This window comes from Mobula hypostoma, chromosome 8 (assembly GCF_963921235.1).
Source record: "Mobula hypostoma chromosome 8, sMobHyp1.1, whole genome shotgun sequence".
Classification (NCBI taxonomy): domain Eukaryota; kingdom Metazoa; phylum Chordata; class Chondrichthyes; order Myliobatiformes; family Myliobatidae; genus Mobula; species Mobula hypostoma.
In genome coordinates, this window is record NC_086104.1 from 92,397,591 (window position 1) to 92,854,416 (window position 456,826).

Below are 456,826 nucleotides of genomic sequence, written 5' to 3' on the forward strand. Positions count from 1 at the left end.
AAGGGGAGGGAGGGAACGTCGACTCAGACCATGAGAGGCCTGTGTTGGGCATTTTCATGCCTTATAAGGCGCAGATTGGAAGTCACTCCTTGCACAGACACTAGAGCAATGTGTGGTTAAGTCCCTTGCTCAAGGACACAAACACACTGCCACAGCTGAGGCTCGAACTAGCGACCTTCAGATCACTAGACGAACACCTTAACCATTTGGCCACATGATATTGAAAAGAGATTAGGTAACTTTCAGGGGAGAACACTGACAGTAGGACTACAGGGTTTTTGTCATGGTCTGGTCTGTTGACTCCTCATTTCAGTTAATTTCCTTTTCCCCCATGTTCCACTGGGCTTCTTGATTAGGGCATCTGATCCTCATTCGAAGCGGCAGCATAAAAACTCTGGCTTACATCTGCTGCTGCTGCTGGTTCATAACCTCAGCAGTGAGGCTATGCTCGTTCCACACTGCCGAGAATGTGTCGAGTCAACAGCCTGCCATTCGCAGTTCCTGGGTCGACTCGAGAGCCTGCCATCCAGCTGAGTTTTGCCGGCCATTTGCCGCTTCACGTACTACCTGGAGTCGAGATACGAATGGACTGTCGTTGGTTTTTGTCATCTCATGTCCGGCTGAGTATTGTAGGCCATTTGTCGCTACTCCAAGCCGCGATACGAATTGTCTGTCGTTTTTTTTGTCGTCTTGTGTCCGGCGGAGTATTGCAGGCCGTTTGCTGCTGCTCCGAGCCGCAATATGAATTGTCTGTCGTTATTTGTTTTTGTCGCCTTGTGTCTGGCTGGGTATTGGAGGCCGTTTGCCGCTGCTCCAAGCTGTGATATGGATTGTCTGTTGTCGTTTGGTTTGTCGCTCAGTGATCAATTCCAAGTCCAGGCTCGGAGTCCAAGTAAAGTCCAAGTCCAGGCTCGGTGTCCCAGTCAAGTCCAAGTCCAGGCTCCGAGTCCAAGTCAACGTTGAGGTCCGCGTAAGAATCTTAACCTGCTCTCCGTGCCTGTGTCCTGCACTTGGGTCTGCTCCAGCAGTTGATTGCAACAGTTTTAGAGTGGACAGTTTCAGTTAAGACAACTTGTTCCTAAATACATTACTCCAAACATGGGCAGAACTAAATTCCAGATTCTAAAAGCCAGATTAACTTGCTTTGACGTTATAGGATTACTTGATGGATCCTGCAATTAAGAAAGTCTGAATAAAATTGAAATTTATAGGAATCAACAGTAAAACTTCTCTTTGGCTGAAGTAATATTTTGCAGAAAGGAAGGTGTTTGTGTTTTTTGAAGGTCAGTCATTTTAATTCCAGGATATCACTGGAGGGGTAGTATTAGGATAGTCTTCTTTACAAAGCTATTTTCAGTTCCTTCACCTTCTGTTCATCATGTATATCCCTGCAAGCATAAGAACATAAGAAATAGGAGCAGGAGTAGGCCATCCGGCCTGTCGAATCTGCTCTCCATTCAATAAGATCATGGCTGATCTGGCCATGGACTCATCTTCACCTAACTACCTTTTCCCCATAACCCTCAAATCCCCTACTATGCAAAAGAAATGCTACACCTGCAAGTCTTTCTGGGTCATCTACTGTATCCAGTGTTCCCAATGCAGTCTTCTCTACATCAGTGAAATCTGACGTAGATTGAGAGACTGCTTTGTCAAGCATGTCTGTAATAAGCAGGATTTCCTGGTGGTCAACCATTTTAATTCCAATCCCCCATTCCCATTCTGACATGTTGGTCCGTGACCTCCTCCTACTGCCCTGAGGCTGCTGTCTGGTTGGAAGAGCAACATTTCATATTCCATCTGGGTAGCCGCCATCATTTCTTGAACTTCTAGTGGTTCCCCCCTCCCCTTCCCTCTTCTTCCATTCCCCACTCTGACTCCTCTCTTACCTCTTCTCCTCACTTGCCTGTCACTTCCCCCTGCTGCCCTTCCTCCTTCCCTCTCTCCCATGGTCCACTGACCTCTCCTATCACTCCTATCAGATTCCTTCTTCTTCAGCCCTTTACCTTTTCCACTTATCACCTCCCAGTTTTCACTTCATCCCCCCCCCCACCACCTGCCTTCACCCTCACCTATCGTCATCTGTCACCCAGCTTGTACTCCTTCCCCTCCCACTACCTTATTATTCTGGCTTCTTCCCCCTTCAGTTCCAGTCCTGATAAAGGGTCTTGCCCCGAACAGTTGTCGCTATTCCTTTCCACGGATGCTGCCTTGTCTGTGTTTCTCTGGATTTCCAACAGCTGCAGAATTTCTTGGGTTTGTAATGTTAATTGTATTTGCAACTCAGCTTCTGTCTTCATAAAACCTTTCCACTATTTCTGTGATACAAAGCTGGAGTTCGATAGAATATTTTAATTTGCCTGATTGTGTTCAGCTCCAATATCACTCAAGGATATTTATCTCATTCGTATTTCTGATCAGAATGGAACTCCTGGCTACGAGACTACCTTAGCCACAGATGGCAGCAGTTCAGGAGGCTATTGAACTAGCACCTTCTCATGGAAAATTAGGCCTAGGTAAAAAAATTGGGAAAAAAACAGACAGTACTGATACAAGTACTCTTTAGGTCAGGCAGCATAGATTCAGCCCTTCTGGTCAATGATCCTTTATCAGAACAGGAAAATATGAACTGGTCTTGTGTTTCCCAGATCCCATGAATAAATAAATATACAATTACAGCATTTATATGTGAGGTGGGCACCACTCTAATTTTTTTTTACAGCTGCTCGAACCAACTATTGCTCTGAGCAGGAAATTTTTACAGTCTGTCAAGTGCACAGCACTTTAAATGTTTTTGTTTTGTAATATGCACATCAAACAAACAGACTACAACTCAAAACACAACTAGACGATACCAAGCAGTCAAAACAACTGACAGGCACAATGGCAAAAGTAAAGTGTTTTGATGAGATGGCATTAGCGTTCAATGGGCCTGCAGTTTATTAAAAAAGAGCTACCAACTTCCATTCTGTGTTTAGTGTTGCAACTTGAAACTCTGAAAGCGTAATTATGTTGAAGCTCTAAAATGTTTCAAAGGTTGTGATACATGTATTATTTAGAAACTTTATGGATTACACTGTATTAACATAATTATAGGGTATCCCAATTACATTAACAGATTTCAAAAATATATTTGCAAAATTTCAAAATTATATTATAACCATATATAACCATGTAACAATTACAGCATGGAAACAGGCCATCTCGGCCCTTCTATTTATTAACATTATGTAAAAGAAAATTCCAGCTGTATGGCAACAAAGGCAATGTGCACGGGTGCATCCGTGCAGCTTAGAAGGAACATTGGAGGTGGGAAAGTGAAATCGGTCTCACTATTGTTGAGAAATGTTAATTTTATTTCATGAGAGGGTGAAATATGCAACTTTATTTATATGGGGTGCAGTTTGTTCCATTACACAGAGGTACAAGTTATATCATTATCCATATGCAGTACAATGTTTCTTATTTGTGGAGAGCACTTTCTTCTTTGAAAGTGGTTATGACAAATATTAAGACAGGGTTGGGTGCTGTCAGTATGAACAATGGACCATGTTTTTCGGTGATGTCACCAATGACTAACACGTGGATAAGAAACAGTAGGGGGCACAGATAAATCCTTGGGAGGTCCAGAAATAGTGAAGCAGGAAGAGAAACCAAATAATTATCTTTATTACAAACATGAGAAAATCTGCAGATGCTGGAAATCGAAAGCAACACACACAAAGTACTGGAAGAACTAATACTGGAAGGCCAGGCAGCATCTATGGAAAAGAGTAAACAGTCAATGTTTCAGACTGCGTCAGGACTGAAAAGGAAGGGGAGAAGTTAGAATAGAAGGTGGGAGGAGATAGGTGTAACCAGGAGAAGGGGAGGGTGTGAAGTAAAGAGCTGGGAAGTTGATTAGTGAACAAGATAAAGGGCTGGAGAAAGGGGAATCTGACAGGACAGAAGACCATGAAAGAAAGGGAAGGGGGAGAAGCATCAGAGGGAGGTGATGGGCAGGTAAGGAGATAAGGTGAGAGGAAAACAGGAATGGGGAATAGTGAAGGAGGGAAAGTTGGCAGATGACAATTAAAACCAAATTTTGAGCAAGCGGAAGACCAGAATGGGGTGATCAGGAAGAGGAGGAGGGATGAAGACTGCAGACATCTTATATTCCGTCTGGGTCACCTCCAACCTGATGGTATGAACTCCGATTTCTCACCAGTACCTGGCCACCCCCTCTCCTTCACCTTTCCCCATCATTCCTGTTTCCCTCTCTCAGCTTATCTCCCTACATCTTCTCTCTCTGCTATTCCTCCCCCTTTCCTTTCTTCCATAGTCTTCTGTCCTTTCCTATCATTTCCCACCTTTTCCAGCCCTTTATTTCTTTCACCCATCAACTTCCAAGCTCTCTACTTCAACCCCCTCCCCTCCTGGTTTCACCTATCATCTGCCACCTTGTGTTTCTTCCTTCCCTTCTCCCACCTTCTTACCCTGACTTCTCCCCTTCCTTTCCAGTCCTGTTGAAGGGTCTCATCCTGAAACATGGACTGTTTACTCTTTTCTGTAGATGCTGCCTGACCTGCTGAATTCCTCCAGCATTTTGTGTATGTTGCTAATTACCTTTATTGACTTAATTTGTCGTATGTACAGTACATCAAAAAGTACATTGAAATGTGTCATTTTGCATCAACGACCGACACAGTTAAGGATTGTGCTGGGGACACCCCACAAGTGTCGCCAACATAGTATGCCACGACTCACTAACCCTAACTCTAAACAAGTGTCTTTGGAATGTGGGAGGAAACCAGAGAACCTAGGGGAAACTCACACGGTCACGGGGAATCGTACAAAGTCCTTATAAACAACAGTAGGAATCGAACCCCGATCAGTGATAGCTGCTGCTGTAAAGCAATTATGCTAACGACTATGCTTCCCTGTTGTGAATGCAACAATATTCTGAAAATGAGACCCAATCTGCTAGCCATTTATACAGGTTGCAACTTCTTGCTCTTTCTAAAGGCAAAGCAGTTTATTAATAAGAGAGAGGTGCATTCTGTTACCATATTGGAAGTGCAGCCTGTGTCATTATTAAGGAAAACAGCCTGGGTGTGTAATATGCATTACCATTGATAGGATGCAATAATGTGCCACTACAGTGTTAATATACAATCATCAGCATAGACAAGGCCTTTGGGCTTACCAACTCTTTGCCAATCATCGAACTTACAGCAATCCCAATTTTTGTTCTTCCCACATTCCTATCAACTCTCCTCAGATTCTACCATTCATTCACACTCAAAAACATTTTATAGTAGCTGATTAACCTACCAACCTGCATGTCATTGGGACAGTGGAATGACGTGGAGCACACAGGAATCACAAGCAAGCCATAAAGAGAACATGCAGACTTCACACAGACAGCACCAATGGTCAGGATGAACACCTGGTTACTAGAGCTGTAAAACTGTATGAAGCAGTACCTTCCTGAAAACACATCAGATAAAGTTGATATTCTGTGTGAGGCTTCAGTCTGGCTGACTATATGCATGGTGTCTCCTCAACTCTAACCTGATTCCCTAACCCTTGGACTCACTTTCAAGGATTCAGCAACACATGTTCTCATTATTATTTATTTTATTTTTTATTTGCGGTTTGTCTTTCTTGCACATTGGTTGTTTTTCAGTCTTTGTTTGTAGCAAAGAAATTGGAACAAATTAGGCCATTCAGCCCTTTGAGTCTGCTCCACCATTCCATCATGGCTGATTTATTATTCCTCTCAACCCCATTCTCCTGCCTTCTCTCCATAACTTTGGTGCTCTAACTAATCAAGAACCTATCAACCTCCATTTTAAATATACCCAATGACTTGGCCTCTACAGCTGTTTGTGGCAATGAATTTCACAGATTCACCACCCTCTGGCTAAAGAAGTTCCTCCTCATCTCTGTTCTAAAGGGATGCGCTTGTATTCTGAGGCTGTACCATCTGGTCCTAGACTCCCCCACCACAGGAAACATTCTCTCCACGCCCATTCTGTTGAGGCCTTTGATAGGTTCCAATGAGTGCCCCCATTCTTCTGAACTCCAGCAAGTACAGGCCCAGAACCATCAAATACTCCTCATACATTAACCCATCATTCTCATAAACCTCCTCTGGACCCTCTCCAATGCCAGCACATAAGGGACTCAAAACTGCTCACAATACATCAACTGTGCTATAACCATGTCTTATAAAGCCTTAGCATTACAGTTTTGATTTTATCGCCCTTGCGAAATGAATGCTAACATTTCATTGCCTTCCTTGCTACCAATTCATCCTGCAAGTTAACCTGCAGGGAATCGTGCAAGAGGACATCCAAGTCCCTTTGCACCACTGATCCTATTGTATTTCTTTGTTTTTTTGTGAATGCCTGCAAGAAAATGATTCTCAAGGTCATATATGGTGACCTATACATACTTTGATAATAAATTTACTTTGAACTTTGAAGTATATTCTATGTCAACACTTAGCATTCCAGAACAATTTACCTCAAGCTGCAGATTTTTCCTTTTTATGGGATCAGCAATCCACCTCAGTATGTATCTGAGAGAGCTTTCAGTCACATAATCACACGGGCAGTGAAAGTTTTCATTTACATTTCAGCAACCTACATTGCAACTGACTGAGACAAATCTCTGTATTTTCAGGTGGAACAGATCCAGTGGGTGATTGAGGAATCTCATTATTTATGTAGTATTGCACTGTTTAAACGAGAATTCATTACCACTTGCATTACTTGTTTGTGGGAGTATCAATCATCGTATTTTATATGGTGGTTCAAATAGTCTCCGAGCTTATCTAGCACTCTTTATAGGATATGATGTCTCTGTTTTTGAGGTTGCGACTCCTTTCTATTTGGCGCAGTGTGAAAGTGTAGTTTATCTCACAATTTGAGATATCTACTGTTTATGACTCAATTTAAATGGAATGTCATTTTTCTCTCTTATTGGGGTGATACTCTTCCCCCCCCCTCGTTTTTAAGGGGATAATTTATCTCGCTCTGTTTAAATGCGGTATATTTTGCCGTGGTCGGATGCAATTCATGAGATGCAGACTTTCCCAGGTGTTTGTCTTTACATACGGGGTTCAGTCTTCAACTGGATTGGATCAGACAGCGGTGGCATGTCTTGAATTTCCCCGGCTATGCTTAGGTGCAGTAACAGCAGCGTTGCGGTGTTGTTTGGATGTTGGGCCTGTCTGTCTCCACCCTCCATCTTCTTGTGTCCAATGAGCTACGCACGTAGTTCGTCTCGCAGCAGGAAGGACGGGAGATAGCCAACCAGCCTTTCGGCTCTCAGTGCGACTTGAGCCGGAGTTCCGTGCACTTTAATTGCCTGCAAACCCACTACCCCCGAAGTAGCTCCCCATCTACCCGATCAAAGGTGCACCATGGCGACCCCATTGACGGACTTCGAGAAAAGGAAGCAGATCAGCGTGCGGGGAATCGCTGAGCTCGGGGACGTGGTGGAGTTGAAGAAAGGCTTCAACAGGCATCTACATTTCACTCTGGTCAAGGACAGGAACGTCGCCACCCCCCGGGATTATTATTTTGCCCTGGCTCATACCATCCGCGACCACCTGGTCGGTCGCTGGATCCGTACCCAGCAGTATTACTACGAGAAGGATCCTAAGGTGGGTGAGGCCAATGCTCCACAGTCCATCCCTTTTCCTCCCGAGCCATCGTCAACTCTTCCGCGTCTCAGCCCTTGTCTAAAATTGCTCATATCCGATGGCCGTCAGCGCCCTTCATTACAATTAAAAAGGCGAGGAGAAAGAGAGAGGGTTGTGAAATACTACCAGCGAAAGAAATTTGTATTCAAATGCTTTAAAACGGTAAAATGCTGATCTAACACAACCTTTCATTTTCTGCATCCGTTTTCAAAATATTAAGCGCCCTATTTATTTTATTTAGAATAGCAGAGGTTATATTCCAAATAAAACCTGTCTTGTTTTAGAGGGTAAGAGTGGAGTTTTAAATAATTCGCGTTAAGCTTTCAATTTGTCATAGCACGTATTCCTTTTGTAACTTCGCCTGGTACCGTATTGGTATTCCAATTTTTTTTAAAGATATACTTGCTCTCCGAACTCATTGAAGCCCGCGGAGTAACTGTGAGGCACTCATCTAATTTGTTTATAATTTTAATGGAGCATTCCTTGGGAAATGCGCATTTGGAGAAGTTATATTCCACTACACGTACTTTTGGCTGACTGTACACTTCATATTTGTTATGTTTTGGGCAGTGCTGGTGCTGTATGTTGCGGAATGGGGATTAGGATTTGTTTGGCTCCCACTGCATTTGTTTAACCCAACAGCTCCACTCCATGTTAAAACGCTGAGTTATAAAATTCCTTCATAAATCGGAGAAAGTGAAGAATAATAACCAGTGGGAAAGATAGGTTTTACCTTCTGTCAGTCAGCCCAACTGTCCACAATGGCCCCTTTGCTCTTCATATGCTTAGTGAGGCAAAATCCTATTTACCTGCCCATTTTCCATACCCTTTCTTCATACACTCGTCCAAGGATCAACTTTATTCACCATATACATTTACATGTATTAGGAATTTGTAGTGGTGTGTTGGTCAGAGCACAGCATGCAACAACAAAAAACATTAAACTATAAAGGATTGTGTATAAATATATAGCTACTAAACGTGTGTTGCTCTGGACTTCCAGTATCTGCAGAATCACTTGTTTATGATTCTGCAGCTTTCTGATTATGTGTTAGCTGAAGCTTGATTGATGTTACAGTCATTTGCCAATCCCTTCAGAATGAAAGAGCAAAATATATTTTTAGCTGGGCTTGATTTCAGATAAACACCAACAACTACAGAGCAGGCGGAAAGATTGGGTCTACCAGGACAGTACTGATTGTGGATTTTGGGAAAGAGATGGAACATAGATTGTAGAAGAGTAAAGCAGTTCAGTTCATTGTCTGTGCCAACCATCGTGACAAATCAAACTAAACCTCTTGCCTGCAGGTAATCCATCCCCTGCATGTTCATGTTTTTATCTAAATGACTCTTAAATACCACTGTGACATCACTTCCATCAACACCCCTGGCAGCATGTTCCAGGCACCTGTGTAAGATGAAACTTGGTATGCAGATGCACAATCTGTGGGGTAGTAGTGATGAGGATGTAATGTGTGATTGCAGCAGAACTTGGACAAATGGGCAAAAAAGTTGCAGATAAAATACAGTACTGAGAAATGTATGGTAATACATTTTGGTAAAAGGAACAATAGTGCAGACTGTTACCTAACTGGGAAGAAGTTTCAAACATCAGAGATGCAGAGGGACTTGGGAGTCCTCTTGCAAGACTTCCGGAAATTTAATATACAAGTTGAGTCTGTGGTAAAGAAGGCAAATGAAATGTTGGCATTTATTTCAAGTGGAATAGAATATAAAAGCAAGGAGATAATGCTGAGCCTTTATAAGACACTAGTCAGGCCACATTTGGAGTATTGTCAACAATTTTTGGCCCCATGGGTGAGTTGTCATTAGAGAGAGTCCAGAGGAGGTTCAGGAGGATGACTGGGAATGAAGGGGTTAACATATGAAGAGCATTTGGCAGCTGTGGGACTGTACTCACTGGAATTTCATTGAAACCTACTGAACGTTGAAAGGTCTAGTTAGAGAAGATGTGGAGAGGATGTTTCCTATGGTGGGGGTATCCAGAACTGGAGGGTACAGCCTCAAAATTTTGGGGTGACCCTTTATTATAATAGAGGTAAGGAGGAAGTTTTTTAGCCAAAGAGTAGTGAAACTATGGAATGCCCTGCCACAGTCTGTGGTGGAGGCCAAGTCCGTGGGTATATTTAAGGTGGAAGTTGATCGCTTCCTGATCGGTCAGAATATCAAAGGATATGGCAAGAAAGCAGTTGTATGGGGTTGGGTGGGATCTGGGATCAGCCATGATGGAATGGTGGAGCAGACTCGATGGGCTGAATGGTCTAATTATGCTCTTTTGTCTTATGGTCTTGTAATTCTATAAAACTTTCAGGTTTTCCTTCAGCCTCTGCTAGTTCAGAGAAAACATCTCAAATTTCTCCAACCTCTCCTGTTAGATAATATTCTAATCTAGCAAAACCTGATGAACCTCTCCAAAGCATCCACATCCTCCTTGTAAGCAGAGCTGCAGGCAGTTTTCCAAATGTGGTCTAACTGAAGATTTATGTAGCTGCAACATGACTTCCTGTCTCTGATACTCAGTGCTGAAACTGATGCAGGCAAGTGTTCCATTTGACTTCTTTATCACTCTTTCTGCTTTTGTCACTACTTTAAGGAAGCTGTGGACTTTCACTCCAAGATTTTTCTTGTACATCAATGCTCTTAATAGTCCTGTCACTAATGTTAACTTACCATTGTATTTGACTGCTCCATTAAGCTCCATTTGCCATTTCTCTGACTATATCTGAGACTGCTCTGTATCTTGCTATGTTTGACAACCTTCTTCAATCCACCAATAACTCCACCAATTTTTGTGTTGTCTGCAAACTAGCTACATTTTCATCTAAGTCTTTTATGTATATCACAAACAGCAGAGGTTCCATTGCTGATCCTTGTGCAACACTGCTGGTCACAGACCTCGAGCCAGAATAATGCCTTCCCCACTATCCTGTCTTCTGTGTCCAAGTCAATTCTGAATCCAAAGCACCGTGGAACCCATGTGTCTTGACCTTCTGGATCAGGCTATTGTGAGGAACCTTGAGGCTCAGATGGCTTACTAAAGTTCATATAGACAACATCCACTACCCTACCCTCTCAGTCATCTTCATCACAATTTCAAAAAAAAATTAATCAAGTTTGTAAGACATATGCACAGAAGTTTGTGCTGAGTACTCAAGATTCAGGGTAGCTTATTGTCATTCTTCAGTATAGGTGTAAAGGAGAACAAAGTGGTTGTTACTCCAGATCCGATACAGCATAAAAAACATTATAAATGCAAAGAACACAATAAAAAACAAAGAAAACACAAATATATAAGCTATCCTATAAAACACGAAACCCATTGCACACAAGATTTGTTTCAGCGTTATCACAGAGACGAGAAATAATTTTGAGTGTGATGCATCTGGTTATTTAAATAACCTACTAGATTCATCTTGTTATCTGTAAATTGCTTAGCGAAGCTGCGCTGTAGATTGTGCGTCCACTGTTACATAAACTCCACCTTTGCACTAATTGATCAGTATCACCTTGTACATGTTTTGAAATGATAAACACTGAGTGCTGGAAGTTGATTCCAGTTTTGCAAGCTGCAGAACATGGAGACACAGTCCTGCTTTATTAATCCTAAAATATTTCTTTCTTTCACTATGTTCTGAAATTATCAGAACAGGTGGAAATCTTATGGGGGGGGAAGGTACTTCTTCAAAAATATAATTCAGCTGTAGTTTTTAAAACCCTATCCTGATGTTGGAGGACTATGTGAGTGTGTTTGGGGAGGGGGTAAGTGGCTTGTTGCTATATTTATATTTATTTTATTATTGTTGTTATTCCTCCAAGAGGTCCACAGCCTTGTCATACAGTTTAGAGGCTTGAGCGGTTTGATGACCCAGAGATCTATGCCTGCTGGAGTCAGGGCCTTGTGCTTTGGCTTTGGTTGGGTCACCCATGCCGTACAGGTCAAAGGGTAGAGGACAGACTTAGAGTGGTCTACCAGTCTTCCATGTTTGGGGGTTCAGCTCAGGCCTAACAACCCTGAATGGTCAAAAAAATTATGGAAACAGCAATGAAGAATCTTTCTATATCTGTGTGCCATGGTACAGCAATGGAGGACCTTCATTACTGCCCCAAACGCCAGCAGCAAGTGTTGTTGTTGTTGCTTGTATTATTTTGTGAACATGGTATGCATGCTTTGTTGGTGCTGGAATGTGTGGCAACACGTCCTTAGTTTGTGTTGGTTGTTGGTGCAAAAGACGCATTTCACTTTATGTTTTGATGTACGTGTGATAAATGAATCTGAATCTGAAGACTGAATATTCCTGCTAGCTCCTCTTGGTGCTCGGAGTGTCATCAGGAATTATGTCCGGACTGTGGAGCGGAGCTATGTACTCATAGACTCTGATCCAGTAATGAGGGTGCTTCCGGTGCTTCATGGCTGGCGCAGAGCTCCACTGAATAGCATATTTTGTTTTAATCCATGAAAATGTTACCAAATTGAGATTTCTGAGAAAAATACAAGTGTATTGAGGAAAAAACCTACTCAAGGAAGAACAAAGTTATGGGATTGGCTTGTTAACTAATTTGTAAAATTGAAAAGCGACCTCTGTTTCTTTTGTAAGTTTAGTTTGGCATGCAGACCTCATCACTGTTTATATTTAATGCTATAGGATGCAATTGTACACTCAGTGGCCACTTTAAAGGGTACCTCCTGTATCTAATAAAATAACCACTGAGTGAATGCTGGTGATTTTCTGCCGCTGTAGCATATTCGCTTCAAGGTTCAGCATGCTGCCCATGCAGAGATGCTCTTCTGTGCACAGTGTGGCAATGCGTGGTTATTTGAGTTGTTGTCGCCTTCCTCTCATCTTGAACCAGTCTGACCATTCCATTCCGACCTCTCTCATTAACACAATATTTTTGCTCACAGAACTGCCATTCACTGAATGTTTTTTGTTTATTGCACCATCCTCTGTAAACACCAGAAACTTGTGCATGAAAATCTCAGATCAGCATTTCTGAGGTATCATCCTGTTTTACACCAACAATTATTCCATGGTCAAAGTCACTTGGCTAACATTTCTTCCCCATTCTGATGATTGAACGGAACTTTTGACCACATCTGCATCTTTTATGCATTGAGTTGCTGCCACATGATTGGCTGATTAGATATTTGTATAAATGTGCAGGTGTACCTAATAAAGTGGCCATTGAGTGGGGCTGGAAAATGCTTGTTTTTCTCTTGGACATGGTATGATGTGGCTTGTGGACTGGTTTAAGATGTTTCATTTACTCTAGATTTAAGAGGGCAGCAGTTCAGGAATAAATACCATTAGTGTCAATCAGCCCATGGAAAGGGACACACAAAGCTCTGAAATTTAGGTCACGGCTTGTGCTGAAACTTGAAACCAATGGGAGAATGCCGATAATACCTAGATGATCAGGTGGTTTCTGTGGAAAGAGGGAATCTGATTTAATGTCACGAGTGGAAAAATGTTGCAGTAGAACTGGCCAGACCTAATGCAGGTAGAAGAAAAACAAGTGATTCAAAATTGTGGAATTTGATACTGAGTCCTGAAAGCTACAATGTGCTGAGATGGTTCTGTTTCTCTAGCATACATTGCGGTAATTTGCAATAGCCTCCTTCCTTTGTTAGATGCCACAGGCAGATAGATCAGAATGGGATGGAGAATTCAAATGACACACACCTCGAGATTAATTATTGGAGAAATTGGGTTTATATTTGCAGAAGAGAAGATTGCAAGGAGATCTGTTTGAAATATTTAATATCATGTTGTGTAGATGAAATGAATAAAGAGCTATCGGCAGAGGAGTTGAGAACTAGGGGGCATAAAATGAAAGGAGATTGGCAAACAAACTACAAGCGAATGAGGTCATTTTCTTTACAAGGGTTAAGGTTTGAAATGCACTGCCAGGGTCTGTGTGGAGGGAGATTCATTCAGGGTGTTCAAAAGGGAACTGCATAAATATCCGAAAAGACAATGCGAAGAACAGTGAAGAGGAGAGAGCAGAGTGGTATTAGTTGGATTGCTTTTGAATTGAGCTGGTAGGACTTGATAGGTCTGTGTCCTAGAACCATTTTGCTTCTATGAACAAAAAAGAATCGGGGTAAATGGTTGATGTTCATGATGGTGAGCCACAAATAGTGATGTACCACAGTGGTCAGTTCTGGATCCTCAGATATTTGCAATCTCAGTGAAAGGGCCTGGGTGTTTTTGTTTGATTAAATTTGCTGATAATGCAAATGAGGAAGCAAATTGTAATGAGAGAACACAGGATCTGTAAAAGGGATGTTGGTAGATTAAGTGAACAGATAAATTTCACAACTGGGATAAATATAGAATGCAGATATGAGGTACTTTGGTAGGAATGGGCAAGAAGCAAGAAAGACCAACTAATACTGTGGTACAGTTAGTTTGCAGTTATGTACCACAGAAAATCAGAAAGAGATGAAATGTTGCCTGTCATTCCCCATTCCCTTTGCAGCAAAAGTTTTTGGATTCTTGCTACAACCATAAATAGCATGTGTGAAACCATGTGTGCAATACTGTTTGGGTCCAGAGGAGATTCATGAGAATTATCCTGGGAACAAAAGGGTTAACGTATGAGGAGTGTTTGATGGCTCTGGGCCTCACTCACTAGAGTTTAGAAAAATGGAGGGGGGTGGATCTACTTGAAACTTATTGAATATTCAAAGACCTAGATAGAGTGGATGTGAAGAGGATATTTCCCATAGTGGAGGAGTCTAGGACTAGAGGGCAGAGCTTTAGAATAGAAGAATGTCCCTTTAGACTAGAGATGCAGAGGAATTTCTTTAGCCAGAAGGTGGTGAATCTGTGGAATTCATTGTCACAGACAGCTGTGGAGGCTGTCATTGGGTCTATTTAAAGTGGAGGTTGATAGGTTCTTGATTAGTCAGGGTGCCAAAGGATATGGGGAGAAGACAGGAACATGGGGTTGAGTGGGATAATAAATCAGCCATGATGTAATGGTGGAGCAGACTCAATGGACTAAATGGCCTAATTCTGCTGCTATGTCTTATAGTCTTATGGAATTTTGCCTTTTAATTTAAGGAAAGATATATTGGCCTCAGATGCAGTCCAGAGAGAATTCACTGAGTTAATTCTGGGATTAAGGAGTTGTTTTATAAAGAAACAAGGGGGAGCTTCTTCACTCAGAAGATGGTGTGAGTGTGGAACGAGCTGCCAGTGCAAGTGGTGGATGTGGATTTGATTGTAACATTTAAGAGAAGTTATGGAGCTCTATAGGATGGGAGGTGTATGGCGGGCTATGGTCCAGGTGCAGGTTGATCGAACTAGGCAGAATTGCAGTTTGGAACGAACTAGATGGGCCAAAAGGCCTGTTTTCTGTGCTGTAGTGCTGTGACTCTACTGAAATCTCCTCAGGTCTCTCTCTGGCAAGGAAAGATTGAATAACATGGGCCTGGACATAATTGGCATTTAAAACCTGCAGTTAGATTATTTAAGCAAATTCTGAGGGAACTTGACCAAACAGATGATAGTGTTTTTCATTATAGTGGAATCTGGTACAAGAAGGGATATTATTGCAGAATAAGAATTAGTTCCCAATTTTTTAAGGAAGCACAGGCAAGGATGCATTTCGAGAGGATAATGCATCTTTGGAGCTCTCATTGCCAGAGAGCGATGGTGATTGTTGTGTATTTAATATTTCAGTAAAATTTGAGTAATATTGTAAATATGTTGATTAAACATTCCTTATTTGTTTAAATAATTCATTATGGGTTATATGTGAAAATACATGCATTACATACACTATCACACTGCCATGTGATATGTTGCATGCCTTGCTTAAAGTAAAACATGCAGTTAGACTCAATTCGGACTTCGGTGTCTGCCATTGAATTAGTTCAATGTTTTGAAGTTACAAAACATAATGATTGTCTCATCGAATGTTCAGGCTGATGTTTAGTGAGGAAGTTGGTTATAGCATCATGTAGGAAGATAGAGCTGAGTCAAGGGCAGATCAACCACACCTCACACTACTATTTTTTGTTCTTGCATTTTTTTTTGACTCACAATTTGGGCTCCAAGGAGATCACTTGAATTCATTAAAGCTTTGGTCAGAATATGCATAAAAGATTTGAATTGCAGTGGTGTGCTATGAATGGCTGCCCTTGACATCAGAGCAACATTGTAACATTAAATAGCACTTGTAAAACTGGTTCACTGATAATAGAAGGGCAAAACTTTTTACTGGTTGAAGTTATACCAAGCACCAAGGAAAATATGGAAGGGCCACTACAAGCATCTAGTATGGAAGGCCCACTGCACAGGATTGAAAAAGCTGCAGAAAGTTGCGATCTCAGCCATCTCCACCGTAAGCATTAGTCTTCCCAGCATTGAGGATATTTTCAAAAGGCAATACCTCAAAAAGGTGGCATCCATCATTAAGGACCCCCATTATCCAGGACATGCCCTCTTCTCATTGCAACCAAGAAGGAGGGGTTACAGGAGCCCGAGGGGACACACTCAACATTTTAGGAACAGCTTCTTCCCCTCCACCATCAGATTTGTGAACAGACTATGAACCCACCGATGAACACTACCTCGCTATCTTTGCTCTCTGTTTTCACCACTAATTTAATAATTTACAGTATGTAGTTCTTACTGTAATTTAGTATTTTTATGTATTACACTGTACTGCTGCCACAAAACAACAGATTTCACAATATATATCAGTGATATTAAACCTGATCTTGGTTCTAAAATGGGTGTGGGTTGGAAGTCAATAATCAGGCCAAGGATATTGCTACAGGAGTTCTTAGGATAGTTCTCAAATAGATCTCAACTCCATCAATGACTTTCCCCCTCATGTGGTGGTTGCAAAATATTCAGTTCTGTTTGCAACTTCTCAAAACACGAAGCAGTTCACATTGGCATGCAGCGAGTCTCGGACAAAATTACAACATGTTTCTAGTCAGAGTGTAATCCATTCCCTCCTTTTTAGATCCCAAGTGGATGACATCATGCTTGCAATGAAATTATTTATTTCTCACAGCCATTCACCTAATGCAGGAGAATACGGTGTGCTTAAGTCTCACAAACAAAAAAAAATTGTAATTAACTTCTTCCCTCGCATGACAATGATTTATTTGCTTTTATTGCATTGCTTCTTGTGGAGCTGCTTCATTGTACATCTGCTCTCACTGGACACTCTTATTAGGGTCCTCCTTACCTAATAAAGACCACTGAGTGTACAGTATGTTTGTGGTCTTCTACTGTAGCCCATCTACTTCAAGGTTTGACATGTTGTCCATTCAGAAATGCTCTTCCGCACATCACTGTTGTAAAGTGTTGAACCAATCCAACCATTCTCCTCTGAGACATTTCCACCCACAGAACTGCCCCTTATTGGATGCGTTTTGTTTTTCTAAAATTTTTTTAGCGATACAGAGTGGAGCGCCCTTCCAGCTCTTTGAACCACGCAACCCTAGCAACCCCTAGTAAAGTTGATTAATATTAAACAAATCATGAGACAATTTACAATGGCCAATTAACCTACGAAACAAGTCTTTGGACTGTGGGAGGAAACCAGAGGACCCAGTGAAAACCCACGCCTTCCACGGGGAGGACATGCAGAGACTCTGTACAGAAGGGTGCTGGAATTGAATTTCAAGCTCCGGAATGCCCTGAGCTGCAATAGCGTCGTGCTAACCACTACGCTACCATGGTGCCTAAATGATCCATTTTTTCGTGCCATTCTCTGTAACCTCTAGAGACTGTTTTGTGTGAAAATCACAAGAAATCAACAGTTTCTAAGAAACTCAAACCACCCTGTCTGGTACCAGTGATCATTCCATGGTCAAAGTGACCTGGATCAAACACTTCTGCATTCTGATGTTTGGTCTGAACAACAACTGAACCTCTTGACCATGTCCTTTATGCATTGAGTTGCTGCCATATGATTACCTGTTTAGATATTTTCATTTCCTAATAGGAGTACCTAATATAGTGGTCATTGAGTATGTTTATTCACTCTGTTTCTCAAGTTACAACAATAAGTGCATCATAAAAGTAGTTTGTAAAGAGCTGTGGGGTGCCCTGAGGTTACAAAAGGTCTTCTTTAAGTGGAGCTTTGATATTTTTTGTTCCCTTTCTCTTGTTTAGATGTTTATTTTTTAGTTCTGAACAAGCATATTGATCACAAGTGCCAGCCGCATTGACAGCTGGACCGCTGTGAGTCTATGATTGATGGATCACTAGCTAAGCACAGGACTTTGTGCAGCTTAGCTGGGGGAAGCAAATGTATGGATGCTCTGCTTTTGGGCACTTTGAGCGTTCATGTGGTTTGTTTACAATGGCTCATCACTGGTTAGTTTAGCGCAGTCAGCAAAGCAAAGCCTCATTAATGCCCGATCATTCTCTCTTCTTCCCTCTCCCACTGGGCTGAAAATACAAAAGTTTCAGATTGTGTACACCCAGGCTCAAGGACGGCCTCTGTGTTGTTATGGAACTCCTGAGCAGATCTCTTGTATGCCAAAAGATTAACTCTTTATCTCCCAGCCTACCTCAATATGTAGCTTGCAAATTATTTGTCTATTTGAAATGCTCTCTCACTGTAACTCTAATACCATATTCTGTATTCTGTTTTCTTTCTTCTACTTCAATGTTGGTATGTATCTGACTGGTTGACATATTGAGCAAAGGCTTTCACTTAACATGGGATAATATTAAAACCAGACTAATTTCTCAATATTCATTCATCGGCAGCACTGAGTAATGTAGAGATGCAATTCCAAACAAGATGGGCTTGTTCCGATTATTTTCCCAAATGGTGATACAATTTAGAGTTTGAAAAAAAAATTAGTTCTAACAGACTGCTGACTTTGGACAGAGATCGCAGCTAGCCTGTGGCCACCTTTTGCCACTATATGCTTAATGCAGGGGTTCCCAGTCTTTTTTTTATGCCATGGACCCCTACCATTAACCGAGGGGTCTGTGGACCCCTGGTTTAAAAGTCATCCAAAGCTCTGCTGCTGTACAACTACTTAGTGCACCATTTAGCTACAAGCCTTTGAGCTGCTGACATGCATTCAGTCCTCGTTTGATGTTGATTTTTATACATAAATTTGCTCAAAGTTCTCCTCCAGTTTCCTGCAAGGCTATGACCATCATGATTTGGCTTTTCCACTTCTTTCTGCCTTGTTACTACCCCTGTCCTATATTTGAGAAAATGCCTTCAACTGTCTGGCCACCAATTTCTTTATCAAAGCCTCTCCATCTCTTTGAACGTGCCTGTACGAGTTGAAAAGCCACAAATAGATCACTCGGAAACGAGACTCAAAGTAATTTTATTGACGAAGTACACGTGTTACCATATACTACCTTGAGATTCATTTTCTTGCAGACATTTATAGTAGAACAGAGAAATACAATAGAATCAATGAAATTCCACACAAAGACTGACAAACAACCAATGTGCAAAAGAAGACAAACTATGCAAATAAAAAGTAAATAAGTAATCCAGAGAACTTGAGTCCATAGGTTGTGGTATCCATTCTGTGTTGAGGTGAGTGTAGTTATCCACATTGGTTCAGGAGCGTGATGATTGAAGGGCAATAACTGTTTCTGAACCTGGTGCTGGGGGACCCAAGGCTCCTGTACCTCCTTCCTGAAGGCTGTCTTCTCACTGCGATCTGACCTGGATGGTGGGGGTCCCTGATGATGGATGCTGCTTTCTTGTGGCAGTGCATCAAGGGTGGGGAGGGCTTTGCCTGTGATGGACCGGGCTGTATCCACCACTCTTTTTAGGATTCCGATTTACTTACCAGATATACATCGAAACACGCAATGAAATAAATCATTTATATTAACAGCCAATAAACCCAAGGATGCACTGGGGGAGCCCATAAATGTCACCACACACTTCAGAATCTGGTTTAATATCACTGGTTGTGAAATTTGTTGTCTTTGCAGCAGCAGTACAATGCAATTACATAGTAATAGAGGGGGAAAAGCTGAATTACAGTAAGAATATATATTATATAGTATTAAATAATTAGTGCAAAAATTTTTTTTTAAAAAACTAGCAAGTTAGAGCTCATGGGTTCCATGTCCATTCAGAAATTGGATGGGAGAGGGGAAGAAGCTGTTCATGAATCGTCGACCTTGTTATCAATGTAATATCTTTAAGGTAATAAAATGGCTCTTACACCTCACCTTTGTATTTTTCTGGAGGAAAGTAAGTCATTGGAGCACATTGAGCGATACTGGGTGAGAAGACAGCAGCTTGGTAGGATTTTGGAATATTTCTGAGGAGGTTTAGAGAGGTGAAGAGGTTTGGGAAGCATTTCCAGTGCAGAAGGTTTTGGCTACTGAACACCATTGTTAATCCTGGGGTTAAAATTTGGGATCAACAGTAGCTTAGAATTGGAGGAGTGGAGAGATTATAGAGCTACAGGAGGTTTACTAGGAAAGACTGAAACATGGAAGGATTTGGAATAACATATGAGAATTTTTAAATCAATTTATTTGTCAGGTAGGATCGAACAGGAGTGGCAGGTGAGTGCAACTTGTATCACTTCTGGTGTTCATTACCAGAGATTTAGAAAACTCAGGTTTTAAAGAGGGTGGCAACTGAAGCAACCAGGAATCCCATTTTTAAAATCTCTGATACTTTCCTACAACATTGGATGGCACCTTGGCGTAGCGGTTAGCGTCTCACTATTTCAGTGCCAGTGACTCAGGTTCAATTTCCACTGCTCTGTGCAAGGAGTTTGTACGCTCTTCCCATGACCACATGGGTTTCCTCCCACACTCAAAAAATGGTTCCATTTAACACCAGAGAAGTTGTACAATATACAACCTGAAATCCTCACTCTGCAGACATCCTCAAAACAGAAGGAAAAACCCCAAAGAATGAATGACAAAAAAAAAGTAAGAACCCCAAAGTCCCCTACCCCACTCCAATGCGCATCAACCCTCCCTTTGCCACCACTTGTTCTAGCATAAAGCATCTGTATTTCCAACACCCACTATCCAAGCAAAAGAAAAGCCCCAAAGAGAGATCATGGTCTACCAACTGTTCCTTCCAACATTTCAACTTCCCTGTCTCTCTCAGGAGAGACAAGTATCGCTCCTACCACTGCGAGAGGAGGGTCAAAACAAATGCAATCATAGGTTAATCGATCACGTGGGTGTTATGGGGTAGTGCAGGCTCATTGGGTTGGAAGGGCCTGTTGCTGTGCTGTATCTCTAAATATAATTAACAAAATACATGAAACCATTTGACCTATCAAGTCTATGCTTGCTCTCAGAGCAATCCCATCAATACAATTATGCTTCACTTATTTTCCCATAAACAATTCAGTCACCCAATCCTAACTCCACACTTGATTCTCCTCCCATCACCCACCTGCAAGGAGTAATTAACAATAAGAAAAGCCACTGAATAGTTGTATAAGATCCAGGTGATCTGCATAATAGAGGAGATGATTTGACATGGATGCTGCTGACTAGTCGTAAATGATGAGGAGGTATAGGTGAGCAGAGTTATATTCATAAAGATTTATGATTTCTGATGGTCATTTTGCCATTGAAGAAAAACTCTTCCAATGGTGGGACTAAATCATGTGACCAATGTTCCCTCTAAGGTGTGCACATCTTTTGCAACTAGCACACAAAAGATTGTCACCCTCTACCTCATTAGTATGTTAAGTATGTTTCATGATTGTACACAATCCCATTTCCTTTTCCAGTTTCTGATGCCGACGGTGTTGACAATGTGGAGTTTGTGATGATTTGTCTACAGATTTTAGAACTGGCTTATTTATACTGTTTGCATTGAAGAAATTATTCAGTGCACACATGTTGTCACTGGGCAAACAATTGCACAGCATAAGATTTTTGCGCACAGTGTTCATTACAAATTAGAGGGAACATCGCATGTGACCTAATTCAAGAAAATGCTTTTTTGATGTTAAAGTAAGGCTAAAAGCCTACGAGGAGGCTTATGAGAAGTTTATGTTGTTTCTTAGAGCACTTCCATTGAGATGATTGACAGTTTTTATAAAATATGTAATGAATTTGACTAAATTAGGAGGATGGCTGAAGAGGCAGTAATGTTTGACTTGTGTTCAAGGAACATAATTCTTGCTCAAGCCCAAACTTGCTGAACCAGTTGAGTGAAGGACTCTATGGGCTAGTTAGCCAATTCACCTTGCAGCTTTCCTCTACATTAGATTATGAGGACACGCAGTCCTCTTTTATTCTCATGTAGTAATGCATGCATTAAGAAATGATACAATATTCCTCCGGTGTGATATCACAAAAACACAGGACAGACCAAGACTAAAAAAAACTAACAAAACCAAATAATTATAACATATAGTTACAACAGTGCAACAATACCATAACTTGATGAAGAACAGTCCATGGCACAGTAAAAAAAAGTTCAAAGTCTCTCAAATGTCCCACATCTCATGCAGACAGGAGAAGGAAGAAAACTCTCCCTGCCATGCCCGACCACAATCCGACTCTGAGTCGTCCGAAAACTTCGAGCCTCCGATCAGCCCTCCGACACAGAGTACCGAGCACCATCTCTATCCGAACGATTCGACCTCAGACTCGGTCACCAGCAGCAGGCAAAGCCGGGGGTTTTGGGGCCTTCCCTCCGGAAGATTCTCGATCACCCAGTAACAGTGGCAGCAAACCGGCGTTTCAGAAATTTCTCCAGATGTTCCTCTGTGCTTTCACGTCTGTCTCCATCAAATCAGAATTGTCCACGGCCCCTATTTAACAGAAACAATATAATTTTCACTGGAGAGCTGTGCGCGCGTGTCGCGCTGCCATCTTCTCCTCCTCCTTGTGAAACATTGGGGATATTTTTCTCAACATTGATGGAGGTCATTGGACTCGTTGAGTTTATGCAACTTCTCTTAACAGTCCCATCAGACACATTTAATCCTGCTAAAAACTGTTGTTTCAATTCCACCCTGATCCTCCTGCCACTCATCTACACTAAGGATAATTTACAGTATTCAACTAATCCAGCACATCTTTGTGTTGTGAGTGGAAACCAAAACAGTTTTGAGAACTGCAAGCAGTCAAAAGGACAAAGGGGTTCAGGATCAAACCTGGGCCACTGTGAGCAATTATGCAGATTTTCCCATAATTTTTTTTTGGTAATTTCTTTTGAGTTGTACTTTCATGCAAATTGTACCAAAAAAATCCATAAACTGATGTTCTGCATGGGCTGATCAGTGGTGTAGTGACATTGGCATCAGCACCAGACCTTGAGGCAAATGGTCCCAGGTTCGAATCCAGCTGGCTTCTTGCATGCTTTCCACCTGCGCTGAGTTGAGTGTCGAGCTAGCAACTCGGCCTCTTTAAAACAAAAACAGACACATGCAAATAAAATGGCAAAAAAAAAAATGCCACCCGATGTACCACAAGGTGTGAAAAGGAACAACAGCAATGTTGTTCATGCATTGTACCTGAATGAGTGAGGGAAATAAATTTAGGAGCAATGTATTAAAGAAAATGAGATGGACACTTTAAATATTTTTTAAAAATTACGGTATCATATAAAGCTCATAGAGTAAAGAGCATTGTAATAGTGACAGTAGCAGAACAAGTTCCAGATGCTGGGGGTCCTTGATAGTATATAGGCCAATCCGCTGTACAGTGGATGTAACGGATTGCAGAAGCTTTGATGAACTCCAACCATACCATTGACTTTGGAGGACGATAGAGATGGGAGATCAACGATGGCCTATGCTCCACTGGGAGTGAAGGGCCCAAGAAGGAGGTGATTTCTTAATGATGGATGCTGCTTTCTTGTGGCAGTACTCCTTGTAGATATGCTCACTGGTGGAAAGAAAGAAAGAATAATAATAATAATAAATAAATAAGCAATAGATATTGAGAGCATGAGATAAAGAGTCCTTGAAAGTGAGTCCATTGGTTGTGGGAATATTTTGGTGATGGGGATAAAGTTTAAGGGAATGGGGGATTCTCAAGATTCCTGTAAACAATGGATTAAGTACTGACCATGTCTGTGACTGCAGTGTGTTTGAATAATGTCTCACAGCTGCCACCTTTGGAGCAAGATAAGGGTTAGAGGTCACCCAGATCCACATAAGATATCTCTGGGCTTTTCATACCTTTTGATTTTGACAAAAAGCAGTACCTGATGGAAATTAGACAGAACATTCCTTTCTTAATTAAAGCATAAATTTGACAGATGTTCTTATCTTTGTAATTAAGTTATGGCTCCAGCAAACCAGGTAGGACATTCTTTTTAATTAAGGTGGCTGGAGTGTCTAACAAATTGATTGTACTTTTGTATCAATAGTCCATTGACTTGGCCGGAATGGTTATCAAACTGATTGTTCCTTGTATCAATAGTCCATTGACTTGGCCGGAATGGTTATCAAATTGATTGTCCTTTGTATCAATAGTCCATTGACTTGACCAGAATGGTTATCAAATTGATTATTCTTTTGTATTAGTGGCCTTGTAACTTCTGACAATTTTGACACCGGGCAGTGAACTTGTAGAACCGCCGGGGAGATGAGAAAGGGTCTCTCCCTGATGTTGGGTCCAAGTTCACTCACCGGCTGAGCTCAAAAAATAAACGGGTGAAAAGATAAGTAACGATCTTTTTGTGCTGTCGTTATTTGATCTAGCAAAGTTACGTTTACAATGGGGCGAGTGAAGTTATCCCCTTTGTTTAAACAGCCTGATGGCCAAGTAAAGAGCCAAGTAATGAGTCTGTGGTGGCCAGTGCTATCATGTGTGCTGTTATGTGCTGGGGCAGCAGGCTGAGAGTAGCAGACACCAACAGAATCAACAAACTCATTCTTAAGGCCAGTGATGTTGTGGGGATGGAACTGGGCTCTCTCACGGTGGTGTCTGAAAAGAGGATGCTGTCTAAGTTGCATGCCATCTTGGTCAATGTCTCCCATCCACTACATAATGTACTGGTTGGGCACAGGAGTACATTCATCCAGAGACTCATTCCACCGAGATGCAGCACAGAGCGTCATAGGAAGTCATTCCTGCCTGTGGAGGGTCAGACACCCTGAGCCAATAGGCTGGTCCTGGACATTTCATAATTTCCTGGCATAATTTACATATTACTATTTAACTATTTATGGTTCTATTACTATTTATTATTTATGGTGCAACTGTAACGAAAACCAATTTCGCCCGGGATCAATAAAGTATGACCATGACTATGACTGATGGTCAGGTAAGTGTTCCTGAACTTGGTGGTGTCAGTTCTGAGGCTCCTGTTCCTTCTTTCTGATGACAGCAACGAGAAAAGAGCTTGTCGTGGGTGGTGGGGGTCACTGATGATGGATGCTGCACTTTCCTGCAACACTGCTTTGTTTAGATGTGCTCAGTGATGGGGAGGTTTTCACAAGTGATGGACTGAGCCGTATCCATTTTTTTTTGTAGGATTTCCCTTCAAGGGCATTGGTGTTTCCATACCAGGCTGTGATACAGCTAATTAATATACCCTCACATCTATAGAAGTTTGTCAAAAACTTAGAAGTTTGCTCTGTTAAAATAAACATCCTTGTGCATTACAGCGTATATACTACTTGTCTCTGGAGTTCTACATGGGAAGGACCTTGCAGAATACTATGGTGAACCTGGGAATGGAGAATGCCACAGATGAGGCCATATATCAGGTATGCTGCATGAATATTTGGCTAGTTTACGGAATTCTAACATCGCAGTCATCAGAAATTGAATGCATAGATCAGAATTGCAGAAGGTTATCAATGTGCAGAGCAGCGGCTTATGGCTCAGTTGAAGAACATTTGAACTACTGTCTGAGCTTATGGAAAATAACGGTCCAGCGTTCTGAGTAATTTAGATTAGAAGTGAGGCTTTTCTAGCTCTGTTTTTACTGTGCGTGTGTATTCCTGCTTATGATCAGATAATGTGATGGAACAACTTATATTTGAAATCATGTTAGAGAGAGCTCTGGCACCAGGAGTTTATTTTTTAACTGTCTTTTATAGAAATGCTGAGAAGGTCCACTTCAATGTGCAATGAATGTGGCAAGTAAATGTCATCTGTAATCACACAGGCAACACTGGTCTTGTCTTGCATTCATTAGAGCCTCCAGTGTTACTGCCTTTTGTGTCCTTCAACATTTATTTGCACAATACAGTTTCCTGGCAGCAATGAATGCACCACTTTATCCAAGGAGTGATTTTATTGCTGCACCATATGGTCTTTGAAAATTGTATTGATGTATTCAGCATCCAGCCATTAAGATTGAGGACATCAATTATGTAATCCAAGAGCAGTCATTCTAGCTACTGGATAAAAGCACCACATTGAATTTCACATTTTAGCATGTCTGTAATATGTGTATGTAAGCAGGAACATCTCAGTACCCTGTACCAGCAAGGAAGCCACCAACATTGTTTGTGGTATAACTGTGGTATAAGGTTACTTCCATCCCTGTCCACAGCACTGGGTTGAAAAAGGCATCCAATTACTACCCCATGCCCCTGTTTCTTTCATTAGTATTGGAAACCATGTCTCCTTATTGAGCACATAACCACTTCCCTGATGGTGAACACCTTCAGTTTGCACATCACAGATGGAATGCAGAATAAGGATAACTACTTTCCCTTGGTTCTGTTCTGAAATTGTCTTAAATCTGATGTCCTGTGGTTATTTCTATGATTGAAAACATGACAAATCTTCAGAGAATATAACTTGGCACTCTTCTGTTAAATGTCATTGAAGAGATGATCAGTACATTGGGCTGCAGACAGTAGTACTGGGTGGAGCTGTTGGTATCTCATCAAGTTCAAGGTTACTCTTCTATTGTACAAGTCGTGACATTGGTCTCCTCCAAGTCAAGAAGAGTAAGAACTGGTTTGATTATGTTTCAACAGATTTATCAACCAGTTAGCCAAAGGATGAAGTCAAAGTTTGTTTTCAGCAGCTTTATGGAACAAAACATGTTCTGCCCCAATAGACTGCATCCTTGTTTTTCCCGTTCAGTTTTAGACCAGCATTTAGTAGCAATTTGTCACTGGGTGAGCATGGTTGTCTTGTTGCCAGCAAGAACCTCTCCTTAAATGAAGGTGAAAGGCAAAAAGAATAATATTGTATTGTGAGCTAAAGTAGAAAAATATGTTATGATGGATTAGTATAAATTGGGTCAGTGAAGCTGGGCCATTTTTAATATTCAAAATGAAAAGATAAAAGGGAACTATTTTGTCAAATGGATTTAATATCATATTTTTGGTGTAACTTTACTCCTTCCCTCTATTATCTACTATTATCTAGCTGGGTCTAGATATTGAAGAGCTGGAGGAAATTGAAGAGGATGCTGGACTGGGCAATGGAGGTCTAGGTCGACTGGCAGGTAATTATTATAAATGGCAACTCACTTGAGATCGATTTTCACTTGTCTTTTATGCACATCTGGTGCAGTATATGTTTGAATTGTTTAAGTCAATTACATACTTGTAGCTGAGCTTGTGTTTCAGTATGTGCCCCCACCTGCACACTTGTCCCCTCCCTCCGAGGGCAAGCCTTGAATTGTATTTTATGTAAATAACTTTGTCCTTCAATGCTTTATCCTTATGAAGTACCATGAAGAATAGGCACTGTTGTAATATCAGAAGGCATGAAGAGGCTGCTCAGGCATTAGAAGTCCTGCTATTGCTGTTGCTGCCAAATCTTCAAAGTCTGCAGCATGATAGGCAGCTTGAAGTCAGCCTCTTCTGGGGCTGGGGTCCATGAATTCCTCAGTTAATGGTAGGAGTCTGTGGCATAAAAAGTTTGGGAACCTGTGTCCTAGACCAACATCAAGACTCTGATCATACCACAAGACACAGGAACAGAATTAGGCCATTCGGCCTGTCAAGTCTACTCCACCATTCCTCATGGCTGATTCATTATCCTGCTCAACCCCATTCTCCCGTCTTCTCCTGTATTCTTCAACACTTTACTAATCGGGAACCCATCAACCTCTGCTTTAAATATAGCCAATGACTTGGCCTCCACAGCCATCTGTGGCAATGAATTCCACAGATTTACCACCCTCTGGTTTAAAAAAAAATCCTCATGACTAACTCTAACCCAAGCATCACGAGCAGAACACACAAAATGCTGGAGGAACTCAGCAGGCCAGGCAGCATCTAGAAAAGAGTACAGCTGACGTCCCTCCAGCATTTTCTGTGCTGCTCAGATTTCCAGCATCTGCAGATTTTCTCTTGTTTGTCACTAGCAGAAGCAGTTTACCTCAGAATTTGAAGCAGTATATATTTTTTTAAAGACACAAAGTCCTTCAAGGCTGTACCAAAACCTGTTTTGGGATGGCAGGAGAGAACATTGTCACCTACTCATCGTAGTCACTGGACCAAGACCAGGAAGGCAATGAGCATTGTGTATCTGTGCAAAAGAATGATGAGACAAAGTGTGTAACAAATAAGCCCCCATGCTCACCCCATCAAGTTCCAACTGAGCCCCCTGAGGCAGAGTCTGCAGATCCCACAGAGAGCTTTTCAACCACCTCAGGATCTACGGGGCTGGAGTAGAAACTAGTCACCCTTGACCACAAGGGACACCTTGAGAAACAGGAGGAGGAAGTCAGCCTAGTGTGATGATAATTAGTTAATCAGATTTCTTTAATGATAATAGTTGAGGAAAAATCATTAACAGTATGCTGCAGATGACTAATTACCCTGACTCAACGTGGTGCAAAGGGAGTTTTTTAGTGTTCATTTAAATGCATTTAAATGTTCATCCAAATGATGGCATCTTTAACACTACAGCGCTTACACTGGTGCTGGGATGGGAAAGGAGTTCCAGTTTAGATTTTTTTTTTGTTCAAGTATATTGGGATTTGAGTCTAAAAATGTCTGCTCCCAGTGCTGGGTTGCAAATCTCTGAGCCACAGCCGGTGCCTCAAAGCTAAGGTTGCTAACCTAGATGTGATCAACAGCTGAGGCACAAACTGTGTTCAGAATTGGGTTAATTTTGCAAAGTGAGGTCATGTTTCATGGTCCAGCTGAAATTTATTCCTGTACTCCTGATCACAAGCAAGCACAAAAAGCAGTGCTCTAGAATGTGATTTTTGTTTTGCTTGTACTTTGAATGGTGACATACAGAGCAGTTTTGTAAATAAACCTGGGTTTTTACTCAGTATTGGTGAGTAAATCCTTTTTAAAATATTGCTGAACTGTTTACTGGTTTCAACTGTGTACATACTCTGGCTTCATTTTGCTTTAAGAAGTCCTCCTCTAATTTTCAGAACCTTTTCGAAGACTTGTATTATTTATGCAGCCTTGTCTTGGACCAGCAAAAACAGAGTTATAGGAACTGAGTTCATGCTGGGTGTATGTACGTTTCACTTTACAGCGGCGTCATCAATTAGCACTGAGGGGGATGGGAAATAATGAAAATCTGTTGGCCGCCCACCTTGGAAAGTAGAGCATAGAACATACAGTACTGTGCAAAAGTATTGGGCACACATATATAGCTAGGGTGCCTGAGACATTGCCTAGTAATGTAGTAATTTTATGTATTGCACTGCACTGCTGCAAAAAAAAATTTCATGATATATGTGAGTGATGATAAACCTGATTCTGATCAGGGTCTCTATTGTGGACTGAAAGGGAGAAGGATGTAAGGAGAGGGGAATCATGGTTGGAAGAAGGGAGGGAGCAGGAAGCGCCAGAGGGACACTCTGTAGTAATCAATAAATCAATTGTTTGGAATCAAATGACCTTGACTGATGTCTCAGGGCTGTGTGTGTCTGCACCTGTGCCACCCCCCCCACCCCTGACACTCCTTTTCTGCCCTCTGTCCCACACCCCACCTGCGGCTCTCCCAGACATCCCACTCTGCAAAAACTCATGTCAGGGAGGTAGCACCTCCGCCCCCCGCAACCCCATACCCCCCCCCCAGCCCCGGTCGACCTCCAAGGGTGCGTGTAATACTTTGTTTAGTGATTTTTGTCTAATTTGTAAACAAAGTTGGGTATGTGCAGAAAATGTGACATTAAAATATGTATTATATTATCATGTTTATTCTATTACAACTTTGATCAAGTCTACAGGGAGTTTGGCTTCATCACGTAGGACGCCAATACAGTAACTCCTTAGCAGCTAGCCAGCTAGTTTAAGTAACGTTAGCTTTGCTAATGAACGAATGACACCTGTTAAACTCACCTCAACATGTCTTTTACATTTTAACCCACCATGGGCAATAAAAAAGTCACTGTTGCAAAGAGTGCAGCGAGCAACACTCATTATGTTTGAGGTCGAGTCTAAAGCCCACTCACAGAGAAAACTGATAGGTCTACTTAGCACGAAGAGAGACCAATCAGGATGCTCCATCTCCCTCTCGCTCTCAAAACAATCGATTTCCGGGATATTGTATATAATTTTCGGGCGTCGGAGCCACTATCAATATGCAGGAGACTCCCGGAACTTCCGGGAGAGGTGGGATGTCTGCTGTCCACCCTCACCAATCCTGTCATCCTTTGTTCCTGCCAGATTTACGAACTTGCTCTCTGCTCCACATTGACGAATACAGTGCTGTGCAAAAGTCTTAAGCACCCCAGTTATATATATCTGCACCTAAGAAGTTTGCACAGTACAGTAGGAACCTACTCCAAGATCAATCTAACCCTTCCCTCTCACATAGCTCTCCAATTTTCTTTCTCAGGAGAAGTGAATAAACCTGTAACACAATATTGGCTCTTCTGCTAACTATTTATTTCTTGATTTCTTACTTCTAGCTTGTTTCCTTGATTCATTGGCCACACTAGGTTTGGCTGCTTATGGCTACGGGATTCGCTATGAATTTGGTATCTTCAATCAGAGGATTCATAATGGTTGGCAGGTGAGTTTGCTGGAATTGTTTCAGAAAACAAACAGACATTATTGTTGTTGGCCAGTTTCACAAATCGAGGTGTTCATCCAACTGTGAGATTTGTTGGCTGACAGAGGCTCATGGAGTTGAAAGCATAAGGTAATGTGAATACAGATGAGTGTGCCCATTTTAGATAAAAACAAGATAGAATTGATTATTAGACAATTAAAAAGGTGGAACATTTGGAAGTGTTTGGGGTCAAAGGATAGGATCATGGTCTAAGAAACACCATTTATGACTACAAAATGTAACGGGGGTAATTTTGGCTACAGCTACCTAATCCTGATTGAAGCTCATCTAGTTGTTAGTATCCTTGTTGCCGATGAAAAGGGTAGTGCTTCAGGATCCATTCCAGAAATGGGAACACAAAAGTGTAGGCTGATAATGTGGAAGCTGCAGCAAGGCAAAGGTTAAGGTAATGTCCAGGCAAGGGTAGTTTACAGATAGTCCTGTCAGTCCAGGCAAGAAAAGTTTTTTGAAGAGATTGGCCTCCCTTTCACAGCAGGGGATTGGAGCTATCTGGCATTCTGAGACAAGATAAGGATGTGAACGAAGGATTCTAAAGTGACACTTACTATTGGTTAGTCACTTTACTAATTCTAAAGTATCATTGGCCTTTAATATAGAGAATCTATTGGTTATTAATACTTGTATTATCGTATTGGTGATTGATTATGCAAATAATAAACTTGAACATACTCAAATTTACCAATTGGTCAATAGCTGTATAAAAATGGCATTTTGCTGCTCATATTTCAGAACAGTGTGGTGACAGGGGCCATGCTGTTCTCCTTGTGCACCAGTAAATAACATGTGATTGATGAATGAATGTGAGTTTTCAGAGTCCAGTTCATCGACGACAATATTCCAGTGTGGTATAGAGGGTCACAGATAGTCAGGCATAGTTTAAGTGGCCTATCATCTCTGCTATTTAATACAGTGTAATGCACCTCAAGTCCACTTTCCTAGTTAATCTGTCCTTGGAATTCTAGGCGATATTTGAGTCTTGATTAGAACCCATTCTGACGACTGGGGGCAGGACATGAGTAGGAATATTTTACCCTGAAAGGAATGTAATATTGAAAAGGTTTATGTGGTTATTACTATGGTACCATTGTGAAGCAAGTTATCATCTGAAAGAGCAGTTTGAACCAATTTATCAATGACTTTTAATTCCCCCACAATTTTTAAAGGATTGTGGGTAAACGGGGAGGAATGAGACTCAACACACATAAAAGTTGCTAGTGAACGCAGCAGGCCAGGCAGCATCTCTAAGAAGAGGTACAGTCGACCTCTTCCTAGAAGAGGAATGAGACTGATGGGATTGCTTTGCCAGCAGAGACCAGATGGGTTGAATAATCTGCAGTTGTGAATGGGTTTGGAAAGCTTCTTGCCAGCCGGTACAAACATTAAAGGCCAATTGAAATTGGTTTACTATTGTTACATGGACTGAGATACAATGAACAGCTTATCTTGCATACTGTTCACGCAGATCAAATCAGTACACAGTGCATTGAGGTGATACAAGGTAACACAATTACAGAGTGCAGAGTAAAGTGTTTCAGCTACAGAGAGAGTGCATTGCTAGTAGACATTTAATAGTCTTACAGCAGTGGGGTAGAAACTGTTCTTGCTCCATGCTGCATTTCTATGTGGAATTGAGTATGTAACTGGAATCTTCTTTATCCTGGGTTAGATCAATCAGCATGTTCTTGGGTGGGGGTGGGGGCTTTATTTCTGAGGTAATCTCTTGTGCACCTTTGATTCCTCTCGCCACATTGTCTTTGCCTGGATAAGCTTTAAATTAAATTTTGTGGAATAGAGCTTGGCAGGTGAACTCACCAACAAATATTAAATTTATTAATGCTCTGGATCTGTCAGCTGGAATGTTCTTTGTGCCTCCAGAGCTGGGCTAAAACTTGCAATGTAATTGGCACAAATGCTTTTGTTATTAGTCATGTTCTCCTGTCTTTTGACATTCAAACATGCTCAAGTCTGTTGAATTTACTTTCCTCTGCTGCCCTTGTTATTTCTTTTGAGCATTGAATATATTCTGCAATTATCCAGAGACTGTCCTTATTTTACTAATGACCCATTTCTATTCACGTTTTGTTCTTTCACATTTGTGTATACAATAAATGCTTTGTTTTGTGATCATCAGAAAGGGCTGCATTCAAATCTAAGGCTTTAAATTATTCTTAAAGCTTGATAGGTTGAGTGCAGAAGACAAAATTAAACAATTAAGCAGCATTTAATTTTTGATCCTTTTTCCCCTCACAAAGTTTCTGACTTTTTTTTTCTTTTGTCTCTCTTTTTCTTGCCCCAAATTCATTCCCAGAATGTTGTTTTTCATTATTCTTCCTCATTGAGATGCCTGTTAGCCAATTGCTAGTTTTGACAACAAATGTTGGCAAGCTGTTTAGCAGCTTTGACTGACATTGTCCTCTCTTGGCACTCTTCTGCATACCCATTTATAACAAAGCTTGTTGCATGGAGGCTGGGAGGAGGACCCTGATAACCCTCTCTGTAGCCAGGAGTCTTAAAGGGCTAGTTACAAAGAGCAAGAAGTTCCAACCTTAAAACACAGGGCAAGTCGGTCAGTTTGTTGGCTTTTCGCAAAGTGCTTTCTAATTTGTTTCATTTGGTTGCAACTAGTTCAGCTCACTTGTCTGTGTCACTAATTTGTCTTGCTCTCCATCTGCATTTTTTTACCCAATTATCTCAAACGAAAACTGCTTTGTTCTCCATTGGCTTTTTTCTACCTCATTATCTCAAATTAAAAACTGCAGAAAGAGGCCCTTCACATGGGTGTGCACATACACGTGCACATACACATGCACACTGCCCTCGCTGGCCAACATTGGACACAATTAATAATAAACAGGATTTGAGCATTTGGGTCCTTGAAGTTGTTCTGCCAGTGAGTAACATGGTGGCTGAAATGATCGCAGCCTTGGCTTCACCACCTTGTCAGTTTCACGTCACATGCCAGTGATAATAAACCTGATTCTGAGTTCCCCAAACTCACCAACTTCCCTCAAGTAAATAATTCTTCTGTGAAATCTTCCTTTTATTTACTTTTTTCCAGAAATATTCATGCCTTGGCTAATTGAAACAGCATGTGCTCTAGTCTATATCCTTTCATTCCCTGCCTGTCTAATGTTGCTGTTTTATCTACTTCTACCACTTCACCTGGCAGGGTGTTCTAGGCACCACCACTCTTTCTCTCAGATCAACTTGCCTCATGAACTAATCGCCTTTAACCTTTCCCTCATTTTAAAACATGAGCATTTTGTAGCTGATGTTCTTGAATCACTGTTCGGCCCGGTCAAGGGTGAACATTCACATTGATCTACTGCAACTCCAGCTAGTGTGGCAAACTGGGACCTGTGTGAGTCTGCAGTATTGATCAATATAGCACAGACAACAACTGTCTCAGCTGAGCACAACAACTTTACTCTGCCCTCACGGCTGCATCTCCAGTTAATTGTTTTTCCTGACACACCCTATGGAACCGGTTGGAATGTCTTCCCAGGGATGAGTATGCTAATGGAGTCAGCGTTAATAGGGGTGATGGTGGAGGTGTAGATGGAGGTTTGCTGTTTAATGAGCCGGGGTGATGCCATAGAACCATAGAACCATAGAAACTACAGCACAGAAAAAGGCCCTTTGGCCCTTCTTGGCTGTGCTGAACCATTTTCTGCCTAGTCCCACTGACCTGCACACGGACCATATCCCTCCATACACCTCCCATCCATGTATCTGTCCAATTTATTCTTAAATGTTAAAAAAGAACCCGCATTTACCACCTCGTCTGGCAGCTCATTCCATACTCCCACCACTCTCTGTGTGAAGAAGCCCCCACTAATGTTCCCTTTAAACTTTTCCCCCCTCACCCTTAACCCATGTCCTCTGGTTTTTTTCTCCCCTTGCCTCAGTGGAAAAAGCCTGCTTGCATTCACTCTATCTGTACCCATCATAATTTTATATACCTCTATCAAATCTCCCCTCATTCTTCTACGCTCCAGGGAATAAAGTCCTAACCTATTCAACCTTTCTCTGTAACTGAGTTTCTCAAGTCCCGGCAACATCCTTGTAAACCTTCTCTGCACTCTTTCAACCTTATTTATATCCTTCCTGTAATTTGGTGACCAAAACTGAACACAATACTCCAGATTCGGCCTCACCAATGCCTTATACAACCTCATCATAACATTCCAGCTCTTATACTCAATACTTCGATTAATAAAGGCCAATGTACCAAAAGCTCTCTTTACGACCCTATCTACCTGTGACGACACTTTTAGGGAATTTTGTATCTGTATTCCCAGATCCCTCTGTTCCACTGCACTCCTCAGTGCCTTACCATTAACCCTGTATGTTCTACGTTGGTTTGTCCTTCCAACGTGCAATACCTCACACTTGTCAGTATTAAACTCCAACTGCCATTTTTCAGCCCATTTTCCAAATGGTCCAAGTCCCTCTGCAGGCTCTGAAAACCTTCCTCACTGTCTACTACACCTCCAATCTTTGTGTCATCAGCAAACTTGCTGATCCAATTTACCACATTATCATCCAGATCATTGATATAGATGACAAATAACAATGGACCCAGCACTGATCCCTGTGGCACACCACTAGTCACAGGCCTCCACTCAGAGAAGCAATTCTCTACCACCACTCTCTGGCTTCTTCCATCGAGCCAATGTCTAATCCAATTTACCACCTGTCCATGTATACCTAGCGACTGAATTTTCCTAACTAACCTCCCATGCGGGACCTTGTCAAAGGCCTTACTGAAGTCCATGTAGACAATATCCACTGCCTTCCCTTCATCCACTTTCCTGGTAACCTCCTCGAAAAACTCCAACAGATTGGTCAAACATGACCTACCACGCACAAAGCCATGTTGACTCTCCCTAATAAGCCCCTGTCTATCCAAATGCTTGTAGATTCTGTCTCTTAGTACTCCCTCCAATAACTTACCTACTACTGATGTTAAACTCACCGGCCTATAATTTCCTGGATTACTTTTCGATCCTTTTTTAAACAACGGAACAACATGAGCCACTCTCCAATCCTCCGGCACTTCACCCGTAGACAGCGACATTTTAAATATTTCTGCCAGGGCCCCTGCAATTTCAACACTAGTCTCCTTCAAGGTCCATGTTCTCCCTCAGTGCTGTGTTCTCCTCTTCCTCTGGCTGTGCAGCTCTACCCATTCTCCGTGATAATAAGCTCCATGTCAGTAGTGATGTAGGTTCAGAGTGATTGATCGGGATGTTGAGCAGCAGCTGCCAGCCCTCTGCTATGGCCCACACTTTGTAGTTTCTTTCTCCATGTACCTGCGAGAATCCGGGCAGCAGGGAACGAGCGCTGCAAAGACCGGTGAGCCCTAATTGGGAGTACTGGGTGCAGTTCTGGTCACCCAACTGACAGCAATAGGATTCCCAGAGAGCAGAGAAAATTGACAAGGATGTTGCCAGGACTTGAGGACCTGAGTTATAGAGAAAGACTGAATAGGCTCGGACTTTATTCCCTGGAGTGTAGGAGAAAGAGAGGAGATTTGATAGAGCTATACAACATTATGTGGGTTATAGATGAGGGTAAATTCAAACAGGCTTTATCCACTAAGGTTGGGTGAGACCAGAACTAGAGGTCATAGGTTAAGGGTGAAATGTAAAATAGTTAATAGGAACTTCTTCACTCAGAGGGTGGTGAGTGTGTGGAACAAGCTTCAGATGGAAGTCATGGATGTGAGCTTGATTTCAACATTTAAAAGTAATTTGGATAGTTACGTGGATGGGAAGGGTATGGAGGTCCAGGTGCAGGTCAATGGAACTAGGCCAGTATGGCACACAGTAGATGGGCTGAAGGTCCTGTTTCTGTGCTGTAGTGTTCCATGACTCTAAGAATGCACATTGTGCATAGTGATACTAAATATACTATACCTGTTTAATTGATGCCCTTAAAATTCATTTTAACAAATGTGTATATCACCAGCAGGGCCAACATTTATTGCCCTTGAAAAGACGGTGGGAAGACATTTCCTCGAATCTCTGGTAATGGTATTGAAGGCAGTATTGTCAAGAAGCGAATTTCATATTTATAACTAGAGGCAATGAAGAAATGGGAATATATCTCCAAGTCAAGCTGGTGTGTGACAAGGGGAACCAGAAGGAGTATGTGTGTGTGTTTCATTTTTGAGCAGATTATGAGGAGTTTCATGAGATAAGTTCTACAAGGTGCGCTGCATTAAGTTCCTCTAGACCCTGATAAGCCACTATTGCTTAAAGTTGTAGACTTGCAGAACCACAGTAGTAATCAATTCACTTTTGCCACCAGTATCTTGTCCCCATTCTCGGCATGAATGCTCCTGCCAGCCAAATTTTTTTTTCAAATGTCCTTTTGTTAAGCAAAGCTCCTTATTATATAATTTTAGAAGGTATTTACTGCCAATGAGCAGTAAGATTCTTCCATTTACACTTCAATTGGTTGCGGTTACTTCCTTGAGGTTGCTTTATGCTAGTGTGGCTTCTGCTCTTCTTCTCAGATGTTTATCTTAGCAACACTCTCAAATTACCAGCATCTGCAGAATGTCGTGTGTTTACTGTCTTAGCGTTGCTCTATTTTCTTCTCTATCCTGCCCTCTGCTTCCCACGCTGTTTTTAATATTCTTCATCTTCTCCACAGCACTGAACAGCCATTTTCTTTTCCAATGCTTCCTACTCAGTTTCACCTCAGCAGCTATTGATTTTTTTTTGGAATAGGATTACCGACTCCAGATGAAATGTATCCCTGGATAAAGATAAATTGTATTATTGCATGCCCACCCAGATCCCTCACGCAGTCCAACACTCCCTCGCTCTCCTTTTTCCTATGTATTGTATTCCAAAGGGAATGGGCTTAAAAGTAGGGAATCTTACTACAACAAAACAAGCGATACTACTACATTAAGAGTACTATGCACACTTTAGAACAGTATGCTTACAAAAAGCAGTGAAGGGGAAATCATTAATGTGTTCAAGGCCAACAGTTTTATACTTTAAGGGAATTGATGGTTTTGGGAATTGGACAGGAGAGTGGAATTGAGGCTAGGATCATATCAGGCATGATCTGACTCCCAGACCAGGCTTGAGGGATCGTGTGGCCCCTGCTCTTTTCAAATTATTATTGAAACGTACTGGAAAGTGCTTGAAGAAAATGAGGATGTGGGATCATCCCCTATGAATTTTGCCCTTGACTGCTTAGAAAACTGTTTAAGGAGGTGGTTGTTTAACTCTTGGAAAATTTGTAACCCTATTTGGGAATATTTCTCTTCCTGATCTTTTCTAGTTATCCTTCTCTGGGTTCCATAGTAATCCGATTTTTTTTATTTATAGAAACTCTTATCTGTTTTTACATTTCTAGCTAGTGGTGTCTTGTATTCAAGTCTTTTCCTTTGTTATGTTTTATATTCTCTGTAAACATCTGTTTTGTCTTTCACAAGGCATTAAAACACAGGAGCAGAATTACACCATTCAGCCCATTGAGACTGCTCTGACATTTCATCATGGCTGATCCATCTTTCCTCTCAGCCCCAATCTCCTGCCTTCTCCCTGTATCCCTTCATGCCCTGACCAATCAAGCATCTATCAACCTCTTCAACATCTACCTTAAATATACATAAAGACTTGGCCTCCACAGCTGCCTGTGGCAACGAATCCCACAGATTCACCACTCTCTGGCTAAAGAAATTCCTCCTCATCTCCATTCCAAAAAGAACGCCCCTCAATTCTGAGGCTGTGTCCTCTGATCTTAGATTCTTGCACCATAGGAAAGATCCTCTCCACGTCCACTGTACCAAGGCCTTTCACCGTTTGATAGGTTTCAATCAGGTCAGCCCTCATTCTTCTGAATTCCGGCGTATACAGGCCCAGAGCTATCAAATGCTCTTCATATGACAAGCCATTCAAACCTGGAATCATATTTGTACGTTCATGTGCACTTACTTTTAAGTTTGATATTCTTTAACTTTTTAGGTAACCTCTGATGGTCAGTCCTCCCATTTGAATTCTTTTCTTTCCCATTATATATTTTCTGCGTATGCCAAAAGAACTCTTTGAATGCCTGCTACGGCACCTGATTGACCAATCCATTTACCTAACTCTTGTGCCACGATGAGGCCATCCTCAGTGGAGGAGCAACAGCTGATATTCCATCTGTTTAGCCTCCAACCTGATGGCATGAATATTGATTTCTAGAATTTTTCCATCCCTCTCCTCTCTCCTTCTATTCCCCACTCAAGCCTGTTAACTCTTCTCACCTGCCTATCACGTCCCCCCGGGAAGGTTGTTGAATGTGATGCTTTACGAGAGATTAAATAGGGTTAGGGTAAATACAATAAACAGTCAGGAACTAAGGAATATTAATGAAGAAGGGGGTCTTAGGGTTCAAGTCTATAGTTCCTTGAAAGCAGCCTCGCAGATAATAGAGTGACGAATACGGCCTATACAGTAACTCACTTGCCTTCATTGGTTGTGGTGTGAAATTTCAGAGTTGGGATATTGTGTTACAACTTTATAGAGTGCTGGCTAGCCTACACATGGAATACGATATGCAATTCTGGTCACTGCACAATCGGAAGGATGTGCTTGGAGAGGGTGTGGAAAGCCTCACCAGGATTTTGCCTGGATTGAAGGATTTTAGTTATGGGGAGAGATTGATGGGCTGAGTTTATTTCCTCAAGAGCAAAGGGGACTGAGGGCTGTCCTGATGAAGTGCATGAAATTAAGAGAGGCACAGGTTAGGATATTAGTGTCTTTTTTTCCTTCATGGCAGTGTGTCAAAAGCAACAGGGCATAGTTGAGGTGAAAAGAATGAGTTCTACAGAGAATGTGAGGTGAAAGTATTTTTCTTCATCTTTCCTGTATCCTTTGGTCAGCACGGATTTAATGAATCAAAGGCATTACGCAGAATTCAAGAGTGGATTCTGGATTGAGGTTGCACCTGAACACCACATTTTTTGTTTTCCTTGCATTCCTATCGTGTTTTCCATGAGCACTGGATATCTTTACTGTCCATTACAATGAATAGTGTATTTTTAGATTTTATTCCTGTGGCACTGTAGCAACACAATTTGCACACCGCAAGATTCTACAAGTCGGGTAATACCAGGACATCGATTGAGGTCCAGTTCCATTAATCCAGTGCCATTTATTGTATACATCCTACCCCTATCTAACTTCTCAAAATGCATCACCTCAGGCAACCTTCCACAACATCTTGGTGTATACTATTTGTGGTCAGAGGGGTTAAGTATTACTCAGGACTCAGTGATAAGACCATAAGAAATAGCAAAGCTAGGACATTCGGCCCATTGAGTCTGCTTCGCCATTCCATCATGCTGATTTATTATCCCCCTCGACCCTGTTCTCCTGCCTTCTCCCTGCAATCTTTGACACTGTTAAATAATCAAGAACCCATCAACCTCAGCTTTCAATATACCCAGTACTGTGGCTTCCACAGTCACCTGTGGCAATGAATTGCACAGATTCATCACCCTCTGGCTAAAGAAATTCCCCTTCATTTCAGTTCTAAAGGAACGTCCTCCTATTCCGAAGGCTGTGCCTTCTGGTTCTAGATTCTCCAGCTATAAAACATCCTCTCCACATCCACTCTGTTTAGGCCTTTCAATATTCAATAGCTTTCAATGAGATCCCCCCTCATTCTTCTGAACTCCAGTGAGCACAGGCCCAGAGCCATCAAACACTCCTCATATTTTAACCCTTTCATTCCTGGGATCATTCTCGTGAACCTCCTCTGGACCCTCACCAATGCTTGCATATCCTTTCTTATACAAGGGGTCCAAAACTCCAAGTGTGGTTTTACCAGTGCCTTACTACTCAACAGTAGTGCAGTGATCACTCAGGGCTATTAAAATGGCTGATGATGTTCAAAGCAGCAATTGCACAGGTCTGAATCTAGGCAGTCTCCTTCCTGCCCCTGTATGTAGTCAATGAATCCTAAAATATAGAGTAGCATCAAGATGCTAATGGGTATACAATTCCTTCTAGTTCATGGGGACACTTGAACCTTCTGTCTTCCATTTTAACCTTGATGGGCAATTGGCCATAATGGTCAGATTTTTCTCATTGGTGCAGTTACTTTGTTTGTATTCATATTTTAAAAAAAACTTTTAATTTTTGTTCATTTACAGGTAGAAGAAGCTGATGATTGGCTGCGCTATGGCAACCCTTGGGAAAAGGCTCGTCCGGAATACATGCTCCCTGTTCACTTCTATGGACGGGTGGAACATGGCCCTGATGGTGCTAGGTGGCTTGATACTCAGGTATGTGCTGCACAACGCACCCGGTGTAGAACCAGCTGGGAGTCGTAGATAGCTGTAAAGCTGGCTGTGCTGTCTTAGAAAATAGAAGAGAAATTATCTGCTTCACTTCTTAACCCTTCGCAGTTTTAACTGATGGGAGGATTCTAGGTGTGAAGTTATGGCTGGTTTTAAAAAAAGAACTGCTCGTGCAATTACACAAGGTAGGGAAGCCATTCAGCTTACCGTGCCAACGTTACCTGTCTTGAAGAGCTGTTCATTCTTTCCACTCACACTCCTGTTCCCTGTAGCTCTCCAATGTTTGACATTTCAGATAACGCCGACTGCCTCTTGAATGATCCTTTAAAATCTGAGTCCACTGCCCTTTCAAAATGGCTGCTTCTACAATTGCTGTGCTCAGTTTAGGATTGTTTTTGGTAGGAGGAGGAAGGTAGATCATTAGAGTAGACAGGATAATCTTGGGGATATCTGTTGATCTATGCTTCAGGAGGTACAAATGAACCAGGAGAACGCAGGCAAATCAATGCTGTACAGAGGCTGCTCCTGAGAGATTTGAGCGGAACGTTGGTTGCTATCTCAAGAGAACTGAATGTCAACAGTGCAGCTGTAGAGAGACCCAGCTGGATCACAGAATTCATTTCTGAAAGTTGCACCTCTGCAAGGGATATATTGCCTTCGGAGAGGCGACTTGCCAGAACTGAGGCCGTTCCGGTAAATTTCAAGAGCTAGTTACAGACATATCAAGTACTCTGCCAGGTTCAAAGGCCAAAAGGTGATCAATGTGTTTTAAAAGGATTTCGTAGGGTAGCTGCAGGAAAGGTTATTTCCTGTGGTGGGTGAAAAGGGAGCAAATCCAGGCATTAAAAGGTGGAATTGGGAAACATTCTTTATGCAATAAGTAGTAGAGTTATGGGACTCTGTTCCCGCCCCCCCCCCCCCCACACACACACACACACACACACACATTCATATGGGACTCTGTCCACCCCCACAGACACATTCATATGGGACTCTGTTTCCTCCCCCCCAACACACATTCGTATGGGACTCTGTTCCCCCCCCCACACACACACACACATTCGTATGGGACTCTGTTCCCCCCCCCACACACACACACACACAGATTCGTATGGGACTCTGTCCCCACCCCCACACACAGATTCGTATGGGACTCTGTCCCCTCCCTATACACACACACACACTCGTATGGGACTCTGTTTCCCCCCCCCCAACACACACACACACTCACTTGTATGGAACTCTGTTTCCCCCCCACCCCACACACACACACACACACACACACACACACACACATTTGTAGGGGACTCTGTTCCCCCCCCCACAAACACACACACGCATTCGTATGGGACTCTGTTTCCCCCCCCCCCACACACACACACGCATTCGATGGGACTCTGTCCCCTCCCCCCCACACACATTCGTATGGGACTCTGTTCCCCCCCCCCCACACACACACACACACACGCATTCGTATGGGATTCTGTCCCCTCCCCCCCACACACACACGCATTCGTATGGGACTCTGTCCCCTTCCCCCCCCCACACACACATTCATATGGGACTCTGTCCTCTCCCACCCCCCACACGCACACACACATTCGTATGGGACTCTGTACCCCCCCTCCCCCCCACACCTGACACCTTTTTGGGACTCTTCCCCACCCCCCCACATTTATATGGGACTCTGTTTCCCCCTGCCTCACGCATTCATTTGGGACTCTGTCCCTCCTGGACTCTGTCCTTCATAAGATTAGATTCTTGCACTCAGTTGGTGCTGTTTTTGTTGGGTAAAGGAATAAAGAAATCTGTTGCAAAGGCATATGAATAGTTAAAGTGAAATTTCAGCCAGGATCTAATGAACTGCTGGTTCAGATTTGGGGGTGGGCGGGAGGAGAGGTGCTATTACTGTCATTAAGTTACCAAATAAAATAATATGGGTCGACCTTCACTAATCCGACTACCTGTAATCTGGTTCCTTTGATAATCCGGCACTGATTATGTTTAATGTGATCCTTCTGTAATCCGGCATTTTCACTAATCCGGCACTCCTCAGGTCCCAGTGGTGCTGGATTAGTGAAGGTCAACCTGTAATAGATTATCTTGAATGACTCAAAGACTGGGAATCGAAAAGATGTGTGTAATTTTAAGTCATTGGCATGGCAAGTGTATTTTTGACGTGCTTAACTTGGCAAATAACTGCATTGTATTCACGGGTGCAGGTTATCTTGGCTATGCCCTACGACACTCCAGTGCCGGGATTCAAGAACAATACTGTCAACACCATGAGGCTGTGGTCTGCTAAGGCTCCCAATGATTTCAACCTGAAAGACTGTAAGTTGCTAGGAAGCTTCTCTGCAGTTGTGAAAATCTCATTTGTAGCATCACTCTTTGGGTATTGTATCTGTATTATTTGTAGTCTACAGAGTGACAGTATCGTTTATTCACTGGACCTTGTTTGAAAGGGTGTCTTTGTGCCTAGCAAGGCAAAGCGTGAGCAGGCAGCAAAAAGATTTAGAAAGAGAAAGTCAAATCTCTTTGAAGTTATTGTAAGAAAATTTGAAGTTTGGGTTGGTGATGTAGAAGATAAGTCATTTTGCAGGGAATTGACCTACAAAAGCTAAAATATCGAGCTGTGATAAGGGAAGCAGTGAATTATTAGCAGAGGCAACAGACAATGGTTATTGGAGATGAACAGCAAAAATCAGAAGCTAATTTCTCACTTGAGTACACAAATCTAAACTTAGTCTTCATCAGCAGTATTGAGGGCAGCAATAGCTAATATGAAGCAGGATAATTTCACGACGATTGGTGGAAAATATGGGGTGATGTCAGAGGTAGAGTTTTTTAAGACGGAGTGGTGAGTGTGTGGAAATCCCTGTCAAGGGTGGTGGTAGGCACAAAACATCAGGGTCGTTTAAAACTGTTTTGGGCCCCTTATCTAAGAAAGCATGTGCTGGCATTGGAGAAGGTCCAGAGGAGGTTCACAAGAATGATCCTAGGAATGAAAGGGATAACATATGAGGATCGTTTGATGGCTCTGGGCCTGTAGTTGCTGGAGTTTAGAATAATGAAGAAGATCTCATTGAGACTATCAAATATTGAAAGGCCTGGATAGAGTGGATGTGCAGAGGATGTTTCCAGTAGTGGGTAGCATCAGAATAGAAGGACGGTAAGACGAGGAATTCTGCAGATGCTGGAAATTCAAGCAACACACATCAAAGTTGCTGGTGAATGCAGCAGGCCAGGCAGCATCTCTAGGAAGAGGTACAGTCGATGTTTCGGGCCGAGACCCTTTGTCAGGACTAACTGAAAGAAGAGCTAGTAAGAGATTTGAAAGTGGGAGGGGGAGATCCAAAATGATAGGAGAAGACAGGAGGGGGAGGGCTGGAGCCAAGCGCTGGACAGGTGATTGGCAAAAGGGATATGAGAGGATCATGGGACAGGAGGCCCAGGGAGAAAGAAAAGGGGGGGGGAACCCAGAGGATGGGCAAGGGGTATAGTGAGAGGGACAGAGGGAGAAAAAGGAGAGAGAGAAAAAGAATGTCTGTATATAAATAAATAATGGATGGGGTACGAGGGGGAGGTGGGGCATTAGTGGAAGTTTGAGAAGTCAATGTTCATGCCATCAGGTTGGAGGCTACCCAGACAGAATATAAGGTGTTGTTCCTCCAACCTGAGTGTGGCTTCATCTTTATAGTAGAGGAGGCCGTGGATAGACATATCAGAATGGGAATGGGATGTGGAATTAAAATGTGTGGCCACTGGGAGATCCTGCTTTCTCTGGTGGACAGAGCGTAGGTGTTCAGCAAAACGATCTCCCAGTCTGTGTCGGGTCTCGCCAATATATAGAAGGCCACATTGGGAGCACCGGACGCAGTATATCACCCCAGCCGACTCACAGGTGAAGTGTCGCCTCACCTGGAAGGACTGTCTGGGGCCCTGAATGGTGGTAAGGGAGGAAGTGTAAGGGCATGTGTAGCATTTGTTCTGCTTACAAGGATAAGTGCCAGGAGGGAGATCGCTGGGGAGGGATGGGGGGGACAAATGGACAAGGGAGTCGTGTAAGAAACGATCCCTGCAGAAAGCGGTGGGGGAGGGGAGGGAAAGATGTGCTTAGTGGTGGGATCCCGTTGGAGGTGGTGGCGGAAGTTTTGGAGAATAATATGTTGGACCCGGAGGCTGGTGGGGTGGTAGGTGAGGGCCAGGGGAACCCTATTCCTAGTGGGGTGGCGGGAGGATGGAGTGAGAGCAGATGTGCGTGAAATGGGGGCGATGCGTTTGAGAACAGAGTTGATGGTGGAGGAAGAGAAGCCTCTTTCTCTAAAAAAGAAGACATCTCCCTCGTCCTGGAATGAAAAGCCTCATCTTGAGAGCAGATGCAGTGGAGACGGAGGAATTGTGAGAAGGGGATGGCATTTTTGCAAGAGACAGGGTGAGAAGAGGAATAGTCCAGATAGCTGTGAGAGTCAGTAGGCTTATAGTAGACATCAGTAGATAAGCTGTCTCCAGAGATAGAGACAGAAAGATCTAGAAAGGGGAGGGAGGTGTCGGAAATGGACCAGGTAAACTTGAGGGCAGGGTGAAAGTTGGAGGCAAAGTTAATGAAGTCAACGAGCTCAGCATGCATGCAGGAAGCAGCGCCAATGCAGTCATCAATGTAGCGAAGGAGAAGTGGGGGACAGATACCAGAATAGAATAGAAGGATGTTCCTTTAGAACGGAGATGAAGAGGAATGTCTTTAGCCAGTAGGTGTAAATGTCTTTAGCTGGTAGGTGTAAATGTCTTTAGCTGGTAGCATTCTAGATAGTGGCAATGAATTTCACAAGTCTTTACCTTTGAAATTCATTGCCACAGATGGCTATAGAAGCCAAGTCATTGGTTGTCTTTAAAGCAGAGGTTGATAGGTTCTTGATTAGTAAGGGCATCAAAGGTTATGAGGAGAAGATAGGAGAATGGGGTTGAGAGTGATAATAAATCAGCTATGATGAAATGGTGGAGTAGACTTGATGGGGCAGATGGCCTAATTTTGATCCTTTGTCTCGGATAGACACAAGGATAATAGAAAAATGGAGGGCTATGTGGGAGGGAAGGGTAGGTTAGAAAGTCAGTACAACGTCTTGGGCCAATGTATTGCTTGTATTCTACTTCACAGCTAAAGGTTCTGTAATTTACCTGAGCTCTATCTGGCTGCTTCTAGCTGTAGCAGATCCTATGAAGCATCTGTTGTAAAGCAGGGGAATTCAGTGCTGTGTCCTGGCCAGTATTAGCGTCTCATCTCATTGAAAGAGGTTATCCGGCCTCATTGAGGACCTGATGTATGAAATTGGCTGATGTGTTGCTTATTTTATTGCTATAACTCCACTTGACTGAAAAATGTCTTGATAAAAGGAGGTATATGAAAATCTTTGAAATGAGAATGCTTTTAGAATGTGAGGGTTGGGTGTGGGAGAGCAGTGGAGCGGTTAAAGGCATGGATTAGTGGAAGCTGTGGAGGTTGGTGAGGTATTGTAAGTCAGTGTGGCATTAAAGATGTGGGTGCTGATTTCAGCACTCTGAGGGATAAAAGAGAACATTGGTGATCAAGTGAACGTGATTGAGTCCTGTGCTTAGAATTAAATATAATGAGAATTTGCATCATTGTATTCTGTTGGGGTATTAGGGAAATGGTGTTTGCTAGAAAGTAACAGAGAGGATGGGGGAATGCAATATATAGTGTTCCAATTACAGAGAAAGTGCCTGTAGACAACGTGTAAAGACCATGAGGTAGATGAAGATATCAAGAGTTCAACTTTGTTGCATAAGAAGTCCATTTAACAATCTCATAACGGTGGGATAGAAGCTGTCCTTGAGCTTGAAGGTACATGTTTTCAGGAGTTGTATCTTCTGTCTGACAAAAAGGGGGGAAATGGAGGTGAAACTGGTTTTTTGCTTTAGACTGGACGACTTTCACAGCTCTCTGCAATGTCTCATGTTTGACCAATAGGCGCACTGACCTGAAAGTGACCACTCAAGAAACTTGCAGCCTGTTACGCCACTGGTATTTAGGGCAGAAATGAAAACTCGCCATCTCTGGTGGTCGTCTTCATGTCAGTAGCTTCCTCTCAGTTTTCACTACTGTCAGTCGTGCAAGTCCTGGGTGGAGACCAGGACTCTCACTCTGACTCCAGCCAACATAGCTGTCCAGATCATTGAGGCATGCAAGCCTCCAAACCACAGCAAAGTTGTGTTTGTCTTGGAGGCTACACCAGTAAATATGGTGGTAGTTGGGCAGTACGGTAGCATGGTGGTTAGCACAATGCTTTACAGTACCAGTGGTCTGGGTTCAATTCCTGCACTGTCTGTACGGAATTTGTACGTTCTCCCCGTGATTGCGTGGGTTTCCTCGGGGTGATACGGTTTCCTCCCACATTCCAAAGACGTATTGGTTAAATGGTACAACAGTGTTTGAACAAACTAGCACTGTCTCACATCTTTTATACCACCGCTGTGCTTTACAATCAGACCAGCCTTGTATACGTGTTTTTATTTTTATGTTGAAGGGTTTTGAATTGTAAGTTCCATTATTGATCAGATGGCAAACCTCCATTAGTGGGAGTGCAGCGAGAAGGGTTGAGTGCTGCTTGGAATGGTAATCGGGCCGGTTCTAAAATACTGCCAGCTAGTACAGGGACAATAATAGCAAGTGATTTCTTGCCTTTATTGTTAATTTGTATTCTTGCCAACAAAGCAACTTGAAATGAAAGGCTCTGTTCCTTTACACTTCTGCTTTTGTTTGGTTTATTTGGCACTCTCCACAGATGAAAATGGGAAAGAGTCTACTTTTTTTTAGTCTGCCTTTGAGCACTAGAGAATGAGACTGCTATATTGACAATAGGTGCCTTTGTTTCCTCTGTTTGTAATTCTTAAAATATATGGTATAATAAATGACTACAACACTCACCTGGAATGTTTCTCAGTCTCAAAATCTATCTTGTTAGCATCTTCAGTAAATGGAACTGCAAAAATATCTTTTTAAAAAGATCGGAAAATGCCGGAATCTCTCCAGGGTTTTTGACCTGAAATGGTTACTCTCTTTCCCATAGATGCTGCCTGACCTGAGTTTTTACAGCACTTTGTTTTTTTTTTAATTTCAGATTCCCTCCATCTACAATATTTTATTTTTTAATTAGTGAAATGATGTTGTTAACCAAGACACAACCCCAAATATCCAAGCAACCTGAGACTCGTGTTTCTAAACAGACGTTCTAGCAGTGCTCAGAGGCTAGCCAGCAGATAAAGTTTTGAAAGTTTAGATCTCAGTCATTAATCAAAAAGAACACTTGGAAACAATAAAGAGATCTATGATGTGATATCCACTTTTGTAACTATTTCACCCCCAATGCCCTGTGGTTACCCTCAGATTGCTGTCAAAGGGCAATAAGCGTAGAAACTGCAATAAAGACTTAAAAATAGAGTTAGCAAGGCCACACATTTGGCAATTATTGTGAGCTGGAATATCATGGCAAAGCATGGAGTTACATGCAAGAGTTAAATTTTTTAGGTGTTTAAAAAGATGCCCAGATCCTTATTCTTTACGGATGAATATTTGTGACTATGTCCATAATTTATATAATTGTAGGGCCTGTACCCTTTTGAAACATATAAAATTGTGGGACAGTGGTTATTAAACACTTTATAAAAGTTTTAAAAAAACATATATAGCATGACAATAAAAGGGGGGGGGGTGGGGGTTAGCTACACAGGAAAATGCCTGTATCCCTATTTTAAAGCTGAAACATGAACATAATTTGTTTTTGTAGCTTCTCGTTTTCTCTGTAGTAGAGTTCGTGCCGCAGAACAAATACTCATATAGTCATGAATGCAGAGATGAAGTGCCTCCACCTGCTGATGAGGCATTTTATCAGTTGAAAGTCATTGAAAGGCTGGCTTGTGGACTGAAATAGCAGAAAAGTCAATCAGTCTGTTCAAAGTAAATTTATTATCAAAGTACATGTATGTCACCATATACAACTCTAAGATTCATTTCTTTACGGGCATTCACAGTAAATGCAAGAAACAAAATAGAATCAATGAAAGACTGTACCAGGCAAGATGGATAAGCAATTCACAAGAGACAAACTGTGCAAATATATAAAAAAATAAATAAACAATAAATATTGAGACTGTGTGATGAATAGTCCTTACAAGTGAGTCCATTGATTGTGGGAACAGTTTAGAGATGAGTCTAGTGAAGTTATCCACTCTGGTTCAAGAGCCTGATGGTTGAGGGGTATAACTGTTCCTGAACCTGGTGGTGTGGGTCCTGAGGCTCCTGTACTACCTTCATGATGGCAGCAATGAGAAGAGAGCATAGCCTGGATGGTAGGTGTCTTTGATGATGGATGCTGCTTCCCTGTGATAGTGTTCCATGTATGTGGTCATTGTTGGGGAAGGCTGTGATAGATTAGGCTATATCCTCTACTTTATGTAGGCTTTTCCATTCGCGTTTCCATACCAGGCCGTGATGTAACCAAACATTTATAGAAGTTTGTTAAAGTTTTAGATGTCATGCAGAATCTTCATAAGCTTCCAAGATAGTAGAGGTGCTGCCGTGCTTTCTTCGTAATGGCACCTACGAAAGATCCTCTGAAATGATAACACCCAGGATTTAAAGCTGCTGAGTTTCTCTACCACTGATCCTCTGAAGAGGACTAGCTCATGGATAACTGGTTTCCTCCTCCTGATGTCAATAATCAGCTCCTTGGCGCTGTTGACATTGAATAAGAGGTTGTTGTTGTGGCATCACTCAGCCAGATTTTCAGTCTTCCTTCTACACGTTGATTCGGCCAGTGACAGTGGTTTCATCAGTAAACTTAAATATGGCATGAGAGCTATGTTGTAAATATACAGCAAGTGGGACTAAACACACAGCCCTGTGGTGCACCTGTGCTGATGGAGATTGTGGAGAAGATGTTTTTGCCAATCTGAACTGACAGATCTGCAAGTGAGGAAATCAAGGATCCAATTGCACAAGGAGGTATTGAAGCCAAGGCCTTGAAGCTTATTGATTAGTCTTGAGGGGATGATAGTATTGAATGCTGAGCTGTAGTCAATGAAGAGCATCCTGATGTATGTATCTTCGCTGTCCAGATGTTCCAGGGTTGAGTGAAGAGCCAATGAAATCATATCTTGTGTGGACTTGTTGTGCTGGTAGGCAAATTGGAGCAGAGCCAAATTGTTTATTGGGCAGGAGTTGGTATGTTTCATCACAATGAATGTAAGTGTGACTGGACAATAATTATTGAGGCGAATTACCATGTTCTTTTTAGGCATCGGTATAATTGAAGCCTGCTTGGTGGGTACCTCAGACTGCTGAAACGAGAGCTTAAACATATTGGTAAACACTCTAGCCAGTCGATCAGCACAGGTCCTTAGTACTTGGTCAGATGCTTTCTGTGGATTCACCCTCCTGAAGGATGTGCTCTCGTTGGTCTCAGAGATGGAAATCACAGGGTGATCAGGGGCTATACAGTTTGAAGATGCTTCCATGTTTTGATGGTCAAAGTGAGCATAAAAGGCAATGAGCCATGTTGCCACCTATTTCACTTGGTTTCACTTTGTTTCACTTTGTAAGAGGTGATAGCATTGAAGCCCTCCCACAACTGTTGAGCATCCTTCATTGATTTAAGTTTGGTCCAGAATTGCCACTTCACACATGAGATGCTTTTTCAGAGATGGTAATGGACCTCTTGTATTTTACTTGGTCATCAGACCTGAAGGCCACTGATCTGGCCCTCAGCAGATTACAGATATCATGGTTCATGCAGGGCTTCCAGTTAGTGAAGACTCTGAATGATTTTGTGGGGACACATTCATCTACAACTGTTTTTATAAATACTGTGACAACCATGATGCATTCATTTAGATCCTCTGAGTCCCTGAACATGGTCCAGTCTATGACTTGAAACAATCCTTTGCCTCCTGTGACCACTTTTTCATTGTCCTTATCGCTGGAGCCTTGCTCTTTAGCCTCTGCCTGTATGCAGATGGGAAAAGGACAACCAAGTGATCAGATTTCCTGAAATGCTGTCTAGGCATGGAATGGTAGGCATTCCTAATCACAGTATAACAGCGATTGAGTATGTTGGGACTCCTAGTGCTGCAGGTTTTATGTTGATGATAATTGGGCAGAGATTACTTCAAAGAAGCCAATGACATAGAACAGTATACCACAAGAACTGGCACTTTTGCCATGATGTCCTTATTGACGATGATATCAATTAAATGAATCCTACCTGCTTGCACATGATCTTTATCCTTTTATTCCTTGCCAGTCTAAGTGCCTCTTTAACATTGGTTTCATATCTGTTTCCACCTCCTCCCTTGGCAAAGCTCCAGGCACCTACCACTCTACAAAATAACTTTAACTCAGAAAGATAGATGACAGAATTGATGGCTTTGCTGCAAAGTTTGCTGATGATACGAAGATAGGTGGAGGGGCTGGTAGTTTTGAGGAAGTAGGGGGGCTACAGAGGACTTTGATTAGGAAAATGGGCACAGAAGTAGCAGATGGAATACAGGTGTCAGGAAGTGTATGGTCATGGAATTTGGTAGTAGAAATAAAAGGGTAGACTATTTTCTCATTTCGAGAGTACTGAAATATAAAAGCAAGCATGTAATGCTGGGGGTTTATAAAGCACTGGTGAAACCTCATTTGGAGTATTGTGAGCAGTTTGTGGCCCCTTATTTAAGAAAGATGTGCTGACATTGGAGAGGATTCAGAGGAGGTTCACGAGAGTGATTCCAGGAAAGAAACGATTATCATTTGAGGAACCTTTGATGGCTCTGGGCCTGTATTCACTGAAATTTTGAAAAATGAAGGGGGATCTCATTGAAACATATTGAATGTTGAAAGGCCTGGATAAAGTGGATGTGGAGAGGGTATTTCCTATAGTGGATGAATTTACGACCGGAGGACACAGCATCAGAACAAAGGGATGTTCATTTAGAATGGAGGTGGAGAGGAATTTCTTTAGCCAGAGGTCGGTGAATCTATGGAATTGGTACAGGCAGCTGTGGGAGGCAAGTCATTGGGTGTATTTAAGGCAGAGGTTGATAGGTTCTTGATTATGCAGGGTGTGGGGAGAAGGCAGGATTGAGAGGGGAATTGATCAGCCATGAAGAAATGGTGAGCAGACTCAATGGGCTGAATGGTCTAATTGTGTTCCTACATTTTATGGTCTTATCTCCATAGCTGCCTGAGAATTAACTGCATACATTGAGGGCTTGTTGTAGGTGAAACTAATCGAAGTGCTTAAAAGAGAGTGTCTGTACAAACTAGTGATACTATCTGAGACGTGGTAGGTATGAAAATGGGTTCAGTTGCCTAAAGGCCCTGGATTGTGCAAGTCAGAGTGTGAGAAGGGAAAGCATCATGAAAAGCAATTTGAAATAGTTGAAGCACTTTTTGTTCAAATGAAGAAGACTGTTTGCCTCACCCAATTCAAACAGGTTTAGATAATCCGTTTGAGGATGGTTGGGGAAGCATTGCCAAACTTTTTTCAACTTTGAAGCATTTGGTATGTGTAAAGAGAACATGATTCATATAGGTTGCTCCATCTATGTCTGTATGTAAAAGGGAAATTGAGCTGAAATAGGGAGGGAATATAGTAAATATAGGCTTGGGTATTTTGGGGCTTTATGTGGAGTCTTATATGAAAGTGATTGCCTTTGGATTTTAAAAAAAGTTGTGCCTACATTGAATTGTGTTTGCATAAACAATAACCTTTCAGTACAAGTATCAAACAGTGACTGAAGTTCAGATATATTTTAAAAATAAAATTGGAAGGACTTTTGGCTAGGCACCAACCTTTAATTGAAACTTTCTGGAAACTTCCAAGTCAGGCAGCATCTGTGGAAAGAGAAGCAGAGTTAAGGTTTCAAGGTTGAAACCCTACTAAGCCTTTAATGGTTTAGGTTCATTCCCGATCTTGATGAGTAGGGGGCAGAGCCTTGGGCTCTGACTATTAACAACAAGTGCCCTGTGATAGTGAGGAACCTCTCTTCCTTGTGCTAACTCTACATCTATGGGTGTTATGAAGACAAGCCAGTGTATGAACTGCTAAAGTGGGCAAGAAATGGTTGGAGGACTATCCGTGTGTGTGGTAGGGCTGTTGTTGTTTTGTTGCTGGTTATGTTCTGTTTTGTTTTGTTTTGCCAACCGTGGTGGGCATGCTATGTTGACCCCGGAATGTGTGGCACCACTTGCGGGTTGCCCGAGGCACATCCTTAGAATTTGCTGATTGTTAAACACAAATGGCATATTTCAATAGGTTCACTAGGTACATTTAATGTCAGAGAAATGTATACAATATATATCCTGAAATTCTTTTTCTTTGCAAACATCCACGAAAACGGAGCAGTGCCCCAAAGAATGAATGACAGTTAAATGTTAGAACCCCAAAGCCCCCCCATCTCCCCCCTCCCACACATAAGCAGTAATAAAGCAACAACCCCCTTCCCCACCAGCAAAAAAACATCGGCACACCCTAATGAGCACTCAAGCATGCAGCAAAGCATCAATAAAAATACAGACTTGCAGTACGCCAAAGGCTACTTGTTCACCTGGTAATTCGACATACCACAGGCTTTCTCCCTCTTTCCCAATAAAGGAAAAAGAGATGTTCCCATTTCACAGCGAGAGGGGAGACATAGCAAAGCAACTCGCTGATTTATGGTGTTAAAAGATTGTTGCGTTGCTTTTTCCAAGCTCTGTGCCTAAAGAACTCGGGTCTCTGGGCATGCAGCCAGCTCACTGCTTTCGATCTTCCGTTTCCCACAACGCATCAGCTGGCGGCACCGGCCTTGAATCCGGCCACCTTCAAAGCATGAAAATCTGGTACCCTGGAGGTGCGCTAGTCTTCCAGGCCACGTCACTGTATGTTTTGGTGTACAAGTGATAAGTAAATGAATATGAATCTTCCAATGTGCTGCTGGGAGAACAGATACCAACTGATTCCAGTGTGAAAATGGGGGGGACCTTCATTGGTTCTGCAGGATGTTCAACCTCCCCACCTAATCAAATCACTGTTTATCCCCTGTATCTACTCTTTATAATATTTTTAAATGCCCAAATATTCTTCCTATATTGAATTAATGTTTTTCTAGTTGGCCACAACCGCATCAGGTGATTAGTCGGAAGGGTTGATAATCTTGTTGTCACATAACATATAGTTGTTATTTACTGCTATTCCTTGTGTGCTGCCATTCTGTGACCCACTAAATAGCTCACGTCAGATGGGGATTCCACCAGCAATGATGAGCCAAGTTAATCAGAAAGGGATTACTTTACACTAAGGTGCTTCAGAACCAGCAGTGGACTTCTGGAGTGATGTCACTGTGGTAACATGGGAAGCAAGCAGGATAATTTGCACACAGTGATCTTCCACTAGTTGTAGTGATGATGGCTGCAAGATAGATTTTGGTCTGGACATCAGGAATATTTCTCTCACTCTTACTCCATTATAGGGTCTTTGGTGCCTGTTTAAGAGGAGAGAGACTTTTACTTTTCATCTGAAAGTCACACCTATGTCCTGCATATAATGCTAAATAAGCTATATAGTGATTCCCTTGTGTTTTTCATCATTGGGACACCGATTAAGACAGTCCTCTATGTTTTAAATCCAGTAAGCCTGGCACCCCTAGCCTCAGGCACTGACTGAAGTCCTTTGCTGAGAACTACAGGTTGTGTCCATAAAATTGTGTGCAGAGTTAAAATAGTGAAGTTTGCAGCCTCAAGCAGGTTGTACTTTAAACAAACTGATCGTTGGTGATTGTTGACTTGGTGCCAGAATGCTGCTTAAACAGTCAGTAAGAACAAATTCCTTTCCTGTTACACCACTGTGGTTTGCTGAGGGCAGATTCCATTCAGGCCCATGTGCTCACTGATATTCTCTTCGTTGTCACATAAGTGAACCTGCCTTGCGGGGAGAGAATCTATCAAATGTAGTTTTGAATCTTTGGAGGAACTCTTGCATGGTTACTACAGATTACTGTAGGAGAGAAGTGCTCACACAAGCATCATCAATACACAGATCCATACTTCTCAGGAGCCCTAAAATCCACACCTGTTCAATGGCTCCCAACGGTGAGTGGAATAGCTCCCCCCGGAGGTCCGTAGAAAAGCAGCTTCAGCAAAATTCTACAAGCATATCCAAAATTTTCCCAACAACATTCCAGTTTGTAAGCTCATCAGAATTCTTCTCCAACTTCCCAACTCAAATCCCGAAAAACTTTCTACAACTTGAAAAACCTGAACTCCTAAGATGAACACACTGAGTGGCGCCAATACTGGCACACCAATGTGCCCCCCCCCCCCGGGTGGAGATCTGATCAATGGCCCCCACCTCGCTCCTCCTGGGCTTTACTTACAGCTACCAGTAAAAACTGGACAGCCGCAAATAGACCAATAAGTCAACATGCCAAGACAGCACAAACACTACACCGATGGAGCGCCCGACAAACCTCAGCATTCCTCTGTGGTGCCCCAACCCTGGACGTCCTCCACATGGTCCAAACATGCCCTCTCACCAATATTCGATACGGCTTTGCCGCAGTCCATCAATGCGGCCACGAGCTGGAGGAGTGGTTTGACAAAAAACAGTTAGAAATGTGAAGAGAAAAACACCTGCCATATGAAACAACAGATATAGTTCTGATTGAATGCACTCCTGGAGATGATGTCACCTTGTCCCAAGCCACTCCGGTACCATTTTCCCACCTGTGGTCATTCAACACGTCCATTCTAGCTGCACCTCCCCTGCGAGTAAGGAAGTGGAATTGTCACCAATGAGTGGAAAGCTTCTCAACCCTCAGTTAAACTTTCACTTTACTCATCACTAATACTTTTATGGCTGTTAAGTGAATAATCCAATTGTCTCTTGTGAAATTGCTGTCAGATCAATGTCTAGTTGGAAATATGCTGGAGTCTATCTCAAATTGTACATTTATTGTTGCAGAGTTCCTGCTACCACACCGATTCTACCCAGAGTGTGTCCTGGCAGAGACCATATGTTGTTTTAACTGTGGGGTCAGAATTGTTTCGGATTTTGGATATTTCTGGACTTTGGAATATTTGCATGAGATACTTTGGGAATGGAACCCAACTTTAAACACAAAATCCATTTACATTACATATATAGCTTATACATATGCCCTGAGGGTAATTATATAGAATATTTGTAATAATTTTGTGCATGAAATAATAATGATGTACATTGACCCATCAGAAAGATAAGCGATCACTACATCAGTTGTCCAGGTGGACAGTCAGCAGCTGTTTGGCACTGCGATCATTCCCTACTCTGAACTTAAGTGCTACTGATAAGCTGCCTTTGCCTTGCACTTGTTCATCACATGTATGTACTAATGCAGCTGCTCAGTATGCTAGATTTTCCATCAGCCATGATCTTGACAAACTCATCAATGAATTTCTCTGCTGCTTCGTGATCAGCAGATGCTTCATCACCACAAATCTTTAAAAATTTAATGCCATACCTATTCTTAAATTTCTGCAACCAGCCCGCTGAATATTCACATTTACCTACAACTTTGTCATTGTTTGCTTGCTCCACGATCAGCTTACCGTTAAGCAGCGCATGTTCACTCTGACGCTGACAAATCCACTCTTTCAATATACAATCGAGATCTATTTTTCGCTTTATGCAGGTTTTCAATTTTTCATTAAATTCTGTTCATGACATATGTGAGGTCACTTCTCAGAATTGTCTATGGTGAGTAGAAACATGTGCATTGCCTGGGAATATTCCAAGCGCCTTGTGGAATTTTCTATTTGTGACGTCATGTAAGCACCCAAAAGAATTCTGGATTCTGAGCGTTTTTGGATTTTTGAATTTCATATAAGGGGCGCACAACCGTTATTGTTTGGTGACTGTATGTGCCATCATAACGAGGTGTGCTGTGTGTGGCTGTATGTCCTGTGTTTTGAACCATGGCCCTGGAAGAGCACTGTTTCGTTTAGCTGTATACATGTGTATGGTTGAATGGCAATTAAACTTGAACTTGTAAGCCAATTGAATATGTCTGGCAACAAAAGCAGATTTTTGCAGTCTTTATTAGTCCTATTGCCCTCTCAAAATGAAATGTTGTTGCTTCCATTATAAAAACATTGACCATTCTTCTCCTTATATGGTGCTGTATGTGTGTGTGATTGGCACAGACTGTGCAGTGCTGACAGAGTTCTGAGCAGCTAATAAACTTGACAACCTCTAGCACTGTGTTCCAACTGTTTATGCATTCTCCACAATTTGAATATAATAGCACAGAGAACTTATGAACAAATTATAGATTTCTAAAATTAATGGATTTTATAATAAAATTATTATTTCTTTGCAACTCCCCTCCCCCAATTAGTTCAAAATTCTCACTGCCAAAGACAGCTACAGTTCTTCAGTGGGAGATGTTAAAATAATAACTTTGTGATTAGACCTAGTTTATGTGAAGAAGTAGTTGCTGTACTTGCCAATGAGCCAGCCATAGATGGTTCATGAAGTTAGGGACAAGTAAGAGCTTAAAGGCAAGGCTTGATTAAAAGCAAATGTAGATCTAGCTGCCTGAGAAAGATGTGAAGAATGACAAAAGGTGACAAAATGATTGATAGAGCTAGTAAAAGTATGTGTAAAGTAACTTAAATGGGCTATTAAAATCAAAATAAACTTTTATATTGGAATAACAAAAATATATTAAGGAGCAATATGTCATAAATGAAAATCAGGATTTTCTGGATATGCTGAGTTGCCCTTGTTAGATCTTGGTGTTTTTTGTGAATGACCCACAAACTTGGTGCTTTTGACCACTTTTTTAGTGATAAGAAAACAAACAAAGAAAAATAAGTCGTAGTCATCTTGTACTCCGACTGGAGGTAAACAAAATTCCCTGATAACAATTAACCTATAAAATCAGATTCCAGTAGCATGATCCCTGCTGCTGAAAAACTAAGAAGTTTCTAGAGAAATACAGAAGCAACTACTGCAATCACTGGAAAATTTGCCGAACAATTGCATGTATGTAAGTGATTATATAAAAGTACAAGCAAGCATAGAAAAGTTAAAATACAAGGAAAATGTGAGAAAATAACTGTTCTACACCATAATTCAGCACTCTACATCATTATTTATAGTGGGGCAAAAGCATCAGGGAATCTGGTACTCACTAATAGCCAAAATTACGGAGAACAAGGTGTTTTTAAAAATAATAGCGTTTAGGTATGACATTATCCCCAGAAACATATACAAGGGGTGATTGATAAGTTTGTGGCCTACGGTAGAAGGAGTCAATTTTAGAAAACCTAGCACATTTATTTTTCAACATAGTCCCCTCCTTCATGTACACACTTAGTCCAGGAGTCATGGAGCATACGGATCCCTTCTTCGTAGAAGTGGTGTTCAGCAGGTGTGATTGATAAGTTTGTGGCCTAAGGTAGAAGGAGATGAGTTATATAGCTCTCGTTACATGCACGTGCAGTACAACTCTTTGAGTGAAAACGCTGAAAGTCTGAAGTTAATAACTCATCTTCTACCCTAGGCCACGAACTTATCAATCACCCCTGCTGTGGACCACTTTCTGGAGGTCCAAGATGCCATCTTCTACAAAGAAGGGATCCATATGCTCCATGACTGCTGGACTAAGTGTGTAGATGTAGGAAAAATAAATGTGCTAGGTTTTCTAAAATTGACTCCGTCTACCTTGGGCCATGAACTTATCAATCACCCCTCGTAGTTTGTTCCTGGGTTTTTAATAGCATTGCAAATATCCTCTCAGTAATTTTCCAAAATTCCTCATGTCAGATCATTACATAAGTGAGAGGAAAACTGGAGAACTACAAACTATTGTTGGAGATTGAGGACAAAGTGACTGAACACCTTAAATTTGATTGATCAAAGATATCCAAGTTGAACTTGTAAGGCTTCTGAAGAGATGGCAGGCATTTACTGTGTTTTTAGTTATTTATATAGATAGATTTACAGAAGATATCTGATAATTCCCGAAGTTAACACTTAAGGCGTTGAAATCAAATGATTGACTTGGCTAGGAAATTGGTTGGAGTGGTAAGTAATAGAGCAGTTAATTAAATTGGTATAATATGTAAATAATTATAAAGATCTGTGTCAGGGAAGTAGCCATTCATCCCATGCATGCAATAAGATAGAATACCAAGTATCCATTTTTGCCATTGACATGAAGTTAGACAACATTGTAAGCAGTACTGATAGAAGCATTAACTTGGAAAGAGCCATTAAGTTTGACATGAAGAGTACGTGGAGGTGTCTAAGACCAGATGTCACAGCCTCAGAATAGAAGGACATCCTTTAGAACAGAGATGAGGAATTTCTTTAGCCAGAGGGTGATGAATCTGTGGAATTCGTTGCCACAGATGATTGTAGAGGCCAAGTCATTGGGTGTATTTAAAAAAGAGGTTGATAACTTCTTGATTAGTTAGGGTGTCAAAGGTTACAGGAGAAGGAAGGAGAATGGGGTTGAAAGGAATAATAAATCAGCCATGATGGAATAGTGGAGCAGACTTAATGGACAAAACTGGACAATGGCTTTCCATGTTGTCTATTTCAATTCTAAATAGTGAAAATCTAGAGAACTGAATCTAAAAAATAGAGGTCCAAATGGACTTGGAAGATATCCATGTACATAGATCATTACAAAGCCATGGACAGGATCAGAAAATAAACAGTAATACTGATGAAATTCAGTGTTTTAGGGTGGATGTAGAAGAGGGCCAAGTTTCTGCTGCAGCTAAAAACCCAGGATAAAACATGAGCGATGCATATGCCGGTCAAAGGGCCTTCAACCTGCAACTTCGGTTTTGTTTTCCTCTCACCTGTTGAGTATTTTCTGTTTTCATATTATGTGAGTAATACCAGTCAGCCTCAGTTAAGAGTGATATATTGTCTTGGAGGTCGTGCAGTATGGATTTACAGGAATGATTCCTGAAAAGCAAAGGTTAAATTGAGAGACTTCACAAACTAGTGCAGTACTTCCTGGTGCTTAATAGGTTAAGGTGTGGTTTCACTGTCATTAACAGAGAATGATAACGTAGATAAGGGGAAAGTATTTGTGCTGGTGGAGGAGTTGAGAAGCAGGAACAAAAAGGGAAAGTGAATTTGGGATGGCAGAAGTATATTGTGACTATCAAATAATTTGTTATGTGTATTTGATAATATTGAGGTTAACCAGGAGTATTAAGGAGTTTGAGGAAAGCAAAGATAAGAGGATAGGTCAGAGATCAGCTACATTTCATTGAATAGCAGAACAGGAACACAAGGCACAAGAGCTGCTGCTGATCTGAAGTTGCCTTGGTGCCTTCACAACCCGATGAGGTTCAAACCAATTTGTAACCAATGAATAATCTTAAAATGCAGCCTCTGTAGTAATGTAGCAAAATCAGCAGGCAAACTACATGCACACGGTCCCACAAATGGGTAGTGAGACAATATCGTCATCTTGTTTCTGATTGGTCCTTGTGATGTGAGGCCTTTCAGCCCATTCTATCTTGATATACCACCAGATCAAACCCCTATGATTTTCCCTGTAACCTATTCTCACATACTCACCAACTCCCTGCTGATTCTCTACAGCAGTACTTTACACCTACCATTCCATACAACATGGAAGCAGAATTAGGCCGTTTGGCCCATTGAGATTGCTCGGCCATCTCATTATGGCTGATTTATTATCCCTCTCAAACCCCATTCTCCTGCCATCTCTCTCGAATTCCACTGGGATGAGAGAGGGAACCAGAAAAAAAATCACCTTGTGTTCTTCCTTTCATAGTGTTTTTCCACAGAGTTTGGGAGTGGGGGAAGATAAGTTTGACATCTCATCTGCAAAACAGCAGGCTTGTCAGCTGTGCGTTGACTTTGTAAACATTGTGTGCTTGTCCAAGTGCAAGATCTGAAAATAATCGCTGACAGATATCTAAATCAGGAAACTGGCAATGCTGGAACTAAGCAGAAGGAACAGAATGCGCTGGCCAATTGGAAGTCTCGTAGCCAATTTTACTTTATTAACCAATTTTTATTAGTGCACTATGGAAAACATCCTAGCCGGGATATGCAACATCATGGCTTGGTATCGCAACTACTCTGCCCATGACTGCAAGAAACTGCAGAGAGCTGTGCACACAGCTCGACACATCACAAAAACCAGCCTCCCCACTCTCTTTGTCTGCACTTTGCTGCCTCAGTAACGTAGCCAACAAAATCAAAATCCCCAAAGGTCGAAAAGCCTGAAAGCGTGTGCTACCAGGTTCAAGAACAGCCTCTATCCTGCTATTCTAAGACCATTAAATGGCTCCCTTGTACAGTAAGATGGGCTCTTGACCTCGCAGTCTACCTCATTATGATCTTGGACTTTATTGTTTACCTACACTACACATTATCTAATTGTTGCAATATGTTCTCCAGTGTTATTGTTATACCTTGTTCTACTTGATGATTTGATCTTTATGAACAGTTTGCAAGACAAGGTTCTTACTGTATCTCAATACATGTTGACAATTTCAAAGTAAATATCATCAAAGTATAATAATATACAAACCTGAGATTCATTTTCTTGTAGGTATTAACAGTAAATTTAAAAAAAAAACAAAATAATAAATAATTAAGCAATAAATATTTAGAACATGAGATGAAGAGTCCTTGAAAGTGAGTCCTTAGGTTGTGGGAACAGTTCAGTGTTGGGGTGAGTGAAGTTATCCCCTCTGGTTGAGGGATAACAACTGTCCCTGAAGCTGGTGGTGTGGGGCCTGAGATTCCTGAAGCTCCTTCCTTTTGACAGCAGTGAGAAGAGAGCATGGTCTGGATGGTGGGGTTCTTAATGGTTGCTGCTTTCCTGTGACAGCGCTCCACATAGATGTGCTCAATGGGGAAGGCTTTGCCTGTAATGGACTGGACTGTATCGTCTGCTTTTCCATTCAAGGGCATTGGTATAATAATAATAAATCAAATTCCTACTTCAGTTTTATATTCGTGCATTGTGACTAAGAAGTGGTAGCAGTATCTCAATCAAAAACAAAACTAGCTTTGCACAAATACAAAACCTCCTGCCTTCTCTGTTAAACATGTGATGGTGTTAAATATCCACGTCCTCTACCAACATAGTGAGAATATCTGGGAACAAGGAGTCCTGAAGGTTCGTACTGCTGTGAACTTCAATCAGTGAAAGTGATCTGTAATTAAATGGAACTGTAATTATGTTACATGACCATCCTGGATACCCTTCAGTCAATGGAGAATTCCAACGAGTTATGCTCTGAGACTTCCGGTTCCTCTCCATGAGGAGCAGTATAATCCTAACAGCCAAAGCTCTTGTGTTGCTATGGTGTAATGGCTGTTACTGTTGCGACTCCCATTTTCCATCAATCTGGACTCTGTAACACTTCCCATGTTTGTAACCCTTTGCCTGTTCGGCACCTTCAGTGTACAAGAGTACACTGCTGTAACATGACGGGTTGCAAAGAGAGTCCAGTACAGAGTGGAGAGCTTGTGAGCTTTCTTCATTGTTTGATATTCCATTTATTTAAAAACATGGACAGAATATTCTGCCCCTTTTGCCTTTCTGCTTTTACCTCAGGGCCATATTCCTGTGTAATTCCACTATTTCTTGATTCCATTGATGTCCAGAAAGCTCTGTTGAACTCTGCCTTAACTGTACTGTGCTACTGAGCCTCCACAGCCCACTTGAGTGGAGTTCTGAAGATTAATTACTTTCCAGGTGAAGAAAATTCTTAACTGTCCTGAGTAGATGATAGTTTATTTAGAAACTGCAATCCCCTTCTCGCTAAATATCTAAACCAGAGGAAATGTCATTCTTACACCTACTCTGTAACTTAAATTGAGTGCTCTCACTTGAACAGAACAGTCCTATTCTTATATTTTGAAGAAAACCGGGTGTGCTTTTTGCTTTCGGTAGACAAGCAACACACATCAAAGTTGCTGGTGAACGCAGCAGGCCAGGCAGCATCTGTAGGAAGAGGTGCAGTTGATGTTTCAGGCCAAGACCCTTTGTCAGGACTAACTGAAGGAAGAGTGAGTAAGGGATTTGAAAGTTGGAGGGGGAGGGGGAGATCCAAAATGATAGGAGAAGACAGGAGGGGGAGGGATAGAGCCAAGAGCTGGACAGGTGATAGGCAAAAGGGGATACGAGAGGATCATGGGACAGGAGGTCCGGGAAGAAAGACGGGGGGGCGGACTCAGAGGATGGGCAAGAGGTATATTCAGAGGGACAGAGGGAGAAAAAGGAGAGTGAGAGAAAGAATGTGTGCATAAAATAAGTAACAGATGGGGTGCGAGGGGGAGGTGGGGCCTTAGCGGAAGTTAGAGAAGTCGATGTTCATGCCATCAGGTTGGAGGCTACCCAGACGGAATATAAGGTGTTGTTCCTCCAACCTGAGTGTGGCTTCATCTTTACAGTAGAGGAGGCCGTGGATAGACATGTCAGAACGGGAATGGGATGTGGAATTAAAATGTGTGGCCACTGGGAGATCCTGCTTTCTCCGGCGGACAGAGCGTAGATGTTCAGCAAAGCGGTCTCCCAGTCTGTGTCGGGTCTCGCCAATATATAAAAGGCCACATCGGGAGCACCGGACGCAGTATATCACCCCAGTCGACTCACAGGTGAAGTGTTGCCTCACCTGGAAGGACTGTTTGAGGCCCTGTCTGTTACTTATTTTATGCACACATTCTTTCTCTCACTTTCCTTTTTCTCCCTCTGTCCCTTTGAATATACCTCTTGCCCATCCTCTGGGTCCCCCCCCCTTGTCTTTCTTCCCGGACCTCCTGTCCCATGATCCTCTCGTATCCCCTTTTGCCTATCACCTGTCCAGCTCTTGGCTCCATCCCTCCCCCTCCTGTCTTCTCCTATCATTTTGCATCTCCCCCTCCCCCTCCAGCTTTCAAATCCCTTACTCACTCTGCCTTCAGTTAGTCCTGACGAAGGGTCTCGACCTGAAACGTCGACTGCGCCTCTTCCTATAGATGCTGCCTGGCCTGCTGCGTTCACCAGCAACTTTGATGTGGGTTGCTTGAATTTCCAGCATCTGCAGAATTCCCGTTGTTTGTGCTTTCTATAGACATGAGATTCTGCAGATGGTGGAAATCTTGAGCAACAAGCACACACAAAATCCTGGAGGAACTCAGCAAGTCATTGGGTGTATTTAAGGCAGAGGTTGATAGGTATCTGAGTAGCCAGGGCATCAAAGGTTATGGTGAGAAGGCAGGGCAGTGGGACTAAATAGGATAAAGTGGATCAGCTCATGATAAGATGGCGGAGCAGACTCGATGGGCCGAATGGCCTACTTCTGCTCCTTTGTCTTATGGTCTTATGGTCTAAGTTGGGTATCATTGTAGGGGAATAAACAGTCAAAATCCAACAGCCTTCATCAGGACTGGTCCTGATCGGATTCTGCTTAAGTTGCACTGAAATTGTGTTCAATTTTTATCAATTTTTAATGAGAAGACTGTGTTTTCTTTCTTTTAATAGTTAATACTGGTGACTATATCCAGGCTGTGCTGGATCGAAACCTGGCTGAGAATATATCCAGAGTCCTGTACCCCAATGACAATGTAAGTCTACCGACGCACTCTTGGTTAAGTGAGTACACGCTTCCCCGTGAAAGATCTTTGCTTCTTTCTCCCTCCACACAACTCCCTCTTCCAAAATCCCTCCAGGACTTTCATAGTAACCTGTTGTCCCAATTCCTTCCTTGCAGAATCCCTCAGCCACCTGAAAGGGTACCACAATCACTATGGGAAGGCATTCTGGTGTTCCTATTTTCTCTAATGCAGAAGTTGGAGGGCGAAATGGAGAAGGTTAGAGGAAGGGTAGTGAGGGCTGAAGTGAACGGAACAGATTGTCCCCAGGGAGTGATGGGTAGACTAGTACAGCAGACAAGATGGCCGCTTGCCCTTTGTGCCTCTGCACAAACTACCCAATTCGTTTTGTGCCTGCTCCTTTTTCATAGCATGGTTTACACTCTTCTCCACCTCATTTAAACCTCAAATTCGCTTGGATTTTGTTTTTGTTGTTTTCAAGGTTTCAAACTTCCTTTGAGAAAAGGGAAGTCTATTAAAATTATGAAGGGGTTTAATAGGTTCGATGGAGAAGATAGCCCCTTTCAGAGGATATAAACACACATTGGTTGTCAATAAATGCTGTTGGGAAATTGGGTGAAGCTTGGAAAGGAGAGCACATAACTGCAGGGTGAAGACCAGAGAATGCTTGGTAACGTAAGGGAGACATAAATATGCTGAAAGGATTGGGTGAAAAGGAATCAGGTGGAGTGTAAACACCGACATGGACCAAGTGGTTGAGCAGTCCATTTGCTTTGAAGTCAGTGCGAGTCTTAAGGAAGAACAGGGGGCTGTTTAGTAAAGAGCCCTCCATGTGTCCAGGAAATGCATGAAGGGCTTCTCAGCAGGATAATTGGAAGGTTAGTTACCATGGCTACACTAGTATAATGGACAGATAATCCAATGATGTAGAATCACCGTCCAAGAAATTCCAGATTTTGACTTTGTTTTATAAAACCTGTAAATAGAAATGGCCAGTGAAACAATTTCAGGATATTCAGACAAAGGAATGATTATAATTCAGCTAGTTTCCTGAAATGTCTGAGGGGGATAGGAGGAGTACTTACTTGAGCCCACTGCCCCTACTAGGACATAGGCTGCCAACAGCAGCTCGCCAAAGTCCTCTGTCCTGGGCCAGTCTTTCAAGTTGTCCCCAGGTGCAGCCCACAGAAGATCCTTCCTCTTCCATGAATGAGGTTTCTTGAACTTCTGTTGGTGTTGGTGTTTCTGTAGCTCTGGGTTTTCACAGGATAGGGTTGCTAACCCCATGGCCAACCCCTCTCCTTTCACAGCTGGGCTCAGGACAGACCATGTTGGAGCTATGAGGAATACTAAATGTTCCGAAGAGCCCAGGAATGCAGAGCTTGTGCAAAAGTGGACAGGTTTACAGGTTAAGGCAACAATAGGAAATACAGGAAGCAGTTTTAAAACCAGAGGGTCCCTTAATTGTTGGTATCAAATATGATCAAGACTGTAGTACTGAAGGCAGCAGGACTGTCACATCTTGTGAATGAATTAAAACAAAATTCATGCACCAGAATCCCAGCACAGCATTTAGAATAAGGAATACTGAGTTTCAAGATGCGATTAAGTTTCTTGTCAACCAACAGAATACAGGATTATTAAAAGGTTGTCAGGAATGGTGATAATAGGATCAGGAGGTGATCTATTTGAAGTAGTTATGGCCACATCGTCCCCACTATCTTCTCATCCTTTGCGTGCAAACACAGCCACGCTCCCACCACTGCTTGGATTGTATTGTTCTTTGGATGTATATCTGCACTCCTTGTTTGTTACAGAAAATATGGCACTAACTGGGATAAATGTTTGCAGTTCTTTGAAGGGAAGGAGCTCCGCTTAAAGCAAGAATACTTTGTGGTAGCTGCCACACTCCAGGATATCATCCGCCGCTTCAGGTCTTCAAAGTTTGGTTGCCGAGATCCAGTACGAACCTCATTTGAAACATTCCCAGAAAAGGTAATATTGCTCAGGACTGATCTGCACTGGAGTGTAATTGCAAATATTGCTGGGTTCAAGTGATTTGAGCTGTAGTAGTGTTGTTCTAAGGAAAATTGCATTTATTGAGGATCAGGGAATTGTATTAACTGGCTGAAGTTGTATCATCTGCAAAGGGAGAAAGTCAATCATTGTTAGAGGAGTTCTCCAAGAATATTCGCAGTGATGTTTCCTGCATAGAAGTTTTGAATGTCTGGTTATTCTCTTACTGGATGGTGTTCAGTTCCTCTAATGCATCTGATACGTCTCGGGTCCCTTAAATCAGTCATAGGGAAATTACCAGAGGAGATTCTTAGAGACAGGATGAAAAAGCATGAATTTGAGAGGGAAATTCAGCATGGCTTTTTGCAGAGGACATCCTGTCTCTCAAATCTGATTGTTTTTTTGAGTATATGAAATTGCCTTGGTCATAGAAGACATAGGGTGGTGATGGAGAAGCATTTCTGTGACTGGAGCTCTGTGATGATCTGCAAGGATCCATGCTGCAACAACTGTGATTTGAAAGATTTGGATGAAAATGTTGGTTGTCTGATGAATAAATTTGTAGATGACACAAAAATTGGTGGAGTTATAGATAGTGAAGAATAGTGTAGATAATTGAAAAATTGCGGGGAGAATTGGTAGATGGAATTTAATCCAGACAAGTGAGAAGTATTGTATTTTTGGAGGTCAACCGTAAGAGGAAAGCAGACAGTAAATGACAAGGCTCTAAGGAACTTTGATGTACAGAGCACTCTTGGGCTGCAAATTCATAGCTTCCTGAAAATGGCAGTGTACACGGATGGGATGCCAAAGAAGCTATAGTGTGTTTGCCTTCATCGATCAAGGCCTGGAGTATAAAAGTTGGGTGGTCATGTTGCAGATGTGTTAAACTTCAATTGGGCTGGTCTTGGAGTATTCAGTGCAAATCTGGTTACCACATTACAGGAAGGGTTTGGAGGCTTTGGAGAGGGTGCAGAAGAGGTTCACCAGGACATTGCCCAGAGTAGAGAGTATTGGCTTTAAGGAGAGATTGGGTGAACCTGGATTGTTTTCTCTGGTGCTGTGGAGGCTGGGAGTCAACCAGATAGAAGCTTATAAAATTATGAGAGGTATTGATGGACATATAGTCTTTATCCCAGAGTGGAAATGTCACCCACTAGAGAGCTTGTGTTTAAGATGAGTGGGAGAAAGTTTAAAAGAAACTTGTGAGGCATTTTTATTTTACATACAGTGGTAGGTATCTAGAATGAGGTGGTAGGAGTAGGTACAATAGTGGCATTTAGACAGACAGGTAAGCCGGCAGGGAACAGAACGATACAGACCATGAGGCAGGTGAGAGAGTGACATCATGGTCAGACCTGATGTGGTGGGCTGAATGGCCTTTAACTCTTCTGTACTGTTGCAGCTTGGGGCTGTGTGCAGCCCACCAGCATGGTTTGATAAGATCCAAGAAACAATGAATCACAGAGGTACAAATCAACAATAATTTTGAATGGGGGGAGGTGGAGGTGTAATCGCATTCTATTGATGTTGTCTTTGGTGAACACTGACATGAGGGTCACCAATAACTAGAAAACTAGTTGAGCAGCCACATAACTGTGAGCGATGCAAGGGCAGCACAGAAACAAGTACTCTGTGGTGAATGGTATGTTCCCTGGTTTCCCTTTTGCCATCAGCCCCCCGAGTCAGCATTCTGATGGGATACCCTGGATAAGTGTGGCCCTGATAGCACTAAAGAAATTAAAAGTCATCTGAGAAAATCCAGCTCAACAGACAGACGCGTTTAGCATCAACATGTGTAATCTTTACATGCATTATGGATACCAGTCAAGGTTCCTTCAGCAATGCCCTTCACAACTGTAACACCCATCCCGATATACCATCTCCTGTCTTCTCTTTGCAGTATGAGGAGTGCTTGATGGCTCTGGGCCCACACACACAGGGGGTTAGAAGAATAAAAGGCAATCTTATTGAAGCCTATTGAATATTAGAAGGCCGAGATAGAGTGGATGTGAAGAAGATATGGGGGAGCCCTTGACCAGAGGGCACAGTTCAGAATAGAGGAACGTCCATTTAGAATAGAGAAGAGGAGAAATTTCTTTAACCAGAAGGTAGTGAATCTGTGGAATTCATTGCCACACATGGCCATGTAGACAAAATCATTGGGTATATATAAAGCAGAAACTGAAAGGTTCTTGCTTAGAGCGTCAAAGGTTACGGAGAGAAGGCAGAGAATGGGGTTAAGAGTGATAATAATTCAGGCACGATGGAATAGTGATGGGCTGAATGGCCTAATTCTGCTCCTATGTCTTAAGGACTCTATCTTGACAGATATGTGTTGCTGTACATGTAATACTGAACTCCTTCCCCCGCCTCGCTCAATGAGCCTGATAATCTGCTGAGGTTCAGGAATGTGGCTCAGCACCAGTTTATCAAGTAGGATCTGGCATATGTGATGAAATCCCACATCTGCAGCTTCAGGTCACTCATTGGGAGAAGAGCAAGCTACTTAAAGGGCTTTGGATCACACAAACACCAAGATTGTGTTTTTTTTAAATAATGTGTCAAATGCTGTATATATTCCTACTGAGGTACAACATGTAGTTTACTGACTACAGGAACTTCTGTTGGCTTAGAACATAGAACTCTACAGCACATTGCAGACCCTTCAGCTACCTACCCTATCTCTGCCTGTTATTATCTTGTACAGCTCTATCGGGTCACCTCTTATCCAACTTCACTCCAAAGAGAAAGCCCTAGCTCACTCAACCTTCCTTCATAAGACATGCCCTCTAATCCATGCAGCATCCAGGTAAATCCCCTCTGTACTCTCTAAAGCTTCCACATCCTTTTCATAATGAGGCAACCAGAACTGAACAAAATATTCCAAGTGTGATCTAACCAGGGTTTTATAGAGTTGCAACATTACTTCATACTTTCTCCTACCTATAACTGGTTGTCTGCTTCTACCTTGGTTAGTTATTGTGAGGTTTAGCTACTTGTCCTCTCCCGTTGGCATGCATGGGGCTGAGAGCTAAGGGAAATATCTCTCAACCTGTTCCCAGCCAGAAATACAGCCGACTGCACAACCACATAGTTCCTCATCCCCACAATCCTTCCAGCCCCACCAAAACATTTCATTCCACTGGACCTTCTGCTCACCTTTCCAATTCCTCACACCTTAATTTTTCTTTCTCTCCTTCCTCCACTTTCTGTAGTTCTTTCCTCTGCGCAGTCGGGTTTGCCCTATCCAGCTCACCCTCGACCTTGCCTTTCTCCTGCTTATTTTGTTTTTAGTCTCCTTTTGTTTTCTTTCCCTTTCCCTGTCAGCAGAGCTTGTTTGATTACCAACACAAATAACTGCAGTGATGACTCAGCAGGATGATGGTGCATTATTAAGCGATGGTTTTGAAGCTGCACTTAACCGATTCCGCTTGCTGATAGCCTGCAGGCTCTTTGCCAAGCCGGATCAAGTTACTGATTTGTGAGGTACCTACCTGCTGTGCTCTCTTTACAATGGTAAGGCAAAGTCAGTGATGGGGACAGCTTGTGCAATGAAGTGCTTGCAAAAATATATATGTAAATGACCTCAATGACCCAGTGTGCTTTAAAATGAAGTACAGTACTTGAAGCACACATGACTGTAATTTAAGGAGCTAAGCAGCCAATTTGTGCAGAGAGGAGCTTTTATTGTGCTTTGTTAGGTTAATTAGTTGGGGTAACTACTGATCCTTGGGCAAGCCTCTCACTCTTCTGTAGTGTCCTACACTTCCAAAAGAAAAGGGTCTCTCCTTTATCTATCCTGCGAATGTCAAACATCTAATTAGAAAGCAGGACCCCTATAGTGATATTACTGGGAGTGTCAATGCAGAAAGAATGTACAGTTCTCTGAAGTGAGACTTGAACCTACAACTTTGTGACTTGGAGGCAAGAGCACTGTCACTGTCACTGTCACACTATTAAGATAAATTGATTTAGATTTAGAGACTTGCAGCAGGGTACCAGGCCCTTCCAGTCCAATAAGCCTACATCACCAATTTACTCTAATTAATCTACTAACCTACACATCTTTGGAATGGGAGAGGAAACCAGAGCACCTCACGATCACAGGGAGAACAGAAAACCAGCTCACAGACAGCAGCTGGCTCTATGTTAGCGTTACACTAACTGCAATGCTACGGTGCTGCACCAAATTTCAGTCAGGAGGCGAAATGAGCTTTGCAACAAGAGTGAGCCAAAAGCTGTATTTTAGTGTCCAGCTGATGCATTTACAAACACTTTGGTGTATTCATTCACAAAATTTGTACATTGCTGGCAAGGCCAGTGTTTATTCTTCATTCTGAGCTGCTACCCAACCAAGGATTCAACTATATTAGTGGGTCTGGAGCTGCGTGTAGATAATTACCAGGAGCAGATGGCAGATTTCCTTCCCAGTGGGACATTAGTGACAAAGTCTGTGTGGAGTTGTCCGACAGGTGGATAAGTGCTCTCCATGGTCACTCTATTAGGTATAGGAGGTACTTAATAAAGTGGCCAGGGGTGTATGTTCGTGGTCTTCTGCTGTAACCCATTCACTTCAAGGTTTGACTTATTGTGCATTCAGAGATGATCTTCTGCACACCACTGTAGTATCACGTGGCTACTTGAGTTACTGTCACCTTCCTGTCAGCTTGAACCAGTCTGGCCATTCTCCTCTGACCTCTCTCATTAACAAGGCATTTACTCCCACAGAACTGGATGCTTTTTGTTTTTTGCACCATTCTCTATAAACTCTAGAGCAGGGTTCCCCAACCTTTTTTGCACTGCGGACCGGTTTATTATTGACAATATTCTTGCAGACCAGCCGACCGGGGGTGGGGGGGAGGGTAGGGTTGCCATTGGACAAGAGTAGCAGTCAAATACGTTGTTTACCCCGAGAAAGACTACCATGACCATGAAGCCTTGCGCAGGCACCTGTGTGCGCATGTGTGTACGTGCGGATTTTTTTCTACAAATCGTTTTTGGCGATTCTGTTCGGGGGGGTGGTGTGGAGTTAATCACGACCGGAATATAGGTGATAAGTGGCTAATACACTCAATTTCGTTTCTAAAAGGGTTTATCTAATGAATTTAATATTAAACACACAGCGCATATTCTCCTTGCATGAATATATTGATAAGTCAGTTATAAGTCACTTATAAGTCAGTTATAAGTCACTTGTAAGTCAATAGCATCATAACATTTTAAGTAACGTTTGAATATTAAACACACAGCACATATTTTCCCCGTATGAACATATAAAATCATTGCAACACACCAATATCGCTGAATCAGTGGGAGTCCTGGGCTTGTTTCCCTGCAACAAGATGGTGCCATCGAGGGGTGATGGGAGACAGCGATACTCGAAGGGGGTTCCTTATGTCCAGTCTATTCTGCAATTTAGTTTTCGTTGCATTCATTGCAGAGATACGTCGGAAATGGAAGCAACGTTTTCAGTGCTTTCGTGGCTATCTCAGGATATTTAGCCTTGACTTTGATCCAGAATGCCGGCAGAGATGTTATGTCAAACATACTTTTCAGCCTGCCATCATTTGCAAGCTCAAGGAGTTGATCTTCTTCCCGTGCTGACATGGATGATGCGTGGGTAATGACCTCGTGTGCGTTCAAGCTCAACAGTGCGTGACAGGGAATGAGGAAAGGTGCAGCTGACTCCTATCGCCAAATCATATCGTTTCCTCGCGGCCCGGTGTTTGGGGACCGCTGCTCTGGAGAATATGTGTGAAAATCCCAAGAGATCAGCATTTTCTGAGCTGCTCAAGCCGCCCTGTCTGGCACCAACAGTTTTTCCTTGGTCAAAGACATTTATATCATACTTCTTCCCCATTCTGATGTTTGGCCTGAACAGCAACTGAACCTCTTAACCATGTCTGCATGCTTTTATGCACTTGTGTTGCTGCCATATGATTGGGCAATTTGATATTTGCATTAACGGGCAGGTGTACCTAATAAAGTGGCCACTGAGTGTCTGTTCAGTTGAATGAAATGAGAGCTGACATTGATGTTGCTTTATTCACAGGTGGCCATTCAGCTCAATGACACCCACCCTGCGCTTGCTATTCCTGAGCTGATGAGAATCTTCGTGGATGTGGAGAAGTTGGACTGGGACAAGGTATGGTTATGACAAATCTTTTTTCCACTTGACATTAAATCCCAGGCACTTTATGCAGTGTCTTTCACAAAATGTACAAAGGAACCTCACAGAAACGTCATCAAAATCTTTCATTTTGTCAGACAATGGGATGTTTATATTTTATTAATTCAGAGATGCAGCTCAGTCTCTGGTCCTTCAGGCCCAATGGGCCTGCACCATCCAATTACACCCATGTAACCAATTTACATACTAACCCATACGTCTCTTGACTGGGGGGAAACCGGAGCAGCTGGAGGTAACCCAGGTGTTCACCGGGAGAATGTACAAGCTCTTTGCTGACAGCAGCAGAATTGAACTTGGGTCATGGGCTCTGTAACAGCGTTATTGTCTATTATGATAACCCCTATGCTACTGTGGCGCCCAACCATGAGTAAGAATGCTGTAACAAAAATATTTTAAAATTTATTCCATGTTCGTCTACTGAACCAGCACAAGATGAGAAACTGCTGCGTACTTGTTCTTACGGAAACATGGCTAAAGAACAACATCCCATGCACCATCAATCTTCAGGCTAAGAAACTCTGGGACTTGAGCTAATAATATTTTTTGTGACTGTATGTGCCATTGTTTAACCAGAAAATAGTGTGGTGGTATTTGCACTGGACTTCGATCTGAGTGGTCCTGGGTTCGAATCAGGCTGGGTCCTTGCATGGTTTCCATCCGTGCTGGATTGAGTGTTGAGCTAGCAGCTCGGCCTCGTAAATAACAGAGGAAAATGCTAAAGGGGCAGCGAAGTTGCCACCCAATACACCACAAGGTGTGGAAGGAAACAACAGCAACAATGTGCAATTGTAACTATATGTGTTTTGTGTAATGGTACTTACTGTGTTCTACACCTTCGCCTCAGAGGAACGCTGTTTCACTTAGTGGTATAAATGTGTCTAGTTGGATGACAATTGAACTTGATTCAGCAAGGGGCATTCATGTATTATTCACAAACAAAGGGGTTACTGTACGTATGTTGAAGCACAAGAAATCACTTCATTAGAGTTATATGAAACATGCAATACAAAATGAAGATCAACGGTTAATAAAGTAGCAGTACAGAAAACAGAGTAATAGCTATCATCCATTAAATGAGCTCATCTGCAGAATGTCCAAGGGGGCCACAAACTTTCATTCAGGTCCTCACCCTCACCCTCACTCCGTCTCCAACCCTTACGTGCACTCATTCCCCCTCCCGCCCTCGCACTCGCCATGATTGACTTCATTGCTTTTCTCCGATGAGGCACTGAGCGAGATTGGAGTCAACAAGGGCGAGAACAGAGGATGGGAAGGTGTTCAGTACCATCTTCCTGTGTTTGACCATTCTCCCTCTCACTGGCTGCTGTTCAGATAGCAAGGATTGATTGGAGAGGCTGAGGACTCGTTTTGGGGGACTTTGCGGTCCGTGTTGCATGTGTTCCTGGATTCTGGGTCTTTTTTTAATATTGCTATTTTTGAGCGGTTTGATCAGGGCAGTCAATGCGGTCTGAGCTGCTCAGCAAACAGTGCTTTGCCCTGTGGCCTGCAGTGGGCTAGCGGCAAGACACTGAGCTGAAATAAACTGAATACTACTGTGCTCCGGGTTTGATATTCTATGTGTTGTTCACTCACTTCTAGCGTTTGCGCAATTAGTTCTTTTTTATGCTTCGGGTGTTTGATGTTTTCTTGAACAGGTTCCATGGTGTTTCTTTACTTTGTGACTGCGGGCAGAAGGAAGAATAAATGTACTTTGAATATTTATATCCTTCATCACTTCAAAGCTCTTAAAATAACCCTTACCTCAGTACTTTCCCATGATAAGGCACCATTTGGTACCTGCACCTACACCATGACCTCACCTTCTCCAGATAAACATGTATTCATCATTATCTACTCTCAAGGCTGTAGATTTGTACCTTAACTCTCATTTAACTTTTTCAAAACAATCCCACTCCAGGCTAACACCATTTTGTCTTACAGACTTCCATTTTATTTTAGCTTATACCAGGGGGGAATCACATTCAACTCCTTTTTTAACAGAACTATAAAAGTTTATTTACAACACATATACACAAGGTACAGACATTAATATTTACAAGGCAGTAAGTATACTCAGAATAAAATATGGTTACCACCGTCTATAAAACAGTCAGTACTTGGGGGTGGGGGGGGAGCCCACTACTCCCAGAAGTCCCCCAATGTATCTGTCATGACCGCGTGCTCACTCTCCAAGGACAGCCGGGCATGAATGTATCCTTGGTAAAGATGTAGGCAGTTTGCCCGGGTAGTGCCCTCCACTTTCCGCCTCCTTGACCCGTGAATGGCCATCATGGCCAGGTCCAGGAGCAAGCCCACCAGGAGATCCTCCTCACGCCCTGTCCCCTTCCGAACTTCACTCCCCATATATGAGGAGCGCGGGACTAAAGTGCAGCCAGGACCTCAGCAGCAGCCCCTTGAGAAACTCAAAGGAGGGCTACAACCTCTCACGTTCTGTGAACACGTGGTACACTGACTCCTCCCGGCCACAGAATGGACAGGATGTCAGTGAACCTTTCCTACAGTGACCAGAACCTTGATTCACTAGGAAGGCCATGAAGTTGTATCAGACCAGATTAGTTTATTGTCATACACCAGCTTGCAATGAAGTTCCTTGTTCCTGGATTCTGGTTACTGTGTACTCAGAGTACACAGTAACATGGCAACAATGAAATGCACCCCTCAACACAGTGAGCACAGAACGATGGGATGGTGTGAAGAGTGCAGGTCAATCGGAAGCTGAAAGGAATTGCTAAAGTGATGACAGTGGAATAACTGAGCGGTAGAGTTGCAAGTCTGAGAATATGGCAGCACCACCAGGAGGGGATGTGAAAGAAGTGAAGTGATTTAAATTGGGAAAAGAAAGGGGCAAGATTTAGTTCTTTGACCAGGCTGTCCAAGATTTGGATGAATAGATTGTTCTAGTAAAGTGGTCAGGTCTATCTTTGAACCTAATCCAAAAGCGCTGAGCAAATGTTTTGGTGAGTTCTCATTACAGTTCTGTGCTGGAATCTTAAAACACAAGTTTATCTGTGCTTAGGGCAGACACCCATACCAAAGGCACTATTGTCTTGTGCAGCTTGATAGTGAGCCAGTAAAGCACAGCAGATTCACTGTTCTCTGGGGGAGTGAACCTGTCTTTGTGGTCTGGCCTACACACCACTGTGATAGTGCTGCAAACTGCATCAGCGTTGTGTGCTCTCCAATTGGATTAAACTTATCAGAGGGACAAGAGATTCCGCAGGTGCTGGGAGTCCAGAGCAACACACACACAATGCTGGAGGAACTCAGTCGGTCAGGCAAAATCTATGGAGGAAAATGAACAGTCACTGTTTCGGGCAGTCCTGATGAAGTGTGGCACGGTAGTGTAGTGGTTAATCTAACTCTATTACAGCTCCAATGACCTGGGTTCAATTCCTGTCACTGTCTGCAAGGAGTTTGTACGTTCTCCCTGTGACCTTGTGGGTTTCCTCCCGTGTTCCAAAGATGTACAGATTAATAGCTTAATCAGTCACATTGGGTGTAATTGGTTATTTGTTAATAGGTTAATTGGTCACATTGGGTGGTTAATAGGTTAATCAGTCATGTTGGGTGTAATTGGTTAATTGGTTACATTGGGTGTAAGTGGTTAATTGTTAATAGGTTAATTGGTCACATTGGGTATAATCGGGTGGTGAGCTCATTGGGTTGGTAGGGCCTGTTATTGCGCTGTATCTCTAAATAAAAGATACTGGCTGATCTGCTGAGTTTCTCCAGCATTTTGTGTCTACTGCTTCAACTTCATCAGATCAGCTAAGGTGATTTGAATAATTAAAGCAGCCAGTCAAATCTTCAGTGTGACTGAACTGGAAGGATTCCATGCTCCTCATCCACACATCCTTCATTCCTGTTTTTATTTGTGATGGCTGAGGCTCAGCAGCTTTGTCATGCTCTGTGTAGGCTGAGTTGGTGTCGCTCACTGTCAGAGAAGCTGCTTCATTGAATTGGCAGTGGAAGTGGAATTGTAATTGTTTGTAAACCAGTCTTCAGTTGAGAAGGCTCTTAAAGCTTGCCTGTCCTAACCTGCGACTTTATTTATTTATCAGTCAGACAGCCCTCCATCCTAGCTGATGCGTGCAGACCAAGCTCCATCCCTCTTGACCATGCTTCCCCACCATACTACATCCCGCGTTATTCATACTGTCATTCTTCTTCTTGCCAGGCTTGGGATATAACGGTCCGGACCTGTGCTTATACCAACCACACGGTGCTGCCCGAGGCTCTGGAACGCTGGCCAGTGCAGATGTTTGAGCGACTTCTCCCAAGGCACCTGCAACTCATCTATGAAATCAACCAGCGCCACTTAGACGTAAGAACTATTAGAACCATTTTGCTGCGTTCCTCTCTCTCAATTCTTTTGCCTCTCTTGAGTTTTCCATTCCTTCTTTACTTCTCCGGCTTACTAAACCCTCATCGTTACGTAAGAACATAAGAAATAGGAGCAGGAGTAGGCCATCCGGCCCATCGAGCTTGCCCCGTCATTCAATAAGATCATGGCTGCTCTGTCTGTAAACTCAGCTCCATCTACCTGCCTTTTCCCCAAAATTCTTAATTCCCCTACTATGTGAAAACCTATCTAACAGTATCTTAAATATATTTAGTGAAGAAACCTCAACTGTAGGGTTGCTAACTGTCCCCTATTAGCTGGGACATCCTGTATACTGGGCTAAATTTGTTTGTCCCATATGGGACCGCCCTTGTCCCATATTTCCCCCGCTAAGGCAGAGTGTTCCTATGAAACCTTTTGTGTCGAAATGGCATAAAGCGAAGAAGCAATTACCATTAATTTATATGGGAAAAATTTTTGAGCGTTCCCAGACCCAAAAAATAACCTACCAAATCATACTAAATAACACATAAAACCTAAAATAACACTAACGTATAGTAAAAGCAGGAATAATATGCTAAATACACAGCCTATATAAAGTAGAAATAATGTATGTACAGTGTAGTTTCACTGAACAGAATCGCCAATACTAATTTGTAGGAAAAAATCGGCACGTACACGCATGCGCATGTCACGCATGTGCACACAGGTGCCCACGCAAGGCTTCATGGTCATGATAGTCTTTCCCGGGGTAAGCACAAGTGTCCCGTATTTGACTGCTACTTTTGTCCCTTATTTGGGAGTGAGAAAGTTGACAACCCTACTCAGCTGCTTCCCTGGGCAGAGAATTCCAGATTCAGCACTCTCTGTGAAAAACAGTTTCTCCTCATCTCCATGCTAAATCTTGTATTCTGGAGATGGACAGAACAACCAAAAGACAGCAGAAGAGAGCCAGGAGAAAGCCAGCCATGGTTGCCACCACTACCACATATACATGTCCCACCTGCAATAGAGCTTGTGGGTCCAGGATAGGACTGTATAGTCTTCAAAGATCTCACCGTTAAAGGAGTGGACGTTGTCATCGGATTTCGATGGACAACCAAAGAAGAAATCTCACCTACCAATGGAAACAACTTTCCTACTTCTATCTTATCTATTCCTTTCAAAATTTTGTATGTTTCTATAAGATCCCCTCTCATTGTTCTGAATTCCAGAGAATATAGTCCCAGGCAACTCAATCTCTCCTCATAGGTTAACCCCTTCATCCCTGCAATCAACCTGGTGAACCACCTCTCCACTACCTCCAAAGCCAGTATATCCTTCCTCAAGTATGGAGACTAGAACTACACACAGTAGTCCAGGTGCAGCCTCGCCAGTACCCTGTATAGTTGCAGCATGACCTCCCTGCTCTTGAATTCAATCCCTCTAGTAATGAAGGCCAACATTCCGTTTGCCGCCTTAATAACCTGTGGTACCTGCAAACCAACTTCTTGCCATTCATGAACAAGCACTCCCAAGTCCCTGCTGGAATCTTTCACCAATTAAATAATAATCTTCTCTTCTATTATCCCTTCCAAAGTAGATGATCTCACACTTACCAACGTTGTATTCCATCTGCCAGAGCTTGACCCACTCACTTAACCCACCTATATCCCTCTGCAGACTCTCTACATCCCCTGTACAATTTGCTTTTCCACTCAGTTTACTGTCATCAGCAAATTTTGCTATGCTACACTCGGTCCCCTCTTCCAAATCATCAATGTAAATGGTAAACAGCTGCTGGCCCAGCACCGACCCCTGCGACACCCCACTCACCACTGACTGCCAACCGGAGAAACACCCACTTATACCAACTCTCTGCCTTCTATCGGTTAACAAATCCACTATTCATGCCAATACACTTCCTCTGACTCCATGCATCCGTATCTTATTTATAAGTCTCTTGTGCGGCACCTTATCGAACGCCTTCTGGAGATCCAAGTGTACGACATCCACCTGTTCCCCTCTATCCGCTGCGCTCATTATGTCCTCAAGGAACTCCAGTAAGTTTGTCAAACAGGACCTGCCCTTTCTGAATCCATGCTGTTGTCTGTTTAATGGAACCACTCATTTCTAAATGTTTCACTATTTCTTCCTTAATGACAGCTTCAAGCATTTTCCCGACTACAGATGTTAAGCTAACTGGCCTATAGTTGCCCGTCTTTTGCCTACATCTTTTTTTAAAAAAGTGACGTGACATTTGCTGTCTTCCAATCCACTGGGACCTGCCCAAAGTCTAGAGAGTTTTGATAAATGATTACCAACGTGTCTACTATAACCTCCGCCAATTCCCTCAGCACCCTGGGACGCATCCCATCAGGACCAGGGGACTTATCTACCTTCAGGCCCTCTAGTTTGCTTATCACTGTCTCTTTAGTTACCCCTCTGATTGATCAGCTCTGTCTTTGGGGAGAAGGGCCCAGCTTTTTATTTGTAGAAAAGTAAGAGAATCTCTGACTTTTCCCCATTTTAAAAAGTCTGGCTCTAATTTTCTCTTGCCTCCTTAATTCTAGAGAAAAGATTTTCTCTTTGATAACTTAGAATGAAACCCTTTGATCATCTAGATTGCCTGACTAGACCACCCACATCAGATTCAGATTGATTTATCACCTGAACCTGGAAGCACAGTGAAATGCATTGCTTTTGCATTAACAAGCGACACAACCCAAGAATGTGCTGGGGGCCGTACGCAAGTGTCACCACGCATTCCCGAGCCAACATAACATGCGCATCATGTTGCACTGAATACATGTAGCAAAACAAAACCTCTTCCTTCCTCCCTCATCCATACATGTGGACAGTCCTTCAACTCCAGGACTGGTCTCCAGTTTTTAGTCTCCAGGCCTTGGCTTTGATTTTTGGTATCGACCCCCGGACTAGTTGATTATGGGACCCTGAACTCCAGGTTTGAATACCCCTTAGTATTCTGTATTCAGGAGAATGCAAGATTTAGTTTCTTTCTCTTGTAGTCTTCTTTCTCTTGTATTTTGCTGGTATTTTGTTCTTGTTCTTGCTCATGTTATTGTTTGAGGTGTCACTGACACTGCCTGGCCTTTGTTGCATATCTCCATCCAAAGGCAACCACACTATCTCATTCAAAGTCTTGTCCCATAGATATTATCACCAAGTAAGTATTGTGACAAAACTGATCAAACCCAAGTCAAAGGTTAACATTAGCCCTACTTCTCCATTCCCTTTGTATTTAAAGAAAGAGATTGAGGGTTGAATAGCTCTGATTTCCCCTAAAACAGAGGAAGGAATAAACCATTGTATCAATTCAGGGAGCTTTACCAGATTAGATTTCACACTCGCTTCAGAGTTGCCTGCTTGTATCAAGTAACAGGATCAGTAGTGGTTGGAACAACAAAGTTTCAGTCAATACTATCTCTGTTACAGAGAGGTTAAGATTCAACATTACATAAAATCATTCCTTTTACATGGAGACTCTTGCATGCTGCTCTGTAGTGTTTCAAACATTTCCGTTCAAAGCTTCTTAGGCTTAAAGAATGGTTCTTCCCTCTAGATAGCCAGTGGGACTTGTAACTGTGGAATGATAGCTCCTAATTATCTAAGTTCAACCAAGTCATATTTGTTATCTTGATCAAATTCATGTCACATCACATGGGGTTGTGGTTGTTTTACTAAAATGATCTCATTAAGTTCAAAGTTGAAAGTAAATTTGTTATCAAAGTACATATATAGCACCATAAGCAAAAACAACAAACACAAAATGCTGGAGGAACTCAACAGGCCAGGCATGGAAAGAGTGCAGTTGACATTTCAGGCTGAGACCCTGCTGAAATGTCCCCAGGGTCTTGGCCCGAAATGTTTACTGTATTCCCCCCATTCAGATGTGAGACAATACTAATGGAGCCTTGTTGACAGGTTTGGCTAACCCAATTGCCCTCTTCTTCTTCTAGAACATTGCTGCTCGGTATCCTGGTGACATGGACCGTCTGAAACGCATGTCGCTGATCGAGGAGGGAGATCCCAAGAGGATCAACATGGCACACCTAAGCGTTGTTGGGTCCCATGCAGTTAACGGCGTTGCACAAATTCACTCGGAAATTGTGAAGAGCACAGTGTAAGTGGGAGCAAAGAAAGAACGATCCTTGTGTAAATCTAGGATTAAGACATTGCATTAATGTTGGGTGGTGGCAGCAGTCATTTTACAAAAGGGATGTCAGTCAGTGAGGAGATCTAGCGAAGCCCACAGGCCAAGAGTGGCCAGACATGTCTGAGTGGTGAGAGAACTGAAAAAGATCAGTCGCTCTGGCCAGTTGTGTCATTACTGAGTTCAGGACCAAAGCTACCCTCCACTGCATTTTTTTTAAAAAGCATCTCATGCTTATCCGGTATCTATCTCATCTTCGGAAACCTAATTTACAGGTTTTGGGAAAAGAAAGGAGGAATGTGATTGAAATGATGGCTTGATAGGAAGCCAACGTGAATAGACTGTTTCTCAACCACAACGTTTTCATGTATGTGCTATAAAACCTGCCTCCATAATTTAACCCTTCTCCCACCTCTTTGTATTCCCCTCACCCATAAAGTTAGAGCTATCAGTCCACGGGCTATTTTAAAATGATTTTATTTTTATTCAACTGATTATTCAAAACATGATCGAGGGTGAAGAACAGCTTCTGTAGTCAGCAGGATTTGTAGGCCTGATTGGGTAGAGTGATCATCGGAGCCCTTTTTCCCCTCTTCCTTCTCTACTGTTTCACTGTCTCACCTTATGGCAACTCGTATTGATCTGAATCATTTTTTAAAATCAGACCACAGTATGTTGGAACAGAATTAGGCTATTTGGCACATCGAGGCTGTTTCACCATTCCACCTTGGCTGATTTTTTTAGATTATGAAGACACACAGTCCTCTTTTATTGTCATTTAGTAATGCATGCATTAAGAAATGATACAATATTTCCTCCGGTGTGATATCACAAAACACAGGACAGACCAAGACTGAAAAAAAACTAACAAAACCACGTAATTATAACATATAGTTACAACAGTGCAACAATACCATAACTTGATGAAGAAGTCCATGAGCACAGTAAAAGTTCAAAGTCTCTTAAATGTCTCACATCTCACACAGATGGGAGAAGGAAGAAAAACTCTCCCTGCCATACCCGACCACGGTCCGACTCTTGAGTCATCTGAAAACTTCGAGCTCTGATTAGCTCTCCAACACCGAGTACCGAGCGCCATCTCTATCCGAACGATTCGACCTCCATCTCGGTTGCCAATAGCAGGCAAATTTTGAGGCCTTCCTTCTGAAAGATTCCCGACCACGCAGTAGTGACAGCAGCGAACGAGCGTTTCAGAAATTTTTCCAGATGTTCCTCTGTGCTTTCACGTCAGTCTCCATCAAATCAGAATTGTCCACGGCCCCTGTTTAATGGATACAATATCATTTTTCACCGGAGGGCTGTGCACGCGCAGTGCTCTCTCTCCTCCTGCTGCTTAATATATATATCTCAACCCCATTCTCCCCTTAACCTCATCAATCAAGAAGCTATCAATCTCTTGCCATAATTACACCCAATGGCAACAAATTCCATGGATTCACCACCTTGTGGCTGAAGAAATCGCTCCTCAGGCCCAGAGAGATGAAAAGCTCCTTGTGTGTTAAAGACAGACATCCACCTCTCTCTGAAGTTCCGGGAGACTCCCGTGTATTGACAGCGGCTCCCTGATGCCCGGAAATTATATACAATATCCCAGAAATCGATTTTTTTGAGAGTGAGAGTGAGCACCCTGATTGGTCTCTCTTCTTGCTAAGTAGACCTATCTACCTAAGTTTTCTCTGTGGGCGGGCTTTAGAGTCGACCTCAAAAATAATGACAGTGTTGCTGGCTGCACTGTTTGCAACAATGACTTTTCTATTGCCCATGGTGGGTTAAAATGTAAAAGACATGTTGAGGTGAGCTTAATAGGTGTCATTCGTTCATTAGCATAGCTAACGTTATTTAAACTAGCTGGCTAGCTGCTAAGGAGCTACTCTATTGATGTCCTACGTGATGAGGCCAAACTCCCTGTAGACTTGCTTAAAGTTGTAATAGAATAAACATGATAATATAAGTACATATCTTAATGTCACATATACCCAACTTGGTTTATAGAGTAGACAAAATCACTAAACAAAGTATTACATACACCCTTGGAGGTCGACCGGGGGGTGGGGATATAGGGTTGCAGGGGGCAGGGATGCTACCTCCCTGACATGAGTTTTTTGCAGGGTGGGATGTCTGTAAAGAATCAGAATCAGGTTTAATATCACCAGCCTATGTCATGAAATTTGTTAAATTTACAGCAGCAGTACAGTGGAGTACATGATAAATTTTTTAAAAAACTGAATTACAGTAAATGTATGTGTGTTAAATTATGATAAGTAGCACAAAAAAATGAAATTTTTTAAAAAAAGTGAAGTAGTGTTCATGGGTTTAATGTCAATTTAGGATTCCTGGCAGAGAGGAAGCAGTAGTTCTTGAGTTGCCGAGTGTGTGCCTTCAGACTTCTGCAGCTCATTCTTGATTATAACAATGAGGAGGGGGTATGTCCTGGGTGGTGGGGGTCCTTAATGATGATGGAAGCTGTTTTTCTGAGCTTTTTATACCTGGGAAAAGTATTCATTTGTTTTGACTCAAAGTAGGCTATCATTTGTAAATTGAGGCAAAGCATTTAAACTGTTTTAGTTCAAAAGTCTCGTGAATGTCTCTTTTAAATGTCACCTTTTCCGTTTATGCAGGGTGACTGTTTTTTGTGTTTGACGTATTCATTTCTTGCTGCTGTTGCAATAAGTGTCCTTTGTTGCATTGTCTTTTTTTTTAAGCTGTAAAAATTGATAATGTTGCCTGTAAACTTTAGCCAAATTGGAGAATGATTTTAAAGAAGCATAAACACTTAAATTGTTTTGTGTGATATTAAAATTAAACTGGCAAGAGCTGTTGAGAAAAATGATGTTTAAGGTAAAAAAAAAACAGATATCAGTAAAATAAACACAGGGATTCTGCAGATGCTGAAAATCCAGAGCAAAGCAGAAAAAATGCTGGATAACTCGGTAGGTCAGGCAGCATCAATCGAAGAAGAATTGATGTTTTGTGCTGAAAACTTCATCACTACTGGCTGTTGGAGTGTTTTGGGCTGAGATGTTGACTGCTCATCTCTCCATAGATGCTGCCGACCTGACCTGCTGAGATTTCAGTAAAGGCTGTTTAAAAATACCCTGGTGGTTCATTTCACTTTTTTTAATGATGTAAGAAGTCAAATCATCAAGAAATCTATGCTGCCTCACTGAGCAATCCCATTCTTTGGATAGTTTTCTGTGTCCTATTAGTCCTAGAGTTGTAGAGTAATGCAGGTCCTTTAGCCCAACTCATCCATGCTGAACAAAATACCCAGCTGACCTCATCCCATTTGGCTTTTCTGTCTATATCCCCGTAAACCAGGGGTTCCCAATCTGGGCTCCATGGACACCTTGTATTGGTCCTCGGCATTAAAATATGGTTGGGAACCCCTGGTCTAAACCTTCCCTATTCATGTAGCTGTCTGCCGTTTAAATATTGTCACTGTATCTGCCTCAACTAGTTCCTCTGGCAGCAGATTCCATATAATGACCGCTCACTGTGCCAGCAGTACAGTACAATACAGGCCAATCTTTTAACCTACTCTGATATCAATCAACATACATCAAAGTTGCTGGTGAACGCAGCAGGCCAAGCAGCATCTGTAGGAAGAGGTGCAGTCGACGTTTCAGGCCGAGACCCTTCGTCAGGACATATCAATCTATCCCTTCCATCCCCCATAGCCCTCTGTTTTTTTAAATCATCCATGTGGCTATCTAACAGTCTGTTAAATGCCCCTAATGTATCTGCCTCTATCACCACCCCGGTGGTGTGCTCAATGTAGCCACCACTCTCTGTGTTAAAATCAGATTTCCTATCTATACTTTCCTCCGGTCACCTTAAAATTATGCACCCTTGGATGGGGACAAAGTCTCTGGCAATCCACTCTATCTATGCCTCTTATCATATCTTGTACAAGTCTATGAAGTCACCTCGCATCCTCTTTCACTCCAGAGAGAAAAGCCTGAGCTCACTCAAAGTATCCTCACGAGACATGTTCTTTAATCCAGGCAGCATCCTCTGCACCCTCTCTAAAGCTTTCACATCCTTGCCATAATGAGGCAACCAGAACTGAACACAATACTCTAAATGAGGTCTATCCAGGGCTTTATGGGGCTGTGACATTACTTGGTGGCTCTTGAATAATAAAGGTCAACATGCTATATGCTGCCTTTACAACCCTATCAACGTGTGTGGCAACTTTGAGGGATCTGTGGACATAGACCCCAAGATCTCTCTATCCTTCCACACTGCTAAGAATCCTGCCATTAACCCTGTAATCTTCCTTCAAATCTGACTTTCCAAAATGAATCATTACACAATTTTCTGGGTTAAACTCTATCTGCCACTTCTCATCACAGCTTGGCATTCTGTCAATGTCCTGTTGTAACCCTCGACAACCTCTGCATTATCCACAATGTCACCAACGTCCATCTGCAGACTTACAGATCCACTCTTTTAATTCCTCATCCAAGTAATTTATAAACATCACAAAGAGTAGCCATCCTAGAACATGTCATTGCCCTCAAGCAGAACCACTCCTTGGCCTCTATGGGCAAGCCAATTCAGAATCAACACAACTAAGTTCCCCTGGATCCCATGCCTCCTGATTTTCTGAATGAGCCTACCATGGGGAACCTCATCAAATGCTTTGCTAAAATCCATATACACTACATCCATTGCTCTACCTTCATCAATGTGTTTTGTCACATCCTGAAAAAAATTCATTCAGTCTCATGAGACATGACCTGCCCCTCACAAAACCATGTTTGTGATCCCCAATCAGACTATGCTTTGGGATGGATTCTTTTTATGTTATATGTCAATGATTTGGATGATGGAATTGATGGCTTTGTTGCAAAGTTTGCAGATGATACAAAGATAGATGGAGAGTCAGGTAGTCTTGAGGAAGCAGGGAGACTACAGAAGGACTTCGACAGAATAGGAGAATGGGCAAAAAAGTGGCAGATGGAATACAGTGTCAGGAAATGTATGCTCTTTCACTTTGGGAGGAAAAAATGAAATGACTATTTTCTAAATTAAGGGAAAATACAAAAACTGAGGTGCAAAGGGCCTTGGGTGTTCTTGTGCAGGATTCCCTAAAGGTTAATTTGCAGGTTGAGTCTGTGGTGAGGAAGGCAAATGCAATGTTAGCATTCATTTCAAGAGGACTAGAATATAAAAGCAAGGATGTAACGTTGAGACTTTATAAAGCACTAGTGAGGCCTTATTTGGAGTATTGTGAGCAATTTTGTGCCTCTTAGAAAGGATGTGCTGAAACTGGAGAGGGTTCAAAGGAGGTTCACAAAAATTATTCCAGGTTTTAAAGGCCTGTCATATGAAGTGTTTGATGGCTCTGGGCCTGAATTCACTAGAATTTAGAAGAATGAGGGGTGACCTAATTGAAATTATCGAATGGAGAAAGACCTTGATAGAGTGGATGTTTCCTGTGGTAGGATTGTCTAAGACCAGAGGACACAGCCTCAAAATAGAGGGGTGTCCTTTTAGAAACATGAGGAGGAATTTCTTTAGCCAGAGAGTGGTGAATCTGCAGAATTTGTTGCCACAGGCAGCTGTGGAGGCCAAGTCTTTGTTTATTTAAGGCAGAGGTTGATAGATTTTTGATTGGTCAGGGCATGAAGGGTTTCAGGGAGAAGGCAGGAGATTGGGCCTGAGGGGAGAAATGGACCAGTCACAATGAAATGGTGGAGCAGACTCGATGGGTCAAATGGCCTAATTCTGCTCCAATATCTTTTGGTCTAAAAGATACAGAACATCCTCTTTCTTAACGTTAACGTGTACTAGCATATCAGTCTGTTTAATGTTGTTGTCAGAATCATCAAGGTCCCTCTCACTTGTGAATACTAAAGCAAAGTATTCATTAAGGACCTTCCCTACCTCCTCCAACTCCAGGCACAGTACCTGTTCATCCCTGATCAGTCTTGCCCTCACTCTGGTCATCCTCTTGTACTTCATGTACATGTAGCACACCGAGGGGGTTTTCCTTAATCACTATTCGCCAAGGCCTTCTCATGTCCCCTTCTCGCTCTCAAGTCCATTCTTAAGTTCCTTCTGAGTCACCTTGTATCTTTCTAGAGCCCTGTCTGATCCTTGCGTCCTGAACTTTAATTATGCTTCTTATTTCCTCTTCTTCTTGACTAAATGTTCCAGATCTCTTGTCAACCATGGTTCCTGCACCCTTCCATCCCTTCCTTGCCTCAATGGGACAAAGCTATCCAGAACTCCATGCAAGTACTCCCTAAACAATGTCTACATTTCTGTTATGCATTTCCCTGGATACATCTGTTCCCAATTTGCCCTCCCTAGTCCCTGCCTAATAGCATCATAATTTTCCCTCTCCCAATTAAATACTTACCCATACCTGCTCCTATCTCTGTCCAAGGCCATGTCTAAGGTAGGGAGTTATGGTCACTGTCTCCAAAATACTCGCCCACTGTAAGGTCTGACACCTGACCAGGTTCGTTGCTGAGCACGAGATCCAATGTGGCCTCTCCCCTAGTCGGCCTGTCTACATATTGTGTCAGGAATCCTTCCTGGACACACTGAACAAATTCTGCCTCATCTAAACTTCTTGCACAAAGGAGATGCCAATCAATCTGCAGGGAGGTGAACTCGCCTGTGACAACAACCCAGTAATTTTTTTCACCTTTCAAAAAATCTGCCTCCTGATCTTGTTCCTCAGTTAGCACAGGGGCAGCAATGGTTCAAGAGGACTAGGGAAGGATAGGAGAAGGCCAGGCTTGCAATGATACAGAATTCCATTTGAATGTAGGTGGAGGGGAGGAATAACACTAACATTAGGTGGTTTAGGATTATATTGAGTTTAGAGATAATATTTGTTTGAATGGGTATGCTTATTTAAAGTGTCACTTGTTGGTAAACTTTTACCATAGCTAAAGAGTATTATCCTTCAGCTTGAGATAAACAACCAAGGTTATAAATTAAGATTTTATGTTCAAGGTGATCATCACATTTACTTGTATGAAGCCAATGTGCTTGTTAAATATGAAAATTTTAAAGTTAAAAAAAATTGTAAGACCCTCTGGTGTGTCCCATTGTAATGCAGTTTGGACAGATCGTGTAGAATGACACCACGTTCTACAGTCATTGCTAACTTGTGACACAAACTTAATCACTCACCCATGGAATGCTAACACAGGGGAACTAGGTAATGCAAAGCAGTTGGCTTAGATTCAGTGTTTAGTTGTTAATTCAAAACAATTACAAGGTAGTTGAGGAAGTTTGTAATATAAATAAGATATAATATTTGAAGCATTTACAAAATAACAATGTGGTTTACAAGTTATGTGGTTACGTAAATTGGGAATTGTTTACATATGCCTGGTTGTGGATGAAATAATCATTTACTTATGTTTAAAACACCACACCGAAACGATTATAGCTTTTCAGTGGATGTAGAAATGCTATTGTCCAATTACTGTCACCATCCTGGCCATAAGGCCAGTCAGCCCATTGATCTGCTCCACCATTCTATCACGGCTGGTTTATTATCCCGCTCAATTTTATTCTCCTGTCTTCTCTCCATAACCTTTGACGCCCTGATTAATCAAGAGCCTATCAACTTACACTTCAAATATACCCAATGACTTGGCCTCCACTGCCAACTTTGGAAATGAATTGCACAAATTCACCACTCTCTGGCTAAAGAAATTCCTCGTCGGCTCTGCTGTAAAGAGGTGTGAGTCTGTACCCCCTGGTGTCATTGTAGCAGTGAATCAGAAGGGTAAATGGGATTCAGTACTGCTCACTGGGCTGACGGGCTCTCGGTCCATGTTTATCCATTGCTTACATCAAAGCGCATTCCTGTTCTACCTTCCTGCCCCTCTACCTATCAGCGCAAAATCAGAAAAGCTGGTTTTAGTCTGTTCTTTCCTTCTTTTCCAGTTTTAAGGATTTCTATGAAGTTGAGCCAGCAAAGTTCCAGAATAAGACGAACGGGATCACTCCAAGACGTTGGCTACTGTTATGTAACCCAGGTCTTGCAGACATCATTGCCGAGGTGAGGGACTTCTGCTGAATACCCATTATAGGTTTTAGCAATTGGGAGCTGATGAAAGGACATGATCATGAAATATTAACATCCCTCCTTCCCCATAGATTCTCCATGACCTGTTAAGTATTTCCAGAATTTTCTATTTTTATTTTAGATTTTCAGTTTAGCAACAGTGCATTCCCCTGAAAGAACATGATGTGCTTGCACAGTAGTTGACCCAAGTACACACAATGGTCACCTTATTAGGTACACCTGTACACCAGCTCGGTAATGCAGATAATCAGCAAATCATTTGGCAGCAATTCAATGCATAAAAATATGCAGACATGGTCAAGTACTTCAGCTGTTGTTCAAACCAAACATCGGAATGGGGAAGAAATGTGATGTAAGTGATTCTGACTGTGGAATGACTGTTGGTGCCAGACAGGGTGGTTTGAATATCTCAGAAACTGCTGATCTCCTGGGATTTTCATGCACAACAATCATGAAAATGGCTGAAAATTCTCTGGAGTTTACAGAGAATGGTATGAGAAACAAAATCATTCAGAAAGCAGCAGTTTCTGAGTTCAACCCAGATAAGTGTGAACAACAGGAATTGTGCAGATGCTGGAAATTCAAGCAACACACATCAAAGTTGCTGGTGAACGCAGCAGGCCAGGCAGCATCTCTAGGAAGAGGTACAGTCAATGTTTCGGGCCGAGACCCTTTGTCAGGACTAACCAAAGGAAGAGTTAGTAAGAGATTTGAAAGTGGGTGGGGAGGGGGAGATCCAAAATGATAGGAGAAGACAGGAAGGGGAGGGATGGAGCCAAGAGCTGGATAGGTGATTGGCAAAGGGGATATGAGAAGATCATGGGACAGGAGGTCCAGGGAGAAGGACAAGGGGGGGGATGGACCCAGAGGATGGGCAAGAGGTATAGTCAGAGGGACAGAGGGAGAAAAAGGAGAGTGAGAGAAAGAAAGTGTGTATAAAAATAAATAACGGATAGGGTATGAGGAGGAGGTGGGGCATTAGTGGAAGTTAGAGAAGTCAATGTTCATGCCATCAGGTTGGAGGCTTTTGCCAGAGAAAGCAGGCTCTCCCAGTGGCCACACATTTTAATTCCACATCCCATTCCCATTCTGACATGTCTATCCACGGCCTCCTCTACTGTAAAGATGAAGCCACACTCAGGATGGAGGAACACACCTTATATTCCGTCTGGGTAGCCTCCAACCTGATGGCATGAACATCGACTTCTCTAACTTCCGCTAATGCCCCACCTCCCCCTTGTACCCCATCGGTTATTTATTTTTATACACACATTCTTTCTCTCTCTCTCCTTTTTCTCCCTTTATCCCTCTGACTATACCCCTTGCCCATCCTCTGGGTTCCCCCCCACCCCGTCTTTCTCCCCGGACTTCCTGTCCCATGATCCTCTCATATCCCTTTTGCCAATCACCTGTCCAGCTCTTGGCTCCATCCCTCCCCCCCCCCGTCTTCTCGCATCATTTTGGATCTCCCCCTCCGCCTCCCACTTTCAAATCTCTTACTAACTCTTTCTTCAGTTAGTCCTGACAAAGGGTCTCGGCCCAAAACGTCGACTGTACCTCTTCCTAGAGATACTGCCTGGCCTGCTGCGTTCACCAGCAACTTTGATGTGTGTTGCTCAGATAAGTGTGAGGTGGTTTATTTCGGTAGGTCAAATATGATGGCAGAATATAGTATTAATGATAAGACTCCTAGCAGTGTGGAGGATCAGAGGGATCTTGGGGTCCAAGTCCATAGGACGCTCGAAGCAGCTGCGCAGGTTGACTCTGTGGTTAAGAAGGCATACAGTGCATTGGCCTTCGTCAATCGTGGGATTGAGTTTAGGAGCCGAGAGGTAATGTTGCAGCTATATAGGACCCTGGTCAGACCCCACTTGGAGTACTGTGCTCAGTTCTGGTCACCTCACTATAGGAAGGATGTGGAAGCCAAAGAAAAGGTGCAAAGGAGATCTACAAGGATGTTGCCTGGATTGGGGAGCATACCTTATGAGAATAGGTTGAGCAAACTTGGCCTTTTCTTCTTGGAGCAACGAAGGATGAGAGGTGACCTGATAGAGGTGTATAAGATGATGAGAGGCCTTGATCATGTGGATAGTCAGAGGCTTTTTCCCAGGGCTGAAGTGGCTAACATGAGAGAACACAGTTTTACGGTGCTTGGAAGTAGGTACAGAGGAGATGTCTGGGCTAAGTTTTTTTAAGCAGAGAGTGGTGAGTGCATGGAATGGGCTGCCAGCGATGGTGGTGGAGGTGGAAATGATAGGGTCTTTTAAGAGGCTTCTGGATAGGTACATGGAGCTTAGTAAAGTAGAGAGCTATGGGTAACCCTATGTAATTTCTAATGTAAGTACATGTTCAGCACAGCATTGTGGGTCGAAGGGCCTGTATTCTGCTGTAGGTTTTCTATGTTCTAGTTCTGTGGGCGAAACTGCCTTGTTAATGAGAGAGGTCAGAGGAGAATGTCCAGCCTGTTTCAAGGTGACAGTAACTCAAATAACCATATGTTACAACAGTGGTGTGCAGAAAAGCATCTCCAAATGCACAACTCATCGAATCTTAACTCAGTGTATGTTGATCATTGGCTGATCTGCTTCTTGTTATCCTAATGTAATATCAACCTGTTTTTTTGGGGGGAGGGGGGAGAGGAGCCTGCACTGATTTGATTCTGAAGTGCTAGATCAAATGTCAAGCTTTCCCCCATCACACATTTTCAAGGATCTCTAACTGAGAAGATATCCTCAGTGTATCTATTATGTGACATCCTTTACTGATTTTAAACATCTGTTAGATCACCCCCCTTGTCCTCCTAATGCTCAGGAAGATGAGCAACTTGTTATCACACCTATTACAGTTTTCTATGCAGGGTATGTTCCCAGGCTTAGATTCTGTTACTAATGGCAGGTCTCAGCCCTTGTTCATTTACCTTGCAGGTTTTGCCAAAACAGCTCTAGTGAGGGTCATTAATTCCAGACACAGACCCTTCAGCCCAACTGATTCATGCTAACCAAGATGCCCATCCAATCTAGTGCCATTTGGCCCAAATTTATTGAAATCCTTCCTATCCATATACTTGTCCAACTGTCTTTTCAAAGTTATGCTAACTGCCATGACTGCTTTTTTTGGAAGCTCATTCCATACAAATACCATACTCTACCCTCAAGTTTCTATTAAATCTTTCCCCTCTCACCTTAAACCGAGGCCTCAACTCTGGGGAAAAATATTATGCTGCTCATGATTATAATGCACCTCTGCAAGACCACTCCTCATTCTCCTACATTTTAGAGGAAATGTCCTGTCCTGTCTGGAGTTAAAGGACTCAAAAATATTATCAAGGCCTCCCACCATTCAGGCCATGCTCTCTTCTCTCACCTTTACCGTCTGGAAGGAGGCACATGAGCCTTACGTCCCACACCACCAGGTTCAGAAACAGTTGTTACCCTTCAACCGTCAGGCTCCTGAACCAGCGTGGATAACTTCACTCACCTCAACACTCAACTGATTCCACAACCAATGGACTTGATTTCATCTAATTTTCTCGATATTTATTGCTTATTTATTTATTAATATTATTTCATCTTTTTGTATTTGCACAGTTTGTTGTGTTTTACACTCTAGCTGAACACCTTAGTTGGGCAGTCTTTCACTGATTCTGTTGTGGTTACTATTCTTTGGATTAGTGAGTATGCCCACAAGAAAATGAATCTCAGATAAAATGAATATGGTGACATGTATGTAGTGTGATAATAAAATTTGTTTTGAACTTTGAAATCGGACCCCTTTACCAAGCAGCTTTTCTGTCGCTTTGCACTGTTTAAAAACTATTAACCCTTGTCACGCCACCACATTTCATTGTGGTTTGTAACAGCTCCTTATTAAACAACCACTCAATTTTAACATTTTCATCTTGGTTCTAAAATTTCTCTGTGGCCACCCCTTTCAGTGCAGCCACTTCTTGGATTATAACAGAATAGGCTAGAACTTTATTCTGTGGAGCATAGGAGAATGAGGGGGGATTTGATAGAGGTCTACACAATTATCAGGGATATAGATGGGGTTAATGCAAGCAGGCTCACTTCCACTGAGGTTGGGTGAGACTAGAACTAGACTCATTAGAGGTCATGGGTTAAGCCTGAAAGGTGAAATTTTTAAGGGGTACCTGAGTGGGAACTTTTTCATTTATGGGATGGTGTGAGTGGAACAAGCTGCCAGTTGAGGTGGTAGATGCAGGTTCAATTTCTTCATTTAAGAGAAGTTTGAATAAGTACATAATTGGGAGGGGTATGGAGGGCTGTGATCCAGGAACTGGTCGATGGGACTTTGCAGAATAACGGTTTGGCATGGACTAGATGGCCCAAAGGGCCTGTTTTTGTACTTTAGTACTCTATAACTCTGTGCCCTCTTTTCACTTCCTTTGACATCTTTGAACTTGGATCTGGTTCCAGGTTCCGACTTGCAAATTCCACTCCAGGGAACTTGTTCCAGAATCATCCAGGTGCTGAGTATACTGTGCAAGTTTCCTTGTTTCAGATGAGATACTAAACACAGGCTTTGTCTGCCTTCACATGTGAAAGACCTCCCAATGTTATTACAAAGCAACAGAGCAAGGGCATGGGCTCGTTCTCTGAGCTGGTCCATGCAGAATAAGATGCCACTCGAGCTCATTTTATTTGCGCTCATTAGGCCCCATCCCTCTAAACTTTTTATTGTGTGAGGGTGTCGCTCCCCAGTATTAAAGCCACTACACAGATGCACGTTGTTGTTGTTGTTGTATGGTGAATTGTGCACGTTAGAGGCCCCCAGCTTTGGCTCAGCACTCTTCATACAATGCCGGTGAGAAGGTTCATGTCTTTTCTCTGCAGCGAATTGGAGAGGGTTTCATCACAGACCTGCACCAGCTGAAGAAGTTGCTGGCCTTCGTCGACAACGAAGCTTTCATTCGAGATGTGGCCAATGTGAAACAGGTACAGGAAACCATTCTGTAGTGTCAGTTGTGTAAGCTTAAAGATAAACCTGTCTTTGTTGTCTGTGTCACAGTGGTTTTTACTGTGTCCCTTGGGTGACAAGGTTGCAGGGTCAAATCCCAATCCAGAGCCGTAAATCTGATTCTCCTTTATGGGGTCAATGAACCATTTTGCTGTCTGTGATACTGTCATTCGAATACGATGCTAAAACTCTACAATATTCAAACATCCTTAGCACTGTTTTCTTTCTGTGAAAAGCAGTGAACTGACCTCATCTGGCCAGCTCTCTGTCAGGACTTGTCCTGGCTACTGTGTTCTCGACATTATGAGTGACTACATTTGATGGTGTTTCCAGTCGCAGTAAGACTTAGCACCTATTGTTCGGGCAATCTCTTTGTTTTTAGGAGAACAAGCTGAAATTTGCGGCTTATTTAGAAAAAGAGTACAAGCTGAAGATCAATCCTTCTTCCATCTTTGACGTCCACGTCAAGCGGATCCATGAGTACAAGAGGCAGCTACTGAACTGTTTGCACGTTATTGTTCTCTACAACCGTAAGTCACCATCTGCACGTGGTTCAGTTTATCCACTGAGCTCTTCTATCAGTTACTACTGTTGTTACTGATTAGCTGGACTCTGAAAACTCACTCTCCTTCCTCAATCACACTTTATTTACTCATGCACAAGGAGAACAACAGGGCCCCTGTCACCTCACTATTCCAAAGTCTGAACAAAGAAATGCCATTTTTATACACAATTTACTGGCAGTTACAGATATTGACCAATTGGTGATAACCTTGTGTACGTTCAAATTCCTTATTTGCTTAATCAATCGCCGATCACAGTATGGTAATACAAGTACAGTATTGGTAATCTCCATGTTAAAGGCCAATAATACTTCAGAATCAGTTAAGTAGTTGCCAGAATTCTTTGTTTGCATCCTTGTCTCAGAATGCCAAGTGGCTCCAGTCCCCTGCTGTGCAAAGGGAAAACTGTGCTCTTCAAAGACATTTCTTGCCTGGACTGACTGCACGCTATCTGTAAACTATTTAACCCTTGCCTGGACATTACCTTAACCCTTGCCTTACTGCAACTTCCACAGTAGTCCTGGATTGCTGAAAGTGGACGGAGGCTTGTCTGCAAATGAACCCCTTTCTCCCCATCTCTCATCTCCGTGGGTCCTGTACGCGTAGGTGATGTGGGCTGACCTGAGAAGTACATATTCCTTTTTCATCGGGGAGGGAAGCTGGAGCTCATCCTGAGCCGAGTGAATGTGGTGCTTCTCAGTGCGGGGGAGTGGGCCAGAGTGTACCTGTTGGAGAAGGTGCTTTAACCTGGCAGATGGCAGGTACGTTTTCTCTGCCCAGCGGTAGCCGGCACAAGAAATGGAATCTGTCTGTGGCCCAGTGCTGAGGTGTACTGTTGTGATGGGAGAAGGAGATGCTGTGTCAGACCCCAAATTCCTGGCTGCCTGCTGCTGTAGGGGCCAAAGTGAACACTATCTCGCTGCCTGACCCCACAGTATTTATTGAGATACAGCACGGAATCAGCCCGAGCTGCACTGCCCAGCAACCCCCTGATCTAACCATGGCCTAATCACGGGACAGATTACAATAACCAACTAACCTACCAACTGGTACATCTTTGGACTGTGGGAGGAAACCGGAACGCACAGAGTCACCGGGAGAATGTACAGACTCCTTACGACAGTGCCGGGAATTGAACCTGGGTCTCTGGTACTGTGAAGCGTTGTGCCAACCACTACGCTACCGTGCCACCTGGTTCTGATGCAGAGAGCTGGTCGCGGTGAGCCTCCTGACTTGCAGAGGTGGTGGTTCCACTGTAAGCTGAAACTATGCCAGTTTAGTGAGGAGTGACCGGGGAGAGGGCTGAAGGTGCTTGGCCCTGAGGTCAGATGGAGAACAGCAGGTTTCATGATGAGGAAACTGGCTAGCTGCAATTTACTGCCCTGATTCAAACAGCAGGCTGAAACAATGCCAGTTTAGTGAGGTGTGACCAGGGAGAGAGCTAAGGGTGCTTGGCCCTGAGATCAGTTGGAGAACAGCTTGTTTCATGATGAGGAAACTGGCTAGCTGCAATCTACTGTCCTAGTTCAAACAGCAGGCTGGGCCTCGTATTGGCAAATGTTTGCAGGAGGCAAGTAAATTACCACAGGCAACAACGGAATGGTACAGCAGCGTAGCAGTTATAGCAGCCCTATTACAACTCGGCTGTTCCGAAGATTGGAGTTCAGTTCCAGTGCTGTCTGTGAGGTGTTTGTACATTCTCCCTATCACTGCGTGGATTCACTCCCACGATCCAAAGACATATCAGTTAGAAAGTTCATCGGTCATCGTAAATTGTCCCGTGATTAGGCTAGAGTTAAATAGGTGTGTTGCAGGGCAGTGCACTCATTGGGCTGGAAGGGTCTGTTCCATTCTGTATCACTGAATGAATAAATAAATAAATAGAACATTCAGCAGGCAAGGCATATCTATGCATGTCAGTGTTTCTATTGATAGTTTATCATTCCTCTGCTGCACTGCTGTTGGCACAACGATTTTGCTTATTGTGAACACAAATGATCAGTTCTTTCTATCTTGTGCTAGTCTGATTAAAGTTTATCCTTTGCCTGTCTTGCTGCTGGCCATTTGTCTATCCATTCTTCTCATCTTCCCTGGAAGTATTCATTAGTCTATCATGTGTCTGCATCTTATCAGAGACATTTGGGAGATCTAGAATCATTACTGGAACATCAGTAACCAGAATCAGTTTTAACACACATGACATAAAATTTGTTGTGTGACAGCATTATAGTGCAATACATTAAAAAAATATACAAATTACATTTAGAAATATACTTCATATTTAAAAAATTAAGTAATGCAAAAATAGTGAGGTAGTGTTCATCGGTTTGTTGTCCATTCAGAAATCTGGTGGCGGAGGGGAAGAAGCTGTTCATAAAACATTGAGTGTATGTTTTTAGGCATATTTTCAAAATGCTTGTTGACTATTCATTAATAGATTTTTTGGATTGTAGGGTTTTTCTTCAGTAAAAGGTCAATGACCTATTTTCTGATATTAAGCTGACAGGATTGAGATTTGCATTGTTTTCTCTCTTATTTAGATAAAGTTATCCTTTCTCCAAATCATTAAGTATGTGTAGTGCAACATCTTGTCTAAGTTATTGTAAAAAAAAAGTCTGGGTACAATCTTAGGGCTGCAAACTTTATCTTCCTTCTGTTCAAACAATTTAAGATTCTTTTTCTCTTAAATCCAGTTATTACTTTCCAAGCTCCTTTTCCAATGTTCTGTCCAGCTTCCCTTTCTCCCTAGAAAACAATCTAGGCAAATAACATATTTGATCTGTGTGCTGCCTGTAATTTTCATCCTGGTTGTCCCATAATTGATCTGTTTCCATACCATTTTCATTTTCAAATTTGAAACATTAGATTATTTTAATATCTTGCTGACTACTTTTTGATAAATGAATTTCAGTTGTTTTGGATTTCGACCTGATCTCCCCTGTCATGCTGCCCTCTGCTGTCCACGTGTTTGTTGACAAGTTCTTTCCTCAATTTCAAACTTTCTTATTTACGTCTGTACTCATGCTTGCTGTGCCATTAATGTTTGGCTTATTCTTGTTTAATATGGAAAGTTTTATTTGCAACTTCTAAAACCTCTTTGTTCTGCATTCTATTGTGCCATAATGCAATGTTCTCAATACTTATTAACTGTATTACAATATAGACACTGTTGCCTAAATATTTAATTTGAGTTCAGTTTATTGTCATTCGCCGTACACATATATACAGCCAAATGAAACAACCTTCCTCTGGATCAAGGTACACATATACACAGCACAAAAAGTAATATTACCACAAATAAATTAACAAATGCTAAGGTGCACTTACAACACAAGTTTAAAAAGTAAACAGTATAACACTTCAGATGCTTCATACGTAATGAGGCCTGGGTGGTGGCAGGGAGTTCAGTAGTCTCACAGCCTGGGGAAGAAGATTTTTTCCATCCTAACAGTTCTTTTCCTAATGCTACCTCCTGCTTTATGGTTCCTGAACCAGTGTAGATAACTTCACTCACCATGACTCTGAACTGATTCCACACAACCTATGGACTCACTTTCAAGGACTCTGTAACTCTTGTTCTCAATGTTATTTCTTTACTATTTTTTTTGTATTTGAATAGTTTGTGTTCTTTGCACATATGGTTGTTTATCAGTCTTTATAGTTTTTCATTACATCTATTGTATTCCTTCGTTCTACTGTGAATTTCTGCAATAAAATGAATCTTGGGGTCGTATATGGTAACAGATACTGTACGTACTTTGTTAGTAAATTTATTTTGAATGTCCTGGGAACAGGGGGAAGTGACGACTGACTGAAATGGGAAGGGTTCTGGTGGATTCTAATGAGGGGAAGGAATTCAGAAGAAGCCTGTGAACTTTGTCCGATCCTAATGCTTTTCATGTTAACACATGTGAGTAGGGAACAGCAGCTTGAGAAAACACTGATAGTAAGTGGGATGCATAGGATTGAGAGGTGTAATGTGAGCCTGATTTCAACAATGCAGGGGCAACTGCGTAGGTATGGCAGTTCAATAATAGAAACTTTTAGCAAACGTTTCATGGACCTGCATCAAGCTGTAGACTTGGAACAAGGAGCTAAGGAACTGAAACAAAGCTTCAAACGCTTGGGAGTCAATAACAAGAGTTTGAAGTTTTAACTTTTGTTAAGTGATGGACCAGATTGGAAGGGGAGTGGTGCTGAAGAGAAGTGTGCAAAGGAAGCAAAGTCCACGTTGGGCCATAAGACATAGAAGCAAATTAGGCCATTCGGCCCATCAGGTCTGCTCCGCCATTTCATCATGGCTGACTTATTATCCCTCTCAATCCCGTGCTCCTGCCCTCTCCCTGTAACCTTTGACGCCCTTACAAATCAATAACCTACCTACCTCTGCTTTAAATGTACCCAATGACTTGGCCTAAACAGCCGTCTCTGGCAATGAATTCCACAGATTTGCCACCCTCTGGCTAAAGAACGAATCCACCTCATCTTTGTTCTACAGCAGGGGTTCCCAAACTGGGGTCCATGGATCGCTTGCTTGGTCCATGGCATAAACAGATTGGGAACTCCTGTTCTGAAGGGATGTCCTTGCAAAGCCTGTGCCCTCTGGTCCTAGACTCTCCCACTATAGGAAACGTCCTCTCCATGTCCACTCTATCTGAACCCCTCAATATTCAATAGGTTTCAATGAGATTTTTCCTCCCCCTCCCCCGCCATTCTTATAAATTCCAGTGAGCACAGGCCTAGAACCATCAAATGCCCCTCATATATTAACCCTTTCATTCCTGGGATCACTCCTCTGGACCTCCTCCAATGCCAGCACACCCTTTCTTAGATGAGGAGCCCAAAACTGCTCAGAATACTCTAAGTGTGGTCTGACCATTGCCTTATAAAACCTCAACACATGAGTAATGGGAGTGTTTAAATGGCAGAAGTTATGTCGCTTCAAGGTAAGAGGCAGGGAGAGGGAAAATGCAGACGGAAATGGTTCTAGTGGATTTGACCAGGTCAGTTCCGAATTTATAATGCTAGAATGAATTTTAAGCATCTATGCACGGTACCTCTGATATATTTACACTCAGTGTAGACTGTGAGCAGTAAGTTGGGTGTCAGGGTTGCTCTGGCAACATTTTCCAAGGTGTGGCTTGGGGGTGTGGCTTGGGAGGGTGGCCAACCTGCCAGCCATACACTCTTCAGATTTGGTAATAAATTATCAAACCTTTATCATGGCTGGATCGAAATCTTCTAAGTTCTTAAGCTAACTAAGCACACATGCCTAGTGAAAAGCAGAAATTCAGGAAGGCAGCTCACCACCACCTTTGACAGGGAAACTATTGATGGCCTTATTAGTGAAGCAGTTTAATGCGACTGAAGGTGCTGTTGATTTTGAAATCATCCCTTTTGTCTCTTCCAGGCATCAAAAAGGAACCGAACAAACCCTTTGTGCCAAGGACAGTACTGATTGGAGGAAAGGTGGGGCATACAAGGGAGTCGTGTTCATTTTGAGAAGTTTTTGGATGTAGCAGGTTTTGTTAGGGCAGAAGGAAAGTGATACTGATGTGAAACTGACTTCTGTTTTAATTCTTCTTTATTGTGTGTCTAAGTCCCTCCTTGGCTTCACCCTCCTGTAGCCTCCAACGTACAATAACCCTCATATCTCTGAGCTCCTCCAGTTATGGTCACGTTCCCGTAAACTACCAGCAATGGCCTCTCTTCACCTCTATACCCATGATCCTCTGGATTCTGTTCAGCTCCCTGAACCTCTCCAATTCCATGTGATATTGCTTTAGGAAAAGCCTCCCTGAAACCTCTCACACTGAGCCACATTCAGTCAGCTGGCTTGTTTGTCCCAGCTCCTGGGGTACGTTTTCTGTGTGAAGGGAAGTGTGTAAGTGTGACACAAACACATCAAATTTGGAACACTCAGCAGGCCATGGAGCACCATGAGGGAAGAGAGCTTTGTCCTCTCTCTAGTAGTGTTTCCTAACCTCCAGCACATCTCCATCTTTTTCCGTTTTCAGAGCTGTGGCAATTATAGAACAGTGCAGAGGGCTTTGGCCCTCCCTGCCTGTGCCAACTATTTGTATTCATCCCAGCTGTTGGTCTGTAACATTTTATACTTTGGCATTTCAAGTGCTGATACATTTAGCAGTTGTAATGGTCTCTTTTGGATCTCTGAAATCTGCAGTCCCTTCACTTTTCTCATTGTGAAGAGTATCCTGACTGGGTTGCATCACTGCCTGCTATCGAAACACCGATACCCAAGAATGGGAAAGCCTGCAAAAGTAGTGGATACGGCCCAGTCAATCACAGGTAAAGCCCTCCCCACCACTGAGCACATCTACAAGGAGTGCTGTCACAGGAAAGCAGCATTCATCATCAAGGACCCCCACCATCCTGTCTTTGGGCTGTTGTTTGTTTATCTATTTATTATTGGCATAATTTGTCCTCTTCTGCACCTTGAATGTTTGTCAGTCTTTGTTTTGTATAGTTTTTCATAAACTATTGCATTTTTTTATTTTCCTGTAAATGCCTGCAAGAAAATGAATCTGAAGGTAGTATATGGTGACATTTACGTACTGGGATAATAAATTTATTTTTGAACTTTGGCTTTCTTTCCACAGGCGGCGCCAGGCTATCACATGGCCAAGATGATCATCAAACTCATCACTTCAGTGGGCAATGTTGTCAACAATGACCCCATAGTGGGTGACAGGTTGAAGGTCATCTTCCTGGAGAATTACCGAGTGTCTCTGGCTGAGAAAGGTACAGTGGACATGTCATAAGAATCGAGACCTCATGTTTACTTGAAGCTGCTGGCCTTCAGTAGGGAAAAGGGACCCAAGCGTTCTCTGATCAGTCAGTTTTCCTGCAGGCTCCTGGGAAACCAACACAGGAATAAAGGTAAAACCAGGAGACAGCTGCAGGCCAGACAGCATCTCAGCAGAGAGAAAAAAGGTTAACATTTTAGTTTGATCCCTCACTTAAAAAAAAAATTTCCGTGTTTAGCATCTGCAGTTTGTTCTTTGTTCATGGAGCAAAAATAAGCCATTCAAGCCCTTAAATTATTCTGTCATTCAAAAACTGTGCTTTTAAATTGATGCAAATAGAATTAATTGTGACATGGGATGGGATACTTGAGGGGAAAGATAATATATGGGACCACAGAGGGAAAAGCAGGGAATAGGCCCCATTTCTGGGTTTGGCCTCTTCTGCAGAAGAAACGGGGAGGGCTTCTAACATCGAACTTCCAAGTTTACAAAGAAGAAAGTTTTGAGGTTGTAAGCCTGATCTTTCCCCATATTGACTACCAACTCTTTATAAATTTTCCAATTACAACAATAAATTGAGAACAGAATTATCCATCAAACCACTAGAAATCCCACCACCAGCAGAAGCAGGCACAGTTGTTGGAGTTAATTCAGTGACCTCTGTGCTGCATGTGTCTGACTTTGGCCAGAGAGCCTCTGATTACACCTTCTGTGAATGACTTTGGGATGCTTTACTTCATTAAAGGTGAGGTGTAACTGCAAATTGATATCAGATAGAGTTGGAACCTGGAATGATCAATCCAGCAAAGGGAAAAATGGGGCACTGTGTTAACTTCCTCTCCTCCTCTTCAACAACAGTGATCCCTGCGTCGGATTTGTCCGAACAGATTTCAACAGCTGGCACAGAGGCTTCAGGAACAGGCAACATGAAGTTCATGTTGAATGGAGCACTGACGATAGGAACCATGGATGGTGCTAATGTTGAGATGGCAGAGGAGGCGGGAGAGGAGAATCTCTTCATCTTCGGCATGAGAGTGGAGGACGTCGAGGCACTTGATAAAAAGGGGTTAGTTTTGAATTGTTAGATAACTTACTGGAATGAGATCCCTCTGCCTTTATCATGTCGCCCTTGGTTCAGCAATAGTGCTTTGGCATCTGAATCAGGAACTCAAAGTGATTCAAGTGTGGAAGCTTTAGAGAGAGGGCAGCAGAGATTTACTAGGTTGCTGCCTGCACTAGAGAGCATGTCTAATGAGGAAAGGTTGAGCGAGCTAGGGTTCTTCACTTTAAAGAGAAAAAGTTTGAGAGGTGTAATGATAAGAGGCACACATCAAATGGGTAACCAGAGACCTTTATCCAAGGCCGAAATGGCTAATACAAGGGGGTATAATTTTAGGGTGATTGGAGGAAAGTATAGGGGTATTTCAGATATAGGATCTTTTTATAGTGGTGGATGTGGGAACCACCATGCAAGGAAAGTGGTAGAGGCAAAAACATTAGGTGCATTTAAGATAGACACATGAATGATTAAAAAATGGAGGGCTATATGAGAGGGAAAGGTTAGATTGATCTAAGAGTAGGTTACAAGGTTGTCACAATATTGTGGGCCGAAAGGCCTGTACTGTGTTGTAATGTCCTCTGTTTGATGTTCTAAAATGTTTTTGACCAAGGGTGGTTAGTCAGGACTGCGTTGCAGGAAAAGGTGGGAGAGGTAGATACTCTTGCAAGGTTTTAGAAACGACTGGAGTAAGCACTTGAATGGCCAAGGCACATTAGGCTCAGCATCAAGTGTTGGTAGGTGGGATTCATGTACAGAGGTACATCCTCGATGGTCTTTGTCCCTCTTCTTCTCTTTTAGCCACATTGTGCTGTTCATTTCCGCGATCAGCCTTCCAGTATGATAGTGAATGTGAGCCTTCAATAATATCTGTGTTTATTCATTTTCTGTCCAATGCAGGTACAATGCCAGAGAATATTACGACAAGCTGCCAGAGCTAAGACAGGCTGTGGATCAGATCAGCAATGGATATTTTTCCATGAAAGAACCAGGGCTGTTTAAGGACGTGGTAAACATGCTGATGCATCATGACAGGTAATGAACTTGGTTGGATAACTGACCAACGTGAAGGTTTATCTTACAACATAAATACCATTGAGGATGAGCTAAAGCCTACTTTTCTAGATGGTGACCTTTTCCTTGTTATCAAATGTGGTAAAAGTCATAGAGCACTACAGCACAGGATCAGGTCCTTCAGCCCATCTAGGCCATGCTGAACTGTTACTTTGCCTACTCCAAATTAATGGGAGGCATTTTCTGCAGATGTGGGCCACCAGTTCATAGGAAGTATCCCGAGGTTCTCATGTGGGACAGGAATTGCAAGTTCTTGTTTGGAGCAGTCATTCATTCATTCCAATCAGACACAAAGATATGATGACGTGATTATTGATTGATACAATACTTTATTGATCCCGAAGGAAATTACATTGTCACGGTAGTATAACGAGTACACAGATATACAAGTATTAGAAGAGAAGTAAAAAAAAATAAAATAAGTTACCTCAAACAGGGGGTTATCACTTCTCTGGCTATAGGTTGACTCGTTATAGAGCCCAATGGCTGAGGCTAAGAATGACCTCATATAGTGCTCTTTGGAGTAGCGCAGTTGTCTTATCCTATCAGTAAAAGTGCTCCTCTGTTCAGCCAAGGTGGCATGCAGAGGGTGAGAAACATTGTCCAGAATTGCCAGGATTTCCCATAGTTAGGGCCGGATTTAGTGGGTCCGGGGCCCCTGCTGACACCATAAAATGCTGCTGTACCAAGCAAAAAAAGGGCAAGAACAAGAGCAAAGGTCGTACTGGTCTAAATATCAAAGCTGAGGACCAGGACATTGGTTTAGTACAATACGTAGGCTATAAACTTGCAGGCCTTGAGAGGGAGAACAGAAAGTAATGCAGATTCTTAATTTGAAGGACAGCATCTAAAGCACTTAAAAACTGACCTGGGCTTAGTTGGCTTAGTAAAGTTATGAGGGAGATGAAGTATGATGTACCCAATCTTAAATCTTTATTTATCTATTGCTGCACATACCATAGGCCTTATTTCTCAAACTATGCCAAAGCATTTTTATCCGGTATTTTTCTCAACCGTGTGTTCTGAGAAAGTAAAATGGAAATGAGAGACAAAAAGGCCAAGAGAGATGGCACTATGGCAAAGTAGGAAACTTGACAATACTCCGACAATCTTTTTGGAAAATGAGATCTAGCACATACTAACCTATTGCTGTGCTGTGTGGCTTGCAGAGTAAAGACCACTTATTACCTACTAGGTTTGTAAACAGTCAACCTCTAGCCTATTGCCACAAAAATAGGATGCTAGTGTAACGTAGGTCAGTGTTGTTTTCCTGTGGTGTTTGCTATTTTCATGCTCTCCTATGTGCACAGCGGCATGTTTCCAGTTGCTAAAGCCAGTTTTGAAGATGGACTGACAGTTACCATCACTGAAGATGCGGCATGGAAAACAAAACACACAGCCGGTGGAAGGGGAATATAAGAGCCTTTGCCTTGATATGTACTCACCATTTATGAGCTTGCGTTTGAAGTGAAACTTGGAGGAAAAAGGTCTCTGCTGTTTGTATACTCGTTCCGAAGCTTTGATATCCACATCCTTATTCTGGCAGGACTCCGGCCCTTTCTTAGCCCACAGTGCTCGGTCTGAATCGCCTAGCGTTTCCTTTCCCCAGCGAGAAGGATCAGTGCTGTAAGGATCCTCAGTAGCAGTAACGTCAACATTAATGGTGGCCCGACTTGGTTGTTTGGAGGCTTCTGTGGTTGGGAATCCCAAAGTCATGCTCTCTGCCTCTTCAACGTTAGCTGCTAACTGTGGCAAGGACGGTGGTCCTGTGCTAACACTGGTGCTAGTGCTAGCTGTTGAACAAGTCTCCATTTGTCCACTGGTCTCAGACTGTGACAAGAGCAATGGTACTGTTGCATCATCGAGAACAGGTTTAAAAAATTCTGTCAATTTCAATGTCTTTTTTTAATGCTTCTTTCTCACGGCCCTCTTTTTCTTGTCTCTTTTTTCTTTTCTGTGCTCTACTCTCGTTTTTTTTTTGGTCCGCAATGATGATAGCTACCTATTTTGGGCTCCTGGGCAGCAGCCCAGCCTAGCCCTGCCTAAAGTCCGGCCCTGTCCATAGGGTCCTTTGTTCTACCACAGTCTCCAGTGTGTCCAGTTTGACTCCTATAACAGAGCCAGCCTTTCTAATCAGTTTGTTGAGTCTGTTGCCCCAGCACACCACCGTATAGGAGATGGTACTGGTGACAACAGACTGGTAGAACATGTGAAGGAGAGGTCTGCATACTCCAGAGGATATCAGTCTCTTCATTGTTGTTAACTTAAGTACAAATGTGCGCTCAATCTCTAAATTTACTCGGGTTACTGAGAACGATTATCATTATCAAATGTAAAAGGACTAGATGTTAAATACCTCATGGTGGCCTGCTGGGATTCTGTGCCTCTGCTCTGTAACTGATGGTGAGAACCCCTTCTGTCCCCATCACTGATCTATGGTTCATCCAATTCTGCCCATCCACTGGCTGTTAGCTGGAGTGTAAAAAGGCAAAGCCCTCCAAATGTTTTTTTATTTTGTGTAGTTCCCTTTTGAAACCTTGTCTGTTGTTATTAATTCAATTAATGTTTCTCTGTTAGGCAAGCTTGCTTGTGTTTAAGCACTGGTGTATTTTGTCCAGACATTCACATACTTTGGACTAGCTGTTTGCAGCCACTTCACATTGGGCACTCAATCCCTGTCTTCATTTCTTTCAGGTTTAAAGTGTTTGCTGACTTTGAAGCGTATGTCAAATGCCAAGAGAAAGTTAGTGAGCTATATAAGGTAATGTAATCCATTATCTGTTAACACAGTCACCAAACGTCATTGCCATTTCTCCCATGGTCTGCCAGGTTTCATCATATGGGCTATGATGTTGGCCTCCAGCCCCTGCTCATTGGTCACCTGGCACACACAGTAACACGTGTACAAGATGCACGGAGCTCCTTGATGTAACAGGACTTGTATAGGTGTACCAGATACTGCAATGTAACCTGCTCTCTCAAGATGCTGTTTACATAGAACAGTACAGGCCCTTCGGCCCACGATGTTGTGATGACCTACAAGATCAATCTAATCCTTCCCTCCCACATATAGCCTTCTATTTTTCTATCATCAATCTGCTTATCTGAGAGTTTTTAAAAAGCCCCTTCTGTATCTGCCTCTACCACCACCCACAGGGCATTTCTACAGACCCACCACTCTCTGTATAAAGAACTTGCCTCTGACATCAGGACTGACGTGAAAGCAGAAAATGCCCTGGAGAGTAACTTTGAACCCTGAGCATCTCCAGGTGAATCCAGGAGATCTGGAAATACTCCTGTGTGACCAATGATGCCTCCTTGAATTAGAAGGTCTGGTTCCCACCACTTGGAGTGGTTCCTGCATATCCTGGTTACCCATTTCAAGCAGGCAAATCATCTTCTTTCAGTAACTTTGCATTTATATGGAACCCTTCATGACCACACTCCCCTGCCCCCGCCAAGCCCAAACGTTCAAACTGCTCTTCAGCTTGCCCAGCATGTTTTGGAAGATGATCCCTGTGGCAGTGTATGGCAGCCATTTGTGCCCAGAGAGCTTTCACACAGCTGTGGGGGAAATTATCGCTGTTAGCTGAGGGGTAAATATTGGGAGTAGGCATGGGGATGAATTCTTGTGGTCTTTCAAAATTATGCTGTGCTGTCAGCCACTGAGGGTGAGTTTGGTTTAACATTCCTGACAATCCAACACCATCCACTACACTGAAAGCCCTGGCCTGAACTACCAGCTGTCTGGAGTGGGACCTCATGGGTGCTGGATATATCACTTTAAAAATACAGACTGTTTTGGTGAGGCTAGCAATTCCACTGCCCCTCATTGCCGTGTTAGAATTGCATGTCTGATTCAAGCCCAAAATCTCCCTAAACTGGAATGAGTGAATCTAAACTGCAGTAATGACTGTGGAATATTTAAGGTTTTGCCCCTCCTGTCCTAAAAGTGGGTGAGCCATAGCAATGGAATTATATTTTTTCCACGAGTGAAATACATGTTCCTAATGCTAAGCGATTAACCAGGCATGCTTATGGGTAGTGCCCGGAGATGGGCGAATACCATTCGATTTTAATCAATTTAATGAACTTGGTGTTCTTGACTAGAGGTTGTTAGTAGGGAGCGTCACTATCAGATGCTTTCTGTGAATCGATCTGAAAGGAAAGGATCAACTTTGCGTTGACTGGATAACACTCAGCTGACTGCTTAGTCAGTGCTGGATGTGATACCTTTCCAAGGTGAAATATTGGCTACTAACCCAACAGACCATTTGATCTCTGGACTTGGGTGTTAGAGTTAAATGTCTTTGTTTAAGTTACTCTTCAGTCCTATCAAGTTAACATAGACCATTACAGCACAGTACAGCCCTTTCAGCCCACAATGTAGTTCCCACTCTATAATCTACTCCAAGATCAATCTAACCCTTCCCTCTTACATAGCCCTCGGTTTTTTTTTCATCCATGGGCCTAAGAGTTTCTTAAATGCCCCAAATGTATCTGCCTCTACCACCACCCACTACTTTCTGACCATTCACCTTAAAATTATGCCCCCTTGTATTAGCCACTTCTGCCCTGGGAAAATGTTTCTGGCTGTCACTTGATTTACGTCTCTTATCATCTGGTACACTTCTATCAAGTCAACTCTCATCCTGCTTCACTCCAAAGAGAAAAGCCCTACCCTACTTAACCTGTCTTCATAAAAACATGTCGTCTAGTCCAGACAGCAACCTGGTAAATCTCTTCTGCACCCTCTCTAAAACTTCCACATCCTTCCTATAATGAGGTGACCAGAACGGAACACAATATTCCAAGGGTGGTCTAATGTTTTGTAATGAATAACTTTGTGTGATCTGGCAAGTACATCAATCAGACAAGTTATTGTTGTGCAGTTCCTTGGGGTGAGATGGGGGAACTAGTCAGGGAGGGATCAGTCACTTACTAATTGGTGGAGGGTTTATTTCTATGCTGTGCCAATGGATCGGGATGGGTTTTGTTTCAACTTATGGAACAACAATGATCTTAACAGCCTCGTATACCACTTCCACAGTACCTCATTTCATTGAGTAGGCACAGACATGACTGAATATTGAACTTTGCCCATTCAGTAAACAGAAGGATTTCCCTCCACCCAGTTGGACTGATATGTTTACCAGTTCCACACACCAAAACACTTCCGGAGTTTTATTACCACCCCCACCCCCCACCTTCCCTTTTCTCCTATGTTCCACTCTCCTCTCCAGATTCCTTCCTCTCCACCTATCACTTTCTAGCCATCCTTCTTCCCCTGCACCCCCACCCCAGCTTTTTATTCTGGCGTCTTTCTCCTTCCTTTCCAACCCTGAAGAAGGGCCTCTCCTTGAAATGTCGACTGACGTTTCATTTGTTCATTTCCATAGATGCTGTCTGACCTGCTGAGTTCCTGCGGCATTTTTGTGTGTTGCTCTGGAGTTCTGTGAGCCACCAAACCGAGTGAGAGGGCATCTGTTAAAATTATTACACAGGCGGATTGTGTATGAGAGTTTACTCTTATTTCCATGTGGACAGTATGTTTGGATTGTCATGATAACTCAGTTGTAGAATATTGAAAAGCCTAGATAAGAGTGGATGTTTCTTATAGCGGGGAGTCTAGGACCAAAGGCCACAGCTTCAGAATCTAAGGAAGTCCCTTGAGAACAGAGATGAGGAGAAATTTCTTTAGCCAGAGGATGGTGAATCTATGGAATTCATTGCCACAGACGGTATATTTAAAACAGAGACTGGTAGGTTCTTGATTAGTAAGGGTGTCAAAGATTGTGGGGAGAAGACGGAAGAATGCGGCGAAGAAAGGTAATAAATCAGCCATGATGGAGCAGATGCGATGGGCCAGGTGTCTTTTGGTCTTGCAGAACATGTTTTGGTTTCTGTCTCTGCATGATTCACTTTATCAGCAGTGTGCTACATGTTAATGACTGCTGTTCTTTCTGTTCACAGAGCTCAAAGGATTGGACCAAGATGGTAATAAAAAATATTGCAAATGCTGGCAAATTCTCAAGTGACAGAACAATCAAAGAATATGCCAGAGAGATTTGGGGGGTGGAGCCCTCTGATGTAAAGATTCCCCCTCCGAATGAACCCAAATCTTAGTACATTGTGTGCCTCTTGCTTATGAAGATGGGTGGTGTGTGCAATCTAGGCTCTTGTGTTTTTCCACCCCCCCGATTAGTGTTTATCATGGGAATCACCTTGAATTTGTTTGTCTTTTATAAAATACAACGGTTGTGCAACCTTGTTAAAACATGAGTTTAAGTGGAGGAATGCTTGCATTTGTGATTTCTGTTACTGGAACGGTTTTTAAGTGTAGATTTCTATAATAAGGATGCATCTTTGGTCTTCAAGAAAGGATTGCCTTTTACTTCCTAATTTTTCCTTTGCACTGAACACATTGTCCAGTTGTGGGTGGAAAGCAGGAGATTTTAAGAATCCATTAAAACATTCTCATGACCATGCACAAAGAGACTCTTGTCATTCATTTGCTGGATTTGCAATTAAAAGGTTTCTAGGAAGATAATAGAAATAAGTTAACAGAACATTACAGTGCAGTTCAGGCCTTTTGACCCACATTCCCCCTATAAAGAATTTGCCAAAGACATCCCCCTGTATTTCCTCCAATCATCTAGATGTAATTTCTACAAAAAAATGCAAAACAAAAACTGAATACTTCAGGAACTTGAATTAAAAAAGAAAATGTTTAGATTACACTGTAGGAAAGGCAGCGTTTGAGAAACAGTGATCTGACCTCAGAATTGGAGCCGGGGGCGGGGAGGGGGAATGAATGATATGAGGCAACAAAGTAAATGTCATTCTGCCTGTGGTGTGAATGGAAAATAGCAGACCCATTGTCCTTGAACTTCATGCACCAAGTTGGCAGCTTGTGAAGTGCTAGGTCCAAAGAGATGGTACGTCTTCCCTCAGCTTGTTACATGTCACTATTATAGAGATAATCATCTGAAATATAGTGGCTAGGATTTTACTGACCGTCCCAGCCAGTGCCTGTACCTACAGAATCCCCTCTCTACCTCAGACTGTGATGCCTCCCTTGTTTACCACTTTTTCAAATACAAACATTTATAGAAATTACAAATCTAAGAAATTTGAGTCTGAATAATTTCTCTCATTACATCTGATTCATTGATGCTTTTTGAGGGGAAATCTACTGTACTAATTCCAGTTGACCGATCTTTGACTTCAGACACAGTCATAGAACACTATAACATAGAAACAGGACCTTTGGCCCATCTAGTCTGTGCTGAACCATTAATCAGCCTAGTCCCATCGACTTGCACCTGGTCCAGTGCCCTGTCATCCTTGTATCAATTCAAATTTCTCTTAAATGTTGAAAGTGAACCTGCATCCTCCACTTCCGCTGGGCAGTTTGTTCCACATTCTCATCACCCTGAGTGAAGTTATCCCTTGTGTTCCCCTTAATCATTTCACCTCTCACCCTTAACCCATGATCTAGTTCTAGTCTTGTCCAACCTCAGTGGAAAAAGCCTGCTTGCATTTACCCCTCAATTAAGCATATCTCTATCAATTAAGCATCTAGAGAACCCGGTTCAACCTTTCCCTGTAACTCAGGTTCTTAAGTCCTAGCAACATTCTTGTAAATTTTGTCTGCACTCTTTCAATCTTATGGATATCTTTCCTGTAGGTAGGTGACCAGAACTGCACACAATACTCCAAACTAAGCCTCACCAACATCTTATAAAATTTTAACATCACAACACATGTACTCAATACTTTGATTTATGAAAGACAACGTGCCAAAAGCACTCTTACAACTATCTATGATACGCTCAAGTCTTTCTTCTCCTCCGGAAGGTCCAAAAAAGCCTCAGTTTGGTGTCTGTTATGGAGAGGCAACAACTAGCGCAGTTCAATTCCTGTTGCTGTCAATGTCAGTGAGGAATCCAGCGATTTTCGCAACCAATGAAGAAAAAACTTAAAACTCTGCCCATTCAGATGTAGTCCACTAGATGGTAGTGCAGTCACACCTGTGATTAAGCAGTGCCTTGAACTGGAGATCAAAAAACTGTAGATGCATGTAATTTGAAATAAAAACAGAAGGCCGGATACATCTATGGCAAAAGAAACCGTGTTTCAGGATGCGAGTGGAAAACCAGAGTGGACAGGAGAAACCCACGTGGCCACAGTACAGATGTACATACCTTACAAAAAGACTAGCTTTATTTGTCACACGTACATCAAAACATCAGTGAAATGAGGTGTTTTGCGACCACAAGCAGCACAGTTCGAGGATTATACCGTGGGCAATTCTGTAAGTATTGCTTCACTTTTGACACCAACATAGCATGCTCACTAACCCAAACTGTTTGTCTTTGGAATTTTGGAGGAAACCGGAGCACCTGGAGGAAACCCACACAGATATAGGGAGAATGTACTAACTCCTTATGGACAGCGGTAGGAAATGAACCCCGATCAGTGATGGCTAGTGCTGTAAAACGATGCACTAACCACAATGATACTGTGCATGGATAGTCCAAGGTTTGCATTGAAGCTAGATCCCTGGAAGTGTGAGATAGGGGATGCCAACTGCTGTGTTAAGGCTAATTTATACTTGTGCCTCAAATGTACGGCATCGCCACGTACCCTACGCTGTACTCTATGTTGAACCCTATGCAGTACGCTAACGCGCACCTCTCCCAAAATGTAACTGCACGTCGCGGTGATGCAGACCAAGACAACTGTGATTGGTCCGCTTGGTAGCATCGTATTTCCTCCTACGCTGCAATAGCTTCCCATTGGGCGACTGAAGGGCAGGGAAGGAACTCTGGCTGCAATGCTTTCCATAAAGCTTTACAGACCTCCGAAATTATGGAGGACCCTGTGCTTGATGCCAGTTTGTAGCGAGCTGCTACAGCCTGTTGACTTCCACCTGAAGCTAAAACTCGAATGATGATTGCCAGTCTCTGAGTATACTGTGCATACACTGATGCGAAATAAATGGTTGGAGACGATGAACCAAATTGTTAAATCTACTTGCCGACATCCGGAAATATTTGAAATGCATTTCCTCGCCCATGTCTCCCAGTGGCTGGACAAACACAGAAAATTCACCCTCTTTTAGTTTCAGTCACCATTGTTTGAAGTTTGAGTTTCTTCATGTTGAGTTGAGTTTCAACACGAAGAAACTCAACACAGTGGCGTAGAAACCCCACCACCAACTAGCGTTTTGGCGGTGAATTGCAGAGCGACGCATACACACCGATGCACAGGTATAAATGTTCTACGGCGTAGCCCACGCGAAGGCTATGGGGTAAGCTAGTACGCACAAGTATAAATCAGCCTTTTACTGTGCATCTATTCTACTGCTATGAATACAGAACCTGAGTGGGCTCCAATCACTTCTGAATCTTGCTCCTTCATTCTTTTCCTAATTTTACCACAGTGATTTTTCAAAATGTATTGATGTACACCTACTATTAAATCTAGTTTCACTGCCATTCACATAGCTCGGACCACCTTTGTTCCATATCCTCTGGTTCCACTTAGATTCCAGTGAGACAATTGAGACAGTGGCGAGATCAGCTGGGTTCAGGTCGGCAACATTCCCAGGCATCAGACAAGTAAACTGATACTAAATTTTAGTGCATTGTTAAGCTAGGATGATGTGCCTGACCACTTATGCCTTGTTCTTGCCCCACACCCCTGCATATGCCTCAAACTGTAATAGGGATATCTTGTCTGAAGATAAATTTTTGTCTTCCATTTAAATGAACCAGCTGCCTGCTGAGTGGACCTTCTCAGGTTAAAACTGACTTCCAAGTGAAGCAGAAAGGGATTGGTATGCTTGACAAGCTAGATTATTGTGACAATTGTACTCCAGGAACACGGAGATCCACTCACTGCCTCCTCAGAACTGTATTTTACACTTTTCCATTGACAGAGTTTAGTGTTTGTAAATGTCGGATATTCACTTAAATTTCACCGATTTTCTGATGTCAAGTTGCGCCTGTGAATCTCAGACTAATTTGTACCTAAAACGTGCAGTAACAAGTGGGATTTAAGTGTGTAGGAAACCAGTTTTTGTTTCAGTCTTAAATACTAATTCTATTGCAATATTGAGAGCACTGCTAATGATTGAAAATTAATTATAGCCATGGTTATGCTAATGATGTTGCTTAATCTAAAAAAAGTCATTTGGGTGGAATGCTTAACCAGTATAAAAGCTGGAAGGTTTGGAGACTATTGTAGGAATTGCATGGTTAGGAGCATCTCTGTCCACAACTATGGAAGGTTTTCAATCTGTAATTCACACCTTATCGTCCAGTGCAATAAACTCCTAAGAATCAAAAGCACAGAACCTTATTGTCTTATGTGACACCACACACCAAGTCATCTTAGGCTCAGGATTTTATTTATTTAAAAAATATACAGTACATAAATTCAGTTAATATTCAAGCAAAGTCTTAGATTCAGCAGCTTACAAAATGTGCAAGATCACGCAATTGTTTAACCTCTCAATTAGGCTGTTCACAACCCTGCACAAAATGCCATTACACTTGATGTTTACAGAACCATTCAATCGCTTCCTCATCTGCACATAGCAACAAAATAAAAGGTTACTGATATCATTAGTAATTGTAAGTATGCAAAACTCCTTTGCTTTTACATAGATGAACACACAACTCATAGCACAGAAACGGGTTAATTTGTCTAAGACTGTGCTAATACTTCACACAGCTTTTCATCTAATACCATCACTATCTCTGTTTCTGTGCCTGTTGGATATTTACCTACCATTCCCTTTAAATGCATATTCATTAGTGAACTTGTATGACTGAGTTTTACGTTTTCAACCCTCTCTATGTGCTCCTATGTTCTTTACTGGATTCTTTCATTATGGTCCCTGGTTTTGGTTTCCCTTACACATTTCTACATCTAATTTCTCATCCCCTGTGTAATTTAAAAGCTTGCTGACATCTAGGGGAAGTGTTCCCTTGGACCAGAACAAAGGGATTGTGAATCATGTCCAGCGTTCACTACTAAAGCGCACAAAATTCGGGAGCTACTCAGCAGGTCAGGCAGCATCTATGGAGGGGAATTAACAGTCAACGTTTTGGGCTGAGACTTGGATAAATCGCTCCCTACACCTGGATTTTGGCAAGGCCCTTTCATCGACTGTCCTTCCTCGTGTGCACATCAGTGTCGATGGACTTGGCCACTAAACACCTGCAGTGCATGATGAAGTTTATTATTAAATTGCCCGGTTCTGATGAAAGGTCTCAGCCTGAAAATTTGACTCTTTATTCCTTTGCATAGATACTGCCCGACCTGCTGAGTTCCTCCAGCATTTTGTGCGCTGCTCTGGATTTCCTGCATCTGCAGAATCTGTGATAACAATATTCACATTCGATGAGTATTGCCCTAAAGTTCCATTGCAGAGATAATCACAATTTGATTCCACATTAAAGCAGATTGGTTGGGGGAGAAACTACCTATTTACAGCTTTTAACAAACTGCTGGAACAGGAGAGTTTTCTGTAGTTAATGAGAACATGAACACGAGTCCAATGGGGAACACGAGAAGCACTTTTTCCAAGTGATCTGCTTTCATTATGCATGCTCAAGAGGCTCCTTTATACTGAAGGGTCACAACAAAAGATTCAAAATGTTGAAACTTGCATTTCTAACAGAATCACAGTTCCAATAATTTTAAAAGCTAAATTGTGTACCTTTCATGATGAAAGGCCAGGAGCCTGATTAGGCTGCATGCTAGGGCATCTGCAGCAGACTTGGGCATCCAGTGAGACATGGTTGGTCTGATCTTTGCCTTAGCTCCATTCCACTTCCTTTTAAACCTCAATTTCCCTATAGTCCAACTGACACGCTCATAGGGGTGCAGAATTTACAGAAGCTATCCTAGTAGATTCCAACCTTCCAATTATAACTTACAATTATTAACAGTCTTGGTCATACAAAGTAATTCTAAGTCCATTATGGCTCATACATCTAAATGCAATGTGCTTTCAAGTTCTCTGAAAAATCTGATTGCGAGTAACTAAAACAAAATATTGTGGAATATTCCCACCTTCTATTCTCTCACATATTTCCTGGTTGTATAACACCTGTACTTTGATTAGTAACAGTTTTCCCTCTGTGAGACAGTGATTATAACGAAGCACCATGCAGGGAGTCTGCAGCACTTCATGAAGAGTATAATGGGATGGATCTATGGAGAACTACAGCCTTTCTGTTCTAAAACAACAAGACAATTTAAATGGACTCCATGCTTGATCCAGCCACAATCAGAAACCTGTAGATGTGATATTACAAATGATTACTGCCAGTTTAATCATGATATAATCTGCTGATTCAGCTGCATTATCTACTACAATGTAATGTCCTGTTCTGTTTTTATTTAAACGGAGTAACTGACTCCATAAGCAACAGTTAAGGAAGGGTGGCACCTGATGATACTAACAGGCCTTTTCACACTGCTAGAATAAACCACAAGCAAAAGTCAATAGTAAAAGTTTTCCCTTGAAGATTCGGCTTCCTCAGAATAGTGATGCTGTTAAAATGAAGATGTATGATTCAATAGCAGCTTCACCAATCTGACACCAGTTACCCTATCAACAGAAAGATCCCAGTATTTGTATGGTAAGGTAGAGGGTTTAAGCAGAGAGAGACACGAGACTGCAGATGCCAGAAATCTGGAGCAACATAAAGGAGCTGGAGGAACTCAAGTGGGTCAGGCAGCACCTGTGGAGGGAAATGGACAGTCAAGTTAAGACTCCATCAGGATTGGGAAGAAAGATGGGAGTTGGCCGACATAAAAAGTGAGGGGAAATGGTTGATACAGCTGGAGGGTGATAAGCAGGTGGTGAGAGAATGGGAATGAGAAGCTGGAAGATGATAGGTGGAAGTTAAAGGCGCTGAAGAAAATAGAATCTAATAGGAGAGGATGGTGAACCATGGAATAAAGGAAGTGAAGCAAGGAAAGGAACCAATGGGAGGAATGTATAGGTGATGGGCAGATCAAGAGGGCAAGGAAGAGAGGGAGATGGTGGGATAAGGAAAACATAAAGGGACAGATGTGACTGGTTACTGGAAGTTAGAGAAATTATTGTTCATGCCATCAGGCTGGAGAACTACCAGGACAGAATACAAGGTGATGTTCCTCCAACTGGCAGTAGAGGGTTTAATCAGAATTGGCTGGCTTGATGAATGTTTATATATTTACCGCTTTATTATGGACAAAAAGACTTGTAGAAAAGAAACTTCTGAAATGTAGTAAAGTAATTACCAGTCATCTGTGTAAACACCTGATTACTACATACATGAATGTTGGCTCTCATTTTTGACTTAGGAGTTGTTGGCTCAATGGTGAGAATTGGGTCCCCAGTTGAGGATTGCACTTTGGGAGACATCAAACACAAGGCAGTGCTATTTTAAAGGACAAAAGAATCCTCCTCCAGTATGATAATATCCCACAAAGAATTAGAGACTAGTCATTATCACATCGTTATTTATGCAACCTTGCTGCACGCGTCATTTGCCATTTGTTCCTATGACAGACCAGTCACTATTTCAAAAGATTTTTCATTGCAGCAAGTTGATTTGAGATGACTTTTCTGTGAACCCTAGATAAAAGCAAGTCTTTTTCTCCATGACAAAGAGGAGCTATGTAAACTTTTCATCAAGTCAGCCAACTCTGATTAAACTTGTATCTCTCTCTACAACTGCTGGTTGACTATTTACAGCATTTTTTCCCTTTTACTTCAGATATTAGCACCCACAGTATTTTGCTTTTGCCCCTTCTGAATTATTTACAAGTTTATAAACATAAACCCAAAAGTCAACACAGTATTGACTACACAGTTATTATTGCCCTATTAGTTACAACTAACCTCATTTGGGTTTCATAGTTGAATTAGGGGCATGTTTCCCCACTTGTGAAATGTTTAGTATTCTCTGAGAGGGTAGATAGAGTCTCAGTTTAACAATTCATCCAAAAGACTTCAGTCAATGCAGCACATTCACCCTGGCTCATGTCTCCGTACATAGGCTTGAATCCATAATACTCTGACTTGAGGTGACAGCGTCATCAATGAGCCAAGCATGATACCTTATTAGTTTTGAAAAATGGCAAAAAATCATTAATGATAGCTATGCCAAATGTCTACACTGCCTACAAATGACAATGAAGGTTAAGACATCAGCTGCCCATGCAAAACTCCATGTCTAACAAATGGGGATTGTCTGAGTAAAGTTAATGCTCAAGAATCAACAGCAAACTGCAAGTTACACAAAGAATTAAGCCAAGTATGATTTAACTTCTATCATTACCAGACACACTCAGGAAAAATAACTAATGTTGATTTCTATTAGCATCATTGCTTAAAGTCAAGCTGCAAAGATTCATTTCAAGAGGGAGGTTTACTGAAGAGCCCTTGCTGGGTGACCACAGCCAGAAGTATGCACACGAGGTAGAAAGGGGTAACAATGTTGATCAGATGATATGAAGCAAGGAAACAACAACGTAAACCATCTATGAGACAAAAGGCCTGATTTTGTGCTGTGAAATTCCATGTAACTTCCCCAGCCAGAGAAACCCATTAAATATTTTTCTCAAAGGCTGTAAGACTTATATACTGGCTAGTTGTTATCTTCAGTGGAACAGGAAAACCTCCTTTCCATCATTGAAGTAGATCAGTGAGATTCTTATCAAAACATTTCCAGAAATTCAGCATTGTGAAAGACAGATTCCTGACTCAGTAGGAGTGACAGATATATAGTGGATTCCAGTCAATTGAGACATATCAGGACCAATACACTTTGGCCCCATTAAGCGGCTGCTCCAATTAGCCGAGGTTTCATGGAAATAGTTAAAAAGGTATAAAAAAGACAAACTACTAAGTAACTGAATAACAAATTATGTATTTAAATGAAACAGTACTCTAAAACTATGTATTATTTTATAATGGTTACCAACAGAAGAATTCATCAAGTGTATGCTGGCATAGTACTCGATTGGTAAACTACCCATTCTTAATCCCTTAAAGCATCGATGTTTAATACCTTTCCCAATAACCAACAATTTCTTTTTATCAGTTCCTGACAAATTTGAACAACACACCGTTATGTGATCCATTGCTTTCTTTGAACCTGCTAGTGTTCCGTGTTTGTAGCAAAGGGAATCGTCCTACGTGGCATGATAAAAAAGGCCTGTTTCATTGGCATTGTCGATACCAACTGCGTAAAATTTTTGAAACAAGTTGGGAAGCTTTGCATATTTGTATGTTTCTGCATTTCAGCACTAGTTTTCTTGCTGTGTATTTTTGAGAATTTAATGTGGTGCCCACATTTCCATCGAGTCAACCAACCATCTATTGCTTTAAAATCTTCATGTCCCAACTTCTTAACTAGCTCCTTAGACTTTTTTTTTGTTAAACATTGGTCCACTGACGTGCACATCTCATCCAGCTACAATGGAAAACCACTGACTGAGCACCTCTCCAACATCTGGATCCTTACCTTCACACTTTTGCTTTTGGGATATTTCCTGTTGTCCCTCATGCAATGTCCATTCTTCTCACAGATTATCTTTAGAATATGAGGACACGCAGTCCTCTTTTATTGTCATTTAGTAATGCTTCATGCATTAAGAAATGATACAATGTTCCTCCAGAAAGATATCACAGAAACACAAGACAAACCAAGACTAAAAAAATTGACAAAAACCACATAATTATAACATATAGTTACAACAGTGCAAAGCAATACCGTAATTTGATAAAGAACAGACCGTGGGCACGGTAAAAAAAAGAAGTCTCAAAGTCTCTCGAAAGTCCCATCATCTCATGCAGACGGTAGAAGGAAGAGAAACTCTCTTCCTGCCACGAACCTCCAGCGCCGCAAACTTGCCGATGCAGCACCCTGGAGGCACCCGACCACAGCCAACTCTTGCGTCCGTCCGAAAACTTTGAGCCTCCAACCAGCCCTCCGACACTGAGCACCGAGCACCATCTCTGCCAAGCGCTTCGACCCCGGACCCGGCAACAGGCAATAGGCAAAGCCGAGGATTTGGGGCCTTCCCCTCCGGAGATTCTCGATCGCACAGTAGCAGTGGCAGTGAAGCAGGCATTTCAGAAGTTTCTCCAGATGTTCCTCGAGCTTCTCATGTCTGTTTCCATCAAATCAGGATTGTGCATGGCACCTACTTAACAAATAAGATATCATTTCAGAGCGGCCGCGCGCGCTGCGTCATGCCTCCATCTTCTCCTCCCCTCTTGCTGATGTACCAAGCGTGGAATTGTAGATTTTGGCACTCCAGTCATCTCTGCCAGCTGATGATGAATGGTGTCAGGTGTGTGGCTTTTAATTTGGTCCAGTAGGGTAACTTTTCCAGCTAGTGTCAGATCTTATCATGGCAAGGTTCTCAAACAATTTTTTAAAAATAAAAAAACTAAATTATCAAAACTCATTGCTTTTTGAATTGGCGTCCATCAGCCCAAATGGATAATGTAACACAAGCAGACGCAACTGTTCACTCTAAGCACGGTGTAGTGCCTAACGGCCAGACAAGTGCACATAACTGACCATCTCCTGTTCCAATTAAGTGGCACAGTGTCCTAAATAAACAAAGAACTGTCCCAATAATCAGCTGTAATGACTAACCCATGCCCCAATTAACAGGAATCCACAGTACTTGACTCTTCCTTACCCATCTCAGCAGGTCTACTACACTTTTCTAAATTTTCTATATTTTTTCTTTTTTCCAGCATTTTCAAGTTTTAATTTTATCAAGTCAGGTGTATGTTAGACAAATATGTAAATACTTCAATAAATAAAGTCTATGCTCTACACAAGGCGTTTGCTTTCTTTACCAAAGGCTTTTTCTATTTAACGGTTAAATCTTCATTATAACAGTGAAGTGTGTTAAGAGGAATTTTTGCATGTTCAATAATGAAATCCACTCTATTTACATTGGTGTATATTCTAAAGCGACTGAACTTAAAGATTAAAAGAATGTTACACTATGCCCCAGAAGTCAACCAGTAAATTTAACATATCTCACATAATCACTGCTATACATGTAGCGTTGTTCACTAACTACAAGTGCATCAGCAGGGCTTTGATAATAGTTCACAATACAAGTTAATCGCTAGACAAGTTAATTGTAATTTTGATTTGTTCTGGTGATTACAGTAAGAACCACTGCTTGTCTTCAAAAGCTATGTGACAATGGAAATTTTCACAAAAACAGTTCATTCAGACACCCAACAGTTTTGTACTATCAACACACAAGGCTCAACAGTTGATCTGATTTTGAATATTTATCTTGGAATAGTATCATCACAACCTCCCATTTTTTGTAGCAAAACTCAGATTACTTGGATACTGAGAGGAAGTTGCTCACAAGACACATTACATATGACCATTACCTCTAGTTTGCAGAGAATGACCTATCTGAATAACACCTAGTTACTAGATCAAGACAGACTCACTTGAATTTACCCTAAAGGTATAATCCTTCAGATGTCCTCATCAATCTGAGTTTCTGAATGGTTATTATCTTCACATGAACAATATTTCATCACAAAACCCTTCTCACAATGGAACAGAACAATGAAGATTAAACCAACATTACGGGGCACATCAACAAGTTTACACTCTCAGAAGTAAAAGTACTGTTGTAAGATCATCCATGATTTGGAAGCAACAAATGGAGTGTGTTGATTAAGAATCATAATTTGAAATTACCCTGATCCTCCTTACTTACGTTTACACTTTGGAAAACTTAACACAAGAATTCCATCACAATGGTCTTGAAAAGAAATGAGCGTCTTCACTTCTTTATTAAACTTAAACTCCTTGAAATTTCAATTAGTGTCCTTCACTTTGCTTTATCATTATACCCAGCTGAGTGCTCCTTCTCACCTAACTAAAAATAAAATTTCCCAGATCATGATTTTTACTTTGTCTTCAAACAGAACAGTTTAGTGGAATGTAAATCAATGTTGACAAGGACTGAAGTCTTCACGCTGCTCTGAAGTTGTTATCTGTTCACTGTGGTGCACCTCATTAATGATGAAAGGTTGGATCATCTAAGAACTCCCTAGATCAACAGAGGAAAAAAAAAGGGATTTACAACATCTCACATATAGAATTATTACCTATGAATCTTCTCACATGCCAGTTAAGGGAAAAAATGCGATGCTATTTCATAACATTGTCCCAAGCCCTGACAAATGCCATCACATTCCCTGGAAAGCAGGAATTGCCACCTTAGTGCTCAAACTCATTTTCTCTTCCTCCAAACTCAACAGATTATGCTCTATCATTAAGTTCAAAGTTAATTTCTTATTGCAGTATGTATACGTCACTGTATACTGCCTAGAGATTCATTTTCTTGCAGGCATTCACAGTAGAATAGAGAAATACAATAGAATCAATGAAAAACTCCGAAGACTGACAAACAACCAATGTGCAAAAAGAAGTCCATCTGTGAAAATTAAAAAGTAGATAGATAGATAAAAGTGAGAACATGAGCTGTAAAGTCTTTGAACTGATTCCACAACCTATGGATTCACTTTGAGTTGAGGTGAGTCAAGTTATCCTTGGTGATTGGTGTTTGAGGGGTAATAACTGTTCCTGAACCTGGTGGTATGGGACCTAAGGCTCCTGTACCTCTTTCCTGATGGCAGCAACAAGAAGAGAGCAAGGCCTGGATGGTTGGGGTCCTTGATGATGGATGCTGCTTTCTTGTGGCAGCACCTCTTGTAGATGTGCTCAATGGTTGGGTGGGCTTTGCCTGTGATTGGCTGAGCCACGTCCACAACTTTTTGTAGACATTTTTGGATGCAATCATTAAAGCTTATTCTTCCAATCTTGTTCTTAAACACTTCCTAAAGATCAGTCTTTCTTGTTACCTTCATAACTTCTATTTCTATTTCCTTAATAAGGATGTCACCTCTTGCACACCCTAAAACAATCTCTCTTCTTCAAGGAAGAGGTACAGTCGACGTTTCAGGCCAAGACCCTTTGTCGGTCTCGGCCTGAAACGTCGACTGTACCTCTTCCTAGAGATGCTGCCTGGCCTGCTGCGTTCACCAGCAACTTTGATGTGTGTTGCTTGAATTTCCAGAATCTGCAGAATTCCTGTTGTTTTCTCTTCTTCAAGTTTGCCCCTCTTTTGATTCTAAGCAACCCTCAGACATCCTCCTTCCTCTCCAATTCTTCCTTAGTTTTGCATTTTCCTCTTTATGGAAAAGTGGTGATAAACTAAAATGAAGACTGAACTTGATTCATTAGGTTTCCTTAGTACCTGCATTTGGGATTGCAATTAGATAGTTTACTTTGCCTTACCCAGCTAGGACAATGGTGTGTGATTAAATGGTACGATACGGATATATTTTCATGACACTTAGGATATTGGTGTCGCTGGCTGGTGGCGTAGTGGCATCAGTGCTGGACTTCGGAGCGAAGGCTCCCGAGTTCAAATCCAGCCGGCTCCCTTGCACGCTTTCCATCCATGCTGGGTTGTTGAGTGTCAAGCTAGCAACTCAGCTTTGTAAAAATAAGAAAGCCTGCTAAAAAAAAAACGCCGTCATGACGGCGTCCCGATGACTCCACTCGGAGTTAAGGGCTTCCTTCTTCTTCTAGGATATTGGTGTAGCTGACAAAACATGTTAATACAACTGTCCATTGCTGAATTCTGTGATTGAGTAGCAGGTTGGGAAGAACTTAGCTGACCTGCTGTCCCCAAACGGAGTACTTAACAAAAAAAAATGAAGGGTGTAACACCCCGGGAAAGGTTTCACTGCTAATGTAATGGTCTTTCTGTAGAAGCAGTGTTTGGGTTATGGTTAGAGATAACGGGTGCTTTGGAATGTGAGCTGTCCAATGAGGGGAGGGTGTTTTCGTGCTGTGTGCCTGACACTGAGGTGATCTGGTCTTTTGTTCGGTGGAAGATGGAGACAGAAGATGCCAGAAAGGGGAAGTCATAGACAGCAGAAAGGAGTGGACTTGGAGTGGGGCTGGGAGTCAACGAAGCCTGGGGAAATCGACGGAGGACCAGCAGAAGGGAAACCGTGAGCTCCAACTTGTGCACATTAGTCTGTTTCATTAAAATGGACCCTTTTCTTTTTGTTTTACTTTACTAACCTTTAGTCAAATTAAGAATTATAAAGCTAACTGGTCTAATTGCATATGGTGTACTGACTGTTATTTCGTGGTACTGATTTGTGACAGGGGAACACATCACACAGCATCCTCACAAACAGGAGGTTCTGCACCTCAATCTCACGAGTTTGGTGGGGCCAGAGATGGTCTTCCCTAGACTTACACAGCCGACAGATCCTGCGGGTTACCAGGGCTACAGACCTGTTGCTGAAACAGATCATCGCTGCAGGAAGAGGCAATGGAGATACATCTTTTAAAAAGGTAAATGTGGCTACAAAATCTACAAGCATATTGGCTACAAATGACCTTTGTGACGCTGATTGATGGGATGAATCAAAAGGATGTTCTGTTATGACTGGACATTGGTCAATGGTCAAAATAAAATATAAAAAGGTAAAGATTAAAGTTCAAAGTTGAAAATAAATTTATTATTTGTCACCAAATACTATGCTGAGATTAATTTTCTTACAGGGATTCACCATAGAACAAAATACAATAGAATCAATGAAAAACTACACACAAAGACTGACAAGCAACCAATGTGCAAAAGACAAACTGTGCAAGTACAAAAGAAGCAAATAATAATTATAATAAATAATAAATATATAATACTGAGAGCATGAGTTGTACAGTCCCTTAGATTAGCTTTATTTGTCACATGTACATCGAAACAGTGAAATGCATCGTTTTGTGTCAACAACCCACACCAATTGAGGATGTGCTGGGGACAGCCCCCAAGTGTCACCAACATAGCATGCCCACAACCTACTGACCATAACCAGTACGTCTTTGGAACGTGGGAGGAAACCCATGCAGTCAGGGGAGAGCTCCTTATAGATGGTGACAGGAACTGAACCCCAATCGGTAATTGCCAATGCTGTAAAGTGCTGCACTAACCACACTACTGTGGTATGGTTCTCAAATGGTAGGTAGTGAAAAGGCTATAATGTGTGAAATTTGAACTGGATGATCAGTTCACATAATTACATGTGACTTGTAGAATAATTGATCTATGAGTTGTGATTTTTGAGTCATTCAGGAGCTCTGTATTTGGGGAACTTTGTTGCAGTGTGATCAAATTAACCAAGGAATTAAGAACTTGAGTCTGGATTGATTACTGAGAGACGAGAGGGTAGCTGACCCTCATGCCATGGTCCTGCAGAGTTAGCTTTGTAATCAAAGTATCAAGAAAATCTATTCCCCTTCTTACTAGGACACATAGCAGTTCAGTGCAGGAACAAGTTCCTTGCACCAGGATATTTGTGCCAAACACCTCGCCAAATTAAATTAAATCCTTTCTGTTTGTACATGATCATATCCCTCAACTCCCTGCAGACTCACATATACAAACAACCACTTCAACAGCACAACTGGGGTAGCACAGTAGCCTAGTGGTTAGCACAAAGCTTTACAGTACGGGCAACCCGGGTTTAATTCCTGCCACTGCCTGCATGGAGTTTGTATGTTCTCCCCGTGGCCACGTGGGCTCCCTCCGGGTGCTCCAGTTTCCTCCCACAAGCCAAAAACGTACAGTTGGTCGGTTAATTGGTCATTCAGAGGAATTACTGGGTGGCACGGCTAGAAAGGCCATTCCAGGCTGTAGTTCAATAAATAAATAATAATAAACTGTATCTACTTCCGCCACTCCTCTGGCAGCTTGCTTCAGGCACCTGCCATGCTCAGTGTGAAAAAAGGACACTTTCCCCTCTTATCGTAATGCATTTTTACCCCGGGAAAAAGATTCTGACTGACCACCCATTCTATCCTTCTCATAATTTACAAACTTCTGTCAGGCCTCCCCCCAGCCCACTCTGATAAAGCCAGGAGGAACAGGTCAATAGCCTTGGGTGAACTCAATATGGGGAAAGGGAGAACATATAACCACCAGAAAATAAGTGCATATTTACCTCAGAATTTGAGCAAGTTCGGGGCTCTTGTATATATACTTGTGCTGATAGCCAAGGTCTTTATGGAAGGGAATAAATTGCACTTTCCTGCTACTTCGAGAAGATGCAACAATATCGTAAAGCTGCAGAGAAACAAAGTGGGTTTAAACACCCAGGATTCAGATTATCATCATCCAGACTTTATAATAAACTCTCCTGTCAATCCACACTGCAGGCCAGGTACTAAAGGAAAAAGGCTGCACTGAAGTGGAAATGAGCATTGATGATTAAACACTTCCAGTACATTTCACCACAGCAAACAGGAGATGAGCACCAAATCTCTCCAGTGAGGTAAGGGCCCAAGACTATGTTTTGGAGGGTCATGGGGATGGAAGATCCACGATTCGTTTATCCTCTCTCACAAGGGGTGTGGGTGGTCAACATAGCAGGAAGCTCATGCAAGATGGGTGTCCAAGCAGATATTGAAAATCAAAATAAGTTGTGTCAGAATTAGCCAATTCTGATTCACCTGTAACCTCAACACAGATTTACCTCTTGCTGTGGTATTTCTAGCACCCTCTTTTATTTCAGGTTTGCAGTAACTGCTGATCCTCACTTCTTCCAGCGCGTTTTCTTCTCTACTGTACGTATTCACCTCCTCATGTTTATAACTCCTCCCAATCAGCTGTGATTAAACATGGCCCAAGTAATTGGATTACCTCAGTCTCCACCCCATCACAGCATCTCTCTGTTCTCCCCCAACCCTCACCCTCTCAGCAACTTAAAACATATTTGTTGTCTCACTTTTCCAGTTCTAGTGAAGGGTCACTGACAAGAAACATTGACTCAGTTTCTATCTCTACACATACTACTCAACTTGCTGAGTATCCCAACGTTTTCAACAGCTTCTTTTAATTTTAAGCACCTCTATCAAATCTTTTGCATTAATTATTCCTGTCTTGCAGTGATCAACTGTCTTTCTCTAGTCAACGTGCATGACTGTAAATTCTTATTCCTGGATCTATTCCAGTAAATTTCTTTGCGCCCCCTCCAAGATTTCACACCCTTTCTGAAGAGTAATGGCCACAATTGGTCAAAAGCTCAGATTATCTCAAAAGGGATTTTAAATGAAGAAAGTTACTGTGCACAATTTCTGAAGACTGGTGTCATCAAACAATTCTATTGTCTTGGACTGTTTGATTACAGAATACAACCCCATTATGGTCAAAGGACAACCTTTTCCCAGATGGAGTTAAAATAGTGTTCTCTTCCTCTCTCATATGACTATAAACTTTAAACTCTTTCAGTGGGTTAAACTTAAGTTCTTCTTCTTCTCTGTCTTGTTTTATGGCGGCTGGGTGCCAACCGCCGTAAAACAAGACGGAGAAGAAGAGGAACTTTTGGATGAATTTATTTTCAGAGCTTTTCCTTTCCATTTCTTTTTGGAGGTTTTGCATGGAATCTAGCAGCAGGAATATTACTGCAAATAATAATTTAATTAATTAAGCTCATTAAAGCCCATAAGACATAGGAGAAGAATTAGGCTATTCGGGCCATCAAATCTGCACCACTAATTCATCATGGCTGATTTATCATGGCTGAACCCCCTCTCAACCTCATTCTCGTGCCTTCACCTTGTAACCTTTGATGCCCTTACCAATTAAGAACACATCAACCTCTGTTTTAAAGGCTTACCAGCCTATAATTTCCTGTCTTTGCTTCCGTTCTTTCTTAAAGAGTGGAATGATATTTGCAATTTTCCAGTCTTCTGGATCCAATCCAGAATCTAGCAATCTTGAAAAATCACTACAGGTGTGATGTACCTTTTTTCCTAGGTGGAAGGGAATGACAGCATCATCTTCTGCATGGAGAATCAGCAATGGGCAGGTGATATGTCGCACACTGAAGAACAAAGAGAATGATATACAGACCAGGCATAAAGAACAGGTTAAAAAAAAGGAAAACAACAATAAACTGGCACTTACTTTCTCTGGTATTTGCTTGGTTTTAAAGAGGCATGTGAAACACCGCACTTCATTTAAATTCAACATGTTTGCTTTGTGGTGCCATCAAATTTGATGTTAGGACAAGGCAATTTCACATGATCCCATCACTGCTGTACGAGGGCAAGAGGTAGCCAGCTTTACACCCCGGAACTCTGTAGTTTGAAATTTACCCAACCCAGATATTCCCTCCCTTAACGAGATACTTATTTCCTTATTTAATCAATCAATTTTGACAAAATGCTTGTTTTCAAAGCAAGTTATTGCTCACTGCAGAGTGGAATAATAGAAGACGTGGATCAGGAAGGGCTTTTACTTTATTTCTCAAGATGTGGATGTTGCTACCAAGACCAGCATTTATTCCACATCCTTAGTTGCCCTTGAGAAGGTAGGGTAGCTGGAATGGCCCAGGGAAGTATCTTCCCCATGTAGGTGCTACTTGCTGCAGTCTCTGTACCCTACTGGAGGGAGCAAATGTTTAGGGTAGGGGATGGTGCACAAATCACAAAGGATGTCTTGTCCTGGGTGATGTGGATCTTCTCCCCCATTGTTGGAGCTGCCCTTATGCAGGCAAGACACTTCGAACTTGTGCCTTGTGGATAGTAGAAAGATATTGTGGTATCAAGAGATGAGTCACTTGCACATAATACCCTCCATCTCTGACGTGTAGCTGTAGCCATATTGGGCAGACGCTCCAGATGAGTTTCCGGTTAACATTAAGCCTCAGGATATTGATGGTGGGCAATCAGCAGCGGTAAGGTTAAATATTCCCACAGACTTGGCCCCCACTGCAGTCTGTGGCAGAGCATTCCACAGATTCACTACTCTCTGGCTAAAAAAATTCCTCCTAACTTCTGTAGTAAAAGGTCACCCCTCAATTTTGAGGCAGTGCCCTCTAGTTCTGGATATCCTCACCAGAGGAAACATCCTCTCTACATCCACCTTATCTAGTCCCTTCAACGTTCGGTAGGTTTCAATGAGATTGCCCGGAGGGGAGGTTTGCTAAGGCTACTGGGGAGCGTTTAAACTAGAATTGTTGGGGGTGGGAACCGAACTGAAGAGACTGGGGAAGAGGAGGTTGGCTCACAAGTAGAGAAAGCTTGTAGACAGTGCGAGAGGGAGGATAGGCAGGTGAGAGAGAAGGGACGCACTCAAACCGAAGGTTTGAGATGCATCTATTTTAACGCAAGGAGTGTTGTGAACAAAGCAGACGAGCATAGACAGTGGATCAGTACTTGGAGATATGATGTGGTGGCCATTACAGAGACTTGGATGACTCAGGGACAGGAATGGTTACTTCAAGTGCTGGGTTTTAAATGTTTTAGAAAGGACAGGGAGGGAGGCAAAAGAGGTGGGGGCGTGGCACTGTTGATCAGAGATAGTGTTACGGCTGCAGAAAAGGTGGACGCCATGGAGGGATTGTCTACGGAGTCTCTGGGGGTGGAGGTTAGGAACAGGAAGGGGTCAATACCTTTACTGGGTGTTTTTTATAGGCCGCCCAATAGTAACAGAGATATCAAGGAGTAGATAGGGAAACAGATCCTGGAAATCATAGAGTTGTCGTGGTGGGAGATTTTAATTCCCCAAATATCATTTGGCATCTCCCTAGTGCAAGGTGTTTAGATGGGGTGGAGTTTGTTAGGTGTGTTCAGGAAGGTTTCTTGACACAATATGTAGATATGCCTATAAGAGGAGAGGCTGTACTTGATTTGGTATTGGGAAATGAACCTGGTCAGGTGTCAGATCTCTCAGTGGGAGAGCATTTTAGAGATAGTGATCATAATTCTATCTCCTTTACAATAGCATTGGAGAGAGGTAGGAACAGACAAGTTAGAAAAGCGTTTAATTGGAGTAAGGGAAATTATGAGGCTATCAGGCAGGAAATTGGAAGCTTAAATTGGAAACAGATGTTCTCAGGAAAAGTACAGAAGAAATGTGGCAAATGTTCAGGGGATATTTGTGTGGAGTTCTATATAGGTACGTTCCAATGAGACAGGGAAGTCATGCTATGGTACAGGAAACTTGGTGTACAAAGGCTGTAATAAATCTAGTCAAGAAGAAAAGAAAAGCTTACAAAAGGTTCAGAGAGATAGGTAATGTTAGAGATCTAGAAGATTATAAGGCTAATAGGAAGGAGCTTAAGAAGGATATCAGGAGAGCCAGAAGGGGCCATGAGAAGGCCTTGGCGGGCAGGATTAAGGAAAACCCCAAGGCATTCTACAAGTATGTGAAGAGCAAGAGGATAAGACGTGAAAGAATAGGACCTATCAAGTGTGACAGTGGGACAGTATGTATGGAACCGGAGGAAATAGCAGAGGTACTTAATGAATACTTTGCATCAGTATTCACTATGGAAAAGGATCTTGGTGATTGTAGTGATGATTTGCAGCGGACTGAAAAGCTTCAGCATGTAGATATTAAGAAAGAGGATGTGCTGAAGCTTTTGGAAAGCATCAAGTTGGATAAGTCGCCGGGACCAGATGAGATGAACCCCAAGCTACTGTGGGAGGCGAGGGAGAGGAATGGTGAGCCTCTGGTGATGATCTTTGCATCATCAATGGGGATGGGAGAGATTCCGGAGGATTGGAGGGTTGTGGATGTTGTTCCCTTATTCAAGAAAGGGAGTAGAGATAGCCCAGGAGATTATAGGCCAGTGAGCCCTACCTCAGTGGTTGGTAAGTTGATGGAGAAGATCCTGAGAGGCAGGATTTATGTATGAACATTTGGAGAGGTATAATATGATTAGGAATAGTCAGCATGTCTTTGTCAAGGGCAGGTCATGCCTTACGAGCCTGATAGAAATTTTTGAGGATGTGACTAAACACATTGATGAAGGAAGAGCAGTAGATGTAGTGTATATGGATTTCAGCAAGGCATTTGATAAGGTACCCCATGCAAGGCTTTTTGAGAAAGTAAGGACACATGGGAGTCAAGGGGACCTTGCTTTGTGGATCCAGAACTGGCTTGCCCACAGAAGGCAAACAGTGGTTGTAGACGAGTCATATTCTGCATGGAGGTCAGTCACCAGTGGTGTGCCTCAGGGATCTGTTCTGGGACCCCTTCTCTTCGTGATTTTTATAAATAATCTGGATGAGGAATTGGAGGAATGGGTTAGTAAGTCTGCTGATGACACAAAGGTTGGAAGTGTTGTGGATAGTGTGGAGGGCTGTCAGAGGTTACAGCAGGACATCAATAGGATGCAAAACTGGGCTGAGAAGTGGCAGATGGAGTTCAAACCAGATAAGTGTGAAGTGGTTCATTTTGGTAGGTCAAATATGATGGCAGAATATAGTATTAATGGTAAGACTCTTGGCAGTGTGGAGGATCAGAGGGATCTTGGGGTCCGAGTCCATGGAACACTCAAAGCAGCTGCGCAGGTTGACTCTGTGGTTAAGAAGGCATACGATGCATTGGCCTTCATCAATCGTGGAATTGAATTAAGGAGCCGAGAGGTAATGTTGCAGCTATATAGAACCCTGGTAAGACCCCACTTGGAGTAACTGTGCACAGTTCTGGTCGCCTCACTACAGGAAGGATGTGGAAGCCATAGAAAGGGTGCAGAGGAGATTTACAAGGATGTTGCCTGGATTGGGGAGCATGTCTTATGAGAACAGGTTGAGTGAACTCGGCCTTTTCTCCTTGGAGCGATGGAGGATGAGAGGTGTATAAGATGATGAGAGGTATTGATCGTGTGGATAGTCAGAGATTTTTTCCCAGGGCTGAAGTGTTTGCCACAAGAGGACACAGGTTTAAGGCGCTGAGGAGCAGGTACAGAGGAGATGTCAGGGGTAAGTTTTTTTACTCAGAGAGTGGTGAGTGCGTGGAATGGGCTGCCTGCAACGGTGTGGAGGCGGATACGATACGGTCTTTTAAGAGACTTTTGGATAGGTACAAACGTTTGTACATGGAGCTTAGAAAAATAGAGGGCTATAGGTAAGCCTAGTAATTTCTAACAACACACATCAAAGTTGCTGGTGAACGCAGCAGGCCAGGCAGCATCTTTAGGAAGAGGTACAGTTGACGTTTCAGGCCAAGACCCTTCGTCAGGACTAACTGAAGGAAGAGTTAGTAAGTAAGTTGAATTTCCAGCACCTGCAGAATTCCTGTTGTTTGCGCTAGTAATTTCTAAGGTAGGGACATGTTCAGCACAACTTTGTGGACCAAAGGACCTGTATTATGCTGTAGGTTTTCTATGTTTCTATGAAATCAGAAATCTATTATGCTCAGCTACCCTCCGAGACATTAAACATTTTCTTTAAGATTGCAAATCCAGTTCCAAAGAGATGTTTGAGCAGACATGTTTCACACAAAACATTCAGCCTTCCCTCAAGATCCCTTCATGCACTTTTAATAACATCTCAACAGCCCTCCAAAAGGAAAGCAAAGCTTTAGAGTTCACAATGTTGAGTAATGCTGCATGACATGAACCCTTATGATGACTTGTTCCCAGCTTACAGGGAACTTAATATTAACTGAACTCTTTTCATCACTGAAAAATAATAAGTTATGTTACAAAGTTGTGAGCTAATATTAAAACGGTAGCAAAGTGGTTAGCACAATGCTTTACAGTACCAGTGACCAAGGTTCAATTCCTGCCACTGACTGGAAGGCGTTTATATGCTCTCCCCGTGACGTTTGGCATGTGTCCTCCCACATGCCAAAGACGTACTGATTGGTAGGTCAATTGGTCATTGTAAATTGTCCCACGATTAGGCTGGGATTAAATTAGGGGAATACTGTGCAGCATGGATCGAAGGCAGAAGGGCCTACTCTGCACTATGTCAATAAACAAATAAGTAAATAAAAACTCCGTTGATCGCATTAAAAAATTGAGTTTGCCAAGATTGCAAATGCTTACTCTCAGAGCGAACACTTCAAGAGTTTCTGTCACTCTGATATCAATGTTAAGAATGGGGGTGTGGGAATGGTAAACAGATTGTTTGATGCACATGAATGTGCTGAGGAAGACTAAAGACTACTGACTCCCAAAGCTTCCACTAGTGAAATGAGACAAATGTTCACTCTGGAAAGATTCACTAGGTAAAGCTATCACATCAGGTATTTAGGGCATTATATATGCACAACAATTTACACAAATGACGCCACATATTGACATTTTTTTATACTTATTCCATTGAGAAATCTGATGCAATCAGCAGTCTGAAGTTGATGGAATACTTGTGACTAGTAGTCACTGCCCTAATGTGGGAAATTGCACACATCATGGTCTCAAAAGCACGACAAAGTAATGGAACAAGTTGTGTGCTTTAGTGAAGAAGGGGGTAGGCAGGAGAATAGGGTTGATGATGAATGGCCGAGCAGACTTGATGGGTCCGAATGCCCTAATTCTGCCCTGATATCTTTTGTTAACAATAAACGTTGACCAGAATTTCCTCTGAGCTGTGGTAAGGGAACTTTTGCAACACTCAGCCAACATTCAGGAACACTACTTAACATCTGACCAAAAATCAGCACATTTAACATTAGCATTCACACAGTCATGCACTAAAGTGTCAGCTAAATTATGTCCTCAGAGCCCTGAAGTGGATCCCTAACTTCTATTTAAGGGCAGGGGTATCACTGAGTCACAGCTGACACGTGATATGTACGTCTTCCTAGCTGTACAACATCCGCCGCAGTACTGTTAAACCCAAATTGTTCTTGGGTGCACACATCAGTACAGTTATACTAATTCCACACTGAACTAAACAGAAATTCTAAGTGGGAAAAGGATCTGAATTTCTAAATACAACTTCCAATCCAACTCTTAAATACCTTCTACTTACTTTTCATCATTGGGGAATATAATACCACTCTCTGTGATTGGATCTAGGAAGAACCAGTCAAAGCCAGGAAGGTGCCTGTAGACCTGAAACATCAACCATCATTAGTTTGTCAGGATAATGGCAGCACAACCAAATAGAAGTGAATGGTCACCTCTACAACAGGCAAAGCACGCACTTTGAGAAAATACATTATAATTTTCTTGAATTTAAATAGTGCAAGCTCCAACTACTTTCCCTTATCCAGTGGTATTTTTTTGTTTATCACCTTATCAATTTCCCTTTCTGCTGTTTGCTGTTGTTTTGTTGCTTGTGGTGTTCTGTGTTGTTCCGCCAAGAATCGTGGGCATGTTATGTTGCCGCTGGATTGTGTGGGCTGCCCCCAGCATATCATTAGGTTCTGTTGGTTCTTAACACAACCGATGAATTTTACTGTATGTTTTGATGTATGTGTGATAAAGAAATGAATCTGAATTTGAATCATGCATCACTTTGAGAACTGCCACAGTGAGGTGAACAAAAGTGTTATGGTTAAGCCATGTGAATACCATCAATGCTAAAAAGAAAACTAGACAGATATTGAACTAAATACAACTTGGGAACTTGTGTTTACTTTGCTGTTGATATTTTCCTTTATTTCCAAAAGCTTCACTCCATCCCTAGCCTTGGAATGCTGTTGTTTGCTCCTTTTAATGATCTTGAGCCACCTTGCCTCTTCTCCTGACCTGTACTTGGGCTGCTTGCTTGCTTACTTATTCTGATACAGGCGGAGGCCATTCAGACTACTGAGCCCATGCCAACTCTCAACAGAGCAATGCCATCAGTACCACTCCTTCAGTCCTATTTCCTTGTCCCCTGGCAACTTTGAGATTTGGGAGGAAACAAAAATAACTGAAGAAAACCCCTGTGGACACTGGGGAAGACATTTTGAAGGATATTTCCCTCCTTGCTCCATAACTACAATCTGAAAACTGAAATAATGAATTCAACAAGGACACAGAGTGAAGCTATTTCAGCCACTTTTTGACAAATTTCAAAAATAAATTAAAAAACTATTGAGAAGTACTGCACATATGTAGTCCCCAAAGGTTAGAGACTGACTTTCAAAGTTAACATAAATGATAACTACCATTTGAAATCCACGTAGTTTATATTTTTTATTATTATTATTAGATGAATACCTCTTCTCATACCTCTCTAGGGCTCAAGATAAGAATAGAAAGGAAGGCTGCCAAGGGAACACTACTGAATACTTCCAGTGATTTTGGAGTTTATATTAACCCTAAATGTAAAGTGAAATGTAATTTGTAACTCTCCTGAGGGCCAGTGTTTTCAGATTAAAATTCTCAAACCCATCACAGGTTTCCCCCGCCAGCCGAAGGTACAGCGTTCCTATGAAACAGTTCGTAAGCCGAAATGTCGTAAAGCAATTACCATTTATATAGGAAAATTTTGTGAGCGTTCACAGACCCAAAAATAACCTACCAAATCATGCCAAATAACACATAAAACCTAAAATAACAGTAACACATAGTAAAAGCAGGAATGATATGATAAATACACAGCCTATATAAAGTAGAAATACTTTTCCACAATCATTACTGCACTGCTCTCCGTAGCGAAAATCTCACGCAAGCACCGTCGGCAGAAAATCTCACGCAAGCGCTGTTGGCAAAAACACGGTGCAAGCGCTCTCCAGTAAGCTTTAAGCTATGAAGCTGCCAAATCATACCAAATAACACGTAAAAATACACAGCCGATATAAAGTAGAAATAATGTATGTACGGTGTAGTATCACTTACTGGAATTGGGAAGACAGCGCCGAGCACACTGATGATGGTGTGTTAGGCTGAGTCATCGCAGGTTGGGGTGGTGCAGTGGTCCCCACCCTCCAAGCCGCGGACCAATACATTGCCGCGAGGCATGCAGGAGTCCAGCGGTAGCCGGCTACTGCTGCATTCTCCGCGAATCGGTACAGTATCTGTCTGCGGCCTGGGTGTTGGGATGGTGGGACACTGGGGTGTCATCTCGTCATCTGTTTCCATTAGGGCAGGCAGCTCATCTTCTCCTATGACTGCCCGCCTCGATGTCAAAGGTTGAGGTTCGTCATCTGCTGTGACTGATGTGGAAGGCTTGCTTGACTGCTGAGCCTCGCGCATTTTTCTATCATACAGTTCTTTCTAAGGACTCAAACCATCTTGCAAATATCCCCTAAACCGACGTACCCTTTCAAAATTAAAGTCATACTTTATCATTGCAGCGAAAATCTCATGTAGTTGCTTCACTTTTGCTACTGCATTCAGTTTCGATTGTTATCCTTTCCTCTTCCAATTGCATCAGCTCTTCATCTATCAGTTCTTGGTCATGGCATGCCAAAACCTCTTCAACATCATCTTCGTCAACTTCCACAAGCCAAACTCACTTAGTCCTTACTTCGTTCACCACGATCGAAATGCTTAATTATGTCTAGTTTTGGAGGACTTCCGGTAGCGCTCATGGAGTGAAGTCGCGTTCTTGACTCGCTCCATTACCTCTGAGTTTTTTTCTTCTGATCAGCTATATTTTAAGTAACCATTAAAGCATCAACTTTTACAATACTTTGAATTAAATTGGGCTCTTCGATAACTGGATGCGTTTAAGATCTGCTATGTCTAAGAATGGGAAAAACGGGAAGGATGGCAAACCTCCGGTTAAACCGAAAGGTACCGATTTCCCTCCGACTGAACCACCAGTGACTTTGAAAGCTATATCGGAGCTAATTCGGGAGGAAATTTCAACTAGTTTCCAGAAAATTGCCGATTCAATTGAGAAGATACCAATATCTATTACGGAACATCGGTCGGCTATATCTGATCTTCCAAAATCCACGCAACAAAGTGAGCTTAAGATGGAGAAAATCGAAGAAACAATTAATGTAATGAAGAAGAAACTCGACTTTCTGACCTTTAAAAACTCTGACTTAGAATCTAGAATGCGATGGCAGAATCTTCGAATGATTGGGGTGCGTGAAGCTGTTGAATCCGATAACCCTATGAAGTATTTTTCTCAACTTTTAAAAGATGCATTTCCTACTGTATTTCCTGACCAACCACCGTTATTGGATCGTGTTCACAGAGTTCCATCATATTCACCTAGGTCAGATAGACCTCGACATGTTATTTTACGGTTTCATTACTTTCAAGGCAAGGAGAAACTGTTTCGATTCGTTCGATCTAAGGGTTTCATTGATTTTCTGGATCTTAAATTCCGATTCGTGGAAGATTTCAGTAAACCAATCCGGGATCAACGGGTTCGTTACAGATCTGTGATGTCGGAACTCTACAAGATGGATTTAAGACCTGCGCTTCTTTACCCAGCACGTCTAAGGATTCGTACGCCGGATGGAGCCCTCCGTTTTTTTGACTCTCCATCGGATGCCCAGAGTTATTTGGATCAATTTTCACCATCGACATCTTAATTGTAATTTTTTAACTATCTCCGCTGATCGGAGGCTGTGAATTTGTTGGTCTTAATTTTTTTTTTGCCTTATATGGGCAGAAAAGTTTATTTTTGATTACTTAATATGGTTGCTAAACTTTCTTTTTAACTGCGTCATTTCTTTCTTTTTCCCAGGGGATTCTGGGTGGTTACTTCCTTATTGTCATCTTATGTATTTCCTTTGCGGCCTTAAATTTTGTAGTTTTTTTAAAATCTATTTTGTTTTGTAGGTTTTTATAACTAGTTTAGGTTAATAATCTTATTTCTTTTTTGTTGTTCTGCTTATTCATGGGTCTGGTGTTTATTGCGGTTTTTTTCATATATTTTCTGGCTTTTATTTTGGTATGTGTTTATTTTAATTGAGTTATCTTCTTTTATTCTTTTACTGTTTTATAATCAGCTGATCTTTTTTATATTTACACTTTTTTAGGGAGCGTATACCGGAAGTCATGGGGGTAGTTTTAGTGCTTGCTTCTTTCGGGCCGGTCTGCGTTAGACTTAGCTTTCGGGACATGGGGTGGGGGGTGGTGGGAGGGGCTTCACTTTTTAGTTTCTTTCTTCTTGGGCTATATACATTATTGAAGTATGGGTTGCGTTCTTCTTCCCGGTATCTCTTGTATGTTCTGTTCCCTTTCCGGGTTCGTGGGTCGAGCCTATCGTCAATCCTCCTTGTTGTGGGTTGACCTTAGGGTTTATGGAGTCTATTATTAATTTTGTCTCCTGGAATACTAATGGTCTTAATCATCCTATTAAAAGGAAAAAAGTTTTTAAAGTGTTCCGGAGACTTAAAGCACAAATTTTATTTTTACAAGAGACCCATGTGCGGAGGGGGGACAGACTACGTTTTTTTAAATTCTGGAAGGGACAACAGTTTCATTCGAACTCCAATGCTAAGATTCGAGGCGTCTCTATTTTTATAGACTCCTCGGTTACTTTTATACAACATGATATTATTTCTGATCCGAATGGTAGATTTCTATTGGTTAGTGGTTTACTATTTAATAAAAAAGTAGTTTTGGTTAATGTTTATGCTCCTAATATGGATTGCCCGGAATTTTATAAATCATTATTTAATCAGTTTCCGAATTTGAATGAGTTTTCATTGATCTGGGGCGGAGATCTTAATACCTGTTTGTCTCCAGCTTTGGACCGTTCGGCTCCTTTACGGACCTTACCTAATAAATCTGCAACTTTGATTAACTCATTTCTTTCTGATTCTGGGTCGACGGACATTTGGCACTTTTTGCATCCTCAGGAAAAAGATTTTTCTTTTTTTTCACATGTTCATCATTCCTATTCAAGAATTGATTATTTCTTTATTGATTCTCATCTTATTCCCTCAGTGATTAAATGTGATTATGATTCTATAACCATTTCGGATCATGCTCCACTTAAGCTTTCTATTAAAATTCTGGCCAATATACAAAATAATAGACAATGGCGTTTTAATTCGCTGTTGCTTCAGGACTCGGACTTTGTTAACTTTATGAATGAACAGATTGATCTTTTTTTTTTACAATTAACTATACAGAGGATATTTCTGTTAACATTCTTTGGGATACTTTTAAAGCTTATATTCGTGGTCAGATTATCTCGTATTCTGCTGCTTTGAGGAAAAAGCAGAAGCAGCAGGAGTTGGTAATTGTGGACAAGATTAAGGAAATTGATAAGAAATATGTTATAGCTCCTTCTGAGGAGTTATATAAACAAAGAACTGAACTTCAAATGGAACACAGTTTATTACTCTCGTCCTCGATTGTAAACCAATTAAAGAAAACAAGAAGTGAATTTTATGTACACAGTGACAAAATTGGTAAACTGTTGGCTAATCAATTGAAGTCTAATTATGCTAAATCTCAAATTAATCAGATTTATAACCAAAATGATCGACTAATATTTGATCATGTGGAGATTAATCAAACCTTCTGTGATTTTTACTCTTCCTTATATCAATCAGAGTCTCCTCGAGATTCTAAATATATGAATGATTTTTTAGATAATTTAGACTTCCCTGAGATTTCACAGGATATGGCTTCTATGTTAGATACTCCTATTACCATGGATGAGATTAAGAATGTTATTTTCTCTATGAATTTGGGGAAAGCTCCTGGCCCTGATGGGTTTACCGTAGAATTTTATAAATGTTTTGCTCCTTCATTAATCCCTTGGCTTTGTAGGGTTTTTGAGGCTTCATCGAAACTTGGTAAACTTCCTGAATCTTTTAATAGATCGTCAATTTCTTTAATATTAAAGAAGGATAAAGATCCTGCTCAATGTACATCTTATAGACCAATATCTTTATTAAATGTTGATTCTAAAGTTTTTTCTAAGTTATTAGCAAATAGATTAGAAAAAGTACTTCCCTCTATTATTTCGGAAGACCAAACGGGTTTTATTAAAGGTCGTTACTCTTTTTATAATATTCGTACACTGTTAAATATCGTCTATACTCCCTCACAAAATGTTCCTGAGTGTGTTATCTCTTTAGATGCTGAGAAAGCTTTTGATAGAGTAGAATGGCCTTATTTATTTAAGGTGCTTGAAAGGTTTAATTTCAGCTTGAAATTTATATCCTGGATTAAACTCTTATATTATTCTCCTGTGGCCTCGGTCCGTACTAACTCTTTTAAGTTCACCTTTTTTCTCTCTTTTTCGAGGTACTCGACAAGGCTGTCCTCTTAGTCCCTTATTATTTGATATTGCATTAGAACCTCTTGCAATTGCCATTCGGGAATCTCCAAATATTACTGGGATAACTCGGGGTTTAAAGTCCCATAAATTATCACTCTATGCTGATGATTTACTTTTATATATTTCTAATCCTCAAAAACCCATCCCGGCTGTTTTAGAGTTATTAGCACAATTTGGTCTTTTTTCAGGTTATAAATTAAATCTTAGTAAGAGTGAACTCTTTCCGATTAATAAACAACTTCCCTTATATTATAAATTTCCATTTAAATTGATTAATAATTATTTTTCATATCTTGGGATTAAAATTACTTGTAAATACAAAGATTTATTTAAGACTAACTTTTTACCATTAATAGACCATATTACTCAACTTTCATCTAAATGGCTTCCTTTATATTTAACTTTGATTGGTCGTATTAACGCAGTTAAGATGTTTTTTTTGCCAAAATTTTTATATATATTTCAGGCGTTACCAATCTTTGTTCCAAAATCTTTTTTTGACAAAGTTGACTCTAAAATTTCTTCATTTATTTGGCAGAATAAAAACCCCGAGACTGGGTAAGATACATTTACAGAAAGCTAAGAGAGATGGAGGCTTAGCATTACCTAACTTTAGATTTTATTATTGGGCAATTAATATTCGACATATGAAATTCTGGTTACTGGACCAGGATATACTATCCATTCCTAAATGGGTAGCATTGGAATTACAATCTGTTCAGGGTTTTACACTTGGTTCTATTTTAGGTTCCTCTCTTCCTTTTGATTGGAAACGCCTTAAACAGGTGTCTAACCCGATAGTTAAATATACCTTGCGTATTTGGTTTCAATTCAGAAAATTTTTTGATCTTAATCAATTTGGGTTAGCGATTCCTATTTTAGGTAACATTTTTTCCTCCCTCTTTTACGGATCGTGCTTTTCAAATTTGGAAGACTAAGGGTATTTCACGGTTTTTGGATTTATTTTTAGATGGTTCCCTTATGTCTTTTGAACAATTATCTAATAAATATAATTTATCAAGAATACATTTTTTTAGATATTTACAAGTTAGAAATTTTCTAAGTACTATACTTTCTTCCTTTCCAATGCTTCCTCCTACATACATTTTAGATACTATAATCAACCTTAATCCATGTCAGAAAGGTGCATTGGCTATGATTTATAATATTATTATGAAACTTAGGAAAGCTCCATTTGATAAGATTAGGGTAGATTGGGAACAGGAATTGGGTTTTACCATTTCTGTGGATGACTGGGGGCAGATTTTACAATTAGTCAATACTTCCTCTATCTGTGCTAAACATTCCCTAATTCAATTTAAAGTTGTTCATAGAGCACATATGTCCAAAGATAAGTTAGCGCGCTTTTATTCTCATATTAATCCTTTTTGTAATAGATGTCCGGGGCAGATAGCCTCTTTAACTCATATGTTTTGGTCTTGCCCTACTTTGGAAACTTTTTGGAGAGACATTTTTAATATTATCTCCAAGGTATTGAATATAGATATCTCTCCTCACCCTATTACTGCTATCTTTGGACTACCTAAAATTTCCAGTAATCTCTCCCCTTCAGCCCGTAGAATGATTCCATTTCTTACTTTAATGGCGAAAAGATGTATCTTACAACATTGGAAAGAGCTTAATGCTCCAACTACCTTTTTTTGGTTTTCTCAGACGATGTTATGCTTGAACTTGGAGAAAATTAGAAGCAATCTTTATGACTCCTCATTTAAATTTGAACAGACTTGAAGATCTTTTATTCAATATTTTCATTTAATGTAATATATACCCTTCTTGTTTTTTTCACTGTTTTTAATGGAGGTCGGGATTGAGGACGTGATTTTAAGTTTAACTCTGTTTGGTTTCAAGTTAGCCCATTGCTTTGCTTTTAGTTAGTTGCACGGTGGTTTTTTTTTTGGGATTTTTTTTTTCTTTTTCTCCATTGATATATATATAAAATTAGTATACTATTATGTTACCTTGGTATGTTATGTTTAAATTACATTGTTTGTAGTATTTTTTTTGTATTGATATCTTCTGTAATTTTATTATATTCTAACAATGTATTAGTGTCTATATGGCTTACTTTTTTGTATACTTATTTAATAAAAAGATTTTAAAAGAAAAAGAATTATGTCTAGTTTTACGCCAAGTGTAACACCCTTACGAGCTCTTTTAGGCTTTTCCGACACCATAGAACTCATCTTGCAAACGGCTGCTCACAGACACGTGTTAAAGCAATGCTGTTCCGAAGCTGGGGGAGAGCGGCTGCTCGGGGCACGCTGCCTTTTATCGTGCGCTGCTTTTTTTTCGTAACAGTGAAAACACCTTCTGAAAGCGAAAACAGGGTACTAATGTAGGTCTTTCGTAACAGTGAGGTTTCGTAAAGTGAACGTTCGAAAAGCGGGGGACACCTGTATCCATTTTTGCTTTTACGCTTCTTAGTATAGAACAGGGTGGGGGGGAGGGTCAGCTGTGTGATTGTGCTAACTATGATTACATTGAGATCACAAAAGAACAAACTTGCATGTACCAGAGAGGGCAATAGTAAGCCACATAACAACACCCCTCACAAAGTGGATTATCAGCACCTGAATTTCTTATTTTGAAACTCTTACTTGTATAAATTGCAGCATTAAATGCCTTATATGACACATTTCCAAAACCTTTAGAAGGAAGAGAATTTCTACTTCTCTTTGACAATCTGCTTTGATTTCCCTCTTGAAACAGCCTGGCTTGAGACTTGAAACCATGATCATTTACTTTTCTTTCTCCCATTCAAGGAAATAATTTAACTATTTTGTGGAATTGTTTTAATGTTTCAAGTACCTTTAGAGAGTGAGCTTCAGTGTAATTAATGAGAAATACCATTTGTAATCCATGTACTTTAAATACTTTATTACAGAGGTCCCCAACCTTATTTACACTGCGGACCAATTTAATATTGACAATATTCTTGTGGACCAGCCGACCCGGGGGGGGGGGGCGGTGTTAATCACGACTGGAATATAGGTGATAAGTCACTTATAAGTGTCTAATACAATCAATTTTGTTTCTAAAGGGGTTTATCTACAGAATTTAATACTAAACACACAGCGCATATTTTCCTCGCATGAATGTAGTGATAAGTCAATTATAACAGCGGTTCCCAACCACCAGGCTGCGGACCAATACATTGCCGTGAAGAATGCAGCGGTGCAGCGGTAGTCCGAACGCACCCAGCACATCGGAAGAAAAAAGCTAAATAAACAAGCTAATTGATTAGGTGCTGCCTGGCACGTAAATGTCAGCCCAGATCAGAGGCAACGCAATCAGCAATCGCCTCTGATCTGGGCCGACATTTACATGCCGGGCGGCATCTAATCAATTAGCTTGTTTATTTCGGCTTTTTTCTTAAAGATGTACTGGGTGCGTTCCGGCCACCGCTGGACCCCGGCATGCTTCGCAGCCCGGAGGTTGGGAACCACTGAATTATAAGTCACTTATAAGTCAATAACATCATAACATTATATGTAACGTTTGGATATTAAACACACAGCGCATATTTTCATGTTTTCCCTGTATGAGCATATAAAATCATTGCAACACACCAATATCGCTGAATCAGTGGGAGGCCTGGGCTTGTTTCTCTGCAACAACATGGTCCTATCGAGGGGTGATGGGAGACATCGATACTTGAAGGGGGTTCCTTGTGTCCAGTCTATTCCCCAATTTAGTTTTTGTTGCATTCATTGCAGAAAACTCCACTTCGCAGCGATATGATGTTGGAAATGGAAGCAACATTTTCAGTGCTTTCATGGCTATCTCAAGATATTCAGCCTTGACTTTGATCCAGAATGCCAGCAGAGATGTTATATCAAACATACCTTTCAGCCCACCGTCATTTGCAAGCTCGAGGAGTTCATCTTTTTCCGGCGCTGACATGGAAGATTCACTGGAAACATTCACAAAAGGGTCACGGACCCATTCCTTTACACGTCTTGGGTCATTTGCGTCTTGGGTCACTGATGACCTCGCGTGCGTTAGAGTTCAACTGTGGGCGTCACAGGGAATGAGGGAAGGTGCAGCTGACTCCTATCGTTTCATATCGCCAAATCATATCGTTTCATTGCAGCCCAGTATCACATGATTTGCGGTCCGGTACCGGTCCGCAGCCCAGTGGTTGGGGACCGCTGCTTTATTACAATTAGACAAATATCTCTCAAATTACAGTAATTATACAGTGGAAAGGAAAACAGCCAAGGAAACATGACTGAATACATCAATGATTTTGAAGACTGAAAGGGGACACTAGCAAAGCAGCAATGGCTGGAGTTTCTGGCGAAATTCAGAAGGCGTAGGATAGATTAATCCCAAACAAGAAATATTCTAACGGAAGGATGAGGCAATTGTAACTGACATGGGAAGTCAAAGAAAGTATAAAAGCAAAAGAGAGGGCACATAATTTCACTCAAATTAGTGGAAAGATAGAGGATTGGGAAGCTTTTAAAATTTTTTTTAAAATGAGAGAAAAGATGAAAGATGAAGATAAACTAGTCAATAATATTAAAGAGGATACCAAAATGTTTTCAGACATATAAAGAGGTAGTAATGGGGACAAAAAAAATTGGCAGACAAACTCAAGATTTCACTGTGGAAGACACAGTACCACAGTACACTGGGTACCAGGAGGTGGAATTCAGTGTATTTGCTATTACTAAGGAGAAGGTACTTGGGAAGTTGGAAGGTTTATAGATAGATAAGTCACCCGGACTACACCCCAAGGTTCTGAAAGAGGTAGCTGGACAGATTGTGGAGGCATTAGTAGTGATCTTTCAATAATAACTAGATTCTGAAATAATTCCAGATGACTGAAAAATTGCAAATGTCATTCCACTCTTTAAGAAGGGAGGGAGGCAAAAGACAGTAAATTATAGACTAGTTAGCCTGACTTCAGTGGTTGGGAAGATGTTGTAGTCCATCATTGAGCAAGAGCTTTCCGAGTACTTGGAGGCACATGATAAAATAGGCCAAAGTCAGCATGGTTTCCTTAAAGGGAAATCTTGCCTGACAAATCTCTTGGAATTCTTTGAGGAAATAACAGGCAGGATAGACAAAGGAAAGTCAGTGGATGTTGTTTACTTGAACTTTCAGAGGGCCTTTGAGAAAATGCCGCACGTGAGGCATCTAAACAAGATAAAAAGCACTTGGTATTACAAGAAGGATACGAGCATGGATAGAAGATTAGCTAACTAGCAGGAAACAAAGGGTGGGAACACAGGATGCCCTTTACGATTGCCTGCCTTTAACAAGTGGTGCTCAGCAGGGGTTGCTATTGGGACTGTTTCTTTTCACATTATATGCCAATGATTTGGATGACGGAATTGATGGCTTTGTAGACAGGTTTATGGACAATACATAGATAGGTGGTGGAGCAGGTAGTGTTGAGGGAGCAGGGAGTCTGCGGAAGGACGTGAACAAATTAGGAGAAGACAAATGCAATGTTACATTCTTTTCAAGAGGACTAGAATACAAAAATAAGGTGTAATGATGAGACATTACAAGACATTGGTCAGACTGCACTTGTACCATTGTGAGCAGTTTTAGGCCCTTCATCTGAGAAAGGATGCACTGGCATTGGAGAGGGTCCAGAGGAGTGTCATGTGAATAATCCTAGGAATGAGAGGGTTAATGCAGAAGAGGCTTTTGATGACTCTGGGCCTGTATTTGTTGGAATTTAAAAGAATTGAAATCTATTGAATATTTAAAGGGTTGGATGTAGCGAGGACATTTCCTGTGGGGGGGGGGTCAAGGATCAGAGGGCACAGCATCAGAAATGAAATACATCCCTTTCAAACAGACATGAGGAGGAATTTCTTTAGCCAGAGGGTGGTGAATCTGTGAAATTCATTGCCACATACAGCTGTGGAGGACAAGTTATTGGCTATATTAAAAGCAAAGGTTGATAAGTTCTTTATTAGTAAAGATTTCAAAGGCTACTGGAGCATCAAGGATCAAGTTCCAAGTTCAAGCTTAATTGTCATTCAACCCTACACATGAATACAGCCAACTCCTCTCCTGGGTGGTTGGATATGAGGGCCTGGTCTGCAAAAGAACCGAGGCAAAGCTGCTTCCCCGCCATCAGTCTCACCAATTAATCTGTGAACCAACTTGCAGTATTCTGCATTACCAATGTCCATCAGGGTCTTGCGATCACAATAAAAACATCCAAGGCAATCATTTTCACCATTTGATGGACTGCACAACAATGATATGCAACAAATCCAGGCCACAACACAACATGGTATGCAGTAAATTCCGCTCCATTGCTATTGGGCAACTCACTGATGGGGAAGACCTGCATTACTTGATGTTCTGAATATCTAGCACTGTCTTGGGATGGTAAACAAGGTAAAGGATGAATAATTACACCTTTGTAAACACTAAATACTCTGCAGATGCTGGGGTCAAAGCAACACTCACAACACGCTGGAGGAACTCAACAGGCCGGGCAGCATCTGTGGAAACGATCAGTCAATGTTTCGGGCTGGAACCCTTCATCAGGACCTCTAATTACACCTTTGGTTTGACCAGGGGAGGACGCTGTGACCATCTTATCATCTCAAAGGAAGAATGCGGTTGAGAAGGATGAAAAGGCGGAGAAGCCTCAAAGGGCTGAATAGCCTTTTGGCTCCTATATCTTATGGTCTATCAGATCAGCCTCAATCTCCCAATCTCACAGAATGCAGCCGTTCCTCAATTTAACCCTAGTGCTATTCTGCTAAGTCTGAAGCATAGCCACAGAAAAGCAAAATTATCTTTGATAATAACGTTAGCGAAACCAATAAAACATGGGATCCTTGAAAGAAAGGGGCGACACATTAAGCACAGACCAGAAGAAGAAGAAGAATAGAAGATTAGCTTTATTTGTCATGCAGGTTTTCGCAAATAACAACAGCAGAGCTTTTTAAGTTTAAGGGAAACCATAACAACTGCTTTACTGGCAACCAACCAGAGAACATAGAAGTGTGGTAATAAACTTTACATCATATCATCATGTCAGACCATCCTCTTCAAGTGAATCCCAACTCAGTGTCGGTGGTTGTCAATTATGCATATGTTTCCACCCATTACATTACCCTACACAGATGCCCCCCCCCCCCCGCCCCACACCACACCAGAATTCACCAAAACTGGAATCGTAAGCTTGTCTGGAGCTCGGGTCAGTAGGTGACTCTGGTTCATCCAGAGATGTGTTGACATGCTCATGGTCACATCATGGTAGCAGAATCCTCCAAATCTTGGTGGAGCAGTTTAAGGCAATCAACCTAAATAATTCAGATTTACTCTTCTTATCTATGATAAAAGTCTTTTCTCCTGTTGTTGCTGGTGTGCATCATGGCGGTCAAAAACAAACAGAGTGGAATGTAGGTCAAAAGGAACACAGGAGTGCTGTATGACATGATGGCAGGTAGAAATAGGGGCAAAGGAATTGAATTTACTGAGGAGGGAGGAACACTGTTGAGAAGCTGACCAGGCAGTCATGGCGTCAGGAATAAAATCACTTGGCATTCATAATGGCTGCCCATATACTAACCCAGCAGTGGACAACTGCAAGTCCTCTTTGCTCTAAGCCCCAGCAGGACCCATAGGAGATTATCATGCCAACACTCATCTGCCAGGGAAGCCCTCAGAGCAGCCTTTAAGGAGCAGTGAACTGCTGGTGATATGCTGCGATCTGATGTAGCCTAACGTAGAGGTTCTGGGCCATTGCAGCCCAGAGGTCTGACATGAATTGGGAACCACAGTCAGAGGAAATATCAGTGGGGTGCCAAACCGAGCAACCCAGGTACTGATAAACGCAGAAGCCACGTGTGTGGTCTTCACCGATGCTAGAGGGACAACCTCTGGCCAGCTGGTGGTATGGTCCACCATGGTAAGGAGGTGCAAGAAACCACAAGGGGCAGGGGGAAAGAGGACCAACCACGTCCAAATTGATATGGTCAAACCGTTGCTCAGGGATCTCAAAGGTGTTAAATGGTGCCCAAAAATGATGGCCAATTTTCTTCCACTGGCAGTCAACACAGGCTGCACCCCATCTGAGGCCGTGCCACACAAACTTTGGTGCACAGGAGAGTAACTTCAGTTTCCCCGAACTTAATGCCAGTCAGCTGCAGGCCCGTGAATGTTGTTCAGTCAGCTTGGACCTCTGGGTCAGCTGCCATGCTGGCATAGTTGACCCTAATGTATACGACCTCAACAGCTGGCCATGAGAGACAATCAGCCATGGAATTATTTTTCCCTTGATACGTTGAATATCAGTTGTATTATGATATGTTGGCCAGGTGGCATTGGTGTCATACAGACCAAGGGTCTGATATTTTGGCTATCCTGTGCTCGAGGGGTTTGTGGTCAATAAACACCATGAAATGGCGACCCTCTAGTAGAAAACAAAAATGACGGTCAGTCAGATAGAGCTCACGGTCAAACCTGCTGTAATTTCTTTCAGGGGGTGGAGCTGCTGGCTGAAGGCACCAAGCAGCTGTCACATGCCTCCAAACTGTTCATGCACAGCACCCACAGCATACTCTGAAGCGTCAGATTTAATGGCTATAGGAGTGTTAGGGCACAGGTGTGCCAGTAGAGTCGTGTTGGAAAGAGCTCATTTGGTGTCATCAGATGCTCTGGTCACGTCTGCTGACCATTCAAGCACATGATTAGGGGCACTGCCTTTAAAGACACTATACAAGGGGAGCACAAGTTCAGCAACTTGCAGAACGAAGTGGTGATAAAAATTCACCATTGCTAAAAACCCTGCGGGGTGGTGGGAAATCCATAATAGCGTCTACTTTTGAAGGGAGGGGTTTTGCTTCTTCTGCTGAGACGCAGAGGCCAAGAAAATCAATGGTTGACAACCGAAACTGGCATTTAGCAGGATTAATAATCAACCCATGTCGGCTTAAGTGCTCGAAAAGTGTGCAGAGATGTGAAAGTGTGTCATCCAGGCAAACGTAAAGAAAATCTAAGTCTTTTAATACAGAGTCCATCAGCCATTGGAAAGTCTGTGCTGCATTCTTCAGTCCAAATGCAATGTGCAGAAACTCAAGGAGGCCAAACAGGGTTATCACAGCCATTTTGGGAATGTCCGCCCAAGCACACAGGCCCCTGATGGTAGCCCCTAACTAAGCCAACTTTAAATTAACTTTCTAACTGTGCTGAAAAGTCTTAAATATGTAGGACTGGGTAACGATCGGGGGGGGTGGTGACCTCGTGAAGGCATTGGTAATCGCCACATGGGCAGCAACCACCATCGGACTTAGGGACCATATGGAAGGGGAAGCCCAGAGGCTATTTGACCTGTGCACAAGCCAAGAAAACTCAGCCTTCGTGGTTGCCGGCTCTTCTGGATCCAGTCCACGCACACGAGTACGGACTGGCGGGCCAGTTGTGGTAATGTGGTGCTCAACCTCATGCTTTGTGACTGTGGTGGAGAATGTGAGCTTGGTGAGGTTTGTGAATTTGCCCAATAGTCAAGTAAGTGCTTATGCAATGGTGCATGTGCTTGAGAGAGTCATTGTGGGGAACGAACTGGGGGAGCAGGGTAACGACCCAAAGTCCTTGACATCCACGAACCAACAGTTCTTAAGATCAACTAACAGTCCTTGAGCACACAGGAAATCTGTGCTGAGCAGAGGTCCAGCCACTTCAGCCAGGATGAAGTCCTATACGTAACACTACCCACTGAAACAGAGCATCACCCGTTGTGTCCTTTAAGTCTGGATCCTACTGCCATTGGCGGCTCCCAGTGAGGTTTCATCACTCTTTGCCTTCTGATCAATAGGTGATGCTGGCAGCACACTCATTTGAGCACCTGTGTTACACAAGAAGCCTCACCCAGAAAGGGTGCCCGTAATGAGCAGTAGATGACTCTGGCAGCTGGAACCTACAGTGTTCACAGACCTCTGATGTCCTGATGCACTAGCACAGTTGAAGCAGCAAGGCAGTTGGTACTTCCAAAGTGAAAGTGCTAAACACAGACTCGGCGCTGTTTTGCAGCAACAGGCATGCATATGTTGGAGGGCCTGCTGACCAGGCTTATTGAGACGGGAAAGGAGGAGGAATGATGCAACTCTGCCTGGCTGATGGTAGACTCTCAGCAACTTTAGCAAGCTCCTTACAGTCCTTCACTGGCACATTAGCGAAGGCAATGTGAACTTAAATATAAAACATAGAAGAGTACATGCAGCACAGGAACAGGCATTTGGCCAACAATGTTGTGCCGAATCAGCTAAAAAGCAAATCAAAAACATTCAAACACAAACCCCTCCTACCTACACCACGTCCATATCCCTCCATCATCCTTACATCCATGTGCAGATTCAAACATCTCTTAAAGCCTCTAATGTATTTGCCTCTACCACCATACCAGGTAGCACATTCCAGGCATCCACAACTCTGAGTAAAAAACTTACCTCTCACATCTCCTTTGAACCTACAATGCACGCCCTCTGGTAATAGACATTTCAACCCTGGAAAACAGATACTCTGTTCACTCTATCTATGCCTCTCATAATCTTATAAACGTCTATCTGATCTCCCCTCAGCCTCTGGCGCTCCAGAGAAAACAATCTACGTTTATCCAGCCTCTCGTGAAAACACACGTCCTCTAAACCAGGCAGCATCCTGGTAAGCCTCTTCTGCACCCTCTCCAAAGCCTCAACATCCGACAGTGGGGTGGCCAGAACTGTACGGAGTACTCCAGATGTGTCCTAACCAGAGTTGTTTTTTTTAAAAATGGCAACATAACCTCCTGACTTTGGAACTCAATGCCTCGACTAATAAAAGCAAGCATTCCATAAGCCTGCTTAACCACATTATAGAAACATAGAAACATAGAAAATAGGTGCAGGAGTAGGCCATTCGGCCCTTCGAGCCTGCACCGCCATTTATTATGATCATGGCTGATCATCCAACTCAGAACCCCGCCCCAGCCTTGCCGCCATACCCCCTGACCCCCGTAGCCACAAGGGCCATATCTAACTCCCTCTTAAATATAGCCAATGAACTGGCCTCAACTGTTTCCTGTGGCAGAGAATTCCACAGATTCACCACTCTCTGTGTGAAGAAGTTTTTCCTAATCTCGGTCCTAAAAGGCTTCCCCTCTATCCTCAAACTGTGGCCCCTCGTTCTGGACTTCCCCAACATCGGGAACAATCTTCCTGCATCTAGCCTGTCCAATCCCTTTAGGATCTTATACGTTTCAATCAGATCCCCCCTCAATCTTCTAAATTCCAACGAGTACAAGCCCAGTTCATCCAGTCTTTCTTCATATGAAAGTCCTGCCATCCCAGGAATCAATCTGGTGAACCTTCTTTGTACTCCCTCTATGGCAAAGATGTCTTTCCTCAGATTAGGGGACCAAAACTGCACACAATACTCCAGGTGTGGTCTCACCAAGGCCTTGTACAACTGCAGTAGTACCTCCCTGCTCCTGTACTCGAATCCTCTCGCTATAAATGCCAGCATACCATTCGCCTTTTTCACCGCCTGCTGTACCTGCATGCCCACTTTCAATGACTGGTGTATAATGACACCCAGGTCTCGTTGCAGCTCCCCTTTTCCTAATCGGCCACCATTCAGATAATAATCTGTTTTCCTATTTTTGCCACCAAAGTGGATAACTTCACATTTATCCACATTAAATTGCATCTGCCATGAATTTGCCCACTCACCCAACCTATCCAAGTCACCCTGCATCCTCTTAGCATCCTCCTCACTGCTAACACTGCCACCCAGCTTCGTGTCATCCGCAAACTTGGAGATGCTGCATTTAATTTCCTCATCCAAGTTATTAATATATATTGTAAACAACTGGGGTCCCAGCACTGAGCCTTGCGGTACCCCACTAGTCACCGCCTGCCATTCTGAAAAGGTCCCGTTTATTCCCACTCTTTGCTTCCTGTCTGCTAACCAATTCTCCACCCACACCAATACCTTACCCCCAATACCGTGTGCTTTAAGTTTGCACACTAATCTCCTGTGTGGGACCTTGTCAAAAGCCTTTTGAAAATCCAAATATACCACATCCACTGGTTCTCCCCTATCCACTCTACTAGTTACATCCTCAAAAAATTCTATGAGATTCGTCAGACATGATTTTCCTTTCACAAATCCATGCTGACTTTGTCCGATCATTTCACCGCTTTCCAAATGTGCTGTTATCACATCCTTGATAACTGACTCCAGCAGTTTCCCCACCACCGACGTTAGGCTAACCGGTCTATAATTCCCCAGTTTCTCTCTCCCTCTTTTTTTAAAAAGTGGAGTTACATTAGCCACCCTCCAATCCTCAGGAACTAGTCCAGAATCGACCTGTGTAGCCACTTTCAAGGAGCTATGAGCTTGGATCCCAAGATCTCTCTGCTCAGCAACATTGTTAATGACCTTGCCGTTAACAGTGCACTGTCTCTTTGCATTTGTCTGACTAAAGTGCAACATCTTACATTTATCTGGGTTAAACTCCATCTGCCATTTCTTAGTCTATATCTGCAATTAAAACCAAAAGATATAGGAGCAGAATTAAGCCATTCGGCCCATCGAGTCTGATCTGCCATTTTATCCTGGCTGATCCAACTTTCCTTTCAGACCCAATCTCCTGCCTTCTCCCCATATCCCTTCATGTCCTGACCAATCAACCTCTGCCTTAAATATATATAAAGACTTGGTCTCCACAGTTGCCCATTGCAACTGATCTACAAACGTTTGTATATCATGCTGTATTCTTTGCCAGTCTTCTACACTATCCACAACTCCACCAATGTTGTATTGCATTGAATTGCTGCTGTTAAGTTAACAAATTTCATGTCACATGTCGGTGATAATAAACCTGATTCTGATCTGCAAATTTACTAATCCACCCATCTACATTTTCATTCAGGTCATTTATATACAACACAAACATTAGAGTCCCACCATAGATCCCTGCGGAACTCCATTAATTACAGAACTCCAGCTCAGACGTCCCTTCAGCCACCACCCTCTGTCTTCTGTGTGCAAGCCAATTCAACGCAGACCCCATGCATCTTAATCTTTTGGATTAGCCTGCCATGAGGTACTTTGTCATATGCCTTACTAAAATCCATGTAGACAACATCCATGACCCTACCCTCATCAATCTCTCTCATCACCTTCTCAAAAACCACAACCAAGTTGGTAAGGCACAACCTGCCATGCACAAAGCCATGTTGGCTCTTCCTAATGAAGCCATGTGTTTCCAAATTCTCATATATCCTATCTCTCCAGAATTTTCTCCGGCAATCACTCATTCCTGCACCTCTCTCAACCAAGTTTCAGTAATGGCTATAACATCGTAGTTCCATGTACTGATCTATGCTCTGTTCATCACCCTTACCTATAATACTCGTAGCATTAAAATGTAAACACTTCAAACTATCTGACCCATCATACCAGTTATTTCGATTTTACCTTTCAATACTTTCTCTGACAACTAGTTTCCAGTCTGATCCTTCCTTTACAGACTTGGGGCTCCAGTTCCCAACCCCTGCAAAACTAGTTTAAACTCTCTTCAGCAGCATCAGAAGAACCTGAATTCCTGTCCCCTGCACCATCTCCACAGCCACTCATTCATCTGTGTTGTAGATAGATATACTTTATTGATCCCGAGGGAAATTGGGTTTCATTACAGCTGCACCAACCAAGAATAGAGCATAAATATAGCAATACAAAAACCACAAACAATCAAACAACAAAATGCAAACTATGCCAGATGGAAATAAGTTCAGGACCAGCCTAGGACCAGCCTATTGGCTCAGGGTGTCTGACCCTCCACGGGAGGAGCTGCAAAGTTCGATGGCCCCAGGCAGGAACAACCTCCCTTGACGCCCAGTGTTGTATCTCGGTGGAATACGGCCGGAGTCCAACAGCAAAAAGTTCAATATCCAGACTACAAACACGTTCCTCGATCATAATATGACCAGGATTGCACCATCCGTTGTTAACCAGAACAGTAAGCTCCCCAATCCTACCTGCACCAGCCTGTGGCACAGGGAGTAATCCAGGGGTTACTACCTTGGAGGTCCTCTCTTCAACATCTTTTATAACTCTATATACTCACTGCGTAGGACCTCTTCCCCTTTTCTGCCTATGTCACTGGTACCAACATGCACCACGACCTCTGGCTGTTCCCCCTCCCCTTGAGAATATCCTGCAGCTACTCCAATACATCCTGGATCCTAGCAACCCAGGAGGCAACACACCATCTTGGTGTCTCTTTTGTGGCCACAGGATCTCCTTTCTATCCCCCAACTATTGAGTCCCCTATAACTACCGCACTGCCTGACTTTACCCTTCCTTGTCAAGTCTCAGAGCTAGCCACAGTGCCAACAGCCTGACTGCTGCTGTTCTCCAAAGAGGTAAACTTGTAGAAGGGATTGGCCACAGGGGAACCCTGCAGTGACTTCTTAATCCCCTTGCCTCTCCCGGTGGTCACCCATCTTTTGCCTGAAGCCTGTACTCTGGATGTGACCATCTCTTCAAAAGTCTCATCTATAATCATCTTCAGCCTTCCAAATGATCCTGAGTACATCCAACTCCAGCTCCAACACCTGCTTCTAGAGCCGGTCAGTCACGCACTGAGACTGGGTGCACTTCCTGCAGATGTAGTCATCAGGAAAACCATCAGATATCCTGAATTCCCACACCTGACAGGAGCAGCATTCCATCTTGAATACTCTACACTAAAAAAAAAGTGAAAGGCTTACCTCTTCTTAACTGTGCCTTCTCCTCTTCATGCTGAAGCCTGCTAAGCCAAAGCCTTCACACTCTATCACTTGCATACTCCGACAATGGCTGCTCCGCTTGAGCCTACCCTCCTTTTATTTGCAATTGAATTTAGGCCTCTGATGCCAACACTTTCCGTGCCTGCTCAGCCCAAAAAGACCACCCCTGCTCAAATCTGGTCCTTTTATTTCTTTTTCTTTTTTTTCTCTCTCTCTCTCTCTCTGCCCCCCCCCGCCCCCCTCCTGACACCTGTGGGACTCTGACACTGACACTCATACCTCTCACACCTGAGCCACCAAAAAAAGATCGGCTTTACCCAAGTCTGCTGGTTTTATACCCGATCAAGCATTTGCTGCATAATGAGTTCGTTAAAAATCAAACAAGGATGGTGATTTCCCAGGCGAGACAGCATGTAGTCCATTAGTTCTGAAGGCCGAGCCACCTCCAGGCTGGGCAAGGACAACACTCAGAATCCGATAGTCCAAAAGTTTGTAATACATAGTTTTCAGCGTGCCATATTTTTCGCGTTCAGGTGGGTGTTCAAGCAGACTCGCCACTTGCGTTGCTGTGGAACTACTGAGCAATGCTATTATGAACTGGTGTCATCTGTGAAGATTTCTCACAGCGTGTACTGGGCTTTGGCTTGTACAAACCAAGTGACGGCATTTTGATCCCAAAACTCTGGCAGTTTCAACTTCTGCATTGGCTGACACATTGAATAACTGGAATTGTGCTAGAGCATTGGGGTCACCAATGTAGGTTTTCGCAAACAAAATGGCAAAGGCATTTTAAGTTTAAGGGAAACCATTACAACTCCTTTACTGCCAATCAAACACTGAACATAAAATCGGGGTTAAAAAAAACTTTATGTCATTACATCATTACATCAGACCAGCCTCTTAAAGTGAGCCCCAACACAATGTTGGTGATTGTGAATTATGCATATGTTTCCACACAATACATTACCCCACAGTTACCCTACAGTCACATGTACATCGAAACATCTGTCGCCATGCTTCTAGTGCCAACATAGCATGCCCACACTTATAAAATACTCAGTGAACACTTACCTGTCATAACCTACAAGTTTTGGGCCAAACGTTGGCCAATAAGTTTATTTTCAATAGCTTTTTCTCAGCCAACATGGATAAAATGGACCAAACAGACCCCTCCTGCACTGTACGTTCCCACAGTTCTGTGATTCCCATGTCTAATTGATTAGAAAAATCATACTCTTATGCAAAATGATTGCTATATTGTTGCTTCTATTAGAATAAAAAAAAGATCGCCTCTCTGAAAAAAATGGCTCTTCAGCTTTAAAAAATTTTAACCAATTTGTAGTTACAATCTGCCCAGCTTTGCAGCTGAAAGCAAAGAAACAAGGTACAATAAATGAGGTTTTCAAAATGCATAGCAAATTTGGTCCAGATGATTAACCAGCATAGGGAGTATATAATTATGTCTTTAATAGCACTTAATTTAGAATTTGAAAAAGTATGGCTTTTTTGTTGTAACTTGATATTCATAGACAAAACATGCTCTTTATCCCACAGAATACAGCTTTAACTTCAGAAACCTGGATTCTGGAAATCCCCTCCCCTTAACCTAACCTCCACACCTCAAAATCTACACCCTTGGCTAAACTTTTGGTTACCTTTTCTAAAAGCTGTGTAAATGATTGAGTCAGAATTTGTCTAATAACACACCTGGTGACATTTCACTTTTTCTCAATTACAGGTGCCCCCCGCTTTTCGAACATTCGCTTTATGAAACCTCACTGTTATGAAAGACCTACATTAGTTACCCGTTTTCGCTAACAGAAACTGTTTTCATTGTTACAAAAAAAGGCAGCGCACCCCGAGCAGCGGCTCCTCCTCCGGATTCGGAACTGCAATCTCGCTGGCATTGCTTAAACATGTGCCTGTGAGCAGCTATTTGCAAGATGAGTTCTAAGGTATCAGAAAAGCCTAAAAGAGCTCGTAAGGGTGTTACACTTAGTGTAAAACTAGACATAATTAAGCGTTTCGAATGTGGTGAACGAAGTAAGGACAAAGTGAGTTTGGCTTGTGGAAGTTGACGAAGATGATGTTGAAGAGGTTTTGGCATCCCATGACCAAGAGTTGATAGATGAAGAGCTGATGCAATTGGAAGAGGAAAGGATAACAATCAAAACTGAATGCAGTAGCGAACGGACCGAAAGTGAAGTCGTCCAGGAACTGAACGTGAAGCAACTGCATGTGATTTTCACTACAATGATTGCAGAAAAGTACGACTTTAATTTAGAATGGGTACGTCAGTTTAGGGCATAGTTGCAAGATGGTTTGAGTGCTTACAAAGAACTGTATGATAGAAAAATGCACGAGGCTAGCAGTCAAGCAAGCCTTCCACATCAGCCACAGCAGACGGCGAACCTCGACCTTCGACATCGAGGCAGGCAGACACAGAAGAAGATGACCTGCCTCCCTGATGGAAACAGATGACACCTCAGTGTCCCACCACCCCAACCCCCGAGCCGCGGACAGATACCGATTCGCAGAGAATGCAGCGGTAGCCGGTTCACGGAGAATGCAGCATTAGCCGGTTCACGGAGAATGCAGCGGTAGCCAGGTTGCACCCAGCACATCTTTGAGAAAAAAAAGCCGAAATAAACCAGCTAATTAATTAGGTGCCACCCAGCATGTAAATGTCGGCCCAGATCAGAGACGACTGCGTCACCTCTGATCTGGGCCGACGTTTACGTGCCAGGTGGCACCTAATTAATTAGCTTGTTCATTTTGGCTTTTTTCTTAAAGATGTGCTGGCTGCGTCCCAGCCACCGCTGTGCCCCTGCAGGCTTCGCAGATCGGTATCGGTTTGCTGCCCGGAGGTTGGGGATCACTGCACCACCCCAACCTCCAAGGACTCAGTCTAACACACCACCAGTGTGCTCTGTGCTGTCTTCCCAATTCCGGTAAGTGATACTACACTGTACATACATTATTTCTACTACTTTATATAGGCTGTGTATTTTTATGTGTTATTTGGTATGTTTTTTTTGGTATGATTTGGCAGCTTCATAGCTTAAAGGTTACTGGAGAGTGTTTCTGCCGAGAGCACTTGCGTGATATTTTTGCTACGGAGAACAGTGCAGGCAATGATTGTAGAGAAGTATTTCTACTTTATATAGGCTGTGTATTTATCATATCATTCCTGCTTTTACTATATGTTACTGTTATTTTAGGTTTTATGTGTTATTTGGCATGATTTGGTAGATTATTTTTGGGTCTGCGAACACTCACAAATTTTTCCCATATGAATAAATGGTAATTGCTTCTTTGCTTTACGACATTCCGGCTTACAAACCGTTTCATCGGAATGCTCTACCTTCGAATGGCGGGGGAAACCTGTACTTGTAGCATTGCGGGTGTGATTTTTCATCGGAAAGTACCTGATGTAACATGTAACACTGTTCTCAATCAGACAGTGCAGAAGCAAACAGAGTCACGTAATTGAATCTCTAATCATGCTGCTGTTAACCTAAGCCCCAATCTCATCTGTATTCTAATGTCAAATAATAAAATAGAAATCTCAACATACATTTTTGTTGCTTAAGTGATACAGAAGATCGAGATGTAGCTTTGAATTTATTTTACTAAATATTGGAGGGGATCTATAGTTTCTTGCTCTGGAATGAATAGTTTAGGACTTCATTTAAAATAATATGCGGCTTACCAGTGAAAAAGGGTGGCTTTTGGCTTCTTCCCGAATGTTAGTGAAAGGAGATTCCAGAATTAAGGCACCTGGAGGGGTATCTACAAATAAAAGGAGCCATGTTTTTCAAAACCAGAAACAGATAAACATCTTACAGTCTGACTACAACAGGTATCAAGTCACATAACATTTCACTGGTGTGGTACTAATCTGCAGAATGAAAAACATTGGGCATATTCAGATTTATTCAGCTTCAGATTTATTGATCACATTTACATCGAAGCACACAGTGAAACGTGTTGTTTGTGATAACAACCGACACACCTGAGAGTGTGCTCGGAGAACCACGTAACTGTCGCCACACATTCCAGCGCCAACATAGCATGCCCACGATGCTCAGCAGAACAACATAAAACATAACAAAACAGTTTCTGAAGCCATTATATCATTGAGACACATTCCTGTATTTGAATTATTTTTTTCTTTCTTGAACAAAGTCAGACCCTTGCACCAATCAGATGATCAAAGGCTGCTCACCATTTCACATTGGTCTATCTTCTTTGTCCCCCCACCCCCAAATATATCCCTTCTCCTATAAACTATCACCCTCTGCCTTATACCATTCAGTTTGATGTTCATCTCTGACACTGGTTGTCTGCTTGGAGTCAGACCATAACTGCAGTATCACTTCCCTTTTGAATTCTTACCACTTTTTGAAGATGCCACCTTCCATTTGCTTTTTGATTTGCTTTTCACACCCATACACAATGCTTTAATGAGTTATGTACACGGATCAAAATGCTTTGCTCTCTTTACAGTACCTCTCAACCACAAGGTCAAGGAGTTAGAAGCTTTAAAGAGTTATTTCTGGTCAGCAGCTTAATGAGGTTGAATTGCACTTGTGTTGTGTGATCAAATCTTCACATCCACGGAACAAACCGTAATTTGATAAAAAGCATGGAATTAATCAAACCCATTCCCTTCAATTTACCAGATGTGGAGGTTTGTTTTAATTCTCTTATGAAATGTAAGCAACACTTTTAAGGTCGGCACTTTGAAAAACTTCTGTAAATGCACAAGAGAGAGTATCCTGAATGGCTGCATCACGACCTGGTATGGAAACACCAATGGCCACGATTAGAAGAGCATACAAAAAAGTAACGGATACAGCCCAGTCATTCACAGGAAAAGCCCTCCCCACCATTGAGCACTGTCACAAGAAAGCAACATCCATCAACAAGACTTAAAAACAACAAAGTTAATGTCACAACATCCTGCAAAATCCCCACTTGTGTGGCATCAGGGGATACTTTAGCAAGAGAGGCTACTACCAAAGACTATGCCCTGTTGACAGAGGCCTCCTGCTCCTCCATCGTGTTTTCCTCCTACCTCCTCTGAGTAACTAAGTAAAAAATGGAGGGGTGCATATTGTGGGTCATTCAAATATGTAGAGCAATCCTGACATATGACAGCATGCCCTTCACAACTTGCTCCCTCCTCAAGCAATTTCTTTAAGACAGTTGACCGCCCCCTGTGTGGCACAAACAGTGCAGCAGCTTCTCCAATCTGAAAATGTAGGCAGAAAACTTCTCTCCTTCCTCCTGGAACATGTACCCAAACTTCATTCTAAGATTGGCTGCACTTCCAGCAGTACCAAAAGCATCTTCCAGAGCTTGCAGATAATTAACTGATGTGGCTAATGGATTTTCTGCTTTCAGGAACCTCACGATATCAGCCACAGCCCCTTAAGCTCTCTATCAGTCTCAGTTTTTTCATATTATCTGAGCACTGCCATTCATCTGGTAACTGAGATGTCTGCTCAGCTCAAGCCTCATATCCTCCTTCCCCATTGGGTGCGTGCTTGACCCCAGAGTAAACTCCCAGCCTACAATAACTTTGCTTCTCCACCGACATACTTCTACATTTATCAACCAGGGATGTAACAGCCAAAACAAGCTCAGAATTTAAATCAACAGCCGAAGGACTCATTAGACCCTTGACATCAGACAACTCCTTCCCCTCGTTCTGCAGAAACAAGAGCAACTTTTCTTTAAAGTCTCTGCCCTCAGCTACAGGAAACACAACTTTCAATTTGGCACCACATACACCACGCTCTTCTCTGAAAGTATGGAAGTCCCACGGTTCCTCCCCCACCACCCCCCACCCCCCCAGGAACCTAATGGTAACAGGCAGATCCACTCCCATCACATCATTGCTAGTCTGAACTAAAACCACCTCTGTACTTGTTGTGCTGTTCCACAATCGTAACTTTCGCTAATACCTCAACGTTACTTAAAACCCTAATCAACAATTCATCTGGGTTGCGGATATCCACCCCACTCAGAACACAACATTAGTTACGAGAAATCTCTTTGAATCACACCAACGCTTAATCCCTGTGGCATCCATAACCAAGTATCTTAATCACTTTCCCAGACAATAGTTTAACACAGGCTTAAACACAAACCCTCTTAATCAATTCTTCGGCAATCACACAGCATTCAACAAATTCAATCCAGGATGATAGCCCCCCGCAATGCAGCCCCTTTTAACTGGGCGTCTCTGGAAATGTAGCTGGTTAGCTCCTTGCTAAAAGCCATTGGACTCCACGGCGAGGAAGCCACCTTTCTCAGGCTCTGTAGGTCTAGGGTGTATATGACTTCGGTCCCGCCAAACCCATGAGGTTGGGATGTCCTGCCCACCCAAACCCCGGTTTGTGTGAATGCTGTGTGATTTACTGCACCCCCCCACTCCACGCACCCCCCGCAAACGCCATCTGCAAGAAATAACAGAGTGTACACTGCATACAATTATAAAGAAAGTATATTTAAGAATGTTAACCAAATAATAATTAAAGAGAAAAAAAAGGCCCATCATAACTAAATAGTCAAATGTGCACAAAGTTGGAGTTCAGATTGCAGTTGTCTTTAACTGGCGTGCTGGACCCTTGGTCTGTGTGAAAGTACACAGCACCTTCTGAATGTTGCCCAAAATCCATCTCGAACAAACGGGCTCTCCCACAGGAGTATTGGTCCTTCCTCTTTGAAGCCATTCATCTGCACAAAGCACCTTGTGCACCAGGAATGGCACCCTGAGCCATCTTCCCTCCTGTCTTCTCTCAGCTTCCGCCAAAAAGACCTCAACTCATACCAGTGTCTCTCACAAAAACCTCTCCACTCAGCATTTTCTAGAACCTTCTCCCAATTCCACCATCCTGATTGGCTGACACTACATTCCTGAATTGAACAAAGTCCATCTTCTCATTTCAAACCCAAACAGGCTGCTCTTACAGAACTGCTAAAAGAAATACCTACAGCGTAGCAATAAAAATCTTAATCAGGGCATTACAGGGGATTTATTGCTGTAATGCTGAAAGTACCAAGAATCAATTTAGTTTCATCATGAAAGTCAGAGGTCACTTGGACTTAAAGTCAATGAGTTAATTGAAGCAACTTACCTTTTTCACACAGCTGCCTTACAACATTTGTAGCAACACTGAAAAAGATGAGAAGTTGTATTTTACTTTTATCATCAGGCACAACATTGCTTAAGCAGAACACAACATCTTAACCCAGTTCTACTTCTATCTGTGCTTCAGGTGATGTGAGATGTGGGAAGATAAGCACAGATAGAAGTAGTACAAATAATAAATTAATCTTTTGTTAACCAATTTAGTGTATGAAGTTAGTTTTAGATAGCCTAAGGGTAAATTTAACAATTATTAAATACTTACCCAATCCAATAGATGATCCTGTACCATGAACGACAAGTTCCAGTGGCTAAAAATATTAGCTAAGTTTAATTGTATCTGAAACTATGATGCTTAAACATCTCAATACTTAATGTAATAGAATCTTTGTCAAAAGCTCAAATGGTAGAGATGAGAATATTTATCTTCCCTTGTCCCCTCTCTCATTCATTTCCTAATTAGCAGTGCCTTTCTCAATTCTTTTACAGTGCAGGATGCATTTCTCACCTTCCCCACCACCAAAACCTCCACCTTCTCCATTACTATTAGCAAAAACAGCACTGACTACATTGTTGACAATGAAGCCAGTCAGTTTCCTGAAATGCACCATGCCAAAAAAGACTTAATCTTTTAAAGTTATGAGGCCACAAACAAAATTGTAATATTGTGTAATGTTTGTGACAATTAAACAATTAACGTAATGGATAATTCCATTCTTGATGATCCTTCACTACAACCTCCCAAGATCACTGCAAAATAACCTACAACAGTGTTAAGTAATTTAGTTCATTTTTCATGATATCAAAAATCAGCTGAGCACACTAGTTACACTGAAACCTTTGGGTCTGATGTCGGCTCAGGAGTGAACATTCAAGATTCAAGATTGTTTATTGTCATTCTTCAGTATATGAATGTAAAAAAGAACAAAAGGATTGTTACTCTGGATTTGATGCAGCATAAAACAACACAATATGCATAAAGAACACAGTAAAAATAAAAAGTAAGAAATATAAATATAAAAGCAATCTTATAAAACATATGTACAAGTAACTGTTCTTTACATATAATAGTTCAGGCCTCATTTATGATTCCATTTGATTCCACTCCAACCTTATTACAGCCTCAGATTTTCAGAGGTCGGTTGAGGGATTGTCTTGGACTCCAAGGTAACACTGACCCTTGATAAAATTGAAGTCTATGGGAATTAAGGCAAGACCCTCAACAACCTTGAATCACACCTACAAGGAAAGGCATTATTGCAGACCAATCAATCATCCAAGTCTAGGTGACTATTTAAAGAGGTCCTACACTCAGGCACCTTCAGTTGCTCCCTCTGTACTCAGCTCTTTATCCTAGAGGCACAAGTGGGGATGCAACATACATGTTACTTCGCAATTATCAGAGCAAGTCTAAATGTGATCCATTTCCTGCTCTGTAAAGTCCCAAATTGCCTCATTATAGAAGGAATTATGAATGGACTGGTATATGCAGTTGTCAGCAGGCATCCCCACTTGTGCCTGTAGGATAAAGAGCTGAGTATAGAGGAAGCAACTGAAGGTGCCTGAGTGTAGGACCTCCTTGAATAGTCACCTAGGCTAACCATCTCCCTTGGCGTATGACATCATGACTGTTGTTGAATCCCATATTATTAGCATCCTGGACATGATCATTGACTAGACACTTCACTAAATCAGTCAAATAAAATACTGCCTCTGCAGGCATAGTTCAGAGGTTGGGTACTGTGAACCCAGCGGCTCCTCAAAGCCACCTCAGAATATCAAAAGCAGAAAATGTCATGCAGCATAGTTGCCTGGATGTGTGCAGTTCGTGCAGCAATGGTAGCTTGTTCAGGACAAACCAACTGAGGCAAAGCAGCTGATATACCTTCTATTACCTATATGTTATGACTGCACCAACTACAGATATACAGCAATTCACCTCCTAAAACCAGGCCCTTTGCTCTAAGGTCAAGTATAGCAGAACACAGGAATACCATCATCTGCAAGTCCTTCCAAGTCCCAGACCACAGTCTTGTGCCCTTTCGTTCACTGTTGCTAAGCCAAAACTTTAGAAGTACCTACTAACACACATCAAAGTTGCTGGTGAACGCAGCAGGCCAGGCAGCATCTCTAGGAAGAGGTACAGTCGACGTTTCAGGCTGAGACCCTTCGTCAGTACCTACTAACTTTGTAGGAAGGACTTGCAGTGGTTCGAGGAATGGCTCAGAACAGTAGCTTTCTCAGGACAACTAGGAGTAGACATTAAGTCACTATAGTAGACATTAAGACATTAAGCACTATAGCACAGAAACAGTCCTTATGGCCCATCTAGACTGTGCTGAGCTATTAATCTGTCTAGTCCCATCGACTTGCACATGGAGCATAGCCCTCCATACCCTTCCCATCAATGGGACTCTCAACATTTTTCTTAAATGTTAAAATCAAACCTGCATCCACTTCTTCCACTGATCGAAACTTTCACTACCCCTTTTCCTGCAGGTAAGTGACCAGAACTGCACACAATACTCCAAATTAGGCCTCATCAACATCTTATACTGTATAGTTTTAACATAACATCCCAACTCCAATACTCAATATTTCCATTTTTGACAGCCAATGTGCCAAAAGCTCTCTTTTCAACCTTATCTACCTCTGACACTACTTCCAAGGAATTATGGATCTGTATTTCCAAATCCCAGTTCTACCACACTCCTCGGTACCCTACCATTCACCCTGCAAGTCCTACCTTGGTTTTTTCTCCCAAAGTCTAACACCTCATACTTCTCTGCATTAAATTCCATCTGATATTTTTTAGTCCATTTTTCCAGCTGGCCCAGATCCTGCTGGAAGCTTTGATGTCTTCCTTGTTGTCCACTACACCCTCAACTTCCGCAAATTTGTTATTTCAGTTTACCACATTATCATCCAGATTGTTGATATAGATGACAATCAATAACACTCAGCACCGATCCCTGTGGCACACCACTGGTCACAGACCTCCAGTCAGAGAGGCAACCATCCAAAACCACTCTCTGGCTTCTCCCACCAAGCCAGTGTCTAATCCAATTTACTACCTCATCTTGAATTCCATGTGACTGAACCTTCTTGACCACCTTCCCATGCGGGACCCTGTCAAAGGCCTTGCTCATGCTGCCTTGCCTTCATCAACTTCCCTGGTAATTTCCTCAAAAAAACTCTAAGATTGGTTATACACGACCTACCATGTGCAGAAGACACGTTGATCATCTCTAATCAGTCCATGTCTATCCAAATACTTATCTATCCAGTCCCTTAGAATACCTTCCAATAACTTTTCCATTACTGATGTCGGGCTCACTGGCCTATAATTTCCAGGCTTATTCTTACAGCCTTTCTTAAACAATGAAACAATAGCTACCTTCTAATCCTCCAGCACCTCACTTGTGGCTAAGGACATTTTAAATATCTCTGCTAGTGCCCCTGCAATTTCTGCATTAGCCTCCCACAGAGTTTAAAAAAATACCTTGTCAGGCCCTGGCAATTTCTTCACCCTAATTTTCCTCAAGACAGAAAACACCTCCTCACCTGTAATCTGTATATAGTCCATGACCTTACAGCTGCTGCTTGTGTCATTTCCAAAGACTCTGTGTCTGTTCCGGAGCAAATACACATGCAAAAAATCTATTTAAGATCTCCCCATCTCTTTCAGTTCCATGCATAGATGGCCACTCTAATCTTCCAGAGGATTAACTGTGTCCCTTGCTGTCCTTTTGTTCTTAATACATCTATAGAAGTCTTTGAGATTCTCCTTCACCTTGTCTGCAAGAATACCTCATACTTTCTTTTTGCCCTCCTGATTTCATCCTTAAGTGTTCTATTGCACTTTTATACCACTTAAGTACCTCATTTGCTCCTTCCTGCCTATATTTGCTGGGTATCTCCTTTTCTTAACCAGGGCCTCAATATCTATTGAAAATCAGTGTTCCCTAAACATGTTATTGCATTTTCTCCTGACAGGAACATATAAACTCTACAGTCAAAATTTCACTTTTGAAGGCCTCCCACTTACCAAGTACACCTTTTGCCAGAAAACAACCTGCCCCAATCCACACTTGCCAGATCCTTTCTGATACCATCAAACTTGGCCTTTCTCTAATTTAGAATCTCAATCTGAGAACCAGAACTATCCTTCTCCATAATTATCTTGAAATTAAAAGCATTACAATTACTAGATTACAAATCCTCTCCTATCATTTCAGATCTCCCCCTCCCACCTTCAAATCTCTTACAATCTCTTCTTTCAGTTAGTCCTGACGAAGGGTTTCGGACCGAAACGTCGACTGTACCTCTTCCTATAGATGCTGCCTGGCCTGCTGCTTTCACCAGCATTTTTTGTGTGTGTTGCTTGAATTTCCAGCATCTGCAGAATTCCTCGTGTTTGTGTTTTTACTATTACTAGATGCAAGTGTTTCCCTACACAATCTTCTGTCACCTGCCCTGTCCCATTCCCTAATAGGAGATCTAGTATTGCACTCTTCCGAGTTGGGACCTCTATGTACTGATCAAGGAAAATTTCCTGAACACATTTTTTTCAAATTCTTTCCCCATCCAGCCTTTTTACTGTATGTGGAAAATTAAAATCACCTATCACAACCTTATATTTCTTGTTCCTCTAAATCTTTTGAATGGTCTGTAATATAATCCCATTAATATGGTCATCCTTTTCTTATTCCTCAGTTCCACCCATGTAGCCAGTGTAGACAAGCTCTCCAGTCTATTCTATCTGAGCACTGCCGTGACATTTTCCCTCTTGGCATCCCTTCCCCTTTAATCCTTCCTTCTCTATCATGTTTAAAACAACAGAACCCTGGAACATGGAGCTGCCAGTCCTGTCCCTCCTGCAGCCATCTCACTAATAGCTAGAGAATGAGAAAAGTAGCACAGAAACAGCTCGTAGAGGGCCTGGCGAGGATCAACCAGAGCCAACTACTCGCAAAGTATAAAGTGGGTGCTACCAGTTCACACTGTACTAAAGAACCCTGAAAATGTGTAAAATCAACAGCCAGTAGGATAGATGAGATAGCCAACTCCTACATCTGGAAATGGCAGGGGCTGCCTCGGTGTTTCTCAGACACTAGCCCCTTCGGGAAAAGCATCTTGCAGCTAATGTTCCCTTTAAATTGTAATAACCAGTGTGTGCAAAAGTCTTGTACTGTGCAATTTTTTGCCCGGTGACAACATGTACGCACTGAATTTTTAAATGGAAGCAAACCTGAAGCTACTCTAAAGATAATAAACTACCAAGTCCAATTTGTTGTTCATTGTTTAAAAGAAATAAAATAACTGTCAATAAGAACTTTGATTTGATTATTTTTGGTCACGTTCATCTGCACTCTCACAAAATATTTGTAGCAGGCCTGTAGCAGGTAATAAAGGATCTTCTCACCAGAGCTTTTGCATGCCGTCCATATGTGACTTGTTTGCTAAATGACACTTTAAAAAGTCAAATTTCCAAATATCACTCCACTTCTTCCCACTTGCAAATTCTCCAGCAACTTTTGCGTCGCAATAATACACACAGTTAACACCAGTTTCAGTATTGTACTTAAATATTTCTTGTAGGTGCTGTGACGAGAATACACATAAAATTAAGATGTTTGCTGGCCTGGGTTAGCATCAGTGGCATCAGCAGTTGGTCTGCCACCTGTCCTCAGGGGAAGGAGAGATAAGGAACAATGAAGCAGCATCTGGAGATGTGTAATGAAGGGACGGGAGAGAGAGCTGTCTGGAGCGGCTCCCCCCTTTGAACCCTGAACTGTTTGAAGTAATGGACAGGCGATCTGGAGATGTGTAATGAAGGGACAGGAGAGAGAGCTGTCTGGAGCGGCTCCCCCTTTGAACCCTGAACTGTTTGAAGTGATGGACAGGCGATACCCCAGCAGAGGGATAAAAAGGGACAGGTTCGCTAAGGCAGCACACACACGACACCCGAGGTAACGAGACCCTGGAAGCGGTGCGCCTCTCACGAGTCGGTGGGAAGTATCGGATCTTAAACGCACAGGGTGGAAAGGTACGATCAGCGGGAACCCGGTGTGTGTCCACCCTCGCTTGGATGCCGGGTTCACTGCAGAGGATCGACCGCATCTGGAGGAGGGGTCACAGTCGGTGACCTCAGGTGACATCACAAAGGACCCGCTTGAAAGCTGCTTGTGAGCAATATAGCCGGTCTGTGAGTGGAAGCCGTTCTGAATGATCAGTTGTTCCCGTTCTCTCTCTCTCCCTCCCCCCACATTGTCCATCGCCATGGCAACGATTACTGCGAACTGAACTATTAAATCGAACTGGACTTTTGTGTCACTTTGAAATTGGTCATTTACCCCTAGACAACGATAGAGCTTGATTGATGCTGTTATCTTAATTCTGTGCACATGTGTGTTTATCATTGCTGAACTGTTGCATTTATTATCCTTTCGATTACTGTGTTGTTTGTTTCTTTAATAAAACTTTCTTAGTTCTAGTAATCCAGACTCCAACTGAGTGATCCATTTCTGCAGGTTTGGCAACCCAGTTACGGGGTACGTAACAGTGCATATTCCTGACCTCATGAGCTTTTGGTGTAGCAGTTTCTACTATTTCATTAAGCCATTCTGCTTTAAATGAACTAGCAGTTCTTTTGTGCTTCACGCCCTTTGTTTCTTTGGAATTCAAAATACTGAATCAATAATTTCTTCAATAAAAACAGTATAAATAAGCCAGTTCTAAAATCTACAGACAAATCATCGCAAACTCCACATTGTCAACACAGTCTGCATCAGAAACCGGAAAAGGAATTGTGATTGTGCACGATCGTGAAATATACTTAACATGCCAACAAGGTAGAGGGTGAGAACCTTTTGCGTACAGTTAACATTCCTTTGTGCACTTGTAGCAAAAGATGCGTGCGTACACACACACCCACACATTAGAGGAAACATTGGTTGCAGCTGCCACTGTGATCCATGAGCTTGAGGTACAAGCAGGAGAAAACCCAACTGGTTGTTGAGCTGAGGGAGTCCACTGACTCACTGGTGAGGAGTGCCAATGCCTCAATTCGTACCAGCCGTAAATTGAGAGTTCAAGCTGAAGTAGACCAGGCCATCAGCAAGCTGCAGCACCAAAAGGATATCGGCAGAATCCAGGCTGGACAAGCAGGACTTGGCTGGGGGAAGGCAGCATGTTTCTGGTCCAAGGCCTCAAAGAAAGCGAGGGAAGCCATGGTAGTGGAGGATGTGATAAAGACAGAGCAGGAGCGGTACAGGATGAAGGCAGTGGCACAGGGCTGTCAGGGAAGCTGGACAACATGGAAGGGCACCATCAACAGGTCATTCAGCTGGCCTGACCTGTAGAATATCCCACAAGCCAGACTCAGCTTTCTCATCAGGGCAACCTATGACATCTTGCCACCAGTGGTTCAGCAGTGAGGATAGCTGCGCCCTGTGTGATACCACCAATGCCAACCTCCAACACATCCTGACAGGATGCCAGACTATGCTGTGATGGTGGCAGAACCAAGTCCTAAAGTAGCTGGCAGAGATCCTAGAGACCTGCAGGCAGGATGCGAGAAGCAGCCTTTCCCAAGTGGGACAACAGCTCATCGCATTTGTTACGGCTGGTAAAAGCACTGAGTGCACCTGCCCAAGAGCTGCTTCAGGACTCCTCTCCACAGGCAAGGAATGGAACATCAGGGCAGATCTTGGCAGACAGCTAGAGTTCCTACGGAAATCACATCTCTCTGCCCAGATATAGAACTGTGGTCCACAGCTGTCAAGACAGTCCTCCTCGTTAAGTTGGCCATCCCATGGGACGAAGGAGTGGAGGCTGCCCACAGGTGGAAGAGGCTGAAGTACCCTGACCTGGCAGCTGAGTGTAAGGGTGCTGGGTGGAGGACTATCATCTACCCTGTAAAGGGAGGATGCCAGGGCTGTCAGCGCATCAATAAGGTTACTCCGTGATATGGCAGTGAGGTTCAGGAGGGCCACCAGACAGTTGGCTGAAGAGGTAGAAAAGAGTCGTCCCTACCACAGCTCCACCATCAGATGTACCAGAGCCAAGGGAGCAAAACATCAATGAGCGGTGGTCTCCAGCTGATGGCCTCAGGCTGACTGAAGGGCACTTTTAGATGTTTGGCAGGCAAGAATACCAAGCAGGAAACATCTTTCTGTAAATCTCATTAAATGTCATAATTCCATTTGCTGATCCATGCCTCAAGCCCATTTGGCTTTCCTACAATGCTCCTGGCATTGAAATACACTATTCAGAACATTAGTCTCACCATGCTCAATCTTTCCACTCCTGACTTTGTATGTAGGCTTAACAACATCTTTTCCCACAAGCACTTCACTATCTGGTTTGGCCCTCTAGTTCCTACACCCCTGCAACATTAGTCTAAAGAGAGCCCAATGATCCAAAAATCTGAAGCCCTCCCTACTGCACCATCTCCATAGCCATCAGTTAAACTGTATTACTTTCCTATTTCTGGCTTCATTAGCATGTGGCATGGGTAGCAATTCTGGGACCACAATCCTGGAGGTCTCGTCCTTTAACTTAGCACATAACTCCCTGAACTCATTTTGCAGCACCTCGTCATCTTTCTTTCCCATGTCCTTGGTACCGATGTAGACTACAGCCTACGGCTTTTCACTCTCCCACTTAAAAATGCTGTGAACTCAATCCGAGATGTCCCCAATCCTGGCACAGATTATCCGAGAATCTGTTCTCCTAACCATTGAATCTCCTATCATTAGAGCTCACCTCTTCTCCATCATTTTCTTCTGAGCTATAAATCCGGACTCAGTGCTAGAGACTCAACAGCTGTAGCTTTCCTCTGCTTGGTCATCCTACTCCCCAACAGTATTAAACCCTGTTGATGAAGGGAGCAGCCACAGGATATCTGCACTAGCTGCCTATCTCATTTCCCTCTCCTGATGGTCACTCAGTTACCTGTGTCTTGCACCTTGGGTGTAACTATCTCCCTGTATGCCCTGTCGATCAACCCCTCAGGTTTCCGAATGATCCAGAGATCATCCAATTCTTTAACAGTCTGAAAGAAGCTGCAGTTGGATGCACTTCTTGCAGGTTTAATTGCCAATGAAACTGGAGGTCTCCCTGCCTTCTCACATCCCACAAGAGGAGCATTCCACTATACTGTCTGGCATCCCCACTGTTCTAACTGTGCAATGAGAAAGAAAGAAAGAAAAATTAAATTAAAAATTCTTCCTACAGCCTTCGACTCTCCTCACCAAAGCTTTTGTGAGCTAAAGCCTAAACTCACCTCTCCAACACACTATGGCCACTCTGCTTAATCTAATTTCTTTTTATTGGCCCTTGCCAAGTGCCTCATTATGCATAAATGTTGCTGTTGTTGGCAAAACCCACATCTGATACTGTCCAATTTACTGAATAGGCACATTCTGTCCAATTTACTAATCTTTTTGAAGAAACCATCCTCAAGATTCTACAAATCAAAGGACAAAGGTGTTTAGTTGTAGATGTAGAATAATCATAGAACACTACAGCACAGAAACAGGCCCTTTGGCCCATCCATCCATTCTGAACTATTAATCTGCTTAGTCGCATTGACCTGTGCCTAGAGCATAGCCCTCCATAATGTTCTAACGTTTAACTGTCATTCATTCTTTGGGGTACTCCTCTGTTTTTGTGGCTGTTTGAGAAGAAAAAAGAATTTCAAGATGTATATTGTATACACTTCTCTAACATTAAATGTACCTATTGAACCATACCTCTCCCATCCATGCACGTATCCACATTTCTCTCACAAAATTGAACCCGCATCCACCACTTCCACTAGTTTGTTCCACACTCTCACCACCCTCTGAGGAAGCTCCCCCTCTTGTTCCACTGAAACATTACTGCTTTCACACTTAACCCATGACTCCTACTCTTTCTACTCCTAGTCTCATCCACCCTCAGTGGAAAAAGCCTGTTTACAATTCCCTATCTATACCCCTCATAATTTTGTATACCTGTATCAATTCTCCCTGCATTCTCCTATATTCTAAGGAACAACCTATTCAGCCTGTCCTATAACTCAGTCCTAAAGTCCTGGCAACATCCTTGTCAATTTTCTCTGCGCTTTTTCATTCTTATTGATATCTTTCCTGCAGGTAGGTGACCAGAACTGTGAACTGGACACAATGGCCCAAAGTAGGCCTCACCAACGTCTTACACGAATTCAATATTATATCCTAACTCCTGTGCTCAATGTTTTGACTTATGAAGTTCAATGGCCAAAAACTCTCTTTACCACACTACCCATCTGTGACGTCACTTTCAAAGAGTTATAGATTTGTATTCCCAGAACCCCCTGTTCTACAGCCTTCCTGAGTGCTTTACCACTCACCGTGTAAGTCCTACCCTGGTTTGTCCTCCCAAATTTGAGACACCTCAAATTTGTCTGCATTAACTTACATCTGCCATTTCACAACCCATTTTTTCAGCTGTTCCAGATCCCATTGCAAACATTAACAGGCTACCCCATCATCCAATACACCTCTAATCTTGATGTCATCCACAAGCTTGCTGATTCAGTTTACTACATTATTTAGATCATTGATATACAGTAGATGATAAACAACAAAGAACCTAGCACCGATCTGTGGCATAACACTAGTCAGTATTATGTGTTATATTTTATCCTGATGTAAATATATATTGGCATTCCTCATTGTTGTCATTAAGATAACTGAAACCTTTACCTAACAATTCTCTAGAAGTATCTGGACCATACAAAGCACAATGCTTCAAGAAGGTATAAGTCCCAAAATATCAACCAAGGATATGCATTTAATAAATACCTTCTTTGCCAAATATATACACATGGCACAGAAACAATTTATGAAAAATACCTTGCACATTATATTCTAACTTTACACAGAAAGATTTGCATGAACAATTTAGTAGTATGTTGATAGTGCAGTTGTTTATAGATAAACAGGTTCTACTGATGCATGTACAAATACCAAAAACTAAGTTGATTTACATTTGTGTTGAGCCAAAAATACATCTTTTGTAGATGATGCTGCACCAGTACTTATGTCAGGAATTGTCCAAGAGAAATTCTGGATGTGTTACTGGTAATTCTGTTGGGCTAGTTGTGCCAGTGACTGCCCCTGTGCCTCGACTGCACTCCGACTCAGGCCCTTCCCACAAGGCTACATTCTAACGCAAAACTATAATCTTTATAATGTTATATACCTCTATAAGGTCACCCCTCAGCCTCCTGCACCCAGTGAGAACAATCCCAGCATATCCAATATCTGCTTGTAACCAAACCCCTTTTCCGAGCATTGCAGCGATGAGCACAATACTTTACAGTGCCAGCTGTAAGATCAGGATTCAACTCTCATTGCTTCTGTAAAGAGTTGGTTTCCTTTGATTCTCAAGTTTCTTCCCACTTCATATTTCAGAGCTATGAACGCACTGAGGCTCCTCTGTACATCAACTCCACCTTTTACTGTATATATCTGGCCAGCATTAGAGATCCAAAGTACATTACCACACACTTGCCTGGATTAAATTCCATCTGCCACTGCTCCACCCTACTTTCCACTGATCTATTCCCTGCGTATCCTTAGACAACAATTCAAGTCACTTATATATATGACAAACAAGGTCCCAGCACCAATCCCTGTGGCACACCACTGGTTACAGACTTCCAGTCAGAAAAAGACTCATACATCCTCACCCTCTGCCTCCTGTTACCAAGCCAATTCTGGATGCAGTTTGCTAAAACATCATGGATCCATTGTTCTCTAACTTCCTAGACCAGCCCATCATGTGAGGCCTTGTCAAAAGAGAAAAGCTGGGTGGGGGTGGACGGGGTGGTAGCTGGAGGCTGAATGGGGGAAGATGAATTTAAAGTAAAATAAATTAGTTCTTCCTTAATGGCAGGGAATACAACCCCATGTAGCATTTGCACTCCCTCAGCTTTAGGTCAGTCAGGCTTCTGTTTGCAGGCTCCTCTTGGGTAACTAACCAACATAGTTGGAAGATGATAAGGACTGCTGCTAATCATTTGCCACAGCCACCTGACTGGACACCATGGTGTTTTGAGATTTTCCTTGCATCCTCAGAACAGATGGCTACCATTGCATTTGCACAATAAAAAAGCAGTGCTGCTTTCATATGTGGAACTGACAGAAGACCCATATTGTATCAAGTTGTTTACAGGCATTCTTGTGCCGGGATATAGTGGGATGAGTGTGAGTTTATGGAGTATAGGCAAGTGGCAGAGTAGTAGTTGTGAGCTCCTTGAGATGTTCCTTTGGGCCACTGCCTTAGCTACTTTTCTATCATATTGTAAGATCCAGTAAAATATTGGAGAGGGGGCATATATTACAAAATATCAAAACAGTAAAGAACTATAGAAAATCACAAACATGAGAAAATCTGCAGATGCTGGAAATCCAAAGCAACACACAAAATGCATGAGGAACTCAGCAGGCCAGGCAGCATCTATGTAAAAGAGCAAACAGATCACGTTTCAGGCCGAGACCCTTCTTCAGGACTGAGAGGGAAGGAGCGAGATGTCTGAATTCAAAGGTGGGGGAAGAGGAAACAGGCTAGCTGGAAGGTGAAAGGTGAAACCAAGTGGGTGGGAAAGGTAAAGGGCTGGAGAAGAATGATTTGATAGGAGGGGGGAGTGGACAATAGGAGAAAGGGAAGGGGGAATCTATAGAAAGTATCTGAAATAACATCTATTAAAATTGACATTTGTATTATAACCTTTAAATTAAGAAATAGATAGCATTTTTATTTGTCAGATCCCAAATCATTCTAAGGCTTTCTCATGCTTTCACTGTGTTAGAACACAAGAGATCATTCAGTTTATCATAGCTGCCTGGCTCTTTGATAAAGCCTTCCAATTACAACCAATTCTTAGCTCCTTTTTCATTGTCATGCAAACATTTCTCTTTAGAATATTTAACAAATTTCCTTTTAAAATATATCACTAAATATGCCTCCACCACCGTTGCACACAGTGCATTTGAAATAATTAAAAAGCAGGTTTTATTTTTTTTTAACCAGGTTTTCTTACAGACTGCTTTATATCCACAGGGATGCCATTGCTGTGGTATCAATAATCCCCTCCGAGGCACTTGAGAACCATAATGGAACAATTTATTATACACTTTCCCAAGTATTTAAAATCCTATTACAGAGTTTCTCTTGATATGGAGACATTGATATAATTTTGTCAATGTGACCAACAGGCAAATGTTGATGTTACACATCCAGACCTCTGAAAAATTAGTAAAACTTGTGAAATAATCCCAAGACTCAAAGTCTCTCACACCCCTTTTTCTATCTTCTGGTAATTTCTTCCCTATCCTCTTTCTCTCTTTCTTCATTCCCAATTGTGGCTCAACTCTCACCCCTTCTTTTCTCTTCACCTGTCCAACACCTCCGATTGGTGCCCCTCCCCCTTTCCTTTTTACCATCCACTGTCTTCTCCTATAACATTCCTTCTTTTTCAGCCCTTTACCTGTTCCTCCTATCACTTACCAGCACGCTCAATCCCCCTCCCCAGGTCTCACCTACCACCTGCCAACTCGTACTCCTTCCCTTTCCCCCACCTTCTTAATCTGGCTTCTCCTCACCCCATTTACTTTCCAGTCATGATGAAGGGTCTCAGCCCAAAGTGTCGACAGCTTATTCCTCTCCATAATTGCTGCCTGACCTGCTGAGTTCCTCCACCATTTTGTGTGTGTGTTTCTCTGGATTTCCAGCATTCTACAGAATCTCTTCTGTTTAAATACCATTAGTTTCATTATGGTAATTAAGTACAGTGGAGTCTAGTTAATTGGGACACAATGGGTTCAGTACATTTTGGCCCAAATAAGTAGCTGTCTCAATTAGACAAAATTTCATGGAAATAGTTGACACATAAAAAAAAACTACTATTTAAATTAATAACAAATTATGTATTTGAATGAAATACAGAACAAATTGGAACACTAACAATACTGTAACAGTACTATAAAACTGTAATTCTTAATAGCTATCAGCTGAGGAATTCGTCCAGTGTAAGCTACCATGTTCTTTTGATTGACTGTAAATTAACTAAGTTAGCGCAGACATCTAGTGCTGATAATGGACAGCCTTCATACAATGTTTTTGACAATTGCATCCTCTAAATCTTAATTTTCATTGTAACATTCAAGATGATTGTCGATAACGTCAAATTCTTTGTAGTTCCCAACTTGCTAAAGGAGTGAAGTAGTTTCATTTTCACTCCCAGCTATTTCTGACATTGGCAAGCCTGTACACTTGAAACGATAGTGAGCAAATTTGCGGTACTACTTACGTTTGTACTTTTCGCCAACTGTTAGTGACAAAGATCACTGCTTTTTGAACACAAACACACATACAACTGATGCAATTTTTAAAATGTTCACTGTAAGCACAGTGTAGTGTTTAACAACCACATAAATGCATGTGATTAAAGCTAGTTAGAAACTTTGACAACAGTCTCCTGTCCCAATTAAGCAGCATAGTGTCTCCAATAAATGAAGTGAATCCCAGCTATTTTCTCAAATAGTTTTTGTTCTTTAAGAGTTGTCCCAAATAAGTGGTTGCCCAATTAACCAGAATCCACTGTACTTCCAATAACAGTGCACAGCAAAACAAAGGAAGAAATCAACCACCAGTTTCTAAATAAAAATTCTTTACTTAAAGCCAGCTCACAAACAAGTAGTTACTTACCCTGTGCCTAGTGAGTGGCCCCAGATGTAAACAGAACTCTTACCACTCCTCTCTTTCAACCAATTGTAGGTGAAGATTGCATCTGTGGTCATTCCACTCTCAGAAGGAGTTCCTTCGGAGTCTCCCCAACCTGTATACAAATTACAAATCAAAATTAGGGAGCGCTTTCACACACTTTCAGTATCTGATTTAACGTTGATTCTGAAACATAACACATTTAATTTTAAAATGGAAAGCAGCCTGATAACTTCAAAGAAACTCAAGATTAAGTTGTTTTCTAAGTTGCAATTTTGTTCCTATTTGTTCAAACTGCTAATGTACAACAGACTGTATTATTACAACAAAATATGTTATGAAAAACCAGTGCAATTTAGAAGGCATAAAGCAGTATGCACACCACCAAGCGGGAATTAAAGCATACTCAGAATAAATCCAAAATTACATTGCATGAGAACATAAGAAAATGGATCGGCCAAGTGTTCCCTCGAACCTACTCTGATGATCTTTTAACAACTCCGTATTCTATCTCTCAATTGCTTTCAAACTGTAAAATCTACCAATCTCTGCTGTTAAATATACCCAAGAACAGAGTAGCAAATATAGTCTTATAATTTACAAAGTCTCAGTAAGGAAATTGCTCCTTAGCTCAGATGTATATGGTTGATTGACTCTTTAGTGCAAGACTGTGTCTTCAATAAACGTGGACACAAGTGATCCTCTCATCAACTGATTTAAACTATAAAAAAGTGAAGGTTCAAGAACCACCAAGACACCAGATAATTTTCCATAGCATTGAAAATAACTCACTTCTGCCTCCTCTTATGTTAATACATCAGCCCCAAACTTAGGGGCTGTCATCTGTATAACAATCTCTTGCATGACACTCTTTTGAATGCTCATTTACACTACACACTGTTTTTCCTCTTTACAACCAGCTTGTTTCATCTTCAAAAATATTTACTTATCCAAAAACTGCATTCAAAAACCATGATAAAGGAGTAATCAGTCTTCCAATTCATAAGAAATAAATGCGGGAGTAGGCTTTTCAGTCCTGCATGTCTGTTAGGCAATTCAATAAGATTAAGGCCAATCTTCAGTGTCACTTTCCTACATTAACCTGAACATCTTATTCTCTAATAGTCTACTGACTTGCCTTCAATACTGCAGACAATGAACCTCCAATACCCCCAAGTAGAGAATTCCAAAGATTCACCAGCATCTGCAGAGAAGAAATTTCTTCTTGTTTTTCTCGTCCCTTCATTTCCACACCATGACTCCAAGTTCAGACATCCCAACCAGAGAAATACCAACTTTACATTTACCCTGTCAAGCCCATAAGAATTTGGCACTTTTCAGTAATACGGTCTTTCATTCTTCCAACCTCAATATGATATAGGCTCCTTCTATTTAATTACTATAAATTCACCACCCCAGAAATCAATCTGGCAAGGCTTCATTGCATTCCCTCTATTGAAAGAATATCCTTCCTAGTTGAGGAGAATAGAACAATCTATGATATTCCAAATGTGCTTTCCTTAAGGTCTTATACCATTGGAGTAAAACATCTCTACCCTTGCTTTTAATTTTTCCTGCAATAAAGGCCAACAAACCATTTCCCTTGCTAAATCTGCATCACACACAAAATGCTGGTGGAATGCAGCAGGTCAGACAGCATCCATAGAAAGAAGCACAGTTGACGTTTCAGGTCGAGACCCTTCGTCAGGACTAACTGAAAGAAGGGATAGTAAGAGATTTGAAAGTGGGAGGGGGAGGGGGAGATCCAAAATGATAGGAGAAGACAAGAGGGGGAGGGATGGAGCTAAGAGCTGGAAAGTTGATTGGCAAATGGATACAAGGCTGGAGAAGGGAGAGGATCATGGGACAGGAGGCCTAGGGAGAAAGAAAAGGGGAGGGGAGTGCCAGAGGAAGATGGAGAGCAAGCAAGGAGTTATTGTGAGAGGGACAGAGAGAGAAAAAAAGGAAAAAATAACAAATAAATAAATAAGAGATGGGGTAAGAACGGGAAGAGGGGCATTAATGGAAGTTAGAAAGTCAAAGTTCATGCCATCAGGTTGGAGGCTACCCAGACAGAATATAAGGTGTTGTTCCTCCAACCTAAGAGCGGCTTCATCTTGATAGTAGAGGAGGCCTCGGATAGACATATCAGAATGGGAATGGGGCATGGAATTAAAATGTGTGGCTACTGGGAGATTCTGCTTTCTCTGGTGGACAGAGCGTAGGTGTTCAGCAAAACGGTCTCCTAGTCTGCATCGGGTCTCACCAATATATAGGAGGGAGCACCGGACGCAGTATATCAGACCAGCCGACTCACAGGTGAAGTGTCGCCTCACCTGGAAGGACGGCCTGGGGCCCTGAATGGTGGTGAGGGAGGAAGTGTAAGGACATGTATAGCACTTGTTCCGCTTACAAGGATAAGTGCCGGGAGGGAGATCGGTGGGAAAGGATGGGGGTGGGGGAGCAAATGGACAAGGGAGTCGCGTTGGGAGCGATCCCTGCTGAAAGCAGAAAGGGTGGGGGGAGGGAAAGATGTGCTTGGTGGTGAGATCCCGTTGGAGGTGGCGGAAGTTACAGAGAATTACGTTGGATTTGGAGACTGGTGGGGTGGTAAGTGAGGACAAGGGGAACCCTATCCCTAGTGGGGTGGCGGGAGGATGGGGTGAGAGCAGATGTGCGTGCAATGGGAGAGATGCGTTTGAGAGCAGAATTGATGGTGGAGGAAGGGAAGCCCTTTCTTTAAAAAAAGGAAGACATCTTCTTTGTCCTGGAATGAAATGCCTCATCCTGAGAGAAGATGCAGCGGAGACGGAGGAATTGTGAGAAAGGGATGGCGCTTTTGCAAGAGATGGTGGGAAGAGGAATAGTCCAGGTAGCTGTGAGAGTCTGTAGGCTTATAGTGGACATCAGTAGATAAGCTGTCTCCAGAGACAGAGACAGAAAGATCAAGAAAGGGGAGGGAGGTGTTGGAAATGGACCAGGTAAATTTGAGGGCAGGGTGAAAGTTGGAGCTAAAGTTGGAGACGCGTGCTGAGCTTGTTGATTTCATTAACTTTGCCTCCAACTTTCACCCCACTAGGGATAGGGTTCCCCTTGTCCTCACCTACCATTCCACCAGTCTCCGGGTCCAACATATAATTCTCCATAACTTCTGCCACCTCCAACGGGATCCCACAACCAAGCACATCTTTCCCTCCCCCCCCCACTTCTGCTTTCTGCAGAGATCGCTCCCTAAATGGCTCCCTTGTCCATTCATCCTCCAATCCCTTCCCACCAATCTCCCTCCCGACACTCATCCCTGTAAGTGGAACAAGTGCTACACATGCCCTTACACTTCCTCCTTCAACACCATTCAGGGCCCCAGACAGTCCTTCCAGGTGAGGCGACACTTCACCTGTGAGTCGGCTGGTGTAATATACAGTGTCCAGTGCAGCCTTCTATATATTGGTGAGACCTGACGCAAACTGGGAGATCACTTCGCTGAAAACCTACGCTTTGTCCGCCAGAGAAAGCAGGATCTCCCAGTGGCCACACATTTTAATTCCACGTCCCATTCCCATTCTGATATGTCTATCCATGGCCTCCTCTACTGTCGAGATGAAGCCACACTCAAATTGGAGGAACAACACCTTATATTCCATCTGGGTAGCCTCCAACCTGATGGCATGAACATTGACTTCTCTAGCTTCCGTTAATGTCCCTCCTCCAGTTCTTACCCCATCCTTTATTTATTTATTATTTTCCCCCCTTTTTTCCTCTCTCTTTTTTCTCTCTCTGTCCTTCTCACGATAATTCCTTGCCTGCTCTCCATCTTCCTCTGGCTCTTCCCTCCCCCTTTCTTTCTCCCTAGGCTTCCCATCCCATGATCCTCTCCATTCTCCAGCCTTGTATCCCTTTTGCCAATAAACTTTCCAGCTCTTAGCTCTATCCCTCACCCTCCTGTCTTCTCCTATCATTTCGGATCTCCCCCTCCCACTTTCAAATCTCTTACTATCTCTTCTTTCAGTCAGTCCTGACGAAGGGTCTCGGCCTGAAACATCGACTGTGCTTCTTCCTATGGATGCTGCCTGACCTGCTGAGTTCCACCAGCATTTTGTGTGTGTTGCCTAAATCTGCATGTTAACTTTCAACAATTTAAGTACAAGGATATACTGGTCTTCCAAAACCCAGCACCTTTCAAAATCCCATCATTTAAAATCTAACTTTCTATTTTACTATCTAAATGGAGGACTCCACATCTTTCTAAATTATTTTCACACTATATTGCCAAACACTCTGCTATTCAATTAACCTGTCTATATCCTCCTAAATCCTTTTCAATCCAGGAAAGTGTGAAGTGATTCACTTTGGAAAGTCAAACTTGATGGCAGAGTAGAGGGTTTTTGGCAGGAGTGTGGAGAAATGGAGGGATCTTGGGTCCACATCCATAAATCCCTCGAAGTTAAGAGTGCAAGTTGATAGGGTAGTTAATATTACAGGTGTAACACGTTGCAAGGTTTCATTGCTAATGTAGTGGCTCCTATGTAATGTTCCACTGTTAAGGTAATGGGTTTCTCTGTAGCAGCAATGTTTGTGTTATGACTAGAGATAACGGGACTTTGGAATGCAGGGGCTATCCAATGGGAGAAATGTTGTTCTTTCTTGTGTCTGGGAGCCGGGTTTTTCGCAGTCTTTCGTCAGGGAGCGATGGAGAGAGAAGACATGAATGGTGAGTTGGAAGACCACTGGACAGAGTGCACTCAGGAGCGAGGGTCCGAGGGCCAGCTATGGTTGGAGGTCAACGGGAACAAATGAACGAACAGTGAGCTCCCAAAGATGAGCAATAGACTTTTTCCTTAAAATGGGCCCTTTTACTTTTTATTTTCTTTATAAATCTTAATCTGGATAGAAGATTAGTAAAGTTCAATCACTTAATTGCCTATGATGTACTGTCTGATATTTTGCGGTGCGGATTTGTAACCGGGCAACACATCACGCAGCATCCACACAAACGAGATTTCTCGGTTTGGCGGGGCCAGAAATTGTTTTCCCCTAGACAAACACGTGCTGGCTGAGCCTGAGGGTTACAAAGGTATTAATCCTCAACAATAAATGATAAGTTAGGCACAGAGACAATGTGTATTTATTGACAAATATCTTTATTGCCTCAGTTAACAAACACGTGAATTTACAAACCTAATATCTGTGTGTGCAGACACTAGGTCTCAATGACCCTCCACCAAACAGTCAAAGAATAGAAAAATACCCAGGAAATCGAGTCTACACTGGCCAAGCATTCCTATTGATTCCGATGTGGGCTCATCCATCTTTGCGATAGTTGGTCTCCACAAAGATATCGCTGCCCGTGCTTCTGAAATCTCCATTCCTATCCTTTTCCTTATTAGGTCAATCTATTATCTTTCAGCTCAGGCTCAGGCTCAGGCTCATCTGACTGACCTGTGTCAGCTTCTCATTGGATCTGGCCCAAGACTACAAGCAATATCACTTTATGACTCTTCCTCCAAACTTGTGCCTCTGGTAACGTCCTTTGCTCTTTCTAAGTCATTTGGGTTCAGGCTACTTCAGGTTACAGGCTGATCTTTCTACATGCCTGCCAATTTTATATAACCAAGTAAACAGTTTCTTATATGGAAACTGTCCCCTGTTCAGCATATCATCAACAGGAGATTCACTGTGTCCATGTTCAATTGCTCTGAATAAACCATCCCTCAGCAAGAACCAGCTCACTAAACAGCTCACAAAAGGCAGCTGCAAGAACACTCTCACAAAATAGCAACCTCCATTCCTGCAACCACATGACAAGAACAAAGACATCTACTTTGTCTGCTTCCATTGCCCTTGCCTCATTTATGTTCGCTGATCTGCAGATTTTAGTTCTTTCTGTCCAACATTAATATGGTGCCACACACACACAATACTGGAGGAACTCAGCAGGCCAGGCAGCAAGTATGGAAAAGTGTACAGTCAACATTTCGGGCCAAGACCTTTCATCAGGACTGGAGAAAAAAAAAAGATGTGGAGTCAGTGTAAGAAGGTGGTGGGAGGAGAGGAAGAAACACAAGGTGATAGATGAAACCTGAAGGGGAGGGTAGGGGTGAAATAAAAAGCTGGGAAGTTGATTGGTGAAATAGATACAGGGCTGGAGAAGGGGGAATCTGATAGAATTCAATTGTCCCAGCTCTTTACTTCACCAGCCCTCAAAATATCATGAAGTTATGCCTCCCTTGTATTCCTTCCTGGGAGGAAGGTGCTGGCTGTCCACTCTCTTTATGCCTCATCATCTTGTGCACCTATCAAGTCACCTCTCATCCACATCCCCCTCCTCTCCAAAGAGAAACGCCCTAATTTGCTCAATCTACCCTCATAAGACATGCCCTCCAATCCAGGCAGCAACCTGATTAATGTCCTCTGCAACCTTTCTAAAGCTTTCAAAAGCTAATGAGTTGATCAGAATTGATGCAATATTTCACAGAGCTGCATGTTACCTTGCGGATCTTGTACTTACTCCCCTGACTTCCTCCCCTCCCCCCACCTTCTTAATGTGACTCCTCATCGTTTTTTCTCCTGTCCCGAAGAAGGGACTCGGTCCAAAACGCGGAGTGTACTCTTTTGTGTACGTGCTGCCTGGCCTGCATAGCTCCTCCAGTGTTGTGTGTGCGTTGCTGGGATTTCCAGCATCTGCAGATTTTCTCGTGTTTGGAATTAATACGGTGTCTGGTGTGTTGACCTTCAATAGTCAGGGGAGTGAGTACAAGATCTGCAAGGAAACGTGCAGCTCTGTGAAATATTGCATCAGTTCTGCTCATCTTATTATAGTAAGGATGTGGAAGCTTTAGAGAGGTTGCAGAGGACATTAACCAGGTTGCTGCCTGGATTGGAGGATGTGTCTTATGAGGGTAGATTGAGCAAGTTAGGGGGCTTCTCTTTGGAGAGGAGGAGGATGAGGATGAGAGATGACTTGATAGACGCACAAGATGATGAGGCATAGAGAGAGTGGACAGCCATAATCTTCCTCCCAGGCTGAAATGGCTAATACAAGGGAGGCATAACGTTATGATGTTTTGAGGAAAATATGGGGAGGGATGTTAGAGGTGGCTTTGTTTAATGCAGGGAGTAGTAAGTGCTTAGAACGCACTGCTGGGGTGGTAGTAGAGGCAGATACATTAGGGACATTTAAACAGACCCTTAGATTGACACATGGATGAAAAGAAACAGAATTTCAAAAGGAAGTCTCACGTCAGGATTCCAAGGGCTTTCATGCATGCTTATAAAATGAGCCTGAATGTCACGTCCAAAAACCAAACGCTCAATATAGGATGACTCAGCACATTTCCACTAATCGCACCCATTTGTGGCATGTTGATAAATCTTTAAAAAGTAGGCTGAGCTTTTAATTTAGCTTTTAGGTACATTTTTTCTATATATCAATTACAGCAGATTACTATTATATATAGTTTGTACAATTAATTAAAACTGGATAATTCACAGGTGAGACAGTACACTGATTAAAAAAGAATCATTGTGATAACCCATTCTCGGATATATTCATGAACTAATTATACCTTTTAAGCACATTACAGAATACTTCCTAACATGCAATTCTTAAAAAAATTATTTCTAAACCTGAAAGATGGATGTTGAGGCTTTGGATAGGTTGCAAAAGAGGTTTGCCAGGGTGCTGCCTAGATTAGAGAACATGTGCTATAACAAGAGATTGGACAAACCTGGGTTGTTTTTTCTGGAGCTGTGAAGGCTGAGGAGAGATCCAGTCTAGGCTGAGAAGATTATGAGCGGCATAGACAGAGTGGACAGACGGTATCTTTTCCCCAGGGTTGAAATTTCTAATGCCATAAGGCATGCATTTAAGGTGAGAGGGGGCAAGTTCGAGCAGATGTAAAAGGCAAGTTTTTATCTCATCCCACAGAGAATGGTGGGCGCCTGGGGTGGTGGAAAAGGCAGATACATTGGGGATTTTTAAGGAACATTCAGATAGACACATGAATGTGAGGGAAATGAAAGGATCGGGGCATTGTATAGGCAAACTGATTAGTGCATCTGTTTGCTAATTTAATTGATTTGACACAACATTGTGGGCCGAAGGGCCTGTTCCTGTGCTGCAATGTTCGATATTCTATGTACCCAGCTGTAGTGGTTTATTGAAAGTGTTGTGGTCAATAATAGACCAAAAATGTCTGCATAGAAACTTAAGTTTAAAAAAACATCAATTTTGCATACTAGTGCAATTTTAAGCACAATTTTCACTCTGAATATTGACTTCACTTCAAGTAGAAATGGTACAACTTGACCTCTTCTGATCCCTTTCACTATGTACATAACAACAAAAGACCCCAAATAAGACATAGGAGCAGAATTAAGCCATTCCATCATGTCTGATTTATTATCCCTCTCAATCCTATTCCCTTGCCTTCTCCCCTTAACCTCTGACAACCTCACTAATCAAAGGCCTGTCAACCTTCGCCTTGAATAGATATCTCTATTCTAAATCTACATCCTTCTACACTGAGGCTGTGCCCTCTGGTCCTAGACTCCCCCACTATAGGAAACATTCTCACCACATTCATTCTATCAAGGCTTTTCAATGAGAACCCCCTCGTTCTTCTAAACTCTAGCAAGTACAGGCCCAGAGCCATCAAACACCCCTCATATGTTAACTCTTTCATTCGTGGGATCACTTTCATGAAATCCTCTGGACCCTATCCAATCCCAGCTAATTTTTTCTTAGATCAAGGACGCAAAACTGCTCAGAATAATTCAAGCATGGTAAGATCAATGCCTTATGAAGCCTCAGCATTACATCCTTGCTTTTATGTTCTAGTCCTCTCAAAATGAATACTAACAATGCATCTGCCTTCCTTACCACTGTCTCAATCCACAAGTTAACCTTTAGGGAATCTTGCACGAGGACTCCCAAGTCCTTTAACAGCTCTGATTTTCAATGGCTCAATGGTTCCATTTAATATCAGAGAATGTATACAATATGATTTTTGAATTTTCTCCTCATTTAAAAAGTCCATGACTTCATTCTTTCTGCCAAAGTTCATGACCCCAATCTGTTGAAGTTCTCCTGCAGACTCTGCTCCCTCAACACTCCCTGTCCTTCTACCCATCCTCTTTCATATTATTAAATAGTTTACCTTCAGGTTTCATCATTTCTCTCTTTATGGCTTTTTAGTTGCCTTCTGTTGGTTTTTAAAAGCTTCCAAATTCTCTAGCTTTCTAGTAACCTTTCATGTATTATACAGTATCCCCTCTTTTTTGCTTTTATGCTGTCTTTGACTTCCCCTGTCAGCCACAGTTGCCTCATCCCCCCTTTAGAATACTTCATCTTTGGGACGTATCTTTCTGGTGCCTTCCAAATTTTGCTCAAACACCAGCCATTGCTGTTCTGCCAACATCCCTGCTGGCATCCCCTTCCAATCAACTTTGGCCGTTCCTTTCTTATGACTCTGTAATTTCCTTTACTTAGCTGTAGAGGAATCTCACAGTTGTATACTGCATGCATACTTTGATAATAAATTTACCTTGAACATTGAAAACTGATATACCCATTTTCAGCTTCTCCTCAAACTGCAGGGCGAACTCTATCATAGAATGGATTTCTTCACTTTAAGCTCCCTAATCAAATCTGGGTCATTAACACCCAGTCCAGGATTGCCATTCCCCTAGTGGGCTCAACCAGAAGCTGCTCTAAAAAGCTTCCTCATAGGCATTCTACAAATTCCTTCTCTTGGAAGCCAGCATCAACCTGATTTTCCCAATCTACTGTACCTGCATATTGTAATCCCCACAATGATCACAAAATTGCCCTTTTTACATTCCATTTCTATTTCCCATTGTAATTTGTAGCCCACATTCTGACTACTATTCGGGGGCCTATATATAACTCTTACCAGGGGAGTTCTGTACCTCGTGCAGGATTTCCTAAAGGTTAACTTGCGGGTTGAGACAGTAGTAAGGAAGACAGATGCATTGTTTGTATTTATTTTGAGAGGACTAGAGTATAAAATCAAGGCTGTAATGCTGAGGCTTCATAAGGCATTGATCTTACCACACGTGGATTATTCTGAGCAGTTTTCCATCCTTTATCAAAGAAACCCTTGCAGTTTCTTAACTCTACCCACAAGGATTCTACATCTTCTGATCCTATGTAGCAGCTTTCTAAGGATTTTATTTCATTTTACCAACAGAGGCAACCCACACCCTCTGCTTACCTGACTGTTCTTTTGATACAAGGTGTATCCTTGGATGTTAAGCTCCTAACTATGATCTTCTTTCAGCCATGACTCAGAGATGCCCACAACATCATACCTGCCAATCTCTAAATGCGCTATAAGATCATCTACCTTATTCAGTATACTGCGCATAATCAAATATAACACCTTCAGTCCTATATTTATCATCTATTTTGAATTTGGCCCACGATTACACTTTAACCCATCCCACTGACTACAATTTTGTTTTATCAACTGCCTGTCCTTCCTCACAGACTCACAAGACACTTCATCTAGTTGTAAACCAACTGCCACATACTTACCTTTATCACTCCACTTCTCATATCCCTGCCAAAATTAGTTGAAACCCTCCCCAACAACTCTAGCAAACCTGCCTGCAAGGATATTAGTTCCCCTCAGGTTCAGGTGTCACCCATTCTTTTCGCACAGGTCACATCTTCTCCAGAAGAGATCTCAATGATCCACAAATTGGAAAACTTGCCCCCTGCACGAATTCCTCAGCCATGCATTTATCTGCCAAATTATCCTATTGTTGCCTCATTGGCACATGGCACAGGCAGCAATCCAGAGATTACTGCCCTGGAACACTCACAAAATGCTGGAGGAACTCAGCTGCTTGGCCTGCTGAGTTCCGCCAACATTTTGTGTGTGTTGCTTGGATTTCCAGCATCTGCAGATTTTCTCTTGTTTGTGATTGGATTACTAACCTGGAGGTCCTGCTTTTCAGCTTTCGACTTAATTCCCCTATATGCTCTCTTTAGCACCTCCTCCCTCTTCCTACACGTCATCGGTGCCAATATGTACCAAAATTTCTGGCTGTTTACCCTCCTTTAGATCTGAGACTTCCCTGACCCTGGCACCTGGAAGGTAATATACCATCTGGGTGTCTCTTTCACTTCCACAGAAATCTGCTTTCTGCTCCTCTACTTATCGGATCCCCTATCACTACTGCACTGCTCTTCACCCCACTTCCCTTCTGAGTTACAGAGCCAGACTCAGTGCCAGAGATCTGGTCGCTGCGGTTTTCCCAGTAGGTCATTTCCCCTCCCCCCAACAGTATACAAAGCAGTATAATAATTGAGGGGAACAGACAGAACTGCGCTGGCTGTCTATTCCATTTCCCTCTCCTGCCAGTCATCCAGTAGGCTTTATCCTTCAACTTAAGAGTGACTACCTATCTATCCCCTCATTTTCTTATACGAGCTGTAGGTCATCGAGCTGCAAATCCAGTTCCTAAGGAGCTGCAGCTCATTGCACTTCATGCAGATGTAGTTATCAGGGAGACTGGAGGTCCCCCAGAATTCCTACATCTCACACCAAAAACATACCACTACCTCCAGATCCATTCTCAGCACACTAGCAATTACTAACAAAACAAAAACAACTTACTAGAAACTTAGAATCTGCATGAAAGAGCTGATGTGAGTCTTCCAATAGTCATTTATACTTGCACAAATGTAGCCTCCAGTGTATCAAACATTTGAGGAAGAGAGTAGCAACAGATAAAATTTCCAAGGAATATATTCTGGAGGTGTCAACCCTTCCCATACAAAATAAATTAATTTCAAACATCTAGATATCTGATATTGCTTAACAAAAAATTCAAACCAGGGCAGAGGCATTCCAAAGTCTCAACTAAACAGGAGATGTGATGTTGGACAAGAATATTGACCATCTGTACACTCCTTACAGCCAAATTGATGTCAAGGTTTTTAAAATATAATCATTGTACCTTAGTATATACAATGCAACACAGATTACAGTTATATTAATAGCAAAAGGATATGCTTTGGCAAGTAAGGTGAAAATAAATCCAAAGGGTTTCTACAGTTATATTAATAGCAAAAGGATAGTGAGGGATAAAATTGGTCCCTTAGAGAATCAGAGTGGACGGCTATGTGCGGAGCCAAAAGAGATGGGGGAGTTTTTGAACAATTTCTTTTCTTCAGTATTCACTAAGGGGAATGTTATTGAATTGTGTAAGGTAAAGAAAATAAGAAGGGTAGTTATGGAAAGTATGATGATTAAAGAAGAGGAAGTACTAGCACTTTAAAGGAATATAAAAGTGGATAAGTCACCGGGTCCGGACAGGATATTCCCTAGAATATCCCTTGAGGGAAGTTGGTGTGGAAATAGCAGGGGCTCTGACAGAAATATTTCAAATGTCATTAGAAATGGGAATGGTGCTGGAGGATTGGCATATTGCTCAAGTTGTTCCATTGTTTAAAAAGGGTTCTAAGAGTAAACCTAGCAATTATCAGCCTGTGAGTTTGACGTCAGTGGTGGGTAAATTGATGGAAAGTATTCTCAGAGATGGTATATATAATTATCTGGATAGACAGGGTTTGATTAGGAACAGTCAACATGGATTTTTGCGTGGAAGGTCACGTTTGACATATCTTATTGAATTTTTTGATGAGGTTACTAGGAAAGTTGATATGGGTAAAGCGGTGGATGTTGCCTATATGGACTTCAGTAAGGCCTTTGACAAGGTTTCACACAGAAGGTTAGTTAGGAAGGTTCAATCGTTAGGCATTAATATCGAAGTAGTAAAATGGATTCAGCAGTGGCTGGATGGGAGACACCAGAGAGTAGTGGTGGATAACTGTGTGTCAGATTGGAGGACAGTGTCTAGTGGTGTGCCTCAGGGATCTGTACTAGGTCCAACGTTGTTTGTCATATATATTAATAATCTGGATGATGGGGTGGTAAATTGGATTAGTAAGAATGCAGATGATACTAAGATAGGTGGAGTTGTGGATAATGAAGTAGGTTTTCAAAGCTTGCAGAGAGATTTAGACCACTTAGAAGAGTGGGCTGAAAGATGGCAGATGGTGTTTAATGCTGATAAATGTGAGGTGCTACATTTTGGTCGGACTAATCAAAATAGGACATACATGGTAAATGGTAGGGCATTAAAGAATGCAGTAGAATAGAGGGATCTAGGAATAATAGTGCATAGTTCCTTGAAGGTGGAATCTCATGTGGATAGGGTGGTGAAGAAAGCTTTTGGTATGCTGGCCTTTATAAATCAGAGCATTGAGTATAAGAGTTGGGATGTAATGTTGAAATTGTATAAGGCATTGGTGAGGCCAAATTTGGAGTATTGTGTACAGTTCTGGTCACCAAATTATAGGAAAGATGTCAACAAAATAGAGAGTACAGAGGAGATTTACTAGAATGTTACCTGGGTTTCAGCACCTAAGTTACAGAGAAAGGTTGAACAAGTTAGGTCTTCATTCTTTGGAGCGTAGAAGGTTGAGGGGGGAATTGATAGAGGTATTTAAAATTATGAGGGGAATAGATAGAGTTGACATGGATAGGCTTTTTCTATTGAGAGTGGGGGAGATTCAATCAAGAGGACATGAGTTGAGAGTTAAAGGGCAAAAGATTAGGGGTAACATGAGGGGGAACTTCTTTACTCAGAGAGTGGTAGCTGTGTGGAACGAGCTTCCAGCAGAAGTGGTTGAGGCAGGTTCGATGTTATCATTTAAAGCTAAATTGGATAGATACATGGACAGGAAAGGAAAGGAGGGTTATGGGCTGAGTGCAGGTCCGTGGGACTAGGTAAGAGTTCGGCAGGGACTAGAAGGGCCGAGATGGCCTGTTTCCGTGCTGTAATTGTTATATGGTTATATTAAGATAATTTAGCCCACTGAGATTGCAAAGAATCTGTTATAATAAAAGGGATATTTGCTATGGAGTGATGCAGTGAAGTTTCACCAGAATTCCTTGGAAAACATCTTATATCTCAAGCCAGCTCTGGTCTTCTACACGTTCATGACTGATCTTATTGCTTTACACCATTTTCCTATCTCGTCCTCATGTCGCTCAATCACCCTAATGTCCATAGATCTCTTTATCTCTGTTTTAAATGCAATCAGTGACAGCTTGAACAGCCCTAAAGCATTAAGAATTCCAACAATTCACTGCTGAATAAAGAAATGTCTCATCTCGGTATGAAGTTACCTACTCCTGAGTTCCAGATTCATCAACTAGAGAAAATGTTCTGTTATAAGAAGGGAAGATTAAATAGGCTAGGCTTCTATTCTCTAGAGCATAGAAGAACATCAGGAGATCTTCAGGAACTTGAAGCTGCTCACTCTTTCTATTGCTGAGCCCTCAATGCGGATGAGTGTGTGTTCTCCCAACTTCACCCTCCTGAAGTCCACAATCAGTTCCTTGGTTTTGTTGATGCTGAGTACAATCAGCTGATCTATCTCATTCCTGTACACCTCCTCAGTGCATCTGAAATTCAGCCAACAACAGTGATGTCATCGGCAAATTTACAGACAGTGTCTGACTTGTTCCTAGCCACACAGGCCACAAGGCATAGGAGCTGAATTAACCTTCTGACTCATTGAGTCTCCTCTGCCATTTGATCATGGTTGATTTATTTTCCCTCTGAACTCCATTCTCTTGCCTTCACCCCGTAACCTCCAATGGCCTTATTAACTAAGAACCTATCCACCATCGCTTTAAATATACTCAATCACTTGGCCTCCACTATCATCTGTGGCAATGAATTCCACAGATTCACAACCTCTGACTAAAATGCCTCTTCATCTGTTCTAAAAGGATGTCCTTCTATTCTGAAGCTATGCCCTTTGGTTGTAGACTCTTCCAGTATTGGACCCATCCTCTCCATGTCCACTATTTAGACTTTTCAAAATTTGGCAGGTTTCAATGAGATCCCCTCCCCTTCATTTTTCTAAACTCCAATGATACAGGCCCAAAGACAAAGTTCCTCAAAAGTTAACCATTTCATTCCCAGGATCATTCTCATAAACCATCTCTAGACCCTCTCCAAGGACAACACATCCATTTTTAGATATGGGGCCCAAAACTGCTCACAATACTCCATATGTTGTCCCACCAGTGCTCTGTAGGGTCTCAGCATCACATCTTTTCTTTTATATTCCCGTTTTCTTGAAATGAATGATAATGTTACATTTACCTTCCTTTCCATCCACTCAACTTGCAATTTAACCTTTAGAAAGTCCTACATGAGAGCTCCAAAATCCCTTTGCACTTCTGATTTCTGAATTTCCCCACCTTTTGAAAGTAGTCTGCATCCTTCTACTTCTTTACTCATTCTCTTAATCTAACCAAGGTCTTTCTGCAGGCTCTTAGCTTCAACACTATCTGTCCCTTCACCTTTCTTTGTATAATCCACAAACTTGGTCACAAAGCCACCAATTTTGGCATTCAGATCATTAACATATAACATATAAAGTAGCGGACCCAGTACCAATCCTAGCAGAACACCACTAGTCACCAGCAGCCAAACAGAAAAGGTCCCCTTCATTCCCATTCTTTGCCTTCTGCCAGTCAGCCAATCTTCAGTCCGTGTTTATATATTATGGGCTTCTGCTTAGCTGCCTCGCGTGTGGCACCTTGCTACAGGCCTTCCGAAATTCCAAGTAAAGAGCATCTACTGACTCTCCATCATCTATCTTGCCTGTTATTTCCTCAAAGAATTCCAATAGATTTGTCAGGCAAGATTTCCCCTTAAAAAAACCAAGCTGATTTCAACATATTTTATCAAGTGCCTCAGGAACCCCAAAACCTCATCATAACAATGGATTCTAACATCTTCTCAACCATAGAGGTCAGGATAACTGGCCTATATCTTCCTGCCTTTTTGCCTCCCTCACTTCTTGTAGATTGGAATGACATTTGCAATTCTTCCAGATTCTTGAAAGATCACTACTTCAGAGCTTTCAGTTTCTCAAGCACCTTCTCTTCAGTAATAGCAATTACACTCACTTCTGCGCTCTGACACTCTCAAATTTCTGACATGCTGCTGGTGTCTTTTATTATGAAGATTGATGAAAATTATGCCTTTTTCTGTCTCCCATTAATACCTCTTCAGCATCATTTTCCAGTGGTCCAATCATGACTCCCTTTTATTGCTAATATATCTGAAAAAACCTTTGGTATCCTCTTTCATATTATTGGCTAGCTTACCATCATATTTCATCTTTTATCTCCTTATTGTTATTTTTAAGTTGTCTTCTGTTGGTTTTTAAAAGCTTTCCATTCCTCTAACTTCTTATTAATTTTTGTCAGATTGTATACCCTCTCTTGCTTTTACGTTGCTTTTGATTTCCTTTGTCAGCCTTGGTTGCCTCATCCTCCCTTTAGAATGCATCTTCTTTGGTATGAACCAGTCATGCATCTTCCAAGCTACTCTCAGAAACTCCAGCTTTTGCAGCTCTGTCACCATCGCATTCTGATCACTGTCTCCTCAGGGTTCCTTTACCTTAAACTCCCTAATTAAATCTAGCTCATTACACAATACACAATTCAGAACTGCTTTTTCTCTAGTGGGCTTGACCACAAACTGCTCTGAAATGCCATCCCATAGGCATTCAACAAATTGCTTCTCTTACGATCCAGTCCCAACCTGATTTTCACAATCTACCTGCATATTGAAATCCCCAAATGACTATCATAACATTGCCCTTTTTACATGCTCTTTCTATCTCCCATTGTAATTAGTACTCCACATCCTTCAGAGACTTGTATACAACTCTCATCATGGTCTTTTACCCTTGCGGTTTCTCAGTTCAACCATGAGGATTCTACAACCTCTGATCCCATGTCACTTCTTTCTAAGGATCTGACTTCCTTCTTTTTTAAACCAACAAAGTCACCCTAACCTTTCTGCCTACCTGCCTGTCCTTTTGATACGATGTGTATCCTTGGATGTTAAGCTCCCAGATGTGATCTTCTTTCAACCATGATTCTGTGATGCCTACAATGTCATGTCTGTCAACTTCTAACTGCATGCTATCAGACATGGGTGCAGAAAGAGCATAGCAGTGGGTTAAGCACGCAGCCGTGAGCTGCACCTGCATAGACTGTCAGCGAGCATGCGATATTATTTCCGATCTGCACTGACTATGGTCTCTAAAATGAGGAAATCAGGCATCCAGTTGCAAAGGAAAGTACCAGGTTTTGAAGCTTGGTGATTAGTACTGTGTGGATGATGGTGTCGAATGCTGAGCTGTAAACAGAGGTTTACTTGTCTTTTTACTGATTGGGAAGGTTTGTTAGTACTGCACAGGTGGGTTTAAACTAGAGTTGCAGTGGGATGGGAACCAGAGTGCCAGAACAGATAGTGGAGTGATTGTAGAGACATATGATCTTAAGTCTGCAGACAAAATCAAGAATCAAAAGCTTGAGCATGGTGGGATTAATGTTCTGAGCTGCATATATTTCACTGCAAGAAGTATTGTACGAAAGGCAGATGAGCTCAGGGTATGGATCAACACATGAAATTATGATATTGTAGCCATTAATGAGACTCGGATGCCAGAGGGGCAGGACTGGCAGCTCAGTATTCCAGGGTTCTGTTGTTTTAGATGTGATAGAGGTGGCGGGGTAGTATTACTAGTCAGGGAAAATGTCACGGCAATGCTCAATCCAAACAGACTGGAGAACTCATCTAGTGAGACTTCATGGGTGGAACTGAGGAATAAGAAAGGTATGACCACATTAATGAGGCTATATTATAGATTACCTAACAGACTGTGAGATTTAAAGGAACAAATTTGTAGACAGATTGCAGACTGCTGCAAGAAACACAAGACTGTGATAGCAAGTATTTTAACTTTCCACATATTGACTGAAACTCCCATACTGTAAAGGGACTAGATGGGATAGATTTTGCCAAATGTGTTCAGGAAAGTCTCCTTAATCAGATTGTAGAAGTCCCAATGGGAGTGTGCACAATGCTATTAGGGAATGAGACAGGACAAGTGACAGAAGTTTATGTAGGGGAACATTTTACATCTAGTGATCATACTGGCATTCGTTTCAAGATAATTAAGGAAAAGGATACTTTGGGTACTTGGGTTGAGATCCTAAAAAATTGGAGGAAGGCCAGTTTTGATGGTATCAGATGGATCTGGCAAGTGTGTATTGGGACAGGTTGCTTTCTGACAAAAGTGTACTTGATAAGCTGGAGACCTTCAAACTTGAACATTTTGAGAGTGCAAAGCCTGTATGTGCCTCTCAGAATAAAAGGTAAGGATAACAGGTTTAGTAAACCTTGATTTTTGAGAGATATCGAAGCCCTGGTTAAGAAAAAAAAAATTGGAAGTGCATAGCAGGTTTAGGAAAGTAGGAGCAAATGAGGTACTTGAGGACTACAAGAAATGCAAAAGAACACTTAAGGGCTTCTAACAAATATGTTAAGAGCAAAAGGATTGCAAGGGACAAAATTGGTCCTCTGGAAGATCGATACGGCAATCTTAAATGGATTTTTACCTATACTTACTTGGAAGATGGACAGTCTCCATAGAAGTGAGGCAAAGCAGCAGTGAGGTCATGGATCCTACACAGATTACAGAGGAGGTGTTTGCTGCCTTGAGGTAGATTAGGGTGGATAAATCCCTAGGGTCTGACAAAGTGTTCCCTTGGACACTGTGGGATGCAAGTGTAAAAATTGCTGGGGCCCGATTAGAGTTATTTAAATCATCCTCAGTGATAGCTGAGGTACCGGAGGATTGGAGGATGGCTAATGTTCTGTTGTTTAAGAAAGACTCTAAGATAAACCAGGAAATTTTAGGCTGGTGAGCCTGACATCAGTAGTGGGAAAGTTATTGAAAGGTTTTCTAAGGAACTGGATAGATGAGCGCTTGGATAGACAGGGAATGATTAAGGATAGTCAGCATCCTTTTCTGTATGGTAGGTCATGTCTAACCAATCTTATAGATTTTTTTGAGGCAGTTACCAGGAATGTTGATGAAGGCAAGCAGTGAATGATATCTACATGGACTTCAGCAAAGCACTTAACAAGGCTCTGCATGGGAGGCTGGTGAAGATTCAGTATCGACATTCAAGATGAGGTAATAAACTGGATTAGACACTGGCTTTGCAGGAGAAGCCAGAGAGTGGTAATAGATGGTTGCCTCTCTGACTGGAGGCTTGTGACTAATGGAGTGCCTCAAGGATCGGTGCTGGGTCCGTGATTGTTTGTCATCTACAATCGATGATCTGGATGATAATGTGGTTAATTGGATCAGCACATTTGTGGATGACACCAAAATTGGGGGTGTACTGGACAGCAAGGAAGACAATCAAAACTTACAGTGGGATCTGGATCAGCTGGAAAAATAGGTTGAAAAATGGCAGATATGAGTTAATGCAGACAAGTGTGAGGTTTTGCACTTTGGGAGGACCACATAGGGTAGGCCTTGTGCAGTGAGGAGTGTATCAGAACAAAGGGATCTGGTGGTACATGTCCATAATTCATCGAAAGTAGCGTCACAGGTAAATAGGGCCAGAAAGAAAACTTCTGGCACATTAGCCTATACAGTTCAAATTATTGAGTACAGAAAATGGGATGTTTTGTTGAAGTTGTATAAGACATTGGTGAGGCCTAATTTGGATGATTGTGTGCAATTTTGGTCACCAATCTACAAGAATGATGTAAATAAAATTTTAAAAAATACAAATAAAATTTACAAGAGTGTTTCCGGGACTGGAGGACCTTAGTTATAAGTGTAAGGGGGTTTCATTTTTCACTGCATAGACTAATTAAGCTGGCTTCTTTGTTATGTTATACTGGGGAATGCTTCTTTGTTATATTAAATGCTGAGAAAGTCACTAGCTAGATATTTGCTTGGGTTAATACAGAGAGCAGGGTGCTATTAACCAACTGGGATAGTTGTTAGATTTTGGTGTATCTGGGAGATTTGTATGCGTGGGGTTTTGGGGCAGAAGGCGGGAGAGCGAGACAGAGGATGGACCAGGTGCTGTGATGTCCACTAACGGGGTCGGACCCCGAGGAGGGCGTTCGGCGAGGAGACAGAGATGGACTCGTGTGGAGTGTCTGGTTGACCACCGTTGTTGGTCCCAGGCGGTCAGTCGAGGTGGTCCGAGGGGTCGCAGGGTGAAGGAGAAGGTTCTTGAGCTCCAACTGTTTTGTGCACGAAGAGATTGAACTTTGATAAGTGTGCCACCTTTTATTTTCCCTTTTATATTTTATTCTCTATTAGTTATATAGTTCCAGTAATATCTATAAACTGTAAATCATTTAATTGTATCTGGTGTATTGTCTGTTATTTGGGCGGGGAGGGGTACATCACACAGCATCCACACAAACTAATTATCCAGTCTGACGGGGCCAAGGGTTGTTTCCCTAGATGACAGCGAGCTGAGCGACCCTGAGGGTGGCCGGGGGGGCTACATTGTGTGGGCTTTGTCTGGGGTTGGGTCGACTGGTATGCTGTGTGGGTGCCCTGTTTAAATCTGTAATGTGTGTCTCTGTGGGTTATTTGCTGTTGATTGCTGTATGCGTTGTGGGTGCGGTCTTTGTTCGAGTTCAGGCTGGCAGTGACGAGTTGGAGGTGGCACTCGGGGCTGTCCATGCGGTTGGGAGAGAGAGGAAAGAGTGGTCTGATTTGGAAGTAGGGTCTGCGAATAGATGTTCTAGCTCTGGCAGGCTCTGCCTGGCGCTTGGGATAGTGTCTACCCCAAAAGGGGCGGAGACGTGCGAGACGTGGGTGGAGCGGATCTCTCAGTTGTTAGATGAGTGGCAGTGCTCGGTTGAGGGAGAGCAACAGGGTCTGGTTGAAAGTTTAAGTAGGCGGGCTGGTGGCGGTGTTAGAGCTGTCAGGTTCACTTACACCCTAGTGACAGCTGTCAGTTATTTAAAAGAGGGGTGGAAGTTTTCACTGTGTCTTCTCTGGCTAGGAGGGTGGCTAAATTGCTTGCAGTGCCAGGGATATCATTTCAGGGGATCATGCCCCTCCTTCAGTTGTTCAGCTGATCAGAGAGGTGTCGGGAAACTTAGTGGAGGCCCAGTGGGGGAACGGCTTGTGGTCTCTGGGGAAGCTCGTTCCCAGCAATGTACCAATGAACTTCCGCAAGGAAAAGACCCTATTACTGAAGGCTTAGAGGGACCACGCCCCAGGCTGTCATTATGGATAGAGAGTAGCGATGCTGAAGCCATCCTCGACCCCGGGGCGCAGGTCAAGTTGTTGTACAGTTCGTTTTTACAACCGGTATCTGAAGCATTTACCCTTGACAACCGCAAGGGCACCGGAGATTTTGGGTATCGGTGCCAGTAGTTATCCAGAAGACGATGATTGGTTAATGACCCTGGAGTTCATGGGGGCATTGTCTGGGCACCCAGCGTGTCGAGTTGCTTCTGAGGACGTGTGTAGCAGCCTTGAGCCAGTACCGAATTTAAACGAGACCCAGCGGTGGTACGGCTTGGGGAAAGTAGCTGAGGGTGAGACCCTCTTAGTGGATACTCCAAACTACCACGAGGGAGGGGAGTTGACTGCTGAAGACACCTCAGTGAGAGAGAGGTCACGGTAACTGGACCCTGGCACAGTGGAAGATGGAGGCAGCGTGTGTGTGGATTATGCGACGTGGTTTAATGTGCTGGATCTGAGGAGTGGGTGTTGCCAGATCCCGAGGAGTGCGGCTGTCGAGCCGAAGGCAGCCGTTATTAGTTCCCTAGGATTCTTCCGATCCAAAAAGATGCCCGAGGGCATATCTGGAGCCCCTGCATCCTTCCTGCAGGGCATGAGGAAGACCATGGGGGAAGTGAAGGTGTGTGGAGTTTTGGCGTATGTGGATGATTGACCGCCTAGAGCTTGGATTCGCCTGGGGGGACTATGAGGCGAGGCGAGTGGCTGAGCCCGGGCGACAGAAGCGAAGTGTCAAATGTGGAGGAGTTTTTCACTGGAGGAGTTTGGTGCAATGTGAGAAAAATGACCCGACATACCAGTTGAACTTCCTGGTGTTGGAACAGACGGTGGTGGACCTGGGGATGGAAACCCAGGTCGCCAATCTGAATGAGACCCAGGGGAGAGAGGGGATTTGCACTGTTGAACTGAGTGCTCAGAAATGCCAGCCAGAGACTGAGTGCCGCACTTGTGGGAAGACCATTGCAGACTTGGAATTCGCGCTCGTCAATGTGGAGAAGGAGCAACCGAATTCCGAGCCGACACTGCAGTCATGTACTGATGAATTAATCCAGCGAGCAGAAACAATGACCCACCTTGAAAGGGATCAGCGGAGAAACTCAAACAGGAGCTACCGATCGAGGGAATGAGGAAGAATATGGACTCGAAGGATGATGTGCTGCACATGTGGTACATGCTGCCTTTCGCTACCTTCCCAGTGATTGAGGACGAGACCTTTGGCCTTTCTCCCAGTGAATCAGGTGTAGTGGGGAGGGCTAGCTGTGGGCAGTCTGAGTTACGGCAGGACCAGGAAGGAAAAGAAGCGGGCCCCGGACACGGGACAAGGGGCTCTGAGCTGTAATGGTGGCCTGTGTGGCAGAGGAGTTGGCAAGCAGGCCCAAGATATCCCTAGTAGTGTCTGAGCCTTTTGGGTTTAGGCGAGGGGGTACGGAGGTCTTGGAGGGTTAAGAAGCTCCCAGGTAGGTTGGCCTATGTAGCGCCCGTGGGTTGGGCATAAGGTCCACTGTTTGGGGAGCACTGTCACTGTGTGTTGTGTGTCTGCAGGACTGGTTGGTGAGTTATTTAGAAGTCATGAGGACATGACTTTATTTGGTGGGGGGAGAGTGTAAGGGGGTTTCGTCTTTTCCTGCGTAGGCTAATTAAACTGGCTTCTTTGTTATGTTATACTGGGGAATGCTTCTTTGTTATGTTAAATGCTGAGAAAGTCACTAGCTAGACATTTGCTTGGGTTAATACAGATAACAGGGTGCTATTAACCAACTGGGATAGTTGTTATGATTTTGGTGTATCTGGGAGATTTGTATGCGCGGGGTTCTGGGGCAGAAGGCAGGAGAGCGAGACAGAGGAGACAGAGGATGGACCAGGTGCTGTGATGTCCGCTAACGGGGTCGGACCCCGAGGAGGGCATTCAGCGAGGAGACAGAGACAGACTCGTGTGGAGTGTCTGGTCGACCACTGTTGTTGGTCCCAGGCGGCCGGTCGAGGTGGTCCGAGGGGTCGCAGGGTGAAGAAGAAGGTTCTTGAGCTCCAACTGTTTTGTGCACGAAGAGATTGAACTTTGATAAGTGTGGCGCCTTTTATTTTCCTTTTATATTTTATTCTCTATTAATTATATAGTTCCAGTAATATCTATAAACTGTAAATCATTTAATCGTATCTGGTGTATTGTCTGTTATTTGGGCGGGGTGGGGTACATCACACAGCATCCACACAAACTAATTACCCAGTTTGGCGGGGCCGAGGGTTGTTTCCCTAGACGACAGCGAACCAAGTGACCCTGAGGGTGGCCGGGGGGAGCTACATAAGGAAAGATTGAATCGTTTAGAACTTTATTCCCTATAATGTAGAAGATTGAGGGGAGATTTGATAGAGGTATACAAAATTATGAGGGGTTTAGAGAGGGTAAATGCAAGCAGGCTTTTTCCACTAAGGCTGGGTGGGGCTACAACCAGAGGTCATGGGTTAAGAGTGAAAGAGGAAAACTTTAAAGGGAACACGAGGGGAAACTCCTTCACCCAGAGGGTTGAGAGACTGTGGAATGAGCTGCCAGTGCAAGTGGTTGATACAATTTCGATTTCAACGTTTAAGAGAAGTCTGGATAGGTACATGGGTGGGAGGGGTACGGAAGACTATGGTCTGGGTGCAGGTTGAAGGACTAGGCAGTATAAATGGTTTGGCGTGGATTAGATGGGCTGAAGGGCCTGTTTCCCTGCTGTAGTTTTCTATGAACCTTTTCTAACTCACACTATGCTTATTGTTTAATTCTGGCAAATAATAACCCATTCAAACATACCTTTCCCAGTGAGAGCTGATTCATCTCATCTTTAGATTAAATCAGCATTGCCGTCATGTACAAAAGGGATCACACAAATTAGATATTAAAGTATGTGGTAGCTCATGGCAAAGTACCAGCACTCTGTCATCCTCAGTGCATTTATACTATTACAAAAGCACTGGGCCATTCACACTTCATCTGCTATCTCAAAGAAGTTATTCACATTTACCTTCCATGACTCAAGGGTCAGAGAAAGGGCAACTATCAGTAGTAACATCTCTATTTGGGAAATGTTACATAACAATTTAATGAACTATTCAATGCACAAAATTAACCAAAATACAATGAAAATTCTGACTGCAATAACTTTGCAAACTGGGCAAAATCGGCTGTAAGGAAAGAGTTAAATGTGATTCCTCCTTGGCACATGCCAAAATAAAATGGAATGGGGGAGGGGTGCGAGAATAGAGGGGGTGGAGTCTGTGGTTCACCTGCAGCATTGCACAGATCAGTTCATTAAATTGATGATAAGTATTATTTTGTTTTCTGTACAACTACTGTACTTCAGTAATCATTTGTCTTTCTTTCTGTTTGCATGTTTTAAATAACTCTAATAGTCATTTCTGGTAGCCTTCAACATGTGGGCAGTGCCTTCCTTTGTGAATTGACTTGTAAATGCCTTTAGCGGAATTAGAATAGAACATGGAACAAATCTTAAAATAATTTCCGTTACACTGGCAAGTTCTGGGCGAATTAACAAGAGCAGCAACAAATTTTTCCTCATTATTTTTCATGTAGGTAGTAACTGATGGGAGGTTGTTCCCTACGATGGCAGTGCAGAATTGCACCAGTATGTTCTGGGGAAGGTGGAATGTTATCAACTGCCACAAGGAATACATTCTCTGCCACACCTTTTGTTAGTGAAGGAGAAATAGTTCTCCCAAATGAGGTCTCGCAAAATAATGATGCCCAGGAACAAGAATGTTGAAAAAGTACTAACTTTTGAGTTGTTGATCTGCGTGGAGAGGAAACACATTCCTCCCTTGGCACCAGTGAAGAGAACCTTCAAGACCGACCAGAATGGTTCAATGTGAATGATCTAGAGACTGAAGAATTAGTTAAGGTCAAATACAAGATGTTTTCTGCATTGGAATCTCTGTTGCTCTTCAAGAGAAAATAAAAGGAGGTGGCTCGATAGCGTAGTAGTTAGCGCAATGCTTTACAGCAAGTTGTAATATCGGGGTTCAATTCTCTCTAAAAGGAGTCTGTCTATTCTCTCCATGACCATATGGGTTTCCTCCAGTTGCTGTTTCCTCTCACATTCCAAAGACAGCAAATTAGGGTTAGTAAGTTGTAGACATGCTATGTTAGTGTGGAAAGCATGGCGGCACTTGCGGTTTGCCCAGCACAATCATCACTGATCCGATTTGATATAAACAACACAATTCACTGTATGTTTTGATGTACGTGTGACAAATAAAGCTAATCTCTTGTTTAAAAAAAAAGACACAGCTTTACAGACATCTGAAAGCAAAGACCCAGCAGAAAATCTGTGGTGGTTGGGAACAGCACAGGACGCTCAGTAACCTTGCAAAAGCAGTAAGTTGCATGGATTCTACAGCACTGTCAGGCCCAACGACAGCCTCAACACCCAAGGGATCATAAGGCCAAAAGACATAGGAGCAGAATTTGGTTATTCGGCCTATCAAGTCTGCCCACCATTTGCTCACGGCTGATTTGTTATCCCTCTTAACCCCATCCTCATGCCTCCTCGCCGTAATTTTTGATGCCCTTACTAATCAAGAACCCATCAACCTCCGCTTTAAATATACACCATGACTTGGCCTCCACAGATGTCTGCGGCAATAAATTCCAGATTCATCACTGGCTTGCTAAACAGATTGCTCATCTCTGTTCTAAAGAGACAACCTTCTATTCTGAGACTCTTTACATATCTGAAAAAATTTACATTTATATTGACACACAGCCGAATTTTTCGCAGAAACCTCAAACATAATTTAACGCTTAATGTACATTAACTCTTGGTTTAGACAGGAGATATGCACATACAAGCATTTCCAAAATGCTCAATACCCCAGTGTCAGCTAAGAATGGGGGAGAATTCACTAGGGACAGAGAGCCAGTCAATGCCTGCTGGAAGAAACACTTCAAAGATCTCAATCATGATCCTGTCCCTGACTGAAAGATCCTCAATTCCATCCCTGGTTGTCACGCCTGCCTAATAAAAAAATGAAAACGCCATATGCCAATTTAAAAAAAACACAAGGACTTCAGGGCAGTAGATTCCCATTATAGTTCCAAAACTCAGCAGCAAAAAGTCCACAATTTTATTGACCATATGTCAAAAGGAACATAAAGATGCTATTAATCATCTCAAGAAAGGAAGCAAGTCTGGCTGTTTTAATCCCAGAGAGTCTTCTTGCTGTGGCCACAACAAGAGTCAGCAGACTCCTTCTCAACCAACTCCACCCAGTGGCTGAAGAGCTTCTCCACGGCATTGCAATGTGGATTCTGTCCACCCAGACGGTTGGTTTTTCCAACCTGTGACATCTCCAAGGAAAATGCAGGGAGTTGCACCAGCCAAAACACATGGCTGTCCTTACCTTACTAAAGATGTTAGTGTCTTCATTTAAGAGAGACTGTGAAACATTCAGGCTTGGTTGCCCACAGAAATTTGTCAGCCGGGTCTGAGAGTGGGGAACAAGCTGCTATTTGGACGATTTAAGTGCCGGGCCAGATTGAAAAGGTCAGGGTGTCAGGGCCAGTGTTCAGCTTGCTGCTCATGACGTTTACTCATCTCTGTAATCAACTAAGGCTGTGGCCTGCAACTATTGGGGTCCTAGATCAGCTGTGACTGGCTTCATGGCTGTGGACCAATTTTTGTGAACTTCAGTTCTGAATGTTATTTGCTTAATGTTACTGTTTGCACAATTTTGCTTTTTTTAAAAAAAAACTGCACATTGGGAGTTTGATGGCCTTTTTTTTTTAAAAAACATCAGGTTCTATTGGGTTTCTTTGCTTTGTGACTACCTGTAAGGGAGATGAATCTCAAAGCTGTATATAGTGTATATACTTTGATAATAAGTGCACTTTGAACTTTGAAACCAGGATACAAACCAAAGGGGTCAACAACAGAGTAACAGAGTCAACAGAACACTGAAGTACAGAAACAGGCCCTTCGGGCCATCTAGTCCATGCCAAATTGTTATTCTGCCTAGTCCCATCAATCTGCACCAGGACCATAGCCCTTCATACTGCTCCCATCCATATAACCATCCAAATTTCTCTTAAATGTTGAAATCGAACCCAAATTCAGCATCTCTGCTGGCAGTTCATTCCACACTCTTACCATGCACTAAGTCAAGAAATTCTCCTTAATGTTTCCCTTAAACATTTCACCTTTCACCCATGACCTCTTGTTCTCGTCTCACCCAACCTCAGTGGGAAAAGCCTGCTTGCATTTATCCTATTTAGACCCCTCATAATTTTGTATAACTCTATTAAATCTCCTCTCATTCTTCTACACTTGAGGGAATAAAGACCTAACCTATTCAACCTTTCCTTATAATTCAGGTGCTCAATTTCTGGCAACTACCTTCCAAATTTCTTCTGCACTCTTTCAATCTTAGTAACATCTTTCCTGTAGGTAGGTCAACAGAACTGTACACAATGTTCCAAATTGGGTCTTACCAATCCGTTACACAACTTCAACATAACATTCCAACTCCTGTATTCAATACTTTGATTTATGAATGCCAATGTGCCTAAAGATTTCTTTATGACATTATCTGCCTGTGACTCTTTCAAGAAATTATGAGTCGATATTCCCCAATTGCTCTGTTCTATTGCACTTCTCAGTGTCCTCAGCTCCCGTGCAAATCCTACCCTTATTTGCCTTCCCAAAGTGCAACATCTTACACTTGTCTGCATTAAATTCCATCTGACATTTTTCAGCATATTTTTCCAGCTGATCCAGATCTGATTGTTTTTCTTGCTGTCCACTACACCTCCAATCTTGGTGTCATCTGCAAATTTGTTGATTCAGTTTATCGAATCGTTAATATTGATGGCAAAAAGCTATGGGCCCAGCATTGATACCTATAGCTCTCCACTACTCACTGGCCTCTGGTCAGAGTGGAACCATCTACTACCACTCTCTGGCTTCTCCCACAAAGCTAATGACTAATCCAATTTACTACCTCATCTTGAATGCCAAGCGACTGAACCTCCTTGACCAACTGCTTATGCAGGACCTTGTCAAAGGTCTTGCTAAAGACCATATGGATAACATCCACTGCCTTTCCTTCAACAACTTTCCTGGTAACGTCCTCAAAACACTTTATAAGATTGGTTAGACATGGCCTACCATGCTGAAAGCCATGTTGCTTATTTCTAATCAGCCCTGACTAGCCTCCCACAAGGTCTGAAGGAACACCTGGAATTTATCCACCCTAATTTTGCTCAAGGCAGGAAACATCTCCTCCTCAGATGGTCTGTTGCCAGGGTCTGCGATATCTCGGATCAAGTTCTCAGTATTCTCAAGGGAGAGGGTGAGCAGCCAGATGTCGTGGTCCATGTAAGATCAAATGACGTGGATAGGAAGAAGGAAGAGGTCCTGCAAAGAGAAATTAGGGAGTTAGGTGCAAAGCTGAAGGACAGGACCTTCAGGGTTGCAACCTCAGAATTGCTACCCGTGCCGCGTGCTGGTGAGGCTAGAAATAGGAAGATAATGCAGCTAAAGAGTTGGTGCAGGAGGGAGGGCTTCATGTTTCTGGACAATTGGGCCTTGTTCCAGAGAAGATGGGACCTGTTCCAACAGGACGGGTTGCACCTGAACTGGAGGGGGACTAACATCCTTGTGGGAAGGTTTGCTAGTGCCGCTCCGGGGGGTTTAAACTAGATTTGCAGGGGGAGGGAAACCAGAGTGTTAGAGCAGATAGTGAGGTGGAGAAGGATAAAGGTCATGCGAGAACTGCAAGTATAGTGCATGGAGTAAAGCCAGATCTAACAAATAAAGAGGCTTTGAGGAAAGAGAAGCAGAATAAAGTGTGTAAAGGTAGTAAGGTAGAAGTGCTAAAGTGCGTGTACTTCAATGCAAGAAGCATCAGGAACAAAGGTGATGAACTGAGAGCTTGGATACATACAGGGAATTATGATGTAGTGGCCATTACAAAGACTTGGCTGGCACCAGGGCAGGAATGCATTCTCAATATTCCTGGATTTCAGTGCTTTAAAAGGGATAGAGAGGGGGGAAATGGGGAGGAGGGGTGGCATTACTGGTCATGGATACTATTACAGCTACAGAAACGGTGGGTAATGTAGCAGGATCCTCTTTTGAGTCAGTATGGGTGGAAGTCAGGAACAGGAAAGGAGCAGTTACTCTATTGGGAGTATTCTATAGGCCCGATGGTAGCAGCAGAGATACCGAGGAGCAGATTGGCAGGCAGATTTTGGAAAGGTGCAAAAATAACAGGGTTGTTATCATGGTGACTTTAACTTCCCTAATATTGATTGGCACCTGATTAGTTCCAATGGTTTAGACAGGGCAGAGTTTGTTAAGTGTGTCCAGGACAAATTCCTGTCAGTATGTTGACAGGCCGACTAGGGGGAATGCTAACAACAGGAATTCTGCAGATGCTGGAAATTCAAGCAACACACATCAAAGTTGCTGGTGAACGCAGCAGGCCAGGCAGCATCTCTAGGAAGAGGCGCAGTCGACGTTTCAGGCCGAGACCCTTCGTCAGGACTAACTGAAGGAAGAGTGAGTAAGGGATTTGAAAGCTGGAGGGGGAGGGGGAGATGCAAAATGATAGGAGAAGACAGGAGGGGGAGGGATAGAGCCGAGAGCTGGACAGGTGATAGGCAAAAGGGGATACGAGAGGATCATGGGACAGGAGGTCCGGGAAGGAAGATGGGGGGGGGGGTGACCCAGAGGATGGGTAAGAGGTATATTCAGAGGGACAGAGGGAGAAAAAGGAGAGTGAGAGAAAGAATGTGTGCATAAAAAAGAGTAACAGATGGGGTACGAGGGGGAGGTGGGGCCTAGCGGAAGTTAGAGAAGTCAATGTTCATGCCATCAGGTTGGAGGCTACCCATACGGAATATAAGGTGTTGTTCCTCCAACCTGAGTGTGGCTTCATCTTTACAGTAGAGGAGGCCGTGGATAGACATGTCAGAATGGGAATGGGATGTGGAATTAAAATGTGTGGCCACTGGGAGATCCTGCTTTCTCTGGCGGACAGAGCGTAGATGTTCAGCAAAGCAGCCTCCCAGTCTGCGTCGGGTCTCACCAATATATAAAAGGCCACATCGGGAGCACCGGACGCAGTATATCACCCCAGTCGACTCACAGGTGAAGTGATGCCTCACCTGGAAGGACTGTTTGGGGCCCTGAATGGTGGTAAGGGAGGAAGTGTAAGGGCATGTGTAGCACTTGTTCCGCTTACACGGATAAGTGCCAGGAGGGAGATCAGTGGGGAGGGATGGGGGGGACGAATGGACAAGGGAGTTGTGTAGGGAGCGATCCCTGCGGAATGCAGGGGGGGGGAGGGAAAGATGTGCTTAGTGGTGGGGTCCCGTTGGAGGTGGCGGAAGTTACGGAGAATAATATGTTGGACCCGGAGGCTGGTGGGGTGGTAGGTGAGGACCAGGGGAACCCTATTCCTAGTGGGGTGGTGGGAGGATGGAGTGAGAGCAGATGTACGTGAAATGGGGGAGATGCGTTTAAGAACAGAGTTGATAGTGGAGGAAGGGAAGCCCCTTTCTTTAAAAAATGAAGACATCTCCCTCGTCCTAGAATGAAAAGCCTCATCCTGAGAGCAGATGCGGCGGAGACGGAGGAATTGCGAGAAGGGGATGGCCTTTTTGCAAGAGACAGGGTGAGAAGAGGAATAGTCCAGATAGCTGTGAGAGTCAGTAGGCTTATAGTAGACATCAGTGGATAAGCTGTCTCCAGAGACAGAGACAGAAAGATCTAGAAAGGGGAGGGAGGTGTCGGAAATGGACCAGGTAAACTTGAGGGCAGGGTGAAAGTTGGAGGCAAAGTTAATAAAGTCAACGAGTTCTGCATGCGTGCAGGAAGCAGCACCAATGCAGTCGTCGATGTAGCGAAGGAAAAGTGGGGGACAGATACCAGAATAGGCACGGAACATAGATTGTTCCACAAACCCAACAAAAAGGCAGGCATAGCTAGGACCCATACGGGTGCCCATAGCTACACCTTTAGTTTGGAGGAAATGGGAGGAGCAAAAGGAGAAATTATTAAGAGTAAGGACTAATTCTGCTAGACGGAGCAGAGTGGTGGTAGAGGGGAACTGATTAGGTCTGGAATCCAAAAAGAAGCGTAGAGCTTTGAGACCTTCCTGATGGGGGATGGAAGTATATAGGGACTGGACATCCATGGTGAAAATAAAGCGGTGGGGGCCAGGGAACTTAAAATCATCGAAAAGTTTAAGAGCGTGAGAAGTGTCACGAACATAGGTCGGAAGGGATTGAACAAGGGAACAAGGGGGAATGCTAAACTAGATCTAGTACTGTATTAGGTAACGAACCGGGTCAGGTCACAGATCTCTCAGTGGGTGAGCATCTGGGGGACAGTGACCACCGCTCCCTGGCCTTTAGCATTATCATGGAAAAGGATAGAATCAGAGAGCACAGGAAAATTTTTAATTGAAGGGCAAATTATGAGGCTGTAAGGCTAGAACTTGCAGGTGTGTATTGGGATGATGTTTTTGCAGGGAAATGTACTATGGACATGTGGTTGATGTTTAGGGATCTCTTGCAGGATGTTAGGGATAAATTTGTCCCGGTGAGGAAGATAAAGAATGGTATGGTGAAGGAACCATGGGTGACAAGTGAGGTGGAAAATCTAGTCAGGTGGAAGCAGGCAGCATACATGAGGTTTAGGAAGCAAGGATCAGATGGGTCTATTGAGGAATATAGGGTAGCAAGAAAGGAACTTAAGAAGGGGCTGAGGAGAGCAAGAAGGGGGCATGAGAAGGCCTTGGCAAGTAGGGTAAAGGAAAACCCCAAGGCATTCTTCAATTATCTGAAGAACAAAAGGATGACAGGAGTGAAGGTAGGACTGATTAGAGATAAAGGTGGGAAGATGTGCCTGGAGGCTGTGGAAGTGAGCGAGGTCCTCAATGAATACTTTTCTTCTGTTTTCACCAATGAGAGGGAACTTGATGACAGTGAGGACAACATGAGTGAGGTTGGTGTTCTGGAGCATGTTGATATTAAGGGAGAGGAGGTGTTGAGTTGTTAAAATACATTAGGACGGATAAGTCCCCGGGGCCTGATAGAATATTCCCCAGGCTGCTCCACTAGGCAAGGGAAGATATTGCTGAGCCTCTGGCTAGGATCTTTATGAACTCGTTGTCCATGGGAAAGGTATTGGAGGATTGGAGGGAGGCGAATGTTGTCCCCTTGTTCAAAAATGGTAGTAGGGATAGTCTGGGTAATTATAGACCAGTGAGCCTTATGTCTGTGGTGGGAAAGCTGTTGGAAAAGATTCTTAGAGATAGGGTCTACGGGCATTTAGAGAATCATGGCCTGATCAGGGACAGTCAGCATGGCTTTGTGAAGGGCAGATCGTGTCTAATAAGCCTGATAGAGTTCTTTGAGGAGGTGACCAGGCATATAGATAAGGGTAGTGCAGTGGATGTGATCTATATGGATTTTAGTAAAGCATTTGACAAGGTTTCACACGGTAGGCTTATTCAGAAAGTCAGAAGGCATGGGATCCAAGGAAGTTTGGCCAGGTGGATTCAGAATTGGCTTGCCTGCAGAAAGCAGAGGGTCGTGGTGGAGGGAGAACATTCGGATTAGAGGATTGTGACTAGTGGTGTCCCACAAGGATTGGTTCTGGGACCTCTACTTTTCGTCATTTTTATTAACGACCTGGATGTGGGGGTAGAAGGGTGGGTTGGCAAGTTTGCAGACGACACAAAGGTTGGTGGTGTTATGGATAGTGTAGAGGGCTGTCGAAGATTGCAGAGAGACGTTGATAGGATGCAGAGGTGGGCTGAGAAGTGGCAGATGGAGTTCAACCTGGAGAAGTGTGAGGTGGTACACTTTGGAAGGACAAACTCCAAGGCAGAGTACAAAGTAAATGGCAGGATACTTGGTAGTGTGGAGGAGCAGAGGGATCTCAGGGTACATGTCCACAGATCCCTGAAAGTTGCCTCACTGGTAGATAGGGTAGGTAAGAAAGCTTATGGGGTGTTAGCTTTCATAAGTCAAGGAACAGAGTTTAAGAGTCGCGAGGTAATGATGCAGCTCTATAAAACTCTGGTTAGGCCACAATTGGAGTACTGTGTACAGTTCTGGTCACCTCACTATAGGAAAGATGTGGAAGCATTGGATAGGGTACAGAGAAGATTTACCAGGATGCTGCCTGGTTTAGAGAGTATGGATTATGATAAGAGATTAAGGGAGCTAGGGCTTTACCCTCTGGAGAGGAGGATGAGAGGAGACATGATAGAGGTATACAAGATATTAAGAGGAATAGATAGAGTGGACAGCCAGCACCTCTTCCCCAGGGCACCACTGCTCAATATAAGACATGGCTTTAAGGTAAGGGGTGGGAAGTTCAAGAGGGATATTAGAGGAAGGTTTTTTTACTCAGAGTAGTTGTTGCATGGAATGCACTGCCTGAGTCAGTGGTGGAGGCAGATACACTAGTGAAACTTGAGACACTATTAGACAGGTATATGGAGGAATTTAAGGTGGGGGGGTTATATGGGAGGCAGGGTTTAAGGGTCAGCACAACATTGTGGGCCGAAGGGCCTATACTGTGCTGTACTATTCTATGTTCTGAAAGCTGTATCTGGCCCACTACCTTACTACCGCTTTCCTCACTTCCATAGACTCTCTCCAGAGTAAATACAGATGCAACATACACATTTAAGATCTCCCCACCTCTTTCAGCTTCATATCAAAATGGCTACTCTCATCTTCCAGAGGACAAATTTTATCCCCTGCTATCCTTTTGCTCCTAATACATCTGTAGAATCCCTTGGGATTCTCCTTCACCATGTCTGCTAGAACAACCTCGTGCTTTCTTCTAACCCTCCTGACTTCCTTCTAAGTGTTTCTTGTATTTTTTATACTTGTCAAATACCTCATTTGCTATGCACCTCCTTTTTCTTATCCTCAATACCTCAAACAACAAGGTTCCCTAAACCAGTTACCCTTGCCTTTTATTCGGACAGCAACATACTATACAAACACTGTGCTTCCAAAATTTCACTTTTGAAGGCCTTCCATATATCAAGTACACCTTTGCTAGTAAACAACCTGCCCCAATCCACATTTGCCAGATACTTTCTGATATCATCAGACTTGGGCTTTCTCCAATTTACAATCTCAACCTGAGGACCAGACCAATCCTTTTCCTTAATTATCTTGAAATTAATAGTTTCTCAGTTCCACCCTTATAGCCTCAGAGTCAAGCACTCCAGTCTGTCCTGTCTGAGCACTGTAATGACATTTTCACTGACTTGTAATTCCACACACCTCTTAATCCCTCCCACTTTATCATGTCCAAAACAGTGGAACACTGGAATCATTTTCTTTAAGGGATTCTTTTTTTTTAAGTGAAAGATTTTGAAATTCATGATTTAAAAAAAACTATTATCATATTTTAAATCTAAATTTCAATCCAAGATTTTTTAAAATGTTTATTTGTGTTTAAGACCAAAAATTCCATTCCCAAATCCAAAACCAAAGCTAATGTAAAGATCTACCAATCCTTCCCAGAAAATAACTTACTCCGAGATTACTAATTAACACTGTTGCACTACACAATCTGAAATAGTTCATTCCCTGGTTGGTTTTATTAGCTTTGCTCCAGAAAAGTAATCTTGAAAGATTTATAGGAACCCACTCACTGGACTACTTTTGCCAATTTATTTTGATTTGAATTAATGGGTTCTATGACTATTGTGCTTTTGTTTTCTTACATATTTTGTCATGTCCTGATTAATTCTCAGTCCTTCAGCATAGCTAGGGTTTGCAGTCTATGGGAACTTCTGTACCTATGAGGAACAACATCAAGGCTCTTTTACATTTATCAAAGTTGCTGGTGAATGCAGCAGGCCAGGCAGCATCTGTAGGAAGAGGTGCAGTCGACGTTTCAGGCCGAGACCCTTCGTCAGGACTAATGAAGGGTCTCGGCCTGAAACGTCGACTGCACCTCTTCCTACAGATGCTGCCTGGCCTGCTGCGTTCACCAGCAACTTTGATGTGTGTTGCTTGAATTTCCAGCATCTGCAGAATTCCTGTCGTTTTCTTTTACATTTATGCCATTTTGGTAACTTCCAAATACAAGTGTCCCCCGTTTTTGGAACGATCGCTTTACGACACTTCGCTGTTACAAAAGACCTACATTAGTTACCTGTTTTCGCTAACAGAAGGTGTTTTCACTGTTATGAAAAAAGGCAGCACGCGAAAAAAGGCAGGGCACGTCCCGAGCAGCCAAGCTCCTCCCCCAGAATTGTATTCTAGCTGGCATTGCTTAAACACGTGCCTGTGAGCATCTGTGCTTTATGTCGATTTATTTTGAGCATCCATTAGCAAGATGAGTTCTAAGGTATCGGAAAAGCCTAAAAGAGCTCGTAAGGGTGTTACACTTAGCATAAAACTAGACATAATTAAGCGTTTCGATTGTGGTGAACGAAGTAAGGACAAAGTGAGTGTGGCTTGTGGAAGTCGACGAAGATGACGTTGAAGATGTTTTGGCATCCCATGACCAAGAACTGATAAATGAAGAGCTGATGCAATTGGAAGAGGAAAGGATAACAATCGAAACCGAATGCAGTAGCGAATGGACTGAAAGTGAAGTCATCCAGGAACTGAACGTGAAGCAAATGCATGGGATTTTCGCTGCAATTGACAATGTTGCAATGATTGCAGAAAAGTACGACTTTAATCTTGAAAGGGTACGTAGGTTTAGGGCATATTTGCAGAATGGTTTGAGTGCTTACAAAGAACTGTATGATAGAAAAATGCACAAGGCTAGCAGTCAAGCACACTGTCGTTTCTCAAGCCTTCCACATCAGCCAACGAACCTCGACCTTCAACATCAAGGCAGGCAGACATAGAAGGTGACCTGCCTGCCTTGATGGAAACAGACGACGATGAGACAACACCCCAGAGTCCCACCACCCCAACCTCCGATGACTCAGCCTAACACACCATCAGTGTGCTCGCTGTCTTCCCAATTCCAGTAAGTGATACTACACTGTACATACATTATTTTTACTTTAGATAGGCTGTGTATATTTATGCGTTATTTGGTATGATTTGGCAGCTTCATAGCTTAAAGGTTACTGGAGAGAGCATTTCTGCCGAGAGCGCTTGCACCGTGTTTCTGCCGAGAGCGCTTGCATGAGATTTTCGCTACGGTGGACAGTGCAATGACTGCAGAAAAGTACTTCTACTTTATATAGGCTGTGTATTTATCATATCATTCCTGCTTTTACTATATGTTACTGTTATTTTAGGTTTTATGTGTTATTTGGCATGATTTGGTAGGTTATTTTTTGGGTCTGCGAACGCTCACAAATTTTTTCCATATAAATAAATGGTAATTGCTTCTTCACTTAATGACATTCCGGCTTACGAACCATTTCATAGGAACGCTCTACCTTTGGACGGCAGGGGAAGCCTGTAACAGTAATAGTAACAACTTCCATTCACCAATTTTGTAAGATTTTTTAATTGGGTTCTGGGGGAAATACAATTTTGAAAGCTTAGACTGACGTTTTAGTGCAATAATAAGGGAGTGCTACTGTATCAAATGTGGGTTACTTAGAATGAGAGCTTGAACATGGTCAAGTGAAAGGAAAATATTCAGCAATATTATTCAAAGTGCAGAGATGATATCTGGATATTCAGGGCAATGTTTAGCACCTACAATACCTAATAGCAAAAGCAGATTGTGTTTTGGGATGATTGAGTTTGCAAGGGACACTATATAAATGTAAGTGGAAAAGACACATCTTTCCTCCCCACTTACCTGAACACTGCAATCTGTTTAAGGCCTCAAATCTCTCCTCTGCTAAAGCTAGCACCATAATTTTGTTTAGCATCTGTCAGTCACATCATAAGCTTACTGCATAGAAAAGACCCAAACACTAAACATTTACATCCACTGTATAAATGAACACAAAAGGAAACGATTCGGTATGAGACAATTAATGCAGTGAGAACCAGGGACCTCATCACAAGCATGTTAAACCATTTTAGAAGCCAAGCACATCGTGGGAAAGGAAGTCAACTCAGAAAGCACATAAACAGCACAAGCAAGCTGACAGCTAGCATCTAGACTTCATCAGGAAGGATGGATAGAAAAAATAAACACAAGAGATTCTGAAGATGTTGTAAATCTTGAACAACACACACAAAATGCTAGAGGAACTCAGCAAGTCAGGCAGTATCTACAGAGGGGATTAAATAGTTAAACGTTTTGGGCTGAGATCCCTTCATCAGGGTCTTGCTAAGTTCCTCCAGCAGGAGAGGAAAGTAGACCTTGGAAGAAAAGGGAGGAGAAGGGGAACCAGAGGAGGTGGTGGTCAGGTGAGAAGGGGCAAGAAGGGAACCAGAATAAAGAATAGAAAAAGGAGAAGAGAGAGGTAGGAGAAAAAAAATCACGTGTGAGAAAACTCAATGTTCATGCCATCAGGTTGGAGGCTACCCAGATGGAATATGAGGTTTTGCTCATCCAACCCAAGTGTGGTCTCATCAAGGCAGTAGAGAAGACCATAGACAGATATGTCAGAATGGGAATGGGAAGTTGAACTGAAATGGGTGGCCACCAGGAAATCCTGTCTTTTGCAGTGGATGGAGTGAAGGTGCTTGATGAAGCAGTCCCCCAATCTCTGTTGGGTTTCACTGATGTACATAAGGCCATACCAGGGAACATGCATGTCCCTGACAGACTCACAGAAAAAGCGTCGCCTCACCTGGAAGGACTGCTTGAGGCCCAGGGGACCACTTCAACAACTGTTTACTCCCCTCCATAGATACTGCATGTACAGTAATATAACTTGCCTTAAAGAATAAGTAGATATGGAAAGCAAATACACAAAACACAGAGAGCCATCAGTATAAGATTCATCACAGAAAATATTTGCTGTGTAATCTAGTTTCATTAATGTGATACTGACAGTAATTTGAAGTTCTGCCTCCAATGAATGTGCACAAACTGAAAAAGTATGGAATTCTGGACTGTGCCCAATTATCTTTAATCCCTTTCTGATCTCCTGGCACAATATTCTGCCTTTAAAGCACATTGCACAGCATAATTTCAAATGAAAACTGATATCTTAGCATGTGTGTAGACAACGGTTGAATTCAATATTTTTATTAAATTTTTCACCTATTTGGAAAGTATTTCCTTATTTAAAGAACAAGAAAACAAGATCTTTGTGAGGATTTAAACACAAAACAAACAGAGAACAAATCTTCCGAGTCTGGCTTAACTCCATATGCCCATTATTCCTCAAAATTATTGCTAATTACTCCTCTTCACTCCCCACCCCCATTCTAACAACTTTCTACTAGAGCAACGTCGAGAGTGTTCTGTCTGGCTGCATCATTGTGTGGTATGAAAGCTGCAAGGCAACAGACCACAAGACCTTACAGAGGACAGTAAAAACTGCTGAGAGGATCACTGGGGTTTTCCTCCCTCCCTACTTGTGACATTTACTGGGAGTGTTGTATATGAAGGGCCCAAGACATTGTCGAGGATCTCTACCACCCATCCCACAATTTCTAAGACACAGTACTGTCAGGAAAGAGGTACAGTAACATCATGACTAGGACTGCCAGACTGGAGAACAGCTTCTTGCCCCATGCTGAGACACTAATGAATACCCTGCCACCACTGAGATCTCGTCACTAGAACAGTGAGCTGTTTACTGTCCTATGCGCTACATGAGCTTTGAATTATATTTGATTAACTTATTTGTGGTAGCATTTTGTCTTATGTGCTGTATTTGTGATATACATTTTGTGCGTGCATCATGGTCCAGAGGAATGTTGTTTCATTTAGTTGTATATACGTACAGTCATATGACAATAAACTTGAATTTGAACGATATCTAAAACTCATTATTGACAAGGCATAGGAACAACCTGCCGGAGGAATACAAGTTCATTGTCACAGGCATTCAGGGTATAAGTGCCATGAAAATTAGTTTGTACACCAAAAATAAATATAAAACTTTAGTGCAAGTTGAGAGAGGAAAAAGTAGATAACCTGAGGTTGTGTTAAGGTTTTTCAGGTCAGTTCAAAAGCATGAAGGCAGCGAGGAAGAAGCAGTTGCTGAACTTTGAAGTATGGGTCTTTAGGCTCCTGTACCTCTTACCTCATGGCACCATCAGAAGGCGGCATGGGCCAGATGGTTGAGGTCTTTACATGATCGATGTTGCCTCCCTGCGACATCACCTCCTGTCCTCAATGGTGGGGAGAGTCGTACCCATGATGGAACTGGCTGAGTCCATCACTATCTGAAGCCTCTTATTTTCTTGCGCATTGGAGTTTTCCAAACCAGGCTGTGATGCAACCAGTCAAAATGCTTTCCACTATGCATCTATAGAAGTTTGTCAGTGTTTGATAATTATCATGCCAAATCACCTTACATTTCTTAGAAAGCAGAGACACTGCTGCATCCTTTTCATTGTTTCATCAATGGTAGGTCCACAGCAGATCTTCTTAGATGCTGACATCTAGGAATGCGAAGCTGACCACCTTTTCCACTGCACACCTTTCAAAGAGTGGAGCAAACTCCCTGACTTCCACATCCTGAAGTACACAGGCAGCTTTGGTTTTACTGATGCTGTTGCTAAGATACCACTCAACCAGCTGACCTATCCCACTTCTGTACCATCCATGATTCTGCCAACAACAGTGGCATCCATCAGCAAATCTGTAGATGGCATCGGAGCCATGTTTAGACAGGCAGTTGTGGCCTTTGTAGAAGGCAAGGAATGGCATCAGAAGTAAGGTCTTGGTCCGAAACATCCATCATTTCTTTTCTTCCACATTCATTCGAGTTTCTCCAGCATTGCTCCAGACTTCAGCATCTGCAATCTATTGCATCCCCAACTGACAACGTATCATTTGCCAACTGCGAAATGTGAGCATTAAATTTGTACCACTTTATTGTGCAGAAGTCTTTCCCAACTTCTTTCGTAGAAGTTTTAGCCCCAACTTCAGTCCTACACCTCAGCACTCCCATACATTCCAGCTGCAAGGCTCCCTTGCTCTCCAGAAATAATTTCCCTATTCACTCTATCAGTTCTTCATACAAACTTGTCTTACAATCAAACCACCCTCAATACTAATTTCAAGCCATGTAACCCAAATATTGGGTAATGTCCTTGAAATACAAGTATTATTCTACTAAATCTTTGTTACATTCTTTCAAAAACCATCTCCAAAACCACTGATAGTAGTGATATGGTCAAACCAGAGGCTTTGGACAGATTAGTCTAAACATTTCTCTTTGTGTTCCTGTTCTGCAGATATACGGGCCAACAATCCATTTTTGGTTATTTTTGGCAACTATTAATGATATTTCATTAATAAAGATCTAAGTCCTTCGCTCTACTTCTAGCTTTGGCAACAATATGATAATTACCGCATTCTACCCAATTTACATCAAGTCTGAAGACTCACGTCATGTCATGGTTTCATGTGGAAAAACTCACTGTAATTTGTACGAAGTGTAGCAACCTATTGATACACAATTCTAGTCCTTTCCGCTTTGTGCTCTTCAGCTTCTCCTTAAAAAAAAAACTACATCCCACCTAACCTTGAGTTATTTGCTAACTTCATTTAATAAGAATTGTAATGTAACAAATACAGTTTTCATAATATTTAAATTGGTATGTTACGTTATTTTTCCTTGGTTATCTATGGATAATAGATTTTTATATTTTTCGTAAAATTATTAAAAGAACAAACAGGTGGGGCTCATCTTTTAGCCAGTTTTCCCAAAGAGTAACTTGCCTTCAGTTTAATGAATCTCAATTTTAGATAACGGTCTCCTGTGAGGTACATGTCAAAAATGCTTACACATCTGTAGATTTATTTATTTAGAGCTACAGCACAGAATATACGCTTCCGGTCCAATGAGCCACACCACCCAGCAACCCACCTATTTAACACTAGCTTAATCACAGGACAATCTACAATGATTGATCTACTAACTATTATGTCTTTGGACTGTGGGAGGAAACCGGATCACCCAGAGGAAACTCATGGGGGGAGCATACAGTGCAAGCTCCGTACAGACGCTGCCGGAACTGAACTCCAAACTCTGGACACCCAAGCTGTAATGATGTCATGCCAACTGCTACTTCAGTCAAAGTTTAATCTTGTTTTGCCAGGCCTGACCAATCCTTTACCAATTCAGGTTGGTTTACTGATCAAATGAAATAAACCCCGGTCAGTCTATAAACGTGGGAGGCATGGTAGCATAGCAGTTAACGCGATGCTGTTAAAGAGTTCGGAGTTTGATTTCAATGCCATCTGTAAGAAGACTAGACGTCCTCCCCGTGGAATGCATGGGTTTTCCCCAGGTGCTCTAGTCTCCTCCCACAGTCCAAAGATGCGCCGAGAAGGTTAAATTGTCCCATGATTAGGTTGGGGTTAAATCAGGATTGTCAGGGGTTGCACAGAAATGCAGTTCGAAAGGCCTACTCCATGCTGTATCTCTGAATAAATAAAATTGACTCTAACAGTTTTCCAGTAACACAACGATTCCCTATGGGGATAGCACCAACCCCACCAAGGGGACAGTTACATATCCTAAGTGGGTGTCAGGGGAAATAGAAGTTGCCAGGGGATTCAAGATTCTTGGGGGTGGCGGTAAGCGGCACTCTAACTTGAAGCACGAGACCTGACCAACCATTAGTCGAGCAGGCAGTTCCAAAAAAAAAAAGGGTGAGGCTCTGGAACACAGGAAGAGCCATAGCTCTGCAGATGATCAGCACTGATCGTCACAATGCATCTGAAATTCAGCAATCTCATCCGAACTTACCAACCAAACAGACATTACTGGAGATGCATAAACTAGCAACTAGAGTGCCTAAGGGGTATGAGAGGATCATGGGACAGGACGCCTAGGGAGAAAGAAAAGGGGGAGTGGGGGGAAACAGCCCAGAGGATGGGCAAGGGGTATAGTGAGAGGGACAGAGGGAGAAAAAGGAGAGAGAGAAAAAGAATGTGTGTATATAAAGAAATAAACCCCCCTTGACTCGCGGCACGGAACAAGTTCATGCAATTTAACAGTTGGCAAGTCAAATACACCCTCTCAACTTTCTCTTCAGATCTACGGAAAATAGATCACACAATGATACAGTGCTGGCCAGAACCAAACAGTGAAATATAGCCAAACAGTGAACCTACCGACCCCAACGATTCTCGAGGTGCTCAAAGCAACCTCTGCTCCATATGTGCGGTTAAGAACCATCTTTGGGGATTATGAAATCTTGTGATTGGTGCTAACTGGAATAGCATAAAGGTAGCTCTATCCCAACTAACATACAGATTGAACTTCTATGTAGAGATGTAGCATACCTAGTCACTCTGTATGACAAAATGAACACTCTAAATATGAACAGGAGAAAGTCTACAGATGCTGGAAATCCAAGCAAAACACATAAAATGCTGGAAGTCAGCAGGCCAGGCAGCATCTGTGAGGAAAAAAGTGCAGTCGATGTTTCAGGCTGAAACCCTTCAGCAGGACTGCAGAAACAAAAACCGAGAAGATTTGAAAGGTGGGGGAGGGGAGAGAGAAAGGCCAGGCAATTCCAAATATGAAAACGCAGGATGAGAATTTCAATCTAATCTACACAAAAAAGTACAGTAACACGAGGAAACCTGCAGATGCTGGAATTTCAAGAAACACACATAAAAGTTGCTGGTGAACGCAGCAGGCCAGGCAGCATCTCTAGGAAGAGGTACAGTCGACATTTCGGACTGAGACCCTTCATCAGGACTAACTGAAAGAAAAGTTAGTAAGAGATTTGAAAGTGGAAAGGGGAGGGGGAGATCCGAAATGATAGGAGAAGACAGGAGGGGGAGGGATGGAGCCAAGAGCTAGACAGTTGATTAGCAAAAGGGAAATGAGAGGATCATGGGACAGGAGGCCTAGGGAGAAAGAAAGGGGGGGGAAGCCCAGAGGATGGGCAAGGGGTATAGTGAAAGGGACAGAGGGAGAAAAAGGAGAGAGAGGGAAAAATAATGTGTGTGTATATAAATAAATAAATAATGGATGGGGTACGAGGGGGAGGTGGGGCATTAGCGAAAGTTAGAGAAATCAATGTTCATGCCATCAGGTTGGAGGCTACTCAAATGGAATATAAGGTGTTGTTCCTCCAACCTGAGTGTGGCTTCATCTTGACAGTAGGGGAGACCGTGGATAGACATACCAGAATAGGAATGGGATGGGGAATTAAAATGTGTGGCCACTGGGAGATCCTGCTTTCTCTGGCGGACAGAGCGTAGGTGTTCAGCGAAACGATCTCCCAGTCTGCGTAGGGTCTCGCCAATGTATAGAAGGCCACATCGGGAGCAGCGGACGTGGTACATCACCCCAGCTAACTCACAGGTGAAGTGTCGCCTCACCTGGAAGGACTGTCTGGGGCCCTGAATGGTGGTGAGGGAGAAAGTGTAAGCGCATCTGTAGCACTTGTTCCGCATACAAGAATAAGTGCCAGGAGGGAGATCTGTAGGGAGGGATGGGGGGGACAAATGGAAAAGGGAGTCACATAGGGAGCTTTTATGTGTGTTGCTTGAAATTCCAGCATCTGCAGATTTCCTCGTGTTTGCAGTTAAATTACTTGTTAACAGATGAACAGATAATGGAAGATCTGCGAACTCTCAATTAGCTTAAGTATCCAAAAAGACCAGCATCTCCGTCTTCTCCTGAGCATCTTCCCAACACTCCTGCTGAATCACCAGCACAAAGATATGAAGCACGAATAGTAGATGGAAAGTTATATTACGATAAGAGATGGTATCATAAAGGTCAGGCTATCTATTTGGAACCTAAGGCGAATACGAAGATTGGCTGTGTAATTAGCTCAGTTGGAACAAATGAGATATGGGTAAGGAAGACAAGTGACAGCACAAAGATGTGTATATATCCAGGGCAGCTGCACCAAGGAGTCTTCATTATATGGAGGTGATCTGCTGCCTAGAACTCTTGGCAAGTTGGAGGTGCACACCTTCTTAACTCCCTATGCTCAGAGGTCAACTTTTCATGACTTTTATATGGGAAATCTGTATTAAAACAAACAAGTTTATTGACAGACTGAAGAACACACTATTTGAAGACACTTTCCAATGCCATCTCAGTTTTGATGATTGTACATACTGTATTTTTAAGAATAACATTCACCTTTTCACGGATTTCACTTAACTTTCATCATCTTTGCAAGATGGAGGTGACTACTCTTTATGGCTGGAACCTGCCAATTTGTGGATTGTTTAATTTATTCCAGACAATAGAGCGAAGACCTATTTGCTTCAGTGCCGGACAATCTAGAGAAGACTACTCCCAGAGACCGGAGTTATAAATGGGTCTTAGACCAAAAGTAAACAAAAAGACTTGTTATAATTCAATATTATGTTACTTTGTTATAATTTGATATTATTAAGTTGCTAAGTAAACAAATGGTAGGCATTTGTATGTTAAGAGTAAACATATTTGTTTAGCATAATGCCCCAGTAAAAAATAGTTGACACACTATTCAAATAAAAGAGGAGGAGTGTACCATATAGCCTACAGTATAATAAGGGACTACTTTATGTTTTAGTAACACGTAGTTGAATGCGCTATTAGGCGCGTATTGATCTGTACATGTGTGCCGAGTTCAGTTTCTGCCAGTAAAGAACCATGAACCTTAGCTCCCTTCTCCAGTGTTTTTATTAATAGCATTGTTGTGTAACTAAGTCACATACACAACAACCCTAATGAAGGATCTCAGCCCGAAACATTGACTACTTATTCCCCTTCCAAGATGCTGTTTGACCTGCTGAGTGCCTCCAGCATTCTGTGTGTTCCTCGAGGTTTCCAACATCTGCACAATCTCGTGTTTAAACCAGAGTCAAGTCCGCAATGTTGCCAGTAAATTGGAGATCAAGCCATGACAAGCCTATCAAATATAAATAGTTGAATGTCATAGTTAGATGTTTGTTTTCTCAGTCTCTAGGGTGTTTCGTTCACTAACTATGACACCCAACTATTTACATTTGATAGGTTTGTCACAACTTGATCTCCAATTTACTGGCAACATTGTACTCAAGAAAGAATTTGGTCAACTTGATCATCTATTCCCTTGTTAGAGAAAGCGGCAATGTTTCAGGTCGAAGACCCTTTGACCCTGAAACATCAACTGTTTCTCTTTCATGGATGCTGCCCAACCTGTTGGGTGTTTCCAGTATTTTTCTAGCATTAGCAGGCTTTTGATTTTCATAGCTTTCTTGGATGAGTTAATAATATTCATGTGTTTTACTGAAATAACGTTATAAATATTTCACCAACACTTTGCAGCTCAAGGTCTTGCATTTGATTTAGAGACATCATAACTATACACCACAGAAACAGACCCTTCTGCGCAACTTGTGTATGTCAACCATCAAGATGCTTATTTACAGTGCCTATTAAAAGTATTAAACTACTCCCCCGCCCCCGGAAAGTTTTCATGTTTTATTGTTTTACAACACCGAAACACAGTGGATTTAACTTGGCTTGTTTCGACACTGATCAACCGAAAAAGACTCTTGTGTCAAAGTGAAAACAGATCTCTACAAAGTGATCTAAATTATTTTAATATAAAACACAAAATAATTGATTGCATAAGTATTCACCTTAGTCACAGTTCTCTTGCAGATTGCATCAGGTATTCCCTGTATTTTGCTGCATTCTACCTTTATAAGCCTTCCAGGGCCTGCCACAGTTAAGCATCTCCACAGCATAGTGCAGCCACCACTATGCTTCACAGTAGGGTTTGTGTGTTTTTGATGATGTGCGGTGTTTGGCAAAAATAGCGTTTAGTCAGATGGCCAAAAACCTCAATTTTGGTTTAAGCAGACCATAGAACCTTCTGGCAAACTCTAGCTGAGATTTCATGTGAGATTTTTTTTCAACAGTGACTTTCTTTTTGCCACTCTCACATAAAGCTGCGACTGGTAAAGCACCCAGACAACAGTTGTTGTATGTGCAGTCTCTCCTATCTCTGCCACTAAAGCTTGTAACTCCTCCAGAGTTGTCATAGTTCTCTTGGTGGCCTCCCTCACTAGTCCCCTTCTTGCATAACCACTCAATTTTTTTAGGATGGCCTGCTCTCGGCAGCTTTACAGTCATGCCATATTCTTCCCCTTTCCTGACAGTTGACTTAACTGTACTCCGGGGATATTCATTGGCTTGGAAATTTTCTTGTATCCATCTCCTAACTTGTGCTTTTCAATAACCTTTTCGTGGAGTTGCGTGGAGTGTTCTTTTATCTTTATGGTGTAGTTTTTGCCAGGATACTGACTCACCAGCAGTTGGACCTTCCAGATACTGGTGTATTTTTACGGACAGAGCATAGCTGATCTCCCTCCTGGCACTTATCCTTGTAAGCAGAACAAGTGCTACACATGCCCTTACACTTCCTCCCTCACCACCATTCAGGGCCCCAGACAGTCCTTCCAGGTGAGGCGACACTTCACCTGTGAGTCGGCTGGGGTGATATACTGCGTCCGGTGCTCCCGATACGGCTTCTATATAATGGCGAGACCCTACGCAGACTGGGAGATCATTTCGCTGAACACCTACGCTCTGTCCACCAGAGAAAGCAGGATCTCCCAGTGGCCACACATTTTAATTCCACGTCCCATTCCCATATGTCTATCCACAGCCTCCTCTACTGTAAAGATGAAGCCACACTCAGGTTGGAGGAACAACACCTTATATTCCGTCTGGGTAGCCTCCAACCTTATAGCATGAACACTGACTTCTCTAAATTCCACTAATGCCCCACCTCCCCCTCGTACCCCTTCCTTTATTTATTTATATACACACTCATTCTTTTTCCCTCTCTCTCCTTTTTTTCCCTCTGTCCCTCTCATTATACCCCTTGCCCATTCCTCTGGGCTTCCCCCCCCCTTTTCTTTCTCCCTAGGCCTCCTGTCCCATGATCCCCTCATATCCCTTTTGCCAATCAACTGTCCAGCTCTTGGCTCCATCCCTCCCCCTCTTGTCTTCTCCTATCATTTCAGATCTCCCCTCCCCCTCCCACTTCCAAATCTCTTACTAGCTCTTCTTTCAGTTAGTCCTGACAAAGGGTCTCGGCCCAAACCGTTGACTGTACTTCTTCCTAGAGATGCTGCCTGGCCTGCTGCATTCACCAGCAACTTTTGTGTGTGTTGCTTGTTCTATCTTCACCAGGTCAAACTACGTTTGTATTATTTGAGAATAGATGTTGCAGGTAACATCTGTGTGACTGACAAAATATCGAAGACCTGAAAAACCACTGTTTCTCTCCCCCAAAAAATGCTGCCTTCCTGGTTTGCACTACTAGTATTTGCTGTTTATGAGTCAATGTTCATTTCACCATTCAGCTCGGGGTCAGGTTGCAAAAAGAAAATTTCTTTTATGATGTAAATGAGAGGAATAATTGAGTAAGAGTCATGATGCTATGCAGGTTACCAGTCTCCAGACTGAGTCATGTAACTTACAGCTAGAGTTCTGTGCCAGTTCTGAGCACCACATTTAAGACGATGTTTGCAAGAGATCTACAAAAAATGACCTCGTCGTCATAGGATCTCAGCTATATGAAGAGTTTGGAAAATAACTCTTCTGTAAAAAAGATCAACAGGAGATTTGTTCAGGATGATCAAATTAATGAATGGCTTGACAAAAAAAAATTGCTTCCTACACAGCGGTCAGTAACCACAATTTATGGTAATTAATAAAAGGACTCAGGATGATGAGAAGAGTACAAAGTATCCAGGGTGTTAAGGTGACCTAAAATGCTAAATCTGAAAGGCTGATGGAAACAGTTCAGCAGCAATTTTCAAAAGAAAAATAGGATTAATACTCAAGGTGGCGGGGGGGGGTGGGGGTGTAATCATGGCAGCAGAGAAATTTTAGCAAGGACTGGACCTCCCTTTGAAGTAGCTGGCATGTACAAAATAATTTGAATGGGTTATTTCTATGTTATATCAGTACATTTTATAATGCAGCAAAATACTTCAAGGATTGCTTTTCCCCCCCATCTATTGTGCCAACTGATACCAACAACCAATAGGTTTAAAACCACTGAGAAATCGCCCTGCAAGTATATTTGGTATGAATTATCAAAATCACTCAGGCCAGAAAATATACCAAGAATGAATATTTCTTGATTTTGAAATATCATTTTTGGGGAACATTCCTTGCAATAAGGAACAAACCTAGGACTAGAACTTCCTCACTCAGAGGCGGTGAGAGTGTGGAATGAGCTGCCAGCACAAGTGATGGATGAGGAGTCAATTTCAACATTCAAGAGAAATTTGGATCGGTACATGGATGAGAAGGCTATGGAGGGACATGGTCTGGGTGCAGGTCGATAGAATGAGGCTGATTAATGGTTTGGCACAGATTAGATGGGATGAAGGGCCTGTTTCTGTGAGGCAGTGTTCTATGACTCCATTAACATTATGAGTCAACAGTGACAAACTTGAACCTCAAAGGTGCCATTGACAATACAATATCTAGTTGGGTTATCCTCCCATAATCCAAATGAGCACCAGGTAAAAAAAATGAAAAGATAATTTTACAAGGAAATAGACTACTTAATCCAAACTGACAAACTAAAGCAGAATTTTAATAGAACGCTTTGTTGTTAGAAATAAGCTCAAGCTCACCAATGAAGCACAACCAATTTTGTAAACACACTGAACACAACAACAGGTAGCAGGAGTTGGACGTATGGCCCCTGGAGCCTGCTCTGCCGTTCACTAAAATCTTAGCCTCAATACCAGTTACCTGCTGTTCATGACTGCCAAAACACTATCTGAGCTCAGCACTGACAATATGCAATGGCCCTACTCCCACAGCTCAGTGGATGGGTGTAGAATTCCAAAGATTCACAGAGGTTACAGTAGGAATTCCTCCTCATCTCCATCTTAAAAGGACAAACCATTTTTCTGAAACCATGGCTCCTAGTAATAGAAGACTTCTGGTTCTCCCATTTTTCATGAGGGAAAGCATGCATCTGGTCTAGTCTCCTCAGAAATTTACATATTTCATTAATATCAGTTCTCATTCTTCCAACTTCCATGGAACCATGTTCCAATCCAGTTAAGGTTTTTTGTAGGATGTAGATGTCAAATCATCAGCTAACCATAAGAAACAAGCAAAATGTAAGTTGATAATGAAACCTAAAAAGAACTCTGGCTGGTCTAGCTGTCTTCAATGATTAAGGTGCATGCACTTCCAGGATTAAATTGGCACAAGTTTAAGCAACCTGCATAGACAGAACAGGTGAAAAGACTTCCTTCTGTGCTGAACAATTCTCTTATTTCTTAAAACCTGAAACCAGATCAGCTTTTAAAAAAAAAAGCAGTTCTGAAAAAAAACATTCGCAAATAATTTCCCTTTAAGAGTCATAACAACTAATGATTCAAGAAACTGTGTTAGCATAAGCTATTGGCCTCAACCATTGATTCATTAGCTCACCAGAAATTCAGTGAAATGGAGAAGCCTTGCACCTGGTTCAAAATTTCTGAACAAGTAAGGCAATACCAGATTTTTGTTTTTTGACTATGTTGCCAATACCTGGCAATTTTAAAAATTATTACCAAGATGTTAATAGATAATGAGGAAAGAAGCTCATGACTCACTACTTCTCCTTGGGTCTGTGCTCAAAAACTATACAGTCTACCTGGAAGCATTAACCTAATGCATAAACTTGTACACATGCAAAGAAACAATCAAACCCTCTGGACTAAAAATGTATTTTCAGTATTAAGGATATTACTAGGTATTTGTAACCCTATCACAAAATAGGGCAATCTATTCACTTTGCACAAAAGACCATTAAATTTAAAACACATGTTGAACACACTCCAGTTGCAGAAAATGCAACCCACTGCTGTCCTCTGTAGTATAAACAATATTAGGAAAATGACACTTACTGACAACAAAATACAGATTGTCCAACAATATACTCTGAAAGGACATTTTGAACACATAATGAATGCCTGGGTTAATATCATGTAGATCAATAATTAAGTATTACACTCCCAGCTTATGGTAACTTGTTGTCAAATGCATTATTCTGCACAGTAGTCGATAGGTCCCCATTTTATAGAACCCTTCATAGTGGCACACATTAGCCAGAAACATGATGTGACCTTAACCCTAATTTATAGCAATAATCTCAAGAATTTGCATTACTCCAGTACTACCTTAAGGACTTCATTAATACAATCTGGGATAAATGTAATGGGGGCCATGTAATTTATTTGTTATAATAATTAGGGTAGGAAAGAACAGTGGTATGTCTACTGGAAAAGAAAAATCATGACGAAATCTCCAAGGATAGGACGTACCGGCATTTCAGCAATTAATTTCATATTACCCTTGGAGCTGATGTGACAAAAAAGGGCAAGGGGTCAAAATAAATTCCTGCTGACACTGCAGGCCACATCCTCAACTGCTGATGACTCAGGTTTAATCCACAAAAACCAATGTTGCAAAAATTACTCTTACTGTATATTATCAAAAGTAGCGCTATAATGTTAATCAAGTTAAACTAGTCTTTGCTTGTCCCAAAGATTAGTGCCAACAGAGTTGAAAGGCTACATCCAAGGTATACAACCTTTAGCATAAAATGGCCATATTTAATAAACTGATGTCACGTGGCTCTTCTCAAACTCCTTATCTCCTGCCCTCCAACCCTTCTCCCACCACAAGCAACAGGAATTCTGCAGATGCTGGAAATTCAAGCAACACACACCAAAGTTGCTGGTGAACGCAGCAGGCCAGGCAGCACCTCTAGGAAGAGGTACAGTCGACGTTTCAGGCCGAGACCCTTCGTCAGGACAAGACCGTCCTTTTACTCAATCTTTACCTGCATTTGTTTCTAGTATGCCAGTTCCAGAAATGCCATTGCAAGTGCAAGAGAACTATGATTATCCATCAAAATGGACACTTATGAGAGATGAGGAAGAACTTCACCAAATTAACACAGTGAATTAATGCCATGCAACTATTAATTTGTACTAGTTCAATGCTGATTATAATAACAGTCACTATAGAATTAATGATTCTAACAGCAATCCTAATAATGTCACCTTTACACTCAAACATTCCTTTAAAATGTTTGCATTTAACCCAATAAACAATGTCAGGAAGCTGTATGATTCTGATTCCAATGTAATCTGGCAGCTGCCAGTTTTTCCAACAAACTATACTTTGATATTTTGCCCAAAGCTAAGATTGCAATAAAATGCTACAAATATATTATTCTGTATAAAATTGAACATGTACACTCAGTGGCCACTTTATTAGCTATCTCCTGTACCTAATAAAGTGGCTACTGAATGTATGTTCATGGTCTTCTGCAGCTGTAGCCCATCCACGTCAAAATGAAGAAGCCCTTGGAATTCTCCTTCCCTTGTCTGCCAAAGCAACCTTATCCCTCCTGATTTCCCTCTTAAGTGTTCCCTTGCATTTTTATACTCCTCAAGCCTACACCTGCTATGCACCTCTTTCTTCTTTTTCTTAACCAGAGCCTCAATACCCCTTGAAAACCAAGATTCCCTAAACCTCGGCCTTGCCTTTTAGTCCAACAGAAACATACAAACTCTGTACTCTTAAAAATTCACTTATGGAGGCCTTCCACTTACCAAGCATCCCGTTGCCAGAAAACAACCTATCCCAATCCACACTTTACGATGCCATCAAAATTGGCCTTTCTCCAATCTAGAATCAACCCAAGGACCAGTTCTATTCTCCATAATTATCTTGAAATGAATGGACTAATGTTCACAATTTGGGAGAATAAGCACAGTCAGGAGTGTGAATTTGGGAGAGTTTGTGACACGAATTTAATTATACCTTCCATCGGGATTTGAGTGACATTGTCACAGCACAATTGCATTCTTTGGCAAGACAAGTAAAAGCTGGATTCTGCACTGTGACCATTTTATTCGGTATCTCCTGTACCTAATAAAGTGGCCACTGAGCACAAATTGATCCACTTCAAGGCTTGACATGATGTGCGTTCAGAAATGCTCTTCTGCGCACCACTGCTGTAACATGGGGCTATCTGAGTTACTGCCACCTTCGTGTCAGCTTGAACCACTCTCCTTTGACCTTGCTCATTAATCGACTTGCTGCTCACTGGATGATTTTTATTTTTCGTATCATTATCTGTAAACTCTAGAGATGGTTGTGATTGAAAATCCCAGGAGATCAACAGTTTCTGAGATGTTCAAACCACCCTATCTGGCACCATCAATCATTCCACAATCAAAGTCACTTAGATCACATTTCTTCCCCATTCTGATGTTTGGTCTGAACAAAAAATGAACCTCTTTATCTGCATGCTTTTATGCATTGCATTACTACCACGATTGGCTGATTAGATATTTGTATTAACGATCAGGTGCACCTAATAAAGTGGTCACTGAGTGTATGTTACAAAGTTTAGATCTCGGAATCTCTCTTTAGGTTACTTGATTCATTCTGCTCCCAATGCATGCCTGCTACAGAATTTACTCTTTGCCTTATTTATACGCAAGTCTCAATCCTGTCACCTGCATTCCTATGCAATTAGGTTTGGGAAAGAGGAATAAAGAGAAAAAAGTAACAACACTATTAAATTGTAGGATTTTACACAAATTCAAAATCAGGAATAAATATCATGCAATTCCATTTCTCTTCTTCACTGGCCTCAATTCCTGCAAAATATTTTTCCTAGCTGATTGCACATAGGTGATTAGACTACATTAAATATGCCTATATTAGTAGCAATGGTTTATTTCAACAAATGGAACAATGTTGGCAGAATAACGCAGCACATCTGCTTCTCTTAAACCTACCTAAGCTTGATAGCAAGCGCAAGTAGATGGACTGATATTAATCCAGTATTGGCTTTACCAGATGAAATGTGTGTTCTGCAGCTCAGTGGATGCTTTCCAGAGGGGTCACATGATGAGAAAGACAATTCAATACCTCTAATGTTCCTGATTCCTTAATCTAATGTATTAGAAATGAATAGATGCCTGAACAAATTACATTAAAATGATTAATTTGCATTTATTTTCGACTTTATGGTTCTGAGGAATGAAACATTGTCTATATCTTGCATTATAATGGTATGTGGTACATTTTGGGGCAGGTGCAAAGAGCTCCAACCATCTTTGCCTCAGCATTGTAATTGCTATGGTCTCTGGTGAAAAGCTGATTCATCCCAATTGTCAATGTTTTGCCTGGAACTATATTTACATGTGATTAAAGTTACACTATCCAAGGTTATTTAAATTGCAAACTGAGGAAGATTCAACAGTCAAGATTCAACTTTGCTTAACAACCAACACACCCGAGAAATTGCTGAGGACAGCCTACAAGCGTTGCCACACATTCTGGCGCCAGCTATAGTATGCCCACAATGCTCTGCAGAACAACAGCAAAAGACGACCAGCTGTACAAATAGAAATTATATTGAGAATATCAGCTGCAAAGAGCCCCAAAAGTGAGCCTCTAGACCACAGAATCAACCCAGAACAGTGGTAAATGAAGCCAGCTATGCCGGTTCAGGAGCCTGATGGCCATAGGGCAACAACTGCTCCTGAACCTGGCAGCATGGGTCCCAAGGCTCCTAAACCTCCCACCAAGCACAGCATGGCTCAGACATTAACAAATATATAATTAATCCCAGATTTAAAATGCAAATTTCTCTAGACTAGTTTGTGCCTATGAACTACTGTGTATGTGCAGGATTTACATTTGTTTGTTAAATGGAGGGTGCAGGTGTTTATGAAGGAACAAAGAGTTGGTGGTGGAAACTAATCAAAGGTGAGACAAAGAGAGAGTATAAAAGAAAGGGCTAGGGTCTTAGGGATGATGGAGTGGAGTGAGAAAGGAACAGAGAGAAACAACAAAAGGGTATCAGCCAAAATACCTTAATCTTCCTAGTTACAACAAGCAATTTTATATGAGAACAGAATTAGAGATTTCAATGCCTCGCAAAACTTCAAACAGTCTCTCAGTGGTGGTTTTAAATAATGCAGAAAATTAGCAACAGAAAATTAACATCAATGGATTACACTAGAACGCACTTCTTGCAACAGAAAATTACAATTTTTTATTAAACCTTTTAATTTTGTTCAGAACGGCCAGAGTTGCCGATTCTAAGAACTTTCAAGATTGTCTTTACATTCTGTTTCTAAGGAATATATTGACACCAAGGGCCTATTTTAAAGCTCTAATACAGACTGTAATAGGAAAGACAACCCAATGAGGTGCAAACGGATGCATGATCATCCAAATACCAGCACTTTTTCCACCTAGGAGTAAGTTTAGATTGCACCCTGAAAAAGAGATTTTATCCTAGTTCTTCAATCTGTCCTGTGTACAGCAAGTATATTTAACACAGCAGCATGATAGTTTTTACAATAGCTTTCACAATATGCATGTGCTTTTACAGTTTTATAATAAATCACCAATTCATGTTACAACTCTTCAAATATAAACATTTCCCATCTAGAATTAAGGGAAGTGACTTGTTTCAAGACTCAATATATGCTTTTCCACAGGTTACAACATGGGGGTGCAAAAATAGATGAAAGCAATTAACTTTCTAACATTATTGCTTAGCCATAGGAACGACATCCTGAAAAGATTAAAAATAGCTGATAAGTAAAAAAATTCAGCCCCGTCATCAGTTTGGAAGCAAGGTGAGGATGAATATTAACGGGTATAAAGGAAATAACCAAGATCAGAAGTAGAAAGATGTAATAAGAATATCATCTCCTATTTTCTGAAAAAAATAAAGGTTTTTGTCCAGTGCATGTCTTAAATCAAAACCAATACTGAATTGCACCAAACTGCTGTTTCACCAAGTATTACAAGGCTTTATGGTGGAACTGCACCAGTTTTGCTTATTCAGCAGATTCTGAGCTATTACTTAACCCTGACAATTTTTACATCTTTCCTTTTAAATCAAATTGCTTTGAATTCTTAATGCTGCGTATTTTTATACTAACTCATTATTTACTAACATCAAAGTGTCAGCAATTAAGAATGTTAAACCACAGAGGAGCAAGACTATTTACATCATTCTTAGTGTAGATAACTGGTTACAGATCTACTTACCTCTATAATCCAAAGCAACTACATGGTAGCCTTGTGAGCTGAGGACCTAGAATAGGGAAAAAAACAAAATCAAGAAGGTGGAGTTGCAAGGAAAAGGAGAGACAGAACAAATATACTCTCCACAAAAGACAAGAGAACTCTAGCTCTGTATTCACCTTGTACACAAATTACCAAAAAACACTTCACATTTTAAGTAGTACCTCATTAATGACTTCAAACTTTTCAAACAGGGCCGCGCATAAAACAAACATCGTAATATTGTTTCCAGGATGTTTCATCCTACAAGAAGTTCCTGGAATTGGATCACACTGCTGATTCCAATATCATCTAATAAATTCAAAAGTGCTGCAGGTGAACTCTACTGAAGTCATTAAAGAGGAAAGTAACAAGAATTGTGCTTATTAATGTCTTGTTACAAACATCTTCACGTTCCAGTAAAAATGATGGGCTTGGACTAAGTTGCATACAATGTTGATGGGTACAAATTAGAGAAGCGGAAGTGCAAAAAAGGCAAGAGGTACTCATTTGGAAGATAAGGCATATCTCAGTCATGTGGAAGGCCGCAATGCCTTCATAAAATCAAATGTCATTCCTTATCTACCATTCAACACATTCTGGGAGAATGCAATTGTGGTACTAAACAAAATGGAGGTGGAGTATAGCCTCTAAAATCACCCTGAACCAACTGACTCCCCTTACACAACAAAAAGCTCAGTCATATAGCACCGCTTCTATCCAATTTTACCATAGTGTCAGTTCATTTCAATCCAATGCACAAGTTAACATCCAGTAATACTTACTAAAATGTGTCCTGCTCTCATTTAATACAAATGATTTTCATTGGAAGGAGAAATCAAGCTACATACATTACACAAATACAAAAAAAACTTCCAGTAGATTTCTCGTTGGTTGCTGATCTGAATACAAGAGACAATAATTCCAAATTCTTATCTCCCATTGTTGCTGGGCTCGTCTCAAATTTTTTCTATATTTTATTTTAATGGAATCAAGAAGATGTTTATCAGTCAGGAATAAAGTAGACACTTCCATAATTAATAAAAATATAAAGAATATATAAAAAGTATAGAAAATATATCCACTATAATCAGTCGATTATTTAATACCTTGTTTTTAGGAGTTAAGTAGCTTAGCATCTTTCGTAAATATATTGTGAATAGAATTTATGGGTTCCATGTGGAAACACCAACAAGTTTGGGATTTCTACACATTTGCCTGATCTCCCTTGACTGATGACAGATGTTGTCTGAAGCTTGTTGAACCAAACTTCAACAATTATCTCTTCACAGAGACCAATGTGGATATGGGAAACTGTAGAGATTTTCCACCACTCTTGGTGGAAGATTCACTTAAACAATCTATGACATATCAAGCAAGGAACTGTAGAAATGTTGGAATCTTTTTAATTATTTACTTTATTTAAATTGTTAACTGATTTAGTCCTCTTTTAAAAATTAAAAAGTCAGTGTTTTATAGTTACTGTATATCAGAAACAATCATAATATTCATCATGGTTTAGGGATTAATCTGCTTCTTGTATGCCACCTTCCCAGCTACTGCCCTGTGCCCCACCCACTGACTGTCCGCCCCACTCCTTCCCCTCATACTGCTGAGCTGCAGGGAAATTCACTTTATGAGGCAACTCTGATGTTTTTCACCAGTCAGTTGTATGCATAGGCAATGTTACTAACCACAAATTCTGAGCCACTTCTTCAAAAGTTGCTCAATAAATTTTTCAAACAAGATTAGGCCATAAAGCAAGGGTCAAGTCTTGTGTTTTACTGCACTAAAGAAGGGCTTTTTGTTCATTAACAAAATTACTTGAATACTGGGGTAACCATAAATGCATTCAGTGATGCATGGAGCAAAAACTCATTTATGGGAGTACTCTGAAACAAAGTTGTCAAAAATATATCAAGATTAGATAGGTTTTAAAAAAGCATCAGAATAGATGAATTTTACGGACAAATCAGCAGCTGAAAATTCAACTAAGCAGATTAAAGAAATTGATGAATGTAATTCAGAGTTGGTGACTAGAATTCAAATAAATAACTTAATTCTGAGTTTATCTAAGAAATTATGAAAATATTTTTGATAGAAGTACTGGAATTTACCTTAGGAAAATTTAATTGAGGGAGAGAATGCGGTACTTGTAAGAGGAGTTTCAATTCTGCCCTCTTAAGCCATTCCTGACTTTGCCCCCATTGTGCCTTCAAAGACCTGAACTTTGCATTAAATCTAACTCTTTAACCAAGCTTCCACCCTAATGGCACTATGCAGCTGCAGTGGAGCACTTTGATTCTTTTAACCAAAGTAAATGCATATAGGATGAAAAGCTGATGATGCAAAAAACTTCAGCATTACAAGAAACAGCAGAAGATCAGAATTAGATTTATTATCACCGGCATGTGACGTGAAATTTGCTAACTGAAATGTCTCGACTGTTTATTCTTCTCTGCAGAACCTGCCTGACCTGCTGAGTTCCTCCAGCATATTGTGTGTGTTACTCTGAATTTCTAGCATCTGGAGAATTTCTTGTGTTTAGAATAAATCAGGATTGGTGGTATTGTTGACCTCCAGATAGGGAGATAAATATTATTAGTGAGTCCAAAAGCTGAGGATCAAATTAATTTGATATATAATCCTGATGGTAATCATTAAATTAGATACTAAGAAAATAGACTGAAAGAAGTCATGACATTTGATTCAAGGTTTCAAATTATAGTATAGGTAAATCATTAATGCACAAAGTAAGTCAGGATGAAGTGCTGATAGGGCAAAGCAGGAGAATATCCACTTTTCCCACACTTCATTCTGGTATCAGCTATTCCTCAGAGATACCACTCTCTCACTCTGAGTCAAACACTTCAGAACCTTCAGCACATGATCCACGGTTTCATTTCCAGTCTATACTATGAGTGTATTACTTTGTCTCTGTTGTAGTTACCATCTTCCAGATCAAACACTGAGACAAAGCTTCATCTTCCATCTTGCAAAGACATGAAAATCATGGCACCATACCAAGAGCAGCAGGGGAAATGCCCCCAGTGTCCTGATCAATGTCCAGACCTCAACCATTACCAGTAAACAAATTATCAGGTCATTATCAGGTTGCTGTGCAATGGGAATTTGCTGTACACAAATTGGTGTTGGACCAAAAAAAAATCATTGGCTGGAAGGATTTTTGATATTACAATTTCTTTCATAGAAATCAAGGATTGAAACTATAAAATGTACTATTTTTCTTGTTTTTTTATTAATATTAAGACACTAAATGCAATAGTTCCACTAGTCACCTGTTTTAGTCCACAGCTCCAAGATGTCCAGTATAAAATGTTTAGTGTAAATTTTCCAAACCCTTACACAAAAAAGACTGATTGTATTTAAGTGTCGACACAAATATATACATTAGATTCCTTTTAATGAAAACTTTGATGTTACCACAATCATAAAATGAAATTCCTTCATGAACAAAATAGTGATCAGAAGGAAAGTATTACTCCAATATTTGTTCAACTCCAACAGTAAAGTGTTTTAGAGGACAAACTTTTAATTTGTCATAACATTAAATATGCAATGAAGAGAACAAATTTTGGAACATTAATATTATCTGGAAGCTGTGACTGACGAATTTGTATTATAAATGTTTAAGTCACTGGTACTGAATAACGATCAGTAAACAGCATCTCTGATGCCTTATACAGGAAGGTAAGTGTTAAATCTATTTTATCAAAAGTTCAAAAAGCTGGTGAATGATGAATTACGCCTTCAAATGTAATTAAGACAGGTATGTTGAGTTTATCCTATTTTGCCAAGTTTCATCTCCATTGGGAGAGCCAAAGCCCTGACATTACAGTGAAAACTATTAAAATACTAACTCGTACAATCTATAGACCTAGATCAGAGTTAAGTACGCAAATAATTTCACATAATAGGATGCAATTTGAAGCACAAATCAGACAGAAGTATAAATGCACCCACGTACATTGTTGACCCTTAATTGGTTATCATGAAATGATTGTTTGAAGAAGAATTGGGAAGCTAAGTAAACAGGTTCCTGATCAAATCTTAGATCTTATAGTGTATATTCCATACTGTGCACCCAAAGGCGAAAGATTTACAAGGCACCCATTATCATGAACAAACAGAAATTTCAAAGGGACAGTCTAAGAATATTGGTGGATTGTGGAAATACCCCTCTTACAATATCATCCCTCCAACAGAAGCAACTTGATTTAAAAGGCCTCCTACCTTGTATAGCTGGACCCTATGATCACCACCTCTGTGAACAAATAAAAAATGCAGTTTAGAACAATTTTCTATTTTGAAAAATTCCTGTTTTGATTTCTCTGTTTGATTTTAGATGTGTGTCATTTTCAATCCCAGCTCAAAACAGCAGTTTTAGAAATGGAAGGCTGCATAATGATTAGAAGTAAGATTACAATATTAAGGGCATCATGTAAAAAGTCCAAGCACCTCTTAAAGTAATTAATGTCATTGAGGTATAGGACAATTCATGCAGATCTTAATACAGACAAAACTCTTGACCATGGACTTTTTTAAAAAAAATAACACTGTACTGAGTTGGTCTCTCATATCTCTGCTTATGTACGGGCATCTATAAGCATAAAATAAAAGAGAAAATGAAAATCAAAGCCACTAGCTTTAATGCAGACCAATTTAGCACAAGAACATAATACAGGTCCACTTGAGTACTAAATCATGAACTGAGGCAACACATACATATTGGTTGCACATTTTGAAAATGGCAAAAAAAAAATGCATTTAGCACTCTTGTCTGTTTGGCATTTCTAGTGGATGTGTAATTTAGAAAATCCTTCCAAAATCTAATAACTCAGTAGCGCACACCCTCTGATAAGAAGCGAGCAGAATACTGTTACTGTAAGAGATATGGCCTTGAACAGAATTTCCTCCCTAAATACCTACACCTTCAATTCAATCTTTAAACATTCTCTTTAAATCCATATCATTAAAAAAAGCTTTGTCCTAGTATATCATGTAGGTCACGGTCAAATTTTGTTTGCTAGAAATCCTACAATACAGCTTCCGCTAGTTTATAATGTTAAAGCTGCAATATAAATGCCTATTCATATTGTTGTACTAGAATCGGGGGAAAACCTTACGTTTTTCATCCATATTGCTTTGCCTTGGTCCATCAGGACTCTTCATATTTTTCCACTTCTGTTTGGACAAGTTGGAAACAAAAGGTAGCAAGGACAAAATTTTTAAAAGTAGTTGAATAGTTATGTTTTAAAAATACTTTACCTGGTGCCTGCATTGCCATGGAAGTAAAGAATGATAGGAGAGCCCGATGCCAAGGTTTCTTCATACCATGACTGGTCTTTCCCCTGAGCCTCCTTCCATAGTTTAGCAGGAACTGTGTGCCTGTCAGTAAACAGAGGAGACAGTGTTCTACAGAGATAAATGGCACAATGGTGATTACAGAATCCAGCCTTTCCATTACCAAAGAATGTAATATTGTGCGGTGGTAATGTCACCCAAACCCCGGTAGAAGTTATAATTGAATTCATGCCACAAATGCGTCCAAATTCACACTCCTGAATGTAACAATTCTCCTGAATTGTGAACATAATTCTATTAGTTTTAAGATAATTATGGAGATGGCTAGGGCTGCTCCATGAGTCTAAATAGGAAAACGGCCAATTTTGATGGCATCAGAAAGAATCTGGCAAGTGTGGATTAGGACAAGTTGCTTTCTGACAAAGGGTTGCTTAGAAAGTAGGAGGCCTTCAAAACTTAAATTTTAAGAGTACAGAGTTTGTATCTTTTTGTTAGAATAAAAGGCAAGACCACGAGGTTTAAGGAACCTTGATTTTCTAGAGATATTGAGGCCCCAGTTAATAAAAAGGTTTAGAGAATTACAGTAAGTACAATTAAGAAAGAGCAAATGAGGTACTTGAAGAGTATAAGAAGTGCAAGAGAACACTTAAGGAAAGAAGGAGGGCTAAAAGGCAGCACGAGTTTGCTCTAAAGGAAAGGTGAAGAAAAATCTACAGAGTTTCTACAGATATATTAAGAGCAACAGGATAGCAAGGGACAAAATTGGTCCTCTGGAAGATCAAAGTGGTCATCCATGCATGGAGCTGAAAGAGATGGTGGAGATCTTAAATGCATCTGTATTTTCTCAGGAGACAGACACAGAATCTTTGGAAATGACACAAGCCACTTTTCGATATGCCAAGGATGAGGTCTGAAAGACTAGTGCACCTTCAGGGTGCTGGATTTTTGTGGCTCTGGAGGCAGGCGGACTCTAGGTCAGTGGCGCCACTGAAAACTGGTATGTCATGGGAGTACACAAAAAATTGAAAGCAGCGAGCTGGCTGCTTGCTGTGTGCCAGAGACTCGAGATCAACAGACTTTTAACACCATAAATCAGTGAGTTGTTTTTGTTATGTCTCCCCTCTCGCTGCGAAATGGGGACATCTCTTTTTCCCTTGGGAGTGAGGAGAGAGAGAGACAGACAGACACAGAGACACTAACACTGTGTTATGTCGAATTACCGGGTGAACGAGTAGTCTTTGGGGTACTGCAAGTCTGTGTCTTTATTGATGCTTTGCTGCACGCTTGTGTGCTTGGTGGGGGGGGGAGACTGTTGCTTTTTTTGCTGGAGGGGGTCATCGCTTTGCTACTGCTTATGCGTGGAAGGGGGGAGCTGGGAGAGCCTTTAGGGTTCTAACATTTAACTGTCATTCATTCTTTGGGGCACTCCTCTGTTTTTGTGGATGTTTGTGAAAGAAAAAGAATTTCAGGATGTATATTATATACATTTCTCTGACATTAAATGTACCTATTGAAACCTATTGATATTTAATTAGGGTGGATAAATTTCCAGGGCCTGACAAGGTGTTCACTCGGACCCTGTGGGAGGCTGGTTAGAAATTGCAGGAGCTCTGGCAGAGATACTTAAAACATCCTTAGCCACAGGTTAGGTACCAGAGGATTGGAGGATAGCTAATGTTGTTCCGTTCTTCAAGAAAGGCTCTAAGACTAAGCCATGAAATTATAGGCCAGGGAGTCTGACAGCAGTAGTTCGTAGATTATTGGAAGGTATTCTAGGGGACCGGATATAAGAACTTGTGTGGGAAATAGTGTCTACCCAATCCTATATAGTTTTTTGAAGAGGTTACCAGGAAAGTTGATGAATTCTATGCCAGTGGATGTTGTCTACAATGGCAAGGCCTTTGACAAGGTCCTGCATTGGAGGCTGTTCAATAAGATTCAGTAACTTGGAATTCAGGATGATGTAGCAAAATCAATTAGACATTAACTTTGTGAGAGAAGCCAGAGAGTGATAGTAGATCATTGCCCTTCTGACTGGAAGCCTGTGACTACTGCTGTGCTGCAGGGATTAGTGCTGGGTCCATTGTTAATATAGATGACAAACAACAATCTCAATGACAATGAAGGAAACTGAATCAGCAGATTAGCAGATGACACAAAGATTGGGGGTGTAATGGACAGTGAGGAAGACTATCAAAGCTTGGAGCAGGATGTGGACCTGCTGGGAAAATGGGCTGAAAAATGGTAAATGGAATTTAATTCAGACAAGTGTGAGATGTTGCATTTTGGTAAAACCAAACAGGGTAGGACTTACACAGTGAAAGGTAGGGTACTGTGGAGTATGGTAGAACAAAGAGATCTGGAAATATAGATCCATAATTCCTTGAAAGTGGCATCACAGGTAGATAAGATTGTAATGAGAGCTTTCGGCACATTGGCCTTCATAAATCAAAGTACTGAGCCCAGGATTTGGATGTTAAATTGAAATTGTATAAGGTGATGGTAAGGCAAAATTTGGAGTATTGTGTGTAGTTCTTGTCACCTACCTACAGGAAAAATATCAATAACATTGAAAGAGTACACAGAAAATTTACAAGATTGTTGCCAGGGCTCGAGACATAGGAAAAGGCTGAATAGGTAGGACTTTATTCCCTGCAGCGTAGGAGAATGAGAGGAGATTTGATAGAGGTATACTAAATTATGTGAGGTATAGATAGTGTAGATTCAGGCAGGCTTTTTATACTGATGTTGGATAAGACCAAGAACTAGTGGTTGTAGGTTAAGGGTAAAAGGTGAAATAGAGTGGAATCCAATTAACTGGGCAATTGATTAATCAGGGCATTTGCTCATCTGGGACAAACCTTAAAGAATAAAAACTAATTGAGAAAATAACAGGTATTCCCTTCATTTATTTGGGACAGTATGCTATCTAATTAGGACATAAGACATGCCAAATAGTTTCTAACTAGTGTCAGACTTGAGTACTTGTGAGGCCATTAAACACTACAGTGTGATTAGAGCAAACAGTCTTTAACAATAGCATCAGTTGCATGTTCAAAAAGCAGTGATTTTTGTAACTGACAGCAAGAAATAAGCAGTAAGAAAATTCAGAACTGTTTTGCTCACTGTTGTTTCAAGTATTCTGGCTTGGGGATGCAAGAAACAGACGGGAGTCAAAATTGAACAATTTCACTACTTCAATGAGTTAGAAACTACAAAGAATTTAAAGGCATCAGCAATCATCTTGAATGTTACAATGATCATAACAATTTGGCAGATGCAATCATCAAAAGCAGGGGTCCCCAACCTTTTTAGCACTGTGGACCGATTTCATATTGACAATATTCTTGCGGACCGGCCGACCGGGGGCGGGGGGGTGTGGGAAGGATGGTTGCCAACGGACAAGAGTAGCAGTCAAATACATTGTGTTTACCCAGATAAGACTACAATGACCATGAAGCCTTGAGCGGGCACCAGTGTGCATGTGTGACTTACGCATGCGCGCACGTGCCGATTATTTTTCTACAAATCGTTTTTGGCGATTCTGTTCGGCGGGGGTGGTGTGTTAATCACAACCGGAATATCGGTAATAAGTGACTAATACACTCAATTTCATTTCTAAAAGGGTTTATCTAATGAATTTAATATTAAACACACAGCGCATATTTTCTTCGCATGAATATAGCGATAAGTCAATTATCAGGGAAGGACAGGGGAGCTTGAAGTAAGTGTTGAATGAACTTCCAGTAGAAGTGCAGAAGCAGGTTCAATATTATCATTTAAAGTTAAATTGGATAGGTATATGGACAGGAAAAGAATGGAGGATTATGGGCTGAGTGCAGGTCGGTGGGACGAGTTGAGAATAACATTCGGCACGGACTAGAAGGGCAAAGATGGCCTGTTTCCGTGCTGTATTTGTTATATGGTTATATAAGTCAATAGCATAACATTTTAAGTAACGTTTGGATATTAAACACACAGCGCATATTTTCCCCATATGAACATATAAAATCATTGCAACACACCAATATCGCTGAATCAGTGGGAGCCCTGGGCTTGTTTTCCTGCAACAAGACGGTCCTATCAAGGGGTGATGGGAGACAGCGATACTCGAAGGGGGTTCCTTATGTCTAGTCTATTCCGTAATTTAGTTTTCGTTGCATTCATTGCAGCGATATGTTGGAAATGGAAGCAACGTTTTCAGTGCTTCCGTGGCTACCTCAGGATATTGAGCCTTGACTTTGATCCAGAATGCCGGCAGAGATGTTATATCAAACATACTTTTCAGCCCGCCGTCATTTGCAAGCTCGAGGAGTTGATCTCCTTCCCGCGCTGACACGGACGGCGCGCGCATAGTGACCTCGCATGCGTAATGGCTCAACAGTGGGCGTGACAGGGAATGAGGAAAGGTGCAGCTGACTCATATCGCCAAATCATATCGTTTCCTCACGGCCCGGTAGTGCATGCTCTGCGGCCCGGTACCAGTCCGCGGCCCAATGGTTGGGGACCGCTGATCAAAAGCATTGTATGAAGGCAGTCCATCATTTGCACTAGGAGTCTGTGCCAATTTTGTTCATTTACTAGCAAAAGAGCAGGGCAGTATTCTCTGGAGGAATTCTATTATATCTAATACCTTGCTTTTAGTACTGTCATTGTATTAGAAGTATTCTAATTTGTTCTTGTATCTCAATTAAATACTTGTTAAACAGTAGTCGGTCCCTTTTTATATCTTCTTAACTATTTCCATGAAATTTCAGCTAATTGGGGCAGCCACTTAATTGGGTCCAAATGTACTGGTCCCAATTAACTGCAATCTATTGTATTTAACGAAAACCTGAGCGAGAACTTCTTCACTCAGAGAATGGTGCAGGTGTAGAACGAGCTACCAGCAGAAGTGGTGGATGCGGGTTCGATTTCAGCATTTAAGAAAGGTTCGGACGAGTACATGGATGGGAGGGACATGGAGAGCAATGGTCCATGTGAGGGTCAATGGGTCAGAATGAGCTAGATGAGCCAAAGGACCAGTTTCTCTGCATACTGCTCTATGACTCTAACAGGGGTATGTATTATGGTCTGATTAACACACAAAATTGGCAGATCTGAGAATGTGTATGTGAGGAGTATCAATTTAACTGAACTGTACAGAAAATGATAATAAAGTTGAAAGTTAGGAGTTTAAATACTCAGATTTCCTGTCACTCCCAAGACACTGTGTGTGTGTACACTAAACTTGAACCACCAGCTCCAAGATCAGAGCTGACTACTGTTTCCTAATTGCAAATATCTTCCATGAAACAACTTTGGATAATCTTAACACATTCTCAATAAAATCCTGGGACCAAATTGAAAATTTCACAGCAATAGTACAAAACAGCTAGCACAGGAGAGTATCACAGTATCTAGACTCTAGATACCTTACTCTCCTGTACTTTCTCAAAGAAAGCGGAGGGGTAGATGTCTTGCTGACCTATAACATTATGCTCTTGAGCCTTAAATGTAAAGTGTCTCATTTTCCCACCCCTACTCTAACATCCATTTATGCCAATGAATACAAAAGTATTACTTTTTTTTTTCCTCTTTTGAATGAATTTCAGCAATACATATCCCCGGCTGGTAATAGACCTCCTCACTGAACTAGTGTAGTTACCTTGTCTAACTGGAAAAATTAGCAGCAAACAACTGGCACTGTGCTAAAAAGCATCATCATTATCAAACCGTATCACTGAAATAAACAAGATACAGATCACTCTAACCTCCAGGATGAAGGACGATACATAAAAAAATAACCTCAGCATTTGTTTAAATAATCCAGTTGCTGTCTTGTTATTTAACAAATGATTGAGGACGGCACTAAATGCACTTTTGATATTTTTGTTTAATCCAGCTCCACAAAAAGATTGCTGGCAGCTTTGCATCTGCAAACACTGACTTTCTCTTCGCTGGTGCTTTTGTTTCCTAGTTGAACAACAGTGAAATGAACAAACTCGACTTTGTTTAATCTACATCAACATGGCATTGTTAAGCCGCAAATATGCATATTTAAACCAGATATAGTAAAATTGTTTTGCTGTTTCAACAAGTATTACAGACTTGTATGAATATACAACAAACAAATGCAATTTAACTTGAATGACAAGTAAAAATCCAGCCAGAAGTCGCTGAATACTCACACCACCATTTTAAGCAGAACAACAGTGACCTATTGGAAACATACAAAGAGGAACTATATTGGTTTCAATTTCAGCAGGAAGTAAAAGGATATGGGCTTTCAAAGGATAAAGATAAGCAGATTTGATTCTGATATCTGACCTGGGCAAATTTTCACTGGATTGTATTTTCTTGTTCTCACAATAATTATTTCTATATAACCTCAATGGCTATATTTGTGGTCGTCTGCTGCTGTAGCCCATTAACTTCAAGGTTCAAAGTGTTGTGCATTCAGAAATGTTCTTCTACACACCACTGTTGTAACACACGGTTACTTGAGTTACCTCGCTTTCCTATCAGCTTTAACTAGTCTGGCCATTCCCCTCTGACCCCCCATTAACATGGTCTTTTCACCCACAAAACTGCTGCTGGCTGAATACTTTCTGTTTTTCACACTATCTTCTGTAAACGCTAGAGACTGGTGTGCGTGAAACCAGGAGATCAGCAGTTTCTCAGGTACTCAAACCACTCTGCCTGGCACCAACAAACATTCTACTGTCAAAGTCACTTAGACCACATTTCGTCCCCATTCTGATGCTTGGCTTGAACAACAATTGAACCTCTTGACCATGTCTGTATGATTGGCTGATTAGATATTTGCATTAACTAGGTGTACAAGGTGGACCTAATAAACTGGTAACTGAATGTAACTTTCTATAATGCTTGACATAAAAAAATTCAGTTGAGGATCTAGAACCTGAGCCATCTTCTGCAGTTATTCATGTGATATAGTCCCAGATCCAAGTAGTTTCAAATTAGTTCAAAAGGAACAACTATTATACGACAGCCTGCATTTCTCTGCAAAGCGGCATGTATTTATTAAAGAAAATAATATGCATTTCAGATGCTTGAAAAAAATGAATGCCAGACAAGGATGAGAGATGGTGCAAAGGCAGACTAGTGTGCTGGTGTTTACTCAGAAAGCTGGAAGAATGGGCCAAGCAAGAAACAATGCTATGCCCACAAATTTAACATTAGTGAGCTTTTGTGTGCACATTTCAATGGAAATTGACACTATTCATTAACGTGGATTTTGTTTAGTTAAAGATATTTCCTGCAGCCCAATACTGTTTTTCTGGTACCCAGTACACTCAAACAGCAGTAAGAGCAATGAAATGTCAAGTTTGTTTCTGGTAAAATTTTCCACCACAATGATGTTTGCAAGACTGATCTTGCCCCATCAACAAAAAAAAACATAACAACCTTTAAAGAATGTTGCTTTGGGTTAATGACAGAGCATAGAGTCCAAAACATACATCAAGTAGGCAGACTCAAATTGCAATCTCTATCCTTGCACTCCCAGGAATTGGCAGGTTTTCCCACAGAATCAGAAAAGCCAGAAGGAACCTCTTGTTATTGCAAGATTATATTTCATCAGAATCTGAAATGACAAAGCAGGAGAATAACAACTGACCCGCAGTGGCACCAGGAACCTTCTCATCTTTCTTCACAGTTCTGACCTCAGGAAGCAACCCCGAGGAATCACACCACAATGCAACATTCCAACAGGAGTGTGCATCCAGGGAATACTTATATCTTCAAATGATGTTATAGAGCTGGCAATAGAATCTTTACAAGTACATGGACACAGGTGGCAACCTCCTTGTCTAAGGGATGCTTAACAAGTTCAAGTTTAATTGTCATTCAACCATACACATTTTTTTTTTTTAAAAAAAAAGAGTTCCTCCAGGGCCAAGGTGCAAAACACAGCACATAGTCACACTTACGCATACATGGCTCATATATGACCAGAAGCTGCCAGTAACACATCTGTCAAAATCAGAGGGACACCCATGAATGAATGCAATATTTATCAAAAATAAATGGTTCCTCACATTGACTGTTAACTTTGTTAAACCCCTAAGAGTGTCATATAATTATCAGAGAAAGCAGGCAAGGATCTAGGGGCAAGTTTAAGAGTGAGGGTATCCCTGACTTTCAATGCAGTATAGACACTAAGGTGAGTGTATTAGCAGTATTCATAGGTCAATATTCACTACTCTTACATGGCCAAGAGCATAAGGGGCAAAAAGAAAATGAATACAATCGGAAACAACAGGAATTCTGCAGATGCTGGAAATTCAAGCAACACACATCAAAGTTGCTGGTGAACGCAGCAGGCCAAGCAGCATCTGTAGGAAGAGGTGCAGTCGACGTTTCAGGCCGAGACTCTTCGTCAGGACTAACTTTTTTAACGCCAGTTAGTCCTGACGAAGGGTCTCGGCCTGAAACGTCGACTGCACCTCTTCCTACAGATGCTGCTTGGCCTGCTGCGTTCACCAGCAACTTTGATGTGAATACAATCGGATCTAATATTATGCCTAATATCTTCTAAGTCAGGGGTCCCCAACCTTTTTTGCAACGTGGACCAATTTATTATTGACAATATTCTTGCAGACCGGCTGACGCGGGGGGTGGGGGGGTAGGGTTGCCAACGGACAAGAGTAGTAGTCAAATACGTTGTGTTTACCCCAAGGAAGACTACCAAGACCATGCAGCCTTACGCGGGCACCTGTGCGCATGCGTGTACGTGACCATTTTTTTTCTACAAATCGTTTTTGGCGATTCTGTTCAGAGGGTGAAAGGGTTTTAATCATGACCGGAATATAGGTGATAAGTGGCTAATACACTCAATTTCGTTTCTAAAAGGGTTTATCTAACGAATTTAATATTAAACACACAGCGCATATTTTCCTCGCATGAATATAGTGATAAGTCAATTATCAGGGGAGCTTGAAGCAAGTGTTGAATGAACATCCAGTAGAAGTGGCAGAAGCAGGTTCGATATTATCATTTAAAGAAAAATTGGATAGATATATCGACAGGAAAGGAATGGAGGGTTATGGGCTGAGTGCAGGTCGGTGGGACTAGGTGAGAGTAGCGTTCGGCACGGACTAGAAGGGCAGAGATGGTCTGTTTCCATGCTGTAATTGTTATATGGTTATATAACTCAATAGCATCATAACATTTTAAGTAACATTTGGATATTAAACACACAGCACATATTTTCCCCGTATGAATATATAAAATTATTGCAACGCACCAATATCGCTGAATCAGTGGGAGCCCTGGGCTGAATACTTATTCCCTGCAACAAGATGGTGCCATCGAGGGGTGATGGGAGACAGCGATACTCGAAGGGGGTTCCTTATATCCAGTTTATTCCGCAGTTTAGTTTTCGTTGTATTCATTGCAGAGATATGTTGGAAATGGAAGCAACGTTTTCAGTGCTTTCGTGGCTATCTCAGGATATTCAGCCTTAACTTTGATCCAGAATGCCGGCAGAGATGTTATGTCAAACATACTTTTCAGCCCACCATCATTTGCAAGCTCAAGGAGCTGATCTTCCCGCGCTGACGTGGATGATGCGCGCTTAATGACCTCGTGTGTGTTCAAGCTCCACAGTGGGCGTGACAGGGAATGAGGAAAGGTGCAGCTGACTCATATCGCCAAATCATATCATTTCCTCGCGGCCCGGTAGCACATGCTTTGCGGCCCAGTACCGGTCCACGGCCCGGTGGTTGGGGACCGCTGTTCTAAGTCACAGCCATATCCTCTTTACTGTTTTACTTTCAATAGGAATGAATAATTCATATTGTTGTTCATGGATACACCGTCCATCCTTAATCTACCAAGTAAAGTTCCCCAATCTATCATAGCCAATTCCTGTCTCATGCTGTCATGTAGGAAGGATATACTGGCTTTGGAGGTGGTGAAGAAGAGGTTCACAAGATTGATTCCAGAGATGAGGGGGTTAGACTGTGAAGAGAGGTTGAGTTGACTGGGACTGTACTTGCTGGAATTCAGAAGAATGAGAGGAAATCTTATAGAAACATAAAATTATGAAAGAGATAGATAAGATAGAGGCAGGAAAGTTGTTTCCAAGGGTAGGTAAGATTAGAACTAGGGAACATAGCCTCAAGATTCAGGGGAGTAGATTTAGGACAGAGTTGAGGAGGAACTGCTTTTTCCAGAGGGTGGTGAATCTGGAATTCTCTGCCCAGTGAAGCAGTGTATATTGTGACATATACATACTTCGATAATAAATTTTCTTAATCTTTGAAAGATGAAATTAAATATCATTTCCTTAAAGGAAAGCAAGGTGTATTTTAACAACTATTTTTAAATGTTCCAATATCTGGAATGTTTGTTTTCTACTGTCCTTTACAAGCCTCTTCAGTTACTTACCAAGCACCGATAGTAATCATCTCTTCAGGTTGAAGATAAAAATTCCATGTGTGGTTCAAACCTTGGTCTTGTGGCCTTTTTAAATCAATGAAATATGGTACGCGCACTAAGAGAAACAGAGCCACAAACAGTTTTCATGACAACAAAGTTCATATGAAAGTTCAGATTTAAGATTAAATCTACGGTGATTCTCTGATGTACACATGCAAGTTGAAACCCCTTCTCATATCTATATAAAATGTCCTTTGTCAAAAGACTGATTCTATTTACCCCAATTTCCCCCAAACAATGCTTATTTGCACATTTTCTAATATTTAAATTTCAAAATAGCTTTCCACTAAAATCTCTTATGCAAGGAATCAATAGTGTCTGTGTTGATAAAAATACTTTGTTTACAGTTTAAGTTAGTATAGCAGCAAAAGTAATTATATTAGTATTCAGAGGTCTGGTTTGATCTAGAAATGGGAATTTAAATCTCACCATGGCAACCACAGAAACTGAGATTCAGTAATTAAATATATTTGTGTGCAAGCTTGTACTAGAGGCAGTGACAACCAGAATACCAACTCGTGTGACTTCTGACCACCAATAAAATATGACTGTTTAATTTGAGGGTAAAAGAGAATGATCAAAAGGCCTACATTATCTGTGGATGCTAAGCTATCATCTATTTTAATGACAAATTCCAAAATCCGAAAACCTCCAAAATTCAATTTTTTTGAGCGCTGACATGATGTCACAAATGGAAAATTCCACAAGATACTGGGAAGGTTCACAGGCGAGATACACAGGTCTCTACGCACCACAGGCAGCTCTGAGAGATGACCTCACATATGTAATGAGCAGAAGTTAATGAAAAATAGAAAAACACAGCATAAGGGAAAAACATGAAGATCTTGATCGTGCATTGTCAGCGGAGTGAACATATACCATTTAACGGTATGTTGATCATGAAACAAGTAAAGATTTATCACAACAAACAGAAAATTTGAAAGTAATTCTGAATATTCAGCAGGGTAGTTGCAGAAATTTAAGAAAAAGCACAGTATTAAATTTTCAAGTTGTCTGCTGATCATGAAAATCCAACACCAGAACAAGTCTACGATGCCGATTGTTTTTATATCTTACATAACATCATTAAATTTTTTAAAACCTCACTTTTGAAAATCTAACAGCAGAACAGTCTATAATATTATTTTCATATTTTACATAAAACCTAAAAAAATGTAATGTACAAATGGTGTACTGTAACCTTATAATCAAAACACAACATGGCAGGTGGAGACTGAAAGCCTGCCTTTGTTTGCTGCTGTTGAACAGCTGATTCAGGTATTCTCCCGATGCTGCTGTGCTGCTTTTGTTACCCTGCACACATTATATTTATTAATGGTATGTAATCATTTTTAATGCAAGTACACACTGGTAGCACATAATTTCAAAGTTAGACATGATGGCAATCCCAAGCTATCTCATTATATATTTCAAAATTCAAAAAAAATCCTAATCCAAAACACTTCTGGCCCCAAGCATTTCGGATAAGGGTACTCAACCTGTATATATATTCTCAAGAGAATACCCAGATCTGCCCTGGGTATTTCATATATAATATTCTGATTCTAAGACTAGAGATAGGCAGGAGAAATCAAGAAATTGGAACACCACATTACACTGATACAGAACAACGTGAAGTTTAACTAGCAACACATAAATTTTAGAAAAATGTGGAAATTAACTGAAAAGTTAAGAGGTAGAGGGCAATTACAAGGAAAAAGCAGATGCATTATAAATTTACATTTAAAAAATGCACAACAACCAAGCACACAAGGGGAATAGGTGCAATGCTCAAGGGCTTTGATTTATTTAGTAGTAAAGTCGAACAGTGCTAGTCACAGGAGCGTGAAGATCTAATTTAACAGTAACTAGCTCGTTCCTATCTAAATCAGGGAAAAACAAATCTTTGGTCAAAATTACCACAAGCTTGGACAAAGAGCTTGGTCTAATAAGAAATGACAGAGAGATAGCAAGACAATAGACTTAAGGAAAGAACTCTAGAACTCCAATTTATACAGTTAAAGGTCAATGCTAGTGCATAATACTTTGAATGGTCTAGTGTATTGAATTGGTAATCAGTAGCACATAGTGTAGTACTCACCAAAATTTAAGAAGACTAGCTTGGCTTGGATGGCTGGACATAGCTTTACTATGAAAGGAATGCATATGTACACTGCTAAGAACCACAAAGCTACTTTCTTGATTCTGTTCAACAAACGGGATCGTCTAAAGCAAAAGAGAAAGAAAAATGGAAAAATGCTACTCAACAAACAGGACAAGCACTGTAATCAGTAATTCTATATTGTGAATAAACCAAAATGCTCTTTTCATAATCACATTTCATTCATTTATAATTAAAAGCAGAACAAAATTAAATGGATACAAAGCTAATAGAATTTTTAAAATTTGCATTCATTTCTATTGCAAAGCTTTAAGAAAAGGAATACTGTACCTTAAGTTAACAGCAAGACAACTTACTGAATTGTTACCAGATGCTGTGTAAAACATCATTCCTTCCCAAAGATGAATTATACAATATTTTTATTTAAGAGTAGATCATCAATATTCTCACAGAAGTAATTAATCATATGAAAGGATATTTATGCTTGAATATTCATTAATCACGGTGCTGATCTTTCTAACACAAAATACAGTACAAAGTACACGGCAATGAAATACTTGGCTAGTAGTCAATCACTTAGGGCCAAGGGGAGTGAAAATTGGGAGGTTTTGGGGTGGGAAAAATAGGGAAAATAGTGGGACAGGCTCCTCTACAAAGGACCCAAAATGTGAGCTGCGACCATTTACAAACAGGAGAACATGAACTGCAATCATGTTCAGTACTGGGTGAGTACTGGAAAACAAACACTGAAAGAGAAAGAGAATGACTCTGAAGTAATGTTCTAGTTATGCACACTATAAAGCATTCATTATTTGAACGATGGATATCTGAATGCTGGGTTTGTTATTTTAACCAGCTAATGTGCAACTAGTATGCAAATCCTTTATAAATACAGAAACAAAATTTTACTTTCTGACAAACATTATTTGAAATATTCTTAAAACACCATATAAACTAAGGTTGGCACTGTGTGGAAGGTATATCATGATTTTACAACAGCTTTAAGTAAAGTTGATGTACAACACTGCTTCAGAGAAACATGCCACCATATAAGTAGAAAACCAATTATTTGGGACACTATGCTGCTTAGCTGGGACAGGAGACTGTTGCCAAACAGTTTCTAACTACCATCAGATGAGTGCACTTGTGTGGCCATTAGATATTACACCATGCTTAGAGTGAACAGTTTTTAAAATAGCTTCAGCTGTGTGCATTTCAGTTCAAAAAGCAATGATTTTTGTCACTGACAGTTGGCAAGAAATAAACAGTAAGACAATTCAAAACTGTTTTGCTCAAAGCGGATTTAAGCATTCAAGCTTAGAGATGTGAGAAACAGCTGGGAGTGAAAATAAAACGATTTCACTACTTCAACAAGTTAAGGACTATGAAGAATTTGAAGGTATCAACAATCATCTTGAATGTTACAATGAAAATGAAGATCGGAGGATGCAATTGACGAAAGCATTGTATGTCTGTTATCTGCATAGGGTGCTTGCGCTGATTTTTTTCATTTACAGTCAATCAAAAGAATATGGCAGCATACACTGGATGAATTCCTCCATTGATAACTATTACGAACCAATACAGTTTTATAGTACTGTAGTAGTTTTGATAGTGTTCTACTTTGTTCTGTATTTCATTTAAATATATAATGTGTTACTCAGTTAAATGGTAGTTTGTCTTTTTTATACCTTTTTAACTATTTCCATGAAACTTCAGCTAATTGGGGCAACCACTTACTTGAGCCAAAATGTACCAATCCCAATATGTCCCAATTAACTAGAATCTAATGTATTTAACATCATCAGCTAAAGACAGTTGAAATTGTGAAAGATGTTGCAGTACAGGAAAGCTTTAAGAAAGCACACTCTGAATATCAAGAGTTTCCAGCTTGGAGATGAAAAATTCCTGACAAGGATACTGCCAGCATGTTTTTCTTTTATGTAGAATTTACAACACTGAGGTAAGGCCAGATGATACTACATATTTTCTATTACATCTTGTGATTTAAGACTCCACTATTTCCATCAATGTAACTAAAATAAAAACAGAAAATACTGGAAGCACTAAGCAGGTTTTAGGTAGCATCTGTGGAAAGAGAAATGGTCAATATTTCAGGAAGGAGAAAGAGAGAAACAAGTTAGTTTTGGTAGCAGACAATGAAGGAGAGAGACAGCTACTGTCCTTTGCCTCAACTGACACATTAATCATCCGGTCTCACTCTATTAGAAATATTCCTTTGCTCCACCCCTCCCTCATCTTCCCTGCTACTTAAATCAAATTTGTTTCCCTTTCCCAGTTCTGATGAAGGGTCTTCAACCTGAAACATTCTTTGTTTCTTCTTCTGGAGATGCCTGACCTACTAAATGTTTCCAGTGTTTTCTACTTTTATTTCAATTTTCATCAGACTAACTGCTGAGCAGCAAATTTTTAATTGTAACATAATTTTATCTTATCTTGAAGGTGGTTACACTTAAAAGGCCACTTGTGGATCTGAAGTCTGGTTAACATTCCATGGTCTTTTCATTAACACTGGCCTTTAGTGGAGACCTTAAAAATCAGGAAACTGGAAACTCGCCGTGATAGCTCACGTGGATCATAAACTTTTAGTGTTATTTGATATGTGAAAGGTCACAAAGGCATATTTAATGGTGTTAAACATTTAAAGTTTATATCATATAACAGTCAATGACACACTGACCTTAAAAATTGCAAGTTGATATAACTGAACTTCTAAAGTGCAGTACAACACTGGGCTTCTACTGCATAGGCAGAGAGACACAAGAGACTGCAGATGCTGGAATATGGAGCAACAAATAAGATGCTGGAAGAACTCAGCTGGTCTATCCAGTCTGTTTCCTTCCACTGATACTACCTGACCTGATGAGTTCCTCCCCGAGTTTGTTACTACATACACATGTTAAAGCAAGTGAACAAAGATGCATTTTCAACCTCTGGAGGAGTAAGTTACCCTATCTACAGCAAGACCACATTCTAAAGGTTGGTTTAAGACCTTGTGGAAGGTCTTGAGGAGTAGTTTGGGTTTGTCTGAGAAAGGTGTGCAGCATAAGACAAAGCCAAGGAGAAAGGTTTAGCTATTTAGCTCTGGCAAGAGGAGAAAAGTGATAAAGCATTTGTACAAATATGTGCTACTCTTCACACAATAGTGTTCAGTGATTTACAAATGATTTAAAAAAATTTCAATTATCAGATTTGTCATCTTCAGCTCTTTAACACTTCCACCCATCATCTCCCAACCTCCGACATCATCCCACTCTCATCTGAAAAAGCCTAGTGCCGTTGGAGAGGGTTAACCAAAAAATATCAACTGTCCATTTCTCTCCATAAATGCAGCCTGAACTGCTGTACTTCACCAGCGTTTTGTGGGTTGCTCCAGATTCCAGCACCTGCAGTCCCTTGTGCCTTAATTAAAAGCAGACTAATGTATACAGCTGCAACTTTTAGTTCAACATGAAGGCATAACTCTTTCCCTATGAGTTAACGTGGTCACATGACCTTAGCAACTAAAGATAGACCATAAAACATAAGAGCAGAATTATACCATTCAGCCCATCAAGTCTGCTACAACATTCTCTCAAGGCTAATTTATTATCCTGTTCAACCTCATTCTCCTGCCTTCTCCCATAATCTTCCACACCCTGACTAATCAAAAACCTATCAACCTCCGCTTTAGATATACCCAATGACTTGTGTCCACAGCTGCCTGTGACAATGAACTTCAGATTCACCACCTATAGCACAAAGTTTGAAACTCATCTTGACTTGACATTTCAAACAATATGATAGCTGACTGGCCTTCCAATATGGCCACACGAAATCACTAAAAAGCTGGAAGTTGGGAGGCAGTTGGTTATACAGCAAGTAACTGATCAAATAGCACAAGCTCTCCCATGCTTAGTAATAATTTCTAAGTGTAATTACATAGAAAATACATTAAAGAGTCCAAAAGATCAACGCTCTGCATTTCTGTTCCTCATTGGTCTCTTCCCATTTTATCACTTCAACCATGCTAAGCAGTAGTAGAATCTACATTCTAAACACTCAAGCACATAAACAGGAAATATCATAAACTGGCGGCATTTGCTAGGGAGAGAAACAACATCCATTAAGTAGGGATGTGCAAAAGCCAATAGTAGAAGCTCAGCTCAGTATGTTACTGCAAGTGCAAAATACGAAGATTGTAAGATTAGGAAACCCTGATCAGGAATGAAAGGGAAAAGTATAGTGCTTCAGGTATTGCCATTTGGTTTTGAGCGAGTCTGTGAGATTTATATAGGGTACAGAAGAAAACTGAAGAAAAAGGTTATGGAAGCAAAGGACACACAATGACCTAGGCAAGTAGTCATAAGGACAATCTCAAAAAGTTCCTTTTGGAACCAAAACAGAAATCCATGTGTGGAGCCATGAACAGTATCCTAAAGGTATATGTTTTATTGATATTCACCAGGAAGAAGGAATTGCAAGGGAGGAGGACGCTTGATAGTGTCAAGAACAAAGTGCTAGAGACATTGACACGCATTAAGGTAGATAACCAATGGCCTAACCCACAACGCTATGAAAAATGAGGAAGAGGACAACTGGGGCTCTAATACATTATTGTTAGCCACAGGTGAGGTATCAGAAGACCAGTAGATAAGTGTTCCCTTATTCGAAAAGGGCAATGGGGATAAGCCAAAAAATTACAGGCCAGTGAGTCTTAAATCAATAGTATGGAATTATTGGAAAAATTCTAAGAGACAGGATTTATGTGCATTTGGAAAGGAAGGGATTGATTCGGAAGAATCAACACAACATTCTGCAGGGAAAATCCTGTCTCACAATTTGATTGAGTTCTTTTGAGGTGGTAATCAAGAACAATGAAGTCAGTGCAGTAGACATGGTTTATATGGTTTTCAGCAAGATTTTTGATAAAGTCCCACACAGTAGGGTGGTCCAACAAGTGAACTCCAAGGTGCATTGGCAAACCGGATCCAAAATTTGCTGGGCAATAGGAGGCAGGGGTTAGTGGTCAAGAGTTATTGCAGACTTCTAGTCTGAGAAAGAAGTGGTGCAGCACAGGGAACAGTGCTGAGACTGCTGATGTTTGTAATGTACAGTACAATGCCCAGGGCTTCTGCATAGCACCGTAGTAATTATATGTACTGCACTGTACTTCTGCAACACAAAAACACTTCATGACATGTGCAAGTGATGATAAATCTAATTCTCATATGGGTCTCTATTGTGGACTGAGAGTGGGAAGGGAGCAGGGACAGGGGAATCATGGTTGGGAAAAGGGGTAGAGAGAGGGGAGGAAGTGAGAAGCACCAGAGAGACATTCTGTAATGATCAATAAACCAATTGCTTGGAATCAGATTACCTTGCCTGGTGTCTCAGGGCTGTGTGTGTCTGCACCCATGCCACCAACCGCCCCGACACTCCTTCACAGCCACCTGTCCCACATCCCTCCCACAGCACTCCATCCTCACAATTCCCAACATCCTTTGTTCCCACCATTTTTACAAACTTGCTCCCTGCTCCATATTGACAAATATAGTACTTTACAAAAGTCTTAGGCACTCTAGCTATATATATGTGCCCAAGACATTTGCACAGTACTGAATATAAGTAATTTGGATGAGCATGCAAGTTTGCTGACAACACAGAAAATGGTGTAGTAGATAATTAAGAAGATTATGAAAGAATACAAAGGGGCATAGATCAATTTGAAAATTGAGTGAAGCGGGGACAGATGGAAGCTAATCCAGACAAGTGAGCAACAGGACGTAGAACACTGTGTACAGTTCTGGTCACAACACCATAGGAAGGATGTAGCGATGTTTGAAAAGGTGCAGAAGAGATTCACCAAAGTGTTGCCTGGAACAGAGAGGTTTCCTCACAAGGAGATATTGGATGAGCCAAATTTATTCTCACTGGAACTTGGGTTGGGTTGTCTGTCATCATAAAGCCTTCTCGGCCTGAGTTGACGTAGTAGTAGTAGTAGTAGTAGTAGTAGCAGCAGCAGCAGCAGCAGGAGGAGGAGGAAGAACTTGGAAGGCAAAAGTGTGACCTTACAGAAGTTCATAAAATTATGAAAGATGAAAGGTAATCAGTATTTCCCAGGGTGGGGGAACCTAAAACTAGAAAACATGGGTTTAAACTTTAAAGTGAGGGGGGAGAAACTTTAAGGAGACAGGAGGGGCAAGTTTCTCCACATAAAGGGTGATGCTTATATGGAATTAGCTGCCAGAGAAAGTGGCAGAGTCTGCTACAATTTCAGAATTTAAAAATGGCATTTGGACTGGCACTTGGACAGGAAAGAGGTAGAGAGATACAGGCCTAACACAGGTGAATGGGGTTAGAGTGGTTAGGCGTCACCGTCAACATAGATGAGTTGCACCAAACAGTGTGTTTCTGTGTTGTACAACTTTATTTCTAACTGAAATTATTACCAAATTATGTTGTTTAAAAAATACAGTGGGCCAACAATCTTAAGGCTGTCAGCTAATCTTCTCATGTTATTTACAATACGACCCAAGTTCCCTTGATGAAATTACTGAAGAGTAATCCCTCCTGGGTATCCATTATCCCCATGTAATACAATCCTAGTCAGTCATTATTCTACTTCTGAATGTTGAACAGCACAAATTGGTGCCACGCCAAAGGTGCAATATGTGTGTACAGACAGTTATAATATGAAGCTGGTAAAACAAGTATCAATATTTCTTGAAGTCTGAACAAAAGGATTTCTGAAGTTCAGAATAAACTAATATGTCACACATTCACTCTTTACGGTATTTTCACATATAAACATTTAAAAAACAAATAAAATGTTAAAACTAAATTCCATCATGTGACTGAAGCAAAATAAGAATTTGACATACTATATATTAAATGTTCTGGAAAATGAATTTTAAATCATTACAATCGCTACCTGATTAAGATGCTTGACAAGACGCACACAAATAGATTCACAGGCCATTTTGGTTTCCATTTGGTCACCAGAACCATATCTGGTTTCCACTAGGTTGGATATTGAGAACTAATTACAACATGCAACCAACTTAATTATTAAGATGATTATCTCAAAATACAAAAGTCAGATTAGAACTTTCCAACCATGAAGGGACTGAAACAAAGAGATAAAACATTTAAAAATTCAATTTAACAGAAAGCTGTACAATGGTGAACTAATCTCCTTTTTAAGCATAGTGCACCAGGTGTTCAGAAAGGTATATTCCATTTGGGATTAATACTCCATGAAAGCATTTATAAGACTATGATCATCAATATGGATTACAAGTGTTAAACCGTTCAAATGTATGCTAACGAATGAGACTTCTGACTGAACTGGCTCTGGGCAATTAGAAAATAATTAATATTAACAGATCAATTCTTAATGTATTAAACAAAAGTCTCAAGGTTTAGCTGAATGCCTGAAGGAGAGGTTGTGGAAGGGAGGGGGATGCTGGAGGAAATGTTGACGTGTCCTTTCCCTTCAGTTTGGAAAATTTGTTGAGAGCAAAATGTGCCATAGAAGAGATTTGTCTTTAAACATCACTCAATCTTTTGAGACTACAATCAGTTCTATTCCAAAGGCTTGAGTGAAACACATGAACAAGCTCCATATAGTCCATGGCATTTGTCTACACTTCAGGTGTGTGATTTACTCCCAAGTCACAGATGGGAGTCTACACGGAATACATGAATTATTTTTGTAAATATCTTTAATTAATTAAAACAAAAATATAATTATATAAAGTCAAATTTTCATAACATGTTCCTATTACTTAGTAGTTCACATCACAAGTTAACATTTATTTACAACATTAAAGCAGATGTTTTAACACACATTTCAACTGTTTAATATGCGAAGGCAGGAGGGCCCTACCATGTAGATCCTCTGCGGAGCCCTTGAAGCCTGTGTTGGTTTATATCTTTAAGATGGGAAAGTTTTTGACACTCGGTCATCGCCAACACCCCCAGAATTCATCAGGTTTCTGGTATCCCCACGGATAACATTCACTGCTTTGATAGCTTTCCAACAGTAACCATTTGTTTCATTGTGTCCCTAGGAACACTCCATTCTGCACAGTGTCATGCAGTTGTTCGGGATGAACTTTAAAAACACCCTACATCAGGTATTTCTGGCAAAGGCACATTCTCTGAGCCAATTTTGAATCCGCCTAACTAGCTATGCCTGGATTGCATGGGATCTAACCTCCGAGGCCAACCTGCCATGTGGGACCTTGTTGAAGGCCCACTAAAGTCTAAATAGAGAACGTGCTGTCAGACTGCAAATAACTCCTCCCTGATAATGAGCATGTCCTCCAAAATATCTCCAATTATGTCCCTAAATTCTTGAGCTACCATAATATTCTCCTCAGTAAACACCCATCAATGTGGCTCAAGACACAGATATATGCATCTCAAATAAAAAAGAGATAATTACGCACACTTCTGCCGAAAATCTTAGTGCATTTAATGTGATAATAAAATTCCACAACTCTTTTCCCTCAGGATTAGCAGAGAAATTGTCCTGTACCAATATAGCCTTTATATTTTTTCATTTTTGATGCTGTTATATACAGTCATGAATTTAATGTCTCCTGACACTTGTAGAAGCAAACGTTAATTGCCTTAGTTCATTTTTTCTAACATTTTCATCAAAGCTAAACTTAAGTACACTAACTGATGCCAGTGAAGATCAGAAATAAGGAAATAAACCTACAATCCTGTGGCCAGCTAAGAAAAGAACCTAGTTCAGGCAAGTTTGTGTTTTACTCACATCAAAAAGTTAATATTTATGGTTGGGCAATGGATCTAATCTAAATAACAAATTTAGAGTTAATGTGCAGATAGAAATAATGAAACGAGAATGCAACAGGTCTGCTGTTTTGTATAAAGTGATAACTATTTAACTTTGAACTATGTAATAGACTACTGAATAAATTGAGAGCTGGTAGAGTTGGGGAACATATCAGGGTGGATAGCACTTAGCTGGATAACTGAATGTAGGAAAGGGAGTTGGAGGATAGCTCAACATTTGTGTCATTCCATTACGTGGGTTCCCACAAGAAGTATTTGTTCATAGTCTGTATTACCAATTCAGATTTTTGAATAAAATGTTTCTAAATTTGCAAATGACATGAAAGTGAGAGAAACAGTCAACACTGAGGAAGACTATAACCAAATTCAAAGTCAAAGTAAGTTTATTATCAAAGTACATAAATGTTACCCCTTGAGATTCATTTTCTTGCAGGTATTTACAGGAAAATAAAGAAATACAATTTATTAAAAACTAAACATAAGTAAACACTGTAACACACATAAAAGTTGCTGGTGAACACAGCAGGCCAGGCAGCATCTCTAGGAAGAGGTACAGTCGACGTTTCAGGCTGCCTGGCCTGTTGCGTTCACCAGCAACTTTCATGTGTGTTGCTTGAAATTCCAGCATCTGCAGATTTCCTTGTGTTTGCATAAATAAACACTGACAAGCAATGTGCAAAAGGCAAACTGTGCAAATAAATAAGTATACAATACTGAGAACATGAGTTGTCGAGTCCTTGAAAGTGAGACTGTGGGTTGTGGAGTCAGTTCAAAGCTGAGGCAAGTGTAGTTATCCACCCTGGTTCAGGAGCCTGACGGTTGAAGAGTAATAACTGTTCCTGTGCCTGGTGATATGGTTCCTAAAGCTCCAGTACCTCCTGCCCAATGGTCTTCTTCTTTGGTTGTCCATCGAAATCTGATGACAACGTCCACTCCTTTAACGGTGAGATCTCTGATGACTATACAGTCCTATCCTAGACCCACAAGCTCTGTTTACAGGTGGGACATGTATATGTGGTAGTGGTGGCAACCATGGCTACATTTCTCCTGGCTCTCTTCTGCTGTCTTCTGGTTGTTCTTTCCATCTCCAGAATACGAACCTCATCCCTACACAGCTGTCGCCAAGTGGTATGATCAGCAGCAATATCCTCCAGGTCCTCAGGTCTGATCTTGTATTTCCTTAAAGCATTCTTCATCTGATCCTTATAGCACTTCTTCGGCCCTCCAGCTGAGCATCGACCATGATGTAGCTGGCCGTATAACACTCTGTGGGGTAGCCGACATGGGGGCATCCTTATCACGTGCCCCAGCCACTGCAGCTGACGCTGGGTGATCATGGCCTCAATACTCCTGCAGTTGGTCTTTACAAATATTTCAGTGTGAGGCACTAGCTCACGCCAGGTAATTCCCAGGATGCGCTGGAGGGAGCTTATATGGAAGCGCTCCAAGGACTTGATGTGACGGCTGTAGGTTACCCAGGCTTCGCAGCTATAGAGGGTGGTGGCACAGACTGCTTGGTATACAGCGACCTTTGAGGGACGAAGGCTTCTGTTCTGAAAGACTCTACGCCTTAGTCTTCCAAAGGCAGCTGATACCTGTTCGATGCGGTTCTGGATGTCGTTGTCAATGCCGCTATCCTCAGAGAGAATGCTCCCCAGATATTTGAAAGATGGCACTACTGACAGCTTTTCATCACCAACAGTGAAGGCAGGTAGAGTGGGTGGGACACTGGTACTCCATTGGCAAACCACTTCTGGCTTGGTGGTATTGTCAGTCAGCCCCATCCTGCTGTTCACTCTCACCGCCACAGCAAGGACAGTCTGAAGATCCTCCGGAGTATGGGCCACAAGAGCACAGTCATCTGCATACTGCAGCTCCAGGACCCGCTTTCTACGGAGTTTGGTGGTTGCGTGGAGCCTCCTAATGTCAAAGAGGTTGGCATCTAATCTGACGTCCATTGACACTGCTATCTTCAATCTTGTTGTGGAGAAGCTTGGTAACACACAAGATGAAGGTGTTAAAGAGCACTCGCGCAAGCACACACCCTGCCTCACCCCTGTGCGTACAAGGAAGGGCTCGGACTCTTGTCCTCCTATGGTCACCCAAGCAGTCATCCCATCGTGGACCTGGCGGAGGATGTTAACAAATTTATTGGGACAGCCAGTCCTGAGGAGGACATCCCATAAGAGCTCTCTCTGCACAGTGTTGAATGCTTTGGAGAGGTCGACAAAGGCCATAAACAGGTCCTGATGCTGCTCCCGACACTTTTCCTGAAGCTGCCGGGCTGTGAAGATCATGTCAATCATGCTCCTGTTCTTCCTAAATCCACACTGTGATTCAGACAGTATTGACTTGGTCATGTTGCTGATGAGTCTCTGAAGCATCACCTTAGCTAGGACCTTCTCAGCAACAGAAAGGAGTGATATGCCCCTACTATTGCCACAGATGGCCAATGGTAGCTGCAAGAAGAAAGCATGACCTAGATGGTGGGAGCCCTTAATGATGGATGCTGCTTTCTTGTGGCAACACTCCATGTAAATGTGCTCAATGGTGGGGAGAGCTTTGCCTGTGTTCGACAGTATCTCTAGACTTTTCTGTAAACTAGTTATCAAAATACTTCAATAATATGTTTGCAAAACAGTGAAATAATTTCAAAATAAATGTCAACGTGTTATTGTATGGTAAACAAAAAACTTCTCAAATGACTAGATAAAAAAGTTTAAGTGGGAATAAGAGTAGCAAATAGATTTTATTTTTTTAAATTTAGAGATGTAGCATGGTAAGAGGCCCATCTGGCCCAACAGCCTGGGCTGTCCAGTTATACCCATGTGAACAATTAAACCACTAATCCTTGGGTATTTGGAAACTGGAGAAAATGGGAGTACCCTGAAGAACCCGTGTGGTCATGGGGAGAACATACAAACTCCTTACAGACAGCAGTGGGAATTGAATCCAGGTCAATGGTGCTGAAATAGCGATATGCTAACTGCTACACTACCATGCTGCTGACAGTACAGTAAAAATAAACGGACCACTAAAAATTGTGATACAAGCTAGTAAAGCATAGCAAGCTAAAAAGATTTATTTTGAAGAGGTGGAACAAACAAAGATGAAATGCTAAATAAATCATAGCCAAGTTGTACTGTGTACGGTTCTGGATGCCATATACTTGAAAGAATAATAAGAAACTGGGGAAGATACTTAATGAGTTTATAACACTTATACCAGAAATAAAGGTTATAATTATCACCAAGTGTTGAAAAAGCAAAAACTGATCTAACAGCTATTTAAATTATGAACAGCTTTGATACTTGGTGGAACAAAATAGAATATATCCATTTATGGGGAATTGTTTCATAATAGTTCTGAACTTGATGTCTCTTTTTTAAAATCACACTCTTTTAAGTTGCCTCAGACTGTTTTGCTACATTAAAGATACAATACAGAAACAGTGGAGAGAGAAATAGTGTGGTTAACTACGTCAAAGACTGCATGGAGGGCCATGAATACAAGTGGGATACAACATATTTGACATAATCAGAAAGTTGCACAATGACTATGACAAGAACTATTTTATTTTTATGGCATGGGTGGGAACCTAATTGATAAGATTCTGATAAATAGTTTCCAAGAAAGAAACTCATGAACATGGCAGACAGTGACACGTTCAAAACCAGAGAAATAGTTAAGGTTGAAAGCGGGCTAACAATTTTTGAAATAAGAAGTCACAAGATTTTAATTTTTAAGGAATGGGAACAATCCTTGAAAAATCAATGACATTGTCAACATGTGGTAGTTATAGAGAAATCAAACCAGGAGATATTTTTAACCTAACTCGCCATTTGAGTGCCATTTAATAGGAAGCTAGACAGGCAAAAAGAGAAAGAACAGGGAGTTGTACTGATGATGAGTTAACTGAAGAAAATTGGGAAAGTTCGGAGAATAAATCCTGGTCTGAACTGCTTGGCCTTTAACTTATGCTATAACTCTAATGTTATTCTACTTCTGGTTAATGATATTCTATTTTCCCATTTCCTGTCTGGCTGGCTAGTAAAACGGAAGTCCCAGATGGGTGAAGTATCAGATGTAGTTCCAGGGCAAAGTCATATGGCTGAGGAAAAAAAATGTTTTAATCTCCAGCTGCCTTTTCTAAAACTGACCTTCAAAGTATTCACTGATAAATCTAGAATGGATATCTTTGACCTCAATGGTTTCCGCCACACCATCCTAAACTGTTGCTTTCCCACCAACGATATTCAAAAAGACAAATCATGTTAAGTTATTTTAGTGTGCTGGAGTAAAATATTAAAGCAATTGCTTTTAAATACCATGCTTCTGATCCAGCCTGTTAATCCTGTTATCACAAAGCAAAGGATAAACCCAGCTATATCTTACTGTAAAAGTTCACAAGCAGACATATCACCATTATCTTACAAAACAAATAATAAAAATGTTCTTAAGAATATATTTAATTATTCCATGCCTTTTCCAATATTCATCAATCTTAAATAGGGACACCAACAAATTATGGATAAAACACATAACAATGCAGGCTTCCTCTTGCCTCCCTTGCAGTTAACTAAGCCAAATTAGAGAAAAGCAAATTAGAGAAAACTACATTTTGTATATTATTTAACAGCCAATAATATGGTGAATTACTTTATTACAAGTTATAAACATAATAACATACAATACATTGTATCAGCACCAGTCTGATTAACTCTTAGCACTGAAGTAACCCAATGACATGAAAATTAAATCTTCCTAAAGCTATTTTAAGAGGCTGCAGTAATGCAGAGCGGCAATGTAACAGCACCAAGTCTGGCAAGGGATGCAACAGTTAGGATGCATTCTGTTTTATATCTGCAACTTTAAGGGCCCTCTATTTCTAAATCCTGATTTTAAATATTTTTAAAGAACAATTTTAATTCAAACTCCACCATGGATGGTCCCAAGCCCAGCTGTAAAAGGAGGAGGAGAGTTGGGCATGGGCCTAGCAACCCCATCCTGTAAAAACCCAGAGCTACCGAGATGCTTATAGAAGCTCCTAGTGCCTCATCCCTGGGAGAGAAAAGATCCAAGAAGATGGGCAACACCTGGGGACAACTTGAAAGACTGGCCCAGGACAAACGACTCTGGCAAGCTGCTGTCGGTGGCCTAGGTCCCAGTAGGAGTGATGGGCTTGAGAAGTTTTACTGTACTTCCGAAAGCAATACATTAGGATACAGTATAGAAGAAATTTGATGCATGATTTGTGGTAACTGAAGTGACAGACAGTAACAATACACTCATCCCCATCGCTCTCCTCCATTGTTTTTCCTCATTATATGTCAGGACCTTCCACAGAATAATCTGTGGGGATTGATTCCAACAATTAGGTGACTATACCTTTATTATTTTTCTGTTACCAATGTAATAGAAAGTGGATGTAGAAACTCTGAGATGAGAAGTATCCAATTTCCGTGATATCCTATTATCAATTTCTCCTGAAAATTTTTTACTGACTCAATACTTGCAGCTTTTTTAAGACAGTAAGACAATTTAGCTTGAAACACATTGAACAAGCTATTTCCTTCTTCCAGTACAAGCACTAGTTATTTTATCATTTCACAACCCAGCAATTATTCTGTTATCCTGATTCCAATTCTCCCCAAACCACAGAAATAAAAGAGTAAGTGAACATTCATCTTCCTGCTGTCACAGACAAATCTGCTATGTATAAATTGCTATGATGTTTGCAACACAAAAAGGCGAACAAAAGGGGAAGGAGTGGATGGGGGGGTGATAGGGCTGAGTTGAGAGGAAAAGGAGGGGTAGGCAGGTTTGGAAAAGACAAAGGGATGATGGGAAAAAGAACCAAGGACATGGACAAGTCCAGAAGGGGATACAGTGGAAGCAGGTGTGGAGCAGAACATAAGGGGAGGAGGGAAAGAATGGATCTAGTCCAGAGGGGAATGAGAGGAACAGATGTAGGGGTAGTCTGAGACAGGAAGGTAGTCCCAAAGGATCCACCACAGAAGGGAAGTATCTATAGGGAGATACTCTCAGATATTGCAACAAGGCGGTATCCTGAAAGAACATGATTCTTCTTGAAATGACACATAAAGGTTGGAATGATTCAATGAGCAAAACATATATTTAATATGGAGCAGTTCAGCCCCGTTCTAACAGCTTCCTGATTGCTAACCAGCAATGGATGTATAGGAACGTTATTCCAGTATACGCTGCTCAAACTTAGACAGTAGCCTCTGAACAATTGAATTATCTTCCTCGTCAAAAGCTTGTGGAAATGAATCAATCTATCTTTTAAGTCATCGTTGAATTATTCCACAATCTGAAAATGTATTCAATGTACAAACGTATTTAGTTGAAGTATATTTTAAAATATTTTCAAATGACCTCTTCCGTCTTTGAGAAAAGCTGACTCAACGCTTGAATGCAACTGAAAGGTACAATCAGGTCCGCTTCGGTGACTAAAAAGGTTATATTTAAGGTTACTATTACTGCATGAGAGCGCGAGTATTTATATACAGAAAATTAACTCTTTAATGTCTAATCATCTTTAAACGGAGCATATTTTGAAGTTGTCAATAACACGGTAACTTGTCTGTCGTATCTTTGATGTTACAGCACTAGCCCATTCATGGTTCGATCCGTCTTACCTTCGGTAACCAATTCTCATTCCTGTTTTCGCATCCGTGCCGAAGTCGTTATCCTTTTTACTAGCCGCTGCCTTGTGGTTGTGTTTCAATCTCGGAGCAGTTTGCGATGAGCCCTTCTGTACGGTTGTAACGGTCGTGTCATGTTCTACTGTCAGGGAATCAGCCCTCCTTCGCATTACTAGAAAAACAAAACGCCAAGTACCACCTTTTACTTAGGAGAGGCGGTGGGAACGGTAACAAAAGTAATAGAGCTGAAGGGAAATGCCCCGGGAGCTGGTAAGGGGGGTTGTAGAAGAACCTGCGAGGTTGAACCGTGCTGAGGCAGATCGCATGGACTTCACTCGTACGGTGTTCGGTGTTTCTGAAGGCACCCAGTTTGGTACATTGTTTGCAGCAACTCCCACCTCTCTGAATCAGCTGATCGACCGCAACCTTCAACCTCTCAACTATTGCAACGCGCAGGCCTCGCACGCTTTTAAGAGACTGCGTTGAAATCGGTATCCATTTTTCAGACTGGCAAGAAGGTCATCGAGTTGTCTGATCTTAAAGCATTAACCGTACCAGAAAACTTCACCAAAAAGATTTAAGAATGCACAGCATCAGCTTTAGGTTAGGGTGGGGTGGGGAGCAAGCCGTAAGTTAGTATTGTAGTTGATAATGCTGCTCGTTTTCCATTAAAAATGGTGAATTATTCCTGCTTGCTTCGCGTGTTGGGATACTGTAATTGGGAAGCAGGCACTACGGGTTTAAGTCAATTGGCAGAAGGGCCAAAGAAGATAAGGGTTTTTATTTGACGCAGGTAAAGAAAGAGTCTATAGGGAAAATGTAGGGAGGAAATTGGAGCACACTATCTGACAATGATGAAAACAAATTTAGTGATAACTGTTGAAAGAGAATTAAAATGGAATAAAAAGCGTAGTTATGAGAGAAAGGCTTGTGTGGGCATCCTAATTGCTGATTCGCGATTTTAATAGCCGGTCAGCTTGAATAATAATCACTATTAGTAACTGATACTATATTCACCAGATGGTTTTATTGATCATTATATGGTTTGACATTATTAAGTATTTTCTAAGATTTGCAGTAATTGTAGACTTTGTTTCAAAAAACTTGCATTTAAATTGTATTACTGTACAATTTCAGGAGGCCCCAAACTACAAAACTAAATTGTACACTAAAGACAATTGAGTCATAAATCATACCAACCGTTTTGGATCTTGATTAAAGGAGTACGATTGGCCAGAACATCACAGAAATATTCCTAACTTTTTAGAAATAAATTTTACATTTACCTTACAACACAAACTGGGCGTTAGTATGAACCTGGATTTTTCTTTGACTATTGAAAAAGCTGCATTAATGCTCAACATAAATCTGATACATGCTTTCGTCTAGCTACTACCATCAGGAAGGAGGTACAGAAGCATTAGGGCCCACACCACTAGGTTCAGGAACAGTTATTACTCTTCAACCAGCAGCCTCCTACACTACCTTGGATAACTTGACTCAACTCAATTCTGAACTGGCTGCACAACCTATAGACTCACTTCCAAGGACTCTACAACTCATGTTCTCAGTACTATTTATTTACTTTATATGAACATTTTTTATAATTTGTACAATTTGTTTTTCTCAGTATTAATCAGATTAGGAAGCAATAGCCAATAGGATCAGCAAGTCTGTTTCTTCCCAAGTGTCATTTTTTTTTCCCAAGTGTCAAGCTGATTAAATTTAATAAGTAATACTGAAGCAGATAAGTGGTAAGAAATGCTTTATACAAATTATGTCTCTGAAGTAACTGTCTGCATAGCAGACTGCGAAGTATGTTCTTATCAGTTTGTAGAAGCATGTAGTATCTAACCAGTAAAATGAATGACAAGTCAACTGTATAAACATGTTAAAATACATTCAATAGAAAAGCAACTATAACTCATTTGTCACCTTGTCAAAAATCATCCTCTGCATATTAAGATCTAACATAGTGTTTCCTAACCTTTTTTAGCCCAACACCCCCTCAGGCACAATATATTTTCCAGAATCCCATAGCGTAAAAACCTGTCTACCATATGCTAACATGAGAAAAATGATTCTGCTTTAAATCTGTCTTTAAACCTAGCTTACACAGTACCTGAGCACTGTACAGCAGCTTTGATGTCAATGTGATCCTTGAGCTTGAAGGTTTTTTAGCAAGAGTTGAAATATCTGGTTCAAGTTGTGACAACAAAAGCCTTAAGTCCCCAAACATAACAAATGTTAAAGCAGTTTCTGCTTTTTCATGAGTATGTGCACTGAAGCTTCTTCCAAAAAGGTAGGAGAATGGAAACGCAATCAAGAGCAGTTTGGCTCATCTCCAAAGACCAGGAAATTTTATATGACAGTGTAACCACATACATCAAAAGCCGACATTTTTAAAAAGCATTTTTGCTGCTTCTTCATTCTGAATTTTGATAATTTCTTCTTGCACGGAAATGGGTTAATTACCCAGTCCAGAATTTCCAGATCGTTCAAATCATCGCATCGACTCTGAACATCCTTTTTCAGTAACTACAATTGTAAGCAGTACTCTTGCAAATCACTGTCTGTGAAAGAGAGTGCCATACAGGGAAACTGTGAGAACATTCTTCTCCCAGTGTTTTGCTTACATGTATATCTCCAATTTTCCAAAAAAAGTAACACTGTACTTTCTGCCCAGATTAAATTGAAATTCTCACTCTGCAGTTTCATATATAGAATGTTTATTTTGTCATACAGATTAGCTAGGTATGCCACATCTCCCCATAGAAGTTCAATCTTGTTTCCCAGGCTCTTGTCAACTTTGAGCAAAAATTCAACCACAGTGTCATAGAAACATAGAAAACCTACAGCAAAATACAGGCCCTTCAGCCCACAATGTTGTGCTGAACATATACTTACTTTAGAAGTTACCTAGGGTTACCCATAGCCCTCTATTTTTCTGAGCTCTGTGAACCTACCTACGAGCCTCTCAAAAGACCCTATTGTATCTGTCTCCACCCCTTTCCACGCACTTACCCCTGACATTCCTTCTGTACCTACTTGCAAGCACCTTAAAACTGTGCCCTCTCACGTTAGTCTTTTTAGCCCTGGGGAGAAGCCTCTGACTATCCACACAATCAATGTCTCTCATCATCTTATACACCTCTATCAGGTCAACTGTCATCCTCCGTTGCTCCAAGAAGGAAAGGCCAAGCTCACTCAACCTATTCTCGTAAGGCATGCTCCCCAATCCAGGCAACATCCTTGTAAATCTCCTCTGCACCCTTTCTATAGTTTCCACATCCTTCCTGTAGTGAGGTGTCCAGAACTAAGCACAGTACTCCAAGTGGGGTCTGACCAGGGTCCTATATAGCTGCAACATTACCTCTCAGCTCTTGAACTCAATCCCACGGTTGATGAAGGCCAATGCACTGCATGCCTTCTTAACCAGTCAACCTGCGCAGCAGCTTTGAGTGTCCTATGGACTCGGACCCCAAGATCCCTATGATCCTCCGCACTGCCAAGAGTCTTACCATTAATACTATATTCTGCCATCATATTGGACCTACCAAAATGAACCACCTCACACTTATCTGGGTTGAACTCCATCTGCCACTTCTCAGCAAAGTTTTGCATCCTAGCGATGTCCTGCTATAACCTCTGACAGTCCTCCATACTATCCACAACACCCCCAACCTTTGTCTCATCAGCAAATTTACTAACCCATCCCTCCACTTCTTCATCCAGGTCATTTATAAAAATCACGAAGAGAAGACGTCCCAGAACAGATCCCTGAGGCACACCACTGGTCACCAACCGCCATTCAGAATATGACCCGTCGACATCCACCCTTTGCCTTCAGTGGGCAAGCCAATTCTGGATCCACAAAGCAAGGTCCCCTTGGATCCCATGCCTCATTACTTTCTCAATAAGCCTTGTATGGGATACCTGATCAAATGCCTTGCTGAAATCCATATACACTACATCTACTGCTCTTCCTTCATCAATGCATTTAGTCATGTCCACAAAAAATTCAATCAGGCTCGTAAGGCACGACCTGCCTTTGACAGAGCTATGCTGACTATTCCTAATCATATTATACCTCTCCAAATATTCATAAATCCTGCCTCTTAGGATTTTCTCCATGAACTTACCAACCACTGAAGTTTGACTCACTGGTCTATAATTTCCTGGGCTATCTCTACTCCCTTTCATGAATAAGGGAACAACATCTGCAACCCTCCAATCCTCTGGAACCTCTCCTGTCCCCACTGATGATGCAAAGATCATTGCCAGAGGCTCAGCAATCTCCTCCCTCGCCTCCCACAGTAGCCTGGGGTATATCTTCTGGTCCCGGTGACTTATCCAACTTGATGCTTTCCAAAAGCTCCAGCACATCTTCTTTCTTAAAGTCTATATGCTCAAGCTTTTCAGTCTGCTGCAAGTCATCCCTACAATCATAGAACCATAGAAATATAGAAAACCTACAGCACAATACAGGCCCTTCGGCCCAAAAAGTTGTGCCAAACATGTCCCTACCTTAGAAATTACTAGGCTTACCCATAGCCCTCTATTTTTCTAAGCTCCATGTACCTATCCAAAAGTCTCTTAAAAGACCCTATCATATCTGCCTCCACCACTGTTGCTGGCAGCCCATTCCACGCACTCACCACTCTCTGCGTAGAAAACTTACCCCCGACATCTCCTCAGCACCTTAAGCATGTGTCCTCTTGTGGCAACCATTTCAGCCCTGGGAAAAAGCCTCTGACTATCCACATGATCAATGCCTCTCATCACCTTATACACCTCTATCAGGTCACCTCTCATCCTCCGTCACTCCAAGGAGAAAAGGCCAAGTTCACTCAACCTGTTTTCATAAGGCATGCTCCCCAATCCAGGCAACATCCTTGTAAATCTCCTCTGCACCCTTTCTATAGTTTCCACATCCTTCCTGCAGTGAGGCGACCAGAACTGAGCACGGTACTCCAAGTGGGGTCTGACCAGGGTCCTATATAGCTGCAACATTACCTCTCGGCTCCTAAACTCAATTCCACGATTGATGAAGGCCAATACACTGTATGCCTTCTTAACCACAGAGTCAACCTGCACAGCTGCTTTGAGCGTCCTATGGACTCGGACCACAAGATCCCTCTGATCCTCCACACTGCCAAGAGTCTTACCATTAATACTATATTCTGCCATCATATTTGACCTACCAAAATGAACCACTTCACACTTATCTGGGTTGAATTCCATCTGCCACTTCTCAGCCCAGTTTTGCATCCTATCAATGTCTCGCTGTAACCTCTGACAGCCCTCCACACTATCCACAACACCTCCAACCTTTGTGTCATCAGCAAACTTACTAACCCATCCCTCCACTTCCTCATCCAGGTCATTTATAAAAATCATGAAGAGTAAGAGTCCCAGAACAGATCCCTGAGGCACACCACTGGTGACCGACCTCCATGCAGAATATGACCCGTCTACAACCACTCTTTGCCTTCTGTGGGCAAGCCAGTTCTGGATCAACAAAGCAATGTCCCCTTGGATCCCATGCCTCCTTACTTTCTCAATAATCCTTGCATGGGGTACCTTATCAAATTGCCAAAGTCCTTTTCCGTAGTGAATACTGAAGCAAAGTATTCATTAAGTACCTCCGCTATCTCCTCCAGTTCGAAACACATTTTTCCACTGTCACACATGATTGGTCCTATTCTCTCTGTGTCAAAAAGATCAAAGAAACATTTTAAGCAGCAGCCTTTTGACAGCGAACACATTCCATTGTGAAAAAGCAAGCATTCAAACTCTTCATTATTATCTTGGCATAACTGGTGAAATATTCTGCTATTTAACAGATTTGCTTTAATTTTGTTGAAAGCAGATATTAAAGGGTCATGCTTGAAAAAAGTCACTAGCTGAGGTTTTTGGCTGCGAGATGTTGACAATAAATTGCACAATGGATTGCAAACAGTCTTGGAATTTCTTTTTCCATAAATGCCACTAAACCAGCATGGTGACTTGTCATATATGGTGTGCCATCTGTTGCACAAAAAATCATGTCCCTAATCAGAAAACTTTTATCCTCAATATACATTTTGAGCTCATCGTAGATTGATTCTCTGTTGACATTTGTTTTTAACCTTTTACAAAAGAGAATCTCATCATAAACCTTTCCATTTTTGATAAACTGTACATATCCCATTAGCAATGCCTCGTTGTCTCTCACAGTTGACTTATCCAGTTGTATCCCAAGTTCTGCTTTTTGTAGCTCTGTGCTTACTTGATCCTCAATGTCTTCACTCATTTCATCAATACGACAAGCTACAGAGTTATTACTCAGAGGAATTGATTTTAAAATACTGGTATCCATTTTGAGAACAGTGGTGAGCACATTATTAATCTTTCACCACTTGTATGAGTCTTTCTGTACTTTGCTATCATTTTGGAAATGTTATGAGAAGCAATAAGACCACTATCAAGGTCATTTTTAGCTTTCTTGGCAAGTGCAACATTTTTCAAATGCTTCTTTCATCTTCCGGAACTGAGTAATACCATAAGTAGCCTTTTCAGGGTGTCTTTTACAGAAGTGTTCCTGCAATCTTGACAGTTTCATTAGACAGTGCAATATTACGAATAAGACACATGGTGTGTCACTGATCTGACAGGAAAGGAATAAAACCATACTCCAGGTATGTAACATCATATTGAAGCACTTTCTGTAGTTCCTTTTTCTTAGTGTGGTTAGAATTCAAGGCTTCACCACCTTCAGATTCACAGAGATTGAGCCATGCATATTTATACATCATTAAAGGGATTAAATTAAAATAAAAAATTAACACAAACCTGGAGTGCCTGTTGGATGTTGACAATGGCAGTATTTTAACATGGTCAGTCAGGTCTCATGCCTCAATTTAGGGTGCTGCTTACCGCCCCCGCTCCCTAAGAATCTTGAATGGCCCCCGATGACTACTATTTCCCCTAATGCTCCTTAGGACATGTAACCACCCCTGTTGGGAATCACTGATCTAACATATTTCAATTTATTTCTGAAGTGTTGCTTGATGGTATGCAGGTTTGATTAAGCTTGGCTTAAAAAATCCTGAATTATGTAATGCCTGCTCTGCGACATTAATTGCCACTAAACACACTTTAAAATTGTACTTCCTTCCCCTGGTTACGTGTGTTCAGCCGAGACAAATCACGAGTTCCTGCCACTGAGCTTCAGAGGACCTTTTTACCCAGTGCTCTTGTTAACCACCAATAGCTCCCCATTACAGTTACTAACTAATAACCCTTTACCTTGTTTATAAATACCCCAAGAATTTTACTCAACCTTATCTTAAAGCACACATCTATATGGGACACAACACCATTGTAGCATGTAGAAAAGTGCAAGATTAAATAGCCTTCCAAAATAACATCCAATTTCCAAACCTACAGTAAAGAACATTAGGCACAGTGATGATGCAGGACGTGCCCTCTTTTCATTACTACCATCAGGAAGGGGGTACAGAAGCCTGTAGGTACACACTCAACAATTCAGGAACAGTTTCTTTCCTTTTGCCATCCAATTTCTAGACCGACATTGAACCCATGAACACTACCTCACTACCTTTTATTTCTATTTTTGCATTACTTATTTAATTTAATATATATACTTACTGTAATTCACAATTTTTTTCTTTCTATTATATGTATTGCATTGTACTGCTGCCGCACAGTTAACAAATTTCACAACATATGCCTGTGATATTAAATCTGATTCTGATTCTGAGGCTACCTGGAGCTGAAAATATGAAACCCCCAAAATTATATCCAAATGGGTTGTGGTTTCTGCGGACACTTAATTGCTAATAGGTTGGTTACATCTTGCAAAGACAACCCTGATCAAACACTGCAATGCAAAACGATACTCAATTACTCCCCACAACATGATAAGTGACTTTATGAGATGAAGTAACCTCTTTAATAGCACTGAACTGAATAACTAACTTTAAATTGATGTTAAATTGCTTTTCCAAGCTGACCATATAAAAGGAAGAAATCTCACACGAGGCACTGAGATTAGTTGTATGGATGTTTTATCTTTTCACAGGGCGACCTACATTCCTGGATAAGGTTGGGGACTGAAAAGATGGTGTTAGGTAAAACAAAATGTAATCATTTCATAGGAAGAGTAAATTATTCTTGGAGAGTAGCCTGTGATCAACGTTCTAGGAGAACTTACTTGAAGGTGCAGAAGGCAGACAGCATTTCTGAATAGGCTCTAAAGTCCCTGTTTGCAGAACAGGTTATGATGTTTTCTAAATGATAACCAAATCTAATGTTGGACAAAGATGAAGAGTTGCGTGTCTGAGAATTAACTTTTATTTTGGATACTTGAAAGGAAATTTCTCAAAACTCCAGTTTTATATCTTAGCTTGCAATCTCCAGTCTTCTAACAGTAATCCCCCAATTCCTCAATGCCCTACATCATTCAACATCAATTTCAAGGCTTTTGGTCACAGGCCTGAGCACCAGATTTACTTCTTAAATCAACAACTTTTCACATCATGCTCCAAATGTGTGCTGTTTATCAAAACTAGCTTTTCCCAATCTACCCAGTTTCCTTATGTAGCCAATCCCCTGAAGGCCGACGAAACGCACCTGCAGCCTCGGATTCCACTCTGGGCTTTAAGGCCAGCGACATGGAAGTGCCATGAAGGACATCTGTGGATGTTGGGCTGGCAACAAAGAGCAGCGAGGATGAGGGCTTGTGGCCCACCGGGTCAGCTAGTCTCCCCAGGTCGGTTGGTCTTGGGATTGACGCCCATGTGAGCAGGAAACGGGAGGGCCGGTGACCTTATAGGCATACAACTCAGCGAGTCCTGTGTTTGAGCTTAGAGTTTGGGGTCCTTCCATCGGCTAGTCATGGGAATATCAGAGCCTGAATGTTGATCGGAACTTGAAGCCCAATTGTCGAAGCCCTGATTCTATGAGTCGGAAGTCCAATGGGGAAGTCCGTGAGTCAACTGGAGGCTGGAGGCCCAGGTTGTCTGTGTGTGTGGGAGGGAGGAAAGGGGCTTGATTTACTGTTGTTGTTTTGTTGCTTGTGTTCTGTGTTGCTTCTGCTGGGCATTGTGGGAATGCTATGTTAGTGCCAGAATGTGTGGCGACACTTGTGGGCTACCCCCAGCACATCCTCAGGTTGCGTCAGACACATTTCACTGTATGTTTCGATGCACATGTGATAAATAAATGACTCTGAATCGGAATCCTTCATGTGTAGAACTCCTATAAGAGGTTTTGTTACACAACAGTACTGCACAACTGCAAGTAATTTACATTTGTAACTAGACACAATCCAAATGTAGATCACACTAATGAAAATTAAATTTTATTGTATTGTCTGACCAGGGAAGTATATTACCTAGAAATACAACATATTTTGTTGGCAATAATACAAAGTATTTATTCAGGCATACAACATACCATGATGTTTTCTGATTGGCATTAAAATTTCTACTGTCCCCCTCAGAAGGGGACCTTACATCCTTAACCAACCTGACTAATCTCATTTACTAATGGAGTTGATTTTTAACTGCCCTCTAAGGTGGCCTCACAAACCACACACTGATTCTTGTTAAATCAGCAATTAAAGAGCAGCAGGACAATAATTTATCTTTTACAAAAAAAAAGATTCAAAAGCATCCTCAACCACCTAGGCAGCAAATGCTGGTAATGCCAGTAATCCGTGCAATCCAAGAATTTAAAACTTTTTGGCACCATATAATAAGTAAAAACTCAATTTTTTACTCCTGAAAAGACAACTCAACTAACACTAGCCACAGTTTATTCAAGTACTTATATTGATTAGGCAGTATTAAAATCTTCTAATCATAACAGCTACCCATTACAACAGCTACACCAGTGAACAACTTTGTTGCAATTCAGGTAAATGCATAAATTCACACCATTCCCATTGTTTTACAGTGATTTATTTGATATGATTAATTACTGAATGTTTTTTGTTGCATGTTACACCAACACCACAGCTCATTTCTAATACAAGTAAAAGTATATGGTGAATAAAGTTGATCCGTGATTATAAACATTTATCCATTTTTTCTTTCAAAGACAAAAGATTAAACTCAATATTAAAGAAAATAAAATTAAATATTGACATTTGTTTGATTGTGTTAACCAATGCATATGTAGTACAGTATTTCAATTCCCTACTCTACAGAAATAAACAAAAATCAGATTGGGAACTTATAAAGAAAATAAACTACAAAATACAATTGGTTTGTTTTAATTATCATGTTTGATTGCCCCAATTTTCGGTCCAAAATACTGTGAAGGCAAAAGTATTAACTCTCGTCATATAAACAATCACATTCTAACATTTTCTGCAGCAAGTTCGCCAGCATCGCTGATAACAGCACATCTCTTCCTGACAAACTGAATACATTCTATGCATGTTTTGAATAAAAGGAGATTGGAATAGCATTACCCACCCTGCCAGCTTCTAATGCATTTCAACCCACAGTCACCATTGAGCACGTAAGGTCAGTCTCCTGGAGAGTGAATTTATGGAAAGCTGCTACTCTGGATGCTGTCCTTGACCATGTCCTCAGATCCCTGCAGATCAGTTGGCTGCGATATTCACAGACATTTTTAATCCCTTCATGCTACAATCTGAGCTTCCCAGCTGCCTTAAAATACTACTATCATCCCGACACTGAAGAAAGGCAGAATAATGTGCCTCAATGACTACTGCCAGTGGCTTTCACATCCACCAAAATGAAGTACTTTCAGAACATGGTAATGGGGACATTAACTCTATTCTCCCTGAAAACAAGATCTACTGCATTCACCAACTGCCAAAAGAGGTGGACACCATTTCTCTCCCCCTACATTCATCACTGGAGCATCTGGACAGCTAAGTTAGACTATTGTTTATTGACTATAGCTCCACCTTCAATACTGTAATTCCAAGCAAACTCATCTCCAAACTCCTAGACCTGGAACTCAAGACTGTCCTTTGCAACCGAATCTTCGATTTCCTGACCAACAGAAGACAATTAGTAAAAATAGGCAGCAATATCTCTGCCACAATTATTCTCAACATTGGTGCCTGACAAGGCTGCATCTTTAGCCGCCAACTCTACCTCTATGCACTCACAATTGTGTGGCCAGATTCTGCTTTAATGCCAACTACAAGTTTGCAGATGATAGCACCATAATGGGCCATATCTCACGTGATAATGAATCACAATTCAGAAAGGAAATAGAGACCTAATGACATAGTGTCATGACAACAAACTTTTCTAAAACATTAGCGAGACAAGACTTCAGGAAGTGGGGCAATGCACACTCTCTGGTTCACATGTACTGCTGTGGTTGAGAGAGTTGAGAGTTTCAAGTTCCCAGCAGTAAATGACACCAATAATCTGCCCTGGACCAATCACATGCTGTAGATGCAATGAGGCAAGAAACCAAAGTAGTTCCTCTACTTCCTCAAGAGGCTAGAGAAATTTGGCATGTCACCTTTGGGCCTCACTAATTTTAATGATGCACCATAAAAAGCATCCTATCCAACTTAGTATGTCAACCTCTCTACCTGTGTCTGCTGAAAACTGCAGAGGGTTGTTTACACAGCACATCACATCACAAAAACCTGCTTCCCCTCCAATGGTCTCTGTCTGTACTTCTTACTGCCTAATTAAAGCAACCAGCATAATCTCCTCTCTCCCATTGGGCAGAAGATACAAAAGCCTGAAAGCATGCTTAAGGACAGCTTCTATTCCACTGTAAAGACTATTCAACACTTCCCTAGAGTGAAGACACTGACTCTTGACCTCACAATCTATCTCATTCTGATCTTGCACCTTAGTACCTACCTGCACTGCACTTTCTCTGTAACTGTAGCACTTTATTCTAAATCCTTGTGCTACACTATTGTGATGAATTGATTTGTATAAACAGTATGCAAGACAAGTTTTTCACTGTACCTCAGTAAATGTGACGGTAAGTCAATTCACTAAGATTAATCGTTATGACAGTGTGCACAGGGCATAGAAAGGACAATTTACCCATGATAGGGCATCGTGTTTCCTTTAGTTTAATTAGACCTTTCTGTTACACTGTGTTATGTTGGTTTATTATCATGGACACACATACCCAGGGTATTAGTGCCATGATAATTTGCTTTTTACAGCCACAGCACAAGTATCAATTACATAAATTAATATGAATTATGGATAGCTTAGACTACAAAACAAACACAAATAAACTTGACGACATTAGTATATTTTGGGGGAAAGATTGTCTGAGGTAGAATTTAAGACCGGTTCAAGTAAGCCCTCCGTTGGTCAGGATCGACCATGGATGTTGGGTTCTAGCTGCCTGCGTCTATATGCAAGCCAGGACAGTAAGATATGAAGAGCAAGCTGCTGGGTGTATCCAAAGTAACAACAGAGACTGATACTGTTTGGCACCAGCGGCGTCGCAGGAGTTGCCCGTCAGCATTGAAATCAACGTAGGGACTCCAGCCCCCGATATTTTCCTCGGGGTTTATTCCTGAAGCCTTCTTCATGAGTAGATATAGTCGCAAGGCGGCGGAGGTTTGAAATCTTTGTTTTCCTTCTAGACGAGCTGCCAACCGCGGCTGACGAGCCCCATCTGCCCGAAGTGACTGGTCTTAAGGCGCCAGTAACCCATTTTTGCCCCTTCTCCTGTCAGTAGAAACGGTTTCGCCGGGCTTAGACACTAAGCCACACGTGAAGGCCAGGAGCTGGACTTGGTTATCAGGGGCTGTTTGAGACGCACGGCATTGGGAGCATGTAATGGGTAAGGAGAGCTTATCCCCACTACTCCCCCACCCACTCAGCTATGACAGCCTCAGGAACCTGATGGCAGTGAGGACATGCTGTTGCTCAACCTTAAAGGTATGGGTGACAGAATTTTGCTTATTTAGTGCATTTTAAATAGCATCGGTTTGTGAGGATCCCTTTAAAACTACTGTAATAAATTTGCACAACACCAGGACTGATCACGATGCATTTAAACAACCTGGAACCAATGTTCGCGAACGTGCATCTTACAACAGAGTGGCAGACGTTCACAAAAGAAGGACTGATGTGGTGAGGGGGTTTGAACGGTACGGACCCCGCACTCGGTGGGTCCTCGTTTGGGACGGGGAGTCAGCGCGCAGGCTCGCCATGAGGGAGGGGGGCCCATTTGAAAGTTCAAAAGAAAAGAGATCGAATCCCTAAGGAGGGGAGCAAGTTAGCCGTAGCCTGAAAGGGTGAAGTAAACAGCGCCTGCTAAACAATTTTAAATGGATAATAAATGAGAGAGCTGCACCTCTACCTCTTCTCGAGACAGTGTGGAAACATTGCCAGCTGTTTACAAACGGCACCCAGGCGGCAGCGACTTCCGGGGGAGGGGAAGTGACGCGGCCGCCGGCGCGAGCGGCGCGCTGATTGGCCGGGAGGAGCCAAGGCGGCCGCGGTTGGTTTGGCGGGAGAGTCGGTTTCGCGGCCCTCGCTCGCCTGCGTCTGGCCGTGAGAGTTTGCGTTCACAGCCTCACCGCTCTCCATAAGCTGCTCGATGTTCTGTGAGAAAGCCGTAGAGCTGATCCAGGAGCTGCAGCGGGCGGCCGACGGACAACTCCCCGCTTTCAACGTGAGTATCGCAGAGTTCAAAGCCTTTCCGTCTTGTTTCGGACGAAAGCCCTCCTCAGCTGTCGGTGCAAGTTGCTCATCCTCCAAGATTCATTTCCAGTACACCAGTGTAAAGGAGAACGAAATAATTGTTACTCTGGACACGATGCCCCACATAAAACACGCAATAAGATAAAGAACGTAATGAAAACAATAAATATAAATACATAAGGTAGCTTGTATAAATTGGTTGCATGTGCATAAAATGACGCTAGGCACAGGTTTGTCTGTACATGAGGTGACCGACAGAATATGATAAAGTACTGGTGGCGGGGTGTGATAGTGCGTGGAGGTGTGTTGATCACTCGTACTGCTTGGGATATGTAACTGTTTTTGATTCTGTTGGCCCTGGCATGTATGGTACGTAGCTTCATCCATGATGGGATTGGGACAAACAGTCCATGAGCAGGGTAGGTGGATCCTTCATGATGTTACTGGCCTTTTTCCGACACCTTCCCTTGATAGCAATTAGGTCAGTGCCGGCGATGCTTTGGGCAGCTTTGGCCACAGTGCAGATTCCGTACCATGCAGTGATGCAGCTTGGCAGGATGCTCTCTACTGCGCATCTGTAGAATGACATGAGTATGGATGTGCAAGTCCAGCTCTCTTCAGCATCCTCAGAAAGTAGCGGTGTTGGTGAGCTTCTTGATTATGTAATCCTTGTCAATAACGGCAGCAAAGTGTTTAATCTTTATCATGCTCTCGGTCCTCCCAAAGATGGATAGAGTGCAGAAGAGTACAGGTGCTGCAAGAAAATCCTGAGTGAACTGGTGTCATGTACATGTAGATTATACCAAACTAACAGAGGTATTTGACTAATGATAAAGAAGGAAGCAAATTTAGAATAATTTGAGACAAATATTTAACTAAATAATCGATGAAGATTGAGATTATCTATGTTGCAGCTTGCATCTAAAACTACAGAGGGTGATCAACTAAGTAAATTCAAAGTTTAAGGCATGTTTGCAAAATGTTAACATTAGAAGTCTGAGCATTGATGTTTGAAGTTGTCTTTAGATATTCTTGCATGGTGAATTGAATAAATAGCACAAAGTTCTTGCATTCCAGTGTACCAGATTCAAGTTCCCCACTTTCAAGGACTCTTCATCTCATGTTCTCAATATTTACTGCTTATTTATTTATTATTATTATTTCTTTCTTTCTTTTTGTATTTGCACAGTTTGTCATCTTTTGTACACTGATTGAACACCCAAGTTGGAGCAGACTACCATTAATTCTATTATGGTTATAATTCTGTTATAGATTTATTGAGTATGTTTGCAAGAAAATGAATCTCAGGGTTGTACCATAAATTTACTTCGAACTTTGAAGTTCACTGTCGTCATAGGCATGCATACACAGATTATATATGCCATGAAACTTAGTTTTTGAGAGCAGCAGCACTCTACATTACAAGCATAAGTAATCATAAACTGAATGTGATGATACCTTGCACGTGCACAAAGATAAATGGCAAAATATATGTAACTGCATGAGTGCAAGATTGAGAGGGGATAAAGAAATATTGACCAAAGTAATGTACGTTTTGAATGTAACATTGAGGCCCCCTTGTGGGAAAAGGCGTTTAAGCAGGTTCTGATTATGTCTGAGCATTTCTCTCGCATTCTTGAAGACCATGCTAGGTTACACTTAACATATAACATACAACCATATAACAATTACAGCACGGAAACAGGCCATCTCTGCCCTTCTAGTCCGTGCCAAACTCTTACTGTCACCTAGTCCCACCGACCTGCACTCAGCCCATAACCCTCCATTCCTTTCCTGTCCATATATCTGTACAATTTAACTTTAAATGACAATATCAAACCTGCCTCAACCACTTCTGCTGGAAGCTGGTTCCACACAGCTACCACTCTGAGTAAAGAAGTTGCCCCTCATGTTACCCCTAAACTTTTACCCTTTAACTCTCAACTCACGTCCTCTTGTTTGAATCTCCCCCACTCTCAATGGAAAAAGCCTATCCATGTCAACTCTATCTATCCCCCTCATAATTTTAAATACCCCTATCAAGTCCCCCCTCAACCTTCTACGCTCCAAAGAATAAAGACCCAACTTGTTCAACCTTTCTCTGTAACTTCGGAGATGAAACCCAGACAACTTTCTAGTAAATCTCCTCTGAACTCTATCAATTTTATTGACATCTTTTCTATAATTCTGTGACCAGAACTGTACACAATACTCCAAATTTGGCCTCACCAATGCTTTATACAATTTCAACATTATATCCCAACTCCTATACTCAATGCTCTGATTTATAAAGGCCAGCATACCAAAAGCTTTCTTCACCACCCTACCCACATGAGATTCCACCTTCAGGGAGCTATGCACCATTATTCCTAGATCCCTCTGCTCTACTGCATTCTTCAATGCCCTACCATTTACCACGTATGTCCTATTTTGATTAGTCCCACCAAAATGTAGCAGCTCACATTTATCAGCATTAAACTCCATCTGCCATCTTTCAGCCCACTCTTCTAAGTGGTCTAAATCTCTCTGCAAGCTTTGAAAATCTACTTCATTATCCACAACTCCACCCATCTTAGTATCATCTGCATACTTACTAATCCAATTTACCACCCCATCATCCAGATCATTAATATATCTGACAAACAACACTGGACCCAGTACAGATCCCCGAGGCATAGCAGGATGCCACAAATACCAGAGATAAATGTTCAGATAATCAATTTTATAATCAGGGATCCCCACCAACCAGGGTCATACACTTTTCCCAAATCTATCAGGATCCTGAAGACGAACAACACCTTCTGTGCTTCTTGACCTAACCTGAAATTCCTAGCGCTACCTCACACTATGTGTATTTTCCTCTCTCAACTTGAACTAGTTTTATGCACTTACAGTAAATGTTAGAGCTAACTTGTGTCTGTTGTTTTTCTAATGTACTGTGCTGATATTACCAAAAGCTATTTTCCATGCTGTTCACACCCTATGTATGCTAAAGACAATAGACATGCTCACGCATAGAAGCAGCACATGAAGCCATTATATTGAAACTCAGGTGCAAGACCATCAATGAACATTGACTACTTTTAACCATGATGGCTTGAATTATGCAGTCACCAGCAAAATTTCAGCCTAGGCCAATAACCTCAAATAAATCCTTTCTTTTGTATTTTGAAAATTTATGTAAATGAATTGCAATTCACAAATATTCAGAATTCCTCGTGTTTACGTTCACAAATATTCAATTAGGCTTTTGATGTAATTGCTAAGCCGTGTTTGTGGTTTGGATTCTTATTTTAAGAACTCGCGTGGATCATGCGCAATAGAGTGGTATAAAGTACTGCCAGGGAGTATGCAACTCAGGATTTTTATGTGAAGGAAAGAGGTGCTGCAGTGGAGCAAAAATTAAACTTCTGAAAGAGCGCAGTGGGTGAAACAGCTTCAGTGGAGGCAAAGGGTTGATACCCTACGTCAGGTCTCAGAGTGTGGAGGGATGATAGCTGGAGTTTAGAAGTGAGGAGGGCTGGTAAGTTCAAGTTTATTGTCATCTGACCGTATTTATACACCACCAAACAGAACAGCATTCCTCCAGAATACAGTGCACTCACAAAGCATATATCACACACAGCAGGTAAAACAAAATATTACCACAAACAAGTTAATAAAATATTCCTCAAAGTACATGTAGTGCGTAGCGCAGCAGCACAAGTAAACAGCTCACTGTCCTTGTGATGAGACCTCGCTGGTGGCAGGCTATTCGTCAGTCTCACAGCCTGAGGGAGGAAGTTGTTAAAAAGTCTGGCAGTCCGAGTCCTGATGCTCCTGTACCTTCTTCCTGATGGTAGTGGGTCAAAGAGATTGTGGGATGGGTGGTAGGGATCCTCAACAGCACTTCAGGTCCTTTGTATACAATGCTTCCGGTAAATGTCACAAGTGGGGGAGGGAGATTTCTTGGCGTTTTTTTTAACTATCCTCTATAGGGTCTTGCAGTCCGATGCCTTACAGCTTAGTACAACACAATGATGCAGCCAGTCAGGACATCTGTTGGTGCTCCTGTGGAAAGTTGTTAGAATGAGGGTGGGGAGCCTTGCGTTCCTCAATCAGACCCTGACCGGGTATGTTGTCTGACACCCCCACCAAGCTTGCTTGGGTTTGTGCTGGCTAGGATCCTCCTCACCTCGGCTGTGGCTAGACAGGGTGCCTGTTCTTCAGGGTATGAGGGTTTTCCTCGATGCCATTGCATCAAATCGTCCACAGAACAATTCAGCCTGTCAGAAAGGGAGATGTTGCTGTCACTGGCATGGAGGGCGGACTTGTAATCTGTTATGGTTTGTTTGTTTACTTTGCCACATGTGCTGCTTGTATCCCTGGTGTCAGAAAGGTGCCTGTGAATTTTTTTTATGAGTACTCTCATTTTGCCTTCCTGATGGCATATGAGATTGTGGCCCTTGCTGATCTTAGAATCATGTTATTCCCCAATCTGAAGGCAGCGTCCTGACAGTGCAGACACCTCTGCAGTCAACCATGGTTTCTGTAGTGCTTTTTTCTATATAGCCAGCGACTGATCCCTCATTTCATCAGTGACGTAATGATCGTGGATAGCTGCGTCCCTGAATACGCTGCAGTCCATGCTTTCAAGACAGCACTGAGGTGTAAATTAGTTTGGCTCGTCTAACCAGTGGTCTGTATGCAGGAAATAACAAAACGCGTATGTGGCCTGAGCATCCAAGATGAGGGTGGGGAGCAGACTTGTAGACTCAATGATCGTTAGTAAAGACCAGATCTACTATATTCTTGCCCTGGTTGCAAAGCTGACATGTTGGGAGAACTTTGGCAGTTCTGTTTTTAAGTTGCCATGATTGAGTCACCAGCAGCAATGAAGAAGTCATCTTGGTGAGTGGCTTTGGGGTTGCAAATGGCGCCGTAAAGCTCCTGCTGTGCTTCCCCAGCACTAGCGCCAAGTTGGGGGGATGTAAATAGCAACAATCACAATGACAGTGAACTCCCTCAGTAAGCAGAAGGACTTGCACTTCACCATTTTAAAAACTATCTGTGGTGAGCAGTGGGCTGTTACTGCTGAGGCATTCACACACCAGCTCTTTTTGATGTAGACACACAGCCCACTTCTACAGGTCTTACCTGAGATCACAGCGTTTCAAGGCCTAAGGAAGGCTAGAAGGCTGAGCCTGGAATGGGGTCCTGGAGCCACGTTTCTGTCAGGATGAGTATGCAGCAGTCCCTCGTCTCCCGCTAGTTCATAAGCAGACACAGGTAATCCAGTTTATTTTCTAGTGATCAGATGTTAGTGAGTAGAATCATCAGGAGAGCGGGTCTGCAGGGATCTGCTTTAAGTCTCATTCGAATACTTATACACTTTACACATCTCGTGCAACACTTCCGACGTCCGCTTCTCCGAGTAGCTGTGGTCGTCTGCGGTGCAGAGCGAGAGCCCACTCCGTGTGTTAGACCGTAACTGCCCAGCACCTTCACTATCCCACTTGCTAGCGAAGTAGACTTCCAGATTTTAGTGTTCTTTATAATCAGTAGTGACGGGTAAAAATGTAACAAAAGGGGAAAAAAGGCAGATGGTCCAGATAGTTTGGTGGGGAAAAACACAAAGCTAAAGACGAAGCCTGGTAGCTGAGAAGTAGAACCAGATAGGGAGGGATGATGAGCAGATGGAATCAGGTGAGGGGAAGGGATGGGAAAGGCAAAGCAAAGAAGACAAAACCCAAGTAAATGGGCACAAGGAACCAGGTGGGGTAGGGTGAAAAATCGAGATAATCGGTGGGGGGAGGGCAGGGTGGTGAACAAAGGGAGAGACCCTGGGTGAACTGATGAGAGTCAGAAAATGTGCTGCCTGAAATTGGAAAATGTCATGATTCTGTCACTGGACCATAGGCCGCCCAAGCAGAATATGGGGTGGTCTTCTAGTTTATATCTGGCTTCACTGTGGCTGTAGAGAAGATGGAGGACAAACAGGTTAGTGTGTGAATGGGAAAGGGAGTTGAAATGGCATGCAAATGGAAATCTGATGCAGATAGCACAGGTTCTCTGAAAAATGGTTGCCTAATCTACACCTGTTCTCACCAATGTAGAGGCCACATGGTGAGCCCTTGTACAATGGAGCAGGTTGAAGGAGGTGCAGTGAATCTTTGCTTCACCTGGAGGGGCTGTTTATATCCCAGGATGATGATGATGAGAGAGAATGCAGGGACAAGTGTTGCAGCTGCTACAGTTGCAGGAGAAAGTGCCAGGTGACAGGGAGGTGTGGGCAGGAAGGGATAAGCAAACCAAGAAGACGTGGAGCAAGTGGTCCCTGAAGAAAGGTGGGGAGAGGAGGAGGTGTGGCTGGTGTGGGATTGCATTGAGTTGGTAGAAGTGGTGAAGGATGATATGGTGGATGTGGGAGTCAATTGGATACGTGTCCTGCAGCTTGTGGGGATTCCAAGTGCAGGAGGTGGCATTGGCCAGAAGAACTAAAGCCTCAGCCTTAGAGCTTGAGAAGCATCTATAGCCACTGCCCTCTGCCCACAAAGCCTGAATATGTTATGGTTGGTACATTTCATGAGAAGCCTAAGAAGTAACAGAGAGGGACTGGGTAACTGCAGAATGGGATAAAAGGAACAGGCAGGTAATCAGGAGTCCCTTGAAGGTGCTTGCTCTCTAACATAGGGTTGTGAATGCTGACAAGTAAGAGGCATCTCAGGAAGTGCAGGTGGAAAAAATGCTTAAGTAATTTTATTGCATCTTGTCACAATTTTAATCAACTACCCCATTATAATGTGTTCAAATTTATGATGGAAGCCACTGAGAGACTAGCCACGCTAATTAAACACATTCACCCATGGTTGTGACATATTGCCTCAGATATGGATCACTCGATTCTTCAGTTTGTATTGTAGAGAAGCTTCTGTTATCCAATCTGCTCCACTATGCTTTCCCAATTAGCTTGAACTTCCTGCCTGGTGTGCATTGCCACTGGCAATTGATTAATAAGGTGGAAAATTGCACAGGTCAGGCCTTAATATTGACTGACAAAATCATGGCAGTAGCACAAGGTCACTGGAGTGGCACTTAAGGTCATTGGAATCAGAATTGGGTATAATAGCATGAAATCTATTGTTTTGTGTCAGCAGTACATTGCAATACGTAATAATAAAAACTATAAATTGCAATAAGTATATATAAAAAAAGAAAATTAAATTAAATAAGTAGTGAAAAAAGAACAGAAGAAAATAGGTAGTGTTTATGGGTTCATTGTGCATTCAGAAATCTGATGGCAGAGGGGAAGAAACTGTTCCTGAAATGTTGAGTGTGTGTTTTCAGGCTCCTGAACCACCATCTTGATGATAGCAACGAGAAGACGACATGTCCTAGGCGATGAGGGTCCTTAATGATGGATGCCGCCTTTTTGAGGCATCACCTTTTGAAGGTGTCCTGGAGGCTGGTGCCCATGATAGAGCTGGCAGAGTTTACAACTTTCTGCAGCTTTTTCTGATCCTGTGCAATGGCTCCTCCATACCAGACAGTGATGCAAACGGATAGAATGTTCTCCATGGTCCATCTGCAGGAATTTACAAGTGTCTTTGGCGACATACCAAATCTTCTCAAACTCCTCATGAAATATAGGCATTGTCGTGTCTTCTTTGTAATTGTATCAATATGCCTGGCCCAGGGTATGGATACTCAGAGATGTGGACATCCAGGAACTTGAAAATGCTCACTCTTTCCACTTCTTATCCTTTGATGAGGATGGGTGTGTATGCCTCGACTTCCCCTTCCTCAAAATGGATTAGTTAAACGTAAATGTTGGACTAATGCTAAAAAATTATTGTGTTTTTCATCATTATCAATATAGATGAGGATGCCATCTTAGTTCTTTGTGCAGAATGTTGAAGTCGCCTCAGTGGAATATTCAACAGTTCGTTAAATTATTTCAGAGCTGTTACCTCCACTTCATTACTTAAGTAACACACACAATATCCTGGTGGAACGCAGCAGGCCAGGCAGCATCTATAGGAAGAAGTACAGTCGGCATTTCGGGTCGAGATCCTTCGTCAGAACTACCAGAAAAAAGAGATAGTAAGAGATTTGAAAGTGGGAGGGGGAGACCCGAAAAGATAGGAGAAGACTGGAGGAGGAGGAATGAAGTCGAGAGCTGGGAAATTGATTGGCGAAAGGGATACAAGGCTGGAGAATGGGGAGTATCATGGGACGGAAGGCCTTGGAAGAAGGAAAGGGGAGGGGAGCATCAGAGGAAGATCGAAAACAGGCAAGGAGTTATTGTGAGAGGGAAAGAGAGAATAATAAATAAATAACAGATTGGGTACGAGAGGGAGATGGGGCATTAACGGAAGTTAGAGAAATCAATGTTCATGCCATCAGGTTGAAGGCTACCCAGATGGAATATAAGGTGTTGTTCCTCCAACCTGAGTGTGGCTTCATCTTTACAGTAGAGGAGGCCGTGGATAGGCATATCAGAATGGGAATGGGACGTGGAATTAAAATGTGTGGCCACTGGGAGATCCTGCTTTCTCTGGCAGACAGAGCGTAGGTGTTCAGCGAAACGGTCTCCCAGTCTGTGTCGGGTCTCACCAATATATAGAAGTCCACACCGGGAGCACCGGACACAGTATATTACACCAGCAGACTCACATGTGAAGTGTCGCCTCACCTGGAAGGACTGTTTGGGGCCTTGAATGGTGGTGAGGGAGGAAGTGTAAGGGCAGAAAGCAGAAAGTGGAGGGGAGGGAAAGATGTGCTTGGTGGTGGGATCCTGTTGGAGATGGGAAGCAGGATCTCCCAGTGGCCACACATTTTAATTCCACGTCCCATTCCCATTCCGATATGTCAGTCCATGGCCTCCTCTACTGTCCAGATGAAGCCACACTCCGGTTGGAGGAACAACACCTTATATTCCATCTGGGTAGTCTCCAATCTGATGGCATGAACATTGATTTCTCTAACTTCTGGTAATGCCCCTCCTCCCCTTCTTACCCCATCCATTTATTTATTATTCTCTCTTTCCCTCTCACAATAACTCCTTGCCTGTTCTCCATCTTCCTCTGATGCTCCCCTCCCCCTTTCTTCCAAGGCCTTCCGTCCTATGATACTCCCCATTCTCCAGTCTTGTATCCCTTTTGCCAATCAACTTCCCAGCTCTTCGCTTCATCCCTCCCCCTCCTGTCTTCTCCCATCATTTCGGATCTCCCCCTCCCCCTCCCACTTTCAAATCTCTTACTATCTCTTTTTTCCGGTAGTCCTGATGAAGGGTCTTGACCAGAAACGTCAACTGTACTTCTTCCTGTGGATGCTGCCTGGCCTGCTGCGTTCCACCAACATTTTGTGTGTGTTGCTTGAATTTCCAACATCTGCAGATTTTCTTGTGTTTACGTCATTACTTATGTGTATGGGTCACTCTGAAAAGAACTTTCATCAGTTTTAAATTTATTCTTGTTTAAACATCAGCATCTTCTACACTTCCAATTTAGAGCAATTTTCTGGACTTGCTTTAAAAAAAGTTGTTGGGTCCTTCCTCTTGGGTCAGACATTTAATACTGTTATCAACCTGTGACTCATCTCATCACCTGCAGTCTACACTTGGATTATCTTTCTAGCAAGTATTCAAATGTAGTTTTTGTACAGAAGATGTGGTGTAATTGAAACTACAAATTATTTATGAGAAGTTGACATCACTGGCATTTATTGTCCATTTCTAATTGCTCCCAGCCAAGCAGGCAGCTGTAAATCGGCCGCACTGGTGTTTCTAGATTTACCCAAACATCAGATTGGGTAAGGATAGCAGATTTCCCTAAAAGCACTGGAAGGCGGATGGTTTTAATAATATTAGAAATGGAAGCAGGAATAGAATTTTGGACCCTCACATTTGCTCAGTCATTCAATAAAGTTATAATTGAATTTTACCTTATTGCCATTTTTCTACGACCATTTATTATGTTACTATCTTGAAACCTAACTACCTCTGTCTTGCATACTGACTGAGCTTTGACATCCCATGTGTGTAGAGAGTTCCAAGGCTTGCTACCTTCTAGGTGAAGAAATTGCTCATCTCAATCCTTAATGGCTGGCTCATTATTTTAAGACTGATTCTTGTTCTAGTTTCCTCAGTCGGGAGAAATATTTTCCCAAAATGTATCCTGTTAAGTTTCTTAAGATGTTTTGATGCAACCACTTCTCGCTTCACTCGACTTGAGAGATGATAGACTGAAACTGCTTATCTGTTATCATTGGGTGATTCAGCTACCCACCCCCCACCCCAAAATAAATCACAGGAATTAAACGAATTAACTTTCTTTGTATTAACTATCACAAATATATTTTTCCTGAGGGAGGAAGACCTGCACAGTGTTCTAGATGTATCAGACAATGGCCTTGTACAATGCAAGTTTTACCGTTACACTCGCCCAGCATTAAACTCTGCTGCACCCCATTCTCCCAACCCAAAAATGACCTGTTTACTGCTTTCCATTAATCAACTATCGTCCCAATTCATATATCATTATTTTTAATACTGTCCTGTGTGGTGGTTGTCTGTTGTGTCTGATAATGACAGGAAACCTTTGCATGAGAGTTTATAAAGTGGAAAAGCTGTTGCACTGGGGCAGTTTCACTCTCGACCTCAGAAATCTGGGTCCAGTGGTATGAACAAGCATCACAAACAGGGGTCCTCCTTAGTTACAGTGGATGACCATGACAGCTTCTGTGCCTTGTCATGCCATTTACTCTTCGCGGACAGTTGCAATACTGCCTTGCCAGTCGTTAGATCTCACTGTAGTTCTTGTCTGCCAGAGCTGACTTCGTATGCTAAGACAGGCATGTCCCTGTCTCACTGGGGTGAGGCTGCCAGCCACCCTTACCCTGGTATAGCTTCCTTGTTGAAGAGGTGTACTGGTCTGTGTCTGCTGTTGTATGCAAATGGCTACTTGGTGCCACAGGTGAGAGCTGAGTGTGTGGTGGGGAGCAAAGGTGAGGGATCAACCCTGGAATGTACATGTCATGCCCCTTCACTAGAAGGGCTACCTCTCCCTGGCCACCCCATGCACCCCAATGTTTTATATGGTACCTTATTAAAGGCCTTCTGGAAGTCTAAATTCATGATATCAACTGTTTTCCCTTTGCCAAAAATAAATATGTTCACAGTTCAGTTTGCATCAGGACTAAAGAGGAGCAAGAAAATTGTTTAATATGTAGCAGTACAAATGAGGCTAATCTGTAATACGTGAACCCACATTGGAAAGGGAAGATGAGTGGATGGAACTAGTTGGAGAATATGGAAGCCGTGAACAAGGGAACATAGTGTTTGGCCTCTCTGTAGCACTGAAGAAGCAGAGAACGGAGATGTCAGTGTGGGAGTAAGAAGCAGAGTTAAGGCAACTTGAAGCTTGAGTTAACAGACAATATATTTGATGCGTGTGATGTGCTCTCATCTACGTTGATGATACCAAACAAAGACTTGACAACTATATTGTGGAGCACGTGCACTTGTGTGCAATGACTCTTGAGCTTCCAGTTGCATGTCACTTTGACTTTCCTTCCCATTCCCACCGTCTTCACCATTTGTTCATCTTGCCCATACCCTCTTCCCAGCTAGTTCCATCTGTCCAATTTCCCCTCCTTTCTATTGCTATATACTAACAATCTTTCCTGTCCTTCCTCAGCCTAAAGCAGAGCCTTAACTTGAAATGTCACCTTACAATTACAGCCTCCACAGATGCTGCTTGACTTATTAAGTTCTTCAAGTCTTGTCTCTTTTGTTTCAGATTCCAACATCTACAATCTTGTCTGTCTTTACAGATCTATGTTGTCTTGCACAATCCTATTTTCTAGGTATGTGTCCTGTAGTTTCACCATTACTAAGACTAACTTCTTCATTTTGAATTCTAGATTGATTTAATTATTTGAATTTAAATTCCCCAGTTGCCATGGTTCAACTAGTGTCTCTGGATCAATGGTTCAGAAATCTAACTGCTGGTTTAGTAACATAACAACTACTGCCTAATGTTGTTATTTTGTATGGCCATCCATACTGAGACTTTTGATTTGGTGTTCCAGTTACAAGTGTACCAAAGGGTTTGTTTCTGCACCCTACAACTTGAGTTGAAAACATAGAATTAAAACTGTTGGATTTTGTTGAGGGTAGGTGGCTGAATAATTGTCATATGATTGCAAAAGTGTCTGAAAACACCAAGATGCTAAACAAAAATAGTTTCTGGAAAAAGATTCTGCCCCTCTTCATTTCAATCACTTAATTACAATTTCATTAGTGATCTGGTTAACTGGAAAGCAAAATTTGCCTAGTGTAATCATAACGTTATAGTACTTGGCCACTGGAGCCATCCTTTGGAAAGCCCAACTAAAATGCTAACTTTGAAGCTTCCTTCTTCTGAAATTTTCTCCTTGTTCTATGATTTTATTGCCTTTTAGTATTTCAATCAGTTACTGTTTGAAAGGATCACAATGACCACCATGTTCGCCTGCTTCAAGACTGATTTTTCTAACCAGTATTTTGGTTGACATTGAAGTTTCAATGATTTTTCCAAATGTATGTTAGATTAGATTATGAGGACACTCAGTCCATTGTTTATTGTCATTTAGAAATGCATGCATTAAACAATGATACAATGTTCCTCCAGAATGATATCACAAGAAACACAGGACAAACCAAGACTAAAACTGACAAAACCACATAATTAAAACATCTAGTTACAACAGTGCAAAGCAATACCGTAAGTTGATAAAGAGCAGACCATGGGCATGGTTAAAAAAAATCTCAAAGTCCCGATAGCCTCATCATCTCACGCAGACAGTAGAAGGAAGAGATTCTCCCTGCCATGAGCCTCCAAGCGCCGCCAACTTGCTGATGCAGCACCATTGGAAGCACCCGACCGCAGCGGACTCTGAGTCTATCCGAAAACTTCGAGCCTCCGACCAGCCCTTTGACACCGAACACCATCCTCTGCTGAGCACTTCAACCCCACCCCAGCCGCCGAGCAACAAGCAAAGCCAAGGACTCGGGGCCTTCCCCTCCGGAGATTTCAGACCACACAGTAGCAGCAGCAGTGAAGCAAGCATTTCAGAAGTTTCACCAGATGTTCCTCCGTGCTCTCACGTCTGTCTCCATCAAATCAGGATTGGCACGGCATCCTACTTGACAAATAAGACATCACCACCGGAGTGGCCGCTGCGAGCTGCATCGCGCCGCCATCTTCTCCTCTCCTCTTATTACTGTTATGTACAGTTTCTGTGTTTATTGTTCATGAAATTCCATCCTAAAATATTGTTACATAATTGGATAATTTCCTATCCATTCCCCCACACCCCAGCAGAACCACTAGCCACTGACTACATTGTAGGTCACCTCATTCTCACTTACTATAAAATATTTCTTGTTGCCTTCCGTCTTATGAGAATTATTGCTGTTGATCAGTAATGTCTAAACGTCTTGAATTTTTTAAAAATCTCTGACCTTTTGAGGCCAGGGAGCAACTCACAGACACTACCTCATACCCTACCCCTTTTATGAGGACCCCACTCCTGACCATCAGAATACTATCACTGACCTCATCCACTCTGGAGAGCTTGACAGAAAACTCTGCCACCAAACTCATAGTTCCCTTACCCAGCACTGCTCGCTTCTACCTCCTACCCAAGATCCACAAACCAGACTGTCCAGGTAGGCTTATTGTCTCTGCCTGCTCCTGCCCCACTCAACTCCTGTCTGCATACCTCGACTCCATTCTATCCCCCTTGGTTCATACCCTTCCCACCTACATCCGCGACACTTCTCATGCCCTCGATCTCCTCAGTAACTTTCAATTCCTTTGCCCTGACTGCCTCATCTTCACCATGGGTGTTAGAAACTGTTCTGCAACATGAGCCTCCAAGCACCGCAAACTTGCCGATGCAGTACCATTGGAAGCACCCAACCGCAGCGGACTCTGAGTCCGTCCAAAAACTTTTGCAATGAGACAGGAGAGGATGAAAAAATTATAAAAGAAAATTTGAACTGTAAGTCATGGAAAGAAGATTTCAAAATCCTTTAACTGTAAATACCATGCAATGTAGGTGAAATTACAGTTAACAAATGCTTGACAGAAGATTGATAATTTAATATATGATTAATTACTAAGTGAATGATAAATAGCCCTTATGAGAAATGTAGCTGACTGTTTTACATTTGAACTTTACAGATGCAGGAATTTAGTTCATGCTTAATTGTTATTTCCCGTGGTTTATCTTTGTTTTCTACAAAATTCAATGTTCTGGTGTTTCAAGCATGTTTTTTTTAAAGAAAATTACTTTATGTACTTGAAACACACAATCAGGGGTGTATCCAAGGTAGTATAGCTTTAATTCCAACTGCTGAGTTTGAGAAATCTAAGCTCTGTGTAAAGGAAATGTCAAAAAGAATGTGAGGAGGAAGAACTGGAAGACGGTGCTGAAGGGATTAGGGAAGTGGAGGAGAGAAGCTGGAAGAAAAGCACCACAGTACAAGTCTGGTCAGCTACAGTCCTAGTGCAATGAATTCTTTGTATATCTTCACCGTTAAGTAACGTGACCGCTGGTTAATATTTATGTGAAAATCTGGCATTGAAGGCAATTACAAAGTAAACTTATTATCAAAGTACATCTATGTCACCGTTTACAACCCTGGGATTCATTTTCTTGTGGGTATATACAGTAAATCCAAGAAACAATGAAATCAATGTCACACTGCACTCAACTGGATGGAAAAACAAATAAAGTGCAAAAGACAACCAATTGTCCAAATACAAAAGAATAGGTGGATAGATGGATGGACAATAGATAGCGAGATGAAGTGTCCTTGAAAGTGCTTATTTAAGATTACTTAAGTCCTTATTTAAACAGATTGGGAAAAGGAGCTCAATTTGACTTTTATGACGGAGGATTGGACGCGGATTCTGAAGCTGGTTAATACTTCTTTGATCTGTGCTAGTCATTCACTGATTCAATTTAAAGTTGTACATCGCTACCATTTGACGAAGGAGAGACTCTAAAATATTTCCTAATGTTGATAGTTATTGTGATAGATGTAAAACTGAGATTGCTACGCTAGCACATATGTCTTGGTCTTGTTCTATACTGGAACAGTTCTGGAAGTCAGTTTTTTCGACAGTTTCTAAAACACCTAAAATTAATCTACAACCTAACAAATTAACTGTGCTTTTCGGAATAATTCCTCAAAATATCCATGGTATTTCTGTGTCTGACGAACATGTTATTTTATTTGTTATATTGATAGCTAGGAGAGCTATTTTGTTGAAGTGGAAGGATACTTCAGCTCCTACTTTGTCACAATGGTTCTCTCAAGTGATGCTATGTCTTAGTTTGGAGAAAATTAGAAGTCGAACTTTTAAACCTTTATTTGATTTTGAGAAAAGATGGGACTCATTTGCTTGTTGTTATCATTTGAGCTAATTGATAGATTTTCTCCACGATCTAATTGTAAATTTTTTGATATATTTTACTTTCTTCTTGGTGGTTTGATGTTTATTTTTAGAAGCTTTTTGTATGACGCGTGGCTCCGGAGTTGTACACCTAATGGGGTTTTTTTCCCCCTCTTTTGCTTAGTAGGGTTTTTTAATTATCGCAAGATTTTTCAATCTTTAAGATCTTTTTTTCCATGAGACATTGTAAGTGTTGTTGCTCCGATGTACTCATGTTTTTTTTTTGAATAATATAATAATAAAAAGATTTGAAAAGAAAGAAAGTGAGTCCATAGGTTTTGGGAACAGTTCAGTGATGGGACGAGTAAAGTTATTCGCTCTGGTTCAAGAGCCTGATGGTTAAATGATAATGACTGTCCTGAACCTCATGGTGTGGGTCCTGAGGCTCCTGTCCCACTCCCTGATGGCAGCAGTGAGAAGAGAGCATGGCTTGGATGCTGGGCATCCTTGATGATGGATGCTGCGGCAACACTCCATGTAGATGTGCTCACTGGTGGGGAGGGCTTAACCCATGATGGATGGGGCCATATCCAATACTTTTTGTAGGATTATCAGTTCAAGGACATTGGTGTTTCCATACCAGGCTGTGATACAATCAGTCAATGTACTCTCCACCATACATCTATAAAAGTTTGTCAAAGTTTTAGATATCATGCTGAATCTTTGCAAATGTCTAATGAAATAGAGTTCCTGCTGTGTTTTCTTCATTAAAGCACTTACTTGCAGGACCCATGACAGAAATATTAACACCACGGAATTTAAAGTTGCTGACCCTCTCCATCTCTGAACTCCCGATGAATACTGGTTCATGGAGCTCTGGTCTCCTCCTGCTGAAGTCAGTAATCAGCTCCTTGGCCTTGCTGACATTTACTGAGAGGTTGTTATTGTGGCACCACTCAGCCAGATTTTCAGTCTCCCTCTTAAATGCTGATTCAACACCACCTTTGATTCAGCCTACAACAGAGGTATCGTCAGCAAATGTAAATATGACATTGGAGACGTGCTTAGCCACACAGTCATAAGTATAAAGCAAGTAGAGCAGGGGCTAAGCACACAGCCTTGTGGTGCACCTGTGCTGATGGAGATTGTGGAGGAGATGTTGTTGCCAATCCAAACTAACTGGAGTCTGCAAGTGAGGAAATCAAGGATCCAGTTGCACAAGGTGGTATTGAGGCCTAGGTCTTGAAGCTTATTGATTAGCTTTGAGGGGATGATAGTACTGAATGCTGAGCTATAGTCAATGAAGAGCATCCTGATGAATCATCTTGATGATGAAGAGCATCTTCATTCACAGGTGTTCCAGGGTTGAGTGAAGAGACAATGAAATGGCATCTGTTGTAGACCTGTTGAAACGGTAGTCAAATTGGAGCGGATCCAAGTCTCTTCTCAGGCAAGAGTTGGTATGTTTCATCACCAACCTCTCAAAAAAAAAACTTCACAATGGATGTAAGTGCAACTGGACAATAGTCATTGAGGCAGGTGTCTTAGGCACCAATATAATTGAAGCCTGCTATGGGTACCTCAGAATGCCGAAGCAAAAGGTTAAAGATTGCTGAACACTCCAGCCGGATGATCACAGGTCTTCAGTACTCGGCCAGTTACCCCGTCTGGCCCAGATGCTTTCCATGGGTTCATAATACCTGGCTTATTCAAATGTAATCTACTTCTTGCAGGAGGATGGCCTCAGAGAAGTCCTTGAAGAGATGAAGGCGTTGTATGAACAGAACCAAAATGATGTGTAAGTTTACTTTGTGCTTCATGTGCTGTCTTGACTGGTGTAGAGCAGATTAAGCTTTCAAGTATGGAGTGTAATCTATAATATTGATTACATAATGGGTTCACAACAAATTTAGCAGTAGTTTTGTGTTCCCTATAAATTAAAATCTACAACAATGTTTGCAAGTCCTTAAAATGCCTTCCAATCAGGCAGCATTAGATTAAAAACATGCTGAAAATGCTGTGGAAAGAGAAGCAGAGTTCAGGTCCAAGAATGACTTTGCTGAATGTTTCCAGCATTGAATCTTTTCCTTAATTTCAAGTTTCTGATATCTGCAGTGTTGTTTTACTTTCACTTACTGTTAGTATAAATTTTTTGGATCCAAGGTGATCCACTCAGCAATTTGAAGTGTGTATAATTATGAGATGGAGATGAGAAATAAAATCATTTATAAATAACCATTTCTGACACTTCCACAAATACCTTGTATATGAAGTATTAATGAAACCCCGAGTTGGCTCTCCTTGGTTTTATCTCTCACCAAGAACCATTAACTGATCTGCTTTGCACTTACTGACTTATGTGGGTCAAGGTTTTAAAAAGTAGCATTGTTTCCAACCGATGTCCTTATTTTTATTTAAAATTCCTCCATATTTCTATAATTTCCAAGTCCTAAACTTCTCAGTAAACTCTTTTATTCTGGCCTCTTGCTCATTCTTGATTAAATGTGTTGCACTGTCAGCAGCCTTCAACAGATGAAGCTCTAATCTTTGTAATTCCATCTGTATCTCCATTTCTCATCACCACTTTCCAACTTTAAACACACCTCTTTGACCAAACTCTTGGTTATCTCCTTTGGTATCTCCTTGTATGGCTGTACATTAGTTAACAATTGCCTCTGAAGTATCTTGATGCTTTATTGCTTTTAAAGGTGCTATAATTAGTTGTTTATATTTATCTGGTCTGATTCGTAATTGCAATTTACTTCTAAACTATACAACATTTGCCTCTGAAGTATCTTGATGCTTTATTGCTTTTAAAGGTGCTATAATTAGTTGTTTATATTTATCTGGTCTGATTCATAATTGCAATTTACTTCTAAACTATACAACATGCAGACTTGATTTGTGGTGATTTATACTTGGGTTCTAATGATGACCTGTTTTAATTGAGCAATTTTTTTTCAGGCAAATTATTCAGGTTAAAAGACAGAAAACAGATGATTCCCATGTTACAGTAGCTCAGGTGACGGACATTCACCCTTACAGAATTCTCAAATCACTATCAACAAATCTGAGATACAGAATAAACATCCTCGCTAAATTTGTGTTTATTTTTTTACAGTTCTTTTTTCAGTTTTCATTTTGTGATGCGTGCTCAGATATTTTGGCTTTGTCTTAGAAAATCATAATACAGACAATTTTCTAGAAATGTGAACCCCTCCTCTAATGTGGGGATCAGCTGTTTGTCTACCTACTATCTAGTTTCTCAATAATGTGATGATTCTAAGTACAGTTTATTAACTTGCGTTTTTAATTTATTTCATTTCATTTTCAAGACTGCCAATGTTTTTGTCAAAATTTGGAGAATATGCAAGATTTGTCTGACAAAGCATCAATTCCATTCCTGGAAGCCCCATTTTGGAAAAAAAAGATTTATTCAGCCACTTGTCCTTGCTTATTAGTTTCTTGATATAATTTGAGAGAACTTAAATATTTTCTTTAAGTTTTTGCTTTGAAATCATGTGAATCTCTGAGTAACTAAATCTATGTATTGTGTAAGACTCGCCTTTTATATTAATGCAAACAAGAGAGAATCTGTAGATGCTGGAAATCTAAGCAACACACACAAATTGGCCCGCTGAGTTCTTCCAGCATTTTGTGTGTGTGTTGCTTAAATTAATGCTGTTGGTTACAATGGTCAGTTCAGGTGCATTGTTTATTCCATGCAGTATGAAGCCTTAGACACCAGACACCAAAATGTCTACCTGAAGTACAGACTTGATGGATCATTCTTGGACCTGCGACGTCTGAGTGGCACAACAAAACTAGTCAAGAAACTCATCCTTGAAGCCCTCTATGCCAATGAGTATGCTCTGATGGCTCGCACTGAGTTCAACCTTCAGCTAATTGTCAATCAATTTGCAGAAGCCTTGAGTCTCTTTGGTGCTGCCATCAGCCTAAGCAAGACAGAAGTCTCATTGTAACCTGCTCCTGGATCTGCTGCTACCACCCCCTCTATCACTATTGGCGGAACGGTGGAAGAATTCAAGTATCTCGGCAGTATCATTTGTAGTGATGGCTCACTAGAGAGAGAAATCAACACCAGGATTTGCAAGGCCAGGCATAGCCTGGGTCGACTGCGATCACGTATGGTCCTCAGCAGTCTCTTGTTTGGATTACACACGCTGGGCTTGTACCAAAACGACTGGAACTGAGTGTGCAAGACCAGACTGGCTGGTGAGCCTTAGTGTCAACTGTTCACAACAACCTGGAGGAGAGACACCGAGCAGTACTAATCGCTGCCCAACAAAGAGGAAAGCAATAACGGTGACTCCACTTCCAGATCCAGCATAATTTTCATGTCCTTATTGTGGACATCTGTGTCGCTCACAACCTTGAGTCAGCTGCCACCTACGAACACACAATAGAACTGCACAAATTTGTCATCATCTGATATGACGGACAAGCCAATATATAAAATAAATGAAGCCTCACCACTGAGGTTAAGTTAAACACTTGACTTTGTTCCATATGAGGGAATAAGCAATTGCAGCTGGTAAGTGACATTGCCATTTACTGACTGCAGTCAAAAACTGGGCTGAGACAGGAGTGCATTTCACTTTGGCATTTAACTGCATTGCCAGTGAGAGGATCTTTTTGGAATGAGTATACCAGTGACATGAAAAGATTGTAAATCATGCAATATTTTAATTTGTTACTGACACATAGACATGACATGCATATCTGGACTGTACATACTTTGGATAATAGCTCAGGAAAAAAATTCTGTGAAAATATATTTTGTTTGTGGATTTTCTGTAATGCTGTTGAGTGTTTCTAATATGAACCTTGCTATTACAAACATTAAAGGACTAGAAGGGTAATTGTATGAAGTAGATTGGGAGGTGGCTTTAAATGCATCATAAACGCTGGTGTTATTAATTAGACTGGTTAATATTTTATTCTGCAAAATTTTATTTAACTATTGAATGGATCAGTGTCCATAGCCTTAAAATTAATTATATTTTGTTACATTCAGAGTAAATTCTTGGTAAGCGAGCAATTTTGACTTAACCTAGTCATTGTGCAACTCTGTGCTTGCCAGATTGAAACTGAAATGAATGACAAATCAGCTTGCGGGATAGGTGGAAATAAATGCCTCTGGTGCTAATAATTCCAGTATCAGCACTTCAATAGGCTAAGTTGATGGTGTTTGAAGCTCCCACCAGACACTGCTGTGGAGAATTTAGATTTTCCAGCTTGTCATTGAATCATCTGCAATTGCCAGCTGCATCTGTTTGGAGATAAAAATTCTGTGTTGCCCAGAATGCCATTCAAAGTTTCCTTCTGAATCAAGGTTCTCGCATACTGTTCTGATATGTAAGATAGCTAATGAGCAAATAGGTAAAGGGTGTCAAAAATAATGATAATGAACTAAAAGTTAATAACATATTTTACTTATTTTTTAGAAATGAGGCTAAATCTGAAGAAAGAACAGACTTAATCCCAACAATCAAGTTTCGTCACTGCTGCTTACTGAGGAATAAGCGCTGCATTTTAGCATACCTGTATGTTGCTGTGTGTAAGTTGTACCGGGGATACTGTACTGTGCTTTTAGTTTCGATAGGATTTCTAATCTTCAGTCCTGTGTAATAGCTATTATCTGAACAAAATTGGTCTGGCATGTATGCTTTTAGTTTCCAGATATAAAGGCACTATAAAATGTTTGCTATTTTCTGAATACTTCCCATTTTGCCTTTATTCCTGTTGCATACATTCAACTGTTGATTTAATCCATTTCATTTTGATTAATCAATGTCATAATATAACATTATGTGCAAGTGGAATGGGTCCTGTGACTAGGGGATTATTATCTAATTGATTTTAAAATTTCTTGTTTTCTTCTCCTATTCTGTATAATTTTTAAGTGGCTTTTGGTAAATTGGAAGGGCTTTCTCTGGTGCCTTTTGCTAATGACAGTATTTAATATCTAGATCATAGAAATATGCTGTATATTGATCTTGTAAGAAGAATGTCATGGTATGTTTTTAAGAAGGGACTGAACAGCAGTAAGGAGAGTTAAAGGCAAGCCATTGCCAGTGCAGATAACGGAGACCCTAACACAATAGGAAACTATTACAAAATTGTGTCTTCTGAAGATAGATTAAAGAAAATGAATTATCTGGGAGAAAATGATCAACCAGTTTAATTTTCGGCAGATACGACCGTTTGTTGCGGATTCGATCTTTGAGGTGGGAATATGGAAGTGTTCTGCCATCAGAAATCCGATTCCATTTTGCTCCTGAAGAGGTAAACTGCTTTTGGAGAAACTTAAAGATTATGTAGCCCATCCTTTTCTCCCCCTCCTTAACATGCCAAAAGTTCATTTAATTGCCTTTTCATAAAACTATAGAAATGAGAGCACAAGAAGTAGCCAGTTTGATATGTGTCCTGCTATATATCCTTGGATCCACTTCCTTGTTCTTTGCAAGGGACTTTTTTTTTAATATATTTCTTCTTTTTACATGATTATGAAAGGCTGGCATCCAAAAAAGATTATTGTGGGGTTGAAGTTAGGGTACAGGGAAGGATTAAAAGTTATAAATGAGAATTTTGTATGTGAACCATTGGAGGATTTGAAGTCAATGACAAAGCAGAAAAGAAAAGATGGACAACTGAGACTTTTTGATAGGATACAGGTGGCAGGAGTTCAGATTCACTTAAGTTTATGGATAGTAGATGATTGAAGAGTGTCAGAATAGTCCAATATAATGTGGTTTAGGCTTTGGAGAATATTTCAGCTTTGTACAGAGATGGGGAACAAAATTAATATAAAGTAGAATGTCTTTTGTGATGGTAAGGATTTGATGTAAAGTCTTGGGTTAAGGTCAATAAAGCCATCAATTCTTACTATCTGTTGATATGGTGTTTGTAGTGGGACTGAAGGTGATAGTTTATAGAACATAGAATAGTACAGCACAGTACAGGTCCTTCAGCCCACAATGTTGTGCCGACCCTCAAACCCTGCCTCCCATATAAGCCCCCACCTTAAATTCCTCCATATACCTGTCTAGAAGTCTCTTAAACTTCACTAGTGTATCTGCCTCCACCACTGACTCAGGCAGTGCATTCCACGCACCAACCACTCTCTGAGTAAAAAACCTTCCTCTAATATCCCCCTTGAACTTCCCACCCCTTACCTTAAAGCCATGCCCTCTTGTATTGAGCAGTGGTGCCCTGGGGAAGAGTGGTGCGCTGGCTATCCACTCTATCTATCCCTCTTATTATCTTGTACACCTCTATCATGTCTCCTCTCCTTCTCCTTCTCTCCAAAGAGTAAAGCCCTAGCTCCCTTAATCTCTGATCATAATGCATACTTTCTAAACCAGGCAGCATCCTGGTAAATCTCCTCTGTACCCTTTCCAATGCTTCCACATCCTTCCTATAGTGAGGTGACCAGAACTGGACACAGTACTCCAAGTGTGGCCTAACCAGAGTTTTATAGAGCTGCATCATTACATTGCGACTCTTAAACTCTATCCCTCGACTTATGAAAGCTAACACCCCATAAGCTTTCTTAACTACCCTATCCACCTGTGTGGCAACTTTCAGGGACCTGTGGACATGTACCCTGAGGTCCCTCTGCTCCTCCACACTACCAAGTATCCTGCCATTTACTCTGTACTCTGCCTTGGAGTTTGTCCTTCCAAAGTGTACCACCTCACTTCTCTGGGTTGAACTCCATCTGCCACTTCTCAGCCCACTCCTGCATCTTATCAATGTCTCTCTGCAATCTTTGACAATCCTCTACACTATCTAAAACACCGCCAACCTTTGTGTCGTCTGCAAACTTGCCAACCTACCCTTCCAACCCCACATCCAGGTCATTAATAAAAATCACACAAAGTAGAGGTCCCGGAACAGATCCTTGTGGGACACCACTAGGTCACAATCCTCCAATCTGAATGTACTCCCTCCACCACCACCCTCTGCCTTCTGCAGGCAAACCAATTCTGAATCCACCTGGCCAAACTTCCCTGGATCCCATGCCTTCTAACTTTCTGAATAAGCCTACCGTGTGGAACCTTATCAAATGCCTTACTAAAATCCATACAGATCACATCCACAGCACTACCCTCATCTATATGCCTGGTCACCTCCTCAAAGAACTCTATCAGGCTTGTTAGAGACGATCTGCCCTTCACAAAGCCATGCTGACTGTCCCTGATCAGACCATGATTCTCTAAATGCCTATAGATCCTATCTCTAAGAATCTTTTCCAACAGCTTTCCCACCACAGACATAAGACTCACTGGCCTATAATTACCCGGACTATCCCTACTACCTTTTTTGAACAAGGGGACAACATTCGCCTCCCTCCAATCCTCTGGTACCATTCCCGTAGACAACGAGGACATAAAGATCCTAGCCAGAGGCTCAGCAATCTCTTCTCTTGCCTCATGGAGCAGCCCGGGGAATATTCCGTCAGGCCCCGGGCACTTATCTGTCCTAATGTATTTTAACAACTCCAACACCTCCTCTCCCATAATATCAACATGCTCCAGAACATCAACCTCACTCATTGTCCTCACCATCATCAAATTCCCTCTCATTGGTGAATACCGAAGTATTCATTGAGGACCTTGCTCACTTCCACAGCCTCCAGGCACATCTTCCCACCTTTATCTCTAATCGGTCCTACCTTCACCCCTGTCATCCTTTTTTTCTTCACATAATTGAAGAATGCCTTGGGGTTTTCCTTTACCCTACCGCCAAGGCCTTCTCATACCCACTTTCTTCTCAGCCCCTTCTTAAGCTCCTTTCTTGCTTCCCTATATTCCTCAATAGACCCATCTGATCCTTGCTTCCTAAACCTCATGTATGCTGCCTTCTTCCACCTGACTAGATTTTCCACCTCACTTGTCACCCATGGTTCCTTCACCCTACCATTCTTTATCTTCCTCACTGGGACAAATTTATCCCTAACATCCCGCAAGAGATCTCTAAACATCGACATCATCCAATTCACACCCGCAAGTTCTAGCCTTATAGCCTCATAATTTGCCTTTCCCCAATTAAAAATTTTCCTGTCCTCTCTGATTCTGTCCTTCTCCATGATAATGCTAAAGGCCAGGGAGTGGTGGTCACTGTCCCCCAGATGCTCACCCACTGAGAGATCTGTGACCTGACCCGGTTCATTACCTAGTACTAGATCTGGTATGGCATTCCCCCTGGTTGGCCTGTCCACATACTGTGACAGGAATCCGTCCTGTACACACTTAACAAACTCTGGCCCATCTAAACCTTTCACTAGAAGGTAGACTGAAGTTTTTATAACTCATTTGGACCTGGATGTTTGTTGACCCTTACCTTGTAAATAATTCCAAATACAGCTTTACCATATCAACTTATATGAAATGCAATTTACTCAGACCAAAATAGGGGATCTCCAGTTGGCCAAATGACTGATCCATCTTCCGTGTGATATATTTCCTCCCTGGAGTTTGCACTCCTTTGTCTCTTGAATTCTTGCTGCTCTACCTCCATAAATGTTCATTATTATTCTTCTCCCTTAATTGTTCTGATCCATCAGGCCATCTTGTGTCCACCCCTCATTGGCTCTGGCCCAATGCAACATATGGCACCACTTTACCACATGCCTCTGATGTTATTCCTTTGCTTTTTTGCTGAATCATTATTTTACACAATTACAGCCAATTCAAGTCACACTGGCCACTCCAATTCATGGACACAGACTACTCCTCTTATAAGTCCGTGTTAAATCTTCTCCCTTATCAAAGAGCATCTCACTAATGACTTCTTATTTGGAAATGATTTCCAATTAGCAGATTATCAGTAGAGCCTTTGCTATGTCCACTTAAGTCCAGAAAGAGTTAATTCAGGAGATTTTTTCCACCAACTGGCAAAAATGTCTATTCATTCATCATCCTTGACTTGTTCCTGCTAGCAGATCTACAAACATTCAATGTTCACCTTCCAGTTGGTCAGACTACATAGGTGGTGAAAATGAAATGGCATGGAGCGAGATTGTGTCATTGCACGTGTGAAAGTTGCACTGTCTGCTGAAAATGTCTGGTGGTGCCAAAAGGGCAGTTCTCCCTGTATGTAACAGCATCATTACATTCTATCCAGTCTTTGTTTTTTTAAAGCTGCTATGATCTGTGCCTTGCATCTTTAGGATCTATTTATAAAAATGGTCTTTCTGACATTGCAAAGTAGCATTTAAAAGCATATAATTAAAGAAAAAATAAATGGGGTAAAATGATAATGGAAACCTTTAACACTGAATTACCATCCGGAAAATGAACAACTGGAAAGGCAAAATTTCATTGGGAAAATAAATTACCATTTGAAACCCCTTTATGTACTAAGTTACTTTGGTATGTATTAAGATGACATACAAGAACAGGGAAGAACCTTGCACTGTTCCTCTGGTGCTTAATAATGAGGGAAATGGCTGCGGGTCTCCATACAACAAAGCTGGCCTAGCAGTGAGAAGTGGACTAGTTAGTATAGGAGAAAGTTTCCATTGATTCTTCCCAACATTAAAGTGTGAGAATTCCTCCCCTTGACTTGCCATCTTATTTTGTTTCTCTGGGTTGGGCCTGCTACAGTGGTGCTGCCTTGGTTATTGATTTAAATAAATCCCCTGTGTTCCACTAGAAATGCTGTGTTGTTAATGTATGTGAGTGGTATCTTGGCACAGATGGTGGAGCTGCTGGCTCGCGGCTCCAGCAACCCGTTCAATTCTGACCTCCTGCTGGTGAGCATGTGAGAGGTAATAGGATTATGGGCCAAAAAATGGGGGAGTGGGACTTCAGCTGCTCATAGGGGCTAGTATATCTTCTCCCATCCCCACCCCCGACACTCGCTGGTTTCCTCCAACATCCCTGTTAAACCTGAGAGTGCATACTATCAGACTCGAACAGGTCCTATCCACTGTTATCCAACTTTTGAATGGGCTGTTTAGGTGCGGAAAAAAAATGAGTTCTTGACCTCCCTATCTATCTCACTGTGGCCCTTGCATTTTGTTTATCTGTACTGCAGTTTCTCGAACTGTAACTGTATATTCCTCATTCTGTTTTCTGTTAATTGACTCGTGTCTTATCATATATTTGAGCAGAGGAAGAATTGGAATTGATGGGTATGTGAGGCAATGGGTTAAAGGGAAAATAAATGGGAGAATTTGATTGATGGGAGCTGATTTGCACTTGATAAAAGTACTTTGTGTGTATGTAAAATTACCTTTTTAAATTAGAGCCCAACCATCTGAACCAAACCATTTGCAATCTCCTTCCTCAATATGACATCAGGTATCCCTACTATCGAAGCCTTATCTATAATGTTGTCACAATTAGGCTCCACTTTTCCAGTGTTCGACTACTGAGCCTTCCACGTACGTGCTCTGGAAACCTGCATACTTCGCCAAAACTCTGACCCAAATCCTAATCTGCACCAGGTTGTTGCTTGTTGATTGATATTGATTCCTGGACTGACGGGACACTGAATTTAAATGTTGACCTTGTTTTGGAATCCTTCCATGTTCCTGAATATAACCCCTGCCCCTTTCCCTTTCCCCTCAAAATTTGGCCTTTTACCCCCTCCACCCTCCCCTCTCCCTCCACCCTCCCCTCTCCCTCCACTACCCCCCATCTCTGTCCCCTCTCCCCCTTCTCCTTCCTCTCCCCGTCTACCCCTTCTCTACTATTCAAAGAATCAATTAAAAAAGAGCTACCTAGATCTTAGGTTCATCCTCCCTGGCAAGCATTACATGTTTTATTTTATACGTATTCACAATGCTAAGGATTTGCATTGTAGAGTGTTTTGCTCTCATTTTCTGCTTGGTGCTGCTATCCCATTAATGATTCTGTTTTAGGATTGCTTTCAAATTGGTTTTGATTTCTTCTTCTCCACAGACAGAGTGGTTCAACCACTACAAAAAGTCACTTGCCTCTTACATGAGAGCCATTGGTGGAGATGAAGGGCTGGACATAACTCAAGATATGAAACCTCCAAAAAGTCTGTTTATTGAGGTAAGTGTTGTAGTCCATAATATAACAATCAATATGTGAGGAATTATGGAAGGTTGCAGAGAAGTTGGTCCGATGGGTTACTGGACTCCACTTGAAAGGCATCTCTGTTGGACAGCAAATAGAACTGTCAAATTTTTGAGTGCCTCTGAAGAAATGAAAAATACTGATTTTTATTTCTTTTATTCCCGCTTGAATGTCACCACAGAGACTACATTCTTTCAGAAGCTACACAAATTTTCCTGACCTCTGGCCTCCTTCATTTTAACTCTTGCATTTCAAACCTGCTAGGCATCTCAGATTTTGCAAATGCTTTCATTAGTTCTGTGCCCCCTCTCAATAGCTATCCAAGGCAGATCCTCAGAGACAAGGGTGACTTCCACTTAAGTTCCTTAGGTTCATGGGTGGCCAGTTAGAGGGTCTGCAGACTCTGCCACAGATGGGATGGGTAGGCAGATGGCTTGTTTAGGATATGGGTGCAAGATGTGAAGTGTTTGTTGCCTTACTGGGTACTCACCCAAGCCAGGTATTCCCATATTATATTTCTTCTCAGGGAGACTTTTAAGAAAGTACTTATCTGTAACAGATTTGGGGTGTTAGTATCCCATGTCCAGAGCTCATTGGGTGCTATCATATGATTGGTGCTATGCGTGTGGGCTTGGGAGAAGGTGCTGATGTTGGAATTTGAGGATATTTGTGTCAGTGGGCTTGTGCGGTCAAGCTCATCACTGAAGCACGTGGGATGGCAGAGATGTTACTGCGCTATAGACTTGGGTTGGTGCTGGGTTTGATGTCTTGGTTTTTACATACTTTTCCACAGTAAGCCAAAGGTTGGAGGCAAGAATGAATTTATTCATTTGTTTCCTTATCCTTGCTTTCTACTCTTATCAGCCGTTTCATTCAATAGATGATCGTAAACACAAAATAATCTGCAGATGCTGGGATCAAAGCAACACTCACAACACGCTGGAGGAACTCAGCAGGTCGGGCAGCATCCATGGAAAAGATCAGTCGACGTCAGGACGAAGGGTTCCGGCCTGAAACATTGACCAATCTTTTCCACGGATGCTGCCCGACCTGCTGAGTTCCTCCAGCATGTTGTGAGCGTTGCTTCAATAGATGATCCTTTGTGATTTCCACCATCTTCGCTAAGATTCCCCAGTAGTGTAGCAGTTAGTACGATCATTTTACAGAGCCAGCGATCACGAATCAAGATTCAATTCCCACCTCTGTCTGTAAGGAGTTTATATCTTCTCCCTCACCACGTGGGTTTTCTTTGGGTTCCTCTCACAGTCAGAGATGTACGTTTCGGTTAGAGTTAGTAAGTCGTGGGCATGCTATGTTGGGACCAGAAGCAAGACAACAGGGTTCCCTGGAACTATCCTCACTGATTTGATACAAACGATGCTTTTCATTGTATGTTTTAATGTACATGTGACAAAACTGATCTTTAATCAGAACACCTTCCCCTTTCCCATGTCAGTAATCCAAAGAGACTGTTCCTTTCCCAACTCTGAAGGCTACTCTTCAGTCTTTGCCACATCCAATCTTATTCCATTCTCCTTTCACGTTCTCCATCCAGGAACACAAACACTTCCAGGTGAAGCAGAGGTTCACTTGTACTTCCAGCAAAGCCCACTGCAGTCAATGTTCACAATGTATGTACGTACATTGGAACATACATGTAGATTGGGTAATCACATTGTGGAGCACCTGCATTCAGTCTGCAAGGGCTGTGTTATTTTTAACAAGAAATAAATTTAAAAATCAGCACCTCTTTTTCTTTCTGGATACCTTGCATCTGTTGGTATTGAAACAGGCCAGTTCTCCCATCTGTAATATTGGTTTAGTTTTCCACGTTTTAAGAAAAACATTAATCAGCTGCGTCATTCCCACAGCTCTGCATTTTGCAACTCAGTCGTGCACAGTGCAGGAAAGGTTCTGCAGGCCGCCATATCTGCATTAGCCACAATGCCATTCTAAATGAGTCCATATCCCTCTCTTGCCTGCCTGTTCATACATCTGTCTAAATGCCTTTTAAATATCATTATTTTATCTGTCCTACAACCTCCCTGGCTGTGCGTTCCAGGCACCTACCACTGTCTCTGTTTTCAAAATAAATTGCTTTGCATAATCCTTCACCTTACTGTGTCTCACCTTAAGCCTATATCTTCTAGTATTTGACGTTTTCATCCTGGTGCAAAAAGCTTCTGACACTCCAGAGCACACTATCCAAGTTTGTCCAAACTCTCTTTGTAACTAATACATTCCAATTCAGGTGACATCCTGGTAAACCTCTTCTGTGTCCTCTCCAAAGCTTCCACATCCTTCCGATAGTGTGGTAACCAGAACTGCACACAGTACTCCCAGATGTTGCATAACCTTAGCTTTATACTATTCTAAAATGACTTCCTGACTTTTATATTCAGTGCTTTGACTGATGAAGGCAAGCAAGCTGTACACCTTCTTTAGCATCTGTGTTGCCACTTTCAGATAGGTATAGTCTTGCATCCTAAGACCCCACTATATTGATCAAAGTTGCTGGTGAACGCAGCAGGCCAGGCAGCATCTCTAGGAAGAGGTACAGTCGACGTTTCGGGCCGAGACCCTTCCTCAGGACTAACTGAAGGAAGAGTTAGTAAGAGATTTGAAAGGGGGAGGGGGAGGGGGAGATCCAAAATGATAGGAGAAGACAGGAGGGGGAGGGATGGAGCCGAGAGCTGGACAGGTGATAGGCAAAAGGGGATACGAGAGGATCATGGGACAGGAGGTCCAGGAAGAAAGACAAGGTGGGGGGGAACCCAGAGGATGGGCAAGGGGTATAGTCAGAGGGAGAAAAAAGGAGAGTGAGAGAAAGAATGTGTGTATAAAAATAAATAACAGATGGGGTACGAGGGGGAGGTGGGGCATTAGCGGTTCCGTGCCTATTCTGGTATCTGTCCCCCACTTTTCCTTTGCTACATCGACAACTGTATTGGCGCTGCTTCCTGCACGCATGCTGAGCTCGTTGACTTTATTAACTTTGCCTCCAACTTTCACCCTGCCCTCAAGTTTACCTGGTCCATTTCCGACACCTCCCTCCCATTTCTAGATCTTTCTGTCTCTGTCTCTGGAGACAGCTTATCCACTGATGTCTACTATAAGCCTACTGACTCTCACAGCTATCTGGACTATTCCTCTTCTCACCCTGTCTCTTGCAAAAAGGCCATCCCCTTCTCACAATTCCTCCGTCTCCGCCGCATCTGCTCTCAGGATGAGGCTTTTCATTCTAGGACGAGGGAGATGTCCTCCTTTTTTAAAGAAAGGGGCTTCCCTTCCTCCACTATCAACTCTGCTCTCAAACGCATCTCCCCCATTTCACATACATCTGCTCTCACTCCATCCTCCCGCCACCCCACTAGGAATAGGGTTCCCCTGGTCCTCACCTACCACCCCACCAGCCTCCGGGTCCAACATATTATTCTCCGTAACTTCCGCCACCTCCAATGGGATCCCACCACTAAGCACATCTTTCCCTCCCCCCCACTTTCCACAGGGATCGCTCCCTACGTGACTCCCTTGTCCATTCGTCCCCCCCATCCCTCCCCACTGATCTCCCTCCTGGCACTTATCCTTGTAAGCGGAACAAGTGCTACACATGCCCTTACACTTCCTCCCTTACCACCATTCAGGGCCCCAGACAGTCCTTCCAGGTGAGGCGACACTTCACCTGTGAGTCGGCTGGGGTAATACACTGTGTCCGGTGCTCCCGATGTGGCCTTCTATATATTGGCGAGACCCGACGCAGACTGGGAGACCGCTTTGCTGAACACCTACGTTCTGTCTGCCAGAGAAAGCAGGATCTCCCAGTGGCCACACATTTTAATTCCACATCCCATTCCCATTCTGACATGTCTATCCACGGCCTCCTCTACTGTAAAGATGAAGCTACACTCAGGTTGGAGGAACAACACCTTATATTCCATCTGGGTACCCTCCAACCTGATGGCATGAACATCGACTTCTCTAACTTCCACTAATGCCCCACCTCACCTTGTACCCCACCTGTTATTTATTCTTATACACACATTCTTTCTTTCACTCTCCTTTTTCTCCCTCTGTCCCTCTGACTATACCCCTTGCCCATCCTCTGGGTTCCCCCCCACCTTGTCTTTCTTCCCAGACCTCCTGTCCCATGATCCTCTCATATCCCCTTTGCCAATCACCTGTCCAGCTCTTGGCTCCATCCCTCCCCCTCCTGTCTTCTCCTATCATTTTGGACCTCCCCCTCCCACTTTCAAATCTCTTACTAACTCTTCCTTCAGTTAGTCCTGACGAAGGGTCTCGGCCTGAAACGTCGACTGTACCTCTTCCTAGAGATGCTGCCTGGCTTGCTGCGTTCACCAGCAACTTTGATGTGTGTTGCTTGAATTTCCAGCATCTGCAGAATTCCTGTTGTTCCCACTATATTGATCTTCCTTAGGGTCCTCCCATAAACTGTATGCTTTCCTTTTGCATTTGACCTCTCAAAATACATCACCTCACACTTGTCACATCTGTCATTTCTCCGCTCAAATTTCCAACTAATTTACTGTATATCCTGCTTTTTCAATCAGCAACCTTATTCACTATCCACAACTCCACCAATTTTCATGTCACCTGCAAAGTACTAATCAGGCCATCTACATTTTCAGAGGTTCTACGACTGACACTCGTGGAACACTCCTGGTCACAGACCTCCATTTGGGAGGGAGAAAAGTCCCTCCACTATTACTCTGCTTTCTACGACCAAGCCAATTTTTTGTATTCAACTTACCAGCTCACTGTAAGTTCTATGTGACTTAATTTTCTGGGCAGTCTACCAGGAGGGACTATATCAAATGCTATAGCAACATCCACTGTTGCACCCTCATCAATTATCTTTGACACTGCCCCAAAAAACTCAGTAGGATTTGTGGGGCAGGACCTGCCCTGCACAAAGCTATGCTGACATTCTCTTTAAAAACTCACACAGAATGCTAGAGGAACTCCAGCAGGCCAGACAGCATCTATGGAAAAGAGTAAACAGTCGACATTTCGGGCTGAGACCCTTCATCAGAACGTCGACTGTTTACTCTTTTCCATAGATGCTGCCTGGCCTGCAGAAGTTCCTCCAGCATTTTGTGTGTGTTCTTGGATTTCCAGCATCTGCAGATTTTCTCATATTCTCTAATAACTCAATGCTTTTCCAGATATGAGTAAGTACTGTCCTTAAGAATTTTCAGTAATTTCTCTGATGCTGATGTGAGATTCACCAGCCTACAATTTAAAAACAGAAAAATGAGGAAATCTGCAGATGCTGGAAATTCAAGCAACCCACATAAAAAATGCTGGTGAACGCAGCAGGCCAGGCAGCATCTCTAGGAAGAGGTACAGTCGACGTTTTGGGCTGAGACTCTTCGTCAGGACTAACTGAAAGAAGGGATAGTAAGAGATTTGAAAGTGGGAGGGGGAGGGATGGAGCTAAGAGCTGGAAAGTTGATTGGCAAAAGGGATACGAGGCTGGAGAAGGGAGAGGATCATGGGATGGGAGGCCTAGGGAGAAAGAAGTGGGGGGGGAGCCCAGAGGATGGGCAAGGAGTTATAGTGAGAGGGCGAGGGGGGAAAAGAAAAATAAATAAGGGATGGGGTACAAAGGAGAGGTGGGGCATTAACGGAAGGTGGAGAAGTCAACGTTCATGCCATCAGGTTGGAGGCTACCCAGACAGAATATAAGGTGTTGTTCCTCCAACCTGAGTGTGGCTTCATCTTGACAGTAGAGGAGGCCGTGGATAGGCATATCAGAATGAGAATGGGACATGGAATTCTATTTTCTGGTTTATCCCTGTTGTCCTTCTTAAAAGAACATTGGCTAGTCTCCAGAATTCTGGGACCTTGTTTGTGGCTAAAGAGAATACGAAAACCATGTCAAGGTCCATGCAGTCTTCTCCCTTGCCTCTGATTTTCATAGGATAGATTCCATCGGGCCCCGGGGACTTTGCCACCTTAATGCTTCTCAATACACGCAACACTTTCTTAATACTGACATGCCTGCCAGGACACCCCTCCTAATCTTATCTTCATCTGTGTCTATCTGTCTTATCTATTGTTCTCTCTATCTCTGGTCTCATCAACCTGCAAAAAGTGATTTCCATTCAACTTCTTACACCTATGGTAATGTTGTTAGATATCTTGACCCATCCACTTCACTCCCAACCTCTCTGAAACTTAAAGCTAAGTTTTCTCTTTTCTATTTCTGCTAAGGATATTCAAACAGAAACCTAACTCTTTTCCATAGATGCCACAGCCTATGTATCTTGCTGTAAGTGTGCACTAAATCTGTGGACCTCCTTGTCTTGGACTAACATTTTGCTCTATTGAGATCATCTCGGTATATAGTTCCGGTGTGTGTCTATTTTGGTGTGCTAAGTATTAAGTACCCACTACAGGTGTCTATCACAGTAATACGATATTTTGTTAATTTAACTCTCATTACATATGGGATAAATTATTCAGACAACCATTACATCTTTAGTAAACAAGGACTGGGAATACATGCAGATCCGTGCAACAATATGCCCGTTACCCCTTGATTTTGCTGTTTGCCATCGATCTAACCTCTTCTGAGTTTGACCTTCAGAAATGTTGTTTCTCCAGCTCTCCAGGCATCCTTTGCTTTCTGCTGCTTGGCCCCTGGGCTTCAAAACTACCTCCTAAAATCTCTGCCTTTTTTCCCTTTTAGGAGCTTCTTCTTAATTTGTCAGTTGTTGTACCCCATTTCCTTTGGTAAGGCTTGATAAATTTTGTTTGGTAATGTCTCCTGTGAAATGTTTGATGTTTTACAATACCTTAGTTTTATAAAGTTCCTTTTAATGTCTTAAAAATTGTCCTCTTCTCTAGGTGCGGTGTCTGAAAGATTACGGTGAATTTGAGATCGATGATGGTACAACAGTCCTCCTGAAAAAAAACAGCCAGGTAAGAATTGAGAAACCTATCTACAAACCTTTCTATTCAATTTCTTGTTCCTTTTACCGCAAATTTGTATTCACAGTAAAAGGTCTGTCTTAAAATGTTGAATGTAAGTGCTAGGAATTGTGTGAGAATGTGTTCAATGGACACGTGCATTCAAGCAAAATGGAAGATGGATACTCTCTATGAGCAGGCAAGAGCACCAGCATATGAATGAAAGCATCTCTCTTCCAGCACCTAGCATACATCTTAAGTATTGGCAGGTTTAGTTAGAATGAGGCTTCTCCTCTACATGACCACTAGATTAAGTTCTGTTCACCACATTGCAGGAAAGATGCAATTACGGTGGGAAATTATGGTGGGGTTTGAATTAGATAAATAATAAGGATCTGTTTTCCTTATCAGCTGGAGCAGATACTTAAAGTAATTAGGAGGAGGATGGGGGGGGGGGAAGATGTGAAATTGTTTTTTTTGCACCCAGCAAGTAATGGGAATCTGGATCTCAGTAGCTGGGAGTGCAGTGGAAACAAATACTCATCATATTTAAAGACCTGAGATTTGTTCTGGAGCCATCAGTAATTGATGAAAGTTGCCTGGACTCTGATTTCATTGAATTATGGGAAAATGTAATTGACAGGAGGAGGGCCTTCGACCCATGGTGTCCCTGCCAGTCAAAGGAACCACCTGCCAAATCCCACCTTTCAGTACAAAGTCTGATCTTACAAATTACTGCTCCATGTACATGCCCCAGTTCTGTTTGGGTTCTGCTTCTCTGCGCTCTCAGCTTCTGAGTTCCAAATATTCCATCCTCAGGATGGAAAAAAAAGGTTTCAGCTAATTACCTTGTATGCTGATTAGATTTTGACCAGATGGTTAGGAAAATAGATCTCTACCAAAATGCCCAGTGTAATCACATCCTACTTGCAATATGGTGAGCAGAACTTGCTCTAGTCTTCAAGCTGTGGTCTAATTAATGTTATATATAATACCAACAAAATCTCTAATCCAACCAATAGTTTGCCCTCCTTATCCTATCATTAAGAATCTATATACTTACTGTACATTCTTTTCACTGTCCTCCCATTTATTGTATCCCACATAAAATGTTGCACGTTCCCGAATACATGCTTCATATCTCTCCCGACTGAATATTATTTACAATTTTCCTTCCCATCTGACAAATCATCTGACTTCCTGCCTTCTAATGCTTTTTGCTCATGCGTTTTTTTTGTCATGTGCTCACTTTGTCACGACCTTTTCATTTTGCTAATGTACTACACAAGGCAAGTGCTGAATACTGAGTCCTGTGGCAGTCACATTGGCAAGAAACCAGTCACAATATATTTCATCAAAGTTACCCTTTGTTTCCTGCCACCAGTCCAATTTTACCTCTCTCGCTTGGATCACATGCATTTTTACTTTATTTCACCAGCCTGTCTAATGGTACCTCATTTAAAAACCTTGAGACTTCCCACCTGCAATGAAGCAAACAGTGAGCTACTTTAGTTGTAGTCAAAGCTTGTTGCTTATCCATGAAACTCTGATAGAAAGATCCCCTGGCACTCTGCTGCTGTCAAATTTGACTGTGGGTTTGGAAACGTGAGTCATTCATTGCTGCTGTCTACCGCAGTATAGCTTCTCATTCTGTCACCACTTTACATAACTTTAACTATTGAAGGTATATCAATGCCTTCCATTCTGTTTCTTGGTGATTTGGTTACACGCCTGCAACTAATCTCTACCAAGAAGTGTGATTTAGAGAATAAAGCAACACACATAAAAGTTGCTGGTGAACGCAGCACGTCAGGCAGTATCTCTAGGAAGAGGTACAGTCGACGTTTCAGGCCAAGACCCTTCGTTCTAAAGTTGCGTTCACCAGCAACTTTGATGTGTGTTGCTTGAATTTCCAGCATCTGCAGAATTCCTCGTGTTTGCGTTAGAGAATAAAGGTCATCTTTCTGTCACACTGTATCCTGAATCCAAAGCTTCCCCCCCACCAAAGAGGAAATCAGAGGTGCAGCTCCTACATGGCTATACTATACATTTTCTTTACTCACTTTCCTGCCTTCATTTCTTTCAGATTATACACTAGAAAAGAAAATCTTACAATTTCTTATGCTTTCTTTCAGCATTTTATGCCCAGATGGAAGTGTGAACAGTTAATTCGTCATGGAATTCTGGAACATGTGTTATCCTGAGAATAGCAACTGAATGTTACAGGCGATAGCTTACTCTTGTTTTGGCATGTATTACCTGCATCTTATTAAAATATTCAACTGAGAGTAAAACCCTTTAATTTAACAGCTAATAAATTAGTCACTGTTTATTATGCTAAGTTATAAACACCACTATTTCCAAGAGGGTTATATTTTAGCAGAAGCCTAAAAAATCAGCTAAAACCTTTCTTCCCTCTCAGAGCACATCCTTGCAAGGAAAGTATGTGAAGGAGGGGGAGGAATTATCTTAATTTTGTCTATCACTAATTATGGAGGGCGAGGGTTGGACCACAAACATCAGAACTGTGTAATTTCAGTGCTTGCTAATGTTCAGCTGAAAAATGAGAATGTGGTCTGATCCTATATCTGGGAGAACCTGTATAACCCAAAGAATAATCTCGTAGCTTTAAATAAACATTTTAATTCAAATCATTTTAAATAGTGTACACTGACATCCTTGAATATTTATAAAGTTTCTTTAAAATGTATGAAAGTCAAATAAAACATTTCTGTACAAAAGGATCAGCATTTACAAATTATTTTCAGAAACTTAAACATATGTTTTGCATAACTATACATGAATAGAAGCAATTAACTTCTGCCACATTAATTTCAATATTAAAATAGCAGCAGAGTCAAGCTTGCACCTAGTCTTGAGGAGGTACTGCTCAACATAAAAGACTTTCAAATGTTACAGGAAAACTCTGAATCGTGTCACTTCAGCTGAAATAAGGCTGGCAATTTCTCTCCCACCATCCTGGCATTTTCTACCTCTTTAAAACAATAGGCCATTCATTGCAAGTTTTCAGTTTGAACAGGAATACAGAATGCTGGAAGAACTGAGGACCAGGAGATGGGAGGTAGAGTTACAGTAGCTGTGGAAGCTGGTGGGTTGAGAGCTGCTGAGTCATCCCTGAGAGGGAGATGTGGCTGGGTGCAATCCAAGAAATGGAAGAGATGCATTAGAGATATTCCTAGAGACTTTGAGGGCAGGTGGAAACTGGTGACAAAGGTGATGAAAGTGACAAGTTCCACACAAGAGGTAACACTGATGTTGTCAATGTAATCAAGAAAGCTGGAGAGAGGTGCCACAATTTTATGGAACAAGAACTGTCAAAAGAAGCCACTGAAAAGACTATTGTAGTTGGGCCCATGCAAATACCCATAGCCAGACTGTTCAGCTGTAGAAGTGGGAGGAATCAAAAGAGCTATTGAGGGCAAGGACAAGTCTTGCCAGGCAGATGGATATTTGGTAGCGGGGAAGTGGTTGGGTCATGACTGCAGCCACTAATTCTTTAGCAGTCATGTTGATCTGTCACTGCCAGTAGGGATGTTCTCTTAATAAGTCTGTTGGTGGAAGGAAAGGTTTTTCTTCCTTCTATTCCCTGTATTAATCTTTTTCTTGGTTTCTCTTCTGTCTGTCTGTGTCTTGTTTTACGGCGGTTGGCACCCAGCTTAATGGTGCATTACCGCCAATTTGGTTTCTCTCTGACGAGTATCTGCAAGGTGGACAGGGAAGAGGAAACAGTTCTTAATAAACTTGCACCCATGAGCATTGCAAGTTCTCTGAGAATGTACCAACAGTTTTCCAGTTGATTTACTTTGATTCTAATGCACCATGCGTAACCACATCAGGTTGAATCTCTGTAAAGTGCTGAAGGCATCAGTTTTTTGAAAAATGCCTTTGGAGCTGCAACATTCAGAGTTAGGAGAGGGAGGCTGGTACAATTTTCCTCAGCAGACTGTTCAAAGCTCCAATTTTTTCACCCAGCAGCTGATTCTTCCTTTCGGCACTTTTCTGTCGCTGCTCTGTAATCTGCAATGCTTTCATTAACTGTGCGTTCTCCACATACAGGTCCTTCAGCAACAGGTCAGACTTGGTGTTCTTGGCAAACTGTAGGCAATAAGCAAACCGATTATTTTTTTATTCTTTTGCATAGTGAAGCTCATTTGGCCATGGAACCTTTCAAGCTGCTTGACACTAAGCCATAACATTTGGAGCAGGAAACAAAAATAGATTACGAATAAACTCCTCTCGGGCTTCCAGCCGGGTACAGATATTGATTTTAACCAATGTTTCGATGACAAACTCTGCCACCTTCATCAGGGATGATGCTCTGATGAAGATGGCAGAGTTTATCACCGAAAAGTTGTTTAAAATCTATTCCTATACCCAGCTGGAAGCCCGAGAAGAGTTAATTCAAAATATAAGCCAGGAAAGCATTAGATCCTTTTCAAAAAGGTTTGTTTTTAGAGGAGATGCTGGTTAGAAATTTGGGATTTGCAAGCAGGCGCCAGTGATGGAATAACTAAAATCTGTAAGTGGTAGAAAAATGTAGCTTATAGAGTTGGATGTTAGATATGAGAAGAGATGATAGCAGGCATCCATTGACAACAAACTGGACTGGTCAAAGAACACTGAGCTGTCTACAAGAAGGGTCAGAGCTGTCTCTATTTCCTGAGGAGACTGAGGTCCTTTAACATCTGTCGGACGATGCTGAGGATGTTCTATGAGTCTGTGGTGGCCAGTGCGATCATGTTTGCTGTTGTGTGCTGGGGCAGCAGGCTGAGGGTAGCAGACACCAACAGAATCAACAAACTCATTCGTAAGGCCAGTGATGTTGTGGGGATGGAACTGGACTCTCTCACGGTGGTGTCTGAAAAGAGGGTGCTGTCTAAGTTGCATGCCATCTTGGACAATGTCTCCCATCCACTACATATGTACTGGTTGGGCACAGGGGTACATTCAGCCAGAGATTTTCCACCGAGCGTCATAGGAAGTCATTCCTGCCTGTGGCCATCAAACTTTACAATTCCTCCCTTGGAGGGTCAGACACCCTGAGCCAATAGGCTGGACCTGGACTTATTTTCTGGCATAATTTACATATTACTATTTAATTATTTATGGTGCAACTGTAATGAAAACTAATTTCCCCCGGGATCAATAAAGTATGACTATGACTATTAAAATCAGGAATGAACAAGGCAATAGTGAAGCATAGCAGGATTCTGATGTAGGTCTGCGATCCCTAATAAATGGTTCAACTTGTCTCATCAACAATCCACAAACCAGCCATGTAAAGATACTGGAACTCACTGCAGAAGTATATTCACAATACTCAATTAAATACCTAAAATAGTTTTAAATTTAGAGAGATAAACTTCATTTCCCAAGATCTGCAGCTTGAGCCTCACAATCAGTTAAAAGCTACAACGCTGATGGAAGCATTTTACAGGTGAATGAGTTAATTCCATTCTCTGAAATAGATGTGTAATGATAATTCATTTCATATATGAATGCAAACATACACCATCTTAAGTAATTTTCTGTCACACTTTAAATAATCACAAACTTATGAATGTCAAGTTATCAACTGTTGTGGAATTTGTAGCTGCCCCAATCACTCACCTGTTCCTTAAGCTGTTTCATTTTCTCTTGAAGTGTCATGCGTACATTTTTTAGTTTCTTTTCCACCTCTTCCATCCTTCCTTCCATTCGCTTCAGCAGTCTCTCATATTCCTCCTGAAGTAGAATGTAATCATTTTATTTATATTCTGATAATAAGGAGACCAAGCATCAATTAGTTCCAATAGCTGGAACTGAAACACGAAAGGCAGTTGGACACACTGACCTTAAGGGGTTCATATGAACCATTGTCTCTGCTGGATTTTTAGAAGTGCTTCTCAATTAGTGTTATTCGCTGCAACTTTACATTAACAGATTGGTAAAGGCACAACTAAGCAAGCCATTTGCTTGCATTGCTCTACCAGAAGAACACACTAGCTCCATTGTTCTTCTACCCCACCCTCCAGCTTCCAGAAGCTTGTAGTATTTCCCTCGACCAGTGCCCCCCTCCGCCGAAGGCCACATTAAGACCTGACTCTATCACATCTGCAGGCTGTGCACTCCAGACTCCAACCAAGATTTTTCAGCATTGTTTTTAAAATCTGTCTCCAGCCACCTATTCAAGTTTTACATTCAGCTCATAATTCTCCGTGCCTCCCCTCTGCTTCTTCTACCAATCGTAACTGTGTCCCCGGTAACCGAACTTCTATGAGAAACTATCTACTACAGTATAAGCAAAACTCTTCCTTCATTTTGAATAACCACCCAATATACCCTTATTTCTCCTCTCAAATTTATCTAATATGTTGTCATTGCTGATTAACTGGTTTCTGACAACTTGCACTCATTCCTCAACAACACAACTTACTGGTGGACAAATAGAACACCATGGCCCATCACCACACTGTTGTGAAGTTTGAACAAAGTGCTATTTTTATACAGAAATGGTTGTATGCAAATAGTGATCCATAGAAACTTTGTGCACTTCTGAATTGTGTCACTTTCATATTTAAGTAACAATATAATACATACTTCAGGTGTTAATAACCAATTAACTGTGTGTTAAGGGCCAATAATACTTGAGAATTGTTAAAATAACTGTCCATAGTATCACCCTAGAACCCTTCGTTTGCATCCTTATCTTGTCTGGCTATGCTCGGTTCCTGGGCTTGAACAGAAAGGCTGTACAAGAGTTAAGTTTTTGGAGGCCAGGTTCAGCCTGAGTAATCGCACTCTCTCTGCACACGGTCCCTGTCAGCTTATCATCGTGACAGTTGCCTTAGTGACCTTCAACACAGAAAGGCTGTCCAAATGGTCCGTGTTCTCTTCTGTTAACACACCAACTTAACCCTTGCTGTGCTACAATTTCCACAATATCACACAACAGAAGTCTCATCCCCAGTACAATTCATCTCGAGGCAGGCACGTTATTTAATCACCACACTGGAGAGTTTTTCATCTCCTTTCCACCTAGCAATCCCGAAAAAAAGCCCGCAAACATGGTGTAGGGAAGTTGAACCACAGCCAGTACCAGGAGTTAGACCTCTGAGCACCTCAACAGCACAGGAAACAGTGTTCTATACAAGACATCTTTGCCCTGCACTGAAACAATTGTTCCACTTGCATACAGAAGCCAAGCCAGTCATGATGACTTCAGATTTAGATACGTGTACATCGAAACATAGTGAAATGTGTCATTTGTGTAAAAGGATGTGTTGGTAACAGCCCGCAAGCGTTGCCACACAATCCGGTACCAACATAGTGCACCCATGATGTTATTTATTATTTATTCATTCATTGGGGTACAGCACAGAATAGGCCCTTCCAGCCACGTCACCCAGCAACCGTCACTTTAACCCTCGCCTAACCACAGGACAATTTACAATGACCAATTAGTCCACTTTGGACTGGGTAGTGGGGCTAGGACCCACAGAAAACCCACATATTTCAAGGGGAGGAAGTACAGATTTATTACAGGCGACGTTGGAATTGAACTCTGAACTCCAACACCCCTTGCTGTAATAGAGTCATACTAACCGCTATTCTAGTGTGGTGTCCCCACACAGTGTTCGGCAGGACAACAGCAGCAAAACAGCCCCCTTTCCTCCTTCCCACCTGTCCACACACACGGACAGTCCTCCAACTCCAAGCCGGGCCTCTGGGTCCCCAGGCTTCGACTTTCACACTTATGATGGACCTTCGGTATCAGTCCCCATACTAGCCAACGACAGGACCTGGAACTGACCAGCCCTCCCGCCCCCTCTTCGCACAGACATCTGACCTGGGACACCCGGACATTCTCCGTCACCCATCCACGTCACTGGCCTTCAAGTGCAGTGTGGAGGCCTAGTCTCCTGATGTAATTATCCCTATATCTACACTGGATTTTGAGCATGGAGCTGAGCAGCGATACGCACATTGCTAGACTTTGAGTGCGGAGCAGAGCAGTCGAGTCTCCAGATATCTTTTGTCACCCGTCCATATTGCTGTACTTCGAGCACGGACCTCTAACTCCTTCACGTCCCTGTCCCTCGATCCTAATCTGACCTCTAACTCTCATTCAGGATGGCATTGGTATTGGTTTGTTACCATGTGTACTGAGATACAGTGAAAAGCATTCCTTGCATGCCATCCAGGCAGATCATGCATTAAACAAGTACATCAGGATAGTAATAAGGAAATATGAAAGGAATATCATTACTCAGCTACAGAGAGAGTGCAGTGCAAATTAACAAATAAAAGTGTAAGGGCCAGAATGACACAGATAGGGACATCAATTAACTCATCTTTAGCCTAGGACAGGTCTGTTTAAAGATTTGATTAACAGCAGGGTTGAATCTGACCTTGACCTGGGTGGTGTGCACTCTGAAGTTTTTGTGATGAGAGAAGGGGGAAAGAGAAAATGATTGGTGTGGGAGGGGTGCTTGATTATGCTGTGCTCTGCCTTGAACATTGTGAAATATTCCACTGGAGCTTTATCAGATAGAAACGTAAAGCCAAGTGAGGAAAACGTAGTGGGGCAGATTTAAGGAGCACGTGAAAATTAGGAAAGGTTATTTCAGTGCATTGATAGATATTAAGAACATATCACTGTTCAGTTAAGGCCCAAAACCATCAGGCAGAATGGTACTTATGTTTTTACCTGCTGTTCACACATCAAATTGTGGGCTTCCTGATGCTGGGTGTCGAGTTGTTGCTGAAGATGCTGCTCTCTCTGCTTGCCTTCTGCTACCTTCACTTGCAGTTGCACCAGCTGGTTTTGGGGCACAAGACTGTTGACTTGTTCCTTTAAGTCTCGTACTTCCAGCAAGTGTTGTGACTGGGCTTGCATTAGTTTGGTGTTGGCTTCCAATAACTAGGGGTGAAAGAAGACAACATCGTCAGTAAAACAGGAGGGAACGAGTAACCAAAGGCTTAGACAATGATGAGGAGATTAAGGAGTATCTTAGGAGGACGGGTGGGCAGAGAGTTAGGAAGGAACAGCCAGAACAAGAGACAAAACCATGGCCATCTGTGATGGGGCTAGGAAATCTAGGTCAGCCTTGGAGGAACACGGGTTTAGTTGCAACACAGACACAGTGAGCAGATCAAAAGTGAAATGTAGAACAGCAAAACCAGATAAAGTTTTGATTACAATCTTTCAGATGCAAGAATGATCAGTGAACTAAATGGCCAATAAAAAAAAGTTTTCACTTCCAAAAGCTGATGTTGCACCAAAATTTGCTATGAATGGTCACCATTTATAAACATACACAAACTTTTCCAAACTTTTTTCCTATTATCTGGGCCTTGGATTTGAATGGAAAACCTGCATTACAATAAACAAATCACTAAGGTGGGGTGGAACTCCAACAGATTTAAGAAGGAATGCAGTTGATCATTGCCAATTGGATGCTCCTGTGGTGCGTTCACAAATACAGAAAACCGTAGACATTAAAAAAAGTTACAAACAGCATAGATAAAAATGTATTTCTAGTTATACTGAAGTTCTAGTCGATTACAATGGTCACCAGCACATCAAGTAGGACCTGTTTGAATTATTTTTTTGGAAACAGTACAATGGGATTTTTAAATCTTCACTTGAAAAGTTGTACATCTGAGTCTAAGGATCAACTTTATTCACCATGGACATTTACATGTTTTAGGGATTTGCTGTGGTGTGTTGGTCAGGGCACAACATGCAACAAAACCACAACAGCATTCAATAATTATACAGAATAAATAATTATTCTGGAGTGAGCAGCTTCAAGTTCCTGGATGTCAAGATCTCTGAGGATCTAACCTGGTCTCAACATATCGATGTAGTCATAAAGAAGGCAAGACAGCAGTTATACTTTAATAGGAGTTTGAAGAGATTTGGCATGTCAACAAATACACTCAAAAACTTCTATAGTTGTACAGTGGAGAGCATTCTGACAGGCTGCATCACTGTCTGGTATGGAGGGGCTGCTGCACAGGACCGAAAGAAGCTGCAGAAGGTTGTAAATCTAGTCAGCTCCATCTTGGGCACTAGCCTACAAAGTACCTAGGACACCTTTAGAGAGCAGTGTCTCAGAAAGGCAGCATCCATTATTAAGGACCCTCCAGCGCCCAGGGAATGCCCTTTTCTCACTGTTACCATCAGGTAGGAGATACAGAAGCCTGAAGGCACACACTTAGCGATTCAGGAACAGCTTCTTCCCCTCTGCCATCCAATCCCTAAATGGACATTGAAGCTTTGGACCCTACCTCACTTTTTTTTAAAATCTACAGTATTTCTGTTTTTGCACGTTTTTTTTAATCTATTCAGTATACATAATTGATTTACTTGTTTATTATGTTATGTTTTATTTTATTTATTATTGTTTTTCTCTCTGCTATATCACGTATTGCATTGAACTGCTGCTGCTAAGTTAACAAATTTCATGTCACATGCTGGTGATAATAAACCTGATTCTGATTCTAAAAGTAAAGTTAGAAGAACAGATATGGAATTAAATGTGTGCAAGTACATAAATATAGGTATGTATTTACAATATAAACAGCATCATAAAAAATGGTTTAAAGTGTCTATAGTGTAGTACAGTGACAGGGGTGATAGAGGACAAGGAGGGGTATTAACTGGAATAGTTAATCAGATTAACTGCCTGGGGGAAGAAACTTTTAAAGTGTTTTTATAATTTTTTTTTTGTTTTGTTTTAATAGCCCTATTGCACTTTCCAGAGGGAGCCTTTGGAAAAGGTTATTTGCAGGGTGGGTAGCGTCCGCAATGATTTTTCTTGCCCGCTTCTTTGTCCTGGACAAGTCCCGACTGTTTGCAATAACTTTCATACATTGCAAGAGGATGATGCAGCAATCAGACAGTAGTGGCAGAGGTGACAATGCTCTCCATGGTGCCAGTATAGAAATACACCAGTAGATTCTGGGGAAGATGGAATTTTGCCACCAGAGGTATTTTTTGGGCTTTGCATGAGCCCTTTTGTTATTGGAGGAGATATGATTTGCCCCACATGGGGTCTTGCAACATAATCACGCCCAGGAGCCTGAACGTCCTATCAGAATGACAGAAAATCCTGCTCCTATGGTTTTGTGTTCTTGTGACAACAAAGCTGAATGTCTATCCATCAGAGCATGGGTAACTCAATTGTTTTTGCACCCCTCTCTTTCTCATAATAAACAGTATTTTATCCGTTAGAGAGATAAAGTCATTTCCTGGGATTTCACTGGGATTACAAGAGAACTGTGAGGGAAACTGATTGGAAGTTGCTTCAGAACAACTGCTTCAGACGTCTAGAACTAGGGAGCAGAGTTTAAAATTCTAAACTTCATCTTTCAGGAGTGATGTTAGAACATATTACTTCACAAGGGATTTGAGGACCTGAGCTGTAGGAAAAAGCTGAACAGGTTTGGACTGTATTCCCTGAAGGGTAGGAGAATGAGAGGAGATTTGATAGAGGTGTACAAAATTAAGAGGGGTACAGATAAGCAAGCTGGCTGTTTCCACTGAGGTTGGGTGAGACTAGAACTAGAGGTCATGGGTTAACGGTGAAGGGTGAAATGTTTAAGAGGAACCTAAGGGGGAACTTCTTCACTCGGAGGGTGGTGAGAGTGTGGAACGAGCTGCCAGCAGAAGCAGTGGATGTGGGTTTGATTACAACATTTAAGAGAAGTTTGGATAAGTACTTAGCTAGGAGGGGTATAAAGGGCTAGGGTCCGGGTGTGGGTTGATGGGACGAGGGAGAAGAACAGCTCAGCATGGACTACAGCAACAGAGATTTAACAGGACGCTGTCTGGATTAGAGCATGTCTAATGAAGAGAGGTTGAGAAAGTTAGGGCTTTTCTCTTTGGAGTGAAGGAGATGAGAGGTGACCTGATAGAGATGTACAGGATGATAAGAAGACAACAGCATCAGTAAAACAGGAGGGAATGAGTAACCAAAGGCTTAGGCAATGATGAGGAGATTATTATCAATGACATATATGTTTTGTGACAACACATAAAATATACCACAAATTACAATAAGAAATATATATTAAAATTAAATAAATAATGCAAAAAGAGAGCAAAAACAGTGAGGTAGTGTTCAAGGTCCATTCAGAAACAGTGAGGTAGTGTTCAAGGTCCATTCACAAACAGTGAGATAGTGTTCAAGGTCCAGTCACAAACAGTGAGGTAGTGTTCAAGGTCCATTCAGAAATAGTGAGGTAGTGTGCAACATCCATTCAGAAATCTGATGGCAGAGGGGAAGAAGTTGCTCCTAAAATGTTGATTGTGCATCTTCAGGCTCCTGATGGTAGCAATGAGAAGAGGGCATCTCCTAGGTGGAGAGGATCCTTAATGATTGATGCTGCCTTTTTGAGGCATTGGCTCAGAAGGTGTCCTCAATGCTGGGGAGGCTGATGCCCATGATGGAGCTGGCTGAGTTTAGGCAGCTTTTATTGATTCTGTTCATTTCTGTATTTCCGAGTGACGCAGGGACAAACGTTGGCATCAGAGCTCCAAATGACAAGGGCACACCCTACCTTGTCCTTTGCTTGCTGCAATGATTCTGTAACAGATGCCACCTCCTGGCCCAGTGACAAGTTATCCCGCTGCTTTTCTTCTAACTCAAGGTTCAGATGGTCAACCTCAGAACGTGCTCGATCCAAACTCGATTCCAGGTTCTTTATCTGTATATAGGACAGCATTTTTAATTAAAAACTCAGTTTTGTTATTCCTAACGCAGCCACTTTCTGTCCATACTGCTGTTGAACCTTTGCAACACAATATTGTAAATTTTAATATGTACACAGACTCCTGCAAAAGTCTCTTCCTTTTCTCACTGCTTCTCTTTGCTCAAAGCTGGCTGCTGTACTTGGTTCAGTTCAGACTTATTCACTTTAAGAAAGCGTGCACATTCCCATGTGTGGTTTTTTCCCCTCCCCGAATCTGCTGAACTTTGATACTTTACAGCATGGGAGACCATGTGGATATTGGAGTAAGGCAAAGATAGCACAGAGCAGTTGTAGTCAAATGAGACATTCAAGGTGAGATCATCGGAGACAGACGAGATAACAGAAGGATGAAAAACATACCCAACAACTAAGGTTCTATTGTCTTTACTAACTTCAAAATATCATCGGCTGTCTACTCGAAGTTTCGATTAACTTCAATACCTCTGTTGTGAACGGTGCTTGACCTTGCAAGTAAGGAATTCAAACATATACAATTTACAATAATCCATATCTGTAACTGATAAGCCAATTCTGTATAAAAATGGCAGTTTTCTGTTCAAACCAGAACAGTGTGGGGGACAGGGGCCCATGCTGTTCTCCTTGTAGACAAGTAAAATTAAAGGAAGTGTGCGTGTCTTTGAGGCACACTTATTTTATTGTTAGTGATGACAGTTACTTTGACACCCCAACCAAAGCAGATAAAGCCTCCATCCTACCCTGGTGCACATGCACTTCCATTGGTCCAGAAAGCAATAATGGGTAACTGTACCTCACATTAAAAACTGGAGGCCAAAACACTTTATTAGTTTAATTCATTTATAGTTTGCACGATTTGCTTACTTATGAATATTGGTTGTTTGTCAGTCTTTGTTTATGTACAGTTTTTGTAAATTTTATTGCATTTCTTTATTTTCCTGTAAACGCCTGCAAGGAAATGAAACTCTCAGTGGTATATGGTGGCACATACAGTATGTACTTTGACAATAAACATACTTTGACGTTCAGGCATGGGCTGATAAATCTCAAATAAAACTCACTTGGTCACTGGTCCAAAGAATGCCAGACAACGCCCATCTCCCTCAAGATAGAGTCCAACCATGTCTGTAGTATGTTCAAATTACCAACCTGTGCACCACTGGCCAGAAACACATGTGAAACAGTCACATTATTAGTGGCTACAGAGCAGATCAGAAAGCTGGGCATCAGCAGCAAGCCTCTCCTGAAATTCTGAATCTTTTCTATCGTCTACAAGGCACAAGATGGGAATGTGACAAAATTGCCTAACAACACTAAGGAGTTCAACTTTGGAACAAAGCAGTTAAAGACAACTGATAAGCTGTCTTTAACCCTAAAATTTCCTTCCCTCCATCAACTCTATTAGGGTCAGGCAGTAAATGCTACCCTTACCAATTACACCAAGTTCTTCCCTGGAGTGTCAAAACAGACATCAGGAAAAGAGTCAGAATTGTACAACACAGAAATGAACCCTTCAGTCCAATGGGTCCTACTGCCCACCAACTAACTAGCTGTACTAATTCCTGTTTCTAACACTCAGCTTGTACCTTTCTAGATTTGACGTTTCAAGAATGCATCCAATTACTTCTTAAATGTTATCAAGCAGTCCATTTCGTATTTCATTCCTGTTCTAGAAAAGAAATTGTAAATGAGTCCCCTGTCAGCTTCTTATCTTTTACCATTGCTCTCTGAGTGTAGGCACATTTAAGGGGAAGGGTTTCTCACTACCTACCATAGCTATGTCCCTCATAATTTTAACATACCTCTATCAGGCCCGCCCCCCCCCCACCTTCTCCATCCAAAAGTACAAGCCCACAAGCCCAGCCCCTTCAGAATCTTCTCAAACTGAACTGCTCCATCCCAGGCAGGATCCTGGTGAATCCTCTCTGCACCTTCTCCAGTGCAACCATGTCTTTCCTTTAGTGTGGTGACGACAAGACTGCAGGTGTGGCCTAACCAGTCTTTTATAAAGTTGCAACATGCGTTCCCTTTCTCATGTATGATGAAGACCAAGATCCCACAAGCTTCATCCACCTGCCCTGCTGTTTTCTGGGATCCTCGTAGGTGTACAGCGAAGTTCCTCTTTTCCTCAATACTCCCAAGAGGTCTACTACTCATCAGGGCCAGGGATCAAGGATCAGCTTTATTCACCATATACATCTAAATGTATTAGAAATTTGCTGTTTTGCGTTCCTCAGAGTGTGACATGCACCAAAAACAACACAAATCAACAATTATGAAAGAATAAAGAAATATGTAAATTTAAAGTATGGGTAGGGAATAAAATGTATGGGTAGGGAATAAAACCAGCATGTATTTACAATGTAAGCAGAATTATAAAAAATGGTTTGAAGTTTTTATAGTGCAGGGGTGATAGATAGAGGGGAGAGAAGGGTTAATTAGAATTATTGAACAAATTAACGGCCTGGGGGAAGAAACTTCTAAGATGGTGCTAAGTTTTCATTTTAATAGCCTGATAGTGCTTTCCAGAAGGGAGTTTTTTTTGGAAAAGGCAGTTTTCTGGGTGGGTAATGTCCGCAATTTTTCCTGCCCACTTCTTTGTCCTGGACATATGCAACCCCTGCATTGATGGTAGACCGCAGCCAAGGACCATCTCTGCGGTCCTGAAAGTTTGCTGTAGTTTTCATATACTGTGAAAGTTATACATTGTGGGATATGAATTGTGCATATCCCACCCATAACAGCCCTTCCGCAATGCATTACCTCACATTTTTTGGATTAGTTTCCATCTGCTGTTCCTCCGCCCATATTACCAATCACCATTCTGTATCCAAGACTACCCTTCTCATTATCAACACCACCACCATTTCATATCATCTGCAAACATACTCAATGTACTTCCTACATTCACATCCTGTCATTAATTGCTTGTTATTCACATGCAACACACACACACAGACACACACACACGGGCAAGAGAAATAAAGTGGCGTCACAGGTAGATAGGGTGGCAGAGAGAGCTTATGGCACATTGGCCTTCGTACTGGAGTTGAGATGTTATGTTGAAGTTGTATAAGATGTTGGTGACACTCAATTTGAAACATTGTGTGCATTTCTGGTCACCTACCTACAAGAAAGTTATTAATAAGGGTTGAAAGGGTACAGAGAAAATTTACAAGGATGTTGCCGGGACTTGAGGACCTGTGTTACTGGGAAAGTTTGAGTAGGTTAGAGCTTCATTCCTTGGACCGTTGGAGAATGAGTGGAGGTTTTACAGAGAAATGCAAAATTATGGGGGGTATAGATAGAGCAAATGCAAGCTGGCTTTTTCCACTGAGGTTGAGTAGGACAAAATCTAGAGGTCATAGGTTAAGGGTTAAGGGTGAAAGGTGAAATATTTACAGGGAACCTGAGAGAAGAACTTCTTCACTCAATGAGTGATGAGACCATGGAACAAACTGCCAGCAGAAGTGGTGGATACGGGTTCAAGAGCAGCATTTAGGATAAGTGTGGATAGGTACATGGATGGGAGGGATACGGAGGGACAATGGGACTAGGCAGAACCATAGCTCGGTGAAGTCTGGATGAGCTGAGGAGCCTGTTTCTGCGCTGTAGTGCTCCAAGACTCTCAAGGTGCTTTACCTTCTCCTGAGACATCTGTAGTTGCTTTTGCATGAGGCCTCTCTCGGTTTCCCAAACAGACCGCTGCTGGACATACTCCTTTTCCACGGTGTTGCAGGCCTCCTGCAGTCGTCTGGAAATCTTGGCCACCTCGTCCTTTTGCTCCCCGAGTTCAGCTATCCTTGCATTGAGCAGCTGGATGGTGCTCTGGCCAGCATCTACCCTGACACTCAACTGGGAGTTCTGATTGCTCAGATGCAAATTTGTGTTGCTGAGTTCGGCAATCTCCGTTACTTGTTGTTTAATCTAGACAAGAAGAACACAAAACCAATGCGAATCAGGACAGCACAACACCATAGGAAACAACAAAGTAAGTTTTCTCATTAGGATGAATCGCTGTAAATGTAAGACCATAAGACACAGGGCAGAATTAGGCCAGTTAGCCCATCAAGTCTGCTCGGCCATTCAATTATGGCGGATTTAATTTCCCCACTCAACTCCTTTCTCCTGCCTTCGCCCCATAACCATTGACACCCTTATCATTTAAGAGACTATTGATCTCCAGTTCAATTATATGTAATTACTTGAGCTCTACAGACCACCACCCCCTCTGGACAAAGAAATTCCCCCCATCTTTGTTCCAAACGGATGTCAGTTCCCTGCCCCAGGCTCTCCCATCACATCACATCCTCTTCGCATCCTACGTCAATAAACCATTTCTGATTTAAAACAAAATGGCTTTACAAGTTAGAAACTTGTAAAATGGAAAAATGGATAAAGAGAACAAACTGATGGTGGGGTTCACTATATGCCAGTTCACGTAGTGGGCACATTCATGCCAATGCAAATCGCCACGATACACAACAGCTGGTATAATACCTCCATCTCCCTTGTCATTTGTCCCTCCACAACTGATCTCCCTTGTCATCTATCCCTCCCCACTGATCTCCCTTGTCCACCCGTCCCTCCCCTCTGATCTCCCTTGTTCACCTGTCCCTCCCCACTGATCTCCCTTGTCATCTCTCACCACTGATCTCCTTTGTCCACCCATCCCTCCCCATTGATCTCCCTTGTCATCTGCCCCTCCCCACTGATCTCCTTTGTCCACCCGTCCCTCCCACTGATCTCCCTTGTCATCTGTCCCTCCCCACTGATCTCCCTCCTAGCACTCATCCCTGCAAGCAGGACAGGTGCTACAGCTGCCCCCGCACCTCCTTCCTCACCACTTTTCCAAGACCAAAAGCCCTTCCAGGTGAGGCAACACTTCACCTGTGCGTCTGTCAGGAGCACCTGGTGCAGCCTCCTCAATATTGCTGAGACCCGATGTACACCGGGAGACGGCTTCATCGAGCACCTTCACTCCTTGCGCTACAACAGGTAGGATTTCCTTAATTCTATTTCTCATTCCAGTTCCAAAATGTCTGTTCTTGGCCTCCTCTACTGTTAAGATAAGGCCTCACTCAGGTTGGAGGAGCAACATTACATGTTCCATTTGGGTACTCTCCAACCTGATACAATAAACATCAATTTCTCCAACTTCTGGTAATTCCTCTGCCCTCCCTGTTCACTATTTTTCCATTCCCCGTTCTGGCACCCTCTTCCTCTTTTCTGCTAACCTGCCCATCACCTCCTTCTGAAGCCCCACATCCCTCCCTTTCTCCCGTGATCCTCTGCCTCCTCCTATCAGATTCCTCCTTCTTCAGCCCTTACCTCTTTCACCAATCACCTCCCAGCTTCTTACTTCATCCTGCCTCCCCCACCCACCTTCCCCCTCTCCTGTTCACACCCATCACCTGCCAGCTTGTTCTTCTTCCCTTCCTCACACCTTATTCTGGCTTCTTTCCCCCTGCCTATCCATTCCTGATAAAGGGTCTCAGCCCAACACCACAGATCCTGCCTGATGGACTGGGGCACTCCAGCATCTTGTGTGCGTTTTTCCAGCAGCTTTGTTTAAATAAGAATTAGGTTTCAGATACTATGCAGAGAGGGAGAGAGGTGGAAACATAGGGAGGAATTTCTAGATCTTAGGGAGACCATTAGGCCTGGATACCAAACAGGGCAATAGAAGTGGAAAGTCTGAGATAGAGAAGAGCACCAAGGCAGGCCCCTCAGCCCATCTAGTCCATGCTGAACCGTCTGCCCCTGGATACCCCTTCCATCCATGTACTTATTTAAACCCTTTCTAAACATTAAAATCAAACCTGTACCCACCATTTCTGCTGGCAGTTCATTCCACCCTATGAGTCAAGAAGCTCATCCTCAAGTTGCCCTTCAATATTTCACCTTTCACCCTTAACCTATGAACTCTAGTTCTAGTCCCACCCGACCTCAGTGGAAAAAGCCCACCTGCATTTTACCTCATCCATACCCCTCATAATTTTGTATTCCTCTAGCAAATCTCCCCTCATTCTCCTACGCTCCAGAGAACAAAATTCTTTCCCTATAAATCAGGTCCTCAAGCCCTGGCAACATCCTTGTAAATTTACTCTGTAAAAATTCTCAGAGGGTGGTGCTAGAAAAGGTTGCAGAGTGGAATGCAGCTGTATAATCTTATCTTGGCTTCGCTGATCCGATCTGACACCATTATACTTTAGAACAGCTAGTTTCACTTGTCCAACCCAAGGAATTGTTTTCAACACTGGCCATAATCCAAAGCCGCACACAAATACAAGAGGCATTTATTCAGAGCATGGTGTACAAAATTAATTCAGGTCAAGACCAGCCAGGGCCACTGAAAGGTTATACTGCAGGCTACGCTCATTCCTCTCATTGGTGCCAAACTACTGTTTGGTTCTCAACAACCAAAAGGGGAGATGGTGCAGTAACTATATGGTAAAGTTTCAGCCTGAAATACTTCACTGATAGTGAAGAACGTGTTTCCCCCGCTTTAAGAACTTGAGGTTAATGTCAACAACACTATCAATTTCTGTTCCGACTGATATCGCAAGCTCCTGAAAAGGCCAATGAAAACATTTCATTTGTGGGTTTCCACAGAGCACATAGTCACCCACCACCTCTCATTCTTTAGTTGTTTAAGTATTTCAGATTGCCTTGCTATGTTAAGTATTCAGACACAGCTTTCCTATGACTGTCTGCTTTTTCTGGTGACAACAGTGTTAAGCATCTGCCGGTATTCATTTCAACACTATGAGAAACACCCAAGAGGTGCAGGTAGGATGGGTTTGCCTCAGTCTCCTTCTCAGAGGTGATAAAAGGAACAAGGTTTTAATTGATAGCTGCAGACTGAACTAAATCTACACCATAAAAGGCAAAAGAGCAGGGCTGTAACTCAATGCCCCGGTACTTGTCTCGGTTTCTTTGTTACACTAAGATAACCAAGCCACATTCTTTAAATTAAATACATACCAACAAGTCACTATGGTGAAACTACACTCCAGAGAAAGACTCAATACTTCAAAACATTTCAGACGGACCCAAATCCCAGTAAAGAAAAAAAATCAAACTTCAAGCGCTGAAAGCCGAAGATAGGAAATGCTAGGGTAGGTGAGGCAGCATCTGTGGAGAGGGAAGCAGTTCTTGCTGCCATCAAATCCGGTTCTGTGTCTGTGCCTCAAAGTGCAGACCCTTACCTGCTTTTGCAGTTCCTCGACTTCCCTCTGTCTGCATTCCCTTTCGTCTTTCAACCAAGCCACTTGTTTTCTGTGCATGACAAGAGTTGTCTTAGGCCAAATATAAAGAGCAATCAGAAATCTGTGAATTTCATAAAAGTCAGACGGCACGCCTGCTTACCTGTGTTCATTAACTTTTCCTTCCAGATCCCGAAAATCCTGATGAAACGCTGCTACTTTCCTTTTCAAGGAAGAGTTTTCTTCAGCAAGCATTTCAGACTCACATCTGAGGGACACATTATTCTTGTCAAATAACCACAGCTGCTCTCCAAAACACCTCAGGAAGTACATCAGCACCGGGATTTAAGTGCCTTAAGCACAAATCAGTCTTGACATTGGAGAGAATGAACCGTCTCCAAGTATTGACCATCACAACATGGGAACAGAATGGCCGGTGCCTAGTATCGTCAACCCCAGTCAGCAACAGCAAACAGGCCACACAGGAGCATTGGTGCACTCTACTCTGCCCCGGGGATTCAGCCCCACTGAAGTCAATGAAGCCAAATGTCCACGGCCAAGTGCAGCACCTGCCACCACAACACGGCATTGCTAACTCTGATGAGTTTCCAGACACTTAGAATCATATTAGAGAAACAGCTTTTTCCCTACTTTACTTGCGCTATCCACCCGCAAGACCATTATTAAAGGCATACCAGCAAGTCACTATGGTGAATTGTGAAATGGCAATTTCATTACATCACATTAATCCAAATACCAGTGAGCTGAAATAGTTCTGTACATTAATGGCAATAAAGTGCATTGTTTTTTCCTCATGAAGTTCTTTGGTCCATTATTTTAAACAGGTAGAATTAAAAACTCCCCCTGATTAGTACACAGAGACCAGCCAGTGGCCAGGGAAGCTGGACTGTTCTCTTTAAGTTTGAAGTAACACTCAATTCAATATTTGTTCAAAGTTAGGACACAAGAGATAAACAGATTACTTCGATCGTTGAGATGCTAACTATCCAGTAACAATGGCCAAAGATGGATAGCGAGGAAATACAGAGCAGGCAGATGGTTCCTTTAAAGAGCCAGAGTAGAGACTTTGGGTCAAATGGCTTCCTTTTTCATTCTGTTTATCCACATTTTGCAAAGTGGATACTCTCTTTAAAATAATGGACAGAAAGACTTTCATCTGAATGCTTTATTGCACCAACAATAACTTCAGTGCTGTAAACCTGCCAGTAAGGGGCTTGGAGGTTCGCAGAGTCAGCTGATGAAGGAGCACGATCCAACCCCAGAAAGACTGAGTGGACACTGCTTGAAACGCTCCAGGATACTATCTTCAAACTCCAGTTTCCCCTGCGCATCAACCGTGCTTCGCACTTTACAGCAAGAGTTTTCAATCACAGTCTGCAACAGCCCCACAACCTGCCGGTCTTTAGCAAGAGCAAAGAGCCCAGGGTACAGCTGGAAAAGTTAGGGTGTGATTAGTGGAAGTCAGAACGTCAGACGAAGCATCAGACCAGGGCACAGTATAGGTTAAACCTGGTGACAGTGCGGAAGTAACACTTGATCAGTTGCGCAGCCCAGAGGTGACAAACTCAATTTCATTGTTGCCAGAGGAAGAAGTTTGGCATGCTTGATTATTGAGGTTAGTTGTCAGTTCAAGAACTAGACACAATTCTTGTGATTAGTAGCAGCAGTAAGGTGGTCATTATCGACTCGAAGAAAACTATTATGACAAACCTGTACTTCTGCTCGGCCTTTTTCCCTGCCTCCAGCTTAGTCACCAAGCTTTGCAGGTTCCTTATCTCATTTTCAAGTAACTCCTCTTTTCGCTCAGATTCTTCTGTCACCTGTTTCAGCTTTAATTCCAGCTCATCTCTTTCCTGCTGCCAGCCAAGCATCTCCTCTTCTTTCCTCATCCTCTCTGCAGAAAGAGGCTCCTCGTTGCTCGAGGGAAGGGCACGGATGCCTTGGCAACAGCTTGGGTTGTCCCAATGGGTTTGATCTCCAGAACCATTCACGGGCTGTGTTCCTTTCACTTGTGCCTTTAAGCTTTCAATCTCTTCCGTGTGCTTGCTCTCCATTCCTTCCCTTTCTGTTGCAGACGTGCTGTGAATCGCACCGCGTTCCTCCTGCAGTTTCAGCTTCTCCTCGTCGGCCTCGTGGCGTACGGCCTGAACTTGGGTAGCCCACTGACTTCGCTCCACGCCCAGCTGCTTTGCCAGCTCCCTCATCTCCAGCTTGTGCCTCTGGATCAGCTCAGACTGATTCTTTTCTGTCAAAGCAATATGCTCGACCTCCAAAAGTGATAACCTCTCGTTAAATTCATCCTGTGTTGCCTTCCTAGAGATATTTAAATACCTTTCATTAAACTAATTGAAAACATTTACAAAACACATTTTCACAATTCCTGTTGAGCGTCAGAAACAGACTACAAGCTGAACAGCGATTAAAGCCAATTACTACACTCCTTCCCTCTCCCACCTCTCCTCACCTGGAGACACCACAACTGCTTCCCTGTTCTTGCTCCACCTCATCCCCTCACCCCTTTACACTGACCGTCTCCCCTCTGTTTCTCAGTCCAAATGAGGAGTCCTGACCCAAAACGTCCACTGTCCATAACCCTCTCCAGATACTGTCTGAACTGCTGAGTTTGTCTCTTCACTCAGGTCACCAAGGCTTCCTGGAGTCTCCATCATCTTGGTCTTAAGAAAGCACTGGCACTTCATCGCTACCCTTTACTACTGTTGGATCAGACCGCAGAATTGTTATTTTTCTTGTAGTTTTATATAATTATCTACGTACGTGTAATTGTTCAGTGAGTTTTTTTAGTGGTTGCAGTTCCCTTCGTGTATTTCTGGAAGAACCTAAGTTTCAATGGCGGGTATCGTGTTACTTGTATAGTTGCTATCTTACTGGTTAATTTTTCCAGCGGAATGTGTGTGAGATCAGGAATTTACTATAAGAGGACTAGACCATGCCGGCTCGCTCTCTATTTTGTCTTCGTTCTTCACCCTAGGCTCTTTGTCTTCCATTCTTTTTCTCTTTCCTTTCCCCTCATTTCGTTAATAAACGATTGTAAGCAACAAGTTTTATGCCTCATTCTCAACTTCTGAAGAACCTCAGATCATAAACATCAGGATCCAACACTACCAAAGATTTACAGTATTTCTCTAGCTTAGTCAGGGCTGAAACACGAGAAATGCAGCAGCCAAAATGCATGGACCAACCAACTCTTCACCACGGAGAAATCTTATCGCAACCCTTCCCTTGCATTGAAATTGGACTCTAATGCAATTAATTTAGACAGTCCATGCTTCTAACCTGACCACAACAATGGAAAGACAATGCAAATCTGTGACCAAGCAGTGAACTTTAAAATGATGGCATGTCTTATACCTGCTCCCTTTCCCCCCCGAGGGGGCTGGGTGGATGTCAACCTTATCAAGCAAGAGCTGTACCACAGAGAAACAGACCCCCTCAGCCCCCTGTATCTACGTTAGCAGGCCTCTCTACTCTAATCCCACTTGGCGGCATTAACTCCACATCCCTCTATGACTTGCTTACTCAGGTACCTGTCTAGACATCAAAATAAACTTTATGGATAATAAAAGTTATTTACGAGAATAGACCCATGTAATGCCTTTTCTTGCTTACATTCATAGTCAATACTGTACTCTCGGTTCTATTCTATCACATTCCTACACGTCAATGGCCCTGCTGCCACTCGTGAGGCCCCCTGGGGTGGTACACGACTGCAATAATTGAGGGGCTTCCTCACCCCCCCCCCCCAGTACGCTGTGGTCCTTCCCCACTGAGCCTTTGTGGTGGCCGCACTGAGCTTCAGTGCATCCCTCAGCACGTCCTCCTGCAGCCTGGGACGTGCCGGTCGGCCCCTAGGTACTCTCTCAACTGTCATCACTATCCCCGCCTCCATCACTTCCTTCTGTGCAGGAGAACTTGCCTCTCAAATCACCTTTAAACCTCCTCCTTCTCACCTTAAACCCATGACCTCTGACCTTGGACACCCCACCCACACTAGGTATTGACCCTTCCCATTTCTCTCATAATTCTATATACCCCGATGATGTCACCCCTCATCTTCCTTAGCTCCGGAGGAAACCTAGCCCATCCAATCTCTCCTGATAACTTGTCAGGGAGCCACTGATGGAGAGGTGAGAGCCAAGCCCAGGCTCACTTCTGTATGAGCAAGCAGCTGAGAGGCTGGCTCTCATTTCTATTCCCCGCAGTAATGGACGCTGCTTAGCAAGACCCACCTCAGTTGCTGCAGCTCCCCCTGGTGCCGGAGCTCCAGCCCCAGCTTCTCCTCCAGCAGCCGCTGCTCCATCTCCAGCCTCTCGCTGGCAAAGGCCCGCTGCTGATCGGCCCTCTCCCGCTCAAACGACTCTTCCAGTTCCCGTCTCTGCAGCGCCAGCCTGGCTCCCACCTGTGCCTCCAACGCCCCAGACGTCTCTCCATCCTTCCTGAGCTCTTCTGCTCTGAGCTTGGTGATCTCATCCTGCCTCTCCCTCAGCTCTGCTTGAAGGGTCCCTTCAGCAGCTTTCTGTCCCCTCTGCAGCTCGGCGACTGCCCGGGCGTGCCTGGCCTCTGCTCCTTCCTGTTGATCATGGAGCTCTTCTACTAAACCCTGGAGTCGCTCCATCTCCTGGCTTCTTGTCACTCGCTCCTCCTCCAGTTCACTGATCTCAGCCTTAAAGCTTTCTTCTAGGTGTCTCCTCTCCTCCGTGAAGTTCCTCTTCATCAGTTCAATTTCTCGCTCATAATAATTTACCTGCAAAATGGCAGCAATGTTATCCCAGCTCGCCATCACAATGTAAGAGGGGCTCAGTGGCCCAGCGGTCAGAGCTGCTGCCTTGTGGCTCTAACAATAAAGTGACATTAACCCTATCAGAGGGTCTGTCCTGGGACCACCATGATATTACCCTACAATCAACAGCATGAACAACAGGAAGATTGGCTGACTGGCAGGAGAGTGGGAATAAAGGTTGGCTGTCAGTGATTAGCGGTGTTCTGCAGAGATCCGTGTTCTTTTCACGTTATAAGACAATTATCTAGGTGCCAGTATTGATGGCCTTTTGGCAAAGTTTACAGACGATACAAAGGCAGGTGGAGGGACAGGTAGTGTTGAGGAAGAAGGGCTCGAACAGATTAGGAGAACAGGCACAGAAGTGGCAGATGTTATGTTGTGCAGGGAAGTGTATGGTCATGCACTTTGGTAGACAGAAGAAAGGCCAAGACTATTTTCTGAACAGGGAGAAAATTCAGAAATCAGAGGTTCAAAGGGATTTGGGAGCCCTCATACAGGACTTGCTATAGGTTAACTTGCAAGTTGAGATGGTGGCAAGGAAGACAAATGTAATGTTAGCATTCATTTCAAGAGAACCAGTTTATAAAAGCAAGGATGCAACACTGGGGCTTTATAAGGCATTGGTCGGACCGCACTTGGAGTATTGTGAGCAGCTTTGGGTCCTCTGTCTAAGAAAAAAATGTGCTAGCATTGGAGAGGCTCTAGAGGAGGTTTATGAGAATTACTCCAGGAATGAAAGGGTTAATGTATGAAGAACTTTTGATGGCTCTGGGCCTGTACCCTCTGGAGTTTAGGAGAATGAGGATGAGATCTCATTGAAACCGATCAAATATTGGAAAGCTTAATTAGCATGGATCAGGAGAGGATGTTTCCTATAGCGAGGGAGTCCATGACCAGAGGGCACAGCCTCAGAAATACAAAAAGGTCCCTTTAGAACAGAGATGAGGAAGAATTGTGTTAGCCAGAGGGAGGTGAGCCTGTGGAATTCACTGCCACAGAAGGCTGTGGAGGCCAAGTCATTGGGTATATTTAAAGCTGAGGTTGAATGGTTCTTGATTGGTAAGGGGGTCAAAGGTTCGGGGAGAAGGCAGGACAGGGGTGTTGAGAGGGATAATAAATCAGCCATGATGGAATGGCGTGGCAGTCTTGATGCGCCACATGGCCTAATTAAGCTCCTCTGTCTTATGGTCTTAAGAGTCTAACTTCACTCACAACGCTAAACTATTTATTTACATCTTTCAAGTTGTTTGGATGATTTGCTTTCCTTTGTATGTTGGTTGTTTATCTTCGTTATTTATAGTTTTTCATAAATTCTATTGTATTTCTTTAATTTTCTGCAAATGCCCAAGAATAAATGAATGTCAGTGTCATATATGGTGGCATCTGTGAACCTTGATAATAAATTTACTTTGAACTTTTAACTTTTTGAACTTGGAAATTTCACCTGTGCCCATTCATCACCACCAATTTTTATCAATGTACCATAGAAGGCATCATCCGAAGCACCACAGCTTGGTACGGCTACTGCTCTGTACAAGAGCACAGAACCCGCACAGTTGTGAACACAGCGCAGTGAACCACAAAAAGCAGCCTCCCCTCCATAGACTCCATTTACACGTCCTACTGCCTTGGGAAAACAGCCAGCATAATCAAGGATCCCTCGGACTCCAGTCATTCTCTCCTCTCCCCCCTTCCACTGGGCAGAAGGTACACAACCTTGAGAACACCTACCACCAGGCTCAAGGACAGCTCTCTATCCCGCTGTTACTGAACTCTTGAACAAAGCTCTTCTGTGATAAAGATGAACAATGTACCTCATCATGGCCCTTCTACTGTTCCTGTACCTGCACCACACGTTCCTGCACTTTCTCAGTAACTCTCACTCTATATCCTGCAGTTTCTTCCCTTTTATACCACCTCACATACCTATGTACAGAATGATCTGTCTGGATGGAGCTTAAGCAAAACCATTTCACTATATTTAGGTACATTAAAAGTTCAAAGCAAATTTATTATCAAAGTTTATATATGTCACCATGTACAGCTAATTCCAATTAATTGTGCCATCGGTTAATTGGGGCAGCCGCTTATTTGGGACAACTCTTAAAGAACAAAAACTGATTGAGGAAACAGCCGGGATTCCCTTTGTTTATTTGGGACACTATGCACTTAATTGGGACAGGAAACTTGCCGAACAAGTTTCTAACTAGCATCAATCATGTGCACTTGCGTGGCTGTTAAACACTACACTGGGTTTTTAAATAGCATCAGTTGTCTGTATTTGTCTTCAAAAAGCAGTGATTTTTGTCACTGCCAGTCGGCAAGAAATAAGCAGTAAGACAATTCAGACACGAGAAAATCTGCAGGTGCTGGAAATTCAGGCAACACACACAAAATGCTGGTGGAACGCAGCAGGCCAGGCAGCATCTATAGGAAGTAGTACAGTAAACGTTTCGGGTCAAGACCCTTCATCGGGACTAACAGAACGAAGAAGTAGTAAGAGATTTGAAAGTGGGAGGGGGAGGGGGAGACCCGAATTGACAGGAGGGGGAGGGATGAAACCAAGAGCTGGGAAGTTGTCCCCCTTCTCCAGCCTTGTATCCGTTTTGCCAATCAACTTCCCAGCTCTTGGCTTCATCCCTCCCCCTCCTGTCTTCTCCTATCATTTCGGGTCTCCCACTCCCCCTCTCAAATCTCTTACTATCTCTTTTTTCTGTCAGTCCTGACGAAGGGTCTCGACCCAAAACGTCGACTGTACTTCTCCCTATAGATGCTGCCTGGCTTGTGCGTTCCAACAGCATTTTGTGTGCGTTGCTTGAGACAATTCAGAACTGTTTTGCTCACTGCAATTTCAGGCATCGAGGCCTGGAGATGCCAGAAACAGCCAGGAGCGAAAATGAAATAATTTCACAACTTCAGCAAGTTAGGAATTATGAAGAATTTGAAGGTACCAACAATCATCTTGAATGTTACAATGAAGATGAGGATTTGGAGGATACAATTGCTGAAAGCACTGTATGAAGGCAGCTTATTATCTGAACTAGGTGTCTGAGTTGACTGTTTAATTACAGTCAAAAGAATGGATATGGATGAATTCCTCTGTTGATAACTATTAGGAACTAATACACAGTTTTATAGTATTGTAGTAGCATTAGTAGTGTTCAAAAGTTTAAATTTCAAAGTAAATTTATTATCAAAGTACATATATGTCATTATATACAGCCCCGAGATTCATTTTCTTGTGGGCAAACTCAATAAATGTAATAACCATAATAGTACCAATGAAAGACGGTACCCAACAGGGCACACTACCAGTGTGCAACAGGCCATAAATTCTGCATATACAATAAGAAATAAAAATAAACAAGCAATAAATATCGAGAACATGAGATGAAGAGTCCTTGAAAATGAGTCCATAATTTTATTTGTATTTAACTTGCTGTAAAATGTAATTTGTTACCCAGTTTGTCTTTTTTTTATATTACTTTTTAACTATTTCCATGAAACTTTGTCTAATTGGGGCAGCTGCTTAATTGGGCCAAAATGTACTGGTCCCAATGTGTCCCAGTTAACTAAAATCCACTGTACTATCTTGAGATTCATTTTCTAACAGGCATTCACAGTAAAAAGAATCAATGAAAAACTACACACAAACACTGACAACCAACGTGCAAAAGGCAATCTGTGCAAATAAAAAAAATATAGATGAATAAATAGGTAAGTAAGCAGACAATACTGAGAACATGTGTTGTAGACTCTTTGAAAGTGAGTGTATAGGTTGTGGAATCAGCTCAGTGCTGAGATGAGTGAAATTATCCACACTGGTTCAGGAGCCTGATGGTTGAGGGTAATAACTGATCCCGAAGCTGGTAGTGTGGGACCCAAGGCTCCTGTAGCTCCTTCCCGATGGCAGCAGCGAGAAGAAATAACAATGTCATATAACAATAAGCCACTGACATCTAATGGAGTGAGAAGCAAAGTTAACAGGGCAATGACACCTCACTGGGCTGGAATAGGTTCGGAATCAATGAATCAGAAAATGCTGAGAAATTAGATTAGATGTGATTCAACTTTATTGTCATTGTGCCGAGTACCGATACAAAGCCAATGAAATGCAGTAGGGTGAAATAGGGTGTGTGGTGCAGAAAAAGACAGGTGGTGTGTGATCGACTGGCCTACAAGAGAGGTTAACTGACCAAAAGGAAGTGTGACAGGATGAAGTGAAAAAGTCCAATGGAACATGTAAACGAAGAAAGGAGATGCAAATGGCATGGTAGAACTGCAATCCAAAATTCAATACCAAAATACTTCAGGGACTGGAAAGCTGACTGAAGGCAGAAAATTCTGGAGGAACACCCAGACACTATCTGTGGAGAATAAATATAGCATGTTGAGGGCTTTTCTTCAGGAATAGAAAAAGCTAGAGACTCAAACAAAAAATTTGAAGTTGTAGGAGGATGGAGGAGCAGAGAACAAAGACCAATGATATGATACCAGAGTTATTGTCACAACATTGAGAAGTTTGGATAAGTACATGGATGGGAGAGGGGTGCGGCAGGCTGTGATCCAGGTGCAGGTCAATGGGACTAGGCAGAATAGGAGATGGGGTGAAAGATTGGGTCTGTGCTGTAGTGCACCATGACTATGTGATTTAAATGATGTGAAATTTCTTGCTTGGAGGCAGTACAGGTATGTTGTAACACAAAGGAGCTGGAGGAACTCAGGCAGCTTCTATGGAGGGAAATGAACAGTCAACACTTCAGGTTCAGACCCTTCAGGACTGGAAAGAAAGAGGGGAGAAAGTCAATATGAAAAGGAAAGGGGAAGGCATAGAGCAAGACCTGGCAGGTGGATACACGTCAAGGAATATCTAGATAAAATTAGCTTTATTTGTCAGGGTATAAAAGTTCTTCCTCAGTTCCTCATTAAACCTCTTACCCCTTACAAATGTAATGCCCTGCGAAAGATTTCTACTGCAATGCTGTGAGGTATTTTTATTTTATCAGTTTTCTTTAAGAGCAGTGTGTCCTGCTAGTATGAGTGTTTTGGCTTTGGCTAAAGATAAGGAACCATGTTGTCCAACTTAGGAATGTGGTGTCAGCCAGTTGGGGTTGTCTTGGTACATGTCGTTAACTTTCTGTCCGGTAGAACATCCAGATTTCTGGAAGACAGTAGTCTGCTTTGGGTTTTTTTTGGGTGGGAGCTGCAGAGTGGGGCACAAGGGAAGGTGCCCCCAGAATGCCGTTTGAAGGAGAGTCCCCATTGTAAGAGATGCTTTGTGCATTTGAATGGCTCCAAGGAGGAAGGACCAATCCTCCTGAGAGCCAGTTTGTTCGAGAAGGTGTTCGAGGGATGTTCGGATTGTGGCGGGTGCCCTCATGCAGACCGTGGGTCCAGCGTGTGAGTAAAGCGACACACCCAGAAATGAGCTCCAACTGTGATACGCACATTTAGGCTGGTTTAACTGTGATGGGCACTTTAATTTTCTTTTCTTTTTCTGTAACTGCTTGTTAAGGTTGAAAATTTGGTAAATATATTTCTTTTGTAATTTTATGCTGGTGTTAATTTTCTGACGAATGATAACTTTGCATGGAGCAGTATTTATACAGCAATCAGACATCCCACCTTTCCTGTTTGGTTCAGCCCCAGATCATACCGACCCTAGACATATATTGTTTATGAAAGGTAGCCTTCTCAGCACTGAGCGACGTGGCTGTTAGCAGAGTTATCTAACAAACTGAGTTTGTATTCGAGCCAGGTGCACAATAAACCAACTTTCTTAAGTTATAGGCACGTCTGTTTTGGGGAAAAGCTTCTTGCTGTCTACAGTAACTACACCTCTCATTATTTTGCATATTTCCATCAAGTACCCCCCAACCCCACCCTCAGCCTCCTGTACTCCAGGGTAAACAGACCCAGCTTATCCAGTGTCTGTCCATGACTAAGATGCTCCATCACAGGCAACATCCTGGCAAATCTCCTCTGCGCCCTCTGCAGTGCAGTCATGTTCTTTTTATAATGTTTAAACTTGGAAATGAAGGCACGAGGATGACCGGCTGCCAAAGATGAGTGCAGTAACACTCGCTTGTGAGGAGGGCACAAAAAGATGCCTGAGGAATAGACTAACCTTTGCTCCCCATTGTATCTTGAGGTCTTGCACTTCCTGCAGGTGCTGCCTCCTCTGGTGTTCGATAGCAATCTCTGCTTCGATGCTCAGATTGGCACGCTGGTCTCCCGGCAAAGCCTTATCTGTTCAGAAAATAAAAACCAACCAGGTGAGCAGAAGTAGAGAGAAAAATCAAACAGAGAATACAGGGCGTGTTCAGTGGACGAGTAAGCACCTGCGGCAGGAGGAGTGCGAAGACGTAGAGGTACGAAAGCGGATCTTAAACTGCAGAGGGTCGGGGGCAGGGGTTAAGTGCAGCGACCAGAAGGCAAGGGCTGCGGTGGGGTGGTATGTAAGAGCTCGTCTGCCGAAGGGAGAGGGGTGGGAGGGAAAAACAGGTGGCAGCATTCCTCTACGCACACCTTGATGCACTGGCAGACCAAAGGCAGGCAACGTTTGATGGACATCCTTCCTTCCTTCAGCCAGGTGACCTACACCGCACATAATCATCTCACGCACAATCTCAACAGCATCAGGCATCATCAACCTCATTCCCCGTGTACACTTACGTGCATTGGGAACTTGCTGTGGTGTGTTGTTCAGGGCACAACGTACAACAACAAAAAACAACATTCAACAATTATATAAAAAAAATAAAAATAACGAATTTGCACAGAAATTTAAAAGCTGATAAAGTTAGAGATTAAAGTACAGATATGGAATAAAGTGTGCATAAATACATGAACACCAGCATGCATTTACAATGTAAACAGAATTATAAAAATTAACAGAATTAAAGTGTTTATATCTTTACCGTTGTAACTTGACGTCCCAACTTCTATACCAAGTGCCCTGACCAGCCAAGGCCAGCATGCCGAATGCCCTCTTCAGTATTCCTACTTTACTAATACCATTCAGCTTCTCCGTTCTACAACACTCTTCACAGCCCTGCAGCTTGCCATACAAACGCTGTCCTGGATTAACTTCCCAAAATGTTCTTGTCATCCCCGTTTAAAAATAATTTCCCATCTCCCATTTAGCACAGAAATGAGGCAAAATTTTACTGTCAGAAGACGGCGAGTCTTTGGAACTGCCTTCCTCAAAGGATAGTGGGGTCGAGCCTGGATATTTTTAAGGCATAGCTAGGAAAATATTTGATCAGCAAGGGAGTGAGATTTTAAGGAGGGTTGAGGTTACAAGCCATGATCTCATTGGATGCTGGAAAAGACGAGGGAACAAGTGGTCCACTGGTGCCCTTCATCAAGCTCCTTCGCCCCATTCGCCACTACAGGCCGGACTTCCTGGCGGCCACCCAGTTTAAATTCTGCTCCTCATTCCAACGTGTCAGGTCGTGGCCTCCTCTGCTGCCACAACGAGGCCACTCTCAGGTTGGAGGAGCAGCACCTCACGTTCCATCTGGAACCTCCAACCTGACGGCATGAACATCGATTCCACTAATTTCTCAGCCCTCCCCATTCTCTTTGTTTTTGCTTTCTCCATTCTGGCCTCCCTCAAACCCCTTCTCTTCTCACCTTCCTCTGGTTCACCTCATCTTTCCCCTCCTTCCATGGTCTACTGTCCTCTCCTATCAGATTCTTTCTTCTCCAGCCCTTCATCTCCTCTACCTATCCCCTCTCAGATTCTCACTTCATCCCAGCTTCCCCCTCACCTGACTTCACCTATCACCTACCAGCTTGTAACTTCTTAGCCTCCCCCCCACCTTCTTATTCTGGCTTCTGCCCCCTTCCTTTCCAGTCCTGATGAAGGGTCTTGGCCCAAGACATTGACTGCTCATTCCCTGTTCCATAGATGCTGCCTATTCGCCTGTTCCTCAAGCATTTTGTGTGTATTTTCTCCGGATTTCCAGCATTGGCAGAATCTCACATTGATGTACTACTGTTCTCTAGTTGTCTGCTCACACATTCTTGTTACTGGAATACACTTCTCCCCAATCCATTTGCACCTTTAGAAATCTCATGCAACTTTCCTGATGTTATTCTGTAGTAAGAATTGCTGATGTTGTCATTTCTGATTGGTTTGTATCAAGATATGAGGGGTGATTGATAAGTTTGTGCCCTAAGGTAGAAGGAGTCAATTTTAGAAAACCTAGCACATTTACTTTTCAACATAGTTCCCTCCTACATTTACACACTTAGTCCAGCAGTTGTGGAGCATACGGATTTTGAACCTCCAGAAAGTGTCCACAGCAGAGGTGATTGATAAGTTTGTGGCCTAAGGAAGAAGGAGATGAATAATACAGCTCTCGTTACATGCACTTGCAGTTCAACTCTTTGAGTGATTATGCAGAAAGTTTGAGGTTAATAACTCATCAGTTAATAATTCATCGGGGTGATTGATACGTTCATGGCCAAAGGTAGAAAAAGATGAGTTATTAACTTCAAACTTTCTGTATAATCACTCAAAGAGTTGACCTGCATGTGCACGTAACTAGAGCTAAGTAACTCATCTCCATCTACCTTAGGCCACGAACGTATCAATCACCCCTGCTGTGGACACTTTTTGGAGATCCAAGATCCGTATGCTCCATGACCGCTGGACTGTGTGTGTAAATGTAGGAGGGGACTATGTTGAAAAATAAATGTGCTAGGTTTTCTAAAATTGGCTCCTTCTACCTTAGGCCACAAACTTCTCAATTACCCCTCGTACAGTGAAAAACTTTGTTTTGAATGGCCAGTAAGACCATTCCAAACATAAGTATATCAATGTTGTACAAGGGCAAAACAATAACAAAATGCAGAATGTATTCTTAATCTGATAGATTGAGAGTCAAGAGCCCGTCTTATCATACAAGAGGTCCATTTGATAACCTTATTACCACGGTCCTTGAGCGCCCTTTCAGGATTTTGTATCTTTTGCCTGGAAGGAGCAGAATACAAAGAGACTGTGCGGGCTGGGTGGGGTCCTAGTGTAGGCAGAGTCCATGGAGGGGAGGCTAGCTTCCGTGACGGTTTGGTTTGGGCGCAGCTCACTGTTAGACATGTCTTCACTTACCAGGATCAGCAACACAGCCGGTGACCCAGTCGGCAGCTGGCGTCGAAATGGAATTCTTATTATCACTGCCCGAATAGCGGTGCTTCCCGACGTGCAGCTGGGAGCAGAGCGCCTCCATTTCAGACCTCAGCTCGTCGTTGTGGTCACGTAACTCCTGGGGAAATGAATGCAGGAAACTGAAAGTGGCAGGAGTGGCGATAAACCGCAGCCCATCCACAATAGAGAGGGAGCCGCTTAATTCCTGCATCAGTCACTCTGAGAACTGCACTACTCCACGTGACTGGAGATTCATTCTATGGGCATTGTCTGTGTTATAAAACCAGTTTCCACCCACGGCTGCCGGCAGTGTCAGGCTGTGTTCTGAACACCCTGGCTCCTGGTGTTTGGGCTCCAATGCAGAGACTCACCCTTGACCATCCATCTGACTAACCTGCCAGCATGAACTGTGTAGCACACAGAACAAAAACAACCGAGCAAGGTTCCGCTGAATTCATCTGTCCGCATGGCGACAAATTTGGCCATGAGTGAGTCATAGACATACAATTACAACAGTCTCATCTCACAACTATCAAACCACCTATCAGAACAGACTGAACTTCTTACACTTTGGCAATGGGATCTTGCAGTCTGAATTGGACTAGTGGTGATGAGTATTTCTAGACCACAGCAGGAACACCTTCTCCTTGAACGGAAACACAAAATGGGTGATGTCGATTTGGCAATGCAGTCTGTGCCTCTACACAATTGGCACATACATCACGTGGGCACCAATTTGTGTTTTATAGACACACTGGGGAGAATCCACACCCCCCAACAGACTTTTAATCTGATTCACCGCATTGGACCATTTGACTTGATAAAATACAGAGGTGGTGGAGACAGGTCTACACAGATATATGCATTTAGAGTCTCTGGCACCATTTCTACCTTAAAACAGAATCATAACACACAGGAGGTGGCCAACAAGATCTCCATGGCAACTCAGCAGACAAATCTGTGGAGACAAATAAACAGTCGACACCATCGGTTGTCGTTTCTTTCCAGTCCTGACAAAGGGCATCAGCCCATAATGTCAACTGTTTATTCCTTTCTATAGATGCTGCCCGGCCTGCTGAGTTCTTCCAGCATGTTGTGTGTGGTGCCCTGGATTTCCAAGATCTGCGGAATCTCGTGTTTAAGATCTCCATGGTAACTCTTTGAAAGTCACACATTTAGTCTCGTTTCCTTTGTTGGATAAAGCATTAACAAGCAGGTGTACCCTTCCAACTGAATGATGTCAAATCCATTAAAAAAACCTTACCCAAGATAGCAACCCCTTATCCAACTACTTCTCACAGCGGTACCCAAACATTAATGTCAACAAAGCAATATCTTCCACATTTCATCCGGACAACCGACTAACCAAGCTTAAACTTAATATCAAACTAAATGACAAACATCTGCCCAAAGATCCGCACCCAAAGTACCTGGGAGTCACATTAGATCAAACTCTCTCATACAAGATCCACCTTGCAAAGAAACTGAAATCCAGAACAGCCACGATCAGGAAGTTAGCAAGAACCAAATGGGCTGCTAACCAGTCAGTCCTAAGAACATCTAGCCTGGCACCAGGTTTCTCGTGCACCCACCTGGGAGAGAAGTGCTCACACGAACATCATCAATACACAGCTCCATACTTCTCAAGAGCCCTAAAATCCACACCTTTCCAATGGCTCCCAACAATGAGCAGAAAAGCACCCCCAGAGATCCATAGAAAAGCAGCTTCAGCAAAATTCTACAAGCGTATCCAAAATATTTCCAACAAAATTCCAGTTTGTAAACTCATCGAAAATGCTCCTCCAACTTCCCAACTCAAATCCCGATAAACTTTCTACAACTTGAAGAACCTCGATACCTATGATGAACACACTGAGTGGTGCCAATAAGTGGCACCCCCCACCCCAGCGGAGATCTGATCGACAACCCCACCTCATTCCTCCTGGGCTTTACTACAGCTACCAGAAAAAGCTGGACAGCCGCAAATAGACTCAGAAGTCGACAAGCCAAAATAGTGCAAACACTACACCGATGGGGCGCCCAACAAACCCCAACTTGCCCCTGTGGTGCCCCAACCCAGGACATCCTCCACCTGGTCCAAACACGCCTTCTTACCAATATTCGATATGGCTTTGCCGCGGTCCATCAATGCGGCCGCGAGCTGGAGGAGTGGCTTGACAAACAACAATTAAAAGTGTGAAGAGAAAAACACCTACCATACAAAACAACAACCCAGTAAAGTGGGCACTGGGTGTATTTTCCTGGCCCCAAGGAGAAGGATCCTGGATTATCTAAACTCAGAACAGCACCAGAAAGTGCCGAAGTTACAACACTTTTCCAGGTCATTCAAGACCCAGGTACTCAGCAAACTGGGCTGCAATGCATACCACTTACAGAAAGGACCACATCATACACCCAGACTCATCTGGCATCAACCATCCACGAGGAACTTTATAAGAACAGGACGAAAACGCAGGAAAGTTATTACTGTGACAAGAATAACACATAAATTAAGATGTTAGCTGGCCTGGGCTGGCACCAGTGGGATCAGCAGTTGGTCTGCCACCTGTCTTCAGAAGAAAGAGAGATAAGGAAAACAATGGAGCAGCATTTGGAGATGTTAATGAAGGGACAGGAGAGTGTAACGGAAGGAGAGCTGTCAAGATCGGCTCCCCCCTTTGAACCCTGAACTGTTTGAAGTGATGGACAGGCGATACTCCAGCAGGGGGATAAAAAGGGACAGGTTCGCTAAGGCAAGACACACGACACCACGAGGTAACGAGACCCTGGAAGCGGTGCGTCTCCCACAAGTCGGTGGGAAGTTTTGGACGGCTGGTCGCGGGACAAGCCATAGACGTACGGGGTGGAAAGGCACGATCGGCGGGAACCTGGTGTGTGTCCACCCTTGCCTGGGTGCCAGGTTCACCGCAGAGAAACGATCGTATCTGGAAACGGAGGGGGTCACGGTCAGTGACCTCAGATGACATCACAAAGGGCTCGCCCGAAAGCTGACTGCGAAGGTCTGTGTGGAAGCCGTTTGAATATTCATTCGTTTTGCTCTCTCTCTCTCCTTCCCCCCATTGTCCATCTCCCATGGCAGCGATTACTGCAAACTGAACTGAACTAAATTGAACTGAACTTTGCGTCACTTTGAAACTGGTCATTTACCCCGAGACAACGATAGAGCTTGATTGATCCTGTTATCTTAATTCTGTGTACATGTATGTTTATCATTGCTGAACTGTTGCATTTATTATCCTTTTGATTAGAGTACTGTGTTGCTTGTTTCTTTAATAAAACTTTCTTAGTTCTAGTAATCCAGACTCCAACTGAGTGATCCATTTCTGTTGGTTTGGCAACCCAGTTACAGGGTACGTAACATTACACACTGGAGTAATAGAACAGATGAAGCAAGAAAGCCAAGTTGTGAAATTTGATGTTTAGTGGCAGCAGTAGAATGCAGTATATAAGAAATATATAATATACCTATCATTAAATTAAATAAGAAGTGCAAACAGAGAGAGTAAAAAAAATAGTGAGGTTGATTCATTGTCCATTCAGAAATCTGATGGCGGAGAGGAAGAAACTGTTCCTGAAACATTGAGTCTGCGTTCTCAGGCTCCTGTACCCCCTCTCTGATGGTAGCAATGAGAAGGCAGCATGCTGGGGACACTGTTCTGATTAACAGCTGAAGCAAAACTTTCAATAATATATTAGTCTAAAAAAAACCAATTAGTCATCAATGCTTGAAGCCACACTGCAATTACAGAAAGATTTTAGCACCGACGAGCTTGCATTTAACATAGCAATACTCCAAAGTTCACTCATGTCAATTCATAATTAACATCTAAGATTTCAAGAGGCAGGCAAAAAGAGAATCTTGCAGCATTAGTCTGTTCTATAGCTAACACTGGAATTAATACATTAATCAGATATTATTTATTCTACCACCTCTTCCTGCGCACTTTCCAGCCACTGAATGCAATAATTCAACTGAGACATCCATTGATTTTAAACTACACACTGACAAATAATCTACACTCAGTGGCCACTTTATCAGGTACTCCTCCTTGTTAATGCAATCATGTGGCAGCAACTCAACACATAAAAGGATGCAGACACGGTCAAGAGGTTCAGTTGTTGTTCAGATCAAACATCAGAATGGGGAAGACATGTGATTGAAGTGACTTTGACTGTGGAATGATTGTTGGTGGTTTGAGTGTCTCAGAAACTGCCGATCACCTGGGATTTTCACACACAACAATCTCTAGAGTTTACATAGAGTGGCGCGAAAAGTAAAAAAAAAATGTCCAGTGAGTGCCAGTTCTCTCAGTGAAAATGCCTTGCTAATGAGAGAGGTTGGAGGAGAATGGGCAGACTGGTTCAAGCTTACAAGAAGGTAACAGTAACTCAGATAACCACGCATTACAACAGAGGTGTGGAGAAGAGCATCTCTGGACGTTCAATATGTTGATCCTTGAAGTGGTTAGTCTACAGCAGCAGAAGATCACGAACATACAATCAGTGGTTATTTTATTAGGTACAGCAGGTATCTAATAACATGGCCACAGAGTGTAATTGGGTCCATTCCCTGATGGTGACCTTTAAAGTTAATTTCTTGCATAAAAATTCAGAGGGATTATATGCACAGGACATTCTGCAATAATTGGAAATCCAGAGCAACGCAGTCAAAACGCTGAAAGAACTCAGGAGGTCCAGAGGTTCGACGGAGGGGAATAAACAGTTAACATTTCAGGCTGAGGCCCTTCACGTGGGCTGGAATGGGGTCTGAAGCCAGAATGAGGGGAAAACAAATACAAGCTGGCAGGTGAAAGGTGAAAATGGGATTATGCCCTGCTGGGACATCCGGTTTGTCAAGCCAAGGAGAGTTCACTTTATAGTTTATCACAGGTTTGCTAAGTTTACCTTTGAGTCTCAGCATTTAAATTGCAGAAGGACGATGAAAAGTAGGGAAAAATAAGACTACTTTAAGAGGTAAACCAGACAAGATCTGACTCCATGCAGAAAATAATGATTTATTGTATGCTCACCTTCACCCTCTAGTAACTCCAAAGGTAGGCAGTAGAATAAAAGAGAGTGAACAAAGTCAGTACAAGTCTCTGGTTGAATTGGTCCTTACTTTATCCAGACAGGAAGCAAGAGAGGCTTGGCAACAACAGGGAACGATTTCCACACACCACGGAAATATTCAGCCCACTAACACACTCGGTATTTCTTAAAGGAGTTTTAATTATAAAATGTGCAGGGAGGTCAGATCTTACCAACATCAAAACAGTCAAACTGATAAACCAAACCCTTCTTGACAGACTACACTTTGCCTAACTAGGAGGATCAGACTTGAACACTGCTAGTTTCGGCCAACAATTTACTTGCATTTATTAAGTACCTGCATTTATTTTCTAATATGGTGATGCAATATGTTTGCTCAGAGCCTATCAGAGCTGGAAACAGTGAGTTAAGAGCACAAGATATAGAAGCAGGAATTTCAAAGCAGCAGACTTAGAATTCTATCTCAGCTGTGCTTTCTCTTCCTATTCTAACATCCTTGAATGTGCTATTGAAATCCCTGCCCATTTTATCAGCTGCTCCTTCAACCCTTCCGATCAGGTCTCTAACCCACCACAGCACTCAAGTGCTCTGTGACAAAAGTTGACACAGCCACAATTGCCGCAGAGTATGTCTGTACTTTTCAACCTAACACGGTATCTCCATGTCCCGACCCCTTTACGAGCCGTTGCTGAACACCACGTCCTGCTCCTATTACTTGCAAGGTCTTCACTTCCCACTAGCTCGTCTTACCCTTCAGATTCCCTCCTTCCCTCTCCTTCACTGTGAGCTTCAGTAGGATCACTGAACACAAGCATTTGTTTTGATGCTTATCGAAGGCTCACGGTTCTCTCTCCTGTTCCCTTCCACCAACACCCTCAGCTCCCCTCCTGTCACACTCTGTGTTCCACACCAGTTATTGGGGAATAAGTCAAAAATTCTTCCTAAGCTCAAATCCATGAGCTTCGGTTTCTGCAACACGTATGGACTGTGAGCCAGCAACTCCACCTCTCTCCTTGAACACTGTTGGGGACTGGCCTGTGTCCAAGCTAGGCTTCATCCAGGATGAAGACAGTAACGGAACCACCTCCGTGTCGTAAGTGGTGTCCAACCATGGCCTCAGCTCATTCATTGGTGACACTTCTTCCCTGCTATAGTCACCACTGCACGTCAGTACTAAACAGATCTCCTGACCCTCTGCACGTCAGTCCTACACAGATCTCCTGACCCTCTGCACGTCAATCCTGTACAGATCCCCTGGACACCCTCTCCACGTCAGTCCTATATAGATCTCCTGACCCTCTGCAAGTCAGTCCTATACAGATCTCCTGACCCTCTGCACGTCAGTCCTATACAGATCTCCTGACCCTCTGCATGTCAGTCATATACAGATCTCCTGACCCTCTGCACGTCAGTCCTATACAGATCTCCTGACCCTCTGCACGTCAGTCCTATACAGATATCCTGACCTTCTGCACATCAGTCCTATACAGATCCCCTGGACACCCTCTGCACGTCGGTACCATACAGGTCTCCTGGTCACCCAATCTCCACCAACCAGGAATGTAATGACCCAATCCAAACTGCCCAAGCCTCCAGTGATTTAAGGTGAGAGGGGTAACTATTTCCACTCAGTGGGTGGTGACATGTGGAACAGGCTGCCAGAGGAAGTGGTTGAGGCAGTTCAATAGAATCAGCTACCAGCACTGGGATGGGTAGCTGCAGAGGGATATGGGCTGAAGGCTGGAAATTGAGACTGGATGGATGGGCACTGTGGTTGGCATGGACTCGTTTGACCAAAGGGCCACTGCACTGTGAGTCTACAATGAGGCAGGTTGGGAGATCAAGAGTTCGTGTTTTAGTGTAAGAGAGCTCTGTTCAAGACTCTGAGAACAGTGGGATGATGGGAGCTCTCCTCGAGCCTGGTGGTTCATATGCTCTCATGCTTTTAGATCTCCTGCCCAATGGGAGAGGGGAAGAGAAGATCGAGCAGTGTGGGAGGAATCTCGGTGTACGTGCTGCTTTCCTGAGGGAGCAGGAAGTAAATGGAGTTGGTCGGAGGGAAGGCTGATTTGCGTGGGCTACGCTCACGACTCTCTGAAATTTCTTGTGGTCCTGGGCAGATCTGTCGCTATACCAACCACTGCTTTCTACGGTGCATCTATAAAAACCAGTGAGAGTCGTCAGGGGACAATGCCATCCGTTTTCAGACTTTCATGCATCCCTCCACATCGACGATGCTCCCAGTATCCCACACCACTCCAATCCTGGCCTCCCTGATTTTGACTGTTGCATCTGCCAAGTTTCAAGATCAAGAAAGATTCATTCTATTTGTCACACGTACACCGAAACAGGAAGTGAAATGCATCGCTTGTGTCAAATCCACCCAGAGAGGATTGTGCTGGGCAGCCCGCAGGTGTCGCTATGCTCCCGGCACCAAGGTAGCTTGCCAACAACTCACCCGTCCTAACTCTATGTCCTGGTGATGTGGGAGGAAACTGGAGCACCCGGAGGAAACCCACATGGTTATGGGAAGAACGTACAAACTCTGTACAGGCAGCAGTGGGAATTGAGCCCCTGTCGATGATCACTGACGTTGTAAACGCATCACGGTAATCACTTACCGTGACTGCCCTTGCTTCCCTCTCTATGCTTCTCCTTTCCCCGTTACACTGAGCGCCGATCCCTTTGGCCAACCCTCCCAGCACCTCCCCGACACGGGCTCACATGTGTCCAACACCTACCCTGCACTGTTGCTCGTACGCCACGATAATCTCCGCAAAACGCTCCTCTTGTCCCAGGAGCTCCAAGTTCGGATGATCCAGGGCTCCAAGCTGCAGGGTGGGGTAGGGAGCAGAGGGATAGGATGGACGGGAAAGGGAAAAGCGCATTAGACAAAGCACAGAAGAGGTGTTCCAGTGGTCCCATGATCTATTGTTGGCAGTTTGAACCCAGAAAAACACCAGTTCATCCTGCCACTTGGTACTAATTGAACTCATGGAATAATACAGCACGGAAACAGGCCCTTCAGCCCAACTCATCCAGGCTAGCCCTGGTGCCCAACAAGCCAGTCCCCATTTGCCCACGTCCCTCTAAACAGCCCGTATCCGCATGCTTCGATTGGCGGTCCTGCCAAACCCCTGAGACCTTGGAGCAAAAACCTGCACACATTGGAAATCAGAAAGCAAAAACACTGGAAACTCTCGGCAAGGCAGGGGGGGAGAGAGAAACATGTGTGTCCTCTCACAATTCCAGCCTTAATAAAGGGTCCTCGATTCATCCCCCATGGACGCTGCCCAACCTGCTGAGAGTCTCCTGTGTTCTGATTCTCCTCCCAATCGGAGTGTGGCAGGTTGACCCTGTGAACAGAATCAGTGGTGCAGGGGTAGGGATCACATGACCAGCTTGCGTGTGCACTTATGATGTCACTTCCTCTCCTTCCAACACGCAAATTGCCAGGCCTGCCAACCCATAAAGGACACAGCAGAGAAACATCACTGGGATTCCCTGGGTCAACTATCTGAGTAGATGAAGGATTTGATAAATGTTGTGAATGCTTTTAAAACCTCAGGATCAATTTCCATCCCCTTTTAATTGTCTACCCGTTCCTGTGAATAATTATATCGGCACGCGACTTCCACAATATTTCTTCCCCATTAAATCTCAGACTGAACCCGAGGTCAGTCCTTCGTGGTCTCACACAGACAAAGCCACCCTGCCTTCGCCAGTCCAGAGACACTGAGAAATTCTGGAGAGCTAGATTGCTTCCCGAAGCAAATGACTAAAGATTAAAGATTTGCTTTATTTGTTACATAATCTTCAAAACATCGAAACATACAGTGAAACACGTCGCTTGCATCAAATCAAATCAAAAGCCCAGTGTCTATAAATCCAAGTCCAAGTCTGCTGGAGGCCAAAGAAGACAGCCTGCCCTGGGGTTAGATGAAAGTCTACATGCGCGGATGGGAGGGAAGAACGGGTGGGGTTTTGCTCTGGTTGTTTTGGTGCTTGCTGTGTCCTGTGTCGTTCTGCTGAGCAATGTGGGCTTGCTTTGTTGGTGCGGAATGTGAGACAACACTTGCGGGCTGCCCCCAGAACCCCCTCAGGCGTGTGTGTGGGTTGTTGATGCAAACGATGCATTTCACTGTACGCCAACCTTGACCTTCACCAGCTACAGGAGCTAAGGAGAAGGTGGTCAGGCAGAAGTCTAGCTGTGGCCACCAACACGACTCCCTCATGTTCACTGCCCAGCCGAGGACCAATATCTGAATGAAGGATGAGGGGACAGCGGCTTCAAAAATACATTCCACGGTGCCTTAGAAGCAGAACAGATTGGTGACCAATATGTGTAAAATGGTGTGCGGTCATATCAACCAATCGATGCAATTCGAGCAGAGTCCGATGGAGTTGTCTACGAGATGTTGGGATGGATTGTCCTCATGTTCCACCTCCACACAGGCCCTCAGGCAAGCACACACACAGTCCTGCTCCTATTCGTGGAATTTTAATATTTCTTTATTAATATTTATGTTTAATAATTAATGCAGTGTGCATCTATCTGAGTACATAATGTTTCTCAGGAACACAGGAGTCCCTCAAACCTGCCCCACGCACCCACCTTTCCCCCCATATTCCACATGGCTGGGGCTAGATTACGCTAGACGCAATGCCTCTTCCGTGGCTGTTCCCAATAACCCTTAATTCTTCGGTCTTTCCAATATTTGTTCATCTCCTGGATATTAGACGTGGATTCCCTGAATGGAGAACGCCTGTGTGTGACTTTGCTTAACGGGGGGAGGCTGATACACGGGCGGTCACCACACGGTCCTTGACAGATTGGGGTCAGGGTCCGGTGGCGTGGAGTGCAGGATGACCGGTGAGTCTTCACTGCTGCAGCCTTCCTCCGCCTTCACTGCCGTTGTGACGTGCCACCATCTTCCACCAGCTCCACCGTTGAGGCCCTGGTTGACCGCTCTTTGTCTGGGATCTCCTCACCACCACGGGTGACCCCGGCTAAACTCCAGACACAATCGCACTTGGGATCTCAGGAAGTAACAAGTCTCTCTACCGCAACAAGGAGACGATCCTCGGACAAGCCGTCAGGACACGGGGAAGGCAACGCAGCCACACCAGTCAGCAGAAAGAGTATGCAGCGAGACTCCTGGACACTGAAGAGAGGGAGAACAAGTCTCCAAGAGTTAAATGGCAGTGCAAATCAGAATGTCTTTAGGTGGTGTATCCCGGAAGCTGAGGTTCAAGGGAGTTGGTTTGAATTCATTTGCCCCAGGGGTGGGGATCAGGCCCATCAACAATGTGAGGACTCTCAGGTTTGAATTTGCAGCCTGCAAACACAGTCCCGAATTCATGGACCCATCTACAATCCAGGAGATTTTGAAGATACAATAAACTTGGCCAGTTAAAGAGGGAAAAAACACCTCCCTCCCCCCCCCATTCCGAATCTGCTACAGCCACCCACCAACACACGTGACAACCCCACAAAGCCAGCACAGTGGCACAGCTGATAAAACCTCTGCTCACTGGTCCAGTGACACGGTTTCAGTCCTGACCCCTGCAGTTTGCATGTTCTTCCTGTGCTTTGGGGTTTCTTCCAGGTGATTGAGTTCCCTCCCATATCCCCAGGACGATGGTGTCAGCAAGATCATCGGCTGCTGCAATTTGCCCCTACCCTGCTGGTTAGAGGTAGAACCTGGGGGGTGGGATAGGGTTTAGTTGATGGTAATGTATTTATTGTAGGATTGATATCAATGGATGTTTGACGATTAGCACGATGGGCTGAAGGGCCTTTCTATGCTGTACCTCTCAATGACCCTCAATAGCCCCCTCACCAACAGGAAGGGTCCCACCCAAATCTGAGCAAGGAGTAAGTACTTGCTTTGTCTCTCAACATGTAGTCAAGGTCCTTCTGCAACCTGCTGACTAACTTCTCAGACTCAGCCAACTTCTCCACCGTTTCCGTCAGTTCCTTCTGCAGCCGCTTGCTCTCCTGTTGAAGAGGAAAGCTTTCATTGAATAACGATGTACAAATTATTTGCCCACCAGGGCTCAATTTGTAACCCTCTCAACTCCAAGTCAATTGGTAATTGGTTTATTATTGTCCCATGTACTGCGATACAGTGAAAAACTGTTTTACGTTCAATCCATACAGATCAACTCATCCCATCAGCACATCGAGATGAAGCAATGACAGAATGCAGAATACATCAGTTATGGAGAAAATTCAGTGCAGGCAGACATTTAGGTGCAAGGCCATACAAAGGGAGATCTTGAGGTCAAGGGTACATCTTATCATATAAGAGGTCTGTTTAAAAATGATGTCATAGAGTACAACGTCACAGAAACAGGCCCTTCAGCCCATCTAGTCCACGCCAACCTGACCTTCTGTCTAGTCCCATCGATCTACACCTGGACCATAGTTCTCCATACCCCTCCCTTCTAAGTACCTGTCCAAGCTTCTCCTAAATATTACAATTGAACTTGCAACTACCATTTCCACTGGCCGCACTCACGTCTCCCTCCGAGTGAAGGAGATCCCCCTCAACTACTTGACCTTTCACCTTAAACCTGTGACCTCCAGTTCTGGCATCACCCAACCTGAGGGCATTAGCAGAATAGAAGCTACCCTGGAACCTTGACCTAGGGGTTGAAGTTCCACCCCCGAAATCTGAGCACTCTCTCCAGGCTGACCATTCACATGCCAAACCACAGGAGTGCTGTACCGTCAGAGGCCATTTTTTTTTTAAAGAGGTGACATTGAGGGCCATGCTCCCCCTAAGCTGCCATGATTCAAGGAAAAGTAAAAGAGCTGAAGTTGCCATCTCGGTCATAACTTACCCTTCAGTTTATAAGGAACATTTAGTACGTAGTGGGTGTTAAATAAATACAAACATTCCAACCTTGTGCTTTGAATGAGAGTGAAACAAGAGTTATTCAGTTCAAAGTAAAATTATTCTCAAAGTTTATGTATTTATAACCGGAGATTCATTTTCTTTTGGGCTCGTTCATTATGTGTAGTGTCATATGAAATAGGTGATTGTGGTCTTTTCACGACCTTGATTATTCTTGGCCAAATTTTCTACAGAAGTGGTTTGCCATTGCCATTTTCTGGGCAGTGTCTTTACAAGACGGGTGACCCCAGCCATTATCCATGCTTTTCAGAGATTGTCTGCCTGGCGTCAGTGGTCGCATAGCCAGGACTTGTGAATCTGCACCAGCTGCTCATACGACCATCCACCACCTCCTCCCATAGCTTCATGTGACCCTGATTGGGGGGGCTAGGCAGGTGCTACACCTTGCCCAAGGGTAACCTGCAGGTTAGCGGAGGGAAGGAGCACCTTACACCTCCTTTGGTAGAGATGCATCTCCACCCCACCACCCATATTCTTGTGAGCATACTCAATAACAGAATCAATGAAAGACCATACCCAACAAGATGGACCAACATCCAATGTTTCCCTGGGTTTCCCCTGCATCCACTTACTATCACCCAGGTTTGCTATTATGTTCCTGGATCAATTTTAACCACTGCTCTACTCCTGAATATCAGCCATGTGTCCTTCTTTCCTGCTCCCTGTTTATCTCCATCCCCAATCCCTGTCAAAACAAGGGGCTCACTGATCTACTCCTGCTGCCCTTCACTCATGTTCTAACAAGAAAGGCACAATATACACTAAGTGGGCCACTTTATTATGTACACCTGCTCGTTAATGCAAATATCTAATCAGCCAATCATGTGACAGCAACTCAATGCATAAAAGCACGCCGACATGGTCAAAAGATTCAGATGTTGCTCAGACCAAACAATGAAATGGGGAAGAAAGTGATCTGACAGTGGAATAATTGCTGGTGCCAGATGGGGTGGTTTGAGTATCTCAGGAATTGCTGGTCTCCTGGGATTTTCACATACAACAGTCACTAAAGTTTACCGAGAATGGTGTGAGAAACAAAAAATCCATTTCAGTGAGCAGTAGTTCTGCGGGCAAAGACACCTTGTTAGTGAGAGAGGTTGGAGGAGAATGGTCAGACTGGTTCAAGCTGACAGGAAGGTGACAGTAACTCAAATAACCACACATTACAACAGTGGTGTGCAGAAGAGCATCTCTGAATGCACAACATGGCAAACCTTGACGTGGATGGGCTATAGGAGCAACAGACAACGAACATACAATTAGTGGCCACTTTATTAGGTACAAAACCTGGTCTTTGCCAGCTAGAGGAGAAAAGAAACTGAATGAAATAAAAACTACCCCTTTCCTTCGGAGTGCGGCATACCTTCATTGCCAGGCTCAGCTTCTCCCGGGAAGAGATCTCATCCGATCGGAGGGAGTCCAGCTCCCGCTCCAATTCTGCTTTCTGCATGTTCATCTGCTGTACAATCAGCTCCTGAGCCTTGTCCATCTGAATCTTGGCTGCTGCCATCCTCTCCTTGTACCCTTGGTCCAAGTGCCTGAGGCAGGTGTTCGGAAGGGAGAGGCAAATTTGGGAAGGGCGGGAGAAAAAGCCAGGAAACTGCTTACTGCGATTGACAAGTATGTTGCAAGGCCTGGTTGAACATCTCAGAAACCCCAGCATTAAAGGCATGCTTGGTAGAGAAACTACTAGAACATTAAAGAGTTCAGGAGATGAAAATATATTTTAAAAAGTCACTTCCTCAGAGAGCAAAGCGAGTCCCTCTGGAGTTTAGCCGTCTGGTGATTCGCTCCTGGTAGGATCACTCATTGTCGTAAGGTCGGGGGGGACAGCATCAACCAAGACCCGAATGGTGGAGCTGGTGGATGACGATGACACATCACAACGGCTGTGAAGATGGAGGAAGGATGCAGCGGTGAAGGGTCACCAGTTGTCTTCTGCTCCATCCACGGGACCCTGACCCCTGACCCCCATCTGTCAAGGACCAGGTGGTGGCCGCCCATATATCAGCACCCCCCACGTTAAACAAAGTCACACGCAGGCGTTCTCCATTAGAGGAGCCCACCGCTTAACCTCCAGGAGATGGACAAATATTTGAAAGGTCGCAGAGTTAAGGGTTGTTGGGAACAAGCACAGAAGAGGAAATGAGGCCAGTGTGGATGAGGGAACACAGCGGGGAGGCAGATCTGAGGGATGCATATGTTTCAATGAAAGATTACATACTCTGATGGCACACAGCAGCACACCACAATCATCATTAAAAAATAAATATAAATAAAGAGATATTGGCCCATGGAATTAAAATGCCGCAGACAGGGAGAGGGACTGGCTGTGAAGGCCTGTGTGGAGGTGGAACAGAGCGAGTGGCGGTGAGTATGAAAGGAACAGAGGTTGTTGGCCAGGGTGGGGGACCGAGGGTCGGGACCTTCCGTGACTGACTGGGGCTGAAGTAATAAACTGGGACTATTGCACCAGTTGGGGAATTACGTCCTGCACGTGTGTAAGACGAAGATCTCCGCCCCCTTGGTTGAACAGGGGCCTGTCAGGACCCAGTTTTTGTGATGCTACTCGGTTCCGGTGGGCACACGGCTGAATATTTGGTGGGTGATGGAAGTGTGCTACCTGAGCAGCGGGCGACAGAAGGCTCTGCGGCTGCTGGGCGCTGACCTTCTACTCTGCCTCTACGCCGGAACAGGAGTGGGAAGTCAAACTGAAATGGGAGGCAACCAGGAGGTTGTGAATTTTACAGCAAACAGAGTGCAAGTGCTGAACAAAAAGATCCCCCAGTCTACGTCGGGTCTCACCGATGTAGAGGAGGCCACACTGGGAGCACCAGATAAAGTACACAACTCCAACACATTCGCAGGTGAAGTGGTGCCTGGCCTGGAAAGATTGTTTCAGGCCCTGAATAGGGGTGAGAGAGCTGGTGTAGGGGCAGGTGCAGCACTTAACACACTTGCAAGGATAAGTGCCGGGAGGGAGATTTGTAGGGAGGGGCGAATGGACAAGGCTGTCATATAGAGTGTGATCCCGGCAGAAAGCAGAGAGTGGGGGTGAGGGCAAGATATGTTTGGTGGTAGGACCCCGTTGAAGAAGGAGGAAGTTGTGGAGAATGGTGTGTTGAATGCAGAGGCTCACGGGGTGGTAGGTAGGACAAGAGGAACTCTCACTGGAAAAGGAGGAGATGCGGGTGAGGGCAGCACCAATGTTGGTGGAAGGGAAAATGGTATCCTTGGGAAAAGAAGACATCATGGATGTTCAGGAACAGAAAGCCTCATCCTGAGAACAGGTGTGATGGAGATGGAGGAACTAAGAGATGTAAATCGCATTTCTACCGCTCACAGGGTGTAGGCACGTTCTCAGGTCATCTCGTTACCGGGGGATGGACCCCTCACGTCACAGTTCCACTCGGCTTCAGTGGCCTCTGGCTTCAGTCCCCCACCAACGGCACCCCAGACCCTGCTCCCCTTGCTGGGCCCACTACTGGGACCCTCCCCTCTGCCCCCCCACACTCAACCCTCATCCTGAACTCTACCCATCCCCGTTGGTATCATCAGGGCCTGCTCCACCTGCCAGGCCCACTGCAGGGACTCTCCCTCTGCCCTCCCTCACACTCCTTTGTCCCTTGTCCCAAACTCTACCCATCCCTGTCAGTACCTGCTCCCCAACGCCCCCCCCAACAGGCCTGCTACGGGGACCCCCAGCCCTTTCATTTTAAAAAAAAACTACAAATGGTTATTCACTCACAAAAGTGCATACAATAATCAAGAGTTCACAAAACTGTTAATAATTTCAAATTCAAATATGATTACCATCATCTACAAAACACTCACTTCCACCATTCTCAGAAATCTCCCACGGTGCCCATAGCTTTCTCTCTAGCGTCACCCGGGCACCGATGTAACCCCAGAAGACATGCATGGCAAAGCCCCTGACGGCCCACAACAGGACCCATGAATGGACGGCCTGGCCAGACCCAAGGGCAAGACGACCAGGACCACAGCACCTTCACCCTCTTCCCTTCCACCCTCCCTCACTCTATTCCCACCCTCCCTCACTCTATTCCCCCCCCACCCTCACTCACTCCACCCCCCCCACCCTGCCCAAGTCACAGCTGAGTCCCTGACTCCTCTGTCTCCAGCATAGCCCGTTGTTTTCTCTTCCTCAGATGCAGCCTGACCTGCTGAGTGTTTCCAGCTTTTCCAACTATTGTAAGAGGAATTGAGTGTTAGAGGCACTGGGGAAAGACCCCCAAACCCCTCCCCTCTGACGAACAAGCAGTACAGGTGGCTTCACAGGTCCCCAAAATGGCTAGCATTACCCATTCCTGATTTCCCCAAAGAGCCAACAGCATTCTTTATAGGAACCTGTCAATGAACAGATTCAGATTTATCACAGGCTGTGAACCTTCCATGGACTCGTGGAATTGCAGTCCGGATGTGGTACTCAAGTCCAGCCATCTGAAAGTGCTTTCCCACAGTTAGCTGTCTTCACCACCAACAAGGGCAGCCAAGTGCAAATCACCCTTCCCTTCAAGTCGCATGCTGTCCCACCCAGGGCAGCCCTCGGCTTGCCTAAGCTGCTCTTGGGTAGTGATTCTAGAGTTTGCAATGGGGTGGCATGGACAGGACAACTTCAGTACAAGGGCAGAGATGGTTTTGAAAAGATCCACTACCTCAACAATGGCAGGAAAGGTTAGACAACAAACACCGGTTTTATCAGTTAAACCCAGACACAAAAATAAGTTCTTTTTACTGCACACAGAATAAACGTCAGCAGTGCTCGTAAGAAGAGGACATAATACTTAGAGCGATTCTACATCTCCCACTGACTTGAGTTTGGTCTCATTCAGCAACTCAATGGTGGCATATCGATCATCGACCTCTTTGGCCAGCTGCTCATTTCGCTTCTCCGCTCGATCCAAGTCCATTCTCAATTTGTCTCTTTCCTTGTACATCTGCTGGATCTGCCCCCTGCAAAATAAAATCAGATTCATCAGCCCCGTCCTTCATTCAACACAACTCCAGATTTAATGACGTCACGCAGATTTGAATGTACGTGAGTGCTAAGTATTCCAATCATAATTTGCATGCTTGTTAGATGAGAAATTAATTTTTCATAATATAATGGTATAATGTCTGTAGCATTATATTGTTGGATATTTAACTAATAGTTTATATGCACTTTATGTCAACTTGTATATCTAGAGAATAGTTTTTATTATCTGTGAATATTATTGTGTTGTTATTTTGGGGAATCTGTCCTGGGCCCAGTACACAATTATGAAGAAAGCACGGCAGTGCCTCTACCTTCTCGGGAGTTTGTGAAGATACGGCATGGCATCTATAACTTTGACTAATGTCTATAGATGTGTGGTGGAGGGTATATTGACTGGCTGTATCACAGCCTGGTATGGAAACACCACTGCCCCTGAATGGGAATTCCGACAAAAAGTAGTGGTTACGGTCCAGTCCTTTATGGGTAAAGCCCTTCCCACCACTGAGCACACCTACATGAAACATGGTCACAGGAAAGCAGCATTAGGGGTGGAGGGAGAAGATGGCGGCGCGACACAGCGCACACAGTTCTCCAGTGAAATGATATCATTTCTGTTAAATAGGGGCTGTATACAATTCTGATTTGATGGAGAAGCAGACGGACATCTGGAGAAATTTCTGAAACGCCGGTTTGCTGCCGCTGTTACTGGGCGATCGAGAATCTTCCGGAGGGGAGGCCCCAAAATCCCCAGCTTTGCCTGCTGCTGGAGACCCAGGCTGAGGTCGAATTGTTCAGATAGAGATGGTGCTTGGTACTCGGTGTCGGAGGGCTGATCGGAGGCTCGAAGTTTTCAGACGGCTCAGAGTCGGACTGTGGTCAGGCATGGCAGGGAGAGTTTTCTTCCTTCTCCCGTCTGCATGAGATGTGGGACATTCGAGAGACTTTGAACTTTTTTACTGTGCCATGGCCTGTTCTTCATCAAGTTATGGTATTGTTGCACTGTTGTAACTATATGTTATAATTATGTGGTTTTTGTTAGTTTTTCAGTCTTGGTCTGTCCTGTGTTTTCCTGATATCACACCGGAGGAATATTGTATCATTTCTTTACGCATGCATTACTACATGAGAATAAAAGAGGACTGCGTGTCCTCATAATCTAATCTATCATCAAGGACCCCCACCACCCAGGACATGCTCTCGTCTCACTGCTGCCATCAGGAAAGTGGTACAGGAGCTTCAGGACTCTCACCACCAGGTTCAGGAACAGTTACTACCCCTCAACCATCAGGCTCTTGAACCAAAGGGGATAACTTCACTTGCCCATCCTTAAAACGTTCCTACAACTAAAGGACTAATTTTCAAGGACTCTTCATCCCTTGTTCTCGATATTTATTGTTTGTTTATTTACTATTTCTTTCTTTTTGTATTTGCACAGTTTGTGTCTTTTGCACGCTGGTTGAATGCCCAACTCAGTGCTGTCTTTCATTAATTCTATTATGGCTATTACTCTATTATGGATTCTTTGAGTATGCCCACAAGAAACTTTAAACTTTGAATATTTTATGTGCTGTGTCTGATATATGTACTGAATGTTGTACCTTGGTATCAGGGGAATGTTGTTTTGTTTAGCTGTAAACATGTCTACCTTTGAATGACAATCAACTTGAACTTTAATCAAGTATCACTTGAGCATGTTTATGGAGACAATTTAAAATTTTAATACATCAATATTTATTGGATATAGACCACGCACATTTTAATATTTTGTAAATACTGCAGATTCAGAGCAACACACAGAAAAATGCTGGAGGAACTCAGCAGGTCAGGCAGCATCTCTGGAAAAAGAGTACACTGTCGACCTTTCAGGCCGAGATCCTCCATCAGGACTGGAAAGGAAGGGGGAAGAAACCACTCACATTTTAATATTTATTGTTTGTTCTGAAGTAGTCCACGTACCCAAGTCAGGACAATGCCCTGTTAAGCCACAGTTTGATCATTTGGAAATCCCGATGGCCCCACTGTTGGCTTAGGGCCCTCCCTCTTCCCCCATTTCCCCAACACTCCCTTTGAACTCACTGGGCTCCTGTTTCTTGTGCCTCTTTAAACACAGCAGGGGTCCTGTTTCCCATGTCCCTGTTAAACTCCCCTGCTACATTGGAAAATTCGTTACCCCACTGCATAATGTATCAGAGAATTAAGGTGCAGTGCAGCATCTAAATGAGCAAAATCCGATGGTGGTGACAGGCCCCGATGGTGCCCCTGGAAGGGCTTGAATACCTGTGCCAAACAATTGGCGAAAGTATTCAAGGACATCTTCAACCTCTCTCTGCTGTAGTAGGAGATTCCCACCTGCTTCAAGTTGATGACAATCATACGAGTGCCCAGGAAGAGCAGGATGAGTTGTGTCAGTGATTATCACCCAGTGACACTCACATCCACTGTGATGAAGTGGTTTGAGAAGTTGGTCATGGCTAGAATCAGCTCCTGCCCAAGCATGGATCTGGACCTGCAGTGGATGAAATTTCACTGGCTCTCTGCTGCTGTTAAATTGAGTACAGCTCAGCATTCAACACATGCAGTCCCTCAGTTCTAATCAACAAGCTCCAAAACTTGAGCCTCTGTACTTCCCTCTGCAAATGGATCCCTGACTTCCTCAACGAGAGACCACAGCAGAGCGGGTTGGAAATAATATCTTCTCCTCACTAACAATAAACACTGGTGCACAGTAAGGATGCGAGCTCAGCCCACTCTACACCCACAACTGTGTGGCTAGGCACAGCAAAAATGTTTTCTATAAATTTGCTCATGCTACAACTATTGTTGCCAGAATTTCAGACGGTAACAAGGCGGCGTATAGGTCTGAGATAGGTCAGCTGGTGTCCCAGCAATAACTTCGTCAGTAAGACCAAGGAATTGATTGTGGATTTCAGGAAGGGGAAGTTGAGGGAGCACACACCAGTCCACACTGAGGGATCAGCAGTGGAAAGGGTGAGCACCTGGGTGTCAGCATCTCTGAAGATCTATCCTGGACCCAACATACTGATGCAATTACAAAGAAAGCACGACAGCAGCTATATTTCACTCGGAGTTTGAGGAGACTATACGTCACCAAAGACTCTCACACATTTCTACAGATGTACCTTGGAGAGCCCCCAATTGTGAATCCTTTGATGTCTTTGATACTTCTCAAGATATTTTCACTATACAGGTTGACTAAGTCTGGATTCACAATTGGAGGCCATAATATAAATAACATCAGATATGCTGATGACATCATACTAATAGCCGACTCAGAAACAAAACTTCAAGAACTACTCACTATAGTGGCAGCAGAAAGAAATCGCAGAGGCCTCTCAATCAACACCAAGAAGACAGAAAGCATAGTCATTTCCAGAACGATAAACATCCCACAATGTGTGACCAAGATCGGAAATACAAACATCAAACAAGTCAACAAATTCAGATATCTTGGCAGCCTAGTAACAAGTAATGGCAGGTGCGACACAGATATCAAATACAGAACAGCAATGGCAAAAGAAGCTTTCCAAAAAATGAAGACCATATTAACAGACAGAAAGATGAGCACATACACTGAAAACAGAATACTGCAGTGCTACATTTATTCTATCTTGACTTATGGAAGTGAATGCTAGACCATTTCCCCAGCAATGGAAAAGAGACTAGAAGCAGCTGAATTATGGTTCTACAGGAGAATGTTAAAAATACCATGGACCACACATACATCAAATGAAGACGTTCTCAGAAGAGCCCAAGCAGTTCGATCGCTCATACCAACAATAAGAGAAAGACAACTCAGATTCCTAGGACACATCATGCGGAAAGATGAACTAGAAAAACTCATATTCTCTCTGGAAAGATCGAGGGGAGCAAACCTAGAGGAAGACCTCAGCTTATGTACATCAAAAGCCTAGCCAGGTGGCTACACATCAGGGAAATGGAAGTCATCCAAAGGACGAGGGATAGATCTATATGGAAAACCATGGTCACCAACGTCCACATTGGATATGGTACCTAGACAGACAGACCAACCATGGAGGGCAGTCTAACTGGCTGGCACGAAGGGGCCACTGTGCGGAAATGGAGAGTGGCAGAGGGTTGTAAACTCAGCCAGCTCCATCATGGGCTCCAGCCTCCCCAGCATCCAGGATGTCTTCAACAGGCGATGCCTCAGAAAGGTGGCATCCATCATTAATGACCCCCATCACCCAGGACATGCCCTCTTCTCATTGCTACCATCAGAGAACCTGAAGGCACACACTCAATGTTTTAGGAACAGCTTCTTCCTCTCCACCATCAGATTTCTGAACGGACAATGAACCCAGGAACACTACCTCACTATTTTTGATCCTTTTTACAGTACTTATTTACAAAAATATACACACGTATATACATATACAAAAGGTAGTGGATTCGGCCCAGTACATCACGGGTAAAGCCCTCCAACCATTGAGCACATCTACATGAAACACTGTCATAAGAAAGCAGCATCCATCATCAGAGATCCTCACCACCCACCCAGGCCAAGCTCTCTTCTCACTGCTGCCATCAGGTAGAAGGTACAGGTGCCTCAGGACTCACACCACCAGGTTCAAGAACGGTTACTATCCCTCAATCATCAGGCTCTTGAACCAAAGAGGATAACTACACTCATTCTGTATCTGGTGTTCCCACAACCAATGATCTCACTATAAGGTCTCTTTATCGTGTTATTTCATGACTCGTTATTTATTGCTATTTATTTATATTTGCATTTGCACAGTTTATTGTCTTCTATGCTATTGCTCTTTCATTGATCCTGTTTAGTTACTGTTCTATAGACCTGCTGAGTATGCCCACAGGAAAAAGAATCTCAGGGTTGTATGTGGTGACATTAATAATTTTTACTTTGAACCTTGATATACAAGTACATTAATTTCTTATTGTAATTTATAGTACTTCTCACTGTAGTATTGCACCGTACTGCGGCTACAAAACAACAAATTTCACAACATACGTCAGTGATGATAAACCTGATTCTGATTCAAAAGCAATGGAGCACACAGCCAGGTTTGTAGCTCTGAGGAAAAATACCTCTAACAGCCAACAGATGGAGCAGGAAACATCGAGCCTACAACCCACAGCCTTGCAAGTACCATGCAAGCCGAGAGCTACAAACTTGCTAGGTGTCTTTAACAGCTGCAGTCTCCCAAGTGCCACAAACCAACACAGGAGGTTCGGTAAGAGGCAGAAATACTGCACGCAAATGAGTTCGACATTTTCAGTTCATGAAGTGTTGCAGGCTCTTTCGCAAGCTCATTTAACGCAGCTAATTAAGCACTTATTTGGTAACGACTGAAATGTCACTTTGAACAAGTGTGGACCAAGGGCTCTTAAACAGCATTTTGGATAACAGACAGTTACTCAAGGGACATTAAAACAAGTCCTTCTGTCCCAACACTGTGCTGATCAAGCACATACCATTTTATTCTCGCCGCGTACCCATCAACCTCTCCCCACACCTTCTCGCTCTGACACACTAGGCCCAATTAACTTACCCACCCACATGTCTTTGGAATTTGGGAAGAAACTTGCGCAGCTGGGAGAACTCCACACGATCACAGGGAGAATCTATTTTCTCAGAAATTTGCATAGATTCATCATGTAATCTAAAACTTTGCGAGGTGGAAAATATTCATTACGGCCTGGTATGGAAACACCAATGCCAAGGAATTCAACAATATGTTGGACACAGCCCAGTCACAGCTACAAGGAGCACTACCACAAGAAAACAGCACCCATCAGTAAGGATCCCCACTATTTAGACCGTGCTCTCCTCTCGCTCCTTTCATCGGGAAGGAGGTACAGGAGCCTTAGGTCCCACATCACCAGGTTCAGGAACAGTTATTACATTACAACCATCAGGCTCCTGAATCAGCATGGATAACCTCACTCAACTCAACACTGAACTGATTCCACAACCCATGGACTCACTTTTAAGGGCTCTAAGCTCAAAATTAATTATGAGAACATGAGTAGTACAGTCTTTGAAAGTGAAGTAACTATAAGGTAATCAAAACTAGACACAATTCAGCAAGTGTGGTTTCACCACTGTGCTACCTAGTTTAGATCGACTTCCCTACTTTTACCCTCTACCCCTTTCCAATAAGAGTGACCTTCCTCATTGGATGAGAGGGGATCTGATTGAAACATATAAGATCATTAAGGGATTGGGCACGCTAGAGGCAGGAAACATGTTCCCGATGCTGGGGGAGGCCAGAACCAGAGGCCACAGTTTAGGAATAAGGGGTAGACCATTTAGAATGGAGTTGAGGAAAAACTTTTCACACAGAGGGTTGTGGTTCTGTGGAATGCTCTGCCTCAGAAGGCAGTGGAGGCCAATTCTCTGGATTCCTTCAAAAAAGAGTTAGAGCAGTTAAAGATAGCGGAGTGAAGGGATATGGGGAGAAGGCAGGAAAAGGGTACTGATTGTGGATGATCAGCCATGATCACAGTGAATGGTGGTGCTGGCTTGAAGGGCTGAATGGCCTACTCCTGCACCTATCGTCTATTGAGTCAGAGTAACACAGCATGAAAACTGGCCCTTCGGCCCAACACATTCATGCTGACTAATGTGCCCATCTATGCTAGTCAATCTGCCCACATTTGGCCCATATATCCCAAAACCTTTCCTGACCCTGTCACTATCCAAAAGTTTTTTAAAATATTCTTATTGGACCTACTTTCTCGAGCAGCTCATTCCACAAGGTGGTGAAGAAGCTGCCCCCTCAGGTTCCTTTTAAAATCTTTCCCTTCTCACCTCGAACCTTTGCCCTGTTCCCTTTCCCTGAGAAAAAATGATTAACTGCGGCTGGATGCTGTTTACTACATACAAGGACACTCATATCCCTCTGTACTGCGTCCAGCTGTCTCTGTTACCCGTTCCTACTCTTCTTAACAAAATGAGTAGCTTCATATTTCCCCCAAAGTCATGTTCCACCTGACTGTTTAGTCCACGTGCTTCACCGTTCTATAGACGTGCAAATCTTTAGCCTTCTCTTCACAACTTGCTTTCCCACATACCCTTCATTGTTACCAAACGTGTCCACAAGGCACTCAGTCCCCGAGGCTGTCATCAAAACTCCAAGCTCAGTGTAATATCTCCTGTGTCTAATAAAGTGGCCAACTGAGAGTACGTCTGTGATGTTCTGCTGCTGGAGCCCACCCACTTCAAGGTTCAACATGTTGTGTGTTCAGAGATGCTGTTATACACACACCGCTGTTGTAACACATGGTTATTTTAGTTACTGTTGACTTCCTGTCGGCTTTAACAAGTCTCACCCTTCTCCTCTGACCTCTCTCATTACCGAGGTATTTTCACCCACAGAACTGCCGCTCACTGAGTGTTTTTTTTCGTTTTTTGCACCATTCTCTGTAAGTCCCAGGAGGTTAGCAGTTTCTGAGACACTGAAACTGCCCCGCGTGGTTCCACGGTCACACTTCTTCCCCATTCTGATGTTTGGTCTGAACAACAACCGAACCTCTCGGCCATGTCTGTATGCTTTTACGCATCGAGGTGCTGCCACGTGATTGGCTGGTTAGATATTTGCATTGAGGAGCAGGTGTACCTAATAAAGTTGCCACTGAGTGCAGATTGTTAACAATAAACTGCATTAACCCCAGCATCAACCCACGAGTTCCTCCTTGCCAACCTAGAAACCTGATCCATTTCTCCCTCCTGTTCTCTGGTCACCGGTGACTGCGTCTGTCCACGAGCTCCTCCCTTGAGCAGCACCCTCACACTCACACACACGTTAGCGGCAAAAATAATCACCGGCCGCAAGCTGAAGTTGCTTACTGAAGGTGGTCGATTTCATTCCTGTAGCAGGTTAACGCTGCCAAGTGTGTCCCATTCCTGTTGGACATTAACTCATTCTCCAGCGCATTAGTCAGTTCTGCAAGATTCACTTTCTCCTCCACAGAGAAATCCAAGGTCTGACAAAAAGAAAGAATGATGTTAGAATCAGGTTTATTATCACCGGCATGTGTCGTGAAATTTGCTGACTTAGCAGCAGCAGTTCAATGCAATATATAATCTAGAGGAAGGAAAAAATAAATAAATCAATTACAGTATACGTATATTGAATAGATTAAAAATTGTGCAAAACAGTAATAATATCTTAAAAAAGTGAGGTCGTGTCCAAGGGTTCAATGTCCATTTAGGAATCGGATGGCAGAGGGGAAGAAGCTGTTCCTGAATCACTGAGTGTGTGCCTTCAGGCTTCTGTACCTCCTACCTGATGGTAACAGTGAGAAAAGGGCATGTCCTGGGTGCTGGAGGTCCTTAATAATGGACACTGCCTTTCTGAGACACCACTCCCTGAAGATGTCCTGGGTACTTTGTAGGCTAGTGCCCCAGATGGAGCTGACTAGATTTACAACCTTCTGCAGCTTTCGGTCCTGTGCAGTAGCCCCACCATTCCAGACAGTGATGCAACCTGTCAGAATGCTCTCCACGGTACATCTATAGATGTTTTTGAGTGTTTTTGTTGACATGCCAAATCTCTTCAAACTCCTAATAGAGTATGGACGCTGTCTTGCCTTCTTTATAGCTACATCGATATGTTGGGACCAGGTTAGATCCTCAGAGATCTTGACACCTAGGAACTTGAAGCTGCTCACTCTCTCCACTTCTGATCCCTCTATGAGGATTGGTATGTGCTCCTTCGTCTTACCCTTCCTGAAGTCCACAATCAGCTCTTTTGTCTGACTGATGTTGAGTGCCAGGTTGTTGCTGCAGCACTATTCCACTAGTTGGCATATCTCACTCCCGTACGCCCTCTCGTCACCACCTGAGGTTCTACCAACAATGGTTGTATCATAAGCAAGTTTATAAATGGTATTTGATCTGTGCTGAGCCACACAGTCACATGTATATAGAGAGTAGAGCAGTGGGCTAAGCACACACCCCTGAGGTGCGCCAGTGTTGATTGTCGGTGAGGAGGAGATATTATCACCAATCTGCACAGACTGTGGTCTTCCAGTTAGGAAGTCGAGGATCCAATTGCAGAGGGAGGTACAGAGGCCCAGGTTCTGCAACTTCTCAATCAGGATTGTGGGAATGATGGTATTAAATGCTGAGCTATAGTCGATGAACAGCATCCTAACTTAAGTGTTTATGTTGCCCAGGTGGTCTAAAGCCGTGTGGAGAATCATTGAGATTGTGTCTGTCATTGACCTATTGTGGCGATAGGCAAATTGCAATGGGTCCAGGCCCTTGCTGAGGCAGGAGTTCAGTCTAGTCACGACCAAAATCTCAAAGCACTTCATCACTGTCGATGTGAGTGCTACCGGGCGACAGTCATTTAGGCAGCTCACATTATTCTTCTTAGGCACTGGTATAATTTCTGAAGCATGTGGGAACTTCCACCCGTAGCAGTGAGAGGTTGAAAACAATAAATAAAACTGTTGTGATACGTTGAAGGTCTTCTTCAGAGTGTGCTGCGATGGTGGAGTCGTCCAGGTGGTGCTGACCTGGTTCTTGGCCTTGAACTGGTTGAGGTTGAAGATCCTGTTGTCCATCCTACACACGATTGGGATTCCCAGTGGCAGATCTCGGCCAATGGGGTGAAGGATGGCAGCAATAAAGATAGCAAATATTGTCCGTGCAGTGATGCAGCCCTGCTTGACTCCCATCTTGATAGTGAAGCTGTTGCTGAGTACTGTGGCTGATATGCCATCATGCAGTAGTATTCAGTATCTGTGAGTACCTGTCAGGGCAGCCATGCCTTGATCGTGTACGTCGGAAAGCTTGGCGACCTACTGCACCAAATGCCTTTGTCAGATCTATAAAAGCCAAGTATAGGAGTTGTCTTTGTTCACAGCATCTGTCCTGTAATTGGTGTGGTGAGCTTCATGTCTGCAGTACCTCTAGAAGGGCAGGAACTACGTCGTAATTGGGTCTGTTTGCATGATCGATACCGGAGGCAGGAAGGGAGGGCTGGTGACTGGGGAAAATCAGGATCGAGGGAGATGGAGGTTGAGTTGGGAGGAAAGGGAGCAGTTGCTAAGGGGACACGGAGAGGGAGGGAGACAGCAAGGGATGAAAACAGGAAACTTTCTGCATCAGATTAGAGAATCATGTTTTTGTGAGTCTCTGGGAGTTTACACCCTTGGAACAGATGATGTGGAGGGATGATTTAGCAATGGCATTGTTCTGACATTCAAACGTATTCACACTTGGAGCAGAGAAGGTGATGAGGGTGAGAGTTTATAGAGGTATTCAAACGTATAGAAGATTTCAATAAAGAACTTAACTGGTGTTTCAGTCACACAAGGAACGTAACCAGGATGAAAAGAGGCACATTATTTAGTCTGTGAATTGTTATTTGGAGTGAACTGTCTGAAAAGGTGTTGGGCGTCATTTTTATCAGGGAATTTGATATGTAGGAACGTTTTGGATAGCAAGGGGCAAAGAAGAGGGTTAGCAAATTCATAAGAGTGTCATATTGCAGCAGTATGTGAACTGAGGGTCAAATAATCTCTTTCTGTGAAATCAATGATCCACTAAATTTGTCCAACAGCATCCAACTATTGCCTCTCTGAGCAAACAGCGTGCTTTCTGTGCTGAAGAATTATATCACAGTTGGTGGCATTTAACAGAAAGGAAGTAGATCATTTGGCCCATTGAGTCTATCCCATCAAGGATTTATTATCCCTCTCAACCCCATTCTTCTGTCTTCCCCTATAACCTGTGACACCCTATCCAATCAGGAAGCTATCAACCTCAGCTTTAAATACACCCAATGACTTGGCCTCCACAGCCATCTGCGGCAATGAATTCCACAGATTCACCATCCTCTGGATAATGAAATTCCTCATCTCTGTTCTAAAGGGGTGACCTTCTGTTCTGAGGCTGTGCCCTCTGGTCCTAGACTCCACCACTATAGGAAACATCCTCTCCACATTCACTCTATCTAGGCCTTTCAATAGGTTACCCCTTCATTTTTCTAAACACCAGCGAGGACAGGCCCAGAGCCATCAAAAACTCCTCATACGTTATTAAATTCATCCTTTCACCGCCCCCCCACCCCCCGGCCCACTCCTCTCATAAAATCTCTGCCCACCAGCAGCTGGTAAACCCCTCTCTGACCCCCACACAATATGCTGAAGACTCTACTACTCTTTGAGAGGAGGAGAAGAGGTGACTCGATAGAGGTTTGACAAGATGAGGCACAGATAGTGTGCACAGCCAGAGTCATTTTCCCCAGGGCAGAAATGGCTCATACAGGGGGGCATAACTTTAAAGTGATTGGAGGAAAGTGTAGCGGGGATGTCAGCGGTAACGTTTTTTAAAAACAGAATGCGATGCCGGGGTGGTTATAAAAGCAGATGCATTAAGGACATTTAAAGCTCTCCTTGGATAGGCACAAGGATGAAAGAAAAATGTGGGAGCTATGTGGGAGGGAAGCATTAGATTGATCTTGGAGTAAGTTAAAGGGTGAGCACAACACTGTGGGCCGAATGGCCTGTACTGTTCAATGTTCTACGGACACCACGGTAGCATAGCGGTCAGGGCGATGCTATTACACCTCGGGGCATTCCAGAGTTCCGACTTCAATTGCAGGGAGTCTCTGTACGTCTTACCCGTGGAGTGTGTGGGTTTCCTCTGGGTCCTCAGATTTCCTCCCACAGTCCCGTGATTTGGTTAGGGTTATATCGGATTTGTCGGGGGTCGCTGGCATGGCAGGGCTCGAAGGGCAGGACTGTATCACTAAATAAATAGGTACAATCCTGCAGAAAGCACTTTTCAAACTGTTCAGTTCTGGGCACTACAGCTCAGGAAGTTACATCGGACTGGAAAAATATCAGAATTTCAGAGGCTTAATCATTGAATTGGCTGTCTACGTCCCAAGGAATGTCTCATAGAAGCATCTACATTTATTGTACAGTTTAGTGTAGCTTATATGGAGAAAGCCATTTCTTCTGGAAAGTGAGCACACAGCTGGAGAACACCAAAATAAGAGCCAGGTTAGTGTCAGAAACCATTTCTTCAGAGAGCACATCGTTGAAGTCCAGAATAATCTTCTTAGATAGACTGCAGAGGCTTCATCAACTCAGTTTGAAATGGAAATGAAACAGGGCTGGATTTTGTCAACAAGCTGTACAGATTTCAGGGCTGAATGGCCTGGTCGCAGTCCTCTCTTGTGAAGAATAGCAACACACACACAAAATGCTGGAGGAACTCAGCAGGTCAGGCAGCATCTATGGAGAGGGATAAAATATGGATGTTTCGTGCCTTTCATCAGATTTGCTCCTTTCCGTAGATGCAGCTGAGTTCCTCCGGCACTTTGTGTGTATGTATGTTCTGCTCTGAATTTTCAGCATCTGCAGAATCTCTTCACCTTCTCCACAAGAAGCATTCTAACCAACTTTCGGAGTGTCCATTTGTAAGCCAGTTTTCTCATTGAGATGATATAAATTTAAGAAATCCCTAAACATTTGCAATTCACTGCCATCATAAATTAAACATTGCACAATACCAGTAACTAGCAGTTACAGTACAACACCCAAAGCTTCAACAAGTTCTCACCCAAAAGCAACAGCAGTGACAGAAACACTTGGTTTCTGCACCCTCTCATCACAGCCTCCGTTATGCTAGGTTTGGCACCCTCATCAGCTAAAATGTTTCTGCTGCAAAAAAGTGAACGATGATAAACGTGCCTTGAGTTGGCTCTTTTGTGACCACTGGTCAGGCTCTCAAAACACAGTCAAAACAAGATTGTTGCAAAAATAACATTAAATAGAACCAGAGATATTCATGAAACCAACACCAGGCTCCCCAAACCGACATCCTGTTCTGAGCTCTCCACATGAAAAGGTTACTAGGCACAGGAAAAAGGCATTGTGGATGTGTTCATAAGCTTCCCGAGAAATGGAACATGCCCATTGACTGCTGGGAACCTCTAGCCCATGATGGTTCAAAGCATGTATTCTAAGGGAACGGTTATATAAGTATTTGGATAGACAGGAACTGATTAAGGATAGTCAGCATGGCTTTGTGCGTGGTAGGTCATGTCTAGCTAATCTTAGAGAGTTCTTCAAGGAAGTTAACAAGAAAGTGGATGAGGGCAAGGCAGTAGATGTTGTCTACATGGACCTTAGCAAGGCATTTGACAAGGGTCAGCCGCTCAGCATTCAAGATGAGGGAGTAAATTGGATTAGATATGAACTTTCCGGGAGAAGTCAGAGAGTGAATGTAGATGGTCACCTCTCTGACTGGAGGCCTGTGATTAGTGGAGCGCCACAGGGATCGGTGTTGGGTCTGCTATTGTTTGTCATCTATATCAACAAAATGGATGATAATGTGGTTAACTGCATCAACAAATTTGCAGATCACACCAAGATTGGGGGTGTAGTGGACAGTGAGGAAGATCCATCATGCCTTGCAGATGGATCTGCATCACCTGGAAAAATGGGCTGAAAAATGACAGACAGAATTTAACGCAGACAATGTGAGGTTTTGCACTTTGGTAGGACCAACTACAGCAGGTCTTACACAATGAGTGGTAGGGCACTGAGAAGTGGAATAGAACAAAGGGATCTGGGAATACAGGTCCATAATTCACTGAAAGTGGCACCACGGGTAGATAGGGTCATAAAGAAAGCTTTTGGCATGTTGGTCTTCATAAATCAATTTATTGTACAGAAGATGGGATGTTATGTTGAAGTTGTGTAAGACTTTGTTGAGGCCTAATTTAGATTTTTGTGTGCAGTTTTGGTCACCTACCTACGGGAAAGATGTAAATAAAGTTGAAAGGGTACAGAGAAAATTTACAAGGATGGTGCTGGGTCTGTGTCTGAAGTTCTATACAAGGAAAAGTTGAACAGGTTAGGACTTTATTCCTTAGAATATAGAAGACTAAGAGGAGATTTGATAGAGGTATACAAAATTATGAAGGGTATCGATAGGGTAAATGCAAGCAGGCTTTTTCCACTGAGGTTGGGACTACAACTGGAGGTCATGAGATAAGGGCAAAAGGTGAAAGGTTTAAGGGGAACATGAGGGGAAGCTTCTTCACTCAGAGGGTCGTGAGAGTGTGGAATGAGGTGCCAGCGCAAGGGTGCACATGAGCTTGATTTCAACGTTTAAGCAAAGTTTGGACAGGTACATGGAGGTCTACGGTCCCAGTGCAGGTGGATGGGAGTAGGCAGTCTAAATGATTTTGGCATGGACTAGATGGGCTGAAGGGCCTGATTCTGTGGGGTACTTCTCTCTAACTCCAGAGAAGGATGCTATTGGAAAACAGAAACTCTGTCTAAACCATGGATGGGGTGTACCACCTCACAAAATACCTGGATTCAGATTTATTTACCATATGTAAATGCATCATTTTTGATAACAACCAACACATCCCAAGGATGCGCTGGGACAGCCCACAAGTGTCAACACACATTCCAACATCGACATAGCAAGTCCACCTTGTTCCACAGAACAACACAAGCAACAGTGACACCAACAGCTCAACAAGCCCCCTTCCCATCCCACCCACCCAGACAGGCGTCCAACCTCAGGACAGGCTGCCTCCAGTACATGTCCCCCGGTTCTCAGACTCAGAGACATCAGGCCTCCAACTTCAGACTTCACCCCAGGACCCCAGTCACAGGTCTGATCTTTGGGCCACGACTTCCAACTCTCACGTACCTCTGACCCCACCCTGGTGACCCGGGTCCTTGTGATTCCTTCGGACCCTCGTGACTCTTGAGACCTCTCCCTCTGGTATTCAACCTTCAGCTCTGCCCTCCGGACTTCACCAGGTTTGACCTTTGGGCCTCTACTTCCAAACTTGTATGAACCTCGACTTCCTGACTCGAATCCTGGCGACCTGTTTGGGGGGGCGGGGGGGAAATAAACAGGCCCTCCCTCGTGAATCCCAGCCATACCTGGAACTCGCCGCCAGTACTGACTTCCAGCCTAGGACCCGGAGAACTGCTGGTCTCTTCTGTGCCTGCAAGACAACTTCTGGGATCCTGCCGAAGGGTTTCGACCCAAAGCGTCGACTGTACTCTTTTCCATAGATGCTGCCTGGCCTGCTGAGTTCCTCCGGCATTTTGTGCGTGTTGCTCGGAGTTCCAGCATCTGCAGATTTCCTCTCGTTCTGGGATCACCGATGTTCGAACAGGGAGCACTTCGATTCGGACTCAAATTCCTGCCCAGGCTCTTCCACTACTAGCCCTGAACCCTCATCCCTCAGCCCTGAACCTAAACCATAAACTGACCCCCTAACTCCCCACTCTGTTCTAAATCCATCCCTACAAACCTAAAAGAAAACAGCGAAGGCTGAGACATTGACAGGGACCACAGCTCGGCACGAACTTGACCGGAACACTGGAGTTTTACACCAGAGTACCGGAATGCATACCCATTCCGTCAGGCAGCTTGCGCTGTGACGGTGGAAGGGTCTGTAGTTTCCACACTGGTCTCATCAGACACTTCAGAACCCACAGCGCCGGAAGGAGTGGAAGCAAAAGGCACTCCTGGTGCCGAGGGACAGCCCAAGGAGAAGCAGAAAGACTGTAAAATGGCATCAGCTAGCACGGCGAAAGGCAATATGAGTGAAGCCTCACCTGTAATATCTCGTGACTGTTTTTAATCCCATTTTCCTGCCACATGTTAACGATTTGTTCAGGTGATGCATAGCCAGTGCCATCGTCAAGCACAGAAAACAACTGCGAACACGTCATAGTTGATATTAAAGATGAAGTCGCAGTTCTGTGTCTGTTCCCATCAGGACCCTGGGAGGAAAAGGGTTAATTTCATGATGCGCATTAATAAACTGTCACCGGGGATGATTCTCGAGCAATTGTATTTCTCACTCTCCTCGATTACGTTTGTCACCTGATATGAACTCCTTTGATTATAAAAGCTCCTAAAATCAAGATTTCAGGCTTTCCACAAGATCTCAGTGACATTAATACAGAATTAAACATTCAAAGCTGGAGGAACTCAGCAGTTCAAGCAGCATCCATGGAAGGGGATGGGCCTAAAAGTGCAAGAGCTATACATGCACTCAGTGGCCACTTTATTAGGTACACCTGCTCTTTAATGTAAATATCTAATCAGCCAATCACGTGGCAGCAGCTCAATGCACAAAAGCGTGCCGACATGGGCAAGAGTTTCCATTGTAGTTCAGACCAAACAGAATGGGGACAAAATGTGATCTCAGTGACTTTGGCCATGCAATGATTGTTGGTGCCAGATGGGGTGGTTTGAGTATCTCAGAAACTCGTGATTTACTGGGATTTTCACCCACTGAGAATAGAGATACCTTCTAAAATGGCCACTCAGTGTGCAAGGATAAGCCTACCTGGTTGTGGGCTCCATGGTATCTCTTTCTGCGGGGTGTCGAAACTGTGGGTCCATGCCGAAACAGGCCGTGCAGAAATTCACTGCGACTCACTTTGTCATCGCCGTCTTTGTCCAGCTTTCTGAAAAGACTGTCAATGTCCTGTGGAATGAGTTCACAAGCATCTGATAATTACAGGCACAGTCTGTAGCTATTATCACCAAATCAGAGTCTACACCATTAGACTGGGCAGCTTTGATCAAATTAGCGGCCCCCATGACTTGCCACATCCCAAACTGGCTCTTTCAAAGTAGAAACTGTGCCGGCCAATATGTGCACAGCAAGCTCTCACAAAACAGCAGTGCGACCGACTGTTTTGTGCCCGGGATAATTAACAGCCCGAACAGCAGAGCACAGGCCTTTCCTTTCTGCCCCATGTGCTTTCAAGCTTGGCACCTCCTCTTTCACCATGGCTTTGAGTAGTTGACACCGTTTGCATTCTGCACGTCCCAAGAGGGTGCTCTCGTTGAAGTACACAAACACAGAATGCCAGCACAAGAGTGATGGCTGGAGATGAACAATTTCCCCAGAGGCCAGCCACTGGCACTAACTCATTGCCCAACAGTCATCACAGACCCTGGAGACGAATTTACTGCTCACCCACTCAACGCAACAAATTTGGAACGCCAGTTTGTAACTGAAACATCCTGGCGAGCCTGATGTTTGAGAAACTTCAGTGCCATATTAACAACTTCACAGTAAGAGGGGCTAAGGTCGACACACATACTTGGTCTTTGAGGTCCTTCAGACCAACGTTCTTGCAGACTGTCACCAATTCCTCTCGGTGAAGGTAGCCGTTCTTGCCCAAACCCAGGTCCTCCCACACAGCTTGCACGTGGTCCTCTGTGGTCTCAGGGCAAGAAGTGGACGACTTTCGGGGACTGTCAAAGCCATTGGGATTGCATCGGCTCAGCTGACCTGCACGAGAATTTTAAACGTAAATAGCGCTCGCTAATGTTGGCAATTCTCACAGATAACAAGATGGAGGTATAAACTCAAACAACAGGAATTCTGCAGATGCTGGAAATTCAAGCAACACACATAAAAGTTGCTGGTGAACGCAGCAGGCCAGGCAGCATCTCTAGGAAGAGGTGCAGTCGACGTTTCAGGCCGAGACCCTTCGTCAGGACTAACTGAAGGAAGAGTGAGTAAGGGATTTGAAAGTTGGAGGGGGAGGGGGAGATCCAAAATGATAGGAGAAGACAGGAGGGGGAGGGATGGAGCCAAGAGCTGGACAGGTGATAGGCAAAAGGGATACGAGTGGATCATGGGACAGGAGGTCCGGGAAGAAAGACAAGGGGGGGGGAACCCAGAGGATGGGCAAGGGGTATATTCAGAGGGACAGAGGGAGAAAAAGGAGAGTGAGAGAAAGAATGTGTGTATAAAAATAAGTAACAGGTGGGGTACAAGGGGGAGGTGGGGCATTAGCGGAAGTTAGAGAAGTCAATGTTCATGCCATCAGGTTGGAGGCTACCCAGACGGAATATAAGGTGTTGTTCCTCCAACCTGAGTGTGGCTTCACCTTTACAGTAGAGGAGGCCGTGGATAGACAGGTCAGAATGGGAATGGGATGTGGAATTAAAATGTGTGGCCACTGGGAGATCCTGCTTTCTCTGGCGGACAGAGCGTAGATGTTCAGCAAAGCGGTCTTCTGGTCGACAGATTGTTGCTGGAGGTATAAACTAATACTTTGCGATGGTAGTCGAACAACACATGGGGGTCATTCCGTGGCCCTGGAAGAACCACCATCCAAGTTATCCCAATTTTGCTCTTTAAGTAGAGTCCGCCAAATGACAGCAACACACAGGAACTCAGCAGGCTTGGATTTCCAGCATCTGCAGATCTTCTCTTGTTTGTGATCCGCCAAATCATCCCTTTTCCATCGTTTTACCCTTCAACCAGCGTGATCCAGCATGGATAACTTCACTCACTTCAACACCAATCTGATTCCACAACCTATGGACTCACTTTCAAGAAGACTGCAACTCATGTTCTCGGTATTATTTATTTAATATTATTATTATATTTTCAGTTTGACTTCTTTTGCACATTGGTTGTTAATTTTTGTTTGATTGTTCTTTTTCATTGATTCTATTGTATTTTTTTGTTCTACTGTGAATGCCTGCAAGAAAATTAATCTCAGGGTAGTATATGATGACATATACGTACCTTGATCATAAATTTACTTTGAACTCCAAACTATTAATTTGTTCAGATTCAACTCTCTTTTGGAGGTTTCTACTGAATCTTCTTCCTGCACCTTTTCAAACAGCACATCCTGGATTAGGGCTCACTTTCTTCCCTCTTAAAACTGTGTTCTCTAGTGAAGGTCCCTGCCAGTGAAAAGCCCTCCTCAAACACACATCACAGAAGTTTCTTCAATCCTGATCGTCCCATTGCAGGCTTTGCAGAGGGGTACTGAAGAGGTTTACTAGGATGCTGCCTGGATTAGAGAGCACTTGCTAGACGGAGATGTTGGGCAAACGAGGGTTGCTTTTCCTAGAGCAGCAATGGCTGAGGGACGAGCTGACAGACGTTTAAATCATTATGAATGGCATAAATAGAGTAAGCAGCCAGTACTTTCCTCCCCACTGTTAAAGTGTCCCTTACTAGAGGTTATGCGTTTAAGGAAAGGGGGTAAGTTTCAAAGGAGATGTGCGGGTAAATGTTTACTTTAAAAACAAAGCAAGTAGTGGATCATAAATTCAAGAAAGTCGGTAGATGCTGAAAATCCAAAGCAACACACACAAAATGCAGGAGGAACTCAGCAGGCCAGCCAGCATCTATGGAAAAGAGTAAACAGTCAGAGTTTCAGGCTGAGACCCTTCTTCAGGACTGTAGTGGATGTCTGGGAAGCGCTGCCTGGGATGGTAGTGCAGGTAAATACAAAAGAGGAATTTAAAGGCTCTTGGATACACTTAGATATCTTTAAATTCCTCAGTGTTATCATTTCAGAGGATCTGTCCTGGGCCCAGCACACAAGCACCATCACTTCAAAAGCACAGCAGTATCTCTACTTCCTTAGGAGTTTCCACAGATTCAGCATGACATCTCAAACTTTGACAAACTTCTATAGATGGGTCATGGAGAGAGTACATTGACTGACTGTAGCACAGCCTGGTATGAAAACACAAATGCCAAATTTCACGACATATCCCGGTGATATTAAGTCTGATTCTGATGCCCTTGAACAGAAACTCCTACAAAGAGTAGTGGATACGACCCAGTCCATCACAGGTAAAGCCCTCCCCACCAATGAACACACCTACATGAAACATTGTCACAGGAAAGTAGCATCTGTCATCAGGTACCCCCAACACACAGGCCATGCTCTCTTCTTACTGCTGCCATCAGGAGGAAGGTACAGGAGCCTCAGGACTGACACCAGGAACAGTCATTACCCCTCAACCATCAGGCTCTTGAACCAAAGGGATAACTTCACTCGCCCCCCCTCGCTGAAATGTTCCCACAACCAACGGACCAATTTTCAAGGACTCTTCATCTCATTCTCAATAATTATTGCTCACATATTTTTGTACTTGCAGTTTGTCTTCATCTGCATGCTGGTTGAATGTCCAAGTTGATGCAGTCATTCATTTAATCTGTTATGGTCATTATTCTATAGATTTAGTGAGTATGCCCACAGGAAATTGAATTTCAGGGTTGGATATGGTGACACATGTACTTTGAAAATAAATTTACTTTGAACATGAATATGCAGAGAATGGAGGGACATGAACATTGTATAGGCAGAAGGGATTCGTTTATTTCAATTTATTTGCTAGTTTTAGTTTGGCACACCATCGTGGCCTAAAGACCTGTTCTTTTGCTATACCATTTTATGTTCCAACTCTCACTGACCCAAGGCAAATAAATCCAGTTTCTCCAGTTTTGTCATCCGACTGTCCACTCAAAACTCTCATCACTGGTATCAAACCAGAAACTCTCCCCTACACCTTCATCGAGTCCTCGAAACCCCCATTAATGTCTGCTGGAAACAGACAAAGCCGAACTGGTAATGGAAAGATTTAGCTTAACTTTTGCTTGTGGTTTTCTCTGTTCACTGCTACATATTCCACATTGCTGTAATAATCCAATTTATTAATGCAGAATGTAATCTGCATAAACCTAATACATCTTCACTTTAAGTATTTCCACCTTCAAAGGAAAATATCACAATACACTGCATGTGGAAGTCAAAGGTTAACTGTCAAGTTCCTTTCACTTTTATAAGCATCATTATCTTTCCATTATCAAGTTGAACTGCCTCATACAATGCAATATGATTAAAGATTAACTTTGTTACAAGCACATGGAAGTGATACGCACCGCTTGCATTGGGAATGTGCTGTGGCACTCTACCCACGCCAACACAGCATGCCCACGACGCACTAACCCTAACCAGTACATCTTTGGAATGTGGGGGGGAATCTCGAAAACCTGGAGAAAACTCCCCGTAACCACGGAGGGAACGTACAAACTCCTTACAGAAACGGGAAATGAAACCAATCACGCAGCTGGCATTGTACGAACTGCCACACTGTCCTTTGGGATAGAAAAGATTCTGAAACACGCAATGCTTATTGCCCTGCATCCTTCTGTCTCAAGAATTGTACTAGAGATTGTGGGTATAATGGAACTCAAGGGGGCATGTCAGTCAAATAAACACTCAGTGGCCACTTTACTGGGCACACCTGTGCACCTGCTCATTAATGCTTCATCTAATCAACCAATCATGTGGCAGCAATTCAATGTATAAGCATGCAGACATGGTCAAGAGGTTCAAGCCAAACATCAGAATAGGGAAGAAATGTGACCCAAGTGACTTTGGCCATGGAATGATCATTGGTACCAGACAGGGTGGTTTGAGTATCTCAGAAACTGCTGATCTCTTGGGAATTTCACACACAACAGCCTCTAGAGTTTACCAAGAATGGTGTGATAAACAAAAAACTTCCAGTGAGCAGCAGTTCAATGGGTGAAAATGCCTCGTTAACGAGAAAGGTCAGAGGAAAATGACCAGATTGATTCAAGCTGACAGGAGGGTGACAGAAACTCAAATAACCATGTGTTACAACAGTGATATGCAGAAAAGCATTGCTGAATACACATGTCAAACGTTGAATTGTATGGGCTACAGCAGAAGACAACCATAAACATACACTCAGTGACCATCTTATTATCTACAGAAGGTATTTAAACACTTTGAAAAGGGAGGAAATCAGAATTGCAGTAGAGTCAGCGTTATTCTGAAGTTAGTAGAGATGGGGGAGGAGCAAAATTGGAATGGGGTCCTGGCCAAGACCAAGGTGAAGAGAAGCTTTCCAGATGCTCCAGCTCCACCCCTCTCCCCAGCCACCGCAGTACTCTGATCACCCACCACCAGCAGTCCAATCCAAGCATTCATTTCCCCCACCAGCTGTGAAACTTGCTGGTGGAAGAATTAGTTAACAACATCCCACTGGATTTATTCTTCCAGTTGACACATCATTGAACTGCGGAAATGGTTGTGGGAGGCACCAAAACAAACCCCACCTTCCTGATTGCAAAAGTACTGGAGAATCAGCAGATGAAGCTCAGCAAATCAGGCAGCACCTTAGGAAATGAATAAACACTCGGCGTTTCAGACAGACCTTTCATCAGGACTGGAAACGAAGGGGGAGGAAGCCAAAGATGGGGGAAAGGAAAGAGTACAATCTAGCTGATAGGTGAAGCCAGGTGGGTGTGGAGGGGTGGGTGAGTGGGTGGAGATATTGATCAGCCTTGCTGCTTGGGGAAAGTAACTGTATTTGAGTTTGCTGGTCCTGGTGTGGCTGCTATATCCTGAAGGGTTTTTACCCCAAAACACCAACCTCTTATTCATTCCCATATATGCTAACTGACCTACCGAGTTCCTCCAGCATTTTGTGTGATGATGTAGATGCTTGTAGATCCTATGTAGCCAGTAGATTAGTAAACAATGTCAGTGAGCTTAGTGATAACGAGGTTAGCAGAATTTAGTGCATTGGCATAAAGCAGTTGGTGCCTTGGCTGCACCCAGTTACTTTGGCTGGGAGAAGATTTGTATTGTTTAATACAGATATAACACATCCAGGTGCCTGGTTCAAAAGCAGGTTGAATTTCAATGCTGTTTTCAATGGGAACTATTATTCATCTGCCTTACATGCAAAGTCTAATCTGCACAATTCAATGTTCCTTAGGGATAAGTAAAATCATTCCACAAGATTTGACAATGTTTTGTAGTCATGCAAAATCTAGTTAATTTTAAAACATGTAAATTATTTCTAACTACTGAAGATATACTTAACACTTTGATGCTGAGTTTCATTCATACTGTATGTGCAGTGGTCCCAATATTCTGATTTCAAATCACTGCATTTCACTTTCTTTTGTTTTAATGCCTTCAATTTCCCAGTACAGAATGGCAATTCCTTTGAACTCATTCAGCTTCAATCAAACGATGGCCATTCTATCTATCACATCCACCGTACAAACAATACTCTAAACCTCTTCATGCTCATACACCTAATCACACGACTCGCTAGTTGTGAAAGCTCCAGTTGACCCAATTTACACAGAATCTGGGGTCGTGACAGTATAAGGTTTCCACTACCTTTGAGGAAGGGATCTTTCTGATTTAACGTGTGACAGGGGACAGCACTGTGTTTTAAGTTTATGCTTCACCCTCCCAGATTGTGTTCATCACAGGGCACCAAAATACAATGCAATAAGCAATGTGCACTGTATGCTGTGATATCTAAAATATACTATGATATGAAATGAGATATGATACGAGATTATACACAATGAGATAACGCATGACATTGATGTGAAACAATATCCAATGACATACAATCTGACATTCAAACGATGAGATCCAGTATGACATGATGCAGAATATGCAATGAGTCGCGATATACAATGACACGCAATACATGACACAAGACAATATGAGATAACACATGATCTACAGTGAGACATGAAACGCAAGGTATGGTATGACACGATATACGATACCAGATATACATGACACAATGTACGAGACAAGATGTGATATACAGTATGACATGACACACGAAAAGATACGTGACATGAAACCAGGCGCAATACATGACATAAGAAAACACGAGAAGCAAGCTGAGACACAATATTCGATATGACACATGATATGACGATACGAGACACTGAACAAAACAATGTGATGCACAATACACAATGAGGTGATGTGTGACGTGATATGAAAGAGGACAGGGTCTAGTTGAGATGCATCATGCAACTGTCTGCAACACCTCAAACAGGACACTCAACCCACCTGTGCTTCAGAGTTGGAGAAATTCAGAGCAGTGCTGCATATTGGGAACACTTCCAGTCACGTGTACGTCAGCTGGGAAGAACGAAGACTTTGTGCTACAAAGAATGGAACTCACAGGTTTAAACTGTCTGGAATGCTGAGCTTTTTTAGGAACTGGAGGGAAAGAATGTGGGAAAGACTGTGTGGAAAGGGTGTCTGAGGGAGAGAGATTTTGGTAGAGAGAGCTTCTCTCTTCATCTGGATCTCAGCTCCTGCTAGGGTGATGCATGGCGGACAGGGGGGAGTCTCCAGACAAACAGCGATCCAACTAAGACCGCAACAATGGAGCTGGTGGAAGATAATGACACAACACAACAGCAGTGAAGGTAGACAAAGGCTGCTAATGGGTCCCCAGTCTTGCATTCCATGTCACTGGACATGACCCCAAAATGTCAAGGACCTTGTGCTGGCTGCGAATGCATCAGTCTCCTCACGTTAAACAAAGTCACACAGGGGCCTCCTCCACTGAGGGAATCCACCCCTCAACAGAACATACCACCCAACTCGAGAGATCACATCACTACTACAAGAGCAACCACTATGTTTAAGAAGATATAAATAGCACCTTAAATCCTCCAGAAAGCTACATAAGCTCAGATAATAAACCCATGTTACTTCTTCAGTGGACTGTCCATCGAAAACAACTTTGTGCCACATCACTGGGCAGCCAGAAGACATGCCACACTGCCCCGACCCAGAATGAGAATACAGATGTCTGCTAAAAGCTTAACCGGCACCAATCACATTCAGCTATCAGGTTTCGATGAAAACTCCACAAACTGTCCCAGGATATTTACATAGGGTGTCCTTTCAGCAGGGAAGTGGGAAAAGCCAGGTCTCCCTGGGACACTCTCAAACATTGTTCTAGTAAGCAAAGGAAAGAGGGGACCTGAAATCTTAGTTGCCACCAAAGAGTACCGGAGAAGCAGGTGGGAAAATGGAAAAGCAGTTGGAATAGCAACTTGTAATGAGGTGGGTTATGTACATAGTCTCTAAGTTACATAATTAGGATTGCTAATCAATGGGAGCACCTAGTGTTACTCATAAAACACCAAAGGAAAAAACTTTACAGCAAACTAACATTATTGGCTTGAGGGCATTTCTCATGTTTCCTTACCACACAGAGTAGGTACGTTCAGACTGTAAGAGCTGGATTGTCCCATTTATTTAAGCCAGGGGTTCCCAGCCTTTTTTGTGCCATGGACCAGTATCATTAAGCAGGGGGCCCCTGACTTAGCCATAAACCAGTCTTCTGCACATCCCCATCAGCTCCAGGCTGATTCTCCAAGCAGACCTCTACGTCAGGAGGAACGTAATGAAGCACATCTTTGTGACCTTTGACAAGAAACACATAACTCGAGGGAAGTCACCATGCTCATAGGGAGAGCATGTTTCAGAATGACAGCCACCACCACTAAGGACCCTTACCGCCCAGGACAATCCCTCTTCTCATTACTACCATTGGAGAGGAGGCACAGGAGCCTGGAGAACCACACTCGATGACTCAGAAACAGCCTTTTCTGCTCTGCCATCAGATTGCTGAATGATCCATAAACCCATGAATTTTATCTCACCATTCCCACTTTTTGCAGTTTATTATGTAATTTATAGGTTTTTTATGTCAGCAGGTAGTTCAGGGTCAGGCTTGGTTTAGGGTCAGTGATGGGGAGGGGGGTCAGAATGAGGTTTAGGGACACATAGAAAACAGAAAACTTACAGCACAATACAGGCCCTTCGGCCCACAATGCTGTGCTGAAAATATGGGGAGTTAGGGTTCAGGCTCAGCTTAGGGTCAGTGATGGGGGAGTTCGGGATCAAATTAGGGTTAGGGGTCAGGCTCGGTTTAGGGTCAGTGATGGCGAAGTTAAGGGTCAAGTTAGGTTTAGGGACAGTGACGAGGGGAGTTAGGGGTCAGAATGGGGTTTCGGGATGTCAGCTGTTCCAAGTCTGGTTGGGTCCATGTGAGTTGGAGGCACGAGGAGGGATCAATCGTCACACACAGAGTTAGAGCCTGGAGTTTGGTGTCCCATCATCGGCTCGTCCAGGAGTTCATACCGAAGATTGGAGGACAGACATCAATCAGAAGCCTGGAAGTCGCAGCCCGACGCCAAAAGCCAGTAGACCAGAAGCCTGCTGTGGAGCTGGAGGCCTCTCCACGTGTTTGGTGAGTGAGAGGGAGGGGCAAGGGAGGAAAGGGGCTTGTTTTTCTGTTGTTGTGTTCTGCAGAGCATGGTGGGCATGCTATACTGGCGTCGGAATGTGTGGTGTGGAGACACATCCCGAGGTTGTGTTGTGTGTTAACAAAAATACCGCATCTCACTCTATGTTTCCACATACGTGTGATAAGTAAATCTGAATCTGAATCAGAGCACTGTTGTCTCCAATGCCTGCCCACCCTCTCCATTCCACACTGGGCACGTCCCTTCCTCTGACTCAGCCTCAAATTCGAGAATTCGCCTGCTAAACCTCTCCCTGTTCCACTCCAAGGCACTCCTCGCTCTGCCCAAGCCTTTCTTCATCACAACCACCATCTGCCACTCTGCCCCTGTAATGTCTGTGTGTAATGTAGGACACTTGAAGGGCCAGGGGCAGGCTGCGGCTAGGCAGAACTTTGGGGTGTCCTGCTGAGCTGAAGCCATTGCAAAAGTGCAAGACACAAGGGGTTAGGGATGCTGGAACTTGGCCTGATCGATGAATGGTCTCCACCCAAAACGCTGGCGGCCCAGTTCCCTCCACAGATGCTGCCTGACCTGCTGAGACCCTCCAGCAACTTGCTTGTGAAAGACGCAAGCTGCGGTTATCAGAGTCACGCAGCGTGAAAACAGCCCTTCAAACTGGTTTTCATGCCAATCTAAATCAGTCCCATTAGCCTGCATTTGGCCCATATCCCTCTAAAACTTCCCTATCCATCTACCTATCCCAATGTCTCTTAAGTGTTGCAATTGTACCTACCCCTACCACGTCGTCTAACAGCTCGTTCCATAGCGTCACCACCCACCATGTGGAAATCCCACCTCCGAGATCCCCTTGAAACCTTCCCACTCTCACCATCAACCTATGCCCTTCAGTTTTAGACTCCCCTACTCTGGGAAAAAGACTAACTATCTTCTTCATCTCTGCCCCTCATAATTCTGTAAATCTCCCTCCAGTGTCATATTTACCATTTAGAGACACAGAACTGAACGGGCCCTTTCCAGCTCAAATGCTCACCTATGTCACTAGCCCAATCACAGGGCAACTGACAATGATCAACCAACATACTAACCAGTGCGTTTCTGGGATGTGGAAGGAAAACGGATCACAGAGAGGAAACGCACACGGTCACAGGGAAAACATACAAGCTCCTTACAGACGGCGCCGGAATTGAACTCTGAACTCCGATGCCGCGAGCTGTAACAGCGCCACGGTAACCGCTACGCCACGTCTGGTCTCCTCCACTCTGGAGAAAGTAGTCCCAGTCCATCTAGTCTCTCCTTGGAGATCGAGCCCTTGAGTTCTATCGGCATCTTCGTGAATCTTTCCTGCAACCTCTCTGGGTTAGTCATGTGATGCGGTGACCGGAACGGTACACAATGAGCCACATGTGTTCCAGTGAATGTTTTATACAATTGTTGGATTAGAAAGACTACAGTTAAAAGTTGCACTTTAATTTTTTTTTTAATTACCCAGTGCTTCAAAGGTCTCGTGCTGAGGCTCTTGATGGCTTTCAAGCTCTTCATCCGACTTGAGACTCTGTAACAGAAGATGACCACAATAACTTCAGAACTAGCTAAATCGTGGGGAGCCTCACAGAGGGAGGGTACTCAGCACATGATCCAACTCAGGGCTAAGGTGTTGTGACCCACATCTACCAACTCCAGGCAACCACAATGGAACCCCCGAACTATCCCTATTCAAGTTCAAGTGTACTTTCGTCTGACTGTACATATATACAACCAAACAACACTCTTCCAGACTACGGTGCACCAACAACATATTTTACACACAGCACATAACACAAAATATTACCACAAAGAGACTAATAAAATATAATTTAAAGTGCAGCATAGGTAAACAGTAAACAGCTCACGGTCCTGGTGACGAGACCTTAGGGGTAGCGAGGTATTCATTAGTCTAACATCCAGAGGGAAGAAGCTGTTACCAGTCTGGCAGTCCTAGCCCTGATGTTTCTGTACCTCGAGGAAATGGGGACAAAATGGGTCAAAGAGATTGTGGGATGGGAGGTAGCAATCCTCAGCAATGCTTCATCTGTAACACGCCCAGTAAATGTCACAAATAGGGAGGGAGGGAGACCCCAGTGATCCTTAGCAGTTTTTACTGTCCTCTGTAGGGTCTCACAGTCCGATCCTTGCAGCTTTTGTGCTACACAATGATGCAGCCGGACAGGACACCCTCGATGGTGCTCCACTAGAAAGCTGGCTGAATGGGGGTTGGATGCCTTGCCCACCTCAATCTCATCAGGAAGTGTAGGTGCTACTGTGTCTTTTTGACTATTGAGGAGGTGTTGTGGGTCCAGGTTAGTTCGTCAGTTATGTGCATATCGTTAAAGTGCAATGGAGAGTGGTCAACCTGCACCTTCCTGAAGTCCACACTCATCTCTTTTGTCTCGTCCATGCTGAGACTCAGGTTGTTGTTCTCACACCATTTGACAAGCCTCTCTACCTCCTCTCTGTGTGCTGACTCATCATTGTTGCTGATGAGGCCAGCGCTGTAGTATCATCAGTGAACTTGATGTTGAGGTCGGAGCTGGATCTGGCAGTGTGGTCGTGAGTCAGCAGCGTGAACAGCAGTGGACTGAGCACTCAGCCCTGGGGACATCATCGCTCAGTGCGACCGACCTTGAGATGTTGCTGCCAACTCGGACTGACTGGGGTCTCTCCATCAAGAAGTCCAAGATCCAGTTATGGAGAGGGTGTTTAGTCCCTGCAAGGACAGTTTACCCACCAGCCTGAGGAATGATTGCATTAAAACCCCTGAGATGAAGTTGATGAACAACATCCTGGTGTATGAGGCATCACTTTCTAGGTAGGACAGGACAGAGTGGGGGCCGAGGCTATGGCATCCTCAGTGGGATCGGTCTGTGCAAGAGGTGAACTGGAAAGGGTCCAGTGTAGCTGGAAGGTGGGATTTTATATGATCCATTACCGGCTGCTGAAAGCATTTCGTGATTGTTGGAGTTAGAGTTACTGTGTGGTAATCGTTTAGGCCGATTACTGCTGCTCTCTTGGGCACTGGCTTGAAGCCTGCAGGGACAGTGGACAATTTCAGGGAGATATTAAAGATGTCTGTTAAGACATCTGCTAATTGGCCACACAGTCTCTCAGCACCTGGCCAGCTATGTTGTCCAGCACCGCAGCTCTGTGTGGGTTTACCCTGACTAGGATCATCCTCACCTCAGCTGTGACCGGACAGGGTGCCTGCTCCTCAAGAGAGGGGCCCTCTCTCAATGTCACATCATTCATTGTGTTATATTATGCAAAGGAGGCATTCTGCCAATCAGGAAGGGTGGCATCGCTGTCACTGACGTGCAGGGCAGACTTGTAATCTGTTATGGTTTGTATACCTTGCCACATGCGCCGTGTGTCCCTGGGGTCACAAAGGTTCTGTGGATTTTCTGTGCACACTCACACTTTGCCTTCCTGATGGCACGGGAGAGTGCAGCTCCTGCTGACCTCAGAGTCGTCCTGTCCCCCAATCTGAAGGCAGCGTCCCGATCTCTGATCACTGCATGAACCCCTGCAGTCAGCCATGGTTTCTGGTTTGCCCTGACAGTGTTGTGTTTAATAACAGTAATGTCCGCAATGCACTTTCCCATGCAGCCAGTCACCGATCCCACATGTTCATCGGTGTTGCCGTAGTGATCGCAGGCAACCACTTCCCTGAGTGTGCTCCAGTCTGAGCTTTCAAAGCACTCTTGCTGTGCTGAGGTGGCATCTTCTGGACAAGTCCTGATCTCCCTGTGAACGGGTTTGACTCAGAGATTTTTACATTCCAAAATCTATCCCAGCCCCACCGAGCTGTTGGAAGTCAAGGGGAGATGGTTGAGATTCTTCCTGAAGATTTGTGCAGCAGCTGTCTCTCGCCATGGTCTTCCTGCATGCAGGCTTGGCCTTCTCCATTTGCTGAGGAGTTGTGAATGGAGTTAAACACTGGTAACCTCAGCACTCCATCAACTAAGGCTCTTTGTCTCACCCCCACACCTTTGACCACCATGGTGCCAGCCTCTGTCAATGGTAAGGCACTGAGGAGTGCTGTAGAACACAGGGATCTAGGAATACAGATCCATAATTCCTTGAAAATAGCATCACAGCTAGATAAGGTTGTAAGGAGAGCTTTTGGCACATTGGCTTTTAATAAATCAGACTATTGAGCACAGGAGATGGGATGTTACGTTGAAGTTTTGTGACTTCCAGTAAGATGTTGGCGCATGCAAACGCAGTGGCCTCTCGGGGACCAACCAAATGTGCTTTTTTCTTTGTAAAATTTACTTTTTTTACGATCCAAAGACAATTCTACTCCAAGAACTTTGAATACCAAAGCCTACTCCATCAGTGAGCTGCTCATTAATCGGTGGAGGTGGCCGGGGTGTCGGGGGGGGGGGCGAGGGCCAGAATGTTGGAGAAGGAGCCAGCCAGGTTAACCGGAAAGGGGCCGGTACGGACATCAGAGGAGCTGGTATGGGTTCGGAGGGGCTGTTCCGGCTGCCTGCTACTCGGAAGCATCGGGGTTGGTGCAGTATAACCATGGGAGATTGTCTAGGATAGTTCACTTGCGATCGGAAGACTCTGTTGGACAGTAATAACGCAAGTTGCCGTGGGCCTGTTACCCTTGTCTGGTGGAGGCACAGACAATGTGGGAGCTGTGTAGTCTCAGTTGTAGCGAAGACCAGGCCCCAAGCCTTGGGCTTGCCGGCTGCTGCAGACCAGCTGAGAAGATGTAGAAGCGTTACAGCGTGGCATCCACGCTCGGCTGGGGGCTGGTCTCTCCGATCGGTGCTGCTTCCTGTGTTCGAGCGGAGGAACGACAGGCTGGATCGTGTGTGTCTGTATCATCTATTGCCAGACACTGTCGCTCAGGGTCTTGGATATATATTACATACTATGTTTTTTTTGAATGAATATGCTTCTTTGCTCACTTTTTTTGAATTATGTTACTCGCTATTTTGAATGCTTGCTTGTTATTTTGAATGTTTTGCACCGTGGCCCCAGAGAAACGCTGTCTCGCTGAGCTGTATCCATCTATAGTTTGAATGATAATTAAACTTGATTTGATTTGAAGCTGTACAAGACGTTGGCGAGGTCAAAACTGGAGTATCGTGTCCAGTTCTGAGCACCTATCTATGGGAAAAATATCAATAAGATTGGAAGAATAAAGGGAAAATTTACACTGATGTTGCCGGGACTTGAGGGCTCGAATTATAGAGAAAGGCTGAAAAGGTTAGAATGTTATTCCTAGAGCATTGGAGAATGAGGGGGGATTTGATACAAAATTATGAGGGGTATAGACAGGACAAGTCCAAGCAGGCTTTTTCCACTGAGATTGGGTGAAACTAAATCTAGAGGTCATAGGCTAAGGGTGAAAGGTGAAATATTTAAGGGGGACTGAGGGGGAACTTCACTCAGAGGGCGGTGCAAGTGCAAAATGAGCTGCCAGTGAAAGTGGTGGATGTGGATTTGGATGTGCTGGGTCCAACCTGCAACTGTTGCTATGCTTCCAGTGCCAATATAGCACGCCCACAACTTACCAACGCTAACACTGACCCGATACAGCACACCCACAACTTACCAACGCTAACACTGACCCGATATAGCACGCCCACAACCTACCAACGCTAACACTGACCAGATATAGCACGCCCACAACCTACCAACGCTAACACTGACCCGATATAGCACGCCCACAATCTACCAACGCTAACACTGACCCGATATAGCACGCCCACAACCTACCAACGCTAACACTGACCCGATACAGCACGCCCACAACCTACCAACGCTAACACTGACCCGATATAGCACGCCCACAACCTACCAACGCTAACACTGACCCGATACAGCACGCCCACAACCTACCAATGCTAACACTGACCCGATATAGCACGCCCACAACCTACCAACGCTAACACTAACGCAATACAGTACGCCCACAACTTTCCAACACCAACACTAAAACAATACAGCAACGCCCACAACTTTCCAACACCAACACTAAAACAATACAGCACGCCCACAACTTACAAACGCCAACACTAACCTGATATAGCACGCCCACAAGTTACCAACGCTAACAGTAACGCAATACAGCACGCCCACAACTTTCCAACACCAACACTAACCCAATATAGCACGCCCACAACTTACAAACGCCAACACTGACCTGATATAGCACGCCCACAAGTTACCAACGCTAACAGTAACGCAATACAGCACGCCCACAACTTTCCAACACCAACACTAACGCAATATAGCACGCCCACAACTTACCAACGCTAACACTGACCTGATATAGCACGCCCACAAGTTACCAACGCTAACAGTAACGCAATATAGCACGCCCACAACTTTCCAACACCAACACTAACGCAATATAGCACGCCCACAACTTACCAACGCTAACACTGACCTGATATAGCACGCCCACAACTTACCAATGCTAACACTAACGCAATATAGCACGCCTACAACTTACCAACGCTAACACTAACCCGATACAGCACGCCCACAACTTTCCAACGCCAACACTAACACAATATAGCACGCCCACAACTTTCCAACGCTAACACTAAAGCAATATAGCACGCCCACAACTTACCAACGCTAACATTGACCCAATATAGCACGCCCACAACTTACCAACTCTAACACTAACGCAATACAGCACGCCCACAACTTTCCAACACCAACACTAAAACAATACAGCACGCCCACAACTTACAAACGCCAACACTAACCTGATATAGCACGCCCACAAGTTACCAACGCTAACAGTAACGCAATACAGCACGCCCACAACTTTCCAACACCAACACTAACCCAATATAGCACGCCCACAACTTACAAACGCCAACACTGACCTGATATAGCACGCCCACAAGTTACCAACGCTAACAGTAACGCAATACAGCACGCCCACAACTTTCCAACACCAACACTAACGCAATATAGCACGCCCACAACTTTCCAACACCAACACTAACGCAATATAGCACGCCCACAACTTACCAACGCTAACACTGACCTGATATAGCACGCCCACAACTTACCAATGCTAACACTAACGCAATATAGCACGCCTACAACTTACCAACGCTAACACTAACCCGATACAGCACGCCCACAACTTTCCAACGCCAACACTAACACAATATAGCACGCCCACAACTTACCAATGCTAACATTGACCCAATATAGCATGCCCACAACTTTCCTACGCTAACACCGACCCAATATGTCACGTCCGCAATTTTCCAACGACAACACTAACGCAATATAGCAGGCCCACAACTTTCCAACGCTACATCAACCCGAAATAGCACGCCCACAACTTTCCAACACCAACACTAAAACAATACAGCACGCCCACAACTTACAAACGCCAACACTAACCTGATATAGCACGCCCACAAGTTACCAACGCTAACAGTAACGCAATACAGCACGCCCACAACTTTCCAACACCAACACTAACCCAATATAGCACGCCCACAACTTACAAACGCCAACACTGACCTGATATAGCACGCCCACAAGTTACCAACGCTAACAGTAACGCAATACAGCACGCCCACAACTTTCCAACACCAACACTAACGCAATATAGCACGCCCACAACTTTCCAACACCAACACTAACGCAATATAGCACGCCCACAACTTACCAACGCTAACACTGACCTGATATAGCACGCCCACAACTTACCAATGCTAACACTAACGCAATATAGCACGCCTACAACTTACCAACGCTAACACTAACCCGATACAGCACGCCCACAACTTTCCAACGCCAACACTAACACAATATAGCACGCCCACAACTTTCCAACGCTAACACTAACGCAATATAGCACGCCCACAACTTACCAACGCTAACATTGACCCAATATAGCACGCCCACAACTTACCAACTCTAACACTAACGTAATACAGCACGCCCACAACTTTCCAACACCAACACTAACGCAATATAGCACGCCCACAACTTACCAATGCTAACATTGACCCAATATAGCACGCCCACAACTTACCAACTCTAACACTAACGCAATACAGCACGCCCACAACTTTCCAACACCAACACTAACGCAATATAGCACGCCCACAACTTACCAATGCTAACATTGACCCAATATAGCATGCCCACAACTTTCCTACGCTAACACCGACCCAATATGTCACGTCCGCAATTTTCCAACGACAACACTAACGCAATATAGCAGGCCCACAACTTTCCAACGCTACATCAACCCGAAATAGCACGCCCACAACTTACCAACGCTATCACTAACGCAATATAGCACGCCCACAACTTTCCAACGCCAACACTGACCCAATATAGCACGCCCACAACTTACCAATGCTAACACCAACCCACCAATATAGCACGCCAACAACTTTCCAACGCCAACACTAACGCAATATAGCACGCCCGCAACTTACCAACGCTAACACCGACCCGCCAATATAGCACGCCAACAACTTTCCAACGCCAACACTAACGCAATATAGCACGCCCGCAACTTACCAACGCTAACACTGACCCAATATAGCACGCCCACAACTTTCCAATGCTAACACTGACCCGATACAGCACGCCCACAACTTACCAACGCTAACACTGACCTGCCAAAATAGCACGCCCACAACTTACCAACGCTAACACTGACCCAATATAGCATGCCCACAACTTACCAACGCCAACACCAACCTGCCAAAATAGCACACTCACAACTTACCAACGCTAACACTGACCAAATATAGCGCGCCCACAACTTACCAACACCAACACTAACACAATATAGCACGCCCACAACTTACCAACGCTAACACTAACGCAATATAGCGCGCCCACAACTTACCAACGCTAACACTGACCCAATATAGCACGCCCACAACTTACCAACGCCAATACTAACGCAATATAGCACGCCCACAACTTTCCAACACCAACACTAACACAATATAGCACGCCCACAACTTACCAACGCTAACACTAACGCAATACAGCACGCCCACAACTTACCAACGCTAACACTGACCCGATATAGCACGCCCACAACTTACCAACGCCAACACTATCGCAATATAGCACGCCCACAACTTTCCAACGACAACACTAACGCAATATAGCATGCCCACAACTTTCCAACGCTACACCAACCCGATATAGCACGCCCACAACTTTCCAACGCCAACACTGACCCAATATAGCACGCCCACAACTTTCTGACAACACTAACGCAATATAGCACGCCCACAACTTACCAACGCTAACACCGACCCGCCAATATAGCACGCCCACAACTTTCCAACACCAACACTAACACAAATATAGCACGCCCACAACTTACCAACGCTAACACTGACCCAATATAGCATGCCCACAACTTACCAACGTTAACACTGACCCGATATAGCACGCCCACAACTTACCAACGCCAACACTAACGCAATATAGCACGCCCACAACTTTCCAACGTCAACACTAACTCAATATAGCATGCCCACAACTTTCCAATGCTAACAGCAACCCGATATAGCACGCCCACAACTTACCAACGCCAACACTGACCCGATACAGCACGCCCACAACTTTCCAACGCTAACACTAACGCAATATAGCACGCCCACAACTTACCAACACCAATACTAACACAATATAGCATGCCCACAACTTACCAACGCTAACACTAACGCAATATAGCACGCCCACAACTTACCAACGCTAACACTGACCCGATATAGCACGCCCACAACTTACCAACGCTAACACTAACGCAATATAGCACGCCCACAACTTTCCAACGCCAACACTGACCCAATATAGCACGCCCACAACTTTCCAACGCCAACACTAACGCAATACAGCACGCCCACAACTTACCAACACCAATACTAACACAATATAGCATGCCCACAACTTACCAACGCTAACACTGACCCGATATAGCACGCCCACAACTTACCAACGCTAACACTGACCCGATATAGCACACCCACAACTTACCAACGCTAACACTAACGCAATATAGTACGCCCACAACTTACCAACGCTAACACTGACCCGATATAGCACGCCCACAACTTACCAACGCTAACACTGACCCGATATAGCACACCCACAACTTACCAACGCTAACACTAACGCAATACAGCACGCCCACAACTTACCAACACCAATACTAACACAATATAGCATGCCCACAACTTACCAACGCTAACACTGACCCGATATAGCACGCCCACAACTTTCCAACGCTAACACAATATAGCACGCCCACAACTTTCCAACGCTAACACTAACGCAACATAGCACGCCCACAACTTACCAACACCAATACTAACACAATATAGCACGCCCACAACTTACCAACGCTAACACTAACGCAATATAGCACGCCCACAACTTACCGACGCTAACACTGACCCGATATAGCACGCCCACAACTTACCAATGCCAACACTAACGCAACATAGCACGCCCACAACTTTCCAACACCAACACTAACACAATATAGCACGCCAACAACTTTCCAACACCAACACTAACACAATATACGACGCCCACAACTTACCAACGCTAACACTAACACAATACAGCACGCCCACAACTCACCAACGCTAACACTGACCCGATATAGCACACCCACAACTTACCAACGCCAACACTAACGCAATATAGCACGCCCACAACTTTCCAACGATAACACTAACACAATATAGCAGGCCCACAACTTTCCAACGCTACATCAACCCGAAATAGCACGCCCACAACTTACCAACACTATCACTAACGCAATATAGCACGCCCACAACTTTCCAACGCCAACACTGACCCAATATAGCACGCCCACAACTTACCAATGCTAACACCAACCCACCAATATAGCACGCCCACAACTTTCCAACGCTAACACTAACGCAATATAGCACGCCCACAGCTTACCAACGCTAACACCGACCCGCCAATATAGCACGCCAACAACTTTCCAACGCCAACACTAACGCAATATAGCACGCCTGCAACTTACCAACGCTAACACTGACCCAATATAGCACGCCCACAACTTACCAACGACAACACTAACGCAATATAGCATGCCCACAACTTTCCAACGCTACACCAACCCGATATAGCACGCCCACAACTTTCCAACGCTAACACTGACCCAATATAGCACGCCCACAACTTTCCAACACCAACACTAACGCAATATAGCACGCCCACAACTTTCTGACAACACTAACGCAATATAGCACGCCCACAACTTACCAACGCTAACACCGACCCGCCAATATAGCACGCCCACAACTTTCCAACACCAACACTAACTCAAATATAGCACGCCCACAACTTACCAACGCTAACACTGACCCAATATAGCATGCCCACAACTTACCAACGTTAACACTGACCCGATATAGCACGCCCACAACTTACCAACGTTAACACTGACCCGATATAGCACGCCCACAACTTACCAACGCCAACACTAACGCAATATAGCACGCCCACAACTTTCCAACGTCAACACTAACTCAATATAGCATGCCCACAACTTTCCAATGCTAACAGCAACCCGATATAGCACGCCCACAACTTACCAACGCCAACACTGACCCGATACAGCACGCCCACAACTTACCAACGCTAACACTGACCCAATATATCACGCCCACAACTTACCAACGCTAACACTGACCCGATATAGCACACCCACAACTTACCAATGCTAACACCGACCTGCCAAAATAGCACACTCACAACTTACCAACGCTAACACTGACCGAATATAGCATGCCCACAACTTACCAACGCCAACACTAACGCAATGTAGCACGCCCACAACTTTCCAACGACAACACTAACGCAATATAGCATGCCCACAACTTTCCAATGCTAACACCGACCCAATATGTCACGCCCACAATTTTCCAACGACAACACTAACGCAATATAGCATGCCCTCAACTTTCCAACGCTACACCAACCTGATATAGCACGCCCACAACTTTCCAACGCCAACACTGACCCAATATAGCACGCCCACAACTTTCCAACGCCAACACTAACTCAATATAGCACGCCCACAACTTTCCAACACCAACACTAACTCAAATATAGCACGCCCACAACTTACCAACGCTAACACTGACCCAATATAGCATGCCCACAACTTACCAACGTTAACACTGACCCGATATAGCACGCCCACAACTTACCAACGCTAACACTAACGCAATATAGCACGCCCACAACTTTCCAACGTCAACACTAACTCAATATAGCATGCCCACAACTTTCCAATGCTAACAGCAACCCGATATAGCACGCCCACAACTTACCAACGCCAACACTGACCCAATATATCACGCCCACAACTTACCAACGCTAACACTGACCCGATATAGCACACCCACAACTTACCAATGCTAACACCGACCTGCCAAAATAGCACACTCACAACTTACCAACGCTAACACTGACCGAATATAGCACGCCCACAACTTAACAATGCCAACACTAACGCAATATAGCACGCCAACAACTTTCCAACACCAACACTAACGCAATATAGCACGCCCACAACTTACCAACGCTAACACTGACCCAATACAGCACGCCCACAACTTACCAATGCTAACACCGACCCGCCAATATAGCACGCCCACAACTTACCAACGCCAACACTGACCCGATACAGCACGCCCACAACTTTCCAACGCTAACACTAACGCAATATAGCACGCCCACAACTCACCAACACCAATACTAACACAATATAGCACGCCCACAACTTACCAACGCTAACACTAACGCAATATAGCACGCCCACAACTTACCAACGCTAACACTGACCTGATATAGCACGCCCACAACTTACCAATGCCAACACTAACGCAATATAGCACCCCCACAACTTTCCAACACCAACACTAACACAATATAGGACGCCCACAACTTACCAACGCTAACACTAACGCAATACAGCACGCCCACAACTCGCCAACGCTAACACTTACCCGATATAGCACGCCCACAACTTACCAACGCTAACACTAACGCAATACAGCACGCCCACAACTTACCAACGCTAACACTGACCCAATATAGCATGCCCACAACTTACCAACGTTAACACTGACCTGATATAGCACGCCCACAACTTACCAACGCCAACACTAACGCAATATAGCACGCCCACAACTTTCCAACGTCAACACTAACTCAATATAGCATGCCCACAACTTTCCAATGCTAACAGCAACCCGATATAGCACGCCCACAACTTACCAACGCCAACACTGACCCAATATAGCACGCCCACAACTTTCCAACGCTAACACTGACACGATACAGCACGCCCACAACTTACCAACGCCAACACTGACCCGATATAGCACGCCCACAACTTACCAATGCTAACACCGACCTGCCAAAATAGCACACTCACAACTTACCAACGCTAACACTGACCGAATATAGCACGCCCACAACTTACCAACGCCAACACTAACGCAATATAGCACGCCCACAACTTACCAACGCTAACACTGACCCGATATAGCACGCCCACAACTTACCAACGCCAACACTAACGCAATATAGCACGCCCACAACTTTCCAACGCTAACACTGACCCGATACAGCACGCCCACAACTTACCAACGCCAACACTGACCCGATATAGCACGCCCACAACTTACCAACGCTAACACTGACCCGATATAGCACGCCCACAACTTACCAATGCTAACACCGACCTGCCAAAATAGCACACTCACAACTTACCAACGCTAACACTGACCGAATATAGCATGCCCACAACTTACCAGTGCCAACACTAACGCAATATAGCACGCCCACAACTTACCAACGCTAACACTGACCCGATACAGCACGCCCACAACTTTCCAACTCTAACACTAACGCAATATAGCACGCCCACAACTTACCAACACCAACACTAACACAATATAGCACACCCACAACTTACCAACGCCAACACTGACCCGATACAGCACGCCCACAACTTTCCAACTCTAACACTAACGCAATATAGCACGCCCACAACTTACCAACGACAACACTAACGCAATATAGCATGCCCACAACTTACCAACGCTAACACTGACCTGATATAGCACGACCACAACTTACCAATGCCAACACTAACGCAATATAGCACCCCCACAACTTTCCAACACCAACACTAACACAATATAGCACGCCAACAACTTTCCAACACCAACACTAACACAATATAGGACGCCCACAACTTACCAACGCTAACACTAACGCAATACAGCACGCCCACAACTTACCAACGCTAACATTGACCCAATATAGCATGCCCACAACTTACCAATGCCAACACTGACCCAATATAGCACACCCACAACTTACCAATGCTAACACTAACGCAATATAGCACGCCCACAACTTACCAACGCTAACACTGACCCGATATAGCACACCCACAACTTACCAACGCTAACACTGACCCGATATAGCATGCCCACAACTTACCAATGCCAATACTGACCCAATATAGCACACCCACAACTTACCAACGCTAACACTGACCCGATATAGCATGCCCACAACTTACCAATGCCAACACTGACCCAATATAGCACGCCCACAACTTACCAATGCTAACACCGACCCGCCAATATAGCACGCCCACAACTTACCAACGCCAACACTGACCCGCCCATCTTTGGAATTGGCTGGGGAAACCAGATCACACAGAGGAAACCCACATGGTCACAGGAAGAACGTACAAACAGATGTTTTGCACAGTCCTTACAGATAGAGGCAGAAATTGAATTGGCACTGTAAAACATTACACTAACAGCCACCCTTACAGGTTGCCCTCTCTGCTTCTGTGTGGCCCTATGTCAAGCAGGTGAAGATGCAAATGGACTGCAAAGGATTAGCTCAGGGACGTTTATGGTCAAGCTACACGTGAGTGAAGGGAGTGTGGGTGATGGACCGTATTCCAAACGGATTTCCAGAGTTAATTCACAATGGGCCTACGGGCATCACATCCTGGCAACCCTCTCACCTCCAAAGGCACAGCACATGTAAAAAAAAAATTCTGTAAAACAAAGATGCTTTCAAAAGTAATGAAATGAAAAGTTTCTAACTATCGTCAAAATTACAATAAATAGCAGGAAACAGTAAAAAGAAACCGAATCAAATCAAAATTTGGTGTGGCCACCCTTTGTGTTTAGAACTGCATCAGTTCTCTGGGGTACACTGTTAGGCCATTTATAAGAAAATTGGCTGGTAGGTTGCTCCAAGCATCTTGGAGAACTTGGAGTTCTTCTGCAGACTCTGGCTGTCTCACTTGCTTCTGTCTCTCGAGGTAATCTCAAACAGCCTCGATGATGTTGAGATCAGGGCCCTGTGGAGGCAATACCATTTGAACGCATATAAAAAAAAATCTAGGGTGTCTAAGATTTTTGCACAGTACTGTAGGTCCAAGAACAAATACATATTAAGATGCCTATACAATATTGAGGGGGAAAGGTGTTGCCATTAATGGCATCTTTCAAATCAGATGTTGAACCAGGCTGCTATCTGATGACTGGAAAAGAACTTACAGCATTGTAACTGCATCTTCTCTGCTGGGGTTGGTCACAGATGGAAATCAAACAGAGATTAACACACAGCACAACTAGACAAAACTGGAAAATTAACTCCACAGAAAATACTGAGGACGCTGAGCAACTGCTCGGTCAAAGTTGGAAGCAGACTTTAATTTCCACCTTCAAAAGGAAAAAGAGAAGAACATAAACACAAGAGATTCTGCAGATACCGGAAATCCTGAGCAACACACACAAAATGCTGGAGGAATTCAGTAGATCAGGTGCATCTATGAAAGGGAATAAACAGCCGATGTTTTGAGCAGAAACCCTTCAAACGGGTTGACTGTTTATTCCCTCCATGGCTCCTGACTTGTTGAGGTCCTCTAGAACAGGGCTCTCAACTTTTCTCATGCCATGGACCCCTACCATTAACTGAGGGTCCCTGGGCCCCAGGTGGAGAAACCCAGCTCTAGAATTTTTGTGTGCGTTGATCAAGATGAACAACACAGGACAGGGCTAGACAACTCGAGGCACAGTCACCAAGCTGGAACGTGCACCAGACGTCAGACTCAAAGCAGTGCAGAGTTTTAAGGACATTGTCTGGACAAAGAAAATTACAGATAAACAGAGGGGTGAAAACAGTCCCTTAGAATACACGTTTTGTAAATTCAAGATGTCGCTGGTCCAAGAATGAAGCTGAGTCGGCAGGGGTAAAGATGACAACGACAATGCAAATAAAAAAGTGCAACGTAATAAAAACAAAAAATGTTTCAAACCTTCAGGAAGTCAGGCAGCAGTTTCTAATTTTATTTCTGGCATCTGTGGTTTTGTCTATTTTCATGGACATGGAAATTGGATATTCAGTACTGTGCAAAAGTCTTAGGTACATAGGTATAGCTAGGGTGACTATGACTTTAGCATAGTACTGTCAAAACAGGAGACACAGGAAACAGCAAACAAGTCAGCCAGCATCTACAGAGAGAGTCAACAGTTAAGGTCAATGAATTGTCAGTCCTGATAAAGGGTCAACATGAATTTTCTTTCTTTCCCTCTCCCTCCCCTCCTCCCTCACTTGCTGAGTGTCTCCAGAGCACTTTTTTTATTTAGAGATACAGCAGAGTAATAGGCTTTCCCTCCCAACGAGCCTGCACTGCCCAATTACACCCATGTGACTAATTAAACAACTAACCCGTACATACTTGGAATGTGGGATAATCGACATTCAATGGGCCAAATGGCCTCATTCTTATGGTCTTAAACCAGAGTACCCAGAGGAAGCCCACCCGATCATGGCGAGAATGTAGAAACTCCTGACCGACAGCGGCAGGAACAAAGATGAAAAAAAAACAGAACAGACAAACCTCGACACTTTCAAGAGATGCTGAGCGTCTCAACTGACTTCTTTTGGTGGTTTGCATGAAGGGTTCAGCCTTAAAGTGAAGCGGCTCCTCCAAGTCACCTGTAGTTTCGATCTCGGAATCGAGGAGTTCAGGCAAGGACCAACGTCCATAACGTCTTGATCCCCTGACATACTTCGGCTCAACCTCCTCCACAACTGCTGAAAAATGTGAATATCCAGATTCAGTGGCTACAGACCCTTTCCCAATCGCCCGGGAGATAAATCATCATCGAACGCACTTACATATTTGAGCATGGAAGGAACTGGAGACTTTCAAACTCAAAATGGAGTTATGTTACATTTTTAATCACGTAACCAAACTAGACTGCAATAAACCAAAGGGACTTGAAGTAGGAAACATACCAGATCATATCTATTTTATATTAAAACTGCAAAATGAACTGAGTTGACAACTTAGTCCACATTGGCCAACATATTCCTTCAGGACTGCGGCTGGCATAGCGGTTAGCACACTTGCTTTACAGCACTGGCAAACACCGATCAGGGTTCGATTCCCACTGCTGCCTCCAAGGAGCTTATAGGCTTTCTTTTCCCTGTGGCCAGGTGGGTTTCCCCCAGCCACTCTAGTTTCCTCCCAAATCAGATCGTTGGTGTTAGTAAGTTGTGGGCATGCTACTTTGGCACCAGAACACTTGCAGGCAGCCTCCATCCCAATTCTCAGACTGTGCTGGTTGCCTATGCAAAACGATGCATTTCGTTGAATGTTTCAATGTACATGTGACAGGTAAAGCTAAACTTTAAAGATTAAAGCGAATCTCTGAATACTCTTAACTCCACTTGGTTATTATACTGGAGTCTATTTGTTCCCCTCATGCGTGGACCCACATAGAGCAAAGCTATCAGTTCATTCCTCTTCTTCTGTCTCCCTCACTTCATTCTCCCTCACTTTCCCATCAGCTCTGCCCAGGTTCCTCCACCCACTCACGCCCTACGGGTAATTCACACCGACAAAACCACACATCTTTGAGACGGGGAGGAAACTGAACCAGCCTGCTGAACCACGAAAACGTCTGAATTCTATGCAGGTTCCACCCAAAGTCAGGTTGTGAGGCAGAATGTAGCTATCTACCCACCGCATCTATTCCCTCTGACGATCGTGTACACCTCCATCAGGTAACCATTCAATCTCTTTCGCTCACAAACCCAACCTATCCCAATCTCCGCCCATAACTGAAGTCCTGCAATCCAGCTAACGTCCCGGTGGGTCTCCTCTGTGCTCTCTCCAGTGTAATAACATCCTTCTTATAGTGTGGCAACCATAGATACAGGCCAGCTGTCCAAGTTCTTCCGATTTCTGCTGCACATTAATAACACACAGTGGCTATTTCATTAGTTACACCTGCTCATTAATGCAAATATCTAATCAGCCAATCATGTGGCAGTAACTCAATGCATAAAAGCATGCAGACATAGAAACATAGAAAACAGGTGCAGGAGTAGGCCATTCGGCCCTTCGAGCCTGTACCGCCATTCAGTATGATCATGGCTGATCATCCAACTCAGAACCCTGTACCTGCCTTCCCTCCATACCCCCGATCCCTTTAGCCACAAGGGCCATATCTAACTCCCTCTTAAATATAGCCAATGAACTGGCCTCAACTGTTTCCTGTGGCAGAGAATTCCACAGATTCACCACTCTCTGTGTGAAGAAGTTTTTCCTAATCTCAGTCCTAAAAGGCTTCCCCTTTATCCTCAAGCTGTGACCCCTTGTTCTGGACTTCCCCAACATCGGGAACAATCTTCCTGCCTCTAGCCTGTCCAATCCCTTTAGGATTTTATATGTTTCAATAAGATCCCCCCGTAAATCTTCTACATTCCAACGAGTATAAGCCTAGTCGATCCAGTCTTTCATCATATGAAAGTCCTGCCATCCCAGGAACCAATCTGGTGAACCTTCTTTGTACTCCCTCTATGGCAAGGATGTCTTTCCTCAGATTAGGGGACCAAAACTGCACACAATACTCCAGGTGTGGTCTCACCAAGGCCTTGTACAACTGCAGTAGTACCTCCCTGCTCCTGTACCCGAATCCTCTTGCTACGAATGCCAGCATACCATTCGCCTTTTTCACCGCCTGCTGTACCTGCATGCCCACTTTCAATGACTGGTGTATAGTGACACCTAGGTCTCGTTGCACCTTCCCTTTTCCTAATCGACCACCATTCAAATAATAATCTGTTTTCCTGTTTTTACCACCAAAGTGGATAACCTCACATTTATCCACATTAAATTGCATCTGCCATGAATTTGCCCACTCACCTAACCTATCCAAGTCACCCTGCATCCTCTTAGCATCCTCCTCACAGCTAACACTGCCACCCAGCTTCGTGTCATCCACAAACTTGGAGATGCTGCATTTGATTCCCTCATCCAAGTTATTAATATATATTGTAAACAACTGGGGTCCCAGCGCTGAGCCTGCGGTACCCCACTAGTCACTGCCTGCCATTCTGAAAAGGTCCCGTTTATTCCCACTCTTTGCTTCCTGTCTGCCAACCAATTCTCTATCCACATCAATACCTTACCCCCAATACCGTGTGCTTTAAGTTTGCACACGTGGTCAAAAGATTCAGTTGTTGTTCAGACCGAACATCAGACTGGGGTAGAAATGTGATCTAAGTGACTTTGACTGTGGCATGACTATTGGTGCCAGATGAGGTGGTTTGAGCATCTCAGGAGCTGCTGATCTCCTGGGACTTTCATACACAACAGTCTCCAGAGAATGGTGTGAAAAACAAAAAAAAAATCCAGTGAGCTGCAGTTCTGTGGGTGAAAATGGGTTGTTAATAAGGGAGGTTCAGGGAGAATGGCAGGACTGCATCAAGCTGACAGGAAGGCAACAATAAGTCAAATAACCACACATTGCAACAGCAGTGTGCAAACTCTGAACGCACAACACACCAAACCGTGAAGTGGACAGGATACGGCAGCAGAAGACAATGAACATTCACTTGGTGGCCACTTTATGAGGTAGAGAAGGTACGTATAAATTGGCCACTGACCGTACAAACTCAGCATGGTAATGAACAGATAACAGAGTTTCAGCAATGCTTACAAGGATAAGTACTGCCCTGCACAGATCTTGTTACCTCCACCGGAAACTGCTGACAGGGCATGACTTTAATATCCAGTCAAGAAGACATGGAGAAGGAACAAAAATTTCAGATGCTGCAAGTCTGAAATGGCAAATAGGGAAGAATACTGGAAACACTTGATAAGTCAGGCAGCATTACCAGCCTGAAATATTGATTCCACTTCTCTCTCCTCAGAGGCTGCCCAACCAGGTAGGTGTTTCCAGCATTCTAGACTTATGGGTGAGATATGGGTCTGCGTACTGATTTGTCATGTGATTATCTCCACTGACTCTAATGTAATGGATGAGGACTGGAGGCCGTTCTATTGTCCACTACAGAACTCACAAGTGTTCAGTTCCAATGATAATGTTTGGATAGCACACTTCCCGAACACAGTGCTCCGGGCAAAGAGAGGGAAGTAAAGTCTGAAAATAGGATAATAATTTCAAGTCCCCCTAAGATACTTGGATATGTTGAGTTATATTCTCAGGAATTTTATTCCTGCCCTAACAATAGCAAAAGCATTTCCACGCCTGAAGAATGTGACCCACTGTTACCTTCAGTATGAATGAAGAAAAAACGCTGGTACATTCATTCAATACTGTGAGGAGTACTCACCTGGTTCTACGCAACTGCTCTCATCTTCTGAGGTACTGTGGTCAATACCAGTAGACAACACGGCAACAAAACCTTCTTTAAACTCCTCAAAATTCACCTGAAAGTTTCAAAAGCATCAGTTACTTTGCGGAAGAAAGAGCAAGAGATCTAGTCTCATCCAACCTCAGTGGAAAAAGCCTGTTTGCATTTACCCCTCATAATATTGTATACTTCTATCAAATCTTCCCCCCTACACTCCAGAAAAAAGTGCTAACATATTCAACCTTTCCCTGCATCTGGTTCTCAAGTCCCAGCAACATCCTTGTAAATATTCTCCTCAGAATCCACCTGCCCTGAGGTTTCGTTATGCGGCTCACCATTTTGTGTGATACTGGTCCTGTGGGCCACACGACATTTTGTATTGCTGAATCGTTGTATCAATATCACTGAATAAAACGGGAAACAGGGGCTAATGATAGCTCTTTAAAAGAACCTGTGTAGATGCAACGGGTCAATATCCTCATTTGGGGTACAAGATACTTTTCATTCCTCTCCAGTGGGCAGACCGTCAAGTCTTCTACCACAAAGGATAGAGCATCAACTCTAAGCACCTGAAGCAAGTTTACACAAGGATATTACTCGCACTGTCCTCACCACCGCCCCCCCCCCACGACCTTTATGTGCTTCCAGAGATAAACTGTCCTCAAAAGAAAATACACATAATTTCTCCTTATGAGAATTACTGGAGTATTGTGTGCAGTTTTGGTCTCCGGGATTAAGGAAGTACATCCTGGCTGTGGAGGAGGTGCAGCGTAGGTACACTAGGTTTTTTCCTGGGATGTCCGGACTGTCTTACGCAGAGAGGTTAGAGAGACTGGGCTTGTACACACTGGAATTAAGGAGATTGAGGGGGGATCTGATTGAGACATATAAGATTATTAAGGAATTGGACAAGATAAAGGCAGGAAATATCTTCCAGATGCTGGGAGAGTCCAGTACCAGAGGGCATGGTTTAAGAATAAGGGGTAGGTCATTTAGGACAAAGTTGAGGAGGAACTTCTTCTCCCAGAGAGTTGTGGAGGTGTGGAACACGTTGCCTCAGAAGGCAGTGGAGGCCAATTCTCTGGATGCTTTCAAGAAGGAGCTAGATAGGTATCTTATGGATAGGGGAATCAAGGGTTATGGGGGCAAGGCAGGAACCGGGTATTGATAGTAGATGATCAGCCATGATCTCAGAATGGCGGTGCAGGCTCGAAGGGCCGAATGGTCTACTTCTGCACCTATTGTCTATTACTGTAATAACAAAGAGTCTCAAAATCCTATTGTTTTGTTTTACAGTTTAATTAATTCCAGTAAAATCTGAACAAGCATAAAGCTCGGCACACCACCATATTCTGAAAAAAATAAAGGCTGAATTCTACCAAACCTAATTTTATGTGGCAGATATTTATAAACTGGTTTCACGTTGTACTGATCTAAAAGTCGCCCCTCTTTCATGAGGCTCTTCCAAAAATTTTTAGAAAGTAAACTCGGTGACTTGCTAATAGGGTACAAGATGATAAGAAGCATAGATAGAGACTTTTTCCTCGTACAGAAATAGCTAATACAAGGATGGGGGTGGGGGCATAACTTTAAGGTGATTGGCGGAAAGTATAGGAGGGGATGTCAGGGGTGAATTCATTAAAGAGACGGGTGGGTGCGTGGAACGCCCGGCCAGGGGTGGTGGTAGAGGCAGATAAATTAGGGGTAAGAAAGACACATGGACCAGAGCAAACTGGAGGGAAGGGTAGATTGCTCTTGGAGTACATTAAAAGGTTGGCACATTGTGGGCCAAAGGGCCTGTACTGTGCGGTAATGTTCTATGTTCTAAACTTGTACACCAGTTTTTATGAAATTCCATTCGGGATCCACATGCAAATATCACAGCAGCACCAGCACACCCGCACCAGAGGCACTTAAACAGAGTACAAAGTCACCTCATGTTTCCATGCAGGTGGAGGCTTACCTTTGCATCGAGTTTGCTACCCAGAAGCGCCTGCAGGAGGAGAGGGATCTGGGCTTCCAAGTGAAGCTTTTGGCAGAGTTCAGTCAACTCCTCCTGATCCAGGTATCCTGTCCCCGTGGCATCGCAGCTGTCAAACACATCCCTCAGCTGGGACACATACTTCTCCTGTTCCACTTCATCCATCCCATAGCACCACCCAGCTGTTGAAGAGTTTACAATAACAGTAAGAATACTGCTTTAAAAAAAAAAATCAAGAGCAGGTGAGATCATTGAACTCATGCACTGCAACTTCGAGTTCCAAAGTTAGGGAGGAGGAGGAAAATGAGGTTATCAGAAAGGGAAGTTCTCTGGAGCTTTCTGCTGCAGTTTGATCAATTTGGGAGCAGATCTAAAAAAAACTTTCCAGTTGACAGTTTCAAACAAATGGCTGCATCACTGCCTGGTACGGGAACTGTACTTCCCCCGATCGCAGGACTCTGCAGAGAGTGGTGCGGATAGCCCAGCACATCTGTAGATGTGAACATCCCATACCCAGGACATTTACAGAGACAGGTGCGTAAAAAGGGGTCGAAGGATCATTGGGGACCCGAGTCACCCCAACAGCAAATTGTACATCCCCTCTGTGACTTCATGAGCTTCCTCTGTGTTCTCTGGTTTCCTCCTACATTCCAAAGATGTACAGGTTAGAGTTATTGAGCTGTGGGCATGCTATGTTGGTGCCAGAAGGTGGTTACACTTGTGGGCAAATAAGGATTGTGAACATACTCAAAGTTATCAAATGGTCAACATCTGTAAACTGCTCGTCAATTCTGTATAAAAGCAGCATTTCTCTGTTCAAACTTCAGAATGGTTTGGTGATGGGGCCACACTGTTCTCCTGCACAAGTAAATGAAGTGAATAAGTACGAGTTTTTGGAGTTCACTGTATCAGCGATGACACAAGCCTGCCCTTTCAGATGGGATGCAGCATCCAGGCTCCCATAAACAACAGCATAAACGGCAAGTCAACATTAACTCAGCTTCTCCCTCCGTTGAGGGTACCTAACATGTTCCATGTTTCTGGCACTCTTGTTATTGTTCCTATGGGACCATAATTGATCAAGATGGAGTAACCTCAGCACCTGGTATGAAGATAAGACAGACAGGTGTGCTGCTTGTGGCAAGAAGGGAACACTTCAACATATTTTGAGTGCATGCAGAATCAACCTTTCCAGCGGCATGTACACTTGGAGACATAACAACGTTCTCAAAGTTGTAACAGAAGCGGTTGAGCAGAGAGTACTGCAGCACAACTTATCTCATGCCCCATGCTGCACTAAGGCATCGCATATCATTTGTGAAAGAGGGCTCCAAGTCAAGGGTGTACAGCACAGGCTCACGATCAAGCATACTTTCTTCAGCCAATGATCGGTGTGTCAAGGCTGACCTGGGTGGGAAAGGCAGTTTCCCGGAGCAAATAGCTTTCACAACATTGCGTCCAGATATAATCGTATGGTCTGACACCAGTAGAGAAGTGGTTATTGGTGAACTCACAGTCCCCTGGGAAAACAACATCGATGAAGCCCATGAGCGCAAGTTAACCAAGAATGCAGAATTAAGATCAGAGTGCAGAGACAGAGGGTGGAAGGTCTCATGCTATCCATTCGAAGTAGGCTGCCGTGGGTTTATTGCATTGACTCTCCAGAAGTGTCTGCGTGACCTTGGCTTCACTAGAAGAGAGATCAAGTCAACCAGCAGGGCTGTAGCTGAGGCAGCAGAGACAGGATCAGCATGGGTGTGGACCAAGTATGTCCAGAGGGGCAGATAGTTGGACAGTGTATAAATATCTTGCAAACCCTTCAGTAGTTGCATAGACACCTAAAGAGCAGACTATCTGTTGGATGGAAGCAACCAACAACTCTGATAGAGGCAGATGCCAAGTTTTTAAGCTCACCAGTGGGAGGTGGTGCTTCAGCACTGCTGGCCCACCACCTCGAAGGAGTCTTGTTCATAAGCGGGCCGAAACTCCTGAAGACAGGTGGCAGATCAACTGATGATCCCACTGGTGATAGCACAGGACAGTTAACATCTTAGTCCACGTGTATTCTGTAACTCTAGTTATTTCACTGCATCCAAGAAATGCACTGACCCTCGATAACTTTATAGAACATTAGAGATTCAAAAGATTCAAAGTACATTTATTATCAACGTATGAATTACACAACCTTGAGATTTGCCTGCATACTTGCAGCCACAAAGCAAGAAATCCGAAAGAACCCAATGTAAAAAAGAAAAACCAACCCCCAATGCACAGAGAGGGGAAAAAAACACAAATCATGCAAACAACAGGAGCAGCAGCATTCCGAGCTAAATAGAGCTCGTAGACCCGAATCCCATAAGCAGCCAGAGTAGGCCCAAAGCCTCGGTCTCAAGGTCATCAGATAGCAGGGCAAGCCGCCGCGAAGCTCTCATACACGAAGTGCACAGCAACAGGAGCAGACTCACAGCCTTAGCGCTGCGGAGGGAGGAGCGAACATCGCAGGAGAGCAAGCGAAAATCAGCCCGCGCCTCGCCTCCGGTCCCAGGACCCTGTCTTTCCAGTCTATCAGGGCCGGCATTTAAATCATCCAAAACACAGGGTCGTGCTCTGCCAGGCCCCGCAGCAGGGCCTGGACTTTGCCGCCCAGCCCAAAGCTGTTCTCGACCTCTCCAAGTCGGCTCACACCCGGTTTAGATGGACAAGCACCAAACCTTCTCTGCCTCAACTCCTCTTCGAATCGTTCACTCCAACTCCATCGCCGGAACCGCCTCGAATACGTTGCACCCTGAAACGTCGACTGCACCTCTTCCTACAGATGCTGCCTGGCCTGCTGCGTTCATCATCAAAGGCTGCTCTCCCTGAAGCCAGCATCATACTGACGGAAAAGCAGTGGCAAATTTGCACACAATTCCCACGATCAGCAATTTCATAATGACTAGTGTGAGGAACAAGAATTAAGTAATTGACTTGGCCATTGGGGAGAACTCCCTTCATTATATAACAACATGGGCTCTTTAATGTTTGCCTGAGGGGTCAGTTTTAGCTCTAAAGCAAGGCTTCCCAACACTTCTTCTGCCACGGACCAGTACCATTAAGTAAGGGGTCCATGGACCATGGGTTGGGAAACCCTACTCTAATATCTCACACAAAAGACAACACCCCTAACTGTGTTGCACCTTTCAGAACCGATCACAGCAGAGGCCCGAAGATCAGACCCACGATAGACAAGTCCTGGGGTCGACACCCAGAGGCCGGTGAAGCTCAAAGGGCAAAGCTGAACAGCAAAGTCTAAAGCCAGGCAAATCAGGAGGTAGAAAACCTCAAAGGGCCAAAGACCAAATTCAGCAAGTCTGGACATAGAGGGCGAGTCTGGGCCAGAGACTAGAAGAAGGAGGCCCAGTGTCTACGGGTCTGGGCATCCAGGACGGAGACTGGAAGCTGGAGGCCCAGTGTCTACGGGTCTGGGCATCCAGGACGGAGACTGGAAGCTGGAGGCCCAGTGTCTACGGGTCTGGGCATCCAGGACGGAGACTGGAAGCTGGAGGCCCAGTGTCTACGGGTCTGGGCATCCAGGACGGAGACTGGAAGCTGGAGGCCCAGTGTCTACGGGTCTGGGCATCCAGGACGGAGACTGGAAGCTGGAGGCCCAGTGTCTACGGGTCTGGGCATCCAGGACGGAGACTGGAAGCTGGAGGCCCAGTGTCTACGGGTCTGGGCATCCAGGACGGAGACTGGAAGCTGGAGGCCCAGTGTCTACGGGTCTGGGCATCCAGGACGGAGACTGGAAGCTGGAGGCCCAGTGTCTACGGGTCTGGGCATCCAGGACGGAGACTGGAAGCTGGAGGCCCAGTGTCTACGGGTCTGGGCATCCAGGACGGAGACTGGAAGCTGGAGGCCCAGTGTCTACGGGTCTGGGCATCCAGGACGGAGACTGGAAGCTGGAGGCCCAGTGTCTACGGGTCTGGGCATCCAGGACGGAGACTGGAAGCTGGAGGCCCAGTGTCTACGAGTCTGGGCATCCAGGACGGAGACTGGAAGCTGGAGGCCCAGTGTCTACGAGTCTGGGCATCCAGGACAGAGACTGGAAGCTGGAGGTGGCCTGCCCTGGGACTGGAGGCCTGTGTGTGTGTGCGCGAGGGGATGGGAGGATGGGACAGAGCCAGGGTGCAGGGCTGTGATGAGAATCAGCGTCCGGCGTCGTCGTACATTTTAGCTGAGGCTTGCACAGAAGGCTGCTCCTCCTGCACAGGGGGTTGAGCACCCTACGTCCCTGCGGCTTTAGCGTCATTACTGACGGCTGTGGTGGCGTTCACGCTGCTCTGTTTTGCACTGCCCCTATCCCTCATGAGGAATGAGGACCTGGTGTAACTAAAAGATAAAGATCTTTTAAAGAATGGCTTTACTTGTCGTACGTACATTGAAATATACAGTGAAATGTGTTGCTTGCGTCATCGTTTGTGATGTGCTGGGGGCAGCCCGCAAGTGTCGCCGCGCTTCTGGAACACTAACCCGTATGTCGTTGGAATGTGGGAGGAAACCAGAGCACCCGGAGGAAACCTACATGGTCACGGGGAGAACGGTACAAATTCCTCACAGGAACCACTACACTACTGTGCCACCAACAACACTTGATTGACTATTATTTTTTACTGTAGTTTTTTGATCCTCTCCTCGGCTGCAATGCGATCCCCAAGCCATTATTTATTCAATACACATCTAAAGTGATGGTGACAAGTTATTCCACCACAGAGAGATTCGCAGTTGACTAATCTTATCCTCAGTCACCGTGTGTAGCAGAGGACAGTCGCAGAAAACTGAAAGTCCCAAGCTGATCTTACAAACCCCATTTCCAGAAAAGTTGGGATATTTTCCAAAGTGCAATAAAAACAAAAATCTGTGATATGTTAATTCTCGTGAACCTTTATTTAACTGACAAAAGTACAAAGAAAAGATTTTCAATAGTTTTACTGACCAACTTAATTGTATTTTTTAAACATACACAAATTTAGAATTTGATGGCTGCAATACACTCAACAAAAGTTGGGACAGAGTTAAAATAAGATTGAAAATTGCACGGAATATTCAAGTAACACCGGTTTGGAGGACTACACATTAAGCAGGTTAATTGGTAGCAGGTGAGGTATCATGACTGAGCGTCCATCAAAGGCTCAGTCTTTGCAAGCAAGGATGGGTCATGGCTCACACCTTTGTGCCAAAATTTGTGAGAGAATTGTTAGTCAGTTCAAAAGGAACATTTCTCAACGCAAGATTGCAGAGAATTCACAGACATCTCAGTGAATAAAGGGCAAGGTCAGAAACCACAGTTGAATGCGTGTGATCTTCGAGCCCTCAGGCGGCACTGCCTAAGAAACCGTCATGCTACTGTGACAATTATAGCCACCTGGGCTCGGGAGTACTTCGGAAAACCATTGTCACTCAACACAGTCCGTCGCTGCATCCAGAAATGCAACTTGAAACTGTATTATGCAAGGAGGAAGCCATACATCAACTCTATGCAGAAACACCGGCGAGTTCTCTGGGCCCGAGCTCATCTCAGATGGACCGAAAGACTGTGGAACCGTGTGCCGTGATCAGATGAGTCCACATTTCAGCTAGTTTTCGGAAAAAACGGCGTCGAGTTCTCCGTGCCAAAGATGAAAACGACCATCCAGGTTGTTATCAGCGAAAGGTGCAAAAGCCAGCATCTGTGATAGTATGGGGGTGCATCAGTGCCCACGGCATGGGTGAGTTGCATGTATGTGAAGGTACCATTGACTCTGAGGCATATATTAGGATTTTAGAGAGACATATGTTGCCATCAAGGCGACGTCTCTTCCCGGGATATCCATGCTTATTTCAGCAGGACAATGCCAGACCACATTCTGTACGGGCTACAACAGCGTGGCTTTGTAGACACAGAGTGCGTGTGCTTAACTGGCCTGCTGCCAGTCCAGATCTATCTCCTATTGAAAATGTATGGCGCATCATGAAGAGGAGAATCAGACAACGGAGACCACGGACTGTTGAGCAGCTGAAGTCTTGTATCAAGCAAAAATGGACAAAATTTCCAATTGCAAATCTACAACAATTAGTATCCTCGGTTCCAAAACGATTAAAAAGTGTTATTAAAAGGAAAGGTGATGTAAAACAATGGTAAACATGCCTCTGTTCCAACTTTTGTTGAGTGTGTTGCAGCCATCAAATTCTAAATTTGTGTATGTTTACAAAACACAATTAAGTTGGTCAGTAAAACTATTGAAATTCTTTTCTTTGTATTTTTGTCAGTTAAATAAAGATTCACGTGAATTAATATATCACAGATTTTTGTTTTTATTGCATTTTGGAAAATATCCCAACTTTTCTGGAAATGGGGTTTGTACACTGAGGATTGTTTAAGGCCCTGTTTTAATCAAAACTGAGCCCTTCGTCCAACACAGACCCAGATCTAAACCCAGGACTGAACAACAAAGTTATTTGCCATCTTAAAGGAAAGAGATATCAGGCAATTTTAGCACTTGGCCGCAGACAGTTTCTCAATTCTTCTCTGACCAACATCATTATATGTTTTGTTAAAGTATAACAGTACCCAACCAGCAAGACCCATTTCCTAGCTAAATGCCACAGCTGTCACACAATTTCTAAAAACCACATACTTTATAGAAAACATTCCACTGTCAGAGTCACAATCACCTTTCAGCTAGGAGACTGGAAATCAACACATACAAAGTTTTGTCCATTAAGTTATAATTGCTAAAAGGAAATTTTTGTTTTAAAAAAATCAAATCAGTTAGTTAAGCCCATCTCTCCTACTGGGGCAGAGGCTGCCAACAGCAGCTCGCTGGAGTCCTGTGTCCTGGGCTGGTCTTTCAGGTGTAGCCCATCTGATTGGTGTCATCTTTAAGGTCCCATCGCCAGGTGTTCTTTGGCCATCCTCTCTTCTGCTTTCCCTTGAGATTCCATCTAATCGCTTGCCTGGTGATGTTGGTACTTGGCTTAAGGAGCGTGTGCCCTATCCATCCCCATCTTCTTTTCCTTAATTCTACTTTCGCTGCTAGCCGGTGTGTTCTCTGCCATAGATTGGTGTCACTGATGACTCCTGGCCAGAGTCCAGAGGATTTTTCAGGCAGTTATTAATAAAGGTCTGCACTTTCCTAATGGTTGCCTTTGTTGTCCTCCAAGACTCTGCTCTTTACAGAAGAGCTGACTTCATGGTAGGGTTGAACAGCCCGATCTTAGTGCACTAAGATTCCTGGAGAAACTTACATGGTTAAATACACTAGCACTATTTTATATATAGATTTACAGAATGACTTCAGCTTGATCACATTTTACTCCGGACATTCCAGCCCGCCAAGAGCGTGTGTGTCCCGTTCACCAATATCACTTCTGGTTTCGGGTGAACTGTCCACATTGCACGCTAAGAACTGAAGTTCTTTATTACATACACAGACAATGACATAGAAATAAGCCCTACTGCATCCCTGGACAGAGAATTCCACAGATTCACTACTCTCTGGAAAAAGCAGTTTCAGCTCATTTCTGTCCTAAATTTATTCCCCGGAATCGAGGCCATTTCCCTAGTTTCAGTCTCACCGACCAGAAGAAACCATGCCCTTGCCTCTATCTTATTAATTCCTTTCATCAACACTACCAATTTGCTATTTTGTTCTTTTTTTGCAGTATCTATTTTAATATATTTCTCATTAGAACTTATAGAATGGTGGGTCCATGGAATGCATTTCCACACAGAGAGTGGTGGGTACGTGGAATGCACTGCCGGTGGCAATGGTGTAAGTGGATACAATAGGGTCTTTTAAGAGCCTATTAGATAGGTACATGGAGAAAAATAGACAGCTATGCACTAGGGAAATTCCAGGCAGTCTCTAGAGTAGGTTACATGGTCAGCACAACATTGTGGGACAAGGGACCTGTAATGTGTTGTAGATGTCTATGTTCTATGTTCTATAACCAGATGTTCTTGAGCTGGATGAAAGTTGCCCTAGCTTTGCCGATCCTTGTCTTGACATCGCATCGATGCCACCCTAGCCAAGTAAGTGAAAGCTTCTACATCCTCAAGTGGAGTTCCCTCAAGGGTCAACACAGGTCGAGTTGATCTTGAAGACTTTGGCTTTCCCGTTGTGGATGTTAAAGTCCACTTACACCGATGTGGTTGTTGGGTCTGTTGCCTTTCCCCTGCACCTACTTGTGGGTATGGGACAAGAAAGCTATATCATCAGGTCACAAGAGTCCACAGGATCCCATTCTTTTTCTGTGCTGTAGGTGTCTTCACGATCTAGTCTATGACCAGAGGAATGGGAAAGGGGATGTCAGACACCCTTGCCGGACTCCTGTCTTCACCTGAAAGCCGTTGGTGAGCTGTCCGCCATGGTTGACTCTGCAAAACATTCCCTCGTACGAATTCTTGATCAGTCTGACCATCTTGCCTGGTACTCCATAGTGCTACGGCGATTCTCCACAGGGTCTCTCCATCTACGCTGTTGAAGGATTTTCCATAATTGAAAAAGTTGACGTACAGAGGTGAATTCCACTCAAGCGACTGCTCGACTATGATGCATTGTGTGACTACATGATCTGTTCTTGTGGAAGCTTGCTTGTTCTTCTCTTAGTCTAGTGTTTACAGCATATTGCATCGTCTCTAGTATTATCCTGCAGAAGACTTCTCCTGGGACTGACAAGAGTGTGGTGCTTCTGTAGATGGAGTAGTTGCTAAGGTCTCCCTTTTTTGGAATCTTGGCAAGGTAGTCCTCTTTCCAGTCTGTTGGTATTTACTCTTCTTTCCAGAGCTTCTAAAAGAGAGGGTGTAGAATCTCTACTGTGGTGTCCAGGTTTGCCCTGAGAACTTCTCCAGGAATGTCATCTGGACTAGCTGCAGTTCTTTAGCACCTTTCTCACTTTCCTGATCTCCTCTCTGGTAGGCTTGTCACAGTTTATAGGCAGGTTAGTATTGGCCGGCGAGATGGAGGTACATTTAGAGGTGCGGGTCTGTTCAGACCATCTTCAAAGTGTTCAACCACTCCTCTCCGGCTGCTGCTTTGTCCCCACTATGTCCTTTCATCCCCGTCCACGACTGGCCTCTCAGGCTTACTGTACTTGCCGGACAGTTTCACGGTGATGTCATACAGCTTCCTGACGTTGCCACACCCCACTGCTTGTTCAGCTTCTTCTGCCAGGCCATCTACATAACTGCTCTTGTCTGCTTTAACGGCCTTCTTCACTGCCCCATGAGCCTCTGCCTGTGCTTTCACCTTTCCCACTCTGGTCCCACTATTATTCATGACTGCTTACTTCTGCCTTCTCTCCTCAATCGCGTAACGTTTCAGTTGAGATCCTTCCTCAAGACCACAAGACACAGTCTGCTCCACCATTCCATCATGGCTGATCCGGGATCCCACTCAACCCCATACACCTGCCTTCTGGCCATATCCTTTGATGCCCTGACCGATTGGGAAACGATCAACTTCCTCTTTGAATATACCCAGGGACTTGGCCTCCACCGCAGCCTGTGGCAGAACATTCCACAGATTCACTTTATTTTACTTTATTTAAGCACAAAAGCACTAGTTTTGTGGTAGATGCAATACAGTGAACACAATTTAAATATTTAAAAGCCCGACGCGGTCCTCTCATGGTCTGTCGACATTCCCTCCCCCCTTGAGCTAATAAATTGGTATTTGCCTATGTATAGAATCATCATACTTTTACCTAAAATCCATAACTACTTTGATGACTCAGCAATAGTATAAAGGGAAGATAGGAGGATGAATACAGGGCTCTGGTGGAGGACTTTATCAAATAGTGCAAGCCAAATCATCTGCAGCTCAACATCAGTGAGACAATAGACTTTAGGAAGGCTACACCTGCACTGATCCCTGTTACTATTGATGGCGAGGACCTACAAGTACCTGGGGATGCATCTGGTTGACAGATTTGAGTGGAGCACCAACACAGAGGCTGTGTACAAGCAGGGCCAGAGCCTCCTCTATTTCCTGAGGAGACCGAGGTCCTTTGGAGTATGCAGGCCTCTCCTTCACATGTTCTACCAGTCTGTTGTCGCCAGTACAACCTTCTGTGTGGTGGTGTGCTGGGGCAATTCCATCAACACGGGTGATGCCAACAGGCTCAATAAACTGATTAGAAAGACTGTCGTTGTTATAGGAGTTAAACTGGACACACTGGAAGCTGGGGTAGAACAAAGAACCCTACGGAAAATCCTGGCAATTCTGGACTATGTTTCTCACCCTCTGCTTGCCACCTTGGCTGAACAGAGGAGCACTTTTAGTAATAGACTAAGACAACTGTGCTGCTCCAAAGAGCGCGATATGAGGTCATTTTTATCCTCGACCATTAGGCTCTATAATGAGTCAACCTATAGCCGGGGAAGTGATGACCTCCTCCTGTTAGACTGTCTGAGGTAACTTATCTTTTATTCTTTCATACTTCTCTTCTAATATTTGTATATCTGTACACCTGTAATGATATAGGTGTAATTTCTTTTGGGATCAATAAAGTACCTAAGATTTCAAAAATACCAAAGTCCAAAGTAAATTTATTATCAAGGTACATATATGTCACCATATACGATTTTGAGATTCATTTTCTTGCAGGCATTCACAATAAAACAGAGAAATACAATGGAGACAATGAAAAACTATACACAAAGACTGCCAAACAGCAAATCTGCAAAAGACAAACTATGCAAATGCAAAATTACTGAGATTTTGTGTTGTAGAGTCTTTGAAAGTTCATTCATAAATTGTAGAATGGGTCTGGAGTTGAGGTGAGTGAAGTTATCCATGCTGATTCAGGACCCTGGTGGTTGAAGAGTAATGACTTGCTGGTAAGCATTGAAGAAATTCTTTGTGGTAGGATACATAAATCTATGGCTTAAATTTGTATAACGCTTTTAATGCAGTCAGATATCTTGAGCCTGTTCACTAGGGTGTTATCAGTCGGAATATCGTAAAGGAGGCATTTATTACAACAGGTGACCAAAAGCTTGGCGCAAGGTTTTAATGAGGATTTCGAATGGAAGAGAGCTGTTGAGAAAGAATAATTGGGAGTGGGCTTAGGACATCAGCAACTCGATGAGAGTGGCTACAATCAGAAACTGCAAGATGCCATAATCTATATTACACAGAAAAAAATTCCTGTCCATCACTCGACTATGTCAAAAGAGACAAGGTCAATGGTATCACAACCACCCTCAGAGGTGTGTCCATTGGAGTGAAGGAGGATGAGAGGCTTACAAGGGGAGGAGAGGCATAGATTGGGCGGACAACCAGAGACAATTTTCCCAGGGCAGAAATGACTAATAGGAGGGGCATAGTTTTAAGGTGATAGGAGCAAAGTATGGCAGGACATACAACGTAGATCAGCACAGCACAGTACAGGCCCTTCACCCCATGATGATGTGCCGACCCAACTAAAACTACTCCACTATCAATCTAACCTTACCCTCCTACATAGCCCAGAACCTTCCGTTTTTCTTATATCACTGTATCTATCCAAAAGTCTCTTAACCCAAAAACAGTTACTTTTCCCCAAGCAGTAAGCTAAGGAAGTAGTAACTGTTTTTGAGTTAAGAGACTCTTCGATAGACACAGGGATCAACAGCTCCACCCCACCACACCCTCCACTACTTTATCATGTCATGTCAGTCACCTTACCTACAGCACCCCTGTGCCTACCTGCACTTTATGGACATACAATGTATACAAGCTATCTTACACAGTTACACAGTATTTATTGTGTTTTTTTAAACTATTTTGTTCTTTATCTTATTCTGTGTTTTTTTGATGCATCTGATCCGGAGTAACAATTATTTCATTCTCCTTTACACTTGTGTACTGGGAATGACATTAAACAACCTTGAAAATTAAATTTCCCTAATGTACCTGCCTCACCACTGCTGGTGGCTCTGTGTAAAACACCTACACACTGGAATTTAGAAGGATGAGAGGGGATCTGATTGAAACATATAAGATTATTAAGGGATTGGACACACTACAGGCAGGAAACATGTTCCTGATGTTGGGGGAGTCCAGAACCACAGTTTAAGAATAAGGGGTAGACCATTTAGGACGGAGTTGAGGAAAAACTTTTCACACAGAGGGTTGTGGATCTGTGGAATGCTCTGCCTCAGAAGGCAGTGGAGGCCAATTCTCTGGATTCTTTCAAGAAAGAGTTAGATAGAGCTCTTAAAGATAGCGGAGTGAAGGGATATGGGGAGAAGGTAGGAAAAGGGTACTGATTGTGGATGATCAGCCATGATCACAGTGAATGGTGGTGCTGGCTCAAAGGGCTGAATGGCCTACTCCTGCACCTATTGTCTACTTCTGACACCTCCCCTACAATTTCCTCCCCACACAGATATCCCCTGGTATTGAGAGCTGTTCAAGAGGCAGACCCAATGAAAGGCAAAATACATGCAGAAAGCAACACACACAGACTGCAAATCTAGTTTCACTGGTGAAAATGCAAAATAACATCAGTATTAGCATGTGCTGAAAATGTGGTGTAGTAGATGGCAGTTCGCTTAAGGTACAGGTTTACAATCCATTTCTAAAAACATCAGTGTATACTGTATCTGTGTTGGTCTTAGCAGGTCAGGCAGTATCTGTGGAGAGGAATAATTAGACGTCATTTCATGCCAAGACTCTTCATCAGTGCTTAAGTTTGTCCAGCATTTTGTGTGGGTCATTCTGGATTTCCAACATCTGCAGAATCTCGTGTCTGCGTCAGTCTTGCCTGGAAGCTATGCAGCTCTCTCACTGGTTTCTGAATCTCTGTTAAGTTTTAACTTTAGGGAAGAATCAAGTAAATTGAAGATTACTGGTGGTTTTTACAGAGAGAGGTTCCTTTTACACAGCGAGTGGTGGGTGTGTGGAATGCATAGCCGGGCTGGTGGTAGGGACACGCAAGAGATTCTTAGATAGGAACATGGATGATAGAAAAATGGAGGGTTATGTTGGAGGGAAGGGTTATACTGATCTTAGACAGATACAGTAGGTTAAAATTCAGCACAACATCGTGGGCCAGAGGGACTGGCACTATCCTGCAATGTTCTGTTTTAATTGAATTCTCTCCTTTTCTCTGACAAAAAATGACCGATATCATTAAAGAAAAGGACTTGGGTGCTCCAAGGCTGCATAAGCAAGACACACATTCTGGACGCGGGTTTAATTATTGCCTGTGGGACAAGTTTCCTGCTGCATTTTCTACATTCCAACAGTGAGTACAACTGAAAGCCGCCTCATGGCTGAGATACTGCGGGGCAGGGGAAGGCATCAGAGAACTGGGAGTATTTCCTCTCCTTTGGCTTTGAGTGAAGTGTTTTTAGACATAATCTGTGCAGCTGCTTCACAGGAACTGACAGCTCTGTTTTTAGTTTGCCACTGCGCCACACTTCTTGTGTCAATCAATACTTTTAATCTTTGCCTGTGCGTCAGGCAACTTTCCCCCTTTCCATAGCCTCTGCCTGACATCTGCTATCGCTGGCTGAGAGCACCAATCCATTCTGCTTTCTTGACAAATGATTGTCAAAACCAGCATAGCCAGAGAGACCCAAGTCCATCCTTGAACAATATTCTCATACTTGCCTCAGATGTGGGGAGCATAACACAGTAATCATGAGCACAAGAGATTCTGCAGATGCTGGAAATCCAGAATAACACACACACACACACAGTGCCAGAGGAACTCAGTAGGTCAGGCAGCCTGTATGGAAAGGAATAAACAGCTGACATTTCAGGCCAAGACCCTTCATCAGGACAGTAATCATGAGCATGATTTTAGGTTAAATTCTTACACTACGGTGACCTGTTCGGGCTGACCGGAAGTGCACTGAGAGCGGTAAGCGTAAAGGAGTTGGGGGCTTGCTGTTCTGGTTAACAACGGATGGTGCAATCCTGGTCATATTACGATCGAGGAACGTGCTTGTAGACCGGATATTGAACTTTTTGCTGTTGGACTCCGGCCGTATTCCACCGAGATACAACACTGGGCGTCAAGGGAGGTTGTTCCTGCCTGTGGCCATCGAACTTTGCAGCTCCTCCCGTGGAGGGTCAGACACCCTGAGCCAATAGGCTGGTCCTGGACTTATTTCCATCTGGCATAGTTTACATTTTGTTGTTTGATCGTTTGTGGGTTTTGAATTGCTATATTTATGCTCTATTCTTGGTTGGTGCAGCTGTAACGAAACCCAATTTCCCTCGGGATCAATAAAGTATGTCTATCTATCTACCTACCTGCAATCACTCAGGTCGAGTATGAGGTTCTCCTAAGGGGCTGTCTATTGGCAAATCCAGGATCCATAGTGTGGACAAGAGTGGGTGGTTGTGGTTCGTGGTGGGGCCTTTTAATTGTTCAGACTCTCCCTTCATAGCTGCCGCTCCTTCCCCGAGGCACCGCGAAGGCCGCTCTCAGATAGCTCAGCTCCTTCTTGAACAGATTTCCTTCAGGAAATTGAGTGCTGTGCCTTCCCAGTTTTCAGCCACAATGCTGAGTTTCTTCAGGCTGATTCTGAAGTTATCTCTGAAGTGTTTCCTTTGCCTACCAAGGGCTCCCTGACCTTCCTTCAACTGGGAGTAAAGCATCCGTTTGGGGAGATGCGAGTTAGGATTCCGGATCGCATGACCAATTGGTGTTAGTATGACTTCATCTTAATCACAAAACGTAGTACATCTTAGGTCAACGTTATCTGGGCTTGGTTACATCAGATAACTAAGCACAGGAAGGAACAATAACATCTTTCGGCTACACAGGATCTCGTGTAATATTATTGCCTGCCGCACGACTCCAGTGACCTGGACTGCGTCTGTGCTGTCTTCAGGCATGTCTGTGTGGGAGTTTGAACTTCTATCCCCTCTGGCTGCAAGGGTTTCCCCAGGACGCTCCCGTTTCTTCCCACATCCCTTAGACATGCTGCCTGTGGGTTAAGCGTCCACCGTAAAATATCCCTCGGGGGCAGTAGGCAACAGAAGAATCGGGAAAGTTAAAAGGAACCGGAGAGGAGTTGGATCGAGGGGATTGTTCTGAAGCCAAGCACAGATCCCTGGGCTGACTCACCTCCTCCTAAGTTGCAAAGAAGCTGCCGGCATGCCAAAACAAAAAGGAGACATTAAAACAAGCCACAGGAGGCATTGTCACAGATGCAACTGAAGGAGTATCTCAAATGAGGGTTGCAAGGTTTAACAGAAAGGATTCCAATGCTGTAAAAGGCAAAAATACCAACGATGAGTGGGGGGATGGGGGCACAAAATATGTCATTCAGGACTAAAGTCAGTTGTATATCTGCCAGAGATAAGAACTGACCACAGTCAAGACTGCTGAGCGGATGGAACTTAAGGAGGAGACTTCTACACATTGAATAAATTCAAGTTTAATTCCATATTTCTGATGCCAATCAGAAACACTGTAGTCCCATTTATTCTTCATTGACATTATGAAACAATACAAAATACAAAGAACTAGCTGAGTATCTTTCAGCTTGCTATTTGTCAACTAACAATATGGTAACTACATGCTGTTACACCGGCAAGTCCGTCTAGTCATTATATTAGGACGACAAAAAAAAAACATTTTATTAATAACCCCGTTTGCAAATAATCGACCAGTTCTTGTGTAGTTTCTGAAATTTCCAAAGAATCTTCGGTCTTGTGCCAAGATTCGCCGTTATTATCCAGGTCTTTGTATGATATTTTTGCCTGAGGTTTTATTTTCTGTAAAAGAAACATGCAGAGCCTTGTACATTCTTGCCAGCATTACTACTGATTGTGATTAGGAAGTCAAAGCCAGCAGATAGAGTTGTGGACGTTTCTTAATATATATATACTTAGATCAAGATATCCTACATGTTGTTCGTACACTCAGACGAGCCCGATACACACAGAGGACACCGAAATAGGAAAAATAAGAGTATTTTTTTAAAAAATTGATTCAGAAAAATATATAGTCAAAATTAATCACGACCTCAGGAGAGTGGTGTACTTTACGCACAGTGAATGCAAACTTCATTCAAACTTCATTTTAAAAAAAGCCACTGACAAGTAAGAGAAACGTAATTTGTGGCATGCCGGGCGGGAGATCGTAAATTTTACTAGCATTTCAGCACAGCAATGCTTGTGCACTGTGTAACGAGAACTATTTTTGCAAGACTTGACAACTTCGAGATACAGCGCACTTATTACCTTCAGATCTATAGAGAGTTGCTGGGATCACAAGCACAAACGGCGTTGCAAGCACACGGGTTGATGATGACACGTTTCTCCCTAAATGTATTAGTAGTTTCCCCTTGCCTCGAAATACTTGCGGCATTTAGCAGAAATGCCAACTATTCCAGTAGCAGGAGCAGGAGACAAATTATTCTCAAGAGACTAATTTGAAAAAACTAAGTATATTTATACTCCCGCGTGTGATTAAACGTTATGTAGTTTCAAGGCGCATTCCGAAGTTACAGTAATAGTTCAGGAACACATCAAATAGCGCTTTTAATCTCACACAAATTACTGGGGTCCGGAGGACAACGGGGATGGCTACGTTACTCTTCGTTGAAAATAGACGGATGCGTTGGGATGGCAGAGATGAGAGATCTGTTTATTATTGGGATTTCCCAACCTATATCGTCGCGGCCCTTGCGCGGTAGCCGTTTAACTGCACTGCCCGACAGTGAAAAAGTTCATCGTTTTCTTCCATCTCGAGGTGGTAATAGAAAGCACAGATAAAAATAAATGCCTGCCGCCACAGAGAAAGTGCCGTGCATTAAACAAATGGAGTGCAAGGGCCTCAACGAGGTAGATTCATGATCAAAACTGTCTCTTGTGGGCGGCTGCGAAGCACTAGGAAAACTGGCCCAATAGCCTACCGAGAGTTTAGCTTAGAACAAGTCCCATCAACCCCGTCTCCTTCTTGACCGGATCCCTGACTCATCCCAACAAACCCAAGCGCCACAACCCACAACGCGTTCCGCAGACGGATCAATACGGCACGGCATTGCCCGCCATTAGAACCCCATTGAAGGGAAAGACGCAGGGGGATCGGTGAGGTACGTCTACCTTCAAAATATAAAGCCCAGCTGGAACAGGAAAAAAATGTACTTTTCAAAAAGTCCAAGATTTAGAACCCAAATCTCATGCAAGACAATGAGCACTAAAAACCTCTTTAAGTCACTTCTTTTATGGCAGCGTGGACAACGCTTCACCATGGGAACCAAACCGACTCTCTCCGAGTAGAGTCGGGCAATTAATTTTTTAAAGTGCACGCGGAAGCAGAATTAAATTCAAACTTTTTTTAAAAAGTATGATTAAATTTAAATTACCTTTCTCCCACTTCACCGTCGCTCTTTCATGTCTCCCGACTCGGTTGCATGCGGGCTTTCTCCGCGCACCGCTTTGTTACAATGTAGCGGCTGAGCGGGGCGCTTCACCATTCAATCAAACCGAGGTTGTTACCTCTGAACTCCCAGCAAGTCGAAACCACCTCGCTGGTCTTCCCACCGGCTTCTCCTCCTCCACCACCGCAGAAACCAGACGTGTCCCCTACAGCCATCCTCCTCAAACTATCCGTTCTTGATTGCAGCCCCTGCTGGCGCGGAGGAACAATTCTTGTCAATGTCTTGATACTTAACGTGAGTATGTAACTATGGTTTTCAATATTTGGCATTAGCTTTCATGAATGAGTGGAGTGCAATTATTTTCATTCAATTGAGACATTAAATTAGGGCCCTATCCGCTGCTATAATGATATTAATGTAAATTAATTTACATGTGAAATTGTTAATTTACACTCAACTTCGACTGTCTCTGATAGTCAGAAACTTATAGGAACAGAGACAAAGGGCTTTGACAATAAGAACTGTCCAAAAGCCGCTAGGGCTATTCAGAACAGGCATCGGGATGCAGTTCCTGAGGCCTTGTCTATGCTCATAGGCTTGTCCACAATGGCTAGACCATAAGACATAGGAGCATAATGCCTAGACCATAGGACTTAAAAACAGAATTAGGCTATTCAGGCCATTGAGCCTGCCCCGCCATTCCATCATGGTTGATTTATTATATATCTCAACCCCACTGTCCTGTCTTCTCCTGAGGGCTTTGACTTGCCCAGCGGACTCTCAGAGATCAGCAGACTTGGGGCTCCGGCCAATGGGCCTCGGCCTCCGGACATCAGATTCGGCCCCTCATGCCTCAATCGTCAGCATCGATCCCAGGGCCTGCACGTCCGGTTGAATGACAAGAAACTTGAACTTGCTCTGCTTCTTGGAATTTTAAAAGAGGTGTCTGTGGAGATGGTGGATACACTGGCTGTCACTTTACAAAATTCCATAGACTCACAAATGGAATGAAGCAAATCTAACACCACTATTTAAGAAAGGAAGAAGAGGGGAAACAGGGAACCGTGGCCAGTAATCCAGACATCAGTAATAGGAAAAATGCTGGTAACTTTAAAGAAGGGGTAATGGTTTCTTAGGAAATGGGGTCAGGCAGAATCCATGTGGGAGGGAAATGGGGTCAGATACTTTGCAGTGTTCGTTTTAGCTCCAGCGCTCCAGCTTTAGTGGCCATAATGTGTTTGGAGTGAGTTAGAATGGGGAACTGAGGTCTTGGCTCAAGAGTCATTGAAGTACAGCATAGAAACAGGCTCTTTGGCCCATCTAGGGAGGGAGAGAAAAGAGGTGGGGAGTGGCATTACTGTTCGGGCATTGTATCACAGTTGCAGAAAGGGAGAACATCTCGAATGGATCGTCGAATGAGTCAGTGTGGACGGCTGACAAATGGGAAAGGGAGCAACCACTATTTGGGAATATTCCACAGAACTCCAACAGAAACACTGAGGAACAGATTTTGGAGAAATAGCAGGCTGTTGCCATGGGTAATGTCAGCTTCCCTAATGGCACCTCCTTAGTCAGAAGTTTTAGGTGGGGCAGAATTTGTTAGCTGTGTCCAGGAAGGATTCCTGACACAATATGTAGACAGGCTGTCTGGAGGAGAGGCCATATTGGATCTGGTGCTCAGCAATGAACCTGGTCAGGTAACAGATGACAGTGGGTGAACAGCTCGGAGACTGTGGCCACAGTTGTTCAGGGATAGAAACAGATGGCGTTTAATTGGGGAAGGGTGAAATATGATGCTATTAGGCAGGAAATGGGAACTACACTCATTTGGTGCCTATTTTATCTCGTTATTTATTGCATTTGCACAGTTTATTGTCCTGTTCATTGATCCTGTTTACAGTTACTATCCTGTAGATTTGCTAAGTATGCCTGCTGAAGATGCACTTTTATCCCCCTAGGTCAGAAATGGCTAATACAAGGGAGCATAATTTTAAGGTGATCGTTGGATAGCATAGGGAGGATGTCAGAGGCAGGTTTGTTTTACCTGGAGTGGTTAGGGATGGAACACACTGTCAGGGATGGCGATAGAGGCAGATACATTACGGGAAGAAAAATGGAGGACTGTGTGGGAGGGAAGGGTTAGGTTGATCTTGGAGCAGGTTCAATGGTCAGCACAGCATCGGGGCCGAAGGGTATGTTCCATGTCCAGACCACAACCAATCACAACCCAGCCGCCTGTCAATCAAACATAAAGCCCGCCCGCCAAGGGGGGGCCTCGTCTAGATCACGTGATAAGATCGCGCGTCGGAAGATGACTTCGTTCATGCGCCGTGACGCCTAGCATGTTGACGCATGCGTGTTGCGGACCCTGGTAGTGCGGTGGCCGAAGATGGCGAGCTCGGGAAGGAAACGCATCCTGAAGGAGGAGGATATCTCCAAGGTGGAGTTCGAGACCAGCGAGGAGGTGGACGTTACTCCCACCTTCGACACCATGGGCCTCCGGGAAGACTTACTGCGGGGAATTTACGCGTACGGTGAGTGCGGCCTGACGCAGGTGGACGAGGTTGTCGTGGTAAAAGCCTGGGTTTGAGGCCGCGGGTCCTGGCTCTTGATCGCCCGGGACCCTCAACCGCGGAGCCCCTGTCTAGTGATGGGCCGAGCCCGCACCCGGATTAAGCCGACACCTGTGTCGAAGTGCTGAACGGTCGCGGCGTCGCTTCTCTGATACTGGCGAATCGTAATGACCGATCAACGTGAACCGCTGTAAATTGCTCTTGTTGCTGTGGGGTCTTGCTGTGCATGTATCCCTCCTCTTCGCCCCGCCCCCGTTACACTTACCTCGTTACCTGTTTGGGGGATGTCCTGATGTAAAATTTAGCACACAAATGACAAAGTATCTGAAGACTGCATTCGCATCCGCCTTGAGGGAGGTACAACGGTAGAAATTTACTGTAGAGGAAGCTAACTTCCATGTGTAGTTAACTATTTGGGTTAAAACTGTTTTCCAGCTCGGAAGTAAAATCTGATTGCTGGTTTTTGCGTCCCCCACTCTTTCAGGTAGTGAATTGTGGACTACAAGTTTTTTTTTCCAAATACTTATACCAATTCACTCAAAATTCGTTTTGCCAAATTCTGTCCCAAGTCTGGGTCCTCCCTTTCATTCTCTCTAGGTCGGCTTACGGGTTTTGCTCTTCAATTCAATGTTTGTCCCAAATGAAAATATCCTTAAGTAGCCCTAATCCTTTCAATGTCTTCATAATTTAAACTCACCAAGCGTGCCGATGTTCCTTTAAAGCACTTCTTTTTCGTCTCTAAAGTGACCAGAACTATATCTGTTATTCTAATTCTAATCTCTGGCATAATATCGTTGCTGTAGAGAAGAATGACTCCTCTATTAAAGTGATATTTCTAAATATAACCGTTGTGGACCCACTTTATGTGGTCTATCTGTCCTTTTACACTTCTCTAATCTCTGTGCCTTCCCCAAATATATTATCTCACATTTCTCCAGATTATTTTCTTTTTGTCACTTTTCTGCTCACCTAAGCTTTACCAATCTCTGTTTTCTTTCTGCAGTTTACAATACTCTTTCCAACAGCCAACCTCTTGATCAGTTTTGGTGTTCAATCAGGCAACGTGTTTTGAGTCCAAGTCCTCAATGTTACCACATACAGATGACTCCAGCAGTAATTTAGTGCCTTGTCAGGGCAGCTTTGAGTCCTGTGAACTCCACAGCAAAGACATAATGCTTTTCGCCTATTACCTTTTGCTTCCTTTAACTGTGTTCACTTCAGATCCAATTTACTCCTTTAGCTTGGATTTGGCAACCTTTTACTTTTCGGATTAGTTTGTCGTGTGATCTCATCAAACACCTAACTAAAATTCACATAGACCACATCATCGAATACATTGCTCTCTTCAACCTTGGTTAAAAAAAAACTCTTTAGTCACAATTTTCCTTCAACAAGTTCATACCAGCTTGATTATTCTGCAAAAAATAAAAAGACTGTTTACTACATCCAACGGTCATACTCTTCCTCAATGACCGTATCCCTGCTGTCTCCTGTGTATCAGCAGGACCACCTGGTTTGGGAGTGGCAACAGGACTTATTTTTGTCAAAGAATGCATTTTGTGTAATCCAAAATCTTCATATTCCCCAGCTCTGCGCAGTTCTGCAAACTTGCTTTTCACCATCTCTTTTTCTCAGTAAACTTGTGATCATCCTTCTTTCCCAGGTTTATATCTCAATGACATTACCTCTGCTAGTATTAGTTAACTTTGGTATCAATTATTCATTAGTGGTTATATACTTTATAGTCGCCAAACAATTGATACTAGAACGTACAATCATCACAGAGATATTTGATTCTGCGCTTCCCGCTCCCTGGACTACAAATCAATAGTAAATATTAACAATCTTAAATTATAAATCATTAATAGAAAACAGAAAAATGGAAAGTAAGGTAGTGCAAAAAAACCGAGATGCAGGTCCGGATATTTGGAGGGTACGGCCCAGATCCGGGTCAGGATCCGTTCAGCAGTCTTATCACAGTTGGAAAGAAGCTGTTCCCAAATCTGGCCGTACGAGTCTTCAAGCTCCTGAACCTTCTCCCGGAGGGAAGAGGGACGAAAAGTGTGTTGGCTGGGTGGGTCGTGTCCTTAATTATCCTGGCAGCGCTGCTCCGACAGCAGCGGTGAAAAGTGAGTCCAAGGACAGAAACAACAGGAATTCTGCAGATGCTGGAAATTCAAGCCACGCACATAAAAGTTGCTGGTGAACGCAGCAGGCCAGGCAGCATCTCTAGGAAGAGGTGCAGTCGACGTTTCAGGCCGAGACCCTTCATCAGGACTCATCGACGTAGGGTCTTGGCCTGAAATGTCGACTGCAGCTCTTCCTAGAGATGCTGCCTGGCCTGCTGCGTTCACCAGCAACTTTTATGTGTGTTCCAAGGACAGAAGATTGGTTTGTGTGATGTGCTGCGCCATGTTCATGATCTTCTGCAGTTTCTTCCCGTCTTGGACAGGACAACTTCCATACCAGGTTGTGATGCACCCTAGAAGAATGCTTTCTACGGTGCATCTATAAAAATTGTGAGGGTTTTAGGGGACAGGCCAAATTTCTTTAGTTTTCTCAGGAAGTAAAGGCGCTGGTGGGCCTTCTTGGAAGTGGACTCTGCTTGGTTGGACCAAGTCAGGTCATTTGTGATATTGACCCTGAGGAACTTAAGGAATTAACTACCAGTTGTCTAGTTCTTTCTTTGCCTTTTATCAAAGTGAAGGTAGAAGTTACTGCTGAGACTGTCGTCTGTCAAGTACACATGCGCAGTGACTTGTGAAAGTTGACCCATGGATATAATACATAGCTCTAGGATTTCTCAAAAGCCACGTCTTTTCCCAGGGTCAACCTGGATACTGTAAATGTAATGAGGTATGTCTGTATACAGTACTGCAGGATAGAGTTGTTGACATGATGTATCCATCTGTGAATCCTTTTTTTGACATAAGGCAGATCCTTTATTCAGAAGTATGACTGAAGGCATCTCTGCGAGGCAATGAGTGTTTATAATGACACCTCTAACCCCCAAACGGTGAACCTCAGCTGAATAATTGTGGGTCAAACCCAATGTTGGATAGTGATCTAATGTTTGTTAAATACTTTTAGAAGTTTAAAGTTCTGAAGCTTGCAAGTCTCCCCCCCCCCACCTTCCCTGCAATCAGCACTGACAAATCCATGTTTCTGCCTTAAAGTCCTTCATAGGCATTACCAGGAATCCATGTGTAGAAGTTTAATGCCTGAAGCAACTACAACAAAGACCTCAACTCCGTTTTAGAACCCCCCCGCCCCCGTTCAGTCCCTTCCTACCTACATCATTGACACCTCACACACTCTTGATCTGTTCAAGGATTTCAGGTTCCCTGGCCCCTACCATCGTACTTTTGCTATGAATGTCCAGTCCCTATACACCTCCATCCCCCACCAGGAAGGCTTCAGAGCTCTCCATTTCTTTCTGGAAACCAGACCCAACCAACTCCCCTCCACCATCACTCTCCTCCGCCTAGTGGAACTTGTCCTCACTCTAAATAATTTCTCCTTTGGCTCCTCCCCCTTCCTTTAAACAAAACGGATAGGCATGGGCACTCGCATGGGTCCTAGCTATGCCTGCCTGTTTGCCAACTACATGGAAAAGTCAATGTTCCAAGTTTACATTGGTGACCATCACACACTTCTCCTACACTACATCGACAACTGCATTGGTGCTGCTTCCTGCACCTGTGCTGAACTCGTCAATTTCATCCACTTAAGAAAATCCCTAGCATGTGATTGCTTTGTTAAATATAGATGAAGAATGGTGGAAGAAACTGGTGAGCATAAACACCAGCATGACTGTTGGGTTAAGCAATTGATGTAAATACTTTGTGATAGGTTGCAGTGAAGGAAATACCATAGTGATCCTCAAACATTTGTGTTTTGTACCTCTGTAAAGCTTGTTGCATTCAGAAACCTCTTGATTTTCCATGGAAAGGGCCATTTTAATAGTTGAAAGTTAAATGGTTTTGATGTTGGAGGGAACTTCCATTTTACCAACACATGGCAGCCACTGGTACACTAATTGAACAAACAATGGAGAATATAATGAAAGGGCAGGAATCTGACCTTGTGATTCTTTGCAGATCCGCTATTTATAAAAATATGCAAACTTCCGATTAGAAATATTCTTACATCAGAGATGAGGAACAGTGGCAAAGACAGAATTTATCCTTTATCCTCAGTTGCTCTGGGGAATGTGGTTATGGGCAGTTGCCTTGAACATACTCCTGCCCCTGTTGTCAATGTGCTTCTGTTGTCTAGATGGACAGGGTGTTTTGGGATGTTCCCTTTGGGACACTGAAGGGACAGTAATAATTGCCCCAAGTGTGAAAGCTGCACCATTTGAAGGGGAACCTCGAAGTGCTAGTTTTTCCTTCGAAAGTGGACATCACGAGTTTGGTAGATTCTTGTTGAGTTGTTGCATTGCACCCTGTGGATAGTGCGTGCTGCAGTTCTGATTTGGTAATGGAAGGACTTTATTGGCTTGTAACTCAAGGTCATTAAATTAAAGAATTAAGAAGAAACTGGAACAGGTATTCCTCAATTCAGACATTTCATTTATGAATTTCTGCTCTAACATCAGTGAGTCTCTAGCATACCTGCCTTGACATGAAGGATGTTTTCTGTCAAACAGTATTAAATTTTAGCAAAAACACATGAAATCTTGAGTAATTCCAATCTATTCATCTCATAAAAGCTTCAGGGAGTGAAGATTTGTGGTAGGGAGGGTCCACAATGGTCACAACAGGATCGCTAAAGGCTTACAAGAGACTCCTCACTTCTGTAGTTATTTCAAAATGTTGTTTTACCCTGTGTGTGCTGTCAGGAGTGCTGTTATTGACGATGTAACAACTTTTCCTCTCTCTTGTTCTACAGAAAGTATGTTTTGTTCAATTGCAAAATATATTTTCAAGAATTGAGCAGTGTGTTTTTTTTTAACTTGCAGGCTTTGAGAAACCATCAGCTATTCAACAGAGAGCCATTAAACAAATAATTAAAGGAAGAGATGTCATTGCTCAGTAAGTACATCTCTTCAGTTTTGTAATTACACGTTAAAATTGAACTGCTTATTTAATACTTCCCATCCTTTTACCCAGATCCCAGTCTGGAACAGGAAAGACAGCAACTTTCTGTGTGTCAGTATTACAATGCCTGGATATTCAGGTAATATTTGTTAACATCTATACTTATTTTTATCTTGGTAAACAGATTATTTTATAGGACTATGTACATAGAAGTTAAGCAGTGTAAATAAAATTTAAGTAATTGTTTTAGACTAATGACATGTGTTTCACAGATTATAATTGAACATCGATTACTACCCTTTTAAAACACGTTTTTTTACATCTAGGTTCGTGAGACTCAGGCACTCATATTGGCACCAACACGGGAGCTTGCAGGACAGATACAGAAGGTAAGAATTAAATTTTTACAAGTTAGGCTTTCTTCATTAAAACTAAGTGAAAGATTCTATTTCATTCTTCAGTGTGCAGTTACTTCAGTGACTTCATTGTCAGTATGCCAGGCCAGAGTAGCATACCACAATTGGTTCCAGTATTTGTGTTAGGAACAGTAAATATGTTCTGTTTTGGGGTGCTTTTCTAGATTAGCATGTGATGAGATGTTTATCAACAGAACAAAGTTTTAGATCCAGTGTTGTATAATGAAAGTTTATCGGTAGCCTTGATAAGTAAGGGTCTTGAGAGAAGAATGATCATAATATGACAGTTTTATATAAAAGCTGAAAGTGGTTTAGTTCAGTCTCAAACAGGGGTTTTAAATCTAAATAGAGCAGGCCATGAAGGTGGGACTTGGCTGTAGTAGTTTGGAATCACTGTTAAAAGGTATAACAGTAAATAAGGATCTGACTTACAGGGGAAGTGTGAATAGGTTAGGACTTTATTCATTGATGCGTAGGAGAATGAGGGGAGATTTGATAGAGCTGTGTAAAATTGAATGGTATAGGGTAAATGCAAGCAGGCTTTTTCCATGGAGGTTGGTGAGACTAGAACTAGAGGTCATGAATTAAGGGTGAAAAGTGAAATGTCTAAGGGGAGTGGTGGGGGCACTTGTTCACTCAGGCTGCTGAGAGTGTGGAACAAGCTACAGGCAGAAGTGATGGATGCAGGTTTGATTTCAACATTTAGGAAAGTGTGGATGTGAGAGGTATGAAGGGCTTATAGTCCAGGAGCAGATCGATGGGACTAGGCATAATAATAGTTGGCATGGACGAGATGGGTTGAAGAGCCTTTCTGTGACTCTAGAGCCCAAGGGTGAACGAGTAAAGAAATTAGCATTAACCAAAGCATTAGTATTGAGGAAGTTAATGGAGCTGATGATCTGCTTGCAAAAGTGGCCGTATAGATGAATGACCTGGTTCTCAAATATATTCTGTTGCTGAGAGTACAGTTCTCATGGGCTGGAAGGTAACAAATGAAATGATGCTATTTAATGAGAGAAACGAACTATACACCAGTTCAATTGACATTAAAAAAGACTAGCTTTATTTGTCACATGTACATCAAAACATATAGTAACGTGTTGTTTGTGTCAAATCAAATCAATGACGTTTGTGCTGGTCAGCCACAAGTGTTACTACGCTTTTGGTGTCAACATAATAACCCTAACCATGCATCTTTGAAATGTGGGATGAAACCAGAGTGCCCTGGGGAAACTCATGGATACGGGAAGAATGTACAAACTCCTTACAGGCAGCAGTGAGAATTGAATCCCAGTCTTACAGCTGGTGCTGTAACAGCGCCTAACTAACCACTACACTACCATGAATAAAAGGGAAATGGCTAGAAATGTTCATAAGGAAGTGCTTAGAAAATAGTAATAGGAATAGCCAGAGTGGGAGGAATTCATGGAAAAGAAATCATTCTGGACAAACTGTTTGGAATTTTGAGCTTGTAAACTAGCAGAATAAGGGTGAACTAGTTTTTCTATCATATTTGAACACTCAGAAGGCTTTGGATAAGGAACTGAGATTGAACAGAATTAGAGTATATTGTATTGGAGGTAATATCCTGCCTTGAAAAGAGTATTGGTTGATAGAAAACAGTAGAAATAAACAGGTCACTTTCAGGTTGGAAGGCTGGCTTGTTGGCATTGCTGCAGATGTTCGCAGTATACTTAGTAACTTGTCTGGGGGAATCGTGTAATATATCCAAGCTTGTTTAGTCTTTAAAAAGTTAGATGGTAGTGGGCTTGTGCAGGATATAGAGAAGCTTCAAGAAGAAAGACTTAATAATGGGCAAGGGTGTCAAAGGCATCATACTTAGTTAAACATTAGAAAGACAGAGTTTTTTTAAAATAATGATGGATTAGAAAGTGGTGTTTGGTAAGATGGGGGCTTGAGTGGTGGTGTACACCAATCATTAAAAGACATTTCACTACTCAGCAGCAGTTAGGACCACTTGCAATATATTAACCTATGTTGAAAGAAGATTTTGAGTACAAGAGCAAAGGCATTTTCTGCCTATAACTTTCATGCCTCATTCACAATGTTGCATGTAGATCTGAACTTGCTTGAGGGAGCAGGCTACTTTATGTCTAAGTTTCTGCATTGGGAGGAACTTTAATGATCTGGTCATTGAGAGCATTTAGGAAGCAGTGATCAAAATCTGATGCAGTTTGAAACATGGGTCTTAAACATTGATCAGGGCATAGGAAGTGCTGCCTGCTCTTGTGTGATGTTTTGTAAGATTTGTCTTTTTACATCTTAATTAATTCAAGTTATTTTAAAGCTTTGAGGTACGTACAGATGAAGAAAGTGATCTTTTTGTGAATAGCCATATTCCCAATCCCCTAAATTTTTGTTGTAGCGTGACTGTCATGTGTCTGTTGGTCAGGTACTCCTTGCTCTTGGTGACTACATGAACGTACAATGCCATGCTTGCATTGGAGGGACCAACGTTGGAGAGGACATTCGCAAGCTGGACTATGGACAGCATGTTGTTTCTGGTACTCCAGGACGCGTGTTTGGTAAGGGACCTGTATTGGTCTTTAGTACATAATACATAATCTAGCAGAGGAAAAATAATAATAATAACTAAAATTATAATAAACAAGTTACATATATTAATAATAAATAAACATATTACATATATTGAATAGATTTTTTTAAATGTGCAAAAGATTCTGTGTCCATTGAATCGGATGGCAGAGGGAAAGAAGCTGTTCCTGAATCACTTAGTGTATGCTTTCAGGCTTCTGTACCTCCTACCTGATGGTAACAGTGAGAAAAGGGCATGCCCTGGGTGCTGGAGGTCCTTAATAATGGATGCTGCCTTTCTGAGACACGGCTCCCTGAAGAGATGTCCTGGGTATTTTGTAGGCTAGTACCCAAAATGGAGCTGATTAGATTTACAACCTTCTGCAGCTTCTTTCGGTCCTGTACAGTAGCCCCACCATACCAGACAGTGATGCAGCCTGTCAGAATGCTCTCCACGGTACAACTATAGAAGTTTCTGTTGACCTGCCAAATCATTTCAAACTCCTAATAAAGTATAGCCGCTGTCTTGCCTTCTTTATAATATCGATTTGAGACCAGGTTAGATCCGCTGAGATCTTGACACCCAGGAACTTGAAGCTGCTCACTCTCTCCATTTCTGATCCCTCTATGAGGATTGCCCTTCCTGAAGTCCACAATCAGCTCTTTAGCCTGACTGACGTTGAGTGCCAGGTTGTTGCTGCGACACCACTCTACTAGTTGGCATATCTCATTCTTGTACGCCCTCTCGTCACCACCTGAGATTCTACCAACAATGGTTATATCATCAGCAAATTTATAGATGGTATTTGAGCTATGCCTAGCCACACAGTCATGTGTATATAGAGAGTAGAGCAGTGGGCTAAGCACACACCCCTGAGGTGTGCCAGCGTTGATCGTCAGCGAAGAGGATATGTTAACACCAATCTGCACAGATTGAGGTCCTCTGGTTAAGGAATCGAGGATCCAATTGCAGAGGGAGGTACAGAGGCCTGGGTTCTGCAACTTCTCAATCAGGATTGTGGGAATGATGGTATTAAATGCTGAGCTATAGTCGATGATAGTCCTGACATAGGTGTTTGTGTTGTCCAGGTGGTCTAAAGCCATGTGGAGAGCCATTGAGATTGCGTCTGCCGTTGATCTATTGTGGCGATAGGCAAATATGTTAGGGAAGCTTCATAAATTGTACAGTGTAAAGTGATCCATTGAACAATCTTAGCATGACCCAAATGGTTTTGTTCCTCCAATACAGTTGCTGTCATTGCAATTGAGGGTATGCATCAGCTAAAGTTTACTCAGCAAGTTGCCACAAATTGCAAGTAGATAATAACCACATTATTTTGATTATTTTAAACATTGGCTAGGCCAAGACACCCACCTTTCTATTCCGCATTATAGTGCAACAAGACTGCTGTTTTGAGATCTCCATACTTTCTAACACCTCATCTGTCCAACCCCACTCCAAGTAAAGGAAGAGAACAAATATTATTATAAACCATTTTGTGTTTTCATGAATTCGGAGTCAATCCCTTTGCGGATAGAATATAGGACAGTACAACCCAGGAATAGGCCCTTCAGCCCATAATGTTGTGCCTAACCAGCTAAAAAGTAAATTAAAAAAAAATAATCCCTCCTACCCACACAATGTCCATATCCCTCCATCTTCCTCATATTCATGTGCCTATCTAAAAGTCTCATAAAAGCCTCTAACATATTTGCCTCTACCACCATACCAGGCAACTGATTCCACACATGCAGCACTCTAAGTTTTAAAAAAAACACTTGCCCCTCACACCCCCTTTGAACCTACCTCGCTTTCAATGCATGCCTCTGGTATGAGACATTTCTACCCTGGGAAAAAGATACTCTCTGTCCACTCTATCTATGCCTTTCATAATCTTATAAACCTCTATCAGATCTCATCTCGGCCTCCGCAGCTCCAGAGAAAACAACCTGTTTATCCAGCCTCTCATGATAGCACGTGCCCTCTAAACGAGGCAGTATCCTGGTAAGCCTCTCCAAATCCTCAACGTCCTTTCTATAGTGGGACAATCAGAACTGTATTCAGTGCTCCAGATGTGGCCAAACCAGAAAGTTGCAACATACCTCTTGACTTTTGGACTCAATGCCTCAACTAATAAACACAAGCATACCGTAAGCTGCCTTAACCACCCTATCGACCTGTATTGCCACCTACAAGGAACTATGAACTTGGACCCCGAGGTCTATCTGTGCAGCAACACTGTTAAGGGTCTTTTCCCCTAACTGTGTGCTGTATCCTTGCATCTGCCCTACCAAGATGGAACACCTCACATTTATCTGGGTTAAACTCATCTGACGTTTCTCAACTTGCATCTGCAACTGATCTATATCATGTTGTATTCTTTGTCAGCCTTCTATACTAATCATCTGCAAACTCAAGTAACCCACCCATCTACATTTTCATCCTGGTCATTTATATACATCTCAAACAGCAGAGGTCCCAGCACAGATCCCTGCAGAACACAGCTAATTACATACCTCATGTTCAAATTAGTTCCTTCGACCACTACCCTCTGTCTTCTGTGCGCATTCCAGTTCTGAATGCAAACAGCCAAGTCACCACAGACCCCATGCACTGTCATCTTCTGGATTAGCCTCCCATGAGGGACTTTGTCAAAATGCCTTACTAAAGTTCGAGTGATGGCACTACTCGAGTGCCTTAAGTATCTGTACCCTCCAATATGTCTCCCCTGAGTGCAGCTATAATATTGTCCCTGATTAGTAGTGCATCTCTCCCCCCACCACCCCCTCCACTCCTTTTGATCTTTACTAAAATGTTGAAAACCTGGTACATTAACCCCTCTGTCAACCAAGTCTCTGTAATGGCCACAACATTGTAGTTCCATGTACTGATCGATTCTCATCACTTTCACCCACAATACTCACTAAAATACACACACTTCAAACTATCTGTACCATCATACTTATTTTGATTTTTGCCTATCAATCCTTTCCCTGACAGCTAACTTCCTGTCACCCTTCACATACTGACCTGGTGCTCTGGTTCCCAGCCCCCCTGCAAAACTAGCTTAAACTCTCCCAAGTAGTATTAGCAAATCTTCCCACCAGGATATTGGTCCCCCTCCAGTTCAAGTGCAACCTGTCATTCTTGTATAGTTCATCCCTTCCCCAGAAAAGATTCCAGTGATTCAACAACTTAAAACCCTGCCCCCTGCACCATCTCCTCCGCCACTCATTCATCTGTGCTATCATCGCATTAGTAACCCAGAGATTATTACCTTAGAGGTCCTTCTCTTCAGCCTTTTTCCTCACTCCCTGTTCTCACTATGTAGGACCTCTTCCCCCTTTTCTGCCTATGTCATTGGTGCCAATGTGCACCATGACCTCTGAAGTTTACCCTCCCCCTTGAGAATATTGTGCAGCTTCTGGAAACTTAACAGGTCATTGTAATATAAGAAAATTAACAGGAAAGAGCTATTTACCCTCTTCAGCTAATCGGTGTTGGTTACTCTGGTACCCTTTCAAACCATTGATGTAAGGCCATAAGACACCCGCAGAATTAGGCCATTTGGCCCATTGAGTCTGTTCTGCCATTTTATCATGACTGATTTATTATCCCCCTCAACCCCATTCTCTTGCTTTTATCCCCGTAACCTTTGGCACCATTATTAATCAAGGATCTATCCACCTCCACTTCAAGTACACACAATGACTTGACCTCCACAGCTGTGTGTGGCAATTCATTCCAAGCAAGCAAGAACCAGCCTTGAAACTTGCACTGAATGTATTATTACAAAATGTGACCTATTTTGAAATGACGAGGCACATCTGTGTTAACAAAGAACAGGTTATTAAGCTAGAGTATATGTAAGTATGTAATTGATCAAAGCAAATATAGAGGAAACATAATAGACCATACAAAGATATCTGTACTTGAGTCAAAATGGTACTCGACTCACAGCTGTTTCTAAAACGCATCTCCCATAAAATCTAAGGGTTTATTGTATTCACTTCCCTGCCAGATAGTGAGGTTTTACAAATATGCCAATAAATGATCCCATTTTTAGTTTTTCAGGATAACCAACTGGTTGAAAGTTTTAACTGATCAAGGGCTGTTGCTGATTTAAGTCTTTGATTTTTGTTTTTTGCTGAGTTTTTACTCAGTTGTAATTGTATAGCTGACCATCGGAGGCCATTGAGTTCATGGAAGAATGACCTTAATCATGGATTTTATTCAATAGATATGATACGAAGACGAAGTTTGAGAACACGTTCCATCAAAATGTTGGTTCTTGATGAAGCAGATGAAATGCTGAACAAAGGTACCTCATCTTTGCATTCTGAAGCTAGGTTAAATAGTGTGGTCTGTGCTCTTTTCACTGTAGATGTTTTAGAAGTGTTATGAGCAGAGCATTTAATTTTATAAAGGGATCCCAGAAGGTAGATGGAGCGGGGCACTTTCGGGGGAGGGGAAGAAGGCCATTCAAAATAAGTTTAGTAACAAGATAAGGAAATCCATAACCGGCTTGTTCTAAATGCTTTCATGGCTTGGTAAATTGGCCACTCCAAGCAATTGAGTTGGGTTGGACCATCAAAGGAAATGGAGGAAGGGTGGATAAATTGAGGTGGATGTGCTGGTGAGCTATGAGTTACAATATGTGAATGGCAGTGCCTTTGTAATTACTTGCCATCCCTCCCTTTCACCTATTTTGCCCAAAGTGTTACTATGAGTTAAGTTAGTTAGTTCTACATACCAATATCTAGCAATATCAACTCCAAAGGATAGGTCATGTCAGCTGGACGCTGGCTTTGTGGTTTTAAAAAAAGCATAACAGCGTCTCATCCACCTCAGGATACTGAAGAAGTTCGGCATGGGCCCCCAAATCCTCAAGACCTTCTACAGGAGCACCATTGAAAGTGTACTGGTGGGCTGTATCACCACCTGGTATGGAAACTGCACCAACCTTGATCGCTGGGCACTGCAGAGAGTGGTATGGACAGCCCAGCACATCTGTGGATGTGAACTTCCCTCCACTGAGGACATTTATAGCAGCAGGTGCAGAAAGAAGGCCTGGAAGATCATCGGGGACACCAAACATCCCAACCATAAACTGTTTCAGTGCTTCCATCTGGCAAACAGTATGGCAGCATTAAAGCCAGGACCAACAGGCTACTGGACAGCCTCTTCCTACAAGCCATTAGACTTCTAAATTCACATGACTGTAAATTGCAACGGAGGCATAACACAGAGACTTTTACTCCCTCATGTTGTGAGATGGATGTAAGATTTAAATAAATTCTAATTCTAATTCGTGTCTCACAAAACAGATCCTTTACCCCCAGTTAAAGGAAGGTCAGCAAGCCCCAAGTGGGCAAAGGAAATAATTCTAAAATAACACCAAAATCACCTGAAGAAATTCACTATTGTATCTAAAACCTTTGGGAAGACATTCCACTCAATAGATACACCTGGAGGAAATCTGTTCAAGAGGGAGCTGAAGTCATGAGAGTGAACTCCACTATGCCCCAGAGAGCAAGCGGCAGCTGCAAAAGGAGAGACTGAATAACCAAAAGACCCAACTGCTAACCACAGGCACCACTTATGAATATGTTGATCCCAATCAGCCTCTACAGCCACCTGAAGACATCCCCTTCAGAGATCATACTCAAGTGATCGCACAACTATTACTAATCTACATAATTGGTAAACTAAATTTGACATATATCTCTGATCAACACTTTGAGTGGGATATAGAAAGTCTAGAGCAGGGGTACCCTACTTGGGGTCCACAGACCACTGGATTAAAGGTAGGGTCCATGGCATAAAAGTTTAGGAACCCCTTTTCTAGCGAAGCTAGAAAGGATTTGCAGGTGAAACAGAAAGCTGATCTAATAGAGGAGTTTAAAATTGAAGATTTTTATAGTAGAGAATGTTTTCAATAAGACCATAAGAAACAGGATGAAAATTAGACTATTTGGCCCATCGAGGCTGTCTGCCGGCCCGTCCTATATACCAAGCATCTAGCAAAACCAACTCCGATGGATAGGTCATGTCATCTGGATGCCTAATTCACATCCTCCAAAACAGATCCTTTACTTCCAGTTAAAGGAAGGTCAACGAGTCCTAAGTGGGTTAAGGAAATACTTCTATAATAACATCTAAATCAGCCTGAAGAAATTCACTATTGTATCTAAAAACTTGGGAGACATTGCACTCAGTACGCCATTCCATCATGGCTGATTTATTATTCTGCCTCAGTCTGATTCGCTGCTTTAAATGTATCCAGTGACTTGGCCTCCACAGCTGTCTATGGTAATGAATTCCAAAGATTCACTACCCACTGGCTGAAGTAATCCCTCCTCTCTGTTCTGAAGGGTCAAATTATTCAGAGGCTGTGCCCTCTAGTCCTAGACTCCTCCACTGTAGGAAACGTCCTTTCCATGTGCAATGTATCTGGGCCTTTTAATATTCGATAGGTTTCAGTGAGACTCCCTGCCTCATTCTTCTAAACTGTAGCGAGTATGGGTCCAGTGCCATCAAGTGATCCTCGTAACACTTTCATTCCAGGATCATTTGGTGAACATCCTGATGAAGCCGTCGCAGTAACAGTCCCCGGGAAATCCAGTTGGGAATGAAAGGGCAGATGGCTGTACTTAGTGGTTGCTAAAAATGTGTAGTTCCATGAGTGATGGCTGAAGTCAGTTGTATACAGCAGATGCATTATAGGGGAGCCGGACAAGCAAAGAAGGGGAAGGGAAAGCAGTTTGGAAGCAAGCTTGCATGCAGGCGTTGCCTGAGCCAAATGGCCTGTTTCTGTGCTGTGTTGACACTAAGCAAGTGTTCGTGCAGTCGTAGCTGAATGTGGCCTATTATTCATAGGCTGTAAGCAATTAATTCCCAAGTAAAAAAGCAAAAACTGTGTGAACCATTTGTTTTCAATAAACATATTTGTGGAAGGCCATTGAAATAATAATAGGATTTTGATTGTGTTGCATTGTTCTTTAAATAAGATTGGCTTTAACATGACACTAGCTGGTTGGCAGTGGTATTCCACATTTTTTTGAGTGCATTATGTGGTTTGTTTTCCTGACCGCAGGTTTTAAGGAACAGATCTATGATGTGTACAGATATTTACCTCCAGCCACACAAGTGATTCTTATCAGCGCTACCCTGCCTCACGAAATCTTGGAAATGACCAACAAATTCATGACGGACCCCATCCGAATCCTGGTCAAACGGTAGGATTCTTTCTGCCTCAGAACCTTAAAATTTCAGCACAAGCCATTGAGCTGTGAAATTCCATGTTCCACACTCACCTAGTACCCTTTCTTCCGTTACTTGTAACCAAAAATAGCCAGCATTGGCTTCCTTTTCTCTGGTGTCCTTTCAGAATCTATCCTTGGCCCCTTCCTTTATCTCATCTGTACGATATCTCTCAGTGGCATCTCAAAAAACGCACTCAATAACCAAATGTACACCAACCTTTACCTTCAAACTCCTCTTTGTCTCAAATTTGTCAGAGACATTTTGTTCTCAATCTAGCCCTGCTGAGCAGAAATTCCCATTGATGAAAAGTACAGGGAAGGACTACAGATTTGCCTTTGGTCCACATCACACGCTTCATTTCCAAACCTGAACTGACTGCTGAGACTGAACCAGCAAGTTGGCAGCCTTGGAGTGCTGCTTGAGCGTAGCCTCGAGTCTGAGCCACTACTATGCAATCCTGTTCATAACTTCATAACATTTGACTCTGAGCATGCCTTCTCTCATCTGCTGCTGAAATTCTCCGCCATGCCTTTGTTACCTCTAGATTTGACTATTCCAGTGTTGGATTCCTTCACACTACTCTCCATGTTTTGAGGTCATCCGCATTTCTGCTGCCCAGGTGTCACCCTTCAGTCTAGTGCATGCTGACTTGCTGTATCTGCTGATTTCAAACCCTTTGTGGTCTTACCTCTCCCTTTATGTTCTTGCTGTGTATTCCCGCTAAAGTATCAGTGACCTTTGAACTCTGGACACTTGCTCACCATGAATTTAATGGTTGCAATTTGGTACCAAGGTACCAAGTTGTGGCATTTCTCCCCAAAACTGATCTTGTTTCATTTAAATTCTGACAGACCTGGTTCCCATTTTGTTACCTCTGATGCCCTGGGGTTAATGTTTGAAAAGGAGTTGAGCAGAGAGAAATAAAGACATTCTGTATGTTTGCAGTACAGTAGCGTAGAGGTTGGAGTAATGCTTTACAGTGCCAAGAATCAGGGTTCAATTCCCACCACTGTATGTTCTGTCTATGACCACATGGGCTTCTGGGTGCTCTGGTTTTCTCCCAAAGACCTATGGGTTGGGGTTAGTGAGTTGTGGGCGTGCTCTGTTGGTGCTGGATGGGTAGCAACACTTGTCGGCTGCCCCCCAGGATATTCTCTAGCTGTATTGATCATTGATGCAAAACAACACATTTCAAATGTACATGTGACAAAGCTAACCTAATCTTTTATAGTAGTCAAAATGTAACTGATGAAGTCATATTATACAGGCAGTGCAATGGACAACTGTCAAACTTGGAGGCTTCAGGTCAGTTTCTGCTGTGCCATGTATTTTAATATGATTACATTGTGTTTACAGTGATGAGTTGACCTTGGAAGGAATCAAACAGTTCTTTGTGGCAGTTGAAAGGGAGGAGTGGAAGTTTGACACATTGTGTGATCTGTACGACACATTGACCATTACCCAGGCTGTCATCTTCTGCAACACCAAGCGGAAGGTAGGGAAACATTCCCACTATCTTTCCACTCATTTGGTAAGGAAAAGCAACTAAATACTAAACAAAACTTTGCTTAATGTCAAGGGCACAGGAGGTAGAACTACTGCCTCATCACTCTAGTTTAATCGTGACCTCTACTGCCATTTGTGGAGTTCGTACTTTTCCTGTCACAATCTAATAAGTTATTTTAACAAAGTTTGTGTGGAATCATAGAATTTTATAAAGTATGTATTGTGAAAGAAAAGTTAAATATAAAAAATATATAGTTACATAAATGAGATTCTGCAGGTGCTGGAAATGGTGTAGTTGTGTCCCAATTGTGTGGCAGTTTGTTGAATTTTTGTGCAAGTGTCTAGAGATCCTGTAGCCATTACTTCTGGAAAATTTTCAGCCCCAACTTGCACACATTGGAGACATCAAATGCTGATTGCTAAAGCATTTAATGTACAGGTGGCCCCCGTTTTCTGAACGTTGGCTTTACGACACCTCGCTGTTACGAAAGAGCTACATTAGTTACCTGTTTTCGCTAACAGAAGGTGTTTTCACTGTTACGGAAAAAGGCAGCGGGCGCCCGAACAGCCAAGCTGCTCCTCCGGAACTGCATCCTAGTCGGCATTGCTTAAACTCGTGCTTTATCTCGATTTATTTTGTGCATCCGTTAGCAAGATAAGTTCTAAGGTATCGGAAAAGCCGAAAAAAGCTCGTAAGGGTGTTACACTTAGCGTAAAACTAGACATAATTAAGCATTTCGATCGTGGTGAATGAAGTAAGGACATTGTCCGCGCGTTGAACTTGCCTGCGTCCACCATACGCACTACAGGTTTCCCCCGCCACCCGAAGGTAGAGCGTTCCTGTGAAACGGTTCGTAAGCTGAAATGTCGTAAAGTGAAGAAGCAATAACCATTTATTTATATGGGAAAATTTTGTGAGCGTTAGCAGACCCAAAAATAACTTACCAAATCATGCCAAATAACACATGAAACCTAAAATAACAGTAACATATGGTAAAAGCAGGATTGATATGTGATAAATACACAGCCTATATAAAGTAGAAATACTCTTCTACAATCATTGTCACACTGTTCTCCATAGCGAAAATCTCACACAAACGCTCTTGGCAGAAACACGGTGCAAGCGCTCTCGGCAGAAACACTCTCTCCAGTAATCTTTAAGCTATGAAGCTGCCAAATCATACCAAATAACACATAAAAATACACAGCCTATATAAAGTAGAAATAATGTACGTACAGTGTAGTATCACTTACCAGAATTGGGAAGACAGTGTCGAGCACCCTGATGATGGTGTGTTAGGCTGAGTCGTCAGAGGTTGGGGTGGTGCAGTGGTCCCCATCCTCCGGGCCGCCGACCGATACCGATCCGCGAAACATGCAGCGGTACAGCGGTAGCCAGGACCCACCCAGCACATCTTTAAGAAAAAAGCCAAAATAAACAAGCTAATTAATTAGGTGCAGCCGGGCACATAAATGTCAGGCCAGATCAGAGGCAACACAATCGGCGATCGCCTCTGATCTTGGCCGACATTTACCTGCTGGGCAGCACCTAATTAATTAGCTTGTTTATTTTGGCTATTTTCTTAAAGATGTGCTGGGTGCATCCCGGCTACCGCTGCATTCTTCGCAGCCGGGTATCTGTCCGCGGCCCGGGGCTTGGGGTGGTGGGACACGGGTGTCATCTCATCGTCTGTTTCCATAAGGGCAGACAGTTCATTTTCATGTCTGCCTGCCTCGACGTCGAAGGTCGAGCTTCATTGGCTGATGTGGAAGGCTTGAAAAACGACAGTACGCTTGACTGCTTAGCCTCGTGCATTTTTCTATCATACAGTTCTTTGTAAGCACTCAAACCATCCTGCAAATATGCCCTAAACCTACGTACCCTTTCAAAATTAAAATTAAAGTCATACTTTTCTGCAATCATTGCAGCGAACATCTCACGCAGTTGCTTCACGTTCATTTCCTGGACGACTTCACTTTCGGTCCGTTCGCTACTGCATTCGATTGTTATCCTTTCCTCTTGCAATTGCATCAGCTCTTCATCTATCAGTTCTTGGTCATGGGATGCCAAAATCTCTTCAACATCAACTTCGTCAACTTCCATAAGCCAAACTCACTTTGTCCTTACTTCGTTCACCATGACCGAAATGCTTAATTATGTCTAGTTTTACACTAAGTGTAACACCCTTACGAGCTCTTTTAGACTTTTCCGATACCTTAGAACTCCTCTTGCTAACAGATGCTCAAAATAAATCGACATAAACCACAGGTGCTCACAGGCACGTGTTTAAGCAATGTCAGCTAGAATGCAGTTCTGTGGGAGGAGCTTGGCTGCTCGGGATGCACGCTGCCTTTTTGCGTAACAGTGAAAACAAGGCTGTTAGTGAAAACAGGTAACTAATGTAGGTCTTTCGTAACAGCGAGGTTTCGTAAAGCGAACGTTCGTAAAGCCGGGGGGACACCTGTATTTATACGCAGAGAGAAAGAATTTTGAAAGTTGCCGATGTGACTGTTGGTTCTGCTCGTAGCAAAGAGGTCTCTCTTAGTCGGCATTCAATAATGGATAAAATGGAAAGTCTATTGCTTGAATGGATTGATGGGTGTACAAAGCATGGTGTTCTGTTAAGTTTTCTTATACAGAAATCAATCAGTCTTTTTAATAAGCTGAAACAGAAAGCACTGGACGATGGTGCTGTAAGTGTTGCGAAAGTGGAATTTAAAGGTAGTCACGGGTGGTTTGATCGGTTTCTGAGGCGAGGGCGGCTTTATAGTTTAAGCAGTTATCCCCAGCCTCTGGGCCTCAGACCAATACATTGCTGCGAAGAATGCAGTGGAGCAGCGGTAGCCGGGACGCACCCAGCACATCTTTAAGAAAAAAGGCGAAATAAACAAGCTAATTAATTAGGTGCCGCCCGGCATGTAAGTGTCAGCCCAGATCAGTGCCAATTGTGGACTGCGTTAGGTGGTAATTCGTTTAAACAAGTGTTTAACTGTGACGAAACTGCAATTTATTGGAGTCTTCCGGATTCCAGTAAGTGATACTACACTGTACATACATTATTTCTACTTTATATAGGCTGTGTATTTTTGTGTTATTTGGTATGATTTGGCAGCTTCATAGCTTAAAGGTTACTGGAGAGGGTATTTCTGCGGAGTGCTTCCACGAGATTTTTGCTGCACTAGACAGTGCAATGACTGCAGAAAAGTATTTCTACTTTACATAGGCTGTGTATTTATCATATCATTCCTGCTTTTACTATATGTTACTGTTATTTTAGGTTTTGTGTGTTAGTTGGCATGATTTTGTAGGTTATTTTTTGGGTTTGGGAACGCTCAAAAATTTTTCCCATATAAATAAATGGTAATTGCTTATTCACTTTACGACATTCCGGCTTACGAACCGTTTCATAGGAACACTCTACCTTCGGATAGCGGGGGAAACCTGTAAAAGTATTTATTAGTGTTCCGAATTGATATTGTTCATAAAGAGGAATTTAACACAACTGTTTTCAACACCAATTTCTTAATTGTAGGTGGATTGGCTCACTGAAAAAATGAGAGAGGCTAACTTCACGGTGTCGTCCATGCATGGTGACATGCCACAGAAGGAGAGGGAATCCATCATGAAGGAATTCCGCTCTGGTGCGAGGTGCGTAGTGTTTGAAGGCTCCAAGAGTTCTGATCATTTGGGACATCAGTGACAAAACATGACTTTTGCTTGTTCTTTTTTTTAAACAGCCGGGTGCTCATTTCTACAGATGTTTGGGCCAGAGGTTTGGATGTCCCTCAGGTGTCGTTGATCATAAACTATGACTTGCCCAATAACAGAGAATTGTACATCCACAGGTAATCTTAGTGTGTTGGTTGTGCTGGGTTTGGTTTTATAATTCTTGATGTCACTGGCCAAATGGACCACAATCTCTTCTCTTCCATCCCCTCTCTTCAATGACTGAAGTCCAGCCATTGTGTGTAGTCACACCTCTTATCCTCTGCCACATCGCTGCTGTTGGTGGAATTCAAAGTAACCAATCTCAACTTGATAATTACTTCCATGGTTGTGTAATACATAACATCTGAAGTATGAAACCAAATTATTGGTAATTAAAGTAATACAGTATTAGGGCCCTGCGGTAGTGTAGTGGTTGGCACAACGCTGTTACAACTCAGAGCATCAGGGTTCAATTCCAGCATCCTTGTTTGTCCTTCCCACGAGCACAAGGGTGCTGGGTGCTCCGGTTTCCTCCCACAGTCCAAAGACATACCAGTGAGTAAGTTAGAAGGTCATTGTAAATTATCCTGTTATTAGTCTAGAATTAAATGGGTTGCAGGACGATGAGACTCATTGGGGAGGAAGGGCCTGTTCTGAATAAATCAAATACAAAGATATTGAAAATGAAATATTGAAGTCTTAATGAGATGAAATGGGTAGTTGATGAGGAAGTAATTAACATTACCTTATTACCATTCAGATCTTTGAAACAATTGGCCAACTAATTGTGCTCTGGCAGAGTCTCTCCAGTTATTGATGGCGACTAATACGGCATGGTAGCCAATGTCCTCTTTCCCTCCCCCAACCCCCTGTTCTGACATTCCCTGCCATTGGTTGTAGGATTGGCCGATCAGGACGATATGGACGCAAAGGTGTGGCCATCAACTTTGTTAAGAACGATGACATTCGTATTCTGCGAGATATCGAGCAGTACTACTCAACGCAGATTGATGAAATGCCAATGAACGGTGAGCTCTGGTTCAGTTCTTTACCTCTAGGCAGCTGTCGGGACAATCTGGAGTCAATTTTGTATCTTTTAGCAATTCATGAGCATACTCAGATGCTCATACCCATTCTAAAATCTGGTGTCAACAATAAACTGGAAACCATTAGCTGGAACTAAGTCTGCCATTTAAAATGTGCACATTTAAATTGGGCTGTGGAATATACTTGACAATGCCAGGCTTTGACCAATGCTGATGATTTTTACCACCTTAAGTACTCCTGTTAATTTTGGGCAGAAATAGCAGTTTGCTCATAACTGAGCAAATGCAAGAACAAACACAAGTAACAACACCCTATTACATACCTGCATCTTTCTAACTATAAATAATAATGGCTATATATTTCTTCAGTGCTGCTCTGTCATTTGGGGAGGTCATGCCAATTTGATTTTGCTTCAACTCCACTTTCCTGCTCACTCCCTACAGTTTTGTAGTCTAAAAAAATCAGCTGATAATCTGTATTGAATACCTTTCATAGTCCTCTGCGTTGGAGAGTTCCAGAAATTCACAACACTCAGAACCTTCCCTCCATCATGACATTTTCATCCAGGAATCCACCTAACCTTCTCTGCACTACCTTTAATGCAAGTAGATCCCTCCTTAAATAAACAGTAAGGTGGAAGGCTACCAATACTGAAGGTTACAGTAGCAAGCTTTCTCTGTTTTTCTTCGGCATTTTCAAGGAGAATAAAATTTTGTGCAGCAGATATTGCCATAAACGTAAAAGATTCTGCAGATGCTGGAAATCCATGGCAACCCATTCAACTTGTTGAAGGAACTTGGAAGGTCAGGAAACACTAGAGAGGAATAAACAGTCAATGATTTGGTCCGAGACCCTTCATCAGGCCTGGAAAGGAGAAGAACTTACCCCTTCCTCTCCCCACCACCTTATTCTGGCTGTGTCACCCTTCTTTTCCAGTTCTGATGAAGGGTCTCTGTAAATGTTGCCTGATCTGCTGAGTTACTGCAGCAGGTCTTGTCTGATATCTTTGTACAATTTGGATCATGCTGAATTTGACCTGTCTTATGAATTTACATTGTTTTATTTTTTCTTGTCTAGTTGCTGATCTTATTTAAAGCAAATGAGAAGACCAGGGACCTGAGTGACCAGTGGATTACATTTCTTTTGCTTCTGAAGAGAAAACGCTACTCAAGGCTCTAATATATCACCCTAAAGTTTTTAGGATGTGGATCTTGTATACAGTCCCATCTGATTCTGTAAACTAGTGTCTTTTGGTTTCTTTTGTACACAAGGGGTTTCTATGATTTTGTTTTATTATTATATTAAGTAAAAATACAACATTTTAATGTTGAATCTGCAACTGTGATGCTCTGTGGACATTAAAGTTTGGTATTAACTTTAATTTTGATTTCGAATTTCTTTGAGAGTTTGGAGAAAGCATGTCTCTTTCCATCACTGTTTGATTTCTCAGTGATTACCTCTCACCTTGTCACTTGAAAGGCATTTAGGTGAGTGCCTTGTGTACAAAATTTTGTGTAGGATCAAGGGACTTCAGTTCTGACTTGATGTAGAGGTATTCTCAGTGAGTGTATGTAAATTAGGAGTGAAGGGAGAACCTGAGCCAACATTAAGATCATGTTTGCTGGATCTTTGGTCTCAGCTCCGCATTCCTGTCTGATTTTCCCCACTATGATCAAGGGTAGCAAATTCCTGAGGTCCACTGCCCTCAGAAGAATTTCAACCTTGAGAGTACTAAACCTTGAAGCTCAGCTGTGTGCTCGCTAGGGGAAACCATTCCCCCATTCTCCGCCCCCCCCCCCAGCCAAACCACTGGTACTCAAAAGTGAACACTGTTGGGAGAGTCGGTGGTCTGACTTGAACTACTTGCTTGATCTTTCCCTCCTGTCTGTTTTTGATTACATTGTGTTGTTCAATGGGCATATCAGCACCTTAATTCCATAGAGCACAAAGCCTTCTGGCACTGCAGCTAATGGCATTTCCTGCACATGTGATATTATTAGACATTGACTCAGCTGTGCATTCCATGTCTTTGAAGTGCTCTACCCTAAACCTAGATGAGAGTGACAGAATCTGGTTTATTATCATTGACATATAGTACTGTTCAAAAGTCTTAGGCGCATATATATAGCTGTACTTCCCCTTTCCCCCAACCATAATTCCCCTCTCCCTAACCCCTTCAGTCCACAACAGAGACCCATATCAGAATCAGGTGTATCATTGTTCACAGTACAGTGCAATACATAAATTTACTACAGTACTGTGCAGAAGTCTTGGTCACTCTGGCCTAAGACTTTTGCACAGTACTATACTGTATGTAAAATT

General features: G+C 42.8%; 5 protein-coding genes across 10 annotated transcripts; 3 read left to right on the forward strand and 2 right to left on the reverse strand.

Annotated features, from left to right (window-relative positions):
- The first annotated feature begins 7,259 nt into the window (after positions 1-7,259).
- On the forward strand, positions 7,260-110,312 carry LOC134350727 (glycogen phosphorylase, brain form). Its single transcript, XM_063056337.1, has 20 exons — positions 7,260-7,654; positions 25,287-25,388; positions 27,013-27,091; positions 30,476-30,579; positions 40,808-40,939; positions 43,177-43,288; positions 64,508-64,590; positions 66,430-66,573; positions 72,650-72,742; positions 76,986-77,132; positions 81,110-81,273; positions 89,245-89,359; positions 94,240-94,341; positions 94,746-94,893; positions 100,337-100,395; positions 101,547-101,688; positions 102,552-102,759; positions 103,651-103,785; positions 106,519-106,585; positions 109,798-110,312. The coding sequence occupies exons 1-20, from the start codon at positions 7,412-7,414 to the stop codon at positions 109,948-109,950; spliced, it is 2,532 nt and encodes an 843-aa protein (XP_062912407.1). The 5' UTR covers positions 7,260-7,411; the 3' UTR covers positions 109,951-110,312.
- A 3,921-nt stretch (positions 110,313-114,233) lies between these two features.
- On the reverse strand, positions 114,234-278,724 carry abhd12 (abhydrolase domain containing 12, lysophospholipase). 4 transcript variants are annotated; one of them, XM_063056340.1, is made up of 15 exons: positions 278,665-278,724; positions 270,966-271,030; positions 265,315-265,492; positions 249,803-249,927; positions 247,651-247,756; positions 237,220-237,339; positions 236,185-236,215; positions 231,916-231,961; positions 176,532-176,661; positions 161,779-161,816; positions 158,343-158,422; positions 133,689-133,771; positions 127,723-127,801; positions 125,921-126,042; positions 114,234-121,947 (listed from the first exon to the last, which is right to left on the reverse strand). In XM_063056340.1, the coding sequence occupies exons 3-15, from the start codon at positions 265,488-265,490 to the stop codon at positions 121,914-121,916; spliced, it is 1,170 nt and encodes a 389-aa protein (XP_062912410.1). In that variant the 5' UTR covers positions 265,491-265,492; positions 270,966-271,030; positions 278,665-278,724; the 3' UTR covers positions 114,234-121,913. The 4 variants fall into 4 exon arrangements, with proteins under 4 accessions (XP_062912410.1, XP_062912409.1, XP_062912411.1 ...); XM_063056339.1 differs by lacking the exon at positions 270,966-271,030 and having other exon boundaries at positions 278,665-278,716; XM_063056341.1 differs by lacking the exon at positions 278,665-278,724 and having other exon boundaries at positions 270,904-271,001.
- On the forward strand, positions 277,708-316,172 carry gins1 (GINS complex subunit 1 (Psf1 homolog)). 2 transcript variants are annotated; one of them, XM_063056343.1, is made up of 7 exons: positions 277,708-278,142; positions 296,170-296,234; positions 299,905-300,003; positions 300,655-300,745; positions 306,373-306,489; positions 313,384-313,458; positions 315,582-316,172. In XM_063056343.1, exons 2-7 carry the CDS (start codon positions 296,200-296,202, stop codon positions 315,648-315,650), a joined length of 486 nt encoding a protein of 161 aa, XP_062912413.1. In that variant the 5' UTR covers positions 277,708-278,142; positions 296,170-296,199; the 3' UTR covers positions 315,651-316,172. The 2 variants fall into 2 exon arrangements, with proteins under 2 accessions (XP_062912413.1, XP_062912412.1); XM_063056342.1 differs by lacking the exon at positions 277,708-278,142 and adding an exon at positions 278,773-278,979.
- Positions 316,173-316,214: 42 nt separating this feature from the next.
- ninl (ninein-like) lies at positions 316,215-430,521 on the reverse strand. Of its 2 annotated transcripts, none has more exons than XM_063056336.1 (24): positions 430,374-430,521; positions 413,021-413,220; positions 411,037-411,133; positions 407,288-407,481; positions 391,777-391,843; positions 381,488-381,678; positions 380,722-380,862; positions 379,982-380,149; positions 372,213-372,349; positions 364,192-364,332; positions 360,722-360,896; positions 358,326-358,436; positions 355,177-355,266; positions 347,330-347,483; positions 344,339-344,460; positions 337,661-338,175; positions 335,124-335,726; positions 333,556-333,660; positions 333,396-333,465; positions 329,827-330,111; positions 326,017-326,163; positions 322,157-322,369; positions 319,078-319,191; positions 316,215-317,562 (listed from the first exon to the last, which is right to left on the reverse strand). In XM_063056336.1, exons 2-24 carry the CDS (start codon positions 413,201-413,203, stop codon positions 317,374-317,376), a joined length of 4,212 nt encoding a protein of 1,403 aa, XP_062912406.1. In that variant the 5' UTR covers positions 413,204-413,220; positions 430,374-430,521; the 3' UTR covers positions 316,215-317,373. The 2 variants fall into 2 exon arrangements, with proteins under 2 accessions (XP_062912406.1, XP_062912405.1); XM_063056335.1 differs by having other exon boundaries at positions 316,216-317,562; positions 407,288-407,484.
- A 2,207-nt stretch (positions 430,522-432,728) lies between these two features.
- eif4a3 (eukaryotic translation initiation factor 4A3) lies at positions 432,729-455,874 on the forward strand. The gene is made up of 12 exons (XM_063055142.1): positions 432,729-432,922; positions 437,925-437,997; positions 438,076-438,142; positions 438,330-438,392; positions 440,833-440,965; positions 445,217-445,297; positions 448,073-448,214; positions 449,599-449,737; positions 453,282-453,397; positions 453,487-453,594; positions 454,358-454,485; positions 455,582-455,874. Exons 1-12 carry the CDS (start codon positions 432,778-432,780, stop codon positions 455,596-455,598), a joined length of 1,212 nt encoding a protein of 403 aa, XP_062911212.1. The 5' UTR covers positions 432,729-432,777; the 3' UTR covers positions 455,599-455,874.
- The last annotated feature ends 952 nt before the right edge of the window (positions 455,875-456,826 follow it).

Bases quoted from the DNA above. Each gene is read 5' to 3' on its own strand.
- LOC134350727 (XM_063056337.1), top strand. From the start codon at position 7,412: ATGGCGACCCCATTGACGGACTTCGAGAAAAGGAAGCAGATCAGCGTG. The intron at 30,580-40,807 runs GTGAGTTTGCTG...GTTCATTTACAG, and splicing joins GGATTCATAATGGTTGGCAG to GTAGAAGAAGCTGATGATTG. The intron at 64,591-66,429 runs GTAAGTCTACCG...AAATGTTTGCAG, and splicing joins TCCTGTACCCCAATGACAAT to TTCTTTGAAGGGAAGGAGCT.
- abhd12 (XM_063056338.1), bottom strand. From the start codon at position 265,646: ATGCGATCTGCCTCAGCACGGTTCAACCTCGCAG. The intron at 265,493-265,612 runs GTTCTTCTACAA...TTGTTTTTCTAG, and splicing joins AGCACGGTTCAACCTCGCAG to TAATGCGAAGGAGGGCTGAT. The intron at 158,423-161,778 runs GTAAGTTGCTTC...TTTTATTTGTAG, and splicing joins AAGGCAGCTGTGTGAAAAAG to ATACCCCTCCAGGTGCCTTA.
- gins1 (XM_063056342.1), top strand. From the start codon at position 278,905: ATGTTCTGTGAGAAAGCCGTAGAGCTGATCCAGGAGCTGCAGCGGGCG. The intron at 300,746-306,372 runs GTAAACTGCTTT...TCTTCTCCACAG, and splicing joins TCCATTTTGCTCCTGAAGAG to ACAGAGTGGTTCAACCACTA. The intron at 306,490-313,383 runs GTAAGTGTTGTA...CCTCTTCTCTAG, and splicing joins CAAAAAGTCTGTTTATTGAG to GTGCGGTGTCTGAAAGATTA.
- ninl (XM_063056335.1), bottom strand. From the start codon at position 413,203: ATGGATGAAGTGGAACAGGAGAAGTATGTGTCCCAGCTGAGGGATGTG. The intron at 344,461-347,329 runs GTAAGTGAAGAC...TTTTCTGAACAG, and splicing joins CGGCTGTGTTGCTGATCCTG to ATAAGGCTTTGCCGGGAGAC. The intron at 338,176-344,338 runs GTTAGTCTATTC...GCCATTTTGCAG, and splicing joins AGATACAATGGGGAGCAAAG to GTAAATTATTATGAGCGAGA.
- eif4a3 (XM_063055142.1), top strand. From the start codon at position 432,778: ATGGCGAGCTCGGGAAGGAAACGCATCCTGAAGGAGGAGGATATCTCC. The intron at 432,923-437,924 runs GTGAGTGCGGCC...TTTAACTTGCAG, and splicing joins GCGGGGAATTTACGCGTACG to GCTTTGAGAAACCATCAGCT. The intron at 438,393-440,832 runs GTAAGAATTAAA...TCTGTTGGTCAG, and splicing joins TTGCAGGACAGATACAGAAG to GTACTCCTTGCTCTTGGTGA.